Source organism: Arvicanthis niloticus, chromosome 6 (assembly GCF_011762505.2).
Source record: "Arvicanthis niloticus isolate mArvNil1 chromosome 6, mArvNil1.pat.X, whole genome shotgun sequence".
NCBI lineage: Eukaryota > Metazoa > Chordata > Mammalia > Rodentia > Muridae > Arvicanthis > Arvicanthis niloticus.
Genome location: NC_047663.1, coordinates 41,020,460 through 41,597,175, shown reverse-complemented (window position 1 = coordinate 41,597,175; position 576,716 = coordinate 41,020,460). Strand labels below are relative to the sequence as shown.

Sequence of the window (576,716 nt, the reverse complement as noted above, 5' to 3'; positions counted from 1 at the left end):
GCCAGAGGCCAACAGAAACCCTGTCTCAAAAACAAAAGAAAAGAAAAAAGAGGGGCTGGAGAGATGGCTCAGCCCTTATAACATTGACTGCTCTTCCAGAAGACCTCTATACATAAAACAAAGAAATAAATCCTTAAAGAAAGCAGAAGAGTAGAGGTTTTGGGTACTGAACATTTAATATGATCCATCTTCCTGAGCTGAAATAACAGAGGGCAGCAAGCGCTGCGGGCTTGTGGTGACTCAGTGCTCTTTGCTCTCTCTTTTTAATGTGTACTTTGCCTGTGTGTATTTGTGTATAGTGTGTGTTTCTGGTTCCCAAGGAGCTAGGAACTGGAGTTAAGGATGGTTATAAGACATGGTGTGGGTGCTGGGAACTGAACCCAGGTCCTCTGCGAGTCCCAAGGGCTCTTAACTGCCTGCCCCCCCCCCCCCCCCCGTCTCAAAAAGTGTGATCCTACATAACCCTCTGCTCATCTTTTGGGGGTGGGGGTGGTATTTTGGTTTTTCAAGACAGGGTCTCACTATGTAGAGTGAGACCTGTATGTATTCTGGCTGTCCTAGGATTTAGACCTGGGTGGTCTTAACCTCACCGAGACCTACCTGGCCCTGCCTCTGGGATTAAAGGTATACGGCATTACACCCAGCTTCTCGGTACTGAGCTCTGGTCATCAGTAGACTCGGTAGTAAGCAACCTCACTGGTCTTGCATCTATAAATTTTTTAAATTTATTTTTCATTTATGTGTATGAGTGTTTTGCCTGCATCTGTGTATATGTACCGTTTGTGTGCAGTGACCATGGAGGTCAGAAGAGGGCATCAACTCCTCTTGAACTAGAGTTACTGATGGTCTGAGTCGCTGTGTGAGTACTGGGAACTGAACCAAGATCCTCTGGAAGAGGAGACAGTGCTCTAACTGACGAGCCATCTCTCCAGCCCCTGTAATTTGTCTTTTTAAACTATGTGTATACGTGTGAGTATGTGCCAGGCACAGAGTCCAGAAGAGGACACTGGATCTCCCGGAGCTGGAGTTACCTGTGTGAGTGTCAGGAGCCAAGCTCAGGTCATCGGCCAGAACAGTAGGTACCCCTAACCCTGAGCCATCTCTCCAGCTCCCTTCCCCAGGCCACACACAGCTGCTTTACGTCCTGCTGCTCAGTGATACTTTCATTAGCTTTATTTTTTTTCTGTTTTATTTTACATAGTTCCTGTCTCTGTGTCTGTAAGCTGACTGACCTTCTCCCCCCACTCTGCTTTCCAGTAGCATTCCCTCTTACATGTTCAACAATTCAGTTTGAGTTTTGTTTGTTTTGTAACATCTCTAAACCTCAGAATGATACTCTGTCTCGAACATGCAACAACAGAAAGACAGCACAGGCCGTCCTTCAGTGGCTTCTCTCTGTAGATAAAAAGACACTGTTTAATGGCCAGTAAGGCCTCTCGGCACAGCTTTCCCTGACATCCTGTACTTTCACTCCTCCAGCTGCTCTTCTATTCATAAACCGTACAAGATAAGCAGCTACCCAGGGCCTCTGCACTTGCTGCTCTGGCTGGCATGCCCGTGTGGCCACATAGTGCATCTCACCTCCCTCAAGATGTATTCAGATCTCCTCTTACCAACGGGTCTTTTTCAGTCTGCATGCTTAAAACTCCTCTCTTCCTGTATAGTTACTTCCTATCTTGAAAACTTCATTTTTCTACATAGTCTTTACACTGTAGTCTTTTAAAAATATTTTATGGTTATATTTGTGTTCCATGCCTGCAAGTACAGATGCCTGCCATGGCCAGAATCCCCTGGAGCTAGAGTGATGGGCAGTTGTGAGCTGCCTGAAGTGGACAGTGGGAATTGAGCTTAGGTTTTCTCCTAGAACAGTTAATGATCTTAACCACCGTGCCATCTCCTCACCCCATACTGCCTCCTCACCCCATACTGCCTCCTTATCCCATACTGCCTCCTTATCCTTTTGATATAGTCTTGTTTTGTAGCTTGATCAAAGTCAGTCCCCCTACCTCAGCCTCAAGTGCTGGGAGCACCACAGCCTGTGCTGTATGGTATATTAGACTCTTCTGTATAATCAGGTTTGATACTTGTTAATCTCCAGACATTGTAAACTCCCTGAGGCCATGCTTTTGTCTGTTTTGGTCACTGCTTCTAGAAATGACCACAAATAGCTTAGATGCTTAGGTATTCATTGAGTGAAGTGACAGAAACTCTTAATTTAAGGCAGTGGTTGTCAACCTCTGGGTCACAACCCCTTTGGGGATCTAATGACCCCTTCACAGGGGTCACCTAAGACCACCGGAAAACAGATATTTACATTATGAATCATAACAGTAACAAAATTACAGTTGTAAAGTAGCAACAAAAATAATTTTTATTAAAAGGTCATGGCATTAGGAGGCTTGAGAACCCACTGAGTTGAGGGGTTGAGAGTGTAATAAGAATGGAAAAAAAGGGGGGCTGGCTCAGTGGTTAAGTGTGGGGAGCCAACAGAAGGTGGCTATCATCCTTGCAGCCATCTTGAGCCATATACCCTGACAAGAGACTTGTTTACAACAGCTGAGCACACTCTGATAACATCTTGCTTTAGATACCCAGGATTTTCCCTTGGGTGTGTGAGACTTAAAGGTGTGTGACTTAAGGGCGTGACTTAGAGATTAGATTTAGAGACAAGACCTAAGGGCATGACTTAAAGTCGTGACTTAGAGGCGTTGCTTAGAAGTGTGACATATAAAAAGCAAGAGGCAGACAGGAGAGTACAGTACAACTTGGAGTACAACTTGGAGTAGGAATTAGGCATTGAGGAAGAAGACACTTGGACTAGAGAACTCGGAAGAAAGATTATTAGACATTAGGCACTTAGCACTTGGAAGAAGTAACTTGGAACTTGGAGGCAACAGGGACTAGGAACTAGGGACTAGGAACTCAGGACTTGGGACTTGGACTAGGAAAGAGACGGAAGAATAAACGGGATTGAATCACACTCTGTCTGGTCTCCATTCCTCGAGTCCGTCCTCAATATCTCTCTTGCTGAACCCCGACCCACGGACCAGAGCAGCTTGGGGCAGTGCGGGCTCTAACAGTTTAGCCCCCGACGCTTTTGGCAGTGCCGGTTCCAACAATGACAGAGCGGTCCGAGACATTTTGACCCATAAGTGTTGGGTAGCTGCGGGCCGCAACATTTTTGGCCCCCAAACGTGGGGCAGAGTGGTCCTCAACAGTTAAGAGCACTGACTATTCTTCCAGAGGTCCTGAGTTCAATTCCCAGCAACCACATGGTGGCTCACAACCATCTGTAATGGGATCTGATGTCCTTCCTCTTCTGGTGTGTCTGAAGACAGTGAATAAAATAAATAAATCTAAATTTTTTTAAAAATGAAAAAACAGCCAGGTATGGTGGTATACACCTATAATCCTATAATTCAAAAAGAAGCCAAGAACAGGAGGATCACTTGGCCTACATAGCAAGCTCCAGCCTATGGTTACTGAAGTAGACCCTGTCTTAAAAAAAGAAAAAAGAAATTAGCACATTTTATAAAAAGTGATTTCTAAAGTTCTCACATGTCATTTAATTATAGTAACCAAGCATCATAATTAATACCACCCCCACCCCCATTACAAACACAATGGTTCTGAAACAGAAGGAGATTCATTCGCCTGCTGTATACCCAGCCTCGCAGCATAGCTGGGCTTAGCCCCTGCCCTGTGTCTACAGATGCCTCGCTGGACTTTAGAGGCGGCAGAAAAGCTCTTCTCAGAGTTGACTTTTGCTTGTGAGCCTTTCCCTAGGGAGCAAGCAGAACTTCCCCTAAGGACGTGATATAAGCAGTCCCACATTTCTGAGTCACACTACCCGTAGAAAAGCCCAGCATGGCAGAGCGCGCACACCACCTGCAAATGCCCAGGAGAGCCCGGGGCTTATTTTTAGCCAGATAGAGAAAGTGCCGAATATCTTCCAGGAGAGCTGGCAGCTGGCAGGTTGCTGATACAGCTGTGGTTATGTAAGCCAGGGGCAGAAGGGAGGCCGAGGTTACAGAGAGGCAGGCACGTTGCCCACCTCTGCTTGCCCAGGCTCGGTCAGCCAGGACATTCTGTCAGGTCGTAGGTCAGGAGTTGTTGCTGGAGAGATGGAGTGATTTGGAGTATGCAGAATGCAGAGAGCACAGGAACGCCTGGCTCCCCGGGTCTGAGGACATGTCAAAGCTCTGTCCACCCGTGTCTGTTTCTTCCTGCCTTGCTATCTAGGGTAAATAGAAAAACAGAAGTGCTTTCGAACGGTGCAGTTAGTTGTAAAGCAGAGCAGTTCAGCTCGCTTTGACCACACATCTCAGCTGTGCCAGATGGAAGTGATTTACCATTCCCCATCCTGAAGATGCCAAGACCCAGAGCCTGCTTTGTCCTACAAGCAGCAAGCGCAGACTTTTGCAGGAGCTATCCACGTGCCTGTTTGTGGGGAGTCAAGGTAGGATGTCTCTTAGCAGGGATTGATTTTAGTTATGTCTAAATCCAAACCAAGAGTAAACGGTCCTAAAGCCCCCTGTGCCCATCACCAACCTCCAGCAACAATCAGCATGGCGGCCTTGTTTCATCGTTCTCTCCCACATTCTGGGATTATTTGGAACAGAGTCCAGACAGCACATTCTTTCACCTGAAAATATTTTATTGGGCAACTGTAAAATAGGAATTTTTTTTTCCTTTCCCCCTGAGACAGGGTCTCTCTGTGTAGCCCCAGCTGTTCTGGAACTTGCTCTGTAGACTAGGCCAGCCTCGAACTCAGAGACCCATCTGTTTCTGCCTCTAGTGCTGAAATTAAAGGTGTGTGCCACCACTGTCCCATATCAACTGTTTTTTTTTCTTTTTTCAAATAATTATTTATTATTTTATGTATATTAGTTCACTGTCGCTGTCTTCAGACACACCGGAAGAGAGCATCAGATCCCATTACAGATGGTTGTGAGCCACCAAGTAGTTGTTAGGAATTGAACTCAGGACCTCTGAAAGAGCAGTCAGTGCTCTCAACTGTTGAGCCATCTCTCCAGCCCCTATCAACTGTTTCTTAAGATCAAATATTAGTTTTCATATTCTTTCAATTATGTAAGCAAGGTTTCTTTATTCTATCTTGGTCTATTTAAGCATATTTCTTTTTTTTTCCTCCTTACCTCGAGTTTATTTGTAAAAACGGCATCGGACACTGGTCATCTGCTAATAGTGTGTAGGCAGGTGTGTCCCAGCAGTCCATCTGTCTTCACTCTGGCAGGAGCCTTCTCTGTGGGGCCTTCACAGGGGCCTGGGCACCTTTGGGAGCCTAAAATGGAGCTTTGGCCTCTGCCTTGGTTTAAACCTTGGGCTTTGGTTGGCAGAGCCTACTACCCTAGGCCATGTAGCTTCGAATCTGCTTCTCAAGCCTGGGGTAAGTGATGAAAGCCAGGCGGCTGAGTTTGCGGCTGGGGCCCTTTGGTATCTTGGGCTTGATGGCCTGAAGCTTCACAGGGGCCTTGATGGTCTCTGCGCATGCACTCAATGCCTTTGCATTGTTGGCCTGCATCTTCTTCAGGCTTTTCTTGTTGTGCTTCTTGGCAAAGCGCATGTTCCTCAGAGCTCGGGGTCAACCCCCTTAAGAGATTCCTATCTTTGTGACTGAGATTTCTTGATGCCATTTCTGTGCCATTTGCAGGACTGGTTGTGTGTGGTGTGGTTCTTGAACTTGGCCATGTCTGCACGGTAACCTGTGGCTTCCCCAGTGCCTGAGACCCAAGCATATTTCTTTTAAAGAAGCTTGGTTTAGGGCTGGAGAGATGGCTCAGCCGTTAAAGGTTAGGCTCACAACCAAAGATATAAGAAGCTTGGTTTATTGTTGAAGAACCAGGTTATTTGTCTATAGAGGCCACGTTATACCCCTGTGATGGCCTTTTCTATATTTTTGTACATTCTTTTTTTTTAAAAAAAAAAAAAAAAAGATTTATTTAGATTTTATGTCTATGAGTATTTGCCTGCTTGTATGTATGTGGACCACAGAGGCCAGAAGAAGGCATCGAATCCCCAGACTGGGAGTTACAGATAGTCATGAGGCATTAATGTGGGTGTTGGGAACTGATCCCAGGTCCTCTGGAAGAGTAGCAGGTGCTCTTAACCACTGAACCATCTTTCTAGCCCCTGTAAATTTAACTGTTATCATTTGAATTCTAGTGATTTGATACTGCCATCTGGATTCAGTGAATTGGTAGTAAGCGTTCCATAGGTGGTATACTTCCATCCACGGCAACACAAGTCTGACTTCTCTTTGTGGTCTTAGGAGTCTGGAGTCATTGTCTGGACCCATTATTTGACTCTGCATGACTTATTTTGTTTTGGTTTTTTGGTTTTTTGTTGTTGTTGTTGTTTTTTTTGGGGGGGGGGGTTATTTTGTTTGTTGATCTGGGTTTTTTTTTTGTTTTGGTTTGGTTTTTGGTGTTGTTGTTGTTGTTGTTTTTGAGACAGAGTTTCTCTGTGTAGCCCAGGCTGTCCTGAAACTTACTACATAGATCTGGTTGGTCTTGAACTCCAAGATCTGCCTGTACCAGCCTCCCAAGTACTAGGACAAAAGGGGCTTACACCACCACCTAACTCCTAGTGAATTTTAAAGAACAAATGTGACTGAAATGTCTGTCTCTGATTAATACACTCAGAAAAGCACTTCTTGGAGAATATGTTGATTTTTACTTTCTGAGGTTAGCCCTGGTGCCTACAACTATGTAGCAGCATTAAGGAATTGCCCAGGCTAGCTCCCGGTAACGTGTTGGCCCTGTGGGGTGCTAGGGATATTCTTTCCACTAGAGGGCACTGCGGCTCAAGGACTTCATGTGGCTCCTAGCCAGCTTTGCTGCTTCAGGGCTTCTCAGGAGGCAGTATTTAGTGCATATTCATTATTAGGCACCAACTGGGTGCTTCCTGTATCAAGGATGGAGATAGAAAAGGTCAAACATGATGTCCTGTGACATTATATTGGGAAATGGTTTCTTCGTATTTTCCTTTTAGAAACTATTTTAGCTTTCCACAGGGTGCAGCCTCCTGCAAATTTGGTTACCTGGGTAGATTTTCTAACTGCCATATATGGTCTTTTTGGAATGTGAATGTATCCAAGTAAGATGCCAACGTATGTTCACGTCTGAGACACTTTATTTTTTATTTTGACACCATGTGTTGAATGTGCCAGGGAGAAGAAGGAGGCTGATGCTTAACTGAGAGCTACCTGAGCCATACCTCTGTCCCCTTTCTCCTTGTCTTGTTTTTGCTTTCTGTTTTTGTTTGTTTTGTTTTTCCAGGCATGGTTTCTCGGTGTGTTCCTAGCTGTCTGTGGAACTCACTCCGTAGACCAGGCTAGCCTTGAACTCAGAGACCCATCTGTCTCTGCCTCCCAAGTGCTGGGATTAAAGGTGTGGACCACTACCACCTGGCTCCCTTTTCTTATTTTATTTTTTAGATTTATTTGTTTATTTTGTGTATGTGAGCACACTGTCGTCGATCTCTTCAGACACACCAGAAGACGGCATCAGATCCCATTACAGATGGTTGTGAGCCACCATGTGGTTGCTGGGAATTGAACTCATCGCAGTCAGTGCTCTTAACCGCTGAGCCATCTCTACAGCCCTCCCTTTTCTCATTTTTATCCGAATCCAAGCAAGATGGATGATCATAATCCTATTTAAATCCCAAAGAAGAAAGCCAGGCAGTGGTGGTACACACTTTCAATCCCAGCACTTGGGAGGCAGAGGCAGGCAGATATCTGAGTTCATGACCAGCCTGGTCTACAGACTGAGTTCCAGGACAGCCATGGCTACACAGAGAAACCCTGTCCTGAAACAAAAACAAACAAACAAACAAACAAACAAACAAACGAACAAATGTCCCAAAGAAACACAAGGCTGGGAAATAGCTCAGTGGCAGAGCACCTGCAGGGTTAAATGAGGCCCTGCATTTGGTCTTCAGCACCACCACAACAAAACACTAAAAACTAAAAAGAAAGAGGCCTGCCAGGTATACTTGTGATCCCAGCACTTGTAAGTCAGTGCAGGAAGGTCATTGCAGGTTCTGGGCCAGCCTGGTCTAGGTAGTGAGGTACAGGTCAGCCAGACCCATAGGAAGAGACTGTGTCTCAAAATAAGCCCCAAGCAGAATAAATAAGTAAAACCAAGGAAACAGATACATTGAGGATAAGTTGAAGGTCACCTTATCCACCATAGGAGGACATGTAGAAGAATAATTTTTTCCCCACCAAACCTGTCATACCACACTGACTGCTGTGGTCCTAGGCTGTAGAAAACAATGGCCATTGTAATGACACCTTGACACTCAGGAGGTCTTTTGACAGCACTACAACACAGAAGTGATAATAAGCAGATATCTGATTATAGGATCCTAAGAAGTGTTCTCATCATGATATCTTATATACTCGTCTCCACAAACCCTCTCCATAGCTACAACGCTGGCTTCTGCAGAGGGAAGCACTGTCATTGGATACATGACATCATCACTGGAGCTCTGCACATGGAGATTCCTTTGTGCTGATGGCTACTCACCTCTCCCTATCTCCAGGACCTTTCAGGGTACTGGCACCATGCCTCCGACACACCGGAAGCAGGTGGCAAAGCCAAGACTCACCACGTCTCTGCTTAAATCCTGTGGTTTAATGAAGAAGGATACGTGTGTGATCTGAGCTCTCGAGTGTCCTGCGTTAGTGCCGTGAGGACATCTGAATTCCCTTCCAGTTATTTATTTGTAAACCCACTTCACACTCCCAGCCTCACCCCTACCATCTCTTGCCCCAGCATCACAACCAAACCCATCATCAGAGCTCAAGCTGAGCTGGTTCCCTGAACCTCCTCAGTTACATTAAGGAGAGAATGACTGCAGGCAGTAGGGAACATGGATTTACTGGTTTAAGTTGGGGGGAAAAAAAAAAAAGATACAGGTGGCAGGTGTCAAAAGCAGCAGAACCAGATGGCATTTGAAGAAACCCAGTCTTGAAATTTTCAGCTTTAGGCAGTCACAGCATTGAGGTTTGGGGAAGCAAGGACAAGCGTGGGTGTGTTCCAAGCCACCAACCTCTCGCTAACAATCCTGGGATAATGAATGAGCCTTCAGCAGACGCCTTTGCTCTCTGGTGAAAGGAGCGCCCACTGCAGAAGGTCCCTCTGCAAATACCAGGAACCCTCTGGCAAGTGTGCTCCTTCCTTCATTCCTCCAGTGTCCCTGGTAATTCCCTGACTGGTGCCCCCGCCCCCTTCTTGGATATAAATTGCTGCAGCAAACCAAGCCAGTTGAATGTTTACCGGAGCTTCCCAGGCTTTCCCTAGCCTGGTTAACCCCATAGCTCTCTGCCTATGGAGCTGTTCACAGCTAATGAGCTCTCAGAAGCAAGCATCTCCCTCCTCTACTGTTCCTGTGTGGTTTTGGAGTGTGCAGAGCCAGGCAAGGAGATGCAGAACAGAGCCACAGCGACCAGATGGAGAAGCTGGGCAAAGCACATGCATTCTCACTGTAGGATGTCCTTCATGGAGAAGGGACAGGTTAACTCCAGCTCGGCAGAGGACTTGGACAGCTCCCTGAGGAGGCACAGCCAGCCGCCACAGCTGTAGAGCTGATCACGTGTCCCATGCTCCTGCTGCACAGGGGCGAATGCCTAGGAAACTGAGACTGCCCACTGCAGCCTCTGGGTCCTGTCTTACACAAAACCAGTTTCCTCTCCTGACCTAGCTTGGTGGTTTACAAGGCTGGAAAGTTGGGGGTCATTTGGGACCATCAGAGCAAGGCTCCTGCTTCCAGCCTGCCTCACTGATTGCATTCAGACGAAAAGATAGATTTGTTCCTTAGTCATTAGTTGGTGGCACCCTTCACAGACAGGATGGACACTGAATTACAAGCCATAGGTCTTCTCATCCACACCCTCGGTGATCACTGGGTTACCCTAAAGGGGTTGAAAGATAAAACCTAGACTCCCAGAGTGTCACGAAGGAGTTCTTATGAAGTCCCACCTTCTGATCTTAGTACATGCAGTTCCTTCTGTCTTGAACACCTCAAGTCTCATGCACTTGTAGACCCTTTGTGATTTGGCTCTAATCACCTTGGACCCCTTTGCCACCACACATTTTACATTGTCTCTACTCGGTACCTTCAGGTTTTGTCAGTGCCTTTCCCGCCTGACACTGACCTCACTAAGCCATGCCTCACTGACCTCTGTGTCTGGCTGCAGCGCCAGGAAAGATGTTTATCAGTAGTGCTTTGGAAGGAAAGCCAGATGCCGGGCGGTGGTGGTGCACGCCTTTAATCCCAGCACTTGGGAGGCAGAGGCAGGTGGATTTCTGAGTTCGAGGCCAGCCTGGTCTACCGAGTGAGTTCCAGGACAGCCAAGACTATACAGAGAAACCCTGTCTCGAAAAACAAAAAAAACAAAACAAAACAGGAAGGAAAGCCGGGGATGCTTCCTGTATCTAAAACGCACGAAACTCAGAATTCCAGCCCCAGCAATGCAGAAACCACACATGTGACTCGTGTTAGCAATCCTAGGAGGGTTAGAAGTTCAAGGTCATTCTCAACTACATAGTAAGTCTAGAGGTGGCTAGAGAAAGAAAGCCGAGTGCTGGTAACAGGATTTAGAGATACAGCCTCCAGGTGCCGCAGAGATGTGGTTAAGGGCAGTTGCTGCTCTTTTCCAGAAACCTGAGATTGTTTCCTAGCACTTGGGTTGAACATCTCTCAAACACCTGTAACAACAGCTCTAAGCAATCCAGTGCCCTCTTCAGACTCCTGTCGGTACCAACACACATCTGGCACATACTCACAAGGACACATTCACATAAATAAAAATACACATTTACAAATATCTAGTACTAGGCAAGGTGACACATACTTTTTAATAGCAGCACTTAGAAGGCAGAGGCAACCTGTGAGTTCGAGGCCAGCCTGGTCTGCAGCTTTAGGCAGTTCCGGGCTAGTCAGACTTAACATGTCTCAAAAAATAAAATAAGGCCTGGAGTAATAATAGCTCAGCAGTTGAGAGCACTGGCTGCCCTTCCATAAGACCTGAGTTCAATTCCCAGCATCCCATATGGTGCCTAGCAACCATTTGTAACTCCAGTTTCAGGGGATTTAGTGTCTTCTTTTGATCTCCAAAGGCACTGCATGCATGAGATTCAGGCAAAACACCCATAGGCATGATATAATTAAACTTAAATTAAAAATATATACACAAAAGTCCGCCTCCCAAGTGCTGGGGTTAACATGTATGTGCGCTTTGGCTTGGCTTTTATCTTTATAGATACAGCCTTCAGCAAAATTCTCCAGGTCTTTTCTCTTGTTCCACAAAAGATGAGATAAGGAACTGTGCCTTCCCAGGAGTCCTAGGACTAAATAATGACAAAGCTTGAACAAGAACCCAGCTCTACTGACCTGTTTTCCTGCTGTCAGACACTTAAGGAATCATATCCTGAGCTGCAGCTTCTCTGTCCTGTCTGGGAAAGAAGGCTGATTGATGGGTAATGATTAGGGTTCTGGGCCGGCCCAATTGGGGGGTGGTGCGGGGGTGGGGGGGTTAGAGAGACAGCAAGAGCTGGGAGGCAGGTCTTAGCTCCTCTATGAGGTTGGCCTTTGCAGACGAGGAAATGGAGGCAGGTGGAAATGAGGAAATTGCCCAAGGTCATGTGGCAAGCTGAAGATGGAGCTGAGCTGAAGATACAAGCCTCATGGTCTCTGGGGCCGAGCTCTGGCCCAACTTCTATACTCTGGGGAATTAAGAGTTAACATCCCATCCCAGAAAGATGGGTAACCCAACAGGCTGCTCTCCAAGGGGCAGGCCCCTGGAGTCTTCGGCTCTTCTAGTTTTTTTCTTTTCCTCTCTTGGTGGCAGCAAGTAGGGTGCATTCTGCATAAATAATAATGAACACTCTCCTTCCAGGGAGGAAGGCCACGTCCGGACAGGCAATGTGACAGATGGTATTTACAATAGGCACTGAGGGGTTCCCCCAGAGCCTCGCTTGGGCTGTGTGCATGAGACACAGGAAACAGAGTTAATGCCCACTGCCTCTGCCTACTCTCAGGCAGCTGCCGCTGCACTGCTGTCTACAGAACCTCCCGGGGACTAGCTAGCTCCTGTGTGACTGAATGTAAAGGTTCAGGGTGTTTTTCCTCAGCTGCCACTTTCTTGTCATAAAGCCTGCCTTGTGCACCCCGAGACACTCTTCACAGAAACCTGGTCTGGCACTCTTCCTAAAAGGAGGCTGGTGAAGTTCTTTTAGGCCATGCATACTGACTCTGAGAGGGTGTCCTAAGGGCTGATGAGGTGGGAAACAGATGGACTTATTCACTGAGCACATACTGTACAGAGGGGTGTGGAGAGAGAGAGAGAGAGAGAGAGAGAGAGAGAGAGAGAGAGAGAGAGAGTGCGTATGCGGTTGATGTTATTATTGACAATTGAACTCAAGACCTTGTGCATGCTAGGCAAGCACCCTACCACTGAGCTACATCCCTAGTCCAAGATATCACTATAACTTAGACTGCCTTTAAACTCACTCTGTAGCCCTGGCTAGCACTGAAGTTGGGGATCATTCTGCCTCCAGACTGCTGGGGTTACAAGTATGTGCCACCACTCCAGCCTTTCGTGGACCTTCTATTTGCCAGGAACCAATCAAGACACTATAAAGAGTTTTACACCCTTGCTCTTAGGAACAATATTTTCTTATGTAAAAATTGATCACAGGCCTTGTAGCTAATTGTCATTGGCCCTCCAAAGTTTCACCTGTTCTTTCTCTCTGGACTCCAGAGTCTAGAGTCTGTTGAGCAACTGGTACCTGGCTTTGGGCAGTGAGTGCTAAACAAGGCAACCCCCTGCCCCTGTCATTCTACACACAGCATCTAAGAGAGACAAAACAGAGGCTGAGGCAAGAAGATCATGAGGCCAAGGCTAGCCTAGGCTACACAGGGAGACTTTGAGAGCGATGGTGACAAAGTACAGTATACAGTGGTATGCACAGATAGCCCCAACCATTAGGGAGGCTGAAGCAGGAGGATGTGGCGTTTGAGGCCAGCCTGTACCACACAGTGAGATGCCATAGCCTTTTCCTTTCTTATGCTTTCTTCCTTCAAGAAGCAGACAAGTAGACCGATATTTGCTCCACAGGCCAGGGTAGCTCCCTAAGTGTCTGACATCTGCAAGCCTGCACCTAGACCGTCCATCCCTGTTTGGTTTCTCTGGGCCTCACTGGGTTGCTCTGGAAGAGCCAGGTAGGCAGCTGGTTAAGGCCAAGGGCATTTATGCCATCACAGACAGGAGGCTGTACTGTTTGTCTATTGGTTATTTGCTCATTTTTGTTGCAATGTTTAGAACAGAGCCTTCTGCGTGAGGTCAGGGCTCTGCCTGAGCCCTGTGCTCTACCTCTTACAACGAACAATTGGATGTGCGGAATGGATATTCAAACTTCCTCCAGGCCCAGGGATCTTAACATGCCCTTTTGTAAAGTGGGGGCCTTGTATCTGTCCTTTGGACCTTTCTGAGGATGACTTGAAATGGCAAATGAGAAAATGTGTTGAAATACAGGCGAGCGCATACGAGTGTATCAGTGTTATTATGCATAACCATCTTTTCTCCATAACATAAAACTTGTCTTTTGTTGGAGGCTGGGAGTAATAACTATGTAATTAGACTTTGTGTCATATCAAGCGAGGCATGCTCTGTTTTTCATTAGACAGACATTTGTTTGGCTTCTACCATGTGTAGCCTCGTGGACTGTGATGGATGTGAAAATTGAGTAAGCCGTAATTTTCTTCAAAGAATGCTCATGCTGATATCAGGAAGATAAAACTTAGATTAACAAAATGCAAGGTCAAAGGAAGGAAGGAAGAGCTTCAGAGGAGGAAGGAAGGGCCCAGCCTGCCTTGGTGGGACGATTGAGGAATGGGGTTTTCACCAGAGAGACAGGCAACATGGCAGGACCTTCATCCAACAGTGTGCCTAACCACTGTGCAACCAGACGTCCAGGCCCAGAAATGGGACCCTGGGGACCAGCCAAGTCCCAAGGAGATGGCAGGGAAGGAAGGTGAGGTGAGGCGAAGCAGCTGGCAGGGGATCTGAATGCCTGATTAGATCCATCTTGGGACTGGCAATTTCCTTTGGGCCTTTTTGAGCTCAACCACTGGGTGTCCAAACCTCTCTTTGAAAGGCTTTGGTGTCTGCGAACCTAGGCATCTTTCAATAATGATTTAAGTTGCTCAAAAAAGTGAGGGCCCTGGGGTGAAGAGACGAAAGGAAAGGAAAAAACTCCGCTTGGCAGCCGTGTTCTGCTTGATCTCACAGACAGCGGGCAATGCTGAGGAATGCTGGAGCTGGGGATGGAGGTGGTTGGATCCCAAGTGACCGCCTCCTCCTAGAGCTAGGTCTGCTGTTTGGACTTGCAGACTTCAAACATGACTCGGGGATTCCTGGAAGACAAAAGAATTCAGGGCTGAGCCTTGGATCTCAGTCAAAAATAACTCATGTCTTCATTTCAGGCAGGCAAAGGCGGCAGCCCAGGGCTGGTTTGCTGGTTTCTCAGAAGACTGGAGCTACAGGTGCGCTGAGGGGGTCAGCTTAGATTTGCTGAGGAAGGGGCGTGGCTCTGGGTGCAGAAGATGGGAAACCCACCTGTAAGAGGTTATGATGACGAAAGGCTGCCTGTTTTGTGCTGCTTCTGGGTGCTGCCTGCCATTTGCTTTGAGCGTTAATTATAGCCCTTAGTGTTCTTTCCCTGGCTTCTCATTAGCTTTAGGTATCCACAAACAAACAGCTTGCTTCCCTGCCTCTTCCTGCCCCACCTCCTTTGGTGGAAAGGAAGGTCCCTCCTGGCTCCCTCTGGTTTGGGGGTTGGAGGCCAGGGTCTTACACATGCACCACCACGCTAGGCCTGTACTGACCTGATGAGCCCTGCTCTGAGCCCCTTCTGGTTTTTCAACGACAGCTAGGTTGTTCAAGTTGTGAGGCCCAGCTTAACATCCCTTGGAGGGTATGTTTAAGAGACAGTCAGCTGACATTCTCCCTGCCACATCATGCCACTGGGCTGTCATTAGAGGCTTATCTAATATTCTTCCAGGAGGCCAGGCTTGACTCTTTTTCGAACAGTTTGTAATCTTAGCACTTTGGCCAGAGTCTGGCCAATAGTGGACACTCACCACACGTTAGTCGAAAAGTGTTGTTGAGCGGCTGCCAACTCAGTCCTCCGGAAGTGCTGCTTGGGTTGGAAGCTGACCGCTTCTCCATCGACGGCTGGGCAAAGGCCAGCCTCCTGAGACCGCATTCAAGGACTTTCTCAATGTGGCCCTCCTCACTGGCTTTCCCAGCTGTACGCTGTGCCCATCCGCTAAGCTGTTTTCTGTCAAAGTCTGCCTCTTTCTTCAGCACAGCCGTTCTCTCCATGAAGGAACCCTCTACACTCGATCCCAAAGCTGCCGGTTCTCAGGTTCATCTCAGCAGTACTCTCCCGAAAGGTTGAGCCATTCTCCCCAGTGCTTTGATTTGGATAATTAAAGTTCCCCAAAGGTCCATGGATTAAAGACTTGGTCCAAGTTTGGAGCGCCCAGGAACTTTAGGCAGGTCATTATGTTCTTGGGGTTTGGTTTCTGATTGCAGGGGTCCATTCTTCCTTTCTTCTTCCCAAGCACTAGAGATGCAGTTTTATGTCACATACCTTGCAACCTTGTGCTGCCTTACCATAGCCCCAAAGCAACCAGCACAATCAATCATGGACCTCCACAAGTGTGAGCCACAGCTAACCTTCTCCCACCTGTCTGGTTTTGGAGACCAAGTCTCACTATGTCACTATGTTTCACTAAGCCTTGGCTTGCCTGCCTGAAATTTACTACATAGACCAGGCTGGCCTTAAACTCATAGAGATCTGCCTGCCTCTGGCTCCCACATACTGGGATTAAAGGTGTGTATACCACCACACTAGCTAAACTTTTTTTCATGAGATATTTGTGTCAGGTATTTTGTTACACTAACAGAGTTGGCTAACATACCCAGGACTTTAACTTGTTCTCAGTTACTTTACTGTTTTGTTGGGAACGTCAAGAGGCCATGGAGCCTTGGGTAAACTCAGTTGTCGAGGACTCACCTAGCATGCATAAAATCCAGGGTTTGACCTCAGTAACACACACACACACCACACCACACACACATAAACGTACATACACACATACATGTATACACACATAGCATACACACACACATAAACATACACACATACATGTATATACACACACATACATACATACACACATATGTACACATACATATATACACACACTAGACTCATGCATGGTCTCAAAACTCATGCGTAGTACTCTCCCAGGACCTCTGGCATGAGTGAAAGTGGTCATTCTTTTCTCTATCTTTATCAGAATGTCCCAGGGCTCTGGTTGCCTTATGTTGGAATGGGACTAAAGTTACTAAAACTATCAAATAGATCTTCTCTTGTTTTTGTTTCTGAGACAGAATTTCTCCATCTAGCCCTGACTGACTTGGAACTCACTCTGTAGATCAGGCTAGTCTTTTTTTGTTTGTTTTGTTTTGTTTTTTTCGAGACAGGGTTTCTCTGTATAGCCCTGGCTGTTCTGGAACTCACTCTGTAGACCAGCCTGGCCTCGAACTCAGAAATCCGCCTGCTTCTGCCTCCCAAGTGCTGGGATTAAAGGCATGCACCACCACTGCCCATCGAGGCTAGTCTTGAACTCACAGAGATATGCCTGCCTCTGCCTCCAGAGGTGCTAGGATTAACCTTCCCTGGAAGGTTTCTAGAGTTGGCTGCAGGCTACAAAACCTATGTGCTCATATACTACATAGCTGCAGATTCCACCCCCCTCCACCCCCTGGGGTTAAGAGATGAATCAGGCTGTGTGGTGAAGCCAGGCATTCCTGAGGATACAGAACAAAAGGGTAGACTCCGGGATACAGAGATTGGGTGTTACAGATGGTCTTAATGATTACCAAGTCTAAATAGTCAGTTTCCTTCCAGCACAGGTTCCTGAAGGGCTGATTCCTGGGGAGAGCCCCGTATTCTTTTCTAGGAGGTTTGGGAACAGTGATGAGATTGAGCACCTGATCCTAGGGTCAGAGATGGTACTGTAAGATCCTTCTCCCCTTTGTTCTAACTGCTGATACTCATGTGACCTCTGAACCTCAGTCAGAAGGATTTATTCATTTATTATTGTATGTGTGTGGATGTTTTGCCTGCATGTGTGTCTGTATATCATGTGTGTGCAGAGCCCATGGAGGTCAGAACATCTGAGACTGGAATTACAGTATTTTTGTTTTTAAAAGAATCATTTTATTTATTTTATGTACATGAGTACACTGTAGCTGTCTTCAGACACACCAGAAGAGGGCATCGGATTCCATTACAGATGGTTGTGAGCCACCATGTGGTTGCTGGAAATTGAACTCAGACCTCTGAAAGAGCAATCAGTGCTCTTAACAGCTGAGCCATCTCTCCAGCCTGAGTTACAGTTTTGAGCCACTATGTACATACTAGAAGTCAAAACTTAGCCACCTGGAAGAACAGCCAGTGCTGCTGAGCCATCTCTCTCCAGCCCCTTATTTATATATGAATGAAATGAAGTCTTACATCCATGCCTCGTGTGCAAATCTAGAATTCCAGCTCCTTGGGAGAATGAGATAGGAAAAGTCACGAGTTCAAGGCCTACTTTAGAAACTTAATGCAACGTGGTCTCAAAATAAAACTGAAAAGAGACAAGGAAGAAGGAAGAGAGAGAGAGTGAGAGAGTGTGTGTGGGTGTGTGGTGTTGCCCTGGCCTCTAATACAGGACATCATAAGCGTTTAGATAACCCTCCTGCCTCAGCCTCCCAAATAGCTGGGTCTAAAGGCTCCTGCTGCTGGCTGCATCAGACTAGCAGGGAACTTCTCAAGTGTTACTGTGGTGATCATTGTTCTTCCGTATCTTCCTGCTGCTGTTAGGATGGAATCCAAACTTCATTCTCAGGAAACCAACAGCCCTCTCATTCCTGCCCCCAGGCTGGGCTCTTCTACCGATGCTGTACTTTAATTTCCAATCATGGCAAATCCCTTGTAGTTTCTCTTCCACTCTGCATGCTGTCCCCTCTGCCTGGGTTGCTGTGTCACCTGCTACATGGTTATGGAAGCACTTCCTTTGGGAAGACCTCCTGGATCCACAAGGACCCCTCCTTTTTCTTTCAGTCTGTATGGCTTCTGAGCTCCTGTGGAATCCAAGACTTGTTGAACATGACAGTGCGCCCCACCCCATGCCACTTCCACATGCACACCAAGTTAAACCACTTACGGAGGGCAGAGTTTGTCTTTCTTGTTACTCATCTCTGTACCCTCAGAGATCTCCCCTAGTGATTAATAAGAGATCAATACATGTTCAGCAATTTTGCGGAGCCTGCAAAGGTAACTTCCCCATGAAGAGGTGACTGAGTTGGATCTGTTGCTAAGAGCTGTTCCTGAGCTGGAGAAGAGAAAGCATGTGAGGAATAGCTGGAGGAGGGAGAGAAGGGGGACCAGTAGGTGCTGGACATCTCTGCAGTGGCCTTCTCTTCCATGCATCTGCCTCCTTCCAATCCCCCTGCAACCAGGCTTTTGCATCTCTGCTGCAAAGGTCTGGATGTAACAGAGCCAGCACCGCTCATGGTATGTCAAGCCAACAGTAGCAGGGGTGGTAGAGGCAGGGACCCTGGCCCTCAGGGCCCCCAGCAGCTGCTTATCCTTATAGGACTCTTCTCAAAAAGAATTCAGCCTCTCTTCTGTCCCCTGAAGGCAGTATTCAAAAATCACACCCCCATGCAGACAGTTTTATTTACAAGGAAATCTTGGCAGGATCTTGACTTGTTAGTAGAGTAGAGATGGGGGAGGGGTGGCGAGAAACAAAAATAGTTGAAATGATCACACTTTCTGAAACCGAGATGAAAATTGGTGTCTGTTGCAAACTCACCTAATTAGGATGGAACTGATTTCCTTCTGTGTTTAAGGAGAGTAGTCAGTGCTAGGCGAGATGGTCACAGGTTGGATCCTGGGGTTGCAGGATGTCGTTGCATTTGCCTTATGAAAATGAAGGCGTTAATTGCAACTTCTGATAATAAAAAAAGATCCTGACAGGACGTCGAGAGGGGTAACAGTGATGCGAAGAGGCTGAAGAGCCTTGGTTCTGTATGTAGGCTGCCTGCAAGGCTGAACCAGGAATGAGCCCCTGAGCCTCCCTGGGGAGCATCTACCCTCAGCCCCGCACGGGCACAAATTATAGTCATGTGGGAAGATCGCTTTTCCTACAGGTAAACTACCCTCTACTTTTCTCCTTTAAAGATTCTTTTTTGCTCTGCTAACTTCATTCCTGCTTTTTAGTTTTAGTTTTTTTGTTTTTGGTTTCCCCTGCCAGCCGCCCCCACCCCGGCCCCGTCTGGCAGGGCACTTTCCTGGATTTAACATGGTCAAGAAACCTGAGCAGGGCATACAGCTCTAGATGGAGAGGTAGGGCAAAGTTTAGGATTTGGGGGTCCCAGACCACCTGACTTTTCTCTCATCTCTAGGCTTTCCCAGACCTCCCAGAATTCAAGACCACAGCGAACAGACGCCTTAAGGGTGGCTGGTGGAATCGAGTTCTCACATCTCACTCTCTATTCAGTCCTAGTTAACCCTGACATGGCCAACTTCATGAGAACCTCGCTTCTGCTTCCGTCACACAATCTGCTGCCTCCAAGTGATGGATAACCCGGTGCCGAGCTGAGCAGACTGAGAACAACCCAGTCCCCATCCCTAGGCCGGAGGAGCAGCGGTTAGCCTCGCTGCAGTCAGCCCTCCCTCCTTCCCTCTCTCCCTCCCTCCCTCCCTCCCCGCGGGCGGCCTAGGGGGCGGGGGCCCCGCGAGCAGCCCCGCCCCCGCCGCGCGCCATCCCGGAGGAGTCCGTGGGGAGGAGGAGGCTCTCGCGCAGAGCGGGGGCCGCGCGGAGCGGGAAGGAGCGCGGGGAGCAGTAGGGCCCGGCTGGCCCAAGGGCGCCTTGGCCTCCGGCCCGAGATAGAGGCCAAGAAGTTTGGTGGCTAGGGGCTCAGCGCCCCGGGGTCGCGGGGGCCCGCAGTGAAGGCGGCGGGGAGAGCAGAGCCATGGGGGCGAGCGCGGAGGCGGCGAGGCGCGCAGCTAGCTTCTGGAGCAGCACGGCCGTGGCGGCGCAAAGTTAGCCCAGCGCCCCGGGACGAGCGCCGCAGCCTGTGTCATGGGCGAGCACCCCAGCCCCGGCCCCGCAGTGGCCGCCTGCGCCGAGGCGGAGCGCATCGAGGAGCTGGAGCCCGAGGCCGAGGAGCGACTGCCCGCCGCGCCAGAAGACGTGAGTGCCCCCTCCTGTGCCCCTCAAACTTTCTGGGGGGCGCCACGCGGGGAGACGTCACAGCCTCAGCTCCCTACACCGGAGACAACTTGGAGGCTTCAAGGTTATGTCACCGGAGCGTCCGGGATGAGTCGGGGGCCCGGAGCGTAGGAGAGATAGGTCTTCCCCAAATGCAAGCGCTGGCACCCTACCCCGCTCAGGTTCCCACGGCTTCACTGCGGGACACAGCCACAGCCACAGCGCCGGGAACCTGTCGGCTGCTGAGCCCCCTCCCCGCGGCTGGTGCAGTGCCCGGGACACGGCGTTTTCCTGCAGAGGCGGCCGCGTCATTGTAGTGACTCCCCCTCCCCTCCCCTCAGCGACCTGCGGACTCTGCAAGCCCCGGGAAGGAACCGGCGCCGCAGATCCCCAGTCTCTGAACAGTGCAGACCAGTCTGGGGACCCCTTCTCTGCTGCCAGATTAGCTCCCGCCCGGCGTCAGCCTTGTCGCGACACTGATTGAAATTCAAACTGATCTCAGTCCCTGAACCCAGCCAGAGCTAGAAGAGCTAGCTGGGATGAAGTGCTCCCAGCAGGGGGCTCAGGAGTCCCTGACCACGTAGCTGCCAGGAATGGTCCCCTGGGGCAGGCTAGGGAGGGGCTACACCAGAGGGCTTTCCTGCCATCTGCCGCTTAGATCTCTTGTCCACTGTCCTGGGAGGCGAGGTAGGATCTGGGAAGCCCCGGGCCCCTGAGCTGATAAAAATTACTCCTTCCCGGCACCCTGCCTCTGACCTGTCCCTCCTTCAGGGTGAAATTAAGCCAAAAACCCCAACCTACAAAACCATAGCCAACAAATCTGAATGGGCCGGGAGTCTAACATCTCAAAGGTTTGCGTGACTAAACCTGTCACTTTCTCCTGGCCCTAACTCCCGAGAGTCTTATGTATTCAGTACTTACACTCAGTCTTGGAAGCATATTGGGGAGCACCTTCACACACACACACACACACACACACACACACACACACACACACAAGCAGACAAAATTAGTGCTCCAGCAGGGGTGAGTCTTCTGAGTAGAGTCCTCCAACAGACAGGGTCTGAAGGTACTGCACGTGTACTCCGGGAGTAGATGTGGACCTGACCTTTCGGCAGCAGAAGTTATCAGAAACCCGGAGACACGGTTGGGACTTGTCCTTGTTCTCATTCCTGCATCTGACTGTCCCACCCTCAAAACACCCCATTTCCACACCATACTGTGCATTTTCTGCCTTCGTTCACACGGGGAATTTTCAGGTTTCTTTTCGTGGGCCCCTGAGCCTGGTTCTGACTGTTGGGCAACAGCTGGGAGGTGATGTCAGAAACCTCAGGGGTCTACAGAAACCTTGGTGATAAGTGCCTTTCTTTCTCTTCTTCCTCTCCCGCATGGCCTTCCTCTCTACCAGCACTGGAAAGTCCTGTTTGAAAAGGTATGTGTGCAGTTAAATACCTTTCTTCCTTCCAGCCCTGCCTGAAACCCGTCTCAGTCTCCCTGCCTGACTGCGTGGGCTTCCCATGCTCCGTGCTCCGGAGATGGTGACGTGCTGTGGAGGCGTGGCTTAATACATCTAGGGCGGAGCCACACTGTGCTCTGGGTATCCAGAGACAGCAATAGGCTCCCTAGAGAGAAATCTTTCCTGCTTCCAAATTCTCCTTGCACTATAGCTGGGCTTACACCACCCAGAGATTGGACAACTTGTATCAAAGTTTTCGATATGCAAGTGGATTGCAGTAGGGGACTGGGGAGGTGGGGGAAGGGGCATAAAAGAAGCATTCGGCTCCTTTTCTGCTCCTATTATACAAAATGCTTTGCCCCAGTAACATAAAATCTCTGTCACCCTTGGGGAGGAGGATCTACTCACAAAATGGACTCTTTTGAAGGCTGATGTTGTATCTCATTCTGCAGTGGGGATGGGCCAGTGCTGGGCAATTACAAATGAAAATTAGGATGTGGTTATTTGCAGTGCCTGGAGTATGGGGTGAAGTTAGAAATGCCAAGTGTTGGGTTTGAATCTGGAGATAGGCATTTGACCGTCAGCAGGGAAATAGTTCTTTTCTGCTTGGTACTTGGGCTCCGTTAGATTTCCTCTCCATGCTTGTACACAGTACAGGAGAAGAGATAGGAAGATATCCCAGGGTTGGTGGATTCTGAACACTTAAGTCACAAGCAAGGGCAGCTGCGACATGAAGTTGTGCAACTTTAAGAGATCTGCTGTGTAAGGCAGGCATGCTGGCACACACCTGTGATGCCTGCATTTGGGAGCTAAAGGCAGGACAGTCAGGAGCTCAAAGCCATCCTTGGCTATCCTAGCCTTTCAGGCTAGCCTGGGATAGTGAGTGGAGGGGTGGGGGGAGCAGTTGAAAAGGCATCTTAATCAAGACCTTTGTTTTAGGTGGGAATGTTTTCAAAAACGTTTGCTTGTTTTTTAATGTGTATGGGTGTTTTGATTCTCTGTGCACCGTATTGGTACAGTGCCTTCAGAGGACAGATGTAGGACCCAGGTGATACTTAAGATGCTGTAGCAGTGGGAAAGGTGATGTGGGATACAGGGATGAGGGAACAACTCAGGAGCTGCTGACGTGGATGAGGACAAGAAGCTCCTGTGGCCAGTTTTCCACTGTCAGTATATAGAGAGAAGAGATTTATTTTGGCTTGTGGTTTTGGATATTCTTTTGGGGACAGGGTTCGAGACAGGAGACAGGGTATCTCTGTGTAGCCCTGGGTGTCCTGGAACTCCCTTTGTAGACCAGGCTGGCCTCAAACTCAGAGGCCAAACCTACCTCTGTTTCCCAAGTGCTGGGATTAAAGGCACTTGTCACTGCCCGGATGGTTTTAGATATTCTAACCTATAATTGGATGCCCTTCCCCCCAGCAAGGAAGCAAACCAAAGCAGATGTAGCTATCGGGGGTGAAAGCCACTAGCCTCATGACCATGGGGCAAAGAGAGGGTCCCCTTTCAGACATCTACAGTCACTTAAAGACTTCTCATTAGACCCACACTCACGTTTCTCCCACTTTCTAATAGCTCCAGCAAGGGATCAGACCTTCAACACCGGTCCCTTTGAAGGTGACGATGAGGTTGGAAAGGAGATACAGTTATAGGAAAATAGGAAGATATTAATAGACCCAAGTAGCTGAGGGGAACCACATCCCCAAATGAGGTCTAAACTTGAGGGGAGAGGAGAAGGTAGAGTTGGGGGTTGGCAAAAAACAACATCTCTCATTACACATAAGTTTAATGTGGGGACCCAGCCAGATGCAGTAGCCCCATGGAACTGAACATGTGGGCTTACAGGGAAAAAGCCTGGGTGAGGATCTTAAGGGATGTCATCCTTGACGCCTGGCTCCCATCCTGAGGGCCACCTACTCTCCCTCTGGTGCCTAGGAATCCCAGCTGCTGGGCTGACACCTCGAGGCAGGAGGGACCCATGGTCTGCTGCTGTTACTCTTCGAACCAGGCTGCCAGCCCTTCGCACCTCCTGCCAGATTTAGAATAAGAACCTAGAACACAGTGTGCCATGCTTTCCTTCCTCTGTGTCTTTCACATTTGACTAATTTCCTTTGCCAGTTTCTATGTGTGTGACTACATCTTTAAAAACAAACCATTTGGGTGAGTGGAAGAGAACTTCCAGTAGGAAGCACATGCAGCTGAAGAGCAGCTCCAAGCAGAGGGTGTGTGGCACTGGGTGTCAGCCTGTAAAATCCAACTGGAGGCAAGTCATGGGCATCCCGTAAAGCTCCCCCTGCTTCTGGAGAGGCCCACACAGAGATCATCCCAGGCTGGAGAATGTAGCTCAATGGGAGAGAGCTTGCCAAGCTCACACAAGGCCCTAGGCTAAATTCTTAGCATTAAAGAAATAAAAATAAATAAAAATTAAAAGGGAAACCCATCAATCATTCTGACAGGCAAAATGAGTTCTAGGAAAGCAGCCACCAGGTCTCACTCTGGGCCATTTTTCTCTTACAGTAAGTTCTGTCTGATTTGTTTCTTTACATCTTAAGATTTATTTTATTTTATACATATGGTTGTTTTGCCGGCATGTCTGTGTACCACATGTGTGCAGTACCCATAGATTCCAGAAGAGGGCATTAGATTCCTCTGGAACTGGAGTTACAATTGTTTGCTGCCGTGTGGGTGCTGGGTATTGGACCCAGGTCCTCTATAAGAGCAGCCAGTGCTCTTAACTGCCAGTGAACTTGGTGACCATGGAAAAGAAAGTTTGGCTGGAGACCCTGATAGGCTAAACTAGGTAGTGAGTCAGTGAGACATGACACCTGTCACAGCCCATGTGATCCCTGCAGTCATCTCCCACAGGTTGTTAGTGGAGACGCTAGGGTCAGAGCCTGGACCGTGACAACTCTGACAAGCTAGACTTGATCATTCATCCTCTTCAGGTCAATTAAACAGAAACACTTACAATACAAAAGCAGAGAAGGGTATTTACTCAATGTGGCCACCTTGGGAAGAGCAATAAAGAAATCTAGTGACTCTTAGAGTCCATCTTCTGTGCAGACGTGACATTTGGGTTTTAGAATTAACAGCTAAGTCATCAAGGTTGAGATGTGCCCCCATGCCCTTCTGCAACATCTTTCTCCCATTGTAGTCCCCCCCCACCCGCCCCACCCGACAAGAGGTCTGACTAGCTGTGAGAACTGTCTAACTCACTGTTTTATTGTTGTGAAGAGACACCACGGCCACAGCAACTCTTATGAAGGAAAGCATTTGATTAGGGCTGGCTTACAGTTTCAGAGGTCTGTCCTTTCGTCATCATGTGAGAAGCCTGTGCCCCATGCAGGCAGACACGATGCTGGAACAGTAGCTGAGAGCTCTAGGTGTGGACCCACAGGCAGAAGGAAGAGAGACTCAGCCTGGCTTGAGCATTTGAAGCCCCCAAGCCCACCCCCAGTGATACACTTCCTCCAGTAAGGCCACACCTCCTAATAGGCCATTCCCTAGTGACCAAGCATTCAAGTCTATGAGCCTATGGGACCATTTTCATTCAAACCACCACTATTTCCTAAGTTCTCCATCTCACTGGCACCAGGCTTCAGCCTTTCCTTCTCCCAGTGAGATTCCTGGGGGGAAATTCCAGCTTATCAGGAACTGACCTAGTTAAGTTACTATTGCCATGATAAAACACCATGACCCAACATTACTCTATGTCACTGTTCATCATTGTAGGAAGTCAGGACATGATTCAAGCAGGGCAGAAACCTGGAGTCAGGAGCTGATGAAGAGGCCATGGAAGGGGATACAGGCTTCAGGCTTGCTCTCTCTAGCTTACTCAACCTGCTTTCTTATAGAGCCCAGGACCACATGCCTATAGGCAACCCCACTTGCAATGGGCTGGGCCCTCCCCCCATCAATCATGAATTAAGAAAGCTCCTTATAGGCTTGCACACAGCTCAATCTTTTTTTTTTTTTTTTTTTTTTTTTTTTTTTTTTTTTTGGTTTTTCGGGACAGGGTTTCTCTGTGTCCTGGCTGTCCTGGCTGTCCTGGCTGTCCTGGCTGTCCTGGAACTTGCTCTGTAGACCAGGCGGCTAGCCTCAAACTCAGAAATCCGCTTGCCTCTGCCTCCGGAGTGCTGGGATTAAAGGCGTGCACCACCACCACCTGGTGCTCGCACAGCCCAATCTTATAGAGACATTTTCTCAATGGCAGCTCTCTGATGACTCTAGCTGTCAAGTTGACAGGAAGCTAGCCAGCATAGGAACTATTGTTTCAGTAGATATCCTAAGGGAGGGGTGCAGTGTTCTTTTGAGAATAGCTTCATGCCTGCTAGGGTGGTTACAGAAGTCAGAGGCATTGGAGCCTGGAGCCACTGGGGCGGGATGTGCCTGCCTTCTTTGCCCTTCCTGGCACAGGGGGACTCCAGTGGTCCTCTGTCTCCAGGATGTTAAGGTAGAATTGGCTTAGCTCTTTTTGCAATGTGGCCAGGGAAGCCTTGTCCAGCATGAAGCTGACTGGCCCCCAAGGGTGAGAAGTCACCATGTTAGCCTTGGTGGTTGGTGGCCACCCTTTGGAAGCTTTTCTGTCCGCACTGTTACTGGCCTTTGTCTGGTGTGCTCACAGTGATACAGTGGGACTAATTTTACCAATCCTTCCTCACATAAAAATCACCACAGGGAAGAAACTGGCCGGCCATTAGCTTGTGTTCCACATGTCCTGTGTGTTCATTTTCTACTTAGACCTCCCTATAAGGGAATTGTCTTTTTATTTTAGGGGCAGATCTTGATGGCTTTTCCTAAATATTTAAATAGGCTTTTAAGTTATTGGGCCAATGAGGTTGCTCAGCCAGTAAAGGCACTCGTGCTCAAGACTAAGGTCATGAGTTCAATTCTTAGGATACCATGTTGTAAAAAGAAGTGAAGTGACTCCCAGAATTGTCCTCTGATCTCCATGTGTGCACTGTGTGCACGTGCCCTCCCACAGAGAATAAATGTAATATAGTTAACGTAGGTCTAGGGGTATAGTTCAGAGGCCAAGTGTGACATAGCCTGTGTGAAGCCTTGGAGTCAATTCCTAGTGTTGCAAACAAACAATATAGCAGTAATAGTAATAACTGTAAGAACTAGGTGTTGTTATGATGCAAATTCATGGCAAAAATACAGTACTGTTATTGCTAAATCCTTTGATCATTTCCTTCACGATTCTTTCTATAGTCCTGATCTGAGGCAGTTTCTGTCTCTCCCCAGGTCTCTTAATCCACTCTTCCATTTTGTACTGGAGTTACAGAGGGAGACGCTTGTGAGATGACGTGTGGGTACTGAGACTTGAACTTGGGTCCTAGAAGAGCAGCAAGCACTTCAACTGCTGAGTCAGCTCTCTAACCCCCAAAGCCATTTTATTTTTAAAAGTTGAATTTAAAACTTTAGATTTACATATTTATTTATCTGTGGGTGGCACATACATACCACGCTATACTTGTGGAGGTCAGAGGGCATCTTGTAGGAATTGCTTTTCTGTTCTGTGGGTCCTATGGATTGAACTTGGTTGCCAGGCATGGCAGCAGGTATCTTTACTAACTGAGTGAACTATTTGCTAGGTCCCCTAAAACCACTCTGAGCCCAAAGGAACTTTCTGTTTTCTCCTCTGGGTGTCTTGTGAGCCTGTGGGTCTTCTCTTGCCCTGACCCAAACCCTGGCCTCATTTGTAGTTTCCCTGCAAGCTGGCTGTCGGTGTGGGGGTGGTCATGGTGCATCTGTGGCTGAAAGGAAGCTCCAAGGAGATGAAACTGCTGCGTGGATTACTGGTGAACCACAGAGAAAAATGCCTTCCCAGGAGACAGCCACATTGGCCATGGCCCCGGAACACACGATTAACCAATAGAGCAGGGCTCCCAGAGAACAACAAAGCCATGGTTTAGCTGGGGCCCACCACTGGGCTCTGCATCTCAGCTCCTTATTAAGTCACCTCCAGGACCACATGCCTACCCTGCTCCTACTCCTGTGACCTGGGAGATGGGGAGTCTATTAACTCTTTGATTCCCTGACCATTCACAAAAATGCACTCTGATAGAAGCATAGAACCCAGAGTGCCTAGCCCATGTACTGACTGACGTTTAAAGGACCCTTACGCCGGGCAGTGGTGGCGCATGCCTTTAGTCCTAGCACTTGGGAGGCAGAGACAGGTGGATTTCTGGGTTCGAGGCCAGCCTGGTCTACAGAGTGAGTTCCAGGACAGCCAGGGCTACACAGAGAAACCCTGTCTCGAAAAAACAAAAACAAACAAACAAAAAAAAACAAAAAAAAAAAAGAAAAGAAAAGAAAAGAAGAAGAAAAATGAATGACAGTTCAAACTAGAGTTCTGGAGGCTAGAGAGATGGCTCAGTTGTTATAAATCTTAAACACAAACAGAATTATAGCCCTGTGTGCATCACCTGGGCTAAACGATCCTCTTCAGGAACAGCCCCTGACCATAGGGCTCCATGGCCATAGCCCACTCTCATCTGTGCTGTTTGTTGTGCAGCTCCTGCCCTGCCAGGGCCGTAGGTTATTAAGTGGTCGATGGAAGTATCTGTCCAGTCTTCTCATTCTGCGAGTGAGGAAAGAAGGTCCCTTGATGTGATGGCGCCTGAGCCCCTGTGTGCCTGCCAGCACACTCCTTTGCTAACTTGGTACCCTGCATGGTGATAGAGACAGATGGAGAGAGGACCCCACTAGCCTGGCAGCAGTGGGAAGGGCAGGCAAACTCCCCAAGTCACAGACTTTCCACAGAAACCATAGACTAGCAGCTGATCCAGCATTGTTGGGAGGATGGGTGGAGTGTGCATACATGGTAGAAGCACCAGGTAAACACTATATATGTTGCTTGCATGAAAAGAAGTGAGTCCTGCTTCCCAGATGGGAAATGGACATGTAATAGATCCAGGACTTGAATCAAAGTGTCCAGGTAGGCTGCCTTCCTAAGGTGGAAGCTAAAAGCCACACTCCCTGCCAAACTGTCCAGAAAGAGTCTTTGGACACACATATCGATGCCCAAGCACTATCTGCTCACCTGGCTTTTCTGCTCAGGGTGAAAAGTGAAGAGCCAGGACAAGGTGTCCAGCCACCAGTGGGGTGGGCCAGGCCTCCTCTCTTCCCATTGCTTGCTGGACCTTCCATTAGTGGCATAGTGACACCAGGCCTGGGGTACTGTCTTACATCGCAGGAATGGAGTCAGTGTGTCTTGAGCTATAAACAGACACAATCCCAAACTCCTTTTGGAGATTTTTGTTTAAAAGTGTTGTCTCTACATGCTCCACCCTCACTCCCTTTGAGGTAAGGTCTTAGTATATCGTCCTTGCTAGGTCTTAAGCTTTGTTGTTGTTGTCGTTGTTTTTCTTTTGTTTGTTTTTTTGTTTTTTCAAGACAGAGTTTCTCTGTGTAGCCCTGGCTGTCCTGGAACTCACTCTGTAGACCAGGCTGGCCTTGAACTCAGAAATCTGCCTGCCTCTGCTTCCCAAGCGCTGGGATTAAAGGTGTGCGCCACCACTGCGGGACTTGCTAGGTCTCAAGCTTAATCCTACTTCAACCTCCTGACTGCCCAGATTACAGGAATACGCCAGGTCCACTCCTACCTCCATACTTTTCTGAGGCAAGCTCAGGTCTATATTGGTGAAACTCCTTTGATGGAGCACACATAGTGTCTAGTGTGTGCATGTCTGTCATCTCTACTTCTCAGCAAACTGATGAGGGAGGCTGTTGTGTTCTCTGTTGCTGTTGTTATTGTTGGTTTTTTGTTTGTTTTGTTTTTTATTTTTTAGGTTTTTACTGTTGTTTTTGTTTTCTGAGACAGAGTTTCTCTGTGTAGCCCTGGCTGTCCTGGATTCCCTTTGTAGACCAGGCTGGCCTCAAACTCACAGGTCCACCTGCCTCTGCCTCCCATGTGCTGGGACCAAAAGTGTGCGCCACCACACCTGGCTCCATGTCCTCTTTATAGAGGAGGAAACTAAGAATGGAAGAGACAGGCTTCCCCAGAGATATGGAACACATTGGGAGTTCTGCAGCGGGTCTGCTTTTCTACAGGGCTCTAAGTGGCTTCTGCAGTAGGACAGGAGGTAAAGCAACTGTTCAAGGCTTCTGCATTCCTTCTGCCTGCTCCTGCTCTGCATCCCTCCTCCCTCCTGGACTGCTCAGCTCTCTCTGTTCTGGAGACTAGATGGATTCTGGGGGGTTTTTAAGGGAAGGAAGCAGGAAACAAGGATTAAAAAGAGGAGAGACAAACAGATGTCAGATCCACTCCTGACCTCACCTCCTCCTGCTCCCTGACTGCTGCTCCCTGGAGGATTCTGGGTTTATGGCTATGACTCGGGCTTTGGTTCCTGGGCAGTCTTGATAAGCTGGACCAGATGAGTCAGTCCAGGTACTACATCTATTCCTGATTCCCAAGGCACAGCAGCCTTGTGTCCCTTCAGAGCCTGGGATGTGGGCAAGCAAGAGGAGGGAGGGCTTCCATGGGCCTCTCAGAAAGCTTTGGGGTAGTGCTGAAGAAGTGGGGTCTTCTGGGACAGGCGCTTAGGTGGAGAGGGCCGATGTCTGCTCTCACCCTCCAATGCTCACAGGCAGTTTCCCACGTTCTGGGACAGGCCAGTCTTTTCCCTTTTCCAGCTGTTGCTGGCAGAGCAGATGGTTTTCTGGAGATACTGTTTGTCCAGCCACTCAGCCAGCCTGGATTCAGGCCAGGGTGCCTGTTCTGCCTCCCTGACCAGCCTGCTAGCTGCTGCCATTGAGATTTGGCTCTGAGACCCCATGGAGTGAGACGAAGGTGGTGTTCCGGAGCCTGGCATCAGGATTGGTGCCTGGTGAGGCCTGAGCTGCCTCCCCTAGCTACCTGCAGTGTCAAGGAAAGAGGGAAGTACACTGGGACCCCTCGTGGCTCCAAATGTGGAGGCTGGAGGGCAAGGAGGGGTCAGAACCTGCTCTTAGCACCAGTTCCCTTCCTCTCTGACTGAGGCTTGAGGTCTGGGGAACCTACCTCTTACTCAGGAGCAAGTCTGAAGATGCCTGTACTCATATGGAGAGCCTCTGTCAGGTGGAACATAATATATCTGAGGGCTTGCTTCAGTTTCTCTATCTGCTAAATGGGACTAGCCACACTTAATTGTGCTCTGAAAGTCGGTGTTTTGAAGAATTGGAGGGGAAAAGGTCATGGGAAGGACAAGGGGTGGATCAATCCTCTCTCTTTCTCTCTCTCTCTCTCTCTCTCTCTCTCTCTCTCTCTCTCTCTCTCTCTTGCTGGATTAGCATCCTCATTTGCAAGGAAAAAGTAGAAAAGAAAGCCCCCACTCTCCCATCACAGGCCTCCTGACCTCGCCAGCTGCAGCCTGGACTTTTTAATTTATGGGGCTGTAAATGTCCATGAATGGGCCAGAGTTCCCCAGTGGGCTGTGGCATGCTGGGTAGGGACAGCTTGGCTCCTGGACAGTCTCATTAATTTGTTCTGTTTAGAGACTTGGGAATGAAATAAGGAGGTGACAGATGGGGGGAATACCCCACCCATAGGAGGGCAGCTGCCTGCATCTTACCTTGTTCCAGCACACATGCCCTGTGGTCATTTCTTTTTGGACAGACGAGAGATAATTGCAGATAAAGATGAGAACTTACCCAGATCCTAGGTCCTCATGTTTTGGACCCGAGAGGTCTTTATGGGATGGCAGCTAGCTTGTCAGCTCCAGATGCCACCGTTGGGATCATTTTGTTTGCTTGAAGCTTTTGTTCTTGAGCTTCTATAGACGTAAAAGGAAAGGTCTTCCCAGGAGTGAGAACTCCAGGCCTGGGAGCAGGAACCAGACTGGAGGTTGTCTGGAAATGCAGCCTGTGCAAGTCACAAATGCATAATAGATAGAAACCAGCTATGTTCCCACCTCCTTTCACGCTGTGAGAATGCTGTGGATACCCTGAAGCCTGGGGCAGCTTTCTGGCTCACACGGAAAGCTAGGCTGCTGTCCTGGGTGCTGAGCAGAAAAATCTCTTGCTCTGGTGTGGTTTGTTCTCTGAGAGCTCAGCTCTGTGGCCCCATTAGGCCAGTCACTGATTTCTCGGCTTCTCTTGGGACCTAGTATCCCCAGTCAAACTTCTGGCTGGGACTGGATACCACAGAATTCTAGTTTTGCTGCTTCTGGTATCAGCTGCCTGACAGCCTGTGACGCTTCCGAGCTGGAGGCAGAGGGCTGGGTGTTCAGCCCTGGCAAAGGGGCCTGGGTTTCATGAGGGGGACATGATTGTACTGTGGATTTGTGATTGTTCCTAAAGGTCCCACACAGTGTTGCGGTGAAAAAATAAATGCTGTGACCAAATAAGGCCAAGTTAGATGAATGTTGAGCTGAACGAAATCAAATTTTTCCACTGCTGGGCCTGGCAGAGCCCTTTTTGTGGGTGTTTGTTTCACGCATCCCATGAGGGTTTGCTAACTAGGGGAAAGAATGTGTGTTTTTTTGTTTGGTTGGTTTTTTTTTTTTTTTTTTTTTTTTTTTTTTTTTTTTTTGGTTTGGTGTCAGATTTCCACCTGCACCTCCGTGTACCCCCATGATCATCATCTTCCACAGCCTTCCGTGAAGTCCCACTGAACTCTCACGGACCACCTTGGGTCCAGAGTTTCATGAAACACACATTGGGAAGATCCAGCATCATGAGTTATATCCTGTACAACTGATGGAAGCAAGGAAAGTCAGGGGCAGGGGCAGTGAGCCCCATGGAGGAACCTCAATATTTCTGCCCAGACCATTTGCTCACTCTTTAACTGTGAGATAGTTTCTCTTAGTAGTTTTAGTCTCTGTTTGGTTCCCCAACCATATAATGAGGGTGATGCCGTGGCCACAGTAGAACCTTAGCAAGCATGTGAGATGGATGGGTGTATGGATGATGCATGTATGTATATATGTATGGGTGTGTGTATGTGTGTGTGTGTGTGTATGTATGAATGTATGTATGGATGTATGTATGTATGGATGGATGTGTGTGTGTGTGTGTGGATGTATAGATGGATGGGGGGACTGGCCAATTTTTTGAACTCTTTAGCCACAGTATCCCCATGATTGGAGGGATCCTAGGCTCTCTGTTCTGCCTGGTTACAAATATATCTAAACATATTACCATCTGCTCAAATGTGAGTAGCTCAGCCCCTGGTGCCCTGGCTTCCCACCCCACCCCTGCCCCGAGAAGGGGCTTTTATAACAGCAGGTACCTTGCAGATTATCAACAGGTCTAAACGGAAGGAGGGAAGACCATGTAATTTTCCAGCCAAGTTGGGACACTTTAGAGCAAAGGAGGAGGTGTGAGTCTGCTTGGATCGTAGGTGTGAAGCAGTGTGGCCACAGAACGGCCAATGTGGACGGAGACCTGCGGGCTCTGTGAAGTTAGTACCTGGTACATACCAAAGGCCTCACACACATCAGCTCCATGGATTGTGTTGTTCAACTGAGAAGGAGACGGGAGGTCAGCACATAAGCAGGTTCAGTGTGGAGCTGCGTGCCTCTGGGGCTCAGAGGCTGCAGCCTCAAAGCATTCTGCAGTGTCTTTGCACTTGGACAGCCGCTGAGATTCTCTCCAGAGAATCTCAAACTTGGGGGGTTTTGTTCTTGGGGTGTGTGTGTGTGTGTGTGTGTGTGTGTGTGTGTTTGGTTGTTTGGTTTGGTTTGGTTTTTGAGGCAGTAGTCTCCCATAACAGACAGTGGCTGTCTTCAATTTGATATATAGCAGAGAATGACATTGAACTTCTGAATTGCCTATCTTCTAAGTTCTACCATTATAGCACCGCACCATTTTAGCTGGCTTCCCATCCAGTTATTTGGACCCAGATTGATGAATTCCTAACCTTCTAACTTGCTCAATGACACCAGTACCACCTCACTTCCCATTTACTCTGTGAAGGTTCTGTGACTCAGCAAGATCAACTGTCCCCAAAGGCTTACTGGGCTGTGGCTCTCCCTAATTGATTCCACTTTTATATGGCCCCATCTATCCCCACAAGAAGCCAGAGCTCCTCCTACAATTCTTTGATGGGGAAACTGAGGCGCTTGTAATTGATGAGTTACCCCCAGCACAGCAGCTAGGGGTAGACTTCTACCTAAGTCCATGGAAGATTTGGTGAGTCATTTTCCTAGACCAAGTGGCCCAGGAATCAGCACAGGGTAGGAGATGAGAGAAGGCTGTGTGTGTGTGTGTGTGTGTGTGTGTGTGTGTGTGTGTGTGTGTGTGTCTGAGAAGAACAGCAACCACCTAGGGGATTAGCAGCCTGTGAGCAGGTCACTGGTAGGATTAAAAGTCCCTTTGGAGCCTCTTGAAGCTCTTTTCAAGGCTGAGGCAAGAGGGCAGGATTGTGGGAGGACTGTATGGTCTCTGTGCTCAGTCTCCTACGCTTCGGTCCAGTGTGGGTTTCTCCCCCAACAATGCACCCTTGTCTAGCTCTGGGCCATCTTCCTACAGCTCAGGACCCACTTTGGCTACCTTCTTGCCAGGCTCCTGCCTCTCTCACTGATATAACTGTTCCTCCTGCAGCAGTGACTGTCTACTCTAGACTAGCCCTGTCAGGCTGCCTCCAACCCATGTCACCGCCAGCTCATCCTGCAAGTAGCCTGCTGCCCCAAAGAGTGATTCCAGGGCAAGGACCTTGGAGGGGCAGCTTCAGGGGCTCTAGCAAGTTCTTAATAAGGAAGTCGAATTTAAAGGATTTGCTCTGGTCTCCCCCCCCACCCCACCCCAAGTAGCACCACATTCCCAGTGTGACCTTACTTCCTATAGGCCTGAGGGTATCTAGCAGGTAGGCAGACCAAGGACACAGGGCCTATTTGGATAAAGTGATGAGAATAGCCCCTGGCTAGTTGCTGCCCTAGGTTGGCATCACCCCACTCAACAGATGGGCCAGTCAAGGCTGAGCTTTATAAAGACAGGAGTGTGATTTTTGCCTTGCCCCCTGCCATCTTGCTTGAGAGACACAACTCAGAAGTCCTCAGCTTCCTTCTGAATGGAGGGACCTTCTGACTTCTAAGCATGTTGTCTTCTGCCCTGTCCCCCCCCCCCAGCTCCCCTGCTTCTTTTGTCCCCTCCTGTCTCCTCTAACCAACACCCCACTGGGTGCCCCATGCCCACTGCCAGCTCTGCCCTTGCCCTCATTGTCTGAGGTATTAGAACCCCAGCAGCAGCCTGGCCCTGTCTCTCCCCCTTCTCCAGTTATCCTCTAGTCCCTGAGGCCTCATTATTAGGGTAGTGGTGACCCCCCCCATTGTCTGGCCTGTCTGGCCCTGGCATGAAAGGTAGAGTTTTGGCAGAGAATAGAGGCTCGGCCTGATTCCAGCATGTTTTCTGCAGTGTAGACAGAGCCTGTAATGTGCTTGGGCCGGGAGGCCTGGGGAACCACAGGGCAACCCTTGTCACTAGGACAACAGCAGGGAGCCCTGGAGGGGGAGAAGGAGAGCAGGTGGCTCTTTGTTTGGTGCCTGATCCCAGCCCCCTGCTTCATCTTCCTCTGCAGGCAGCCCTGAGAAGGCTCTTGGGAAGGGATTGTAGGCTGTGCTCCCAGCACATGCCAAACCACTGGGCTGCCTCCCCTAGAGAGGCAGAAGAGGTTCCCTGATGTGAAGGGGACCATTGACCCCTGCAGTATCCAACAGACATCTTCCCAGGACCTGTAACACAGTCTTGAGGTAATACGGACCAGTCAGTTCCAGGCTAAAGGGTCCCGTACGGTAGAGTCGGGATCGGTCTGTGTGGCTCAAGATAGTGGTCTCCTGTACCAAAACCCTGTCAACTCCTGTCATTTTTCACCATCAACCATCCTTCTCTCCATTCCCTTCCTCCTCTCCGCTTAGTTTCCACATCTGAGCATAGATCATTGGTCCTCCATTTTTTAATGCTGGCTGAACTGAGCTGCTTGGATGTGGAATCTGCTGCTGACAGGCAGGCTGCATTACTCGACTTTGCTAGTGTTTTCTCAGCTCTGTGCCCCTTCTGTATCATGGGGATCATAACGTGTTCTCTTCCATCTGTTGTGAGAGGAGTCAAATTCTGTACAAAGAGGCTAGAAAGATGGCTCAGCAGTAAAGAGCACTTACTTGTTGCTCTTCCAAGAGACCCAGGTTCAATTCCCAGCACCCATACGGCAGCTCACAATCAATTATAACTCAAGTTTCAGAGGATCCAACCCCCTTCTGGCCTCCATAGATACCAAGCACACATGTAGGACAAAGATGAACATGCAGGCAGAAACCTATCCATATAAAATAAAAAATAAACAAATCTTTATAAAAGAAAAAAAAATCTGTACAAGAACACAAAACGATGTTTGGGTCCATAAAAACAAGGCAAACATTAGGTGTTATTACTCTTTTTTTCAAAATTACATTTAGCCGGGCGGTGGTGGCGCACACCTTTAATCCCAGCACTTGGGAGGCAGAGGCAGGCGGATTTCCGAGTTCGGGGCCAGCCTGGTCTACAGAGTGAGTTCCAGGATAGCCAGGACTACACAGAGAGACCCTGTCTCGAAAACAAAACAAAACAAAACAAAACAAAATTACATTTAGAGTATGAGTCTAGTGTCTGTCTGTCTGTCTGTTGTCCTGCCTACCTGTGTGTCACAGTACAAGTGTTGTGAAGATTGGAGGATAACTTGTGGGAGTCAGTTCTCGATTTCCACTGTGTTGGTTCTGGGATTGAACTCAGGTCATCAGGCTTGCCTGCAAGTGTCTTTCCCCACTGAGCGTGTTTTTTTTTTTTTTTTTTAAACCTACTATTAGCCAGGTGTGGTGTCATACTCCTTTAGTCCCAGTAAAGGGACTTGGGAGGCAGAGACAGGCAGATCTCTGTGAGCTTCAATGCCAACCTGGTCTACACAGTGAGTTCCAGGGCAGCCAGGGCTATAATAGAGAGCTTGTCTAAAAAAAGACCCCCAAGAATCTATTACTGTTGTTGTTGTTATTATAGTGTGTGTGGGGGAGAGCTATCAGAGGATGGCTTTGGGGGTCAGTTCATTTCTTCTTCCCCTACATGAGTTCTAGGGATCAAATTCAAGTTGTCAGACTTGCTTAGCAAAGGGCTTTTATCTTCTGAGCCATTTTGTCAGCCCTAAAATTTTAGTCTTGAAGATCTTGAGTTTCCTGAAATACTTGGTGGTAATAAGCAAATGGATGTCATGCCTGGTACCTGGTGCTGGGGTGGAGGGTATGATCTGAACTCAGTTTCCTTGGAGTTGTCCTTTCCTAAAGAGTTCTGGGGACAGCTGAAAGCCCCTGACCGTGCCTAATGGCTCTCGGGCTTAGATTGTTTAGACACATTGTACACAGAAGCTGCTTTCCCAAAACAGCCTCTGTTAACCTTATCCAGGGAAAGAAGCAACATGGGTTTGACTTCTAGCTTCATTGCCTGTACTTTCCCAAACCATGGCGATTCGGTGCTGCCTCCCATTCCTGTACTGGTATCAGACCCAGGGGCTCTTTGTGCTAAACAAGCACTGTGCTGCTGAGCTGTATCCCCTGCCTTCCGTTGCCTTTAAAAAACCCAAGCAACCCACTGCAGCTTTTCCAGGTATACACTGGAGCCCCGTGTGAGTTGGAGTGTCATTTTCTAGCAGAGTATAGAGGGCAGGCTCTGTGAGCTCTGTGGGAAAGGAACAAAAAGGGATAAAGACTTTTTCTAACTGAACCTAAGAGGCTTCTCATGGAAAATTAGTACCTGTCTGTCCATTGAACATCCCATTTATTCATCAACAAAACTTGATTGATGTAAGGCAGATGCTATGACAGGAGGCACTGGCCTCGGAGGAACTGCAGCCCGGTGATGAGGCAGAAGTAGCTAATGATGGGTTGCCTGGGAGGCCTGGCTCCTGTCCAGGGTGCAGGGGAGTTTCAGGAAGTTAAAGAGAATGGTGAAAAACGCACAAGTGCAGCAGGTGCAGATGGTGGTGGCGCACGCCTTTAATCCCAGCACTAAGGAGACAGGCAGGCGGATCTCTGTGAGTTCGAGGCCAGCCTGGTCTGCAAAGTGAGAAAGGTACACCCTGGGGATGCTAGTGTTCCTTCTGCATGGGGGAGGCTCAGCTCCTTCTTTCCCTGCCCCAGAAGTCTTTTGTTTCCTCCACTTACTGAACTCCACTCCTGCTTCCCTTTCCACAGTTAGAGTAAAGGGAAGGAGGAGTCTGAAAGGAGCTGTAGCTGGGTCATAGAGGGCCATTGAAAAGAAAATAAACCTGGCACCTGGCAGGCAGAGACAGGTGGATCTCTGTGAGTTCAAGGCCAGCCTGGTCTAGAGAGTGAATTCCAGAGAGTGAGCCCTGCACAAAGAAAAAGAAAGAAAGAAACTAAATTAAAAAGAAAGAAAAGAAAAAGGGAAAGGAAAACCAACTTTCCCATGAGGGAGATCTGGGCCCCTCACGAGCACTGGGAGGGGTGGTGCTCCACTGACTCTGCTCTCTGTGCTTCATCCTCAGTTTGACCCTGGGAGCACCGGCTACATCAGCACAGGAACGTTCCGGAGCCTCCTGGAGAGCCACAGCTCTAAGCTGGACCCACACAAAAAGGAGGTGCTCCTGGCTCTCGCAGACAGCCATGCAGATGGGCAGATCTGCTACCAGGACTTTGTCAACCTGGTGAGCATTCTGGAAAGGGGACAGGCTTAGAGACACAGGAAGTAGTTTTAGGCAACAGGTGTTTTTGTTTGTTTGTTTGTTTGACTGTGTTTGAACGGCCTCAGCTTCAACAGGTGAGAAGATATCACCATCATTGAAAGAAACAGCTCCCGACTAAATAGAGAAAGACGTGGTTGGCCTGGGAACATATATTAGGTCTCCTCAAATATGTTTCAGCAAGGACACAGTTTCATGAAGTTTTTTATAGTAATAGAACAAAGAAAGTTATAAATCAAGGTATTTTAGAAACACATCAGTGAAAACATCAGAGAGATGGGTTAAGCAAGATGGGTGTCTTAGGGTTTCTATTGCTGTGAAGAGACACCATGACCAAGGACACTCGTATAAAGGACAACATTTAATTGGGGATGGCTTACAGTTTCAGAGGTTCAGTCCGTTATCATCATGGCAGAAAGCATGGTAGAGATCGGCAGGCACGGTGCTGGAGGAACTGAGAGTTCTACACGTTGACCCGGAAGCAGCAGAAGGATTAAGAAGACACACTAGCCAGACTTGAGCTTCTTAGACCTCAAAGCCTACCTCCACAGTGACACACTTCCTCCAACAAGGCCACACCTACTCCAACAAAGCCACACCTCCTAATAGTGTCATTCCCTATAGCCAAGCATTCAAACACATGAGTCTGTAAAGGCCACACCTATTCAAACTACCACACAGGAGAAATCTTTCCTATAGGCTTCAGATACTGACTGACAAACAAAAAACCAAACAAACAACAATAAAACACTCAGATGTTGTCTGATGACGTTTTTAGCCTTTGGATTGTTGGAATCTAGTGTTCTGTTAAGTTAATAAATTCCAAAAGGGCTGTGTGTGGTGGTGCATGACAGAGACAGAGGCAGACAGATCTCTGTAAGTTCAAAGCCAGCCTGGTCTGCATATCTGAGTTCCAGGTCAGCCTGAGATTCATGGTGAGATCCAGTCTCAAAACAAAAACAAACAAACTAAAAATAAATTCCAGAATGGTTTTTACTTGTTAGTCATAAGATGTCGGGTCTGGTACAGAGGTGGGCAAGGAATGGTTATTTAGGAGGCTGAAGACAATAATTAATAAGGATAATTAGGCCCTGGACCTCCAAAACCACTTTTCACATGGCTGCCATTCAAATGAGTCAGCCTGTCTTTGCAGACACAGCTTGTTTCCTGGAATTTCCCTTTGCACTACTAAAGTCTTCATTTCCCTTAAGGTTCCTGGCAATTTGAGTCCTTCCCTTTGTGATAACAAGGTGGCTGTACCACACCAGCCCTTTCATCCTTGGTTCCCAACATGTTTGTACACAGAGTCTCTTTTTGTGTCAGGTCCTAGCTAAGGCCTAAGAGCTCTTTCTGTGCACTGGCCTGGATTGGGTTGGTGGGATGTATTAGGGAACTCAGTTAATATTCTTTCCAGGAGCTGGAAGTGGGGAAGTCCTGGCAGGAGAAAAGATAGATCAAGCCAAACTTCCTTGGAATGTAGCATAACCAGAGGCTTAGACCTGTGGGCGACTTCTGGAGGGGCCATGGCTCATGAATCCTGCCCTTTGTCTGTTATCTTTGGTGGAGACACACCCTCTTCCTAGGGATTGATGCTACATTCAGAGGCTTCTGTGGCAGGGTTACAATGGGCTTCAGGTGTCTTAGGCAAGCTGCAGTCCCCACCTGATGGACAAGACATCAGTAGACGCTCTATGAACTAGCAAGGTGAATAAGAGGCTGGATTCTTGTCTTCCCGTTGATGAGATGGTTCGCTCTCTTCATGTCGCCCATGGGGGAGAAAACTCTGTGAAGTTCCCTGTATTCTTAGACATCAAAGGCCTCGATCAGGGAAGCCTGCTGTCACTGTCCCATCTTAGCTCTCTATGATGTGACTGCCCAGACAGTGGCTGCTTCAGTGGCCTTTCAGCTGCAGGTTGCTGCAGTCTGACGTAAGTGTCTGGAGGGATCTGCTATAGACATTTGAGGGTCAAAGACCTCTATTCTGAGTAGACTCGGCCCAAGCTGAGCTCAGTCAAAGGCTCTCAGTCTGGGCCACAAGAATGTCATCAACATCACCAAGAAGTAGCCTGACTCTGCCTTGTGCCCAGCCCTTTGGCAACAGGTGCCTGCCCAAACTCAAGGCCCGGGCAAGGTGTTTCTCTCCTGGCTGACTCCATTCCAGTGGAGCCCTCTGTGGGAGCTCAAGATGAGAAGTGACATGATATTGTCACATTTTTCTGTTCAGACCCTGAGCTGGAGCAGCCAGTCACGGCCTGCATTCGTGTAAAAAGGGCCACCCTGGAGCTTGGCCCTTACTCTGCCTTTGCTGCCCACTCTTTGCCTCTTTTTTCCCATTTGTAATATTAATCCAATGGTTCACACAGGGCTTCACAAGGACCAAATATGATAAAGAACTGATTTGTAAGTTTCTGTTAGCTGTCAATCTTCTTCTGCCAGGGAACCTCCCTGCATGATTTCTGTGGCCCTTCCTGCACCACCCAGGCAAAACAAATCACCCTTATCCAGAAGGTTGGGAATGCCTAGAAGGGCTTCACTGAGGACAGCTGGCCAGAGGAGGCTGACTTGAAGCCACACAGGGACCAATGAGAAGCAGGACTCAGGGGTGAAGAGAGGACTCTGCAAGGGAGGCTCCTATCACATGGCCTCATCTGAGCCTGGATCCCTTTCAGGTGCCCTCCAGAAAGAGTTGTGGACGCCTGTGCCCTTGCTGGTCCTGTTCATCTTGCTGGCCTTGCCTGCATGCTGCCTTCAGGTCTGGCTGGATTATCTCTTGCTGGTCCAAAAAACACATCAGTGACTATACGCCAGTAGCTAGAAAGCATCTGGGCTCTCGGGCCAGCAGATCTGGGTTGTCTGGACTTCTCCCCCCTGGGAATAGTTTACAGTATGATGCTGGAGAGAAAGTCAAGGATAGCACAAGCTTCTAGAAGCTGGAAGTTAGTCTAACTGCCGGCTGAAGCAGATAGAGTTTTATGGGGGCCAGGTGAGGGCTGCTGAGGGCAGAATGTGATCTTGGTGAGGCCCAAGACTTGTCATATGTCCTAGGAGACACTAAGGTGTCATGGCTTCTGTGGCAGAGCATTGAGTTCTGATTCTGGCAGAGTCTAACAGCTGACCAGGACCTACTTGTACCTTCCCAAGCTGGTATATCTGAGGATGCTCATTCTTCCTCACTTCTGGCCTTCACCTGAGCATCACCTCCTCCAGGAAAGCCCTTGCTGACCACCTTGGCCCACACTGGCCTAGATCCTGTGTATTCTCTCAGAAGACGTCATTCTGAATTGTGACTGCTGGTTACTTCTCTGTCCTCATCACCACCAACTCCCCTGTGTCTGGTGATGGCTCTGACATTTGGGATGGGACAATGAGGAATGTATAAGTATGGGGCTGGGCTTGAACCTGTGTCGTTTTAGGGTTCTCTGTGCCTTAGTTTCCAATTAGAAGAGATCTTTGGAGTCCTCATCTAATGGAGATAATCTGTGGGCATCAGAGATCAACCCCGTGGTATTGTGAGGTGCTGCTTAGAGCTCAGAGAGCAGGGATTTGGCTTGCTTGGCTTGCTCTACAGAATACTCAGGCTGAGGTGTGGGTGCGGGGTTTCCCTGAGGCCCCAGCTCTGACCCTCTCCCCACCCCATTTCCTGTGCAGATGAGCAACAAACGTTCCAACAGCTTCCGTCAGGCCATCCTTCAGGGAAACCGCAGACTGAGCAGCAAGGCCCTGCTGGAGGAGAAGGGGCTGAGCCTCTCACAGCGGCTCATCCGCCACGTGGCCTACGAGACTCTGCCCCGGGAGATTGACCGCAAGTGGTACTATGACAGCTACACCTGCTGCCCTCCGCCCTGGTTCATGATCACAATCACGCTGCTGGAGGCAAGGACCAGCGTGAAGGCTTTCTAGACCTGGGGCGATGTGGGGAGAGGAATCTCTGAAGGGATGGGGTAGGATGCAGATCCAGTAGCACTTGTCCTGCATGTTGGAGCACTGCTAGGGAACCCATGGGCTATTGTAGCCCTAGGCTGCAAAGAGAGTCCAAAGTTTTGAGGGGTTGTTTTGTTTTGCTTTTTAAATTTTATTATTTGTGAGTCTATGTGTATACAAATAGACATGGGCGTGTCTACTGAGGCTAGAAAGAGTGTCAGGTTCCCTTGGATGTGTAATTAAAGGGTGTTACCACGTGTGGATACTAACAACCCAATTCCTGCTCTCTGGAAGAGCAGCAGCATTCGCCTTTAACTGATGAGCTGTCTCTCCAGCCTCTTGCTTTGCTTTTTGGTTTTTGAGACAGGGTCTCACTATTCCCAGGCTGGTTGGGCCTCACTGTGTATCCCAAGCAGGCCTCTAACTCTTGCTCTTCTAGCCTGGGCCTTCAGCTCCCAAGCTGGGCTATGCCAGTTGCCTGGGCTAAGTGCTTTCAGTGAGCACTCCTGGCAAAGGTTATTTGAGGCTTCCCCCCCCCCCCCCCGAAGCAAAGCCTCCATATATCTACATGTTTCTACACAGTAAAACAATGTGACAAACCCAAAGATTTGGAGATTTAGCTAGACAAACTCAACAAAGCCAATTTATGTAATTCCTCAGGACTAGAATAGCAACTGTTGGTCCCTTGGGACTTTATTTCCAAACTGTAGTGCAGGAGTCACAAGAGCTTCCCCATGCTGTCCCTGGAAGGACAGATACCTCCATAGACTGGGAGGATGGACAGGTACTTCCTGGATACAGAAGGAACACGCACTGACCTCTGGGAGGCAGTGTTTGTGAACAAGGAAATGAAGTTTTTAAAGAACATTCTCTCTTTAGGGAATCTGCCATACTTCTCAAAAAAAACAATCGTTTTTTTCCAAATCAACCAAAACCAAAACCATTTCTTCTTTTTGTTTATTTGTTTTATTATTTGTGTGTGTGTGTGTGTGTGTGAGTGTGTGTGTGTGTGAGTGTGTGTGTGTGTGCACGTGCACACAAGCTTGTCAGTGGAAAAAAAGCCTCAGATCTCTTGGAGCTGAGGATTGAACTAGGGTCCTCTGAAAGAGCAGCCCCCAAGCCACACTTACTATTCTGCAAAAATGAGCCCTGCACAGACAAGGGACTTCCTGGGTACTCCTATCTGACTTGTCCCTGTGTGATGGAACTCAGTTCACAGTTCAACACAGGAACTCCAGTAGCCCAGCCCACTTCCAGCTCCTGCCTCGATGCCTGGCTTCCCTTTGTCGTCTCTGGTCATTTCTCCTCCAAAGCCATATGCTTGATGACCACCTCCGCATGAGGTCTCAAGGTCTCCTGCTTTCTCTATGGGGCTGGTGGCTCAATTTCACGGCGTCCTTTTTATTTAATCTTTGCAATCCATGAAGTGTCACCAAGAGTTCAAGGACAGGCTGAGCTAGAAAATGAGATCTTGTCTTCAAAACAAACAAACAAACAAAACAAAACAAAAACAGGAATGGGCCAGAGAGGTGGCTTAGTAGTTAATAGTAGTTAAGCACTGGCTGCTTCTTCAGAGACCTGAATTTGATTCCCAGAACCCACATGGCAGCTCGCAGTCATCTGTAGATCCAGTTCCAAGGGATCCAACCCCCTCTTCAGGCCTCTGATGGCACCAGGCATGAGCACGGTGCACTGATATATATGCAGGCAAAACATCCACAGAAATAAAATAATAAAATTAGCCGGGCGGTGGTGGCGCACGCCTTTAATCCCAGCACTTGGGAGACAGAGGCAGGCGGATTTCTGAGTTCGAGGCCAGCCTGGTCTACAGAGTGAGTTCCAGGACAGCCAGGGCTACACAGAGAAACCCTGTCTTGAAAAACCAAAAAAAAAAAAAAAATTAATAATAATAAAATTATTTTGAAGAAACTCTAAGGCAAAGGCAGGTGGACCTCTGAGTTTGAGGCCAGCCTGGTCTACAGATGGAGTTCTAGGACAGCCAGAGCTACACAGAGAAATCCTGACTTGAAGGAAAAAAGAACTAAAACAACAAAAACAAACTAACAAAACAAACAAAAAGCTCCCCTCTGTTCTGCAGGAAAAAATCGGTGTGTTGTTATGGTTTCATCCAAGCAAATGTTGCAGTGGTGTTTTTCTGAGATTTTCTTAGCTGTGTTCTTCCAGCGCTTACTGTGTGGGACTGTTTATTAACTTCTATTTGAGTATCAACAATAACAAGATACCTTGGAAGCTCTGCTCGTTGCCAGGGCACCTGAAAGGCATTAGGTAGACAGAACAGCTCTGCGCATGCGCGTGCGCCTGTGCATCAAACCTAGGCTTCATGCACGTTAGGCAAGCACATTACCTCTGGCCTCTATTTCCAGCCACCCAAACAGCAGCTTGGAGAACAGGGTCTAAGCTATGTCCAGGCTTAGTCCAGAAAGCTCAGTCTGACCTGAACTATAGCTTCCTTCCCTAAGTGTGTGCTGGGCCTTGAGCCGCCTCTCTGTGTTAAACCTGATGTTTGCTATTGTTCTTATTTTGTCAATTTAAATTTTTAAATGACATTTACTTATTTGTTTACTTGCTCTGTGTGTTTGGAGAGTGCATGTGTGCATGGGGCCTGTGTCTAGGTGAGAGGTCGATTTGTGGGCATCCATTCTCTCTTTCTCCCGTCTAGATTCCAGCCTGAGCTTAGGTTACCAGGGTCGGTGGCTAGTGCCTTACCCACGGAAACATCTGGTGCCCCTACCCCCATTTTAAAAATATCTTTTTGAATTTTTAAAAATTCTTTATTAGGCCGGGCAATGGTGGCGCACGCCTTTCATTTCACAAAGTGAGTTCCAGGACAGCCAGGGCTACACAGAGAAACCCTGTCTTGAAAAAAACCAAAAAAAAAAAAAAAAAAAAAAAAAAGACAACTGCCTAATTCTGCTCAGCATGATAGGGTAGTCCTGTGATTCCAGCACTTGCAATGCTGAGGCAGGAGGATCATGAATTAGCAGCCAGTCTGGGCTGAATATTAATTCTAGGCTAACCTGGGCTATCTAGCAAGACTTTGTCATAGAAAGAAAAGAAAGGAAAGAAACTGACATGTGATAGAGTGCAGGTCAGCCTGGAGAATAGACACTGCAAACTAAGCCTGTTCCAGGGAGAGGCGTGGGCAATCCTGTCTGCACGCACTGCAGCCCCAACTGCATGGGGTACGGGGATGGGCATGCTGGTGGTAAGACACAGAGGTAGGGAGGTGGGGAGGTGCAGGGAGGGACAGCAGGGAGTTCTTGATCATAGGTACAGAGTTTCAGTTCTGCAAGATAAAGTGAGCTTTGTGTACGGGGGGAATAGTGCAGGTAGCACAGTGAGAATGTCCTTGGTGCCATTCAACCACGTGGTGAAAACTGCCCATGATACTAGGTAGGCTGGCAAGATGGCACACAGATGTAGGGATATACACACACACAGACACACACAGACACACACTTACACTAAAAAAAATAAAGTTTAAAGAACTTGCCGGGCAGTGGTGGCGCATGCCTTTAATCCCAGCACTTGGGAGGCAGAGGCAGGTGGATTTCTGAGTTCGAGGCTAGCCTGGTCTACAGCGTGAGTTCCAGGACAGTGAGGGCTATATAGAGAAACCCTGTCTCGAAAAAAAAAAAAAAAAAAGAAAGAAAAGTTTAAAGAACTTATAGATTCTAAATTTATGTCCATTCTATCACCATGTTTTTTTTATCTTTTTTTTTTTTTTTTTTAGTTTAGTTTTATTTTTAAGAAACCAAACTTTGCCTTGCAGTTATGGCACACCTTTAATCCCAAAACTCTGGAGGCACAGGCAGGGGGCAGGGGGACATCTCTGGGAATTAGAGGCCAGCTTTGTCTTTGAAGTGAGTTCTAGGACAGCTAAGGCTACATAGAGAAACCTGTCTTGGGAAAGAAAAGAAAAAAGAAACCAACCTATATGAGATGAGAGCATGAGCTTACACTGTAGAGTTAAGATTTAAACCCTCGCTGGGCAGTGGTGGTGCACGCCTTTCATCCCAGCACTTGGGAGGCAGAGGCAGGAGGATTTCTGAGTTCGAGGCCAGACTGGTCTACAGAGTGAGTTCCAGGACAACCAGGGCTACACAGAAAAGCCCTGTCTCGAAAACAACAACAACAACAACAAAAAACAAAAAACAAAAAAACAAACAAAAAGATTTAAACCCTCCCACCAAAATATCACACCCACCAAGGAAGCTTAGGCGGAGAGATCCAGTAACCCCATTACACAGTTCAGACAGAAGTACAGTGAGAGATGTTCTCTGATAAGTGGGTGCTGGCTGTGGCTCCTTTTGTTCTCTGGGAGGGTGGGGTGACAGCCTCCTGTCCTGACCTCAGTGCCTTCAGCACAAGGGGCATCCTGGGCAGTCGTGTGTCTAGTAACTGGCCCCTCCACTGCTTTTCTTCCAGGTTGCCCTTTTCCTGTACAACGGGGTCCTACTGGATCAGTTTGTGCTGCAGGTGACGCATCCTCGGTACCTGAAGAACTCTCTGGTTTACCACCCGCAGCTCCGTGCACAGGCTTGGCGCTATGTGACATACATCTTCATGCATGCAGGGTGAGTATCTCTTCATAGTCCCTGCAGAGTGAGTGGGGCTGAAACATATTATGTACACGTTTACATATGCATGCTTTAAAATCAATTTTTTACAGTGTTGAGGATTGGACCTAGGATCTCTGCAATGCTAAACAAGTACCCTCTCACTCTGGAATTAGGATATCAGTTTCTTTTAATGACTTAGATGCAGATCTGAGGTAGCTTCTTGAAACACCTCCAATACCAAACACACCAGTCAGCTGTTAAGTGTGTGTAGAAAAGGAGAAGGAGAGAGTATGCTGAAACCCAACAATGGTGGCACGCCCATGTAGCTGTGCGGCTCTGTGCACTTGGCTGAAATGTTCTGTGCCTTCCCTAGTGGCCAAAGCAGAAAGGGTCATGTGACCAGAATTGTTCATCATCTGTGTGTGTGATTGCTCCCACAAGCAAAGGAAAGGACTAATTTATTGCAACAACTGATTTCCCATCATAGTCTGTCCAGGGGAAGAGAGTCTGGGGCCCTTCTCCCAGCCTTGAGAAGTTTGGAGCCAGTAGAGCAGGCCCCTTTTCATGCCGGGAAGGAGAACCTCCCTCTGTAAGACTTTAAGAGAAGATGATGCATTGTTAAGTTCCAAGAGGTCTCTAATGCATCAAGACATTTTGAGACCATCTTTGTTCTTGGGCTCAGTAGTGCTTGTAGATACGGTGAAAAGCCAGAGTGAGCCCAGAGCTGGGGAATGGGGCAGGTCAAGCTGACCAGACACTGGGACTGTGACTAAGCCACTCACTGCCACTTTCTGAGCCTTGGCTTCTTGCAAGTTAACCCCTGGAGCTGCTAGGTCCCTTGGGCATGGCTAGCCTCCGTCACAGCAGATACAGACTACCTGCCTGTCACCACCAGGTCCCTTATGTGTATTCTGTCCTAGCAGGAAAGAATTTTTTTCCATGACAGTCAAGTTCCCTCCGAAGCCCATGAACTGCACAAAGGCAAAGAATGGGGCCTCACACCAACCTGCTGGCTCCCAGTATCTCCACACACAGCATTTGTCAGGTGAATTAATGACCATGGTCTGTCACAGGGTGGAACAGCTGGGACTCAATGTGGCGCTGCAGCTGCTGGTAGGGGTACCCCTGGAGATGGTACATGGAGCCACCCGAATTGGACTTGTCTACGTGGCTGGTGTTGTGGCAGGTAGGCAGGTGGGCCCTGTGGTGGTCCTCCCCTGGGAGGGTGAGAGAAGATCCCATGGGTGGTACAAGCCCAGGCTTCCTGGGCACACACAGGTCCCCATCTCCAGGGTCCCTGACTCAGAATTGTCCACTAGGCATATTTCCACAGCTACCCAGACAGGGAGGTATGTTCTGGAAAGGGGGCAGAGCATATGATTGGAACTGGCCTACTGACAGAGTTCCTGTCATCAAACTCCCATGTTCCAGCTGTGTAAGCCTGGGGAAAGTCCTTGGTCCCTTGTGGTCCCATCAAGCTTGTAGACAGAGCTAATGAGAGCTGTCTGCTATTGTTGAGAAGCTGCCCATGTGATGAGAGGCTCCTCTCACTGCAGAATGTGCAGAACACCCAGGTCATCAGTGGCATGGGTGGCAGCTTTTTGGCCAAGGCACATCTGAACCCATCTGGGGAGCTTTTTCTTCTACCCAGATCAGCCATGGACCCCTTGATTGACGCTCTGAGGATAGGACAGTCTGGCCTAGGAGGTAGTGGTAGACCCCTGTTGGAAGAAGTCTGTGTGTCTGACCTGGGGGTGGGGTGTGAGTGAATTCTCCAGGGAGCACTGGATCTCCTCCCCTCCCCACCCCCCCCCCCCACCCCCCACCCCCGTTATAACTCCAACTGAGGAGATAAAGCTTCCTCAGGTCTTCAGCTTGACAGCTGGCCCAAGGGAGGAACGAGCTCTCTCTCCTCTCCTCTCCTCTCCTCTCCTCTCCTCTCCTCTCCTCTCCTCTCCTCTCCTCTCCTCTCCTCTCCTCTCCTCTCCTGCCCTCCCCTCCCCTCCCCTCCCCCCTCCCTCCCTCTCTCTCTCCTATCTTCTTTCTCTCTGTGTATATATGTTCTCTCTCTCCCCTCTCTCTTCTTTCTCTCTCTGTGTATGTTCTCTCTCTCTCTCTCTCTCTCTCTGTGTGTGTGTGTGTGTGTATACGTATGTTTAAGATCTTAATCCTTCCTGAGTGGCATTAATGTCCTCAAGAGAGCTAGGCAGCCTTGGCCTTGTAAACCGACTTCAGAGAAGGAAGGCTCCCACTCTACCTCCAATGCTAGTCTGTAGACCCTGTGCAGGGGGCGGGGCAGGGCGGGGCAGGACAGGATACGACACCCGACACCCTCCCAGCACTGCCTCTGGCATCTGTGCCCAGCTCCTTCAGCCTCAAAGCCTTTCCCTGAATCCAGCACCTTCTATGTCCTTAACAAAGGTCGAGCGAGCACCCCCAGGTTCCAGACCTGTCTCAGCCGCCCACACACCTTCCAGTCATGCCACCCTGGGATTTGTGGCTGCTGTACCTTCCCTACCGAATTTCTCAGAGTCCCAGATGTTAAATGGCAGGGAACGGGGGAAGGCACTCGTAACACTTGCAGTTAGTAGTCAATTAGACTCGGGGTGCCAATAACTTGGAAGACAGAAATAAGATTCAAAATGACTCAGCCCTCACCCAGCACAGATGACACAGTGGGGAGACAGCACAAACATCCCTCCACAGTGATGTCAGTGCAGAGTGGGAAGGTGCAAACAAAAGCAAGACACGTCACTAAGACATGAGGCTGTGGGACTGCAGCATCGAGCCAGGGGCACACAGTGCTCTGCCTGAGCCATTGATTCAGGCCAGAGGCCGTTTTGGTCCCTACAAATCATGTCATTGACCCCCCCCCATGAGGTTGTGGATTGAGCTCCCTACACTGTATCCCCAGAAGGAAGCCCTTACAGACAGACCTTGACTAGAGAGTCAATTCTTATCCATGGCCAGCATGCATGGAGTCCTCACCACCACCCCATGCGGGCACTCTTTTTTACCTGCTGTGGGTGCAGGGCCCAAGACTGAGGCTTGGTGCAGCACATTCCTGTAATTCAAGTGTAGAGACTGAACCAAAAGGATCAGAAGTTCAAGGCCAGCTTGGGCTACACAGTGAGAGAGAAACAACAAAACAAACAATGACAACAACAACAAAAACCAAAAGCCAGGGTTTAGAGGAACAAGTGACTTGCCCAAGAAGACACAGCTTGTGTGTAAGTGTTGAAGCTGGTCTCTCACACAGGCTCTGTGACTCCAAAGATTGCCCTGTAGATACAACTATGGTATGATGAGAGCCAGAAGGCAGGTCTTTGCTTTTGTGCAGATAATCAGAAACCAAGGAAGGGTCTTGATCAGTATCTGTCCCTGCTTTTGCTTTAATCCCTGCCCAGTGAAGCTATTTCATACCCAAGGCTATCCTGTTTATCAAGTAATAGCTGACTCATAGGACATCTATAATACAGGTGATACAGGTCTTATGTGTCATCACCAGTATATGTCACAAATTTGTAAGGTTCATAAGGTGACCATGGTCACTCCCATTGTACAGGTTATTCAGAAAGGTGAGATAAACTCTTCTTAGTAATCAGATCAGGGTAGAGCCCTGTGCACTGTATCGAGTCCTGTGACCGACACTAAAGATGAACAGTTACATCACTAACAACCTTTTAAAGCCCGTATCTTAGCAGGGCGTGTGGTCATAGACCTGCAATCCCAACACGTGGGAGGGAGAAGTAGGAGGATCAGGAGCTCAAGGTCATTCTTGGCTACATAATGACTTTGAGACCAGCTTGAGCTATGTAAGTTACTATGTTAAATGCAACAAACAAGGCACCCTGAAGTGTGTCAGCAACATTGTATTACAGAGTTTGTAGAAGCCAGTATTCATCCCTAGAGCTCAGCACCTGTTAGGTAGTAAATATTTGCAGAGTAGATGAAAGAATACATGAATAAATAAAGTAACATTGCTTAGAGGTAAGTGTTCTGCCAGTGTTAATTTGAGTTTTTCCTAATGGCAGAGGGAGATGTTGGAGAACACCTGCCTTCAAACTTTTCAGGGTAAAACCATTGCAGCTGTGCCTTAATGGCAAGGCCACCAACTCACCTTCATGATGGCATGGAACCAGCCCCTTGGTCTGTGCTGTACAGAGGTGACGTGTGGCACTCCATCTTGCCATTGTCTTTCTGGCTTCTGACCCTACCACCTCCGTGGGATTTGTCCTGATCTCAAGGGCCTGTTAGCCATGAGTTTCCTAACAAGTTAGGAAGGGATCCTGCATGGTCCACAATCTCCCTTGGTGTCTTTTACTACTCTGTTTTCGTAGATTCTGTGTTGTTTGGTTCTGGCGAGTCCATTCAGGCCCCAGCTGATGCAGAGACCTTAGAAAAGTCTTGGAAGGTAATAAAGATTATAAAATGAGAAAATTGTGCAAGTTTGTTATCCCAGCACTCAGGAGGGTCTCAGCAAGATCAAGGCCAGCATAGTCTACATAAACCCTTGAAATATGTCTTTAAAAGGTACATATATTTCAGTTCAAAATCAAAGCCCAAAGCCCCTGGATCTTCAGCCAAATTCAATGATGTGGGGCCATTGAATTCCTGATCTGGGAAGAACTGTGGAGCCCACTCCCCATGGGTGGACAGACAGCTTTGCTCCCAAGGCCTCACCCTACTAACCAGAGAGCTTTCTGCTCTGCCCAGTGAATTAGGGAGCCCAGGAAAGGTTTACCCTGAAAACTAGATTTCACTGTTCAGAATGTAAAAGGCTTTACACCTTCACATCTCACACATATGAATACCAAAAGCCAAAAGAATTTAGGAGCAATGCCTAAGGTCTCACAACTGGTCACTCTCATCCCCATTTCACACCCCTGCCAGGATTCCTAGCTGGCCCCTGGCCCAAGGGTCAAGACTCTAAACACAGGGAGGGTGAGGGAAAGGTCAGTGCTGTGTAGGCTTGACCCTGGTAGGGCCCTTCTGTCCCTGGAGGCTGCCCTGATGCATCTTTGACCCTGACTGCTCTGGGGCACAGAGAAGGAGCTGATTTGCATGTGTCCCTCAGAGAGAAAAAAAGACCAGCTGGGCGAAGCTGGCTTGCTCGCTGCAAACAGTAATTAATGAGGAGCTGGCTTGGGCAGCTGGCCCTGCGCTGTCCTGCAATGCAGCCCATACACAGTAGCCAGGAGCGTGTGGGAGTCTTTTGTCATGCAGATCATGCTGCCTGTTTGTTTGCCACCCTGGGATTCCCTCTACACACACACCCTGCTTTGGAATACTTATGGCTGAACCCCGTGGATAGGCCAATAAAAGGGAAAAGTTATTCGACAATAGTTAGATATTAAATTAAAGCCCAAAGAAAGATAAAACAAAGGTAAATAAAGATCTCTAGCTGCCACAGGCTGGGAGAAAGACTTCGGAGTCCTTGGGTCATGATAGCTTGGGGTTTGTCTGTTTAATTTTTCCCGAAAAATTACATCTCCCTTGATAGCAAGAATTGGTCATAGGGACTTAGAAAGGGGGTGTCTATGTGCTCCCATGGGGATCTCTCTCCATGTCTCCATCCAGATGGTCTTAGGTCCTGGTTCAGGAACCCCCTCCTAAGGTGTGGACCACCACCTTTGTGAAACTTGCAGATTTGGGCTCTCAGCCTGTTCCTCCTCTCCTGCGGCTAATTGACTCCTGAGCCTGCAGGCATTTTTCCAACCGTGGTTTCTGCTTGCTCACCCAGGCCAGCTGCCACTCACCCTCTGTGCCCTGGACTCTGCCTCCTAGTTATTTTTAGTCTCCTGTGTCCTTCCCTGGAAGCCAAAGCATTGATCACACTTAAATTCGACCAGAACGATAAATTTCTCATCTTCTCTCCGCCCAGCTTCCCCCCACTAGGAGCAAAGTTTGTCATCCCACACACCAACAGCCACAGAACTGCCCTCTCCCCAGGGTGTGATGTCATCACTCTCCCCAGAGTGTGATGTCACCCTTCTCTGAACTTTCAAGGACATTCTCCTTAAAGAGAAGCCCCACTTGGGAGATCCTCTTGCCTTTAGCTTGGCTGGTAGGAGGTGGGAGGTGCTGCCAAGCAAGTTTCTAGATTCAGCGGAGGCAAGAGGCAGGTGGAAGGAGCAGAGGCCACCTCTGAACTAGTGTGATGTGGCTGCCACTAAGGCTGGCAGAGAGCACAGGTTTGACCAGTGTGGCTTTCAGGCTGGGGAACTGCTCTGTGGCTGAGGGCTTGGCCAACCTTTTGTGAGGCCCTAAGTTCAATTCCCAGCCTTGGGAGGAGGGAGAAAAAATTCTGTGTCAGGAAGAACAGGATTTAAATCCTGGTTCCAGGGTTCGAGGCCAGCCTGGTCTACAGAGTGAGTTCCAGGATAGCCAGGACTACACAGAGAAACCCTGTCTCGAAAAAAAAAAAAAAAAAAAAACCTAACTAAATAAATAAATAGTAAAAAAAATAAATAAATCCTGGTTCCAGAGCTTCCCACCAGAAAACTGAGATGAGAGCCTTCTTTTATGTCTAAGGTGAGGCTCTTAGCACCTACCTCGAAGGCCTTCAGGGTGAAAATGAGTCTTGTGGGTAGGAGGGAGAAGTATATGTACCCTGCCTGCCCGTGTGGGACGCTTTCTGTTCGCTGGGGCAGCTTTGTGTCACCACCAGCTGTTGCTGAAGCCGGTGACTTGGTTTGGGATCAGTCCCAGTGGGAGCCAGTCAGACTTGTCCTGAGAATCTTGGTTTCCCATCAGTAAAATGAGAAAGCTGGACCACGGGGTTCGTCCCACTGCACACAGATCTTCTGAACAGTCCAGAGAAAGCTGCAAGGCAGCGTGGGGTTGAAAGGGGAGGAGATGGAGACTGTTGCTGCAGAGTTGCTCTGCTCCTGTGGTGGAATGCGAGGGCCAGGGGCTGGGCTGCACAGTGAGTCCAGCACTCTTGATGGTTTTCACTCTCTCTGTGCCAGGCTCCTTGGCGGTGTCTGTGGCTGACATGACTGCACCTGTCGTGGGCTCTTCCGGAGGGGTGTATGCGCTCGTCTCTGCCCACCTCGCCAACATTGTCATGGTGAGCAGTCCCTGTTCCCTGTGAGTCTTCTTATCTTCTGTCGTCACTGGGCTTGAACATCCATCTTCTAGAGTTCTCTCAGCCCAGGCCTGCCGAGTGCCAGGCTAGCCTGCTGGTAGCATGGTTCATAGCTGCATCTTCCTTTGCAGACCCATTTCACCTGCATCCTTCCCAGATGAGGTCGTATTTTCTCTGGCCAGGCTTGGCCTGCAAGTATGCCTGTCTCCCTAGTTCACCCGTTACCTCAAAAATTGTTAAAAATCTGTCTACTAGTGTTTTAGTTAGGGCCACCATAGCTATGATGAATCCCATGACCAAAGCAAGTGGGGAGAAAAGGGGTTATTCGGCTCACACTTCCATATCACTGTTCAACACTGAAGGAAGTCAGGACAGGAACTTAAACCAGGCAGAAACCTAGAGGCAGGGGCTGATGCAGAGGCCATGGAGGGGTGCTGCTTACTTGGACCACCAGCCCAGGGGGTGGCACCATCCCCAATGGGCTAGGCCCTCCCTCATTAATCACTAATTAAGAAAATGCCCCCACAGGCTTGCCTACATCTGATCTTATGGGGCATTTTTTTTTTTAATTGAGGTTCCTTCCTCTCAGGTGATGTTAGCTTGTGTCAAGTTGACATAAAACCACCTAGCACAACTAGTATGCATGGCCATTAGAATTCTTTGTCATGGATCATACAAAATAAGAGGACTTGGGGGCTGAGTCACTGAGCTAGTCCATAAAGTACTTTTCACACAGGCATGAGGACCTAAGTTTGGATCCCTAACACCCACATAAACAGTGGGGCACAGAGATGCATAACTGTAAATCCAGCTCTGGAGAGGCAGAGAGGCAGATGCCTAGAGTTTGCCTTTGGGAGCCATACTATCCAAATCAGTGAGCTCCAGGTTTGACCTCTGGTTTCCATATGTACACACACACACACACACACACACACACACACGCACGCACACACACACACACACACGCACGCACGGTGTGGGAGGGAATACACACAGATAAGAGAACCTAAATATACAACAGGGTTCTCAAATAGAAAAAATTGACCTATGCCCCACTCCATACCTCCTGACTGACAACCATCTGGGTGCTGTCCCCTGCTCCAGCCCCTCACACAGTTAGGGTCTCATTTTTTTTTCCCTTCATCTTATTTGCTATACAATTTTAAGGATGTGAGCATGTGCCAAGGAGACAGGCAACCTAGGTCGGAGGAATCCCTGCTGCCCACTCCTAAAAGGCGACCCGCGTCAGATCACTTACTGCTTTGTACCTTGGGTTCGTCACCTCTGAAATGAGGTGATACGTAATGATTGGGGAAAAAAATGAAAATAAACACTTGAATATTAACTTAATTCTTCATTCCTTACAAAAGAACCCAGGTAGACTCAGACTAAGCAGGGCCTTCAAGTTGGCATGTTGAAGACCCTGTGGTAGGGAGTTGGTCTAGTTTAGAGGCAGATGAAGGCCTCTCTAATGGGACTCAGCTGTCCTCATACCTATTGGCCTAGGGGCCGCCCTGAGTTATGCATGCATCCCTGTGCCTGACATACTTGCCCTGCCTACAAGATTTGAGGGTAGGGAAGAGAGTCCAGGAAGGTAACAGATGCTCTGTGAGCCTCTCCTTCTCCCTGCCCTGTTTGGTGACACTTTTCTTTTTCCTCACAAGGTGCTTGTGATGCTTAGGAGTCACAGTTTTTTGGAGTCTCTACATTCTGCCATGGTTTCATCTGGGTTTTTGTTTTTTGGTTGAGCAGGCCATTGCCACATTGTCTAGGATGTCCTGGAACTCATAATCCTACCTCAGCCTTCCAAGTGCTGAGTCTGACTTCTCTTCCTCCCTCCCTCCCTCCCTCCCTCCCTCCCTCCCTCCCTCCCTCCCTCCCTCCATCTTTTCCTTCCTTCTCTCTTTCCCTTCTCTTCCTCCTCTTCTTCCTCCTTCTCTTCCTCCTCCTCCTCTTTTTCCTCCTTCTCCTCTTCCTCTTTTCTTTTGGCTGGGGGTAGGGCTATCCCAAGCTGGCCTGGGACTCACTGTGTAGTCCAGGCTGACCTCGAACTTGTGGCAATTCTCCTGCTTCAGCCTCAGCACAGCACACCCTACTGGAATCTCTGCATTCTAGATGAGCGCCATGCTCACCATGCTTGCTGCCTGACTGTGAGCACTACATCCCTCCCTCACCTCTGCCCCCTCTGAGTTGAGAGGGAGAGCAAGAGAGGGAGAGAGAGACGCCGAGTGAGTACTGGACTAAAGTCTGGCAACTTCCAGTGTGTGTTGATAGAGAGACTGCAGATAGGTGTGGGAGAGCATGCCTGAGTGTGAGGGTTCCGGTGTGTTTCCCTTTACACACACAGCTCAGTCTGCTGGGGGCCAGAGTGCTTGGGGCTGCCTCACATGGCCCTTCTAAATGGGTCATCTTCTATCAATTCTGTCTTTCCTCAGACACAGCTATTCCTCTGAAATCTGCCTCCTCCCCCTCCTCCCCCTGCCCCAATTCCTCTCAGCTGGAGAAGGAAACAGTGACCTTCTCCCTCCCATTCCTGCAAGATAGGGATGGGGACAGAGATGGTGGGGGGATGAGCAGGCACCGTGGAAAGAAGAAAAAGGCAGGAGTTTATGACGATCTGCTCACTCCCTGCCTCGTGGGAAGCAGCTGTGGTACCCCAGAAGTTCTGGTGGGGAGGACAGTTCACTCAACACTGAAGGCTAGGTCCCAGACACTCAGGAGCCTGGGAAACAGTTTCGTTCAGTTTACACTTCTGTCTGGTGAGCTGCCCATGGCCATGGAGAGAAGCAGTTTCATTGGAGACCTTAGTGCCGGTCCAGAAGAAAGCAGCTCCCTGCCTGCCTCCTGGGAGCTGATAGTCCTTGGAGCTTAATGTAATGTACTTCCATATCCCCTAACAATTAAGGGACTGCTTTTGTCTTTAGCTTGATGTTGAGAAATGGCACACATCTTTCATACCAGCATTCACGAGGCAGAGGCAGTTGGATCTTTGTGAGTTCAAGGCCAGTCTGGTCTACATATTGAGTTCCAACTTAACCAGGACTACATAGAGAGACCCTGTTTTTAAAACAAGTACCATTCCTGTGACTGAGGAGTGTTTAAATATTAGCAGTTTTATATACCTCAACCTAGTAGATACACTGTTGATTTACTTCCAAAATGAGGGTGGAGCGTTCATTCACTAGACAGTATCTCATCAGAGCAAACGGCAGAAAAACTATGGATTTGACAGTCAGGAAATCTGGATTTGAGAGCCATTTGAGGCTGGGTCTGTCACTGTGAGCTCCCAGGGCTCCCACTGCTCTCATGAGGTAGTTGTTAGAAAGAAGTGAGCAAACAAACTGGAACATACTTTCCACATGACAGACCACTGCAGCACGATGAGAGCCTGTGTGTACATATGCATGCCTGGTCGTGCATGTAACTCATTACCTCATGGTTTATTTTGTGGGGACACCGAAGGACAACTTTTGAGAGTCATTTCCCTCCACCTTGTGGTTCCCCAGGATTGAACTCAGGCTTGATAGCAGATGCCTTTCTCCTACTGAGCCATCTTGCCAGCTCTATATGTGATTATTTAATATAGTATGAATTACACTTCATATCTACAGAGAGAAATCAGAAAATGTATTCTTAAAGCTTCTGCTATATCCCAGGACTAGAGAAAAAATTTTTGAGATTTTGCCCTACATAAAAGTATGTCTTGTGGTTGTGGCAGTACACACCTGTAATTCCAGCGTTTGGGAGGCTGAGGATGATCAAGACTTCAAGGCTAGCTGGGCAGTGGTGGTGCACGCCTTTCATCCCAGCACTTGGGAGGCAGAGACAGGTGGATTTCTGAGTTCGAGGCCAGCCTGGTCTACAGAGTGAGTTCCAGGACAGCCAGGCCTACATAGAGACACAGAGAAACCCTGTCCAAAAAAAAAGAGAGAGAGACAGAGAGACAGAGAGGGAGAGAGAGAGAGTTCAAGGCTAGCCTGGGCTACATAGAAAAACCATCTCTCAAAAGCAAAACAAGGATTTGGGAAGGTGGGTAGGTAAAAGATTGGCTGCAACAACCTAAGAACCTGAGTCCAGGCTCTAGGACCAAGCAGAGCTAGGTCGGGTAGCACATGTCTATGACTCTAGTACTCTTCCCAAGGAGATGGAACATGAGACAAGACAATCCCCAGAAGCTCATGGACCAGCTACTCTGGAAAACACAATAGCAAACAGTAAAGACCCTGTCTAAACAACGTGGGAGGAAGAGGTTGTCCTTGACCTTAACATCTGCATCATGGTGCACACATCACAGTCAGACATACAGACACACATGTATACATACACACATCATACACATGGGCACACACACATAGTTTAATAAACCCTGAAAATATGCCTTTCGTGTGTGTGTGTGTGTGTGTGTGTGTGTGTGTGTGTGTGTGTGACAGACAGAGAGAGACAGGGAGGGAGAGGGAGAGCGAGAGCGAGAGCGAGAGCGAGAGAGAGAGAGAGAGAGAGAGAGAGAGAGAGAAATTAAAGAAAAAAAAAACTTCTAGTTTACACCAAAGAGTCAGAGAATATTTCAGCCAAAGATGTGGCTCAGGAAAAGGCTTTCAATCAAGACTTCTTATTTTAAACACTGGAAATAGAAAGATCCACCTGATGGAATAATTTATTAATTGCCTGCTGCTGGGCCCATAAGCCACAGTTCCATTTTTAAATACGCAAGCTATTTGCTTACACTTTGCTGTGTGTTCGATGTTTTCCTAAAATATTTGAGAAGCAATTCTTTGCAAATTGAATTTTATTGTCAAAGCTCAAGAAAGATGGTTGCTAAAAAAACAAAGAAAAAACCTCTACCATAAGGTTTATGTAGTTAAATGAATAGCCTCTTGTAGGAGAGATAAACCACTCCTGATTTATATGGCATGCTTTCATGGTGTGTGTATGTGTGTGTGTGTATGTATGTATGTGTGTATGGGTGTGTGTGTATGGGTGTGTATGTATATATGTGTGTGTGTGATTGTGTCTATGGGTTTGTATGTATGTGTGAGTGTGTGGATGTTTGTGTGTATGTGTGTGTGTACTATGTGTGTGTACTATGTGTGTGTGTGATTGTGTCTTTGTGTGTTTGTGTGTGTGTGCTCTCTCGCACGTTGAACCTAGGGCCTCACACATGCTAGGAAAGTGCTCTTAATTGGTTGGGTGAGCATGATGTGAAGGAGACTGGTTCCCTACTTGTTCTCAGTGGCTGAGTTACCTTCTTACCCTGAGGGCTGCAGGGAGAGACTGGAATTAAAGGGCCTGCTGAAAGGTCTGGTTCCCCAGAGGCCATGGCTCTTCCACACTTAGAGCAGAGGCAGCACCTGCTGTGTGAGACTCTTCTCTCCTGGTGTTCCAAGGCACTCATTTCAGTGAAGGGAATAATGGCTCTGTAAAAAGAAGCAGCTGAAGGGCAGGGAAGACTCTGCAATTTAACCCCTTCACCGCTGGGAGATTGGAATTCCCTCTGCTACCCAGCAGCTGGGCAGAGAAGAAAGGCAGACAAAATGTTTCACAATCTCTTAGAGGGTGGTTGTGGACTCGGGGAGTAACATATGGAACTGATATGGCATGCTCTGCAGGGTGAGATCATCATGTTTTTCCAGGGTCTGGATTACACTGAGATTTTACATTATGCTAAGACTAGACGTTGATAGGATGCCCATATCATATAATTAGTATGTTATGCTTGTTAGTTCATTTCATTCACCTGATAAATTTGGTAATTGACATAGGGATTGTTTGTGCCAAATACACAAACAAGGACACCGGAGAGAAGAATGTTAAGAGCCTCCCCATCGATGGATGTGTCAGATCAAGAATAGGCACTGTGGCAGTGGTGCACATGCCTTTAATCCCAGCACTTGGGAGGCAGAGGCAAGTGGATTTCTGAGTTCGAGGCCAGCCTGGTCTACAGAGTGAGTTCCAGGACAGCCAGGGCTACACAGAGAAACTCTGTCTCGAAAAAACAAACAAACAAACAAACAAACAAACAAAAAAAGGTTCTGTGATATGTTAATTTATTTATTTATTACCTTCTGTATGCCACCACCTCTGCTTTATGTAGTGCTGGGGACTGAGCACAGGGCTTGGCGCATGTGAGGGAAGCACTCTATACAGAGTTCTATCCTCAGCCCTGGACAGTGTTCTTTAAGGCTGATCTCAGATGAAGAACAGAAGGAGCACAGAGGTAGAAGGACCTCCCCGAAAGGGAGTCAGCTGAGATATTCTAACTTACTCTACCTGATTATGTCTCAAGACACAGTAAAAGAGACCACATGCAACACTGAGGCCATACACATATGTGTAATCCAAGCTCTTAAAGGGCCAAGGCAGCAGAATCACAGGTAGAAGCCAGCCTGTCTATATAGCAAGATCAGATTTCAAAAACACCAAAGTAGTCATCGTTGGTGGCACATGCCTTTCTTAGATCCCAGTACTTGGGAAGCAGAGGCAGGCAGATCTCTGAGTTTGAGGCCAACCTGGTCTACAAAATGAATTCCAGGATAGCCAGAGTTACACAGAGAAAACCCTGTCTCAAAAAAACAACAACAACGAAATTATTTTATTATTCTTATATGTCTGTGTGAATAGATGCCACACATGCACAGGTACCTATGGAAGCCAGAAGAGGTCATAGGTTTCTTGGAGTTACAGATAGTTGTGAGTCACCCAAAGTGAGTGCTAAGAACTACCGAGGTCTTCTGAAAGACAAATATACAGTCTCAACCACCGAGCAGTCTCGCCAGCCCCCAAATTGACAATCTTTTTAAAAAATTATTTATTTTAGGTTATGGGTGTTTTGCCTACATGCATGTATGTGTACTACTTGAATGCCTAGAGCCTGGGGATACCAAAAAAAAAGGGTATGGAATCCCTTGGAACTGGAGTTACCGACAATAATGAGTCCCTGTGTGAGTGCTGGGAATTGAATCTAGGTCCTCTGCAAAAATTGTCAGTGTTGTGAACCACTGAGCCATCTCTCCAACCCCCAAAATTCACTTTTTTAAAAAAAAGTGTGCATTGGTATTTTGCCTTCATGCATGCCAATGTGAGGGTGCCAGATTCCCCCTGGAACTGGAGTTACCGACTCCATCTCTCTAACCTTGATTTTCTTTTTTTTCTCCTTTCAAGGCAGGGTTTCTCTGGACTTCTCAGTGTAGCCCGGACTGTCCTGGAACTTACTTTGTAGACCAAGCTGGTCTCAAACTCACAGAGATCCACCTACTTCTTCCTCACGGGTGCTGGGATTAAAGGCATGTGCCACCACCACCCAGCCAAAACTCTCACTTCTTAATAAGACATGTTCCTTTCTTCCATCCCTGCCTCCTCCTTTCTTCTTTCTCCTGGGACTAGAACTCAGGGTACTATTCTTGCTAAGGAAGCTCTCCTGCCATTCTACCTCCTTTCCAAGCCATGTAACCGTTTCATGGGCAGCCCGGGGCATGTGGGGTCACACTCCTGGGCAGCAGACAGCACCATGCCATCTACAAAGCTTTTTGTGTCTTCTGGAACTGAAGCATGTGCCTGCGATCCTTGCATTTGAAGGCCATGTGGTCTACCACCTCCCGGCTGCAGGAGGCATGAGGTTCACTTCAGGGATTGGATTCCTGGGACCATGAGAAGCACTGACCCCTGTTTTGTTCCCTGTCTCTGTGGTAAGGTGCCTTGATAGATAGTAGCGATCCCAGTGTTACCCGTCTGCTTCTAAAGAGAATCTAGCGAGCAGATGCTAGACTTTGTAGTTTAAGAGGACTGTGTGCTGCCTACCTCGCTAATGAAGAGGGCTTGTGGACAGGGTCACAATATGCTTCCTGTTGCTAGCCTGGGACTTGCTATCTTCCGGCCTTCCAAGCTGATCCTCCTCTTCCTCCTCTTCTTCCTCTTCCTCCTTTTCCTTCTCCTCCTCATCCTCCTTCTCCTCCATCTCCTAGTCTCCTTTAACTCTGAAGGAATTTAAGTTTATTGAACAGAAAACACTTGTTATTTACAAAGCAATTAGCAGAATAACTTACCAAACTAAATTTTAAAATACTTTTTAAAAAATATTTATTTATGCCGGGCAGTGGTGGCGCATGCCTTTAATCCCAGCACTTGGGAGGCAGAGGCAGGCGGATTTCTGAGTTCAAGGCCAGCCTGGTCTACCGAGTGAGTTCTAGGACAGCCAAGGCTATACAGAGAAACCCTGTCTCAAAAAAACCAAATATATATATATATATATATATATATATATATATTTATGTATATGAGTACAATTATAGCTGTCTTCAGACACACCAGAAGAGGGCATCAGATCCCATTACAGATGGTTGTGAGCCACCATGTGGTTGCTGGGAATTAAACTCAGGAGCTCTGGAAGAGCAGTCAGGGCTCTTAACCACTGAGCCACCTCTCCAGCTCCTTAAAGTACTTTTTTATTTTATTCACTTATGTATCTGGGCTGATACAATGTATGTACCATGCTGCATGCATAGAGATTAAAGGACAACTTGCAAGAATCAGTTTTCTTTAGGTCCCGGGGATCAAATGTAGCTTATATTTGGCAGCAAGCCATTCGTTGGCCAGCCAAGGAATATATTTTTAAAAAAGAACAAAGCTATAATCTTGCATTTGATTTTTTTGTGTTGTTTTGTTTTTCAAGACAGGGCTTCTCTATATATCCCTGTCCTGTCCTGGAACTCACTCTGTAGACCAGACTTATCTCAAACTCAGAGATCTGTCTGCCTCTGCCTCCTGAGTGCTGAGATTAAAGTTGTGTGCCACAGCTACTGCTTTTCTGCCTTCCTTCCTTCCTTTCCTTCCTTCCTTTCTTCCTTCCTTTCCTTCCTTCCTTTCTTCCTTCCTTTCTTCTTCCACCTCTTCTTCTTCCTCCTCTTCCTCCTCTTCCTCCTCTTCTCCTCTTCTTTCTTCTTTTGGTTAGGAACCCTTTTCTTTATCTTAAGAAAATGAAACTCCTGGAAGTTACAGCTTGTTCACAGCATTAAGACACTAGAATACTTCAAGGAAGTACTGATTAAGAGAAAAGGAAGTTTTTTCTGCAGTTTTTCCAAGGCTTGTTTCCTCCCCTGTCTCCACTATTTGGGGCCCCTGTGAAGTTTACAACCTCAAAGGAACAGGAGCCAGGCCCTGGGCGGGCCTGGGACAGCCAAGGGGGCAGAGTGAATGGATGGGAGGGAACAGAAGTTCCTGGCTGTGCCTCTTTAGCCAGGCCACTGTGCACCAGGTTCACCTCTATTGTGTGCATGCATCTGTGTGAGTGGAATTGTGCTTTGAATGCTCTGCAGAGGAGGCCCTCAAAGGAACCCCACGGAGGAGTCGTTTGTAAAATGAAAAATCCTTTTGTAAGGTGAATAATTGTATTCTGTTTATTTGCTCTGGAGGCTTAGAGGTTTTTGAGATTTTCTGGGGAGAAAGAGGCTTGTTTGAAGGCCATCTGGCCTACCTCCCCACCCCCACCCCCCTCTCCCTCACTCCTCAGGTGCTGAAGCTGCATTTGTTACCTCAGTGACAAGAGACTCATGACCCACACAGTGGGCCCTTAGGTTTTGTGCATATTAGAGATGGACTTGTCTGGAATAAGAGCGGTGATTGCACCATGCTGCTGCCGTGGCTCAGCTCGACCACAGTGAATGTGACTCCTGAGTTGGAAGGTTGAAGGATACTGTGGTTCTCACTCTTCTTCACAGGCATGATTCTTACCCTGATGGTTCCAGTTTGACTCTGCTGGGTGTCCTGTCCCATATTTCTTGTCACCCATGGGCCACAGCAAAGAATCCCGCTCTCCAGGAGTTCACTGTCTGAGGTGAATCTACATGCTGTGTCATGCATGGCTCAAGAGGTTTTCTGACAGGGATAAACTTGCCATTGTCTGAAGTCTTAAAGCCATGCTGGAATGTTCTATCGAGAAGCTCTGGCCCTCACTCAGCACTTCATGGAGTGGCTTCTTTTCGTGACAGGGCTCTTACCTGAAGAGGAGGGGTCTGATCCCAAACTGACAGAACTCTCTCCCTTTCCTCTAGAACTGGTCAGGCATGAAGTGCCAGTTCAAGCTGCTTCGGATGGCTGTGGCCTTGATCTGTAGTGAGTATGGCTGGGCCTTCAGGGATGGGTGTTGGGGATGTGTGTGTGCAGGCTCTGTCCTTACCCTTCGAGAGCTTGGAGTAAAGTGAGGCCTATCAAAAATGTGTCCACCGCAGGGACATTCTGAGAAAAACTTTTCTCTTTATATTGCTGGATACTTCTTAATCTTTTTTGTTGTTTTGTTTTTCGAGACAAGGTCTTATGTAGTCCGTATTGGCCTTGACCTTTCGATCCTTCTTTCTTTACTTCTCAAATGCTGAGGTTGAGGCTTCTGCCACCACACTGGTTTTTATACAGAACTGGGATTTGTATATGCTGGGCAAGCACTCTACCAACTGAACTGCATCGCCCAGACCCTTCCTAAATTTAAAAAAAAAAAAATGGTTTTTGTCTCATGTATGTGTATGTTTTATCGGTCTGTATGTTTGTGAACCACATGTATGTCTTGTGCCTTAGGAGGTCAGAAGAGGGCATCAGCTCCCCTAGAACTGGAGGAACAGAAAGTTAGGAGCCACCATGTGGGTGCTGGGAATTGAACCTGGGTCCTCTGCAATAGCAACAAGTACTCTTAACCAGTGAGCCATCTCTCACAGCCTCACTTCTTAAACTTTTTATAGACATAAAGTATGCAAATGGAAAAGTACCCAGTGACCAGTGGGGTCAAGAAAAATAGCTGCACGTCCTTTTTGGGCTATGAACATGACCTTTTAGAATATGTGTGTATTGTATGTGCACTTGTATGTGCATGCACATTTAGACTTACTGGTTTTTCAGGCTGTAGACATGGTTTAGAGATTTAGAGCAGTATTGCAGAGGACCTGGGTTTGGTTCCCAGCACCCACATGGCAGTTCACAACTGTCTGTAACTCTAGGTTCAGGGAATCCAAAGCCTTCTTTTGGTCCCTGTGAGCATTGCACATGCCTGATGCACTTACATACATGCAAGCAAAACACTCAATACACATAAAAATAAAGACATTAAAAAAAAAAACAAAACCATACAGTCTTGCCTGATGGTGTGACACATGTCTATGATCCTAGGACTTTGGGAAGCTGGGGACAAGGGGTGAATTTTTGAAAATTTTTATTTAATCACTTTTACGGGCATGGGCTTTTTTTTTTTTTTTTTTTTTTTTTGCTTGCATGTATGTCTGTGTACCATATGCACACAGTGCCAGGGCAGACCAGAAGGGGGAGTCAGATCCCCTGAAATAAGTTACAGACAGTTGTGAACCGCCATGTGGTTGCTGGGAATCTGAAGAGCAGTCATAGCAGTCAAGCATTGATGGTATACGCCTTTAACCCCAGTACGTGGGAGGCAGGGGCCGGGGCCGGGGCCAAAGCCAACAGATCTACAGTGCTAGTTCCAGAAAAGCTAGGGCTACCAGAGAGAAACCTTATCTTAAAAACAAAAACCAAACAACAATAACAAGAGCATTACTCTTAACTGCTAAGCTCTTCTCCAGCCCCAAGAGGATTGAGTTTTGAGGCCAACCTGGACTACATAGTAAAATATTATCTCAGGCTGCTCTCTAGCCCCTACCACTTCTGCCAAAACAAAAAGAAACCCTTTCCGTTTCAGTAGAGTCACAGACTGTAGTGACTCTACTGAAAGCTTGTGACTCTACTGCAGCTTGTGCTGGAACCTTAGTCAGGACAGGTGAGCTCTACTGACTGAGAAGCCTAGACATAAAGACAAGCAGTACTCAGTAACTGACAAGTATAAGAGGACATGTTCTTATGCTTTGTAGTGCACACCTTTAATCCCAGCACTTGATAGGCTAAGGCAAGCCAAACTGTGTGAGTACAAGGCCAGCGTGGTCTACATGGCCAGTTCCAGGCCAGCCATCTACAGTGAGACTCTGTGCAGCTGGTCTTTGCTACTTTGTGGGTTCTTTTCCTACCCTTTCAGGCCCCTTCCGTTTCACCCCCTATTGTTGCAGGATATTTGATCACACTGTGAAGCCAGAGATTGTGTTATTTACTGGAAAAGTCTGTTTCTAGTTGTGGTGTGGCTCAGCCTTAGCACAAACCTTTAATCCCAAACAATGAAGATAAAGTCAATATGTAGAAGGAAGCACCCATGTTTGAAAGTGATGTCTAATTGAGTGTCAGACAAAGTGATGAATCAGAGAAAGATCTGACAGAAGAGGATATGCCCAACTTTCATGAAGAGAGGCTGCTTAAGGGAGAACATTGGTGAGAAAGAGAGAGAGAGGAGGCAGTTTTACCTGAGACAGGTGTACAGAGACAGGGTGCAGAAGCTAGACACAACTGAAGACAGAACAAGTCAGAGAATGAGAAGGAGCCAGAAGCTTAGAACAGATTGCCAGAGCAGAGCAAAGAGTCTGTTTGAGAGAGAGAGAGAGAGAGAGAGAGAGAGAGAGAGAGAGAGAGGATCCCTGAATCTAATATTGTCGAGTTTCTTCTTTGAGCATGACTACCACAAACTACAACCTACACCCACCCCCCCCAAATCAGGGCTATATCAGGAGTATATCATTTATATACCCTCTGAAATGTTCCCAGAATTCCAAATGCCATATAACCACAGAAACTATCTGCAGCTGTCAAAACCATACCTCTGGTAGAGCATGAGGCAAATTATGGACAGTTGCTGTGAACAGTCCGAAGCAACCCACATTCCCACACCTGAGAATAAAACAGAAACGCTTTCTAATAATATTTCTAATAATATTTCTCTGATTTTTATATATAGTTTATTTTTATTTTATGTACATTGGTGTTCTGCCTGCATGTATGTCTGTGTAAGGTACTGGATTCCTGGAACAGGAGTTACAGACAGAGATGAGCTGCCATGTGGGTGCTGGGAATTGAACCCAGATCCTATGAAAGAGCATTTAGTGCTTATAACCACTATGCCATCTCTCCAGTCCTTCTGGTTTTGTTTATTTGTCTGTTGTTGTTGTTTTAAGAAACCAAAATTCCAAAAATCTTACTACAAGTCTGTCTAAAAAAGTGGGGAGGGGTGATGGAATGCCTGGCAGAGGTGCCGTAGGCATGGGACTTGGTAGGCAAAAGATCACGGCAGGAAAAATGGGTTTGGGACTGTGTGTAGTTGTGAGAAGCAATAAAGCCAGTGAGATCATAGGGGTTAAATGACGGTGGCTTTAAAGGCAGGAACATCCCTCCTCATGCTACACTGGGAAGCCACTGAAGGCTTACAACGGAAGAAAGGCTGAAGGATATGACATAGCGAAACATATCTGCGTTATGATGTTGAAAAATGGAATGAGGGGTTGGAGAGATGGCTTGGTGGTTAAGAGCACTTGCTTTGAAAGTAGGTAGATCTGAGTTCAAATCCCTACCACCCACATAAGAAAAGCCAAGCTTGGTACACATGCCTGCAATCCAAAAATAGGGGCTGGATAGGGGAAGATTCTAGGAGCTTGTTGGCCAGCCAGCTTATTCTAAACAGTGAGCTGCAAGATTCAGATTCAATTAGAGACCCCATCTTTAAAAAAAAAAGGGAGGGGGGGGCTAGAGAGATGGCTCAAGGGTTAAAAGCACTTGCTATTCTTGGAGAGGGCCTGGGTTCAGTTCCAAGCACCCACACAGCAGCTCACAATCATCTGTAATTCTATTTCCAGGGGATATGACGCCCTCTTCTGGCCTCTACAGGTACCAAGCATGCACACTGTCTTAGGGGTTAATTGCTGTGAAGAGACACCATGACCAAGGCAACTCTTATAAAGGACAACATTTAATTGGGGCTAGGTTACACTTTCAGAGGTTTAGTCTCTTATCATGGCAGCATCCAGGCAGACATGGTGTTGGAGGAGCTGAGAACTCTATATCCTGATCTGAAGGCAGCCAGGAGGAGGGTCTCTTCTTCATTTGGTGGAGCTTGAGCACTAGGAGCCCTCAGAGCCTGACTCCACAGTGACACACCTCCTCCAACAGGGACACACCTCTGAATAGTGCCACTTCCATGGGCCAAAGCATATTGAAACCACCATACACAGTACATAGACACACACACACACACACACACACACACACACACACACACACACACGGAAAGGGGAATGGCCCTAAAACCTCAGGGCTCATCCTGAAATGTAAAGAGGTGAGTCTAAAAGGAAGCACGGAGTTAGTAATGAGAGCAGAGACATATTCTTTAGTTTCCAAAACATGTATATGGAGAGCATATAATTAGGTTTAATTTTTAAGTATAAACTTGAGATTTGGAGAGTTCTAAAGTCACTCAGCTCAAAGCTCAAAAACACCCAGAGTGTTTGAATATGTCATTCCTCCCCTCAACACTCTTATTTTAGGCCTTTGGAAAGTCAAGTCCAGCTTCTGCTTACTCCTCTTCCTTCTCTTCTTCCTCTTTCTCCACTTCCTTTTCTTCCTCTTCTTCTTCCTCCTTTTTCCTCCTCCTCCCTCTCCTTCTCTTTCTTCCATAAAAACCACTATAAACATCATAAATCTGGGGCTGGAGAGGTGGCTCAGTGATTAAGAGCACTCACTGCTCTTCTAAAATGTCCTGAGTTCAATTCCCAGCACCCACATGGCAGCCCACACCTGTCTGATGTTGTCCTCTGGTATACATGCATATACATGCATGCCAAGTACGCAATACATTACCCCCCCCCCTTTTTTTTTAAATCATAAAAGCTAAAACAGTGATGGAGAGGTGGGATCCATCATCTTTTTCTTAATTGGCTACAGGAACTAAGCTCAGCAGGAAAATGCCACCAGGTTAGCGTGGCTGAGAAAGGCCCTGCTGCTCCTTTTCTGCCCTCTGCTGGCTGACCTTGGAATTGCAGCTCTTTCTGAAGACAGCAATCTGTGCCCAAAGGGAAGGTTCCTGGGTGGAATGGTTAAAGGTGGAGAGGGGCACTCTGTTACAAGAAGTGGTACAACATTGCACTCAAAGGACTGTCTTTTAATCTGTCAGGTTTGCTTGGTTTCCTGGTCTGTAAAATAAGGCCAAGAATATCTTCTTTCTCAGGCTCAGTGGTTAAGAGTGTTGGCTGTTCTCCCAGAGCACCCAAGTTCAGGTCTCAGAACCCACACTGGGCAGCTCACAGTGACCTGTAACTCCAGCTCCGAGAGATATGATGAGTTCTTCTGACCTTGACAACACCCACACATGCATCACACACACACACACACACACACACACACACACACACACACACACCTGTGATGAAAAATTAAAAGAAAAAAAATACATACTCTCAGCCAGGCTTTATTGTACATGCCTTTAATCTCAGCACCTGAGAGACAGATCTCTGTGAGTTCAAGGACAGCCTTGACTACATTGACGTTTAGGATATCCGGGACTCAATAGTAAGGCCCCACACTAAAAAAAGGAAGGAAGGAAGGAAGAAAAGAAGGAAGGAAGTCCTTTTCCTCTGCCTTGAGCACTGGAACATGGGATGGCACTATTGCCCAGTGGTTTCCTTTCAGTCAGACAGAATCCTTATTTGATTGGCTGACTTAGAAAGTTCACAAAGGGAAGGACTGGACCATAGTGAAAATGGAGTTCAGATTTCCTTTAATTCCTCCTTCATCCTCATTCCCTGTCCAACCCTTTCTCCTGAGCACGAAGGCACTTGTGCAGCCGGGCACACTGATGCTATTATACCAGTGGGCAGATGAAGAAATGTTCCCAGGATGCAGCATGACCACAGAGATGCCAGGGCCTTCGGACAGAGCTGTGCCTTTTTTAGGGTCTTCTAGCAGGGCCCCTCTCAACATTCAGATGACAGTCCAAACATCTTCTCCTGAGAGGCCCTGTCTGACATTTCCTCAAGAGACCCTCTTGGAATACCCTGCCTTGCACCTAGCTTGGATTTTCTATCATTTCTTTTTGCTTCATGCCCGAATCTCTTAATGAAATGGCCTTGTGAATGTAATTGATTGATGATTTATCTCCAAGCCCTGTAGACTCTTGGGATAGTCTTGTCTCCTTGATTACTGCATTTGGCCTCATGACAATGAATGAGTTAATGGATACTGGGTAGCCGGTGTGGTGTGCCTGATCTCTCCACACCCCTGCCTGGAACCATGCTATGATGTCTCTCTGTCTCCTCCCTTTGCAGTGAGTATGGAGTTCGGGAGGGCTGTGTGGCTCCGTTTCCACCCATCGGCTTATCCCCCGTGCCCTCACCCAAGCTTTGTGGCACACTTGGGTGGTGTGGCTGTGGGCATCACCCTGGGCGTGGTGGTTCTCAGAAACTATGAGCAGAGGCTGCAGGACCAGTCGCTGTGGTGGATCTTTGTGACCATGTACACCATCTTCGTGCTGTTTGCTGTCTTCTGGAACATCTTTGCCTATACACTGCTGGACTTGAAGCTGCCACCACCCCCCTAAGGGACCAGAGGACCAAGGCAGGGAGGGGAAACAGAAGCATCCAGAGGAAGCATCCTGCATCTGCTTCTCACCTCCAATTCAGTGAGAGCAGGGAGAACCGGAGACTCTTGGAGCTGGGGAGCGTGTGTTGGTTTGGAAAGATGGTGGGCAGATGGATGTGGCTGGTCTGATGATACGGGGTCGGAGGCAGGGTGAGAGTGGCTGTCCCTGTGGCTTGGGCCTGTCCCATGTGCTCACTGCCACAGAGTGAGCAAATAGCCCTTTTCTCTAGTTGTCCACCTGGAGAGACACTGAGACACAAAGAAGTTCTTAGAGTAGCCACAGCCAGGCTTTCCCCAGCCCAGAGGTGACTGTAGGCTAGACCATGTTCTCTCTGCCACTCAAGGTCTGGTGCTCTAGCAATGGTTATGATGGCTTTGACGTAGGGGAGCACAGAGCGCCCCAGGCTTGGGTCCTGTCAATGGGTGCTATGACATTTCCCCTAGGGCTGGGCAGGGAGATGCTATAAGCTCCAGGCCTTATTCTTGCCCTAGGGGAGGGCCCTGTGCCTGGGGCAATGACCTTCATCCCAGGTTCCCCCAGGAAAATCCCAGGACTAGTTTTCCTCTTCCTGCCTGTAGTCATGAATCACACCATCACTCTACTTCCATGCCCTATCTGGACTGTGGGGTCTTTTCTTTCCTTTCTACTGCCCTGATCCTACTTTGTGCCTCTCTCTTTGGGTGTGGAGACAGGGTTTTGGTTGTGTGTGTGTGCAATGGCAGACAAGTCAGAGGCTGCAGAGGAAGGAAGAGGGAGACAGTGTTGTACACATGGGGATGTCTGTAGGGGACTTCTGAAGTGGGTAGCAGCAGTGTGCTCTCGAGTGCTCGCTCAGTGACCTTGCTTTTGGCATCATGCACTCCTCTTTCTCATCTGGCTCTCCCAAACACCTGCTGAGCACCACTGACCAGCGGAAAAATTGCCCGAGCTAGAGGGAAGACCAAAGCCCTACCAGGACCTTTGGGAGGACACTCTCAGCTGTGTTCTGGTTCCGGAACTTTCATGTCTGTACTGCCTGCTGTGGAGGAAAATCTTCGGGATGAAAACCCAGGACAGTGATACTGTGGCCATCTCCCCATGAGAATTAGTGCCACAAGAAGCTGTCATAAAGTATATTTTGGTGAAAAACTTAGCCTTAGGGAAGAGCTGGGGGAGCCTGGTGAGTGTCCAGAGTGGGAGGAGCTGAGGGTTAGATGGCTCCATCTAGAGGGGACTTGGAAGTAATCCTACAGGGAAACTGAGATTGAGGGAGTGGCCTTGTGCTGCCCAGCAGCCTGGGGTGCCAGGTCTGGTGTTTGGCAAAATAACTATAGATTCAGAGCCCAGGGCCTCTGCTCCTCTGAGACAATCTACTCAGTCTGGCACTAGGAGCTTCTGGAAACCCTAAGTGGAGGCCGGGAGGCAGATGACCTTTATGTTGCCTTTGGGATTCTCAGGCCCTGGGAGCCCAGGATGAGGAACCACCAGTCTGAGATGGAGGAGCAGAACACGCAGGACCAAGGCAGGAGGATGAGAACTGGTCCTCTCCATCCCAACAACCCTTCCCAGCTGGTCTCCATTCTCCTGAGGCCCTCAGCCTCTCCAATGTGGCCACCCGCCAGGGCTGGGATTCACTCCTCACGATGGTGGCTGTAGGTTGGCCTCAGGCTAGGGAATCCCCCCAAACAGCAGCTGTGTAGACTAGCTAGCTTTTAAAGGGGAGAGGAATCATAGAAACTAGAGAAGGGAGAACAGGCCTTCAAAAAAGAGGAATTTCTCTTTAATGGCACCATTCATCACTTGATTTTTTTTTTTTTTAATTAGGAGACGCTCCCTAATGGGGCTCTTTTGACTCTCCATTTCCATGAGAACCATTCTTGCCTAGAGCATTAGTGGAGGCATCACTCATCCACCAGGTCTTCCTCTAGTGTCCAATTCAGTTTGCAGATAATGAGGATTACCCAGTGCTGTGTGCTTTCCAGAGCTAGCTGCAAATCGTTGACTCTCCTCTGCCTTAAAAACAGTGCCCATCAGTGAGCTGCCCCTCCCAGGACTAAGTGAAAAACAAAAAACACTAGCCGCAACGTTGGTTTCTAAATATTTTTGTATTGTGTACATTCTGTATATTTTTGTTGTAACATATTATTTGAGCACAGATTCCATTAAAGATTTTTTTTTTAAGCTATTGGTTATTCAGGACCTCAAGGGATGCCATGCTACCTGCTTGGTGTGCGTCTGGTTCCTGGTGGGTGGGGAAGGTGAGAACGGGGAATGGTGAGTTGATGGGTTTGGGCACTGGTGATTGGTACTGTCTTCCTTAACCTTCTCAGAGTGGTTGGTGAAAACTGAAGGTTCTTCCCATGAAGACATACCCATATAGGGTGCTTCCCAGGGAGCTTTAGAGGTGGGTGCCAGCAGATAGGGAAACTCCTGTCCTCTCAGGCCTATTTCCCACTCCACTTATCCAGCTGTAAGTGCCTCCCTCTGAGCCGCTCTAGGGATTGACAGCCAGAGAATGAAGAAATGACAAATACACGGACTCAAGGACAGAAGAGCTGGGATTAGACAGTCATGGATGGAAAAGCCACAGCCCCGCCCCAGGAGCTCAAAGTGTTTATATATACTGTTGAACAGAGAAGTCAGGGTATTGCATCCAGCTGAACGAGGGGGCAACTGGAGCTAACCTCAGGTAGGTACAGTCTCTGTAGGGACGCAGTCTTCGGACATAAACATGTGGAGGGGCAAAATAATGGTAGACATTGTCTGCACACTCTCTATGTTCACACACAGTCCAGAGGAAACCTTTTCCTCTATCCCTCTAAGTCTCACCCAGAGAAGGCGCTGCCACTCCCATGGTGATGACACACTGAGATCTTTGACATGGCCTTGCCTATGTCAACAACACATCTACTCAGGAATATATGAATATAGATAGATAGAGTGTACATGTATATTTTTAATATATTATACATAATATTGTATGTTATATATTATACTTTTATATGATTAATATATGTACAGATACTCATATATTGATCATATGTGTATAGATTAATCATACATATGTGATTAATATGATTGTTATTATTAGAGAAACCTTTGAGATGCCCTAAAGACCTCTTTCTCTCCCTCAATAAGCCTAGTGCTTTCAGTTTCCATCAGCGATGTAATCTTGAAGAACAGTGCACAGTCAAGTTCACATGGAGAAGGAGGGATGAAAGCAACCATATATGCTCAAGGCGAAGCCTGGGACTCTGGAAGTTTTAACAGCCAAGCTGGCTTTGCATGGATGAGGCTTGGAGAAGCCAACTGGGTGCTCACCTTTTCCAGGCCTGTGTAGCTTTCCAGCTAACTACGACTGAATGCTGGAGGATTAAATTGCCCTGTTAAGTGCATTGTGGGGGTTATTTCCCTTCACATCAATTTCCTGTGTATTATTGGAAAAATATTTCCAAACACTGCAGGAGCCATCCCAGAGCTAAGATCAAGAGTGCAGTTGGTTCAGGCTGCCTGAAAACCCACTTCTACTTGCATGCACAGAGCTGAGTGCCATGCAGAGGCTTCCCACTGGGGTCTCCCAGGCTCCAGGTACCTGTGGCATCAAGGCAGCTCCTTGGAGAACCAAAAGCTGCTTCGTTACATTTGCCTTTGGCCTCCTCCCATTTCCCTTCACTTTTCTGTTTCTTCCCTTCTGTCAGACTCTCATTCATATATGAATATGAACTCTCATTCATATTCAAATAACTTGCTAAGATGTTTACCAATGATAATTTAAGAAATGAAAACAAGCCGGGCATGGTAGCACACACCTTCAATTCCAGCATCAGAGGCAGAGAACAGGCAGGTCGCTGAATTTGAGGACAGCCAGGGCTAGTCAGAGAAACCCTGCCTTGGGGGGGAAAAAAAGAAAGCAATTTAATAAGTTCCCACTTACGCTAGACAATGAGGTAGGTATTTTCCTAGCTAATGTTTTGGGGCTTTTTTTTTTTTTTTTTTTGAGACAGGGTCTCACTATGTAACCCTGGCTTGCTTGGCTGATTTTAAACAGACAACCGCCTGCTTCTGACTCCTGAGTGCTTGGACTAAAGCAGTGTGCCAACACACTCTGCCATTTCCATAGCTGCTTTATGTAAAATGCTTATGAACAATCCCATATCTGTACAAAAGAGGAAGACTTAGAGTTTAGTCACATGCCAATAGTAACTAATATGCTGGATCCATACCTAGGCCTTCTCTGGTCCCAGTGTTTATATTCTTGGTCCCTGTATATTGCTGGGGACTTCAAGGGCATTAAACCATACAATGACAGAGTGTTAGAAGAAGCTGTTCTTGGCCGGCCATGGTGGTGCATGATTTTAATCTCAACACTTGGGAAACAGAGGCAGGCAGATCTCTGAGTTCAAGGCCAGCCTGGCCTACCAATGGAGTTCTGGGACTGCTAGAGCTACATAATAGAGACCCTGTCAACAAAGAGCCAATTTCTGGCTAGGGAGAGAGCTCAATAAAGTGGCTGTGCAACCACGGAGACTTGAGTTAAGTCCCTCATACCTAGTTGTGACACACACTTGCCATTCTGTACAGGGAAGAAAAATCCCTAGGACTCACCAGCTGGCCAGCCTATTCTACTTGACAAGCCCCGGGCCACATATACAAGGTCCTCTGGTCTCCACATATACATGCAAACATACACATGAACATGCACAATATACACACACATTTAAGAAGAGCCTATCTCATTGTATCAGTTCAAGGCCACACAGGAGCAGTTGGTAACTTTGAAATGTTTGCTCAGACTTTTCTTTTTGTTGTTGTTGTTGTTTTGTTTTTCTGTTTTTCCAGACTGGGTTTCTCTGTATAGCCTTGGCTATCCTGGTACTCACTCTGTAGACCAGGCTGGCCTCAAACTCAGAAATCCACCTGCCTCTGCCTCCCAAGTGCTGGAATTAAAGGTGTGCGCCACCACTGCCCAGCTGCTCAGACTTTTATTGTCAGCCCTGTCACTACTCCCTGTCACCCAAAATTCCAGGATTTACTCCTGTCTCTTTTGTTTTGTTTGTTTGAGACAGGGTCTCTCTGTGTAACAGCCCTGGCTGTCCTGGAACTCACTCTCTAGACCAGGCTGGCCTCTAACTCAGAGATCCTCCTACCTCTGCTGGGATTAAAGGCGTGCGCCACCGCCTGGTGTCCTATCACTCTGAACAATGAGTAAGAGGGGAAGGGGTCTGAGCTACTGTGTACTGCAGGTGAAACTGGTTTTAGATAACAAATGAATCGTCATGAGAAAACTTGTTTACCTCTTCTTTGGGCATTCTAACAGGTGATTTGAGTTTGTCACACATCTTTGTGCGTGTGTGTGAAGTATAATTTCCATGTAAAATTACTAGAAATAATTACAGGTAAGAATTAAACTCAATTAGGTAAAAATATCTGCCTTGACTAGAAGCTTTGTTTTATTATTGTTACAAATATACATTTTTGATATAAGGCAAACATATATTTCCTGTGTATTGCATACAAGCACAAGTTTATTTCACATCTGAACACCTTTTAAGTCTTTAATTTTTTAAAATTATTTTATTTACATTCCAAATGTTGCCCCTCTCCCAGTGCCCCCTCCTAGAATTCTTCACCCCATTCTCCCTCCCCTTTGCCTCTGAGAGGGTGTTTCCCTACCCCTCAAGCCTTCAAAATTTAATAAATTCACTTATTAAAATTTGAATACAGCATAGGTTTATGGATATGAGCTGTTTTTCATATCAACAAGATAATCAATTCCACGACATCTTTTGCTTGCTTGTTTGTTTTGTTTTGTTTTGTTTTTCGAGACAGGGTTTCTCTGTATAGCCCTGGCTGTCCTGGAACTCACTCTGTAAACCAGGCTGGCCTCGAACTCAGAAATCCGCCTGCCTCTGCCTCCCAAGTGCTGGGATTAAAGGTGTACACCACCACTGACCGGCCTTTTGCTTGTCTTTAATGGTACAGAATTTGGCAGATTCTTTTTAAACATAAGACTACTATATACAATTGTGTAATGTAGTGGGCTTACATTACAAAGAAGTACCTACAAATAAGCAAAGAATATAGTTATGTGTTTCCTATATCCACAAGTATTTAATGCATCTCCTTTTTTATTATGTTTTGTTTTTCAAGACAGGGTTTCTCTGTGTAACTCTGGCTGTTCTGTTCTGTTCTGTAACTTACTCTGTACACTAGGCTGGCCATGAACTCAGAGGTCCATCTGCCTCTGCCTCCTGAGTACTAGGATTAAAGGTGTACACCACCACTGCCCGGCTGCATTTGCTTTTATTTTTATTATTATGTATATTTTTGTGTGCACAAACATTTGGAGGCCAGAGGTCAATCCTCAGGAGCCATCTACCTTTTTGTCTTCCTGTTTGTTAATTAATAGTTAGCTCTGAGGGATGCATACACAGAGAGAACAGCTTGCAGGAGTGGGTTCTCTGTCCACCTTCACATGAGCTCTGGAGGTAGAACTCAGGTGTCAGACTTGCCAGCCAGGACCTTTATCCATTGAGCTCTCTCTGGCCTATCTTTTTTTGTTGTTTTTGGTTTTTTTGAGACAGGGTTTCTCTGTGTAGCCCTGGCTGTCCTGGAACTCACTCTGTAGACCAGGCTGGCCTCGAACTCAGAAATCAGCCTGCCTCTGCCTCCCAAGTGCTGGGATGAAAGGCGTGCGACACCACCCCCGGCTCTATTTTTTTTTTCTTTCCATTTGTTTTCAGATAAGGTCTTTGCTGGCCTGAAGTTTACCAAGTCAGTTGGGCTGGGCAGTAAGAACTGTGTCTTCCTCCCCATTGCTGGGATTACAAGCACATGCTAGCACACCTGGCTTTTGTATGTAGGTTCTGAGGATCACACAGAGGTCCTCACGTTTGCAGAGCGAGTATTTTACACTGACCTATTTCCCTAGCCCCTACACTTATTTTCTGAATTCCATTTGCTACACTCCTGATTGTGAATTTGAAAATAAAGATTACTATTTTATAGACTCAAAATCTCAATGTCCTAATGTTGGTCATGATTTCCAAGTGGGCACCAAGTGCATTAGGAAAAGATTCAAGAAAAGTGCCATAGAGCCGCTGACTACCCAGCCATCAGATAGCTATAAAAATGCTACTTACGTTCTTTTCTATACTGCCTATAATCCAAGTTATTAAACTTTAAAGTCATATGAAAGCATTTATAGAGATCCTGAATTGTATTTCTCATTAAAGAGAAAGAAAGGGTGTGGTGATTCATGTCCCAAGACTGACTTTTGGAGAGATGAAGGCAGAAAGCCACAATCAGGCACTTTGAAAGTTAGCGCTCAGCTCTTAGCAGGGTTTACAAGCAGTTAAGAGTGCCTGTTTTACAGACTCATACTCCTCTGAGCATCCTGAAGGCAGTGGGAACATAAGACTTCTGACTTTCTAAACCAAAATCATTACCAAATGGATTTATTAAACAGCTATGCAGAACAGCTGTGTGTGGCTGCAGCTGGCATTCATGAGAATCAGAAATGACTACTCAACGGCACTTGCAATTGATTCAGGGCAAAACGGTCTGGGGCTTGTGACAGACACAGAAATCTAAAATCAATGAGCGATTGTAATGGGAGAATTTGTTTACATTTTTTAATTTTTAAAATATTATTTATTTTCTTATTTATTGAGACAGGGTCTCACTATCTAGCTCTGGCTGGCCTGAAACTTGCTATGTAATTCAGTAAATCAGTCTGGCCCTGAACTCACAGAGTTCCAACTGCCTATGTCTCGTGGAGGTTACATTCAAAGACATGAATCATTACATTTGGCTTCAAGTGCATTCTTACATTTGCTTGTAAAGGATATTTCCTGTATTTACTGTTTTTCCCTCTTTTTCTTAATACTGTTTAAAAAGTCCAGGATCTTCATCCAAAAATAAGAAAATACAGGCTTCTGGCAAATAAATACCTGTAAATAATGTGGCCATTTCCACAAGAACTTTTTAATCAGAGAGAATGTTCTTATCTTGAAGCTAGTGAATCCCTTTTCTTTTCTCTCTTCCTTTCTTTTCTTTCTTTCTTACTGGTTTTAGATTATTTTTTGTGTGTTTTGCCTGCATGTATGTCTGTACACTACATGTGTGCCTGATGCCTGAGGAGGTCAGAACAGGGTGTCAAATCCCCTGAAATTGAAGTTACACATGGTTGTAAGCCACCAGGTAGGTGCTGGCTCCTCTCCAAGAGCAACAATGCTCTTACCTGCTGAGCTGCCTCTCCAGCCCACCATTTCTTCATATATTTATTTATTGTGTATGCAGGTGTGTATGGGTCAGAGGGAATTTGTCGAATTGGTTCTCTCCTACCATGTGAGTCCTGAGGATTGAACATAGGTTGCCAGACTTGGGGGCAGGCTTCTTTACCTTCTGAGCCATCTTGCCAGCCCACAAACTTATATATATAGCTCATTTTAAAATTCTTATACACTCATAATTTATTTATATATTCCCTTAAAAAGGTGGTTTCATCATTCCTGCGACCATTGAGATGTATCACTCACAGGATGAACAGGCTGTCTCTGAAGCGATGTGATGCTGCAGTAAGACCAGGATCATGATTGCCATGTAGTCCAAGCTTGACATAAACTTAGTCTGTAGCTCAGGCTGGCCTGGAACCTCAGAACCTTCTGCCTCAGCCTCCTGAATAGCTGAGATCATAGGCATGTGTCATCACATCTTGCTAGGATCAGGTACTTCAAAAACTTCTACAATGTACTGAGAAAGACATACTATGTTTCTTTTGGAGGAGGAAATCCTGTTAAACACTAAACTCCCAGGAATCCAAAAATCATCTCCAGAACTCTTTAGGCAACAGGTGTTTGGTGCTTAGGATTTATGAGACTAGTGAGCCAGCAAAACTCCACAGCTGTAACACACGGCATCTGCCTAGGACCTGGTAAAGACATTCCTCTGATAATTGTGTTTAATTAAGTTAAACAAAAAAAGCACAAAAGGAAGAAGCTGGAGTGTTTCCAGTCACCTCAGGAGCAGTGCAATCCTATAAACAAAACAGCGGTAACTACAGCCCGTCACACGAAGCCTCAACACACTCAATGAAACAGACCCTCAACCCGGACCGGAACTTCAGACAAGTGCTTCTCTCATGAATTCTTCAAGGACCGCCACCACACTTTTGGCCTCGGGCATTTCTTCATGTTCCACTTTAACAATCTTCAAAAGGATATCTCCACTGCCACAGTTCTTAAGGAACATGTAACATTTAAACAAAGCGTAATGATTCATCTCTGCCTGTCGGATAAATCTCTTCAAATTGTTTGTGTCTTGTATAGCCTAGAAAAAGATTACCCTGTTAAATATGTTCAGTGAGATGATGAAGATGCTTGAAGAATACCCTCTCTCTAGCTAAGCTCTCAGTGTATGCTGATAATGTCCACTTTTGTTTTATTTCTTGACACAGGGTCTCACTACGTAGCTCTGGCTGGCCTGAAACTCACTACATTGACAAGGCTGGCCTTGAACTCACAGAGATCAGCTTCTCTCTGCCTCCTGAGTGTTGGAATCAAAGGTGGCACCACCACACCCTGCTAATGTTGAGCTTTAAAAAAAAAAAAATACCCATTATTACTATTGCTAATATGCTTTTCCGTTAGTGTAAGAGAACCTCACATTTAAAAAGACTTTTAAAAAAACAAAAAAACCAAACAAACAAAAAAAACAAAACAAACAAAAAAACCAGCTCCTAAGGTGACAACCCGCACCTGCCAGAATTTGAAATCATTTATTTCTGTGTTTTTCAACTGAGGCGCACCAGAAAGTATCAACTTAATGTTCTCTAAATATAAGCAAGCAATTCACCACAAAGTAGTGAACATGAAATCCCATGCATGCAGTGCTGCTGCTGCACAGCACACACCTGTGTTCTGAGCTCTGATGCTACCACCTGCACCTGAAGCCATCACTGATGCTACCACCTGCAGTAATTAGATGCAGAACAAAAACATTATAGCCGACCTTTGGCCCGCAGCCAATGCATTACCTTTAGTTTGAAGTTTTCCAGGACTTGTCTGAAAAGAAAAGGGTTACCCCCTTCAGCTCCATGTAAGAAAGCTTGCATCCAGTCCTCACAAAAACGGTTGCTTCCTAAACAACAGTAAACACACACAGTTAAATACCACAGAGCACATACAGGTATACCTGTCAGCTTTTAAAGATTTTACTTTTGTTATTTTTCCTTATGTACATATGCCTGTATGTGTACATGAGTACTGGAGCCCCTGGGAGATGTGTGTTGGATATGCCGAACACAACTCTGGTTATTAACCATCTATCCAGTCCCAGCACATAAATTTCTTTTTTTTTCTTTCCTTTCTTTCTTTCTTTGTTTGTTTGGTTTTGTTTTTTTTTTTTGTTTGTTTGTTTGTTTGTTTGTTTGAGACAGGGTTTCTCTGTGTAGCCCTGGCTGTCCTGGAACTCACTCTGTAGACCAGGCTGGCCTCGAACTCAGAAATCCGTCTGCCTCTGCCTTCTAAGTGCTGAGATTAAAGGCATGCGCCACCACTGCCCATCGAGGCTAGTCTTGAACTCACAGAAATATGCCTGCCTCTGCCTCCAGAGGTGTGGGAATTAACCTTCCCCAGTGTGCCACCACTGCCTGGCGAATTTCTTTATAAAAAGTTTATAAATAATTATTTAAAACTCCCAGCACTCAGGAGGCAACAGCGGGTGGGTTTTGTGAGTTCAAGGCCTGCCTGGTCTACAAAGCAAGTCCAAGACAGCCAGGGCTACAACAGTCAAATGCTATAATCACATTCCCTCTCCCCATCAGAAAGGACTGCCATCCCTATACATACTTCTAGCTTTGGCTACCAACCTTTACCTGACGTATGCATTGTTCTGTATATGTTAAAGCTTGTGTCTTTTTCTTAGAGGTTGTTTTCACTAAACAGTATGTTTCAGATCCATACTAACATGTACTTCTCGTTCACTTTTAGCTGCTCTATATTCCATTGTGTTCATTAGCAGTTTATTATTGATTTCCTGTTGGTAAACATTTAGGTTGCTTGCAATTTGCTATATCAAAAAATGCTTTAGAAGCTGGTTGTGTAGGTGTATGCCTTAAATCCAGCACTTGGGAGACTGAGGCAAAGGTAGGGAATTATTGTGAGTTCTAGAACAGCCAGGATTATGTAAAGAGATCCTGTTGTAACAATCAGAACAACAAAAAGTACCTTCAGAGCTGTTTGCCTGTATCCTCCTGTTCTCCCAAACACAGTCAATGGTAGGCAGAGTTTGAGGACAGCCTGGGCTACATAGTGATATTGCTAGGAAGTCTTCGGTGGGTGAGAGAGATGACTAAGAAAGAAAAAGTACTTGCCTCACAGCATAAGGACCTGAATTAGAACCCTGGACCCTGTAAAGGCTGATACACACAGTGCAAGCATCTGTAATTCAGCATGTATTGGGAGATGGAAGGAAGGACAGGAGAAACGCCAGAAGCTCATGGGCAAGCTAGGCCTGAAAACACTGCAGGTAACAACAAAACAGACTCTGCCTCTAACATGGTGGAAGGGAAGTTGCCCTCTGACCTGCACATGTGCTTACACTTGTTAAAACACACACACACACACACACACACACACACACACACACACACACACACAGCCTTTATGTGGGACCAGCACATAAATACCTCAGTGGGTCAAGGTATTTGCCACCAACCCTGCATTTGATCCTAATGATTGAAGGAAAAAAAACCTTTCCCAAAAGTTGCCCTCTAATCTTTGTACATGTTCATATATATACAAACTAAATAATTAAGAAAATGTTTAGGGATGGAGAGATGGCTCAGAGGTTAAGAGCACTGGCTGCTCTTCTAGAGGTCCTGAGTTCAATTCTCAACAACCACACGGTGACTCACAACCATCTGTCATGGGATCTGATGCCCTCTTCTGGTGTGTCTGAAAACAGCAACAGATTACTCATATACATAAATAAATCTTAAAAACAAACAAAACAAAAACAAAGAAAGAAAGAAACTGTTTAAAATGCTTTTAGGTTTGGGAGGTGGCTCAGTGTGTAAAGCTTTCTGCTACACCATCATGAGGTCCTCAGGTCAGACCTCCAGCACCCACATAAAGCCAGATGCAGAAGTGCACATCCCACGGTTCCTACACTGAGATGGAAGGTGTAGACAGTGAAATCCCTAAAACCTTGAGGCCTATCTAGACGGACATACATAGCAGCCAAGCAAAAATTGTCTCAAACAAGGTAGAAATGAGGACTGATACCCAATGTTTTCATCTGGCCCCCCTCCCATTTGTGCTAGGACACACACATATGGACCTGTATTCACTCACACAGACACACAATCAAAAGACTTTCCTAAAAAATTGCCTTTAGGGTTGGAGAGATGGCTCAGAGCACTGATTGCTCTTCCAGAGGTCCTGAGTTCAATTCCAGGCAATGACATGGTGGCTCACACCATCTGTAACGGGATCTGATGCCCTCTTCTGGTGTGGCAGCTACAGTGTACTCATAAACATTAAATAAATCATATCTTTTTTAAAATTGCTTTTAATGCCAGGTAGTGGGTGAGGTGCACACCTTTAATCTCAGCACTCAGGAGGCAGAGACAGGTGAATAACTGAGTTTGAGGTCACCCTAGCCTACACAATGAGTCCCAGAACAACCAGGATTACACAGAGAAATTCTGTCTTGAAATACAACAAGCAAAACAAAACACCCCAAAAAACCCCAAACAAGAGAATACCTTTAAGCCAGGCATGGTGATGATTATCTATAATCTCAGCCCTTAGGAAGTAGAGGCAGGAGAGTTAGAAGTTCAAGGCCAGTATAGCCTATATGAGACTGCTTCTCAAAAGCAATCAACCAACCAACCAATCAAAAATAAGCCTTTATATAATACTTGTAATCCTAGGAGGGCTAAGGCAGGAGGAGGATTATCAGCTCAAAGTCAACCTGGACTATGCAGTGAGAACCTATCTCAAAATAACAAAATTTTAAAATGTCTTTAGGAGTGTTTTTTGTGTTTGTTCCTGTGTACACACATGAGTTTTCTTATATACCAAGCATGACTTGAACCTCTGCTTCTAGGATCATTAAGGTCTTAGCAAACTGCCCCCCCTCCCCCCAGGGTTTCTCTGTGTAGCTCTGGCTATCCTGGAACTCACTCTGTAGTGAACTCAGAAGTCCACCTGCCTCTACCTCCCAAGTGCTGGGATTACAGTGCGGCTCCACTGCCTGCCGGTCTTAGCAACTTCATACTGCACAAGAAGGATATGTCTATACCTCATGATTTAGTACAAGAGGTCCACAAACACTGCCTCTTGGTTTCTGACTCACCTGCATTGTGGAACTGAGGCTTAGGGCCGCTACAGTCGATGATCACAGATTTATGCTGTTCTTCTGACATGGCCATGCACAAAGAGGTCATGGTGCCTTCATGAATAAGTCCTTGGAGACTGGCCACACTTAGAAACCTGTCACATATACAAGTCCTTTCCACAATCAGCATTGCAGAACAGGAGTAAACAAATGCATTCTCTACTGGGAGGGGAGGTTAAAATGTAGCTGTTGAGCTTGCCCAGGGACGGGACAGGACGGGATGGAGGCTTTCTTCAGAAATTATGTTCTTTACCTGTTAATGTCTCTCTTTGTTTTTTCATCTGATTCTTTAAATTCGACAGGAGTGTAACTTAGAGCCTGTGAGAGAGAGGGAGAAGACAGTTTACTACCTGCATCCTCTGTTCCTCAATGACATGCTGCTCCCATCCAAATGCATTGTCCCCACGCACTAAAGGCACTATCATTGCATCTTCTGTAAGTGCTCTAAGCTAAAGCACTGCTCAGTAATGGTTCTTCATTTTTATTCCTTAAAATATGGTTTAAGACAGTCTTGCTATGCAGCATAGGCTATCCTGGAACTTCTGATTCTCCAGCCTCAGTTTCCCTAATGCTAGGATTATAAGTATGTGTTTTAACATTTTTCAGCATTTCTTTACTTTACTTACTTATTTATTTTAATGGGGGCCGCATGCACTAGTGTGGAGGTCAGAGGTCAACTTGCAGAAACCAGTGCTCTCCTTCTAGCATGAGGATTCCAGGGTTTGAACTCAGGTCGTCAAGTTTGGCATCAAGTACACTGGCCCCCAAGTCTATTAATTTAGTGTGTATGTGTGGACACATGTATATACATTTGTGTATGTGTGTAAACATCTCAAAGAGTATATATGTGGCAGGACAATTCTGGGATTTGGTTCTCTTCTGCCACCTTGTGGAATCTGGAGATTGAACTAAGGTCATCAGGCTTGTGGGGACTAAACATAGTTTCATATAGTTAAAATTACTTTGGTTTTTGTTAGTTTGGTTGGTTTTCATTTTCAAATGTTCTGGAAATTGCACCTGTTTCCCTTTATTTCGATGGAAATTATTTCAGGCAGGTGTGGTTGGACAGGTCCACAATCTTGGCACTCAAGAACCTGAGGCAGGTAGGACTGAAAGTTTGGGATCAGGGCCAGGGAAAAGACTTAGTGAGTGCAAGTGCTTGCTGTTCAAGCCAGACAACCTGAGTGTGATCCTGGAACCTATGTAAGAATCCAGACAAGCTGAGTGCAATCCCAGAACCCATGTAAGAATCCAGACAACCTGAGTGTGACCCTGGAACACATGTAAAAAGTCAGATTTGGGGGCATGCACTATAACCCTGCCACTCCTACAGTGACATGGGAAAACTCTCTCTCTCTCTCTCTCTCTCTCTCTCTCTCTCTCTCTCTCTCTCTCTCACACACACACACACACACACACACACACACACACACACACGAGTAATTTAAGTCTTTTCTTAAATTAAAAAAAAAAAAAAGTTAAGCAATCCTAGACTACACAGTGAGGTCCTATCTTCCCCACTTCCCCGCACCCCCACCCCTTACTTTCTCTTGCTTTTTGGGATAGGGTTTCCCTGTGTAGTCCTGGCTGTCCTGGAACAACTCACTCTGTAGACCAGACAGAACTCAGAGATCTGCCTGCCTCTGCCTCCCAAGTGCTTGATTAAAGTGTGTACCTCCCCTGCCTAGTGAGGACCTATCTTTAAAAGTGGCTAAAAAGAAAAAAAGTTTTCCTAAGCAATACTTACAGCATGTAGCAGAAAGGTCAGTTTCTCCTGAAAGAGAAGAACCACCCTTTGGATTGGACACAGCACATCCTCATACCAGCTGTTCAGATAGGACTTTACATCACTCCCCAGGCTCCGCTCCTACATCAGGAGAGCACAGCATTTGTTTTAGTATCACAAAAGCCTTTAATTTACTAGACATTTTTTTTTCAATATACTTGCTCTGCGTGCATGGTATATATATATTCTGTGTGTGTGTAAGCTAATGTTTGCCATGAGATGTCTTCCTCAATTGCTCTCTACCTTATTTTTAAATTATATTTTTGGAGTGGTGGTGGACAGGTTTATGTCATGATGTCGGTGTTTAGAACAGAAGACAACGCCGGGCGGTGGTGGCGCATGCCTTTAATCCCAGCACTTGGGAGGCAGAGGCAGGCGGATTTCTGAGTTCGAGGCCAGCCTGGTCTACAGAGTGAGTTCCAGGATAGCCAGGGCTACACAGAGAAACCCTGTCTTGAAAAAAAAAAAAAAAGAACAGAAGACAACTTGCAGAAGTCAGTTCTGGCCTTCAACCATGTGGGTGCAGGAGATTGAACTTAGGTCCTCAGTCCTGGTGGGGCAGGTACCATCTCTCCAACTTCTCCATCTTGCTTTCTTGAGTAAGGGTGTCTGTCTCACTGAGCCTGGAGCTCACTGATTTGGCTAGGCTGGCTGGTACAGAGATCTCCCTGTCTCCAGCACTTCAACACTGGTATGATAGGTGCATGTTACCACACCCAAATTGTTATGTAGATGCTGGGAGTCCAAACTCAGGTCCTCCTGCTTGCATTGTAAACCCTTTACAACCTAAGCCTCCTTCTTAGCCCCCTCTTCAAAACAATTTTAAAATCTTAATTTTTATTTGTATGCACATAATTGTGTTCCTGTGAATGCCTCCTGGAGTCCAGAATGGGGTGTTGAATTCTCTGGAACTGGAGTTGTGGTGGTTGTGAGCCACCAGACTTGGGTGCTGAGAAGTAAACTCTGGCCTTCTGGGAAAATAGTAAGTGTTCATAATTGATGAGCCATCTCTCCATCCCCTTCAATATACTCCTGACAGAAAACAAAAACTAGGACTGGCATCTTTTATGTTTGTTTGTTTTTAATACATGGTTTAGCCATGTAATACAGGCCAGGCTTGACCTTGAAATCCTAAACCTCCCAGATACTGCGATTATAGGTAAGTGCCAATGTGCCTAGCCATACCACTTTTTTTCTGGAGGGGGGCAGGGGGGGAGGGGATTGTTTTCTTTTGTTTTGTTTTTTCAAGATAGGTTTCTCTGTATAGCCCTGGATGTCCTGAAACTCACTCTGTAGACCAGGCTGGCCTCAAACTCAGAGATTTGATTACTATGCTGCGATTAAATGTATGTGCTACCACCATCTGGCAAAAGAAATTTTTTTCAGACAGCATCTTACATAAGTCAGGTGGTGTCAAATTCCCTGTAGCTGAGGCTAAACTTAACCTCCTGATTCTCCTATTTCCATCTTTCCAGTGCTGGGAGTGTAGACACGCAGCAGCACATCTGGATCAAAAACATAGTTTTTTTTACTCAATATAAATTACCAATATAGACATGACCAATTCATAAAATAATGAGATGAAATATTTCTAAAAACTTGGTATCTACAGACTGTGGCATAGCATATCTCTAATGGACCACTAGTGCTAACCAAACTATGAATCCCATGTGCCTAGAAATCAGATAAAAGGTGTCTTCTTCCCACCAGGCATGTTATTAACTGCCACTGAATGTTACATAGATGTGTCTTTCTTTTTCATTTTATCTCTCTGTGTGTGTGCATGCATGTGCCCTGCATACATGGAGGTCAGAGACCAACCCATGTAAGTCAGTTCTCTCTTTCCATAATGTGAGTCCTGGGTGTCAAACTTAAGTCAGTCGAACAGGCACATTTACTTTTGAGCCATCTCACCAGCTGTCTTTTGTTTTTCTTTTTTAATTTATTTTATTTTAATTGTATGGGTATTTTGCCTCCATGTCTGTCTACCACTTGCATACCTGGTGCTCAAAGAGGTAAGAATATGTTATAGTTATATAACTGGAGTTGCAGATGGTTGGGAGCTGCCATGTGGGTGCTGGGAATTGAACCCAGGTCTTCTGGAAGAACAACCAGTGCTCTAACCACTGAGATATCTCTTCGGCTTCTTGTTTTGCTTTTGAGATGGGGTCCACTATGTAGCTCTGGTAGGCTTGGAAGTAGCTATGTAAACTAGGCTAGCCTCGAACTCTGCCTCCCAAACACCAGGGTATCAGGTGTGAGTTTCCACAATTGGATTTAATAAGTTTTCATTGGTGCAACACATCAAAAGTAGAATCATGAGACCCTCAGAGCCTCTAACACAGGCATTCCCCGCCTGTGTCACACAGCACTCAACTACTGCCTACACAGTGAGGAATTTACAAGTCAAGTGTCGGTGGCTCCCAAGTGACCAGACTAGTACTCTTATGGCATGTTCACCCTCTCACTCCAGTCTTACAAAGCTCAAGTCAGACGCCTTACCTCACAATTCATGTTATTCTTCAGCCCTTGAATATACTTGTCCAATTCAAGCCTGAAAGTATGTTCTTAAGGAAGAGACACAGAATGATCCATTAATATTTTACCTCTCAGCCAGAAATACAAAGTCTCAGCTGAGTATGATGGCATGTGCCCTTGATTCCAGCCCTCAAGTGTCAGAGGTGGTGGATTGATGTAAGTTTGAGGCCAGCCTAGTCTATGTAATGAGTTTCATGCTAGCCAGGACTACAAAGTGAGAGTCAGTCTCAGTGTCTGTCTGTCTGTCTGTCTGTCTCTCTTCTCTTCTTCTTCTTCTTCTTCTTCTTCTTCTTCTTCTTCTTCTTCTTCTTCTTCTCTCTCTCTCTCTCTCTCTCTCTCTCTCACACACACACACACACACAGCCTAGGCAAATAGTCACAAATGACATTCCGACAGGTCCTTAAGAGTAAAGGCCACTTGCTACTTGCCCGGGTGGGTGCTCTCCCTCCTGATACCCTCGAACACCACAGAAAGGATATAGTTGCAGTCCTTTTTCAGAGCCTCCTAAGAAGCAGACCACATACTCAGAAGGGTTATGTTCATATTCCATTGCTGCTATTTCAGGAAGCAGTTTTTCCTGTTGGAAAAGGCAGTAATAACAACCAACTCGGTACCCTGGAATTCTAGAAAAGAAAGGAAAAAGTAAAGTGGAGTATCTGGGAACTCATGCTCCTCACTTTGTAGATGGCTCTGGACCTGGTCTAGATCTCGTAACACTTTCAGATAACCTCATGCAGAGTTCCCCAACCTTCTCCTCTTACTCTTCTCAGCAGAAGGAGTATGACCCAGGTGAGGTTTTTTGTTTGTTTGTTTGTTTGTTTGTTTGTTTGTTTGTGTTTTTTTCGAGACAGGGTTTCTCTGTGTAGCCCTGGCTGTCCTGGAACTCACTCTGTAGACCAGGCTGGCCTCGATCCGCCTGCCTCTGCCTCCCAAGTGCTGGGATGAAAGGCGTGCGCCACCACTGCCTGGCTCCAGGTGAGGTTTAATTAAGCAGCCTATAGATCAGATGTGGTGATGCACACCAATCCCAGCCTTAGGAGGCAGATGCAGGTAGATCTCAGTGAGTTCAAGAACAATCTGCACTACATGGTGAGTTCCAGACCAGCAAGGGTTACATGGTGAGACCTGGTCTCATAAAAACAAACCAAGCAGCCCCTAACAGAGATTCACTGCATTTCACTGTCTTATGTGAAAAATCCAGGGATTGTAGAGATGGCTTGGCAGTTAAAAAAGCACTGGCTACTCTTATAAAACACCCAGGTTCGGGTGGCTCACAACCATCTGTATCCCCAGTTCCTGAGGATCTAACACCACCCTCTTCTGCACCTTGTGCACAGACATTCATGTAGGCAAAACACCAATATACGTAAGTTTTTTTTTTAATTGTTTAAAGAAAAATCTACACAAATTTCAACTTCGTTCATAGAATGCCCATGTTTACATAAAAATAAGCATGCTCCCCTTCTTTCAAACCTTCACGTGTTATGGATGTGCCATGCTGATATGCCAGGCTTATTTAGCAGCTTTATCCTTGGGCCAGAGTTATCTACCTCTGAGGGAACCTTCATTTAAACAAATGCCTTGTCTGAAGGAGCATAAAGGCAAGACTGCTGGAATCAGGCTGAGGTGCCTTCGTAAGCCTGACTGCCCTGTAGCCTTGGGCTCCCAACTTAATTTCTCAGTGTTTACTTCTGAACTGGAAAATAAGATAACTGCCCATCTCCCTTTGTAAGAAGAACTACATCAGCACTTGTGAAGGCATGCTATAAACCATGGGCATACAATTTCCTCTTCAGCGATTAGGAAAGAACAGAGGGCTTTGCACACACCAGGAAATGCTCTCCATCAAGGCTACCTCTGTCTAAGTATAAAGCAGACTAAAGTACACTCAGGTGCCAAATCTCAGTCTAATTTCATAACATTTATGTGAGATCCAGTGCTCTGGCTGGGAGTGGAAGAGCAGGAGGTACCAGAGAAAAGAAAACAAAGATGTCTTCTGCAGGTCTAGACCTCTTTGAGTCTCTCCACACTTCTCATGTTTAGCTCAGAAATAAAAACGCAGGAGACAGCATATTTTATACTTACCTCAGCTCTACAGATGCAACGTTACCCAGCCCTTCAAAGCATGCTCCCTTGGAAAGACGCTTAGCAATGAAGCTGCGCAGTTCCGGCTCCACTTCAGCCGGTAGGTTAGTATCCACCAAGGAGAGGCTTGACAAATGAAAGACACACATTCCTTACCAGTAGCATACTCAAGCCTGTAAGTCACATATAATGAGCCAAAGACAGGGCCCCTATGTAGCCCAGGCTGGTATTGAACTAGCTACATAGCCTAGGGTAACCTCAAACTTTCCCCAGGTTATTATGCATTACCATACCAATTTCAGGATCTCTCTTAAGAATGCTATCAACTAGTCAGCAGAGGTACACTCCTTTAATCCCACCACTTAGGGGAGGCTTATCTCAGTGAATTCCAGGCCAGCCTGGTCTACAAAGCAAGTTCTAGAACAGCCAGACTTACACAGAGAAACTCTGGCTCAAAAAAAAAAAAAAAAAAAAAAAAAAAAAAAAAAAAAAAAAAAAAAAAAAAAAAAAAAAAAAGCAAGCTGTCTACTTGATGCCCCTGTTGGAGAGGGTTATTGTTTAGATTTGGAATGTCCCCCAAAGGCAGGTTTGGCACCCAGACCAAAGAACCTCTAGGAGGTAGATGGATGCTAAGGCTCTGGAAATAGGACCCTAATAACATATCAGAACCCTGACTGGTTGGCCAGCTGGCTGGGAGCTGCCTGTCTGTCTCCCTCTTTGCATCTCTCCCTAGCAGCCCGTGAAGTTAATAGGCTCTTCTGCTGCCGTCTGCTCTTGCCATGAGTTCCTGTTGCCGCAGGCTCACAGGCTAAGAAGGCTAAGAAACCACACGAGCTGAAACTTCTGAAACTGAGCCAAATTAACCTTTCCTCCTTAAAGATCATCATCTTGCCATAGGTAGTACCACACGCCTTTGGACTCAGCAATTGGGAGGGAAAGGCAGGCAGATCCCTGTAAATTCAAGACTTGGTCTACTTCGTGAGTTCCAGGACAGCTAGAGCTATATAGCGAGAAAACCCTATCTCTAAAACAACCACCACAAAAAGATGATTATCTCAGTTAGGTAAAGCTCAGTGTCAAGGCTTGGCTAAGGTTTACACAGCTCTGGGTTCAACATCAGATGATTATCGGTATTTGCATCTGCTCTTGCCTTGAATAAAAGTCAAGGGGGAGATCAGGAGAAGTTCCTAGGGGATAGCAGGAGCTAAAGGTCCAACTTAGATCAAAGCGCAGTAGCAACAAGACACCCCACTGACACCTACAGATATGCACAGACCAGGAAAGCAGAGTTTTCTGCCTGTTCTTACCTGAAATCATCGCCAGAGGGAGTTTCTCCATTTGTGCCACCTGAACGTCCATCATCACTATCTCCTCGATTCTGTGTCAATCTACAAGATGCAATACAACAGTACTATCAGTTCTAAGCTGTCAATCAAGCCTTTGCAAGCTGGGTAAAAGCAAGGACTCAGCTAAAATGCTGCAAGGCCACACTGCATGGTCCCCAATGCCTATTCCCATGACAGAAACCCCATAAATGAGGGCTGACAAGAGGCCCCTTTCTCTTCAGGGTATTTAATAAGTAGAGGTAAGACCTAATATCCCGAAAGTGTGAAGAAATCCCTCTTTAAAAATTAAGTTAAGCCGGGCAGTGGTGGTGCACGCCTTTAATCCCAGCACTTGGGAGGCAGAGGCAGGCAGATTTGAGTTCGAGGCCAGCCTGGTCTACAGAGTGAGTTCCAGGACAGCCAGGGCTACACAGAGAAACCCTGTCTCGAAAAACCAATAAATAAGTAAATATAAAAATAAATTAAAAAATACAAATTAAGTTAAGGGATGTAAAGATGGCTCAATAGTTAAGAGCATTGCAGCTCTTCCAGAGGTCTCTAGTTCAATTCCCAGCACCTACATGGCAGCTCACAACTGTCTGTATCTTCTGTTCCAGGGGACCAGACAGCCTCACAGAGACATGCATGCAGGCAAAACACCAATGCAAATAATTTTTTTATTCAGAAAATATAAATTAATTAAAATAAAAAAATAAACAGGGCCTGAAGAGATATCCCAGAGGTTAACATCGCTTACTGTTCATGGGGGAAGGATCCTAGTTTGGTTCCAAGCACCCACTTAGGGCACCTCACAACCACCTGTAACGTAAGTTCCAGATGTATCTGACACCTCTGGCCTCAGTGGGCATCTGTATGCATGTGCGAATACCCACACACAAACACATTTAAAATTTAAGAATACATCTTAAAGGATAAATTTTAGAGCCAGGACTCCTGGAAAGTCAGCAGGGGTATGCAGGAGGTACCGAGGGGAGAGAGAGGCAGCAAAAACAGAGCAAACTAGAGGGCGGGGGTTAAAATGTGTAGTAGAAATGAAGGCAATTGGGGACAGGAAATTGGGGACTAGGGAAAGACTCTGAAGGAACGAGGCTTTGAAGAACTCTGATGAACAGATGTCAGGAGCTGCGATGACAGGGGCTGCAAGAGGGCAGAGGCTTGGGAGTGCCGGGCATTAAAAACCCAGAAGAGTCGGGAAGAACCGACTGAGGCCAGGAGGGCCCATCGGGCCAGAGACCTTGGCTGGGAGAGGAGATGGCGAGTGGGGACTGCGGGGTGCAAGGCCGGGCGGCGGGGCCGCGGGCGCAGCGGGCAGGGCGCAGGCACCTGCTTCCGCGGAAGCTGTACAAGCAGTAGTGGCTGCTGGGTGGCGGCTCGAGTCTCCGCTCCTCCACGGAGCCACCCTCCTCGCTGCTCTCCAGCTCCTTTTCATCCCCATCCAGAGATTCCTGCAAAGACGGGAGCATCGCGTCTGCCTCCTCGCGGCCCTGTGTCCCGGTCAAAACGTTCCCCCGCGGCAGGGCGGTCCTTTGTGAGCCGGTTCGACCTCCTTCCCGTCCTCGCACATCTGAGTTCCGCAGCTTCCCGAGTCCTGGACCTGGTAATTGGGTTGGAGAAACCTGTTCTTCTCAGGGGGACGCTCCGAGAACACCTTACTATTTCTTTTTAACTGACTTTTTCTCTACCAGTTGACGTATCAAGGAGGCAGAATATGCAAAAGATGGTGCGCTCCTGCCTTCTTTCTGTGTGACAGGCATGTAACAGTTTGCTCAGTGACACGAATTTAGCCCGCTGCTGGAGGATCTCACTGAGCTCCAGGCCTCCCTAGTTTACGTACCCTGTTCTAGGCCAGCCAGAGCTACAGAGTGAGACCCTGCCTCAAAAATAAAATTAAATAAAAACACAAAGCCAAGCGACGTTGCCACATGCTTTTAATCCTAAAACTCCGAAGGCAAAGGCAACCATATCATTAAGTTCGAGGCCAGCCTGGTCTACAGAGTGAGTTCCAGGACACCTACATGGAGAAACCCTGTCTCAAAACAATAAAGACACGAATCTCGAAATAAAGCATGAGAGCGAATTTTAAATTCTTGAATTTAAGGAGCTCCTTCTAAACAAACATAATGTTTAGAAACCACACATAAAGGGCTGGAGAGATGGCTCAGCAGTTAAGAGTATTGACTGCTCTCCCAGAGGCTCTGAGTTCAATTCCCAGAAACCACAACCCTCTGTAATGGAATCCAATGTCCTCTTCTGGTGTGTCTGAAGACAGCTACAGTGTACTCATATACATAAAATAAATACATGTCTTTTAAAAAGGAATCCATATATAGAAACATTATTTAACTGATTACATAAAACCTAAAGGGGTGGGTCACCCGTATGGCTTGAAGGGAAAAGATTGGACAAAATTTTAGTTTATTTTGAGACAGTACTGTTTGGTTTCAGGGCTGCAACAAGGGACTATTTTATATATCAAAATATGATCTCTAGACTCTTCCAACATCCCTCTGTCCCTACCTGGCATACCCTGCCCTTAACTCCTGCTTGCTTGCTTTCTCTGTCTTTCTGTCTGTCTGTCTGTCTCTCTCTCTCTCTCTCTTCTTCTTCTTCTTCTTCTTCTTCTTCTTCTTCTTCTTCTTCTTCTTCTTCTTCTTCTTCTTCTTCTTCTTCCCCTTCTTCTCTCTCTCTCCTCTGCCACTAATTTCAGGTGTTCCTCTGGAACTGTACACCTTGTTCTCTTTTTTTCCAAAGATGTATTTATTTATTTAATGTATATAAGTACACTGTAGCTCTCTTCAGACACACCAGAAGAGGGCATCCGATCCCATTACAGATGGCTGTGAGCCACCATGTGGTTGCTGGAAATTGAACTTAGGACCTCTGGAAGATCAACCAGTGCTCTTAACTGCTGAGCCATCTCAAAAATCCCAAAATGTAATTTTTGATTGATATTATTAGACAGTGAATTTTAGGTTGGAAAAAGCTCCCCTAAGATTTTGAAGGCTTTTTCTTTGGTCAAATAGTCTCTTTTTAAAGATTTTTTGTTTATTTATGTGTGTATGTTTGCTTATTTTAGTTGTCAACTTGACTATGTAACTAACTAAAGCCCAAACTGCAGGACATCTCTGGAGGGTTGTTTTGGTTTGTTTGTTTGTTTGTTTTATTGATTAGATGATTTGAAGCAGGAAGACCCATCTTTAATCTGAACCACATTATCTGATAGCAGCTCAGATAAAAGGACTTGGAAGAAGGAAGCTTTGCTTTTTGCCTGCTTGCTCTCATCTTGCTACCAAGTTTATTGTTACTTCAAGTGTTATTAAATCCAGCTTCGCCGGGCGGTGGTGGCGCACACCTTTAATCCCAGCACTTGGGAGGCAGAGGCAGGCGGATTTCTGAGTTCAAGGCCAGCCTGGTCTACATAGTGAGCTCTAGGACAGCCAGGGCTACACAGAGAAACCCTGTCTCAAAAACCAAAAATAAATAAATAAAATAAATCCAGCTTCTTCGGGATTCCAAGATAGACTGAAGATAACAAAGCTCCCCAGGAGTCCTCCAGGACTCCAGGCTCAGTTTGGGAATGCTGAAATAGTCTAGTGGACTGAACAACTGCTGAGTTCTCAACCTTTCCATATGAGATCGCCATTGTAGCACTGCCCAGATCATGACCTGTAAGCCAGCCTGACAAGTCTCCTTTTAATATAGTCAGAGATTCCTGACTAATATAGCGTGTGTCGGTGTGTGACTATGCCACCTAAGTGTAGAGGCCAGAAGAGGACCCTCTTCCCTGGAATGGACTTTTAGGAGGTTGAGAGGCACCTGGTATGGGTGCTAGAAACTGAACACTGGAAGACCAAGTCCTCTGGAAGAGCAGCACGTGCCCTTAACCACCGAGCCATCTCTCTAGCCCCCAATCCCAAGAACATTCTTTAAAAAAAAAAAAAAAAAGTATAGACATGCTAGTCGGGTGTAGTGGCACACACCTTTGATCCCAGCACTTGGAAGGCAGAAACAGGCAGATCTCTAAATCTGAGGACAGCCTGGTCTACATAGTGAGTTTCAGAACAGTTGGAACTACACAATGAGATCCTGACTCGAAAAACAAACAAACAAAAAAGTGTAGACATGCCAACTGTGGGAGAGCATGCCGTTAATAGGCATAAGCAATGCAGATTATTATGGTCAGCCAGGATTTCATGGTGAGACCTTTCTGTTGTGAGGTATTCTACATAGTGAATGATTAGTATTCCAAATCTGTGAGCTTCATTCGAACTACAGATGCTGTTTATTATTTGAAAGAGAAAATGAATGGCTTTAGCCCTTCCTGTAATTCATGGTAGGACTGCAAAGTGTGGCTTACCTGAGACAGTTGACTCGATGGATTTTAATATAAGTAACTTGTAACAAATCTGTTAGAATTCAAGAAAGTCAACAGGAGAGATCAGCAATCCGTATGGACCTGCTCTTACTGAGACAGGTAGCAGGGCAGAAGAAAGTGAGGGGACAAGAGTCCAGGATCTGGAAGATGTTCATTCATAAAGGCTCAGAAACACAATGGATGGTGCTCAATCCAAAGAGGTCCATTGTGGATACTGTTTTTGTTAACTAAAATATGTCACCTTGGAAGAGGCTCAGAACTACACTAGCATCCTGAACATGCAGGGTAGTTGCTGACTAGCTAACAAAGACTTTCAATTGGCTTAAACTCATGTCCAAGCAGTCTTCTCTGCTCCTACATCCTGGGTTTGTTGAGATAATATAAAAACACAATTCTCTCTCTCTCTCTCTCTCTCTCTCTCTCACACACACACACACACACACACACACACACGGTAAATGTTTTGTGGATATATTTGATGAGTTTACTTCTTGTTTTCTTTCTTTTATTTACTTGTTGTTTGTTTTATTTATTTTTTATTTACTTTATTTTTATTTTTTTGGTTTTTCGAGACAGAGTTTCTTTGTGTAGCCCTGGCTGTCCTGGAACTCACTCTGTAGACCAGGCTGGCCTCGATCCGCCTGCCTCTGCCTCCCAAGTGCTGGGATGAAAGGCGTGTGCCACCACTGCCTGGCTGTTGTTTGTTTTATAAGACGGGGTTTCTCTGTGTAGCCCTGGCTATCCTAGAACCCTCTCTAGGCCAGGTTGGATCTCTGCCAGCCTCTCTCTGCCTCCCAGTGCTGGGATTAAAGGCATGACTGTGACTTTAGACTCTGTAGACCAGGCTGCCCTCAAACTCAGAAATCCACCTGCCTCTGCCTCCCAAGTGCTGGGATTAAAGGCGTGCACCACTACTGCCCTCCTGTGTGTGAAACTCTTAAGGGAAATCTGACGAAGTTATGTGGTTTGTATAATTATGTATAATTATGAAAGTAGACCGTTAGTATATAAACACGAACAGCCTGATGTGGGGGGTGTACACACACCATTATTTTCAGTGTTTGGAAGACAGAGGCAGGTGGATCTTTGAGTTCAAGGCTAACCTGGTCTACAAAGTGAATCTCAGGAAAGCCTGGTCTACACAGAGCAACTGTGTCTTGAAAAGCAAAGCAAGGCCGGGCGGTGGTGGCGCACGCCTTTCATTCCAGCACTCAGGAGGCAGAGGCAGGCGGATTTCTGAGTTCGAGGCCAGCCTGGTCTTCAGAGTGAGTTCCAGGACAGCCAGGGCTACACAGAGAAACCCTGTCTTGAAAAACAAAAAGACAAAACAACAACAACAAAAAAAACAAAAAAAAGCAAAGCAAAACAAAACAAAATGAGCATAAACAGACTATACTCTGTATAATATGCTGGACTATAATCCACTTTTTCCCACCTTTTTGCTCGTAATAGGACTTCATATCACACCAATAGTCCCAGGTTGCTTGGGCTCCACGGTTAAAGTTCACGCCAGTCCAGGATGCTCAGGGCAACACTCCTGCCTTAACCTACCAACTTCTGGGATTACAGGCATGAGCCACCATGCCAAATTCAAATCTTATTTTTAATGAACAGTTTCATGTATCCCAGGCAGATCTCTAACTCACTCCATAACTGAGGTTAGACCTTAACTCTGGATCCTCCAGCTTCAGCCTCCTGGTATTTCCTGATTGCAGGCATGTCCCATCAGCATTTTTTGTTTTAAAACCTTTCTGTGGTTTCAAGAGACTTCAGTATACACAACATTCAATTCTTTTAGACTCTTCCTAGCTGTCTCTACTGCTCACTTTTGCCATATTTCCCAGAATTATCTTTTGCCACCAACACTTTTCCTGTCTTGTTGCTTTCAGGTTCAAAGCCTCAAATACTGCATTAATTAATTAAAACTTCCATACATAACTTCTGGAACTAGATCTCTATGTACACCAGGAGCTGGCTATGAAATCAAATTTGCCTGCCTCAGCCTTGGGAGTGTTGGGATTTAAGGCATGTACCATGCTTGACTCACTGCAATTTTTGGGGGTGGGGGGGTGGGGTATGGTCAGGCTTTGTTCCCCAGGCCAATCTCCAAGTCTTGGATTCATAGCATTTTCTATCTTAGTCTTCTGAGTGCTGGGACAACAGACACAAGGCCCAGGTTAATAAGATAACTTAAACTTCCTCCGACTTCATCTTCTTTTATTTTTTTCTAGACATTCCTATGTTCCCCAAAGCCGCTTTAGGATTGCCTTCCTTCTGAGATTCTGAGGCACTTCACTTTTCCCTTATCACTACTGCCGAACTGACCCATACCGCTTCATTGACTGTCACTAAAAAAAAAAAAAAAAAAAAGATGACTCTTCCTTGACCATATACGCACCACTATCGAAAGGCAACTGAAATGAAATTTAAAAATTGGCCAGGTCACAATTCGGGCTTGTGCCTTTAATCGCAGCACTCTCTGGCGGGCAGAAGAGGCGCATCTCTGTGAGTTTGAGGCCAGCTTGGTCTACATAGCGAGTTCCTTTATCAGCAGAGCTATGTAGAGACCCTATCTCAAAAAACAAAAGCAAAATAACAGCAAAAATATCAAATTGATCATGTCCCAATTACCTTTATTTATTTGTAACCTATCCTTAATTATACTCGTAATCTTTTCCTCCCTTCAATTTGCGTACTGGATAGCGACCTACTCGTCGACCCAAGCTCTAAAGAATCCGCGTACTCAGCCCGGGAGCTCACCACTTAACCCCATAAGATGGCGGCAGCGGCCGTTGACCCACTCAGGGCTGAAGACCGCGTCACGTGACCCGCCCCAGCTCTCGCCGCGGTGGCTGACGGGAGGTGGAGATAGAACGAGGGTGTCGGCCATTTTGTGTCTGTTTCCTGCGGGACGTGGTGGTGGCGGTTGGTTCGGAGAACTGTGCGATTCTCTTCTGTTGTTGTTGTTGTTTTTTTTTTTCTTTCCCCCAGCTTCTTTTCGCCTCCATTCTGCCTTGTCTGTAGGGCGCAGTTATGGGTCGCAAGAAGAAGAAGCAGCTGAAGCCGTGGTGCTGGTATCCTTTGTGGGTTTGACGTGGAGGCCGAGCGTGGGTGTCGCTTCTTGAGAACACAAGTCTGATAGGTTTGAGTTAGGCCCGTTGTCAGGGCACGGCCGGACCCGCGTGCTGTGGTGGCTGGGTTAGGATTTGGTTTGGTTTCTTGTAAAATGGGGTTCTTAGGGCGGGAGGGATCCGGAGTTTGGTGGCGCTGGACTCGGTGACTCAGGAGCTTGTTTGTTAAGAGCATTGGGCCTGGAGCCCTCCCCCAAGTGCAGTCGCCCTAAGAACTCGTGTCTCCGTTGTTTCGTTGACGATCCCACAAAGGGACTTGAGTTTGGGGTAAATGTACTAATTGACTCCTTGGAAAATTGAACCGTGAATATTCCGCCCCCCCCCCCCCCGCGCTCCCCCAATGGCGGAGGATTGGCTTCCGTGTCTTTCTGGCGCCTTAATCTGGAGAAGCGTTTGCTTAACTGGGTGGAGTTTCTATTATCTGTTACCCAATTTTGTAGGACTGGTTAAAAGGTTGGGAAGGAAACCAACTTTCTCGTGTTTTTTAGTTAACGTATTTAATGTTAAATTTGATTTTTATCTATTACATGAAAACTTTTTCCTCAAGATTTTTGTTATTAGTCAAATAGCTAAAAGTTCGTCACGAATTATTTAATACGCTCATAGAAAAATCTTGTGTATCTTAGTATTGTGGATTAAATATGCGAATTTACATTTCCTGAATGCATAGATTAATATGAAACTGGAAAGGATTTTGTGGATTGTTAGTTGAATGTGCCCTTTGTCGTGAGTTGGGTAATAAAATATGAATTCCCAGTTTCATTTCTATTGTATATTTAATGAATAGTCGTGAAGTTGCCTTTTTTCCCTCTCTTTATTTGGGATTGGGGTTCTGGTTGTCTGTAACTCGCTCTGTTTATGAGGCTGGCCTCCAACTCAGAGTTGGCACCACCACTATCCAGGTGACACTCTTAGCATGTACATTTGTAAATGTTGAAATAATGATTTAAAGGTCAAAATATTGTGTGTTTATTCTTTGTGGCAGGGTTTCCATGTTATGCTGGATCACAGAATTCTTGGTTTTTCCAAGCCAGGGTTCTTCCATGTAGCCTGTTTTCCCTGGAACTTACTTTGTAGATCAAGCTGGCCTCAAATTCATAGAGATCTCCCTGTTTTTGCCTCCTGAGTGCTGGGATTAAAGGCATGCACCACCACAGCCCTGAAAAACTTTAAACACTTGCTTCTTCTGCCTCCACTTGTGCTGGGGCTATATAGGTGTGCCCCTGCATCCAAAGTGCTGGGAGTTGCCCAGGCCCCTTGCATACTAGACAAGTACTCTAACCATGGAGCTATCTTCTCAGACCAGGAGGTACATGATTTGTGTAATTTCCAAATATAAATACTAAAACTAAAATTTATTAAGTTCCCTTTTTTTTTTTTTTTTTTTTAAGAATTTTGTGTGTGTGTAGAAATTATTGCCTAAACATATATGTCAGTAGGTACATCTAGTGCTCTTGGAGGACAGAACATTAGATCCCCTGGAACTGTCATTCCGGTTGTAAGCTGCCTTAGTAGATGCTGGAAATAGAATCTGGGTACTCTGAAAGAGCAGCAAGTTCTCTTTAACCTCGAAGTCATTTTAAAGTTGCCCCATTCTCCTGTTATATGAAAGGCATTCGTTGTATTATTTGTATTGAGACAGAATCTTACTATGTAGCCCTTGGCTAGTCTGGAAACTCACAATTGTGGACCTGGCTGGCCTCAAACTCAGAGGCTTGTCTTGTCTGTCTGTCTCTGTCTCTCTCTTGTTTTGTTTGTTTGTTTGTTTGTTTTTTGAGACAGGGTTTTTCTATATAGCCTTGGCCATCCTGGAACTCATTCAGTAGACAAGGCTGGCCTCAAACTCAGAAATCCACCTGCCTCTGCCTCCTAAGTGCTGGGATAAAAGGCATGCGCCACCACTGCCTGCCCTGCCTCTCTCTCTTAAGTGATGATTTTAAAGGCATATACCACCACCATTTTCAGCTTTCTGGTTTTTGTTTTGAGATTTATGAGATGGCCTTAAGCATCCTCTTGCCTTAGCTTCTAATTAGGTAGTGTCTACCCAACTTTTGTTTGGTTTTGTTTGCATCTGGGTTATTTTTGTCCAGTTTATCAACCTTAATGTTGGCCAGGTATTGTAACAGAGATTTTGATGACGAGAAGATCCTTATACAGCACCAAAAAGCAAAGCATTTTAAATGTCATATATGTCATAAGAAGTTGTACACAGGACCTGGCTTAGCTATTCATTGCATGCAGGTGAGAATTTCTCTTTTTTAAATTTGTCCCATTGTGATTTGTAACCACATGAAGAATATTGAATTTATGTTTGGAATTTGTTTATTGTTTACATTTGTTTATTGTTACTGTTTATATATTAGGTAAATAGCCAAATTTACTTAACTCAGGTATGTGGGTTTTTTTGGAGGGGGGGAGGTGGTAGGGATAGAACCCACTTTCTGTCACTGGAGTACCTACCTAGAGTCCATGTCTGTTCTGTGGCCATTAAGAAAATAAGTCTACTTGACTGTTAATATCTTTGAGACAAGGTCTTATTTAGTATTTATCCTAGGTGACTGACCTAGAACTTATGTAGACCAAGCTTCCCACAAAGGTACTGTGTTCATTTTTTTGTGTGATGAGTATACTAGAACACACCCTACTTGGCAGCATTGTGTTGTTCGATGTCCAAATTGCTTGCTTCCTCTTTTTTTTTTTTTTTTTTTGTAGATTTGTACACATAGTGTGGGTACTTAGGCTGGGGGGTGTTTTGTGGAGCACAGCTGTGAGCTCTTATTTGGGTGGTAGGAATTGAACTCAAGTCATCTGGAGTGCTGCTAACTTCTGAGTTCTTCAGCTTTTCTTGAGTTTTTTCATAATGAAATAATGAAAACTTTAGAATTTGTATTTTTGCATACTGATGTCATAGTTTATATAAAGGCTGGAGTTATAGTTTAATGTAGATCTTTTGCCTGGCAACTTTGAGGCCCTGGATTTGATCTTTATTTACTATCATCCTTTTTCTTTGCATTATTGTAGTAGACATGTTGATGCCTCTTTTATATGTTAACTTGCTTAACAGTTAATTGTATGGTCGTTATGTGCTCATCAGTACACAGTTGGCTTTAGAGGTCAGAAGAGGATGTCATCTCCTAGACCTGGAGTTAGAGATAGTGATGGGCTATCAGATGTGGGTGCTGCAAGCCAAGGCGCCCTTCCTTCCCCCCCTCCCCCCCTTCCCTCTCTTTCCCTCTTTCCCCTTCGGTTTTTCGAGACAGGGTTTCTCTGTGTACCCCTGGCTGTCCTAGAACTCACTCTGTAGAGACCAGGCTGTCATTGAACTCAGAAGTCCGCCTACCTCTGCCTCCCAAGTGCTGGGATGAAAGGTGTGCGCCACCACTGCCCAGCTAAAGCCTGTTTCTCTACAGGAACAGTAGTATATATGTCCTTAACCTCTGAACCATCTCCAGCTTCATTAACTTATTGTATGCACTGGAGTTTGTGGGATGGGAGTACTAGGAGTCTGACTCTTTTGGAAATAGGATTTCTCTCTGTAGACCTGGATGTCCTGGAATTCATTTTGTAGACTAGACTTACCTCAAACTCACAGATTTATATTGTGAAAGAAAATAACAAAGTGGTCTGTCTCATCATAAATGATAGAGAAAATGAAAACAAGACAACTAAAAAGACAAGGAAGCTATCAGATGAGAAGATACCTGAAAAGTGAATAATTCCAAAGAATAGCAAAATAAAAGACCTTTGTATTGTAGGATTTTCCTATACTAAATGATAGATGGCAGTAGTAAGTTTGTTAATCTGAATGAAAGGAATTTAAAAAGTAAATACAGTACACTTTGATGTTTGTATGTACCTGTAGCACTTTGCTGTCAGTCTGATCCTGGGCCTTCATAATTCTAGGTGTATTTTCACTTGTCCTGTCATTACTAAGCAACAGCTTTCCCCAGTTTTTACTGTTTTGAGACAGGATATCTCTGTAGCCCTCCCTATTCTGGAACTCATTCTTCAGACCAGGCTGGCCTCAGATTCAGATCTGCCTGCTTCTGTCTCCAAGTGCTGAGATTAAGATTAAAGAGTGCCACCACTGCCCAGAATAAAGTCTTAATCCCAGCACTTGGGAGGCAGAGGCAGGTGGATTTCTGAGTTCGAGGCCAGCCTGGTCTACAGAGAGAGTTCCAGGACAGCCAGGACTATACAGAGAAACCCTGTCTCAAAAAAAAAAAAGAATAAAGTCTTAGGGTAGATCCATTAATTATCATAAGTAGTCAGCTGAGTAATTTCTAGTTTAAAAAAAAAAAACTTTGATTTTGTTTTTTTAAGGTACATAAAGAAACCATAGATGCAGTTCCAAATGCAATACCTGGGAGAACAGACATAGAGTTGGAAATATATGGCATGGAAGGTATTCCAGAAAAAGATATGGATGAAAGGCGTCGACTTCTTGAACAGAAAACACAAGGTAAGATTTGCAGGTGTTTTAAAATACATTTTCACATTGAGAATACTGGCATTTTGAGGCTTGAATAAATCAGGCTGTGCATCACTGCACTCAGCTCCCAAATTTTAATATTTAGGTTTTACTTATTCTCTTTGGTTGCTTTGCCTGTACCTATGTCTGGATTCCACTGTATCTGGCTAAAAGATGGTGTCTGATTCCCAAAAACTGGGATTACATCTGGCTCTGAGCTGCTCTGTATGTGCTGGGAACTGAGCCTACACCATCTATCTCTTCAGCCCTGCCAGTTAGGTTTTGCTTCATGTTCAATATTAATTAGAGTCATTTCTTTTGGGATATCAAGCTGTGTACTCTGCAGATGGCAAAAAGGGCTACTTAATCTCTTACACATTTATTTTGGCTGTTTTTGTTTTTCGAGACAGGGATTCTCTGTGTAGCCCTGGCTGTCCTGGAACTCTGTAGACCAGGCTGGCCTCAAACTTAGAAATCTGCCTGCCTCTGCCTCCCAAGTGCTGGGATTAAAGGCGTGTGCCACCACTGCCCGGCTTATTTTGACTTTTAAAAGTTATTTTATGTGTATGAATGTTTTGTCTGTGTATGTTTGTATCACTTGGAAGCTGGTGCCTAAGAGGGTCAGAAGAGAGGGTGTTGGGTCCTCTTGAACTGGAGTAATTCACAGAGGTCTATCTGCCTCTGCCTCCAAAATACTGAGATTAAAGTTGTGGGTAAAACTAGTTAGTTTTTTTTTTTTTTTTAAAGTTATTTTCCTCTTTGATGTGTGAAAATGAATTAAAACCTTTTCTTGGCAGAGAGTCAAAAAAAGAAGCAACAAGATGATTCTGATGAATATGATGATGACGAATCTGCAGCCTCAACTTCCTTTCAGCCACAGCCTGTTCAGCCTCAGCAAGGTTATATCCCACCAATGGCCCAGCCAGGACTGCCTCCAGTTCCAGGGGCACCAGGAATGCCTCCAGGTAACATGAGACCTGTTAAATTGTATCCTTCAGACTTCATTGATAAGATGCAAGTGTTACTTCCTCTTGTTTAATTTCCAATGCTAACCTTGTTCCTGAAACAATTTGTAGGCATACCTCCATTGATGCCAGGTGTTCCTCCCCTGATGCCAGGCATGCCTCCAGTTATGCCAGGAATGCCACCTGGGTAAGCAAACTTCCAGTTGGGTTGTGAGCTTAGGCCTTTTGTAACTTGGGTGCTATGATTTAAATATTACTTTCATTTTTGCTTCTTAAAGATATGGGCTCTATAAATCTTAAACTCTTATTTCTAATAAGGGGTCAGTAAGTATGAGACATTTTCCTCTAAGGAAAATAGGTTTTTGGGTAGTAGGATAAATGTAGGAAACCATCTGTTTCAGTTGCATTTGCTGTAATTAAAGTATTGATTATAGATTTGAATATCTTAGTTATGAAAAAGGGAATTGTAAATGATTTACGAAAGCATCAGAAACTAAAATGAAGTTGAGGTATATTGCCCATCACTTTTACTTAGTTGGATATGAAAGGTGTACAGTACACTTTCCCACTGTATTCTGAAAATCACAGTTAGATTTTGATTTTGTCATACATTTTCACAGATTGCATCATCAGAGAAAATATACCCAGTCATTTTGCGGTGAAAACATGTAAGCATCTCATTCATAATGTAATTCAGGAGGTATAATAATAATCATAATGTCATTTGTATGTGTGTTTAATGATATTTATTCAGTTGACTTAGGAAATTTTCTAATCTTCCTCACGCAAACTTTAAACCTTGTTAGCTCATTGACACATCTTTTAAAGTAGAAAATTAAAACATTACTGAGAAAATAGACATGTTAAAATATTTTTCCTCCCAGGTGTGATAGCCCTGATTTTAGTTTCAGAACTTGGGAGGCAAAGGCAGGCAAATCCCTCTGGATATGAGGCAGACTATTTTACCTATAGTTTTAGGTCAGCCTGGGATAAATAGATTCATCATAAAAGGGAAAAAAACTTTTTTAAAGTATGCAAATGGATTTCTTGAGCTACTATTAGATAGCAAGACTCAATAATAAGAGGTATTACCTATAATCTATTCTAATTCTATATACAATATCTACACTCTGCCATCATGCTTTTTATTATAGAAGGTAATAAAATTTTCATCTAATTAGGATTTATATAAACTAAATTCTGATAAATATACCTCAGTGATGTATAATATCAGCATGTATAACATGCACCAGGCACTGTGTTATATCCCCAACACCAAAAATAGCCACCAAAGCACAAATTAAGTTCATATACTTGTAATCTAATGTATTGAAGTAAATTGGACACTGGTCTTTGAAGGTGAGCCTTTTTTTTTTTAAAGGGGAAACTATAAATATGGGTTGTGTTTTTAAATCATTGGTTTGTTGTTAGAAAATAAAAGTTTATGTAATCTGAGCTTATATTTACTAATATTTGTGATGGTTTTTCCTTGTTCCTCCCAGACTGAATTTTTTACTCCACAATGGACAATTCAAATAGAAATGTTTCTATTTATGTTCTATGTGCATATTTTTCAAGTGGAACAAAAACTTTCCAGTTAACACACTTATTAGATGGGGCCTCCTAAGTATATTTTCAAGAGTACTATTGGATCTCAGTAACCTTGTTTTGCCATTGGTGTTCCCCAAGGTACCCCCACCTCTGCCTCTTTGAATGCTAAACAAAAAGTTTGTAGGATGTTTGTTATGGTAGAATAGTTATAGTGTATGGTACATTCTTGTGGCTTGATTGACTGATTTGATTTTAATACTTGAGATATTCAAGTTTTTTATTTAGCGTTTTGTAATTGCCAAAAATATGTTTTGAGGTTTATACTGCTAGTTAATACTTCTTGTTTTTATTTTTTCTTAAATTTTACCTTTAATAGAATGATGCCAATGGGTGGAATGATGCCACCTGGACCTGGAATACCACCTCTGATGCCGGGTATGCCACCAGGTATGAAGTGTTAAACAATTGCTTTTGTGATGTGCTTAATAGCATTTATTCCTGAGTTTATAATTCTCTTACATGTTAAAAGAAGCTTGGTGAATGGTTTGTGTGTGATGCCATACAGTCTCAATACCTTCACTTTAATTCTAGCGGAGACAAGACAGTCTGGTCTCTAGAGCTCCAGACTAGCCTGTGCATAGCTGCTTCAGGCCAGCTAAGGCTATGTAATGAGATACTGCTTCAAAAACCAAAGTTGGACAAAACGGTGATAACTAGTAAGTTTATAGGTGGCGTCTAGTGATACTAGTTTACACTTAAGATTCTGAAATTGTAAAATGAAGAGACAGTTTGAAGAACTATTGTGAGGAACAAATGTAATCATATAGAATTATTTTTGTTTGAACTATTTTTTTTAAATTCTTGGGAATCATTTTTGCTTCAGGTATGCCCCCACCTGTTCCTCGTCCTGGAATTCCTCCAATGACTCAAGCGCAGGCTGTTTCAGCACCAGGTATTCTTAATAGACCACCTGCACCAACAGCTGCAGTACCTGCTCCACAGCCTCCAGTTACTAAGCCTCTTTTCCCCAGTGCTGGACAGGTAAGGTCAAATTCTTGAAAAGGAGTGCATTGTATATTTAAGGTAAAATGGACTTGTTCACAGATATCTTTGAAATTGTTACAGATTGAATTTAATATGTGATACATTAAAATGTAACCTATCATTTGCTATGTTTATACCTTGATTTCCTCTGTTCACAATAGGTAGAAAGGAATCAGATATGTTTCCAGAGATGTGGATTCTTTATTCTTAGCTGTAGCTAGATGTGAAAGTTGAATTTCTGAGGAATAACAAATGATGTTTCCAGGTCCTCCTTTGTCTTGTTGAAGGGAATAGAATTAGGTTGGAGGCAATAATGAGTTCAATAAGACGTAGCAGGCCGGGTGGTGTTGGCACTTGCCTTTGAACACCTCTCTCAAGAGCAGAGTCAGGTGGATCTCTTGAATTAAAGGACAACAAGTTCTGGGAAGTCAGGGGCTACAAAGAAACCCTGTGAAAATCAAACAAAGTCTACAGGAAGACATTTGTTGGGTGTTTGTTCTCATTTACAACTCCGGTAAATTGCAGTGCTACACTGGAGTTGAAGGAGCATCACATCAGTTAATGATTGTTAATATAGTTATTTGTTTCCATCAATTTCTAGATGATGATTGGGTTAGATACATGATGGCCAAAATGTTTGCACATGTCATATGTTTGCACATGTCATTTAGAATTAAAAGGATAAAGGTTTTTTGGGTTTTTTTTTTTTTAAGCTTAACGCCTTTAGATTTTTCTCTTTACCACTGCTTCTGGGTGTGAAATTTTAGTTGCCTAAATTTACATTCTTTTGGTAATGGAGATTTTATTTATGGACATGTTAAACTCAGAATCTGTAGGCTTATTGTATAGAACATCTGCATAGAGAACTGTCATTTTCAGTTAAGATTCCTGAACTACTGCAATGTCAAACATTAAGTTTAGAAAAGAAACTTGTGTTTAACTAGTTGTATTGGTGGTGTAGAGATACTTTTTTGAGGCATGTACTTTTTTCTGTTTATTGGAAAATGCATTAACTCTGCCTCTTTAAATAATGACATTTGATTGCATCACGATCTGCATTTATAAAAATGCAATCTAAACTAAAAGTGCCACATGGCATGTTTCACCCATTTGTTCGGAGACGGTTCATTGTTTCCTTTCTTTTATGCTACAGATGGGGACACCTGTAACAAGCTCAAGTACAGCTTCATCCAATTCAGAAAGTCTGTCTGCATCTTCTAAAGCTCTGTTTCCTAGCACAGCACAAGTACGCAGGAAGTTGCAGTTTAAAATTGTTAAAATGGCTTTACAACTTAACCCTTTGGACCCTTTATGAAAGCTAAATTTTATCAATATATTTAGTTTTTTTAGAAGTAAAACAAATACTAAAACTTGAATGGTGTTTGCAAATTTGAATTCATATTAATGACTCCAACAAAATACTCTAAACTGTGGCTCTAAAGGGTTAAAAGCATGTGAGCAGTAATGAACTATAGTGGCCAATGGTTACCCTGATGCATGGTTAAGCTACTTTTGATTCATGCTGTTTAATGTGTCACATCTTTATATAAGAAATTCACTCTGCATTTGTTTTTAAAGTTTACCTAGTTAACATTTTAAACACTTGTATTATGAAAGTAGTATGTGTTAACTTTATTTAGAGCCTGCGACATTAACCCTTGGGTCTATACTGTGTTCTAGCCATTACTAATTGGAAGGGTAGTGTGCTGCTCTCTGTAGAACACCTGCATAGTTGGTGACACTAATGAGTCACTGGTACTGTGGCGTTTTTAATGCTTACTAAGAGGTTTATTATCGCAGCCTATAGTTTCAATTTTTTGAGCTGCTTGAAAGCTAAAGTACTTTAAATAAATTTAGGAGAATAAAAGCAGTTGCATTTAATATTTTATGATCCTATAGCAAATGAAAAAGGAATACAAAGCATTGTAAATTAAGGTTTTTGGAGAGAAGGTATAAGGCATCTGAGAAGTATAGCAATTTCAGCCCAGTATCTTGAATTTTGCAAAACATTTATCAGACATTTAACTAGTATTGGTTTGAAGTTTGATCTATTTGATGTTGGTGTCATACACAAACACACAGAACATACACACACACGGTTTTCTGTTATACTCAACTTTGGATGTTGACATTTTATTAAGAAAGGATTGTTACTTTACAGGCTCAGGCAGCTGTCCAAGGACCTGTCGGTACAGATTTTAAGCCCTTAAATAGTACTCCTGCAGCAACAACTACAGAACCCCCAAAGCCTACATTCCCTGCTTATACACAGTCTACAGCTTCAACTACTAGTACAACAAACAGTACTGCAGCAAAACCAGCAGCTTCAATAACAAGTAAGCCTGCTACACTTACAACCACCAGTGCAACCAGTAAGTTGATCCATCCAGATGAGGATATATCACTGGTAAGTTGTTTGTAGTTGTTTATTAGTATTGATCTTTACTAGTATTGTTTGGTCAAAAATCATAGCAATCTGCCCATTGGAGAAGTTTTTATTTGTATTTACATGGTCTTCACTGATTTTAAATCTTCCCAAATGGTTTTCATTCATTTTTAAAGAAGCCATAGAAAGGAATATTCATGTTTTGGTCTCATATTCCTAACCTCTTATTTCTAAAAGAAAAGACAGTAAGCTTGGTTCTTAAACTTTTAAAACTGTTTAGACATAAATTTGCTTGTGTTGATTGACAAAACAGTTGAGTGTTAAGATTCTTTCAAGTCTTTACAAGTAAATTTAATATGATAGAAAGTTAATACTTAGATTTCTAAGTTTTGTGAACTCAGCCATGTTCTCTAATGTTAAAATAGGTAAGGTCATAAAGCATGAAGATTTTTAAGTAGCCACACTGATTTGTCTGATCAATAGTAATTATTGAGAAGTAATTTTGTACTAAAAATGACTAGGATTTTCGATATTTGTCTTCCTGCAACCTTATATTAGACATTGCACATTATTTTTATTCTCAGGAAGAAAGAAGGGCACAGCTACCTAAATATCAACGAAATCTTCCTCGACCAGGACAAACTCCAATTGGTAATCCACCAGTTGGACCAATTGGGGGTATGATGCCACCACAGCCGGGCATACCACAGCAGCAAGGAATGAGACCTCCAATGCCACCTCATGGTACTTCTTTTTTGCCCTTACTTACTTTGTTGATGTGTGTGTGTAAAATGTTTAAAAGCACAATACAGAGACTAACTTTATATTTTGTGGTTTTTTTTTTTTTTTTTTTTTTTTTTTTTAAGGTCAGTATGGTGGTCATCATCAAGGCATGCCCGGTTATCTTCCTGGTGCAATGCCACCGTATGGACAGGGACCACCAATGGTGCCCCCTTATCAAGGTGGGCCTCCTCGACCTCCAATGGGAATGAGACCTCCTGTAATGTCGCAAGGTGGCCGTTACTGATCTTACTTCATCAAGTCTAATAGGTTTGGAGATTAAACCTTTTCTCAACTTGTGCTGTTTATATAAACAAGCTTCCGTCTATAAGGCTTCATTGTGACTTTAACAAACATAATCTTCCCACATACCAGGAACTATTGGACATTTATTTGACATGGGAGAAATTATTTGCAATAATAAAACAGGAACTTTTCCTGAAGTTGCAATTTATACTGTATGGCTTCTTTTTCATGTTTCATCTAGGTTTTTAGAAGTGAAGTATAGTAAATTTGGTTCGTTAAATTGTGAAGGCGCTGGAATTACATGAACATACCACCTTAAATAAAGGCAAGTTCTGTACGATTACATTGCTATTTGTAAAGTTATGCCTTCGCAGCATTTCCAATGCTGTTGGACTTCATGTCCCCAACCTAGCTTGGTGAGGGTTGTAACTGTTTCCAAGTACTTGTACATTGAAAGTTTGAATGTGTAACAATATTTAATGTAATTAGAGAGTTCCTCCTGTTTCAGGGTTTAAGAAAACTGGCCCATTATTATGGTCATGTGACTTTTCTGTACTGTTAAACTTCATTGTAATAAAATGAGACAAACATTTATGCCTTTTTATTCATAACCCAGCTGTGGACCACTGCCTGAAAGGTTTGTACAGATGCATGCCACAGTAGATGTCCACATAATAAAACTCAGTTTACTAATACAATTTTGATATATGATTGAATTCTTTAAGCTGTAGTTTTTTTAGCTACATGTTTTAGTATATAACAGTATATTTAAAATTCTTCTTAATGTGTCTGTTGACAGAAACTCTTACAGACACATGAATCATTACATAACAGATAACAAGACTTCTGTGTCACACTGTTTTACATCTTTTGGTTTTACATTTTCTTGCTAAGATTGTTTAGAGCCTAGTGCCAGACCCATTCATTTTCTTTTAATTAATTGTAAGACTTCAGTTGCTAGTTGAATATTTTATGAACCTCAGAAGCTATCTAGGTGCAAGCTTCTAGAAGCTTAGGTGCATGTTTCTTATGTTAATGGTTTGATATAGGTTAAATTCTGTTGTGTTTCTTATACAGTGTTGGAAAGTTTTTTATTATCCTCCTTGGAGGTTATGTTACTTGAGATTAGATAGGTAACCTCTGTTGCCTCTGTAAAGCCAAATGATTTGACTGGAAATTTTGGATGTTGCTTTGTTCCTATAGAAATTTTACTATAGGGTTGGTTACCATAGGGGATTTTGTGTTGGATGTCTCTCCATAGTGGCTCTTACAGCTTTTGTTGACATCTTTTCTGATTTGGGGGAGATGGGGCTTGGGTAGGTTTATGATCAGTTACTTTTAAGTATCAGATGATCTGTACAATGTAATTACCCATATAACGAATATAGATTGATTTGATTGTAAAAGTCTGAGGAAATGCTAACCATCTTTAATAATTTCTATGACAGGTATTGGATAAAAAATGTGACAACAAAAGTTATCTTAATTTTGTAAGAATTTATATTGAAAATATTTGACTTGATACAGAGGAAAATTAAAACAAGTAAAATTCATTATGAGATGTGACAAATAATTTAAAGCTAAATGCCATTTTTAGTCTGGTATTTACTGCACTGATTATGTGCCTTGCTGTAGTTACTATGAGGTACAGAAAGTTCCAGTTGGTAATGAAAACATTCATATATACCAGAAAAGAGTTCCTGCCAGCAGCTGAATTACATATCACTTCTTCACCTGAATACCTGGCTGGTTAAAGTTTTAAAAATGTTATGTATTTCTTAGACTGGCAGCACATATTTCATACTGCCAAAGATTAAGGTTTACCTTGGCTATGGTGGTGGATACAAAGGCAAGTGCATCTCTCTTGAGTTGTAGGCCATCCAGGGCTACAGGGTGGGTTCCAAGGAGTAAAGGCTACACAAAGAAATCATATCTCAAAAAAAAAAAAAAAAAAAAAGAAACAAAACAAAATACTGGCAAGATTAAGTTTAGAATGATTTATAAATGCTTTCTTCTAAAACAAGGTATTTCAGAATTTCATGAATTTGATTATCAGAAAACTTAAGTATTGGTAGAACTTTAAGAATTACACAAAGCTTAACATATTTTGTTCAAAAAACAAGATGGCAGGGTGTCTGAAGTCTACAACTTATAAGTAAAAGAATGCTAATTATTTAAAATTTTGTGTGTTACTTAAGATTTTAATTATGTATAATTTGTGTTTTATAGCTGCATGGCTCAGGATTGGTATCCATTTAGTGTGTTGTTGAAAAGTATACTTTTTGCATGCATCAAGAATAATTAAGCTTCTAGAAAATGCTGCTTACCTAATTGCTTCTGGGGTCCATAGTGTGGTTAAATCACAAATTTGAAGTAGTTTACACTTGAATTTCAGATGGCCTCACAAAAAGGCTGCTTTCAGTTATTTGCTATGTACCTGTACAACATTTAATGAGGCTATAAAATAAATAAGCCTGTCAGCTTCCATCCGATTGTTTTGGGTCAGTTAAAAAAGAAAAGTCTGGCACTAGTTTCTACTGTTTTACTGCCGATAGGAAAAAAAACTAGCAGATGAGGATCCACTTCTGAGTGACTTGTAGAGTTATCACTTAATTTGGTTCCTTACTCTTAAAGTAATTTCATGCCACTTGTTAGGGGGAAGAACACCTATTTGATGACTATTCATATTACACATTGAACTTAAACTGAGTTTAATGAATTATTTATGGAAATCTCCAAGAAATAAGGTTAGATTCACAATGCAGTTGTAGACAAAAAGACCTGCTCTTTTTCTGTTGCTTGCTTGATCATTGGGACTTAAAAAAAATGATGCATGTCTTTTTTAATTAATTGGGTGATGTTTTTCTAAAATTAAAATTTTCTTCTTCCTATAGCCCTGCCATAGGACAGGCTGAGGCTGAGTCTCAGTGTTGCCCTGCTCAGTCTGAGGCAAGTGGGATTTATTTATTACTTATAGGGGCTTTCACAGCTTTATGGCTGTTGGATATTTATGTCCCCAAACTTGCAGCAAGTTTGGTGAAGGCCCCTAAATTTAATTAAACTTAGGGTTTTTATATTCCTTTGGCAGAGGAGGCTCTATATTAATATTCACGTTTGACTGTGGTGTTAATAAGCATAAATAATAAGTATTGTTTTATTACATAATATTTAAAGCTTTATGAACCTTTGTAAATTCATCATTTTACATTCTTGATTTGGAGGCCTGATATGCTTTATTCAAATTTTTACTTTGACCTCTAGGAAAATCATTGGTGTTTTTTTTTTTTTACTTAAATTTAGCCTCAAGGATAAGTTTAATGATTTGAATTGCCACAGGACACTGAAGTTTGTTCTAAATCCCAAGCTTCTATTGAACATCAAGGTGGTAAGGTCATCTGGAAATGCTTATGCTCTTTAATGTTCTCAAATCTCACCACACTAGAGCAAATGTTAATGTAGAGCCCTGTAATGAGTGGGAAGGTGATTTGTCTGTGCTTGTGTGGTATGTATGGGTGTAGACTACAGGTGTGGTATTATAAAAAGGGTTTGGGTATTACTTGTCTCAATGGAAAGATAACTAATTTTCTAGTAGCCAAACTGAAATTGGGTCATGTGATAAATATGAAACTAGTTTGTAATGTTTGGCAGTTACATTTTTAGGTTTTGCTGAGCAGTGCTTTATGTAATGCACACACCAGTAGTATATCCACATTAGTTTTCAAGTAGGATTTGCTTTGACTTTGGTGTTAAGAACTCCAATGTTGGGTAATGGTGTGGTGGAAGAAAGTAGCGTCTAACTTGTTTATTCCTTACGTAAATCAGGCTGGAAAACAGATTTTAATACTTTTTTTGGTTGTTGTTATTTTGATTTTAGATTTTGAGGTGGGGTTTCTCTGTATAGCCCTAGCTGTCTGGAACGCATTACAAGGCTGGCCTAAAACTCAGGGATCTGCCTACCTCTCTGCCTCCCCAGTATTGTGATTAAAGGCCTGAGCCACGACACCCAACAAGATTTTAATGCTTTTAGGAACTACTGTTTCTGTGACAATGTTCCACTGGATAGTTTTTGTAAACTTGTAGTAAATTACAGATTTTGTTTTAGACTTATTCAAGGGACTTCACTGTACTTCAATCATAGGGTGCTTATCTAATATGTACAAGACTTTGGATTTCATTCCCACCACCATTAACAACTGACTGGAGGTATACTTTTATCTTAGATCCACCCTGCTCTAATATATTTAAATCCCTTGAAGTTGCCTCACCCAATTCTAAGTTAAAATAGGTTCTTCTTGAATATATGGGTGGGGGAGCCATTAACTAATGATGATACATTTGTTTAATAATGAATACTAAATCACTCTTTGCACTTGGCTGTATTCCTAACAGTTGGGAATTTGAGGTAGGAAGATCACTGAGTTTGGGGTCAGCCTGGGTTACAGAGTATAAGACCCTGACAAGGTGGGGATGGGATTATGATTTGGTGTCCTTTTGGTTCAGTGACCCAGAGAACCAATTGAGAATTATGTAGTTTTCAGGTCTGTGTAAACACACTGGTAAAACTTGATAAATAATACTGACTTCGCTTTGTTGAAATACAGTTTGAGTAAGTGGATGAATGTGGGATTTGTACATTTGTATGGTTAGGATTTACTAGGTGTATACCTTAAATTTTTAATAAATCTGATAACATATTTTTAAAGGTAACATCTTCCTGTGTAATAGTAGTGGTGTCTTCTTCAAAAGTGAAACTAATTTTTTTGTAGCTTGTGGAAAATTTACTCCAAAAGGATAGTCAGTGAAGTGACTGGAGTTTACAAGTAAACTATATTGAGTAAAATACTCCCTTTCTCTGTCCTGGCTTCCTCATGAATGAAACTGAGGGTTTTTCCTTTCTTCTTAACCTTTGTCAATATTTTGGGTTTTTGTTTTTTGTCATCTAGGTAATTATAATAATCTTGTTTATAATAATCTAACTTTCTTTGTGATAATCCTTTGTAAAAATAAGCATTTTTAACAATATAGAGTCACATGTAATCTCTGGATTTTCATAATACTGAATTTTCAAAATCAGTACCATAAACTCTTAGACATCCTCAATAGAACACTGTTAATCAGATAAATTCATAGGAATTAGAAAAAGATTGGGTTTAGTTTAAACTGCCAAGAACCTGAAGCCTAGCTGTTTATTCTAAGTGATTTCCTATACTGAACATTAGGGTTTTGTTTTTGTTTTAATGTTACCTGGCCTGTTTTGTTACAAAATAAGGGATTCTTATAATTTATTTTAAGGCCAGGTGTGGAGACATATGCTATAATTTCAGCTCTCTGGAGGATGAATGAGACTAGGGGTATTCTGCAAGTTGCAGGCCAGCCAGGGTTAGAATAAGGGTTACAACTTTTTCTTCTGGGTATGGTGACGTATAGCCTAATTATAACACTCGGGTAAAGTTTGGTGTCAGCCTGGTCTGTGAATGTATGAGTTCACACCATCCAGTTCTACCCGACTGTGTCCTAAAATGTTTTTAATTAATAAAACTTAAAAATTGTTTTGAATAAGTACTATTTTTACTTCAAAGAGCTGTGTATTCTTGAATATTTTTTGTTCCTCCAAAGGAGATATTCACCTCCAGCTCTGGATGACAATTTAAAATTCAATTAGTTTCAAAGAATTGAATTGATTTTTCTCTTAACAGTTTTTGTTTTTAAGGGATGGATATAATTTAGTAAGAAAAATGTAGACTCCCAAAGTAATGATATACAGCCTAAAATAGTGTTCATTAAACCTAATTTCAATTTTTGTTAAATAAGTTAAATAAATACTGTGTAACTAAAACTGGCACAGTGGATTAGGGTCTTGAAAATGAATATGACAATTTTTTTGTGTAGTGTCATTTTGAACAGATTCATTGCCAAGGGGATTAATGTATGTACATTGTTTTAAAGGGTTACTTGAACTCCAGCCATTACTTTAAATGTTGCTGTGATTTGTAAGGTTACAGGGAAGTTTGAATAACTGAGTGTCATTTCCTAAGCCCTCTGACATTGTTACAGTATCTGAAAACTTTGTGTGTCTTTCTATTGGGCTTTTATTATGGTTAAAGAATCTGGTTTTGCCTTTGAAATTCATTGATTGCCCTACTTGAAATGAAGAATGAAGCTGGCTGGAGGTAGCCCAGTGACACAGTGTATGTTAAGCATGCATGAACCCTCTGGATTCAATCCCCAGCACCAAAAACAGAAAAGAAAAAGAAGAATGAAGACTTTCGTTTTCCCAGTATATTATACATTAACTGATAATGATTATGTGGGAAAGAAACTATTGTGTGGTAGGTTTAGAGTTAAGAACCTTAAATGTTACGGAAATAAGAATATTCTTTGAGGCTTTACCCTTTTATTTTGATAAAGATCATTATTGATGCTATTTTTTTTAAGATAGTCTGCTAATCCTATATGAAAATATCACTTTCACTATCTTTTCAAGGGTTGTTTACTTGGCCAAGAGAAGAATTATTATAGTTCTTAGAATCTGACTCAGAAGCAGGACATCTATTTAGAGTCAATTCCCCTTTACCATCTAGCTGGTAATATACTTGGAGAAATAACAGAATTCATAGCCATTTTTAAAAATTGAGATTAATAAAATTTCATGACAAGTTAAAATTGGCTGTAAAGTTTATCTAATTGAAGATAGAAGGTGATTGCATATCCCAGCACTCGGGAGGCAGAGGCAGGCGGATTTCTGAGTTTGAGGCCAGCATGATCTACAGAGTGAGTTCCAGGATAGCCAGGACTACACAGAGAAACTCTGTCTCGAAAAACCAAAAAAAAAAAAAGAGAGAGAGAGAGAGAGAGAGAAAGAGAGAGAAATTATATTTCAATACATATGCCCCTTGCCTTTTTCTGCAACCAAGATTTCCAGTACACTTCCCACAATACATTATGAATAATGAATACATTATTGATTAAAATGAAAGCATGTCCAAGAGATACTTCAGTGTTGCTAGCTCATTTTCCGAGATGATTCAATTTTAGTAGCCAGTGTAAAGTAATATTTATTAAGCTTAGGCAACCTTTTAAAATGTACTGCTATCAGGCTCTGAGGAAATTAAATGCACATTGACTTTTTAAAGTATGGGTTGAACTCCTCAGTTTAATACGATTTGTGTTTTTGTTAACTAGCAGCAGAATTTCAGCATTTGCTACTTACTGGTAGAGAAGAAAAACCCCACAGCCCTGCCAGTACAGGTTAGTTTAATCTGTAAGTACCTGATGTTCCTTTTTTTTTTTTCCCACCCCACCCCACAAACATAACCATTTAAGGCACATGAGGAAGGAAGCTGCTGTGCAGTTACTAAAATGTGAGTATAAATAATAGGTCCATTGAATGTTCTCAAACCCTTAGTTCTTGGACCAAATATAGGTCTAGATTTAGTGATCTTGGTTGTAATAAAGGTGTAATGCTGCTCCTTTATTATTTGGTTGTTCTTGACCTATGTAGATACCTCCTATATAAAAGAGAGGGGAAATATTTTGATTAGTGGTAATGCAAGGCTTCAGATCCACTGCTTTACTCTATGGTGGTTTTTAGTTACCCTTTCTACAGTATGAGTCAACCTATAATGTTTTAAATATTATAGTAATACTTGTAAATAATTTATGTGTCTCTGTAAGCTATAAATTATATTAGTGTGCCACTTCATCACGGCCATGGAAGCTCACTGCACATTCAGAATCCTGCACAGTTATATACATCTTTAATCCCAGAACTCTGTAGGCAGAGGTAGAAATAGTATCAGAGTAGGCTGTGTGATGATTCCCTGTCTTTTTTAAAACAAAAAAAGTAATTATTTGAAGATGAGGAAGTCATGCACATCTCGCTTGAGATTTAACCATTAAAATAAGTCAGATGGTGACTAGCCGGCCTAAGATTGGATCATTATTATTTTATTTGGGAATAATAAGATTTGTTTAAATTTTTAATGATCTACATCTAGCAGCTAGTAGTAAAAATGTATTCTGTGAGTTTTCCCACTTTGTTTTTTGATTGTAAAATTGCCTGAGGGCTTAAGTTTTATTGCCTTTCACAGTTTATAAGAATGGCGTAGATACAGTGGAAATGGTTTTCCTTAAAACCATCTCTTTAGAGCTGCCTTTCTGGTGAGTACTGCTTTATAATTTTTGTATCACAGTTTTATTTTTTTTAAGCTAGCTGGAAGGTGACAGTGATTGAAATGAGCAGCCAGAATTTTCAAAGCCTGGATCAGAACCTTAAGGTGACAGTTACTGCCTGATATTTCCCTGTGTTCCCTATTTGGATTCTCTCGTCTTTTTTTTTTTTTTTTTCCTTTTTTCCCCCTCATTTTCCTAAAGGATTGTGTTGTGTGCACATAAACATTGAACATAGATTATTTCCTTTGGTGAGGAAAAATAATTATTTTATTTAGAAATTAATGTTTAAGAAAATGTAGGAACAGGAGAGATGGTTCAGTAGTTAGACCATATATTCCAGGTATGGTGGCATACACTCTGGAGGCAGAGGGAAGTGGCTCCCTGAGCTCCAGGACAACCAAGGTTGTGTAGAGGAGTCTTGCCCCTGCCCCCTCTGAATGAAAGAAATGTGCCATACATTTGTTATAATCTGAGTTAAGATTCCCAGTATCCATGTCATGTGGCTCACAACCACCTAGCTCCTTCAGGATCTGACACCTTGGGCTTTTGTGCTCATGTACATAAAACACATGCACATAATTAATAAATGCATATTTTTTTAAAACCAAAAATTATCTTTTTGCTAAAGTGCTCATTTCTCACTGCATAGGTTAATGAAATAATACTTTGGTATTCTCTTCTTGAGTACATGAGCATTTTGATCCTGGGTGGAAAACTTGGGTTATGAATACAGACTTCTAGCATTTGTCTGCCTGTGAAAGTTAGCTTATAAATATATTTATTACTGTTTTGTTTAGTGATTAGCCTGTAACATAAGGATTTCTTTCCCTGTAGGTTTTTTTTTTTTTTAGCTAAATTCTACATAATGCAGGTATATTTGTATATACATTGTATTTCTGTTATGACCTTTGTGAATAAATCTACCTTTTCCCTTAGTATAGACAGTATTTGTTTTCTAAAATCTGAAATGTATAATCTGAGTGTGTATGGCAATGTATTCTAGATGAGCTCTCAACAAAATTTTGAGCCTAAATTTGTGTCTTTAGATTTAAAGTGAAATAAATTTCTAAGGAACTCTGTCCTTTCCTAGCATGGATAAGCAGACAGTGACAGTTGGTAAGTATGTAACTTCAAATGCATGTAGTGGTGGGAAAGGTGAGCTCCCAAACTGTACTCCAGGATGATCAGAAGTGAGTCACATGTGTATACCTAACGTTTTCTATGTATTCAGATGATTAAACTGAAATCTACCTTACATGTCTGATTTGGGTTTTGTTTGTTATTTTTTAGGAGATTTTTGTATCTAGTATAAAATCTAATTTTATATTTAAAACTGTCCTCGGTGTATTAATAAGTGGCTCTTCTTCTGACAACCCAGTGTTGACCCAGAGTTTACTTAACACTTTTGCTTTTCATTTCCATTTATAACTAAGCAAAATATGGTGGCAAAGGGAGAGGACCACTTTAATTTCTGTAATAGGAAATCAGTGCATAATTAAGGTTTATTTTTATTTATGTGACTGTGGTGCATGTGGAGTTTTCTCTTGAGGCCAGAAGAAATTTGTCTGATTTTAAGAGTGAAGTGGAGCTTCAGACACTTGTAACCCACCGCTGAGCACTGTTCATCCCTGAGCCTGTGCGGGTCAGTGTTGGAATTTGGTGGGAAGAGGGCTTTCTTATTTTTTATGATTGTGGCTCACCCATTGTGAGAATTATCTCAGGGGGTATGTAGGTAGATCAGAGGACAACTTATTTACAGTTTGTGTTCGTATGTGGTTTCTAGGGAGCCATCTCAACCCTCTGGTGTTCTGTTGGTAACAGAAGTAAGACAGGTAAAATGAAAAGTGTTTAATTTTATTTCTGAGACATAAGTCAATTTTTTACAGCATTGTTTTCTGAGAAGTTAAAGAGTGGGTATGCATGTCTTTAATTTAGTCTCCAGGTTTACTCCTGACAAGTGTCAGTTGGATTTGGAGAAAACGAAGAGCTAAATCATGTGGGGGATATGATTATATGGAGGATCTGAGCATAGCACCAGAAGGAAGAATACTTTGCTAGCCTGTGTATGGTTAAATGGTACATGAGCAGAAATCTTGACGAATGTCATTTTTTATATAACTAAGTCTGCTAAAGGTAATTATATGCTAGCCTTTAATTCATTAACATTGGAAACTTGTGATACCTGAATTTGGTCAAGTTTATTTTAAAATAAAAATTTCCCACACAAATAATAGTGTATGTGATACTTTGATGTGTCTCTCTCCTGGCTCAGGAACATTAAAGTTTGTTCTTCCCTAACCCAAATACATCACTTCGTGTGTGCATGCCTATACACGCACACATAAACTCTCTGTCCCACAGATTTGCACAATCCAACAAAAATCCCACAAATCCAACCAGATTTGCACTGAATAAGGTCTCTGTATCCTTGGTGTTAATAGAATTTGATATGTGTGTCCTGCTGTCCTGGAAACCCCAGAAATTCTCCTGTCTTTTGTCTTTCCAGTGGTGGGTTTAAAGATGTGCACCACTAAGCTGAGCATAAATTTGATTCTTTCCATCCTCTGTAGTTCCTGTATTAATATGTCCATAGTTGTTACTTTTTAGGTAACAAAGTGGATAAATTGTTAAACCTTAGCAGTGATCTAAGTAATTTAGTTGCAGTGTGTACTTTGTTTTCTGTTTCTCCATAATCTTTACATGTGTGCCATCCTGCTTTTACCACTGTGCTAGCATCCCTAGCTCTTTCTTTTTCCTTACTAATCACAGTGTATCTCTGTATATCCTTGGCTGTCCTAGAAAACTATAGAATAGGTTGTCCATGGGCTCCCCTTTTCTCTGCCTCCTGAGTGTGCCTCCATGCATACATAGAAATTATGTCCATGAAAGTGCAGTTGTTTGCAGAGACCATAAAAGGTGGTTGGATCCCCTGAACCTGGAGTTACGCATGGTTGTCAGCCACCTGATGTTGATGCAGGAAACCAGAATCAGTACCTTTGTAAGAGCATATAGTTACCTTAACTACTCAGCCATCTTTCCAGCCTAATAAAGGAACAACTTTTTAAAAAAGAAACAGGCCGGGTGGTGGTGGCGGCAAACACCTTTAATCCCAGCACTTGGGAGGCAGAAGCAGGTGGATTTCTGAGTTCAAGGCCAGCCTGGTCTTCAGAGTGAGTGCCAGGACATCCAGGGCTACACAGAGAAACCCTTTCTCGAAAAACCAAAAGATAAAAAAGAAACAGAAAACTGGTCTAGAGGTGGTACACAATCCCCACCTCATGAGAAGCAGAGGCAGGCAGATGGCTGAGATCCAGGTCCGCCGAGTCTAGGCACAGAAGTGCTTTCTGAAAAACTTAAATAAGTGAATTTAATGTTTTATTACATTTATATTTGAAAGGGCATTTTGTATATATGCATGTGTGCCGTAGGCATGTTTGGTTTCCACAGAGTTCAGAAAAGAATGTCAGATCCCTGGGCTACAGTCACACATGGTTGTGAGTCACCATGTGGGTGCTAGGAATTGAACACCAGTCCTTCGAGAGCAAGCAGTATTCTTTTATCTCTAGCCTGGAGACAAAGGTCCAAACTGTCTGTCCTAAGGTTAAAATTATACTTAGGTCTCTGAAATAGTACTTCACAGACCCCTACTACCAGATCTTTAGAAATAATGTATTTGAAACGTTTTTTGTGTGGTGCAATTCAATAGCTTATTATGAGTAAGTTTCATTTTCACTCTGGGTAATAAAAGAGTGAGCTTTAATCTGTAAGATTTGGAATCTGAATGAATCGTGGTGTTCTGGTCAGGACCTTTAAGATATAATTAATGATTTTAACTTAAATACCAAAGGGCTTTTGGGCAGCAATTTTGTACTTTTTTAAAAAGTACATGTGTAACTCATGCCTAGACTCCAAGTTTTTGGTGTTTTATATAAATGTTTTTTGTGGTAATAGCAAAGATACTTTGTTTTTAGGGGACAAGAGCTGCTGGTGGGGTGAATATGTTTTAAATGTACTATGATCTTGTATGAAACTGAAAAAAATCTTGTTAGGCAAACTTGGCCCACACCCAGTTCTTGTTTCCCCACTCCCCCCCCCCCTTGTACTTTTTAAATAGATCACTTTGGATTGATTTCGTTTGGCTTTTGAGAAAGGGTTTCTCTATGTAATTCTGGCTGTTCTGGAACTCTGGCTCCCTGGAAACCTCTGCTGTATTAAAGGGTGTGCTATCACTGCCTGAACCACTTTGGAATCTTACTGAGGTTAAAAAGGGAACATTCCATGCCCAGACACAGACCCCAAGAACAGCTTTCAACTCTTTGTTTCTTATCATACTTATGTAGTACTACATTATTGACTTACAAATATTAACTATTGATTTCTAGCTTGGGTAAAGATTTAGCGCACTCTATCTCTACCATACTTCTGTGATTATAGCATGTTCTTTCTTGTTGCTTTTATAAACTGTTTAATCAATAAAAGATGTCTCAACTGAGTGCATAAGGGCTGGAGTGCTCATTGAATAGATAACCTTACCTTTCACTTCTGGGGTGTAACGTATTCTATGTCAACATTATTGTGTTTATATAGTGAAATTTTTTGTTTGCTTGCAGTCCAGGCTGTCCTGAAACTCAGTATGTATGTAGCTTCCTCTTTGCAGATTGTTCTTTTAAGAGAAACACGTTTTTATGGCCCATAGACTAGGTTGGCCTTGAGGTATTAGTCATTCTGCCTCAGCCAACAGCTAGGATTAGGGATTTGTGCCATTTGAACTAATAGGTTCTGATTCTTAGCAATTAATAGTTGTTTTCTTAAAAATAATATTTTTTTCAAAATATGGCTTTGATCCAACCCTCTCTAGTCAAGGATCACCTGAAACTCTCTTATTATAATTGGTGTGTGAGTGTCCCTGTGTTACTTAACGTACCACATGTCTAGGTGCCTGCTGAGGATAGGTTATCATAACTCTGGGAACCAAATCTAGGTCCAGTGTAAGAGAGCAAGTGCTTCAGACCACTGTTGTTTGAAGTTCTTTATCCATGTGCTTGTCCATCCTAGGTGTCAGGATTACAGATGGGTACCCCTGTAGCTGCTTCATGACTTTGTAAACATTTCTGCTCTCTACTCACCATTGTGAGCTAATCTACATTGATAAAAAATTTAAGGTCTGTCAACTTAAAATTCTGTCAGTTCATGTGGCTCTCAAGCCTTGATGCCTGGAGTTTGAGCCTTGGCATTCCCATGGCTCCTGTGATAGAGAAATGCCTCCCTCCCCCCAAGTTGTTCCTGACCTTCATATTGTGTGCTATGTCACACACGTACACTCACATAGATATTAAGACTCCAACAGTAAAAAGTAAACTGCATTGTGTACAGTTTTTAATCCCATCACTGGAGAGGCAGACAGAACTCTGAATTAGACTGGTTTACATAGAAACTTACGAACTAGCTAGGAGTAGATCATGAGACCCTGTCTCCCAGGTTCAGGTGGGATGGGGTGGAGAAGTGGGGTGGTTGTGATAACCTTTAATCCTAGCATTTGAGAGGGGCTGGAGAGATGGCTTAGCAGCTAAGAGCGCTGACTATTCTTCCAGAGGTCCTGAGTTCAATTCCTAGTAACCACATGGTGGCTCACAACCATCTGTAATGGGATCTGATGACTTCTTCTGGTGTGTCTGAAGAGAGCAACAGTATACTCATGTAGCTAAATTAATTAAAAACAAAACAAAAACCCAAACACCTAGTGTTAGGGAGGCAGTGTCATCAGGACAATCTTTTGAGTTTGAGGCCAGCCTGGTCCACAGAGTTCCAGGATAGTCAGGACTACACAGAAATACCCTGTCTCAAAAAGAACTGTGAAGGTTGCTCAGAGGTTAGGAATACTTGTTCTTCCAGAGGACAGAAACTTTGTCCAACAACCATTTCCCGGCATCTCCCAACTACCTGTGATTCTATCTCCAGGGATTTGACTTGGTATTCATGTGTATACATGAATAAAGATTTTAAAATGTCTCAATAATAGAATGTGAGTGGTGGAAAAAATAAAGAACAATTGAGGAAAGTATCCTAAATTGATCTCTGCCCTCCGTCTGAATGTGAGTAGGTATAATAACAAGTGCAGATACAGTCTTTAAAATGATGGTTTTTGTGTGTTTTGTTTTTCCCAAGCCAGAGTTTTATCAGTGTAGCTCTGGTCATCCTGGAATGAGGTCCGTAGACTGTGTGAAGCTGTACTCTGCCTCCAGAGTACTGCTACTATATAGAGTGGTTTGTGGTTTACTGCTATAATATAGACACCCAAGAGGCTGAGCCACAAGGATTGCCATGAGTTTAAGACTAGCCAGGACTATGTTGAGTGAGGTGCCTTAAAGTTTTGCTCTGTGGGCCTTTGTACTTGCAGGCATTTCAATTTAGCCTGGCCTTTCTTTTTTTTTTTTTTTTTTTTTTTTTTTTTTTTGGTTTTTCGAGACAGGGTTTCTCTGTGTAGCTCTGGCTGTCCTGGAACTCACTCTGTAGACCAGGCTGGCCTCGAACTCAGAAATCCGCCTGCCTCTGCCTCCCAAGTGCTGGGATTAAAGGCGTGCACCACCACCGCCCGGCCTAGCCTGGCCTTTCTTAGGTCTGGTATGTCACTTCAATAAGACATCTCTGTCATACCCTCCTTCTCCCACTGTATAGCTCTGGTTTGGTCTGTAACTCAATATGTAGACCAGGCTGGCCTCCAGTTCACAGAGACCTGCCTGCCCTTGCCTCCTGAGTTTTGGGAAAATGGCATGAGCCCCAACAACCAACTGTCCAATTTTCTGCTTTCCTCCCAGAGCACTTGTGACCTGTGTTGTTTTGTTTTATATTGTGTGCTTCCCTAGCTAGAATCTTTTTACAATTTATATATGGATGTTCTCTCTGTGTCTCTGTTTCTCCTTCCCTCCCTTCCCCCCTCTGTGTGTGTGTGTGTGTGTGTGTGTGTGTGTGTGTGTGTGAGAGAGAGAGAGAGAGAGAGAGAGAGAGAGAGAGAGAGATATGGAGGGAGACAGCACACCTGGTGCTAATGGATATCAGAGGATGATAGTGTTAGATCCCCTGAAAATGGAGTTATTAATGGTTTCAGGCTGTTTGTGGGTGATGAGAATTAAATCTAGGTCCCTTGGAAGAGTAGCCAGTGCTCTTAACCTACTGAGCCACCTTTCTACTCTACCTCCCCGCAGGCTAGAATTTAAGTTTTAGGAAGGTGGGAGATTTTACTTTCCCATGGTCTATGTGGTTGTGCTTAGCACGTCATAAGCAGCCTTTACAAAATTTAGTAAGCCGGACAGTGGTGGCGCACGCCTTTCATCTCAGCACTCAGGAGGCAGAAGTAGGCGGATTTCTGAGTTCGAGGCCAGCCTGGTCTACAGAGTGAGTTCCAGGACAGCCAGGGCTACACAGAGAAACCCTGTCTCAAAAAAAACAAACCAACCAACCAACCAAAAAAAAAAAAAAAAAAAAAAAAAAAAACCCAAAAACTAAGTAAATGGTTGGCTCAACATAAAACAACAACAAAAACAAAACAAAAACTTTAGTCGTCGTGGCTAACTCCTAATCCCAGCATTTTGAGAAACTGTGCAGGAGGGTCCTGAGCTTAGTCCATCCTGAGTAATGGTGTTAATGGTGTTGGAAATACCAAGTGCATGGGAAACATGACAGTCTCACTTGCTGGGGCTGCAGACTTAGCTCAAGGCTTAAGAGCACTGGTTGCTCTTATAGAAATCTTGAGTGGCAGCTTACAACTATCTGTAACTCGAGTTACAGGGAATCCAATATCTTCTGGCTTCAACAGTCACCAGGTCCACAAGTGGAGTATAGACATACATACAGGCAAAATGCCCAAGCACATAAATATAATTGAAGACCTAAGATAGCTTAGCTGGTAAAAGCTATTGTTGTCATCCTTGATAATCAGATTTTGATACCCAGGTTCTCCATGGGGGAAGGAGAAAATCAATTCGTGAATATTGTCCTCTGGGCCTCCACATGTGCACCTCCACATGTGCACGTGTGTGTGTGTGTGTGTAGAATTGAGTTGTTAGTACTTAAGAGTATTTGCTGCTCTTGCAGAAGACCTTGGTTCTGTTCCCATCATCCGTGTGGTGGCTCACAAACATCTGTAACCCCATTTTCAGGAGATCTGCCTCCATGAACACCAGGCATACACATGGTTCACAGAGGTATGTGAAGGCCAACACTGTTTTGCATAGTAATACATGTTTTAAAAGGCTGCCTTAGCCAGGCAGTGGTGGCACAGGCTGTTCATCCCACCACTTGGGAGGCAAAAGCAGGCGAATTTCTGAGTTCGAGGACAACCAGGGCTACACAGAGAAACCCTGTCTTAAAACAAAAGTGAAACCAAGGCTGGAAAGATAACTCAAATGGTTAAGAGCACTGGCTGCTCTTCCAGAGGTCCTGAGTTCAATTCCCAGCAACCACATAGTAGCTCACAATCATCTGTAATGGGATCTGATGTCCTCTTCTGGGTGTGTGTGAAAACAGATCACTCATATACATATAAAAAAATAATTTTTTTTTAAAAAAGTACAATCAACCAGGCCAGCCTGGTCTACAGAGTGAATTCCAGGACAGCCAGGGCTACGCAGAAAAACCCTGTCTCAAAAAACAAAAAGAAAATAAAACAAACCCCAAACAAATGAACAAAACAAAAGTACAATGAAGCATGGTGGTTCATGCCTTTAATCCAAGTACTCTTTGAGTCTGAGGCCAGCTTGGTTTACATAGTTTCAATCCAGCCATGGCTACACAGTAAGACCCTGTCTCAAAAAATCAAGAAAATAAAAGAAAAAAAAAAAAGCTAAGAGTGATAGAGTAATAGTGGAAGACACTTGGGATCACTCAAGACTTGATACAAAAAGTAAACACGCACACATGAATCACATGTGACTAGTATTTGGCCATATGTACCATACGTTACATGTACCCTAATGATACTTCAGTTTGTAGATCCCTGTAACAGAGTAGTCAGGAAATAATAATGTGCTCTGCTCTGTTTTCATTCTCATAATCCATTCTTATATCATTCTTTAGGGATTCCAAATGGGATACATTTCCAGGTTATAAAAACAAGTGTTCTTATTTTTTTTTTTTTTAATGCCTCCTGAATGCTGGGATTGTAGTCATGTGCCAGCTACCACTCCTGGCAGTGAGCATTTGCAGAGCAGATTTTGTACTAGGTTTGGGAGATGAAAGGTAAGGAAGGTTCTTGACATAGGCAGTGTTGGAATATGTGGTCAGGAGTGTAAGCATGAAAACAGTGGTTAAGAGGAAGACACAGAGGGCTGGGATGAGCAGTGATGGATGGTGTTCATCATCATTGCTCCATCTTGAGGGTTTTGAGAGCTATTGGTTGATTCTTTCCATTTGGGGATTATATTTCACAATTTATGTAGATAGTATGATATACCTTGAAAATCATGTTACATCTACAGTTAGAGATTCCTGTGAAAATCTCAGTCATGTATTAGCACCTAGCTTCAACCTTGACACTATTTGGGGAAGGAATGATTACTTTATATGCATGATTTGACCCTTCACATTCAAAGTGCAATTGTTTATTAGAAGTTAGCAGCCCTGTTTTTTTGTGCTTAACTATTCTGCCTGCCTGCCTGCCTGCCTGCCTGCCTGCCTGCCTGCCTGCCTGCCTACCTACCTACCTACCTACCTACCTACCTACATACCTACATACCTACCTGCCTTGCAGTAGGGTCTCACTATGTAGTCCTAACATTCATGGAATGCTGTGTATACCAGGCCGGGAACTCAACAGAAATCCACTTGCCTCTGCCTTCTTTGTGCTGGGATTAAAGGCATGCTCCAACATTTTTTTGTGGTTTCTTCGACCTGAAAAGATGAAGGAAACAAAGTGTAGAGGGGGACACAGTTGAAAATACATGGAACAAACCACTCGTGGGGAAACAAGCCCTTGAGATAAAGCACAGAAAACATGCCATTAATGTTCCACTTGGGTGTTGGAGCAGTCAGGGTATCACTATGTGGCTTTGGCTCTCCTAGAACTCACAAGGTAGATCTGGCTGACCTTGAACTCAGAAACTTGCCCATTTCTGCTTCCTCAGTGCTGGAATTTACAGTGTGCACTATCATGTGCCTCTTAATCTCTGAGCCGTCTTTCCAGTTGCCGTTTATGATGGTTCTTAACAAACTATGTTTTATTGATGGTGAATTAAGCACATCCTGAAGTTTCTCTCTTTGACACAAACTCTGGAAATGTCAGGGAAGTTTTCTCAATGTATTAGGTTTTCTTAAAAACAAACAAATAAAAAACAAGAACATGAAACAAAACATAAGTAATTAATTCCTGAAGTCCTGATGTAAAAATTAGCTGAGGTTAGCCGGACAATGGTGGCACACACCTTTAATCCCAACAGTCAGGTAGCACAGGGAGGCAGTTGATCTCTGAGTTTGAGGCCAGCTTGGTCTACTGAGTGAGTTCCAGGACAACCAATGCTACACAGAGAAACCCTGTCTTGATCACAACAACAAATGAGCTGTGGTGGAATTGAAAAGGGTAATAGTCTAATGTGCACGTGGGAATCCAGTGTATACTCTGCCATCAGGCATGTGAGCTTGGTTTTAAGATTTTCAGGTGGTAGAAGCTTTGTAAGATCTCAAAGTTCTGCCGGGCAGTGGTGGCGCATGCCTTTAATCCCAGCACTTGGGAGGCAGAGGCAGGTGGATTTCTGAGTTCGAGGCCAGCCTGGTCTACAGAGTGAGTTCCAGGACAGCCAGGGCTACACAGAGAAACCCAGTCTTGGGGGGAGGGGGGAAATCTCAAAGTTCTTACAAAGATCTAAAGGTGGAAGAGATTTAAGCAGACGTTTCCCCTTAGTTCATGTATTTGCTGCTACTGCCTCCGTGAAGGGGCAATATCTCAGAGGTTGGGCATTGTCTTCTACTGGCTTGCTATTTCAGAGGAAAATTGGGACATTGGCTGCAGAGACATAGTTCATTGCTCCACTTCCCAGTATCTCTGGCAACTAAGTGGAGTACATATGCCAGCTAACTGCCTGAGTCAGGGAACTTTCAATCTAATAGAAATCTCAGTGTAGAAAATTGGCTATGGATAAGTCTCTTTAGTTATTTGAGTATCTTCTGAAGGATTAAAGAAATATCTGGGCATTGTACTGCATACTTGTAATCCCTGTACTTGGAAGATGGAGGCAGCAGGATCAGGAGTTCAAAGACAGGCCGAGAATTACCTAGTTATCAAGGCCATCCTGCATTGAAAAAACAATAACAGCAAGCCTAATGTCAACTTTAGTTGATGCCCACGATTTTGGTTTGATCCCCAGCATTGCATAAGTCAGGCGGGGTAGTACATACCTGCCTTGTCCCAGCACTTGAAATATGGAAGCAAGAGCAGCAGTGATGGGTCAGTTGGTCAATCACTTGTTTCACAATCAGGAGGACCTAAGTTTGGGACTCTAGAACCAGCATAAAAAGCTGGGCATGCTAGCTTGTGATTTGTTTTTTTGTTTGTTTTTTTTTTTTTTTTAATTTGTGTATGGGTGTTTGCATGTATGCCTGCATGTATGTCTGTAGACCATGTATGTAAATGTGTCCTCAGAAGTCAGAGGACAGACAGTGTGAGATTCTCTGGAACTGGAGTTACAGACGGTTACGAACTGCCATTTAGGTTCTGGAAATAGAAATGGGGACCTCTTGAGGAACAGCTAGTGCTCTAACCACTGAGCAACCTCTCCACCCCATAGCCTGGGTTTCTAACCTCAGCAATGACGAGATAGGAGCCAGAATTAGCCAAACTCCTGGAAACTTGTTAGCCAGTTTCTGGAGAAGTTCCAGGGCAAAGAGCTACCCTGTCTCAAAAAGTGGACACAAGACACTGACACTTGTGGTTATCTTTTGACCTCTACATATACATACATGCATACTCCCACATACACATGTGCATCCATATACATGCATACAACCACACATACACAAAAGCTCAACAAGGTCATCCTTGGCTATATTTGGGATGCAAAGGCAACCTGAGGTACTGACCAGGTGATTCTGTCTTAAAGAAAACAAACAAAAACAAAACAACAACAACAACTTGAAAGAAGGACGACTAAGGACTATTAGGGACCATGGGAAGATGACAGTAGCAATAGGGTAAGAAGGAAAGAGAGTAAGGAAGTGTATAGGCATAATCAATGCATGATGTGAACATATATTGAAATATAGCAGTTGATTCTGTTTGTACAATGAATATTTATTGATATAATAAAAAGACTTCATCTTGAAAATATGGAAATCTTTTTGAAATCAACACTGTAGAACAATTTTAATCCTGCAACATGCCTGCTCTGGCCAGGGATCACATTAAAAGAACTTCTAGGACTGTGTGATCCAGCTGGAATACAGATACAATCTTAATAATACACACCTTTAATCCCAAACAATGAAGGAAAACTTAGTCTGAAGAAGGAAGCATCCATATTTGAAAGTGAATCTAATTGAGGGGCAGACCAAGTGATGAGTCAGAGAAAAATCTGCAGAGTTAGTCAGAGATAGGACGCACCCAACTCTAACAACAATGGCACAGAAAAAAGCTATTTAAGAGCAGGAGTCAGTGTAGTGAGTACAGTGCACTCGAGGTGATTTCATTCATGAGTTCATGCAGTTCAGTGCAGGTCATCAGAGTTTGGAACCAGAGAATAAGAAGGAGCCAGAAGTTCAGAACAGATTGCCAGTGTTAGTTTGAGGCCAAGCAGAGAAATAAAGTGAGAAGCTGAGAGAAGCCAGATTGAATCAGTCAGCTTGGAGAGAAATTTGATCCAGAATGGCCAACCATAGTTCAGAAATAACTGGAAAAGGAGCTTTATTCAGCATTGAACCTCCAAGATGAAAATTACATCTGGTGAAAAAAAGTTACATTTATACAACCCAGTGCACAGGTTGAATGATAAGTAGATATACCTGGGAGTGACAGAATGAGTTAGAAAAGTGGACCAAGAAATCCTCCCAGAATGCACTAAGAAATGAAAACTGATGGAAGTACAAGTTAGGATTTGGGCAACGTTAAGGTTGAGTTCAGAGTGCTAGTATTAGGAGGAAAAGGCAAAGCAGATGTGGGAAGATCATTCTGCAGCTGCTGTTCTCTAGCCCCACCTTCTTGCTGGACCCCTTCACCAAGAGGCTGAAACTATCCACAGATTGTTTTTCCAGTCAGCCTAAGAGCAAGCTCATGAATGAGTGGCATCATTATTGGTGGTACCTGACACAAGTTCTGCTGTCACCAACTACCGTCCAGTGTTTGAATGGTGTATTGTGACAAACTATCCTAACTTTAATAAATGGAGTTTTCACTCAGTCAAAAGCCATGCTGAAAATGCCACATCAGATGGCCCTTCAGTCCATCTTTGCACACTTTTGAAGATACTAATCCCCTTGATGTTTGAGACATTGAGAATACCTTTTAAAAAAGATTTATTTTATGTATATGAATACATTGTAGCTGTCTTCAGGCACTCACCTGAAGAGGGCATCAGATCCCATTACAGATGGTTGTGAGCCACTGTGTAGTTGCTGGGGTTTGAACTTAGGACATCTGGAAGAGGAGTCAGTCAGTGCTCTTAACCATTAAGCCATCTCTGCAGCCCGAGAATCCCTTTTGTTTTGTTTTGTTTTGTTTTTGACTTTGTGACTCATTAACTTTATGTGGTACTTTTGTGGATCAAAGTAACTATATGATCAAATTCTTTTTTTTTTTTCCTGAATAGGTTATGCTTTTGAAATTTTACATTTTTATTTCTGAGTCACAAGGTATGTTGCACATTTTACTGAGATAATTCTACTTCTCCTTTCATACTGCATCTCTATCTGGAACCCATGCCTTTGGTGCCATCAGTAGTGAGCCTCGAGTTCCATTAGTGAAGTCATTTTCTGAACTTCACCTCTTAACACCTTTGATCATAGATTCATGAAGCTCCGCTCTCAGCCTATACCGTAATTATTAACACAGTGCCAGAGACTAGGCAAAGTTTTAATGAAAAGAGGCCTATTTTGCATCATGGTTCTGTGGCCCTAAAGCTTCATTCGTAAAAACTTTGGATGAATTAACTTTCTGCTCTATAATCATAATGGGGATTTAACTTCAGCATGACTTCCTTCCTTCTTTTCTCTTCCTCTTCCTCTTCCTCCTCCTCCTCTTCTCTTCTTTCTTCATGTTCAAGATTTATTTTCTGTGCTTTGGTATTTTGCCCCCATGTATGTCTGTTTGAGGGTATCGTACCTCCTGGAACTGGAATTATAGACAGTTTGAGCTACCATGTGGGTGCTGGGAATTTAACCTGGGTCCTCTTGAAAATCAGCCAGTGCTCTTAACTGCTGATCTATCTCTCCAGCCCCAAAATTTTAGCATGACTTTCAGAGGGATCAGATTACATTGGAAGCACAGACAGCACTTGCTTTGTATCAAGTCCCCATGCATAAATGGGCCCTTCTCAGTAGTCTCTGCCTTATTTCACTAGGCACAAACTTCACCATGTAGCACTCCTGCTCTCAGCATAGGTTTACCAGTTTCTTACATTTTTAATATAATCATTTTTACACCTGTACTTTCTCATTTCTCACCCCCCTGAACCCCTTCTTTCAAATCCCATTCCAGAGCAGATTTAGAGACCCACAACCAAACACTAAACAGAGCCAGGTGAAGCCTGCAGGAGTGAGGCTGGAAGGATTGCAGGAGGCAGAGGGTTAATGTTACAAGGAGAACATGGCCCACAAGATGACTAAGCAGGGATCATAGGGGATCACAGAGGCTGTAGCAACAACCATAGGCCCTGTATGGGTCTGCCTTAGATCCTCTGCATGTACACTATGGTAGTGTAACTTGTTTGTGTGAGACTCCTAAGAGCTCGTGGGAAGGAGCTGACTTTTTTGCCTGCTCCTGGGACCCTTTTCCTCCTCCTTGGTTGCCTAGTCCAGCCTTGAGATGAGGGTTTGTGCCTAGTTTCATTGTAACTTGTTATGCCATGTTTGGTTGATCCCTGGGAGAACTGCTCTTTTTTTTTTTTTTTTTTTTGAAGGGAACAGGAGGATGGATGGATCTGTTGGAAACGAGGTGAAGAGGAAGACTGGGAAGAGTGGAGGGAGGGGAAACTGTGGTCAAGATGTAATGTCTGAGAGGTGAATAAAAGAAAAATCTTATCCCTATTTTAAAATTATTTATTTGGCAATGGTGGTACATTACCTTTAATCCCAGCACTTGGGAAACAAAGGCAGGCAGATCTTTGTTAGTTTGAGGCCAGCTACAGAGCTAGTTCCAGGACAGCCAGAGTTACATAGAAAACCTGTCTCAATAGAACCAAATAAAAAAGAGAATTACTTATTCATTTATTCGTTCATTCATTGGGTGTGTGCCCATGTGCTATGGTGTAGATGTGAATGTGGAGGCTGGGGGATGACTTGCAGGATTCAGGACTCGATTTTCTTCCACCACTTGGTTCTTGGGTATTATTGCACCCGGCTTGTTAAACTTGGTGACAAGTGTCTTTCCTACTGAGCCATCTTGCCAGCACAATTTTATACAGTTCTTTTTGTCACTGTTCTGAGACTGGGTTTCACTCTGAAGTCCTAGCTGGCCTGGAACTCATAGAGATCTGCTTGCCTCTGCCTCCTGAGTGCCACCGTGTCCAGCTGCAATTTTTTGAGACATGTTCGTGCTAGACCTGGTGGTGTAGGCCTGTAATTCCAACCACTTGGAAGGCTATTACAGGAGGATTAAAAGGTCAGTGCCTGCCTGGGCCGAACAGTGAATTCAGGGCTCGATGGAGACTTACTAAGAGGTGGTAAGCATCTAACTCAGTCTCTCAATTCCAGTACCACAAGCAGAAGCAGGCAAGCTCAGAGATAGAGCTGAGCAACCCCTAGGCTCTGCTAGGCTTAGATTGTACACACCCCCACTCAAACAATACACCTAGCAACTTCAGATCTTCACCTGTATCAAGCACTGTGTACACACCCCTCCTAGAGCAGTGTTTCTAGCAACCTAGGACATTGAACTCAGGTATACCCTCCAAACAATGGAGGGCTTGCACAGTGGCCAGTGGGTAAACCACTTGTAGCACAAACCTGATGACTTGAGATTGATTCCTCAAATCCACATGGAAGGAGAGAACCAATTCCTTAAAGTTGTCTTCTGACCAGCACAGGCTGCAAGCTGTGGCATACATGCTTCTTCATAGACACGAGAGAGAGAGAGAGAGAGAGAGAGAGAGAGAGAGAGAGAGAGAGAGAGAGAGAGAGAGAGAGAGAGAGAGAGAAGGAGAAAGGAGAGAGAGGAGAGAGAGGTGTGTGTGCACACACTCACATGCACACTTTACACTTGCATACACTCACATATGCATGGGCACCCAAACTCACTAAAATGAAACAGTGGAATAAGTTTATTCTTCTTAAGCAACCTTTAGTTAACTTCTGTAATTTTTTAAAGATAGTGTTTTTCTGTTTGGCCCTTTCTATCCTGGTCCTGGAACTTGCTATATAGACCTGGTTGGTGTTGAAATCACAGAAATCCGATTATGTCTGCCTTGTGAGTGCTGGGATTAAAGGGAGTGCACCACCAAGCCCAACCCAGTGACTCACCTTTTTTGGTTGGTTTACACTGAAACATCTTCCAGAATGTATTTTAATAAGGGAGAGAGGGCTAATACAGCTGGAACTAGTTTTGAATTCGTACTCAATTAGCAAACTGTATTCTCAGATTGAACATTTAGGGAAAACCCTTAATTGTCATTTTTATGCATATGCATAATTGGGTTTGCACATGATTAAATCAGATGTATCATGGAAAAGACACCAGAGCAAAGGCTTACATAATCTTACCTACCAACCTAAATAGAAAACCTATAACCCCTGTTCCCAGTACCTGTTCCTCCTCCTTGACCTCAGAAAATGAGAACCCAAACAAGAAACCAATTCCCCTGGGTATTCTAACTCAGTAGGTCACTGCTGGCTTTCAGCTTATCTGGTCTGGAATATCACTTTGCTTCTGAATAAAGTTTACTTTCCACTTCTCCGTCTGTGTGGTCTGTGTGCAGTTTGTCAGTTCTTTCCTTAGGATGACAGGAACCTTGGAGCACCATGTCTAGACAGTGACCCATGATAACAAATTTTTATTTTATATGAGTACACTGTAGTTGTCTTCAGACTCACCAGAAGAAGGCATCAGATCCCATTTCAGATGGTTGGTTGCTGGGAATTGAACTCAGGACCTCTGGAAGAGCAGTCAGTGCTCTTAATTGCTGAGCCATCTCCCCAGCCTTGCAAACATATCTTTTGTGAGCTTTAGGTCAACCTCAGCATTGGGGTGAGGGATGTTATTTCATGTATTGAAAACTGATCTGCAGCTCGAGAGTTGGCTCAGTGGTTAAAAGTGCTTGCTGCACAAAGCGTGAGGACAGGAGATCAAACCCCAACACCCATAACAAACCAGGGGAGATATGAATGGTCCTGTAAACATCTGTAAATCCAGTTCCAAGTGATCTGGTGACCTCTGAGTGCTGTTCAGGCATGTGCCTCTACCCATACATGCACATACATTCATGGAAACACACACAAGTACATTTTTTTTTAATTTTTCAGCTCCATTGTAACTTATTTTGCCAGATTTTATTTTTTGTGTATGAGTGTTTTGCCTGCATGAATGCCTGTCACCACATATGTACATTGCTCACAGAGGCCAGAAGAGGTTTTCAGATACTTTGAAACTGGAATTACAGATGGTTGTGAGCTACCATGTGGGTTCTGGGGACTGATCCTGGTTCCTCTGGAAAAGCAGCCAGTGCTCTTAACCACAGAACCATCTCCCCAGTCCCTTGATAAGTACAATTTAAAGATAAAAAAATTGATATGGCAGGAAGATATGTCTGTCAAAAAGACAACATGAGGTCAGTAACAGAATAGAAGTCAAGGTGGTGGCGCACGCCTTTAATCCCGGCACTTGGGAGGCAGAGGCAGGCGGATTTCTGAGTTCGAGGCCAGCCTGGTCTACAGAGTGAGTTCCAGGACAGCCAGAGCTACACAGAGAAACCCTGTCTCGAAAAACCAAAAAAAAAAAAAAAAAAAAAAAAAAAAGAAACAGAATAGAAGTCAAAGCATTTCAAATTTAACTGGAATCCTTTTTCTCAGGCAAGGCTCTTTAGCTTGCAGACTTGTGGTAAGTTACAGTCTTTCCTCTGTCAAAACAAAATATCTTAGGTCAACAAGACTTCTTTCAGTAAATAAGGGTACTTCTTTTCTCTTATGTTTCTATCTTTCAAGGCAAAATAATGTGCAATTTTACAATGTTTCCAAGGTCCCAAAAGGACAGATTTGTTATAAGAAGATTCTATTCTTGTCACACTTCCGGTCAATTTTGGAGACAAAGTATTTATTAATAACTAGAGTCAGCTAACAAGTTTAGAAAATCTGTGACTCACAGACTCATTTTTAGCTACTTTGGTTAAGAATATCTGAAGATAGGCTGGAGAAATGGCTCAGTGGTTAGGAGTCCTGGATGTTCCTATAGAGGATCTGGGTTCAGTTCCCAGCACTGACATGGTGGTTTATAATTGTCTGTAACTTCAATCCCAAAGGATGTGTGGCAGCAAGCATGTATATGGTGCACATGTATATGCATACAGGCAAAATACCCATACCAGTGAAATAAATAAATCTTTAAAAAAATTTGAAGACTAGGGCTAGTTTCAGTTTTATCTAGAAATGAAAACTCTGCTTCACCTTATCTCACAGGTACATTGAGAAGGTGTACTATTGGTGAATTTAATTTTGGTTTCTAGAAGACAAGCTCTGTAATAAAAAGGACAATTGGACAATTGGAAACCCTGAGGTAATTAAAAAAAAAAAAAGCTACCTTTTGGCAGTGGTAGTGTATGTCTTTAATTCCAGTGCTCAGGAGGCAGAAGTAGGCAGATTTTTGAGTTCAAGGTCAATCAGCCTGGTCTACAAAGTGAATCCCAAGACTGCCAAGGACACTCAGAAAAATCCTGTCTTGAAAAACAAAACAAAACAAACCAGCAAACAAACACACCAACCCCCCACCCCAAAATAAGCAACCAACAAAAACCCAAGAGCAGATTTCATGTTATGTGGGTCTTATCATAGTAACATTGGTATTATTAAAGTATGCATACATAATAGAATATTTACTATCTTAATTTTTTTTCAAAGGGGTTTGGAGGAAACATGTTAATGGCAGAGGCATGCAAGGAATTTGTGTGGGCTTCTCAGACAACACTGAGAGCTGGGGCTGTAGCTCTGGTAGTAGAACCCATCAAGCCCTGGGGCTGATGCTCAGCCCCACCTGTTCACCTGTAACCCAGCACTTAAGAGGCAGCAGGAGGAAAGTCCGGATTTTAAAGTCATCTCTACTCACACAGTGAGTTTGTGGCCTACCTACTTGAAACACACACACACACACACACACACACACACACACACACACACAACCCCCCAAAACCATGTCTTGAGTTGACATCCTTCAGTTAACAAGAACAGTTAGCCAGAAGCAGAACTACAGAAGCCAAAAAACAGTGTTAGTACATTTAGAGATTTCTCTAGAATTAGAGACTGATGGATTGGGATCATTTTGGCAGGTGGTGCTGTCTATGAGCTGAGTTTTGCAGCCTCTATGGTACTTCCACCATGGAGTCACTTGTCTGGGTCCCTCTCAGAGTAATAGTCAGATCAAGTAGCTTTTGGTTGCTGCTGTTTTTCTGTGTACTAGTCGTGTCCCCAGAGCCTTCCAAACGGTAAAGACGCTCCACTACTGAGGTACAGTTGTAGCTCCTTAGTTTTTGAAAACAGTTTTACCTTCATCTCATGAATATCGGCAGCTGCTCTACTAGCTGGTAGCAGAGTGAAACACTGAGCTCCGTATTTATTTAAAGTGCAAATTCCATTCTTACTTTCTATAGCCGGAAAAGCTTCTTTTGGGTGATCTCTCTGTGCAGGATGCAAAAGACTTGCTTATCTTTTGATAAGAGATAGTATTTTGGGGTAAAAAAGGTAACTGGAGACAGATGGTTGTTTCCATGGTGATGATGATATTGGGGTTTGGTTCTTCAGAGTCAGTCGTTTGCTTATCTTGCATGATTTGATTGTATCCAGTCTACACACCTTATGTTTTGTTATTCAAGTAAAGTCGAGCTGTTCTGTCATGTAATTTTATATCTTCCGTTATAACTAGAATGGAGAACCAGTAATAGTACAGCCAGCTGTTGTACAGACCAAAATAAAAACAAGTAGAAGGAACCCAAAGCCTGTTTGCACACAGCTGCATAGGTTCTCTCAAAGATGAGGACGTGTTAGAGGTGGCTGTGGTGAGGAAGCCACTGTAGACATTGTCACACCACAAGGGACCTCTTTCCCTGATGTCACAGGAAGCTGGGGAGGTGGTGCCGTAGTTAAGAATGTGAAGTGTGCTTTCGGAGGACCTGAGTTTGGTTCTAGCTCCCATGTCTGTGACTCATGACCACCTGTAACTTCAACTCCAGAGGATCTAAGCTCCTTTTTCTGACCTCCACAAGTACCTGCACTCATAAGCACATCCCCCCCCCCGACACACACTATACATAAAACATAAGAATAAATCTTTTAGAAAAAGGTATTTGGAAGGAGACATGTTTTAAGCCTGTGGGATCACTGGGCCTCATGGGAGTAGAAGTGGGAAGTTATTAGTAGCTAAGGCAGCCCTTTTTTTTTTTTTTCCAGACAGGGTTTTTCTGTGTAGCCCTGGCACTCACTCTGTAGACCAGGCTGGCCTTGAACTCAGAAATCTGCCTGCCTCTGCCTCCCAGGTGCTGGGATGAAAGGCGTGCACCACCACTGCCCTAAGGCAGCCTTTTTTGAAGACATTTATATATCCTCACATGCTGTTCTTCCTTCTTCCCATCTGCCAGCTGAGGTTTTTATGAGCTTGGCTCTGGCTGCTTCTGAGTGCCAGATTTTGATTTCAATTCTTTTGTCCAACTGACTCAAATTCTCAGTCCAAGAAATGGAATATCTACCTAATCTACTTACCTACCTACCCACCTACCTACCTACTTTCCTTTCTGACTTTTTCTTTGTCTGTCTGTCTTCCTTGATGTCTTTCTGTTTTCCTTCCTTCCTTCCTTCCTTCCTTCCTTCCTTCCTTCCTTCCTTCCTTCCTTCCTTCCTTCTTTCCTTCCTTCTTCCTTAGCAGGGTCTTAGAGTGTAACTCTGGTTGGCCTGGAACACTCTATGTAGACAAGGAGACTGGCCTTAAACTCACAAAGATCTGCCTGTCTCTACCTCCTGAGTGCTGGGATCAAAGGCATGCAACACCACATTGCGGCAGCCTACCTAATTTATTTAAACCAGAACCCATAAAATTTGGGTTAGTGGCTAATCTGTGATAGCTCCAATCCTACCTCAAACCATTCGGCAGTGGTTAAGGTAAGCAGAGTCAGATGGTGTAGACCATTTAGGGCAGCAGAAGGTTGTGACAGAAGAGAGAGATGCTGGCACTAATCTAACATGTATCTTTTTTGCTTTGTTTCTGTTTTTGGTTTTGGCTTTTCAGGACAGGGTTTCTCTGTGTAGCCCTGGCTGTCCTGGAACTCATTCTGTAGACCAGGCTGCCCTTGAACTCACAGTCAGAGATCTGCCTGCCTTTGCTTCCCTAGTGCTGGGATTAAAGGTGTGTGTTCCACCACCTTTGGGCTATAATATGGTTGCCATGGTTAAGTTCATGTTTAGAAGTAGGAATGCCAATTGGCAGCCAGAAAAGGTGCCTTCTGGGGGAAGGAAGTAAAAGAGAATGATGGGAGCATCATCATCAACTGCAGGCCTAAGACGTCACCTTTAATGGAATGGTTCAGAGAGCATCTCTGCGGGCTGTTCTTTGAGTTGAAACTTAAGGGTTATAAAGGGAAAAGGTGAGAGTGATGGGGGATGGGAAAAAAGAGAAAAGAAAAGATAAAAAAAAAAACTGAGTTGAGCGAGAAGCAGGAGAGTGCTGAGTGCTGAGAAGTGGGATGTGTGGAACAGAGTTGGAGGTACCCTGTGGCCCACCGGGAGATCCTCACAACCAGAGGCTCACAAGCTCTGAAGACTAGATACACTTAAAGAGGGCACGAAGCATCTCAAAGTACAATCAACAAAGGACGACAGTAAGAAGGTGGGTATGAGTTTTTTTTGACATCTTTTTTTTTTTTTTTCCCAAGAGAGTTTCTCTGTGTAGTCCTGGCTGTCCTGGAACTCACTCTGTAGACCAGGCTGGCCTCGAATTCAGAAATCCACCTGCCTCTGCCTTTCAAGTGTTGGGATCAAAGGCATGTGCCACCACTGCCCGGCTTTTTTGACATCTTAACACTCCTGAGAATTACTATGTTTATAGTCCACTTCAGTTTAGAGACATGGCTGTCAATGTAGCCAACAAAGGATGACCACTAGCTAGCAGTATGTAATTCGTGTGTTATATATTGCTCCTTAGTATTATGTAGGGAAGATGTTATGTAGAAAGAAAACATTAGCCATTGAATCCCCAGTCTATCTCATATTCCTACAGCAACCTTGTGAGCTGGGTTTTCTTACCCCTGTTTTCCAGATAGGAATACTAAAGATCAAAGTGAGAAGTCACCATCTACTAGTTACCATCTAGTTTGGAGCAAATATATCATTTCCAAAGCCTGGGTTTTTTTTTGTTTTTGTTTTTGTTTTTGTTTTTCGAGACAGGGTTTCTCTGTGTAGCCCTGGCTGTCCTGAAACTCACTCTGTAGACCAGGCCGGCCTTGAACTCAGAAATCTGCCTGCCTCTGCCTCCCAAGTGCTGGGATTAAAGGTGTGCGCTACCACTGCCAGCTAAGCCTGTTGTTCTTAACCTGTATTTTCAGGATGATGATTCAGTTGAATTGGTTAAGAAAAGATACAGAAAGCTGCAGGTGGTGGCACATGCCTTTAATTCCAGCACTGGGGAGAAGAGAAGGGAAGAGGACAGCAGATCTCTGACACGAAGGCTAGCCTGGTCTACACATCTAATTTCAGGACAGCCGGGGCTACACGGAGGAACCTTGTCTTGAAAAACCAATTAAAAAAAAAAAAAAAAAGATAGAGGGCTGCAAAGATGGCTCAGCAGGTAAGGGTGCTTGCTGCCAAACATGAGTACCTGAGTTCAGTCCCTGGGCTGCACATGATGGAGAGTACTGACTTCTGCAAGTGTCCCCTTCTCCATGTGCATGCCACGGCTTGCGTGTTCCCACAGACAGGCAGACAGACAGACGAGTAAAAACTTAAAAACTGCAACAACAAATGAATTCAGTGTAGTATCATTTGCTCCCTATCAGATTGTGAAAGGACGAATGACTTCTTTGAGGGGAAAAAAAGATCACAGTATTACACTGAAGTTCATGTAATTTCAGAGTTGGGAGAATTTAGAAGCCAGTTCACATGACACAACAAAGTCAGGGTTTCTGTTATCAGCTTGATAGGCTGTTACCCAGTGTTCAGTAGAAAAAGCAAAGGGTTGGGAATATCTTCCCTACTAGATCTCAGCCCTGTCAGTCATTATTTAGTAATAAAACTAAATCACTTTATTCCACTCAGTTTTCTTAGCAATTAATTAAATACATTTTCCCAGAGCATTGTTGGACAGATGAACGGAGACAGGTATAGAGATTAATCCTGTCATAGAGGAGTATAATGGTGGTTTTACTTAGTTTCTTTTTATAGCATAGCTATTTAGTTTCTGGATTGTCATCAACTAGAAGGTCTCCCTCTGTATAGGTTTTAGCAACATCTTGAGTTTAAACCTTAGTGGTCAAATGAAATGTGCTTCCCCCCAACCCCCACCTTTCTCTTGATATCTTCACAGATACCCGATTCCAGTTGAAGGAATTAGAGATAAAGGAGGAAAATTTTGTTCTATGTTGAGCTGGGAAGCTGGTGTGAGACAACTGTGTGAATCTCAAGAACTATTGATATTGAATGAGTGGGTCAAAGATGTCTTTCAATTTATAATGTGAAGCTCTGTCCGATGATGGAACACGGAGACACTATAAAAACAGCCAAACAGCTTTCCTTGAGCACTCAGCCTCTTTTGGGGCTGTGGGGACTAACTTCGGTTTCGTCTGTTCAGATGGCCGCGAGATGGCGATGGGGAGCTCGTATGCCGCTTGCGGGACACTCCTGGTCCACCCGATCGGCAGACAGACTACAACTCCCGGGGTGCTCTGAGAAGGGAGGCGGGGTCTTCTGGTAGGAACGCGAGGGCGGGTCTTCCGGGTGTATGTTTCCGGCGTCGGCGGCCGCGGCCGGGGACGGTGTGAGAGCGGTAAGATGGCGGCCGCAGCAGTGGTGGAGTTCCAGAGAGCTCAGTCTCTACTCAGCACCGACCGGGAGGCCTCCATCGACATCCTCCACTCCATCGGTAAAGGTCCTGGCGCTGACCCCGCGGCTCCGCCGTCCCGGCGCGGCCTGTGTCGGTCGCAAGCGGCGGAGAGGGGCCGGGCTAGCCGGCTATGGTGCTGCTGACTCACTGTGTGTGAGGGGGGCCGGGCTGGGGGCGCAGGCCGCTCGGGGCCCCCGGGAGCCCTATGGCTTCCAATCGGGCGGGAAGCCCCGAGGCATCCCGCGCGTCCACCTGCTGGCTGCTGACTCACGGTGGGCGCAGCGCAGCGTGGAGAGAGGGCCGGGCCGGGTTCGCTACCCCTAAGGGTCTCCGGTTGTGGCCCGCGCGTGCTGGCCGGGGGCTGAGAGTGGCTGCTGGTTACACACTGGTCGTGGAGTGTGTTCTTGAAAGGTCTGGGCGACTGCCGCTCAGGACTGACATTTCCCGCCGTTGTTATCAGCACAGGTTGCTCCGGGTGGGAGCGCGAGAGCTTCTCTTGGAGTTTTCTTCCGGGACGCTGTGAGCTGCTTGCTTACCCCCAGCCCTCAGCAGCAGACTCCAGCAAAAGAGGACCACTTTTGGGGTGTGGGAAGTTGAGGAGTGCCACACACTTCAGATTTGTATTTTGTAGAGGTGGCGGAGACGATCCTCTGTCCGGCGTAGACTGTGAGGCAGAGTCCTCGGAGTAGGACCGCCGGGACAGGAGGTGACTAATTTTTCCCAGTAAGGGTTGAAGTTAGTTCTGAGAGTCTGTTGTTCAGGGAACTTTTTGGAAGCGGCGGGCCGCACATTGCTGGAGAAAAAGAAAAATTTAACACCATAGTGTGATTGTCTTAAACCTGAGGGCAACAAGAAAGTTGAAATAGGAAACTCCAGCCGGTCGCTTTCTACTGGGATTCAGATATGAACAGAAATAAATGAGTGATGGCAGAGAAGGCCTTTTAATATTCAGTCCTGAAGGGTTCAGTTAGGGAATGAGCTTCCTCTTGTGATAATGTGAGCTTTTAAATGGAGCCTGGGATGATTCGGATCGGATCAACAAGTAGTTCGTGAATGCAGGTATATGAGGGACTTCCAGGATTGTTGGTACTTACGGTGATTTACTGAGTCTGTTGAATTTCAGTACTCAAAACTGAAGAAAGAAAGGACAGTGTCAACAGCTTGATGTCCTTATCTTTGAGGATACTAGAAAGGAGAGGAGATGGAGATCACAGTGCATTTTGAAGGAATTATATTATATTATGGAGTGTTTTATTTTGAAGTTCTGATCATGTCAGTTTTAGCACAGAGTACCAGAGTCATCCCATTGTTTTTACAAAGATATTTTTTTTTTGTGATCACATGTTAATATTTAGAACTGATCTGAGGAGCATGAGAGGTGGGGTTTTTTTTTTTTTTTTTTTGTGTGTGTGTGTGCTTAGTGCCTAATTTGTTTGCCTTTCAGAAAGTAGAAATTACTGATAAACATTGCCATTAGAGTATTTCACCTTTATAAGACCCATTATGAACTTTAGCCTATTTTCCAAATGAAACTACCAAACAAATAAGGGGGGAAACCTTCTGAAGAAAAGTGAAATACAGATACTATAAAAAGAGAAAGAAAAAAAGTAGTGGTTGCTCACTTTACTAAGAGTCCCCTGCAAGCCTCCGTGTTAGAGCAAGCTTGAGTCATGGGTGACAGCATTACTTTTTCCGGAGTCCATCATGAAGTATCAAAATCTTGGGTTTTGTCAAGTCATGATGCTTTTTTAGAGCATTGGTAACTAGTCATGGTTACCAAAACAAGCACAGCAAACTTTGGAAAGCATATTTGAGGTTCAAGCAGTTGAATAATTATTAACAGTTGAAAGTAGGACAGATAAAAAGTTACTTTAACAGGACCTGAATCTGTCATGAGGCAGCAGTCTGTCCTGAGTGTGACTGAAGCTTTGATAGGTGTTTCTCTAGGTTTTATAGAATTGCTTATTTTTGATACAGTCCTTCAGCTAAAGCTTTTTGTAGACTTAAAGTTTGTTGAAAGACTTGCTTTATAGTAATCAATAACTTTGTAATTTGATTTTAGTTTGTGATAGGTGAACGCACAGGCATGTTTTAAAAAAATCTTAATACAGCACAGTTACTAGCATGGGGCTCATCATAACTGGGAAGTATTTACTTTAATTTTACTTTAAGCAAGCACAACAGAAATTTCAAGTGTTGGTGGGTGAGGTGAATTCTAAGGGATTGACTAAAAAGGCATACTTAAAGTGAAGAATCTTATTTCTTTTACTATTAATATGAGGCATATCCTATAGATATTTGGTCATTTTACTTTAAAGGTTTTTTTTTTTTTTTTTAGCCCTTAGTTGTTTGCTAGTTTCATTCGGAGAATAGGCTAGAGTTCATAATGATCTTATAAGGGTCAATTTTCCTTTGCTTCATTTTTTTTTTATCATAATTTTAAGAGTTCATTTTCTTTTCTTAGTGAAGCGTGACATTCAGGAAAATGATGAGGAGGCAGTCCAGGTCAAAGAGCAGAGCATCCTTGAACTGGGGTCTCTCCTGGCGAAGACTGGACAAGCTGCTGGTAAGTCTTACAAATGGATTGTACCTTTAATGCTGTTGTCTGAAATGCCAGATGGAGTCTCTCAGAACACAAGATGGTATCTAACACCCAGTTCATTTGTGGAATTCAGTTTTATTTTCCTGACAACTTGATCTTCAGTTTTGAAGCACAAAAGTGTAGAGTTTTATTCTATAGGTGAGGGAAAGTCCTGTTTTTGTTGGACTATGGTAATCTGCAACTTGTTCTTTGTTTTGAGTTCTCACTATTTCCTTACCTGTCTACAGCAGCAGTCTTCAGCAAGACTAGTTCTTCATTGACTAGTTAAAGGGAGTGACTTTAGGCCCTTCACTTAAAATGGCTGCAGAGTTTGTATCCAAGTGACTCACTTTTTTCTGATGTAGAATGAGTAAGACATTAAATAATGCCTTTTAAAGGTGACTTCTTTGGTACCTGGCACTTTTGCATATTGTTGTCCAGACATCCAAGTGGTAATTGAACCATTAGCTGGTTGGGTTGAGAAGATAGATGGATGATGACCAATAAAGTAATAATATCATAAGCTTGTTTAAACTTAAAAATGGGTAATTTGTGTCACTTTAAAGTGAACTTAGAGGGGCTGAATAGGTGGCTCAAGAGTTATGAGTACTTGGTGCTCTTGTAGAGGATCCAGGATTTGGTTCCCAGCGCCTACACAGTGTCTCACAACTGTCTGTAACTCCAGTCTCAGACATGCATATGGTGCGCAGATGTACATTCATGCACGTAGCATAAATAAATAGTAAAAGAAGTTAAAGTGAAATTAGAATTTATTTGATTAGAATGAAGTGAGTTCTGCTAAGTCACCTCATAAGTCTCTCTCTCTTTTTTTTTAAGTTCATGTAAGTTTAGTTTAGTTTAGTAAGCCAAGAGAATGGTGGAGATAGTATAACAAAAATTCTTAAACTTGGATGGAGAGGTGGCTCAGTGGTTAACATCACTGACTGCCCTTCCAGAGGTCCTGAGTTCAATTCCCAGCAACCACACGGTGGCTCACAACCATCTGTAATGGGATCCAATGCCCTCTTCTGGTGTCTCTGAAGACAGTGACAGTGTATACAATAAAATAAATCAATCTTAAAAAAAATCTTGGACTTATAAACTAAGAACTTTTGCAACTAATGATAATTTATCTTTTAAATTACCACCTCAATCAGTAGAAAGTTAAGTAAAGATGTGGGTGGTTCATGTCTGTTATTCAGCACTTGGGAGGCAGAGGCAGGCTGATCTTTGTAAGTGTGAGACTAACCTGGTCTGTGTAGTGAATTCTAGGATAGTCAGGGTTATATAGTGAGAATCTGTCTCAAGAAAACAACAAAAACAACCTTGTGTCTAATATATATAGTGAGTGTTTCAGTAATGTTTTTCTAGTGAGGTACTGAAACCCCATTTCATGCCTTTCTCCTTTATTCTTGCTTCTCTGATATATGATTAGTTAGGCAGTATAATGCTTTACTCGTTGGATATTTTTTTCCCTTTGAGATAGTGACTTTCTGTGTAGCTCTTTTTTTTTGTTTTTGTTTTTGTTTTTTTTTTTTGTTTTGTTTTGTTTTTTTTTTTTTGATACAGGGTTTCTCTGTGTAGCCCTGGCTGTCCTGGAACTCACTCTGTAGACCAGGCTGGCCTCGAACTCAGAAATCTGCCTGCCCCTGCCTCCCAAGTGCTGGGATTAAAGGCGTGCGCCACCACCGCCTGGCTCTGTGAAGCTCTTGATGTCCTGAAACTTTTTTTTTTTTTTTTTTTGATTTTCAAGACAGGGTTTCCCTGTGTAGTCTTGGCTGTCCTGGAACTCACTTTGTATACCAGGCTGGCCTTGAACTCAGAAATCCGCCTGCCTCTGCCTTTCAGGTGCTGGGATTAAAGGCGTGCGCCACCACCACCCGGCGTCCTGAAACTTACTAGGTGGAACAGGCTGGCTTTAAACCTGCAGAGATCTACCTGTCTTTGCCTCCCATAAAGGTGTGTAGTACCACACCTGGCCACTTGCTGGAATTTTATAGGTGAAATATTATAGTTTGCAAAAACACTTCTAGACTACTTTTCTAAGACAGTTTGATTCTTATTGGTCAGTATTCACAGACTAGAAATCATAAGGAGGACTTGAAGCTTGTTGTATTTACCTATCTATGCGATAATTATTTGATAGATCTGTTGACTTTTAGCTTTGAAAACATGTCGATTCCCTTAATCTCCAATTTTGCGTTATTGTGCATTTCATAGTTACCTAGCACTGTGCTAAGTACCCTGCCTGAAAAGTCTACCATAGGATCACTGGTGGAAATATTATTAGGAGGTTAATGTATTACATAAAGTATGATGTATAGTGATCATTGAGAGTAGTTTTGAGCATTCGCAAACAAGATGCCTAAGCTCAGGGTCTGTGGAAATTTTCTTGGAAAACTTGAAAAGAGTCTGCTGAGTTTGTTAGATTCTAAGAAGGAGATTCTGATCATTAATTGCAGATAATTCCAATGAAATTAGGAATGATTTTCAGAAATTAAAATAAATATACAGACGTGGAAAGAAACTGAGTATATCTAAGAATAAACACTCAATACTAATTGATTAAGATAGGAAAGGAGATTTAAAATAAGATCAGATCATTTGTTCCTCTGTTAAGGTGAGAATAATTAGTACTTGGAAAATAATGCTAGCAGATACTAGTGACAAAGGCAGAATATTTAGTTCATATTTCACTTCTGCCTTTTCTAGGAAGGAAAATGATTTTCAAACAGAAAAGATAGAAATAACATCAGAAAGAATTAAAGACAAGGTAGGTGAGAGAAGAGAGAGAACATGGTCCTTCTAAGTTTCTCTTGCCTCTGACATTTTGTTTGTTGAAGTCAAAGGAGCACTAGCAGATGTGAGTGCAGAGCCACTTAATCAGGGAAGTCATGGAGGGCAAAGTATTTGAACACTGAGCTAGCAAATGGTATTCCACCTTTTAGAAAGCTAATACGTGGAAAATCAAGCAAGATATTATAAATTAGCCAGGGTGGTGGTGGTGCTTGCCTTTAATTCCAGCACTTGGTAGGCAGAGGCAGGAACTCCATGAGTTCCAGGACAGCTTCTCTGCAGAATGAGTTCCGGTGCAGCCGGGGCTACAAAGAGAAACCCTGTCCCAAACAAAACAAAAGAAAATAAACAAACAAAAAGTTACTACAAAATGAAATTAATGACCTAGGATAGGTGATTAATTAGGAGATTTTAATTAAAACTGGGTTATTTTGAACAAAATATTCCAGTCTCACCTTCAAAACTAGTAAATTTGCAGGGGACATGCCATCTGCCTTTGCAAACAAAGTTTAATTGAATATGGTCACGTCTATTTCTGTGTTTATGACTGTTTGTATTGCAGTGGAGTCATTTATAAGCTGCTACCATCTAAGACCATATAACCTTGCAAAGCTAAAAATATTACTGTCTGGCTTTTCACAGAAGTTTGCCAACTGTAGAGTAGAAGAATGAGATAGAATATATATTTGATGTGAGTAGGCTATTTTATATTTTGCCTGAGTATTAAATGATAGGTATAGGTTATATATTTACAGTAGGCTGAATAATTATTGAAATATATTAATAATTGTTTCCAAACTTGAGAAATCATACTGATTTGTTTTTGATTTTTTTTTTGATCAATATCTGGTTCCTATGGTTAAAGCCATAGCAGAAGGTGTGTTACTTTTGTAGTCAATACAGAGTAGATTTAAGAGTCAGAGTTACTGCCAAAGCTAGGAAGATTAGTTTAGTTATGAAGGTAACTAAATATATGTATATTCATTCATACATATATATATACACATCCATATACATCCATATATATCCATGGACTTAATGGACTTAGTGTGAACTAATAATGCCATCTTACTGCTGGGTTATAGAGATATACTCCTATAATCCCAGCAGATAAGAGTTGGAGGCAGGAGTTTTGTGAGTTTGATACTAGCCTGTGCTGCACAGTGAGACCTTTTCTCAAAAAAACACTTCCCCTCACTTTTTAAAAGAACTGCTTTGCTGGGCAGTGGTGGCGCCCACTTTTAATCCCAGAATTTGGGAGGCAGAGGCAGGTGGATTTCTGAGTTTGAGGCCAGCCTGGTCTACAGAGTGAGTTCCAGGACAGCCAGGGCTACACAGAGAAACCCTGTCTCGAAAAACAAACAAACAAACAAACAAACAAACAAACAAACAAACACACACTGCTTTGTAGTAGTTGTGTGGTAGCCAATTTTGCCCTACTCTGAGAACCCTCTTTGAGCATTTTCTTCAGTCCTAGTTACCACAAGCATATCAGAAATTCTTTTACCAACATAAGTTAACTCAGGAAAGTGACTAAGGGGATAAGTCATTGGAAACAGAGACACTGGAGGAACATTTGAAACAGTAACGATCGATCTTTTAGCTTTTAGAACAGGAAGGTTGAGGAAATGTGAATGATAACTAGTTACCTTAAAATATTGGAAGACAGTGGAAGGAAATATGATTTGCTAAAAAAAAGATACAGATTTGTGTCAAAAAATTCTTTGATCAAGATTGGAATAGGCTGCTTTTTGAACATATTAAGTCACTAAAATCACAGTTATCAAACATAATAGAAAAATATGGAAGAAAGATTATTGTGCCAGACTAGTTTTATAAATAAATAAAGCCATCATGAATTAGGGGCATATGTATCTCAATAGTGGAGTACATGCCAGCTAGGTGCTCCTCCAGCCTCTACAGGAACAATCCATGCTTGTATAGAATAATTAAAATTTGCATAAATACAGTATGGTGTGTGTGTATGTGTGTGTGTGTGTGTATGTGTGTATGTATGCGTATGCATGTAGACAGAGTCTCATTTCTGTTCTTTGGAGACAGGATATCTCTCCGTAGTTCATGCGGTGTGCCAAACTCACTGTGGAGTTTTGAACTCACTCACTGGGATCCTACTGTCCTAGCTTCCTAGTGCTGGGGCTAGGATTTTTTTTTTTTTTTTTTTTTTTGTTTGTTTGTTTGTTTGCTAAGAGCAAGAGGGATTTATTTTGCCAGTTGTTCCAGAGCTTTTGCTTGTTATAGTAGGGAGGGCACAAGTTGAACAGAACTGTTCAACTCAGGGTAAACAGGAGAGAATGGAAGCAGAGAGAAGGGCCCAAGAAGGAATTTGAAAAGAGAAAAAAGTTTACTGTTGACTGGTGTTTGTATGGAAGACTCAGTAGTTCCTTAGCTGAGCCTCTAAGGGCTGTATAGAATTTATGGAGGTTAGCAGACACTCAGGTGGACTTCTGGCCTGAAGGCACCTTGAAAGTAGGCTCATAGTGAATATATGAGCATAAATGATAATGCAGAATAGCAAGAAGTCTTAGACATTGGGAATCAAGTCCATCCTGGGGAGTGAAGGGACGGGTATTTCCATTCTGTGTAGCTCTTCTTTAGCACCTCACATAGTTCTGTGCATCCTCTGACTTTAGCAGATGAGGGTTTCAAGGACGAGGAATTTCTGTTTTCTGGAGGGCAAAGTTTGCTTGCCCTGAATTAGAGTTCTCAGGAGGATGAGTCTACAATTAGAGAATATTAAAAAGACACTGGCACTAGGATTGCTTCAACCTACATTCCCAAAATACTTCTTGTTTAGTTAAAGCATTTTCTAGGGGTTGGAGAGATGGCTCAGTAAAGAATGCTTGTTATTGTTTCAGAAGACCCAAGCTTGATTTTCACCACTCACAACCACCTGTAACTCTAGCTCTAAGGGCGTCTTGAGTTCTTTGATCTTTGACCTCTAAGGACATTTGCTCTTATTTGCAGGTGCACACATTTAATTAAAAACAATAAAAATAAATCCTAAAAACATTGTCTCTGGGTGGTGGTGGCACGCATCTCTAATCCCAGTATTTGGGAAGGAGGGGCAGGTGGATCCTTGAGTTTGAGGCCAGCCTGCTCTACAGAGTGAGTTCTAGGACAGCCAGGGCTACACAGAGAAACCCTGTCTCAAAAACAAAACAAAACAAAACAAAACAAAGCATTGTTTAATTTTTCTTGTTTAACAAGCACCTCTCTATTGCTATTAAAGTCACTCCCTTAGATTTCCTGAACTGCCCTCTATCTATCTATCTATCTATCTATCTATCTATCTATCTATCTATCTATCTATCTATCTATCTATCTATTTTTTGGTTTTTTGTTTTTCGAGACAGGGTTTCTCTGTGTAGCCCTGGCTGTCCTGGAACTCACTTTGTAGAACAGGGTGGCCTCAAACTCAGAAATCCACCTGCCTCTGCCTCCCAAGTGCTGGGATTAAAGGCGTGCGCCACCACCGCCCGGCTCCCTCTATCTTTTAAAAGGGAGAAGAAAGCTTTATGTTTGGTTGGGTTTTTGAGATGGGTTCTCTGTGATGGACAGCGGACAGCTTTATAAGTCATTACTTCAGACTTAGGTTTTGGAGATTTGTGAGGATTTTTTTTTAGGCCCCCCCCCCCCCAAGGTTTCCTCTGTGTAGCCCTGGCTGTCCTGGAACTCACTCTGTAGACCAGGCTGGCCTCGAACTCAGAAATCCGCCTGCCTCTGCCTCCTGAGTGCTGGGATTAAAGGCGTGCGCCACCACTGCCCTGGCTCTTGTGAGGAATTTTTAAAGTGTATAATGAAACTTATTAAGGACGAGTCATCCTGATATCACTGTGGCAAAGAAGGGTTATTGCTGAAAGGCCACACAGGGACACTTTAGAAGCCTGGAGTTGGAAACCTCTGTCTGAGGGAAACTGCTAAGGCATAGATTTGGAGGGTGAAAAGACCATTGTGACTTGATATTTGCTGGTTGTGATTTTGACCATAATGGCAGGTGCACAGCATAATTCCTGTTTTATAAAAGTCTTCTTGATAACAGAAGCACTTTACTGTGTTTCTTTCATTTAAATGGATAAATGATGCAGATGGGCCATTCTCAGGTTTTCACAGTGATCCAGAGAATAAGTGGGAGTGGAGTTCATACAACCTTTGTAGCTGATGACATTGTTGGTGTTCTATTACCTGCTGTGAGTTAAAAAAAAATTAAGACAGCATCTCATACTGTAGACTTGGAACTCATTATGTGACTGGCCTCAGAGTCACAATAATTCTTGTGCTTCCTGCTTAAGTGCTAGGATTACAGATGTGACCTACCACCACACCTGGCTTTGATGGGAATTGTATGTTCCATTAGACTGAAGCCAGGTATGATTTTTATTATAGTGGCTCAGTTTTCTTAAATAGAGTTTAATGGAGTTTTAAAAAAAAACAATGTATTTACTTGTGTCTATTTGGGGGATACATGCATGCCATGTGCTTGTGTAGAGCTTAAGACACAATTGGCAGGAATTGGGTCCAGGGGTTTAAGGTAGGCCATCAGACTTAGCAGCAAGCACCTTAAGCCCTTGAGGCCCAGCTTTTTAAATGAAGATTTTTGTTTCTAATACTACATTTTATTTTCTGAATTGCCATCCACACAGAGCTTGGAGGACTCCTGAAGTATGTACGACCTTTCTTGAATTCCATCAGTAAAGCTAAAGCAGCTCGTCTGGTTCGGTCTCTTCTTGATCTGTTTCTAGATATGGAAGCAGCTACAGGGCAGGAGGTAAGTTATATTAATGATAGGAAGCAGATAGTATGGAGAGAAGTGTGTTTCAGTGAAAGATGCCTGCTTACTTCACTGTGGTACTGTGTGGAAGGGACAGCTGGGAGGATGCTCAGGACTTATCATGTCAGTTTCTCTTTGTTACAGGGCATTTGATACTTTGAGTCTGTTCCATGCTTTGCTTTGTAAGTGGAGATTGTCAGTGGTCCCTGGAATCCTCATTACATCAGGGTCACAAACTGATTCTTGTCTTTGAGGTATTGTATTGCCACACCTTTGTAATGTTTTCTGTGTCTGTGGTACCTTTCATCTTGTGTCACGAAGTTTCTTATGAGTACCAGTTAAGCCTTGTGGCATCTTTTCTTGTATGTTTTGTATGGCTTATGTGCCTTTATTAAGGGGTGAGCATCCATCTGTTGTGTTTCATGTGTTGGGAAGTGACTGATGTTTTTATACATGTTACTTACAAGTTTAAACTGGACTTTGAGCTGTTCAAAAGAGGTCCTCTCTGGAACCAGTATTTACTGAGTGCCTTTAGTAATACTATAGCCAGTAGGGATAAAGTCAAAAAAATACAGCAATACTCTCATGAAGATTACATTTTAAGAGGGAAGGCAGATAATATATAAGATGTATGATAATACATAAAGTCAAGGGCTGGAATTGCTAGTTGCTTATACGTCTGACTATCTTAGGTATATCTTAGGTGAACTTGCAGGTAAAAACAAAATTCCACAGTAGTATATTGGACTGAGTGAGGGATTTCAGAAATCCAGGACACATGGGTCCTACTTTGGAATTACATTTTGTTTAGTCTGTTTTCTTGTTTTGATGCTTTTTTATTTTTTAAGATTTATTTATTTTTTATTTACTTATTTATGTGTATTAGTGTTTTGCCTGCATGTATGTATATGTACTACATATGTGTCTGGTGCTCTTTGAGGCCAGAAATGAGCATTCGATGCCCTGGAACTAGTCTTATGGATTGTAGTGAGCCCTTATGTGGGTGCTGAGAACTGAACTCAGGTCCTTTACAAGAACAGTCTGGGCTCAGCACCACTGAGCCATCTCTCCAGCCCCACTCTGATGAAGCCAAGCTATCACCTTTATTCCTTGTTTCTGGTTTATGATAGTAGCTCAAAAATAGATAATATTTTTTTAGATAAATATAGATAGAATATAGATAAAAATAGATAAAAATATTTAGATAAATATTTTTGAATCAAAGTATAGTTATTTGGTGAATTAAAGAAATATACTTTTTAGAAATGTGTTTTTTAAAATTTTTATTTATTTAGTTTTTTATCAAGTCTTAAACTTGTTTTCTAAATTGTTCTTTGTATTCATGGGTTCATCTTTGGTCTTATCTTTCTTAAGATAAGAAATTCTACTTGAATGTTGGCTTCTGACTAATAAATGCTACTTTGAACTTTTTAGGTTAAAAATAATTTTTTTCAGTTTTTTTTGTTTGTTTGTTTTTGGGTTTTGGGTTGTTTTGTTTTGTTTTTTGTTTTTTTGTTTTTTGTTTTTGTTTTTTGGTTTTTGAAGACAGGGTTTCTCTGTATAGCCTTGGCTGTCCTGGAACTCACTAGGTAGACCAGGCTGGCCTGGAACTCAGAAATCTGCCTGCCTCTGCCTCCCAAGTGCTGGGATTAAAGGCGTGCCCCACCACCGCCCGGCTTGTTTTTGTTTTTTAAAGACAGTCTCACTATGTATCCTTGGCTAAACTGGAACTCACTATGCTCACTATGCTGACCCAGACTGGCTTGGGATTCAGAGAAATCCACCTGCCTCTGCTTCTGGAGTGCTAGGATTAAAAGCATACGCAACCAGGCCTTTAATCCTTAGTCCTTTGTGGAAGTTCTCAGCTCATAACTTGGTGCTCTTTATTTGATCAATGGGACTTACTGGCCTTTGTTACATGGCTCCATGTTTGGGTGCTCTCTCTCTCTCTCTCTCTCTCTCTCTCTCTCTCTCTCTCTCTCTCTCTCTCTCCCCCCCCCCCTTCTGTTTCTGTCCATTGTAGTTGTTCATTTCGCCAATTAATGACCTTCCTTCCTTTTCTTATAGTAAAGGGAAGTACTTGGGCTTGTTGTAGAAAAATTAAATACTTAATTTGTCCTTTTTAGAGGTGTCTCACTATGTAGTCCCGACTGGTCTGGAATTTGTTAGGTATGCCAGCCTGGCCTCAAACCAATAGAGATCTTCCTGCATCTGCTTTCCTAGGACTACCCATGACAGGCTCATTTGTTCTTCAGAATCAGGCTTTCATAGCTCAGGCTGGTGTGAAACTTGACATCCTCTTTTAGCTTTCCAGGTGCTGCCATTAGAGGCGTGCACTACCATACCTGGCTGCATTTTGTCATGTTTGTATGTGTGTGTAACTTTATTGTTTAGTAAAGACTTTTTTTTTTGACAATTAGCCATTTAACTTTTATCAAAAAAAAATTCTGTCTATTCCATTGATTGGATTTTTTGATAGTTTTCGTGGGTTATAGGTTACTTGCTATTAAAAAAATTCTACTTTGTGTGTGTACCCATGTTGTGTGATGCATGTGTGGGGGTCAGAGGACAGCTTTCTGGATTATAGGCGTGTGCTACCACACCTGACTTCCATACTTTCTTTCTCCTTGCCTCCCCCAACCTTTTCTTTTCTTCTTCTTTTTTCCTCTCTTCTTCTGTCTTCTCTTCTCTTCTTTCTTTCTTTCTTTCTTTCTTTCTTTTCTTTTTTTTTTTTTTTGAGATAGGGTTTTTATGTGTTGTCCTGGAACTGAGGAGACCTGCCTGCCTCTGCCTTCTGAGTGCTATGATTAAAGGTGTGCACCATTACCGCCTGGCTTTATATTAGTTTTCTTTTTAGCTATTTTGTCTTTTATTTTTTAATTTTTTTTTTTAATATTTTCTTGTTTTCTTTAGAGACCATCTTACTGTAGCCTTGAACTTAAGAGATCTGTGTGCCTCTGCCTCTTGAGTGCTAGGATTAAAGGTGTGCACCAACACTGCCTGGCTTATTTTCAAAGGTATTTTACCAACTAGCATTCTAAAAATTTTATATCTTTTCTGTTCTTGCTTAAGCCTTCAGTGGCTCTGCACTGTCAGCTTTAGGTAATTCATGGCTTTCTGGAACACAATACACTACAGCACCTTGAGCTCCCCTTTCTGGATACTGTTTCAGGCTTGGTTTGCCGAGAACCTATCTGCTCTTCATGTGTGGTTTTCCTTCTGTAATTCTGTCTCAGGTTTACTTTCTTGGACATTTTTTCTTATTAATGTTGATGTGATCTTGGCTTCTTCAGTGACCTACATTGTATTTTATACATGTTATATTTCTGATTTTTTTTTTTGCCTTAAACGACAATTATGCATTTGCCTTATCATCTTTAACATAGTTTCACTCAGGAATTCTACCTGGAGGTAACTCAAGGCTTTCCTCATTCCCAATACATGTCACATTCTATGGTTATTTAAATTTTTTTTTAGATTTGTTTTATGTGCATAAGTGTCTTGCCTGCATGTACATATGTGCACTATGTGTGTTCAGTGCCTGAAGAGGTCAGATGAGAATGTTAGATCCCCTGAAACTGGGATTACAGGCAGTGAGCAGCTGCCATGTAGGTGCTGGGAACCAAACCCAGGTCTCCTTCGAGAGCTGCCAGTTGTTTTTAACAGCAGAGCTCTCTTTCTGGCCCCTGAGAGTAGTTTGTCTTAAAGGAATTACATAATTAGTACTTGAAGGAGAAGGAATATCAGGCCTTGGGTGTTCAGAAAATATTTTCTTGAATTAAGATCTGAGGCTTTTTTTTTTTTTAACTTACTGATTTTATATGTATGGATGTTTTGTGTACATGTGTGTTTGTGCACCAGGTTGTGTCCTCAGAAGTTAGAAGAGGTTGGTGAATCCTTGGGGACTGGAGTTAGACAGTTGTGAGCCCCTGTGAAGGTGCTGAATGTTGAACCTGGGCCCTCTAGAAGAGCAACCAGTGCTCTTAACTGATTAGCCATCTCTTCAGCCCCTAGATAGGGTTTTATTTAATGGACATATGAATATACCTCCTTTCCTTGTCTAGATGACTCACAAGTTTTTGTTGTGGGGAAATTGATACAATGTTTATTCTTGGCTCTTTAAAATTCTCTGGTAATGTGAAAACATAAAGAAGAAAGGCATAGATGGCTCACTCTTTTAGAACTGTTGAGGTCTGAGGATATTGTTAAGGGAGCTAGACTTGTGTTAAAGAGCTTTGTATCAATAATACAGGAGGGAGGGGTTGGTGGAATGGCTTATCTGGTAAAGATGCCTGCTGCCAAGCCTGATAACCTTATATCCATCCTTGGTATCCACATGGTGGAAGGAAAAACTAAGTCACTGAGACAAAATAACTATGTAGCAAGCTCCATGATCTTTACATTTTTTTCTCTGGGACTGGCACTGGTTTCTTAATTATTATCATAGATGAAGCAAACCAATATACTCAGTAATTGAAAATAGATTTCAAATTCATTTGTAAGGCAGAGAAACTTTCTTGTTCTAGGAGAGTGTCTGTAGTGACCTTAACTGAAGTCCTGGTTGAAGGAGAAAGAACTCTGGGGGCAGGGAAAGCTGATACATGACCTTGTGAAACTAGCTTAACATCTGGATTATCAGGGAAATGAAGGTGGGTGAGATGCTAGAGTAGACTCAGCTGTCTCTTGCTTAGGACTATTTTGGAGTTTTTTATTTTATGTGCATTGATGTTTTGCCTGTACGTGTGAGGGTATTAGATTCCCCTGGAACTGGTGTCACATGTGGGTCCTGGGAATTGAACTTGGGTCCTCTGAAGAGCAGCTAGTGCTATTAACTGCTGAGCCATCTCTTCAACCCCTTGGAGTATTTATTGAAGTACAACATAGTATAGAGGAATGTACCAGTTTCTCAGCATTCATTTTGTGTTATTTGGAAAAGTACTCCATTTTCTTATCCCCACAAGTTATATATGACTTAAGACTATTGTATTTTTCTTGTTAAAAATATTCAAAACAGCCAGGTGGTGGTGGTGGCAGCAGTGTATGCCTTTACTTCCAGGACTCAGGAGCAGAGGCAGGTGGATCTCTGTGAATTGGAGGACAGCCTGGTCTACAGAGCTAGTTCTAGAGTAGTCAAGGCTACACAAAGAAACTGTGTCTTGGAAACACAGAAAAAAAAATCAGAATATTTTCAGTTTATCCATATCATGAATATATCTTGAATTTGTCTTTTTATAACATACTGCAGAACTTTTAAGGTTGTGATTGGCTTGCTTTTAGTTTAGTTTTTGTTTTGTGGGGATCATTTGTATTTAGCATTGGAGATTAAGTAGCCACCAGGGGGCTTCAGTGAGGAGTTAGTTAGAATTCATTAGCCTAGTCCTAGTGAATTGTCTCAGTGTTGTTTGTCAGTCTCATCATGTTAGATTATTCTCTTCAGTTTTCCTCTCTCACAGCATCTCTCAGAAGAACTTTAAATTTACAAAAGAACCCATTGCCTTAGCAGTTCTCCAGAAAGTTCAGTTTCTCTTTCATCGCCTTGTAGTCTTATTAGCAACCTTTTAAAAAAAGATTTATTTTATTTATATGAGTACACTGTCAGTGTCTTCAGATACACCAGAAGATGATATCAGATGGCTGTGAGTCACCATGTGGCTGCTGGGAATTGAACTCAGGACCTCTGGAAGAGCAGTCAGTGCTCTTAACCGCTGAGCCATCTCTGTAATCCCTAGCTTCTCCTTTAATATAAACTAAGTTTACTGTATTTGTTTTTCTGTGTGAATGATAATAGTGTTTAGGAGAAAGAGTGAGCTAGATGTTTTGAGCCTCCCAGCTGTTAGGAATGAAGCTTTTTGTGTGTGTGGAGTTTTACCTCTTTTTACTAGCATAGTCACAGTGTTTACGATACAGTTGTGCTTTCTGTGCTTTAAAGACACCTACAATGTCATAAAAATAGACATTCCAGGACTATGTGTTAAAAATTCTGAATATCTAGTAGGAAGGTAAAAGACTTTTTCCAAAGAACACTTTTGTTACTGAGACAGGGTCTCTGTATTTCCCTGGCTGTCATGGAAGTCACTATGTAGACCAGGCTGTCTGGCCTGGAACTCATAGGGATTTGCCTGCTACTTTCTCCCAAGTGCTGGAACTAAAGGTGTGCATGCCAGGGCCAAAGAATATAATTTTTAAAAGCCAAGTTGCTTCTTGATTACAGCATAAGCATTACATTTTGAGATCTCATGGGTCAGCATCCTACGGACTGTGAATAACATGGGGGATATGAAAGAAGGGAGTTAGAGCTTTCCTGCTTCTAATTGTGCTTAGTTGGAAGAAGGTAAGGGCATCATGTTACATGTATGTCTCTCTTGGCAGGTCGAGCTATGTTTAGAGTGCATCGAGTGGGCCAAATCAGAGAAAAGAACTTTTTTACGCCAAGCATTGGAGGTAGGTGTCTACTAACATTGGCTTCAGATCTGTAGTTAGATAAGATGTAAGTGTAAGTAGTACCACTCTGTCACTTGAGGGTTCTTGACAGTGCTTCCAGTTACAGGAATGTCCCTGCTAGAAGTTCGTTCCCTCCCTCCCTCCCTCCTTCCCTTCCTTCTGTTTTTAGCAACATTGTCTTATTCTACAGCTCAGGATGGCTTCAGACCTTTGGCAAAGTTTTTTGTTTCAGTCTCCCTGAATTCTGGATTTATAGATGTGAGCTACCATGCTTGGTGATTTTCTTTTAAATTATTTTGATTTCTTCTTGAAGTTTTGAGGTACTTTTGCTATTTTGGTATAGAAAATAAGCAGTGCTATGGTATAGTTAACAGTCATTTGGCCATAGTAAGAAATAGTACTGGGCTGAGGTCAGTTGTTGTGTTGAAATTGATGTTATCATCCGATCTTGTATAGAACAGTAAGTGTTCTGTGATTATCAACCTTTGATTTCTTTCTGTGGCTTTTCCCCTTGTTCCCTGTAATCAGTGCCTGTTCTCTTTCCTAGGCAAGGCTGGTGTCTTTGTATTTTGATACCAAGAGGTACCAGGAAGCATTACATTTGGGTAAGTAAACTGGTAGAAATCAAAATAAGACCTCTAAACTAGCTAAATGAGTGGATTCCAAACTTGGTTATTCTTACTGATTATTAATAATCATTTTACTTGTATGTAAGAAGTATTTCAGGTCATTTACAATTTATAAACTAACAAATTTATAAGATTTGTCACAGTAAATTCCTGTTTTAGATTTCTGAAAGACTGGGGTAGATGTGCAGCTCAGTGCTAGTGTTTACCTAGTAGCATGGGAATATATTTCTAGGAAGCCAACTTTTCTCAATTTTATTGACCAGACTTCAGTTTTATGTTTTTTTTTTTTTTTTTTTTTTTTTTTTTTTTCCCCGAGACAGGGTTTCTCTGTGTAGCTATGGCTGTCCTGGAACTCACTCTGTAGACCAGGCTGTCCTCGAACTCAGAAATCCGCCTGCCTCTGCCTCCCAAGTGCTGGGATTAAAGGCGTGCGCCACCACCGCCCGGCCAGACATCAGTTTTAAGCTTTAAATATAAAGTAGTAAAAGTCATTTCATTGAAATAGTAGCTGAATTTTTTTTTTTTTTTAGTTTAGTTTATATATAATATCTTGGTAAATTTCAGATTTAATTTTTTAAATTATACAAATTTTTTATAGGCTACTATAAAGCTTATATATATATGTATATATATATGTGTAATTTTTAATTTTTAGTTTATGTGTATTGGTGTTTTGACTGCATGTATGTCTGTGTGAGGATGTTGGATCCTCTGGACATAAGTTACAGTTGTGAGCTGCCATATGCATTCTGGGAATTAACCTGCATCCTCTGGAAGAGCAGCCAGCATTCTTTAACTGCTGAGCCATCTCTCCATTCCCCTGTAATTTATTTTTTAATATTTATTTTTATGTGTATATATCTATGTGAATATTTTCACATCTGTGCATATCCATGGAAATCAGAAATGTTGGATCCCTGTAGCTGGAGCTACAAGTAGTTGTGAGCTGCCTGATGTAGGTACTGAGATCTGAACTCACAGGTCCGCAGGAAGAGCATTAACTTAACATCTTAACTGCTGAGCCATCTCTCTAGCCCCTGTATTACTATTTGTAATATACTTCAAATCTACTTTATTTTTGTTTCATTTTTGTTTTGGTGGGGGAGGGAGAATACATTTATGCAAATAACACAGTGTGTCTGTGGAGGTCAGTGGACAATTTTTAGGGAGTTGGTTCTTTTCTTCTAACTTGTGGATTCTGAATTGAACTCAAGCTTAGTGACAAGCCATTTTGTTGGCCTTTAGTCTCTTAAAATTTGAAAATGGAGCTGGGCATAGTGAATCATGTTTCTGTCAAAAGTCCACAAATGGGGATGGCTTAGTTGGCCAAATGCTTGTTTGCTGTGCACACACAAGGATCTGAGTTTGATTCCTAGAACTCAAGTACAAGGCCTTCAATCCCATTATTGGGAGACAGAGACAGAGACAGAGACAGAAAGATCCCTGAGGCTTACTGGTCAGTCAGCCTGTCCTAACCTGTGAGGCAGCTCCAAGTCTCATTGAAAGATCCTGTCTCAAGAACACAAGGTGTATAGCTCCAGAGGAACACCGAAATTAGTGGTGGCGAGTTGTATAACTTAGTGACTATGCTGAAACAAACAACCCACTGAATTATATAACTTTGATAAGGTGAGTTCTGGTGACTGGGGAGATAGCTCAGTTTGTAAAAATGCTTGCTATACAAACTTGAGAACCTGAGTTTGATCCCCAGAACTCATGTAAAAAGCCAGACTTCTAATTCTAGTACTAGGGAGAGAGAGAAAGGAGGGAGGAAAAGGAAGAAAGAGAACTGGTTCCTACAAGTTGACCTGGTTTACATATACACACACATACAGAGACATGTCAGGAAATTAAGTGCTTATATTTTTGTAAGTTGGGTATGGTTTTTTTTTTTTTATTGTTTTAATGTTTTTATTAGCATATGATTATATATAATGAGATTCATTATTACATTTTTATAGAGGTCATTCATACTCCTTCTGTTATGCTTTTTTTTTTTTTTTTTTTTTTTTTTTTTTTTTTTTTGGTTTTTTGAGACACGGTTTCTCTGTGTAGTCTGGCTGTCCTGGAACTCACTCTGTAGACCAGGCTGGCCTCGAACTCAGAAATCCGCCTGCCTCTGCCTCCCAAGCGCTGGGCTGTTATGCTTTTTTTTTTTTTTTTGTTTTTTTTGAGACAGGGTTTCTCTGTGTAGTCCTGGCTGTCCTGGAACTCACTCTGTAGACCAGGCTGGCCTCGAACTCAGAAATCCGCCTGCCTCTGCCTCCCAAGTGCTGGGATTAAAGGCGTGCGCCACCACCGCCCGGCACTGTTATGCTTTTTTATCTTTCCCCAATGCTAGTCTCTTTTTGTTCTGATTGGCTTTCCTTTACTCATGTTTTCCTTTGTGATCCAGTGAATTAAATGATCTTTAAATACCCTAGAAATCTCCCATTGCTTGCTGTTGGATTTATTTTATGTGTATAAGTGTTTAACCTGCATGTATTGTGTATGTAAACTGTGTGCATGCCTATGGGTGGTATAAGTCACCATGTGGATACTGGGTTCTCTGCAAGAACAGTAAGTGTTTTTAACCATTGAGCCTTCTTTCCAGTTACATATTTTTTTGAGACAGGTTTTTAAGACAGGCTTCTGTTTTAGCTTTCCTCTGTTAGGATTACAGGCACATGGTACCATGCCTGTCTCTACTTGCTCTTTATAAATAATAATAATAATCATCATCATCATCATCATCATCATCATCATCATCATCATCTCATTTCCCTTATGATTTATTAAGTTAAAAATTGAAGGGAACCATGGAGTTGGCTTGGCTTACTTGCCTTGAGAGGCATGTGTCATTCGTTAAGTTAAAAATTGAAGGGAACCATGGAGTTGGCTTGGCTTACTTGCCTTGAGAGGCATGTGTCATTCGTTTTTCAAGTATTTACACTGACTTTTTAGCACCCTGAGAAAAAACAGCCTCTGCTCTAGTGACTTACTGGATCTGGGATATTCAATTGGCCAGACAAAATATCTCCAAAGGACTGTGACTTTGAATTTTTTTGGAAGGGCCCAGAGATGTTCTGTAGAAGTAAGACCATTCTTCTCCAAATTAAAAAAAAAATTTTTTTTTACTGTATATATAGAAGACAAAATATTATGTGAAGTAGCAATACAATGCTCCCCCTCCTTTGTTTTTAAATAACATTTAAGTTGTCCATTATCTCTTTTTACAAAAGATAGACCCTGAGGGTTTTATTGTTTGTTTGTTTATTTATTTATTTATTTGGTTTTTTGAGACAGGGTTTCTCTGTGTAGCCCTGGCTGTTCTGGAACTCACTCTGTAGACCAGGCTGGCCTCAGAACTCAGAAATCCACCTGCCTCTGCCTCCCTAGTGCTGGGATTAAAGGCGTGTGCCATCATTGCACACTGAGGGTTTTAAAGAATGTTTATGATAGGGGTTATATCAAACTTTTGGCAAAATTTCTGAATAGACTTGTATGTATGTAGGAGCACTTTTTTTAATAATTTCTTTTAATAAGGAATACAAGCTTAAATAATCCAATTTTTATTTTTGTAAACAGATCTTGTAGCATTTTATTACTTTTAGCAGAAAGCATTCATATAATGTATAAGAAAAGAAGAAACTTTTTTTTCCCCCTTGCTGAATGCCTGTCAGTAGCTGAGGCATTACCTGTCCTTGAAGGGTTGTAGCCAGAGTTAATCCTTGAGTATATGAAGGTACTTGAGTATATAATATCTCCCTTTTAAAAAAAATAACATTTGGCAGTCTGGCATGTAGCATTAACATTTTCTTTTTTTTTAGTTTATTTTTATTTATTTTTTTATTTTATTTTTTTATTTTTTAATTTTTATTATTATTATTATTTTTTGCATTAACATTTTCATATGCTAGTTTAACAGTAAACATTCCTGCCTCCCTGTCAACTATCAGATGATTGACCACCTGCAGAAGATGAGAAACAAAATCTTGATATGGCTCATCAGGCCCCCGTCTAATTTTAGAGATTTTTTTTTTTTTCCCAGTCTTTATTCCAGAATTTGTTAAGTTAGGCCATGCTTGTAAAAACCAAAGTGTTGATTTATCCACAAACCTTAGGGGGCTCTGTGGTCATGTGGTCTGTCAGTTGAGCATCATTATATATGCCTTCTCCTACTAACACTTCAGAAGTTAAGGGTTCATTGTTTTGTTGATTTCTTTTTTTTTTATAAAAAAGATTTATTTATTTTATGTATATAAATACACTATAGCTATCTTTAGACACACCAGAAGAGGGCATCAGATCCATTACAGATGGTCGTGAGCCACCATGTGGTTGCTGGGAATTGAACTCAGATCCTTTGGAAGAGCAGTCAGTGTTCTTAACCACTGAGCCATCTCTCCATCCCCTATTTTGTTGATTTCTAATAGCTTGGTCCTGACATCTTTCTGAATAATTTGTCTTCCACAGTACATATTTATCCTTAGTAAAACAAGTATTTGTTAAGATCCTCCAGTCAGAGGGAAGGAAAGTTTTCCCAGAAATAGAATCAAGGAGAGACAGTATAAAAGGAACAGTTGGTCCATATTGAGCACAAGTCTGCTGAAAATCCTTAAGAGTCTTAAATGAAATGGGAATATAATTTCTAACACATTGCCTTGGGTTATTAGGATTGGATGTTTCATTCACTGGTAAAAGAAAGTTGTTTTTTTTTTTTTTTTTTTTTTAAAAAAACAAAAGCTTTATTTTATGTATGTGAGTACACTGTAGCTGTCTTCAGACACACCAGAAGAGAGCATCAGATCCCATTACAGATGGTTGTGAGCCACCATTTGGTTGCGGGGAACTGAACTCAGGACCTCTGGAAGAGCAGTCAGTGCTCTTAACCGCTGAGCCATCTCTGCAGCCCAGAAAAAAAAAAAGTTAACATGCTGTCAGGACCTGCACTTAATGGACAGGGTAGAGAGTGGGGGAAATTGGAGCTGGGGTGAGGGGAGCAAAATCAGCACAACGAGAAGGAGAATCCTCAACCCTTAGCAGAGGGGTGGGGGGCAGGCTACATAATTTATCTTGAGATTCTAATTTTTCTTTGTATGTTTACAGTGTTCTGTTTTTTTCTTGCTCACTTTCATTTTGTTTTAGCTGTGTCGTTTTAATTTTTTACTGTTTTTATTTCTTTTCAAAGCTGAAGAGCATCATTAGAATCTTTTCCTAGTCCTCTTGCATCTGATTCTCCCTTAATTGCTCTTCCTAACTGTGACCAAATTCTGGGATCCAGAGATCCCTCTTTAGGGAAAGCAGGCTAATGAACTCCAGGAAGTTCACAGACTGATAGCACGGCTTCAGCTCTTTCTTCCAGCAACTTTGTTACTCTTTGAACCCTGCTAGTCCCATCTTTTTATCTCAGTGAAAGTTCCTGCCCTGTTATACTTGTGTGCACATGATTCCCAAGAGTTACTCACCTTTTAACTTTTTCTCCCTTTTTCTTTCTTTTTAAATCCCCATATTTCATGTCCCTGTTCAGGGCCACCTGTAAGCACCAGCTTACTTACTGGTTCAAGGTTATTTGATAATGGCCTCAAGGAATTAAATCAGGCCATGCTGGAGGGGCCACAGCACAACTGAGGCTATGACAGTTTTATTGAGAACAGTGAGACTTCTATCTTTATCAGCAACAGAATATAATGACAGTTGCCAGGATCGATACGATTGTAGTTGCCATGATACAATGATGTTTCCAAGGTATATAGGGTATACAAAATTAATGTCTAAAACCAATTGTCTTGTCAAGCTTCCATGCCTCTTTGGCTACTAAGGAACACACCAGAGAAACACTAAGTGATCTGAATGCTTCACTGCCTGAGGGAGTGCCTCAGTTTCTCAGGAATTCCTGAGAATTGGAAGGCACATTGTGCCCCAGGAGCCATGGAATCTAATGTGAAAAATCTATGGAGCATGCTTCTAAGGCAGCTAGGCCAGGCCAGCTCCACGATTCCTTGAAGAAAATATTGCCAGTATTTAGTTTTTATCCTGCAAAAATGGCTGGTGCATTCTTCCTTCCCTCCCCCCTCCCCTCCCCTCCCCCCTCCCCTCCCCTCCCCCCTCCCCTCCCTCCCTCCCTCCCTCCCTCCCTTCCTCCTTATTTGTATATTTTTTGAGGCAGGGTTCTCTGTTGTGTCTCTGTCTGTGTTGGAACTTTCTCTGTAGACCCAGCTGGCCTCAAACTCAACAGTTCTGCCTGCCTCTGACTCCAAAGTGTTGGGATTAAAGCTGAGCACCATCATGTCTGGCCAATAGTTTCATACGTTTTAAGAAGATAGTAGCTTTTTAAAAAAAGCTAGCTTTATAATGTTCGTTCATTCATGCATGTGTATGTATGTGTTCTCCTCAAGATCTGTCTGTCTGTCTGTCTGTGTCTATCCATCCATCCATTTAGAGACAAGGTCTCAAGGAGCCCTATTGTTCTTCAGGAATGTTCTAATTATTGATTGATTGATTGATTGATTGGCCCAAAGCCTTTTTATATATAGAATAGTTGGCTTCAACTTACAAGATCCATCAGTGTCTCTGCCTCTGTCTCCTGAAATAATGGTGGATGATACTCTGCTTGACTCCATCTTGTTTTTGAGACAGGGACTTAGGTCTTCCTGATTAGGATACATTGGCTGGCCATTGAGCTCCTGGGGATTCTCCTGTCTCTGCCTCCCCAGAATTGGGATTAAAAGTGTCACCACACCTTGATTTTTCTTTTCTTTTTTTTTTTTCTTCCCTTTTTTTGTTCTGGGGCATGAACTCAGGTCCTCAGGTTTGTGTGGCAAGTACTTTACAGACTGAGTTATTTCTCCAGCCCCTAAAATTCACCTTTTAGAGTTACATAATTCAGTGATTTTTTTTTTTTTTTTTTTGGTAAAAACTGTATTCACTTAAGTTGTGCAATGACCACAACTAATTCCAGAACACTTCTATCACTTCAGAAAGAAGCTATCTCTAGTCACTTCTCATTAATTCTTCATTTCTCACCCCATTTTCCAAGCCCTAGGGAACTGCTGCTTGATTTCTGTACAGATCTTTCTGTTTAGGACAGTTTCTATGAATGCAGTTATATAATATGTGGTCATTATTTGTTAGAATAATGTTCTCAAGATTCACCCATGTCGTCACATGTGTCAGCACTTCATTATTGCTAAACAAGTGTCCACTGGATGTACCGTTTGTGTGCATGTGTGTTGGTTCATGCATGTATGAAGTGTCTTATTGATGCTGGGTATCTTCTTCAATCATTGTTCACCTTAGTTTTGAGACAGGGTCTCTCACTGAGAATGGTGGTTCATGGATTGGCTAAACATGATGGCCACCAATTCCTGAGGATCCTTTTACCTCCGTCTTTGCAATAACCTTTCACTTGGGTGCTGGAGATCAAAACTCATGTTGGTGTAGAAGCACTTTGCCAACTGAGCAGTCTCCAGCCTGTGGCTGTGTCCTCCTGTTCATCACATGGTAGGATTTTGTAGGTAGATCTTATTCAACGTGCCCACATATGGGGGCCCAAGCCCAATAGGGTCTCAGCAAACATATGGAAGTTAGAGGACAACTTTGTTTTTTTTGAGACAGGGTTTCTTTGTGTGGCCCTAACTGTCCTGGAACTAGCTCTGTAGACCAGGTTGGCCTGGAGCTCAGAGATCTACCTACCTCTGCCTCCTGAGTCCTGGGATCAAAGGCATGTAGCAACAGACCTCAAAGGACAACTCTTGACAGTCAATCTCACCTGTCATTTCATGGAATCCAGGAATTAAACTCAGATCCCCAGACGTGAGTGCAGGCACCTCTACCTGCTGCTCAGCCATTTGCTGAGTACAAAACTTACTTTAAATCATACACTTTAAAGTACACTTTAAAGTAATTTAAATGTAAGTAAGTTCCTATCTTAAAAAGGGTGGTGGGTTGTAGGGTGGGGTGGTACAGAGGCTAACAAATGCGTATGTATTTTCCTTTTCCAGGTTCTCAGCTGCTGCGAGAGTTGAAAAAGATGGACGATAAAGCCCTTTTGGTGGAAGTACAGCTTTTAGAAAGCAAAACTTACCATGCTCTGAGTAATCTGCCGAAAGCCCGAGCTGCCTTAACCTCTGCTCGAACCACAGCAAATGCCATCTACTGCCCTCCTAAATTGCAGGCCACCCTGGACATGCAGTCAGGTAACAGGTCCAGCAGTGCATAGGATGCACTTCCTTACTGCTCTCCTTACCTTAAGGGTGAAAGGAATGGGGACAGGGAGTAGAGGGTGGGGTAAGGCTGGAGTTGAGGCTGGCTGATTTGGTTCGATCTTCCTCACAAGAAACCAATTACAAGGCTGCCTTTCTAACCAGCTTTTTCCTATTAACTGTCTAAAATAATTAAGAACATAGTTATTAGTGCCTAGCTTGAAACCTGGCTGTCAGAGCCATCATACCTTAGGGATCTCACTTAATTTACCTCTTAGTTACTTTCTGAGAATGGTAGCATGTCTCTTTCAGACTGGCTTACCATATGTGTGTTAACCAAACCTATTAGTGTCTTAGAGACTTTTGGAAGCTTGTAGGATTTTTTTTTTTTTTTTGAAAGGGCCACATATCAGGGCTATTAGAAGATAATCCTAATCCCAGATGCTCTGTCTTTTCATATACTTGTGCCTTGTATACAGATTCCTATGTATCTTTCTGGACCCAATTCAGATGTCTCTTCTGCATATGTCCTTTGCTCACTCCTTCTTGTTATTGACACAGGATCTCATTATATAGTTCTGAACCGGGCTGGCTTCCAGCTCACAGATTCACCTTTGCTGGTTCTCTGCTTTTGAACTAACTTTGTGTGTGTGTGTGTGTGTGTGTGTGTGTGTGTGTGTGTGTGTGTGTGAGAGAGAGAGAGAGAGAGAGAGAGAGAGAGAGAGAGAGAGAGATTTATTTTGATATGAATAGGTGTTTTTTCTGCATGTATGTATGTGTACTACTTGTGTGTCTGGAGCCCACAGAAGCCAGAAGAGGGCATTGGTCTCCTGGAGCTGGGGTTACAGACAATTGTCAGCCACTATGTGGGTGCTGGGAACTGAACCTAGGCCCTCTGCAAGGACAGGGACTTTGTCCAGTCCCCAAAATCTGTTCTTCTGTATACACTATCATGATAAACTCCTTAAGAGTCTTGTCTATATGTTTTCTGCTTGGCACACGGAAGATTCCCTTTAATGTTTGTGTTGAATGACTGTGTGGGTTTTTGCTTTTAAAAGTAAATATTCAGGGCAGTGGTGGCGCACACCTTTAATCCCAGCACTTGGGAGGCAGAAGCAGGCGGATTTCTGAGTTTGAGGCCAGCCTGGTCTACAGAATGAGTTCCAGGACAGCCAAGGCTATACAGAGAAACCCTGTCTCGAAAAAAGTAAATATTCAGGCTGAAGAAATGGCTAAGCAGTTCAGAGTGCATTGAGCAGCTCACAACTTGCTTGTAATTCCAGCTCTAGGGGATTTGATGCCCTCTTCTGGCCTTTCTGGCCATGTACACAAACAATCGGATACGTGAATAAATGAAAAAAGAAAATCTTAAAAAAAAAAAAAAAAGTAAGCATTCTGTGGAATCCATTCTCCTAGCTGGGCTGCCTTGTCTGGCCTCAGTGGGAGAGAATGTTCCTAGTCCTGCAGAGCCTAAGAGACTGAGGGGAGATGCAGGGAGGGCCATCAATTGTGATGTAAAGTGAATAAATAAATTAATAGAAAAACATACAAAAGCTGCAAACAATAATGAAGCTAGTGTTGATAAAGCTTCTTTTGCTAATGTTTTTATGAAAATAACAAATTTGATTTTGAGGCCTTATTTCCACCCCACCCCACTTTTGGGAGTGGTGAGTGGTTTCCAGACAGGATTTCTCTTTCCCTCATGGACCCATTTTGTAGACCCTGCTGGCCTCGAGCTCAAAGAGATCCACCTGTCTCTGCCTCCCCAGTGCCACCATGCCGGCCCCACACTGCCTCCTCTTAAAAGATAATGTTCTATATAATAATCTATGCTGGCTTTGGACTTGAATTCTTCTTTTTCTTCTAATTCTTCTTTTTTTTTTTTTGGTTTTTTGAGACAGGGTTTCTCTGTATAGCCCAGGCTGTCCTGGAACTCACTCTGTAGACCAGGCTGGCCTCTAACTCAGAAATCCGCCTGCTTCTGCCTCCCAAGTGCTGGGACTAAAGGTGTGCGCCACCACCGCCCGGCATGAATTCTTCTTCTTCAGCCTCCTGAGTATTGGGTTTATAAGCTCTCCCCCCCCCCCCTTTACCCCAAACAGACTTATTTCAGTGATTTATTCTGCCCTATTGATATGCTGGGAGATACAGAGAAATTTAGATATTAACTAAGCTTGACAGCTTTAGTAGTTTGTTGTATCTTTCTTCTTCTTTTAGATTTATTTAGTTCTATATTTAATGTGCATGTCTATTTTGCCTGCATGTATAGTCTGTGTACCACCTGGGTGTCTGGTGCCCACAGAGCTTAGAAGAAGGTATTAGATTCTCTGTAACTGGAGTTACTATCATGTGTGTTTGGGGAATTGGATTCAAGTCCTCTGGAAGAGCAGTCAGTGCTTTTAACTGCTAAACTGTCTCTCCAGCCCCAGTTTGTTATATCTTGAGGGACTGTTCCTTGGCTATAAAGAAGTACATATTTTCCTATAGGCCTCTTTAGTTAAGAACTGTTAATAAAAGGCTTTGATTCTTCCCTCAGGTGGAAGATGTTAGGTTATAGGCAAAGGTGCTGAGCTTACCACCTCTGTGCATTGTGTTCCAGTTGCTGGAGTGAGTTATGGGCATGCTGCTAATATGCTGATTTTTCTGGAATCAACTTTTAGCAGCTTTATTCTTTTATCTGCTCAGTATTTTATATAAAGAGTGTAGGGAAGCACTCTGGTAAAGAGATGGGTGGGGTTGAGGTCTTTAATGTCATAAAGGGATATACAGAGTTAGGCTAAAGTATAGAGGGGTGTTTCTCAGCCTATTAGCTACTAACTTCCATGTCATCTCAGGTGCATGTGGTCATTTCAACTAACATTAAGCTCATCTGGGGCAACCAGATTGGGCTTAACCTAAAGATACTGGCTAGTTGTGTGTAGCTGTTTATGGAATTGGATTATATGAGATTTATTATACACTTACTGCATATAGGCAAAAGCACATCCACAAATAAGATATATTTGAAATGAAAGAAATAACATGTTGGGGAATGTTACCAATTAGGATAGCTGCTTCAGTATGAGAATCCTAAATTTAGCCAGGCGTGGTAGCACATACTTTTACTTCCATCATTTGGAGGCAGAGGTGGATCTCTGTGAGAGCTGAAGGCCAGCCTGGTTTACATAGTGAGCTCCAGGGCAGCTCAGGTTACCTAGTGAGACCCTATCTTGAAAAATTAAACCAAGAGAAAAAAAAAACCTCACCTTAGAAAAAGCTGCATTACTCTTTTTTTTTTTTTTTTTTTTAAATCTACTTATTTATTTTATGTATATGAGTACACTGTAGCTGTCTTCAGACAATCCAGAAGAGGGCATTGGATCCCATTACAAATGGTTGTGAGCCACCGTGTGGTTGCTGGGAATTGAACTCCTAACTTCTGAAAGTGCAGTCTGTCCTCTTAATAGCTGAGCCATGTATCCAGCCCGCATTACAAATTCTTATTTTTTATTTTAATTTGGTTGTTTTGCTTTTGAGATACAGTCCCATGAAACCCAGGATGGCCTTAAAATTGTAGTTGAGTATGACCTTGAACTTGTGATCTTTCTGTTTCTGCCTCCAAGTGTTAGGATTACAGATGTTTGACACCATGTTTAGTTTATTTGGTGCTGAGTTTGTACGCAGGGCTTGTATGTGCTGGTCAAGCACTTTACTATATCCCAGCCCAGAGCTGAGCTGATGTTACTGAGTTCAGTCATGTGGTCTGGACATGTGTGGATCAGCTCACTGGTCTGTCCAGGTGATGTCCTGGAGGTTAAACTTTTGTTCTAGTGGTGGTAGGACTAGGTGGTAATAAAGCGAGGGAGAGAGAATACGCTGTATGGTTTTGGGGTTCCTTTTGAAGTGGGTCTCTTAACTCCTTTGAGACTATAAAAATGTGGTGCTGATCAGAGAGGCTAGAGACCTGGGGTTCTAATGTCAGGTCTCAGGAGCTGGCTGTGACTTGTGGAAGTTCCTTTGTTTACACTTGAGCTCATTAGTAACTTGGTGCTGTTGGGGTCAATTTCTAAGGCTTTTTATAGCTCTCTTATGGTTCTGTTATTTTATATGGTTCTTTGTTCTTTCTCTTCACTGACTAGGTATTATTCATGCAGCAGAGGAAAAGGACTGGAAAACTGCATACTCATACTTCTATGAGGCATTTGAAGGCTATGACTCCATTGATAGCCCCAAGGCCATCACATCTCTGAAGTACATGTTGCTGTGCAAAATCATGCTCAACACGTAAGTGACCATTCATTAGCTGGAAGATGTAAGAAGGAATATTTCAACCAAGTATGCACTCCAGCAGAGTTGGCTCAGGCAGGGAGTTTGGTCACTAATAGGTACAGCTCTAGCTGCCGCGATGGGGCTGGATGACAGAGAGTGGTGTGGTCAGAGGTATTTACTCTGTGACACTTTCTCTTGCTTATCTTCTAGACTTTGGGAGATGATTTAGAAATTACTTAACTAGGAAGTAAATCTTCTCTTGGAGATTTCTCACTCTTCAAATCCTCTGTCCTCACAGGTATTGGGTACAGGATAGAGTTCAGGAAATAGTGATAGACCAGTGTTAGCCAACTGGCCCCCAGAATGGGAAATAAACGCGCCAAGTAAATCTTTTAAAAGTAGACTTTGAAGGCATGATAGTTACGTGTGCTAGAGACTGAACCCAGAGCCTCACGTATCCTAGGCAACCACTATCCCTAACCTAGGGTCGTGATTTTTAAATTTTCTAAATTTTATATTTTTATTATTTCCTCCCTCCCTCCATCTATCTCTATCTTTATCTCTCTCCTCTTTCTGTCTCTTTCCTTCTTTCCCTCTCTTCTCTCTCTTTCTTTCTAGAGGGATATGCCAGGGGACACAGGATTTCATGTTGCCCAGGCTGAACTTAACTTGTTTTTTCCCTTTTTTTTTTTTGAGACAGAGTTTTTCTCTGTAGCCCTGGCTGTCCTGGAACTTACTCTGTAGACCAGGCTGGCCTCAAACTCACAGAGATCCACCTGCTTTCTGCCTTCTGAGTGCTGGATTAAAGGCGTGAGCCACCACTGCCCTGTTTGCCTTAATTTTGTTTGAAATTTATTTTTATATGTATACATATGTTTCTCCTGAATGTATGTCTGTGCACCACTTGCATGCCTGGTATCCAGAAGGCATCAGATTCCCTGGAGCTGGAGTTACAGGTATCTGTGAGCATCTATGTGGGTGCTGGGAATTGAACTGGGTGCTGGGAATTGAACCCAGGTCCTTTGCAAGAGCAACAAGTACTTTTAACCATTGAACCATCTCTCCAGACCTGGTCTCAACTTTTTATATAGACAAAGATGATGTTTAAGGCACATTTCTGCTGTCCAAGTGTTGTGTTTACAGACATGAGTTACTAGTGCTGGGAAACAAACTTGGGCTCCATGTATGTCAGGCAAATACTCTACCATCTGAGCTACATCCCAGCATCCCAGGGCTGGGCTTGATCAAGACTTGCTATGCTGACATTTCCTTTTTTTTTTTTTTTTTTTTGGTTTTTCGAGACAGGGTTTCTCTGTGTAGTCCTGGCTGTCCTGGAACTCACTCTGTAGATCAGGCTGTAGACCAGGATTTCTGTAGACTCAGAAATCCGCCTGCCTCTGCCTCCCAAGTGCTGGGATTAAAGGCTAAAGGCGTGCGCCACCACTGCCAGGCGCTGACATTTCCTTTAAATGTACTATGCTTCCTGGTGATTATTAGGGAGATGGGGCACATTCAGTTGGGCTTTTTCTTCTTCCTTTCTATTTTTTTTTCTTTCTCTTTTCTTCCTCCTGTTTCTCTCCTTCCTCCTCTTCTTTCTCCTTTCTCCCTCCTTTCCCTCCCTCCCTCCCTCCCTCCCTCCCTCCCTCCCTCCCTTCCTTCCTTCCTTCCTTCCTTTTTTTTCTTTTTTGGAGATAGGATCTCACTATGTAGACTAGCCTGGCCTTGAACTCATAGAGACCCAACTGCTTCTGCCTCTCTAAAGGTATGTATTACCATGCCCAGTTGTGCTCTGTTTAATTTTGGGATGTTTTTACTTTGCACTGCTAGCCTTGGCCAAGAGTGTGAAAACCACTAACTTCTGTAGTGTTGGGATATATGGGTTCAGTTGGTTTTTATCTCGGTTGAGCCTTCATAGTGGAATTCTGGGTAGTTCTGGAGCAATTGACTAAGTTTTTTTTTTTTTTTTTTTTTAGGCCAGAAGATGTCCAGGCTTTGGTGAGCGGAAAGCTTGCACTTCGGTATGCAGGGAGGCAGGTAGGGAATATTGCGACTTCGTTTGTACTCTGAGACCAGCTTATTGTCAAGTTCATGTTTGATGGACCGTGTTCCTCAGTTCTTCATCCTTCCTTCCCTACTCTCTGTTTTTCTCCCTTAAGCTCATTCATTTGGGCTTTCTTTATTGTTAAATTCTTGGCCTAGAAGTCAGTGTTGGGCACTGTTATAGACAGGTAACTTGAGGGACTTACAGAAATATATTATAGCATTTGCTGTTAGGTTACAATTTATCTTTGGCCAGATCTTTCTGTTGTGAGCCTGACTTGCAAATAGAACCTACGCAGAATCTGATATCCTGATTCTTTGGGTCAGAAACCTGCATAGATCTGGTACAAGAAGCTTGTGAGGAGGTCAGATTACTTGGCGTAAGAACTAGCCTTTTGAGACCTGTTTCTCAGCTTACCTTCCTTCATACTATGAATCAGGGTGTACTTTACAAAGAGGCCTTCCGTGGTTGATCACCCTTTTGTCTATGGGCAAATGTGGATGATGTTTTAGACTGCACACTTGTAAGGATGATGTCTCAGGTGTGTGTCCTACTCCCTCTTTGCTCTTGGCTGTCATGATTAAATCAAAGCAGTCATTTTGAATTTTAAGTATGGTTGTTTCTAAACAATGAACAGATTAGCCATCTTGCTAAATCTCTGGATTATCAACAAAAACTGATTTCCTCTTTCCCTGTAAGTGGTCCTAATTTGTTGTTTCTTCAGTAAACGTTTCAAGTCAGATTATAGTTCTGACTTGGAATACTGGCTTTTACTGTAGAGACTTTCCTTATAACTGGAGTTGAAGCTGGGTGTGGTGGCATACACCTTTAGTCCCAGAATTAAGGAGGCAGAGGTTGGCAGATCTCTGTTTGTTCTAGGACAGCCAGGGCTATATAGTAAGTCCCTGTGTCAAAACAAAGCAAAACAAAACAAAACAAAACAAAAACCAAAAACAAACTAGAGTTGTAGAGTTGGGATGGAATCTGTGAGTGTGCAGGAGGAGGACAGGTAGCTGAGAGTGGTGGACAGAGACTTTGAATGTTTGTTGCGCTGCGTTCCAGAATGTACTCATTACAACATTTATTATCTGTAGGGCAGATGCTAGAGCCTGTGCCACTTAGCCACATAGACTTACCTTCCTTATGAGGCTGACATGAAGCCGCTCCCTGTTACTTTGGGCCTCAGTGACAGCTTTCGAAAGAAGCCAGGCTAATCTGGAAAGACAGGTGTCGAGTGTAGACTTGATAGTTTGGTAGGTGTCTTTTTGTAACCAATTTAGAAGTTTCTCTTGGGCCCTGTCTCTTCAGTTTTGGCACACTGTAGGGTTTTAATATTCAAGTGTAATATGTGGATGGCTGCCTGAACCCCAGTGCAAAACTCACTCAATCAGTGTCTTGTATTAAAGCTAGCAGAGTGAACCTTGATAAAACCCAGGAATTATCAGATTCCAGGGCAGAAAGAATTGGGTACATGTGGAGATAAAACATCTTGGAATAAAGAGAAAGAAATCACAGTTCTCTTGCTGTTTCCTCTAGAGAATCCTTATTCAGGTCTATCTCTTTGGGAAACTTCTATTTAAGTCACTTCACATTTCAAAGGGAAACTGATTGGCATACAGTGATATTCAGTATTGCTGGCTTTTCTACCCAGGCCCCTTAAAAAAAGTGATGGTGAGGACAGGTTGTTGTGTATAACAGAAGGTGCTTGTGAGATCTTGGGTCCATGTGCACATGCAGAACACATCATGTTCATGAAACTTAGTTATTTATTTTTTAATTTTCAGACAGAAGCATTAAAATGTGTGGCTCAAGCTAGCAAGAACAGATCCCTGGCAGATTTTGAAAAGGTGAGTATGGTACTGACTGATGGGGAGGAGGTGGAGAAGAGGGCCACTGAAGGAGCAATTTCAGCAGTGGTGTCATCCCGGCACTTGGGAGGCAGAGGCGGGTAGATCCCTGAATTCTAAGCTGGCCTGGTCAACAAAGGGTTCCAGGACAGCCAAGGATACACAGAGAAACCCTGTCTCAACAAACAAACAAACAAACAAACAAACAAAACGATTTCAAAGTTACAGAGACAGCCAGGGATACACAGAGAAACCCTGTCCAAACAAACAAAACTATTTCACTGAGGGGTGGTGGTGCACACCTTTAATCCCAGCACTTGGGAGGCAGAGACAGGCAGATTTCTGAGTTCGAGGCCAGCCTGGTCTACAGAGTGAGTTCCAGGACAGCCAGGGCTACACAGAGAAACCCTATCTCGAAAAACAAAACAACAACAACAAAAAAAAACTATTTCAGAGTTACAGAAATATTACATTTTGATCCATAGTCTCTTCACCCAGAGCCACATCAAATCCAGGATATAGTTCTTTACACTGAGTGGAGTGGAATGCTGAGCTGTATTTAATTCATTTGTGTATGCTTTTTATGGCAAGTTGTCATTTGGAACTGGCTTCTGGCATGGTTTTGAGTTGGGGAAGACTCAGTTTTCTTTTTGGCCACTGGGAGTTTGACCATGCTCCAGTGAGTCTATGGGCAACATGAATTGGACTTGTTTTGTTTTTCTTTCCTTTCTTTGTAGCCAGCATTTGCTACTTTGTTGGTTCTTTCTTTCATTCTTCTCTACTCCCTTTCCACCCTTTCAGCCCCCTAACACTAGATAAGAGAGAAAAAAAGGATAGAAAGGAGAGGGGATGGTGTTAGTAAAGGGGACCACTTCCTGCTGATTAGGGCTGTCAGTTCTCTGGGGCAAGTTTGATCTTCTCTGTCAGGATATCTAATTTCTTCTTGTTTCTTTTTGCTCACGAAGAACCAATCCACAACCAATAACTCACCAACAACTTACCCTGCCTCTTAGGGCCCTAGCATTTATATATCCTCTGAGAAGTCTCTAGAATTCTAAACATCACACAGTTGCAGAAACTACCTGCTGTTGGTAAAATCACTCCCCTGCTAGAGCGTGAGGCAAATCATATAGTCAGCTATAGTGAACAATCTGAAGCAGTTCTATATCTCATGTAAGACTAAAACAAAAGCATATATATTCTTACGTTTTTTAAGGACTTGGGAGAACTGGAAAGTGAGTGTGATCAGGGTGCATGATGTGAAGTTTCAAAATAATCAATAAAAATATTAGTGTTGGGGGGAAAATTTACCCAAATCAGACCTAGCCAGAGGTGATGGTGCACACCTTTAAACTCAGCAGAGGCAGGCGGGTCTCCTGAGTTTGAGGCCTGCCTGGTCCACAGAGTGATTTCCAGGACAGCTGAGGATAGACAGAGAAGTCCTGTCTTAAAAAACAAACAGAAGGGGAAAAAAAACAGCACTCCCTCAAAAAATAAACAACAACAACAAAATCTCCAAACAAACAAACAAACGAGAGATTTTGCTTTCTTTGCCTGCAGAGCCATATTGTATTATCCTCACAAAGCTCTTAGGAACTGCTGTGTCAGCATTCTTCATTGTTTAGTCTCAGAGTTCTTTGAAGACTATGCTGAGATATGTGCAGCTCATTTGGTATTATAGTAGAGTGTCTTGGCTTACATGATTGAGCGTCGGGACAGAACGGTGGTGGCTCCACGCTTTTTGTTCCTCATACTCTTTGCCGTCTTTCCAGACTTCCTCTATTATAGGGATGATACAGTTACCAGGGCCAACTGACCTCAGGAGGACTAGTGACTTTAGTGCTGTGCCAACCTGTTATTGTGCCAGGAGTTGCCTCACAAACCACACAAACACTGATCTCAGTCAGACAGGGATAGTTTATTGAGCATACACTCCAAGACTGATTGATGAAAGTCACAATTTAGACTTGGGAGCTGAACCATGATATTAAGATCCTATAGGGTTTTTAAGCCTAAAATCTACAAATATCTGTGTCAAATTATTCCACCAATCAGGACTTAGGGATAGAGGATTTCCTTAGGAACATGTTTTTATTGTACATGTTGTATCCTGCTTCCATTGGTTGGGGTATTTAACTGTGGCAGGGGACTTGCCTTATCTAATATTCATGTCTTAACTTGTCAGCCTGGATGTCTGTTATCTGCTCAGTAGATGTCAGTTCCCAGGGAGGTCTTGGGTGCTTATACTTTACTCAACCCCTACTCAGAATGGAAGCCTTATTCTGAATAGTTTCTTATATTGGTGCAGGTGCCTTTCTTATGTTGGGGTCAATTCCAGGGGCAGCTTATAAAAGGAAATACCATAAAAGCTTATGCCAGGTGTAAGAAGGGCTGCTGTGTGTTTGGTTTAGGTCCATGCTTATGGTGGGTGTGGCTCTGCATTTCCACCTCTCTGCTGGGGTCAGAACGGTGTGGCTGATACACTGCTCTCAGTGGCAAAACAGTCTTAAGATAGGGGTCCCAGCCTGCTGTGTTTCTCAAATTCCTGTGTACCCAGACACTGCTGGGAACTTTGAGGAGTTGAGACTAGGGGCCTGCGATGGGGTTGGATCTGGCTTAGCTCTGAGTGAGTTCCAGGAGTATGAAGGGGCTTTTACCAGAAACTTAGGTGTTGCTCTGTGTGATGAAGGCTTCTCACCACAGCAATCCTTGATGACGGAGACATCCTTGCTTGTCTAAACTGCTTTATTCATGGCAGATGAAGATGCATATGTCTAATTCAGGGTAGACCAGAAATTAAATGCTTTTTGCAGGAAAGGATGCCCAGGAAGGGGAGCTCATTGGCTAAACACTCAGGGCCTATCCAGACACCTTGTTAGCATGGAGAACACTAGGCTCTGTGTTATGAGACTGGTTGTCATTGCCCTCTTGGTGGGGTGTTGTGGTCACATGCTTCAGGACAGGAACCTGGTCAGGAGCTAGTTTGAACTCTTGCTGGTCTCAATTATGAGATTTACCGGGGTTCTGAACTTGCCTACCTTACTAGTTCTTCTGTCTGCTGGCATGGTCCACTCCCCTCGTGTGGATAACTATACAAAGCAGTTCTACTGACTTTATATCGTGATTGGATTGGTTTCCAAGGGCACAGAACATAACAGAATAATCAACTTGGGCATGAGAGAGTTTCCTAGTAACAATAGAAACAACATATGAGAAAGTTTCCTTACAATATTAGTAACAGCACAATATGGCAGGCTAGCCAGATAATAGTTACCTAGGCCTTAACATTCTATCTAGGCCTTAATATTTTACCAAATCTTAACAGCTGTGAGGTTTGTTTTGCAGGCTCTGACAGACTACAGGGCAGAGCTCCGGGACGACCCGATCATCAGCACACATCTGGCCAAGTTGTACGATAACTTACTGGAGCAGAATCTGATCCGGGTCATTGAACCTTTTTCCCGAGTACAGGTAAGAATCTTCCTGGGAACTTAGTCAACAGTTTTGGGCTAGATGGGCTATGGTCACTTCCTTTTCCACAGTTGTCCAAAATAGGAACTCACTTTCAAGGGTATGTCTGTCTGGTAAGAGGCCCCCAAGGGCTTGGACTTGTCTTGCTGGGAAATGAAGAAGGAAGCTGGTGGGGTAGAAGGCTGCAAGCTGGCCTCTCCTTGTATCTGAAGTATTGTCCCTCTCTTGTAGTCACTGTACATGTGGTAAATATTTTATGTATTTGGTGCACGGGATGGGAGTATATTCTGTATAGTGAAGGGCAGGGAAGTAGACAGAGCAGGTCATTAAGCATGGCCAGAGAATCTGGCCCTCTAGATTCAGTAGGCTCAAGAGACACAGCAGTTTTCTGTCCTTTTTATATTGTCAGTAAACTCAATCTTTCAGTGTTCCTGTCTGCTTTTCCTTTTAGATTGAACACATATCTAGCCTCATCAAACTCTCCAAGGTAAGTTCTCAGGCCTGTTAGGGGTGGGAATAAGGAAAGGTGCAGAGGGGTCAGGCTCTCTGTGGGAACAGAACTTGGGCTCCGGGCTACAGTTGTGTTGTTGGTATTTTGCTCCAATCCATTGCTTTTAAGAGTTTTAACTTTCATGTCAGGCTGATCTCTGACCAATGAATATTGGTGTCTTTAATTATATACTTTGATTTTAGGCTGACGTGGAAAGAAAATTATCACAGATGATTCTTGACAAGAAGTTTCATGGTGAGTAAAAATCACATATGCCAGGAGCTGGTTAGAATTTGAAGGGTGTGTGGAGCTAAGTTTCTTTCCTGATGGTTCCTTGTAACCCTTCTTTTGAAGAATGTATAAGGGGTTGGAGAGAGCGCAGCAGTTAGGGCATTTAACTGCTCTTACAGAGGACCCGGGGTTAGTTTCCTGCATCTGTATAGCAACACACAACTGCCCATAATTCTAAGAATTCAAGAGAATTTGACACCCTCTTCTGGTGTCTAAGGTTTTTTGCATATACATGTGCTATCCTTGTACAGACTCTCTCTATATATACACAGAAATTAAAATAATAAAGGGCCTTTTTAAGAAGAAAAGAGAGTATATATAGCAAAAGTGTGCTGTGGAAAGTTGGGGAGAAAATGAGACTAGGGAGTTGGGTTCTTATTTTTTATTATCTCATATCTCCTACCTGGTTTGTTGCTGTGTTTCTTACAGGGATTTTGGACCAGGGGGAGGGTGTCCTGATCATTTTCGATGAACCCCCAGTAGATAAAACTTATGAAGCTGCTCTGGAAACAATTCAGAACATGAGTAAAGTAGTGGACTCCCTCTACAACAAAGCCAAGAAGCTGACATAGGTGAGTGCTGGCCCCGGGACACAGGGCCGGGCAGCGCTGTCTTCTGCCTGTCGACACTGAACGCCGACTGGTCCTCATGGCTTCCCCGATTGACACTGCTCTGTCTTCTCTTGCAGAGTTGGATCTGTGCGGTCCTTTGGAGAGTGTGTGTGGCGGGAGAGTGAACCCTTGGGGAAATGCTAGGAGATTCTTTTCTTTCTGTTCTACTTTTCGCTCGGAAAGTTTTTAACCCTCATTGGTGCATCTGTATCCAGCGATAGGCAGCCAGTTCTCATGTAATCAGCACTGGCCAACACGGGAGTGGGGAAATTGCTTTAAAAAAAAAAAGAAAAAGAAAAAAAAAAAGATTCTCAATAAAAGGAAAAGGCTTACACTACCTAAGCTGTGCTCTCTGCCTCCTGGGAGAGGGCGCAAAGCCAGGCGCCCCGCCAGCCAGGGGATCCTCCTCCACCTGCTGGGCGCCACCTCTCCTCCTCTTCAGAATTGGGTGTTTGCTGACCATCAAAAGCAACGACTTTTTATTCTGTTTGTACTGAACCAAAACAAACAACTATGTATAGACTGCTGGTTTCTTTTTCATTTGAAACGAGGCGTTTGGTGTTTCCCCCTGCCATCTGGCCTGTCCACCCTTCCCTCTCTGACATTGGCTCCAGCAAACTGGCTGAAGGGCCCACTGTGCTGCCACCACCGCTGCAGCAGCAGTAGGTGCTCGGCTCTGACCTGTGAAAAAATGGGAACAGTCCAGGAGCTAGTGTCCACTACGGCCACACGGGGAGCAGCGAGGGCCCGAAGCTCTCAGGGGCCTGCTGTGCATGTGGCTTTTTAACACTGTAACTAGATTAGACTCAGTGTTTTAACTATCCCTCTCTGTCCTCTTTGCTTTCCTCCTCTCTTTTCTCTCAGCCATGTCCTTTCCCTTTCCCTCTAGAGGAGCTGGGCTGTCTAAACTCCCATCTGCTGCTTCCCTCTCCCACCCTTTCCTGCTGTCAGATGGATTTGGGTTTTTTTCATTTTTATTTTTTAAATAGTGAACATTGGGAACGAGACTGGGGTGTTTTTTTTTTTTTTTTAATTAAAAAATATTAATTTTCCTTGTTGCATTTGAAGCACCCTCATGTCCCCTTCCCAGTGTCTTTCTCTGCCTCTTGAGAGGGGACGGACAGGGTAGCGCTGGTTTAGCATGCTTTGTTTTTGGTGCAGTTTCCTAGCAGGCTTGATGCCTGTGGGCAGGTCAGCGTCTGCTGTGCCCACTGCTTTCTCTGCTCATCCACTGTCTTCTCCCTCCCTCCTCCCCCAACCCCCCATCTTCTCCTCCCTGCTGGCCTCTTTCTCTTTCTTTAGAGCCTTTCTCAGATTATCCTTCCAGGTTTTGGTAATAAATTTCTATTTTGTAAAAGGATTTTGTTGTACCAGGTTTTGCATCTTCACTGAATCTGACTGGCTTTTATTTTCTTTTTCAAAATCAGGTTTTTGTTTTCAACCCTCTTCTCTTCCTGTCCTGTCCAGTCACTGTTTTGGTTTTGGCACCATCAATATCAAATGTACAAACGGTTCTTGCTGACCAACACCAGGTATATCTGATGTTCAGATGAGTTCCAATAAAATAATTTTTTTTTCAAAACGGTGTCTTTTTTTGAGTTCTAAAGGGTTTCCAAAAAGGTTTGGTGCTCCATAAAGCCTCTTCTGGCTTGTCCAGAGCTGTCTTACCTCACTGCTTAATGGGAGTCTTGTAACCATGGTGGGTATCCATATTTGAAGGCCTTTGGCAGGAAAATTGAATGTGAGGAGTGGAGTCAGAAATGGGGTTCTGTTGTCTTTTGCAAGGACCTGTGGGATGGGCGTTAGTCTTCAGGTTGTGAGGGTCTGAAGGAGTGGAGGTGCCGAGTCAGGCTGTGGTGTGGTGCTTTTGCCACCTTCAGTAGCTGCTGTCTTCACACTGCCCTCCAACCCCAAAGTACTTTATAATCCCCACAGTGGTGTGGAGCTGGAGCAGAGTGGGAGGGTTCCCCAGACCTTGGAAAACCAAGAGCTCAGGATAGCAGCCCCCAGTGTGATGGCTTCAGGTCCACTGTCTGGCAGAGCTGCTGTGTGTGGCTGTCAAGCCCCTGATGTGAGTCTAGTTCAAATTTGTAACCACAAACTATCTTTTAAAGGCTTAGAATGAAAAAAGTGTAAAGTATCACACTAATTTTTATATATGCATTTGGATATTTGGGGCCAATATAAATTGTTCTGGGGGCTGGAGAGATGGCTCAGCAGTTAAGAGCACTGACTGCTCTTCCAAAGGTCCTGAGTTCAATTTCCAGCAACCACATTTCCAGCACCACATGGTGGCTCACAACCATCTGTAATGGGGTCTGATGCCACCTTCTGGTGTGTATGAAGACAGCAACAGTGTACTCTGACATATATAAAATAAATAAATCTTAAAAACATTCACTTGTTCTTTTTAAATGTAATTACTAGAAGATAGCACATCACTCACATGGCTGACAATACGGCTCCCAGGTACTTGACCCGGCTGCACTAACCATCATGTGTTGTACCACAGTTTCCCCTCCCAGGTCTTACACAGCTAGCCTAGCTCCCTCCCCCCACCTTACACAACCCCCAAGGTCTGGCCATAGGCTGGCCTGGTTCTGGCTGTCTAGCTGAGAGCCTTTTTTAGACACTAGCCTTCAAGGTACTGGGGCTTTCTTGTGCTTTAGTGAGACTGGTGTTGAGAACAGCAGTCAAGAGGGCTGCTCTGGTGCCCTGCTGGGTGCTGGTTATGTAATCTGTGTTGCTCAGAAGAGCCACTAGATGCTGCTCTATGCCCTCCAAGGAAGACTTCCTCAAGAACCAGCGTTCTGGAGCTCTTGGTTGAACCCTTTGTGCGCCATGTAGTCAACCGTTCCTTGGGCCAGCGTGGAAAATGGTATGTGTAAAGCAGATGACTACTGAGGTGTAGCATGGACTTCCCTCTTTGCAAGGCAGCTAAAGATAGGGCTGGGGAAAAGTAGGCTGCTGATAGTGGAAACCAGACATCTTCCCGCATCTGTGTGGGTGCTGGGAAGAAAACATTTCTGCAATACTCAGCTGGCTCTGCCTTCTGGGCTCTTGAATGTGCCATGTTGGACAGATTGTTGCCCTTTCTTCCTTGCTTCTCAGAACAGTGAGGGGAGCTGGTTGTGGGGAAGCAGAGGTGGGTATGAGTGGGCAGGGAACTGTGGTGCCTTGTGTGTTCATTATTCTTAGTTGTTAACTACCTCTGGAATTAACTAAAATTCAAAAATGGAGGGCACGCCAGTGAGGGATTGTTTTTGTCTATTTTTGCATAATTTGAAGTAGGGAGATCCACTTCTAATCTGTATCTTGAGGTGAGAAGATACATGCCTTTAATCCAGGTCTTGTGTTGGGCCTTTAAATCTGTGTTCTGGAGGCAGGAAGACACCTTTAACCTGGGCTACACCTTCTGTTGGAAGCCTATATAAACACATGGAAGAAGGAAGTTTTTGTTCTTTTTTGCCTGCTTGCTGTCACCTTGCCACAAGTCCCTTCCTTCACTGACATCAGAACCTGTGTCTTCTGGATTCCACCATCTACAGAAGACGGGCTGAGACATCCAGCCCCACTGACTGAACAACTTGTAGATTCTTAGGCCTTCTGCTCAATAACTAGCCACTGTTGGGAGTGCTACTCTTGAGACCCCTGACTGATAAGATACACGCTGTGAAGCAAGCTTACCAGGTGTGACCTAGGTGAGTAGGGTTCCTGACAAGCTCTTCTCTCGGCATGTAGTAGGGCAGTGCCATCCTATTTCTGTATGTCCCGGCTACACGAAGAGGTTGGAGTAGTTCACAGAGATTTTTGAAGGTAGTGGGATAGGGTTGGCCAGACAGAAGACAAGAGAGAACATGTTTGCAGCCATGCTGGAAAAGGCCCATGAACTCTAGGTGTAAAAGCTGGAATTCGGTTGCAGGCAACAGCAGGCCCAGGTTTTTCTAATGGGTGGATTGCAGCCTTCAGAGATCTGTGTATAATTAGGGAAGTATAACATTTAACTTTTGCTTAATCCTAGAATTTGAAGGGGACCATAAACATGAAGTCAGCTCTGAGGCTGGTTTTTAGCGGTTGCCCTTCCATGTAGAAACATTGGGCCAGTGGGTCTGAAAGACTTTAGGAAGATGATTTACAGCCTACTGTGATGAAAAGGAAGAGACCCAGGGCAGCTCTATTGAAGAGCAGCTACAGTGTTGAGTTTGATCCATGAAGCTTGGTCTCTGTGTCAGTGCTGAGGGACTCTTGGAGAGGTTGGAGCTGGTGTGGTGGCTCATGCCAGACTCCTAACAGTGAACACTGAAGCAGGAAGATGGCAAGTTGCTGGCGGCCTGTGTCTCAAGGAAAGGTTCTAAGTCATAGACTAATTTCGAGCAGGAAGGGGTTAACGAAGCTCCCACTAGCATTTGTTAGAAAGCCAAAGTGGCACCTGCCCTCTTTCCCCCACCACAGGATGTTCTACTGGGTCTGGACCATACTCCAGAACTGTGAGCTAACACTTCATTATTTTATTATTTATTCAGGTGCTGTATTCTATAATAGCTGGTAACCACTCTGTACTATGAGAAACATTGTTAGGAAGGGACCATTGTGAAGCTAGCCCTCCTGTGTGCTTGGTGAGATCCTGGAAAAACTAACGCAGGGCATTTTCCATTCTGGTCACCACTGTCCCTAAATCTTTCTGCTTGTGTTGGCAGAGAAATATTTGGGCACATAAAGAAACTGGCACTTTCTAACCTGCAAGTACTTCGCCTAATGACCTCAACAAGATTCTTGTTTTAGGTAGTTGGCTCAACTGTTGCAAGTGTTGTCAGGAATTCTCTTAGGTTCAAAGTTGGGAGTCTGAGTTAAGGTATAGGTTGTCTTGTTTCACAGTTTGGGGCTTCAGAACCAATTTAAAATGAGTGACTTGTAAATCGGCAGTGGCCTTTGTGAAGGCTATGGAGGCTGCTTGTGAACTATGCGTCGGTAGTCAGAACCAGATTTTATTTTATTATTATTTGCAATTTTACTGTTATCAAGTTTTAAAACGGCCAAATAAGAGATTGTCCTAAAGGCGCGGCAGCTTGATTTTGACAGCCTCCATGATAGGATCTCTAGGCTGCCCTCGCCCTTCTGGCCTGGCTTTCTAGAGTCTTAATGGGTGCCGAGCTTTTACGCAGATGCGGGACGCGGCTTTCCCTTGCTGGGCTCCCGGGCCAGCTCTCCACAACGCCCGCAGCCTCTGCGGAGGGGGCCGCGGCGGGAACAAAGGCAGCACGTGTCTGGGCGGGGCCCGCCCTCCGCCCCGCCCGCCCGGCGAGCTCTGCTGCGCGGCGCCGGGGCTCACGAGGCCGGCCTGGGCCGTGCGGCGCTGGCGGCTTCCAGGCGGAGACCGGGCTTCGCGCGTTCCCGCCGCCCGCGCCGCGACCCGTACGGGGCGCGCCCACTAGAGGCGCCACCGTGCGCTGCTCGCGCTGAGGACGCGAGCGGCCGCGACCTGGCGGCGAGACCGAGCGGGCATGTGGACGCGGCGCGCGATCCCGAGAGGCAGCTTGCGAGGCGCGCGGCGGGGCGGGGCGGGGCCGGCGGGTGCGCGGCGGAGACGCAGGCGGGGGCCGGGCGGGGGCGGGGCCGCAGCGTCTGCAGAACCTTGGACAGAAGCTGGGAGCCGCCGCCGCGCCGAGCCGCGCCGAGCCGCGCCGAGCCCCGGGGCCGCGGCGCGCATTGCGGAGGGCCTGGGACGCAGCGGCGGCGCCTGCTGCGGGAGCCTGCCTGCGGGTAAGCCTGCGCGGACCGGAGCCGTGTGCGCGGCCTGGTTGGACTCCTACTGCGGCGGCCGCTGCGGCGCTTGACCGGTGCCGCAGTGGAAGCACAGGCTGGGGCTCGACGGGGCCGCAGCCCGGGGATTCGGGCCTCGGAAGTGCGGGCGGAGGGGCGCGGCGCGGAGCCCCGCCCGGGGCTGAGAACCATCTTGTTTTCCACGCAGATCCGCAGGGCTCCACGCGTCGTGTCCCGGGAGCGCCTCCTTTCTCCCTGCGGCCGCTACAGGCTCGGTAAGCCTTTTTTCCCCTCCAGCCGGCAGGCTGGGCGCGCAGGGGTGCCGGCCCCTGCCGGGCGCGCAGTGGCACCATGGGCACGGTGCTGTCCCTGTCCCCCAGCTATCGGAAGGCCACACTGTTTGAGGATGGCGCGGCCACCGTAGGCCACTACACGGCCGTGCAGAACAGCAAGAACGCCAAGGACAAGAACCTGAAGCGGCACTCCATCATCTCGGTGCTGCCTTGGAAGAGGATCGTGGCGGTGTCAGCGAAGAAGAAGAACTCCAAGAAGGCGCAGCCCAACAGCAGCTACCAGAGCAACATCGCGCACCTCAACAATGAGAACCTGAAGAAGTCGCTGTCTTGTGCCAACCTGTCCACATTCGCCCAGCCCCCGCCGGCCCAGCCGCCCGCGCCCCCAGCCAGCCAGCTTTCTGGCTCCCAGACTGGGGTCTCCTCTTCTGTCAAGAAGGCCCCGCACCCTGCCATCACCTCTGCAGGGACACCCAAACGGGTCATCGTCCAGGCGTCCACCAGTGAGCTGCTGCGCTGCCTGGGTGAATTTCTCTGCCGCCGGTGCTACCGCCTGAAGCACTTGTCCCCAACGGACCCCGTGCTCTGGCTGCGCAGCGTGGACCGCTCCCTGCTTCTGCAGGGCTGGCAAGACCAGGGTTTCATCACACCGGCCAATGTGGTCTTCCTCTACATGCTCTGCAGGGATGTTATCTCCTCTGAGGTAGGCTCGGACCACGAGCTCCAGGCTGTCCTGCTGACCTGTCTGTACCTCTCCTATTCCTACATGGGCAATGAAATCTCCTACCCGCTCAAGCCCTTCCTGGTGGAGAGCTGCAAGGAAGCCTTTTGGGACCGTTGCCTCTCAGTTATCAACCTCATGAGCTCCAAGATGCTGCAGATCAATGCTGACCCACACTATTTCACACAAGTGTTCTCTGACTTGAAGAACGAGAGCGGTCAGGAGGACAAGAAGCGACTCCTCCTGGGGCTCGATCGGTGAGCTCCTGTAGCCGGTATCCTGGCTCAAGGATTCCATTTGTTTTTAAAATTTATTACTAAAAGAATCAAGTTTTGTGTACAGTATGTGTCTAGCAAAGCCAACAAGGGCCTCTTCCCATGTTCTTTCCTTGGGGTTTATTTTTAGCCCTTTCAAGAACTCTGGGGACTTTCGAACTGATGAATCTAGAAGATGCATTCAAGAGACACTTCGGCTGCTGACCGCTCACTTTCCGGGACTCAAGGGACTGACTTGCCCATGTCACCTGTACCCGTGATGGATCCAGGGTAGATGAGGATTCCCACTGTCCCATGATTGGAGCTGTGGCTGTGGCTGGTGGCCCAGGAGGAATCGGCCCTTGTCTGGGTATTGTTTCAGCCTCTCAGAGGCTCCTGGAGCCGGCTGTCCTGACTCAGGACCCAGGAGGCTGTGAGGCAAGATCTCCACTGCCCTGGGGCATCAGTGCAGGAGCCTGGGAGGGTCTGGTGCAAAGATTGTTTGACTGTTGACCATGCACGGCCCTGGTTTGCTGCTTGCTTTTTAGGGAGAAGGGCTTTCCTTTCCTGGGAGGATGGCGCTCCCCTCCCCATCCTTTTGTCTCTGCTCCCACGTTAGTGTTGGTTAATGAGGTGGTTTGCTCATTGGATTCCTCTCCCGTTTTGGGTCCCAGCTAAGGGATGAGGTGAAGCAAGGGGCAGCTGCTTTCCTGAGTGAGCTTTTTTTTTTCTTTTTTCTTTTTCTTTTTTTTTTTCCATTTGAACAACACAGTTCAGTCACCCTGTGTAAAAAGCCAGGACACCACTAGGGACCCACTAGCAACGCTGCCTTCTGGGCAGGTGGGTGTCTATGCCTGAGATCAAGTTGGTGCCCACTTACATGCCGAGGCCTCTTGCTGGTGCACATGTACACACTGGTGCACATGGTATTTGTCCTCCATCGCTGGGGGAAGGTGAGGTCAGTCGATAGGGGCGACAGGGTGTTGCTGTCTCCCACCCCTGCCCCTTGTTAATTTTAAGCTGTTTCCAGGCAGTTCAGTTTCTCCTGGAGAGGAGGCTTTGCTCTGTGCAACCTACTGAGACAGCTGCATTTGGAGACAATTACAAGATTTGAGTGTGACTCCTGATCAGTTTGGAAGCTTGGTGACTGTCCAGCTGAACACTTCCAGCTGCTGGGTGTGGTGCCCACCTAGCCCTGTCGGCTACATAACACACTCTGGACTTTAATGGTTTTTTTTCTTTCTAATTTTCCAAGACTGGTGGCTTGGGGTTTGGAAGCGATCCAAGAGAAGGGAGCGAATCTTCCTGCAAGGCCCTCACTCCAGCTCTGGGGAACAAAGAGCAATGTGAAGACAGTAGGAGGATTTCCTCTTCCTCCTGCTCCCCTGGGGTGCTGGGGCCCGAGGGCTACAGTTGGGAAGGCAGAGGTTACCTTGCATAGGATCAGGTTCTAGGTGGCAGCCAACTTCTTGCACAAGCACTACTGAAAAGTCACATATAAAGAGAAAGCTGTGAAATTGAGGTCTCAATTGAAGAGGCCCGGAGCAGAGCCTTTCACCCGACATCTTCACAGAGGTGGGGAAGAGGACCTGACTGGACCAGACAGCCTTTCCCCAGTCCCTCATCTGGGTTCCTAGAGAGCGGATCCTGGGCCCTCAGACGGCCTGACAGGGAGCGGAGCTGGAAATCCTGCAGGGTTTGCTGAGTGTGGGCCTTGCTGTAGCCCCTTTGGGCTGGCTTCATGCCGCCCATCCTCAGATCCTGCTGCCACAGTGACCGTGCCTGGAGCCCCACGGGGCAGCTGGAAGAGCTTCTGGTGTCCAGTCCGAGGAGGAGGGGGACACGAGTTTGTAGCCTGCCAGCCGCTGAAGCCGGCCTGGAGCTGTTCCACTGGGCTGCAGTAACAGGATTCCAGCTTGGTTGACTGCTTCCTTCTCTTTGTACTTAATTTAAAAACAATTTTTTTTTTTGTTGTTGCTGAGAAGGTGCATATTTCAGGAGTGGTCGGCGACTGAGGAAAGCTCCTTAGTTCCATTGTGAAGCCTGTGTCCTCTCCCTTGCATTGGTCTTCAGTGCTGTGTAAAGGACAACTGCTAGACTGAAGTGTTCGAGCAAAGAACCCATCTGACGTGCTGCTATGAAGACACTTTTAGAACAAACACACACAAGATAGAAAAGAAAAAAAAAGAAAAATGTGAAAAAAAATCTACAAAAAACCCTTTACTCTTGTTGCTTTTACAGTGGTACTGTGCATGCGAACCAGGCGCATTTTGTGTCTTAAGAAAAAAAAAACCTTAGCGCAGATGGCGGTGAGAACCACGCGTGCTGAGAACGAGCCATGGGAGCATAGTTCAGGATTGGATTTTTCTCTTTTCCTTACAACCATGAAGGGTTGATGTATTCTTTCCATGCAGTTATTAGAATTTAGTTTTGTTTCAGCAGTGTTAAACTTGCAATGAGAAGAAAATGTGCCGCCCCTGCCCAGAATCCTCCATAGCTGTACATCCGATACTGCTAATTACACACACGTGATGTTTTTGGTTTTGTTTTTTTTTTGTTGTTGTTGTGGTTTTATTTTTTGGTGAAATTTCTTCTGTAGCTATTCTTTGACCAAACTGTGGATATTGTTAATATTAATTTATATTTGTCTCATTTTGTATGTATGTGTGTGTGTTTGTGAGTATGTATGGTTTATAACCTGACAAGAGTCATGAAGCTCGGTTTGGCTGTAATTTAATTCCCCTTCCCTTATTTTTATTTATTTTTGTACTGTGCTGATTCAATAAAATGCACTGACCATCCATCATCCTCTTTGTGGCTCTGCCATTTGGGAACACAGTGGGGGCACCTTTAATGCATGATTTGTATGTGGAGAATCGGGTTGCAGGTAGAAGGGGAGTTAGGGGAAAGGACTGGAAGAGGCTTAGGTGATTAAAACAGCACGGAGGTGGTGGGGGGAGTCAGCTCTGGCTTAGTGGCTGGGCAGGTTCTCCCTGGGGCCTTCCTGTGTGGGGTCACAAGACAGGCCTATCAAGCCACAGAGGGCCAGGCAGTATTGGCCACATAAGTCCTTCATGGGCACCTGTGTTGCCTTGGCACCAAGGCTGCCGCTCCCATGCTCCCCTGGGCCTGTCTTGCTCAGTGTCTCCTGCCCCAAAGGCCAGCAGGGGTGGACAGGTTTCCTGGTGCCTCAACAGTTCAACTTCAGAGGAATCTAGCTCTGGACCTAGCTCTGGGTCTCCCAAGTGCACTGCCACCTAGGCGTCTGTATCTGGTCTGCCTGCCAGCTGGGACAAGGGCAGCAGGAATATGTTCTCTGGCTGGCCCTGTACCCACTGTCAGGAGGCCGGTGCTTAGGGCTCCTCCCCCTGTTCTGGTGGGTCCCAGGGTCTGCCAGTGACTACAAGACCATGCAGTGCTGAGCCCCTGGGTGTTAGGGTGCCCTGGGGCCTCTACCTTATCCGTGCCTCTTGCTCCTGAAAGAGGCCGTGCTGGCCCAAAGGCTTCTGCAGGAATCTGTACCATCCTTTGTGTGTTTAGGATTCTAGCGCGCTGGCTTCAGAATGGCGGAGCAGAGTGCCTTGACTGAATTCTGAGGAGGTCTCGTGCAGCTTCCTTCCTCATACAGCTTGCTTCTTGCTCCCTAATTTTTCTGTTCAAAAGCCTCAGGCAAATTGCCCTCCATTTTACATAATTTGTGCTTAATTCTCCTATCTTTTAGAATGGTAGTTGACTAAGCTAAAATTTCACTATTTTTCAATGATAAACAGAACACCTTTAAAATAAGATTTAATGCTTTATTGCTCTTGATGGTAAATCAAAATATGCTTTAGAAATAAAGTTAATTTAATGGAAAATAGGAATATATGCACCAAACCATAAACTGCATTTCATCAACTCAAGAGACCCCTACTCCATGCATACAATCACTGTGTCCTCTCCGGTGCTCTTTCTGTGATCATCCACACCCCTAGTTCTAGGTCCTTTAGTGGCTGCACACTGACTTTTAGGTTATAAGAAAGTGCTTATGGACAGGGCAGCCCTCAGTGGGTCCCAGACTACATCAGAGGGTGGGAGGAGAGCCCCACCCCCTCTGACCTTCAACTCTTTGGCATGACCTGCTTTGGTGTGTATGAACACACTTGAGCATGGCTAGTGTAAAGCAACAAGCTGGGGCTGTAAGTGGATGGGAAGGTGAAGTTCCAGTCACGTGGTTCTGTCAGGTCCACCAGCCCCTGGCTGGTGGCACCTCTGCGCTGTATGGGCAGCTGACCAGGGGATGAGAATGGTTCCCGAGGGCAGCCTGGCAACAGGAGTTTTGTTGCAAACTGCCTGCAGTGTAAACGTCCCTGTCCCCACAGCTCTGCAAAAGGGGTAGGAGACCAGGTGCTGGAACACCACGGCCAGCCAGGTGACTCCCTCAGGCCCTGGGCAAGGCACAGAAGGCATCGCATAGGCACTTGGTAGGTTAGGGTGGCAGGGTGCGAATTAGGGAGTAGAGTCTGGCCAAAAGCGAAGAAAATATGAGCCTGGCTCTGAAAGTCCCACAGCTCGCTCCCGCAGCTCGCCTCTTACAAGCCTTCCATGTTAGGCTTCCCCACAGTAAGCCTGTGCCGCCCATAGGCCTCCGTATCCTCAACAGCTGAGGCTGGGGGCAGGGGGCTCAGGCCAGGCTCCAGCAGGCAGGTATGTGGCATGGGTGGCACCCTGGCCTGGCCGGCAGTGCCAGGACTCCACGCTCTTTGCTGCAGCTTTGTCTTGCCTCCCACCACTAGGTCCTGTGTGCTTTGGCTCTCTGAGAGTTCCAGGTCTCCAGTGAGGAGAAGGCGCAGCCAGAGGGTTAGGGGAACGGGCGCCAAGCATGGTCTTCTCTTTGCACCTCCTCACTAGGTCCTGACTCTGTGTTTACAACAGAGGGGACGTCAGATTAGCAACCTGGCAATCTGCAAGAAAGAAGGTTCTGATGACAGTGGGCATGGGCTGTGAGTTAAGCAAACTAGTCCTTGGAGTAGCAGCAGGGTATCTCTGAGAGAAGTGGTTACAAAGTCCAGGGCTAGAATGTTGGTGGCAAAAGACCTCCCAGGGACAGACAGGCTCTGGGAAGGAGGGATCCTGGCTGAGCATGGCTGAGAGACGGCTCTGCAGTTGAACCTGCTCACCTGGTAGCTATGGCTGGCTGCTGGGGGTAGGGCTTGTCTGAGGGGCTCTGAGCTAGGCCCCAAGGGTTGCAATCATGTTGGGGAAGGAGGTGTCAGGTAAGGGTCATAGGGCAGAACTAAGTCCCCTGCTCATGGATGCTGGATCCAAACCTCTAGGAGAATGTGGCTTTGGCTCCAGAAACTGCGTCCTGAGCTCCGTGCCTCTCATCCCTGTGCTGGGGTCAACAGTGGCCACTGGCCTTTTGCCAACTACAGGTACCGTCCAGTTGCTTGTGAGGTGGGGAGTGGTCTAGCTGTCAGCCCAGGAGGCTGAAGAGGATCTTTGGTTTCCTGAGCAGGGGGATGGATAGTTGAGAGGCAGAGGCAGAGGCAGAGGCAGAGGCAGAGGCAGAGGTAGAGGCAGAGGCAGAGGCAGAGGCAGAAAGCCAGGTAGACAGCTCATGGGCAGGGCCCCAGAGAAGGCAGAGGAGCCCTGCCCAGCGGAGGCCTTGCAAGCTGATTTCTAGTGGCATTAGAGGGCAAACAGCAATTAGCCAAGCTCCCGGGATGCGAGGTGGAACGTGTGTGGGATGCAGAGGCCGAGGGCCTGGCCTGCCTTGTGCCAGGCTCAGGCACTTGCTCTCCTGGGTCAGGCCTCGGATGTGCAGCGCTCAGTTCCCGGGCACACTGAGGATGAAGCCCGAGCGGTTCTTGGTGAAGTCGGGCTGTGGTTGATTGAGCCGGGTCTCCACAGAGACGGTGCACTTCCTCCCATGCAGGCTGCACTGCACTGGGTTGGTGACGTTCACTTGAAGGTGGCGCTTCTCACTGCAAGAGTGGAAAAGATAGGCCAGGCAGCCAGTGAGTGGGCAGACACAGAATGCTGTGGTTTCCTTGGCAACCCCCAGGGCCCTGCCATTTGCCAGGCTTCTGTAGGGTGGCAGTTTCAGGGCTCAACCTATTTTCTTCTAGGTGAGCACAGAGGTTGGAGTGGGTGCAGAGGAAGGGAGGGGAGAGTGTGACACTGAGCTGTGTGCTGTGGCCAGCAGGGGCTGGCGAGGCAGAGGACTGTTCATTCCAGGAAACCCAGTGTGCCCAATGGACCAGGGAGGTGGATGTGGTTGAGCCACTTGCCACCAGGGCTGGATGCACTGAGTCATCTGGGCTTTGGGTGTCCCAGGAGAAAGAGTGTCAGGGCTCTGAATCACGACAATTATCTCTTACCAAGAGGGAGACCAGGATTCCCCCATCCCTTCAAGGAAATGTCTGCCTTGAATCCACCCAGTGATTTGCCATGGAGCCTGGCTGTCAAAAGTGGGTCTGAGATATAAAGTGGATAATTAATGAAAAAAAAAAATGGGCCCAAGGCTGAGTGCTGGGGTGCAGTAGGTCTGTGATCCCAGTTACTTAGGTAGTTGAGTTAGGAGGACAGTAAGTTCAGGGCTAGCTTGAGCAACTTACTGATGACACCTTGTCTCAAACTAAGAGCTGGGAAAGTACCAGAGATAGGGTGGCTCAGTGGTAGAGCACCTGCCTTGTGTGTGTGTGTGTGTGTGTGTGTGTGTGTGTGTGTGTGTGTGTATACCATGCTTCAATCCCTAGAACCACCCAGTCAAAGCAGGTCTGAGCTGACCCCCACCCTGTGAAGGATGGTCCCCATGGCCTGGCTGCTTTGGAACAGGTGGGTGGATAGTATCTCACTTCCTGTCCACCAGGAGAGCCACAGGAATGGGTCCAGATGCTGAGGAAGCCCACTCGGGGACAGTGTGCTGTGCTCTCCCTGCTGTGGAAACGGGAGCCCTCGCCTCCAGCAACACACACTGTGCTCAGTGTACCCGAGCTGCTGGTTATTTTAAAAACTGAGAAACTTGTAAGTAGGCTGGCACCTAGTGAGTGTGCACACGCCAGCCTGTTCCAGCGCTGCCCCCCAGCTCGTGCTGCATCGGTTGGGAGGAGAAAGAAAGGCTTGCTGTTAGGATGGGCTCCTTCGCTGTTGCTGCTGGGGCTGCATGTCAGGGAGCAGGCTGGGTCTCAACCCCACAGGTCTCCTCAGGCTGAGGGAGCTCCCAGCGCTGACTGATGGATATTCAATGGCAGTGTAGGAAGCAGGGGGTTGAGGCCAGGGCGCTCGGGCCCCACCCAACCTAAACAAGAGTTCCCTGTATTTGCCAGAGCACTGGCTGGTCCAGAAGACCCAGTTGCCAAGGCAAATGATCAAGCTGCATGGCATCCCAGGGATCAATGTGCTGAGCACAGGTGCTTCCTGCAGCACTGGTCCCAAGGCATGGTGTCCAGGGACACTTGGTGGCTCATCCCACAGAAGGCTCCAGAATTGGAGAAGCTGAGGTGCCGATTCCTACCTGCCTCAATAGCCATGACTGGAGGTAGCAAATGGAACAGGAAAGACATGTAGGCATCAAGTAGCAAACACTTGATGTCCTGTCAGCCACAGCTAGAACCTGGGCTCAGACAGTTATATTTAACTAGAGTTGGACAAAAATAGCTGAGCCCAGCAGAGGTGACTCAGGCTCTTTCCCACTCCCTCAGAGTCAGGGGGCTCTGCAGGTTAGAGCTGTGGCCCTTGGCTGCAGTAGGTTGCGTGTGGGTTCCCTGTGGCTTCACACTGGCCCATAGAAGGAACTGTGCCTGCTCTAGAAATACCTCTGAACAAGATGGTTCCCAAGCTTGGCCCGCCTCCCTCCTGCTCCTGTCAACCCAGGACTCTTGTGTCCAGCTCCACTTAAGTCCTTTGGGGGCCAGGAAGGGAGAGAGCTGGAAGGCACCATCGTGCCCTCCTCTCTTGCTGGGGCTGGTGGAGCAGGGTACACACCAAGTTCTCTCAGGTTCTCTGGGAATGGCTCCTAGAGGGGTTCATTCAGTGTCATTCTGAAAACCTGCCATGTGGAGAGTCGGCAGCATGCTGCCGCTGTCGGCCCTGCTGTTAGGAGCCTTCTCAGCCAAGTCTTGGCCAGAGCGTTGTCAGCTACAGCCTTCCTTTTCTTTTGGGTGTTTGGGGAACTGGGAGAGGCAGGAAGAACATCCAGGAGCTGGTAGGACTTTATCTGAAAAGCAGAGCTTTGGTGTCACAGGGTTAAGAGGCCACAGGCTCACCTGCTTTCCTTCCCTTCCCTTCCCCCTTTTGTCCCAGTCAGCCAGTCAGTTGTAAGCATGGTGGAGTCTCTGTCCTGTCCCTGCCTGGGACAGGAAGCAGACAGAAGGGAGGAGGGGGACGGTTCTGTTTCTCAGGAACCTCCCAGCACAGAGCCTTCTATACCCTGGGAGGCCCATGCACAAGTTAAGGCCACTGAGGTTGGCCTCCCTCCCCTCCAGAGGATACTGCTGTTGGAGGAAGGCAGGGAACCAGAGAATTGGGTTGTTCTGCACAGTGATGCCTGACAGCTCTGGGCCCCTCTTTCTCTGGCCCGTGGTGGTTCCCTACCTCTCAAGGAGGAGCTTTCCCTCTGACCCAGGAAAGTGCTGGGCAGTGCTGGGGCTTCAGCCTGCCCCAGGGAGCTTGCTTGGAGTGACTGCGTCCTGGTCCTCTGGTGACATGGAGGCAGTCACAGAAAGGCAAGGTACAAACATAAGGAGAAACTTCTCGCTGTCACCCCTACCTACAGCCGCAGACTCTGTCTGTGTCAAACACTAACCTCCCAATTCCTAGCATTACTCTCGATGGAGTAAGAAGCAATTAGGACATATCGGGAAGAAAGGCTGCCAGGCCTCCACATCCCTCCCTCTTCTTTCTTCTGAGATGAGATCTCACTCTATATAGGTCAGGCTGACCTTGAACCCATGTCTCAGCTTCTTGTTAAGGCATGAACCACTGTCCTAGATTCCTGGGTGGGGCACTCTAAGCCCAAGAGGCCACCTTTGATTCATTTGGGATCTTTAAATTCAAGACTAGGGCTACAGGCCTGGATTCCGGTCCTATTGGCTCTTGGGCTTGAGAAAGCCCCTGTGAGATGTCTCTTACAGCCATAAAGTATACATGAGAATCTATTCTTCACCTACTCCATGGTGAGGACAGGTGAAGAGTTATTTCATCATCACCACCACCATCACCATCATCATCCTGCCATCTGCACCCAGCTTTTACCCAGTATTTACCTCTAGGCACTGAGCCCCATAAATACAGAAAATAAGTAGACAGTTAAAGACAAGGTCTTTTCTATCTTCTTGAATCTGCAGTCTGGAGACCAATGCACAGAGGCTATTTAGAAAGCTCTGAGCTCTGTCTGTGGGAAGTGGACACTACCCAGAGGGAGGTTCACTTCTCTAGTCAAGTGCTAAGAGCCTCCATGAGAAGTGGTAGGAGAGCCGCTTTACAGGCGTGGCTATGCTCTCTGCACATGTTCATTTGACTCACAAGGCCCATAAACCACCCGGCTGCTGCTGTTCTGAGCAGCTCCCTGCCTGATGATGTATATCTTGGGCATTCTCAGCTTCTGTTTCAACCTGACAGGTGCGGGGCCCTTATGCCACACGCATGGATATGCTTTCCGTGTTTGACCTACAGGTTGCTGGAGAGTGAGGGGTCTCAGAGGACCTGAACACTATGGGGCTCCCTGTATGAATGGCCAGTTCTAGCCAGGTCATTGTTTCTGGGCTTGCTGGGTTAATGTGCCACCACAGGCTTTAGTCCCCCCATACTGCAGACAGCCCCTGCCAGCACTTTACCCATAGTTACTCTTGCCTCAAAATGAAGGGGGGACTGTGCTCAACCCACTGTGGTCCTCCTAGGCCCGAAAAACCCACTCGAGAAACTCATTTCAGAGGCAAAGTAGCCAGATGGCTTATGGAATGGGAGAGTCCCAGGAGGCAGGCAGCTCCTTAGAAAAAAAAAAAAAAGACTTGGTGTTGTCACTGTGAGAAATGGGATGTCTGTCCCCAGGCTCCTGGTGTTTTTTTCCCTTTGGTCCAGCCCTGAATGACCTGGTGCCCAGCCATCTTTAGGGGGTTGCTGTAGGGTTTAGGAAGATGTGGGGCTTGACAGAGCATAGGAGCAGCTGTAGAGGTCACTGCTTGCCACCCACATGCCGCACAAAGGGAGAAAGCATGGCTCTAGCGTCACAGCTCCCCAGCATACAGAACAATCATGACATGGCTGGCCTAGCAATGACATCATTCTACCCCCAGGTGTTCAGACAAGACTCTGGTACATCGGTTTTAGTGGCAGAAGCATTTACCAAAGGCAGAGGCAGCCTCCTTGTCCGTCAGTGGTTGAATGGATCAGCAAAGCGTGGTATATCTATTCACTGGGATATTACTGTCCAATGGACTCATCCATAAAAGCAGTAACATATCAATACAGGGTAACAAACTTTGAAAGAAGCCAGCTACAACAGGCCACATACTGTAAGACTCCATCACAGGAAATATACCCACTAGACACATCAACAGGGAGAGAGTAGCTGTTCCGAGGGACAGCAGGGAGGGGCAGGGGTGGTAGGGCTGCTTAGATTTCCTTTTGGAGTGGTGAAAGTATTGTAGAAGTAGACCGAGGTGGTGGCTACCTAACACTGTCCAAGTAGAGGTGACGCTCAGGGTGCAGTGTTTCTACAGTAGGGTGTAGAGGACAAAAAGGAGAAAACAGGGAAGTGCTTTCCTTTTCTTTCTTTTGTTTGTTTATTTTGAGATAGGGTTTCTCTATGTATCCCCTGGCTGTGTGCTACCACTGCCCAGCTTTCGGGGATGTTCTTATTTTAAGTTCTGTCAAAATGACTGAAGTACAGTAAGATTGAACACGTTGGCTCATGGAGTGAGACTCTGTCTCAAAACAGCAACTAAACCAGAGTTCGTGAGACTCTAGAGCTGGGGCAGTCCTAGCAGGCACAGGAGACTGGGTGCTGTGGGGCAGAGAGCAGGGACCCGACTCTGTCCTGAGCCCCGGCACACACTGGTGTCTTTATAGAGTCAGAGTTCTTCCCTCGTTTTAACAGAGAACAGAGATGGAGCCAGGGTGTCTCCCTCTGATGGTGTGCCAAGCCAAGTGACAGCTGCTGAGGGAGACTGGCTGTGGGGGGAGGGGCCTTTACTCCCCAGATTCTGTTACGGATTTAGTGGCTCAGCAAATTGTGGTATTTGGGGACTTTCATCTCCTGTCATCTGTTCTCAGCCATCATTGCAGGCAAATGGCTCTTATCCAGTGACTTTCCTTCCCTTCTCACTTAGACTCCCCTCTTCTGCTCATTAGAGCTGCCACAGTGGGAGAGGACATGGTCCCAGTGCTAGCTGTGTGCCCACAGGCATTGCACACAAGGGGACAACCACGTATGTCTAGGAGCTGAATCAGCCTGAAAGAATGTCCCTCCTTGATCAGGCCCCTGGTCATCTGGGAAATGCAGTCTCTAGACTGAAGCCAACCCAAGAAAGTGACCTAGGAGGCTGCAGGCAGCCTGGCCTGCTCAGCATGGAAGAGATGTTGGGAGAGATGGAAGTGCCCCTGTGAAGCTAGTGAGTACTCTCTGCTGTCAGGTCACAGGGTATGGGCTGGAGGGAGATGTTCACAGAGATGAAAGGTATGTCCCATGATGTGCACTGACCCCAGAGCCACACCCCACTGGATGTCACTTGTTCTAGCTCACACTGAGGGCTGGATGCCTGTAGCTCTTTTCTGTGTGTTCTGCTTCAGGAAGCAACTACCCCCCCCCCCCCCCATGCTGAGCCTCAGAGGGTAGCTCTTTCAAAATCCTGCTGGGGAAGTGCTGCTTCTGTTTTGGCCAGGGTTACATCACAGCTGCTCCTAAAGTGAGCTGAGGAGTCTGTCCTGTGTAGGCTGGAGACAGTGGTGCTGCACTTCCTGTCTGTGTAGCTGCCAAGGGATGAGGCAAAACCTTACAGTAGTCATGAAGCAGTGGAGACCCTAGGGCCTCCATCATGGGCAGGGTCTGCCCCACCTTGGCCTGAGCTGCTTTGGTGTACAGACTCGGGCAGGGAGGTTCACTCCACTCTCTCTGTGCTCTTCTTTCTCTTTAATGCTTCCAAGTCCCATATCTTCCCTGCCTAGTTGACTGTCCATACTGAGCATGCTCTGTCCAGAGCAGCGGCTCCCAACCTTCCTGACACTTCTACCCTTTAACACAGCTCCTCATGCTGTGGTGACCCCAACCATAAAACTGTTTTCACCGCTACTCCACCAGCTGTAATTTTGCTACTGTTGTGAACTGCAATGTAAATATTTTTGGAGATAGAGATTTGCCAGAGCGGTCTTGACCTACAGGTTGAGAGTCTAGAGAGTACATGCCCAAGAACCAGCCCTTGCATCCTCTTGCAACCACACAGAAAAGGCTTGGTCATGGTGGCTGAGTGAATGTCCCCAAGGAGGTGGCATCTGGGCTGAGTCTAAGGATGAACAGGGCTCTTGCAAGAGCCTTCCTGGGTTTATTTTCTTATTCTTAATTATTGCTGCATGTCCATTAGATGCTGTGTTTACCACAGAGAGGTGACACCCACCCATGTGGTCTTAACGATAGATAATGTAATCATTGTCCCCATTCAAGCATGAGGTTCTAGCACATTCTTAGCCACTTCTGAGAGATCTCTCAATACTCCACAGGCAACTGAGTTTTCACAGGAGGAATTGGGAGCACACTCTTGGCCTCGACCCTTGTCAAGCCTGTCAGGAGTCCAGTCTAGACATTCCCCTCACACAGGCCGACAGATGGGAGTCAGCTCAGCTTCCTCCACCTCCGCTGCCTACCCAGACCAGAGCCAGCTCTCCAGACTGCTCTGTCTCAGCCTCTCCTAGTGACCACAGTGGCCTGACTGGTTTCTGTCTTCTCTGCCCCACACCCTGCTTGCTTCACACACATTCCGCTCGTGCACATCCTCTGTGTGAGCAGAGTCTGGAACAGGCTCCCAGGGGCCTGCCTCCCCCTGCTGCCATTCACTCTCCCTTTCTCTCATTCCTCCCAGCTCTGAAGCCAGGTCACAGGCCTGGGGTATCCACGCAGACTGGACTGTGGAGCTCTGTTGTGTTTTTCCTAGTACGGGAAAACTAGTACAGGCCCAGCAAGCCTACCTCCTGCATGTGGCTCAGTGCTTTGGGGCTCTACAGAGAGCGTGGGAGCCACAGGGGGATGGATGTTAAAGGAACAAAAAGACAGCCTCCTTCAAATGGCAGGGGTAAGGGAGGGACCTGCAGCAAGAGTTGAAGGCCAGGCTGGGTCTAGAGGGACTGGGGCAGCAGAGCAAGTGAGCAGGCAAACAGACCACAGTTCACAGGAGTGAGGCTCTTCTCAGCCATAGTGAACGCACCTAACTGGTGGCTCAAGACAGTGCTGAGAGGCTGGGAAGCAGTGTCCACAGGGCTGATGTCCAGCCCTGAAACAAGACAACGTTGAGCTGAAATCCTGGATGCCAACAACATGGAAGACAGCCAGGTATCTCAGTGAACTTTTGGGGGGAAGATAGAAAGAAGGAAGGTGACTTCCAGCTTCCTTCACAGGAGCACAAGTAAGAAGACTGAACTAAGCAAGAGGCCATGTGTGAAGGAATGTGAGAGGGTTACCTGAATGTGTGCAGGGAGGAAAGGGAAGGGAGAGGTGTAATTAGAACCTCAAAAATAAAACATATTATCTATAAATTATATATATAACTTTAAAACCGGGCCAACAAAGTGGTTCAGTAGGTAAAAATGCTTGCTGCGAAGAGTTCAGTTCCCAGAATCCACATGGTGGAAGGAGAGAACTTTAACATGCACATATATGTGAAAACATACAAATAAATTCACTTTAAAAATATACAACCACACAGAATATTCATAAATAATTTTGAACATATAAATGCAACAACCTATACAAATGGATAAATTAGTCAAGTAGACAAATGGTTTAATGAGGTCTCTCAGGTAGATCTAACAAAATGCAACTACAAACTCCTTAAAGAGACATATAAATCACAGTGGTTGGGTTGGAGGAAAAGCTCAGTGGTTAGAGCCCTGGCTGGTCTACAAGACCCAGGTTCAGTTCCCAGTACCAACATGACAGCCCACAACTGTCTGTAACACCTGATCCAGAGGATCCAGTGGTTTCTTCTGATCTTTGTAGGCACCACAAATACACATGATGTACATATATGTAATATTAGTAAAAAGAAGTCTATAATTTAAAAATGTAATCAAATCAAATAATGATGCTAGGGAGTGTACCAAATTAACATGTCTTGACCTTAAACATGTGTTTAGAGGTAAACACTCTCCCACTAGGCTATACCCCAAGCCAAAAGTGGCGCCTTGACCAGAGACACATAGCTTGCTCTCTGTCTCTCCATCACGTAGGAGTTGGTGAGAAGGCTGCCCTCACCAGACCCCACTGTGCTGACTCTGAGCTGGACATGGTGGGAGCCGTGAGAACATGCACTTCTGTCGTCCCTTACTCAGTCCGTCCACTAAGAGTACACTAGAGTAGTATCAACAGTGGATCTGGACAGCCTCACGACGCGGGACACATTCCACTTCAGAAACAAGACTGCGAGTCATAGAACAGAGGCAGGACTCAAACCTGGTGACCCAGGCTGAAGTCTTAACCTCTGAATATGACGTCACTATCATCTATGCTTGAGCATCGAGCACTGGGTACTGTCTATCATCTGTGCCCCTGAGCAGCTGGCACTAAGTTCTGTCCATGCCTTATCAAAAGTGCCTGCTATAGTGTCTGATACAGATTAGGGGCACACCAGTGTGGAGTGATTTTTTTTTTTAAATGACATGATTAAGAGAGCAGCTGCAGCTAACCCAACTATGAGACGGTAACCAGAAGATGAGGCCAGCACCTATGCCACCTTCAAGTGGGGTTGTCGATGGGGAAGATGGTAGTGGGAGAGCCATTAGATCCAGGTGTGGGCCCCGAAGTGGCCAGGGGAGGTATGTGTGCACTTCTGGCACCTTGCTCTGTACAAGGGGATGTTTATATGTTATGTGATTAAGAAGCACAAGGAACACTCACTATTCAAGGGGTGCCTTTTGAGCTTTGGAGGGCCCTTCTGTAAAGTATATCTACTTGCCCTGTAAACCTTAATGCCCAGAAATGCCTGGTTTTAAAGGAAATTCTAAGGGAGATAAAAGTACCTGGGAGGATGGAGAACGTGTGACTGGCTCCAGCAGCAAGGCTGAGTAAGGGTCTCACAGATGCCGGGCAAGTAACCCACCAGTGGTCGCTGCATGCAGCAGGACTCATGGGGTTTGGAACATGACATTGATGAATATGTCGTTCTTATGTTCCAAGGGCTGACGGAGATGAGTGGACCCTGGGTCTCTCTAAATTTCTCAGTGTCATAAATACTTCCAGTGGCTGCTGGTGGGGTGGGGATTGGAAATCATTCATTTATTAAGGGCTTATCTTGTAGTAGGCACTACATTAAACACTGTACATGCGTCATCTCATTTAATCCCTCCCAAAGCTGTCATGAGGGCCTGCCATTACCTTCCCTTTACAGAGGAGGAAGTTGCAAAAGCTCATGTCAAGTAACTTCTCAAAGCTGGGCAATGGCATGCCCAGAGTATCTGCTCACCAGACACTTCCAACCATCCTTCTGTTCATCTGCACTTGAGCCGTGTGCAGAGCATGGCCCAAGCCCTGGTGAGTCACAGGGAAAAGCATTTGCATCTGTGGCTGGGCTTGGATGCTGACCTGTAGCCATGACCCTGCAGTGGCCTGATCACCTCTCTTCCTTTCTCTGCTGGGTGTTGATCCTTCCAAACCTCAGCTTCCACCTGGCCATTAGATAAATGCTTCCAGGCTGGTGCCAGGCTGTCAGAGGGGGTGCTCTCCTGGTGTGTGGAGAGCTTGTGTGCAGTCTCTGATTTCCTAGGGTACCTTTCGTCCCTTTTCAGTGCTGGGACTAAACCCAGGCCCTTGCATGCTAGGTAAGCCGTTTCCACTGAGCTCCACATCCAGACCCTCAGGACACATTCTGTCTTCCCAGGTGAAGTGCCTGGGAAGATCATTGCTCTGTAGATATTCCTGGGTGCTCTTTCCGTCAACTAAAAGGTAAAGGTTCTTGCTCTGTGTGTACCCCAGCAGCCCTGCTCTGCCCTAGCAAGGTGGATGCAGATGTGTCCTAGAGGTTGCATCCACTCTGGGGTGGCCAATGGGGCAGTGGCTCTGATTTATCCCTGTCCCAATCAGAGCTATAGGTATGGGCATGTCCCATTTAGAGTATATTACTCTCTCCTGGCTCATTACTGCCTCTCCCAAGATGGCCAAATCAGTGCCACGTATTAGGGATAATGCAACCCTTCAAAGCCAAACTACCAGGATGCAATCAGCACAGCTCTCTCGGATACAAGCAACACCACCATCCAGAAGCAACAAACCAACAAACCAAACCTTTGCTACCAGAGAAAAGAACAATAGCCTAGCGGGCCACAGCCCAATGTGCAGGTCTGTGTGGCTTCAGCTCACTCTTAAGAAGCTTGGGTCCATGGGCAGCAGCTCCTCCTTCTGTAACTTTACATCTTTTTATGCTTTTGTTGTAATGTCCTGAGGGATTTATTTTGTATCTGTTTGAGAAGTGTTTTTCATCTTTGCTGTTTCCTGCTTATGTCTCTGCTTCTCCTTTTTCGACACTTCTGCTCACAGCACCTCCACAGTTAGCACCATTTGTGCACAGTGGTGTCTATTTTCTGCCCACATCCTTAATGAAGGTGCTAAACAACACTGGATGGAGCTGACCAGCACCCACGGTCTTCTCTGGACTGACGTCTAAGTGGCCTGTGAGGGACACTGTGAGGGACAGTGCTACATGTAAGCGTATTCTAGTTCATGTGCTCAAAACCGTGAGTTCTGTCTACCATTGGACAGACTCTGAGACTTCACAGGAAGCCTGTTGAGTCCCAGTCCCTACCACCTGAGTATATTTAAGTCAGTCCACATACAAATAACTAGGACAGAGATATTTAAAAAAAAAAAAAAAACTTGCCAAGATAACAAACAGGTAATACTTTTGACTGGGCCCAGGTTAAAGGATGGCACTTTTGAACAAGGTTGGGAACTAAGAACAAAATAAGTTGCTAGGAACTGCAGTCTTTTGTTTAGTTTCTCCTTTGTGAGACAGGTTCTCATTATGCAGCCCAGGCTGACTTCATCCTCGTGACCCTCTGGATTCAGACTCCAGGCACTGGTTGAGTATGGTCTGGCCAACCTGCTCTACACAGTGAGATGAGAGTTCTTTCATCTTCAGGAGCTCACAGTCTGTGGAGGGAGGCAGATAGGCAACAGATAATTCTCATGGAGGGTGCTACCCCACCACAGCCACAGGAGTCTAGGAAATGCGCTAAGGACCCTGTGGCTGTATCGGCAGATACATCTTCCCAGTAACTTAGGTTTTAGTGAGGGGGAGAAATCAGGGCCTGTTCTGTACCAGACTCCCTATGGGTATGGATCAAGATGCAGCTACGGAGGTGGGTGCCACACACACCGAGCCTGGTATGCCAGGGCAGATGGTGACTCACTCACTAGTCACTATTAACATCCCTCAAGTTCCAACTCTCTCTCCCCTAGAGCTTGGCTGGACCTCCCCTGCCCTCAGGAGGGGGCTGAGGATTTAGCTGGTGAGTCAAGGCTCACACATGTTTGGGAGGTCGTGGTAGAGATTCATCCAGCCAGGTTGGCAGGCAGTTGAGAGGTGAGACGTCCAGGCGGAATCTATGGGCAATGAGAATCCTCCAGGGGTGACCTCGAGTAGAGAAGACAGGGAACGCTTATTCTCTTCCGCTGCTCACCACTGTCTGAGGTGTTGGCTGTCTTATGCCCTTCCCTGGCTTCCATGTCCTTTCAAAGAAAGCTCTATGGGAGAAGGGGACCTTGTGCCAAAAGGGTACTTGATATACAGTTAGTTCTCAACAGAATCGCCAATCCAGGAATTGACAGAGACAAGACAAATGATGTGGAAATAGGTGAATGGGGCACTTGGAAGGAGGCAGACAAGTAGGGAGACAAGTAGGGAGAGAGGGCCAAGGTCACTGAAAGGGCAAGACAACAGAAAGATGCCTAAAAGGGAGGGCGTGGCAGGTGACGGGATCTAAAGTTAGTCATGGCTCCAGATCTTCAGTTTGGGTGGTGGTGAGGGATGCTGGCCTTGGTTGGGAGAGTGCTGAGGACAGCTCTGGAAAATCCACAAGGTTTCACTATGCATCATGCAGACCCAGGTGTACACAAAACCCCACCTTTCTCCCTTATGGGAAGAGGTGTGACTCAGGCAGCTGCATCTCACAGAACGACTGTCTCCCTGTGTTTTAAGTAATCCCTTAGAAAGACAGTATAAGATATTAGAGTGACCTGTGCTGTATATGAAAGGTAGGGCGGGGTGTGTTGGCACATCTGTAATCCTACCAACTGCTCAGGATGTGGACACAGGAGGATCAGGGCTTTATAGTCATTCTTAGATATACCGTAAGTTCAAAGCCAGCCAAGGCTATGTGAGACCATGTCCCAAGAAAACAGCCTGGTCTACAGAATGAGTTCTAGGACAGGGCTACACAGAGACTCTTGAGTGGGGGATGGGAGGAAGGAAAGGAGGGTGGGGGGGGGAAGGGGGAAGAAACTGCAGCCAGAGCCTGTGCCCTCAGTCACTTGGTGGTGGTCACTTTTGTCCTTTTCAAACTCTTATAAATTTCAAACTTGGTTTAAATGTGTGTGTGTGTGTCTGTGCATGCGTGCATGCACACATATGCATGTGCATGTACATGAGTGCAGGTGCCTGTGGAGGCCAAAGGCTGGTGTCACAAGCAGCTGTCAGGACCCTGAGGAGTGTGTTGGGAACTGAACACAGGTCCTCTGCAAGGCCAGTCACTGAACTTCTTTTCTAGCTTGGGATTTTCAGTATTGGTCATTTGCAGTATTTTGTTGAATTTGGTTTTTGTTGAGATAGGGTCTCTCTATGTAGCATTGCCTGGAACTTGCTACATAGATCGGACTGGTGTAGGATTCATAGAGATCTGCCTGCCTTTGTCTCCTGAGTTCTGGGACTAAAGGTGTGTGCCACCACCATATGCTAAACATTTATCTGAACGTGTCTGAGCATTAAAAACGCTGCTTCTGGAAGTGCAGGATAGTTGCGAAGGAGGAAGAGGAAGGGAAGGTGGTACAGTGCCTGTTTTGCAAGGTTATCCAAAATTATGGTGCATCTGGAGGATTTTTGGAGGCTATCCAATGACAGTCAGCTAGTTATGATTTCTTGAAAGATAGTTCAAGTCTCTATTTAAGGGATGCCAGTGTATCTGTTTACAGCCTGGAAAAAGTCTGGGACACTAACTTCTGGAACTTTAGTTAAAATATACCAAAATCAGATGGCCCAGCAGGAGGTGATGGGACAGGGTCTTCCTGGTTCTAGCTATTTCTGAGTCAAAAGAGAACATGTAGGGGTCTGAGCCTAGAATCAGCTAGTTCAGGCCATATTTGCTCTGGGGATTCCATTAAGGCAACTGATGCATCTCTCTTACAAAGGGCTTGTTGACGGTTAAAGGGGAAAGAACCTGCCTGCAGGTGGCTAAGGCAGTACTGCATGGACAAGTGTCCCCTTTCTGGCTGCTAGTGCGGCATGGTGCTTTAGGAGAGATGCAGTCAGGGATGGAGTGGTGGCCAAACATTCCCAGGCTGAAGTGCTGCCGAGCAGGCACCCAGATGCACAAGGCCCAGCCAGGTTCCACATCCAGCAGAAAGGCTGAGGCTGCCCCATGGTTTGATCCTATCTCAGGCCTCTTCCTGACCACCTCTGGCCTGAGAAACAACTTGCCATTGTGCTGCTTTGGTAGGAAAGTTTGTGGGTTCCAGAAGGTGCTTTGAACTTGTTCTTGGGTATTTTAAAATCCCATATAAGCTGACAAAGAATGGTACTTTCTTCTCAGCATTGGCAATCTGGTACTTTTTATAAAATTTCCACTTCATTGTCACTGCACTTTGATGCCCACCCATGGGTACCTCATTAGAGAATAGGTAACTGGGGATTTTTGTACCGAGGGGGAGTTCAAGGAGGTTAAACAGAACAACTCATAAGGCAACCAGGACACTGAGAAGAAAAGGAACAGCTGCCCACTCTCTACCAGATGCTTGAGAACAGAAGGGTTTGCACTCAGTCATATCAGCTAAACATGTGCCTGGTCTTATTGTGGTCAGGGAGCCTCCACCTTGGGAGCACTATTCACGGAAAATACCCCCTCCTCCAACACACACTCCCATGCTGCTATGAACGGAGGCGGGCGAGGCCGGCCTCCTGTGATGTGTTCTGCATGCAGCCTAGCACCTCTGCCTTTTCTAGTCTGCATTTGCTATTTTAAGCAAGTACATAATGCATCAATCTTCAGCTTCTGACTTAATGCCTCTGCTACAGAATGAGGACGCGGTGATCACATCAGGCAGAGATGAGCAGTACTCCAACGGAGGACACATTCCACGCAGCCTCACTTCCTTTTCCCTGGGATGGGGCATCTATTTCTGGCACAATAATGGGGAGGGGGCAGGGCAGGGACCGAGGTCCAGTCCTTCTTGCTCAGGAATCCCACATCACAGAAGCCACTGGCCACGCTGCTGAGGCTGAGGGTGGACACATCACAGGCCCTCAGGGATCAAGTCCATCTGACTACTCTCTCTTGTATGAGGGTGTGTTCTCTTTTTCTTTTTTTAAGTTCCCAGAAATGGCTGTTTAGATCTGGGCTGGAGCTTGCTGCTGGAATGTGGGTTTCCTCAAGCCACGTGTGCTTTTCCTGTGTGCCACGAAGTCTCATTTTCTCAGTGATCACCAACTCGATTTAAGGACCCAAAAGAAGCTTAGCTTTCACTTGCCCACCCTTCCCCCCATGAAATTTTAATGTGGAATGCCCTCATGTGGCTTCTTACACACTTGGTGTGACCTTGAGTGCAGACACACTTCTAGTAGAAGGTCAAATGCAGCTAGGTTGGCAGTGCCCTGCTGTGTGTGGTTATGGCTTCAGCCTAAGGCAGGTCTTCTTTACGGCCTGCAGGGTCATCGGGAGAGAGGGCTGAACAGTCTGCCACTGCATTTGTTACATCTCTTGGCTTGGAAGAGGGTTAGTCACATTCCCCAAACATCGACTCTCTGGCTGGCTGACATGCGTGGTTGGGGCCATTTCTACCAATGCCTGCATTCCTACTCATTTATCTCATATCTCAATTAAAAATGATACAACCAATGAGAGTGAGTGGGTGTGCAAATGATTCTATTGAAAAGTGAATAATTCAATACCGATGCAGCACCAGCACTTTCTAGAGAGCTGACACACAGCCTCCAGTGACTCAGCCATCTTTAAGGGGACTTGGAATTACTGGCCCAACTTCAATAGCATGAAAACAACCAAACCAAAGACACTCCTCCTCTGGGGCTAGATGTTAGGCACCCCAGTAATATTTAGGTCACTGCTGCCTGGGCAAGTCTGGAAAATGGTGCGTGTCCTGATTAGACATTTGTATGTCTATGTTAAATGGCTGTCACAGGAGGGGACCTAGAGGCTTTCAAGGGACAGAGGCTCTGTGAGTAGTCCTGGGATGGTGTGACGTGCCCCGATTATCTTTCCTCACTTCATCTTACCGAAGTACCCTAGCCTCACCCCTACAACTGAAGTCAAGGCTCCAGTCAGCCGCTGCACTCCCGTCTCTGGGAGAGACTGCGCAGCAGCACTCTCGACCTTGACTACACCTTAGATGCTGAACCAGTGGCCCTGAAAGTGCTTGGGCCCTTCCCCCAAAGTCTGCTTCACTCTGGGTGATGAGTGGAACAGACGGGATTCCCCATGTGATCACTGCCCTGGGAATGATGGGAGAGGAGCTAGTCTGGCTTTGCCTCCGATAAGCACCCTAGTTACCAGCCTGAGAAACAGCTTAGCAAATGACAAGGCACCTGTGCCCATCTCCTCTTGTCTGCTGGGGACATAGTCCAAGATCCTCGGAGGTTGTCTGAAATCATGGAGAGGCATTTTCCTACACATACATACTTTAACCACATTTGATTTATAAATATGTCACAGTAAGAGATTTGACGGGGGCTGGAGAGATGGCTCGGTGGTTAAGTGCACTGGCTGCTCTTCCAGAGGCTGAGTTCAATTCCCAGCACTCACATGGCAGCTCACAACTGTTCGTAACTCCTCCAATATCTGACACCCTCACATAGACATATGAGCAGGCAAAACACCAATGTACATAAGTTATTAAAAAGAGATTAACAATACCTACCAACAAAATATTGCAATAAAAGTTGTTTGGGACTTATAGAAGGCAGGGTGGGAGATGGCTCAGAACATAAGAATCTTATTGTACAACATGAGGTCTGAGGTTCAAATCTCCAGATCCCACATGAAAATCTGTGTGGTCATGTGTGTCTGTAACCTTAGTGCTGGGGTAGGGGGCAGACACAGGATCAGTATGGGCTTGATGCCAGCCAGACCAGCTCCAGGCTCAGTAAGAGACTGTACAGAATACACCAGAAAGTGATAGGGTGAGACACCCATGTTCAACACTCTTCTGTGCATCCTCACGTGCATCTATGTACACATGTATATGTGTATACACACACTCTGCCTCCCACATACATGAAGAAAAAGAAAGAAAAGCATTGCTGGAGGACCTTAAGTCAAAAAGCCCTGGGCTGGAGGATGGCTCAGGGGTAAGATGCTGTGGAGCTGAAGAGCTGAGCGTGATCCCGGGACTCACAGGGAGGAAGACGAGAACCGGCTCCACAGTTCCTCTGCTCCTTACTGTACACCGTGGACCACACTCCCCCATCAAACACATACATAAGTGTAATTTAAAAATGCAAAACAACAACAATGATATAGATCGATTATTTCTGGACCTTTTTACTTAATTAAAAAATTCTTTTTTGAGATAGGTCTCCTGCAATCTAGGCTGGCCTCCAATGTCTACTCTCTCTACTCTGTCTCAAAGAATGTGATGGGCACTTGGAATGAGGGGTCTAGTCTAGTCTTGTACACTCTTCCTTTAAAAGATTATATTAAAAATGTTTTAGTGCAGGAGGATTTCTGAGTTCAAGGCCAGCCTGGTCTACAGAGCGAGTTCCAGGACAGTCAAGGCTATACAGAGAAACCCTGTCTTAAACAAACAAACAAACAAACAAACCAACCAAAAAACAAAAAACCCCAAACAATCCAAAATCCAAACCAACCAACCAAACAAACAAACAAACAAAAAACAAAACAAACCCCCCTCATTTTTGAAAGGAAGAAGAAAATCTCCCCCTGTCCAGGAAGATATTTAGATGATAGGTTAAGGAGATGGGGCTACATGGGAGAGGGAACAGGCTGGATTTGCATATCTACACAAGCTGTCTTGAGTGTCCCTCTCCACACACAGGCCACAGCCTGTAGAGCTCTTCACATGTTCTGAGTGTGTAGCTTGTTTCAGGGTGACTCTGTGTGCTGCTTAAAAATCACATTTATCCAAATTACTTGGAATATGTGAGTCCTTAGGGTATAATAAATAAAATTATACTGAAAAAAAATGAAAAAGAGGAAGAGGAGGAAGAGGAGGAGGAGGAAGAAGAGGAGGAAGAAGAGGAAGAGGAAGAAGCAGCTAGGTGTGGTGACACACCTGTAATTCCAGCATTTGGGAGGTAGGGACAGGAGAATCAAGAGTTCAATTTCATCATCCTTACAGAGCTAGCTCTAGGCCAAGCTAGAATAGCAGAGGGCTATCTCACCCCACCCCACTACTCCCACAACAAAACAAAACAAAAAACAAAGAAATAAAAGCAAGAATATTAAAGACACAAGTATAATGTTCACAAGCACCTGTGTGTGTGATGACTGCAAAGCTAGAATCCTTGCCTTCAGCCTTTATGTTTATTTCTGATGCAGAAATTGTGGAAGGACATTGTGGGCTGTTACAAAAGATACTAGACATGAGTCAGGACCATGGCAGGATCAGCCCAGGGCCCTGGCTGCTGGTCAGCTTCCCTTGAGCAGTCAGGTGTAACTTCCCAAGCATGCAAGAGGCCGTTCCACAATACACTGTCAAAGCAAATGCCTTGAGCTGGATGTGGTGTCCTGTGCCTTTAATCCCAGCACTGGGAGGCAGAGGTAGGTGGATCTTTGAGTTTGAGGGCTACCCCAGTCTATGAGAGTTCCAGGTCAGCCAGGACTACACAGAGAAACCCTGTCTCAAAAAACAAAAACAAAACAAAAGACAAACCAACAAAAGACAAACCTAGGGCCAGTGAGGCAGCTCATATGGCAGAGGTACTTGTCACCACTGGGCTTGGATTCCATCCCCAGAACCCACAGAGTGGGAGGATGGAACCGACCCCACAGGCGGTCTCCAACTTCTACACTCACACGTGGAATGTATACATGTATGTGCATGACCACACACAAAAACAAATGCATGTAATAATAAAGAATAACTAGAATAATGTGTGGGGGAAACATCAAAAGCAACAGCATCACCCACATGCCTAGGGCTGGGTGGTCAGTGGATAGACAGCTTGCCTACACATAGGAACCCTAGTTCTGATCTCCAGCACTGCATCAACCAGGCCTGGGAGGCACAGCTGGAACCTGAACATTTAGGAGGTTCAGGCGGGAAGATCAGGAGTTCCAGGTCACCTTTAGTTACAGAGTGACCTGCAGGCCAGGCTGAATGATGTGAGACCGTACCACAGAACTAAACAGCAAAGACCAAACAATAAAACAGAGGCCTGTTTATGTGTTAGATAACTTTATAATTAGGTCATGGTGTATTTGTAGAGATACAAACCCTCCTTTTTTAGATGTTGCGGGCCTGGGATTCCCATGCTCAGGAGACTCTCCTGCCTCAGCCTCCTAGGTAAATCAGAATAGTGAATAAAAGCAACATATTGCAATGCAGTGTTGCCCAGGCCAAAGTGGAGAAGGGTTGGAGGCTGGGCTATCCCTGTGTCCCACTTTCTAAGCTAATGGCAAAGGTAGCACACCCTCTTGAAACAATTCCTCTTTCTCAACCAAGAGAGTTCTCATTCCAGAGTTCTGAGTTGGGGTTGCAGTTCCACGTTATAGATAAGTGACTTTGCATCTATAAGCCAGGGGTAGGATGGAGCTGCTGCCAGGGGCCCCAGGACCTGCAAAGCCCACCTATTCACAGATATCACCTCTTAGCTACCCCTTGCCAAGTAAAAGGGCTATGGAGATCCGAAGGCAATCTCTCTGCATCTTTTATGGGCAGTTGTGGCCGCTTTGAGCTCTCCTTCCCACTGTTTCAGCATGGGAGTAGTCCAGGCAGGGGATAGACAGGCGCCCAGTCCATCCCTTCAGGGCAGTGGAGCCATGGCCAATGAACCAGACATAGCCCAGCGATGGATGATTGGCAAGGGGCAAGTACTCCTGCTGGGCTCTAACTCCTACTTCTCTAAAGGCTGCTCTCAAGGGAGACATTAGGTCCCCAAGCTTGGATTGGCAGTGGGGTATTCTCCCTCCCTTGCTCCCACAAGCTTTGCGGTTGGCCCTGGCCTGGGTGCTGCAGGTGCAGAGCTTAGTAATGTGGAGACCACAAAGGAAAGGGGGCAGGGAAAGGATGGCAAGGGGAGCCTGACTGAGACAAAGGGAATCTGCGCCTGCCTCTGAGGAGGGTGGGCTGCAGGGAGGTGGCGCAGCCAAAGCTGCTGCTTTTAGCTCTGCCAGTCTGTGGTTGCCATGGTAACACAGGCCTGGTGCTTCCATCTGACATTAAAATGCTGCTGCTGGCCGAGGGAGCGGGTGCTATAGCTGTGGGTGGGAAATGTGCTCCCCCCACCCCCACACACCCCAAGAAGGACAGGGTAGCTTACTTCAGACTCTATGCATCATTTATAGTGTTCCTCTTAGCCTGCCCTCCTCCCCATGGTTGCTTTGTTTGTCTTTCTTGAGGTGATGATTTGAGGTGTGGATCATCTGCTCGCATACTAATGAGCTCACTGGGTGCCTAAAGGGAAGGGGTTTATGGCTTTGGGTAAGATAAGGGCATATGATTAGTATAAGAGAGAAGCATTAAGCAACAGGAAAATGAGCTTTAGGGTTAGAGACAAACAAAGAAACAAACAAACAAGACACCTGTTAGGCAGAAAGAGTTAACAGGCAAGCAGCCCTTCCAGACAACTGTGAGGCCACGAAACTCTGAAGGCTGGAGGCCCTGGGGAACCATCCTGCTGCAGGGACTTCACATGACAGTTCTGCTCACATTCCTCCTCCAGAAAAAGAAAATCAATGTGTATCCTTTTTTGTCTTCCTTCCGGACCTCGTGCTATTATCTCTCTAACTGTTCCAGCACCAACAGGAAAGGCTTGTCAATCTATTCAGCCGGCACAGCTGAGCTCACGCCTGTCTGTAACTGCTCAGCTGTGGTGGAACTTCCTCACAGAAGCCTGGAGTTGCCAAGGTAGGCTTCCCAGTGCAATAGGGCCCAGAAGCACCCTGGTGGCATGAGTGCCTTGCTATGAAGTCACAGTGTTAGGGGACATGACTGGGGAGGTTTTTTTGAAACCTCAGCACTGTGGGGCAATGCGTTTGCCTTTCCACACAGGCATTCTCCCCCTCATGACACACCTCTTCTGGGTCTGCAGCATCATGCTTTGTCAGAGAGATGCTCTGATGAATAACAGGTTTGTGACACTGCTGTGGGCTGCTGGAAGCTGACTCCCAACTGCTCTGTTCTCTACTGCTGTGGGGTTCCCAGCAATCAGAGGGCTGATTCAAAACCTTGAGTTCAGCTTTGAGCAGGGACACATGCAAAGCATGATGGCTAGAAGGCTATTTATTTCTGCTAGACACATCCGTCCCTTGGGGACAGATGGCCTGTGCCTCCCTTGCTGCCTACTGCAATATTCTTGCATCCTGACGGTGAAGAAGGCCTTTGCAAACCATGACAACCAGCCTACTCCTTAGAAACACACCTAAAATAGGGATGAGGCCCACAATGACATTGATCCTGCAGCCTAACCATATGCCTGGATAGGGGAGTGCTATTCTTTCAGAGGTGACCTGTGTGGGACAAAGGCCCACAAAGTCCCACATGACTGTGGAAAACTGAAGAGAAGCCAGAGGGGGAAGTAGAGAGTGCTTTGAGCCAGGTGTGATGGCGCACATCTGTAATTCCACTCAAGAGGCTGAAAACTTCAAGGTAAGCCTGTGCTACATTGAGAGATCCTGTTTTTAAGATAATTTCTATGTCTTATATAAATTCTTCCCGCAGCATTGGATTAGGAGACAGTTCAGTACAAGTATCAGTGAAGTTCATAACCTTCCCGCAGCATGGGCAGTGCTGGCTTGCCTGTGGTTACTTCTGGGTCTATACAATCCTTCCTTAGGTTAGATCCATCCCGGCTCCTCTCACATGCTTAAAATCTCCAGGTACAATAGAGTTCATACACCCTTGAGGATCCAAATACTTTTATGTTCTGTGATTAAATAGAAATAGTTCACTAAAAACAGTAAGCTACAAACTGCATGGATTACCACCCTACCCACTGTCCTTGTTTCTGTCTTACTGTTCCAATCTTAATTTTGGCTCCAAACAGGGGCCAGATTTTTGACCCAAACAGGGCCTTCTGCAGCAGCTGGAATGAAGGAATTCTGCGCTAAATTACTGCAGTGTCTCGAAGGCCTTTGTCCCCACCTCTCCCAGATAAAACTAAATGAACACAACACACCAAATAAATGACTCAATATGACATATTGTTTAACAACTACATATCCAACAATTAGATATTGATGACTCTTTGGAAATGAGTAACAAAAAAACCCCTCCATAGTACAGAGATGCAAAACAATGAGTTACTAAGAGAGAAAATCAGTTTGTACCTTTTACTTTATTTTGATTATTTTTTATTTTGTGTGTATGAGTGTTTGCATGTAGGTGTGTATACCACAGCCACACCTGGTGCCTGTGGAGGCCAGGAGAGGGCACCATATGCCCTAGAACTGGAGTTACAGATGTTTGTGAGGCACCATGTGGGTGCTGGGCACTGAACCAGACCTTCTTAGATGTTAGATGCTGACTTAAGTGAGCATTACAGTACACCTGGTCAACACTTGTGACAGTCTGAGCTACTGGCTCCTAAACAGACAGCAGAGCGCTGAGGGTGAGGGATGCAGGACAGGCAAGACATGGTGGGAGGAGTAGGGAGGTCAGCATGGCTCAGTGTGAGCAGTCTATGAAGCTTAGAAGCACTGTGAGACTGGTTAGGAGGACAAGGCACATGAGAACAGGGCTAGGGAGTGCCAGAGCCAAAATGTATTTCTGGTCTCCTTGTGGGAGGGCCAGATTGCTGTGAGCCTGCCCACGTCCCACTGATTGTTGGGCTCCTTACTACCCGAGATGCACCCTCAGTCACTCAGCAGCACTGCTCTGCGTGCCCATTGCACATAATGAAAGACCAGGAAGGGCCAGGGAGGAAGGAAAGGAAAACAGGTACTTAGCACAGGTGGGACCTTGGTTATAATCCAACAGCTTTATTTCATAGATCACTATGCCTTGAGCTGGCTGTATTGGTGCATGCCTGTGGTCCCAGTACTAGGGGAAGCTGAGGCAGCTAGGATAAAGAGTTCAAGGTTAACTAAGGTTACAGAGCAAGGTCCTGCCAAAATAAACCAGGAGAGGGAAAAAACCCAACCAACCAACCAACCAACCCAACAAAATGTCCTCAAACCACAGAGGTGGTTGGTGGCAGAATAACACTTGTAAAGCACACCCAAGATTCTCACCCTTTCACTCACTGACTTACTCACTCACCCACCCTCCCAACTCACCCAATTTACCTACCTACCCTCACCCACTTACCAACCCAATTCACTTACTCACCCACCCACCCACCCACTCAGTTCACTCGTAGGAGAAAGGGAAGCAGCACAGACCAGCACCTGTAATGAGAGTACAGGAGATCCACAAGAGTCCACAGGAAACCCACAGGTCTGTAAGGAGTCACTCCTGTCAGTCTCATGACCAACTCCTCCAGGGCCATCCTGTGGGAGGGAAATGGCTCGGGACCAGTTTTGACTGGCCTTGAACAAGTCAGGATCAGCAGGGCAAATTTCCTAACCTCCGCTTGCCTCAGGGTCCTGGGACATGAATGGGAATCTAGGGAAAATCCAAAATGAATGATCCAGGACAGAGAGTGCACTCAGCACCATGGCTGGAGAGCCACGCAAGCCCACACTGGGATCGCTATGATGACAGAGCTGGGACAACCAGGAGTTCTTACAAAACAGCATCAATGGCTTCACATGCTCAGGAAAACACATCTGTTTTCTCTGGTGCTAAATGAGCACACTTATCTGTGCAGTTTCCCACACTATAACAACCCCACCCCTTTTTAAAAAAATTTTGATGGACCATGTTTCCTTTTGATGTCACCTCAGTTTTTTTTTTTTTTTTTTTTTTTTTTTTTTTTTTTTTTTTTTTTTTTGCTTTGCTGGTGAGAAAGTCCCAGTTTAGTTTCACTATTAAAAAGAGTCACACCTCTGTGGCATATCCCAGACCCTCCACACTTGCAGCTCAGGTCACTGGGTCAGGGTTAGATTGAAAACAGGCTGTTCATCCCTTCTTCACAGCTTTTGTTTCCCTGAGCATCAACCCAACTCCGATTACAGCTGAGATTGGAAACTGGAAGTCAGTAGACAACAGCCTTGGCCACCAGTTGTGAAATGGCAGCAGGAGGTTTGATCTCCCCAGGCTGAAGGCCTTTAATGCCTCCTGGGCCACCAGGTTGGTGTTCCTCTGACATCCACTCAGAGGCCCCAGACAACCGTCTGCAATCTCCTTCCCCACACTCCTTTCTAAGGCTTGGTAGCTTGCTGAGTGTTAGTTCCTGGTTATTTTTAGCCCCACTAACTGCTTAGAGAGGCAGCTGCATGGTGTGCAGCTGTGGAAAGCAGCTGCGGAGGCTTGATTTCTAGCTGGTATTATCTGACAGTTCTCGGCATGTGAGCTCTAAGATCCTCCTTTCTTTAGGTGCGCTCACAGGCTTTTCTCCAGGGGATGACATCAGATCTGTGTGTCCGATCACCTGTTCTGGTGGGGGACATGTGCAGAATTCCACTAGAAAGGAAGGTTCTAAATATTTCTGACCCATAAATACCAGGTGTGAGGCAGAGGCCCTCTCACTGGTTTCCTAAGATGAGTGAGCTCCTCAGAGCTTCTGTCCCCCTGCAAGCTCTGATGCCACAAAGAGAGAGAATGAGGCAGCTCGCTAGCCTGCCTGGAGCACCCTTTAGAACCAACCTCAGACAGTACCAGGCTGATGTACTCTGTCCAGAATTGGGCCAGATCACAGCCCGTCTGTTCTCGCTCTCTTACATGTCTTCGATTCTTCACACACACACACCTCCCTGCCTGCCTTTCTCTGGAGGATGTTCAGCTATAGCATACAGCTGTTTGCCATGATGCTTTTTGCCTTTAGGCTTCTGCACAGACTGTTTCCAATCTATGTGGCGTTTAGACCTGCTTCTAGTTGTGAGTTTGGGAGCCTTTTCTTGCTCCCACGTCAGGCTCACTTGTCCCTAAACCACATCTCTCTTAGGGCTGGATGGAACATTACTTTTAGGCATCTATTTTCTTTATAAACCTAAACCCTCTTTGCTTAGCACATAGTAAGGCTCAGCAGATAGCTGACTGATGATGTCTTGGACTCGACAAGAATCCCTCCCTTTCACATCTATTCTTTTTTTTTTTTTTTTTTTTTTTTAGACATCAAATGTTCCCCACCCCAGTGCTGGGGATGGAACTCACAGCCTTGTGCACACTAGGCTAATGCTTGGTTACTGAGCTACACTTCCAGTCCCCAATTCTCTGTTCTTCAAATTACTTCTCTAAGCTTCTATTTCAATGGATCTCAATATATTCAAACTGAGTCCTTTGTCAATTCCTAGTCAGAAAAAGGGCTTCAGAGAAGACATGTATGAAAATGCAGCGCTCCCAGACACATTGGCACTAAAGATACACACACAGGTGAACAGAGAAGAGTGGGGCTGGCTAGCTGGGCCCTTGTCGCCAGCCTCTTGAAGCTTTCTTTCCTGTGGGTTGAGAAGCCTGAACCCTTGTTCCCAATGCACTCTTGACCAAGAGTTTGTCCAATAAGACGGCTTTCCCATTAACCTTCTGGCGCTGTTCTCAGCTGCCTATCACAGAACCCCTTTTAGGGCAGCAAGGAAGTTCACACCTGTATATACACTCTCTGTGGTGTGCCTCCTTCTCTACCCAGCTTCCACTAGGTCAGACACAAACCAGTGGAAACACTGGCTTCATATACAGAACCATGCCAAAGTCCTTTTCCAGCCCCTACCATTACAGTCTGGTGTAAGATACAAGTCTCTGCTTTAAAAATGGGCACATGGTGAACACAGTCTCCATCCAAACAAGGCTACAGAAGAACCCTCAGGTGCTCGGGACTGCCCGCCCTGGGGTTTCATTAGCTCTTCCTTGTACTTTCCTATCTTCATTAACCCTCTATGGATAACCAATCCTCCTCTTCTAGTCCTGAGGAAGCTTCCTATCTCAGAACTTCCTATCTCAGCTTCAAGGAAGACTTGATTTGGCCTGCACTATCACATATATAAGCTTGGTGGATGGCATTAGTCTACCCTGGGCCAATCAGAGACTTTGCTTCGGGTTCATACACTTGGAAGTAGAAAGGTTCCTCCTATTGTTTTATTTTGTTTTTTGGGGGCTGTTAATCTGGCTGCAAGTGTACCTAGGTATTCCCTATGCAGAAGCACACAATACAGAGATGGAAAGTGGAGAAGGAGAGCCAGGCAGGAGGGAGGAAGCAAAGGTCTTGATGGTCCCCAATTCCTGTTCTAGGGCTTCACAGTCTACAGGTTGTCAGCTCCTTCCAGGCCATTCTGGTGTGGGTTTTGTGTGTGTGTTTGACATAGGGTCTCAAGTAGTCCAGGCTGGTCTCAAATTTACTATGTATCCCATAGTAGATGACCATGTATCCCTGACACTCCTGCCTCCACCTCCCAAGTGCTGGGATTCCCAGGCTGCACTCCAGCTTCTTGAATTTAAGCTTGCCACTTCATCTGAAAGATTCTGACTTACATACTGAGCTTGGTCTGCAGCACCCAATACAACTTGAGGCAGGGGAAATAAGAACGTTGTTGAGAAATGATTCTATAAAGGTGTTTTTTGTTTGTTTGTTTGTTTTTAAATAAATGGTATCAGTCCAGCATTTAAGGATGTCAATCCCTTCTCTATTCTGGCTCAAGGCATCATTAGCCATATTTGTAAAGTACACATAGATAACCATGTGCGCGTATCCTGTCAAGTGTGGAAAAAGCATCATGAATGTGGGACAGGTCGTTTAAACACCTGACAAGCATCAGCACAGGGAAGTATAACCAGAGCACACCAGACAGGGATGCTGGTATGGGAAGCCGCCTGAGTCGATGTGTCTAGAGTATTGCTTTGCTTGCCTACTGAACAGGAACAACTCATGCCTCAATATTCTCATCAGAAGGACAGAATCACTCTTTTGTTATTTATGCATTTCTTTACTTCTGCATGTATGTGTGCATGGGGGTAAATTTAAGTATGAGTCAGAGGTCAACCTTGAATGTCATCCTCCAGAGCCTTTCACCTAGTTTTTTAAGAATGTGGTCTCTTCCTGGCCTGCAGTTTGCTAATCATGCTGACCAGCAAGCCCTCAGGGCTCCCAGAGCAAGTCTGTCTCTGGTTCCCCAGCACTGGGCTTACAGTCACAGGGGACCGAACGAACGTATGCCTTCTTGCTTATGTGGAGAGCTCCTTATCAACTGTGCCTCTCCCCAGTCACACCTGTGTTCATTTTTCATGTCTATGGTATCATCTACTGCAAAGCACCATTACTTATCCACTCTGCAATTAGTCTGCCATAGTCTCAAGGACACCCTGTCCCATTCCTCAAGGCGAGAAGCTTAAGGGTTAAATCCCCAATGAACAGGATCTCCAGAGGCTTGACTGTGAGGAGTGTAATCACCTGTGACAAAGGGTGAAACACAGAAGCAGCTGAGGAGGGTGGGGACCATCCTGCTGCTGCTCCTGACACATGCTAGGGCTAATATTAACGCCTCATTTTGGGAATGGGTTTCCCTTCCTGAATTACTGCCCCTCATCCCTCTGCCTCCTGTTGAGATGGGCTTCTGCTTTGGTGTCAGCTGGAAAGCCACAAGCAATGGAAACAAGAGAACAAAAAAGGGTACACTCTCAAGACCTTACAGCTGCTGCGCTTAGTCAGCGGGGAGCAACAGGTGTGGCCTCGGCCAGGGCGCCCAAGTACAAGCAGAATGGGAAGCGAACACACACAAGTTTTGTTCTCTAGAAAAATTAAAATCATTCGCCTAAGTCCGTACAGCTGCACCCGGGTGGCCTTTGCAAAGACACTTGGCGAGCCCTGAGAATGTTGTACACAAAGGGAGTTTCTCTGGGAATCAGGCCCTGTGCTATTTCCACCAGAGGCTGTTCTTTCTGGTGTTAATTGCATCAGAGTTTTATAATCCACCTGAATTTCTAGTGAGTCATATACTCTGGGAAAATGAGAGTCACTTTTGGTCTATGTAACAGTGTAGTTAAAGCAGACAGGTGACCATGTGTGCAGTGCCTCTCACTCAGTGAAGCCCAGTGGCTAAGCTTTATGACCTTGTACACAGTACTCGTTGCAAAGCATACCAACTAAGTAGCTTTTAAATATACTCTTTGAGGAAACAAAACCCACCAAAGGCATACTCTTTGAAACAAAGACTTCAACCTCACTGACTAGGAAAAAAAAACCCAATTAATTGCATTTGTTTGCTATTTATATAAAATTCAATGACATCTGCATAATATCTATTTTAATTATGTGTGTGTTGGGGTATGTGTGTTGGAGCACGTACACATTTGTATCGGTGCTCTTGGAGTTTAGAAGTGGATGCTGGATTCTTTCGAGCTGGAGTTACAGGTGGCTGTGTGCTGCCTATTGGTACTGGGAACCCAGACTCAGGCCCTCTACAAGAGCAGTAAGCTCTCTTAACCACTGAGCTACTTCTCTAGCCTCCAACATGTACATAACTTTTAAAGCTCCCTGTGTGCTTTCCTTGCAGGAGAAGGACTGTGTAACCTGAGGGAGAAGGGTCAGTTTCTTTTTCCCTGCTGGACTCTATTCCTGACAGCATAGCTGGGCAGCGAGGCTGGTGTGGAGACTAGAGAGAGATATGGGTCTCCTTGGCTATAGACTCTGGTCCTCTTATTCTGCAGATCTGGAAAAAAGGAAGCCAATGTGAATTCCAAGTCAAGAAAAGGAGACCCTACTGTGTCAGGCTAGTTTGTGATTTTGGTTTTGAGCCTCAGCCTTTAATGGCTGAATGATCTCTCCAGCCCTGTGTTGGGCCTTTTTGAATTCCAAACTGATTTTAAAAATTGTGATCAATTGTGATCAATCAATCAATCAAAACTGCTGCTGCTTGGGTTACAAGAACGATGAATCTCAGGTGCTGCCTTCATTTCCCAGACTGTCCAGCAGATAATTCTAACTGGTTAGTTTTTTGAAGTTAAATCGGAGCTGGGGAAATTACTGTGAATGCAGAGACTGAACTGTACTTTTCTGTTTGATGCCCTCGGGCACTGGCTGGGCTCCAGGAATTGTTATTGACTGCCTTTTAAAAGTGCACTGCCAGGATTTCATTCCAGTGCACTGGGGAAAGGTCCCATGAACTGCATCCTTTCAGTCACAGACACAACGGTTCACACTTCTTGTCAGCAGGAAGTAGACTTTGGGTAGAAGTTCTATTTTTGGAGTTGAAATGCCACCTTTGACCCAGAAATGTGTGGTTGGATAAAAGCCATTTCTTCAGCTCTGTCTTACTTGATTTGTTCAAGGAATGGAGATGTGCGGGGCGGGTAGGGGGAGGGGTACAGCCTCGGCAGGCATGATTCCTCCAGGGCTCTTGGGTGACCCATATTAATAATGTCTCTACATTTTTACATATCCAGCTATTTATTTTGGTCTTGTATGACCCAGGCACAGTCAGTTAGTTAATAATCAATTCATAATAACCCTCCTTTTGGAAATTTTATAGTATTCATAGGAATGAATGACATCATCTATTCTTTAGTCACAGCAGCCTCCTTTACATGACTGCTGGCTTTGAAAATAAGGCTTGTGGGAACATGGTCATGTCTGAATGTTGACTTATCGTCTGTAGCTACTTTGTGTTACAATGGACAAATCGAGTATTATGGCAAAGAGAACAGGGTTTGCAAAACGTAAATCATTCATTACCTGATTCTTTACAGGAAAAATTGTTTATCTCAGGTCTGGAAGATAAATTGAGGGATTAAATAAATGGTCTATAAAAATAGGAATATGAATCTGGGCATGGTGACTCAGATGCCTCAGCTGGAGGCTCACCAGTATCAGGCCAATAAGGGCTACTTAGAAAGATGCTATCTCAAAAAAAAAAAAAATCAACAAAAAACCAAACAGAACATGTAACTATGAAATGACTAGTTTGGACTAATAGCTGGGAATATCAAAAAAAAATAAAGTTCTGTGACATACTGTTTGTATAACATGGATAAACTTGGAAAACACTGTGCCAAGTAAAAGAAAGAAGCCAACAACAAGGGATCAGACATTGTATGATTCTATTTATATGAATAGGAAAATCTATAGTGAAAGAAAATAAATGGTTCTTTGAGAGCCAAAGAGAGCTTAGAAGGGGTAAGGGGCTGTTGAAAGGTTTTCATTAGAGGTGATGAAAAAAAATTCTGAGTTGCTCCTGGTGACACATGTGAAGCTCTTGTTCAGTCCCTGCACAGAGTAGGGACTAGGGACATACACATACGAGCATCCACCAAGCAGTGGAGATGTCTCACTGACTCTCCAGGGACTCCCACAGGCAGGCTAACTCAGTCTTAGTGCTCCTGTGCTTACCCACTTGCTAACTCTTCTTTGTTGAAGGCCCTGAAGACTGTCCTCCCCTAGAAGCTCAGCTCCAGGTTCCTCCAGGAGCCTCTGAGCTGAACAAGACACCTGCCACCTCTGGTAGCACTGCTCTGTCCTCTTCTGCCTCACTCTTCCTTCTGCTCATTGTCTTAGAGAGGGAAAAGAAGAAAGGGGCCTGTAGAGAACCACTGAAGCACCAGCCATATTCGAAAGCCTCTTGCAGGGAACAGAAGCAGCCATTTCCTTCCACTCCCAGACTAAGGACCTGCCTGCTCTGCTGCTCTGGACAGCTGGGCTGTATCTGTCTGGTCTTAGACACACACATGTGCAGACCTGCCCACTGTCTGCTTCCCACAGTGTGACAGGGAGGTGAGGCACACTGCCTGTCTTGTGACACCAGGCAAGCCCTATTTCAGCTGTGGCCTTGTCAGTTATTAACACTCTATTGATGTGCATGTCCAGGCCTGTAGTCCTAAAGGGAAGGCCCATCTAATGAGCAAAAACTGTGATGTTTACAACTTACAGCTTACGGAAAATGCCTTTGCAAACTCAGTGGGAGGCAATGTTTAAAGGAAGCCAGCAGCTGGGGACCAAAAGCAGGAATGACTTTATACAGACTGCCTTACATATGCTCCCAGTTTAGTGGTAAATCCAAGGGGGCTTGTGTGAACTGCCTTCTCTCACACCTGGGAGGCAAACTCCCTAAGTGTGGAAGAAAAGGCAGGGCTCACTGGTGGGCACTGCAAAAGAAGACAGTCCGCAATCTTCAGCTCCTACCTGATCATACAAAGAATACAAGTCATACAAGGAATTTCATCTCGGTAAGAGTTATTTTAAAGAGGGCTATGAGGCTGTTCAAGCACAGAGTTGTCTGGAGGGGCAGAAGTGTAGATGCTGCAGCAGACTGTGTGGGCAGGAGGGGCAGCCTGATGAGGCTTCGTCAGATAATCCCATCTGTATTAAACACACAGGGCTCACCTTTCACATTTCATGCTGGTGTTAGTTAGTAAAAAAAGAATAACGCTGCCATAACTGTACAAAATGGACAAAATGCAGATATGTCTTAAATGAATCTGAACATGAGGAAGATGGGGATAGTATGGCTTCTGAAGTTTTGGCATCAGCACTGGTGATGTCCTGAGCAAAATGCTTATAAAACAGCCTTCTCTCCTGCATTTGATTGGTTAGGAATGGAAAAGTAAGACTAAGCCAGTAACTTCAAGAATTCCAGGAAAATATGTCAGACGTCATTTTTGAGAGTCAGTCCCTATAGAATGATGAGCGTCAACTCTCTTTTCTTTGCCAGAGACAAATCATCAGGTGATCATTTCCCTTTCTATTTACTAATACAGAAAAGGGCCAGCCTTGCCTAACAAGTCACATGTATGTACACACATACTTCCAACTTTCTTTGTATGCTGTTTAAGCATAAAAATGAAACGTGTAAGGCAAATAAGCCTGCCCACCTCATTGGTTAATCTGGTATATTTGATAGAAGATAACAGGGATGTTTCTGGTACTATGCAATTTAAGTGCTTCTCTGTGCTTTGTAACTGAGCACAGACCTGGACACCTGCCTTGTAATTCAGGTCTGCAGTTCTTCCTTGCCCACTTCCTTGCCAGGCAGAAGGAAGGTGGCGAGGTAGACTCACCCTTCCAAGGTATAGTGCTATACCAAGCATCACGTCTCACTCTCTTCCTCTTGTATGCCTGTAGCCCACACCAATCTGCAGTTGTCTGAAGGCTGCATGGTTAAAGACACCTACTAAGGAGATGGGGAGAGCATGACCGAACTCTTGACTCTGCTGTCTATTTACTACCTGGTGATGCCTCCAGCTACTGACATTCTCTCTAAGGCTGAGTTCTCTTTTCTATAAAAAGAAAACAAATAGCCACACGTAGCGGTGCGTGCCTTTAATCTCAGCACTGTGGGAGGCAAAGACAGGTGGATCTCTGTGAGTTCAAGGCCAGCCTGGTCTACATAGTGACTTCAATGACAACCTGAACTACATAGTAAGTTTGAGGCCAACGTGGTCTACACAGTGAGTTCAAGGTCAGCTATAGTGAGACCCTGTCTTGAAACAAAACAAAAACAAACAAACAAACAAAAAAAACAAAAGGAAAAAATGGGAAACAATATTCTCCCCCTAGGGTAATACTGGGTTACATGAGAAAGATGCATGTAAAGCCCCTGCCTCCGAGGTAGTCCCCAGAAAGGTTGAACTTCTTTAAACCATTGTAAACACCCTGAAGATCCCATAAAGAAAGGCACACAAGAGACATGGCATGCTGTCCTACCCCCTACTAATAGGACTCCCGAGTGGGCACCACTACCTTCTGCCTTCATCTAACCCAAGGTAATTGACTAGGCTAATGTGACATTATCGTACCAGCCCAACCATCATCAGTAAGGACGCTGAAGTACAGACAGTACATTCTAATCCACCAAATCTGTGTATGTATGCATGTATGCAGGGCTGTGCAGAAGCCAGATGTCAACCCTGGGTGTCACTCCACAATGTATTTTGAGATAGAGTCTCTTACTGGGACCTGGGGCTCAAGCAGGTTGGGCTAAGTTGGCTGTCCAGCAAGCCTTATTAAGATCTAGCTATTTCCACCTTCCAGTGCTAGGAACACAACTGTGTGCCACCACCCACACCTGGCTTCTTTTGTAAGTTCTGGGGATGGAACTTAGGGCTTCATGTTTGCATAGGAAATATGTTAGTTCAAATTTTATATGCCATTGGGCACAGATGAGACTTCAGTTCTGGAAGGAATCTCAATGATTGACTTCTGCTCCATATTAAGTACTTCTCCCTGTACTGTAATGGAATGAGGTACACCACTTTCCCCTTTCCTTCTGTTCACACACTACTAGAATTTGACGTCTTTCTCTTATGCCTTTACTTTATAAAGGACCTGTGTCTGATCTCTAGTGACCCATTCCTTTCCTTAGGTTTGAGCTGGGCGAGCTTTGCATGAGGACTGTGATTCTTTCAACTTAGAGAACAGCAAGGCAGCCCTCCTACAACAGATTCTGTCTAGTCTCCCTCTTCTTGGTATACTGCCACAGGGCTCCTAATCCTATATGGAGCACCTGGTCCCTTCCCATGCTGCACTGGATAGGAGACCTCCCTCCCCCTACACACACACACTGGGATGAGCCACTCCAAGGTCTCAATAGTGGCTCATCCACTTTGGCTTTCCTTTGGAATTCGGTGATGAACTCATTAAATCACCAACTTGTTGTGACAGGAAGTCATTCAGATGCTGATGCCATTGCCATGGAAACCATTCCTCTGCTCCAAGCTCTGTCTGCCTCTGCCAAGGAGCACTCCAGCTCCATAATTACTGTCACCCCCGAATAGCACAGAGCCATCAAGGAGTGAGCAGGTCTAGAAGCAGGGGCACATGCAGTCTATTCTGCTTTCAGATGATGAATCCTTGTTGGTTTTAGTATTTTTAGCACATATTTTTGTTCTGTCGCACTTGTCTTTTAAATTCCTGCATGCTGGCTCCTTCCTAGAACCTTTCCTAGAGAAAGCAGACAAAGGAGCTTTGGGTGGGGGTTGGGGGATGCACACAGCTTCCAGGGATATTCATTTAAAGAGTACCCACAGGTTCTCTAAATCTTTATGTTCCTAAATATGGAAAATGAGTCTACATGCCCATAGGAGAGTCCCTTGAAGGCATTTCAACTCTGACAGCTCACAGCCTGCAATACCACAGGTCATATGGACAGACTGACAAGGGCTTAGTTAGATATGTGACCAGAAAGCTGAGGGCAGCTGGCTGTGTGTTCTATGTAGGTTTGCTGGAGGTTTTCTGATCTGCTCCATTGCTGAAGACTGACCACACTGTGGAAAAAGGAGCATTTGTCCTGCTCTAAGCATCGAGCAGTCTCCCTTGTGTAATTACAGCATACTCTATACAGTGAAACATCAAACATGTCAGTCACCAAGTACCTGACAGAGATGGCACCAGGCAGTTTACATTGTTTCTCGATTTAGATTAATCTCTGTGGAAACCCCAGGAGGCAGGTATTTTTATCCCAATTTTACAGATAAGGAATGTGACATTCAAAGTGATCAGGGGAATAGAATAAATGCCATGCTTTCCCATCCTGCCTCGCTGTTAACATATCATGTGGGCTGAGTCCTCACGTTTAAAGGTGACTTCTGTGAAGTCAGGAGCCTGTGGTTCTTAGAGACACAGATAAGTAGATTGGGAAAGATCTTTCATCATTATCTTGGCATACCAACCACCACTTCCACACATCCCAAGACATTGTCAGGTTTTGGGATGTGTACCTGTAGGCTTAACATTTACTCTGCAGACTATTCTGGGTTTGACAGGCTAGTTTACTACTCTGTGGATTGCTCGTACCATGGACAGAGTTTCTACAAAGCCCCAGTCTGCTTTTCTGGTCTTATGGTCTGAAAATTCTATGGCTGTTGAAAGTTTATTCTAAGAGAAACTGGCCAGCTGAGTGCACTCGTACATGCCTGCAAACCTTGTACCAGGGAGGTGGAGGACACGGCACTCAAAGCCAGCCTGTGCTACATGCAGGCCTGCCTCACACAAAGCAAAACGACAAAGAGAGCGTGTGTGTGTGTGTGTGTGTGTGTGTGTGTGTGTGTGTGTGTGTGTTGCAGAGGGCAGCCTGGAGGAAGAGCTCTTTAGGAGTCTCTCAGCAGACCATTGCCTTGACCCCTGCTGCATGTGAGACTCCAGAGTCTCGTGTGTGTGTGTGTGTGTGTGTGTGTGTGTGTGTGAAAAATACTAACTGCATAACCTAAAAAAAAAAAAAAAAAAACAAACAAAAAACAAAACAAGTACACACTTTAGCCTTTAAAGGGAGGCAGTGATCTCTGAGCTGTGACAGGTCAGTTTATGCTTTGGTGTTGAGGCTTATCAATGACCTGTATGGATGTTAAATCTCTTCAGTGCAGGCTCTCCCTTTCCTTTGGTGTCATGTGTAGGCCACATTAGCTGATTTCATACATTAGATATGTGCGGGACTGTGAAGAGGGAAAGAAACACTATGTGAGAGAGACTGTCCCCGAAAGGCACACTACTCTGGGATTGTGTCCAACCCAACGCTATTGGAACTCTTTAGTAAAAATGAAGTAATATGGAGTGCAGGATCAATAGTATGTTAGGACAAACCTATTTTAAGATGAATATTATCATGGAATAAATGATTTTTCTATCTTAAGCAGTGATTCCTTTCTTTCTTTCTCTCTCTCTCTCTTTGTTTTTTTTTTTTTTTTTTTTTTTTTTTTGGTTTTTCGAGACAGGGTTTCTCTGTATAGTTCTGGCTGTCCTGGAACTCACTCTGTAGACCAGGCTGGCCTCAAACTCAGAAATCTGCCTGCCTCTGCCTCCCAAGTGCTGGGATTAAAGGCGTGCGCCACCACCGCCCAGCCAGTGATTCCTTTCTTAAGCAATATGCTATATTAATTTTTTTTTTACCACTACAGTGTTCTAGTTTTGTTGTTTATATTTACTGTCTTGGAAACTAAAACAAAATTTCTGTAGTGAATCATGGAGGATTAGGAAGGCCTCTGGGTAACACTGTTGAAAAGGTGTAAATCATAAGCCAACACCCAATGTTCATACCCTGTAATTTGTTTTTTAGGTATTAAAATATTTTTATATCCTTTCTATTTATAAAGTTTATGAAATTGCCTATTATTTGAGGAACAGAGATAAGTGAAGAAATTTACAAGTAATTTTTTGTTTGTTTGCTCTTGTTTTTTTGTTTTGGAGACGGGGTTTCTCTGTATAGCCCTGGCTGTCCTGGAACTCACTCTGTAGACCAGTCTGGCCTCAAACTCAGAGATCTGCCTGCCTTTGCCTCTTGAGAGCTGAGATCAAAGGCATGCATCACCATTGCCTGGCTAAAAATAATCTCTTTATTCAGTCTGTTGCCATTTCTTAATATTACCTGTAGAACAGAATGACTCTAGAATTATAAGCTATCTCTACTGTTGTTATAGTGAAAACATCTTTTTTTTTTTTTTTTTTGCTATCATGAAGCAGAGAGCTATTGTACAATGTTCAGAAGTTGATTAAGTCAAGTTGCAGGTCATACTCAGATACATCTTTTCTTTCTTTTTGGATATAAGGCTTATGCAGCGTTTGTTAGGAAAACCACCCCAAAGGGAAGTGAGTCACTTAGGAAGACCAGAAAGACTTAGGCTAGCTGGCTAGACAGAACCTCGTCTTTCTGCCTGTTTCACTTGTGACAGCTGACGGCACCACTTTGCCTGAATCAGCAGAGAACACAGCAGCCCATCCCTCTTCGCTCCTGCCCACTGTCCACGTCCCTCACATGCAGACAAGACTCGAGACAGCTTGCTTCAGGTTTTAGGAAGTGGGTGACTTTTCTTCAGGCATTTGTAGGTCACACGCACGTTGAACCTGGCCTCACATAACCATGTTTTGCTCTTCCTGAGATGGCACCAGCTTGGATGACACCTTAACACCCAATCACACTCCATCATTTTCCACTGGAATGCAAGCTCTATGGCATGAACTCAGTCCATCTTGCTCATCCCACCTGGTACAGTGCTTAGTGCAGTGCGTGGTACATTGCTGGTACTCAATATGTACTTATTGAGTAATTAAAGAAATATTTTTAAATTTCTTTTCTGCCTTTTCCTTAGCCTGTAAGCATGCCCAAATCTCTTCCATTAGATAAGTCAACCAATCTGCACATCCTCCTGTACCTCGAATACTACCAAATGCCCTCAAATCAAACTACTCAGAGCTACTGCCTTGTCTCTCTCATCTTTACAACCAACATTTATTTATTTATTTATTTATTTATTTATTTATTTATTTATTTGAGACAGGGTTTCTCTGTATAGCCCTGGCTGTCCTGGAACTCACTCTGTAGACCAGGCTGGCCTCGAACTCAGAAATCCGCCTGCCTCTGCCTCCCAAGTGCTGGGATTAAAGGTGAGCGCCACCACCGCCCGGCTACAACCAACTTTCTTAAGAGCGATTCATATAAACACCCTGCTCTTCTGCCCTGCTTATTGCTTAGCATTGTAATCTTTCCCCTCCCTCCCATCTCTTCATGCTTCTGTGTGCTTGCCCTTTCCTCTTTTTCTGATGTTTATTCATCCATTCTTCCCCTCTGTCCCTCCCTCCTGCATGCCTGTTCTCCCTCCCTCCTTCATTACAAGAATGCCTACTGTGCCCTAGGCACTATGCTGGGACAAGATGGTGTTAAAGGTACAGTCTCTACTATGGACCTGCTCTTCATTTGGTGGAATCTATCTATCTATCATCTATCATCTATCTATCTATCTATCTATCTATCTATCTATCTATCTATCTATCTATCATCTATCTATCTATCTATCTATCTATCATCTATCTAATCTATATCTATCTATCATCTATCTAATCTCTATCTATCTCTATCTATCTCTATCTATCTCTATCTATCTCTATCTATCTATCTATCTATCTATCTATCTATCTATCTATCTATCTATATCTTAAGCTTCTGGGGTCCAAGTTCCCTTTGACGCTAAGCAATATACTAAAGTAAGAAAGGCCATGGAATAAAGAAACTTTTTGCTAGGGAATCAGCTTTACACCAAAGAAGTAATAGAAAACATCTTATAATCAAAACATTTGACTTGGAACAGCATTTGGAACAGCATTGCTATCACACAATGGCAATACAAATCTTTAAAAAGAAGAATGCGGGGCTGTAGTGATGGCTCAGCAGTTAAGAATGCTATTATTCTTCCAGAGGATCCAGGTTTTAGTTCCAGCACCCACACGGTGGCTCATAACTGTCTGTAGCTCCAGTCTCAGGGGGATTGCCAACCTTTTCTGGCTTCTGTGGATACCAGGCACGTATGAAGTACACAGACATACACGAAGGCAAAATAACAATATACATAAATAAGTCAACAAAGGGCTGGAGAGATGGCTCAGCGCTTAAGACTGCTCTTCTAGAGGTCCTGTCCTGAGTTCAATTCCCAGCAACCACAGCAACCACATGGTGGCTCACAGCCATCTGCAACGGGATTTGATGTCCTCTTCTGGAGTGTCTGAAGAGAGTGAATGTATACTCATATATATAAAATAAGTAGATCTTAAAAAAATAAGTAAACAAATAAAAAATAAAACAAGTATGCTATAGGCTGTTTTTGGACATGGCTCCAGGAAGTGTTAAGCCATTGTCATTGGGGAAACCTTTCTTAGAAATCTCAAAAGCATTGATAACTATGTGACTAACACAGGAGATGGCATATTTGAGTGGAGGTAGGAATGCCAGGGTGTCAGCTCTGAGAACCAATGGGCCAATTCTGGGCAGTGATGGACAGGATTGCTCTTAGATAGGGGATACATTTGAGGTAGCTACTGATAGGACAAGTGGCTCATCAGGGTGGAGGGACATTTGGCAACAGTACAGGGAGTGGTATGTTTAACTAAATAGCTGAGAATGGACCTGATATGCAAGAACAGCCAACTGTAGCTGAAACAGGAAGTACATGTGGGGTGCTACAATGTTTAGTGACCAGAGCAGTCTGGCCTTGACACTTCTTCCCTGGGTCACTGTCATTCTGAGTTCTGACACATTTGGTAAGCTTTGTTTGCTTACTTTCTGAGCGGGAGTGCTGAGTTCCTTCTTGACCAGCTTTGTTGCTTTTGTTTTAATTTTCATCATGTGTCTTATATCAGTCACTCCTACTACTTGCAGTTCCTTTTCAGTGTTGGCTTCTACCTTATTACCCTTTCTGCACCATGAAGTTTCTAAGGTCAGGGATTCCTGCAGCTCACTGCTCAGATTCTCAATGCAAATGACTCACATCCTTGCTGAATCCTTAATTTTCATGTTTCTCTCCTGCCCTAGGCTCCACCTCCCTCATCTTTACAGTCTCCATCATCTGCTCAGTAACCCAAATGAGACACTTGCTCATCACGTGCAGCCGCTCACTCACCAGCCCTACCTCAAGCCCCCCGAGCCTGGTAAATATGCTTCTTCCTGAAAGTTTCCCTTGGGGCTCTCGCTGACAGGGAGCTCCTTCCCTTGCCCCTCCCGAGGTAGAGAATCAGTGCAGCAGCAGAGGGATGACTGCTGGGTGACTGCTCTATAATAAGCTTCAGACACCAGAAAGCAGGTCGGAATCACAGGCATAGGTAGGGCCGTCCTGTCCTACTGAATACTCAGTTAACTGGCTTCCCTCTTGCCAGTTCCTTCCCCTCAAAGTGTGTTCCACAGTTCTACAACTGTCTATTAAGTAGGGAGTCTGACTAAAGCTAACATATCATTGACATTTATAACAAAAAAGAAAGCAATGTAGCTTAGAGGAAGAGCCAGTGACTGCCTAGTATTTGCAAAGCACTGGTTTCCAGTCACCATACAAAACCAAACAGATGAAAATGAGATTCACAGAAGTGTAAAAGAGAGAGAATATAAGTAGGTATTTGTCATATTTGGGTAGGGAAGCTCTCTCTGTCTCTGTCTCTCTGTCTCTCTCTGTCTCTCTCTCTTTCTCAGTTTTAAGACAGGATTTCTCTGTGTAGTCTTGGCTGTCCTGGAACTCACTCTATAGACCAGGCTGGCCTCAAACTTAGAGATCTCCTGCCTCTGCTTCCCAAGTGCTGGGATTTAAGGTGTGCACCACCATCCCAGGACTTAAAAAAAAAAAGTGTTCATGTGAATACTAAAGAAAACGGAAGTTCTGACCACATAAAATACGAACCCACTACAGAAAAGATAATGCAATTTGAAAAGACAAAGAGAATGTCTTCAACATGCATGGCAGCTACATGAAGCACTCTTAAGCCTTAGTACCAAGGCTGGAGAGATGGCTCAATAGTTAAGAGCACTGCTCTTCCAGAGGTCCTGAGTTCAATTCCCAGAATCCACATGGCAGCTCACAACTGTCTATAACTGTAGTTCCATGAGATCCAATGGCCTTCCCTCTGCTGTGCCGATGTACACTCAGACAAAATGCCCATATACATACAATACATAAATTGTATTTAAAATTCTTTTTTAAAAAAGAAAAAAATATTCTTACCAACATAAAAAGAAATTAGTATCAAATAATGACATGCTAATAAGAGACAAAGCATATAAATGATTCATAAAACACAGGGAACTAGTAGATCCATATGAATGTTGGCTAAAACAATGAGGGGGAAGTGTTTCTTCCCTGTCAGAGTGCTAGTTGGGGTCTGCTCCTAGCTGGTAGACGCACAATACTCATAGCTTCATGGGGCAGATCTACAATGTGGATCAAAAAGGCCTTTCACATTTAAGAAGCATATACCTTTAATCTCACAATTCTGTTTCTAGGATTTTTTTAGTAAACAATTGCAATAGGAATAAACATATCTGAGACTAATTCACAGCACTGCCAGACTGGAACCTGAGAGCATTCTAGATGCTCAACGATAGAGGCTAGTTAAATAATACATTTTAAACATCTTCAGGAAGAGGCCAGTTAGTGACACAGGAAAACAGAAGAAGCTGTCTTTGTACTGTTAGGTGAAATAGCCATTGACATGTTCTGGGCCCAAGCATTTGCTATGGTCATCAAGATGATGAAAACCTATCTATAGTTCATCTTCAGTCAAGTAAGTCTGTCACAGACCATGCAGATACAGGACAGGTGACTATATGTCACTTTAAAATGAGCTTTGGGGCTATAGAAATGGCTCAGAGGCTTAGAGCACAGAACACTGGGTGCTCTTGCAAACCATCTGTAACTCCAGTTTCAAGGGACCTAATGTCCTTTTCTGGCCTCTGCAGGCAACAGGCACGTACATTTGGCATAGGGCCCAAGTTCAGTTACCAGCACTCATGTTGGGCAGCTTTCAACTGCCTGCAGCTCCAGGGGATCTGATGCCCTCTTCTGGACTCTGTGGGTACTTGCACTCACATGCACATTACCATATCCATACACAGAAATGGCCTGGTGCTCCTAGAGACTTCAAATAGTTTACACAGAAATGCTGCAGGAAAGTCATTCTGGCTAAGGCAGTTGAAGATTGATGTCGTAGGAGTGATAAGTGACTTACAGAACAGAATCTCAAGCCTGGGTTTCAGCACTGCAGTTACTGCTTAGTAAAATAAGGTGAGTCCTTCACTTGTCATTCTGGTGACGGTAGCTTGCCTGGGTAGGGCCTGAGATGCTCTGTTGTTAGTCTAGTTCTGGGTTAGTCACTCACCGTCATAAAGGGCTCTATTACCTTCCCACAATATTTTACCTATGGGCACTGAACTTGAATGCTATGCCATTTTCAGGTTATCTAAAAACATTATTCTGATATTTTATCTCAACAAATTAAAAACTTTTTTCAATGTTTATTTATTTTTATTTTATGTGCATTGGTGTTTTGCCTGTATATATGTCTTATAAGAGTGATGGATTCCTTGGAACTGGAGTTACAGGCAGGTATGATCCACCATGTGGTTGCTGGGAATTGAACTCAGGTCCTCTGGAAGAGCAGCCAGTGCTCTTAACTGCTGAGCTATCTCTCTGGCTTTTCTCAACACATTTTTTAGAACAAAAAAGTATCCTCATTGGGAATTAGAGCCTGTGGGTAAGTGTGGCTTAACACAGTGTATCTGGGTGTAACAGCCACAGTAGCAGTCTTGGAGGCAAGGCTTTTCCTGACCCCAAGAGAAAATTCTACCCTGAGTGCCTCAACCCCTGGAAACAACAAGGCTGCAGGCACTCGGCAGTCAGCATTAATGGCTGGTGTGGCAGCTCTCATGACAAAGAGGGTCCCTTCAAGTCTGATTAAGTGTTTTACTTCTCAGCACATTTTATTAGTGTTTTTTCACAGAGGATAAAGATAGAACAAGAAGGCGTGGCTGTCATCACAGGGCCACACCTGTGGTTTGAAAACAGTAGACTGCTCTCTACCTGAGGACTCACTGTCAGTGACTGGACTGTCTACAGCAAGGAGCCCAACGCCGACTTCCTTTACAAAGGAAAGGCTCCCTGACTCTTTTTTGCTTTGCTATAGGATGATTTCCCAAAGAGACCAAAGGAAACGGCATTTCCAAGCCTGGCACTCCTGCCTTCCCTGTTTTCTATTTAAAATGCACTTCTGTTCCACACGTTTTACTCAAGCTTTGAATAACAGTTCATATTCTATAGACTGTGCAGTCTTTCATAGAATTCCAGGTTCAGGAGGCTGCAGCCAGACCCATTGAGTTCTGGTCTCTTCCGATTAGCTATGACTGAGCAAGTGATATCACTTCTCTATGCCTCAGTTTCTTCAGTCATGAAATGGGGATAAGAGTCACCTCCTAGGCCTGTGAGGTTTATATGTTAATACAGGTACATTGTGATTGTATACTGCCAGGGATCTTGTGTGGGCTTATACTCTGTATTACTCCAGTTTTAAGGCATGTACGACTCAAACAAACACAGTACTAGCCACTATCATCTATCTATACATGTTCTCTGAGTGCTTCAGAATGTGTCTGTGTGTGAATGAGTGTGCACTTCAATTTGACCTTCAGGCTGGTCAGGTATTCACTTTTTACTGCATTCTCATGAATACACTATAATTAACAGAACCAGCTTTGGGACTGGAGAGATGGCTCAGTGGTTAAGTGTGAGTATTGCTCTTGTAGAAGACTCGTTTGACTTCTAGCACCCACATTGGGCAACTAACAACCAAATGTCTGCTATCTGCCATCTGCTGCTTCCTCTGGCCTCCACAGGTACTGCACTTATACACAGAGGCCATTTTCAAGTCTGGCACCCCTACCTTTCTTATTTCCCATCTTCTGGCCACTATAGCACCTGTACTTATACACATATATCCACATACAGATATACATACTCAACATTTTAATTAAGCATATGTGTATATGGGTTTGTGAACACGAATGCAGTACCTATGGGGGCCAGAAGAGGGCGTCATATTCCCTGGAATTAGTTACAGGAGCTTGTGATGTGTGTGCTGGGAACAGAAGTCATGTCCTCTGCAAGAACAGCAGAGATACTCTTAACTGCTGAGTCATCTCTCTCTCCAGTCCCTCAAGTCATCAACTTAAATACCAATTTAAAAAAGACAAATATTTTAATGCAGTAGAATCAAAAGATATATTAATTTGATACTCACATGCTGACATGTGCACTGCAGAACACTCACATTGTACGCAGTATAGACTGACAGGGAATTGAGCCTGGTTCCTCTGCAAGGACAGCAGGAAGTCTTACCTTCGGAACCATTCTCCAGCCTCTGTTGCTAAGGTATCTGAGACCCTACTGCTTAAGAAGCTGGGATCAGCCAAGGATGGTGGTACATGTCTGCAGAATCAGGGAGGTCGAGGCATGAGGATAGCAAGTTAGTTGTCCTTGGCAACATAGAAAGCTCAAGGCCAGCATGGGCTCCATGAGCTCTTGGTTTTGTATCTCCACCCAGCATGTGCATCTGATCAGCAGCAAGGGCCACTTCATGGACTAAACGTTTGTTTCCCTCAGGAAAAGCTGCAAGGCATAGAACATTCTGGAGCTCCTTGCCTGTCCCTTCGCTGCACATATGACATTCAATCACACCTCCAACTATTACCTGTCAGTTTAATGCCAATTTTGCATGCCTTTTTTTTTTTTTTTTTTTTTTTTTTTGTTCTTTCAGGGCTAAGTATGTTCAAGTTATCTACAACTCTTAACTTTTCCTGCAGGATCTGGAGGCCGGTGTATTACCTCCAACCTGCCCACTGGCTATTTTGGAGGTGACATGAAGAAGAGAATTGCCATGTTGCAATTCTGGCTTCCCATGATGTGCATTGCCACAGGCCCTGGAGCTCAGGTGAGGCTGTGAGCTGAGCTAGGTGACACACTCTGTGATTCTTCTTGCCTCTCATCTTGTTCCCTTTGCTAGTCACTCAAACTAGGCTGAGCAGGGGCTGCCAGCCAGAAGTTTCTAGTTACTCACTGCATTTTGAAGACAGGACTTTATCAGCTTCCTGCCCAGTATCATCCTGGAAAGTGTGAGTCAGAACCCCCCTGTCTTGTTCTTTCCTCTCTAAGCTGACACCCCATACTTAGTAGTTTAGTGCTGGAGTACTGAGCTTGGCCAGGTAAATTCCAAGTCCTCCCAACTTAGGGGAGAGGCTGCTGCCTTGTGCTAGGTTTCACGGATGAGTCACATGAAAGTGACATACGCCATGACATGTTCTCCATAAACGTGTGGCTCACTTATGGGGAAATGACAAGCTAAAGGTGATTATAAGCCAGATGAAACACAACAGTGATCACAAGCTGTAATGAAGAACCATGGAGACCCAGGGCCTGTGGTTATATGTTTAGCCCTTACCCTGAGGAAGGAGATGATGGAGGAATAGGGGAAGTTCCACAGGCCAAGGAGAGCAGGCTGGCTCGCACCGTGGAGCTTTTGGAATGATTTCAGATCATACCTTAAGAGCCACTGAAGTGGGGGTGGTACATGCACACACAAATAAGCATAACAAAACAATTTTTCTTTCAAAAAAGATCCTGACATGGACAAGTGAGCTACTTGCAAATTTAAGTGGGTCCAAACTTACCTGGGAAAATACTTTTTTAACTCATTTATATGAAAACAAAATTAAGTCAGCACAAAATAATAACAAAGTAGTAGCTGTGGTTGTTACCTTAATGGCAGACAGCATTTCTAATAAATGGATTACTCATTTGGAACCTCAGATATAACTTAAAGGCAGTCTGTGGACCGGGCATGGCAACACATGTCTATAACCTCAGGATTCAGGAGGTGGAGGCAGGAGGATCATGGGCTAGCCTCAAAAAGAAAGAGAAAGAAAAGCTGTCTCACTCTTTTGGTTTTTCTCCTGTGAAACCTTTAGCCAACACAGATATGTGCTATAACAGGCCCCCAAGACATGTCTGATATTTCCAGAACACTAGACAAGGAGCATGTGATTCTGAGTCTGAGGTTCTGAGCAGTAGGGCTGTGCTGGAGGGTGGACTGGATTCCCAAGCCCATGCTTGGTCCCCTTCCCAGGGCCTGGTGTAGATGACTGGGCTATTGGCTTTGGTGTGTGTTAGGTACAATTGCTAAAGAAATGGTAGCTTCTGGCTGAAGGTAAGGGGCTGCTGGGAAGGGCTACAAGGTGGAGGTAGACAGAAATTAACATGAGAAGAAAATGAGGAAAAGGGAGCTGAGTTAGACTGTTTTGTCCTGGCGCTCTGAGATGCCAGTCTTGTTATTCTGTTTACGACTGTCACCTCAGAACAGAGAGCACTGTTCAGCAAAGGAACTCTTCTCAAGAGAACATGCTGAGTGAGTGCAGGCACCTGGACAGAGTCTGTTCTATGGTAGCCATGATAAAACTTGCCAGCATCTGTTGAACATCTATGGTGTACCATCCTGGTGCTTAGCAACTCTTAGCCTCAGTTTATAACAGGGAAACAGAACACAAAGAACTCTTGTTCAGTAAGTACAGGGGGAGACAGATGAGGCCACCTTAGCCTGAGCATGCCATTGCTAGCCATGGCTAGCTCCTTCAAGATGCCTTGGCCATTGTGGGGTCTGTTCTCTGTCTTTGCTGTTAGTTATCAAGTACATACAGCCCTATAAAAGGGCATGTGCACCAGGAGTGGGTGATCACAGGACACCTAAATCGTGTGTTCTACTGAATGCACCTTGTATAACGAAGGCCACTGTTGATTCCATTGCTATGTTTGAGGATCTCAGCTCTTGGCTTCACAGACTACACCCCTATTCAAGTCATCCATCTCAGAGATGCATTCAGTAGTTTCATAGACTCCAATGAGAAGTGTGGGTGGCTTGGTAAAACCAGTCTGCAGAGCTAACAAAACAATTCAAAAGGCATGCCACAGTGATGGGTGTGTCACAGTGATGGCCAGTAGCAGCTTCCTAGACAATGATTTCCTAGGCAAATTCCAACCTAAATCTGGGTCATCAGAGACGGTTGGCACTGTTACCTTTTCTCAAGAAAAATTTGAAGTTTCCCTTGCCCTCAGTACTTCTTAGAATTCTTTGTGGTATCAAACATCCCTACAGAGTCTCTGGTACTCCAAAGACAGATTGATAGGTAGTAGGCAGCCAGTATTTTTGAAAATTACTAAGAACTTAAAAAAGACTAAGATACAGGCCATGGTTGAGTGGTTATAGACACTTGTGAACACACCTGAATTTAATCCTCAGATCAGACAAGAGGGCAGAAGAGCAGGAGAGAACCAGCTCCTCAGAGTTGTCCTGATTTCCATGGGCTCACCATGTAGGGCCTGAGTACATATGTACACATGTGTATACACACACACACACACACACACACACACACACGCACACGCACACGTGCACACACACACAGAGAGAGAGAGAGAGAGAGAGAGAGAGAGAGAGAGAGAGAGAGAATCAATAAAAGGCTAGGCTAGGTTACATTCAGAAATCTATGCAACTTGATGCAGTTCAAAACATTTCTAATTGGAAACAGACATTCTTCTAACCAACATTTAGGCAAGTTTGAGTTGAGATGTTTAGTTTTTAAAACAAGCAATGTTTAACTCTACACTGCTCTGTGGAGAAATCCTGTCTCCAACCTCATCCCTTTGCAAACTGTCTTCCTCATGGCTGAGAGAGTTCTTTTTCTAGAACACAAATTGGATTAGTCCCTTCACCTTACATAACCTACCAGCTCCCTCAGTGCAGTGTACAAGTCGGTTTGTCATGGCATTTGTCATGTCTGGGACACTGTCACTAAAGGAGATAGTTCTATTAATTGTGTTGGGTTGTTCCTGGCAGCCACTTACACAGAAGGTGCCTGACAATTGCACAGAACTTTCCTGATTTGACTCTTGCCACCCAGATGAGTGTGGGCCAGGCCTCACCTTCCTGAGTTCCTGCCAGATGTGGATGACTTACACCTATCTTTCAGGCAGCCTCAAGGTGTAGTCGTGTACTCTACTCCTGTGTACTGGATACTTTTATGCAGGGTACCCTTTCTACATGTGAGCTCTTAAGATTGGGGCCTTTAAGTCACCCCTTGACTATCCCCCATTTCTAGAAGAGTATTTTCTGTTCTATGTGCTTAGCAAATGTTAGAGGACAATACAACAATTATGGCTAGATGACCGACAAAAACAAAGCCAGGTCTGTGTTGTAAGTAAGCACTTATGACAGAGCCTCCTACTGTCCTGGTATCACAGAAACTTCTATTCATTTCCACATATGTGTATGTGCAGAAGACACAACATTCTGTGAGCAATCTGTTCTCTCAGGAGTGAAGACATTGGGCAGGCAAGTATAATTCACTTCCATTGTTTGCTAGGGACAGCGTTGCTTTAGGCTAAAACCTGCTAAGCAGTGACTAATCACAGAAGTGTTCTGAATTGTATTGGGCCACAGGCTCCCATTTAACTCCAGTGTGGTGCTCTCAGGCCAGCACTAGCACCTGGACAAAAGACACACATGTGATTTTCCTGGGCAGCTCTTCCCTATCTAACCTTTTTTTCTAAGGTGGTGACCTCTTCAGGGAGTGAAAGGCCACTCCCAGACTCTTGCCTGAGAATGTTACTTCCCACTGGCAAAGCTGCCCTCCCAGAAGAGTTTCCACACTGTGAGCAATGCCCTCCCAGGAAGCAGAGCTCACACAGTGTGAGCAATGCCCATCCAGGAAGCAGAGCTCACACAGTGTGAGCAATACCCTTCTAGGAAGCAGAGCTCCCTCTCTCAGTGGTTCCCTTTCCCAAGCATTAATTCTGCAGGGGTGAATTATGCCTGGGAACTCTCCCATCTAGCTAAATCGGCATTTCCAGTTCCTTACAGAGCCAGGAAGGAAATACAGTTCTGTAGTCACTCTCTCATAGTTTCTCACTGCTGTACATCTGTAGTATGCATAATTTGAATCTAGTAGGGAGCTAGAAAACAGAGTCTGAGAATATAGGAGAGAGAAGATCAGAGTATAAATCGGGTGAGTCACAAGATTGGACAGCTATTTCCCACAGCTCCTCAGAACCAGAACAAAGCAGAGTGGGAGAATTTTTGGGTTGAAATAGGACCAAAGCTCTCCAGCTCCCTGGGATATCCCTGAGGGACTTCAGACTATCTTCCTCTGGAGGTCTTAGCACACAGCTGTAATTAAGCAGGCAGATGAGTTCCACTTATATCTGACCCTTGCTGAACAAGCCAGAGTCCCTTACCCCGTGCCGTTGCAGTTACCAGGGCATAGAACCTGGTAACCTGCCAGGAGTTATCTGTCCTCTTCCTCTAAACTATTTTTCCATTTTTACAGTATTGCTAAGGATGAACAGCAGATCTGAAGCCCCCTATCCTTTAATCAGTCTTTGGTAGTCTAATCAAATTTCCTTGGTTATAAAATGTGTTTTCAGGACTAAGTGTTTGGCACTGGGCAGACTACTCCCCATGCTAAGCATTCCCCCTTCCCAGCAACTCTTGATTCTATTAAGTTTGCTGAGTGGCCTAGAGAACTGTAAAGTCTGGGAATCTGGGATGGGTAATTCTCTCACATTCATAACATCTAATAACACTGTACATTCTCAGCTCAAGGAACTCCGCAGTGGCATCAAAATTTGACATAATTCTCTCTGCCAAAGTTACAGTGTGTGGCATTAACTATTGAGAGTTAGAAATGGAACCTGGGTAAATTTTTAACAGCAACAGGCTTTGAAGAGCCTCTAGAGGTAGCCATCAGAGAGCCTGGCCTTATAAAAGAGAAGTCATGGTTGGCAGAAACTGTACATAAGATGATAGACAGTAGGATATGGCTTTGGAAACTCATAAAGTAAGGTATTTCGTAATTTTCAATTTATCTTTTTAAAAATCTGTAAGAGCTCCATTAACTTGCAACCAAATCAGGGTCACACATAGTGTGGCTGCCAAGCATCCCCACATGGATAATAAGGTCTGAAAATGGTGCCGCCTCTTCTCAGGATTCTCCACCGCTCAGCTACAGATGACTGTCGCGCCTAACATGTCACGGGACCTTTCTTATCTGGGACTTAGCATCAGCTGGCCACATCTAGAACACTTCTCCCACCTCATTTGCAGCTTCTCACCTACAGATCACACACCTAGAGCTGATTTTCTTGTATTTGCACAATATAAAAATGATACTTGTGAGTGAGTCTGCATCACAGAACGCAGAAAGAGGCTGATACCTGCCCTCCTTTCTTTTTCCTTCTTCTTCCTTCCTTTTTACCAACGTTAATCATTCAAATACATTTAATTAATCTAATAAGTAGCATGTACCACAGTTCTCTAGGGTAGCATTGTGTCTCTCTCTCTCTCTCCCTCTCTCTCTCTCTCTCTCTCTCCCTCTCCCTCTCTCTCTGTGTGTGTACACACACGTACACACACACACACGCTGGATATATCTTCCTCCTCTTCTGAGATGGTCCTTCCCTTTCTGATCATCTCTAACAGCTGCCTACAGTCTGTCTTAGTTTCTACTTTTTCTGTGCCTTCTCTCTTAGGTGACTTCCATTCTGGCATGAACTCAAGTTCATTTACGTACCTCGAAGCTTCTTGGCTGCATGGTGAAGCCTAGACATCTCTAGTGATTTGGCTGCATTCCATCCTGTAACCTCTGCTCTTGCCCCGGAGGATGATTCACTGCTTTTAGAATACAGCCAGACGATTCCCAAACCTTCTCTGTTTTCTTCTACCACAATGCACTGCCTGTCTCACCTGGACATTCCTCCCTGCACCCCAGATCCCAGAAGCTTTCATTTATAGCTTTAGTGAAGCACTGGTGCCATATAATAAATTCCAAAGTTCTAAACTATACAACTTGATAATTTTGAGATGTATAGATAATCTTAAAACCATCACCTCTCTCAAATTACCTGTCATGTCCAAAAAACTCTCTCCTCACAGAGTGAGGTAGGGATAAGAGGTTTGGTATACTATGATACACTAGGATAGATTATGGATAGATTATGCTAATATACCATGTATCTTAGAGAGATAGGAATTGAGTGTTTTAACTGTAAATGATGGATGAATAGATGGATTTATTATACAATATAAGTATGGGGGTTTTCAGTTGTTTGTTTGTCTGTTTTTGTTTTTAAAGACAGGGTTTCTCTGTGTAGCCCTGGCTGTCCTGGAACTCACTCTGTAGACCAGGCTGGCCTCAAACTCATAGAGATCTTCCTGCTTCTGCCTTCCACCTGCTGGCAATATATAGCATTTACATCAGTTACTGGGATACTAGACGCTGGAAATTTGCATTCTTTTTTCTTCTCTTTTCTTTATTTTTGAGACAGAGTTTGTTTACATAACCTTGGCTGTCCAAGAACTTATATGTAGACTAGGTTGGCCTTGAACTCACAGAGATCCTCCTGCCTCTGCCTCTTCAGTGCTGGGATTAAAGGCCTGCGCCACCACACCAGGTGAGAGTTTGCTTTCTAATTCCCCTCATCAGTCTGACCATGCTGTCTACTTTTTGCTGTTTTTCTGATTTCCATTTTCACTGATATTTGCTCTGGTTTTTGTATTTTTTCTTTCACTTTCTTTGGATTAATTTGCTTGGGTTTTTAAATGTTTTAAGTAGAAGTTAAGATCATTGATATGAGATTTTTTCCTAATCTAGACATTTGGTGATATATATATATTTCCATCTAAATATTGCTTTAGCAGCATTACATGAAATTGAAATGTTTTCACTTTCATTTACTTCAAAATACTAACTTTAATTTCCTCCTTGACCCATGGATTAATTTGGAGTATGTATTAGAAAAGTTCTGGGAGACCTTATTTTCTTTTTTTTTTTTTTTTTTTTTTTCTCTTTCTTTCCTCTGAGACCTTTCCTCTCTTTCTCCCCCTTTTTAGAGAGTCTACTTCTTTTTCTTTTGTTTCTATCTTTAAGTAATTTTAAATGGCATTATAGAGTCCAAACACTCTCTGTCAATGTGCCTATCTCATCTTTATAAGTCTTATTTCTTTAAATTTATCAACTTTAATTATTTATATCTGTTAATGAAATTTTTATTCAATTTCTTTCTCTCTTTAGCATTAAAGCATAACTTTAAACATTTTTATCTTATTTGAAGTTCAATTGTGCTCAGATTTTTTCTCTTCTCTCAGTCTGTTTTTGGCTTTTCTTCTTGTTCTGTGACAAGCCCTGCCCCTGTCTTTTAGCTCACAGAGAAGAGGCCCAAGTATAATCGGGAGCTGTGTCTCACTGGAGCCCAACCCCTCCCCGGCAGTGCACAGCATCCATGCTTTGAGGAAAGCCTGAGGGAAATTGCTGAGCAGCTCTGGAACCCACCAGTTGAGTTAGCCCATGGCTAATCTCAAAGTAGTGAGTAGCTTTGGGATGCTTGAAAACCCATGAGGAGAGGAAGAATGAGAAGGGAGAGGAGATGGAGAGAGCAGGAGGCCTTCATTAAACAGGATGGACCAGGAGCATATGGCCCCTGAGGACAGAATGATGGAGCAAGGCAGTCTGGTTGAGACTCAAACAGCAAGTAACTTGGGGAGTGTGGGAAATACCCAGTTTAGTGCACAAAGATAGATTACCCAGTAATTGTGCTAAAACTGATTAAATAAATCAATAGGACTCAGTGTTGATTATTTCACGGATGGGCAGGTCATATTAAGAACTAATAGAGTAACTAATAGCATTTACAACACTGTATCATTTGTTTTTTGTTTTAAAATGTTCTTTAGTCTTTTATTTATTAAAATTTTGTTTATTTTTATTTATATGAGTGCACTGTAGCTGTCTTCATACACACACCAGAAGAGGGCATCAGATCCAGATGGTTGTGAGCCATCATGTGGCTGCTGGGAATTGAACTCAGGTCCTCTGGAAGAGCAGTCAGTGCTCTTAACTGCTGAGCCATCTCTCTATTCCCTGTTTAGTCTTTTATGATTTACTTTATTTTCAATTATGTGTCTGTGTGTGGGTATGTGCACATGTGTGCAGGTGCCTAAGGAGGCCACAATAAGGTGTTTGATCCACTAAAGTTGGGGTTAGAGGCGGTTGTGAGCTGTCCAGTATGGGTGCTGGGAACTGAACTCCGGTCTTCTTCAAGAGTGTTAAGTGCTCTTAACCATCTCTCTAACTCAGCGGTTCTCAATCTGTGGGTCTCAACCCCTTTTGGGGATATGTCTAACAACCCTTTCTCAGGGGTTGCCTAAGACCATTGGAAAACACAAATATTTACATTATGATTCACAACAATAGCAAAATTATGGTTATGATGGAACAATAAAAATAATTTTATGGTTGGGTTTCAGCACAACATGGGAAACTGCATTAAAGGGTTGCAGCATTGGGAAGGTGAGAACCACTGCCCTGGCTTCTACTCTATTTTTAATCTGTGTGAATGATGTGTATTTAGGGTGTATGTATATTCATATTGGTGTGGGCAACCTCAGAACTGGTTCCTGTCATCCACTTTTAGATAGTCTCTTGTTTACTGTTGCATACATCAGGTTCAATGGCTTCCAGGTTTTCACCTGTCTCTGCCTCCAGCTGGCTGTAGGTGTACTGAGATTAGAGATTAGTACTACTGTATTCATCTTAAATTTTTTTTTGATATTTACTTATGTTGTATGTATGTGTGAGGGTATGGCCAGCTATGGATCACTTGCAGGAGTCTATCCCACCATGTGGCTTCTGGAGATTGAATGCAGACTTGGTTGGAAGTGTCTTTACCTTCTGATACTCCTACCCCTTTCACTGAAAGACCTGGGTATTTGAACTTTGGTCCTCACGGTTGCACGGCTTTTCCCAAGGAGCCATCTGCAGTCCAACTTCCTTTTTTTTGGAGACAGGGTCTGTCACTGTCTTAGAGTGCTGGGCACTGGCACCTCTCATTTTCTGGACAGTCCTGTTTTTATATTTGGAAGTCCAATGATTCTGTCTTACCATGAATCAAGCTGATTTTTTTCCACTAAGAAAACTGTGAATTTCCTGATTAATTAGTTTGTTTTTGGAAGAAGTGATTAGATCTAAAATAATCTTATAACATTTGAATAATTTTTCTATGATTATAAAAATGCATGACAATTATAGAAAAATCAACATTCCTTTTTTTAGACCTAAGTTTAAAAGAAGACTCAAAATAAGGACTATTAAATGTACGGCTGGAGAGATGGCTTAGTTGTCAGGAGGACTGGTTGCTGTTCAAGAGGACCTGTGTTTGATTTTCAGCACCTACATAGATGATAACAACTGACTATAATTCAAGTTCTGGGAGATTTGATGTCCTCTTCTAACCTCTGAGGGCACCAGGCATATACATGGCACATGGAAATACATGCATGCAAGCAAGACACTCATACACATAAAATACATAAATTTAAAATAATCAAATGAAAAAATAATTTTTCTTTTTTCTTGTTAAATTTTGGTTTTAGACACTGTAGAAAGAGAAGTTGTGGGGCTGGGGAGATGGCTCAGCAGTTAAGAGCACTGGACCTGAGTTCAATTCCCAGCAACCACACGGTGGCTCACAACCATCTGTAATGGGATCTGATGCCCTCTGTATGTCTGAAGAAAGTGACAATATACTCATACATAAAATAAATAATCTTTAAAAAGAAAAAGAAAGGGAAGTTGGAATAATAACGTGTTCAAGAGAAGCTAAAGCAGAGAGTCATGGTTATCTTTCATAGAAAAGTCTGGGATCTGCAGAGGACGAGGCCAAGAGTGCACAGCAGATGGGGACAACTAAGCCTGTACTACTGTTCTAACCATGTCTGTACCATAATCCTGTGAGAATTCAGTGAGAAAAGTTCATTTCAAGGAATCATCTTATGCTCTTGTCTCTAGTGGTTCCTATCTGTATTCAAAGCTGGGCGTGACTCAGGATCACAGGCATTGGAGTCTCGGGGACACACATGGCCCAGGGGCTCTCCTATTCTACAGGTGCACATGACATGCTGTGCTTAAATGTAGAACCTCACTTACCTTGCAGTGGGGTTTTTTTTTCCCTAAATGATTCCAGCCTGACAAGGTGTTCTGAATCCTGATTCTGTCATCCACAATGGAAGCCATCCTTCTAACGCTGTGTCCTTAGCGAATTCGGTGAGTAGGACTTTATTCAAGTTTCTGAAGACTGTCATGTAGGCCTTTCCCAATTAATTATCACCATACTTATGCTGACTTTTATAGCTTGTCTCCCTCTAAAACTTCTTGGGGCTATTTTAGAAATCTGTGGAAATTTTATATTTGGTTCAAGAATGTAATTTTAAAAAATGGTACTTGGAGTGGAGACATAGGGCTTTGGGCATGCCAGGCAAGTGTTCTGTCACTGATGTGCACACCCCACTCTAGAGACAGAGTCTTGCTGCATAGCTCACAATGACCTAAACCTTGTTATGTATTACAGCCTGACCTCTAACTCATGATCCCCCTGCTTCAGCCTTCTAAATGCTAGGATCACAAGTATGAGCTACCATATCCAGCTGATCTACTTGTCATTTTGGGATCTTTGTTCACACTAGTGAAACAGGGACATCTTCAGCTGTCTTCATTATCTGGGCCTGTTTCTTTCACAGACTTCCAAGACTGGGTCAGTCTCGGAAGGTGGAGGTTCAGTTGGACATGCCTCCCTGTGTTCTCCGGATGTGAGTTATCTGGCCTGGATGTCTGAACTAACAAAGCACCCAGCTGCCCTTGTTTTTCCTTGCTGGGATTTACATTCCCTTTAGTGCTTATGTTTAGCTGCATACTTATCTCTTAGTGGATAAGATGAAACCTTTATATGACACTTTTGGCTCTGAGGTGATGTTTTTTCACAACCACTCTATGAGCAATACTGCTTTTTAAATTGTTTTTATTGTTTTCCCAAGACTCATTACCTTAGGATTTTCTTGGATCTAGATGACAGAACCCATTTATAAATAAAAACAAATTTGCCAAATCTGCATACTTATCAAGGTGGTTTTTGTTGTGTGCACTGTCAGAGCTGTGCTCCGGGACCTTCAGAGTCTTGCTCACCTTCAGCTTATTTTCCCCTGATCTCTTGCTCTTGCTGAGTCTCAGCCCCCACCACCCTGAGTGTACTTCGCAGCTAGTATGCAGACTCCTCTCTTTCTCTCCTTATCCCCTAGTTCTGGCTACTCCCAGTTGGAGCATCATAGCCTGGAATAGGCTGTTTTAAACTATTATTAAGAGATAAATAAAAGGGATGAAGAGATGGCTCAGTGGTTAAGAGCACTGATTGTTCTTCCAGAGGTCCTGAGTTCAATTCCCAGCAACCACATGGTGCCTCACAACCATCTGTAATGGGGTCCAATGTCTTCTTCTGGTGTGTCTGAAGGCAGCTAGCTATGGTGTAGTTATATACATAAAATAAATAAATAAATCTAAAAAAAAAAAGAGAGAGAATAAAGGAAAATTGGTCACTTAGAATTCTGTAGAATCTCCCAGCTATGTGTGGTGGTGCATGCTTTTAATCCCAGAATTTGGGAAGGAAAAGGCAGGTGAGTCTCTGTGATTTCAAGGACAGTAAGATCTACACAGCGAGTTCTAAGACATCAAGGAGAAAGCCTATCTAGAAAACCAAATACATAAATAAATAAATCTCAAAGCTATTAACTGCCACTTTATCAAATTAAATAGTTGGAAACCTGTCAAAAGAGATTTTCTTTTGGTAAATAGGTAAATTTGGTAAGTTAGATGAAGTACTTATCAGGCAAATTTGATAAATACCAAATATTAAATAGGTAATGACTAAAAGATCTTAAAATTCAGCTGGACTAAAATGTCCATAGTAAATGTGAAAACCTATGGACTTTCCAGCTGTTTTATAGTTTCGATTCTGGCTTGGAAAGCATAAGGTGCCAATTCCTAGGCTAGGGATCTGCAGGACCTAGAATGAGGTCAATGCTTTTGGAAACCATACCCTAGTGTCTAGCACTGCTCTTTGGATATGGCTATGTGGACTTCTGTGCCTTGAGTGCATGACACTTCTCAAGGTGTCATCTCACAGAAGGATCCACAGATCCATTTCCCAGATATCGAACCATCTCACAGAAGGATGACCTTCCCTGACCACTCTAAATAAACTAGACACAAGTCTGAACATAATATATTTTTCTGCTATAATTCCTTAAAAGACTAAATTAACTAAAAAGCCTAAGTTTTCTCCAAATTGAACATTTCTTAAATGCTATTAAGGAAAAACTATGTATGAATTTAACCTACATCAATTTTCAAGTATACAGTACATTGTTGACCATATGCAATGCACACCAGTGAATTCTGTTTTTGACAAATAGCCCCACTTCTGATTGTACAAGCTCTTAAATTAGCACAGCATCTACTCTGAGACTGCAATGCAGCTTTCCCCTCTTCCACCCATTCTGCCGTGTAAGCTGACCTGGACTCGGGGTCAGTCAGACCCTGCTCCACTTTCAGTTTCTGCCTCTGTAATCTCCTGTGCTGGGTGCTGCTCCCTCTCACTGAGGGCAGTTTTGCACCTTTGGAAGTATACTCAGTCATAGCTTCAGTTCTGCTAGCTTAGGCACAGGAGCTGTGGACCCCATAGATTCATGGGATTCAATGCTTGGCCATAGGGAGTGGCACTAGTACGAGGTGTGGCCTTACTGGAACAGGTGTGGCCTTGCTGGAGGAAGTGTGTTGGCAGGCTTTGAGGTATTCTGTGCTCAAGCTTCAGTCAGTGTGGAATCAGAGTCTCCTCTTGACTGCCTTTGGATCAAGATGTAGAACTCTCAGCTATCTCTCCAGCACCAAGTTTGCATGCCAAGATCCCACCATGATGATAATGGATTAAACCTCTGAACCTGTAAGCCAGCCCCAATTACATGTTTGCCTTTATAAGAGCTGCTATGTTCATAGTGTCTCTTCATAGCATTAAAATCCTAACTAAGACAAGGTAGAAAGGAGGAAGTATTTTATCACACTATTATCACTGTGTTTTAATATTGAGCGTTCATCTGTCTTTCTAATCTCTACCCATGCTAGTGTTTTGTGGGGTGATTCCGGTTTTTGATTTGTGAGAGTGACACACACACACACACACGCGTTCTCTAAGTTCCCACTCTCCTTAAGTGGACAGCAATTTGATTCTTGAGCAGTGCATTGGGGTAATATTTGTGCTATTAGGCTTGGTCTCATCTCTATCTCTATATATCTCCAATGTATATGTATGCATATATGTGTATATATGAATTAAAGATGTACTTACTTCTACTTTATGTGTATGGGTGTTTTGTCTGCATGTATGCCTGTGTACCACATGTGTGTAGTGACTGCAGAGGCTAGAGGAGAGTGTGATCCCCTGGAACTAGAGCTACAGATGGTTGTGAGCCACCATGTGGGTACTGGGAATTGAACCTAAGTCCTCTGTAAGAGCAACAAATGCTCTTAACTGCTGATTCATCTCTCCAGCCTCCAGTTTTCAGTTGTTATACTTACTGTCTCCACAGTATTTATGACAAAGTTCAAATGCATAGATATAGGATTTTACAAACTCTGGCTCATTTCTTCCAATCTTACTTTGACTCCTTGCAATCCCCCAGTTTCCCAAATGTACTTGGACATTACCCTCCATCAAGATTTCTCATTCTGCTCCCTTCTCTTGGGGGAAAATCCTGTTCCACCCTGCCTGCAGCTGGCTACTTCCCTGAAGTCTTTTGACTTGAGTAGTCCATCTTTATGGCCCCCTACACCCGCAACCCAATGTCTAGTGTGTTCTGTGAATGCCTGCTGAGTGATGGCATGGAATGGAACAGTGTCTGTTGCAGTAAACCACTTGGTTAAGTGTGTTACGGTTATATAAGATCCTGATCCCAACATAGCTCACAGGACCTGAAATAAACACATTAAGGAAAGCTTTTTAAAATCCCATTAGAGTTATAGCTGACATTCATGTTAGAAAAAAAAACAAGCAGCACAAACCAGGGTGTTATCAACTAATTATCCGGTGAATTTGGGAATACCTCAGTGGCTCCATTTTGACCTACATTGAAAAGTTCAGTGCTATGGCCTTTCAAAAACTAATATGACTATTCTAAATGTATATTATCTACCTGTGGAGAGGCTGAAAAGATGCACTTTGGGATTTATTCTTTCCACATGAAAGGGAAGGATGGACACGTCACAAAGCAAATAAATAGCTTTGATCTGCACAAAAATGCCCTTTAAAAGCCTCCATCATAAAGGCAGGTACAAAGGAAGAAGCCTGTGTACCCTGCACCCTAGAGGGAGCTCTATTTCAAAAGCAGCTGGCTCAGGGTCCACAGGCACAGCGCAGGGAGAGAAGAGTCTGTGCAGTGTTCACAGGAGACAGCACTCACTACTGTTTGATCTGGGCCCTGGCTTAGTCACACAGAAAACCTTTGGAATTTCTCTCTGTGCTCTTGTTACCACAGATGACTCTGAGCATATGTATAAATAGCTTGAGTTTGTTATGTAGAAGCCTGCTATTTGTACATGATATTTCCTATCTGGGAAGGGGCAGGTGGAGCCCCACTGCAAACTTCTTAGAGTAACTAAAAACCATTGCTTAGGAGGACTGACACCTCCTGGTGGTGTTTAGCAGCCATTGGTGGGCCCTGCAACTTTGTGACAAGCAGATGTTACAGAAGGCCAGTTTGTGTGACTCCTCTGCCTACTAGCATTTCTAATCTCCACTACCCTCTACCCCCTTTCCCTCCAAACCCCCACACCCCCTTAGCTTGGCCTTTTCTTACAGCAGAGTAGAGGATATTTACTTTGCATTTTACTTAAAAATAACTTTTAAAACATGAAGATTTAGTGGTTATATATATATATTTAAAATACCTACTTTTGGTTGTGTGTGGTGGCACACATCTTTAACCTCAGCTTTCAGGAGGCAGAGGCAGGAGGATCTCTATGAGTTTGTAGCCTGGTCTACATACCTGTGCTAGAACTAGACAGAAAGATCCTGTCTCAAAACCAAACCAAACCAAACCAAACCAAACCAAACCAAACCAAACCATACCAAAAGAAACCAACCCAACCCAATCCACCCCAACCCAACAAAACATGACTACAGAAACAAACCCCCAAACAACCACTTTTATGGTCTCAATGGCTTCAGCAAATCGGCCATATTAAAATCTGATGTGCTCAGTTTGATCCCTTCCTATCAGCTATGAAGCCAGCACCTTATAAACTTTGTTGTGTGTAGAGATTTGAATTCCTGTATTGCTTTAGCAGCCTTGGATGGGCCCTGGACCTTGCCTGTTGAGCAAATACTCTCAACAATGTCAATGCAGAGGATCTAGGGAGCCCTTGATACAAAGAGGAAGCTTGTCACTGCCTTCTCATAATGGATGCATACTGTTTAACTGCATGGAAATATCATAGTCTACTTAACCATGTAAAGTCTTAATGGACTTTCATATAGCTTTAATGTATTTACAATTTAAAAAAAGATTGAATTTATTATATATACAGTGTTCTGCCTGCATGTATGCCTGCAGACTTCATTATAGATGGTTATGAGCCATCATGTGGTTGCTGGGAATTGAACTCAGGCCCTCTGGAGGAGCAGCCAGTGCTCTTAACTTTTGAGCCATCTCTCCATCCCCCTCCCTCTGTATCCATAATTAAAAAAAAAAATGCTATACCATTTTATCTTTCCTGAGTAGGATCATTTGTACTTTGTGTGTGTCCGTGTGGAATATGTGTGTGTGTGTGTGCATGTGTGTTTGCTTCTCTGCAAGTGCACATTTTGGAGGACTATGTGCACATTAGAGGTTGTCAGATTTTTCTTCTGCTGTTTTCCACCTCATTTTCTGAGACAGGACCTCTCAATAAATCTAGAGCTTGCTAGCTGGCCAGCAAGACATGGGGATCTGCCCACCTCTATCTCCAGCATATGCCTTAGTAGCTGGCTTTGAGGGGGATCAGAAGTCAGGTTCTTAAGCTTGCATAGCAGGTACTTTATCTAGTAAGCCACCTCTCCAGTCCACTTCTGCTCTTTGTAGAAAGGACCAGCTTCACATACTTCACCTCCTACCTGGATATACCTCATCCTCTCCCGAAACTGATCCTCTCTGTATTGAAGACTATGATATTCTAAAAAACACCCATCTCTCTGGTCAAAGTGACTGCCACTGGATAGGCACCCTACTCACACTATGGAATCCCGTTGCTCTGGCTGCTGGGAACTGGGATTCTTGGATAACAGACCTCAATTATGCCCTTACTTTCCCTGAGAATTATTTGCAGACATTTCCAGTCATATGGAAGGAGATACTTGGGGACAGTGAAGATGGTAAACAAGATGAAAGATGGAGGTTGTGACAAGCTTTAAATTTCTAATCATAGTTGTCCCTCTGCCAACAAATGCCAGGAGCAGATACACTTCCTGAGGTGTTTGACTGCTAAACACAAATGACAGCTTGGTTGGGCATAATTTTTGAGCCCTAACTTTTCCCTTTCAAAAGACTGAAGATGCTGCTCCAGGGGACTGAGATATTTACTGCTGCTAGGAAAGTAATCCTATTTGTCTGTCCTTCATAAGGGAATCTCTTCACATCCCTTGTTGTGTACACACACACACACACATACACACAAACACACACAGACATACAACACACACACAGAGGGAGAGGGAGAGAGAACATACATACACAGAGAGAGAGAAGAGAGAAGAGAGAAGAGAGAAGAGAGAAGGGAGAAGAGGGAGAGGGAGAAGGAGAGGGACAGGGAGAAGGAGAAGGAAAAGGAGAGGGAGAGGAAGAGGGAGAGGAAGAGGGAGAGAGAGAGAGAATCCTTAAATTCAAAGCACTATTATGGTAACACACAGCCATTCCCTAGCTTTCCACATAAAAATACTTGGAGAATAGAAACATTTTCTTCTTAAAGCTTTAAATGAGCATGTTTTACAGAGTATAAGACACCTTCCTGTAAGATGCACCTTCTTCCATATACTCGCCTGTTGTAGCTATGGCAACCTGTCAATTATAAGTCCCATCTAAATTTCAGAGATGTTAAAATTAAATCCACACAGGTAGAGCTGTGAGCAGCATCCAGAATCAGTTTTGCTCCACAGAGTCCTTTTCAAACACACCTGCCATTTGAATGTAAGACCTTTGTTTTAGGTCCTCTCTGACATTTTCTAAATCATTGTTCTTGAGACTGGAGAGATGGCTCAGGTTAAAAACACTTGCTACTTTTGCAGGGCACTTAAGGTCTGTTCCTAACACTCATGACAGGTGGTTCAGATCTCCCATATCTCCAGCTCCAGGGGCACTTGGCCTCCTCTGGCACTTGCAGAGCGTGTGTGAATGGCCCCTCTCACCCTACATACCACATAAATCATCATTCCCTTCTATACACTGCCTTGTCGCTATTCTTCCAACCTATTTCCTGTGCCATCAGCTGCTGTTTTCGCCCTTTAACACCGACTTAGCATCTTTAACGTCTTTGGCTTGCTTTGCCTACCTGAACATTTCTGGCTGTTTCTCAGCCAGTGCTTTCATTTATCTCCGTATGCCCTAGATTTCTTGAAGCAGAGAGTTTCTATGATATGAATTTCCTGTTATAGTTCTTTTCAGAAATAGGCTTTTCTTTTAGTTCTTATGTATTTCTTTCCTGCTGTTAGTATCTGTCCTTATAGGCTCCACAGCAAAGAAGACATCTTTCAGCCCTAGGGTCCTCACATGAAAGGGGGCACGTGGAGCCTTCTGGGGTCCTCTTCCAGTCCACCTTTTGTAGTCAGAATCCCCAGCTCGGCTTTGAAGCCAGGAGCCGGCTCATGTGCACAGCCACTAGTGTGGTTTCAAAGTCTTTTCCTTATTAAGAAACTGCTGATGTGAGCAGGAATCTCTACATCCTGCTTCCTCGTCAGCTCACTGACAAGGAGAGTCTGAAATTATGTCTGGTTGTTTAGTTGTTAAAGAAGAGTGAACGAGAAGCTGCAGCTCTCAGCACATCGCACACCCAGTGGCTCTTCCAGTGCCCAAACTTTTTAGTTGCTGATTTTATATCTTGAAATACCTAATCACTTGGTCTCTGAATACATTGCATTACTTAGAGCTATACTATGAGCAGTACAGAGAAGGAAGTGCTCATAAAGAGAAGGGCACTTAAAGGGATTCTTCCTGTCTGTCACATTTTCTGGTAGGCAAGGTAGGAATGAATGTCTGTGAGGAAGGGCCAGAGGCATCCTAGTGCCAGCTGGCCTTCATTCATGGCAGTTAACTATGTAACAGCTTTCAACTAGTATTCACAGAGACCCTTCCACGTGCCAGGCTCTGCTTAAAACATGAGCACTGCTGTGAAGAGCAGAACAAAGCCTCTGTTCCATGGAATCGTGTGTCAGCCAGAGTACGTGCAATAAGCACACACAGGAAAGGTATGCTGAGTCAGACGCAGATGAAAGCCTGGCTCCCTGTAGGGCAGCCAGGGAAGGCCTGTAGTGTAACAGGACCACAAGGGAAGGCCATCTCTGTCACTGGGTCAGTGTTTTGAGTAGAATTTCTAATTTATAAACTGAGGAAAGTGTCCCTCCTTCTCTGTTTCCATATGCATCTTTACTGGCAGCAAAGGAATGTGACCCAATGACCACTCACTTTTAAACCATATTACTTCAATGATTATAATTCTAAATAATCCAAGATGACCATAGTGACACGATCCTGTAGTCCTAATACTCAAGAGGGGAACATAGGACAAAGACAGTTAATTGGAGGCCAACTTGAGCTACATGGCAAGACCCTGGGGGTGGGAGGAAGTACTCTTATACTCCACTGAGACGGGTCAAAATTGAATAAAAAATTAGTCATAGTGCGCATGCCTTGAATCCTAGCACTTGGAAGGCAGGTGGATCTCTGTGAGTTTGAGGCTAGCTTGGTTTACATAATGAGTTCCATGACAGAGCTAATATAGTGAGATCCTGTCTTGAAAAAACAAAGAACGAACAAATCCTCTATGGCTGACAATCTGGTTAGTCTCAACCATGTTAATCTTGCTTGTAGATTTTTAGTTGGAATATAAATTACATTGCTGAGTATCCAGGTATTTGGGGGAAACAGACTAGAAATGCCTACCAAAAGTGTCATGAGAATGTTTCCCAAGGAGTGGGGAGGTGCAGGGAATAGCTGAAAGGGGCTGGGCAGGGATAGGGGTAGAGGAGGGAGTGAGGCTCAGAAGCCGAGGCCCCTGGGATGTGACATTCTTCTGTTCCCTCCACCATGATCAGAAGGTACTTCTCTCCTGGCCACTCACCTGTCCTACCTGGGAAGTGACAGTCTACTTACAGTTTTGATGGGGAATTAAAAGAGAGGGAGAGAGAGAGAGAGAGAGAGAGAGAGAGAGAGAGAGAGAGAGAGCTCAATCTGAGAAGCAGGTCAAATGTTCAGATATTCAGCAACAGCCCCCTTACCTTTACTGAAGCAGCTATCATAGATACGGCTTGTGAGAAGCACGGCAGCAGATGGCACTAACTTCTGCTTTCACCATAGACACAGAACAGGAAAAAGGAAATTTCCATGCCTGAGACTGGGGCTATACTGAGGTTTCCAGCATCCAGACAGGCAAATGCCTGGACAGCTGCTTAGGGCAGATGGGTCCTTTGACAGCTTAATATTGCAGTTTTTGGTGACTTCTTCGTTAGGAAGGGCCAACACAACACCATCTGTTTACTGATGAGCAGAATCCTCACTAGGTAGGTAGTCCCTGCTGAGTGAAATGCACACTAAGAGGCAGGTTCACCATATCTAATGCTTGTGAGCAGACTGCTATGGCTGACCTTGCCTCCACAGCCTCAGAAAGCCCAGCTTCCCCGTGTCCCTGTTAGGTGGGAGATTGGGAACAGCAGTAACACCAGGAGGATCAAGATACAGAAATATCATAAAGCACATCGTTTGCTTAGAGAGTTCTTTTGTTCTACTCTTCTAATTAGGAAAAGGAGCATATGAAGGAATTCAGAGCCATCTATAAAATACTAAAAACAGGTTGCCATCTATTAACTGAAAAAAGTATGGTAGCATATTCATTGTCAAAGGTTGGCAGTGAACAAGCAGCCTCAGTGCCCAGGGTTGAGGTGTTCCTTCTCCAGAGGCAGTTGCCTATTTCCTGTATAGCTTTCGGGATAGTTACATGTGTATATGTCTACCTATACCAGTAGCTGTACATGCTAGCTTAGTAGGAAAAAAGGCAAGGTGCATCAAGATACATGGAACATATCACCCCAGTAAAGACATTGCAACGAAAGGTGTCTATACTATAATACAGATGTTTAGGAGGAGGAAGGGTGCAACACATGCTGGGATAAAAGACATGGAGGCAGGTCCAGCTTCCAGTGTGGATTGTAAGATAGACATGGAGTTTGTCTCTATAAGGAGATATCTGCATCCACACACATGGTGGCTAGCCACACACACCATTCTGACTGTACCTCACCTCCCTACTTTAGAAATGGCTTCGTACCAATAGGGTGCTCTTGTCCTTCTGGCTCTTACGTGAAAATAAAGGCACTGAGAAGTCCTGCAGGAGGCAAACCTGATGGCTTCACTGGCATATCCCGAACACATCTGACTTTAGAGATTTCTCATCTGTGGACTGGAGCTGGGGACTAGCTGGCATGTTTCTGGGTGGCATCTGTTCTGATGGTTTATCCCTGAGCTGTACTGGCTGTCTATTAAATAATCTTTTTTTTTTTTTTTTTTTTTTTGCATGTGTGTATACTGGTCTGAGGTCCTGCGCTTGCTGGGCATTTGCCTCACCACTGAACTCTTTTTTTTTTTTTTTTTTTTTGGTTTTTCGAGACAGGGTTTCTCTGTGTAGTCCTGGCTGTCCTGGAACTCACTCTGTAGACCAGGCTGGCCTCGAACTCATTCACCACTGAACTCCATCCTTAGCCCTGAACAATCTGAGTGTCACCTTTTGGAAAATACTTTATTAAAGACTATTTTCTGGGCAGGGGGTATAGCGCAGTGGGAAAGAATGTGTTTAAACCCATGTAAGCCCACTGACCCCCAGGTTTACTCACTGCCTTCAGATGCTTTAGGATACACAAAACACAGGTGGCACATGCTCGGTGGAGGGGAGGGGGCAGGAATAGCAGGTACAGGGTGAGTGAGCGATGCAGGAGGTGAAAGACAAAGGCTCTCCTGAACTATGGTTAGTGTGGGACTCCCTTGGAAGGAAGTGCCAGCAACTGTATGGCTTAAGCTCCTCCAAGAACACGGTGATAAAGATCAGCTTACTGAATTGGCTTGGCCCTTGTTCTTATGCCTTCTGTCTCAAGTTAAGTCATAAATGTCGGAAATAATGGGTCGTGTACTCTTGTCATTTTTATGCCTGGTAATATTTAGATGTCAGACATGAATGTGTTCTTATAAATAATAATGAGATCTGCCCCAGGATATTTTCTATGGAAGCAGGTGGGCTTAGCTTTGAAGATTTACTGGATAGTATCTGCTACAGAAGCACTTTAGTTCCTAGGGCAAATGATTACTTCTCTTTCTGAGGCAAGATCTTCTTGAGTTGACACAAATGCCTATGAATGTGGGGTTGCCCAGTCTGCCTTGATAGGACCTTGTTGCTCCTGTCACTCTCCTGGGTGCCATTCCCAAGTTGTGAGGTTTCCTTCATCATGTACGTATTAGCATCTTGGGAGTGCTTAAGGGGGTCTTATGAGCTCGAGGGTCTCTGTATTCATCTTCTCTCTGGTGCATTCATCTTCAGACTTGATGGCCTAGTCTCCCCAGGCTATACATAGCCCCAGGGAGAATACTGTGTTCTACCTGGGTCCCCTGTGTGCACCATGGCCTGGTGGCTCTGCCCAGGACTCACCTCGTTTTCACCTATCAGCAAGTACTACCTGACCGTGACCAATGTCCTAGGTCTCGAAAACATTTTTTTCATTTATTGTTTATTTCTGTTGTTATTTAAGCGAGGGGTGTAGAGGTCTAGTCCCTGTCACTCCACCTTGGCTCTCTCTCTCTCTTTTTTATTGTTTCTCCCCCCCCCGACCCCCCTGCTTGAGATAGGATCTTTGTGTAGCTCTGGCTGGTCAGGAACTCACCATGTTCAGTAGGCTGGCCTTGAGCTCATAGAAGTCTGACTGCCTCTGCCTCTTGGGTACTGGGATTAAAGGTGTGTGACACTATGCCTGCTCTCTCAAACTCTTGATCCTCTGTCTGTGTGTTGTGAGTGCTAAGATGACAGGAATGTGCCACCACATCCAGCCTTTCCTGCTTCTTACATACATATGAAGCTTTTTCCTGCATTTCTCCCTTTCTCTATCTGCCTTTGCTAATTTTCTCTTGCTGATTCCTAGCTATTGCTAAAGCTACCCTTGCGGAAAGAGGTTACCCAGCTAAATTGTGCTGTTGTTTTAATTTGGGTTAGGGCCTCTTTCCAGCCTTTGCCAAGTCTTCTGCCACCCTTCTCTCAGCTTGTATGTATTCTTTGTCGCTGGGGTCAATATGACTTGTAAGCCATAGGCCTGCTGGGTGGTGGCCCTGTGACCACTTTTGTTCATCTCTGATCTAAAGCTAAGTCTGCTCTCTGTTACTTCCCGTTGCCCACTCCTGCACTCACTCATTTTGGGTGTTACCCATTAGTGGGAAGTACTGCCTTTTATGAAACAGTAGTTTTGTCTTCTGTCGGAAGTACTCTTCTCTTCTGCAGAAGTCTTCTCTCCTCCAATCTGGTGAGAACACAGGTAGAGCTGACCTTTCAGATGGACTTGCCTCCTTATATTCTAAGGGCACATACAGCCTCACTGGTCTATGGCTGATGTGCTGTGCAGTTCTGAACTGTGCTCCCTCTGACTTCTGACTTTAAAACTTTTCAGAATGTGCTTAGGGAAAATCTAGAAAATAAAGAATTGTAAAGAACCCAACCCCTCTCCCCTCTGGACTTTCATTAACATAGGGACAAACATGCAACATCACTCTGCTCGCAAAAGCATGTGTGAACTGTGATGATCTCACCAATGATGGATAAAGGACTATGGCCAGAAAAATAAAATTAATTTTCCTCATCAAATAAGTAGCAGGTTGATGATTATAACTCTAAGCTGAAATTTCCAGCCTGACTCTCCTGGTTTTAGGAAAGGGAGATTAATACCTTCAAGTTCATAAGACAGAAACACAATGACTAAACTGGGGAAAAGCACTAGCATCTCGTTAACTTTTTTTTCTTACATCTAGAAATTTTGAAGAAATGACAAATTCTCTTTTACGTTAGAAGTAGGAGGCCCATACCCAGGAACAATCTGCATACTGCAAGAGAGCCACAGATGGGTTCCAGTTCCATCATGGGGTGAAGACCTTTAATGCAGCTGGGATTTACTAAACAAGAACTCAGATTGAGACAGGAACACTTCAATTCCTCGGGCAAGACAACTATACTCAGCAGCACAAGTCTTCAAGTCAGACAACAAGCTATGATTCCGTCTACTGTCTATACTTTGCCATGAGTAAATATTTACAGGAAGACATGCTTGCTCATGTGACTTAGGGACATCTATTGCTGACGCTTCCATCATAACCTTTCATTCTGGAGCCTTTTGTATGCTTAGCTTTACAGTTGTTGTGCAGGGAATCCATTTAGGCCCCCAGCCTCCTGGATGGTGCCACTCATACAAAGGGTCGGACCCTTCCTTCTCAGCTACTGCCACACATGTTAACTGTCTCTGTGAATGCTCTCACAGTGTGAACACGCTCACAAACACTCAGCAGTGGGCTTTACTGAGGTCCTGGACATCCCTCAGGCCAGTCAAGCTGACAATATGGATGAACCATCATAAAGCCTATATGTGTGTCAGATTCACACACACACACACACACACAGACACACACACACACACACACACACACACACACACACAGAGAGAGAGAGAGAGAGAGAGAGAGAGAGAGAGAGAGAGAGAGAGAGAGATCCTATTTTGAGATAAGATTTCTCTGTATAGCCTGGCTATATCCTGGAATTCAGTCTGTAGACCTGGCTGCCCTTGAACTCAGAGATAGACTTGCTTTTGTCTTTGGGTATATATATACTTTTTAATCAATTCTATACATTCTATAGTGTTCTACCAGGTGACCACTAAGCATAATTTATAAGATATATAAATATATAAAGATCCATTTTGGTTTAGAATACAAGATTTAATAATAAAGAATAGTGTACTCCGGAGATGGGGTAGATGCATCTCTGTGAGTTTGAAGTCAGCTTGGTCTACATAGAGATCATGTCCCAAACAAAACAAGACTGCTTACATTACACTATATACATTTATCAGCAAAAATAAAGACAGTAGAACATCACACTAGCAGGCAGCTCTGAACATTTATAAGAACATGGAAATGTCTTTCAGGAAGAAAAGGAACTGCCACCTGTACCATTTGCCACTACTGATTTTGTAGTGTCACCTTGTTTGTTCTCACATCAAGATGGGGAGGGAGTGGGGGTTGGGGGCAGGAAGAAAGCACACCATGATGAGAACATAAACTTAGGAGAAGGGACTGCCTCAATACTCCATGACCCCTTACAGCATGGTCACTCCATGACCATCTCCAACATTTCAACCAGTGACCTGATAACTTACTCCCGTTTAAAATATTTACTGACTAGTTCCCACCATGGAAGGTGGGGTCCGGGTTGGGGTCTGTATTCTATTATATATATTTTTTAATTTTATTATTTTTATGTGTATGTGATGGGTGTTTTGCCTGCATGCATATCTATGTACCACATAAGTGTGTAGTGCCCACAGAGGCCAGAAGAAGGTGTCGAATCCCCTGGAACTGGGGTTACAAATGTTTGTAAGCTTCTGGGGGCTAAGAATGGACCCTGGGTCCTCTGGAAGAGTAGCCAGTGTTCTTAAGTGCTGAGCCATTTCTCCAGCCTATATCATTGTTCCAACTCCCTGTGCCCTTTCCCCCAGACACCATGCTGCTTTAGAGTGATTTCTCAGAATATGCTGTTTTCTGTCATTTCCATAACAATTTCTCCCTGTCCTGGGAATGTTCTCAACCTTTATGAGCCTACATGCTATCTTCAATCTGCCTTCTAACTTGTTTATAGCCACAGCAGACACACTAACTAATTCTGCTGGGATAAATGTGAAGCGGTGGCCATAAGAATATCAAGTAATTTCTTCCATTGTTTAAATTGAATTACATTACATTTGGATTGGCAGCAATGAAAGAACCACAAGGGAATCGCTCATTGTTGACAAAGCTAGATATTGGAAAAGCAGAGGATTGTTGAAATAAGGCCGGATGCTAATTTTACCTCCTATAAAAAAGATGCTTTAATTTGTCCTTGTGGAGGAAAACAATATATTCACATCAGCATGAACCAAGTTCAGTGATAAGTATGATTAAACATTTTGTGTATTTAAAACTTGTCTTTTAGCTACAAAAATAAAATTTTACCTCTTGAAATGATTCACCAGGACTCCAACAAGTTCTCCAATACGACTCTCATGGGTTGGCTGTTTGCTGAAGAGGCAGACAATGAGGTCTTTGTTGTCTTTTGTATGGAACACTACAAGCTGGTCCTTTCCATTGGAGACACTCAGACCAGTCAACTGCAAGGAGGGAACACAGAAAGCTATTAGGATATCTCCTGGAAGAATAATTAAATCAGGCTAAAGCAACGATGGTGATGACTTTCGCCTTTATCAAGTTTCATGGAATAAGGAGACAAAAGAAAACAACAAAAGTAAGAAATGAATGTGATTGAAAATCAAGGTAACAAAATGATGATTTTTTTCAAAAACTGAATAAAACTGACATGCTTCTAGCCTAAGAGACAAAAATGGAGAGACATTATTGCCAGGACTAGGAACACAAGAGGGGCTCTCAGCACAGACCACAATGAAGTCAAATATAAAAAGGGATTATTTAATAACTCTAGGTCCAGCTGAGTATTCAACAACTTAAACCAAGCAATTCCTTGAAAGCACAATCTACTAACCCCCTTTCTCCTCCAAATACCTGACTGATCTGTGTCTATTAAAATTAAATTAAGAAATTAAATCTCCTAAACATTTCAAGGAACATTCCAGGCCCAGATGACTTCATTAGTGAATTTTACCACACATCTAAAGAAATACCATCAATTCTCCATATCTCTTCTAGAAAATAGAAGGGAACACATTTAACTCATTTTAAAATTCATCATTCTGACACCAAAAATAGATAGCATAAGAAAATAATAAACTGATATTCTCTATGAACTTGGATATAAAACCATTAGCAAACTGAATCCAATAACATATTTGAAAGATACACAATGAAACAAAAATAAAACAAAACAAAAACCAAACAAATAAAATACCTGACCCTACAATGACTTTTTGAAAACTAAAATATTTAAAAATCTAACAAAGTGTGTGTGTAGGACCTATATATTGAAAACTATTAAATATTGATAAAGTCAAATTATAATACAGATGAAAAAAAGACCCTAAAAATGAAGGGAAAATGTATTTAGAGACTGGAAAATTCAGTACTGCTTAGATGCCAATTTTCCATAAACTGATTTACAGATGTAATAAAATATCAGACAAAGTGTTTTGGTTAAATATCAAAAAGTTGTTTCTGCAGTGTATGTGGACAGGCGAGGGAGCTAGAACAGTCACAGCAGTTTTGAAAATGAAAAGCAAGGTTAGAAGACTTACCTCGCTGACTTTCATAACTATACAGCTGAAGTCACCAGGACAACGTAATTTGTGAAGAAATGAAAAGGAAGATCAGAAATACAGCCACACAACTAGTGCCTTACCCACAAAGGGGCAAAGGTGACTCAGTAGAGAATGACAATCTAGACAACCCGGGATATTTGGGCATCTATTTTCTAACAGAAACAGTGTTTATTCAAGTCACAGCCCTCACAACTCAATTCAAAATGGACCAGAGGTCTAAACATAAAATGTTAATTATAAGACTTCTAGAAGAAAACTAATGATGAGAAATTACTGCACCAAAGAAGGCATATGAACATCAAGTGAACATGAAAAGGTGTTTAAGATTCTTAACAATTTAGAAGATACAAATAAAAATCATAATGAGATACGGACCATAAACCTGCCTAAAAAAAAATCCAGAACACAGACATAGACACAGACACACACACGGACAGACAGACACATATCCACACCCCCAATGTCTTAAGACTCACAGACCTGGATACCAGCTTCACGCATGAAAGCCAATTTTACTACATGCAAATTTAAAATTACAGCTCCCTGGCTATTTGGATCCCAAGGCATCCTACTTTGGGCAACAAAGCAGACATTAGAGCGATCTCTCATTTGGGGCATTTCCCATTGCAGGAAATACTGATGTGCCACCTCTTCACTGCCACTGGTGCCATCAGTGAGCAAGCAACCAGCAGGGACCAGGCAGCTGCAGGACAGTGCATGTGCTGGCACCAGGGCTGGATCTAGCAAAGATAGACACCTCATTCTCAGGGGTGTCAATACAGTCAGATTCTGGAGAATATCCAAGCGCAGAAGGCTGTTCAGTTGTAGATCTGGAAGGCTAGGGAGAATCACACATTTTATAGACAAGGAAAGCAGGGTTCAGGGTGCTCAGGTGATGTGTTGACCCAGAGGCCAGACATCAGGCTATGGGCTGACTCACACTTGTGGGGTTTTTTCTATCATACCCAGTTTAAATTCTTTCTGTTTTCTTTTCTTTCTTTCTTCTAGTGCTGGGGATCCAACTCAGCATGCTAGCAAGTATTCTACCATGGAGCTACAACCCTAGCCATATCACACGAAGCTTTTCCAAATACCACACATAAATGAATGTAAGATTCATAAATCATACTCCTATGAAAATGTCTTCCTATGAGGTTGAGTTCTCAGGTAGATTTTGGAAGGCTCTGAGGCAGAAAAATAAAGAAGAGTTCCATGCCATTGGCCAGAGAGGCCAGAGGAGGTTGAGCCCCAGGAAATCGAATGGGCCTCTGAGATCTCATGGCTGAAGTGGGTTTTACACACAGATCCCTCTCAACCCAGAGCCCTCCTACTCCATGCAGCCTCCCAGAACAGGAGACTTTCCCTCCTGTTGTCTGTCTGCCTCCAGACAGGGGGACCTAATCTTTCCTTGTGTAGTGGAGCAAGCTCAGTGCTTCTGACTGTCTTGAGAGCCAGGACTTGATGTACAGTAATACTGAAATACACACAGGAAGAACTAATTCCTAGGTGCAGCAGATGCAGCTACCCTTCTCAGAGAAAGATAGGGAAAGAGGTTGGGGGAGCTCTGATGAGGAAGGAAGGGCATTCTGGGAAGTGGTCCTCTGTGTGAGCACAAGTGGGGATCACAGTAGCATGCTGCCTCAGCTGCTCTTGCCAGCCCCTGTAGCTAACAGCTCCCAAAAAGCGCTGGCGGTCACTGCTGCTCCCGTTCTCATTTTATTAGGTTTTAATCAGGCTTTCCTGTGAAGTGCTACATAAATTCAGTTTTGGATTTCACAAATAAAGTAATCAAATGAGCGTGAGGCATCATAGTATCATAAGCATAAAATATTTTTCAAATGAAAATGATATTTTTAATTTAATCATATAAAAATCATCTGGATGCAGTATGTCTAAGTGGCAGAGAAATTGCTGTACTGCCTTATCCCCAGCCTCAGACAGCCATTTGTACAAAAATTAGTGAATGATTTCCAGTTATTTAACTGCTTTCCCTGCTCTCCATTAAACACTGACCTGACACTTGTTAAAATGAACCACAGGCAGGGCATGGCAGTATGGCACTGGCCACCAAGCCTGATGGCTGGAATGCTATCCCTGAGATGCACACAGTAGAAGGAGAGATCTAACTCCCACCCGGTGACTTCTGACCTCCACATATGAACTGCCGGGCCTGAAGGTGCCCACACACAATAAATAAGCAAATAAAATCCACTGCTGGGATTACAGGTGTTATCAGGACTGGATGGTAATTCTTAAATGACTTAGAATGCTCTATTACACAGAAAAATGTGGAAGCCATCCTGATTATTTTATTTAATTCTCATAGCAAGATTTGATGTTTCATGTTCTCTCTCTCTTATGGTCTTCTATGAGTGTTCCCGACCCACCCTGACAATCTGATGTGAATATCATGAGTACAAATGGGAAAACCCAAAATAATCAACAAGTTGATTTCACAACTGAAAGGATGGCATGCATTAGGAAAACATTGGTAAAATTCAGTTGATTAGGAGGCCACATCTTAGCCAGGTGGTGGTGACGCATGCCTTTAATCCCAGCACTTGGGAGGTAGAGGCAGGCGGATTTCTGAGTTCGAGGCCAGCCTGGTCTACAGAGTGAGTTCCAGGACAGCCAGGACTACACAGAAAAACCCTGTCTCCAAAAACAAACAAACAAACAAACAAAAAAAAAAAAAAAAAAAAAAGAAGAAGAAGAAAAGAAAAAAAAAAAGGAGGCCACATCTTCCTGTTATCTGCACAATCTATGCTTGTCTAACTAGAGGGGCATTCCTTGAGGTTAGACTGGATGGTTTTCAATTTTTTAAGGCAAGCATACAATTCTGGATATGCATTATTTTTATTTTATAATACTTCATGTATACAAGCGATACCCCTTTCTACAGCAAGTGGCGGGGCTCACTTGTATTTATTACTGGCTCATCATTCTTATTGGTCTATCTTTTCCTAACTACTTGGTAATCCTTGGCAATAAAGTGCTGTAGATAGAGGAGAAGACACATTTTCTCCCTTTGGAATTAAAGTGTGAAAGGCCTCAGATCTGGCTGACTATGGAGAACTCTACCTGGATCTTTTAATATAACTAACCCCAAAAGATTTTATGTGTGTGTGTGTATGTATCCAGAACACATACACATAGTTGCCTTTGAAGGACAAAAGAGAATCTCTTGGAGCTGGAGTTACAGGTAGGTGTGAAATACTTTATGGGGGTGCTGGGAACAGAAATTGGGTCCTCTGGAAGAGTAGTATGCATTCTTAACCTCTGAGCCATCCCTTTAGTCTGTAATGTGATTTTAAATCGATAAACATATGCCACCTATATCTTATTTATTTTTATAAATAGCAGGTAAAAGAAATAATGAACTGGAAATTAGCAATATAACCCCACTCCTATACAACCTAACAGGATTTTTAAAAATTGAAGTACAGGGGCTAAAGAGGTGGCTTATCAGGTAAGAGTACTGGCTTCTTTTCCAGAGGACCATGATGGCTCAGAACTCTCTGCAACTCCAGTCCCAGAGGATCCGATGCCTCCTTCTGGCCTCCAAAGGTACTGCATGCATACGATGCACAGACTTACATGCAAGCAAAACACCCATGCTCATTAAAACAAAAATTAGGTATTTAACTGCTGGTAGGAATGTAAATGTATTGCTATTATAGAAATCAACATGGAGATTCCCCCCAAAACAAAAGAGAGATACTAAATAATTCAGCAATAGCACTCCAGGCATGTACCCGAAGGAAGGAAACATAACAGATACCTATACACTCATGTGCACTGTGGCACTGTCCACAGCAGTCAAGCTGTGGAGCCAGCCTAGATTCCCACCAACAGACAGATGGGTAAAAGGTGCCATATATACTCAGTGGAATTTTGCTTAGCAGAAAGAAAAAAGGATGTTATGTTTCTTTAAGAAAAGTGACCAGGCCTGGAGATGATTATGTTAAATAAGACAGACTAAAAAAGACAAAGGGTGCATGTTTTCTCTTATATATAGAACCCTAGATTTCACCCATATGTGGAATCTAGATATATATGATATAAAAATTGCAGGGGACTGGTCAGGAAACAAAGGGGAGCAGTGGGAGGGAGAGGGGAAGACAGGAGAGGAGAGTGGCCAGAATAAAACATATTTTGTACATTTGGTATATTCTAAAAGTGAAGTACAAGTTACAGTATACTTTGCATGTGTGTTGTATGTAACATTTAGTAACATTCACAGATCCTCAAGTTTACAGACGGGCGATTCTGACAGCAATGTTAGGGCAGGAAACACACCTGCGCACCAGTGTGCTCCCCTGTCTGCTTTGTTTTGTTTTTTAGTCTTAGCTTTGGATCTGCATAAAACTGTATTTTTGGGGACTTTGGGGGATTTCAGTATTTCGAGGATGGGTATGAAATAGTCTCACTTTGTCGTGCAGCCAAACTCAAACCTGCAGCAGCCCCCTTCTCCAGTTCATGGAGCATCAGATCACAGATGCTCTAGCCGATGTGCACAAAACTCATATGGGCTACAAAGATGATTACTTAGACTCAAATTCAGGGGTCTACTGTACTAATATTGGACTATTGCCCTATCCTTTATTTACATGGGTATATACAACCAGACTGAGTTTTTTAAAAAAAAATTATTGATCTTCAGTAGGGCTTGGTAGACCCTTGTCTCAAAATAAAACCACAAACAAACAAATAAATTCAAGCCTAGGAATGCAGTTTGGTGGGAGATTGCTTGTTTAGCGTATGTAAGGCCATATGTCCAACCCTTAGTTCAGAAAAATGACATACATGGGGAAACTAATAAAACATATTTGAATCATCTTTAAGCTCACTCCTCTTCTGATCTCTCTACCCTTTTTTACTTCAGGTCCCCCCCCCCTTTTTTTAAAGAAAAATTATCCACTGAGTCCAATTTGTGCTGACCATATACTCATAGGTGTGGGGCCATCCATTGGGTAGGGTCAACCTTACTCTTCAGTTAGAGTGGGGGCTCACAGTCCTCCTCCCTCCAAGTTAGAACGCTGACCACAGCTGTAGTTCATGAGGACGGCAGACCTCTCTTATCTAGGAGACACGGTTTTGCTCTGGTCCTCCCTGACCTCTGGTTCTTACAATCTTTCTGCTTCCTCTTCTATAGTTGTCTGCCCTTGGCAGGGGGTGATGGCTCATCTGTGGCTGAGCACTCCACTAACACACATTCTCTGCATTTTGATTGGTTCTGAGCTTCCTGCTAACTACTGCACAAGGAAACTTCTCAGATGAGTTCTGAGAGCTGCATCAATCTATGACAAATTCTAATTTTTAAAAAGTGATTGTGCTGATTGTCTTAAAGAGGCTATTTAAATTCTTATAGCAACAGAATGGAGCTTCTTTTTTCCCCACAGTTACCTTTGGCCTTAGTGTGCCATGCCAGGACTGAGCAGTTGCCTTGCACACTGGAGGCCCTGGGTTCAAACACTCACAACCACCAAAAGTGCTTGAAAAGTAGTTTGAAATTTAAGCTTGTTGAGAGCTGTAGCAGGGAGGGGTCACCATCTGCTGAGGGTCACTGTAACTGCCACTCTGTTTGTTTGTTTTCCTTCACATTCCCCTTTCTGTTGTGTCTTTACACCTCAACCTGATTGTATCCCCATGTGCATGTCAGACAAAACTGTGGGTCCTGGAAATAACAGCTGTAAAACACAGAATTTTAAAAATGATCTCCAAGAAGCCACAGATTTCTGAAGCATGTGACTCACAGGCAAAGGCTCAGGTGTTTTATGACAAAAGATTAAATAACATGATAGGCTGGGCCATATTAACAAATTTTCTCCTCAGGGACCACCGAGACCTTCCTGGGACGCCTTTGTGGGGGTTGAGGAAGTGACTGTTCCAGATTTACTCTGTGGTCTTCTCAGTGGGAGGACCTCTTCTCTCAGCTGGCTACAGCCCACTCAGCACACATCCCAGAGGATCACAGGAGCTTGGGCACTTCTGCTCTCCAGAGAGATGTGGGTGTTGATGAAATCGAAGTGGCCATGGAATTTCTCCAGGCCCTGCTTGTATTCTGAAATACACACTGTCTCCTGAATTTCCTATTCTCCACTTCATTTCTTCAGTCTGACTGCAGGGCTATAATAATTATGCTCTTTTGATCTCAGCAAATTGACTTGGCTACTTCTCAGTGGAGAATGCTCTGTTCATTTTGTCTTCCCATCCAACACTTGGAAGACAGTTGGCCTGGCTCTTCACAGGATTCTGTGTAATCTCTCCCTCTCTCCCCCACTCTTTCCTCCTTTTCTCCCCATTCTGTCCTCTTGTTCCAGCCTTCTTGTCTCAATAAGATTTAAACCCCAAATCTTACTGGTAGTTTCATCATGGAGATATCACACTGTTTAGAATAACTGAGAGTTTATCTTGTAAACAAGTAAATACTTGTGCCTCAAGCCACTATGTAAGCAAGCTGACTGTCCCCTAGGTTACCATGCTGAGAAGAAGCCAAGTCTTACAGAGCACAGACATTCTGGGTCAGCAGTATTGGTACTGGGCCAGACAAACACGAGAGCTTCAGTGTTTCACACCCATTGTTTATACTAATCTTTTTTCTATTGTAATAGCATTATATCACAGTTTCCCAGACAAGGCAAATGATGATGGAACAAGGTTTACTGTGGCATACAACTCTGGGACATTGTTGAGGAGACATATGTAGTAGAAACATTCTTCTTGCTAATATCTTGGAATGTATGTGTGAATTCTTAGGTCTCTTTTTCTTCTAATATGGCCACCAGTCTTCAACAAGGACTCTACTCTGAAGACCTTATCCAGTTATAATTAACTCTCAAAGGCCCTACCTCTAGCCACATACTTTAAGTTTCCATTCTTGTAGATAGTCACAACAGATCCAGTTTCCTTGTGAGTCTCACAGGAGGCAAATGGGTCTCAGTGCACAGAAGTCGCTGAGAAGCAGCCTTTCCTGGCTGAAGGCACCATGCAGCAGAGGTAAACTGGCCCCAGTGACCCTTCCAAACTTAGCCCACAGAATCTGTGAGCATAAGATGGTGATTTAATTATTTATTTCTCCTGGGTCTGGGTTGCTTTGTTACCTAGCAACAGTCACTGGAATAAAAATATGGAGAGAAGAGGGGATGCCACTGTAACAGTCCTAACACAGTTGGCATAGGCTTTGGGATGTGAGTAGGAGGTGGAAGAGAAACCTCTTGGGGGACTCTGCTGAGTTTCTAGGAGGTGTGAAGTGAAGGCTGCAAGGGAAGGAAAACAAGACCTCAGAGCAGAACAGAAGGCACTGTGGTTGTGAAGGGGAGGTAATGTGACCACACTGGTCTCAGTGAGGTAGTGGGGATAGAGAACGCACCTAGCACGTGTGATGGTCCAGATAAGGAGGGTTTAGACAGAGTGAAGGGAATGCTAGCTGGCTTCCTGCTATGAAAAACTGTGAGAGGAAAGAGGAGATCCAAATAAAGAACTGTTCATCTTTCATGCGGTATTTAGAGGAAATATAAAGAGGCCCAGAACTGCTGGGCTTCAAAATACAACTGTTCCTTATTCTCAGCTTCTCCAGATGGCAAATGATTCTTCAATTAAGAAATGGTTTCAGGGCAATGGATCAAATCAAGAGGAGGATTGTAAGATCCATTGTTGCAACCTCAGAAACATCTAAAGCATTGCTTCAAAGAGTCTTCCAGACATGAAAGACGCTGTAAAGATCTTCAGGGCATGTCTTGTGAATTCTCTCCATTGACACCAGGGTTCTGAGAGCCTCAAGGACCCTGCTCAAAGCAGCACAAGGCGTTCAAACATGGAGCAGCTAGTTTAGCAGATTCCTGGCTATGTTCCTCTCCCTCTAACAGAGTAGACCATGTACAGTGACTCCATCATGATTCACAGGAGTGGACTTAGACTTCAGACAGCACTAAAGGGACAGAAGTCACACAACGCAGATGCTTCTGAACCTCTCTTTCTGTGAGAAGTAGAAGTAGTAGGTTATGAAGTCAAGCTGCAAACACAGATGGCCAGTGATGTCTATCCATTCGCTCCCCTTCGAATGGGTGTCCATGAAGTGTACTCCATTACAGACAACTACTGATCTTAATATGAAAAAATGCGACTTAGGGAACGAAGCCTGGACTGAATTAAACGATTAAGATCTTGGTTTTGGATCTTGAAACCTTAGCCCATCAGGGGACAAAACTTTGGGGGAATCTCGGGATGGAAAGAACACATTTATTTACACACAGACACACTCTCTTTGTCACATTCTCGAATACACACACTTGGTTCTGAGTGTTGAGCCATATGTATAGTAGGCAAGTGCTGTGTCACTGAACTATATGGAACTACAGTACCAACCTTATGCTTTTAAAAAACTGAGTGCTAGGCATTCAACTAGAGAAATGCATGCTGTTTTTTGAGACAGGGTTTTTCTGTGTACTACTGGCTGTGCAGAAACTCACTCTGTAGACCAGGCTAGTCTCAAACTCAGAGGTCCACCTGCCTCTGCCTCTTGAGTGCTGGAATTAAAGGCATGCACCACCACTGCCTGGCAACATTCTAAACAGAAAAATTTGAGTGATTTTTTTTTTTTTTTAAAACAGAGGGTAGCTTATGGAGGATTTCAAACCTTATCACAAATTCTTTACCACTTTTCTCATTGAATTGCTCTTCCTTTTGTATGAGGCATATGCTATAAAGTGCCTTTACCTAATAAAGGCACCAGCATGAGGCTGAGTGCCTTTTGATGGTAGTTAATAGACAATGCAGTTCCCTGAGTGCCTCATATGAAGACCACTGCCAGGAGTGGTAGCACCAGTGTGTAATACAAGAAGTCAGGAGGCTAATGAGTTAAAAAAAAAAGAAGAAAAAGGAAGAGAGAGAGAGAGAGAGAGAGAGAGAGAGAGAGAGAGAGAGAGAGAGAGAGAGAAGAAACCTGCAGACCTTTGTGCTTAGAGAAGCTAAGTATCTCGAGGCTTTGGAGATGTTCCAGTTGCCATCTTCACACTTCCACCAAGTGCTGAACACCAGAATAAGTGAGCCTACCAGTGACTTGAGTCCCTAGCCTCTGAGATACTGGAGGCCCTGGACCTTGAGGAACAGAGATACACCATCTGTTTTGTTAGATCCCCAACTCAAGAAATGAGAACCATAAGATGTCTTACCTCTACGTTTGAGATAGTTAAAAATGTTTAAGAGACTGTTTCATTATGTATCCTCTGTTGATCTGGAACTCACTATGTAAACCAGGCAGTCCTTAGACGCAAAAGAGATCAAGTTGCCTCTGTCTCCTGAGTGCTGAAATGTATTGCATTTTTATTAACTTACTGTGTGTCTGTGTGTGTCTATGTGGAGGCGAGAGGAAAACTTATGGTCCTGAGGGTTTTAAAGACTGAACTCAGGCTGTCAGTTTTGGCAGCTGGCACCTTTACTTGCTGAGCCAGTCTGGGATAGTTTATTATTCATCAATTGGAACCAAAACATGCATGGTAGTTTGAATAGGTATGGCCCCCATGAAGTGGCACTATTAGAAAGCGTTGGCCTTGTTGAAGGAAGTGTGTCACTATGGGGGTGGGCTTTGAGGTCTCTTATGCTCAAGCTACACTGAGTGTGGCACACAGTTCCTTTCTGCTACCTGTGGATCAAGATGTAGAATGCTTCGCTCCTTCTCCATGTCTGCCTGGACACTGCCATGCTTACCACCATAACAATAATGGACTAAACCTTTGAAACTATAAGCCAACTCCAATGAAATGTTTTCCTTTATAAGAATTGCCATGATCACAGTGTCTCTTCACAGCAATAAACCCTAAGACAAATGGACCCTTTTTGATGGGGGAGGTATTTAAAATTGAACCCAGGATCTTGTCATGTTAAGTACATGTTCTATCTTTGAGAGCTACACTTCAGCCCCAATAAAGACATACTCATTTTATAAATATATTGCGAAAAGAATACATAGTTATACCTAAGACTTAATTCCCTAATAAACAAACAAACAAACAAAAAATCTTGACGAATTGTTTTTAAACATGATTGGGGGTGGGGAGGGCCTATAATTTGTAAATGTTTTCTACCTAAATTAAATAGAACCAAGTAAATACTTTATTCTCTTAGGAATTAAGCATCATAGTGATAAAAATTAATTAGTGTGTTTTAAAACAGATGCATCTTCAGGGATGCTGAAGTCCCCAGGACCACACTCCTGGGCAATGTTCTCCAAATACCATACCCATATATATATGAACCACCTGGCATTTTAATGGTAAACAAAACCTATTATACAAAATATGGGCATTGGGCAATTAAAAATATAGTCTTAAAACCAACAGAACTGATTTTATACACAAGTGCTTGCTAAGAATCTAGTAGTTCTGATCAATAGTATTCAAGTCAACGATTATAATAAATCAGCCGATTAAAGGGCTAAGTTTTTATCACTGTCTAACAAGGTCTTTCCACCTTTTATTGTAACACCTTGATGTAACCCCACTTAAAAAAAACAACAACAACAAACAAAAAAAACCAAAAAAAAAAAAAAAAAAAAAAACCCTGTTCTGCAAATTTCCAACCCTGCTCCATCTCATTACATGGAATAAATAACCACTTCGATTCTTCCAAATATTTCACACATCCTGCTAGAGATCAAGGGCACCATCAAGAAGAATGTTTACAGCCTATATGTCATTCTTATTGCAAATGAACTGAATATTTCAGAAATGAAATATATATATTTATCCAGAGAGTGGCACAGTGTGTGTTGGCCTGCCATTGCCTCCTCTGTTAGTCCTTGGATCCTTTTTTCTCATGTGGAAAGGGCCTTATTTTTAGGAACCATGCTGGGCTCTTTCCATGTTTGGCCTGAATGTCAGCTTCCTTACTAGGAAGGCAGTTAGAGTCTAGTGGCTCTAGTCTTCTAGATCTCATGTCTTCTTTTTGAAAAAACCCTCAAACAGGACACTGGAGGTCTCTGTGCTAGAACACCTGGCACTTTGAGTACGGGAGTTTATCTTATAATTTGGAATTTAGCAAAATAGTTCCATGGAAAACTGGAATTTTAATTTCAAAAAGGCTGCTCTGGGGAAATAGCTGTAGGAAGCACTTCAATGAGATTTTCAAGCCCAAGCCATCTAGTGGGAGTCAGCTGTATCTCCAGAGTGTCCCTGTACTTCCATAGCGTTCAGAGCTTACAGCCATCAACATGCCTGCCTATGGCAGATGGGCTCTCTTTTAATTACTGCCTCAGATTTATTGTTGTGGGTTTAGGAATCATATAATCAAATTCTCCACAAGGGTACATGAAGCAAGACGAATGGCCCAAGAGGGTACCTCTTTAGAATAAGCATGCAAAACTAAGCACTAAAGTCCTGTCACATCTATTTTGACTGTTCAAACTTATACTCTGACAATGGCTCATTTGGGCCAGTGGTTCCCAAATGTGGCATATCAGGAGCATTGGGGATGTTCTGATTTATTTCATTTGGGAAGCTTCCTAAGTGATTCTAATTGTATAAAACCATTGATTTAGGTGAAGTTACCAAATAATTGGGTCTAAGATAGTCAAATTATTATTTTACAAAGATAATTGTTTTACTAATTGAATCCAGTTTTAAAAAACCTATTTTAAATGTATTTTTCCTCTCTCTTAAAATATCAACTTAATTAAGTTGCTTTCCTTATTGGTCTTGAATTGAAATTCTTTATCACACCAATTAATAACCTTCCTGATGCAAAATGATTCTGCACTCATCGTTTTGGGTACACTGTTCTCCTCCTGCCACTGCCCACAAGTTGACTCTATGCACATTAGCTTCCCTCTACTTCAGGTATGATGAATAACTTCAACTGTATTCTTGATCATTTTAGTCTCTGTGCTATAAGATGGGATTGTCCTTGGCCTGCACTAGCTACACTTGGTGGAGATTCTGCGAAATATTTTACAACCTGTAGGAGAGGAAGGGAATCTAATCCAGGACATGCAGGAGGCTACAAACAACACATGAACACATATGCATGCATGCATGCATGTGCATATGCACACACACATGCACGTGCTAGGAAGTTCTAGCAATGCTCTCTGCTTCTTCACCTGAAAGTGGGAGCTTAATACTGCCTCACAGAATGAATAACAAGATTATTTAAATTACTACATGGAGAAAATTAACTAGTGCACACAGAAAATTATTTTTAAACTGATAATTTGAATGAAGAATGTTTCAGGAATCTCTTGTATCTCATTTCTTCTACTTCTGGTGTTAGACTATTCACAGAGACAATTCCAAGAGTCCCCGAAATGGCTTCCCAGCTCTTCCCATTTCAGTCCAGAACATGCCATGTAAAATCTGTTACTCTGCATCACCCAAAGCAGTAGCTCATGTAACACTTCAGGACAGTGGTTCTCAACCTGTGGTTTGTGACCCCTTTGGGAGTCATATCAGAGATTCTGCATATCAGAAATTTCTAGGGGCTGGAGAGATGGCTTAGTGGTGTTGAGAGAACTGACCGCTCTTTCAGCGGTCCTGAGTTCAATTCCCAGCAGCCACATGGTGGCTCACAATCATCTTTGGTGGAATCCTATGCCCTCTTCTGGTGTGTCTGAAGACAGCTACAGTGTACTCATATACATAAAATAGATAAATCTTAAAAAAAGAAATTTCTAATGCATAACAAAGTAAAATTACAATTATGAAGTAGCAACAAAATAATTTTATGGTTAGGGGTCACCACAACATGAAGAACTGTATTAAAGGGTCTCAGCATTAGGAAGGTTGAGAACCACTGGTTCAAGAACTTGGAAAAGAGCCCAGTGGTGGTGCACACCTTTAATCCCAATGCTTGGTAGGCAAAGGTAGTAGGATCTCTTGAGTTCCAGGGCTAGCCTGGTCTACAGAGTGAGTTCCAAGACAGTCAGGACTACAGAGAAAAACTGTCTCAAGAAAAACAAACAAACTTGGAAAAGAGTATTGGAGAGGTGGCTAGGCTGTTCAGAGCATTGGTTGCTCTTCCAGATGACCCAGGTTTGTTTGATTCCCAGCACCCACATGGTAGCTGGCAACTCTAACTCCAATTCCAGGGGATCTGGTGCTGTTTTCTGGCCTCCATAGGCGTGAGGCACACACATGGTGCAGAGACACACACACAGGAAAAACACCCATAAAAATAAAGATGAAAGAAATCTTAAAAAAAAATTGAAAATGGAGCTGCAGATATGACTCAGTGATTAAGAGCACTGACTGTCCTTCCAGAGGACACAGGCTCAGTTTCCAGCACACACATGAGGGCTCCCAACTATCTGTAAGTCCAGTTCCAGGGGATCCAATGTTCTCTTCTGGCCTCCTCAGACATCAGGCATGCATGTGGTGCAGAAACATGCAGCAAAACATCCATACAGTGAATAAAATATAAAAAGGAGGTAAAAATTGGAAATAAATACCTAAGTCCATCATAGAAAACACACAAGAGCTGGCATATACCTACAGACCTCCGAAACCCTTCCTCACCACCAAAGCTAGTTTTATCTCCTCCCTGTGTCCTTGGACAGTCAGTCCTTCCTGAGCATCAGTTTCAGCATTTAATACTGTAGGCAGTCATGGGTCTTCTCAACCTGTAGGGCTGCAAGAAATACCTTCCTGTGGCTTAGTCACTCAGCTGTGGTGTCTTGTTATAGCAACAGAGTCCATTAAGGCAGCCTCCACCCTAGATGGCTCTCTAGACAGATGACTGCCTATTGGGCTTCTCATTTCACATTCTCCAGACACCACAAACACAGCTTGTTTAAGACACAGTCTTTGTTGCACTTTTGCTTTTCCTCCTACACTTCCCATCTTGGTGAGGAACCAGGACTGCCATCTACCCAGGCGTTCTCAAAGAAACTTCCGCCTTGTGACTCTTCTCAATGTCTACTGCCTGTTGCTTCTGCACTCGAGTATCATTTCATCTTTTTAAAATTTATTTTCATTTCTCTCCCTCTTCCTTCCTGTGTGTGTGTGTGTGTATGTGTGTGTGTGTTTGTGTTCGTGTGTATGCCAGGTGTGCTCAGTTGCCTGTATAGGCCAGAAGAGAACATACAATCCCCTGAAGTTAGAGCCACCAAACATGTGTGCTGGGAACCCAACTCAGGTGCTCTGGAAGAGCAGTAAGTGCTCTCAAGCATTGAGCCATCTTGATGGCCCCCTGAGTAGCTCTTGAACCCTGACCCATTTCCTTTTCCTGTCCTTGTCTGAGTTCAGGCTCCTGTGATTTCCCAAGGTGCCACAGCAGTGGCCTCTTAACTGCTTTTTCTGTCTCCATTCTTAACCTGTCCAGCTCAACAGTAACCACTTATTGAACACTTACTATATGGGAAGAGGGGTTCTGGGGTTAAAGCCCATTTCTAGTGGGGACATGGGGAAGAAAGATTTTAGACAACCATATAATGTGTCAGGTGGTATGAGGAAGAGTCCCAGGAAAGGCACAGACAGAGCATGAAGGTGGAAGCATCATTTGGAGTATGCACTGAGGGAATCCATGAGAGGCCCACATGGTTGTCTGAGAGGACACTCAGTGAGGACATACTGGAGGAGCAGAGAGCAAACAGTGAGGCCCTAAATGCTGACTTCCTCCTGTCCCTCCATCGCCCTAGGATTGTCCGTTTACAAGGGGCTTGGGAACAGTTTATGACTGCTGAGTACTTTAGCCACACAGTGAGAACCATGCTATGGGCCTCACACATGCTATTTCAAATGTGCTTACATGGACCTACTAAGTGTGCTGTTATTTGACCATGATAGGTACATTCCCACATACCCTAATAGCTGTGTTCTCAGACCCCACAGGATAAGATTTCATTTACCTCATGCACTGAACTGGTCTTCAAATGCAAATAAAGCCTTATCATAACTCCTCTGACTGTGAAAAGCCAGGATCTGAAATGTCAAGGACACTGGCGAGCAGGGGCGGAAAGGCAGATGCTGGAGCAGGAAAATGGCTGCTCTCTCCACCGAAGTCCAATGAGGAAGTTGGCAAAGTTGGGGAAGATACTGAACTGGGCTAGTTGTGCTGCCCCTGCTGGGCATTTCCTCATCCATGGCACATAGTAAAGATGTCTCTGGGTAAGTACAGTTCTAATAAAATAAAATCCCTTTAAAGTCTGTCATTTAGAAAATGATGCTCTTTCTGTAGTGCAGTTAAACTAAATTGTAAAAGTTTTGTGCAAACAAAGTTTGTTCTAGATTCAACCAATAACAGAGAAACTCATTTACCAAATGCCTATCTAGGGCTAGCATAGGCAACTCCCCAAGACTAGGGTGGGGTGGGAGCCCAGTACAATGATGTGTGCACTGTTATCATAAAGGATGGGGCCATTTACTTACTTATTGAGAGGGTGTTTCTATGTGGACCAGGCTTGTTTTCAACTATTGATGCTCCTGCTGGAGCTTCCCAAGTGCTGGGTTCACAGGTGTATACCACAATGCCTTTTATTTAAGGGAAATCTTTTCACAAGACTAACCTTGAATGTCAAGAAGACCATATGGTGGTGCATGCCAGTAATCCCAGTACATGGGAAGCTGAGTTGGAAGGATTCCAAATTTGAAGGCAGCTTAGGATACAGAGTGATTTCAAGGCCAGCCTGATCTAGAAAGCAAACTTCTGTTCCAACCATAACTTAACCATTCCCAGCACTCTTCTTTCTTCATCTTTTTGGGCTGCTATGAAAAAAATACCCAAATTGGGTATTTTATAAACCAGAGGAATCAATTTTCTCACAGTTCTGGGTGTCAGGAGTCTAAGATCAGAGAACAGTGGATGTCCAGACTGAGTCTGCTGATGTCATGGTGTCCAAATGTGGTGGAACGTGTGAGAATCACTCTAGCTTTGCAGTAAGGTCATTGATATCACAAGGGTAGATCCCTCAAGGCCTCATTACCTGATGCTACCATCTTGGGACTTGGGGTGTGACCACAGGAAGTTCAGAGAAACATATTTAGACCATCATACCCCTCTCTGTCTTTTTACACATACACACACATACACACACAAATACACACACACACACACTCACTCAATTGACTAAAACTAATTTGGAGACAAATGCAAACTTTCAATAAATGTTTCCTCAAGAGCTATAACAACCCCCCCCCCCACACACACACACCAGAAACAACCAAAAAACCTCCAAACAAAAAGGGCCAGGTATGGTAGCATATGCCTTTAATCCTAGCACTCCAAGGGCTGAGAAGCAGATGGATCTCTGAGAGCTTGAGAACAGCCAGCCTACATAGTACGGCACTGTCTCAAAAAGCAAAAACAAGACAAAATAAAACAAACAGTTTTTTATTTAAAAATGGATAAGAGCTATAGTAGCGACAGTACAGAAATGTGTGGAGCAGAACATGCATGCTATAGCAGGCCATGGAAGTGCTTTCTGGTTCTGTGTAGATGTGGGTCCCAACAGAAAGCCTCCTTGATTACCAAGACTGGCACTGGAGACTGGAATGAACATGCAGAGGTGAAATTTTTGGAGCAATCTTTACCTCTCACTAGCTCCTGACCTCTCTTTTATTTCTTAGTAGCATCTCTGTAACTGGCTAAAAGGTCTTTCTAGCCCCATCACTCCTTCACAGTGGAGTTTTTTTGTTTTTGGTCTAAAAAGCCTAAAAAACATCATGCTTTGGTCATTTTTTTCACTCTTCTAAAAATTAATTAATTAATTTTATTTAATATATATTAATTTTAATATATAATTATATATAATAAATTAATTTAATATATAATATTATCTATTATATAATTAATTAACATTAATTATTAATATGATATTAACGTTAAATACACACACACACACACACACACACACACACACACACACTGTCATTAGATGCTCCAAAAGAGGGCATTGGATCTTATTATAGATGGTTGTAAACCACCATGTGGTTGCTGGGAATTGAACTCAGTACTTCTGGAAGAGCAGTCAGTGCTCTTAACCACTGAGCCATATCTCCAGCCCCATTTCTTCACTCTTGACTCTTGTGAAGATTACCATGTACATAAAAATATAGTAAAATATACACGTGCTTTTCTTGTTAAACAGTGTTTATATCACTTGTGTCTCTATATCCATTCAAATAGCCCTAATATGAACAAAGCAAGGTACAGAGAAACTCTCTCCCCCTATGCCTACTGAGAGATCTGATTTCACCAGCACCCAGTATGGCCTGGGTATCAGGATTTTAAAAATCCCCACTAGAAGCTTGGGATGTGGCCCATGATAGAGATCTCAGAGCATGCCTGAGGCCCAGGATTCAATCTCCAACAAAAAACAAGAGTCTCAACACAAAACCTTCAAACCCCCACAGAATATTCTAGAGTGTAGTAAAGGTCCTAAAAACCCCAAGTTAGAACTGAAATACACAAATTAAAATCTCTAAGCATCAGGTTAACACTGAAAGGGCTGTCTTCCCATGGTGATACCTATTTTGCAAATGCAGAGATCTATTTTTATATATGTTTCTATTTGGGGTTTGTTTTGAAAGGATCTGGCTTCTAGTGATCTGATCTCTGGAAAAATAAGTATAGTATGCTTACTTCCTTATACTTAATATCTGTCTGTCTGTCTGTCTGTCTGTCTGTCTGTCTGTCTGTCTATCCATCCATCCATCCATCCATCCATCCATCCATCCATCCATCCATCCATCCATCTATTTATCTATCAAGACAGGGTTTTTTCTGTGTAGCTCTGGCTGTCCTAGAACTCATTTTGTAGACCAGGCTGGCCTTGAACTCAGAGATATGCCTCCACCTCCCAAGTAATGGGACGAAAGTCATGTGCCACTATGCCCAGGGCTACTTTAGCTCTTAAAAGGTTTTGCATTTCTTTAACAAGATGGCTTTTAACAAGATGCCTGGATAATCTCTCCTTTCAGATACTGGATTGAACCATCTTTAAAATGTGAAATCGACTTTCCAGGTCTAGTATTGATGAAGATGGACTCTCCTGGTGTCTGAAAGAGACTACTGCTTGATTTGCTTTGTTCTGTTTTGCCTAAGTCTTGGTGCCTAACCAATGTAACAAAAGGCGTTTACTTCTGCACATATGCCAAGAAAACAACCAGTAGGGAAGCTCTTCATGTGTGCCCTGCTTTTGATTAATAAAAGTTAAGAGAGAAATGTGGTCTCAGATACCACGTTTCAAAGATTTTTAAATATCTATGTTCACTGAATTTATCGATAGAATCATGAAGTGCTGAAACATATAATAGGCGAAAGACTGCTTCATTACTATTGTCACAGTAAAATTCATCTGAAACCTTAGCATCTGTATTTTTCCAAATTTATTTCTAGTATAGACAGAGGTTTCTGAATATCTAATTTTCCTAAGCAGCTTCTTTGTTACAACAGGCAGAAATATAAACATTTGTACAAGATGTTCAAAATAACAGAGCTCCTAGGACTGCTGAGAATTAATTAGGAAGGTTGATTTATTACCCAAATAAATAAATAAATAAACCAGAGTGCTACTCAGAGTGTGACATTAAGGGATTATAAGCTTCCATTAAAGAGGACTAATAAATATAGTGTTTTTAAAGGCTTGAGGGAGGATCGAGAAGGGAGAAGGCTAGCACATACCAGCTCAGGCAGTGCCAGACAACAGCTGATTGCCTCTGTTGGGGTTACTATGGAAACGCCTTCCCTTGAGACACTGCCAGGAGGAGAGGGTGCTTTAGAAATGGTGGTTGGGAGCAGAGCAGGCTGGCGGATGGATTTCAACAGGGCTCACCCCGTATACATTAAAAGGACAATCTATCTTCCAAACAGAATGACATCTTTCCAGCAAGCCACGTCAAACAGAGTAATAAAGCACTAAGCGTGACATAATTACAGGCCATTGAGCTCCACGGAACCTGCACATCAGTTCAGATAATTGTCTCTTTCCTCTTCCCTGTTTGTTTTGTATTTCACACAGAACTAAAGGAAGGATGAGAGTAATTAATTGGCTACGTCCTTAGCCCTCAAGCCCATTCTGATAAAAGGTTCTATATCAAAACAACATTAATGGGCAGATTTAAACCATTTTTCAGACTAATTCATCAGCAAAACTAACACTCACCAACAAAAGGAGGACAGAAGAATTGCAGTGGCACTTACGCTAAGTGATTCAGCTTACATGGTCTCCCTCGAAAGCAACAAGCAGATTTAATTCCACCTAACCTAGGCAGCCTCCTTTCTGAGCACTGGTCTGGGTGCACATACATCTACATGAACCTGAATGCAGAAGTACATTTATTTAAGTGCATGCCCCAACTGCAGGGAGCCATCATCTTTTTTTTTTTTTTTTTTTTTTTTAATCAACTTAACAGTGCTTTCTCAGGATAATTCTGAGTCAAAGACGTGGTGATCAAAGACGTGGGATCCAGCACTGCTAATTATGCAGGTAACATAGTATCTTTCCTTTGTTCTCCCATTAAGTCGTAACAAGCAAAGATCTCTCAGATTCATAAGATACTCAAATCCTGACCATACTGTCCCTTGCAGAAATTCAAACCTTTCTTGACAAATGTATTGGAACTAATGCTTTAATTTAAAAGCACAATATAAAAATCTAGTACAGAAAGTGACTGTGAGGGAAGACACTGATTTGATAGCAACACAGATTGCAGCTGGCTGAAAGCCTAACCCAACCCCACAGTGTTTGTAAATAGACAGTCACTTAGCTGCTAAAGGGGTCACCTGTTAACTTGAATGTTTCTTTCTCAGACCACTTTTACTATTACATGACTCTGTCATTTGTGAGGACAATGTTTGCTGAAAATATTCCCAAGGATTTGCTATGATGTCTCATTTTTATCTTTCCTGAGAAGATTGGCCAAAACCACTCTTAAAAGACAAATGGTTGTACAGTGCTTGCTTGGCAGAGGGGAGAAAGGGTACCCAATGTATCTTTAAACAAAATAACTTACATTTATTTAAAAAATCAGTCTTTATCACCTTAATATAAACCAAGAAAGAGCAGGGAGATAGTTCTTATGGTTAAAAATGGAGACTTAGTGAATACTGAGTTATATATTTTAGGGTAATAAAAATATATACATGTATACACACACACATATGGCTATATAGATTTTAGAATGGGTGAAATACAAACAAATGGACAATATCAAATTGAGAATGTGAAGAAATAGGCACCCTAATTCTGCTTAGAATACAAAATGGTACAGTCACATTGGAAGAAAACTGGCAGTTCTTCAGTTCTTACAGAGCTAGGCTGAGTCTTATCTGTGGCTGAGTAAGGGCACTTCTAGGTATATTTATTCAACTCTTCCAAGAGTTCATGTCCACACAAGAAACCTGCATGCAAATATTTATCATAGCTTTATTCATGACTGCTCCAAACCAGAAGCAACTAAAGTGTCCTTTAATAGTGAATGGATAAACACATTATTGTGCCACCAAATAACAGAATATTATTCACTGATTGAAAAAAAAAAAAAAAAAAAAAGAGCCACCAAGCCATAGAAAGACACAGGCAGCCTTAAATGCTTGCTGCTAGGTGAAAGAGGCCAGTCTGAAAAGTTTGCTGACACATGACATTCTATTTTTTTTTCTCAGAGCTGAGGACTGAATCCAGGTTCTTGTGCTTGCTAGGCAAGCACTCTACCACTGAGCTAAATCCCCAACCCCAACACATGACATTCTAAAGAAGGTATATCCAGAGAGGCAGGAAAATGGCCGGAGGTTCCCAGAGGGTTAGGGGAAAATACATAGCTTGAGTGTAGGTGTCTATATCTCTCCTGACAGGCTTACCTTTGTCACCGTCTGCAACATCCTTTCTCTTCTTGTGGTGTGGTGAGTGAGTGTTTGGCTGGAATGGGGTAAATTCTACTTGTTTTGCTTTGCTGTATTGGGGATCAATCTAGGCGTCTCACATGTTAGTCAAAGACTCTACTATTGAGACTCAGCCCCATCTAGGTGGGATGAATTGAGAGGAAGGGGCCTGGGAAGTTACCATTATCTTAGAATTCATAAAACTGTGTCCAACTGTAGTAAAAATTGTAATTGGTGCAAGGATAACCAATAGACTGATAGACTATGGTACGGAAAGCAGAAGAGGACATGTGGTTTCTTAGTTTATGGTAAGTGTGGCAGTAATGAACAATGGGGAAATGAAGTCTCTTCCCATGGAACATACACACTCAAGCACCGTAAATTACCATCTATTAAATAACATTACTAAACTACTCATGGCTTTAAGAAGCCCTCACAACAAAAATGAAAACAAGCCCAATATCACATCAAAAGTAAAATTCAACTCAAACCGTTCTTAAATACAAACATATATAGTCTCAAATGCATTTAAAATATTTAAAAACTGAAGCAGTTAAAAGTACCCATCTAGGAGAGCTAGAGCATGAATAGCTCAAAGAACAGAAAAGGCCAGGCACTGTAATGTTCTCCTGACATCCCAGCACTTGGGAGGCTGAGGCAGGAAGACTTGGAGGTGGAGGCCAGTCTGAGTTACAAGGTAAGACCGTCTTTACAACTAAACAGAACAAAAAGTGAAAATGAAATTAAAAAAAAAAACAAAACCGGAAAACACATGTGCTATTGAATGAAATGGGCAAAGCATCTACCATCAAGGTCAGGAACATAGAGCAGGATTCAGCTCTAGGCACTGTTAGTTACTTGTGCAGACCTTAGCTTCTCCTCACTAAGGGCCCACCCTGATGGAGTCAATGGCTGCCTTTCCTCTGAGGAACAGTCAGGCTGTGGAATATCACTGTAGCATTTCCCACTGTAAAGGACCTGGCCTCACACGCCACTGTCTGTGGATGCTGCTGTCTCCCCCAGGCTAGTGATGGTCTTCTTCTGTGCTCCTTCTCCCTTTGATGACATCTCTCCTGCCTCTTTATCAGCAGCATCCTTTCTCTCTCTCCCTTTTCATTTCTATGCATGACAATCACGCAAGGGTTTACATATCTCAGATGAATGCCTTGATGGATGTCTATACATGTCCACACTGGGGCAGCCACCACCAGATCAAGATCCTGAATATACTTCCCACAGAGGACTCTCTACTTGCTGTGTCTGCCTTTTGCTGTCCTTCTGCCTAAAATACTTTCACATGAGTAAAGATAGGTGGATTCCTTAACTCCTTTAAGTCTTTGCTTAAATGTCAGCCACTCAGGGAGGCCTGAAGACCTTATTCCAAATGACAGTCTACTCCTGTTTCTTGTCTTCTTCTCTAATTTATTTTCTCCTTATCATACTCCATTTACTAATTTCCCCCTCCTCTGTACATGTACATGTACACGCATGCGCACGAGCACACACACACACACACACACACACACACACACACACACACACTTGTGTATCTGTTTTCCTTCAGTGGGGAGGAATAAGGGCAGAGTCTGTGACTGGGCATTTCTATGACTCCAATACCTATGTGGCATAATAAACACTAAGTAATGTGAATTGAATGGCTTGTTATTGAGAGTCTAAACTGACAATAGTATACAGTTGCTAAAATCCTGACAAATTTTCCAGTAGCCGTGTCTTCAAACCTATTCCCTCATTTTACTTGAGGTACCTTGAACCTGCTCACTACAATTCTAGATACAGCAAAAGCAAGGAGCACAGTGGGGTTGTGCATTTTAGGGACAGTTGTAGCAGGAGGTCAGCGGCCCCAGGCTGAAGGGATGAAGCAGTTTTCTTAGCTTCCCTTTGGTGATCCCAGAGAATGGCTGATGTGCTCACTAACAGGGAGCAGCCGGGACACTAGTCTGCTGCTAGATTACACAAGTTCAAAAATCTAGGAGGTGCTGAGAATGATGGAACTGGTTGGTAGTTTTGTGATGCTTTGATATTGGACCTCTATTGCCTGGATGGAGGCAGTTAAGGAAATGGAGTATCACCCATACTGGGTGTTTATAAACACAGTTTTAGTCCCTGTTTGAGAGAGACTGGGATCTTGGTAACTGAAATGGGGTGGCTAAAAAGAGACCAGTACAGTGGTTCTCAACCTATGGGTCTCGATCCCTTTGGGGTCACATATCAGATATTCTGCATATCAGATATTTACATTACAATTCATAAGAGTAGTAAAATTACAGTTAGGTAGCAAGAAAAATAATTTTATGTTTGGGGTTACCACAATATGAGAAATTGTTTTAAAGGGTCATAGAATTTAGGAAAGTTGAGAATCACTAGTTTAGTGGCTTAAAAATGCCCCATGAGGGCTGGAGAGATGGCTCAGTGATTAAGAGCACTGACTGTTCTTCCAGAGGTCCTGAGTTCAGTTCCCAGCAACCACATGGTGACTCACAACCATCTGTAATGGGATCCAATGTCCTCCTCTAGTGTGTCTGAAGACAGCTACAGAGTACTCATATAAAATCAATCAATCAATCAATCCATCCATCCATCCATCCATCCATCCATCCATCTTTAAAAAATGCCCTACGAACCTGCTGTACTCAAACCTCTTCTTGCCTAGCATTCTTTCCCATTAGGAAAACTTAGTGACCTATTCCAATATTCAGCACAATTTGTGACCAAAGTTCAAGTATGGTTAGGGCCTTGGGACAATAGTCATGATAGTAGTGGGAAGACACAATGATACCCAAAATAATTTGTAGGAATTATCCATATGCATAGATTTGCAAGTGTTTGACAAGGCACAAAAGTAGAATTTGGATCATGAGGCATCAATTGCTATGGCAGCCCTCTTCTGAGCCACAATGTAGAACTCCTTGCTGCAGGGTGAAACTGAATGGTTGCTGGGGAGACTCACTCTAACTTGGGGTGAGCAAGAAAGCACATAAAGAGCAGAGACCAAAAGGACTGTCCAGTGCTTGTGTTGCTGATGGAGCTGTAGGGATAATGCAATCCTGTAGAGATGCCTTGGAACGGAAATGCGGCCATGATTCCAGGTCCTTCCCCTTATCACCATGCATATCCTCATGATTAATAAACCATACTTACAACAATATGTGGTTACAATCTCTTCTCAGAGACAGAAGAGCCAAACAAGATCAGAGAGGGAATCTACACAGATGAGAGGGAGAGCAGAGACTGGGAGGCTAGAAGTGGGAAAGTTTGCTGTATTTTGTACTGATTATCTTAAAAAAAATACTTATCATTTTTAGTCTTGAAAACTTTTCAAATGGATTTTTAAACATGATATTCTTATTGTTTTTTTCTTCCTTAGAATGATACATCATAACCTTGTGGCTCTAATGGGCAAACAGAGCCAACAAGCACATGGGGAGATGAGAGACACAAAAACCCCAGAGCTTGGCTATTACTCCCTTTCTTTTGGTGAATCCCCCCTGCACTCCCCTTCAACTGTGGATGTTTGCAAATAATCCACCTTCTTTCTCTCCAGAGTCATAATTTCCTCCTCCAATCTGACATGGATCCACTCCTAAATGTTCACCCCCAACTGCTGAATTCTTTTCCATTTTGAATGTTAGATTCCTCATTCCCTGAGCATTGACACTGGACCTATACTAATACCTAAAAGTCAATGTGGTTAAAGTGGATACACACACAACACACACACTCATACACATTCACACACAGACATTCACACACACACACACACACACACACTTTAAATATTTATTTTGAAGGCACGGTCTCACTATAGTGTTCAGGTGGCTTCAATTCACTATGTAGTCCAGAATGGTCTTGAGCACTTGATCCTCCTCCTTTAGCTACTTGAGGTAGTTTGGGATTCAGGCATGTGCCCAGCCACAGCTGAGGTAGTAAGTTTTTTCCTTTAGCTCCTCCCAGGTTCTAGCATCATCATATGGTTCATTGCCTTTACCTTTGGTTTTACTTTCAAAATGTTTTAATAATAAAATATTTAATATTTCCATATTTACTTCAATATTAAAAAGCCCTTCAGGCTACATTTGGAGGTCCCTTTTGTACCCAGCTTGCCTCATTGAAGGAGGCAGCCATTCCATTGCTCTGAAGTTAGTTCTTCCCAGAAGTAGATGCAAGGTGAGGGTTGATGAATGTGCATGGCTCATCTGGGAGGACAAGGGGGAGGGACCTGGGTCAGGAGAAGAAAGGCAGCCACTCTGTGGGCACCTGCAGCTTGCTCTGCGGGGAAGCTCTGGGAAAGATCTTGGTGATGCAGAACGGACCTCGTGCCCATTGCTCACTGCATTTCCAATCTATCTGAGAGGGCAGGGGCTCTGGCTGAGAGCAGCTTCTTGACAAAGATGATGGCTGCTGAAAATTAGGGTGTGTGCACAAAAATATCATGGGATACAAAGCAACCTGGGTAGAGCCCTGAGAACATCTACAACAATGGGGATCTATCCTCAGATGTTTACTTTCCCAGAGTAGTTAAATATCGTCATTCTTTATGATAACTGTCAATGCTACTAGCAATGATTATGGGAAAATGGATATAAGTGAAAACAGGTTTTTAAGACTTTTATTTGTAGTCAATGCAGAAAGGGAAGATGGGGTGAGAGACATGGCTCAGTCATTAAGAGCACTTTCCACCCTTGAAGAACTGAGTTCAGTTCTCAGCACCCAAGCTGGGTGGCACACAACCACTATAACTCTAGCTCCAGGGATCCAACTGCCTCTCTGGACTCTGTGGGCACCAGGCAAGAATATGCACATATCTACGCCAATATACTCACATATATACATAATCAAATAAACCCCCAAAACATCTTTAAAAAAATTAAAAGGAAGACACTTCAGTTTAAAGAGTTGTTTAACTATTTGTTGAATTTATATCATGAACTTGATGGGTTCCCCTTAATAGAAATAAAGGCAAAGAAACAAATCACAGACCATGATTATTTTTGCTTGCATTCATACCTCCTTAGACTTTGACAAAATATAATTCTCTCCCTCGTCTACTCTTCTGCCTCTCTTGCTCCAAGTCTGCAGGCTGTTAGGCTGAAATTGTGGCTGATAGATTTCAGGTCTTGGCTAAGAAGATTATATACAATCTAAAGTTTCTCCTTAGTGGCAATTCATTGGCCTTTCTGTTGAAGTGAGGTCTGTGTGTGGTAGGGTAGGGGGAGATGGAGGAGTACCACAGTGAGATCAATCCCAGCCCCAATGACACTGGCTATCACAGACCCCAACACTGGTTAAACACAGACTTCCCTATTTAAGAACTAGCAGGCAGAAAAATGCTCCACAGATTAAAAGACTCAGTAGTCCAGTAGATGCTTCTAAAGAACAGAACAGTCACTTGGGTAAAACTAACACTATTAAACTTTGGAAAAGATGTGAGCCAGCTGTGGTGGAGCACACTCATAGTCCTGGCTACTCTAGAGGGTCACATCAACTCATGAGTTTGAGACCAGCAAGGCTCTGTCTCAAAAACAACAAAAGTGAAGTTTCACATTGAGATTCAGGAAGATAGCAAACAAATCTCATGTTTCAGAAGTGATTGTAGAATTTGAAAGCCTAGAGTCAACTATAGAGTGGACTTAGATCAGAAATCATTCAACTAGAAAATTAATGTTGTAGAATATATTGGTAAAGACTAACTTCTAGGAGATACATAAATCTCATATTTAAAATAGAAGTAGTGGGGGCTAAGGAGCTGACTTAGTGGTTACAGTGCAAGTGTGAATCCTGAAGTTTTAATCCTCAGAAACCTATGTAAATGCCCAGTGGTTGAGCTTCTGAAGGCAGAGACAAGGAATCCTCAAGAGCAAGATTAGCCATATCAGTGAGCTCTGGATTTTATGGAGAGACCCTACTTCAAAGAATAAGGTGGAAAAGGTGACTGAGGATGATTCCTAACTTCAACCTTAGGCTTTTACATGTGCATGACACACATACACACACATGCATATACATACATACACACATAACAGAAAAAGTAAGTGAAAGCAGTAATGTTTCTACAAAGTAATTTTCTACTTGGTTCCATTTTCATAGACAATTTATAAAAGTCAAGCTGGGAGATAGTGCAGTCAGAACAGTGCTTGCCATACAAGCATAAATACATGAGCTCAAGCTCCAGAACTCACATGAAGAAGCTGGGCACAGTGGTGTATGCTTATAACTCCAGCACTGGGGAAGTAAGACGGGACAGCCCCTGTGGCTCATTGGCCACCCAGCCTAGCCTTCTTGGTAAGTTCTAGGTTAGTGAGAGCCTCTCTTCAAAACCAAGGATGGCTCCTATGGAACAGCACCTGGGGTTGTCCTCTGACCCCCACATGCACCCTTGAGGACATGTGTACCCACATGGACACACAACACTTATAAAAGTAAATAAGATAACACACTATGTGCAAGCAGGTTACATTATGTGTAAACAGTATGTAATATATATCACATACAACCACTGTTCGTATTCTTAAAAACTGTTTTAGTTATTCTACAAGAAACTGACTACTCTTATAGAAAATTATGCTTTGGTACAACACAAAATTGGTGTAAGATGCCAGGAAGACATGGGATCCTCAAAGCCAGAGGCTGCATGTTTATCCCATCAGCCTCTGTCTAGGAAATAGGAGTCTTTTATTTGATGTATACTTACATTGTACAGTGGGATAGTTTTCATCACCTTGTACTGCTTAGTGGGGTCCATTTTATACAGGTGACGGTCAGTGACAAAAATTGCTCGGTCTTCTACTTTACTAAATCGATTCACCTGTAAAAAAAAAAAAAAAAAAAAAAAAACAACCAACCAATCAATAAGTCATAGTATCTCATGGAGAAGGGAACCAAGTTATATTTAGAAAAACCTAGGTTCAGAGGCGCTGACTATAGAGATGAAGTCTTAGTAGACTGTCACCATGGATGGTACACTAAGATCTCAAAAGAATGACAATTTCCAGATATGTAGAGTTTGGCAACAAAATTTTTTAGTTTGTTAGGGAAAACATGGCAAATGTAGAAGTTGGCAACTAGGAATATAAAATCTAGACCCCATCAAGGAAGTGAATAGAACACCTATAGAGACAGAGAAAAGGTTCTGTGAATCACGTGTCTGATAAGGGCACGTAACTAGAACATAATAAGAACTAATTTAATCAGCAATTAACAGGTAATCCAATTGATAACATTTATGTCAGAAGCTCTGGGCTATCTTAAGAAGCTGAGATTAGCATTTGGAAATGAGAGTAATGAGCAAGGACTGAAAATAATATCACAGAAAAAATGAAAATGATATTATGAAAAAATATACATGTTTTTGCAGAATGTCTTAGGCTGAGGGCCAGAATGCCTGACTTTCCAGATACTTTTTTTGCCCTACGAGATAAAATTAACTATAGGACATTGTACAAACTATGGCTACTTATTTGTTAGGCTATTTCAGGTAATATTTTAGTCAATGTACCTGGATTAACATTTAATAACATGTTTATTTATTTTTCAGTTATTTCTTTATTGTGTATGTGTGTACTGTGTGAGTTTATTTATGTGTACTATGTGTGTACAGGTCCCTTGCAGGCCAGAGGGTGTGGATCCCCTGGAACCAGAGTTACAGGCAGTTGTGAGCTGAATGATGTAGGTATTAGGAACTGAACATGGATCCTCTGAAGGTCAGCATGTGCTCTTAACCTCTGAGTGATCTCTGCAGCCCCAAGGTTTTTCTGAACTTCTACATTGTCAAGCTTCCCATGCACTGAGAAAGGCAAGCAGACAAAACAAGCACAAGAAGCTTCTCCCCCAACAGAAGGCATCTCAAGATATGTCATATACGTTCTCTCTACATCCTTTACTTCCCACATTCTATTTCCAAGATACCAACAAAGAAGTTAGAGGCTAATTTGAAAACACTGTGCTTTGGTAGGATATTCAGATAGCTGCATTCAGACAGGCAGGGCTACAGGCAGAATGCAGTAAACTAAAATTCAAACTTGACATGGAAATTTATCTTCTCTCTTTCCTTGGTTTTAGCCATTAGTCAATTCTCTACACATTTACTGTATAATAAAAGCATAATTTTTAGTCTTCAACATGATAGCAGGTGTGCCTCTGATTAAAGGGTATCCATGGTACAGTTTGTGTGCTTGGGGATAACTTTGCACAGCCTCTGTTTTGGCCCTGACAGACATGTTACTTCCCGGAAGATCTGAAGCACTGAGTGTGAAGATCCTCTTAGCTGCTCTGCACAGCACTGGCTTTATGCAGAGCTTTGTAAGAAAGGGTCCCATGTCTGGATGGATGGATAAACACTGCAAACCACAGCTCTTGCTATGATATCTATAGCCCAGAAAGTTACCAAAGGTTCTGAGAATTCTGCATTAAAGCAGTGTGCTTAACCCAGTTTTTCCACAGCACATTTAGTCTACATAATCTTTTTTTTGAACAAATGCCTACTGATTTAAAAAAAAATGTGGTTCTGTGGAAAATATTTTGGAGAACATTCATCATCATTTTCATCAAACTTATACTATGTAGAACAGAGAACACCTAGCATAGAAACTGAAAAATAAGTGAAAATTATTTCCCTTATCTTTTATGGAATAATTTGGAGAAAAAAAAACCACATGGGGCATAAGAGAATATAATTTTAAAACCCTGTTATATAATCTCGCAAAATCATTTGAGTTGAGAAAAGAAGACCACAGATCCTTTTTATGATATATAATGAGTTAATCTAAAAACAAGGGAAAAAGCCACCTCAAAGCAGATAGAAGCTATTCAGAAATATTCTTCATATGAACAAATATTTACCTTCTATTTCGGCACCTCAAACCTTAAAACAAGAATCAGGTAAGCGTGAAAGTCATCAAGTCTAAGAGCATAAAAGCTGTAGATTGCTTAACTCGGCTCTATCAACACAGAAATGAAAAATTCAACACACACAGGTGACTCCTCGCTTAACACTGTTATGGTATGGGAACACTACAATTATTTCCTATTGATTTTCGTGGAGTGATGGTAAAGCTGGACCACAGACTCAGCGTTAGGTACAATTTCACCTTGTTTCTTGTACTCAAAGTTAAAATCCTCACCCCAGGAAAAAATTCCTAGCTTTCTGTTTTCTCTAGCCTCGTCAAGGCAGCTGCTTATGGTTTCAGTTACTTCCACAGCAGCGGTCAGAGATAACGTTGCTGCAGAGTCAGAACAGAACAGAGCATAGTGGTGAGAGGAGCTATTTGCAGTCTCTCACCTTAACAAACACTTTATAATAATCAACGCCCCAGGAGGAAGGCTCTTTGAAAGCATACCAAATTTGCCTTGGTGTACCTTTGGGATTAAAAAATTCTACAGACAGCATAATCTAAGCATGCATGAAGGGTGTTTGTACTAAACTTAGAAATACAGGGCCATCAGCAAGAATTCTTCAGCTTGTACTCACCAGAACCCAGGATGAAACTGTCAGGCATTAAACTGTCCTCCCTGGAATGAGAAGCATCGCAGCAGGCTTTTCTACAGATGGCCAGAGTCTCAGAACCACCTGACTCTCTTTGACTGTTCTGATTGTCAGATAGCATGATACCAGAAACAAGAGTGGGCATAACCTCCCTCCCTAGGTGGTGGGTACAAGTATATTCCTGTTGTGGTCACAAATAGGAAGTACGACAGGAACTTTTTGTGTGGATGTGTACATCTGGATAACGAAAGCCTCCTTTTGATTGGTGATTATCCCTAGGTATAGTCAATAAAGTGGAGCTCCTGGGTTCACAGTTCAGAACTCACAACTGGAATGTGGAGAGCTGATGATACTGCAAACTTTCCTCAATGACATTTGTTTCAGTCTAAGTCATTGTCCTGTTGTTCATATCACTTGGACTTGAACTCTTCTTTAGAATGGTCAAACTGCATGTGTGAAGTCTGAAACATTCTGAATGCCATGCCAGCACTCAAGATGGTCAGGTTTCACGACGTTTCAGATTCTGAATGTTCAACTTGTCCTATTGCTCCTGGCTCCCAATACAAAGTTCACAAAACCCTTGTAACAGGAGCCATGGAGGCTGGTTGCCAAGACCAAGGCATGATTAGAAGGCTGACCTCTGTCTCATTCGGGAGCTCTCCCCAGCAACTGCCTTCAGAGGGAGGAGAAAGGCTAAGGCTAGGGGCTAAGCTAATTACCAGCCAACAGTGACTTAAACAATCCTGCCTACAGAATGAAACCTCCAGGAGGTTTGGAGAGCTTCCTCAGGGCCAGGAGGGCACGCCGTTTCTGGTCAGTAAGGTTAGGTTTACACTTATCATCTGTCAGTTTATTTCTTTGTCCCACTTGTTCTTTGTTCCCTGTCACACATTTTCCAATTTGTGTTCACTGAGTTTTTGTTTGTAATTTTTTTTGACAAATTCTGGGGAATGAAATTCAGGTCCTTAACATGTTGGGCAAGTGCTCTTCCACAGAGCCCCGCACTCTTAGCCTCTTCTCCCTTTCTTTTGGTTTTAAGATTTATTTTATACAGTTTATGCAGTTAAGATATTTAATAAACCTTTTAAATAAGATTTTTTTTGAGACAGGGTTTCTCTGTGTAGCCCTGGCTGTCCTGGAACTCACTCTGTAGACCAGGCTGGCCTCGAACTCAGAAATCTGCCTGCCTCTGCCTCCCAAGTGCTGGGATTAAAGGCGTGCGCCACCACCGCCTGGCTTAAATAAGATTTATTTTATGTCAGTTTATTTTTATTCTGTGCGCATGTGTTGAAGGTGCACACGTAGAGGCTGGAGGACATCTTTGTGGCCTCCTTTATCTCCTTTCACCTTTACTTGGGTTTGTGGGTTTGAGCGATTGGCTTCACAAGACACCAGCACTAGGCATCAAACACCTTTCCTATCTGAGCCATTCCAGTCCAAATCTACTAATCTTTCTTCTGTAAAGTCTAACTTCCTGTTAATCTTATTGACTGCATTTTTTTTTCATATTTATAAATGTAACTATAGGTTATTTAAGAGTCTTCTATGTATTTATTAAACATGTCCAATCTTTCCTCAAGCTTTTTTGAATATATAAAATAGAATGCTAATAATTGCCTCAATAATCTTGTCTGTGTATTCTTGGATGACTGAGTTTTGATTTCTTTGTAAATTCAATGTCTTGTTTGTAAGCTTGTTGACTGGATGTCATGCATTCTGACTTTTACCTCTGAGTGCTGGATATTTCTATGCTTCTGGAAACTTTTTTGAGCTTTCTCTTATGTGCTGTTAGGCCACTTAGAGACTTTGATCCTTTCCAGAAGTGCTTTTAAGGTTAGTTCTGGAGGACAGAAAGGGCTATTTACTTCTTATACTGCTACAGATCCTTGACAGTGCTCTACCTAGAGTTCCTCAAGTCTCTAGCTTGCCTGGAGGATTCCAGCACCAGCATATGACCTCCCTCTCCTTTGGGGATGGTGGTTCTCACCCAGTCTAGAGTGGTCTCCTTCTGTATGTGTCTGAGCAGTATGTACTTGATGTCTATACCAGACCCTCGAAAGATCTAACAATTCTTTCCACACGGCAATTCTCCTCTCTTCTGTTCATCTACTCTTCTCTACTTCTCTGGAAGTCTGCTCTCAGCTGTGTTTTCAATTAGGGAATCCACTGGGCTCTCATGGCTCCTCTGAGACAATGGCTGTCTAATGGGGTTGGTCACTCTCTTCCCTTTCCCTTTTCTTCTGTGGTGTGAGGATGGAATGTAGCCTTGCACATGCTGGGGTAGACTTCTGCTACTGCTACGCCCCAGCTCACTGAACTTTTTCTTGTATTTCAGGGATCTTTGTCTTTTCCTTGCTGAAACTCACTATCTTAAAATCCATCATTTGATTCTTTTTGTCTCTTCCCTTCCCACTTGTAGTCTTTCTCCATTCATTTAAAACAGCTACACTACAGTCTTAATGTATACATTCAGAATTTACTAAACAAACTTTTATCAGGTACCACTACAAACTTATATGTATATCTGTGCAAATATATTTGTAAGGAAATCTGAGTTGAGGAGTTTGAGGGTAAGTAAGTATGGATATTTAAAATCTTGGTAGATCTTCCAAATTGCCCACTCAAAACTACCTTAGATCCAGGCAGCAGTGTCCCCTAAATCCCTGGAAACACTCTTTACTAGAGTCTGCCAGATTTATAGCTGGAGAACCACATTTCATTACTCTGATCTGAATCATATACTGGAACTAAGTTTTTTTCTTAAAATTTGAAATAAAGTGCTTTTTCTGAGGTCTTTGCTAACTTTGAATTTTCCTTTGGTGCTACGTTGACAACAGGATCTTTCGTTAAGCCAAGCATGATCTCAGTCATCTGTGGAATTGTGTTGGGATTACTTTATCAGCTTCTTTTTCATAATTACTCTCATTTCTTCTGTCTGTATTTTTTTATTTTTAAATTACATGTATGCATGTGTGTCTGTGAGGACAGGTGTTCATGAAGCCAGCAGCATCAGAGGCCCCTGGAGCTAGAGTTACAGGCAGTGAGCTGCCTGACACAGTGCTAAGAACTGAGCTCAGACTCCCTGGAAGAGCAGCAGGTTCTTGAACTGCTGAGCCATCTCTCCAGCTCCTGCAAATCTAGTTCTAAAGCAGCCATGACACTTGTATAAAGGCAATAAATAGCCACTCAATAAAGAGCCAACCTGTAGGTTGCTGTGAGGGACATACATGTAGTAAAATACAAATCCTTGGCCTGAAGAAAGCACCGAAGGTGTTTACAAAAGGAATGCTGACCAAACTGGGCAAGGTGGCACACGCCTGAAAACAGTACTGAAGAGGCAGAGGCAGGGAGACTAGGAAGGGGCTCAAGCCTACCCTTGGCTACATAGTGATTCTGAGGCCAGTCTTGACTTTATAAGACCCTGTCTCAAAAACATAAATGAAAAAAAAAAGTTATCCAAGACTACCCCCTTCCCTCAGGGAGGTTTTATTAGCATAACTCTAAATGGTCAAGTCAGGCTTTCCAACACAGCCTAGCACAGATGGGCAGCTCACTGGGCTGCTTCCAGCTGCATGACATTGCTAGTTTTCACTGAGGACCACATATGTGTTTCCTCTGTCTTCTCCCTCCAGGATAGTCTGGTTCAAGAGCTACTTACCTTTCGGACATGACAGGAAAAGAGAATGTTCATATATTTGTCCTTGCGTTTCAGTTCATTAGCAACTGGGACAAAAGTGCCTGAGGTCTGAGGTGTATCTGGCTTCTGAAGGAACAAGGGAACAGCAAGAAGAGAATTCTTAGACTATAGGTGCTAAGCCAACTGCCCAGTCCACTGTGTTACAACTATACATACAGGTTCACTGTGTTACAATTGTTCACACAGGTTCACTGTATTACAACTGTACATACAGGTTCACTGTGTTACAACTGTACATACAGGTTCACTGTGTTACAACTATACATACAGGTTCACTGTGTTACAACTGTACATACAGGTTCACTGTGTTACAACTGTTCACACAGGTTCACTGTATTACAACTGTACATACAGGTTCACTGTGTTACAACTATACATACAGGTTCACATGCACCCTTTTATCTTCCCGCCAAGATGCTAAACTAGTAAAGGGTAGTATCATATCAAAGGTCCAATAAAAACAATAAATTAGGCAATAAGAGAAAAGGGGAAACAGACCTTTGAGAATGATATAAAGTTTATAATTAAAAATGGCTGCTGAAGCTGGATGTTGTGGTGCATGCCTTTGATCATAACACTCTGGAGGCAGAGGCAGGTGGATATCTGTGAGTTAGAGACAAGTCTGGTTTACACAGTGAGTTCCAGGGCACCTGGAGCTATGTAGGGAGGCTGCTTAATAGAGGTCAAAGACCAAGCTATAGAGTATGCTAATATATGTGCTCTAACCCCTTTCAAAGCAGATGATGTATCAAGCAATGGATCTTTTAATTGAGCACCTCAGAGAAATTACTTAGTTTCTCTATAAGGCATTAATTTTGCTTTACAGTGCTGAGGCTGGAACCTAGGCCTTAAACATCCACCCCTTTTCTAGAAATTCTTAGGGAAACATTCTTTTCAGAGCTGCATGAACTCAGACTATTCTTCTGGACTTACCGAAGCAAGATAGTTGCCTTCCCAGGCCCTCTGGAGCCCAAGGTCTGCCCTTTGACCTTTCAACATCTCCATGGCTGCAACCTTTGCCCTGACCTGGGGAAGGTCTGATGCAGGTATTGTCTTGATGAGTAGGGATGCTCTCCATCTACAAGCAAATAAACAAGATGTATAGGCTTTAGACATTCATTCACTACCCGAAGTGTTTCAAGCCGTCACTAAATAGCATGAAGTAATTATATATTGTGCTAAAAAGGGAAAATGCTTATAAAACCTATACAGAAGTTGCTAAAATATAGTTTCCTGAAGACAAACATTTTGTAACAACTTCTTTGTGTGCTCTGAAGTGACTAGAACTCTGTGGCTTTCGGTTTTTACAATACCAGTTGGGCACAAAACAACCGACATCACAGGGGAAGCAGTGCTATAAGTAAAACAGCCCAAGGAGCCTTCTTCCAGGTGCTTTTAAGAGTAACAGACAAAAACCATGTGGGTGTGTGATTGAGGTGAATAGCTGCTGTTGAGTACCTGCTAGTAGGGAAACAAGGGAGGAGGGCAGAGAGAGCCTTGGAAGGAAGGAGTGGGTGTGACGGTGCTTACATGGGTGGCTAGGGAGGGTCCTCTGGTAAGGATGGATGAATGGAGCCATAAGGAGGATAGCTGAGCAGGAGCATGCCCAGAAGGGACTACAGTAAGGCAAGGGTTCTGAGATGGGGACTGCTCAGTGAGTTATGAGGAAAACCTGGGACCCTGACAAGCTGAAGTAGAATGGGGCAGGGAAAGGAAGAGAAGAGGTCAGAGGGACAGCTAGGGCTAAATGAACCCACAAAGTCATGAGGGCATTATCGGGACTCTGGTCTCTACTCTGCATGAGGTGAGACAGCTCTGGAGAGTTCTGCAAAGAGACAAGATGACCTAGGACTACTGTCATCGCTATAGGCTAGGGTCAGGAAGACCTGTTAGGAGGCCATTTCTTTAAAACACACACCAGAGGAATGTGAATCAGGCTAGGGAGGCAGTGATGGGATCAGAGATAAGTGTTAGTCTAGATGCATTCTGGTGGAAGGGCCAATGGTATTTACAGATGGGTTAGCTTGCTGGGAAGAGGAAGTTTAAGGATGACTCCAAGGGGTTTTATCTGTTTTTGGTATCAGCATCTGCAAACATAAAGCAAGAGTATTCTTGGTTGAGGAGAACAGCAGAAGAATTTTATGCTCCCAGCAGCAACTTTGTCTCTGTTCTCTTGTTCTGCTGTGGTAGGTAGTGGCACTCAAGGAGGCTAAGAGCAACGAACTGTCTTTAATTGAATGAACAGTCAAGGTCAATGATTCCTAAACTATGTTCCTAAGGAACACTAGAGTAAGTTTCACCTAAAATAAAAATGAAAGACTTAGAGAAAACCTAGACACTGAGGACAAGGGATGGATGTCAATACCCTGCCTGTGAGGACTTTCTGGCAGACATGAGCAGGTACTAATGAGAAGTAGCTCACTGTGGGCCAGTGTGCTCAAGTGAGGAGATGAACTCTCAGGAATAGGTTTTATGGCAAGACCCAGAAAACCTTGGGACCTGGGTGGCAGGGGCTGGGAGCAAGGGCAAGAGGTGATAGCTGTAGTGAGTCACAGCTGGTAGGGTCAGCCCTGGTAGATCACAAACCACTAAAGAAATCACAAAGGCTCAGCACTACAGTGTGAGCCCCCCTCTGAATTTCAATGGCTTGCCAGCACCCCATATGACACAGACTGCCCTGAGGTCTTTGTTAAAGAGGCTAGAAGAGAAACAGTGGTCAAGGTTAAGGACAGTGGTGACAGGCAAGCCCCACAGCACTAAGTAACTTGCTCAACAATTGCTCCAGTAGTCCCTAGAGCTTCAGATTACAATGCTGGTGGAAGAGATTTTCCTCTGACTGTGCCCTTTCCTGTGCCTGGCCACCCTGTCTCTGCTTTATTTCCCACAATGGCCCAAGATAAGGCTCACACCTGACTCTGCAGGCCCTCAGCACAGAAGCACACTTGAGCTTTAGGCATCTGGCCTGTTCAGTCATGGTGAGCACCACATGACTTCTTATCCTGGTCATACAAGCTACAATACCTAAATTTGGATAGGTAACAACAGCTGCAGTCATAAAGACCAGCTACCTCAATTGACAGGAAAAGGACAAAAAAGTCTCAGCCACAAAAAGTTATTGTGAGGAAAAGAAATGATCTTAACACAATCGGGAAGAGCCAGGCATGATAGATAACACAGGGCCACAGTTCAGCACTTGGGAGGCAGAGGCAGGAGGATCAAATGATCAAGGTCATCGTTGGCTGTATAATGGAGTTTGAGTTTAGGTTATGTGAAACCCAGTCTCAAACAAACAAACAAAAAAAACCCAAACAAACAATAACAAAAAGCAAACAGAGAAAAAAAATAACACAATTAACATACACGGAGATTCCAGAAAGACAAAAAGAAACCCCACAGTAACACTGGAATTCTTTAACACACATCTCATAGAATCCCACAGAACAAAACATTCAATACCAGGAATCCATAAACTACAGCTTGTTTTAAATGTGGCTCAAGGTCTGTTTTTATACTGCTTGTGAGCTAGGGAGACTCTTTTACATTTTTCCATGTTTAACACAACAAAGAATATGTGAGAGACCATATGTAGCCTGTAGCCTGCACAGCCCAAAATACTATAGGGCCTTTACAGAAAAACGTTTGCCTGACTAGATGAATACAAATGGCAAGATTCATTCAGAGAGAATGAGAGAGAGAGAGAGAGAGAGAGAGAGAGAGAGAGAGAGAGAGAGAGAGGAGAAAGAGGGAGAGAGAGAGAGAGAACAGTATTTCCATATATTCATCAACTATGACTCTTGTGAGGAGGTGGGACTATCTTTCCTATTCTGCCCCATCATCTCTGTATCCCTGGAAGCCTGGTTAGTGCCTGCAAATCACCAGGCGTTCAGTAAATATTTGTTGGATGAGTAAATTTAATTTTATACAAAAATTAATTAGTTCTAGACTTAAAATAAAACATTAAAATTTAAAAGGAAGCCTGCTCAGGCCAGAGTACAATCTGAATTTAATCACAATCATTTATGGTCACCATAAATATTAAACAGGAGTATACATTGGTGCAGCCACTATGGAAATCAGTGTAGAAGTTTTCCAAAATAGAGCAAGCACATCCACATGCACATGCACATGCTGGAGCACTCCTGGGCATATACCCACAGGACCCCACTTCTGACTACACAGATACTGGCATGTCCATGTTCAGTGCTGCCCTGAACAGCAGCTAGGAAATGGAATCCACGTAGATGCCCAACAATGCATGGATAATGGAGATGTGGTGTGTCCACACATGCACGCAAACTTTATTCAAGTATAAAGAAAAATGAAATTATGATATATGTAGCAAAGTGGATGGAACTGGAAAATATTACACTGCAAGAGCCCAGACTCAGAAAGGCAACTATCCATGTTCTTTTTCATATCTGGATCCATGGCACGCTTGTAGAGGTCAGGAAGCCAGACATGACTATGGTAGGGAGGCATTAGTAGGGAGAGGGCAGTAGGAGAATATATGGGGCAGGAGAAAAAGGGGGCACATCGGGAGCTACAGGTTTAAGTGGGGAATGGGAGAGTGGACTGGGCTAACCAAAACCAAGGATGCACTGCTTTGTAAGCTAATTCAATATAATAAATACAATAAATATAATAAAATACATTTAAAAAGGGAGTTTGAATGAAAGTACCATGTATGTGTAGAAATGCTATTCACAGAAGACATGCATTATTTACTGAAAATTTCAGTGCCAGGTATGGGATGTCTTCCTATGAGTTATCAATGAAGGAGGTTCCAGCCAGTCCCTCACCAATAACACAGGCTCTCACTGTGTCTCAAGACTGCCCACCATAAGTAGTTGGTGACCCTACTGCTGAAGATACCACATACATTGGTTGTAGGACATAGAGACATGATCTTGAAGTTCCTGACAGGAAACATCCTCCTCGATGGCTAGTTTTTATAGTGCTAGAAGGTTCTAAGCAGGCCACAAGGAGAAAAGACATCAGTGGTCTTACCCAGTACAGGAGCCTGCATGCTATAGTATTAACCTGCCAGGCAAGATGTGCCTCCTAATACAAATGGTATGACTATTATACAGAGGCAACCAACCACTTTCTGAGAAGATTTGAGGCATTCTCCACAGGAGGGAATTTGTCCGTATACACCACTGTAAACTTTGTCAAAAGCCTGTGGCTGGGGAGGCAATAGACTCTAGGGGGAACCTACTATTACTGTTTTTTTTAAATGGTTATGTCGTCAAATTGCTTCCTAAGTATTTATATTTGTACCCATAGACTTGCTGCATTCAACTTCAGTCATAAACATTTCTTTTTGCAGTGGGTAATGGCTAGTGCAGATATTTATAATTGGTTGAGGGATGAAAATAAGTGACTTTGAATGCTCAGCCCTAAGTGGGACATCTATATCATCCCCCAGGGCTCAGGGAGCACTGTGGAGGAAGGGGTGGGGAGAATGTTGAAGCTGAAGGATGAAGGAGCAGTGTGAGAGTCTGTCTCCTGGACATGACAGGGCCATTGCATTCATAAACTCAGACCTGCACAAGATCAAGCCAGTCAGAATTTCACTGTGGATGAGGGATGGGCTCATGAGGTCCTGTCTCTAGCTAAGGAGCGATTGGCAGTTGATGGCTGCAACACATACGTCATGATGCGTGCCTGCAGTCTCAGCACTCAGGAATGGGAGGCAGGAAGGTCAGAAGTTAAAGGTCAACCTTGTTATATATAGCAAGTTACAACTTGGCCCAAGATATATAAGGTGTTGCCACACACACACAAAGAAGTTAACTAATTTACTCAAAGTTACATGGCCAGTCCAGAGAAAATCAGAATGTGAACTGGGTTCTGGGGTCTGGATTCCTTATCCCACAATGGTGCTGCTTTTTACAGTGTGTGTGTGTGTGTGTGTGTGTGTGTGTGTGTGTGTACGCGTATGTGTACTTGCACTCAAAAAAGCATATGCAGAAGTTTATAATGGTATTAAAATATTGCTAGAGTGGTTATCTCAGAAAAAAAGAAGAAAAATAGGAGTTTATAGTATGATGGGTTTCAACTTTTTATATAAACATATTTCTAACTTAGAAATAAGTATGAATTTAAAAAGACCTTAAGTACTTTTAAAATATACAAAATATCCAAGTAGTAGATAGCGTTAATAAAAATTTATCTGCACATGAAAATGTTTGCCAAGATTGAAAGCTAATACTTCCAGCATTGTATCTGAGAACTAAGGACTGTCATAGTTCTGCTTTTTTTGTTCTCACTAATTTTATATTGTTTATCCCTTTTGTTGGCCCCCTTCTATGGTACTGGGTTGATTTATGGATTGAATTATTAAATCTAGGCCTTGTGCTAGGCAAGTATTCTACCACTGACCTGTACACCAACCCTCCTCCCCTTTAATCTTTTGAGGCAAGATCTAAGTTATCCAAGTTGGCCTTAACCTTGTGATCCTCCTACTACAGCCCCCTAAGCAGCTATGGGCCTGCACCATTAGGTCTGCATCTTATAGTTTTTATAAAGTGCAAATGAGATACATATTCATGAGTTTTCTATCATGTGATTTCTCTATCTTTGCATACAGTCTATCAATGCAGAGTCAATTCTAAAGAAGATAAAAGTCCAATTCTGCATACAATTTGAAGTAGTTCTATATTCATAACATCAAGTAGTGGTTTAAAAGGAAACTATATTAAATGACTACATTAGGGAGCCTCTAGTTTGGTTAATGTCACTAGATGGTTGGCCTAAGACAGCACTAGATTTCATCAGCACTTCCTATCTACAGGATCTGCATCCTTGGGTTCAGCTGGCCTCAGATGGCTAGTATAGTTAGGACATCAATGGCTGTAACTCTGTTGAACACATGCAGAGATTTTCCTTTTCATTACTCCCTGAACAATATGGCAATAATAACAACCATATACAAAATATTATGTTATGTATTAGAAATAAACCATAGATAGTTTAGAGGATACAGCTTTGACTAAAGTACTACAAAATGGATAGGCATGGTGGAGCATGCCTTTAATCCCTTCAATCCTAGCACTTGAGAGGCAAAAGCAGGTGGATCTTTGTGAATTCAAGGCCAGCCTTGTCTATAGAGAAAGTTCCAGGACAGCCAGAGTTATGTAATAGAAAGAGCTTGTCATAAAAAGAAAGAAAGAAAAGACAAAAAGAGAGGAAGAAAGAAAGAATGAATGAATTACAGCATTCTATGTTAGGGGCTTAAGAATTTGTGGATCTAGTGTCTCCAGGGGGTCTGGAGCCAATTCTCTGAAGACATTATATGACCACTGTCTCTGCTGTGTACATGCTGTCAATAAATTAGCTAAACATATGAGGAGGAAGGACTTAGGCAAAGATAATCTCAGATTCAGGGCAGGTCATAAAAAAAAATCAGTTGGGAAGGTCCAGATTTTTCCATGGGTATTTATTTTTTTTAAAAAAAATCTTGGTCTAAAATAGTTGTTTTCTCCCCTAGCTACACTTTAAAGCCACCTGGGAACCGTTAAAGGCCTTGGCCCCATGCTCAGTTCCATCAGACAGATTCTCTGGTGGGCCCAGGGCATCAGGACTGCAGGAACTCCTCCTTAGTCTCAGGCACAGCTGGACTGAGAGCTGCTACCCTGACAGGATCAATGTGACTTGCTAGTTTGAAATATGTGTGTTGATTTTAAGGAAGTTATTTATGTTTTTTGCTAATGACAGGAAGTGGGGACAGCATGCTGGTAGTTTATCTTAAATGTGGCTTGGATCCAGGCATTTGGATGTTGTGGCATGATGCTGTCAAGTGTTACAGGAAAACTATGCTGACAGTTCCATTATTCTGAGAGCTAAGCAGATGCCCTTTGAAAACAAATCGATCAAACGCAAGACAGAGGGAGAGGTAGACGTCAGAACAGCAGAGAGCTGAGCCGCTGCCGTGGCCTGGGATTTGGGAGTGTGCCACTGGATAGGAAATGTGGCACTTACCAACACGTTCTTACCTATTAAAAATCGACTGCAGGGCTTCCTCAAAACGCCGCAGGACTTTTGGTGGGGTTGGCCACTTCACATGCTTCCCGTAGTCTCTCATGTTCCTGACACCGTGGAATCGTCTGGCTACCTCGTGGATGTATGACTTCACTTTATAGCGCCGGTAGTACCTGATTATTGTCAGGGCTGCCTTGGTCCTCTTGTACCGCATGCGGGCCAGGGTGCCACGCCACACCTTCGTGAGAGAGAAAGGAAACCGAAATTATTGCTGGCTGACTAAGTAGTAGGTGACTTTGGCATTACAGATGGTCCCCCTGCTTGACCAGCTCATCCTGATTGGAGTAAAAATCAAAGACAATGCAGGGGTGGTGGTGACATGTGCTAGAGACAAGTATCTTTGAGTTCAAGGCCAGCCTGGTCTAAAGAGTCAGTTCTAGGACAGTCAGAACTACACAGAGAAACTATGTCTCAAACAAACTAACAAACACCAAAACCACCACCACCAAAGAGACAAAGCCTGTCCCTTCCATCTGTTGCCAATAGATGGCGAAAGGAATCATGGTAGTGTACCCACCCCCACCAGCCAATCATGTAAATAATTTTACAGAGAAGTGTGTGCAGTATTTAAAGCAGTTTTGTTTTAACTTTATTATCACAAAATGAAGAAAAAAAAATGCAAGTATCTGTAGATGGATAAATATTTAGGAGAGCTGAGGGGAAGATGAGTCAGAGCCACATGCCATGAGCATCTATTTACAGTGCTTCAGAAACACAGCTTCACACAGATAACACACCGGTGCTAAGCGGAAGGCCACCTTGGGTTTGTAACCAGATTTACACAAAGCTTATGCGCCAGCTTTTCCTAGGCACAACATACAGTCCTGAGAATTTAGTACATTCCTGGGGAAAGGGCCAAAGAGATTATCAATATCATATTAAGTTTTCTGAGCATCTGCACTCAGAAATTAATCAGACAATATAAACACCAATGTGTCCAAGCATCACATCAGAGCTACTTATATTGTTTTCAAGCTCCTGCATCCAGGAACTCCTGCTTCACAGTCTTCTGAGAAAATTGACATTAATGTCGTCTTTGACTGATCCAGGGCCCTTTTCTGACTCATTCTCTCAATCCCTGAATTTGCTTTCTTCCCTACTGTTTCCAGTATGTGCCCTTTTCTGTTCTTTTCTGCTACAGAGTCTTTGTGACCTCAAATGACTAACCACTCTCTTTGCTCAATGCTCCCCCAGATCCCTTGCTATTCACTGCTATGCCTTAATCACCCTTAGGTTGCTTGTGTTACTTCTCCCGTGAATTCAAAGCCCACAGTATGGGTTCTCCAGCCTCCCCCAGGTTTCCTGTAATTCCTTTGAATCCCCATCCGTGCTCCCTGAATTTTCCTTAGATACGTTTGCACCAGCTCCTCCATTTAGTTGTTTTGAGGCTGTCTTCCTGCGGGCTGAGTGTTCACTGTGTGCTGGTAGTGTACTCCCTCCGCAGCCTGGGGCACCGCATGAACAAGCACACAGATTTGTTTGCAGACCACATGGGAGGAGGTGATCAAGGGAGCCTGATGGGTCAAGAAAACCCACAATACATAAGGGAAACCTGGTGTGTGAGCAACGTGTGTGATGGGAATCTAGAGCTCACGTATCACCAGTACTGGAAGACAATGAGGCAATGAAAACCATCTCGTGCTCTCACGTGGCACTGCACAGAATCCTTTTTAGTCTCAGCAGCTCCTTCCTGTAGCCGAATGTGCTGTACAGATGGCGGTGCTACGCCCCCACCCGAGTGCTAAAATAAAGGCCCCTTCTTTGGTATCTTGAGAAACCGAAGGGAACACAATTAGAGGGTGGAAGTGTGTGATTCAATTTCTTAGACAAAAACACTTCAAGTTTCTTACTGTTTGTGGCTTTGCTTTTCAGAGGGGAGAAAATTGAGATTCTCTGGTGCCCACTCTATATACAAAGTCAATCTTTTAATTTCCAAGATGCATTTTGTAAAGCTTTTTATTAAAACAGTTTTGGTTGGATTATTTAAAAGCATTCTGGAAGTGCTTTTTAAGGACAAGCTTCATTTGTTCAGTTTGTGTAGTTGGCTTATCTAGGTTTAAGATTGTTGAAAAAAATAGTATAAAAAATGCTTAGCCTAAAAGACGGTAACCCTTTTCCTGGCACCTGAGCTTACTTTCCCACCCTGCATGCTCATTCTTCACAAATAATTTTAGCTGGCTCTTCTAGGACCTATTGTTATATCTGCAGATAATATTCACGTATGTTTTGTTCAAATTGTAAAACCTGGGCATTTACCTGTTTCACAAACACTCGTTCTGTGGTCATATCAACAGCTGTAAAATAATTTTTCAGTGTTTATTATGTATACCACATCCTGAACAATCCACACACATGTATTGCATCAGATTATGTATAGCATATAAAATAGGCTTATTGTTGTACAAGGGAGTTTAACTATTCTCCCTTATATGTTTGCTTTTACTCGGAGTTTAGAACTACAGGTACAATACCTTTACCTTCTTAGTATATCAGTGTTAACTTTACCAAATGTCTCACAGGCCCACCAGTAACCACTGATACTTTTCAGACCAGCAGGTTCATCCACAGAATCCTGCTTCCATCTCCTAAGTGTTGGGATTACAGATGTGACCTACCACACGCCTACTTAAAAGCATTTTAATAAACTCAGTCTAGAGGAGGATCAGAAATTCAAGGTCATCAAGGTTACAGTGAATTCAAGGCCAACCTAGGTTACATAGTGAGACCTTATCTCAATAATTAAGAAGCATTTTTAATATTTTAAAAGTGCCATCTTGTTTCAAAAATAAAAAACAAAAATGTTTAGGAAGTGTTAATCCTACCTAAGTAAAGATCATCACCCAAATTAGCCAAATTTATAGCAAGTCTTATTATATGTGCACAATATAGTTGGTCAGGAGACTGCTTCTCCTTAAATGAGGGAATTTTGAGGTCAATCCCAACATAGGAGAAGTGAGGCTTTTATAGTCCCCAAACTGCAGGGCTAGGGGTTTTCCAAGGAATGTCATGTAGGCAATTGGCAGAACATCCTAGGAGGGCATAGGTCAGGGTATAGGGTGTAGAACACATCAAATTCCAGAAAATGGGTCAAGGCATGGTGGAATTCAAGTTTTAAAATAAATATAAATGAACTTACTTTGGCCTTGTAACAAAATGGAGTTAGGCTGGTTCACCAGAAGAGCAGCCAGATACTAGAGAATGTGTCCTGGTTAAGTGGTAGGGAGAGCATGGAGAGCAAAGCCACAGGAAAGGGCCAGCAGCCTTTTAGGACAGAGGGAAAGCAGGAGCATCCCCCAAGGACAGAGCATCAGGACAGTACTGAGCACACTACCTATTTAGGTACCAAATCTCCACACAGCAGCCTGTAATCTTTTATGTCACATCTCTGCCTCTTCATGTTTCTCATGATAATTGTTCTTACAATGGCCTGGCCTGATACTCTTCCCTGTCTGACCCCATATCCTACTGCCCTTCTTCTTCCTGACTTGTCCCAGACATACTAGCTTCCCTTCTGCATACAGAACTAGCCAGGGCCCCTCACTTTAGGTCTTCACGCTAACTATTCCTTGTCTGGGATGACCTTCTTCCAGATGCCACATGGGTGACTTTCATACTCTGGGCTTGTTCAGCTGCCACCATCCTGTTGAAGAGTTTCACTTGTTCCCACCCTCCTCATGAATTCAACTCCTCTGTTCCATGTTCAATCTCTTCTCTCTCAGCTCTCAGCACTTCCTAATAGACTCTGCTGCTGACCTGCTGGAGCACTGCTCAGGCTCTCCTGTTTTCAAGTCAGGCTTGACTGGACAAGAGCTCTTTCTCTTTGTTCACTGCCGTGTCTCACAGCTATGACAATGCCAAGGATGCTGCAGTCACTCAGGAAGGAGCTCATCCTTGCTTGTAGAAGATTCCATTAAAGGTACATTGTTCCTACTTTACAACACCCCACTTTCCCTCAGCATATGACTCGGCTGGGTACTAGCCATTTGTCAGGAATTCTGGAATGTAAATATGTCTCTTTGCTACTAGGTTTCTCTGAGTAAGGTATAGAAGGTGCCTGTCTTACTCTTTAGTATCTACTCTTTCATGTAACGTCCTTGCATTCAGTGTTGTGCCTGACCTTCTGAGTCTGATGTCCCCAAGCTCAGGACTTTAGACAGTAAACCTGGTGCATCTGTGAGAAAGAGACTGAGGGAGTCTCTGGCAGTCCTAGCCCCTTTAGGCAGCTCTTATTAGTCTCTTTCCACAGTTGTCCGTCTTGCTCCTCTATAGACAAGGCACCTGGCTCTTCCTATAGCTCTGGGAGATGAACGGGTGGCTTCTGCTGTTTGCAGACACTTGGATTTCTCCACTTGCTTAGGGGAATTATCACTTGTTCCCTTGCAAGTGTTGCTCCTGTCTCTTGTCTGCTGTCATGTGCACTAAGGCTCTGCTTGTCCTTGTGGCTCTATCTAAGGTTAAGAACCACCCTTCTGCTTGGGGGCTGGGGGTGGAGAGAGGAGATATAAACACAATCTCTACCTTTAACCAGGGGGTTTCCAACATCATCTGGATGCTGCATCGTCCCTTTGGTTCATGCTTCCTCAGTCATCAGGTATTTCAGAGCAACATCTGGCACTTATTACCGGTTAATTGTGAACCTTTGTTTTAGTTTCAGAAGAGGCTAGCTTTCCTTTCTCCATCCCAGATCACTGTTTTTTTTTTTTGTTTTTTTTTTTTTTTTTTTTTTTTGTTGTTGTTGTTTAATTTTTATTCTTGTTGTCATGGGCACTGGGCTTTTCTGTCTTATGGTTAGTACAAATCACTATTTCATACCTTTCTAGCACTCTCTGAAGTGGGCATTCTCTTGGTTCCTACAACCAGAATTCCTCAAAATTTAGCTTCCTAGGCCTCCATAGGTTTTTCATTTGTTTGTTTTTGTTTTTCAAGACAGGGTTTCTCTGTGTAGCCTTGGCTGTCCTGGAACTCACTCTGTAGATCAGGCTGGCCTCGAACTCAGAGATCCACTTGCCTCTGCCCCCCAAGTGCTGGGGTTAAAGGTGGACATTACCATCATCTGGCCTAAAGACGGTTTTTAGAGGGTCTTTCTCCATTTCTACACTCTAATTGCTCATCTTAGTTACTTTGACAGGGTCTACCTGTTAAAGAATGGTAGTGGATAAGAGAGAACATTTAAGTACCAGGTTGAACTTTGAGCAAACCATAAAACACATAGCACATATCACTGATACTCACATACTCAATCCAATTTAGATGTGACCATCCGATTCGGCCCCCTCTGAAAGCAGTTTCCTTGGTGAGCACACAAGGCAGTGGGTTTCACTGTGGACAGCTTATAATGTGGCAGTGGGTGTTCATCGGGACAGCTTATAATGATAGCCATTCACATATACTTCTCTGAGTCTCCTTTTTAAAAATGGTTTATTGACTGAAGATTTAGTTACCTCATTGCATCTTAGATTTCCCATAGGTCATCTTGAAATATTATTTGTTTATATATAATACTGAGGGACTATATTTTAGGAATTATACTAAAAACATAAATTATATCCCCTAGATTTTACCTTCTTGATACATACTAACATGCCATTCTGATAAAAAAATGTTTTAAAATAGCATACTAGGCCTTTATTAATTTTATTCCTCAAACAGATATTTTAGGAAAAGAGGAATATTTTTCTGTCTTTGAGCCTTGCTCTAAAATAACTCCTAAAGAACAATAGGATATATGTGACATGAAAGAAGAGGGGACTACTTAGGGGGAGAAGGAATAAGGGAAGGAGGTGGGGACCACAATGGAGGATGGGCAGGAACAAAATGTAATGCTCTGTGGGTATGAAAGTGCCCCTGATGAGCCAAACTATTATCACAGAGTGGGATGCAGGATCTGCCTGGTTGGATGTAATTTAGACATGATCACTGTGGGCTGGAGAGAGGGCTTAGTAGGCAAAGAGCTTGATGTTTAAGCATGAGGCCTCAAGTTTGAACCCCACAACCCACATTAAAGCAAATACAGAAGCACAGATATCTGTGACCCCAGTTCTCCTACAGAGAGATTGAAGGCAATACAGGAGAATCCCAGGCACTTGGAGGACAGCTAGCCTGGTACACAGAGCAGAAAAACAACAAAACAAAACAAAACAAAACAAAACAAAACAAAACAAGAGGCTTTGTTTCATACAAGGTGAAAGGCAAAGATTAACAGTAAAAACTGACAGTTGAAGTTATCCCATGATTTCTACACATGTGGTAGCTTGTGTGTGCCAACACACACACACACACACACACACACACACACACACACTCTATTCTTGAGCTGTGGTACCTGAGTTAGGAGCACTAAGCAGCCAGGTGTCTGAGACTTCATGTCTCATGTGCAGCCTTGCCCAGATCCTTTAGCTGTCTCTAGTATGCAGACCACTGCTGCTCACAGTGACTCCAGTGTGGCAATGACAGGATCTGATAATTTCCTTGCTATTCTCACTTCAGGAAGCAACTGACCTTTTGGTTGATTACTGCTAAGGGAATGTTTCAACATTAGCCCCTTCAAAACTTAAATTACAGTCATTTTGCAGACAAAAAAAAAAAAAAAAAAAACAAAAACAAACAAAAAAAAAAAAAACCAAAATGCTTCAGTTAATAGACCTAGTAACTGTGAGGGATAGATATCAGGACTCCATCTTGTTCAAAAGTAAACACTCAGCAGAGCTGTTCTGAAGTGACTGCTTGCTTTGTTTGGCTTTAGTTTCTTGAGAGCAAAGCTACAAAGTTGATAATTCACCTTTACAGTCTTTCAGGTCAAGGCTGCCTCCAAACTGCTTTTTGATAGAGAACTATAGTGTTTTTGTCAAGCCTTATGAGTTTGAAATGATCCAAAGTGGTGTCTTGGGATGTTTCAACTTTACCTCCTCAAAGAAAAAAAATTACCTACAGCTTAGTGTCAGATGCTTACAAAAGATCTCAGTTTTGAATGGTTCCCTAGATACTTGAAAACTCAGAACGAACCAGAGATAAGTCTTTCTTTTGCAGAGTTCCCATAGTGAATTCTGAAATAGTTTTTTTTGCAATGTTTCTTTAAAAAGGGTTAAGTATTCAAGTTTGGAAAAACTGTACACTGAAACTCCTATTTTGGGAGTTTACAACTCAGATTTGCATATTAGACATCCTGAGACATGCTGGATATCTAAGCCTATATCATATACATTATATAATATTTCTGTATATAGACACCTCATTTTGAACACAATGAGGATGCACCACTTCTAAAACATGGTACTTTGGCACAGGGAAAGACACCAAGAAAAACAAACCTGGGAAGGCTCTCTTCCCTCTGCCAAGCTTACTGTAAGCGAGATGATATTGGAAGTTTATGAGGGCAACCCTAGCTGCAAATCCTACCAGCAGGGGCATATAAAGACTGAAGTGGCCACTTCCTGTAGCCAGAAGGGACAACTAGAAGAGGGAGGAGAACATCAAGCCATCCACAAAAACTTCAACCCAAAATTTGTCTTGCCTACAAGATGTGCAGGGATAAAGATGAGGAAACACCCAACCAATGACTGCCCCAACTTGAGACCATCCCATGGGAGAGAACCAACCCCTGACAGTAATAATGATGCTCCAGTATGCTTGCAGACAGGAACATGGCATGACTGTCTCCTAAGAGGCTTCATCCAGCAGTGAATGCAGTTAGATACAAAAACCCACAGCCAAACATAAGGTAGAGCCTGGGGAGTTTTGTGGAAGAGTTGGGGACAGAAGTGAGCAAGTTGAAGGGATCAAAGACCACAAGCAGATCCACAGAGTCAATTAACTTGGGACCATGGGGACTCACAGAGCCTGGGCTACTAACCAGGGAACATGCAGGAGCTGGACTTAGACCCCCTACACATTCGTAGCAAATGTACAGCTTGGTCTTTTTGTGGGTCCCCTAACAAGTGGAACAAGGGGCTGTCTCCGTCTCTGTTCCCTGACATTTGACTCCCCTTACCCCCTACCTAGACTGCCTGGTTGGGCCTCAGTGGGAGAGGACGTTCCCAGTTTGCTGGGACTAGATGCTCCAGGATGGGTTGGTACCCAAGGGGGGCTCACCTTCTCCTCAGAGAAGAGGAAGGGTAATGAGGGAAGGGATTTGTAAGAGTGGAACTAGGAAGGAGGGAGGGGACTGTGATGGGGATGTAAAGTGAATACAAAAAATAGCAAAAAAACAAGCAAACAACCCCCATGCTTTCTTCAATTGAGTAAACTCCTTAGAAAACCACACCAACATTTTCTAATTTTATAGCTGTTTTATAATTATGGTAGAGAATATCCCCATTTTTAGGAAACACACAATAAAGTACTATGAAGAAACATAATATCTGCATTCCCTTTAAATAGCTGAGTGCACATGTACACACAAACAAAAATCTGATACAGTCATGCCTCTTTGTGTATGCTTACATAGATATATACAAAGAAACCCAAGAACAAACATGACAAAGCAAATATAGGAAAGACATTTAGCACTTGGAGCAGCACAGAAATTCTTTATATTAACCATGTGAGTCTTCTATAAATCTATAACCTCAAAATAACACAAATTAAAATTATTTTTAAGTGATAGAGAAGAACAAATTAAAGGCTGTATTTCTAACAAATTTTCCATAAGTGAAGTGATCTTTATGTATGTGTATGTACACACAGGTGTGTGCAGACACACACACAGTTGGAGTAGTCGGCCAGTGAGACTCAGCAGGTAAGGGTTCCTTCCACCAAGCCTGATGATTTGATGTGAATCTCTGGAACACACATGGTGGGAGGAGAAAACAGACTCCCCAAAACTGTTCTCTGCTTTCCACACCTTACAACGGCACACATGTACCCATAAACATAAACACACAAACAATAAATGCATAAAACTTAAAGTTGAAACAGTGAGATCTAAGTGTTATTTATCTGTGCTTTCTGAACACAGGTGGAGGCATATGCAGCAAACTGAAGCTGATGTGAGTGTTTGAGTATGTAAATGAGTCTAGGCTTGTTAAACAGATTGGAAACTAAGAATGCTGAGCTAATTCTTATTTACTCTCTTCTGGAGTTACATATAGAGTACTACACAGAGCTATACTCATGATGAGCCACATTGGAATCTGAGGAGAAAGGAAAAATTAAGAATGCAGATCTAGCTTTTATTTAAAATCCTGATCTTTTGATCACCTTGATTAGGGGCTTTAAACATACTGTGATGAAAATAATCTATCTTGATAAGTTTTCTATCAGTGGTGTGTCTTACTCATCTAACCCTAGTTCTTCACATAAAACTGTCTGGGTTTATCAGCTGGGAGGCCCAGGGAAGGAGAGAGTGCCAGGCATGTGCTGGACTCTATATAAGCTGATTTATACACGGTATCTCAGTAAGTCTCTTAGTGGTCTAGACAGGCAGATGTTTTGTATGCTGCAGCTTATAGCACATATTGAAACTGTATCTCAGGCTGCTCTAACTCCAAGAACTGATCACAGTGTCTCCTGAAGGAGTCTTACTGGGACCAAGTGAATGTCCTCAGGGCAGTGCCCTTCATTTGATTTCCTCTCTGAGAACAAGACCTGAGTTTTCTTGACAGTCAACAGGAGTGCTGGTTTCAAATACAGCTTAGTCTACATTCTTCTGTAGAGGCAGGCAATCCCCAAATCACCATGTCTCAACTGACTTGCTCTGTCTCTACGGCACAAACACAATCTTGTTGTTCTGTTTTCATGAGAAGAGGGTCACAGTGTTATGGTAAGATAGAGGCAGACATGAAGAGGGACTTACACACTGCAGCTATGGCACTTACCAAAAAGGCACATCATGGTTTGTTGACAAGCCATATACCTTGGCTTAATTTATAGATATAAAGGGAACTTTTTTGTTTACTTAGAGCTGTCTTCATTATGTGCCAATGGATTGCTGTGAGGAATTAGACACCAGGAGCAGAGTTTTCATAAGACAGTGAAACTTCACTTTGGCAAATAGATTTGATAAATGAAAATATATGACTTAAATTCTGGCAATATGAAGAAAGTACACTAAATAATATCTGAGCAATTTCTACTTAGCACTCATAAAAAAGTTAACTAAACTAACCATGAACACCATTTTGGAACAATATGATATTTGAAATTGGTAATTATTTTACTTCTTAGCATACAGGCCCAATGAAATACTAAATATTCATCAACAATAATTTATTTTTAATAGGAAAAGAACCAGCAACATTTACTATATACCTACAGGTGTCAGAGTTAGATTCCAGCAATAGTACTAGTAATCTTTCTGGCAACTTAATTTTCCATAACTAGTTATATTTCTATTACTATTATTAGTTGGAAAATACTTTATATGGTTATAAAACACTGGCATTTAGATTATTTTCTCTTTCAATCTTTTCTGACTTATAAAATGTTCTTAGAAGCTGTGGAGGTTTGTTTTCATTCGGTGGGCCTGTGGTACATGTGGCTTCTGGAGGGAGCACAAAAGAAAGATGAGACACCTGTGTTACCTTAAGAAAAACTAAGTATTCCTGAGGTAACTGGAAACAACTAACTCCTCAAAAATCTAACTTTTAAGTTAGCAGGCTACGGTGATGCCTGTTTCTGTTCACTGAGGCATGATCCTCAGTAGTAGAGACACAAAACCAACCTTGTGTCCACATTCACAGAACATGGTGCAGACACACAATGGAATTTTATTCCATCACAGAGGATGAGATGATCTCATTGGCAGGAAAATGGATGGAACTAGAGATCACATGCTAAGTGAAAAAAGCCAGACTCACAAAAATACATCACACACACACACACACCCTGAATGTAGAAGGGGCCTATCTGGGACAAGGAGGGAAATGAGTAGGCAGGAGGAAGAAGGGGGAAATAGTGAATGTGGTCAAAATACATGATATATTTGATTGAAACTGTCATGAGGCCCACTTCTTGACCTAGCCCTTTTTCAACATGGAGTCTCACTCTGTAGCTCTGGCTGCCTTTGAACTCACAGCGATCCACTTGCTTCTGTCTCTTGAGTGTTGGGATTAAAGGTGTATGCCACCATGTTTTTCAGTATTATTGTTTTTTTACTACAAATCCCTTTAAAAGGCTCCAACCTTATGAAGTATCCAGTACTGCAGAGCAAGATTGCTACTAGGAAATCCAGCACTGCCCAAGTGGACAGCTCCCTGGCGGGCTCTGTATGGCTACCAAGAGCCCTGGAGGCTTCAGGTTCTTCCCTTGGTAAGGTGACAATCTTATACCGATGGTTAACTAGGGAATCTATCACAGACCACAACAGCTCCTGATAATGTGTATGTGTCATCTCAAAGGTCTCTTTGCCATGGCCTAGGAGGTGATGGAAAACAGTGCACTGGGATTCGTCTTGTGCAAGACATCTGACATCATTTAAGGACAGGCATTTTAAGAGGACTTGGTCTTGACTTAATTGTAAATGTGCTGTTGTGTTTCTTTTTATTAATAATTCATCATAAAAAAGTAGGAAATAAACTTAGGATAAGTCTGGGCATACACGAATATACTTCCATTCTTAAATGCTTGGTTTGGAAAGGGCTGTTTCAGCCCTATAAGCCAAGCTTCTACAGAGAAGTTCAAATAATATCAAAAGCTCTTTCTAGCAGCTTGGCTCTGGAGTAGGCGATGAAGAACTGTGCCAGAGAGGTTTTGTTGAGACACCACTGTTCTTGAACATAGTTTGTCATCCCAACATAGTACCACTAACCATCATAGCATTGAAGCTGGATGGACACACTTCTTGAGAGAGGACTTCAGATCCTGAGGGAAGGGAATAACTTGGGAAAGACTTAAGCTGGATGCTAGAATGCTTCACCTTTATTACTATCTTTCTTAGATGATAACTGGTATTTAGGGAGAAAAGCAGGTAAAGGAACTTGCTGTGAACAGGGACCTTTTGACAGTACAAGTTCATACAAATGAGTTGAACATGAAAAGGTCAAATAAGAGAACGAATTCCAGTCACCACCAAGTTACAACAACAACACTGCTCAGAGACCAAGCTTGGCTGTCTGGGTATGTGGCTTATCATACAGCAAATGTCAAGTACTTCTTCCTAGACCACTGTGCTGATACAAAGAAATGCCACCAGTTTTGAAAAATATACTTGAAGGGAAGTACCGAACTTGCTCAGTGATGCTCAAGTTTTGAATCTGCACACAGATGTTGGCTCTCTTTATTAATGAAGACCCTGGGCTGCGGACGCATCTCAGTTGATAGAGTGCTCATCTAGCATGCACAAGGCGCCTGGGTTTGATCCTTAGTACTGCATAAACTATGCATGGTGGTGGCGATCAGAAGTTCAATCATTTTTACATTGGGAGTTGGAGGCCAGCCTGGGCTATGCTATACTCTGTCTCAAAACAAAAACCACAAAGTAAAACAAAGTAAAGCCAATTCTACTAGAAATATAATCTTTTAATTGCAATTAAAATATTATTTTTTCCTGAAGAAATGTTTTATAATGTATTTTTGAAAATTGGGGCTTCTTAGTTATATATTAGGAACAAAAAATAATGCTTAACAAGAATGATTTTTGAAATAACTTCTGTTACTGTTGCATCTATCACTTTACAAATAAACTCACTTTATCAGTTGTTTATAACCTGAACATTTATTTTATCCGTTTCTTTAGCTTTCAATTTCCTCTTGATTTATGTGGGGTCTTTACAAGTGAAGATCATCTTGTCATTTATGTTTTAAGTATTTTCCTAATAAATATGTTGATTTATTTGCTATGCTGCCTTACAAAAGCCATTGCATTTTTAAGAAATGAAGTGTGCTCATTTTTATGTCTGCATATATTTCCATACAAAACTGAGGTCATATAGTAATCACCAAATGCTCTGTAATGCCTTTTGTTTTTCCACGTGATATAATACCCTCCTATGCTGTGGTCCCAGAGTACACAGTCCTATGGAACACTTAACCAATACTCTGTTGTAAGCTATTACTAGTCTTTTCTTTCTTTGTAGTTATAAATAACAGCATTATCATCATATATAAATTCATGTGGACAAACGGTTCATAATAAGGTTTCTAGAACTAGAATTGTGTTTTCAGAAATACCCACTTCCAAAATTAAAAAGCAGGAAATATAGCTGGAGCATGTTTAAGTCACACATCAAAACTTTTTAATTCATAAATGCTTAGTTTGAGCAACAGTGGTTCGTTAATAAAGTTACAGAAAATTATCTGAACTGATATTATAATGATTAAACTACTTTAGCTATAGTGTTACTCAATTAAAAAGTTCACTATCCTTTTGAAAACTATTTCTGTCACTGTTAGATGTGTGCATACGCATGCCTGCATGTGTGAGCACATGTGCACAAGGATGTCCATGTGTGTAGATGTCAAGTGCATGCACAGAAGCATCCTTACTATTCTTCTACTTCATTCATTGGAGCAAGGTCCCTCAATCAAACCCAGAGCTTACTGATGTGGCTAGTTTCCCTAGTGAGCTTGCTCTGGTGATCTCTTATCTTTGTCTTCAGAAGCTGAAATTACAGGTAGGCTACCACACCTTCTTAGCATTTTACATGGGTCCTAGAGATCCAAACTCTGATTGTCACAAACTACCAAAAACATTTCCCCAGCATCCTCTCACCCGGATGTTTTCAGACAGAGTCTTCCTGTGTAGTCCAGGCTGGCCTCACACTCAGGATCCTCCTGCCTCCAATTCTGGAATGCTGGGATTACAGGCTTGCTGTACCATTCCTGGCTTGAAATTTTTCTTTTGAAAACTGTTTCTTCATTTTTTTTTTTTAAATGCCATCCTATATTTAGAATTTTACATAGTAACTGCAAAACTTTTTATATATAAAATAAGCTAACCTTTTATATTTACTGAGACTACACTTTTCCCTTTACTACAACTTTGATATAATTGTTAGTTCATGACAATAAAACATGACAAGAATTTTACTCAGTGTTTCTGAGGAAAATTAAGACAAAACAAAACACCACTCCCATGTCTTCTGAAACTGTCAAAGGATTTAGCAGTGCCTCTCCTCTGGAACAGTAAACCAGGTTGCTGAAGTTGCTAGCTACAATCTTGCAACCACAAGGGGTGACAGATGGAGCAAGAAGGTAATATTCTCTATGCCAGTCTAAAGTGCATTTTCTGTTTCTGTGTAGTGACATACTTTGAGAATTAAGAGTGGTAAGTGTTTTGGCAGGAACAGCTGTCAACATCTGCCTCTGGCCCCCCCCCTTTGGTTTTTCAAGACAGGGCTTCTCCGTGTAGTCCTGGCTGTCCCAGAACTCGCTCTGTAGACTGGCCTCGAACTCAGAAATCTGCCTGCCTCTGCCTTCCAAGTACTGGGATTAAAGGGATGTGCCACCACTGCCTGGCAGCATCTGCCTTTCTCAATTCTTTGGTTGCTGCCTATATTTAAAAATGTCATTCCTGGTCTAAAATCAAGTATATGTCCATAAAATAATTTTACGCTTTTCCTAAGATGTAAGCTACACAGGGATGAGAGGGCTCACAACTAGGGCTTTTATCTCATACTCACTCCAGGAATGGCATTCGGCAGGGTGAATTCTACAGATTATCTATGATTTAAAAGTGTGGGATGCCTATAAGGGCTCTAGATTCTTTGCAATGCAAATTAGTTGTCAGGTACAGCAGATGGGCATAATAAAAGTGGACCAGCTCTAGGTGAGTGGGCAGGATGCTAATCGGCCTTCTGGTGAGGCACTAAGAAGGGTTAATATCAAATCACCATGAGAAATCTCTGTGAAACAGGTGCAAAAAATCACTGAGGAAAAGGAAGACACTGAGAAATAGTCAGGGAGATGAACTGTTATGAACAGATACACAGATGTGTGCACCCACATAATACAGTTATTTGACTACAGAAGACTTAAGCTATAGTGGAGTTAACACACCAGCCAAGTAGGAGTTTCATGCAAAGTCAGGAACACCTACCTCCAGTTCAGACAGCCTTTCTAATAAACCCCAGCACTAAACTGCCTATAGTCATTTCTGTGGGTGATCCTAAGAAGTACATTAGGATCATCAAAATCTACCTCTCGTTTTTTTTCACCCCTCTTGACGGTTTGTGATGAATATTTCATGGAACTCCCTCACAGCCACCCTCAGGTGTCCTTACAGAAAACTAAATCTAAACCCAAGCTCCAGCTGACACCTTGTGCAGAGATAAACCCTGCTGCACTGAGCCTTGAAGAGACAGACATGTGCAAGGCGGTGGGAGTGCAGACACAGCCAGTGGACTGCAGGAAAGGCCTTTAAATGCTCTCTTTCTTTGCAGGCTCTCTGCTTCTGTGTTTCTCTGGTTTAGTCCCCCTTTTCTTGATCTAATCCTAGGGTCAGCTCTTGCCATTCTTTAAGCCTCCTTAGAGAGGTCTTTGCAGAGCACCCTGGCTCCATGCATCCTGATCCTGAGGGATCTTCCTCCACAGTATTACATAATCTGTAGTTATTTCTTTATTCACATGTTTTGCTTCACTCCTTAACCAGAAGGTATATTCCAAAAAGACAAGACCTATTTCTGCTTCACTCAGGACTGTATTTCCAAAGAGCACCTGACAGTGAATTAATCATTATTGGCCTGAATAAAACAAATGCATTTATTATATACATGAGAGTTGTTTGTCTGAGAAAAGGTCATATGAGAGTTTGACCTGCAGGGAGGGCTCAGTAATTGTGGAGTTATCAGAACTCGGAAGGAAGAATTGTCACACTGTCACACAGCCATGAGGAAGAGCCAAGCCACTCAGAGACATTCAGGACAGTAGAGATTTGGCAGCAGTCAAATCTCTTCAGCAGTGGAGAACTTCAAGAGAAATGCTGATGACCATGGCTCTAGAGCAGTCTAACTATGTTCTAGAGCAGTCTATCAGTATGTTCTAGAGCATTCTATCAGTATGTAGCAGTCTAGCATAAACAAACATTGACTTGAAAGACAACTGGCTACTAAGATAGCTGACAAATGGAAAAGTCCGAGTTTTGTTGAATATTGCTTTCACAGTAAAAGGATTTCGTTAAAAACACAAAATCTTCTCCTTAAGCTGGTTCCCAGTATAGAACCCAGATATTCTAAATGAAATGCCTGCTTACCTGTTCAGTTCAGTTTTATGATTTTAACAAATACTTCTTTTTTGGGGTGGGAACATAATTCAATGCCCAAGTGTCATTTATCAAGTGACTAAGGAAAATGCACCCTTCCATTCTCTCTTGTGAGGAGCCGCATTCGCCATTAAAAGATGGCACAGGCTTCTGCTTCCTGGTTCTTCACGGAAGCTTTACTTGAGAATGCGCCTGCGCATGGCGCGAAAACCGAGTATGACAATTGGATGAGAGATTTGAGCCAATGAGGGATCTGCACGTCTCCCAAAGCTCTATTTAAGCAGCGGGCTTTCTGAGCTCGGAGTCCTTCCCCTTTTCTCCATCTTGAAGAGCTGTTCAATAAATGCTGTCAGAAGAATCCTGAGTGTGGCGTTCTCCTTATCGGCGAGGCTGCGCACTACACTCTCTTTCGAAGTGAAATGGCTGAGGAGAAAGCCATGAGCTCTACCATGTAATTGTTCCTGCCTTTACAGGGCCTATGAGAAAAGCAATTCCTTTTAACACTGGAATGAAGGGGAGTGTGGGAGAGACTAGGAATTCTATAAAACCAAAATAAACAAAAAATATTTACTAGTTCTGTATTGGTTTTGAAATTAACAAAAGTCTATAAATAATAACATCACATCATATAGTATACATCATATCTATACTAGACCTAAAGTCTTAATGAACTTCTATTCTTAGGATTGTACATTTTAAAAAAATTATGTATTCTTTTTTCATATATAGGATTGTATAATTTTTATTTCTAAGTTTTTAAAAATAAAGTTTATGAAATTAAAAATATATTAAACTTATTTTTTAAATTCTGAGTCTTTCATTTGTAACAAGGCTAGCTAGCAAGAAACATTGTAACAGGCGCTGTGGCCTCACAGTGGAACCCAGTCACACTTGGGCATACCATTCCTGCTGAACTACTGCTATGCCTGTCATGGCCTTTGGTCTAACAAGATAAGTATATTTCCAAATAGGAAGGTTTCGAAAACACTGTTCCATGACTTTTAAAGTTTAAAGGCTGAATCTCCATAGCACAGAAGGTCTGAAGATTCCCTGGGCCACCTGTTGCAACAATGTCATGACTCTCAAGAGTCCATGGCCCTAAAGAAAGCAAGGACTTCCTATTCCTTTGAAAGGACAGAGACCTGCTGAGTTACCTCTCTAGAAGGGAGTGACTTGGAAATGTTCACAGCAGCTATAATAAAGCCAGGGTTTTGCTCATGGCCATATCTTCTCTTGTCAAAAGCACCGGAGAGCTAGCCAATCTAGTCTAACCCCAAAATGGCTTCTTTTTTGTAATCTAGTTGAAGAAATAAATGGCTTAAGACTTAAACACTGGGAGGAAAGCACAGGCATTGTAAAAGACAATGAACATTTTCTTTTGAGCAAAATTCTTATAAATCACATAGCTGAGTAAGAGATTCTTTGCCCTGAGTATTAACAGCATAATTTAGGGCAGTCACACCTGCAGCACACTCTAGGGGTCATACAATCCCTAAGACACATACTTTTTTTGCTTACTCAAAAAAGCAAGTATCAGCTTTAAAGAAATGACCTTGAATCAGTCCTGCTTATAACTCATAATGTAATAGATCCCCATGTCCTACTCACACCTGATGTAGATGTGCCTTATCCAACTCTATAATTTAGAGACAAAAGTGAGGATGACATAAAGCCCAAATTTTGTAACCAACATCAGGCTCAAAGGCCTTCCCTCCTACTGCATTCACCATCTTAGCCTCACAAATGACAACCAGTGGACAGAAGTAAAGATGGCTGTTTAGATGGTTTCACTGCGTGGAGGACAGCATCGTTTCAAGACTACTGAGAACACGGCAGGCAGCATGTGTAGAAGCATGGTGATAAGATGCAAAGCACAGGCTATATTTGCAGATGCAGTGACATGAAACAATGGCAGCCCATGGCACGGGAGGAGATGCAGTTGGCTGAATGAGATGCTGGAAGAGTCTGCTTTTAACTTTTAGGAGACGGAAGGGTTTATGAATAGATGAAATCATCACTGAAACTCAGACTACAGTATTGTACATGTAAGAGTCAAGGAAGAAAACCTGGAAGGTCACTGAGCATGGACTGGGGCATTTTCATGCTGTGGCTGGTTTTTATATGAGGATATTTATGCACAGCACACAAACATGGCTTTGAGTTTAAAACTGTGCATAAGAGAGAGCTGGACAATGACTGGGTTGATGTCATCTTTACTTAAATATTCAAAATGTGTTAACTGTAATAAAACTGTTAATTAAAAATTTAGGCCAAAATAATAAGATTAGAGCTATATGTTGTTTCTATTTATAATCTATCCACTTAAAGCTTAACAAACTTGCAAATTAGTCTGTAATTTAAATGATAAATACTTGATTATATCTTAGTTCTTTAAGAATATTCCTCATCAACTCTTTTTCTGTAAGTGGTTCATTTTCTATCCATACAAATAACAAAACAAAACCATTTAGGATAGGTGACTCTCCTGAGTTAATATATTATTTTATAACTCTATATTCAATATCCTAATTTAAATGCAATATCCTAAATAAACATCTTATTATACAATTAGATGCTTTGACTCCTCCTCTTCCTTCTCTTTTTTTTTGTTTTTTTTGTTTTGTTTTGTTTTTGTTTTTTGTTTTTTTGTTTTTTTGGAAATAAGATCTCACCATGTATCTCTGGCTGTCCTCCAACTTACCATGTAGACCAGACTGGCCTGAAACTTACAGAGATCCACCTGTCTCTGCCTCCTAAGTACTAATATTAAAGGAATGTGCCACAACACCTGATATAACTAGATTTTTTTTTTAATAAAATGTACAGGCTCTCATTATTAAATTTGGATAGACTATGATGTTTGGCAAAACTAAGACATTCCAGTAGATCTTACAAGGCTGTAATATTACAGCCTTGTAGGGCTAGAGAGATGGTTCAGTGGTTAAGAGCACTGACTGCTCTTCCAGAGGTCCTGAGTTCAATTCCCAGCAACCACATGGTGGCTCACAACCATCTGTAATGGGATCTGATACTCTCTTCTGGTGTCTGAAGACAGTGTACTCACATTCATAATATAAATAAATCTTTAAGATTACAGCCTTGCCACCAATGAGTCCTCAGTCCACTTAACTATGATGAGTACGTAAGAGAAAAGTTCCAGAATGAACAACACAGCCAAGAGTAAATAATAATTAATGTCATGTTATATAGTAGTTATTTTTATCATGAACATTTTGATATTCTTAATGTTTTTACATGGTCACTGTTAATAGCGCTATGTTTTTTTTTTGCTGCACAGATGTATACTATATACAACTACTGTCTTAACATTTAAAATTTTCCACTGCTTTCCACTTTCATAAGAAATGTTACAAAAAATTTCTACAAATAAAATTTACATACATTTTAAATGAATTTTCTTAATATTAATTACTAGAAGTATAGTCACTAGAATAGAGGCAAAAACATTTTTAGATTTTTTAAAAAATATACTGCAAAATTATTCCCTGGAAAGTTCTCACCACTTAATATGTGTATGATGTACCCATGTGTACATGTCTGTATACAAGCATGTAAATGGGCAAGCATAGGTATGCTTATGCATGTGGCAGCTAACGGTCAACACTGAGTGTCTTCCTCGATTTTTCTACCTTATGTTTTGAGAGTCTAATTGAACCTGTAGCTCACCAGTTCAGCCACACTAAAGATTTCAGACTCATATAAATCACTTGGTAATAGTTTCATACATTTGCTAAGCAAGAGGAAAGAAAAAAAAGTACCTCAACACTGTACATATTCTGAAACCACACAGATCTTATTATACCTTGTTAAACAGTTACATTTTCTTAGGTTAATGAAATATGTGAAAAATTAAATATGCGAGGGAGTATTTTTTCCAACCTTGCACTAGAGATATGGTGCAACAAGACAAGTGTGCCTTGCAAATGCTGAGGTCATGGGTTCCATCCCCAGCATACCACAAACAGAGCCCCTCCATCCAAAACAAACAAATGAACCCTAAAAACTCTTTAAGTGGCAGTTTTCACTAAGGGATGAACAGCCATTACAATAAAATGTTCTGATCTTCACAAGAACCAGGGACGGTCAGGCAAGCAGTGGGGCAGAGGTGAAGGCAGGAGAGGAGAATAAGTACGTTAGAAAGCCTGAACTGAAGATGGCTTCTGCAGCTGCGCTTCCCGGCAGCTTCAATAAAGGGGAAATGTAATGAGTTGCAAGGCTTACATATTTAGTAGGTATGTTTACTAAGGCAGGTAACTAAAATAAATACTCCTTGCACCCAAACATGCCCTTTGTATCTTTAGAACAATTGTTTGGTTGGGGAAGGAGCAAAAATGAATCGCTCCGTAGCAACTCAATGGCTTTTGTTCCCCGTGTCTGATCACATTTCCCGCTACACTTGTGATTGTGTGCTTCTTACTCATGAGCTTGCTCCTCTTGAATATGGGGGAGAACGAATATTGTGATTTAGTGTAAACATCTATTCACCAAATCCCTTTCCTTTTACTAATGAATGCTTTATAAAGAGTCAATCTATCCAGCTTGTAGCAATTAAAAAAGAAAAGAGCAATGAAAATGTAGCCATGTTTTTATCCCCTCCCCCACTTTCTCTAATACCACCTATAGGGACCAGACACCGTTGCCATGGAGACAACAGCTGTTGGGCTGTGAGTGACAGGTCTCAAGAGAAAAATGTCTGAGAAAGGGAACATCTCAAGTTAAAACAAAAGTGGTGAGGGAAAAAACAAAGCAAGCTGTTTTTCTGACACAGTGGAGACTCAATTGAAAGGTTCAATTGCCCGAGAGAAGAAAATAAAGGTTTTCCCCTTCTTTCATCTAACACAGGAAATGTTTTCCTTCCAAGGGGGAACAGACTTCTTTTAAGTAAATCTGAAGCATATGTACACGTCTTGGCATAATTACATTTTAAAATTGGGATTCATACTGATGCACCAAATTGGTTGCCGTAGTAATGAGCTATCACCTAGGCAACGGGCTTGCTGCTCTTTCTGGAAAGCAAATCATCGAAGTCCAATGTGGGGGGATGGGTTGGGGAAGGGAGGCAGAGGACACTACTGACAGTGGGGGAAGTGGGCTGTGGAAGGGCAACAGATGACACTGGCCATATCTAGGAGGAGATAAGGATGAGACAAATTGGTTTTGACAAGTCTTCATTATCTTCCAAATATGCTTTTTCTCATTTTATTCACCAGTTGGGTGGGAGAAGGAGGAGGGTGCTGAGGGCCGTAAGAAAGAACGCCTTGTGGTTTCAATGATAATTTTTGCTGAAGCCTTTTTATTTTTCTAAAAGGCTGTCATTTGTCAAGGTGCAGATGTGGATGAATATTTAAATAGATCAGTTGTTGGCTTATATCATAAATCTCAGAGATTTTCTTCAGAATTGTAAGATCAATGACTTGTACCCAACATTATTCTAATACCATGATTTAGTAATATATGCAGGATAAGGTTTCAAATTCAGTAGCTGAAATCTCCTAGATGTTTTAGAAGACAGACATGCCTTGGTTTCTTCATTAAGAACATACACACTTTCCCACACTGTTTTTGCTTTCAAGACTTATTAATAAATGTCCAACATACTTTCTTGCTGGAGGACTTTTCCTTAGATTTATCTTGTACTTATCACAGTCTACATTAACACACTGGTGACTGTATATTTGAAAACTGCTGGCTGGGAGGTGATGGCACACACCTTTAATCCCAGAACTCAGGGGGCAGAGGCAGGCAGATCTCTGAGTTTGAGCCCAGTCTGATCTATAGAGTGAGTTCCAGGACAGCCAGGGTGACACAGAGAAACTCAAAAACAAAAACAAACAAAAAAAGAAAACTGCTACTTCCTTTCTTCCTTCCTTTCCACCACCAACTGCTTGCCAGTTATTTCTACTTGAATGTCTCATCCATACCTGGAACACATCATGCCTACACTACTAATATCCTGAAAATATATGCCAGTGACTGTATGTACCTTCTATCTCAGTCATTCTCGACATCAGCTATCTATGACCCCAACTTGGAAGAATGGGAACCTCAAACAACTCTCATGGTCTGATAATTTCCTTTCATCTCAGCTGTGTGACTGAGGCTATCAGGTTCTTAATTGGCTACTCTGGTTCCCCTTTGATACACTTTTATTTAAAATTCCCAAACTGACCACACCACTTTTCTCTTACTACTTCCATGGAATATGACAAGAAACTAGCAGATAGCTCTACTGATGTATAAACATGTAACAGCTACAGCTGAGCTTGCAAGGAAGCAAAGGTCAGCACTCCTGTGGGGAGATGGAAGATGAAGACCATCACCTCCAGAGGCTCATGGGCCCCCTAGCCTGAGCATGCAGCAGAAAACAACAAATAAACTACAAAGAAAAGCAGTTGGGTAGTCTTCAACATACTTAAAAATGTTCACACCTTACAATCAAGCATTTCTAGTCTGAGTTTATTCCTTAAAGCAGAAGTTCTCAAGGTGTGTTCCAGGAGAACCACCGTGGGCATCGCTGAAATCCTCCTAAGAGATCCTTTAAAAACAAAACAAAGTGTGTTCCAGGGGAACCCTATCTGTTTTCAAAATTCTCACTCCTTCACAAGTGTACAGATGAATATTCTAGAGACCATCACAGTAAATGTTGATGTTTTTGGTTTTGTGAGACAGGGTTTCTCTGTGTAGCCTTGGCATCCTGGAACTAATTTGGTAGACCAGGCTGGCTTTGAACTCAGAGATCCATCTGTCTCTGCCTCCTGAGTGCTGGGATTAAAGGCAGGGGCCACCACTGCCTGGCTCCCACTGTCCTTTTTAAATCCCCCTGTCCCTTCTTGCTGGTCCCTTCCTCTTCCCAGATAATCTTTCTTCTGCTTTCCTGTCACATGCATCCTTTGCCTTCCTTAAGATCTATTCCTCCCTTCCCATATTCCTCTTTTACTATATTAGTAGAAACACCTTTTCAAGTAAAAAAAATAGATCTAAAAAAGTTAATATTTTGGTAAACTTTTGTAACTCTCCCCAACAAAGCCCCTTTTTCCTTAGTTTAGGTTGGATCCTTCATTGAACTCTGGCAGTTACTATCTCCCCCAGGGCATCACAATTTCTTCACCTTACTGGTCTGAGTGTTAACACATTGTGTGTGTGTGTGTGTGTTGAGCTTCTTGTGGGTGAAAACCTGGTCTTCCTCATTTCCACACCTCCATTCAGAAATAATGAACAAACCCATGATTATTCCTCATTAAAAAACACTACAAAGATAGTTAGACGCTACTATCTGATCAGCTACACTGTACTTCTTTCAACACTCAGGCAAGGTCAAGAAGAGGATTTGTGAGTCTGTACTTTACTTGTGCACACAGCAGAGTAGACAGGCAAGAGGGCTGCACAGTAATGCACTCCCTGCCTGTTGTTAGGAGACAGTTGCCTGAGACCCCGCTGGTAGGGTCAAAACTGAGTTCATGTTCCCAGGTCCCCAAATCAACTCCTACCCTGATTCTTGAAGTGTTTCATGTTTGTCTGTTAACCAGTAAAGAATGTAAAGAGGGAAGTTGCAGATTATCTAAAGTAAGGCACACAAGTCATAAATGTATTGCCTGTTGTGACTTAAAATTTTGACTATGTGCAGCTTGCCCACTCCTATGTTTCCTTATCATTCTGAATTCCTGGCCAGACGTCCAGGAGGGGACCTGACTGCAAAAGCTGAAGTCAAGGATCCTCAAACCAGGTGACCCAGATAAGACCCAGTTACCAACGTTTACTTCCTTGTTCAACTCCTATATCAAAATATGATTGGAAAATGCTACAGTCTGCCCTGTTTCCCCTTGCATTTGCAAAGGTTCCATCCTTTACAAATGTTGTATAACTTCTCTTCAGGGTCGCAGTTCAGCTTCTCAGCCTGCCCTCACTGATCAGCAGGGGCCTTAGTACAATAAAGTTTTGGCATCTGCTTTAATACTAAGATGAACATTGAAAGGCACAGTCAATTCCCAAGTCTGTGCTGTTGTCCCTGACTGACACAGCTTTTGCTGCCTAATTCAAATACAGATATTGCTTTTCTGGACTCTTGTTACTACTTGGGTTATTTTGGTTTTTCAGACACCAATATTTGGTGTGTTGGCCCAGAACCTACATGCTTGAGCCTCAAAGCCAAAGTGGCAGCACCTGGGTCTGTTTTTCAGTCATTTGGACCTCCAGATATAAGGTTTGTATTCTGGTTTCTGGTTGGTGTGCCTATCTGGGGACCCAAGAAAGGAGAAAATAAAGGCAGTATTGCTCATAGGGTCAGAGTGATCCAGAGACATCCCAGTCCTCACTTGTTCCCATTGGGTGAACATCTGGTTCTGGTTCTGGTTCTAAACATGCTGTCTACTCATGTCTGTCAGTTTGTGACTGTAGTTTTGCTTAGTTTGATTGCTCTGTGTTTCATATTCAGAAAATGAGCCAAACAATCTGCGGGCTGTTCACCCCTTAACTTAGTCTTAACCTATCTCAGGGATTTTCAGAAAACCACCAGCACCAGCACCAGCACCAGCACCAGCACCAGCACCAGCACCAGCACCAGCACCAGCACCAGCACCAGCACCAGCACCAGCACCCCCCCCCCCCCCCCCCCCCCACCCCCGCAGCTGAATTGAAACAACAAAACCTGAGAAACTGGTGCTGCTCTTAGAACCCTACTAGGAGCTGAACACTGCTGGATAAGCCCCCTTCCTTGCTGACAGCAAGTAGGGGTGGGGGTTGGGGGAGGGGCCTGCCTGATCTGTCCAAGCTGCTCTTAAAGGGCTTAGGGTTGGACTCTTGTGGCTGCTTGGTTTGTGCTGGTTTCTCGGATCCTCAGACTGTCATTCAGTCCATGCTCTGTCAGCATCCACATCCTTTCCTATCCCAGTGGTGGCTCACAAGACAGTTTAACAAGCATAGATCTCTTCTCCCAGAGAACACCTCAGAATACAGCACCCACTGACCATGATGCATTACTCACTCTTCATGTCAAGAGCTGATTCATGTTCCCAACATCAACCTTTTCCTCCATTTGTATTAAGAACATACCCCAGTCCACATGTTTTACAGTGAATGATTCAGACATGCTGGATGTCTAAGGTGATTTGACAAAGGAATTGTGCCAATTCCATCGGCCTCCTCCTCATCACCTTTGTGGCTGGTTTTACAAATTTTCCTTCAAGTGTGTGAGTCACAGTTGATTCTCCTCACAACAGGGCACCCTGAATGATGCTACTGTTGAGCAAGTGCATTGTGTGTGTGGGAGGCAGGTTACTAGGTTCAAATTCCAGTTCCAGCTTTCATCATCTGTGTGACCTCCACCCATCTACTTAACTAGAACTTCAGTTCCCTTAGTTACCAAATGGACTTGTTTACAAAGTTCTTAAAAGATGTAGGTAGCATATAAAGTAACCAGAAGAGCAGCCACCAGCCAGATACCATTTTAGAAAGCTTTTTTGGTTTGTTTTTATAAGGGAAAAAGTAAATTTTTTTGAGAAATAATTATTTTGCTTTTAGTCTAAGAAATAACAAAGCATGTGGTTCATTGCACATAGAAGGAAGAGGGCTTTGTTTAGAAGTGACTTAAAGACTGCGTGGCTTTCTACCTCACTTGACAAAGCTCCACAGTAAACATTTCCTGAGAGGAGGGGGAAACAGGCTGCAGAAGCAACAGAATCCTGGTTGGAGAATGACTCTGTTCACAGTCTGTCTTGTGGTTAGTTTACTCAGTTCTGTATACAAACCTCAGAGGTCCCTTATAATTAACAACTATATTATTTGCAAGTTTCAGAATTCACAGTCTTCATTATAAGCTTACTGTTAATAAGTCACCCTTAATTCTTCACAAGATCATTCTGTGATGGGAGCTTTATTATAATCCCCCCAAACACATGCAAATGTGGAAGACACAGCACAGAGTTAACAAATACATGCTTGGGCAAGTTCTCCATGAAGCCACCAGCCAGCAAAAAAGACTTTCTTTTTAGATTTCAGAGTGTTCATGTGGTGGTCTCTGATGGGCTTACCTCACAAGAAGACTGGCCAACCACATGAGAGAAAAACAAATCAGATTCCTATGTGAAACCATTTAATAGTTGTATTATAAAAGAATTAAAGATCTAAATGTAAGAGAGAAATTCATCTAAATCTTGAGAGAAAATATAAGGTAATATTTTTGTGACCTAGAAACAAGGGAATTCTCAAATGAAATTTAAAAGCCCAAAGTATACAGCGTAACATATACAAAGTATAAAATTAAAGAATCTGTGTTCAACAAAGCACATTATAGATACATTTCATTTTAATGTCTATAAAATAAAGTAGGAGAATATATTTATAATATCAAAAGTGGATATAAAGCAATGTTAAGAACTGGATTCAAGAAATTCTTACTTATTATCAAGAAGACAGCAATGTGAAGAAAAATGAACAAAAGACCTAAACAATAGAAGCTTCCTAAAATGTACAATTATACATATATGAAGTAGTTTATTGGAATTATTCCACAATAGGCAGATAATGCTCTAAACATGCACTTTATGCTAACAAATAAAAATTTCAGGACCAGGAATAGGTTAACTCTTTTAGAGTTAGCTGTTGGGGGTCCCATAGACTCCCAAGCATTACAAGCTATTGCCAGCACTCTTGGCTATCCCCCAGAACTTAACAGTAAGACCCTATTGCTGAAGACACTACATTCTTGAGTCATAGAACATGAGGACATCAAGCTGGTACTAACTTGGAAACTTCATTTCTACAGGCTGGTGTAACGGTGCTGGAAGCGCTATGCATGATGCCTGAAGAGAAGAGTAAAGCATCAGTCTCACCAAGCTGTGAACCCTGTGAGCCTGGCCTGACAAGATAGGCCCACTGGTGTAATAGTCATGAATGTTATGGGAGTAATCAACAACATTCTGATTGGATCAAAGACTTGCTCTAGGAGATGGAACCCATATCTGACACTACCAAGGGACCAACAACCTGTGGATAGATAGGTCATAATCCCTAAGGGAAAACCCAATACTATTATTCTTCTAAATAGACACAGTATTAAGTTGATTCCTAATGACTTACTGATATACCTTTAGAGTATCTCTCAATCTTCAACAGAAAAACTCCTTGCAGTAGATGAAAATTAGTGCTGAGGCCTCTAACTGGTTAACATATAAAAAATAAAGACTGGAATGCTTATCCCTAAATCAGACATTTGTGTCACACCACTCCCCACAAGGCTCAGGGATTTTTGTAGAAGAGGTGGCCAAAAGATTGTGAGAACCAGAGGTTGTTGATAATATCAAAAAAACAGTGTTTTCTAGATTCAACAGGATAAATGTACATATGAACTTAACATATATGACAGCATGTGGAAGACCTTGGCAAGCTACACCCAAACATAATTTTAGCACCGAGGAAGGAAGGTAGATGTGTAATCCCATCACTAGCTGAGGAGCTATTAGCCTATGATAGCTGCTGGGAGGAGAGTCAGTTTCCTTCAATGCTGTGGCCTAATAGACTGACCACATATCAGTGTAGGTTAAGACTTCCTAGGCCACACAAACTGGGCTTGATAGGCAAGAAAAAGAAAAAAAAAAAAGTAATCTCAAAGTTCAAAGGCAAAGTTGTGGGGATAGATAGGAAAGGTGGTAAGGAGAGACGTTGATGATGATTGATGATTGTGGTGTGTGTGTGTGTCCAAGTATATATGTGTGTAAGTATGTATATGTGTCCGTGTATGTGTGTACGTATGTATGTGTGTCTGTGTGTATGTATATATGTGTGAGTGTGTGCATGCATGTGTGTATGCACATGTGCTGAAAACATTGTATGAAATTTTCAAAGAATAAAAGTATTACAAAGAAATATAAATAGGCCATTTGCAATAATTTCCCCCCAAACAATCAATTATTAAAATGCTCAAATTCAACAGTAGCCAGATAAATAGAACCTAAAACAATTCTGAAATATTTATCATTGTACTGATTAGTCTGATAAAAGGTAGGGAGTAATATCATACTGGTAGGAATATGGGTACACAGTCACCCTCATATAGTACCCAGTAGGTAGTGGTTGTACAATTGGTAGTTGACAATTGGTAGTTGCTCTGAATAGGTACCTGGCTGTACTTATACCAAATATATATATATATATATAGTGTGTGTGTGTGTGTGTGTGTGTGTGTGTGTGTGTGTGTGTGTGTATATGCTATGACCCTGAACTTCTTCAGAGAAGTACATGATATTTAACACACGTATGCACATGTGTGAGGGCATGCAGACATGTGCACGCGTGTGTACACAGTCTTACTTTTGAGACTTTTCTGTGGCTCAGGCTGATCATGTAGTCTAGGCTGGTTTCAAACTTGTGGTGATCCTCTTGCCTCAGTTTCCTGAGTGCTAGGATTACAAGTGTGAGCCACTATGCCTTGTTCACATATATAACTTTTTTTTTTTAGTGTGGACGTTATGATGAAAGGGCATGGGGATAAAAAGAATGAACACATGCATGCAATGAGAAGGCATCCTTGAACAGATCAATGATGAGAGGTGCAAGTCAATGAGGTGTGGACTCGGCACCCACCTCTGAGGTAGCGGTGGGATAAGGATTACTTACAGGACAGTTACAAACATATTGGTACAAGTTTTGAAATATATGATTTTTATGTGCCCTAGGCATGAGACAGATTTGGCCTCTAAGCCAGGCATCAAGCTAGGATGAACAAAAGACTGCCATCTGCTCTGCCCTTGACTAAGAACACTACCACCAACAAGGTCTCTTTGTCCACTGTCAGGGGGTGAAATACAAGATTTAAAAAAAAGTCCTTTAAGCATTTAAACTAAAAAAAAATGTTGAGCTGCAAAAGTAGGCCAACAGAATACCTAACTTTAAACATCAGAGGACAAAATATCTTTCAAGTTTTGGAGTGGCACAGCCAAATAAGTTTTGCATGTATGAAGGGAGAAAAAGGTGAGGTGCTGCTCAGAGACCCGCACATTGTACCATCTGCACACATTTCTTGAATTAAGTAAAACATTTAGTGAAGTTTTTAGTGTTCAGAGAACTTCTTGCCTATAAAACATGAAGTTACCTTTTGTAGGAAGAGGACAACTCTGACGAGCATCTGGGCGCGGAGTTCTTCCAAGGTGAACAGCGTACGGGGTGTTCGAATGAAAATCTTGGTCTTCCCATAAGCCACGTCATCCTGAAAGCCACATCGCTCTATGAGTTTCCTGACAGCCTCTTTGTCTGAAGGAAGGTCATGGTTAGGCCAGGTGAACTCAGAGATCATCTTGTACCTGGGTGAAGAAAGAAGATAGCACAAATCAAAGAATAGAAAAAAAAAAGTATCGTCACCTAAAAGAACAACTTCTGAACAAAACTGTAGCCAACTGTTCTGAGATGTGATTCTCATCAGCTTGATGAGATGAAAAAGAAAATCTCTTCACTAAAACACTCCTTCATGATAATAATTCTTACTAAACTGAGGCTAAAAATGACTTCCTTAATCTTTGGAAGGCTGCTTACCAAAAATTTATAGCAAATACCATTTGTAAGCAGGTGACCTAAGAAACATCCTCTTTACAGACACAAGGAGGATGCTGCCATCATGGGTTCTCAACACTGCTCTGGAGGTCTAATTAGTACAGTGGGGAAGAACAGAATGGACAATGCTCATGAATAATAGAACTCTCTTCAAAGGAACCAAATGGATCTCTGGAGAAACTCTTAAAACTAGGAGAAAATTAAGCGGTGCTAGGTCAGCCCATGAGAATGAACTGCATTTCCACAGCTAGGCAGCTCCATGCCATTTGAGTCTGTCACAAAGCCACTCCTTAAGCCACAGGTATTTTACAAGTGTAAGACAGAAGTCACATCACAACCTCAAAGCAACATTCTATACTTCTATACTTCTGTCATAGTCTGCTTTGTTGCAGTCATGAGTTTCTGCAGACATTTTAGGGACACACACACACATACACACTCACGACATGAGTATATGGCAAGAGAGGGAGCATCTAAAAACCCTGCCTATATAGTGATGTCCCCATACCCTATGTAGCACTAATGTGTAGCTAAATTAAGTCATTTTTCTCTGATACTGAATTTGAATTTTACAGAGATTTTCTTCACACTCATTCAGGTTATAGAGTATTTCGCTGGTGCTTCCTCCTGGTACTTATATGTTTTCCTTATTTTAAAACATTTTAATGAGTACATATTAGTTGTATAAAATAATGGGTTTTACTGAGACACTTTCATATTGAATACAGTAGACTCTGATCAACCCCACTGCCTTCCATAGCCTTCTCTCTCATCTCCTTCTAGTTTTCTTTCTACTTTCATATCTTCTCTCAAGATTTCACAGATGAGAGAAAATGGAAACACTTCTCTTTTTGAGTCTGGATTATCTTACTCAACATCTACAGTTCCATCCAATTTCTTAAAAATGATATGGTGTTGTTCTTTATGCTGAATACTAATCCACTGTGTATCTACACATGTTCTGTATGCACCCACCTGTTGGTGGACACCTCTAGGCATGCAGCATTCATTTGATACTTATTGACTTGTGTCTTTTCTTCTATGGACTTCCCATGGGCGAGAGATTTACCGCAACAAATTGGCGCCCAACCTATTATTTAGAACTCAACTAACTTGAGACGAAAGAACAAAAGAAAGGTTACAAAGTACAAAAACTTCCCCAACGGCCAAGGTCAGGAGCAGCACACAGCTTACAGCTGGGCTTGCTCACTGCCCTGTGAAAACTGAAAGAAGGGTCTTTCTGAAAATTCAACAGTGAAACAAAAGTTATTGTAGCCAAACCAGTAGGTCATTTAAATTAAAAAAAAAGTGAATAGACACAGATAAATAGATGTAAAAGGTTTTAAAGTTGCGAGGAGTAAATTGCAGGCTGCTCTGAGTCAAGAGAGCCAAACAGATAAATAGAAAGGTTATAGTAACGAATTGTAAGGAGGGACTGGTGATCCTAGAACACAACTGCCTGCGAGGTAGTTTTCAGGTAGAAACAGTGAATTGAGGGCTCCAAACCAGATAATTTTTTAATAAAAAAAAAAAAAGGAAACATATTTTGATACTTAAAAATGACAAAAACAATGGATATCTTTTGGGCTTTATATGATGATATTTCAAATGGTTTGACAGAAATCAACTTAGGGAACACTTTATTATTTATCAGTATTGCTATATTTATTTTTTTGATATACTATGTCTTCTCAAAAGACAAAGCTCTAGATAAAAAATTCTTTGCCTTGGAAAAGAGATTACAAGAAACAATAGAACTTTTGGTACAGGATAGAGATGAGATTTGTAAACAGATAGAAAATAATGAGGAATGGAAGCAGGGCTTAGAACAGAAGTTACAGGGGCTAGAAAAGATGATCGAACAGAGCATACAACAGCTCACAGATCAGATGGAGAAACAGATAGAAAATAATGAGGAATGGAAGCAGGACTTAGAACAGAAGTTACAGGAACAAAAAGATGAAAATGAAAGTGGGAGACAGGAGATTAAAAGGATAATTGAACAGAAGATAGAGCAGTTAATAGATCAGATGGAGAAACAGATAGAAAATAATGAATTGAAGACACAAGAAGTTATAGATCAGAATAAGAGACAGAAAGATGAAAATGAAACTGGGAGACAGGAGCTAGAAAAGATGATCAAACAGAGCATACAACAGCTCACAGATCAAATGGAGAAACAGATAGAAAATAATGAGGAATGGAAACAATTACAATATAAAAAAACATATGAAGCATGTATACAAACCTTAAGGGAGGAATTTAAATTTTCAGCTGAGGAAAATACTGAGGTTAAGACAGAAGTAAATAGAGAAAGTCAACCAAGAGTTATTAGAAAACACACCTTGGTCTATCCGGTTACTGTACAACAAAGACCTCCAAACGTTGTTTACCCACAGGGTTATGAGGAATTTGAATGGCAACCTGTGGATGTGTTAGATCTGAGAAAATTTAAGGAGAGTGTCACTAATTTTGGTATGCACTCACCATTTGTTAAACAAATTCTGACTTCTTGTGCTATTAAAAATAGAATAATCCCCCAAGACTGGAAAGATATGACAAGAGCTATATTAGAACCTGCCGCAAATTTACAATGGGTTGCATGGTGGAGAGATGAGGCGAGGGAGATAGCACAACAAAATAGAGCCAGAGGAAGAGAGATTTCCATAGACTAACTGCTTGGTGAAGGTCGTTTTGCTGAAATAGAGGTGCAGGCTATATATGATGAAGAAACTCTGGCATTGTGTAGATTGTCAGCCTTAAATGCCTGGGACAAAGTTGCAGAATCCGGGAAGACACTTGAACCATTTACTCAAGTCATACAAGGGCCAAAAGAAACCTTCCCTGACTTTTTACAAAGGCTAACCTCAGCTGTCGAAAGGAGTATATCAGATTCAGTAGCAAGAAAGGCAATAATTGAGTCTTTAGCCTTTGAAAATGTAACTGCTGAGTGCAAGGAAGTAATCAGACCACTGAGGGCAAGGTCAGCATCAATAGATGAATGGATTAGATACACAGCTGATGTTGGATCTCACTCAGCTGATATGTCAGTAATAGGAAAAACTGCAACTAGAAACCTAGAGATGACCCAAGATTTCAAATGTTTTAATTGTGGTAAATGGAGTCATCTCAGAAATGACTACAGGACAAATCAAAATAATACGAAATGGGGGCCTAGGCCTTCTGGAATATGTCAAAGATGTGGCAAAGGCCGACATCTGACCAGGGAATGTAGAGCAACAACAGACAAATGGGGCAATACCCTGCCAAAAAACTTCTAGGGGGGCCTCTCGCAGGCCCCAATGCCAGAAAGGGAGAATTCTCTTCCTCAGGACAATTAAATGTCACTGCTTCAAAAACAGATGTTCTGAGACCAGTTATGACTGAGGAGAAGGGCACACAAACTGGAGAGATACACGACCTCAAGGACATGCTGGACACGAAGGAGCAGATGGTCAATGTTCTCCAGAAGAAGATAGAAAATCTTCAGGAACAACTAAGAGATAAAGAGAAGCAGATGAGCAGCTTGAAAGAGCAAGTCAAGTCTCTGCAGGTGGACACGACTAACATGGACACAGCTCTGACAATGCTGAAGGAGGCTCTTGCAGACTAAGAGCGGACAATTGAATGTTTAAAGGAGCAGCGGGACAGAGATGAGTGAGAGAAGCAAGAGGAGATTGAAACCTACAAAAAAGATCTTAAAGACTTGAAAGAAAAAGTCAGCCTATTTCACGGCTCAAGACCTTAGAAATTGCTCTTGAGCAGAAGAAGGAAGAGTGCCTAAAAATGGAGAGATCTAATCGAACTTTAAAGGAGATGCTTAATAGGCAAAAGGAATCAATAAGAACCCCCAAAGATGGATTATATATTGCTTTATTAAACTTAAATTTTTGAATATTAATGAACAAAACACCACAGTCGCTGAGAAACATTGGATGGTGATAAAACTACGGAACTAAATCAATCTGTTTATATTAAGGTTATTATGACGTCAGAATGGAAAGTGGGAAATGTATTACGCTGGGGGAGAGGTTATGTTTATGTTTCCACAGGAAAAGAAAAGCTGTGGGTTCCTTCCAAAATGATAAAGATCAGAAATGACAAAGGGAGACCCCCTGAAGCACTAGTCGACACAGAAGAAAAGGGAGGCTAACTCAACCAACCAAATGGGTGATGTATATATGGTGTTATGTCTCTTATATGGACTTAACTGGCTGGGACTAAAATGTCAATACAAAACCAAGAACATTTAATTGGGTAATAATTTCTCATGACTTAATACATGCCATCCTTTATGAGGGCATGTATGTAAGTTATATATAGTTTGATTAAGTAATCAAACTAACCTGAAGAGGGCAGTGGCCTTTCTTTATTGATCTTCATTGACAAAGCTGTGTGCCCTACATGTTCCATGTGAATGTTTTTATAAAACTACCTGTTGCTTTTAAGTTTTATATGTTACAGGATGAAAGAAGAGAAACTCAGCCTTAGCATGATTTATACTCGGGGATTCTGAGTCTCTAGGACCTCCTATTCCAGCTTCGTGCTTGATTCTACTGCAACTGCATCGAAGCCGCTTCTTTTAAGGACTTGCTTCCAGAACTTTTCCAGAACAGCTAGCTTGCCTGTCCAGCCTTTCTGACTGTAACAGTTATGGTGTCAGCTTTGCTATGAACTTTCTCAGTACACAGTGACTTCAAGGCAAATGATGCCAGCTAGCTCTCCTTTGACTAAGCCAATTTTCCTGTTTCCCTTTGGGCCCCCAGATGGGAATTCTTCGCCCCAATTCAGCTGGAAGCAGACAAAAGGAGATCATCGTCCCAGTTTCTTATGTTGGGGTGGATGGTTCTGGTTACTTTGTAAATTATACATGTGTTGTAATTTAAGGAATACTTTACAAATGTAGCTTCAGACAGGAAGGGAATTAGAGAGCTAAATCTCAGGAATTAAGTGGGATTAATATTTTACTCTTATATAGGCATTGTGCCTGTATAACTCATTTAGAAATACAAAGCTCAGACCCAGTTTTAAAAAAATAGGTATATCTTACATTGGTAAGAAATCTTTATGATAGTTACAAGGTTGAAATTATAATCTCTTACATTGATATGGAATTTATTTTATACAAATTTAGGGTTTTCACTGGCATAAGTTTCTTATTAATACAAAAGTGGGATTAATATATTACTCTCATGTAGGCATTGTACCTATATATCTTATTTAGAAATACAAGGCTTAGACCCAGTCCTTTTTAATCAAAAAAAAAAAAATTAGTGGAAAGGAATTAACAGACAACTGTTCAGATTGCCTTACATAGTTGATTTTCAAAAACGTCAGAAATCCATAGAATTGACATTACAAACATTCTTATATAAACATTTATTTTATTGGAGACCTATCTGATCCTGACAGCTTCCCAGTCTTGGATTCTATAAAGAAATTGAGCATCTTTGGAGTTACACCAGTTGTGGTATGACAGCCACTAGGCAAGAATTGCCTCTTTTCATCTACAGACGAAATAGTCTGCAAAAAAGAAACACACTTGCAGAATAGTTGACTGATTATATCTGCCAAGACAGAGTAATCAGCCCTTAGTAATTCTGCATTACTAGGTCTGTCAGATGATTCCTGGGCCAGAAGGCTGAAGACCAGATGCTCCAACGTTTTGAAATAAGGAACTGTCTAGATGTTCAGTGGTCTATTTAAATTGGTTGAGTTTAGAAGCCACGCTTTGTGCTTCCCATATCTATCTTTAACTGAGTCATTCTGGATTTCTGATGGGGTTGAAGATTTATAATCTCACAGCCAACCCAGGCTATTTACTTTGAGAGGATGGTTTTCAGATGCTATTCATTTTGAAGACAGGATATAAGCCAGGTTCAGAACTAAGTTTTTTAATTGAGAGAGATGGCAAAGGTTCTATTTAGTTAACAAAAATGATGTTGGGTTTATCTTGTACTTTAACAATCACAACATGGTAATATAGTTAGTGTTCAATTAATATGTGAAAAGAAAAAATTTTTTTTTATCATTGGACAAAAAGGGGGAAATGTGGTGGATAGCCCTAGCCTCTTGTTGTCATGGTAACTCCACTCCTGGGAGGGGCTGCAAAGGAGGAGTGAATCTTGTAAACCTTCTGTCCAATCAAATTTGTTAAATAAAGGCTACAGCCAGTGATTGGGCAGTAGAAGAGAAGTGGGAGGAGCCAGAGGCAGGAAAAGAGGAAGACCAGGGAGCCGTGGGGGGGGGGGGGGGGGGGGTAGGGGGAGAAGTGGTGGAGTTGGCAGTTGGTTGAAGCAGAGGGCAGTTGGTGGAGAGAGAGAAGACGAAGAAGGCCTTGACCTAGGAAACTGCAAGTTGTAAGAGCTCTTATAGCCGGGGAATAGTGTAGTTTAATGGTAAATCTGCCCAATCTAGGCATGCAGCATTCATTTGATACTTATTGACTTGTGTCTTTTCTTCTATGGACTTCCCATGGGCGAGAGATTTACCGCAACAGACACCTAGGCTGATTCCCTAACATGTTTACTGGGAATAGTTCGGAATCTCAGAGTGTACACACAGGAACTATGTAGCTGGCTCCTGTTCCTTGAGAACACTCCATGCAGGTTCTGCTGATGTCAGTACTAATTCATACTCCCACTACAGTGTGCACTTGCTCCTTCTCTTCCAGCATCCTCACTATTTGTAGTTGGCTTTCTTGAGGAGAGTTATCACACTGGGGTGGGATGAAGTGATTTTATTTTGCAATTTTTGACGGCTTTAATTTAAAAAATCGTTCTGAATATCAATTTGTCTGATAATAGTTAGCAGATATTCTTTCATTTTCTAGGTTATCTCTTCTCTGTTTTTTTTTTTTTTTTTGGTGCATATACCCTTTTTAATTTGATGCCTTACTATTGTCATGCTTTGCTGTATTTCCTAAGGCTTGTTTAGATTCTGTTTAGAAAGTTATGGCCTGTGCTTATGTCTCAGTATTTGCCTTTCTGATGTGTGCACACCAATGCATGTTAATTTTATATCTAGCCACTTTGCTGAAGTTGTTTATTGGATGTAGAATTTTTGGGGTCGCTTATGTATACTATCATATCATTCGCAATTGCCTCTGAAAGGCCCAACGAGCAGCTGGAAGAGTCAGATGCAGATATTTACACCCAACCAATGGACAGAAGCTGGTGACCCCTATGGCTGAATTAGGAAAAGTTGAAGAAGCTGAGGAGGGGGGTGACCCTATAGGAAGAGCAGCAGTCTTAACTAACTTGGACCCCCGTGATCTCTCAGACACTGAGCAGCATACACCAGCTGATATGAGACCCCAACACATATACAGCAGAGGACTGCCCGGTCTGGACTCAGTCATAGAAGATGCACCTAACCCTGGAGAGACTTGGGGCCCCAGGGAATAGGGAGGTCTGGTGGGGTGGGGGTGGGGTCATCCTCTTGGAGGAGGTATGGGATGTAGAACAGTTGGAGGGTGGACGAGGGGGGGGGGATAAAGTTTGGATTGTAAAGAAAGATTATAAAGTCTACACACACACACACACACACACACACACACACACACACACGAGTTGAAACATTCCTTCCTTGCAGTAGAAGAGGTTTATAACACTCCCAAGAACTTCATAAAACTTAAATTTATAGATTTACAAGACTGAAGAGCCTTTTCTTACAGATTCTGTAAGTCCTAAATATGTGCTGAGAGGGAGAAGACTCCATGGTGAAGCTGCCTGGATGTTGTGCATGGGATGCTAGAAATGTTTTTTTCTATCAGCCAGTTCTGGTTTGATTTTCAGTGATGCAACCATAATCATCCACACTGCTGCCAAGAACCCCAATAACTGCATTGTATCTCTTTTTTAAAAAAGGATAAAAAATAAATCTAAAATTAAAAAAAAATTATAAAATGAAGTTTGTGAACCTGGAGCTTGCTTTTTTTTCCAGAATGGCTCTCCAGCAAACTCCCAGGACCCTTCCTGTCCAATCCACTGCCTGGCAGCACTGGGATTACAGATGTGCACTGCCAGTTTTACATTGATGTTGGGATCAAATTCAGTTTGTACTTTGTCAATAAGCCATCTCCCTAGCCTTAGATCTTGTAGTATTTTGCCTAATTTCAAAAATTTGGTTTTTATATGAAGGTTTTTGATCCACTTTGAATTGACTTGGTATAGGATAGGGGCAGTCTCCTACAAGTGGATATCCATTTTCCCCAGCACAATTTGATAAAGACAATAATTGTACCACCTTTCTCTCCTCATCCATATAGAATGAGGTAAGATATTGTTTCCCAGGGTTGCTAGTTTCAGTCACTTAAAACAAACATATGTTTAAAAAACGTGCCTGGTATACAGAACAGGCATTTTAAAAAGCCATTGACTATTATTATAATTCTCTTGAAAATTTTAAATATACTAAAACCTCTTCAATATTTGGGTATTTCTTGAGTTTGCTTGAACAGTGCTTCTTCCCTATTCTGCCTTTATTTCTTGCACTCACTTTAGATGGGCCTTGCTTTCCTTATAGCAGCTGGAGCTGTGGTTACTTGTATCAGCTACTTGTATTATGCCAATCTCCTAGCCATGTGACCACACTGAAGCATTTATTTATTCATTCATTCTCATTCCCTCTTGCTAGGCCTCCTTAAGTAGCTCAGGCTGGTCTCTAAATCACTATATAGGCCAGGTATTAACAATCCTGATGCCTCAGCCTCCCAAATGCTTGGGTAACAAATATACATTTCCCAACCAACCAGAGCTTCCCAGGGTCTAAACCACCAGCCTGGGAGCACATAGGGATGGACCTATGGCTCCAGCTGTATATGTAGGGGAGGATGGCCTTGTCAGGCATAGGTGGGAGGAAGAGATCCTTGGTCCCATGAAGGCTAGACACCGAGTGTGGGGGAATTCGAGGGTGGGGAGGTGGGTGGGGGGGTAGGTGGGAGCACATCCTCATGGAAGCAGGAGGAGGGGGACGGGATAGGGGGTTCCTGGGGGAGGTATTGGGTAAGGGGATAACATCTGAAATGTAAATAAAATATCCAATAAAAAAAATCCAAATATACATTTCCATGCCTGTCCTGTCCTGGCTTTTAAAAAGGAAGATCAAGCTTCACTAGATTGTCTTTGCTAATAATTGAGACATTGGGTCACCTCTGCATCTTCATATAATATTTAGGAGTAAGACACATGTTTAAGGTTCACTGAGAATCCCTCTTCTTGGTTCCCCATCTTGGCTGTGCATTTGCTATTTTAAGATTGTATAGTTTGCTTTCTGTCATTGTGGTAAACACCATGGACAAAAGCAATTTAGGAGAGGAAAGGGTTTATTTCAGTTTACACTTCCATGTCACAGTCCATCACAGAAGAAAGTCAGAGCAAGACTCAGGGCGGGAACCTAGAAGCAAGAATCATGAAGGACTAGGCATGGCAACAGGCCAGTCTGACCTGATAATTCCGCAGATGAGCTTCTTTCTTACCAGGTAACTCAGGGTTGTATCAAGCTGACAATAAAAATCAACCGGAACATACATGTATATGTTATGCACTATTTAAGGATGTTTGGGGTAGAAATTGAGCCACTAAGACTACTGGAAATTTATAGGTTTGTGGGAACGGGGAGGGGTTGCTTCAACCACTCTTCCGGCTTCCATTGTATCTCAAGGCAATATACTCCCAGCACAGCCCCTTTGATGGCTACCATTCCCATGATGCTCACAATTTAACTCCTACTGACTTTCTGTACATGACAACACTGTAACTGATAAATTGTTCACGTTTTCTGTGTAATAAAGATGGACTATAATTTTTTCTAGTGAAAAAACTGGATATTGTTTGAAATCAAGACTCACAACAAACACACCTCCACTCATGAAAACACTCCTTCCATACAGCCTAAAAATTGATGTGATTTCAACAGGAACAGTGGATCAATTTTAAGCATAACTTTTTATTACTATTAAATTGACCTCCAGTTTTCCAAGCTATTGTTCTATAAAGTTTTATTCATTCTAGCCAAGAACACCTCTTTGGTGTGATCTTCCTTGTACACATATGGCTGAACTGTAATGCTATAGAGAAAATTTGTCAGTACGAGGTGGTTTCTCATATCTCTTCTCCCTGACGGCAAGGCTATGGAACAAACCCACTTGCTTCCACTCTCTACAACAGCAGTTGTTAATCTGAGGGTGGAGACCCCTAGGGGTGTTGAATGACCCTTTCACAGGATTTGGATAAGCTGGCTGGTCAGCAAACCCCCGGTGTACCCCTATTTCCATCTCCCCAACACTAGGATTATAGGCATGTACCTGGTTCTTTATGTGGGTGTTAGGAATCTGCTCTCAGCTCTTCATGCTTCTGTGGTAAGCACTTTACCAATTGAGCCATCTCTCCAGCCACTTCGGACTTTTTTTTTTTACTTAGTATAGTGTTTACCCAGATGCTTAAACCAAAACCTACTTGTCATTTTTCATTCTGTTCTATTCCTGACTCATCACAGGCCATTCGTGTACAAGCCAGACTTGTCATCTAGTTCCAAATGCATCCTGAATGTGTCCACTATCCATATGGCCACAGTAACACACTGCTGAAGACACTATTTGCAAGTTATCTTTTCTAGATTCCTGCAGTAGCAGACTCTCTAAACTTTTTTTTTTGGGGGGGGGGACGGGGACATGGTCACGATGGTGACATGAAGACATCTTATTTTTATTGGATATTATATTTACATTTCAGATTTTATCCCCTTACCCCCCCCCACCCCCACCACCCAGGAACCTCCTATCTCAAACCCCCTCCTCATGCTTCTATGAGGATATGCCCCCACCTACCCCCCCACTCCCACCTCCCCACCCTCGAATCCCCCCCCCACTAGGTGTTCATCCCTCATGGGACCAAGAATCTCCTCTCCCACATGAAGACGTCTATAGGACATATTACTCAATGCTTAAAACTCACTAATTTCAACATTTCAATGCTTTGGTCTAATTACAAAGTTCAACACAAGTCAGGCTCGATTTTTCTGCTATTTCACATCATGCCAGATACTCAGCATCTTTAAACTATACTGATCACGTGATTCTTAAAGTGCCACACTCTTTCTGCTGGCTGTTCCCTCTGTTGACCTCTCTTCTAACCTTTGTATACTTGGGTTCTCTTTGGAAGTGTTATCTCTTTAGAGGCTCCTCTGACCTCAAACATCAGAATTTTCTGGTTTGTGTTTTTAAATTTATTTTTATGTTTTATTTGTGTTTATGTGTGCCTGTGTGTGCTCAGCTGCCCGAGGAGGACTAAAGAGGGTGTTGGATCTGTGGAGCTGAAGTTATAGGAGGTTGTGTGTTACTCCCTGTCATACGCTGTTCTACTGCTGTGAAGAGACACCATGATCACAACAACTCTTATAAAGGAAATCATTTATCTGGGGCTTTTACACAGGCAGACACAGTGCTGGAGAAGTAGCCGTGAATTCTATATCTGGATCCACAGGAGGTAGGAAGAGAGAAAGACCCTGGGCCTGGCATGGGCTTTTGAAAACTCAAAGACCACTATCGCCAGTGACACACTCCCCCCCAACAAGGCCATGTTTACTCCAATAAGGCTACACCTATCCCAGCAAGGTTACACCTCCTCCTCCTAATCCTTTCAAGTAGTACCACTCCATAAGCATGCACATATATAAGCTGTTTTTTATTCAAACCATCACACCCATGTAGGTCTTCTGGGAGAAGAGCAAGTGCACTTAAACACTGAGCCACTTTCCGGCCCCTAGTTTAAGTCTTATGTTTATATATTCATTTTGTGTGTATGTGAGATCTATAGTTCAGAATGTTAGAAATAGTTATAGATATTTAAAATGATTAAACTGATGAAAATGAAAACATTTCCCTAGCTTCCAGGTGTCAAGAGTCACTGTCGTTACTATCCCTAAATCAATAACAGCATTTCACACTTAGTGACTCCTCCAGCTAGGAGCTGCTCTAAGTGTCATATGTCCTTCTGGTCATCTAGTGCCCTTCCAGGTGGTCACTACTTCATCCTCATTTCACATACAAGGAAATTGAGTCATGAAAAAGAGTCACAGGACTAGAAAGTGGTAAATTCAAGATTCAGACCACTTAGTCTAATTTCACAACCTTGGTACTTAACTTAGAATGATGGTAGCTCCTGTATCAGCAGCAATAGTAATAGTGCATATCTAATATGTGCCAGGGACTTGGATTTTTACTTAATTCTCACTATAAGCACTCAGTAAAGTTTTAATATTCATCTTACAGACACAGAAATGAAAGAATGGGAAGAAAGTACGACAGCAGAGTCCTGGGGAGACTCCAAACCCATTGCTCCTCCATTTCCATCAGAACGACTGAACTTTCTTCCATGCTTGTAAGCTACAGACTCAGGGGCTCTGTGGATTCTGGGGACTAATTTCTTATACGTGCAATTTCCTTGACTTTTCTGTTCACTTTATAGATGGTTGCAGACGGCCTAAAGTGGACTGCTGTTTCATGGTAATTCTGAGTGCTGGTGGGTTCTGCTGTGTACTCCACCCTTACCTGTGAAGAAACTTCTCATAGGTCTGGCGGAAGGCAAAGCCTGCCCGGCGCACTCTCACATTCTCCAGTAGGCCCAGGTATTCTACCTGATGGCGGCAGCGCTCGTCATCAAATATCTGTGGGGACTTCTTGTCGTTGGGTTTGATGCAACGTACGTAGTATGGTTCCTAAAGAAACACATAAGCATCGACAGAACTCAGGCCCAGACAAGGGATGCCAGCATGTCATTAGTGTCAACTGTGCCACAGTAAGCTCAGTGCCTCTGACCACTGGGGCAAATGCCTGCAAGTGAACAGTCTTCCTTTCTGCTTCAATTCAAAGCAGTTCTCATGAAATCAGCAGTTGATATTTTACTGTGTAAGACTCTCAGAAACAGTGGAAAGGGGTTAAAGCTAAGGAGGAAGTAATGAGGATGTGTAAACACTGAGTTTTGGATATTTACAAATATCTGAAGGAATAACTCAGAAGAAGAGAAAGTAGCAGCTGCGGTAAAGGTCAATTGTGATGGAGAAGGTCAGGCCTGGGAGTCATCATACAGTGGCTCCCTAAGTGTCAGCCATTGCTATTATCTATATTGTTATATCTTTGCTCTTGCTGCATTAGTTTGGGCTTCTGAAAGACATGAACTTTTATGGGTAACAGAAACATAAAACCATCAATTGGCATTAGAGATTCTATGAAAAAATCCCACTTAAAAAAAGAAAATCTCCCCTCTATGTCAATTACATTTTGTACCAGGCATTAGATCTCGATTCCTGTTAAATATAAAGCCATGTTTGGCATAGATCCTGGTACACTGAGGATAATGAATAAATTATCACTGGATAAATCAAAGAGGTCAAATATATCCTACTTGTAAGAATAGTGCCTGTCTTTCTCTTCTCTGAATCCATTATCCATCAGGCACACAGATGCACCCTAATTAAGACAGAGTCCTACATAGTTATATTAGGTAATTTTGAGCATCATGAAGGGCTTGAGATGGAAAGAGTAGCAAATGATTTAAGAAGTAGGAGAATTTTGAAGAATGTGAACTGATTTACACTTAAAAACATACGTTTTCAATACCTAAAAAGGAAGCTGTAATTATATATTTATTATGCTTCCACACCATAAAAATAAAGTTATTTTCTTCCTTCTTTGCAAATCCTACTGCATTAGCTTCTTATTGTGGGTACAGCAGATTATGACAAAGTTAGTGGCTTAAAATATTACTTTATTATCTCACAGCTGTGAAGGTTAGAAGGCTAAGATGGGTTTCAACAGCTAAAGTCATGGTGATATAGAGTTATTACTTTCAGAAGGACCTTGGAGATAGCTTGTTTATCTTTGCTGTTGTGATGGTAAATTGTGATTGTTAACTTGGCTGGACTGAGATGCATCTAGGAGATTAGTTAAGTGCACTTCCTCACTATCTCTGAGAGTGCTCAGAGAAGATTAACAAAGGGAAATGTGGGCAGCACAAGCTTAAAGGCTGGGGGCTTGACTGGCATAAAGGAAAAGGGGACAACCCATAGCACACCACATCCTGGCTGCCATGAATCAACTGCTCTGCTCTACCGTGCTCTTCTTGTCACAATGGAAGAAAAACCAAGAGTCAAAATACATTTTGCCTCCTTTCAAGTCGTTATGTCAGTTATTCTGTCACAACAATGACATCTCACACACAGCAATGGTTGTTTTCTCATGTCAGCTTTCTGCTTCTGACTCTTTTGCCTTCCTTTCCCTACCAAAGGGCTAAGTGATTATATACTGAGCCCACCCAGATGTCCTTGGATAATCACTAACTTTACGGACTGCTAAAAAGACCTGATTTCACCTTTTCTGTGTAACACAGTTACATGGACTCCTAAGTTAGGAATCTATGGAATAACAGCAAGCAAGGTAAATATGGCAGAATAAAAGGCATGGAGAGTAAATTATGCAGCCAATGAGTTAATCAGTCATGTCTATATAATAAAACCCTGACTAACAACTCACAACACTTGGGCTTGGAGGATATATTGATGTATTCAGTGAATGGTACAACCTTACTCCTTGGGGACAGAAAGCTACTGTACTCAGACCCTACTTCCAGCCTTTGTCAGCCTATTTATCTTTTCATCTGGCTGTTTGTATCCTTCATAATAAAACTGTTACCATAGGGATAGAATTTATACAGTTCTGTGAATCATTCTAACAAATTATTAAATGTAAAGAACAAACAAGAAAACTTCAAAAATTGTATCCAAGTTATACAGAAGTGGGTTCCAGAGACCTCACTTGAAGATGGCATTTGAAATCAACATCAATCTTATTAGCAACTTTGCCCTTTAACTTGTTGGACCAGTAATGACAATTTGGCTAGTAGTGTCAGAGGGAAATAAATTACAAGATACCTAGTAGGTATTAGGGTAGGTGCTACCTGGTAGGGCTACTATTCTGTCTAGCATACCTGTCTTTATTTTGGTCTTGACATCTATGGAAGAGTGACACGACCATGATATTTATAGCATAAACCATTAAGAGGTAGAGGAGTCTCTGAATCTGGGCTGGCTTTGTGACCTGCTTTACAGCAGAAGTGATACTAAGGGACGTTGGGAGAGGTATCCATGAGAAACACTGCCTCTCTAGCATGTAAAGAAGCCAAATACTACATGAACAAAATACCCAATCATGACTAGATAGTTGGGCCATAGTCATTCACTCATTTGACTGCCCATCCCTGACATCTGGACCTCTGCTTGTTGAGCCCAGCAGAATTACCCAGCCAACGCATTGAATCATGGGAAATAATGAGCTGTGGGTCTCTTAAGCACTAAATTTATGAGTAATTTGTTATTCATCAAGACATGAGCATCAAGAGATAACCGATGACAGGCTTGGTGGCCCATGCCTTTAATCCCAGCACTCAGGAATCAGAGGATGGTAGATCTTTCTGAGTTTGAAGGCAGTCTGGTCTACATAGTGAGTTCCAGGCCAGTCAAAATCAGATAGTGAGTCCTAATCTCAAAAACAAACAAATGAACAAACAAATACACTGGCATGCTATCCAATCCTGAAATAACAATACTTATATTTTAAATATTTTTGTATATTTAAACAGAGGATGAATATTTTTATAATGTTTATACAGAATCCTACTTTTAAAAGTAGCCATAGTTGGTAAAATTTGTAATAGTTTTCACATTGAGTACTGATTAACTTTGAACGGACTTAGTGCCATGGGGAAGGAGAAGAGGTCACTATTAAGTGAAGGTCTTTGGTGAGCCTTTTGACACAGAAGATCTCACTGCTTGGGGAGTAAACCTAGACAAGTGGTACCAAGCACAATAAACATCAAAGTGCTTTTAGATCTACCAGCATGTTCTGGTGCTGATGCAACCCTAAATAGAATCAGCAACCCTAAATAGATGCAACCCTAAATAGATCACCTTAGTTATCACTACTATTAAGTAGTGTGATTATTTCCTCTTTAACGTCAGATTGACCACATGTAGAATCACCTAGGATACTGATATAGTACACTTCTGTGTGTGTCTGAAGGGACAGTTTTGCAAAGAATTAATGGTAAGGATTACGGTTCTGCAAATCATTATGGTAAGATCTGGCTGGAATGTGGGCAGTACCATCATATTGGCTGGGGCTCTGGGTAGAATAAAAGGGGAAAAGGAGATTGAGACTTGAGTATCAGCATTCATCTTCCCTCACTACCTCTGGCTTTCCATGATGTGAACTATTCTGCAGTACCAAGCCTTTCCCACCAAAATGAACTGAATCTTCAAAAACAGTAAGGCCAAATAAAATTTTCCTCATTACACTGCTTCTGTTGGGTATTCTGCAGGCATGTGCTACACACACACACACACACACACACACACACACACATGTACATGCAGAGTCAATGAAATAAATAAATCTCCAAGAGCTAAAAAGAAACAGTACAAACACTAGTCAAAACAGAAGTCTGCATAGTTGTAATATTTACCAAAAATAGACTTAAAGATAAAAACAAGGAGGGAAGAAAGGGGTGTTTCCAACAGACGACTGGATCAACCAACAAAAAGATGTGATCAGTCTAACTTAAAGGAATACAAAATATTCAAAGCAAAGACTGACAGTGCACAAGGTACATGAGGAGAGGTAGGTAAAGTTAGAGTTCATTACTCACCTTTCAACCCAACAAAGAAATTAGTAGGGATACTGTACAGTTGAACAATCTGATAGCCAAACTTGACCTACTGGGACTTGCACAGAATACTGAATATAAGCTATATTTAAACACAAACAAAACATATATGAAGGTAAATTTAATGAATTTCTAAGAATATGAATCACACTAAGGCTATCCTCTGGTGAGATGCTAAAGTTAGACATCAAGAGGAACAGAGATAATTAGGAAACCTTCATGCTTGGGAATTAAGAAACATACTACTGAATGACTAAGAGATCAGAATTATGAGGTGAATTAGGAAATACTTTGAACTGCGTATACATGCAGTGATGTGGACACAGCAATCAGTGCAAGGAATCATCTGAGGTCGTACCTGAGACTTTATTAAACAGATAAGTGGAATCACACCAGCACCGAGCAATAGCACACAGGAAGCAGAAACACCACCACGAGACATTACTAACCAACCAACAAGTGGGGAAGCCCTTTCCTCTTGCTTAGTGATGTAAGTCACTGAATAAAGAATCTAGTGGGAATACTTTTTCTATATTTAATCAGCACTCTGTCTCAGCTTATAATGCCACCTACTCTCTTACTTATAAATACCAAGACTGACTCAGCCTAAGAAATCCTAAATTTGACAAACTCAGTGTTGTAGAAAGGCTAAACTGCTGGGGTTCATAGTGATCTCATTCTCTTAACCTGTCTCCTTAGGTTTTATGTGGAAAATATAATTTGTAAAAGTACGCCAAATGGTGCACGCATTAGCTAGAAGTTAACGCACGTGAGTATACATCTATATGATCTGTTTTGTACACTGTTAAACAGTCAGCACAAATTCAAGTTCATTTAATAACTTACTGATCATCTGTTGGTAGCATTTTACACAGCCATCGAGATGTATATAAAGTAGGACCTATTCTCTGCATTTAAAGATATTCTAGAACCTAGATTATAGGCAGAGGGAGAAGATAGGACACTTGAAACACTGGAGAAATGTCCCATGGAATTCTACTTCTGGGAAATTGACTAGGTAGTACTCATCAGCTTTCCAATGAAATCCTGAAAGGCAAAGGAGAAAAGATGGGGAAAGGCCTCCTCCACACACTACTGTAAGGTAGTGAGGAAAGTTCTGGCTCAGAACAGAAGCCAACAAGCAGATGCCAGGCTGCTTCTGGTTCTGGATCCTGGTGCAGATCTTTACTGTTAGTGAGCTTCTAATGTTGGTAAACACGCAGCTTCTCTTTCCGCAAGAGTCTTTCTTATGTCTTTGTTTGTGGAAAAAACATTCTTTGGGTATGGAATTCTAGTTAAGTGCTTTTTACTCTGCCTGATTATTATTCTTTCAAGCTAACCTATTTGTTTTCTGGCTGCTTTTAAGAGACTTGTCTCTGAAGCAGGTGTGGTGGTGCTTGAATATAATCCCTGCACTTGGGCGCTGGAGACAGGAAGATGAGGAGTTCCAGCTTATTCTCAGCAGCAGAGAGCTCCAGGACAGCCCAAGCCACATAGGAAGACCCTGTTATCCACACAACCAAAGCAAGCAAGTTGCTTTGTCTTTTTAGGCTCTGCACTTCACTAGGTGTCACATCAGATTTCCTTTAACTTTCCCAGCTTGGGGTCGGCTTGGCTTCTTGGCTTGCTTAGAGTGTGGTGTCTTATAACATTCTTAGAATTCATGGGCAAATTTCTTCAAGTGTTGCTCTGTGTTCCTCCCCTTCCATATACCTGCATACATGCATGCTAGATGTGTTCATTATTTTATGGCTGTAAGTGTAATTCTAGATAATTTTAAACTTTTTAATTTTCACTAATTTTTTTGTTGTTGTTGTTGTTTAGCTTTATTTCTGTAACTTGTCTAGTTACTTGTTCTTTCTTATATTTCCAGGCTCTTCACTAAACATTTTGAATTTTGGTGTGTGTGTGCACATGCATATGTGTATGTATGCATACATGCAAGTAGGCATGTAAAGGCCAGAGGTTGATGTAGAATGTTGTCCTTAATAACTCCTTCATGTTATTTTGTGAGACAGTCTTTCACAGAACCTGGATCTTACTTTCAGTAAGAATGGCTGCCTGTGAGCACCTTGGGATGTTTGTTCCTGCTCTCTAGCACTGGGTTGACAAAGATGCACCACCATACTCAGCTTTGACATGGGTGCTGGGTTTGAAACTAAGATCCTCATAACTGAGGCCAGTGAGCCATCTCCCCAGCTGTGGACTCTATTTGTGATTGTTCCAGAAGCAGGAGTTGTCACCTGGGCCTGCTGTTTAATTCCACTCTAGCATATGATATCTTGAAGTCACTTAAAAAAAAAAAAACCCTTCATTATTTATTTATTTTATGTATTATGAGTATTTTGCTTGAATATAGGCATGTGGACCACATGTGTTCTTGGTGCCCACAGGAGCCAGATGAGAGTGTCAGTTTCTTTGGAACTGGAATAACCCATGGTTGTGAGTCACCATGTGGGTACTGGGAATTGAACCTGCATCCTCTGGAAGAGCAACAAATGCTCTGAATCGCTGAGCCATCTCTCCAGAGGATACCCTCCCTCACCTCCCGCCCCCTGCTGGTAGTCACAATGAGCTTCTATTTTCCTTGTAGAAAGTCTTTAAGGTCTGTTATGAAGAAAATAATTGTGTTTTCTTTTTTCAGAAGCTTGGGGCAATACAAGACCTGGTCTCCCTTAAACTAAACTGCTGGGTTAAAGCTTTTTAAGCCTTCTCAGGTAGTGTGAACATGGGCTGCAAATCTCATTAAAGCTGGCTTATAATTACATATCCTCAAGAAAGACTTGCTGCCTTCCAACACCTGACATCATTTGGCTAAGTGTCAAAGACCAAGATAGGCTGTTTCCTCACTGACAATGGTAGATTATTTCTAGTTCATTCTAGATGTGGTCTTTTGGGGGATATAAGTTGTTGTAGGTGTGTGTGTGTGTGTGTGTGTGTGTGTGTGTGTGTATTATCAGTTTAATTTGGGTAAGCCCAAGATTCCAGTTCAAGAACATAGACTGGAATGCCAACAAATCCCCTCAGGTGAAAAGGCAGCTAGCTCTAAGGCTGCCTTCCACTCAGTCAACCTCTATATTTACACAGCCCCTGGTTTATTATTCCTTAAGTTTACTAGTTTCTGGTTGGCATCAGATAGTTGATTTTTAAAAGAACTTACTTAATACTTGTGTTGTTTTGGGTATCTTTGGTAGGCACTGTATTTATTATGCTACCAGAAAAGACAACTTTCATACATACTTTTAGGATCTTTTGTCTGTGTTCTTACATTCAACCAACCTCTTATTTTCTCATATTAACCTTGTATTGTTGTAACAAAACTCCTGTAAATGAGTGGCCTCTCTTCACACCTCCCATACAGTTGACAGGTGCCGATATTAAAGTTTATAAACTGCAACTGTGAAATCATCAGACCTGATGCTCTTGGAGGAGTTGGAGGGCAATAGACTTCTGATTAGTGATTCAGAATCCTTAAGGTTACTGTTTTATTCTGACTTTCTATTTCATCTTGAATCAATTTTAACATGTTTCTAGCAAATTAAATTTTAAAATGTGTTAGCAGCCAGTTATTCAAACACACTGACCTCTAGTATCAGAGGTTATAATGGCCTTCCATTCAACCTGTTGGTTTTTAAAATCAGTTTTATTAGAGGTTTTGTCTATTTACTAGTTTTTTGGTTTCTCCATTATGGTTAATTTCTGTTATTAAAATTATTTTCTTCTCTTTTGAGTTTCTCTTCTGGCCTTTGAGTTGAACCTACCTACTTTTAGTCATCCTTGTTACTTTATAAAGGTGTATCAAATGTTGACATCTTATAAATGTTGTCAATGTTTTGTCAAGCAGTCCCAGATATTTTATAATTTCATTATGATTATAAATCTCTCTTAAATCTGTGAATTATTTAGGAATTATAAATCTGTGAATTATAAATTATAAATCTTAAATCTGTGAATTATAATTTCATTGTGATACTCTCTTAAATCTGTGAATTATTTAGGAAAGCATTTTATTTTAGAGTTTTCAAGCACAATTAAATAACTTGCTTTGAGGATGGAGAATAGAACTGTCTATCTAGTCTTCAAAATAGTTGCATCATTGTGACCCAGCATGTGGTCAATTCTTGCAAAGGGTTTTCATTTATACTTGAAAGGAATATATATTTCCTATTCCCTGGGTACAGGCTTGTTTTTGATGTATTAGAAAAGGCTGGAATTAGGTTTTCATAGTTTCCTGTGTTTGATACAGTCTCCCTATATAGCTGAGTCTGACCTGGAACTTGCTGTGCAGTCTAAGCAGGCCTTACATTGTCAGTCTTCCTGAGATGACAGATATATATTTATCCGTTTTTGAGAACAGTGATTCTTTCACTCGTTAAATGAGTGAATGCCCTCTGCAGCAGCCGTCTCTTTCCTGCGTTGTATGCCTTCTTTCTAGGTGTTGTTTACTTCTTTACTGGATGCAGCAGATTAAAGATGACATAAAGAGTAAAGAGACAGAGGCTCAGGGTGCGAATGGCATTCTAGCCTTCATGCTCGTCTGTCTTTCTGGAAATTTAGTTCTACAAGAGGAAGGACTGAGCTTAATTGCGATCAGTTGAGGCCAAGGGATAACAGTGGGAACCATGGAAAGCTACTATATAGGTGTGCACTCGTGGTATTTGCCTTCTGTAGCCATGGTGAAGTACAGATGCAAATGAATTCTTTTACAAGAAAAATAGACTTTTAAAAAGATACCAATAAAGAAGAAAACAAAAATACAATTACCAGAAGAGAAAGATATAAAGGAGCTAAAAATAACGAGTCCTAGAGCGCTGCAAATTTATCAAACCTGTCAAGAGCAGCGGTTAGGAACAGAATTCTGCTCTTTAAGGGAGGGGAAAATAAAAGCAGTATTTAAAAATAAAATGGAAAAATAACCAGACTCAACTTACCAGACAACATTATAATCAAAGCAACAGCAAAAGTTAGAAATAATTGTCCTGAATCATGTGTATAGTGAGGATAACAGAAGCTATATTCTTGTTTAACCTCCTTCTGGCCATTTGCTGCTCCACACAGGACGGATGGTACATGACCACAGTACATTCAGCTGTTTCCACCTCCTGTCCCTCCCTCTCTGGCCATGCCCTACTTTACAGCACAGATTCAGTTTATCTTTCCAGGTATGGTATGTCATACATCTAGTTGAAACCACAGTGGCAGTTTCCCCTCAACCTTAATGGTAGAATAAAATGTTTTAAAAAGGAATTCATCTGGGATACAATTATTTTAGTCATTTAAAAAAAAAGCAGAAAAAAACATCTTATTGTTCACTTTGAATATGCACTGTTCAACTTAATTAAGGATACTTACCTAAAAAGTAAATCCCACATGCGTTCTCTAATGTATGTTAATGTATGTTAATAGGGAATCTATGGATTATAAAGGACATTTAGAAAGGAGAAGAATTACCTTTGAAGCAAGGTTGTCTACTAAAGCAATCATAGAATTCTTAAACAAGGTGGCAGCGGTCAGAGGCCTCTTGGTCACCTCTGTAATGCTCAGCTTGCCTTCTGGCCACATGTTCTTCAGCACAGGATTTGAGCTGAGAAACAGAAAAAATTAGTCAAAAGCTGCATTTAAATAAGGGAAATAAGGTAATCCATGCTGTCAAGTGTGTCCTAGGATCACAGTGCACTGCACATGGGATTCACAAAGTCCAACCGAGAAGACTGTTGCATTAGAAAACTATGGTTACACCATGACGAACATGGTACCACAGACAAATTTTAAACTGTGGCACTTTAAAAAAGTCTATAAACTTCTTTAAAGTGACATCCATTAAATTACTATGTGGATCTCTTGCACAGATAATGTGGCTCTCAGAATAAACACATACATATGTATCTTATTGTCTTAGTCAGGATTTCTATTCCTGCACAAACATTATGACCAAGAAGCAAGTTGGGGAGGAAAGGATTTATTCAGCTTACACTTCCACATTGCTGTTCATCACCAAAGGAAGTCGGGACAGGAACTCACACAGGGCAGGAAGCAGGAGCTGATGCAGAGGCCATGGAGGGATGTTAGTTACTGGCTTGCTTCCCCTGGCTTGCTCAGCTTGCTTTCTTATAGAAGCCAAAACTACCAGCCCAGGAATGACACCACCTACAATGGACCCTCTTATCCTTAATCACTAATTGAGAAAATGCCTTATAGCTGGATCTCATGGAGGCATTTCCTCAAGAGAGGCTCCTTTCTCTGTGGTAACTCCAGCTTGTGTCAAGTTGACACAAAAACCAGCCAGTACACTTATTTTATATAAACACACACACATCTGTGGAATGTTTCTGTAATGGCCAAGAAAATGAAAACAAGTCTCTAGCAGGAAATGGTTCTCACACCATGGCAGACAATAGGGCAGGAAAACATTTTCTATAGGTAACCAATATATGGCTAGGGATATGGACATAACTGTTCTGATAGTCTCCTGGATTAATGAACACATTCACAGGCAATAGTTCTGGAACAACATTGATATCATGGTATGACTACTATGACCCAAATCTGAAACTGCACATCAGGCCAATTCTATGTTGAAACCACAGATTTGTTACTTGACTTTGTTGAGATTTTTTTTTTTTCTCATAAAAAGCTGTGATTTTCTTCAGTTTCCCTTTGGGTGCTTTGTAATTTTTTTTCTTTAAAGCGAGAGAAACAAAGCCAGAAACCTAGGATGTATAAAAGGTAAGGCAGATGTGAGCAACAAGAGAACGAGGAAAAATTCATGCACTTGGCAGACAATCTGCCTGCTCCATTCTTCTCTTTACAGACACATGTACACAAGAGTGAACATACACATCATTCCTGTGTGTGTGTGCAATTGTTGGGCTCTAAAGACCAAGGGTCACATTAACATACACAAAGAAAGGATGCATTCAGGTTTTGGGAGGTTGGTCAGCCACAGAAATATCGGAAAGTATTTGTGGGTAAATGTGTCTCATCTAAAGGCTACCTCACTTCAAAGTCTTTCCTATTACAGATACATGAAATAAGCAGCAGTGAGCAGACATTTAATCTTTTCACTGCTCTGGAAGATGATAAAATGGATTCACTTTGTCCCAGCCTAAGTTCCTTTGTTCTTACTCCGTGCTTACCAAGCACACAGACAGACTAGCTTCTGTGGGTAATATTTTTCATTGTCAATTAGTAAGCAAGTTCCCACTGCTGTCTGGCTTCCCAAGCAGGTTTTTCCAATAGAAAACAACCTGTCAGACCAGTGTAAGGAGTGCACCCTGTGTGACTGTTCAATATTTCAGAAAATATACCCGCATGTTACTTCATTTCTACCCTAGGGCTGTGATCCTGGGCTACATTAGTCTACACGGAGAGGTGCTGCTCTGTCAGCTGATTTTCCAGGCCATGAGAAATGCACAAATATAACAAATACCATTTTGTGTTCCTTTTTGGACACAAGCTTGACAGCATACTGTGACATTATCACTGGTCAAATGTGGTTATATTTCCAGTGTAACATTTTCTATAGAGAAATGCTAGTCTGCCAGTTGTTCCTCAAGTGGGAGCACACCACCTGACAAACTGAACACTGGCTTTCTTTTCTGAAAGTCACGTTCTCCTATGCCCAGCTCCTGCATGGACTTTCTTTCCTATTTCAATGTGTTTGCAACTTTCTACTGCTGACAGCTCTGTCCTCATTCTTTGTGACTTCAGCATCTACAGAGAAAACCATTCTAAACCAAAAGATCTTGAGAGAATTATTTAAATATCTTGTGTCCATCTTTTCATTTTCTGTTCTTTCTCAAGCCCATGTTGATCAAACATTTGTCTTGATCACTGCCCAGAAATCAGTATTTTCAAGAATCTAGTGAGTTATTCCATGAGCAAACACAGTTGGCTAATCTTGGCACTATTTCTGTTTTTTATTTGATATTGTTTCTTACTGATTTCTTCTGTTTTAAAAGAGATTATTTATTCCATGTTTATGTGCCTAAATATACACACACTGAATGTATGCAGTACTTATGTAGGTCTAGAGAGGGTACCAGAGCCCTTGGAATTGGAGTTTTAGGTGGTTGTGAGCTGTCTCATGTGGGATCTTTTGAAAGAACAGCAAGTGCTCTTAACTACTGAGTACCACTGTGTTATTTATTTATTTATTTATTTATTTATTTATTTAAAGTACCCCCGATGGGCCTCTATGACACTGGATTTGTGTTTTTCTTCTATCTTTTTTTTTTTATTGGATATTTCATTTACATTTCAGATGTTATCCCCTTACCCTATTCCCACCCCCCTCCGCCCAGGAAGCCCCCTATCCAATCCCCCCTCCTTCTGCTTCTATGAGGATATGCCTCCACCTACCCCCTCACTCCCACCTCCCCACCCGCGAATTCCCCCACACTTGGCATCCAACCTTAATGGGACCAAGGATCTCCTATCCCACTTGTGCCTAACAAGGCCATCCTCCCTACATATACAGCTGGAGCCTTGGGTCCCTCCATATGTGCTCCCAGGCTGGTGGTTTAGACCCTGGGAGCTCTGGTTGGTTGGCATTGTTGCTTTCCTCAAGGGGCTGCAAACCCTTTCAGCTCCTTCAGTCTTCTAACTCTTCCATTGGAAACTCCTTGATCAGTTCAATGGTTATAGCTGTGAGCATCTGCCTCTGAATGTCAGACTCTGGCAGACCTCTAAGGAGACAGCTATATCAGGCTCCTGTCAGCATGCACTTCCTGACATCCACATCAGTGTCTACCTTTGGTGACTGCACATGGGATGGATCCTCAGGTGGAATGGTCTCCAGACAGCCCCTCCTTCAGTTTCTGTCCCACACTTTGTCTCCATGTTTGCTCCCTTGAGTATTTTGTTACTTTTTCTAAGAAGGACACTGGATTTGTGTTTTTATTCTATCTTGTAGAGTGCCCTCAGTTTTCTTTCACTAAATGTTGGACCATTAGGGGTCGATTATTTTTACTCTACTCTTTCTTTACTGTTATTTTTAAATCTACATGTTCCTTGGGTAACTCTTCTATTCTCATGGTCTTAAATATAACCAGCATACCAACATGGAGAGGTACCTCCAGCCCCACCTTTCTGGAGATGCAGATGGGATTCTGTAGTGGGCATTCACTAGGGTGCAGTATGGACTTCCACATTCAAAACATACATTGTCTTGCCACATAGGCTCCGGCATCACAACTGGGTTCTGGCTGCCCATCAGCTCACAGCTCCACTCTCCTTTCTGAATATCACCTGGTCTGACTCTTCCTCACCTTACCATTGCTAAGCCAGCCTCAACTGGTCTCAGTAGATCCACTTTTGCCTGTGACTATATTTTTTACACAGTGGCACTAGTAATCTTAGTAAAAATCACAGGAAATCATGCTTTGCAATGGCTTCCTCTCTCCATCCTTGTTATTATGTTGGCTCACAGACTATGATTCTGGTCCTGTCCAGCTCTCTAAACTCACTCTTACCACCCTCTCCATCTCCCACTGTTTTTAGCATACAGCCTTCTTGCTGTCAATACTCTCAGCAGATTCTTTCTTTGGGGCCTTGGACCAGCTGTACTCTCTGCTTGAAATACACTTTCTCCAGGTAGCAGTGTGGTTCCCCCCTCACTTCATATAGGTGTCTGCTTGATGCTGCCTCTAGTAAGAGTTATCCTATTTTTAATGCCTTCCCTGTACCTCTACTCTTAATCTCACCTACTTTTCTGAAAGTTATTTATTTATTATAGAAAAAGAGTGGTTTCTAAACTGTTTCCCCAGCTGTAACTCCGAGCATAGAAGAACGTGTGGCTCAGAGGTATATAATATAATCTTATAATCTGCTGAGGAATTACTTAGGCTTAAATGAGTAAGCAGAGGTCTCTCTAATCTACAGAAAAATGATCAAGATGCCTCTTCTGCCTTCCTGAACCTTCTCTTCATACTGGGTTTAAAGTTCTATCTATTGTTTGTTTTTGTTCTGTATAGCTTTTTGTATTTAGGTGGTTTGTGAGGACGAGGGAGGTCCAGGGCTCAGTCAGGACCAGGGCTCTTTGATGCCAGGTGTCAGCCTGAGAAGAGTGGCTCATACATGGGTGCAAAAACTCTGCTGTGGGAATCTGAGTAAGGAACAGTTTGAGGTGGACCAGAGGCTACTTGACACTAGTCATCTCTTGCCTGGCTTAAAAACTACTGAGGACATTGGTACATGGTACCAGAAGGCTGGTAGTAGTGGACAGAGAAAACAGAAACAAGCAACCAAGGAGAATCGAGGCAAATATTACTGGTATTAGTAGCCCCTGCCCCAAGTCTAGAGATCTTATAATCTTGAGGTCATATACATTTTTTATACATTAAGCAGAGCAATGCAGAAAAGTCTGCTAAAAACTGTTAAAATTGTCACATAAAGGAATCACGTGCACATACATATATTCTGCAATGTATGTCAAAGAGCTTGAAGTAAAGGTAACAATCATACCTGTTATACATGAGGCGCTTGAAATCTTGAAATAAAGTATCTTTATTTTTGTCAATAAAACCGATGACAGAATAGCTGGGGAGAGAACAGAGCGCAAGCATCATTGCCATGTAAGAGCCATGCCCGAGCTTCCCTGGTGTGCACAGGTCTTCTGCTATTAGTTTTGCAATCAGATTTCTGTACAACCGGTTAACTTAGCTCTGAGGTAAAGGCCAGACCTTACACACCAAATAAAAATTACCCTGCTTCTCTCCTTCAGAAGGAAAGTAGACACCAGTCCCATTGTTCTAAGAATATCATTTTCTACTGGCTAGCTTACCTCAAAAAGATGGCTTCAAAAAAGATAGCTGTATTTATCATCCAGCATTCCTAAGATAAAAGCAAAACAGCTGCATACAGGAACTAATTGTCCCATCCGTGGGGAGGTCAAGTGACTTGCCTAAGTACCACTCAGTGTGCAGGGTATGAGAGAGCCCAAGGAGAACTGCAAAGGATGGTAAGAACTGGGTAAGCAGAGAGGACAAGGACTGGCAGATAATGAGGGGCAACAGGCAGGATGAAGGGCTGGAAACAGGCACATGCAGGAGGATTACAGAGACAAGCTCACTATTCACCATCAGGGGGAAGGCAGAAAGCAAGGCTTTAAAAGACCAGTTAAGATGGCAGTTAGTGAGAAAAGCCCAGGCAGGGGAACTGTACTGCTACAGTGACCGGAAAGGCCTCTACAGGAAGCCACTCTGTGCTGGGGTAAAAGAATAACCAGCGTTCTGGGTGAGTAGGTAGGGACTAGGTGACTGCACACAGTAACTCCAGACTCCATCTTAGCAGTTCTGCTCTCTTGCCTATCTCTGTTTTCTACTTGACAATCACATCAATACTTCTCAGGTCCCTAACCCTGACCTTTAACCTTACATATTTAATTTTGCAAAATAAAAAATTATCCCAGGTGTGCTATCCACAGGGATTTAAGACCACCACATCCAAAATTATTTTGCTGCCTGCCTGACCTAGATCTTCTTCCTAATACTTTCCTGTCATTCTTAACTGAACACATGAGGTCCCCTACTCTTAGTCTATTGTTAAACCCACACAGGTTGAATTTCAAAGGCCATACATAGTATAGTGTTCAAGCCTCACTGTGATTTGATCTCATCTCCTTTTCCAGGCTTTCCAATCTGCACTATAGCAAGAATGGATACACCCCTGCTACTTCCTGAATATTTTTTCACCACCCTTCCCACTTCATCCTATAAAAATAATTCCTAGCACACAGAGCCCAGCAGCAGCAGCCTCCCCAGGCGTACCACAACACCTAAAAATATTACAGTGTTTTCTTACTCAGAGTTTGTCACAACACTTGCTGTGACTCATATGGAAATTATTATAACCTATCTTTTCTTATGCACACATATGTATGTGTACACGTGCGTATTTATGCTTAAATATGCATTTAATCACATGCGTATATGTACAACTTGTATGAAAAGTACCTTGTGGTCAGATACCATACCCTATAAAGTATTGGGAATCTAGAAGATAATCCATAAAAACCCAGTAGAGGACTGAAGGCTAGAGAAGCCTGAGGCAGTGAATGCCAGTTGGAACTCTGGATCAGGAGCCTGGAAATCTAGTTGCTGCCTCAGTTCTCCCATAAATATGACATGCGGCTTTGGGCCAGATGTCTACTTGTTCTGTAGAAGTTGAATTCTCTATAAAATGAGAGGACCTGGGGGCAGAGGCCTCTGTCCATCTCTGCCCTTATGCTACCCTGATCATCAAACAGCAGCCTGGAATAAGGCTTGGGCTTATCCTAGTGGGAAGCATCTCAGTGGAGCTGGACTTTCTTACTCAGCACTCAAAACCTGGGCACAGGGTAGGAAGGGTGGGAGATGACAACATCTAAATCCTGGGCACAGGGTCAGAAGGGTGGGTGATGATGACATCTTGCAATGATAGCTAGTTTGACAGACTCTAATTTAGACTCATATAGTTTTATGATTCTGGAGTGTTAATTTAGTCAGAAATAGCTATTAAAGTTTCTTCAAATGTCTTTCCAGCATTTATAAAGATAATCATTTGCTTTTGTCTTGATTAATCTCTTCTTGTAATAGGTTACGTGGGAAGAATTCCTAACATAATAAATAAGGAAAAGGTAGAGTTCTTTAAACAATAAGGAACAATGAAGACTAGGGTTCAATGAAGAATGAAACATAACAAAGACAGTCTGAACAATGACCCCCGTACCAAGTGACAGCCATCCCACCATCCCTTGGGAAAAGAACTCCCACACTGGAACTTGGGAATGCTGTCTTCTATAGTAAAGAGATGTGATTTTGTTAAGGATCTTGAAAGAAGAAGAGCTAATCCAATAGGCGAGTGGGGGCCATAAATGCCACCAAATCCTTTCAACATGGAGGGGAGAGTAAACAGTCAGGAGAAAGCAATGGATGAGGAGCAGCCATAGGAGGTAAAGCCACAAGCCAAGGAATGTCCATAGAATCAAAAGGTGGGAAGAGGACAGCTTCTCCCCGAGAGACGCTTCCGGGACAGGTGTAGCCTGTCATAGCTCAGTTTTGATCTTCCTGCCTCCTGAACCATGAAGCTACGAAAACTCACGTGTGCTTCTGTGTTTGTTTTTGTGGCTCTGGGAGCTTCACCTATGCCAGGTGGGCATTTTACCACTAAGCTACATCCCTAACCTAAGTGGCTGCTGTTTAAGTCACTGGTTTGTGACAGTCTGATACAGGAGCACCTGGAACCTAACATACCTAGGTAATTTTCACACCATTTGGTATTTGTCAATTGCTGTTTTTATTGTAAGGCAATAAACAATTTAAAAAATAAGAATTCTATTTTCAGACACTATCTGACAATAATATAGTAAAACTGCTTTTGCTTGCATAGCTGCTTATAGCCCTGCCGACACTGGGTGCTCTGCAGTTCCTTGCCCCTCATCCTCTCCTCTCTTATTTCCAGGCTTTTACTTAACGGTGCTGGACTTGTACACTGCCTCCTCCAGCAAGATTTCTGCAGACTCTTCACTGCTCCCATGGTGCCGAGTACCTCCCCTGCTTAGACCTTTCCTCCCTTCCTGTGACATGGATGTATCTGCTTGTATTCACTAACCTGCTGGCTTCCTTCGGGCAGAACCTATCTTATCCGTGTGTCTATGGTAGACCCTAACCAATAAACCCTTTGTTTCCAAGGTTTATTGATACACTCGTTCACTTTTATTGAATTCCAACCACACCAGGAAGTACACAGTCACACATGATATGCTCAAACCAAATGTCTGAGAAGCAAGGAAGAAATGAAGCTATGCCACCACTTTCTTCAAATCAAGAGATGAAAATATGCTGATCTACAAATGACCCCCTCATACACACACGAAAAGAAAAATGACTGGTATTTTCCTAGTATTATTTTCTGAAGAGAGACTGCATGCAACTCATCATGCTAGGCACCAGAGTAGATACTCACACCACGTCACCTGCATAATGCCGGATTCGAAAGTCCCGATCAAACTCCAGGATTTTGTCTGAGGCACAGGTCTAAGAGATAAAGGAAAAAAAGACATTTTCAACTTCTAAAATTAATTAATTACTAATTAATTAGTACATTCTAACTTAATATGACCAAACATTACAAATTACAATACCTAAATAAGATCCCCTTCTATGGGGGTTTGTTTAAATCCATGGCTGACAAGGTAAAGGCTTTTGGTAGAGATTCATGTAGCACACAACTAGCCTTCTCCATTTGCTGGCTGCTCTAATAGTCACTATGGTCAATTGGCTAGGTCTGGACAATGCATATGAACTGTGGCTATTCCATACCCAGTGTGGTCAGGGGATGGCAAATGATGCCTTTTATTTAGTTGGATACAAAGGCTGGTCCCTAGCAGGTAGAGAAGCCAAACAATGGAAGAAGTATGGCTTTCTGAGAAACAGACATGTGTTGTGCATGCTTCTGACACTTGAATCTTTCTCTTCCATGTTCCACTTGGGAGGATCACAATGAAGGCTTACTATCTATGAGGCACACACATATCACAGTCCACATAATCTACTCTTAAGAGTATGACAATGTCTCTCTCACATACATGGCTGAAGCTCAGTGAGGTAGACAGATAATACTACATCAAATTGCTAGTAAGGAGTAGCACTGAAAAGGCCCCAGAAACAGAAAGAAACATGTTTCATGTAGACAGGGTCTTAGCTCATCTGTCTGATGAGCTGGGCTCCAGCTTAGGTGCTCTTCACAGAAATGAATAAAATGATAAATCCTCTTTATCATTGAAGGGGAAAACTTTGTGAAATGGCAGGCTTTATATTCCCTGGATCTGTTCATGACTTCCTCCAACTTTCTTTGCTACAGTATAGGCCAGACAGGCAGACAATAAAAATCTACACAGTACCACTAGTACTGTGGTACTAGTACTGCTTAGATGAGTGTCATGCAGCACACAATCCTACCCAAGTCAGCGAGCTTCAGACGCTAAAGGAATGCTATCTAAAAGTTTCACAAATGAAGAATTACAGGAAGTCAGAGATTCACTGTTTCTTTCAATAATTATTTATCTGAGAAAGTAGAGAGTTAAATAAATCTGGAGACCAAAGCATCTAGTATAAAGGTGTCTCCAAAATATATCCTCCTCCAGATCTCTCAAAGCTGCACTTTTATTTTTAATTGTGTCTATGAGGATTAGTGCATTGTGAGTGTGAGTTCCTTCAGAGGCCAGAAGTGGGTTTTGGATGTCCTGGATCTGGAGTTAAGGCAGTTGTGAGCTGCCCTGACATGGGTGCTGGGAACTGAACTCTGTTTCTCTGCTAGGCCAGTATGCACAAGACCAGTATGCACTCTCTCTAGCCTGTCTGCCTACCCTGACCTCCGTCTTTTCGAAATATTCTTTAATTTGTAAAATTCCTGAAGGAATAAGACTCAAATTATGAACCATTTTTATATTTGGATAAAATGCAAAGCTGTGATTGTCCTCAACACACACACACACACACACACACACACACACCCATTAACTTTTCTTGTACTGTTATATACTTGTTATTTAGCTTTTTATTTTAAAACATTTTATAGTTGTTTGGATCATGTGACTGCCTCTCCATGGTACCTTTAATGCAATAGGAAGATTTTTAGACCCAAATAAAAGGCACCAACATTTTATTTAATAAGCCAGTAAATCTGTCTGATCAGTTAGCGGTAGCAAATGATACCTGGCTCAACATACAACCCAACGGGATTATTTAACAAAAAGGTATGAGGTGATTCAAACATCCTGACAATTAGGGTATTTCATTTCTTTCCTTTATTAGGTAAAATTCCTCAGAAGATGGGGCTGGGGGATGGCTCGGTTGGTGAGGACTTGATTTGGATCCTTAGCAATTACATAAAAGTTGTGTACAGTGATGTCTGTAATCCTAGTGCTAACAGGGCAGAGGCAGGAGGATACCTGAAGCTTTCTGGCCAGTTAAGATAGCTCAATCAGGGAGGTCCAGGCTCAATTAGAGAATTTGTCTCAAAAAATAAACTAGAAGGCCAGTGGGATGGCTCAGTGGGTAAACTAACTCCTGCAAGTTGTCCTCTGACTTCTACACGTGTGCCAAGGCAAGCATGTACATGCAAATACCTGAATACATAAATGAATGTAAATTATTTTTAAAAAGTTGGAGAGTAATAGAGAGGATATAGGACATTGACCTCTGACCTCCACATATGCTTGCACACAGACATACACACATACCACATATATACAAATTCCCCAAAAAGATTACACTTTAAATATCTCCATCTCATATTTATCCAAGGGATGGTGAAGGAGAAGGAAAAAGAAGTAGGTACTTAGTCTGTTGGGAAACTGGGACTTCCACCAAAACAGTAATAAGGAAGGAAGTAAATAAAAGAGAAAGAATCAATCACTACGGAAATTACTTTTTAGCATTTCCTATCAAATCAGTAGCAAGTGTTTAAACACAAGATGCTCAGTTGCCTTAAGGAGAAGGATTACAGCTTAGTGTGTTGGCATGCAGTACCAGCATTAGTCACTTGAGTGGCCAAGGATCAGCAGAGCCCAGAGGTCTGAGGTCAGCCTGAGCAACACAGAGCTAGAGTTCATCTCAAAAAAGACATTTCAAAAATGCTTGAAGGGCTAGATGGATTGCTCAGTGGTTAAGAGTACTGGCTACTCTTCTGGAGGAACTGGGTTCAGGTCCTACTTCCCACAACTCCAGCCTAAGGGTATCTGATGCTGTCTCCTGGTCTTTTAGGGCACTGTATGAACATGGTGCACATACATGCAGGCAAAATGCTCACACACAGAAAATAAAATGAAAAAAAATTTTTGCCTGACCAATTTTAATTTAGCCATATAAATGGCCATGGTAAAAGAGAGAATAATAATTTGGGGTATCATTTTTGAGACTTATAGATATCTATGTAAATATAAACAATTTAAGAAAGATTTATTTGGTATGATAAACTGATATAATTTCACCAACACTGACTATCTAGTATCCAGTAGGTACATCAGTAGACGAATCTCCACAACCTGAGATGACATCTCTAGACTCCCTTACAGTCAGCCATTTGCCTAGATAAAGGTGCCCCTAAATGTCTCACTGTGACTAAGGTTACTTTCCACTTTGTGCAGTTTTGTGCCCAGCACTGAGGAATAGACCTATTTGAACAAGAGGGACTTAATTAGACCTTTGGGGTATAAGTGGGAATTGGCTGAAGGGACCTAGATTCTTAATGTCACAGATCAGTCTGCATTAGCTGAAGACCAGCTTGTAGCTACAAGTAACAGCCCTGAGATAAGTGTCAGTTAATAATCAATTTACAGATGACTCACACCTTCTCTATAGTTAATGGTGGAATTTCTCCATTAAGATTACATAATTCCAAATGGGACAGAGTTAGGAAGCAGATTTATTCATGCAGAATGGCAATGTGCTTCAGATTTAGAGAGAAACAGAACTGCTGCCCATTTCTTTCTGGATGGGAAGAAACAAGGTATGTTTTCCTGGCAGCGTCTAGTTCTTGGACAAGCATGCATTTGTGGGGAAGCCTGGGGTGATGATGAGGTGTCCCTCCCCAACACAGACTCCTAAGCAAACACGAATGACAAGCATACTGCATATCAGGTCTTGTACAAGAGTCTGAGAACCACAACTCCCCCAACTATTATACAAATGTGGTTTATTTGTGACATTTTTAGATTATAAAAAATGGAGACTTGGAAGCTTACTCAATACACTGAAAGAAAGCATTTCTCCATAACAACGATAACTGCAGCTAAAATCTTTCATTTTTAAGCAGGTCCAGGGTCTGAAGAATGCAGTCAGAACACACTCCGTATTTTGTCAGTGAGGATTGTGGTGGAAAGTCAAGGACAAAAGCAATTTCTTATGCAGAGTTATCAGATGCAGGCAAAAAATTCTAGCACATGGACAAGGACTCAGCACCTATTGGCTACAAATGACATCATGCTTTTAAAGAATCCTGTTCATTTTTCCTGCATCTAGCAAATTCCTTAGTCTGTAGCTCCCTCTCCTGGATACTATGATTCTGTCAACCTCATCATTGTATCAGACAAGCAGAACTCAGAGATACACCAACGATCAGGCCTTTTCGCTTTATTTGACTGTACATTCTTTTAACCTAATATAAAGCAATGTTGCCCTGCCAAACAATAAGCAAGAACCTTACAGCTCAAGATAAGAGGAAGGTCTTATTACCTTTCGGCTGGAAAAATGACCATGTTTGCCCAATTTACTGTTAAGGGCCTCAAGGAACATTCCATCAGTGACTTTGCCAACATTCATACAAGCGTCATCCAGGATTGCAATGATGCCTTTGTGCTGTTGCTCCACGAGGTCCACAATGATCTGGTTGTTGAAGTAATCAATCTGCAGGACAAGCAGGAAAGCAATGCCCAGGAGAACGGGAACCCCAACAAGCAAGACACACAGGTGTCCCTTTCATTTCACCTCAATGTCAGCAGGGCAGACAGTAGTGAGGTCAATCACTATAGTGAGCACACATGTTAACAGAGGTTTCTGACCTAATATCTTCACTCCTGTGCTATGAATGAAACAGCAGCGATGACTGGACTAAGGCAAAGAGTGATTAATTCTTGTCTTAGTCCTTCCTGCCTCCCCATCCTACACTCAATTCCATTCCTTCATGAGTGGGATTCTCAACTGAGATTAATTTTGTCTTGGGGACATGTGATGTAATGTCAGCAGACAGTTTTGATTGTCATGGTAAGGGGAATGCTACAGGGGCTGACTGGGTGGACGCGAGGATGTTGTTAAACCGTCCAATGCCCAGGACAGCCCTACTGCAAGAATTACCCATGTTTTCATGTTTATATGTTCAGTACCATATTTGTAGTTATGAAGAAAAGTTATTAACACCTTTAGAAAAATATCCCAAAATGCAAAAATGAAGGAAATCTATTAGTAGCTAACATTTTAAATATTAGGACTATGAAAGTAAAGTTTTCTGTCCTGAGTATAAGAATTGCCTTAAAATCCAACTGTATTCTTAGAAGCCACTGATATTTGTTGAAGATTCTAGCAACTCTTGGTTTTAAGTTTAATGGTGCTTTAAGAACTGCTTAAAGCATGCTTTAAAAGTCGGGTTCTTCTGGTGACCTGAGTGCCCATGAGTTGGGAGAGATGTGAGGGATGATTTATAGGTACCGAGGTCCCATGTCGTACCCTCTCTCCAAATACAAACACATTTAATAGCTACTTTCTTCCTATGACTATGGACTCTGAATAATAAACTTTATAATTAAATTTGTTATAAAATCTAAAATCCAGCTATGTCTATATAAAACATACAATGTATACAATACATTCTTAGAAAGCTTCAGGCAAACAACTGAATTGAAAATTAAAATGTAACTTTACGAGAGTTCACTAGAATATGAAGTTCTCAATAGTTAAAATGATTTGTAGGGACTCCCAGAGATGGCTCAGTGCTTAAGAGCACTTACTGCTCTTGCAGAGATTCCTGATCCAGTTCCCAGCACCCATGCCAGGTGGCTCACAATCCCCTGTAACTCCAGTTTCCAATGCCCTCTTCTGGCCTTCATAGAACCTCTAAGCATGTGGCGCACATACAGACAAGCATGCATGCATACATAAGTAAAAATAGAAATTTAAAAAACAAAAGTATTATTCGCTTTTATAAACAAATGAATCAGAGGGCTAATCAGATTTTTATGAACTCCTGACAGGCACTCACAAACAGGCCATAAGATCGGCTGTGAAGAAAAACTAATTCTGAACCCAGTCAAGTCACTAGATCTCATCACTAATACACAGAACATGCAGGTACACAGAAATGTGTTAATTACACTTCAGGAATTGGATTAGCAAAATCTGGGCTGGGAAACCTTACAGAAAAAAATCATGCTCATTACAGAAAAAGTGCTCACTCTTCTCAACAAAAGATTACAAAGGAAAAAAAAAGAAAGGGAGCAGGAAGAGAAGGAGGGAAGAAGGGAGGGAGCACATGAGGCTGACCTATGTGAGAAACCTATCCATCAATCAATCAATCATGATGCAAAACCCTAATCTGGATCTAGTTAAGTAAACTTTCACCATCAACAACAATAAAACAACTTAAGAAATAGGAAATGATACTAAAGAAATTGTTATTCATTTTTGGGATGGGATCATAGAGCTGTGGTTATAGTTTTTGTAGGATTTTTTGTCTTTTAGAGAGATGAGGAAAATCACAGGTGAAGAAATGTGATGGCTGAGTAACTTCAAGGTAATCTGGACATATGAGGAAGGCTTCGAGGCAGGAGGATGGGGATGGTGCACAGAGTTCATGTTTCCTTCTTACTCCAGAGAACTCTTGAAATGTTCTATAATGATGAAAGAAAGCACAGTGCTTAGAAGTTTGGGGTTCTAAGGCAAACAGAGGCTACGATGTTGGTGCACACCGACTTGCTGTTTCTGTCACCTTAGAGTTGGGTTCTGTTCCCTTAGTGGTCTGTTTCAGTTACGACTCCCTCATCTTCGGGGTTACTGAGCTTTTCTGAGGTGTCTGGATTAGCCACTACTGCCTCTGTTATGCTTCCCACTAGGAACTAAGCCCGTGGAATTTGATATTCTGATTGCTGGAGGAGTTTTTGACTTTTTTTTTTAAGACAGTTTTATCGAGTTGCCTTGGCTGGCCTCAAACTTGTGATTCTCCTGCCTCAGCCTCTGGAGTGCTGAGATTATATGTATGTGCCACCACAACCAGCTTCAAAGGATGTTTTGGATCAGTTACCTCTAAATCACAACTGATTAACAGGTTTTATGATAAGATTCATGCTTAGAAAAAGCCTCAACTTCAGTTATATTGTATATCAAACGGAGGTTTATTCTTAGGAAATTTCATATAAACTTAATTGAATTGTATTTTAAATAGCTATGAGAGGTCACTGTTTAAATCAAACAATAGGCAGCTCTTTTATAATAAAATTGACAACTCTGGTTTATTTTAAATATGCAAAATTTATGCCTATATGCTTGAATGACATTTTATGGCATTCTAATATTTAACACAAGATGGAAGGCAAAGATGCAATTTGAGGCAGAAGCACTATTTATTATACCACTCTCTTTTTAAAATAAATAAGTAAAATAGAAAATGGGAAGGTATGAATATATAAATAATTTAAATATGACATCTCAAATAGCTTTTGAATTGAAATGTCAATACTATGTTTGATATCAAAGAAAAACCACTGGCTTGGTTTTTATTGTGTGGTGAGAGTGGAGTTTTATAAACTCAGCAACCAGACATGGCAGCGAGAGACTATAATCCCAGCACTTGGGAGGAGAAGGTGGAATGAGGAGCGCAGGTCATCTTTGGCTTCATAGTCGGATTCAAGGACGGCCTGGGAAAATGTCAGACTGTCCCCTAAGAAACAAAGGAACCCAACAAAATTGCACAAAACAGAAACAATAACTATAAGAAAATATCAGAGAGTTTAAAAAAGTGTACTACCAAGATTGCTTTAAAATACAAATGTATAAGAAGAATGACACACGCAGGTCTCACTTTTGTCAGGAGCAGGAGAGATCAAGAAAGCCTGGAGAGCCAGCCTCTCAGCTGTGAACCTCTGACCAGTATCACTTCCTGTCTACATCTCATTGGCAGAGATGAGATGTAGACAGGAAGTGACAATTACAAACATTCACAAACACCCAGGAGGAGAGAGGTGACAGCAAGAGAGAGAATGTAGAACTAGACAGGCATTCAAGTGTCCCAGCATTCCAATCACAGGCTTTGGAGAATGGGAGTAGCAGCAGCCAAAGGCAATTCACTGCCACTTAGATCACAGAGGAGAGAAGGGAATGATGAGAGGAATGGGAACAACTGGGTCCAGAAATAAGTTCATCTAACTGAAGCCAAGAGAGTGAGCTTCTAGTGGTGCTACACTCTGATAGACAAACAACAACCAGGAAGCCACAAAGGTCAGAAGGTCTGCTAAGGTGGGCGGCACAGAGAGACTCCCCAGGACGGCACTCACGTGTTTCCAAGGGATGCCTTCCCGCTGGTACTCCTCTTGCTCCTGCTTCAGCACCAGCTGAATGAAGAGCTGCTGCAGTTTCTCGTTGCAGTAGTTAATGCAGAACTGCTCAAAGCTGCAGGAGATGGAAAATGTTAGGCTGATAGAAAGAAAACCAAGCAGTAGGATGTTCAGTATCATACCCAGTTTACCTGTTGTTGTCAAAGATTTCAAAGCCATAGATATCCAAGACACCAATAACTGTGTTTTTCCCATGTATTGTGGTGTCGTAGTTCTTGACCTCAATGATGTCATTGATGCGAGTAACAATCCAACAAAAGAGGCGCTCATATATTGCCTGTGAGAGAAAGAACATCATAAATTCTTGCCTGTTTGGGAATGAGTCTCTCAGTTTGGACTTGGGATGTCTTCAATCCTGTCCACCTTCTCCTGACTGTTCAGCACATGTGTAATTGCCTAAGTAGAATGATTAGAATGTACATCACCTATTACCAGACAGCTACATGATGTATGCCAAACTGAAGGAAGCAATCTGGATTTTTAAATATGGTTGTTGGCTACTATTTGTATTTTAAGACTATTCTCTGGGCATGTATCCATGCCTTACTACATCAGTGATACATCTGTACTTCTCACCTCTGAAACTGTTCCTACTTTGAGCTATGAGTAAATGAACTTGGATACTTAGGAAGTTATTCATTCATTCACTAAACATTTGCTAGGCTCTCAGACATATAGTTCGCTGGAAATACAGTACTAAGAACACAGAAAGTCATAGTCTCCAAGGAGTGTAAGGGATAAGATGAAGAAACACATACACAGTGTCTAAGGTGACTTTTAAAAATTATTATGTGTGTTTGTATGTGGGTAAATATAGGTGCCCTTAGAGGTGTTGGTTTTCCTGGTACTGAAATTACAGGTAGTTTAAGCTGCCCAAATGGGTGGTGGGAAATGAACTTGGGTCCTATGCATGAACAGTAAGTATGTTTAACTGCTGAGCCATCTTCATAGCCACTCCTGAAGTGACTCTAATTTATTCTGTGTTCAAGCAATCCAGGGAAGTCTTCCTTGAAGAGACACTTGAGCCGAGTCAGCAGCATGACTAAATAGGGGACTATGGGAGAGGAACAACCCAAGCAGAGACATGGCATGTGCAGAGGTCCTGTGGCTGGAAGCAGTCAGAAGAACTTATGAGGCTACGTTGGAAGATGGCAGAGAACGAGGCAGGAAAGGTATACTAGTGCCATACTCTGCTGAGGTAGTGGTTTCAACTCCCTCATTCCCACAGTTGGTCTAGTTTGCTTTTCTACCAGTGAATAAACCATGGGTTTCACAGAGTCAGTGATGGCCAGAAAGTCTCACGGCTTCCTAAAGCCCTTAGCTCACTGTCAGAGATGTCTGGACACATCCTTAGAGAATTTCACTTATGCTGCAACCCATGGTTCAAGTTTAGTCTCACCTTGGCAAAGGCATCTCTGCCGTAGCTCGCCTCCTGTTCCGTGTGCTGTTTGTCGATGATGTCACGGCCTGTGGCCACCGTCCGGTAAAGCAGGGCTTTCTCCACCATGTCTGCCTTAGTAGAGAGCAATTCTGCTATGACAGACACGACCTTGCCATTCTCAATAAGCGGTGTATCACCATCTACTATAAATTTTAAATTTCCCTATATCAAAACCAAAAACAAAAGAGACATTTCCAATGAGCTTCTGACATATCTTGAGTTCAGGTAAGCTTGCTTGTACCTACCCTCCTAAATTGCATATCCACATGTGAAAGCCTCCTTTGCACTTCCTTCCCTCTTCTCTACACCTGTCTATCCTTTCATCTTAGCATACAGTTCTGACAGCGGGTCTATATTGTTATGGTGTCAAGTTCATAACTATCTCTGCCATCTGGTCTATGGTGCTGGCCTCAGGTGAGCTGTCTGTGCCTTGGAGGCCACTTGAAATCATCTCTTTCAAATGCTGTTGCCATTAGGCTCGGTGCTGAGTTCAAGGTCTAAGGGAATCACACACTGGGCACAGTCTCCAAGTCTGCAGTGGTTAGGAAAACCCATAATCATATAAAATAATAAAGAAAATCAGAATACAGTTTTCGAAACCATAAGGGTAGTTTTCACAAAGGAAATTACTTTCAACAGGGGACAAAATCTAAAAGAGTGCCCTGTTTCTAGGGGGAGACAATACACTTTGAGAGTCCCTACTCACCAAGTGAAGAATAGCAGCCAAAATTTTATACACGGTTTGAATCTCCTCAGGTTTGAATCCAATTACTTTCATGGCATCAGCTACGACTTTGAACTCTGCAGCATCGTTGATGGAAGACTAGACATGAACAGAGAATGGTGAGTCACAAACACCTCACCTAAGCATTAACTACAAAACTCATGTGTTTAGCCGAAGTCTTGATGACTTTGTAGTAAATCATTTTAATGGAGACAAATATTAAAAAATTTATTTTGTGTTGGAAATGTTGTTTGGCTATATGAGGCCTATTTGTGTGTGAGATTTGTGTCACTTAAAATAAACACCATGCACTTTTCTGAGCGGTTCTGTCTTGAGTTGAACCACTGACGATCACAACTCCATGCTCCATGGAGGCAATGGCATGGGACATGAGGTCACACATGAAATGTTGAATGTGAGAACTCTAAGGTCCATGGTGGCTACTGCATTGGCAGCTCTCTCCCTCAGGTCCTCTGTGCAGGCTGGAAGCGGCTCTCACACTGTATAATCAGGCTTAGTTCCCAGCGGAGGAAAAGCAGCCCCTAGAGCAACTTAGCAAGCTGTTAAGTAGTCCAGATCTATACTCCATTATTTCTCTCATGTGATAAGTGATAAGAAGTCATAGCTTCTAACTGGAGCACAGGAGCTCAACGATGAATCTGCAGCCCTAGGACACATGGACACTGGGTTGGACATACCAGTGTGCCATCAGATTTTACAGTAAAAATTGGCAACTGCTTATACTACAAGTTTCCAGGAAGTAGCTTTGGACTAAGCCTCTTCTCAACAAGTTGCTCATTTTGCCTGGATGGGGCCCTGGCCTGATGCTTGCTTACTGAGGAAGGATATACAAAACAAGCCTACTCTGCTTAAAGAGCACACATTCCTTTGTGTTATAGGCACAACCAGGCAAGCTCCTACACCCGCCAATGTTTTCTCACTATGGGATGGATGCATAACCTTATTGAGCCTTAATTTCCTCATGCATTACATAGAGAGAGTAATACATTTCTTACAGGTTGTTGTCTGGTCCTTAGCATACCAAAAATACTTAAACATCAGATATTACTACTATAACTTCATGTTGAGATTGTAGTTCTGTTCCATACAAGGAAATTCCTGGCTGTTTCCCTACCAGCCATTCATCTTTTCTTTCATTATTGCTTAGAGAATGAGATTTGTTGAGTCCTCTTCAAGCTCACCTCTGGCTTGCACCTAGTCTCAGGAGACTTCATGGTTCTAAAGAGATCATGGCCATTATCCTGGCTAGTATATGGTCAACCTGACACAAGCTAGAGTTATCTCAGAAAAGGGAACCACAATTGAGAAAACGCCTCCAGAACAACAGCCTGCAGGTGAGCCTATGGGGCATTTTCTTAATTAGCGATTGATTTGTGGAGGCATAGCCTAGGGGGGCGTGTCACCTCTGGACGAGTGACCCTGAGGTGTATAAGAAAGAAGACTGAGTAAGCAATGGAGAGCAAGGCTGGAAGCAGCACCCCTCCTGGGCCATGTGTACTGCCTTGACTTCCTCTGACTCCCTGGATGATGGACTACAGCTGGAAGATGAATTGAATCTCTTCTCTTCTTAAGTTGCTTTTGGTCACGGTGTTTATCACAGCAGCAGAAATCCTAAGACACCCATTTCTTCCCCTTACTAAGTGAGTGCTCAGCCACAGGCCTGTGATGCCAATGTGACCTAGGAGGTGTGAGGAAAAGCACATGATGGGCCTGCAAAAGAATTGCCCAGTCTCTTACAGCTTGTTTTAAGTGTTGATTTCAGAATCCTCTATACATATTTAAGTATTTCTGGCAATGCAGAGAAAGTTGGACCATTGCCTTCTTCTGCTTAATTTTCAATTCATTTTCAGCCAAACATTTCTGCTCTTAGAAAAGTGTAAAAGGGTGGCAAACCTAAATGCCAAGGAATAGAAAATTAATTACTTCTATGAACAGCAATAAAAATATTGCTAAGCCAGTAATAAGGGTATAACTAGCATAAGTAAAATAATAATTTAAATAAAAACACTTCTCACATCCTTTCCTGCCAGAGATCTTTGTATTCTTCACCTAACTAAAATCACCAGTGCTTTCTCCTGTGAGCTGGTCTGGCTGTGTGGCCCAGGTGCAGCCACCATCTTTCTGTCTCCCTCTTCAGTACTGAGGTCACATGCATGTGCTACCATACTCTGCTGGCGGTGTGCCTTTTATTAGAAAAAAAAAGTTAAAAATCTGGAAATGCAGGGCCCAAATATGCATACACTTATCCTTCCGGAAGTAACTGTGACCCAAGCCTCCCACAGCGCTGGCTCTCTGCGTTTCCATGCCTTCCCTTCAGTGAGCCATGACAACACGCATTTACTTCTTTATACACTCTCCTCAACCAACACATTGTCAAACTGGCTGTGAGACGACTAGAAGAAAACTAATTCAAATAAAGAGCAAAATGGGCCTGCAGATGTGCATGTAGACAATTACAGGCAAGGGAAGGCAAAGCATGAGTCCTTTTGAAACATGAATACAAGGAAACAACCTAAGGGGACAAAACTATTTCTAGGATACTCATAATCAATATTTTAAAATAGTGGAGGTTGGGCAGTGGTGGCACACACCTTTAATCCCAGAACTTGGGAGTCAGAGGCAGGTGGATCTCTGAGTTCAAAGCCAGCCTAGTCTATAGCATGAGCTCTAAGACAGCCAGGGCTACCTGTCTTGAAAGACAATAGAGAGAGAGACAGAGAGGGAGGGGGAGGGAGGGAGGGAAAATCAAAGTGCTTTTTAATTTCATTTTGTCATAACAAGCATGCCTTTGGCTAAATCACACACACTCTTCTGAGGAAGGCTTGCTAGTGTTCAGTGATTTTTATGGTTTCAGATAAATGGAGTCAGATCAAATATTTAGAGATGTTAAGAGAAAACCCTGAACACAGAGAGGAACTTTCTGTTAGATGAGGCCAGCATAGCCATGCAAGGTTAGTTAGCTATGTTTTCAGTCCAGTGGTGGGATAAATTTTGGACTGAGATTTTTAAAGCAGAACAGAGGAAACATTCATCTGCATGAGGGCAGTAGAGGGCCTGGGTGAATAGCCTGTGCTCCCTCTGCCTCCTCTTGGTTCTCAGAGAAGAAACTCACCTTCAGTTGTGCCCCCACACGGATGTAGTTGTAGGACGAGAGTGATTTCTGCAGGTGTAAAGAGTGCAGCATCTGCTCAGAACCTCCCTGGAGTAGCTGAAAATATTTAATTTAAATTAAATTGCTGTGATGGATAATCTTGGTTGTCAGCTTGACTGCATTTAGAATCGACTAAAAGCTGCTGGGTATTCCTGTGAGAGACTTTCTTGACCAGGTTATTTGAATTGAGAAGACCCTCTCTAAATGTAGGCAGTCTAGATAAAAGGAGGCCTAAGGGAGAAGCCTTGCTTTTTGTTTTTGTATCTTGCCAGTCAGCTCATCTACTCTATTGCTGCTGGAGCCACACCACCACTACTACATTCTTTTGCTGACAGAAGAACTCAGTTTCTTCAAGGTTCCAAGGAAGATCAGCAGCTCCAGGTAATTTCAGGCCTTCCACACCAGACCAGAACTACTGAGGCACCTGCTTCATGGGCTGAGCTGTTATTGAGTTCTCAGCCTCTCCAGCATGAAGGCTTTTATGTAAGCCAATCTAATAAATACTGTTTTAGTAAATATTCACTCACTTGGCTCTGTCCGTCTAGGGTTCCTACTGGCTACCACAACTGTCAAGGCAGATGCTGATCCTCACATGTCAAATGGTCTGATATAGAAGTGATCTAGTTCTTTACTCATTTTCTAGACTTTATACAGTCCTCCTGTTTATGCCTTGAGGAAATTTTTGGATTTTATTTTGTCTTGTTGTTCTCACTTATAGGTAAATAGCTTCTATCTAGTAAGACAGGCAGAATGTTATACAGCCACGAGGAATAGCACTTAAAATTCATTCACAACAAGATTGGTCTAAAAGGTTCTTGCCCAGAATGCCATCATCTGTCAGGCAGGATCCCTGCCCTGAGGTGCTTGCAGCTTAGCAGTGCTATCCTGCTGAGTTCAGAAAAGTCAGCATTTTGGGGAAGAGGCATCAGCTGGCAGGCTCATGGAGTCCCATGTGCTCAGCACCTTTTCCTCAACTGTCACAGTCAGACAGGAGTATGACTGCCAGCTAGGACTCTCGGACTGAAGATATTTCTTAGCAACTTCACCCAACTGGGAAAGATACTTGAAGAAAGCTGTAACTTCTTGAAATAAGCAATTCTTATATTTTATAGAGAAATTGTTTATCTAAAATCTAGCAAATTGTTAACAGAAACACAAATACAAAATTGTTACCCTTTTATTTATAAAGCATGCCTTCAGGATCACTGACATAAAGGTTCTGTACTCAACAGTAAGCTCTGCTTTACTTCAAATGTACAGTTAAAGGACATTAAAAATGATTTTTTTTTAACCAAACATGATTGGCACTGACCAAGGCAATTACTTAATCAAACAATGTTGTATATGATTGCACTGTCACCATTAATCACCTTCAAAGACAGTTACAAAAAAAATCAATCTTTTTAACTCAAAGTTTTAAATGTGTGTCTACATGTGTGTTCCTGTGGGTATGTGCAGGGAGGCCAACTTTTGGGTTGTGTCATTCCTCAGGTTCCAGTTACTCTGATTGGAGTCAGCAATCCCCAGGACTGTCATTGCCTACCCAGCACTAGGACTGTACATGATCATCACCAAGCCCACAACTTTTTAAACACAGGTTCTTGGGACTGACCTCAGGTCCTCACGCTTATCAGCAAGCAATTTACCAACTGAAATAGCTCCAACCCTATGGTTTTAATTCTTTAAACTCCCAAATGTTACTTGATTAGGTCAGCAGCTTTTAAAAAGGATCTTGGTTTATATGACTTTGAGATTCGAAAATCATATTAATATCTCACTTGCTCTATGTGCCAAAGGAGGGTTATTTAAGAGTTTGTTTCAAACTCTAATAACATTCCCTATAAGACCTATTTTTTTTTCTGAGTGTTGACAGCATAGAGGATAATTCTCCCTTGGATTTATAAATCCTTGTTTTGTTTTTAAAGTAATCATATTGTCTTACACCTATCGAGAGCAAAGCAAACCAAATTGACATTTTCATCTCTGGAACTCTCAAGCACAAGAGAAGCAACTCAATTCAAAAGAAAATGAAATCAACATTTCTAGATGGTACCAATAGCTTTCACAGTCATTACGTCGTTACCTCCACTTTAAGGTGATGTGCAGCCTGGGAGCATTTGTTGGCTGGTCACCTATTAGCTCTCACAGTGCCCACATTTACGGTCTCTTAGGTGGGATGTACAAGCCTGTACATACATATAATTAGTTTGGAAACAAGGAAAGCCAGTGGGCTGTAGGACAGATGAGAGAGTACACTAGAAAAATTCTTTGCATGACTAGGCAAACAATTCTTTACCTAAGGAACTGATTACTAACCTGATAGAAAGAATGGAAGCTTCGTTCTCCAGGTTGTTGCACAATCACACGAGACTGAGAAAAAATATTTTTAAAAAATGATTAATCTGGAATTATAGGTATAAATGAAACAAAACAGAAGCAACTTTCTTAAAGAATCTTGTATTCATTGTGCATTAAAAAAAAAAATCTGTGGCTAGTGATGGGGTTTACCTCAGTGGTAGAGCTCTTGCCTAGTAAGCACAAGTCCCCAGGTTTGGTCCTCAGCTCAGGGCGTGCAGGTGGGAGTAAAAAAGAACAAAACAAAAAACCCGTGGACAAAGCTTATCAGAGATGAGTGTTCTCTATGGTTTGCCTAGCAATATTTTGATAATTCTTTATATTGTTTAAAATAAAATTCATGAAAAGTGAAGCCATGTTTCTTTTGTTGTCGTTTGTTTGTTTTTTAACCTGCATTCTCAAGACAGTATGTGCAAGTGGTAGGGATCTGAGTGGGGAGAATGGGAGGAATGCTGGGGAGGAACATTCTCAACATTCCCTTGTCCAGAGTCTGCTGGCATTTCAAAAAGCAGTGCCTCATATCCTATAATAAAATCAGTCACCATGATCAGGCCCTAGGGACTCTGCTTAGACAGGCTAAAAAGAATGTTCAACATGTATGTGCATTCAAAGTATTCTTTTTGATTTTATACACACACACACACACACACACACACACACACACATAGTGGAATCATAAAAAAATGAAAGAAAGATGGGTAATATTTACTGTTTCCTGTTTCTTTCCAACTGACTCTGAAAAAGTTCTTGTTTCCTTAGTAGTCTAACCTTGATATAACAGATAAAAATAGAAATTGCAGGGCTGTAAGATGCTGTGGTGTCACTGGGATGGGAAACCCTTGACTGAGAAGCAACTGAATTGAAGCACAATTCGAGGCAGAGGTGACTGTATGGTTTGGCTTAACTAGATTGAGAGAATGAATGCTGCAGACAGTAAGCAAACAGAAACTAGAAGGGAAATTTCAATCTAGTAAAAGTAAACTGGATGGAGGATGGCAACGTAAGAAGAGTCGAGGTCTGAAAGCTGGGCATCATGGTACACTCCTGTAACCTGAGCTCTTAGAAGCTGAGGCATGAGGATGCTGAGTTACAGGCCAGCCTTGGCTACATAGGGGAATGGAGGGAGGGAGAGAGGAGATTTGACTAGTTTGGATTAGATCTTACACAAAAGTTGACACACATTCTTCTGTCCCATGCCTACCCCAAGTCTGCACTGACAACGCCTAACTGGACGCACCAGGTGCTAATGTGAGGACACAGGAGAGGATCTTACCATGGAAGGCAGATTTGGAGACAGGTAATAGGATCCAACAGGACTTTAAAGCAATAAATGCAATTTCACAAATATTATCTTTAGACATTCAGCTCTCACAAGCACCACCCTAGAAACCTAACACACATACCTTTTCCAGCAAGTAGTTATTAATATGTCCCCCAATGGGGTCTCCCTTGAAGTCAAAGTTGATATCCATGTATTTCCCAAATCTGCTGGAATTGTCATTACGATTAGTTTTGGCATTTCCAAAAGCTTCCAAAACGCAGTTTGACTTCAGCAACATATTCTTCACTCTTTAATGAAAATACCTCAAAGTTATTATAAAAAATTCAGAGATGAAGACAATTAGAAAATTGGATGATTTTACCATCATTCTATCCCATATGTCTTTGTTTCTACTTCACTGACAAGATTCTTCTCACAGTGTCACACTGGAGAAATAACCTGGCCTGTGACACAACCTGATTAGTGGACCATCATCCCTCCCCCAACCCTGCAATGGACCCTTCAAACTTCTGCCCATAAATGACTGTGTGCTTTACAAAGGCATGTGTGTAGGAACTGCTTGCTTACAAAGGTCCCATAAGATGACAGAGCCCATTACGCTTGAGAATGACAGTAAATTTACATAAGCCTTATCTGCTACATAAAGATGAAAGTAATTTAGTTCTCAGCTAGCTACTCTCCTGAGATTCAAAAGAAATTACAACAATTTGATCAAATGTTCAAAAACCAGAAGTGGGAATATGTCACATTTCTTTAGAGGGCCTCTTTTGACTGGGTAATCCAGTTACAATGAAAATGCAAAATCCACACAGTATCATCAAATCTAAATTCTTTTCCTTTACATCAGGCAGACCCTGATCCCATCTGTCGAGCTGCCTGACAGACAGATGAGTTGTGACTCCTCAGTAAACTGACGTTCATCATCAGAGCTAAAGGAAAGTAGTTCTCCCTCTCAGAAAAGGCTACACCGCATAAGAAAGCCAGCCATGCTGCTTCCTTAGAAACAAATAACCACCAATTCATTCCTACATACTTAGTAAGCAAACACTGTGTGCCAGGCACTGTACTCATCTGACTGTGAGCCCAGCACAGTGCAGTACAAGCCTGTTTCACGCATGAATCTTACTTGGACTCCCAGCATCCGTGGGTTACAGTTGTGATGTTGATGGGAAGCCATGGGTCCATCTTCAGGGCCCATTTCTCTCAGAGCATAATTTTAAAAAACACAGCAAAAACCTGAAGAGACTTGAACAATAAAGCCAAGCTGTGCAAATTCCAAGAGCTCTGGGGAGGTTGGAAACTAGCTAGAACCAGAATACTTTCAACTATTTCAAAGTAGTTTTAAGTTTAAAAAAAACTTAATAAAACTGGAAATTGATATAGTAATAGAAGTAAAAGCAGAGATATAATATGCAATGTAAGAATCAAAACAATTTACACATCAAAAAAAAATGCTTGCTGCCAGTCAGTTGAGGTCTGGCCCAGTGTGCAGACTAGGTGAGGCCATGCCTGGCCAACCCATGTCCCTGAGGTCCCTTACCTTTCTATCTCTGCTCTCTGGCTGGGGTTGGTGATGGCGGCGATATACTGCATGATGTACTTACTGGCCTCTGTTTTACCAGCTCCACTTTCCCCTAGAGGGAAGAATCAGGTAGGGGTAAGCTCACTGTCAACAGAGTAATTTAAACCTTTGATGGTTATTCATTTAAAACTGTTACTTTCTCTTTCACCCTCCCTTGTCCTCCCTCTCTCTCTTCCTCCCCCATCCCCACTTTCTTATTAAGTTATTTTGTCCTGAGATGCTTCTAATAGATAGAAACGTGTCTTTAAAAATGATAGAAGCAAAATTATAAATTACAAATCAATATCTAGTTAAGTAAAATATATCAAGGACTGAGTTGTGGTAAACTAGTTCCTTAAACTATACACCCAAGTATAGCAGAGACTGCTCCATACCTAAGTATAGTAAAAACAAACGGTAGCTACAGCTACATTCATATGACCTTATTTTCTACAGAAAAATTATTTAAAATTTATTTGAGAATAAAGTAATTAGTTATAACCATCAGAGTTAGGTGCTTAAAGACCCAGTTACTCAGAAAGCTGAGAGAAGGAGCATGACCACGAGGATTTCTGAAACCAGTTACAGTCTGGCTTCAGTCAGAGAAGATGTATCTAACCGGCAAGAGACTGGAGGCCCCAGGGAGTTTAGAGGTCTGGTGAGGTGGGGTGAGGTGGGGGGTGGTTGGATCCTCGTGGAGACAGGGTACAGGGAGGAGGTATGGAATGTGGAACAGTTGGAGGGTAGACCAGGAGGGGAATAAAATCTGGAGTGTAAAAAAAAAAAAATAAAAATAAATAAATAAATAAATAAAAAAATAAAAGAAAAAAAGATAAACAAGAGTCTTAAACCAAATTATAGTAATTTTAGTGAAAAAAGAAAACACCAAGCTTGAGACACAAGGCATTATAAAAAAGTGTGTAATGGGCCAGGTGGTGGTGGCACCCGCCTTTAATCCCAGCACTTGGGAGGCAGAGGCAGGCGGATTTCTGAGTTCTAGGCCAGCCTGGTCTACAGAGTGAATTCCAGGACAGCTAGAGAGAAACCCTGTCTTGAAAAACCAAAAAAAAAAAAAAAAAAAAAAAGAGAGAGAGAGAAAAGAAAAGTGTGTAACGGGTACTAGTGGTGGGAGTAGAGGGATCAATTTAGAAGTCTCATCTATGTGTTCAAACACCAAAACTTCACTCACTGGGCTTTCTCCCAAGGGAATATTTTTAAAAGTAGTTTAACCAAACAGTATAAATCTCCCAAGGCTCTAAAACTATTTTAAAAATATGTTATAGCTAAAATTGGGCAAATAGATTAATAAAGAATTAGATAAAAATAATTACACAGTGGAATTTCTAAAGAGAATGTGCTAGTTTTATGAAAACTTTAATGAAAAATATGTCCACTATACATTGCTGAATGGAAAAACTAACTTTGTAATGGCAGATATATGCTTATAAATATGTATGTTTGTTTATTTATGCATGTATGACTATGTACTTACATACAGCAAAAATATACGAAAGGGCACACACTAACAATCTGCTACTTTTGGAATGCTGGGGGACACAACTCCCCCCACCCATGTCAGATGGGTCCCAGAGGATCCTCCCCTACATAAAACACAGCTCTTGCCATTGTTCATGGTTGTTCACCGTGACTTGATACTAAGCCCCACTACTGAAGATACTATACACTTTGTACTGGACATGTAGAAATCAAGCTGGAACAGACTTGGAAGCTTTCCTTCTGCTTGCTTGCTTTCATTGTACCCTGAAGGTGCTATGTAGGCTGCTGATATCTGGTGTTCATCAACAATTTTACTCAGCTATGAACTCTGTGAGCTACAATAATGACATGCATGTTGGGTGGAGGGAAACCAACTACTATCTGATTGGATTTAAGTCCCACTCCACAGGTAGAAACTTCATGCTTTGTATATTAAAGCAATAAATGCTTGGCTATGTTGTAAACTTAGCCAAGAACCTGTGGCTGGGGAGGTCATGGCCCTAAGGGAAAATCAACTACTAATACTTTTATAAATGAACAGAGTCTCCAACTGTCTTCTAAATATTCATTTTTATGCCCACAGGCTAATGCATCTCTCGGTTCCCACCAGGAAGCTTTTTTTTGCAGTGATGGTAGTTAATACAGAGACTCACAAGTGGTCTGAGTGCACAGAATAAGGGTCTGTGCGGGGCTAACCATAAATGAGGTATCTGTATCACAAAGCTCAAGGAACATTGTGGAGGAAGGGGTGGAAAGATTTTTAAGAGCCAGAAGTTGGGGAGGACTGCTCTGAAACCATGTCTTTAAATCATGACAGGGTCTTTGTACTCATACTGCCCACTAAGTCACTGTGGTTGCCTTTACAAGGACCTGCATGAGTTCATGAGAGCCCACATTCTAGCATGGATGGGAAATAGGTACACAAGGCCCATTCCTGGCTGAGGAGCTACTGAGAATTGATGGCTACCTGGGGGAAAGAGCATCAGTTCTTTTCAGGGGTATGGATCCTGGTAGGCTGACCATGCTCCAGTGGATAGCCCTACACCCATGTATATAAAGGCAGCAAGAATTAGATCCAGGTGCGTTGTAAACAGAGAAAAGGAAGTTAAAATGGTAGTGGAAAGTAGGGAAGAAGTGGAAGGGAGGGAATTAGGGGTGATAAATGATAAAATACATTGATAAATGATGATAAAAGGTACATTGTCTACACAAAATTCTCAAAGAATAAAAATATATGTCAATAACAAGAACTTTTTATTTTTGTTCATAAACTTGTGTAACTGGTCAACTTTTTGAATGTTTTCAACTGTTTTAATCATTAACAAAAACAAAACAAGACAGTATATTCCTTGGTTACAATTCTCTAACCCCAACACTAAGCTATTTAAGCTTCTGACCCCTAACATTCTTATCTGTAAAGTAGAAAAATAACTATGCAACATACCAGTAAAGTTGTTTTGATAACCAAAATAAAGTAATGATGATAAAAATATTTTGAAAAGCACAAAGCCACTAAAGTAAATGGGAGGTATTATTAGCATCAACAGAGATTCCCACAGTTTGAGAGGCCATCCTGGGTCAGGGAAAAGATACTTTCCTTGTCCTCATTTTACTAGGTGAGATGCTGCAGAGGGCTCAGCACCACATGAGTGGCTAGGCTCCCATTCTGTGCGAGTGGGCCGCAGTTCATCTTCTCCTCCCTACATCTCAGAGCTCAGGCCCCAAGCTCAGGAAGCCCATTGCCACTGGTGTCTACACCACAGCACCAGTCTCCAAATACCTGTCTGACTTTGAGGCAAGTGAGTGCATCATTTATTTTGTTTCATTCTGTTAACATCTGAACTATTTTTGTTATGTTTTGACACTTTTTTTGGGTGCTTCAAATAGGAGGAATCATATTCCATGCTGGCCCAGTCTACAAGTAACAAAAGACATACAAGTATAATGTGTACTCTCTTTATCTGATGAGGCCTTGTTATGTTGCTCAGGCTGGTCTTGAACTCCTGAAAGTTCAAGCAAATCCTCCTGCCTCAACCTCCAAAACAAAGACTAGAGGATGATAGAACGTGGTAGAAATACTTTGGTATTCAGTGTTCATTCCTTTTCTGAGCCCTATAAAATTTCTTAGGTTTGTAAACTTAAAAAGAAATAATAAGGTTCTCATTGATTGTGTGAATTCTTGAATGCAAAAAAAAAAATTAAATACCTTCCAACTTTGGAACCCGAGCCCCCTCCAAATACCTGATATCATAATACACGTGTCTTTTGATCGCCTCTTCATAGCCTTGTAAGCAGCGTCAGCAATAGCAAAGAGATGAGGAGGTCTCTCATATAGCTCACGACCTTTATACTGCTCGACTGTATCCCTTCCATAGATGTTCAGCACCTTGTATGGGTTCACAGAAACAACCACTTCTCCAATGAATGTGTAGATGCGTCCTTTCTCAAATCTGCACAGAAGCAAGAAAAGGTGGCTGTGGTTACACAAATGTGTGGATTCTTTCTTCTTAATTTATTAGCAAATATGCCCAAATGTTCCAGGAACTGTTAAATTTATCTGACAATTTATCAGCTCTCAGTTTACTTTTAAAGACCACATTACAGCTTAGTGTGTTGACTTATGTCTATAATCCCATCTCTTAAGAGGCCGAGACAGGAGGATGGTTGTAGTTCAAAGACAATGAGTTCCAGGCCATCTTGAACTACAGAGTGAGACTCTGTCTTAAACATAAACACAAACACAACACAAACAAAAACGCAGACTATGTTTAAGTCAGTCATGGTAGCTTATACTTATATTCAGCTCTTGTAAGGCTGAGGCAGGAGGATTGATGTGAGTTGGAGGCCAGCCTGGGGTACATAATGAAGCTCATAAAAAGCAATAACAGCAGAGACCTTATCTGATGTGGTGCCCTTCAGAGGCCACTAGTGAAAAAGGTCAGTAGGGCTTAAAAGCCAGGCAAGAAGAGGAATTTAATACTTTGAAGGCTGTGGATTTCCCCTTCCCAAATACAGAAGGTCAATCAAGAGAGAAACACTCGCAGCTCTAGTAGAAAAAGAAATGGAAGTTAAATCAGGTCTTGAAATTTACTTCACTGGATTTTCAATTACTAAAAGGCCTGTTCACATTTATTTCTTCTCACCTCTAGAAGCCTCACTAAATCGTCAGTAAGGAAATACACACAGTAAACTCCACAACAGAAAATGATACAGGAGACACTTCTGATATAAATCACACTGGTTTTTGTAGTGACTGCTTAGAATCCTGTGGTGTAGATAGAGCATAATTTATTCAGTGATCTTCCTTCCCTCTTGGGACTATGAGCAACACTGCAGAAAACCCCCTGGACACACAGCTTACAAACCAGTGGGAAGGACTCCCAGGAATGGAACAACTGTCTGGAAGTGTCTATATTTTTAACGTATATAATACGATCCCATTTTTGTACAGAATCATGTGTGTCTATATACATTTGATAAGTTAGTACATGAATGCATGGCAAGATATTATAGAAAACATGGTATATTTATCCTCATATACATACAGTGGGGTAGTATGGGTCGGGGAATGAAGAGGCTGGTCAGAAGATGCCATAGGAACAAAGTAAAAATAGAAAAAGTCCCAAGACTGAAATTATAAATAGGGATAATAAATCTGCACAAAAGTTGAATATAAAAGCATAGAAAACTTGCACATACTATTTACACAATAATCCACACCTATAAGCATGTACAAACCAGGGCTTAACTGTTTCTCTTAAGTGACTGTTACCAATACCCTCCACTTGCTGAGAGGCACAGGCAAATACTGTCATTTTTCAGCATTCATTGAAAATTGGTTCTATGAGCCCTCACAAATAACAAAATTCTTGGATGTTTAAGTACCTTATGTAAAATGTCCTAGATTTGTGTAATGCCTTTGTAATACTTCTCCATATTTTAAATAATTTGTAGGCTATAACAATTCTTCATGTAATTTATGTGCTACCTAAATAGCTGTTACATTTTTAATCTGCAGTTCCCTGGATGTGAGGATATCAACATCTGTGGAAATGAATGAAGAGTGCTCACACAGGCAAAATGCTGGTCCATGGGTAGTTTGTCTATTTATAACCAATGGACAAGGAGAAATAATTAAGCATTTGGGACTGATAGGCAAATTTTTAAAACTTCCTTTAAGATGGAAAGTTGTCAGCTATAGTAAGACGAGACAAACAAATACAGATGTGTGAACAATAAATTAAAACAAAGATTTTTGTCAAGAAGTTGGCATGTATTCAAATAAGAGTTATCAATCTGTAAAGTTTCCAGTCCGCTTTTTTTATTGTGGTTTTCCCACTGACACTCAAAACACTAGATTTGGGGTCCTTTGCATCTGGGCCTGAGTGCTGACATTACTAACAGCAGTGAGACCTTGTGAAAGTGATTTAACTTCCTTGTGTTTCAGCCTCTCCAGCTGTACAATGGTAATAATTATACCCATCTATCCCTCTATCCCTCTGGCATTGAATAAGTATTCTTCCCCCTGTTTTTTTCAAAAATGGCAATTAATTTTATTGTTCTATTATGTTATCCATGAAAGTGATTGTTATTTGCTTGTTTTGAGACAAGCAAACCTGGGATTATGTCAGCCCAGTTTGGTGTTGAAGTATGTAGCCAAGGCTGGTCTTCAATCCCTGATATTCCTGCCTCTATCTGAAGAGTGCTAGGATTGCAGGTGGATGTTGATTCTTTACCAAATGTTTTTATTTTCATTAACACTGCCCCTCCTCGATAACCCCTATAGCCTCAAGGATGGACTAAATGATTAAAATGTCATTCCTTGTCACAGCTATCAATCAACTGCAAACCACGAACAAGATATCTATCTATACAGCTTACATTTAAGGACCCAGAAATGTGAAGCTGGAGAGATGGCTCAGTGGTTAAGATTGTATATAACACTTGAAAAGGACCAGAGTTTCCAGAACCCATGCCAAGTGACTCAGAACTGACTATAATTCTCAGTCCATGGGCTCCTATACCCTCTTTCAGCCCTCCAAAAGCAACTGTACAAACCCTCCCTTCAAGAATATACATACTAAAAAAATCCACAAAGAAATAAGAAGTAAGATTCACTACTCAAGTCTTTCTGATTGGATCTGCAAATATGCAGCACAGGCTCAGTAGGCATCATCAAGGAACCTAGGACAGGGTTGTTTAGTTTTCAAAACATCCCAAATAGGAAAAAATAAAACAAAAAAACGAGCAACAGGGTGTTAGGGGGAAAAGTTACCTCATGATCTCGATGCTCTGACTTAGAGGCATCATGATGCAGTTTCTTGCTGAATAGTTCTTACAGCCACGAATGAGATCGTTTCTGAGATTCTGGTACTCAAGTAATTATTTTGTTTAACTATATTTCTAAGCATCATTTTTCCAAAATATAATCAAAATACACGCACAGTAGCAGGGTGAGCAGGGTGTGGTGGCTTATGCCGACAAACTTCGCTCCTGGGATGCAGAGGCAGGAGATCAAGGGCAGCCTAGACTACATGATGAGACCTTGTTTCAAGAAGGTATACAATGTATAAGCCATTTGTTTACAATCCATATTATTTACGAATCATAATAATGGTGCTATCTGTTGACCTGAAGAGCATTTCACAAGCTCAACAAAATAAGACATTAAATAAATGCTTCAGCAATTTGCAAAACTGGTAGAAAGTTATTTTTGAAATTCTAAACTGGTTATCAAATGACTTTGAACTTGGTTAGGCCTCAAAACTACCACTAGATGGTGCCACTATACACTGTAATATGTGCAATTTCAGAAAGCTTTGGTGCCTGAGGTAGAGGGGAACAGAAAAGAAATGAAGTCTATTCTTTCAGGCCTTCCTTTGGGGAGGATCTGCAGTGATTACACTAGAAGATGAGCAAGAGACACCCTGTTCTAAAGGGATAATAAAAGCATTTCTATGATCTTTGTGTGTAAACCTGTCATGACAAACTGTCTACTTTGTATTCTATAAAGGGTCTAACTGTAGATATTAAAAGGGGAAAAGAATAAGAAAGTACTATAAATAAATTGTAACAACGGAGAATAAGGGGAAAGACAATAAAACCATGTACTATAGTAGCAAATATTACCACAAAAAACTTCTTCCGATGAGGAATCCTTAAAGTCATAGACAAACTGTCCCAGACACACAAGGTCTGGCCCCCTTACTTGACTCCTAACAACCAATACCACTTCTGTCCATAAGCACCTCTCCCATCACCTCTTTAGGTCTTCATCTTCATGGTTTTGTCCCTGTTACTCTTCATTCTGGTCCCCTTCTCACCCTACACTGGGAAGATTCCCCCTAGTTCTTCCAAAGTCTAAGAACCAGTTTCTCATATGCATACTTATATATGTGTGTATCTTTAAATTAAATTAAAATTAGCTGGACATAGCACCCTCTTGCAATCCCGGGTTTTGGGAAGTGGAGGCAGGAGGATCAGGAGTTCCTGGTCATAGTGAGTTTGGGTTACATGAAACTTTATCTCAAAAAACCAAAAGCAAGCAACCAAAAATAGCTTAACTGTCATAGTCTCTGAAACTTAAAAAAATATTTATTGAAACAACTAGATATTTTCATTGGCTTCTAAATGAAACAAAAGTTCTAAAACATTTTAATTAACATGTAGCAATGGAGAAGATATTAAAGACAATGCTGTTAGAAGATGAATGTACAATAACCATGGGCTCTGAGACATGTGGTTAAAAGTATTCTAGTTCAACTCACTCTTGTCACTTGTATATAGGACCATTTATAGCAGTCAGTCAAGATGCAGCAGCTCCTTCAGACCAGTCTCAGCAGACCATGTACACAGCCTACAGACAAGGTGTGTGTGCACAGGAATGTGAGTTCGTGCAGAGAAGGAAGGTGGCTGACCTGAGCAGAGCAGGAAGTCATGCATTGTGCTCACAGAGTAGATGCTGCTGCAGGATGGTCTCTGGAAGCCTGGTGGAGTAAGCGTAAATGATGTGTCTGGACACAGGAATGACCAACAAGGTCTGTAGTTACTTACAGAGGGCAATAAGATGCTCAACAAAGGGTGGGCAATAGAAATTAAGGATGGAGAAATCTTAATTATTTTAAGGGAAGACAGAATAGAATATAAAAACTTACCAAATATAAGGGATAAAATTTTATCTAATTTTAAACTGAGTATAAGACAAAAATGGAGTTATATCTGATCAGATCCTCCCTAACTCCCTTGCTTCTTTCTTGACCTTTCACAGACTTACTCTACAGCTCAAGCTAGCACAGAACTCACTTGTAAGCCAGACAGGCCTCAATCTCCTGCCATAGTTTCCGGAGAGCTGGCTTTACAAAGTGAGCCACCACACTGGCTTCAGATTGTATTTCACATGTACTGTTGAGGCTCCTAAGTCAGATTCACTCACTAACAATTCACTGGTGCTCTTGCTTGACTTCATTAAGTCCATGGAATCATTTATAATCAGAAGGAAAATTCTCTGTGAATGTGTATTTAATGAAAATCTTTATTCATGGGCACTGTTCATTTGTTTTATGAAGAATATACACTTTCTGAAATAATGGTGCTTAATCATAATTGACTTGGCCTGTCTTCTTCCCTTTTCAATGCAAATGAAGCCTCTGTGGCTGTAACATCCTTATTTCTCAGGAGAGCATCCCATCCATCTACGATGAGGCATACTTTTTTCTCCATTCCAGCATTTCAGTGCACTGTCCAACTTCCTGCAGTGATTCCTCATGAACTCAACTCATTATTAGAGCTCTGACATTACAGTTTCCCTCTCGGCAGCATTTGACAGGGTCCTGCTGCCTTAACACCATCTTCTCCTGGCTTCTGTGAGCCCACATTTGCTGGTGAGTTTAGGACCAACCTTAAACATCAACCAAGGAACTCCTATAAGAATACCTTGTCTCTCTGAAATCATCAATAAGAACAAGACAAAACCACAAGAGGAAGTATTATCTATTATGAAATAAAGCCACAACTCTGAGCCACTGCATAGAAAGGTTGTGAGTGCCAGAGATGGTGACATAGACCTGTGATTCCAGTACTGGGGGGGGGGGGGGGCTTGAGGCAGGATGATTGCCAGTCTTATGTACATAATGAGTTTCAGACCAGCCAGGACTAGGTAGTGAGACTGTGTTCCCTTCCAAAAAAAAAAAAAAAAAAAAAAAAGGAAAAAAGAAAATCAGATGCCCTGAAAAGCAGACCTAGCAAAAGAGGATGCTAATAGAGACCAGTGCCTTCCACTGCTGTCCCAGCACTAGAGAGCATGCTCTAAAAGGAGGCAATAGTTCCTACAGAGCTAAACAAAAATATCCTGCTAAGAATGGCAAGGTCACAGTATGCAGGTGACTTCAGAACAAAACTAGTCCTAGTCCTATTAATTATATACTTTTGAGTCACTGAAAGGAGGGAATCAATAAATATAAGAATAAAAAATGTTTTCACTTGAATGGTATAAGGAGAATAAAATGGGCAAAAATTTTGTACAGCTGTTTTTCTATAGAAATAAACGAGATATGTAGCTTTTTAAAAGACAAAGGGAATGAGAACAGATAATGGCACCTGAAATGGCTGGAGATCATTATGTACATATATGAAATTACCAAATCAAGAAAAAAACCTTCATGAAAATAAATTAAAGGGAGAATGACTACCAGGCAAATAGACAAGGATAAGGGAAAAAAGGTTTAGATAAGGTTTTAGATAAAGTAAGTGAGATGGAAAGATAAATGCACACAAAGCACATGATTTACAAACTCTAGCAACAAAGGAGCCTTCCAGTGACCATCTCTCACCCAGATGCCTCTCGCTGGCTCTAACTCTGGTGATTGTTGAGTGTCCGGCACCCTGGTTGAGCTAAGCACAACTGAGGTGTGATCAGTTAGCCTCTGTCCAGCTGCTGCAGAGCTGGCATCCACTTGTGGTTCTTCCCCCACCAGTGGATGTGGATGTGGAGGTAGAGGTGGATGTGGAGGTGGAGGTGGTGGCTTGTGACCCATTTTTTGTGCCACCTCTACCCACTGTCTGTGAATGAACTCTGCCTCTGGACATTGGTGGCCTCACTTAGAGCTGGTCTGTTCAGTTTTTAGATTCATTTTCTGTGAGTTGTCTCCTCCTTTTTTCATATGTGAACAATAAACTGTGCATTTGAAAATAGGAAAAAAATACCTGGTAGAAAAATGGATAGCAGCTTGGGAAAACCAAAAAGTACAAGGCATTAGTGTGGGGAATTGAACTGTATTCCCCAAACAGTATATTAGGAAGTCCTAACCATCTTATGATATGACCTTATTTGGAAACAGGGCTTCTGCAGATGTAATCAAGATGAGGTCATTAGGATGCACTCTAACACAGAACTTTAAAGAAGGGGAAATATCACATGTGGACACATACAGCCATGTGCGGCAACACAGGTCAAGGAAACAAATACCATCTACCCACTCCAGGGCTAGAAGAGCCCATAAAAGGCTGTCAGAGAGAGCTTGCTCAAACCTTGATTTTTGGACTTCTTATCTTGGGACCATGGACAATAAATTCTACAGCAACTCTAGAAATACAGAATAGTTTCATCAAAATAAATTCCATGAAGATATATCTTTAAGCTTTCTTGGAAAAAACTCAATCAAGTCAGCAAGATATACCTCCTCTCCTATCATCAAGTGACTTGGCAGTGAATGGTATTACAAGAACTTGAAGTCCTGGGCGTGGCCAATCCCTACCACAGGCACTCTTGTGACTACTGTCACTCCTGATCTATTTTCTGTATTCCACGAAGTGTGACCTGAAAATATATAGTGACTAGAAATGCCTGATCTCCAACCATTTCAGTGAGAAGCCACACTCACTGAATGGGACACCCAGAGAGTGAGTGGTCCATGTCACACTAGTACCCCTTTACTGTATGGTCTGGGCTGAAATGCATATTCTTTCCCCATCTCAAAGCTCACACCTATTTTTTCCTTTGCTCACAGTAGTTGTGACAATAATTTTCAGAGGAACAGAGATCATTATCTAGCCTGTTCATTTTTTTTTTTTTACCTGCAGCATGTATGTAAGACAGCCTGTATTAGCAAGGAAAGCTTAGATGTTCAATGAATATAACCAATAATGAATGGGTGAGTCTAATTAATTATCTCTTTCTTTCAGAAATTGTTTTGTACTTTGCTTATAGACAAAATTCAGGTTATCATATGATATGAAAAGCCTCAAGTCATGTAACATTTTTATCCTATTTATATATAGTAATTCCTAGCGTTTTTTTTGTAGCTATTAGCTTATGATTTTCAAAAGTGAAGGGGAAGGATAAAATACAACAAAATGCCATCTAATTTTTTTTTTAAAAAAATGGGCCATATATACATGTCCTCACAGAAAATAATGAGTTCCTCTCTTTATGTAAGCAATTTCATAGGCAGAAAAAATACAAAAGGTACCTACTCCAACTCAAATCTGAGATACCATTTTCACTGCTGGAGAAAATGGCTGCAAACAAGTGGAGTTGGGTAACCAATCAGGGGCATGTCCCTAAATGAGACTAATTTTCCCTCTCAGAGGTCATTAAACTACCTGTAGCTCTTTGTTGAGGGATAAAATTTGGTGAACCTCTCCAGCCAGTTCCATTATCATGATTGATATTGTCATTGTTCAGGTCTTATTCAGGCAGACATTTTTAGTCTCACGGCAGACTTCCTGGTTCTTGGCTCTTAAAATCTTTCCACTTTCTCTTCTGGAATGTTCCCTGAGCCTAAGATGCAGGAGTTGCCATAAAATGATATACACACAATCAACAAAAATAGACTTAGCAGATTGTTATTTATATATTTGGGCATCTATCTATCTATCTATCTATCTATCTATCTATCTATCATCTACCTACCTAGCATCTATTTAATTTATCTTCTATCCTCTATTATCTAGCTATCTATTACAATAATAGAGAAAAGAGGTATTAATTTAAGAGGGAGATGGGGGTAGAGGAGGGACTGAAGGGAGAGACATGGGAGGGGTTTGAGGAAAAAAGGGATATAATTATATTTTAATAAAAATCTATTAAGAAAGAAAAGTAAAAAAAAAAAAAAAGATAGAGTTACAGTGCCACTTGGGTGTAAGCAGCTATAAGGCTGGGGCAGGCTTCTCCAGAAGGCTATATATGCTTTAAATCAGAGTCCAGTGTAAGGCATTCTTTCTCTTATAACCAGGAATCACAGATAGGGGAATCAGGGGTGAGGATGAAAATGCAATTACTCACTATCACCCCAGTGACTCACTAGGAACATTCTCTGCTTCCTGTTTCTGCAGCCATGTTTGGGTTCTGCAGTCCTAGAAATCTTCCTTCCAAAGGGAAGAATGCTTCTCTCAGGAGACACAACAAGCACTCCATTGAACTGGAAGTCAAGATTTCTCCTGACATTTTGGGCTCCTAATAGTTGGAGTCAACTGAGTAAGGAAGGATGAACAGCAACAGGTGGAAGGATGACTGATGCAGACTAACAAAGGGAAACTGGACCATCTGAAATGCAGATCTTTGAGTACATCTGCAAGTGCTGCCAGGACCTGTGACTAAAGTCAACAAGAAACTACAACCCAACCCAAGGAGGGTGATCAATAGCCCAGACCCTTCAGGAATGAAAATAAAGGTCACTCTTCCAGATAAAGAACTAAGACTCACAGATGTGCTTGCCAAGAGCAGAGGAAATGCAGAATGGGTAGTAGAAGAAAGAAGTTGTAAATGCCAGCTTATGATCATGTGATCAGTAACAAAATAAGGATTATAATAAACATGAATGTTTTTGTTCTATTTGTTAACAATATTCTTGTTCACACATTAAATAGAAATTTTTAGCCTTTTTCTATTTATCACTGTAAATAGAATGTTTTTATGTAACACTGATTGAAATCATATTAGAGGTTACACATTGGTAAAGCTATATCATGATATTTAAGCTAAGGGACACTAAAAGATTAAACATTCCTAAAAGGACTTTGCTGCCAAAGCTCTTAGAAGCCCAGAAGAATGCAGTTCAAGCTCTGGCCAGTGGAGCTCCAAGATTGGGTGCTATCCTTGCTGAGTTTGCTTTTGCTTTGGTTGTGACTATTCATTGCTCTGGCCTTCTCTTTTTTCTTTGGGAATAAAAATCTCTACTTGGTACCATAATACTTGAATAGATATTTAGATAAGCTTACCATTAAGAGACTTGAGACTTATTTATACTCCCAGCAATCTACAAGGTGAGCCTAGCTAAGACTCTTAGCACTGGGGGACAGATTCAAAGCCTAAACTGGCCATCTCCTGTAATCAGGTAAGACTTCCAGTAGAGTGATTGGGATACCAACCCAGCCACAAAGTCTTTGATCTACAATTTGTCCTGCCTACAGGGGTAAAGGTAGCAAAGAGATTGTAGGTGTGGCTACCAATGACTGGTACAGCTTGAGGCATATGCCACGACAAAGAGCCCACCCCTGACACTGCCTGGAGGGCCAGAACCCAGAGGCTGGATAGCTCAGAGACCTAGGATAAGAAATTATTCCTAATGGTATTCTATTATACTTAGAAATTGGTGTCTAGCTTAGTTGTCATCAGAGAGGCTTCACCTAGTAACTGATAGAAACAGATACAGACACTCATAGCCAACTCATAGGAGCTCAGGGAATCCTGCAGAAGAGGAGAGGAAGGATTGTAGGAGCCAGAAGGTCAAGGACACCACAAGAAAACCCACAGAATCAACCAACCTGGGCTCATAGGTGTCCACAGAAACAGAACTAACAACCAGGGAGCCTGTATGGGACTGATCTAGGTCCTCTGCCTTTAAGTCTCAGTTGTGTAGCTTGGTCTTCTTGTGGGACTCCTAACAGTGGGAATAGGATCTATCTCTGACTCTTTTGCCTGCTTTAGGAACCCTTTCCTCCTAATGAGTTGCCTTGTTCAGTCTCAATATGAGGGGAGGGATCTAGTCTCACTGCAACTTGATATGCTATGGTTGATTTATATCCATGGAAGACCTGCCCTTTTCTGAAAAGAAATGGAGTAGTAGATAAAGGAGCTGGAGAAAAGGAGGGAGGGGAAACTGCAGTCAGGATGTAGGAAAGGAAGAAAGAAAGAAAGAAAGAAAGAAAGAAAGAAAGAAAGAAAGAAAGAAAGAAAGAAAGAAAGGCAGAAAGGAAAAAGGGGAAAAGAAAGAAAATAATTGTGTTTATATTTTTAAAAAGACTTGTATCTTTTAAAGCATTGGGATTTTTAAAGATGGGGGGGGTGGTTAAAAGTGAATTATATTTGGGTTATAAAATAAACATGAGATGCAGAGAACAACCAAGCAGGTTTGAATTGAAATTGGAGAAGACATGTACTATGGAGTAAAGAGAGGAGGGGAGAGGAAGCAATGGTAGCATGTGTATTTCCTAACTGTCCTCTCGGGATACTGAGAAGGAATAACACCCAGATGTCAGCATTCAAATACTATCTTTACCTGGTAAGGTCCAAGGCTCCATGGAAATGAACTGAAGTCTTTACAGACTAAAAGAACCACAAGATGAATCCAGAGCATGCTGTAAAGCCAAGGAGAGAAGTGCTCAAAGAATGACCGCTTCACTGGGCCCTCTCTGGGACCGCCTGAGAACTGTCATGAAAAGAAATAATGCCAGTGACAGAGTTTAATTCACTGAATTCAGTAAACACCAGGTGGACACAACTAAAGACACGAACAAGACAGGAGGTGCATCTCCTTCAGGACAATGTCAAGGCATACACATAGAAGGCACAATGTTAGATCAGTGGATGCCAAAACCAGCAGTTTGTTTTTTTTTATCATATTTATAATATGATAAAGAACAGCGTACTCACAGAGTCTCAGAGTAATTCCCCTCAAACTAATTCTTAATTACAAAGGGAAAGATGATAACTTTACAGCAGAGGAAGTTTATGAATACTTAAAACAAGTCATTAAGAATTAGAATCACCAATACTAGAAAAACTGACATGCACTTGTAATAGTTAATTTCATTATCAACTTGAACTGGGTCACAGGGTGCCCAAAGGCTTAACTAAAATGGGATTTTGGGAATGTGTATATGGGCATTTCCAGATGAAATTAATCTTCTAATAAGTGGTTGGCTTAAAGCATTTTTCTTCCCCAGCCTGTTCAAGATCTGAAGAGAATAAGACACTGCTCAAAACAACAATAAAACCATTTTTCCCTCTTGTCTGTCTCTGAGCTGGGACACTAGATTTCTACCTTTGGGTTTAGACTGGCCCTGATACAATCAGCTCTCTTGGTTCTCAAGCCTTCAGACTCAGGCTGAAAACTGCATTCCTATCTTTCCTAGGTCTCCTGTCTGCTAACTACAGACCATAGACTTCCCAGCCTCTGTAATGCACAAGTGGATAACTTCCAGTAAATCTCTCTCAATCTCAATTTCTCTCACATATACTTTTCACATCTGATTGGTTCTCTCTCACCAGAGAACCTAGGTTAATTTATATTTGGGAAACAAGAGCAATTCTGGAGGAAGTTTTAAAATGTGAGAGTTTGCTGAGCTGCTGTGAAGTTTCTAGAACAGGTCCTCTAATCTGATTGAAGGCTCTGCTACTGATGGTAAAGAGAGTTCATAGACTACGGGGATGAGGAGATACACAAAGCAAGGCCGTGGCATACTCTTTGTCAGCCATTTATAAGAAGCAAAGAAGCTGGGTGTGCATGGCATTCCTGAACATTTTTAGGAATCTAGAAAATGTGCCATACGTTGCTGGGCAAGGTAGTGAGAGAAAAGAGTGAGCTCAGGGATCCCAGTTGGACTGAAAAGCTGTGCACCTGGCCTGAAGGAGACTGCTGAGCAGCCCCAAGGCTGAGGACCCAGAGGTGAGCAGGGCTTCCTGCTCAGATACAGGAAAGAAAGCACAGAGGTGAGTGCAGCTCAGAACCTGAAGCTCAGCCAGAACGATGAAGGCTGACACTAGAAGAGATTTACAAAAAGTAACTGCAGAGGGCCTGCTCAAGAAAACAGCAGGGCTGGGTGGCATTCCAGAGTGTAGGCCTTAAGGAGATATGGTAAGTCAATGTGCAGCACATCCCTAGCTTGAATCAGAGTAAGGGGAAACTGCTTTTAGGATATTACTGGAACGACTGATAAAATATGAACCTCAGCTAAGAGTTAGACACTGATTTGTGACAAAATTACACTTCCTGATTTCCATCACTGCACCGTGGTGAAGAGAACATTCTTGTTTTTAGGAAACATACCTCGAATTATTCAGTGGATCATGATCTCTCCAATATACTCTTTAATAGTAAAATATTATAATTATATGCACACATAAAAATGTAAAAAGAGATGCTTTGACACTAAGAAAAATATTAAAACAATGGTGAAGCATTAAAGGTATTTGTTTTTTATACTATGCTTTCCATAAATATGAAATTAAAAGATGAAAATTAAAAACCTAAATTCTAAGTCTCTTTATATTATAAATTGAAATATCTATAGTTGTGACAAGGTGATATAAACTAGTAAAAGACCGAAATGATAGAAAAGATAGACGGGGGAAAGTGATCCTCCCATATATTCCTGCAGCTTTCCTTGTTAGAGCAAACTGGTGCTGCAGCAGTCCTGTGAGCTTCTCTGCAATGGTTTACAGACACACAACTGTATGTAGGTCTTAAAACATTATCAGTTTTCATGCAAATGTATAATGTGTGTGGGTGAATACATGCCACAGTAATATGTCACCAGTTCTTTCTGCTACTTGGATCTGGAGATTAACCTCAGGTGTCCGGCTCGAACTGCAAGATCCAAATGCTTTTCTCTGTTGAGCTAGCTCACCACCCAGTAATGCTTTTGTTTGTTTTGGTTTGGTTTTTGTTTATTTTCTTTTGTTTTTTTAAACATAAACACCTTTTTTTCCTAATTAAAACATTTATCTTGGCAAAAGTCTCATATAAGTCAATAAATAAAAGTTTCATTTTTAAAGGACTGAACAGTATTGAGTTCATCCCTTGGACATTCACATTGTTCACCAACACTTGTTACTGTGGACAAAGCAAGTATAAATATGTGGTGTTTATTTTACTGTGGGCATATATGCTTGTGTACCTGTATAACACACTTCTACAATGAAAAATGCTGGTTTAAATGCTACTTGTAGGAGCTGGAAAGACTGCTTGCCGTTCTTGCAAAGGACATAGGTTTAGCTCTCAGCACTCACATTTGGCTCACAACTGTTTGTATCTCCAGTTCCAGATGACCGGAGGCCTTCTGACCTCTATGGGCACTAGGTGTGCACATGGTACATATATATACATGCAGGCAAAAGTTCATACGTATAAAACAAATGTATTTAAAAAAATTTTAAACTACATGCAATTTAGACTTATGAATTATTGTCAAATTCTTATCCAATGAAATAATGTAGTTTATAATTGTATTTACAATGTGTGAGTTTCTGGTTCTGGGTGTTGGCTTTTTAAGCACTGATCCTGGACTATTTTGAAAGGAGAGTCTATACTACACAGTTCTATTTTCAAAGTACACAAAACTTTGACCCCTTTGTTTGCCTGCTCATACAGAGTTTACTGGGGTAACTGGCAACTTTAGTGAGGCTCGGTTCACCTTCCCAATTCTTGGATGAATACTTCTCCCAAGGGCAAAAGCATTTTTTTTTCTACTTCCTCTGTCAAAATCATGGATTCCACACAATGGAGTCACTTAGTTTATCCACTTTGTAGGACTATGGGTAAGGACTATGTGCTGGAGAGAGAAGGGGTATTCAAGTCACAGCCCTGGGGCCCGGGGCCCTGGCCTTGAATCCTATTCACTGACTGTGTGCATTCACATATACCTGAATAGCCAGGAAAAGCCCAGGAGCCTGGCACTCACGGCAGAGCTCGAGTTAAGAGAAACTAAAACCTATGCTAAACTGTTCCACGCTGTATGTAAACCGGCAATGCCACATAGTAAGCACAATAATTGGGTTTAAAACTTAGCTATTTTAGAGACTATTCTTTTGTTCCTACTCTCCCCTCCACATGTCCTCAATCACATGGTTCTGAAATTATTTGAGATAGAGATAGAAAGAATGCCACAGCTTAGGGAAGGAAACCTAGCCCAGATTTAAAAGTGGGGCTCAAAGAAGTTCCTCATAATCATGCTGTCTAACATTGGAGTTATTTGTTAGAGTTGGCTACACAGGCAGCCCCAGACACTTCTTGATTTCAATTATCTTAAGATCACTTTGACCTGCCTGGATGGTTTATTCTTACCTTCTATTGACACAGAAGCCTGCAATTGACATGCATGAGAACCCTTGCTAGGTGTAGCCTACCTGTATAGCACACAAGTGTTTCTTGGCCACGATGGCGTAGAAAAGCAGCATTGACAAAATGTGGCCATGGATTAGCACTAACTAGCCCAATGTCAAAGCCCTTCTGCACCTCATAATTTCATCTAAACAGCAGGACAATAATAGTACTGTGGTTATCAGGTCTTTATTATTGCCAACAAATGCAGTGATGACTCATAAATAAAGAAAAGCTTATCTTGGCTTTAAACTTTGGAGCTTGCAGCCTATGACTGGGTAGCCCTTATTGCTTCAGGCCCTTGGTAAGCAGCACAGAACAGTGGCAGTGTGTGGCAGAACAAAACCTCTCATTTCAAGGACCAGGAGCAAAAGATGGTAAGAAAAGACCTGAGGATTCCATAATCTCAAGGGAGTACCCTCAGTATCCTAAAGATCACTTGTTACATCCCAACTCTTAAAGCTTCTACCTCCTTCCAATAAGGGTGGGACCCTAGTTTTACTTTAAGGGCTTTTGGTGAACATTTTACAACTATGTATTGTATAGCATGACAGTGTAATCTGTAATCCAGCACACAGGAGGCTGAAACAGAAGGACCAAGGGCTTGAGGTCTGGGCTACATAGAGCAAGTACAAGGGTAGTCCTGCCGGCTACAGTGAGACTCCTGTCTAAAAAGGCAAGAACAAAACACCATCCAACTATAACATATAATCACCTCACAAGATCCTTACAATAAACGAGGTGTTCCACATGACATTCTCAGCATACTATTGGTGCAAACTAAGAGCATAATTATACTAATTACTATGTTTATCAGCAGTGTTCCTGTAAGTCTTTTAAATGTTCTTATTGCTGTCTTTGCTTTCATTTGTACTCATGTTTATTCATCCAATTACTCTTGGTCAGCACTCATGCTCCAAACATTCTGGGCCATGAGTAATAAAGAACTGACCCATTTTTGCCTTACTGCAAGTAAGGAGAACAGACACCAAACAGGGCTTCAGAAGAGGCAACTGAATGTCCACTGCTCTCGGGGAGGGAGAGACCAAGTTTCTGAGAAATACAGAGCAGGACAGGTGATGACCATGTCCCAGAAGAGAAAATAGGGCAGGATGCTGAGAAAGGAGGGGCTGGGCAGGAAGAGGATGCTGGGAAAGGAGGGATTAACATATATGAGACCTTGAAGTCATCTGAGGGTCCTAGGAATGGGTCTGGAGCAGAAGTTTGTGATGGATCATATCTGATTTGGTATAAGGGACTGACTGTCTGCCTGCAATCCCAGAACTTGGGGCAGAGGTTTCACTGGCCAGGTGGCCAGCCCACTTAGCCAATCAGTGAGAACTGTCTTAAAAAAAAAAGAAGTGAAACTGGTTAAAAGTTCATAGAATAAGCAACTGTGGAATGTTCCACCTTAAATAGAATTTCTATATTACCCATCACCCAAGGCTCGGAGAGCACTGCAAAAGAGAGGAAGAATGTGAAGCAGTGTCTTCTGGATATGACATAGCTGGTGCATGCATGAAATCACTGCAGCTGCAGTCATTTATATCAGATCTGCACAGAAGCAGTCTTTTCAGCATCCTTTGTGGAAGGGAGAGGAGCTCATAAGGCTCTCCCTCTAACTAAGTGACTGCTGATGGTGGCTGGAGAATGTGTCACTTTGGTGGAATAGTCACTGATAAGTGAAGAAGCTCTCAATCCTGTTCCTGCAGGCAGCCCTAATTAAACTTAGTGGGTCACATGCACAAAAGACATGAAAGTAGGAAGGGCCTAGCTGGGAAGAAAGGCTACAGCAGGGAGAGTGAGGCAGGGTGATGGGTTGAAGGGGACTAAAATTCATTATATGTATGTATGCAAAGAAAGCAACAACAGTGTTCCAGGTTATCCTCAGTGCTGGCTGGCTGTCATTGAAGAGATCTTTGCTTTTGGGCTGTGTGTTGCAAGCTCCAAACTCAGGAAGAGAAATGAGAAGTAGAGGATGGCCATGAGCACATGGAGAGAGGGGAAGGGAAGGGGGAAGGGGCGAGGGGACAGAGGGGTCAAGAGATCAAGAAAGCAAGAACAAGAGGAGGGGACAAGCAGCCCCTTTTATAGTGGGCCAGGCCTATCTGGCTGTTGCCAGGTAACTGTGGGGGTGGAGTTTAGACAGAATGCTAACACTGTGGATATAGCTTCAGTTGAAGTGGAGTTCAGGCTGAAGCATACAGTCTTCCCATACTAGGCATGTCCATTGGATTACATGGAACCTCTCAGTGCTCACTATATGCCAGTGCAATTCCTTTGAGGCCAGCCGCCCTTGGGAAATCAGAATGTCAGGTAAAACCCCCAGGTCAAATATTAATAGCTGTTCCTTGGGGCCTCTGCATAATGGCTGGGCATTTGGGAACAAAGTTTTGCAGGTAAAGAGAAGGGAGCTAAAGTTACAGAGGATTAAAGAATATATAAAAGATAAGAGCCATTACCATCACCACTGGGCAAAGAGTTTCCATCTTCAAATGATATTTAAGATAGATTGCACAGCTTTGCCCCTATGTCAGAACTAAGTTTCCTTAGCGCAGGGAAGAGCCAGACAGGCTGTTGTTCTTACCTTCCTAGTGCACTGCACTGGAAGCCAGAGACCCACAGACCAGAGACCTGAAGCCATGGAGAGATTCATAACTATCTTCTCCACATAGTAAATGGGCCTGTATTCAGACTACTGAAGTCAACACAAAAACAAACATGATTTGAACCATCTAGTCCTCTGCTTTACCAGTTGGCTCATCTCTACTTATGAAAACAACCAAGAGTTTTCTATACTCAGGAAGAGCAGACATCAGGAAGCAAACTAAGAGAGTAAGAATGTGGTGGCAAAGAAAAGAGTCAAACTAAAAACAGAACAAATAGACTAGGAAATGGAAAAAAACAAATAATTTCTCCCACTTTTTTCTTAGTTCTTCTAGAGGAAATCAAATCTTTTTTATTGTTAGATCAAATTGAGAAAGGAATTTCTGTAGGTGGATCAGCTGCCAACTGAAGACAAATACTACATAACATTTGTTTTTTGTTGAAGTGCCATTGTACAGGAGCTTTCTGAGCTGAGAGGCAAGCTCAACCTTGCTCATCAAAGCCATGGCCAGCTTCTTTAATGTCTATTAACATGACATTACACCAAGGAAAAGTTAGGACCACATATAAATAGTATTAGTTTTCAAATCTTTTAACAAGTCCTACCAGCCTCTGTGAGTAGTAATTAAAACTAGACAATGACTAAAAGTTCTAGCATCCTTATTTTTAAAGCTTAGCAAATAGTCTGTCTTAAGTTTTTGCTTATATAATTTCTCTAGGTTTAAAAAGTCAAGGGTTTGGCTAGTGTATCTGGCAGAGCCAGGCTGAGAATTCAGCTGGCTCACTGTGTATGTGGTGGGGCCAGAGTAAGGATTCCATCACTGCACTGGGGTGTCCAGCAGGGCCAGGGTCTAGGCTGTGGTCTGTATGCATGCTGGGGAAATTAGTTACATAAAGGAAGACTGAATAAGAATATGTTAAGGATAATGGAAGCCAGGCTTTGTTTCTCCATACTGCAGAAGAAACTTACAGTCATGGAGAATGAAGAATTCATATGATACTGGAATGAACTGTGAAATGCTAATAGATGGTCAATGTAGACAAACATCTCATGATATTCAGAGGACCCCCCAAAGACACTGTGGATATCCAAATTCAAAGATGAACACATTCTTATATAAAATGGTGAATATAATACATAATCAATGCATATTTTCCCATATACCTTAAGTCCTCTTTATATTACTTATAATAACTAATATAATGCCAACATACCACTTCATTTGTATAGGGTCAGTATGATACACTATAAATTCAAGTTTTGTTTTTTTGAAGCTTTCTGAACCATGTTATTTTTCAAATATTTTCCATTTGCAGTTGGTTCAATCTACCCACAGACAAAGAGAGCTGACCATGCATGAGTACACCCTGCCCATTCTCCAGCTTTGTTTGCTGAGGAGCTTAAGAGTAGTAACATGCCAAGAACAGTCATACCTACCACTCAGATCCTTATCTCCACTGAGCTACACCCATCCATAGCTCTATTAATTTTTGTTCTCAGTCTTGGGAGTGTGATCTATAGTTTTTATCCTGATTAACCTTCAAGGATACACATAACCATTGATTACAAGGAAGCCAGACTAAACAGCAGTGAACAGGCAACACTGATCATCACATGTGAAGAAATAACTTATGTCCTATGGCCAGTCTGCTCACTTGTTAAAATATCTAATATGTGAGTACCTTTGCATTCCTCCCATATAGATTCTGCTAATAAGGTCATTTTTCAGCTGTGTACTTCCAGTGCCTTCCTAGAACAGTATTACTAATAACTGGAGGCAGATACAAATGGTTTCAGTTGTTAGTGCACAGAAAAATATTTCTCAATTTTTTAACCAAGCAATGCAAATTTATTCTTACAGTGCTGGGGGTCAAAGCCCAAAACCAAGTGTCAGCAGTGCCTGCACTGCTTAACAAGGCTTCATGAGAACATCCATCCTGCCTTTCCTAAATCCTAATGCTGCCTACATAGCAGGCTTATAGTCCCTTCACAGAACATCCATCCCTGCCTATCCAAAGTCCAACACCTGTCTGCATCGCAGGTTTGTAATCCCTTCACGAGAACATCCATCCTGCCTTTCCTAAGTCCTAACGCCACCTACATTGCAGGTTTATAGTCCCTTCTTGCATCCTCTCCTCTGTTCTCTGGTTTTCCTGACTATCCCTAAACTTTATTCTTAGTATAAGGTATTGGAAAATATGTTTTCCTGGGAGAAAAACATGGTAATCAAGTAGTCTGGTATTGTTTTCCCTTTCCTCAAATTCTGTTTAAAGTATAAAAAGACCATTTAGAGGAGAAAAATCTTTCTCATTTTTGACAATCTGTGTTGGGAGTTAGCTTTGAGTTTAAAAAAAAAAAAAAAAAACAACTTTCACATTTATAAAATCTCAAACCTAAAGCCTATAAGAAAAACTTTAAGAAATAAATCCCCAAGTATTCTTCACTCTGATGGTTTTGTCCATTGTGCTTTCATAAACACTGTTCTCACATATTTGTGTGCACATCCATCTAAGTGTGTATAAGCACACATAAAATCATTATAAAATATTGCTAAAATAGCCCAATTGACTGCAACCACAGAATTTATATATCATGGTATTCTTCAAATGATGCATAGTTCTACTTATAAAAGATAACAGATATTGCAAACCCCAAATGTTTTGTTTTTGCTTGCTTTCCAATTGTTGGGTATATCACATTATTACATGTTAATCTAATTACCAAGTAGAGATAGCAAGAAGAGTCAGAGCTCTAAGGAAGAAACCAGGGAGGCAGACAGGTAAGTGAGAGACAGGAAGTATGTCCTGTGACTAATGGTGGAGACCTGGACCAGGATGTGCCTTGCAGGAAGGAAGCATCAAGGTTTACTCTTACTCTAGAAACATGTGAGGTGTGCCAGAACTTCTGATTTTTTTCAGCAAAGCTGCAAACATGTATCTTTTAAAGGGTTATTATTCTGTCTGAAACTGAAACTAAAGTGTAAATAATATAAAACTGGCTTAAGGGGGAAAAAAGGATAGCTTGCATCCAGCCCGCCACAGCACCGGCTAACAGGTGTAATAACAGTCCCTATTTAATTTGTGGCTGTGACTCATCAGAGCCCTACATGTAAATAGGTGGTACACAGTGTGCGAACCAATGAGAAAACGACCCTGCCCCGAGGATCCTGGAGGCAAGTCTCTTGCAAAGGAAGTGATGCAACAGCAACTACACTGCTCTGACTGATGAGTCCACACTACAAAACAACATCTGCAAAACAGAGCTCTTAAAGGAACCTTCCAGACTATTCCCGCTTATAAAGACTGCTTCCAGTAATTACTAAGAAGTTTGTGATGATTCAAAAGAACAAAGACTTTTGGGTCTGATTTTTTTTTTTTTTTTTAAGATAAGAAAACAAATAAGGCACTGGAGACATGGCTCAGCAGTTAAGAGCACTTTGTGCTTCAGTTCCCAGCACTTATGCTAGGGGATCTTGGACACTCTCATGTGCACATACCCACCCACAATAACCCAACACATAGACGTACAATAAAGATGAAAATAAATCTTAAAAAAAGAAGACAAGGCTTTGTATCCCAAGGCTGACTATAAAATTTATGTAGTAATATCTGCATTTATACATTGCATACTAGCTACTATGACTATTGCTTAGTTTATTAAATAATACAGTTACTAATACAATTGATTCAACTTATTTTTTAAACACTTTATACTGTAACACTTTAAAGTCTTTGCCATAAGGGTTTTCTTGGTTCTGTTAGCCTTAAGTCACTTCCCTCCTCTCACTGGACTTTCAGGACAATTACTGCCTCTAACTTATCTGCCAACTAATTGTTGTCTCATGGACTTCTTCTATTGTTCTCTTAAGCTAGTGTTTCTACATTTGTTTATAGTATGTTCTGCATTCATTATTAAACAGCATTACTTCAGGTGTTGTGTCCGAATCTGTTGCTTGGTCTGTGCTGTGAAAGGTCAATGTTTACAGAATTTTATGCAATTTAACATCACAATGATAGCCAAGAGTGAGATTTAGTGGACTTATGTAGTTCAACAAAGTACAGATCAGTTTGGATTCTCTCAAACACATGCTGAGGTCGCATGAGGAAGTGGTGTGGACCTAGTAATTAGCCATGTACAGTAGCACCAGGTTACAAAGAATACTATTTAAGGGCACTGTGGCAACTCTGGTTCAAAAACATTCATATCAGACAAAACATAAGCATTCTATTTGCAGTGTATTGCTTGTTATGTTTATAGTCACTGTTAATCGGGCTGTTTCTGTACATTAGTGTAATATTATTAGCTAAGTTAGATGCCTGTGCTGAATGTATACCCCTGGATTAAAGCAGGAAAATACAATCTGCAGTGCAAAGACATCTCACCTTGGGAAGTGAGTCGGTTACGAGTGTTCCCCCTGGGGATGGGAAAAGAGCCCTGAGGAAGTGAGGACACAGCAAGAGGTCAGTTTCTTCAAGATGCAGGTCTTAAAGGGATACTGAGCCTACTGGTGTCTTGATCCTGACTTTCTAGCTTCCAGAGTCCTTCAGGGTAAATTTTAGCTGTCTATAAAACACCCAATTTAGGGCATTATGTTATTATGTTGGGGTGTGTGTGTACCACAGTATGCATGAGGACATCAGAGGACAACTTTCTGGAGCTGGATCTTGCTTTCCATGTGGTTGAGATGGGGGTCTCTCTTGTTTCTGTTTCTGTCCTGCATCCTCCCTAGAATTCTGGACAATTCTCCTGTCTCCATCTTTCACCTCACTGTAGTTGTGCCGGGAGAAGAGATGCATGCCACTGTGCTCCACTCTGTATGTGGGTTCTGAGAATCTAACCAAGTTATCCGGCTTGTGGAGCTTGTGACTTTACCCACGAAGCCATTTCCCCAGATCCTCCACCTTCTTTTTGAGACTGGCATTCTGTGTTTCAGCCAGCCTAGCTAGCCAGCAAGCCTCTGGGACCTGCTTGTCCCTGTCCACTCCACCAAATGTCACACCTAGCTTTTACATTTGTGCTGGGGTCTGAACTCAGGTTCTTATGTTTGCAAAGCAGAGATTAACATATTTTTAAAGTATCTTTTCTTGAGAGCAAAGATTACATCATCTGTTACAGTATGTTCACAGTGCCAAGGGTGTTCGGCTTTCCATGGCAACACTAGTCAGCTCCTTACCTGCTCACTATGAATGGATTACTTATTTCTTTGCCTGCTCTTTAGTTTCAATGTATTCAGGAAAGGAGTGGTCCAGAGTAAATGGTGACTGCTATTTCCTATTTTGTAAAACTGGCAACCTACAGGTGTTAGCTAACATGAGGGAGGATAAATATATGTGGATTTCATAGTACTCCCTGCTCTGTATGTTACATACATTTTCATATAGCAAGATTATATATTAATTTAATTGAGGATAATTAATATCATAAAACTTAAACTTATCAAAATTTAAGTTTTGATTTTGAATTTCTTTCATGGAAGATTTTTTTTTTCAAGATAGGGTTTCTCTATGTACCCCTGGCTGTCCTAGAACTTGCTCTATAGAACAGGCTGGCCTTGACCTCATGAAGATCCTCCTGCCTCTGTCTCCCAAATGCTGTAACTACAGGCAAGAGCTACCACCACCTGGCTCTCATGGAAGATTTTATAATCAGTTCATGTCAGATGGAAGAAAGCTTCATAAAATTAATATAATTCTACTATTAGAATTAACATTATTTGAATTGCTTAGTTAATATCAATAAGAATACTACTATTTAAATTAATTGGTTAATAAAGCCATATATTGTTTCAGAAATGTCAAATGCCTATAACATATAATTAGTTTCAAAAGATATATTATATACATATCATATAACATGTTTCAGTATATAGAAATACAAGACATATCATATAATTGCATCTCTATGCTGTTCTTTTCAGTTACTATCACTTAAACACTATGGCAAAGCTGACTTCCTCTCTTCTCACCTCTTGCAATTAGGTAGGGTCATGCATCATTTCTGGCTAATAGGCCACTGTGGAACACAGAGACCTGGGCCAAGGCACAGAGAAGCTGTCGTGCACATGCTTTGGTGATTAAGGAAGTTGTGTCTGAGATGCAGAGTCAGCCACAAGATTGAGATGCAATATGCATGCTAGGTCACAGCCTGGGAGGCTTCCAGATGCACAGGAGACCACAGGTGAGTGAGAAAATTGCCTTTATTACAAACAGACCTATACCTTTAGTAGTATGTCGTTAGCTATCTTAGGGAGTAGGGCAGAAGAGTCTTCACATTTTACTCCACAACTCTGGTGTTTAGAGTTCCCCAAAACTATAACCATAAAACAATCAAGAATAGTAATTTTCGATCAGTTTAAACTTTACATCTAGGAGAAACTGGCCAGAGTATCCTGCTGTGGGCCCTCCAACATCCCCATCCCTCCTCAGTCTGACTTCAGGCCCTCTCTTAGAACTGTGTGCTTGGCCTTCTGTTCCTCCTGCCAACTGCCTCCCACCCTTCCTTCCTCCCTTAGTGTTTTTGTCTGTCTGGGCACTCTCCTCCATAGCTGCATCCACAACCCATTGTCACAGGTTCCTGGGTTAGGTCACTTCTCACCCTTCCACATTTCTTGAGGCTGAATGCTCCTTCCAGCTGTGTTACTCTGCCAGCTGCTTCCTGCTGATGGCTCATGTACCCTCCTGTATATCCACACTCTAGCTTTGCTCTGCTATTCACCCTTGAGTTCATGTAGCCTATTCCTGTACCTTTAGGTAAAGATGGCTATAAGAGAGATCTGTGACATTTAATGTTTTAAAATAATGTCTACTTATCACTGTTCCTTGGGCTTACTGGTGAAAACTACTCTGGTTTAGAAGTTGTTTTTATAATTTAGTGATTTGGCTTTTTACAAAGTAGATCAACTAAATAACATGTTTTCAATGCTGGCTTCACCAAAGGGAAGTGCACTCCTTGAGAAGAGAAGGGAGAGACTACAGCCATGAAAGCAGTGAAGAAATAGGAAGGTTAAAGGGGAGACTGGAGGGCTGGAGAGATGGTTCAGTGGGTAAGAGCACTGATTGCTCTTCCGGAGGTCCTGAGTTCAATTCCCAGCAACCACATGGTGGCTCACAACCATCTGCAATGAGGTCTGATGCCCTCTTCTGGTGTGTCTGAAGAGAGCAATGGTGAATACATAAAATTAAAAAGAAAACAGAAAAACAAGTTTAGTGCCCTAAACTCAGGGAAACAGCATTCTGAAACTGACACGTCCAGTGTTTGTGGGACATTCCCACTAGGATGCCTCACAAAACTCCTTACATGCCATGGATTAAAACTCAACTAACCCTTGCAGACTAAAACGACTCATTCATCTAGTGTCCACTCTTCTTAGTGTCTATGATTGTCCACTTGGACAAACAGGACTAAGCCAAAGGACGCTCTTCTTTCCTATCTCTACCATACTCCAAGATAGCAGCTTGGCATCTCATTCCTTTCCCCCCCACCCCCTTCCCCTGCCTCACACTCAATCTGGCTTGATTTCTGACAATACCATTAGCTTCCCTGACTCTATTTTACCTCATTCTTGGGTCTGTTTTCCTCCAGTTTTGAAATGTTTTGAACAGTGTAGCTAATACTATATGATCTCTACCCACACTTGTATTAACCTTCCTCCTTTGCCTAGAACTTTGACTCTGTTCATCTGTCCCACATTGCCCAGCTATAGAATACTGTCTTTAACTATGGAACCACAGACCTTCAAGGAAGCTACAAGTTGGAATTCCAGTCCTCTTGCTAGTTCTATTGAGTGAAGACAAGGGGAAATTCTTTTTCAATGTTCTCAAAGGTACATATAAGCTATTAAAAAGAATTAATATTTATCAAGTACCTACAAAATGTCAAATACCAGATTGGGCAGAATCTTCATGTGTATTATGTCATTAAATCCACATAGTAAGTAACCTTAGCCATAACTGCAACAGTCTTTCTTCATGAACAGTTTGATTTAGCAAATGGAACAAATGTGAAGTCATTCAAACCAATCATCTACTCCTGCAGCACATCCTTATTAGTTCAACTTTCAAAACATATCAGCCTTCAACAGCTACTCCTGTAAACGGTCATTAGCACTGGGGATTTCCCAATACTTAGAAAGATATTCAGGCACTGACTGTCGCTCACTGTATCTTCAATATCACCCTGTAGATAAGTCTGCACAGGCCTGGGTTCTCACAGACCCTATTACTCATTTGTGTAACAAATATTTATAGTGTTAGGCAATGTGCCAGATGTTAGATGTAATAGTGACCAATACAATCATGGCTGTCACCATCCAGACAGCCTAGGAGAGGAAAGAAACTAGCAAAAGGAAAACGAAGAGGAAGAAGTATGGTAATAGAGAAAACACAAGGTGATGTCAGGTCACAAAGGAACTGTATTGTATCTAGACATCAAGGCTCTGAAAAGGCATTCCAGAGATAACATTTAAGCTGAGAAGTATGGATGGGAATTACCAAAGGGGTGGAGTAGGAGCAGTAGGAGTAACAGAGCTCAACATAGATTGTGGCGTGCTAGAGGCAGGAGGATTTGAGAAGGATTAAGGCATGTTTAAAGGATAGCCAAAAGTCCAGTAAGGCTGGAACACAGTATGAAGAAAACACAGCAGAGGAAGGGAGGGGAGGGGAGGGGAGGGGAGGGGAGGGGAGGGGAGGGGAGGGGAGGGGAGGGGAGGGGAGGGAAGGGAAAGTATTGAAGGAAAAGATAGGAGAATGGACAGGCAAACGCAGGTCTTCAGAGTTCCATTTAAAAGCACAGGTCTAGAGTTTGGTGGACTGATGTAAAGGAACCCCAGCACTGGGGAAGTAGAGGTAGGAGGATCAGTTCAAGGTCACCCTCAGCTATACAATAAGTCTAGCAAGTGATGTGCAGGGGGATTGGGGTAAACACAGCTTTGGGATGAGGGCTTAGCTCAAAGGTTGCCTACCACGTGCAAGGCCCCAGTATGGTGAGAATCTGAAATTTTAGTTTCTTTTTAAAAAACATAGAGATATAGTTATAAGAATATGTTTTCATTTTAATCCCATGTGTGTGAATATGGAGCTGCTTTGCAGCAGCTGACTATGATTTGCCTCATGCCTAGCAGAGGCATGGTTTTGCCAGCTACAGATAGTTTTTGTGACTGTGACATTTGGAATTCTGGGAACTTTTCAGAGGATATATAAATGCTAAGGCCCTGAGAAGTGAAGTTGGTGGTTAGTGGTCATTAGGGGCGTTGGTTGCAGTTTATTAATACTCATATTCAAAGAAGAAACCAACAAACAAAACAAAAAATTAGATTCAAGGATATTCATTTCATTCTCTCTCTCTCTCTCTCTCTCTCTCTCTCTCTCTCTCTCTCTCTCTCTCTCTGTCCATCCTTCTTCTTTGACCCCCTAACTAGTGAATAGAGGATGAAACCAGGGTGGGGGGAGGAAGGGTGAAAAAAAAGAACCCACAAATTAGGAAAGACTCAGCTATACGCTAGAATTAATCCCTGCACTGCTAAATAAGTAGGTTTTATTCCAAGAGCAAGATTCAGACATGGAAGGATTTTAGGTTCAGCACTTTAGAAAGCTAATTCTAGCTTCAGCATGAAAGTATTAAGTCTGTAGTCAGTGAGACTTGTTGAGAGATGGTTGCACCAATGGGACTTCACTAAGACTAAAACTATAGCCCTGTGTGATCAGATTTAGAGCTATGTGAGTTTAGGCTGAGACATGTTCACCTGTGACTGACTGGGTGTCAAGATGCTGTGGAGAGATAGGCAAAGAATGACTGCACTTCTGACTTGGATAAAGTAGGTTTCTTGACACAGCAACACTTTTTAGTGATTGCCACAATCCAGGGCAGCTGTATAAACAATGCTCTGGGGCTGACACTTTAAATTTACTTCTCTTTTACTACTTCTGCATTTATAAATAACAGCAGATACTCTCTGGATTTGTAAATACAGAAATATGACCTTATAAAATAATGTGGGAGGAAGGAGGATAATCACAGGAGCTACTTAATCGGAGTAACTATTAGTTGGCTGTTAAAAGTGCCAAGTAATTTGGAATAATGAAAGCAAGACTAAGAATTAGCAGACTAGTTTAAATGAAGCCATTCTTCTTTCAAGTGGGACACATTACAAATTAAGACATAATGAATCACTCTTAAAAATTAAATACTTTGAGATTGCTTTATTACGTAATAAAGGTTGCCTTGGAGTAACCCTAATTGTAACAACAAATAAACCCCAAGCTTTACACTGACTTAACATAAGAAGTTTATTCACAACCCCAAAATATCCCAATATAAACGCTTCTGCGACAAAATACTTGCATCATGCAACCATTTAGTGATCTGACAAAAGCTCTGCTACATCCAACACATGCCTTCAGACTCCTGTAGGGTATCAATGTCCAGTCAGCAGAAGGGGCCAGGGAATGGGGAAATCAGGCATAAACTATCAGTCTCATGATACAGCTACAAAGAACTATGTCCAGGAAGGACAGGAAACTTGCTTTGGTAATCTGGTTAGCAGCCTCTTTGTACAAACAGTAAAACTCAGGGCAAGATATATGAGAGAGCAGACTGCTAACAGTATTAAACTCAACACCTAAACAGTATAGGGAAGGTTTCACAGACACAAAAGTGGAACCCAGAAAGACAAGGTCGGATTAGACAGAGAAGCAGGAAGCTAAGAATGTTCTTGACCGTGGGGATAATACAGGTTTCAGTGGTAAGAACTGAAAACTTCAGTATTAATAATTATTCTTGTCCTCGAACTTTGAAATCATTTAAATAATTCTTTTAGTTTCTCCATACCTGGTTTCTGTAGGACAATTAAAAGCAATTTTGAACAAACTGCAACAGACTACGATTCTTACTACCTTTGAATTCTGTGATATGTCCACCCTAAAACCCATGTTGGTATTTCATCTCCATTGTGAAGTACTGAGAGGATAGAAACTTAGTCTGGTGTTTAGGGCTTTTGATTAGGTCACCAAGGCAGATACCTATGATTGAAGCCTGGTGGTTTTATAAGAGGGACAGGGCCAATGACTCAGGAAGTAGTCCTCAATGTCAAGTATGAAGACCTGATTTTGGGTCCCCAGAACCCACTTCTTCTGTAGTTCAGACATGTCTGTAATCTCAACACTCCCACCATGAGATGGAGGGTAGAGACAGAAGAATCCTTCATGCTCACCAGCCAGTTAGCTTGCTGTATATAGAGATGGACAAGAGACGCTGTCTCAGACAAGATGGAAGCTTCGGACAGACACCTGAGGTTGACCTCTGATTTCTACACATGTACCATGGCATACCATGAACAAGAATACACATGCATACACAGAGACTTTAAAAATTATTCAAGGATGCCTAGCATGCTAAAAAAAAAAAAAAAAAAACAAAACCTGGGTTCAATACAGTACAAAAAAAGTAAGCAAACAAAGCAAAAACCAGAGGCCAGAGGCAAGTCTCTGAGCCACTTCAGGACTCTGCCATCAAGATCATTAACCTTGAACCAAAACTGTGATCAGAAATCCCCTTTTCTTTGTAACTAAGCCAAGCTGTGGTACTGTGTTATTAGCACAGAAATCATTTTTAAAATGCTACTGTGTGTGAAAAATATTAATAAAATTTTTCTTTCAAAATACTAAACTATGTATTTGCAATTAGCGAACAATGCAATTAGTATTGAAGCAGTCAAAATCCAGCAATGAATGTTTTCATTGCAGACATTACAGGTGATTCCTGGGTATAACATCAATTAAGCAGTAAAAATTCAAAATCCTAATTCATTTTCATCACAAAAAATAGAATTTTTGTCTTTTTGCCTTCAAGTATAACAGTATTCTTTTAAAGTTTTTTTGCAAATAACTCAGAATTCGTATTTCTAACTAAAGAGAAGGGCAACTAAAAAAGAAAGAACAGACATGGTATATATCATGGTCAACAAAACTAGTACTTTATTTGCTAGCTATTTTACAGTAAAAGATTACAGTTTTAAAAATCTGTAATTTTTTGATTCTAAAGGATCTGGGGACGGATACTCTGCAATTCTACTGGGACACAGGTGAACGATGACCACATCATCTAATGGCTCAACAGAGGGTAGTCTAGGTCTCTCTCCACTACGCTCAAAAGATGCATAGAACTGGTTTTGACAGCTAAACAGATACTGCTGATAAAATTACTCATGGCCTGAGGTCAGTATTTCTGCTCTGGTCAAGCTTCAAGAATGGCATATATAGCTTGATCTTGCTAGTCCTTTTTGTCCTGGGAATACTTTTATTCCTGCCCATCTTGTTAAAGCTTGTCTTTAACAACATCAACATGTTGGCAGCCAAAGTACATGACTTGAAATTGAAAATGGACCCCCAGATAGAGTTATTAAATTAACAGGCTGGCAAGCCAAGGATGGGTAAGATTCTAAACAGAGCCTTACCAACCTAAGACAGAAGTGCATTGCTTTTGATAATGCATATTCCACAATGAGTAAGGAAGGCATTTTTGTCATAACAAAACAGAGGAGAAGCAGAGAGCTTTTGGGGCTGCTTGGCAAGAATCTGACATGGGCCAAGGACAAGAAAATGGTCTGCTTGACAGGAATATGACATTGGCCAAGGAAAAGGAAATGGGCTTCAGGCAGTAATCTGACATTAGGCTAGAACAAAGAAGTAATTTCAGGCAGGAATCTAAATCTTAGGCTAGAATAAGGAAGTTGGCTTCAGACATGAAAATGACTTTGGGCTAGGACAGAGAAGTAGGCTCAGATATTGTGGTCATCCTGATAAGCCCTTAGAAACAGTGATCAAAAGAGTGTTCACAGAACTTTGCTTATTGCCTTGCTTGTTCTTTGACTATTTGTGTTTATTGTCTTGCTTGTTCCTTGACTATTTGAATCTATTGTATTGCTAGTTCCTTAACCTAGAACTTACCTTAATACTTGCATGTAATTAAAATGGCATTAAAAGCAAAAATGAGGAGGGGGATGGGATAGGGGGTTTCTAGGGAGGGGAAATGGGGAAAGGGGATGACATCCCCTTTAAAATAAAATATCCAATAAAATATCCAATAAATAAAATATCCAATAAATAAAATATCCAATTAAAAAAAAAAAGAACAGCGCCGGGCAGTGGTGGCGCACACCTTTAATCCCAGCACTTGGGAGGCAGAAGCAGGCGGATTTCTGAGTTCGAGGCTGGCCTGGTCTACAGAGTGAGTTCCAGGACAGCCAGGACTACACAGAGAAACCCTGTCTCAAAAAACCCAAAAAAAAAGAAAAAGAAAAAAAAAAGAACAGCTCACATTTTCAAGGAAAATTAATCTTAGTTATGAGAAGCTGGCAAGTCACAACTTATTCTCAACTGAAAACTTGTAAAAAAAAAATTAACTAAAATGAAAGAATTTTAGAGGGAGTGTTGTTACTCCTTGTAGCTTTCTTTCCTTCTAAACTGTGTTCAAGCACTACTATAGCAGCCAGCACTTATGCAGTGTTACCATGTCAGGGCCAGTGCTAAGTGGCCTCCATCTGTTATCACTTGAGTCCACACAACTTACTTGTAAATAATACATTTCCAACATCAGAGTTTAAGGACTGATTTCAAGAGGTGTGGGTACTTTCCCAAGTCCTTCAAGTATTAGAGAGGAAGGGCTAAGACCTCTGTTTCTAGAGCCAGTGCTCTTAGCCTGCCCTCCACCTTGCCCTGCAGATGCTCTGTAAGCAAGAGGAAATTCTCCTAACGTTTTCATCTACAGCTCCACTGTCCAGTAGCCCCTGGCCCTCTTTCCAGCATCACCAATTTGGGGTTCCACACAATGCCTCTTCAAGGAAGGAGAGTTGGCTAAGTCAGTAGCCACTAGCAACATCAGCTCAGTAGGAAGACATCTCAGTTGAAAGTACATGGCCATGGAGAAATATAAAAAAGACCTTATCCAGTTCAAAGATCAAAATGTGAGACTTGAGTTTCTAGCTTTCTTTTTAAAACAGGTGCTAAAAGAAAGAAGAAGGTAAAACAGAGACAGAGTCCAAAGAATCATTTTAATGCATGCTGTGCAGCCAGGAGACCTGGGATCCTGTTCTGCTCCAGCAGAGCTACATCTTTGTTCATGGGTAACACATTAACTGGGAGTGAAGGTAGCCTACACAGAAGCTTCCTATGATCACCAAATAAGAGTTGGCAATATAGTCCTGGAGTTCAGCTGCCTATGCAAGAGTAGTGCACTAGAAAAATTTTAAATTCTTTCCGCCTAAAATCTTAGGAAGTTCTGTCTCATTTTTAGTTCCAAACCTTTTGAAAAGTAACCCAAACAAAATTTTACCAGAGAAGCTGATGTCACCTCTTCCTTGCTTTTTCCTTAAACTGGACTCTTCTGTTTTTTTAAAGGACATGCCTGGAGACTACTCCACCTACATAAAAGAAAGTCAGCAGGAGCTGCACAGAAACAGCAGCTGGTTATTGACTTCATTCTGAAAACGTTTGCTGCAATGTTGGCTGAAAGTGATTGGACGTGACACAGCAATAATTCATCACCCAGAAGTCAGTTCCATCTTTTTTTTTTTTTTTTCAGGCTAGTTTGCTTACAGCACAGGAGGGTATGCTGACTTAGAACGTTTGCTGTGAAGAAACTCACAGGATCTCCCAGGAATGATGGGGAGAAATTGCCAGACCTAGAGGTGACAGGTAATGCCACGGCTTCTTTCCATTTCTCTCTTCTAATTCTATTATCCTCTTATAAAAAGTTCCCTCTCCTTTGATGGTAATTTCTGCTTCTTCATATATAGGATTGACAGGTGGCTCTGACTTCCTATTGTTCTCTAAACAAAGCACAATCAACCTTGATTGCATGTATTTTTGTGAACTTGCCGGCTTTTCTGAAGAAAATGGCCATGCTCTCTTTAGATTTGTCAAGAATCCAATGACCCCAAAAGGAAGAGATATATTGTTTTTGATTATTGTTATTTATTTAGAATCCTGAAGCATATGCTGGATCATATGATCTGGACATGGACATGTAAGCTAAAGAAATCTGTGAAGTGAGTATTTCAAATGTTTATATTACTTCTTAATATTTTAGAAAAAGAAAAAAAAGGATATTTTCTTAAAAACAACAAAAATCTTTCCCCACAAAACTACCTTTGAACTTCCTCAGAAGCCACTTGCCCGTGTGCAGCCACGTGCAGACTCACTGTTCCAACTCTGAGTTCTGTGGTTAACTTTGCCTAGCAATTCTTGTACTTGTCCAGTTTCTAAGTACAGATACTCAGCAGAAAACACTAATGCACCAATGGAGCTTCGCTATGATTCAAACACTGTTCTGAGGACTTGATATGGATTAACTGCACTAGTTTTTATTTGTAAAAGAACATTATATAGACTCTAATAAGTTTACAGAGAAAGAAACTGAGGTACAGTGGCTGAGCAATCTGTTCATAATGGCATAATGACAAACTAAGTGGCTGAAGCTAGACATACCCTTAGTGCTTCAAAGGACTGTGCTGAACATCTGCATCAAACTCTGGCAGCTGCTATGTCCATAGATTGGCTATCCCAGAACCAAGTCCTCTCCCAGTCAGGGCTGGGAGATCAGGGGAGCAGGTGAATCAAACTGGACCCACTGCTGATCAGGGTAGTAAAGTAGTCTCAGTCTCTTTAAAAGGTATAGAGAAAAGATTAGAGAAGAAGGAGCCCTTGCATATACTGTTTGTGAGAATGTAAACCCATTATGGAAAATAGTCTGGAATTTCCTTAAAATACTAAAAATTGTTCTATTGTATTATCTGGCAGTCCCACTTCTGGGTATATAGCTTAAGGAAATTAAATCACTATTCAGAAAAAACATCTGCACTCCCATGCTCATTATGTCAATAACTATGTGTAAAAACAATCCAGGTGCCTGTGTAGACTGAAAATAATGACACACACACACACACACACACACACACACACACACACACACACACGAAACCCTCTCTGTTACAACAATGGGGTTGAATCTGGAGGACAATAGTTAAGTGAAATTCTGGATGCTCTCACAAAGTGGAGTCTTTAAGTCCAGCTCACAGACATAGGAGGATGGTGGCCATGAGGGATCTAGGATAGGGGAAGGAAAGGTTCTGAATAAGGATACTGACTTTCAGTTCTAGATGAAGTTCTGGAGACCTAATATATGACATGGTTCTAACATTTAACAATAATGCATTATACATTTGAAATTTGCTAAGAGTAAATCTTAAGAATTCTCACCATATACAATGGTTAGTGGAATGATGAATATGCTAACTAGTTTGACAATGGTGATCATTTCACAGTATATGAATATCAAACCATAACATGCATAATTTTAAGAATGGTATTTTTGTCAATTAATGTGTCTCAATAAAGCTGGAAGGAAATGCTATAGGCAGTGGGCAAGAATAATCAAAAATCTAGTACAGCCAGGACTTCAGTGTTTGGATTCTAGAACTATTCCAATATGAGTAACTTAAATTCATAAATGGATGTATACATTCATACATAAAACTTGTTTTTTTTTTTAAAAAAAATACATTAGAACAACTTGAAGAATTATAAGAGAAACAGGTGGTAGAGAAACAAAATGTAGAGAAATATAAAGAAACATATTTGAAATATATTTTCTCAAGGAACCAAAAAATTTCCATTTTCTGCTGAAGAGGAGAAAGACTAAGCCACCCCCATCCTTCCACATACATGTACACATGCACAGGCACGTGTGCACACAGACTCCTGCCTGGGCTCCCGGCATGTACATACAAACTCCTGCCTGGGCTCCTGGTGGCTCCCAGAAGATTTAGTTTTGGCCCAGAGCTAAATCAACATACAGACAAATCTAATTTCAAATACCAGCTGGGGACCTTGTTTCCCCACTCCAAAACCCACAATAATAACCCATTAGGAAAAACTCCTCTTTCTTGAAAGAATCTGAATTTTGTTAAAAAATAAGAAAAGAGGTAAGGACAAGGAGAAAAGGAGAAAGTAAAGAAAGAGAAAAGAGAAGAGAGGGGAGTTAATGAGAATAGGGAAGATGGACATGTCAAAAAATGTGCAAGAAATCATGCCCAAACCACTAAGGTAAATACTGTCTGTGGCAGTTCTGCTCAATGATCCACAAATTGGGGTTTCTAAAAACATTTTGCTTCTCTAATAAAGGCACCTGTTTTCCTTTTCCTCTTTTTCCCCTTCCTGTCTAGAGTGCAGATGAGCTGTTGGGTATGAGACAACTACCCCATGATCATGAGGTAAGTAGGAACACAAAAGTCACAAACCAAGAATAGCTTATGAGAGGGTACCGTAAGACAAGGACACTAATGACACTGTGTAGCTTGAGAACCAGCCCATCTGTCAAGCTCTGTTCTGATCATTTTGTGGGAAGAATAAGCCTCCATTTGGTTATGCTGCTGGTCCTACTTCTATTCCATAAATACCTAACACAATATTACTGAAACATAACTAGGAAGACTAGTAATAGTAACCTAGTTACCAGAGCCTGGGTGAGAAAGGAAGAGAAGGGACATGAAGCTGTAACTGTAAAGGCAACCTACTAGATGAGAGCATTTCAAACTAACTGCACATATTCAAATGATAAAAAAAGCACAAAGCAAAGAGCAAATTAAACAAATGTAAGATGATTTCAGAGGCAGCAAGATGAAAAAAATTCACATAAACTAAGACAGAACTAAAAGCAAATGTATCTGTTAAGTCAATAAACTATCATATAAAGCTATTAAAGGCACATCTACCTTTTAGTAGAGTAAAAATTATTCACCGGGTATAAGAGATTGATTTAGTACAAAGCAATTCTACAAGTTGACATTAATTTCCTCAAAAGTAGACTTAGAAATTTAAAGCAATTGTACTCAAAATACCAATGAACTTTCATTTCGGAACTTTAAAAGTTGTGTTTAAAGTTCAATTCTTGAAGACAAAAATAGATTTTGGGTGGGGACTTTTCTGGAAAGCAAGGCATTATAGGTCAACATATATAGTTGCATAACATAATGCTAACAGCTTACTATCTGCCAGGTAACTGCAGATGTTCCCTGGTATTCTGCACATGCACACTGCTCCAGTTGATTCTCATGGCCCTGTGAAGTCGTGCATCTGCTCCTTCCTACTCATGAGACCTGGGACTCAAAACTACATCACTGTCTGAAGCCACATATCTGGCAAGAGAAGGCTCAGGCTGGACCCAAGACCTCGCTTCAGAGCCAGCACCCTGGTCTAACTCAACACATTAAAGTGCTTCTTATCACACAAATTACAATGAAGCAAGGCAGGCAATCCAGACACTCACTCACCTGGGAAGCAAGGAATGAAGATCACACTTGCAAACAATGCCTAAAGTGTGGCCTGTTCTACTAAAATTAAATCTTTATCATCACAGGGTGCACAAAAAAAATCCCAAATGCATTATCAATTTAAAGTAACAAACAAGCCTATAGAAATAATAGAAGAAACATGTTTTTAGGTAAATATTTCCATAACCTTGAATATAGAAAGCTCTTTTATAATCATGATACCAAACCAAAAACCCATAAAGAGGGAATTGACAGACTTGCCTATTTAAAAGTTTTAAATTTATATTTGGCAAAAATCACTGCATATAAAATTGGAAGAGAAAAATGGAAAAAATCCTACTTATACAGTAGGGGTTGCTTATAAAAGGTGATTAGAAATCAACAAGAATATAACAAGTCCTCTAATAAAATGGTTAAGAAGAGGTAATCGCTAATGCATGTTGGTAAAGGGAACAACCCAGGAATGTACAATAAAATAATGGCATTGGATTATGCATTTGCCAGATTACAATTGCCTGCTCCAGGCTTGAGAGGATAAGTGTAAGTAACTGAGGTGGTAAGGCTATGCTTCTAAATAGTGACTAAGAGAGACTATCCAGTACAAGCCCCTCAGAGAGCAATTTGGTACTCAGTGTCAAAGATATGACAAGACTCCACTATCACACTGTAGGCAGCTATCCTACAGGAATAATGACCGCATACACAAAGACATACATGCAAGGCCAATATAGCATATAACAACAAATTATCATAGACATTAACAATATTAGTGACTAGGAGAACAATTACACTCAAACTGAAAAAACATAGAGCCACTGGAGAGATGAGGCAGAACTAGATATGCAGATAGGGGAGAGAGGGCTATATTGCATTAAATGGAAAGAGAAACCACACTACAGAATATTATTTGGCATGATCACTACCTCCTTTCCCTTTAGCTCTTTCCCTTACACCTTCTTTTCCTTCCTACATATACACGTGAACACTTGGTGGCCCATATGGTTGTGTGCTCTGGGAAGACAGACACCAAATTTTCAGTGCTTATTCTAGGGGAGGAAAGTTAGGGGATAAAAAGAGAAGGAACATAGTCCATCTTTTATATCACTTTTATTTGTTACTGGCATGTTTTTCTTTATAATTATGAAAAATAAAGGTAAGAAGGTACATCAAGATTAAAAGTAAAGGAAAATATTTTAACTAAAATGTTTTATCTAAAGAACAGGAGCTGGTGCACACCTTTAATCCCAGCCCTCTGAATTCCAGGCCAGCCTGGTCTATAGGGTGAGTTCCAGGACAGCCAGAGCTACACACAGAAACCCTATCTCAATAAATATGGGAGTTGTAGAGTTGAAGAGATAGTTCAATTTGGAGATCTTGCTGCTCTCCCAGAGGACCTGAGTTTGGTTCTGAGCACCCGCATCAGGTGATTCACAATCACTTGTAACTCCAGTCCCAAGAAATCTGACTTCCTTTTCTGGCCTCTGTAGGCACCTGTTTTCATATACACAAACCACACCCAGACTCAGACACACATACACACTCTGTCTCTCTCCCCTCTTCCCCATCTCCCTCACACCTCCCTCCCTCTCTCTCTCTCTCTCTCCCTCTCTCTCTCTCTCTCTCTCTCTCTCTCACACACACACACACACACACACACACACACACACACACACACACACGAAGAAAGAAAACTATGGTATCAAAAACAAGTAAACAAGTATGAAACTTGTTCACTTTTATATAGAAAAAACTCAGACCCAAATTAACTATGGTTCAAGAAAAAATATCCCCTAATATATTAATTACTCTCAGTATTTCTTGTGTCAGGATGAAACTTCTTAAATTAAAATCGCATGATCATGTGCACAGAGTTTTTAAACCACTGGTATTTTTAATTGCCTAGGCGTGATGAAAGGTAATTGCTGCTTACTTAATATAACACTCCCTTGCAGATGAGAGATGCTGTTCAAGAGCTATGGGCGTGCCTGTCATTATCTTACTCCTGGAGCTGGTTACTTAGAATTCTGAGGAACTTTAGATCCTCCTTTCTAGTGTTTCCTTCTTCCTTAGACACACTTTCTTTTCAGCAAAGCTGGATAGCTTGCCCCCTCCCATTTACTCCAAAGTCTCTGCCCTTGGGCTTCAACAGAACTTAGCCAGACTTATAAGACTTGCCTGTCTCACTTGTCTGCAGTCAGCATCCCCATCTCTGCTCTGCACAGAGCCAGGGCAGGAATCCAATAGAAATTTGTTGACACAAATGAATAAATGCTTTTAAGACATGTGGCAAAATGTAGAGAAATACATGACTTATAGCAGCAGCCAGCTACTACCTTAGGAAGAGCAGGAGCTTTGAGACTGAGTCTCAATTCAGCACCTCTTAGCTTGATAAATTCTACTGTTAAAAATGTGGATCCTTTCAGTAGTTTGTTATTTAGTAAAACTCAACACCAAGTAAACTACCCAGCACATACTAGATTGTCTATGTTTTCTTTTTTTTAATTTTTTAATTTTTAATTTTTAAATTTTTAAAATTTTTCCCAATTTGCTTTTATGCCATTTTAATTACATGCAAGTATTAAGGTCAGTTCTAGGTTGAGGAACTAGCAATACAATAAATGCAAATGGTCAAGGAACAAGCAAGACAACAAACACAGATAGTCAAAGAACAAGCAAGGCAATAAACAAAGTTCTGGGATCATTCCTGTAATCACTGTTTCTAAGAGCTTATCAGGATGACCACAATATCTGAGCCTACTTCTCTGTCCTAGCCCAAAGTCATTTTCATGTCTGAAGCCTTCTTCTTTGTTCTAGCCTAACGTCAGATTCTTGCCTGAAGCCCATTTCCTTGTCCTTGGCCAAAGTCAGATTCCTGCCAAACAGCCCCAAAAGCTCTCCAGAGCTCCCCTTTTTTTATTTCATAAATAAGACTGAGCCTGTCTTAGATCATTCTGACAAGAATGCCTTCCTTACTCATCATGGAATATGCATTATCAATAGCAATGAACTTCTGTCTTAGGTTGGTAAGGCTCTGTATAGAATCTTACCTGTCCTTGGCTTGCCAGCCTGTTAAATAATAACTCTGTATGGGGGTCCATTTTCAGTTTCAAGCCATGTACAGTTTCAAGTCAAATTCATAAGGACAGAAAGAAGGGTGATTACCAGGGGCTGGAGGCAAGCAGGCAGGGCATGGAGCATTGCAGACAGGCATGCAGCTTGTAATGATAAGCTTGGGAGATGGATATGGCTGCACAAAAGTGGGAAAGCACTAAGTACTGCTAAATACTAAGCTGTATTATACTTTGTGTCACATTTTGGCTGCCAACATGTTGATGTTGTTAAAGACAAGCTTTAACATGATGTGCAGGAATAAAAGTATTCCCAGGACAAAAAGGGCTAGCATGATCATTTTCATGACGATATAATTAGTTGGGGTTTTTTTCCCTTTTTGGGACAGGGTCTCACTGTGTAACCCTGGTTGGCCTTTAACTGGTAACTCCCCTGCCTCAGAGTGCTGAAGCTACAGAAGACTTCTATTTAAACAGAAGTCATTGAGTGAGTACTAATTGTAAACTAGACTGGCAAATATCAAATTATCTTGGGACAGCATGATAAAACACAGTGTTTCCTTGTGCATTTCTCATCCTACTTCATTTTTTTCTAAATTCTGATATAACCATATTTGAATAAGTACATACATTAAACTCCCCCCCCCCAACCCCTGCAAATTTTGTAGGAACCTTGGGGGTATAAGGTAGCATGGTCTGCTGTGGAAGATAGCATGGCAGTGCCTCAAAATTATAAATATAAAATTAGCATATGAGCCAGTAGGTGGTAATTGTAGCTACCTTCCCAAAAGAACTGAATGCAGGGATATGGACAGATATTTGCACCCAATATCCACAGCAGCATTACTTACAACATCCAAAGATGAGGACAACTCACATAGTCAAGAGAGATAAACAGAGAAACAGTGATATACACATATAATGATATATCACATAGCCATCATGCATATAATCCAGAAACAGGCTATAACATGAATGAGCTCTGAAAATATTATGCTAAGTGAAACAAGCCAGGCACAAAGCACATGAATTATATTATTCTGTTTATATGAATGGTCAAATTCATAAGGACAGAAAGAAGGGTGATTACCAGGGGCTGGAGGCAAGCAGGGAGGGCATGGAGCATTGCAGACTGGCATGCAGCTTGTAATGATAAGCTTGGGAGATGGATATGGCTGCACAAAAGTGGGAAAGCACTAAGTACTGCTAAATACTAAGCTGTATTATACTTTGTGTCACATTTTGTTATGTATAATTTACAACAATAGAAAAGCTCATAGGAAGCATTTCATTTTTTAAGAACAGACTCAGAAGACTCATATTTATATACATAATTAAGTATATATTTATGTTTTATATATGTATGTAACAATGACAACTAAAGGGAAAGGTGCCAGGAATTTGATAGGGAGTTGGGGGCCTGGGAGGAGTTGAAGTGAGTAAGGGGAAAGGGGAAATTATGTAATTATATTTTAATTTTTGAAATACTCCCCCAAGTGTCAAGTTTTTTTCTCTTAAAAGGGATTTATTTAATTAAAAAAAAAAACTCAACAATTATATCTTGAAGCTTTCAGCATAGGAAACAAAAGGGAGGGTAGAGATGAGGCTCAGTGCCTGCCTGGCACACATAAAGTCCTGATTCTTAGCACCACATAAATCCAGTATGATGATGGTGTATACATGTAACACTAGCATTCAGGATGTAGAGACAAGAGAATCAGAAATTCAAGGTCATGCTTGTCTACACAGTACATCTCAGGCTATCTTGGGCTATATGAGACCATGCAGGAAAGGAGAGAAACTTACTAAATTTAAAGACAAAGTTGAATGTTCTTAAGACAAATTATCTGTGACTTTGTAAAAAAGAAATAATCTTTTATGCCAAATTGATATGGAAAGGGAGTTTAAGAAAACTACTTTTGGGGCTAGAGAGCAGCCCTACAACTGTCTGTAACTCCAGACCTAGAGGATCCAATATTTGCTTCTTTCCTCTACACATATGGTGCACACGCATATATTGTACATAGACTTACATTTAGGGAAGCATTCATACACATAAAATAAAATCTCAAAAAGAAATTTAAAGGAAAAAAAACCCTTTTCTTCTACAACAAATCTCTTTGGAAAACTGACTTACATGTAAAATGTCTGTCCTTATAGCAATTGTATTTTTACTAAAGATAAAAGGATAACATTGTGATGCATCCAAGTTTCCAACAAGCGGCTCTAGTTCCTACAGTAGAGCCCAGAGCCATGGCCGGTAGAGACAACTGAGCCCAGTGCCCTTGGTTGGCAGCATCAACAATGACTGGACCATGACTGCTTTCCTTCTAGGTTGTGGCCAGTCTTACAGCAGTGTGCAGAGATGTGCCTTGTGCTTCTGTCTGGGTTTTCTTGTTCCCCAGTTCCACTTGCACGGTAGTACTTTCTGTGTTCTGATTTTTCCTTAACAGAAATGGACTGTATGTTGAGTAACAGGTGGAAGGTATTAACAGCATTGTGGTCTTTGTCTCCAATTTCTATGTGAAAATAAAAATGGCAATATCTGACCAAAGAGAAAGTAAATTTTTACTGAGTTGGAGCCACAGTGTGAGCAAAAGCATGGGGTCACAAAGCACTAACTACTGGGCAAAAAAGAAGCCAGAGTTTCAGAGTATCTCTAAGCAAGATGAAAACCACTTGATGTCTGTGTCAGTGTTAGCGTGGAAATCAGTAAAGTACAGCAGGCAACATTTTCCAGAAAGGTCCTGGGAGGGAGGTAGTTGTCTGAGTCCATTCATTAGATTCTCCCTTTTCTCTGAGCTAACAGGTGAGAACATACCCAGCAGTGAATGAGGGGGCACTCGGCAGCGCTGAGGCATGTGCCATTCTCTTTAGTTCCGTGTTCACATAAAGGATGGGGAAGATGACATGTGAGAGAGAACAGGGACAGCAGTTACAATCAATTTTATTTACTTGGAGGAGTCTAAGGAGTGGAAAAGCTAAGCTGCCCCGAGTCTCGCTTTGTGCTAGGAGGCAAGATGATGATGTGCATTTTCCCATTTACTCTGCTTTCTAGGTGAGTAAAACAATGAAGGAAAAGGAGGATGTGGCTATTCCTAAAGCATGGAGAGTTTTAGTGTGGATATAAAGGTGAATTAACCCTGCCTGAGAAAGCAGGCAGAGGAAAGAGTCTAGGCTAAGCATGGCTGGCAGACTAAACTGGGCCATGAGAGGAGATGGGGGAAAGAGAGAGCAAGAGAGCAACTGCCAACTGAGATGTGGCCTGGGCCAAGAGGCCAAGAGATCAGCATAGTTGAAATGGCTGAGTTATATAGGGATCAGGCTGGGGAAGAGAAGCAGAAGGCCAGCTCTGGAAGGAGAGGTTTAGGGAAGAGCATGGTGAGGTAAGAAGTGCTAGGAGGAGCCATAGGTACTGAGTGATTCTGGGAGAGCTGGCCTGTGTGACCATGTAGAAAATATGTTAATGGGCATTTCAGTTAGCCATCGGTCCTGGGTTTCTGAGACCTAATGTGTTTTGCTGGCTCTGTATTATTGTATTTCCATTTTGCTGCTATGGAAACTGAGGCACACACAAGTTGGACAAGTTTCCCTAAAACCACACTATTAGTAAATGATAGGCTGGAGGCAAAACTTGGGTCTGATTCCTACACTGAAGACTTAGTCACTGAGCTACACCACCACAAAAGCACACACACAGGAGATAAGTTGGGAACAAAAATGGAAATGATAGAAAGAAAATATGCTCCAGAGTGTGCCAAAACAAGCTACAAAACATTTACTTTTTCGATGAGATCTTGAAATAGTAGCAAAAAACCAGTGGCCTAACAGGGAGGGGCTGGGCAGGCATGGATCAGGGAACTAGACTGCAAAGGGCTGTCCAAGTTGCTGCTTTTACAACCCCTCCCCCACCCTCTTTCTGATAGACTTAGAACAACAGATACTCATCTGCAAATGGAAGTAAGAAACTGTGGGTTCAACTCAAAAGCCATTTCTTCCTCTTTGAGTTAAAATCACAGAGGTTTGTGAGACTCCTAGAAATGGGGGCTGTGCAGTCACAAGGCCGTGCCTTTGTGCTGCTGCCATCCAGCACATGGGATCAGAGTCCTCTGTTCTCTCAGCATAGGAGAAGTGAGGAGAGGCCCCCACAATGGATCACACACCTGGTGGAATGTCTCAAAACAACAAACAGCACTGATCAAATAATCTCAAAAATAAAAGAAGAGTTGATTCAACAAGTTTAGAGTTATTTTAATTAGTATATCACCAAAATAAGTTAGAAAACTTAAAGGTCCAAGGCAGTCTCCTATGAATAAAGAAAATTGTTAGTATCTACTTTAGCTTTTCTGAAACAAATTTCACTTTATTAAACACAACTATGCTCTGAATAATAGAGGTAAGTGGAGAGAGTAGTGGAATTAAACTAAGATATGCATCAGCCAGTGAGAATATGCAGGACGCAGGAAATAACTTTAATCAAACTGTGATTTAAGTATAAAAAAAAACACTTAAACCTTATGTGCATATGGTGCCCCAGCTGCAGACACTGGATTACCTGGAGGGTGGCTGTGAGCAGGATCAGCAGAACTCAGAGACACAGCAGGACATGAGGCTGACAAAAACTATGCTGAGACACAAGAAAGGTGTTAAAGACACAGTAAAAGCCAGGCCCAGTAGCCAGCTCTGCAGGCCCAGCTACTTGGGCAACTAAGGCAGAAAGATCAAAAAGCTCAAGACCTATCTGTCCTCAGAGCAAGTTTGAGATCAGCTGGGATGCTTACTGAGACTGTCACAAAATAAAAAGTAAGATGCAGGGGATATAGCTCAGTGATAGAGCACTTGCCTTGTATGACATGTGAGACCCAGGTTCAAATCCTAGCACTATAAAAAGGGGGGAAATGCATTTTTTAACAACACAGGTGTATCTATTTCAGCTATGAACTATTTTTTTAAGCATATGGGAATTTAACTAAGCCAAACATCTCTAGATTCTGGGTTTTAAAAAAGTCAGTTGGTCAGTCTGTTTGTCTGTCCATCTATCATTAAATGGAATCTTTCTTTCTTTCCTTCTTCCTTCCTCCTCCTCCATTTTTTTAAATACTAATTTTCTGGTTGTTTTTCCAGCAAGTCTTAAAAGCTACCCATATAATGTGGGTTGGAGAGAGTGATGGTTAATCTTGACGGGGATTTGATGGGATATAGAGTCATGATGGAGATAATCTCTGGGCTCTCTCTGGGGAATTATCTAGATTAGGTTAACTGAAGTAGGAAGATCCATCCTCAATATAGGCTGTATTTCATGGGCTAGAGTCCTGGACTGAAAAAAAAAAAAGCAGGGCCTTTGATTTCTGGCCTTAAAATCAGTACACATGCATGTACATTTGAGCATGCACACACACACACAAAACAAAAATGAAAAATAAAGGAGAAAGCAAGCTGAGCACAAGCATTCGTCACTCTTGGCTTCTTTTAAAAAATGTTTTCATTATTTTATGTGTATTATTTTGCCTGCTTGTATGCTTGTGTACCACATGTGTACCTGGTGCCTGCAGAAGCCAGAAGAAGGTATCAGGTCTCTAGAATTGGGAGTGACAGTTATGAGCTGCTATGTGGGTGCTGGGAGTTGAACCTGAGTCTTCTAGAAAAGCAGCCAGTGCTTAAACCATGGGTCATCTCTCCAGCCCACACTCTCTGCTTAACTGTAGACACATGTGACCAACCACCCCCATGGCACCTGCCCATCAAGATGAGCTGCACCTTGAACTAAGAGAAAAAATAAACCTTTCCTCCTTATGCTGCTTTTGTCAGCTATTCTGATATGACAACAAGATAACTCATACATTAAAGAAATATGATGTTTTTATAAATAGATTAGCAGCTTGTGGTCAGTTAATATATGAAAATGTGTCAAAAATTAAAAATAATATAGAACTCAGCACATCAGTAAGCAACAATCTGATGAGAGTACTAATCAGAAAATACTTTTTATATTCTGCTGAGGAAGAGAATAATATTTTGAAGCATATTATGTTTACTTGACAGAAACAGTCATTTCTTCTTCTGAGCTACAGCATGCTGAGTTCTTCCTGGAGAAAAGCTCTGAACAGTTCTCTCTCCTGCCACCTAGGTGGGGCCTTCAAGACAGCACTCACTCAGTTTGTTCTTAGCTACTAAACACTAGCACTGAAGCTGCTGGGGTAGTAGGTAGTAGGTAGCACCAGGGACTTTCTAATCCAATTCAAGTATCTGTTCAAAAAGGAATGTGATTGTGTAGTTGTCACTAATTTGCTTCTAGAATAATAGTGTGGGATTGTTAACAAGAGTAATATATGCTCATCTAAATAAATGAGGTTAAAAAAACGATGTAGTATGATGTGACATAAAATATCAGTAAGAATGATGTGTTTGTTAACCCTCATTTCCTCTGGGATTGAACTGCTTTTCTATATGCCTCATTGTCATTTACATGGGTTATTTGTACCTTGGCTTACATATTACTCTTAAACAAATATTCACAGTTCGCCGGTAACCTGCTGTTTTCTCTTCCCGGACTTTGAACCAGGATGCCATTGTTACTACACTACACGTAGGTGCCTTTCTTTCACCATGCAGATGAGGCGATGTGATGCACTGGCACAGGAATTACATCACCATGAAGGTGAGACGATGGGACGCACTGCACAGGAATTACACAGGCACGGCCCTCACCTAGGTCAGCCATGACTAGCTGCATTTCCACAATCTTCTCACTAGGCTTCTGCAGCCTTGAGTATGAAGTTGTACATGAGGTCATCTGTGCAGTGAAAAGATTCTCTTAAGGAACAGTCGGACATTCAGCTCAGCCTGGCAGGAACTGTTTCTGCCAATTCAACAACTACCCTAATGGTGCAGCCATGGTCAAATGCACTCCACAATACACACTGAGTAAATGGTAATAAAACATGTATGTGAGGATAAATACTAAAAGGACAAAAGACTTAGTAACTAGTAAACAAATCCTCAATGTATATCACTATAATCAAGAATGGGTGTTTTACTATCCTTTTTTGTTTTTAACCAAAATCAATAATATTCAGAGTTGGGGCTGGAAACATGGCTCAGTGGTTAAGAGCGCTGGTTGTTTAAGGACCTGGGTTCAATTCCCAGCACCCACATGGGAGCTCGCAACTGTCTGTAACTCCAGTTCTAAGGGATCTGACACCCTCAAACCAATGAACATAAAATAAAATAAATTATTTTTTAAATAGCCAAAGAAATTGGGAGATAGGCTGATGGCTGTGAAAGTATGAAATGCTATGTTTTTTTAAAAAATAACACTCAGAGTTTTCAAAGAAATAGTTTATTAAACAGAAGAACATCAGAAGCTGTGTGTTTTGAAGTATTTAGCAATAAAAAGTAACCAAACGACTTATGATTCCCAGTATTCTTATAATTATTAAGTCAAAATTGTCTGACATATTCTGCATTACTTGCTAACTGTATAGTTTGTATTTGTTAAAGCTCAAGTCTGTACTGTTTAATCTTGACTGTCACTTTATTGAACTGAGAGAAGCACAGTTGTGGGTGTGTCTATAAAGCATTTCTAGAGATGATAGGCATTGAAACCCAACTTAGTTAAAAAGATCTGTGTTAAGTATGTCTGGCACCATCCAGCATGGATAGAACAAAGCAGGAGAACACCCCAGCGCTGTGGACTCCTTACCCCTCCCTTCTTCCTGAACAGCTGAGCTCAACCACACCTCTACAGGCAAGCTCACGGAGCACTGAACCTCTGAAGCTGTGAGCCAAAGGCAGCTTTCCCTCAGTTATCTTATTTGCCATAGCAAATAAAATTCCAAACCTACAGTCTGAATACCCAGCAATATGGAGAAAACAAGCTGAGCAGAGAATGAATGGTAAGCTAAGCTGCATTAAAAAATGAAATTCACCATTTTTACTGAAGTGAGAAAGAAGTGCGCTTTATTCCTAAACTAAAAGTAAAACTCAAATGAAAAGAACTTATACTGTACACAATTTAAAATGCATGTAGCTCTTGCTTTCATGTTAGCAGCTTAATTTATACAATCTATAAAGTGTTTCTGTGCCTACAAAACACAACCTACAATTTTCCCCATGGGATCGTTACATGAGTGTAAAGTGGTGTATTTTATGACAGTCCCCTGAGTCTTGGGTGTTTAAGTCATAAACCATATAAAAGTAATGTGTTCACTCAAAATTAAGTTTGTATTTCCAGCATGGACTTTCATCTTGAACCTCATGGTCATAAATCCAACTACTTCCTTAGCATTCAAACTGAGTTACCAATCTTGCCCCAAAAGTATTCATTGGGTTTCTCTGTGTAGCCCTGGCTGTCCTGGAACTCTCTCTGTAGACCAGGGTGTAGAGATCTGTGTGCTACTGCCTCCAGAGTGCTGAAATTGAAGGCATGTACCACCACCATTGGCTTAACTATTTTTGACCTTTACTCTCCAGTTCTGATTCTGCCAACATAACTATCTTCACAATATTTCCAGAATCAGATTTCTCACCACCTCTTCTACCAACACCACATTTGGACTATTTAGTGTATGTGGTAAGCACATGTGCACATGTATGATATGCATGCATGTGGGTACATGTACCTATGTGTATAAGTATGTGCGGACGTCAGGTGTTACTGTTGGGTGTCTTTTCACAATCATTGATCTACTTCATGTTTTATGACAGTCTCTGACTAACCTGAACTCAGTGACTAACTAGGCTACATGGCCATGAACCCCAAGATCCTGTGGTTGCTGTCTCTCCAGTGCTGGGATTAAAGGACTAGGCCGCTGCACCCAGCTTCTTCTTATATGGGATCTGAACTCAGGTCCTCAAGCTTTCATGACAAGCACTTCATGAGCCATCTCCCCAGTCTTCACTCTGATGATGCTTAGCTTCCTACAGTTTTCCCACCTCCCCTTCAGTTTATTGTCAAACAGTAGCCAGAGGGATTCCATTCACACAGAAGCCACATCATGTTACTCCCATGGTCAAACTCCCCAGCATGGAGGACATCAAATTTTCCTTTCAGCTCTCTTGATACTATACATGTCCCTTTCCTCAGTCTGATGCTCCAGCCTGGCACAGGGGTGAAACCTGATAAATGTTTGCTGAATAAACAAATGAATGAATTTCTCAAAACTTTAACAATATTTGATATTATGCTGATTTTTTATCAATAGTATTCACAATAGACAGAAGGCCAAAAATTACTATTACATTAACAGGGAACTTGGTGAGATGGCAGACTGTCTCATTATATATTACTCCTGTCGTTAGGAAAATAGTTGTGGGCAGGTAGACACAGTACTTATCAAGTGAGGGTGTCCTACTTTCTGTCCCCACACCCCACCAAGATCACATGGTGGCCATAGGTAAGGCCAAGATCAGGAGAGCCAGTTCTTCAAGGCAGCATCCTGTAAATTATCACCAATTATCTTTCCTTAATCAAGCAACCAAGTTGATAGTATCTTGAGTCTAACTCTAACAGCAGCATCCTTCCAGTCTCCAGCCTTCATCAACTGCTACATAAGAAACACACTGTTCTCCTAACTACATCCTCTCACCAACTGGCTGTCCTTCTCCATTTCTCTTAGCACACGGAGACTGGAGTTACCTTCTCCAACGCAGATGCTATAACTTTCCTTTAACTTTGTCAACAGCATGGACAGCTCCCAAACATACTCTGACAGGTGCATCAAACACAGCTACATCCTCTCCTCATGCCACTCCCTGCCTGGCTGCTTGGAGAATACACATTAATCCATCTTCCAATACTCCACTAAAATGTTACCCCTTCTGTGGGGCTCTCCGATTCCCTGCAGAAGTGTAAATTTCCTCCTCTGTGCTCTGTTTCTATCACAGCGATGAGAACATTATATTACTGTTCACATAGACTCCTTTATCACTATATATCCTTTATCACTGGGCTTTCTTCTGGTAATAGATTATTTGCTTACTTTTGTTTCAGAGTGCTTGAATTTTTTTTTAATGTTGTGTTTGTTTAATAATGATTCTTTGTATGTTCTGGCTATCAGTCTTTTGTCCAAAACACACACATACACACACACACACACACACACACACACACACACACACGCACAGTTTTTTTCAGACCACAGTTCATAAATTAGGCATACTCATTCCACTGCTGTTTAGTCATTCTCCTATAATTATACATATAGACTTTTTTCTTTCTTTTTTTTTTCCTATAATTTAACATTTTGATGACCCAAATCTAAAGCTCTTCCTATCTTGTTTCTTTCATCTAGATTTACAGATGGGTAGTCACAAAAGTATGTGATTAGTTGATATTGATCCAGACCAAGCTAGGCTGCTGCATAAAGAATCTTGTCCATTGATATTAGTATCCAACAATGCCTGAGAAAGCATTTATCACCTGCTTGCCATGTCCTTACAACTCCAGCTTTAAAAATAATAAAAATAAAAAAAAAAAAAAAAAAAAAAAACCAAAACCCAAAAAAACTTCTTTGCCAGTCTAACTAATGAGAAGAAAAACAACGACCAAAAAACTCCTGGTACTTCACTACTTTAATATTTAGTTTTCTGGGTCTAGTAACAGTGAAATTAGCCACTTATATGTTTGCTATGATAAATATTCTGTTCATGTGCATATGTGCACTTATCACAGAGTTTTCACATTTAATCTTGACAGTGAGCTTTTTAATATAATATTTTACTATGTCTTATGTACTTTTATATTTACAGCAATTATTTCCTGAGGTCTAAGTTGCTTTTAAAAGTTTTATGCAGGCGAGCCTGTGTTCACACACAAGCTTAAGAGAGGCTCTTCCCTAGAATGTTCCCTATAAAGTATCTGCTATAAATATGAATATTTCTCTGTTCATACTCATTGACTTAGAGGGTTTTCTATTTAACCTTCCATTGCCTTAGCAACTTTTACTGGAGTACTATAGTAGATTCATGTCTAGGTTTTCTTCATTCAAATTAGTAACCAATGGTGGTAATAATACTTATTGAACACATATTCCTTTCTGCTTTAGGTTTATGGTGCATATTATATCATTTATTCAGCCTTCACAATTACTTTGGGACTACCTTTTAGTTCCATGAGTGCCTATTTTTACATCATCATCTTAATGCTTTTTTATATCACCATTGCTTCCTTTACTTCATTTGATTAGCATGTGTTAAGTAGCTGCATCATGTTAGTTCCGAGAGGTTATTGGTAAAGAGGCATTCCTGACTTCTGTTCTTACAGTGATGGCAGACTAGCGGTGAAAGTGTGGAGACAAGCAAACAGGCTAAAACACCACAGTATAACAGACATGTGGGAGACAAAGGCAGTACACAAAGGAACCCCCAATCGACTTGGCTAATGAGGAAAAAGTTTTCTGGGGATGTGATGCCTGGCCTACCAGAAGAAACGGCATGTTGAAAGATCTACAAGTGGAAGAGAAACAGGGTACCAGAGAGAACTGGCATCCCGGTGGCAGCAGGAGGACTGTGAAGCAGAGTGTGGCAAGGGCTCTGGCCCTGGAAGGGTGGGGCTGGGTAGAACATAGGGACCTTAAAAATGACTCTGTACTTTATCCTGAGGGCAGGGCAAGCCAGAACACCCTGTAATCAGAGAGCAAAGTGTTCAGATATGCATTTTAGAAGGACCAAAAGATGAAGAATGATTTACTAAAGCAAGTCAAGTATAGCCAAGGAGCCTGTCTAAAGACACGTGGGGAAGAGTAAGGCCCAACTGATGCTCTTCTGCACTTTCCTAGGAAGTTACTACAACTACCACCACTTGCTTTCACAGATTAGCTCTGGTACTATTTAGACAAGTTCCCTCCTGCATACCTAATATCACTCCAGTCTAATTTATTTGCATAACATTAAATATTTAACCTATAAACAGTTACAACTTGATCATATATTACTTCTCCTCAGGTTTTTGAAGTCTTAGTGCTAAGCTATTTCTAAATAAATGACACATCTTACATTGTATGTTTTTATAAAGATGATATTTAGTTACTAGTGGAACAACAACAAAACCAGAAGTGGGAGAGGAAGAATGGGAGTTTTGGTGGCCTGACTAACAGGTTAGAAAATGTCAGTAACTAAGAAAGACAAAAGCAAAAGGGAATAAATGTTAGCTAAGAAAGTAGGCTGAGCCCTTTCAGAGAGCCACCAGCAACTTTTCAAACTAATCATTAAAAGGAAGTCTACTGTCTGGGAATGGCAGAACATGCCTTTAATCCTAGCACTCCAGAGGCTGAGACAGGTAGATCTCCATGAGCCCAATCTGGTCTACAGATCAAGTTCCAGGACAGCCAGGTCACAGAGAAACTTTGTCTCAAAACAAAACAAAAACACAGTAACAAAGAAAGAAAGAAAGAAAGAAAGAAAGAAAGAAAGAAAGAAGGGAGGGAGGGAGGGAGGGAGGGAGGGAGGGAGGGAGGGAGGGAAGAGAAGAGAAGAGAAGAGAAGAGAAGGAAGAGAAGGAAGGAAGGAAGGAAAAAAAAAGGGAAGTCTACGTAGGTCCCAACAAAGAAAGCCTTTTTAAAAACATTTTGAGAAGCTAATTTAAAAAGCAAAACCAAACCACTTCAAGCAGAATTCTGAAAGGCACCAGTGTTAGATGACAACAACAAACCACAGTGGTGGGGCCTCAGAGTCAAGGAGCCAAAAGACACTGCAGAGATTTTAAGTACTTAAAACTGGGCCAGAGGAGTCAGGCTGCGCTGTGGCCTCACTAAGTCATAGCTTAAGCTTTTGTACCAGGGAGACCAGGCTCTGCAGCAGGAAAGCTATAATATGGGGGCAGCAGACCTCCAAAAGGAAGAGGCTATTCTACATTCCGTTAGAACAATACTGATCCTCAGGAATTTTAATGCATTTGTTCCCATAGGAAGTATGCTACTCTGGAAACGAGTTGAGTCTTATCTTCTAACAGGAATACTAAGCCATCTCCTTCAAGTCTGGAAGATTTGATGGTCTGACAACATCACAAGGTTGACGATGCCAAAAAGACAGAGTTCTGCACTTTCTTATCCAGGGCTCCTTTTCAAAGCTGTCTTCTTTAGAAAGAACAGGCACACAAGATCTTGTTTCAATTACAGTTTTCTTGTTACTCTTTTTATGTGGGTAGAGAAAGCATAATTCCTCTTTCAGGAGATGCTTATACCACTGGAGGCACCAGAGCTACAAAGATGAAAAGACAGATGTACTTTCTATCCTCCTGAGGCTTTCTCGTGCACCAGAGTGCACAGGCAGATAATTAGATAAATGCAGGATGGGGGCTGGAGATTAGGGGAGCACCCAGGAGCAGCAGCTGGTGAGTTCAGGAAAACAGCTGGAGGAGCTGACATCTACAGTGAAGTTATGATGGACATCCCGTGGGACCCACATTGGGGCCAGGTGAAAACCTGCAGCCAGGCATGTATTACAAATGTGTTCTCCCAGAGCACACCTGTGCTCAGGTTACAGATGCATCTACCAGCCAGAAGCATAGTTTCACTCTTTTCCCTCAGGGGAAAAATTTAAACCATTTTGTATGGGTCATGACTTGAAAGAGTGGAAATCACTACTTGCAATGAAATTAGGAAACATCACTGTGACCTTTCAGCAATAATTCATTTCTATAATTTCTCTCTTTCCCCACTCTTCTCTAATTACTTCCCCCTCTAAATTAATTCTTATTCAGAACTTGATTCCCAGCAATTACTAAATATATGTATTCTGAATTTTTGCCAACAAGAAAGATGATTTCATTTTAGATATCAAATTTTGATGAAGAACTTTGATTGAGTAGTCTTGCTTAGGTTGCCCACCTCTGGACCAATCAAAGCCAAAAGATAGGGTTATGTTGCATTTTAAATTCTGTGCCCTGTTATAGAAAGGAAGAAGAAGAAGAAAAGAGCCAGTAAGATATGGTCTAAACAAAACAAAACAGAGAGGGAGGACCAGACCAGTGAAACATAGAAGGACTACCTGGAAATTTTAAGTTCTGACTAAGGTTAGCAACTACACGTGTATTGAGAGTAGCATCATTTTTTGCCAGCGAATCCCAGAAGATCAAATATTGGAATCCTGAAGGAAGACTTCAAAGAGCAGCCTGATAGTTCCAGGGCTGACGTTGGTAAGACAAGCCTTGAAGAGCACTGGAGCAGTGCAGTGTAAGGATGAGGAAGGCTACAACGAGATGGAGCGACATACAGTCAGCTCAGAAGGACAGCACTGGAAGCAGTATGAGGACAGGATAGCTGGTGTCTGAGAGGAAACGTGAGGAGTGGGAAGTTCAGGGGAACAGCCGAAAGGTTTCTGTGACAGCTGATCCCAGCAACAGCCCAATGGACAAAGGTTCTCTTAGAAGATAACTGCATACTGGATTAATGGGGTTCCTGCTAGTTTTTCTTGATGAGAACTTTCTGTCACTCTTCACAGTCTTAAAGTACACACACACGCACACATATCCTCCCTAACCCCTCCACTTTCTTCCTCCTTCAGGAACTACCTGCCTGGGTAGCCTATGCCCACCGCACAAAGCTGCATGACATTTGTGAGACGCAGCTGAGACCCCAATTCCCACTCCTAGTGTCTTATATCCCTTCTCCCCACTTTCACTCCTAATGATCTTGCCTCTTCTCTGTACCCAGACTTCAGAAGCTCACTTCAAAATTACAGTAAGAATCTTGAAATCACTATTTTTTTTTTTTTAGCTACATAGATGTGCTGATGAGTTTTTGTCAATTTGACACAAACCTAGATCTATCTGGGAAGAAAGGAATCTCAACTGAGGAGCTGCCTCTACCAGCCAGTCCTGTGGCCAAGTCTTTGAGTCATTTTCTTAATTGCTAATTGATTTAGGAGAACACAGCCCACTATGGGTGGAGCCATCCCTAGGCAGGGGTGTCTGAGCTGTGTAAGAAAGATAGCCGAGACAGCCAGAGGAAGCAAGCTAATAAACATGTTCCTCCATGGCTTCTGGGTCAGTTTCCATCTTGGCTTCCTCAGTGATGTAATGGAACCTGTAACAGGAAATACACCATTTCATCTCCAAGTTGGTTTTGGTCAGTGTTTTATCACAGCAACAAAAAGGAAACTTCAACAATGGGTTTTTAAATCCCATGTCACTATACTGTTAAGCATTTCCTTTCTGTTTGTCTTTCAAGTTCTGTGGGATGGCTCACACCTACATCCTCAGCACTTAGATGGCTGAGGCAGAAAGACTGCCCCAGGTTCTAGGCCAGCTGGGCTCCAAAGCAAGATCCTTAATTAAAAAAAAAAAAAAAAAAAAAGTTGATAAATGCAACTTTTTGGCCAAAGTAAGCGTGTGTGTCTCTCTGTCTCTTTGTCTCTCTCTGTCTCTCTGTCTCTCTCTCTCTCTTTCTTTATGTGTGTGTGTGTGTGTGTGTGTGTGTGTGTGTATCTATCTTAGAAATACTCTTGACAAAATAGCCAGTCAAAGGGCTAACCATCTTAACCCTAAAATTCATAGGACATACTGCATGTCAACACAGAAGCCAACCCTATAGCTAATGAGCAAATGGAAAATCTATCTATACAGAGTGAATCTAAAAGCTATAAAGTAACACACACAATTAGTAACAGAATGCTGAATGCATCAAGTCGAGTGGTTAAGAACAATGACTGCTCTTCCAGGGTCTTGCTTTCAATTCCCATCAACCACATGGTGGCTCACAACCATCTGTAATGGGATCTAATGGCCTCTGGTAGCATGCTTACTTACATAAATAAATCTTTTTAAAAAAGAATATTTATTAGTTTATGTGTATGGGTATGCCTGAATACCACATGCATGCACGAGTCGGTGGAGGTCAGAAGAGAATACTGGGTCCTCTACTAGAATCATATGTGGTTTGTGAGCCACATTGTAGGGATGGGAAATGATCCCCAGTATTCTCTGAAACCAGTGAATGTTCCTAACCACTGAGCTACCTCTCTATCCCCAACTGCAAGCAAGCTTGACTGCTGAGCCATCTCTTCAGCCCCTCAAAATAATTTTATTAGTAAGATAACTATAATTAGCTGATCATCCAATTGACTAAATATTCTAGCATATGGACTATAATAAATAATATGTGATATAGGTATGCAAGATAAATAAAAACATACCAAATGAAAAATGCAAATTTAGAAACAGTATTTACAATATGATTTAGCTTATATAAAAATAAGCTTTAAATTACATATATATTACTTTATATTTATGTCTAAACTTTGTACAAATTTGTATTATATTTGTATCCTGGTTAGTTTTATGTCAGCTTGACACAACAAGAGTCATATAAGAAGAGAAAATCTCAGTTGACAAGCTGTCTCCATCAGATGGCCTGTTGGCAAATCTGAGGGACATATTTTGCCTTCAATGATTGATCTGAGAGGACTTAGCCCTCTCGGGGTGATGGTAACCTGGGCAGGTGGTCTTGAGGTGCACATAAAAACAAACTGTGCCATAAGAAGCAAGCCAGTAAACAGTGTTCCTCCACAGTCTCTGCTTCAGTTCCTGTTTCCAGGTTCCTGCCTTGAGTTCCAATGCTGGCTTCCTTCAATAAGGGACTATAATGTGTCAATATAATTAAATTTTAACCATGTAAGCAAAAGCTGCATATTTTTATATTTGTATGTATGTGAGGCTGCTTCAGGCAGAAATTTGTCTTGTTATAAATCCCAACTGGCCCCAGCCTCTCAATCCTGCTGTCTCTGCACTTGGATTACAGATGGGTGCTGCCATACCTGGCCTATATTTATATACAGACAAAAATGAAAAACAAAGAAACAAAGCAAAACAAACCCTGAAGGGCTGGACAGCAAGCACTCTGGGTAGGAAGATCTGGAGTGCTCCTTGTCACTTTCTGTCTTGTTCATTTTTTAAATGTCTTTCTTGAGGGGGGTGTTGAAATACGGTCTCATTGTGTAACTCAGGCTGGACTCTTGGCTCAGCCACCTCAGTGTTGACATTAATACTTATCCTACCACTCCCATCTTGACAGCATTTCCCCAAACCCACAAAATCCACCTATTATTTCATTACATTTTTATTTTAAAACTATATTTCAACTTCTACTTAGAAACTTTTTCTGAGAACATTATAAGATTGAACAATACCTCCATAATAATGATCAAGTTTGTTTCCTTTATCTGCTCAAAAACTCTGGGTTTATACCTGCCTCAAAAAACACTCAGCATTTGAACAAGAGAGATACCAGAGCCGACACTATCAGCAAAATATAAGTGTTTCCAGTTTCATTATGATAAAACACAAGTGTGTCATAATTTTGAAGATGTCATTTTATATTTCAACTTACGGTTTTAAGAAAGATTTTGCATGTATAACCAACTTTGGTTCTGAAAGCTATGAAGGTGAGGGGTAAGTGGAATCCTCATTTTAGAGAGATGTTGCCTGAATTAAAAGAGGAGGAAGGCATGCCTAGGGTCTCACACTGCTAAGTTATAGTACTAGCCTGCACAGTCCAATGTGGCAGCCACTAGCCCCCATGCAACTATTCAAATTTAAATTACTACGTCAATTGTGCTCTGTAATTGCACCAGTCCATTTCAAGGACTCAATAACCACATGTGGCCAACAGTGGATACTCTGGGTCATCCAGACAAGGAAAGTTTCCATCATAACAGAAGCAGTGTGATTCCCACTCACTAGCATTTTCCACTCATGTGGTGGCTTTCCACATCCTTGCTTTGCCTTCCTCAAAGCAAGGAAAATATCATATGGTCAATGCTTTCCACATAACATGACTTCTGAAGTACTCCAGGGGACACTAAAGGTGGCTAGAGTAGAAAATATGGAGCAATAGCGAGGGGCACATGAAGACCCTGGAGTATGACAGTGTGCTTGTCAGGCGGCCTGTCTAGAATGTGTTTACCCTATTCTTTCATCTAAACAAACAAGGATTTTTCCTCCAGTTCAGAAAGACCTACTCGGCAGTCTGGCCTTGATAAAACAAGAAGGAAAGTTAGCTTCTGGAGATGTGCAGTTATGTGGCTTTGGTCCTGGCCCCTGAAAGGGCAGATTGAAGACGACAGCACCTCCATGAGAATCATCATCCTGAGGATGCCCAAATAAATGTGAGGGCACATGGAGAGCTCATGCAAATCTATCAGCCACACAGAGACGCTTCATCAGCCCAACAGAGCACAAATGGCATAAACAGAGCAGATCATGAGATTTACAGTTAGAGTATCCACACCTGAGCACCTCATGTCTCCTGGGAGAAAAACAAACTTGGTGCTTTGTGTGTTAAAATTCAACCATGTGAAACAGAAGATAGTCTTTCAACAGTAAATAGTATTAGGAAAACTATGTATTTTATGTGTCACTCCTATCACAAACTTTCAAGTCATTAGATATTAAGGAGCACAGTAGCTAATTATATTTCCAATCAAGCATTCAAGAAAACAGTAAAGAATTTGGACAGAACAGAGAGATTAAGGAGAATGTAATTCTTATTTGTATAGAATTTGTAGTCTCGCAACATTGAACAATATAGCCTCTTAACTGTACTGAGCTCAGTTATTGGATGCCATTTAGGCCTCCAACTTTTAGAGTCAAGTCTATGTTTATTATTTCTTTCTGACTTGGGGATGACTCAGAAGTGTGATGGCAACTCTGCCAGACTGCTAGAAAGAAACATCAGTACCATGATCTGTTGTTGATTCTTCACCAGAACAAACAGTGAAAGTTAGGAGTGGTGCACTCACAAGCATTTCCTGCTCTATTGGCACACACCTGGGAGGGTAACTGCAGCCAGTGAGAGGAGACTGCAAGGCTAACTTTCAGCAGAAAGATGGTGGCCACTTTCCTTTTTCTTTTCTCTTTTTGAAAGTTTCATGTTTTGAAACTTTGGATCTGTTTCATCAAGAACTTAGAAGAACATCCAAATGGAATGAAAATGTAGCTATTATATATCCAAAATCTGGCTTACTACTGTGGTCAGCACAAAACAGCAAGACTTAGTAAGAACTAATGGTTGATCCCACAGAAAGTAACTCATCAGCAAAATTGTCCTAACTAATGGGTCAGGGCACAAGAATTTCCTACAAGATACCTGCTACAGAAAACTTCTGTCCGTGATGTTTCAGAGACGATGCTACTGCGGCTACATGTGCAATGCAAGCATGCAGTGCCTGCTCTGAAAACTAGGCCTTCTCCATTCCACTTAAGACTTGATGCACTTAAGATTTAAAAATTTAAGAGGTAGCAAATGAAGCTTAGAACAGAAAAGTGTAATATTCAAGTTAACATTATCAGGGGCAGTTGGCAAAATCTTGATGAAGACAGTGATATGATACTATCACACAATGCAGTGTAGAATGATCTGCTTTATCCAACTGGGCTGAGGGCACATTCAGATGATGCTTGCTCACTCAGATCCCATAATAAAGAGGCTCCTGGATGACCATGCCAACCCCACCTAACAGCCTTATGTACCATGCAAAGTCACATAAACACATGCTGTAAGAGAACACAAACTGCCAGAAATCAACATGTAGTAAGATATATAAAACTTGGAATAGAAGTCCCTTAAAAATTAAGCACACTCATCTGACAGCTGTGAAAATGTATCTGAAGCCTGGATTGCTGGGTTTCATGTGCTCCTACCATTTAAAACAAAACACAGAAGGAGACACACTTTGTGTCATGAGTTGTCATCCACAAATTATATGTCTAACCCTGGAGCTTATTTTAGAAACACTCCTCACTAATTTGCCTGTGTTTTTGAATAGCAAGTAATATGTTTTCAATCATGAAAGGTTACAGGGAAATTTTTGTGGTTTAAAAACTGGCCTTTTGCTGGAAAAAAAAGCATCAGTCTTTGAGCAGTCCTCTGGGAAATAATTCCCTTTTTTTTTTCATCATTGTTAAGAGGGCTTCAGATCAACCTAATAGTTACTGTTCTTGGGCATGTTGTTTATGTATGCTGAAACACTGACGTCACTTAAAGCCGTCAGGGACAAAATGAGAGGAAGCCTGATAAAGAAAATATGACTTCTTTACAACACAGTAAGAGAAGCAAGCCATGTGAACTTTTCTCTTAAAGTGAATCCACTGATGTAAGCTGAGCCAACTTCCTCCAGCCAACCCAGCCTACATCACCACAGAGCTTTTCCCAGTTACACATATCAAAGAATTCGGACAGTTTACTTTGATACAAAATTGTATTTTGCAGTGTGGTGGTGGTGCACTCAGGAGACAGAGACAGGTAGATCTCTGTGAGTTTGATGCCAGCCTGGTCTACAGAATGAGTTTCAGGGCAGCCAAGGCTACATAGTGAATCCCTGTCTCAAAAAAACAAAAGGAATTTTTTTCATATAATCTTTCTTAAGTACTCTTTACATAAAAATGAGATGACTTTCTGAGTGTACCGTTTGCCATCTCCTCCACTGGCTCTCCATCACTTCCCCTGACCAAACATTTATGCTTCTCACAACACATAGTCATTTTACAGAGAAATAACTATGAAATTTCTGAGGTTTGGTCTTTTGCTATGTATTGTAATGCTAAATACTGGCCCCTAAGGCCTGGTTGCTCCCAGGGACAAGAGAATCAGGAATGAGAGAATCAGCATGTAGAGCTAAGTGACCTATATAATCTTGTCCCCCTCCATATTCCCTCCCCCCACCAAGTTATACTTGATTGGTGAATAAAGCCTACAGCTGGGCAGAACTGAGATAGGCAGGATTTGGGGTTCCCAGGCTTAGGGTAGAAGGTGAACCACGAGGAGGGAGAGAGAGGGGTAGGTGAGTCATGAAAACATGGTCATGGGGGCTGGCCAATTGGAGTTAAGAGCTGCCCAGATGGAACTTAGCAAGTTATAACTTGGGGTTATTGATGGGGAAGCAGATTTTAATAGCTTAGAGGGTAGATATCTGCCCAGCTCTAGTGCTGACTAAGGATTATCATAATAATAAAAGTTGTGCGTCTTTTATCCAGGAACTGAATGATCAAAAGCAGGTCAGGAACCCCCAACTGAGATGAAATGTTTTCTACAACAAATACACTGCTTTTATTCCTCCTTATTTAACATTATACATATCCTGGTTTTTCCTTGTTAGGTTAAGCTCTGTGTAACAATACACAACCATTTCTAAAGCTTAACTACAGTAGAGTGGATTTGAGGGGAGGAGTCCTGGCAAGCCTTGGTTAGAGCTTGGTAACCAGCTTGCCCTGAGTGCTGCTTAAATGGCAGTCGATCTGACTGAATTAGGGATCACCTAGAAAAGGACTTCCGGTGGTTTTAGAGCAGTGAGGCCCATCCTGAATGCAGGCAGCAGCCACCCTGGGCTGGGGTCTCAGATGGGATAAAAAGAGTAAAGGGGGAAAGCGGACTAAGCATTAGCATTCGCCTCACTGCTTGCTGAGTGGGGACACAGTGTGACACTGCCTCTTGCTCCCCTCTACCCACCTAGTTGACTCCTTACCATTGTCCTGACACCTCCCATCATCAAACCCAATGAGTTCATCCACTTTTCCTTTAATGTGACCGCTGCAGCATCTGCCACTCCTCATGCTTCACTCCAGAGACCCTCACAGACCTGCTGCTTTCTTTTTGTATCATTATTTTCTGGTTCAACTATTTCATATATGGACTTTTCCTTCCATAAAACTATGGAATATTAGGGTTATCTATCACTAGTAGTACATATTGATACAACTACATGGAAAGATGATTGTATATTTCCCAATGACTCACACCTTTAACTAAATTATGTTACTTCTAGAACATAAGATTGTTGGGGCTGGAGAGACGGCTAAGTGGTTAAGAGCATAAGCTGTTCTTCCAGAGGATCCAGGCTCAATTCCCAGCACCTACATGGCAGTTCACAACTGTCTGTAACTCCAGTTCCAGAGGATCTGACACCTTCACACAGATATACATGCAGGCAAAACATCAATGTAAATGAATGAAAAAAAAAATGTTGTCCTGGATAGCTTTGTCAACTTGCTATACAAGGTACAGTCAACAGAGAAGCCTCAATTGAGAAAATACTTCCATAAGCAAGCCTGTGAGGTATTCGTTTGTTTTGTTTTTCCATGTAGCCCTGGGTGTCCTGGAATTCACTCTGCAGATCAAGCTGGCCTCATATTCAGAGATCCTCTTGCCTCTGCCTCCTGAGTGCTGGGATTGAAGGCGTGTACCACCACTGCCTGGCCTGAAATTTTCTTAATTAGTGATTGTTATGAGTGGCTCAACTCATTGTGGGTGGGGCCACCCTTGGGCAGGGGGTTCTGGGTTCTGTATAAAGGCAGGCTAAGCAAAGCCAGTAAGCAGCACCCTTTCAAAGCTTCTACATCAGCTCCTAGCTCTAGGGTCCTGCTCTATTTGAGTTCCTGTCCTGGCTTCCTTCAGTAACAGATAGACCCTTTTCTCCCCAACTTACTTTTGTTGTGATGGTGTTTCATCACAACAGAACCTTAACTAAGGCAATTGTGATCATCAATAATGGGATGATCCTTGCATAGAAACATTAACTGTTAGGTTATTTATGATAAAAGATGGTATTATGTTTGAACTTACAGTAATATTACATAGCAAAAATATGATGTTGTCTGGTTTTAGTTAAGTTGTATGGAAAATACAGAGATGAGGGGAAAGGTCTGGAAGAAAACATTCCAGGTACTAGAAATGATTTTCTTGTGGATTTCTAAGCTTTTAGTAAAATTCATATATATCATTTATCTATTATGAGGGGAAAACTCGGACATTTTTGAGAAGAAACCAGGGTCAAAGTCTTGTTGAAAAGGTAGTATCCACTTTCATTTCTCCCTCCATACATTTCCCAAGAGACCATCTCCCACGCTGCAGAAACCTCAGTGTCATATACAGAGGGCTCTCAAACCACACCACTGGCAGGCAGGCGCGCACGTGTGTGTGGGCACACACACACGCACACGCACACGCACACGCACATACCCCTCTGCTTCAGAACTCCACTGCCACCTGGCCACTGGACAGCTCCATGTGAGGAACCAACATGACAACTTCAATCTGCTACCCTGCCCTTTAACATTCCAAACCTCCATTCCCTTTACATTTGTGGCTCTTGTCAATAGCTCTACCTTCCTGGATTCCTACTTTAGGTAAGTAGGTGGGTCAAGGCCAATTCAGTCTATGTCAGGAATGAATACAAAACTATGCTTATTTTCTCTTTCCACTTCCTTGAAAGTCTCACCTCACCTTTTTTTGGTGGGGAGGGGATTAAAAGGTGGCACTGGGTATCAAACCCAGGGCTTAATATATGCTAACCAACCACTAAGCCACAAACAATATCCTCATACCTCACCTGAACCATTTAAATGGTAATTTCATAAATGGCACACAATTATCTTCTCGTTAACAACACAGCAATTTTTCTAATGTGCAGATTGGGTCAGGTTATTTCCCTGTTTAAAAATACCTCAATGGCAACCCTCACCTTGTAAGATAAAAAGTTCTTAGCATGGAACTTAATGAACTTATTTTTTTCAATGTCCAATGTGAACCTTCTACTCCTGTCTTAGTTCAAATATCTCCTCTGGGAAACTCCACTTTACCTTCCCAAAATACAAGCGTCCTCCTCTGAGTTCCTGCAGCATGCTGTCCTTACGCCTACCACAATATGGCTAAAATTACTTTTTTGTCTGTCTTTCCGCTATATAAGAGCCTGTTCATCTTTGTGCCTTTACCTTAGTATACAGCTGACAGACAAATACTTCCATAAATGATTTGGCTTACAGACACAAACTAAATCAGTGGTTCTCAACCTGTGGGTTGCGACCTCTTTTCACAGGGGTCCCCGAAGACCATCAGAAAACACGGATATTTACATTATGGTTCATCATGGTAGCAAAATTAGAGTTATGAAGTAACAAGCACAGTTTTATGCTTGGAGATCACCACAGCATGAGGACCTGTATTACAGGGCTGCAGCATTAGGAAGGGGAAGAACCACTGTGCTAATGGTATGCTAGTTTTTAAGTTTGATTCTTAAAATCCGCCCCACAAGGTTCTTTTCCTTCTTCTAAATCAAAAGCCTGAAAGCCACCTTTCATAGCTACTGGTCTCAAAAATAGGCAAAAATTAGCTTAGTTTTCTAAAAACAGAAAAATAACTATTCTCTTGACTGGCAAGTCAACAACTTCACCATACTGGAATTAGCACAAGGCAAAATAAATAAATAAAATCTTCTTTCATCTCAGGGAAAGTTACTTTTAATTTCAAACATGTGCTTTGGAGCCCGTATTAATTTGTTAATCAAAATTACCAGGAAACTCTAACTTCCAAGAGGTTTATAAAGGAATAAAATGCATCCTGGCAAAGTAGTGACCAGTTACAAGTTATGAAACACTGAAAAACAGTTCTCTTCCTTACTTAAACATTCAAAATTCCCCACAAGTGAGTCACCTCCAGCCAAGGAAAGCTAAGCCCCACCTGAAATAAATAAACCTGGATCTAAAATCTGTACATCTATGAAAATCAGCCACAGAATTTTCTGAGTGAAAAGAAGAATCACCAATTAAGCCAGTAGCAAATAATCCAAAATGATTCTTGCTTCACTTTGAGGTACCCTAAACACTTTATTCAGGATGGCAACTGACATTTGAGATTTCAAGCTATTAATAATGTCAGATAGGTTCTACTTCCTGTATACAGACCAATTGATTGAGCTCAACACAGCCCATGAAGAAGAACACTCTATAAGTGTGCAATTCTTGAAAGGTACCTAATTCAAAATGAAACTAGAAACTCGAGAAGTAATACAAGCAGGCTAAAGCTAACCAGGTTGTAACTAAGGCAATAGAACACACATCAACTGGAGGTTAAAGCAGAGACACTCCCTGGGATGAGTACACTACCTGAATTCACACTCTAATCCAGAGGGTGTGCTGGTATGGTTCCTATGGAAACACCAATATATGTTACACAGGATACAGGCATTTCTGGGTATGTGTGGACACACACCAACAACAACCACCACAATGAACAACAACAACCAATCACCACCACCACCACCACCATGACAGCTGCTCTTCCAGCCAATGCAGATCCACCAAAGCCATGACATACCATTAACATTATGGTATTAACAGAATACAGGCTAATCCCCATTGGCTCGAGGGCAACTTGTATAAGGTGACAGGCCTTCTACCAATTTTCAATCACTTCCTAAATGGCTCCTTGTTGTTGTCTTTCTTCTTTTAAAGCACACTTGAATTGAAGTATACTGTAACAAGCAAAGGCACAGATCCCAAGCGCACGACTTGATGAGCACACTCCACCTGCGTAGAGAATGGTAATTTGCGGCACCCTGGAAGCCTTCCCTTAGCTTCTGCCATTATTGCTTTCTCTCTTCTCTCAAAAAGAGCCATAATCATGACTCCAATACTACTTGTAAGTGCTGCTTGTTTCTGAACTTGACAATGCAGGTGTGGAGTAGGTGTTGCTTAGTGCTCAGCTTCCTTTGTTCAGTGTTCTGAAGTCATTCATGCTGCTGTGTGTAGCTATAAGCCATTCTCTGTTGCTGCTATGTAGTATTACTCTATCAGTATTCATGCTGCTGTGTGTAGCTATAAGCCATTTGCTGTTGCTTCTATGTAGTATTACTCTATCAGTACTAAAACTCACTTTCCTGTCCATGCCGATGGACACGTGTTCTTCCTAGAGAGCATCTAGACTATGGTCTGTGAGAACCCAGGCTCACACAACATGGTTTCTGCTGTATATATACAGTGGAGAAAATTGACAATTTAGGTGGAGAGCACAGAGGCTTCATTTCAACCCATCTTGTACACAACCCTCTTCTCTTTTAATCTCACTCTCTCGATTTCTCTCTTTTCCTCCCTCTTTGTTACACAATTATCTACTCACGCTCAACTTGTTAGGCTTAAAATATAACAAAACCAAAATCCCATTTTCAACCTCTTGTGGCAATGCCCTGCTCTCCCTGCACAGGGATCTAGATGGTCTTATCACCACTCACTGTTCAACCACTACAAACTACTTTTTACCTCCACCCTCCACTGAAACCAGTCTCTGGTTTCCAATGCTCTCCTTGCGGCTGTATTTAGTGGGTAGTCATTATGTATCTCTCCCTAGACATTTCTGGGGTGTCCACCTTTGACAACCACTCTGTTCTCTTAAATCCTATACCACCACACGTGCTGGCTTTCCTCCAGCCTCCCAGGGCACTCCTCTCAATCCACATTATTAAGAAACTTTAAAGAGAATATATCTTAGCTACCACCATTCAGAATATGCATACAGATACATGTCTTGTCAGAACGCAAACAAATACATGTTTCTCAAGGTTCATCCACTGCCATTTGCTCACACTTTATTGCTTTTTTCTTTGTCTCATATGTGAGTTCCATGATCACCTCCATGTCAACCGGAGTACTTGGAAACACTTCTGCAGTATCTTACAGACATTATCAGCTCTCTGCAGCCCTTATATGTTAGGAAGCCGTTAGGTCACAGGCTTTGAACTCACGCCAACTTGGTTTCAAATTCCAACTGCCTCTTAATTCACCATGGATTTCACATCTATATAAAGGCTATTGTGTAGAGCAGAGCAGGTTAGAAGAGATAAGGAATGAAAAACCTTTAAATATAGTTCCAGATACAGAGTAATTGTCCCAATAAATAATTATTTCTACTTTCTCTTTCATAGAAGCTGGTCCTGTTTCCCTAACTACAGAACCTTCCTCCTTATCTGCTGCTTCCTTTCCTGTGGTTGCAATTACCGGTGGTCAGTTTACAATCCAAAAATATTGAATGGAAAATTCCAGAAATAAACAATTTATAAATCTTAACTCACACCACTCTGAACGTAAGCACGGCAACAGCATCAGTCCCAGAACTAAGATGGCTGCTGTCCCCAAAAGCCTGCCTGCACAGAAGTGCTCCATACCAGATCCTCAGGCAATGACCCCTTCATTCAGCTTGGGCTCCAAACCCTAACCTAGGCCCCTTGTGGCTCCCCTACCCTTGACACAGACACTTACCTTGCTCTGCCCTGACCTAATGGCTTTAGGATGACACTCCAGGAAGAGAAGCCCTTTTACCCACTGGTACAGCTTCTGTCTTCTAGGATCTCCCAAAACAGGACAAGCAATTCCTACTCAATATTGTAGGTTTGTTTTATTTTTTCATTTGTTTTGGTTATGATCTAGATCTTATTTTCTCCAGTCACCCTTTTAAGTCATTTAATTTCAAGTATCTCTTCATAGGAAGCATTCTTTTCTGAATGAACTCTGTTCTATCTACATAGCTTATGAAAGTATACTGAGGAGGCACTCTTGGTCACCTCCCAACATTCTATCCCAGCCATACAATTCTTTCCTTTCTAAAAGAACCTGGCTGTTCAGATACAGATGCCCATCTATGTGGCCAGTTGTGGCCAGAAGTAAACTTTATTCTCAGTTCTTAAGAATTCCCTACTAAAGCTGATAATCATGCACCTATCACCACTGCTGGGTTTTATAATGGGCATGCAACAAAATACTAACAAATTACAAAAGAGGGAACACACAAGACAGCAGGCAGTACCTCCCCTTCCTTTGGAGGTGACTCCAGGTAGGATGCAAAGAATTACTGCAATGATTTGTAGCACAAGGAGAGGCCAAGGGCCCTCAGGGCATGGCCAGAGTCTAGTGTCCAGACTGCTTGGTTTGCTTATTATGTTTCCTACTGATTTAAGCCTCTGTGGTCAGGGCTTCTTTTCAGAGGCAGCCAACAGCATTCAACTTGACTCACAGAAAGAGTGGAAACTACTCATCCCTCCAGGAGAGGTGGGAGGAGATAAAGTGGAACTTACAAGCCGATTTCCAGGGACAAAGCTAGGATCAATGTTGATACATTGTATAGATTACATAGCCCCGCCTCTTGTCACCTCTACAATGTTACTTTGTTTGTATTAAGTTACTAGTCACTAGTGGTTACATTTTACTCATATTATTTCTTTCTTTCTTTCTTTCTTTTTTTTTTTTTTTTTTTTTTTTTTTTTGGTTTTTCGAGACAGGGTTTCTCTGTGTAGCCCTGGCTGTCCTGGAACTCACTCTGTAGACCAGGCTGGCCTCGAACTCAGAAATCCACCTGCCTCTGCCTCCCAAGTGCTGGGATTAAAGGCATGCGCCACCACTGCCCGGCACTCACATTATTTCTTTTGCACTGTTCCAGGTGCTCAGATCTTTAAAAGGAACATTTCTTTTAAATAGTAAAAAAGGAAGTTGAGGTACTAATTAATTACAAATTGAGATAGGAAAAGAGAACAGAAAAATGAATACAAAATTGTCACTGTTCTTGTGAGCCATGTCCTTTGTACAGGAGTAGTAAACTGGGGCTAAATTTTGGCTCACTATTTTCAGGGAATTCATGGCTCAAAAATCCTCTCTCATTTGAAGTAGAAAAATGTTTCCCAAGTCAGCTTATAGCCTATTATGTATAATTATAATTTACTTCAAGTCAATAAACAACTTTGTTGCCCTACAGAGCACACATTAGGCCTATGTTTGTATTTACTACCACACTAAAGGAAACATGGAGAGAGCAACTGCCAAATCTGTGCTCAATTCCTGAACTTGACAAAAACAAACATTTGGAACAGCTATCAGGTCTTGGGGTGTGGTGGGGGATTTGTTTAAGTAATAAAACTAAAGCCTGCCTGTGTAAAAGCACACTTTCACCTGATATTGCCATCTTGTTACAAGATGTCTCCCACCCCTCAACTGCTCCACTGTACTTAAAATCTGAGCTACCATTTCCCAAGGCCTTCACAAAGTGTGCTTTCTGACTTAGTGTGCCACTGTCACCTGCCCCCACTTTGCTTACCTCATCCCACCCAGATTCCAGTCTCACTGGACATTTCGATTTTGAAAACATGTGCAAGCTGGGCAGCGGTGGCTCACGCCTTTAATCCCAGCACTTGGGAGGCAGAGGCAAGTGGATTTCTGAGTTTGAGGCCAGCCTGGTCTACAGAGTGAGTTCCAGGACAGCCAGGACTACACAGAGAAATCCTGTTTTGAAAAACCAAAAACCAAAAACAAACAAACAAAAAAAATGTGCAGTTTGCTTGTCTAAAGAGATTTCTTTTTCTTTCTATCTACATGTGATTAATTCTGCCTGGCCTGGACCATTCCCCGTCTAATTCTTTGCCCCCTCCTACCCTACACTACACACAAACTCTTCATCCTTTTGAGCTCATTTAAAGTCAGCTTCCCCCAAAGTGCCTTTCCTGTGGCACACTCCTATACCTGCACATATGTTCCATCTCCCCAATGAGGCAACCCTGCATTTTCCCTTCAACCCTTCTCACTGTTTACCAATTTAGTATGTTCCCTTGCTGGTTGATCAGTGTCATAAGAACAGGTGCCATAGCTGCCTAAGTCACTCTTACAAAGAAAGACAGAAGAAGACATGGTGGCCATCATTCTTTCAAAGGCCCCTTGATGCTACAGAAAAGCACAGATGGTATTATGCTACATAAGAAAGCAGTTTACAGAACTATACAATAAGTAGAAAAAGTCCAAATTTTAAAATATTTTTATTAGTTCTTTGAGAATTTCATACATGTATACAATGTATTTTCATTATATTTACCTTCTACTTCTCCCCTAATACCGCCTATCCACCCCAACCCCTTCCCAATGATATATCTACCCTCTTTAAAAAAACATGCACCCACTGAGTGCATTTGTGCTGCTAAATACTTGTGGGTATGGGCCATCCACTAGAGCATGCTTGACCTGCCAGGGGCCATACTCCTAAAAAGATTCCAAATTCTGAGGTGAATACACTTGCATATGTATAAAAAATTACAAAGGAAATATATCAAAGTATTAACAAGAATGGTACAAATAGATATATATATATACACACACACACACGTGTGTGTGTGTGTGTGTGTACATACAAGTATGTGTGCTCATGAATGGGAAAACCAGAGGTCAATGTCAGATGTCTTCCTTTATAACATTCTGTTTTCTCTTTTAGATATTCTTGATGAACCCAAACTCACTCAGTTGACTAGACTATGCTAGCCAGTGAGTTCCAGGGGTCTGCCTGTCTCTGCATTCTTCTTTTCCCATCCCTCCAGTGTTAGATTTACAGACACACATCACTGGGGATCCACACAGGTCTTCATGCTTGTGAGGCAGGCATTTTACCCTGAGTCATTTCCCTCCTCCAAAGTAAGTGTGTGGTGTGTGTGTGTGTGTGTGTGTGTGTGAGTGTGTGTGTGTGTGTGTGTGTGTGTGTAATGTAATTTTTAAAATTAAGAACCTAGATGCAGGACTTGAGAGATGGCTCAATGGTTAAGAGCACTGACTGCTCTTCCAGAGGTCCTGAGTTCCATTCCCAGCAACATGGTAGCTCACAACCATCTGCAATGAGGTCTTTTGCCCTCTTCTGGTGTGTCTAAAGAAAGCAATGGTGTACTCAAATACATAAAATAAAGAAATAAATCATTAAAGAAGAAGGAGGAGGAGGAGGAGGAGGAGGAGGAGGAGGAGGAGGAGGAGGAGGAGGAGAAGGAGAAGGAGAAGGAGAAGGAGAAGGAGAAGGAGAAGGAGAAGGAGAAGGAGAAGGAGAAGGAGAAGGAGAAGGAGAAGGAGAAGGAGAAGAAGAAGAAGAAGAAGAAGAAGAAGAAGAAGAAGAAGAAGAAGAAGAAGAAGAAGAAGAAGAAGAAGAAGAAGAAGAAGAAGAAGAAGAAGAACCACCACCTGGATGCCTGGATGCAGTCTGGGTATGGTGGTACATGCCTTTAACCCTAGCACTCAAGAGGGATAGACAGGAATTTGAGGCCATCCTCGTCTACACAGTGAGTCCCAGGACAGCCAAGGACACAGAACACAGAAAGAACCTGGACACAGAAAGTAAAACAACATACAGTATGGCAAAAGTGATGGGAGAGGCCTACTCTTAGGATGAAAGAATAGAAAACACAATGCGAGGATGGAGAGTAGCACGATTATTAAACTAAACTGAAACGAAATGGCAAACAGTGATGATTTGCCTGTTGTATTAATATTCCAGTCAGCTCACATCACAGCCATGCCCCATTCTGCTTCATCAAAACACAACCCTGGGATGCAAGCACACTTGCTTGGATAGTGGTTGCTGACCTGACTGTACACAAGAATCACCTGGGCATCGTGAGACTTGTAAGTTGGTCTCTAGGAAATGGAGCTCAGAAGACTCTCTGAAGCCAGGCACTTCTGATACAATCCAGGCTCTGAGCAGCACCTGTCTAGGACAAACTGAGACAACTTTAAAGAAGTTCCTGTTCATCTAAGGTTTCAGATAAAACAGGAGCCTGGGAGGTAGGAGATGCAAATGGAAGCACGGCAGCTTGCCAAAAGTCAGCAAGTAATCAAAATGCTCATAGCATGGAAAATTCCACTCATAAGTTTGGTTTGTTCAGCCACACACATAATCCAAATGCCAAGGGCAATAATAAGTTTCAAGTGGCACTGCACCTACCTAGAACTCAGCCTCCTGAACCAGCATACCAAAGCAATAAAAAAGGATTCTCAGAGAAGACAAGACACAGGCTTCTTAAAACTCATGTCCCACAATTGACACGCAAGACCTATCTCATCAGAACACTCTCCTCTCTCTCTACTCCCTTCTAATGTGCCTGTCTGACTGCCCAGTCCAGGATAGATTAGATTTGTACATTAAGAGGGGAGAGAAGATTCATATGGGGACAGAATGAAACTTAACCATATATATCAATCTGGGAGGGAGAGAGAAATTACATAAAACAATGACTTGAAAACAACAGTTCAAAAGTATGGCCAGGATGATGATTTCACTAAGGAAAAAGTAAAATCATATCTTCATATTTTCCTCAAGGAAGCAAAACTTAGAGGGTGCTCACACCTGAGCACCCGAGAGGTGTCAAGAATAAACAATCTAGTTGGGCATGGTGGTGCACATCTTTGATCTCAGCACGAAGAAGGCAGAGGCAGGAGGATCTATCTAGGAATTCTAGGACATCAGTGCTACATAGGGAGACTCCACATCTCACTTGGAAACAGCCTTGTACTGTAGGAATCATTCACAGTTAAAGGCTAGGCCATGCAAGCTCTAGGAACCAAAGCACTGAGTGCTGCAGCCATGTTAGCCACGGAGCTCTCCAGTCTCCTTGGTTTGATGTTGTATATGCCCTGCAGCTGTGCATGTGCGTGTGCTTGTGCGTGTGTATCTCTAATTTCTGGGTACATGTATTTATAAGGGTAAAGCACCAAATCTGTAGCAGCAATCTATAAGCTGCTTTATTTGTTGATATGTTTTAAGGTTCTCTGATTGATCATAAGCATGTAGAGAAGGATGACAGCACTAGCTAACTCAGCCTAATAGTTAGGACTATTCCTACAATAAACTCAAAATAGCCCAGATGTCTGTGTAAGTCAGAACTGGAACAAGACCAGTGGCAGGGTCAATCAAAACAAGTCCAAGTGTTTTCAGTGGTGTTTGACCCTTTTTTAAATTGGCTATGACATTTTTCCTGATCAGAGCTGCAGACAAAGCAGCCATCTGAGATAAGCCAGAAGCCTCAGACAGCTCCAGATGAACCTCCATTGTCTAAGTGCTCAAAGCTAACTTTGTGGTCACAGAAAGAAAAATTGTTTGAGTTTCTCTTGGCGTTTGCTTCATTGTTTTAGGTAAAAACCATTTTTTTTTTTTTTTTTTTTTTTTTTTTTTACCAATTCAATTGCTTCTATTGCTTGTGCGAACCTTCTGTGTAAATGGTAAATTGTTTTTGTTTTTTATTTAGCTAAAATCAGTAATATAATCCTAGGAGAGATATGGAAAAGAGAAATTAAAAGAAAGCTAGTTTCCTCCATATGCCTTTCCACCATCCCAGAAGGACATATTACAACATATTACAGCTTTGTACCAGCCTGTGGCTCCTCTAGGAAAAATTTTGCTCAGCAGTAAGCTGTCTTTTTAGTAAAGTAAAATAATCATGCTAGAGTTAATGCTTGAATTCTACTTACGTAAGACCTATTGCTATGTTGTGAGTTGAGTAGACTGCATGGGAGATGAAAGGACGTCTAGTTAGTCAGAATGGCAACATCAGTGAAGCAGCTATGTGGGGACTGTAAGGTGAGATACCTTCACAGAAGAGCTAGGACATGGGGGAACTGGGAGGGAGCAAAGTATGGGCAAGGAACCAGCTGATGGCCTTCACTTACTTTTCCAACCATCCAAGCCCCTTACTGGGACTCTTTGCCTTAAAATGCACTGCTTTCCACAAGTAGACCATTCTATTTCATCAGGAAATGTTGAAAGCCATGATCTAACTCACAGGCTCTCACAAACACCTCCCGCCCACAGTGTCAGGATCACAGAACACAACTGTCTGGGTGCTGAGTTTCAGAAGTTCAGTAATTGAGTATAAGATAATTCCTGTTCCCTATCCTCTTCTAGACTCAAAGATGAGCAGAAATCATATTTATGCAAAGTTTTCCTTGATGACTCTCCCTTGTCCAAAGGAGTTGCCTTCTCAATAAACTGAACTACAATACCATGCACGCCCCTTCACAATGGCATTTAGTAATCCATCCCAGATCTGCCTCATCAGCACCACAAAGCAAACCCACTTCTCAGAAATGAAAACTCCAGTCCCTTATTCTAGTGGAGGGCCATAGGGAGGCATGAAATAGAGGGTACTTATTAGAGACTTAGGCCAATGTATACTAATGTGCCTCGGTAACCTCAGAAATATGTGATTCCAGAAGATGGGGAGAGGAGAGGCCTGCAACTACATGGCCCAGAGTTGCTTTTAACTCAGGGTCATCCTTCTGCCTCAGGTTCAAAGGGCTGGGATTATAAGTCCAAGTCACTGTGCCTGGCAGTATGTGACTTTAAGAGAATTTTTGTCAATCCAACTTAACCTCTAATTGGAAGACAGCATAAGATAAGGCTGAAAAGGAGCAGACATTATGAAGGAAAGCACTTTACTCAATGGAAGCTGGCTAGCAGCATGGCCAGCCTATCAACACTGAGAGTAGGCAAACGCAGAACCTCCCGTCTGAGGTTCAGGCAAGAAGGCAGCAGGGAAAAGCAGTTTCTGAATGTGAGACAGCTCTTCTCCTTCAAGGGTCTGCTTAGGTTGTGCCTCACCAGGATAATATGCCCAAGCCATTTCCAATCTCAATCCTCAGTCCTCTCTGGCCTGTAATCTATACATATACACAGCTCTTATGTTGTCAGCAGTTCTTTTTAAAAATATGGTGTTGAGTCCTTCTGTCTAGGGAGTACTTAAAGTGATAAATTATCTGCACTGTTTACTTGGGCTCCATATTTCCTTTCTCATTGACTCATTTATTAATGCACCCAATAGGCTCTCTCAGAGTGACTTCCAAAAGAAAGCTCCAGTAAAGTACTCAGCACAGCGCTCAGCAGGAGTCAAGTTGTCTCTAGCTTAAAGCTGCAGAGTATATGAAAATCAGATAGGATCCACAGTTAAATAAGGAAATTGGTTTCAGAGTTGTTTTATTTTTAAAGACTCTCTACTTAAAAATTTATCACATGGCTATCAGTGCCTAGATTTGAGGGTCAGCATTACCAACTCATATGAGAGCAGAGGACATAGTGTGCGGAATAAAATACAGAACAGGTTCTTCCTGTGAAGGTTCCGTGTGATCTTCAGGAAGTGAACAGGTACTCCTGTAGAATCGGTTATGTTTCAGGTGGCAGTTACACGATGAACTGAGCACGGCCAAGAAATGTTCAATTCAAGAGGGGTTAAACATTCACCAAGGACCTGCTATGGAGGTTTTCAGATGCTATCATTTAATTTCACAATAGTCGCCAGGCGGTGGTGGCGCACGCCTTTAATCCCAGCACTTGGGAGGCAGAGGCAGGTGGATTTCTGAGTTTGAGGCCAGCCTGGTCTACAGAGTGAGTTCCAGGACAGCCAGGGCTACACAGAGAAACCCTGTCTCGAAAAACCAAAAAAAAAAAAAAAAAAAAAAAAAAAAAAAATCACAATAGTCCATCATTCCCACCAGGGAGGCTCAGGGGAGCCAGGTAGAACGTGGAAAACACCTTGCTTTTCATAAAGTAACCAGAATTCCTTCCGGGACCTTTTTCATCCTTGCCTCCCAGATGAAACCAAAACAAATGACTCCTCTATTTCACTGGGGGAGGAAGAACACAACTACTCCAGCACTCACAGGGGCAGGGAGGGCAGGCAACATGGAAAGGAGCAGGAAAGAGTTTACAGGAATTAAGTGGGTAAACTGAGCCCTGACCAGACCTTCCCACACTGATGATGTTACGCCCGTAACCCTAGAAGTGATCACTGTCCATACAGAAGCACCGCAGCCTAGGGAACCGAAGTCACGATGCTATGAGGAGGTAAGGGGAAGCTGAGATCGGGAGCTGGATCAGGCAGGCCAGCCTCAAAGCCTGTGTGTTCGCTCTCTCCACTGTGGCAAACATACTTCCCCTTCTCCTGCTTCCACACAGATGCCCCTAAAATAAAGTATGGAAAACATAGGTCTCTTCAAGAGCTCTAACCAATCATTACAGAGCAGTTAGATGAAAGAAGCTTGTTTCCCCAGGAAACAAAACTGTCAAATCAATCAAGGCATTTAAAAGACAATTAGAAGGAGGCTTACCCTCTCACTCCAACCTATGAATAGAGTTGACATTCTGAGTGATGTCAGTGGGTTGCATGAATGGGAAAAGCTACGATAGGGGCTACGATAGCCACTGAGGACCACAGAAACTCCCCTCTCAGTGAACTCAGCAGTGGCTGGGCAACAACACAATGGCCCAATCCTGTCTTTGGGGAGGTACCAGAAAATGGGGGCTAGTCTTTGAGCAGGGTTGTTTGCTGGGCTGGCTCAGACATCAGTGAGAACTTCGGTGAGCAGCTAGCTCTCCACATAAGGCTAGCTCAGTGCAGAAATGCATACGGATCATTAAGTAAATGTGTCCATCCATACCAAATGCACCAGCCCCGTTCAAAGTCAAGCAAATCTAAGAATCAATCCCTTCAAAAGCCTGTAATGAAAGTAACCAGTAGTGACTTCTGAGTGCTTGATCCCATCCACATCTGGCTCTATTTGGGAGCTAAACTCAGCAGAAGTCTACAGGGTCAAGAAATGACCCTGGATAAAAATAGCCTTGGAAGTCTGTCACAGAGGAGAGGAAACAAGGCGGTGGGGTGATTCACTCCAAATGGCAGCTCCAAAACCCAAATTCCCATTTTTGTTCCAATTTGAAGCCAATGTGCAAAACAGGCACAGAGCAAACTGTCCGTTTCCAAAAGCAGTTGCCAAAGAATTTTATATGGAAGCCAAAAGGATTTAGTGCGCCATTCACCTCTCCTGCGTCTAAGAAGGAAGAGCTCGAACTGAAGCCCTGAACCTGTGGTGGGTTCCCGGCGTGTGAAGACCACCCAGACCACCTTCATCTGAGGGGAAAACTTTGTTCACCAAAGTTGCCAATGCCCAAATGGCTTGCTGGGTGTGCGTACAGGAGTTCTATGGGAACATGTGAGTCCCTGGCTGATCTGGCTGCTTTATTTGTTCCCTAACTTCTCCCTTCCCTAGCACATAATTAAGGATAGCACTGAGAAGGGTCTATGGTTTTTTTTTTTTTTTTTTTTTTTTTTTTTTGGTGTTTGCAGGTGAAGATGGTAATAAAGATTGAGCCCAGAGCCTCTGCCTGCTGGGCAAGCCTCCACTGAGCTACATCCCTAGCTTTCTCCTTTGCTTTGGGTGTTTGCTTCGGGGGGGGGGGGGGGAGGGGGTCAATCCCATGCAGCCCAGGCTGGCATCAAACTCACTAGCCAACACTGACTCTGAGCTCCTCTGATCCTCCTGCCTCCACATACCAAATTCTGGGATCACAGGCATATGTTACTATACTCAACCACAGCCTGCCCCCTTTTTCTTTGCAATTTGAGACATGACCTCCATAAATTTCAAGTCTGTCCTTGACCTCACTCTTGCTTACAATCGCCCTGCTTCAGTCTCCCATGCAGCTGGGATTATAGACCTGCAACACCAAGTTCTGAGACACTTAGAATCTAGAATTCTCCTGGCTGAAGACCGATTATCCAACACTTGACTACTTAAGCTGTGCTGAGCACACCAGGTGCCAAGTCTGTGGCATGACAGGAAACAAAAGGCCTGCTTCTTAGTCACCTACACCTTCTCCCCAAAGCCCTCTACCCAATCTTACATCCATAATTTCTATTCCTTTTTTTACAGATGGTGGATCTCCAAACAGCACTGAGTTTTAAAGTACCAGATAATCTGGGTCTACCTTTAGAAATGTTGTCTTTAACTATGCCACAGGTTAGCAAGGAAATAGGCATTAAGAAGGAGAGAGAATGACAATGTGGCAAAGGCTTTTAACTGTTATGAATAAGTGCCTGTAACCTAGGAGCAGCGAGTATAATTAACCCTGTCTTGTAGGATTGGGAAAGACTTCTCAGACTGCTCTCAAGATGAGTAAGAAAGAGTGTGACAAGCAGGGAGGGAATGAGGGCAGCAATGAGGGAGGAACATTCCAGAGAGTAAGAACAGCCTGGCCAGAGGCTCCCTACTGAAGGCAATTTTACTGAGATACAATTCTTGCATCTAGTAGGTAGATGTTGTTAAATAACCCCTCAGGGCATAGAAGAACCCTCACAACAAAGCCTTAGCCACCCAAAATGTCAACAGCCTCATTGAAAAACTCTGCTCTAAGCAAAGGTTAAAAGGAAGAGAACTGGGGTGTAGCTCAGTGGTAAAGCACTTGCTTGGTATGCATGAGACTATGGCTTCAACCCCTTGCACTGCAAAATAACTGAGGCTGAACAGATGCTTTATCCTCAAGATAGGAGCAGCAGATGACGGTAGGAAGCCTAGCACACCACACTCTCTCGGGGATAGTGTCCTCAGCTCAAGTCCACTCCTGAACAGCACCCCGAATCTTGCATTTCAACAGATGTTGTGTGAAAGATGACAAGAAGAGCGAGGACCAGCTAGGTGTTCCTGGCCAGCTGTTCACCTCCCAGGACTCACATTCATAGAGGGTTTGAAGCTGGTGAAGCTGGTGGAAAGACTCAGGAGCAGGGAAAGGTCAGGGTAGAAGAAGCAGCAGCAGCAAGGGCCCCTGGCCCCAAACAAATGGCTGTAAGGGAAGCAGTATGCAGTCTGAGTGCTGAGGTCTTGAGTGGGCACTGAAGATGCAGGCAGGAATCATGTCTGATCATAAAACAAGGAAGTACTCGAACAGGACTCTTATTCCTGGGCACGGATCATTTAAAAACAGAATAAGGACTTTCCCATTACCACCTCCACTGAAAAATTAAAGAGAAATTATAGAACAAGCCTCCTCCTCTCACAGGAGACTTCTGGAAGAGAAGAGCGCCTCAAGACACTGGTAGATTTTGTTACAAGAGAAAGAAATACAAACTGAATCTTCTCAGATATGCTTCTTCACACTAACCTGCACCGTCTCTCTAACATTACCCTGTCCAGATACACACGCTCACCTACACTTACTCTTAGAGGTGGGGCAGAGGAGATAACTCAGTCAATCAGTGTTTGCCTTCCTATTATGAAGCCCTGAGTTGGACCCTAAACACAAGTAAAAATCCCAGGTGTGGTGGTACTTGTAACCCCAGGGCTGGAAAGGCAATCACAGGAGATCCCTGGGCCTCACTAGTTAGCCACTGTAGGCTACTTAGAGAGTTCCAGGCCATTGAGAGCCCCAGACCTGAAGCTGCCCCTCACAATGCACATGCACACAGGAATGCATGTACACAGAGGTAGTGTGAGTAGAGCGACATTACACTGATTGAAGTAAATGTTTCATAATCTAGCTCTAGTTCCAATGGAGGAAAAGCAGAAAACCATAATCCAATTCTTTTGTTCTTGCTTCTCTTAGTGCCAGGGATTAAACCCAGGGCCTTGCACATGCTAGGTGGCACATCCTCTGAATTACAGCACAGGCCTACAACACTAACTCTAAAAAGACAATTCCAAACCTAAAATGATATAAAAGGTTTTAAATTGTTCATTTATTTGATTGATACCTTATTATAGTTCAGTCTTACACCCACAATCCTCCTGACGTGGCCTCCTAGCTGCAGGGATTGACAAGTGTGCACCGCCACACCCAATGCCATAAAAGTTTTATTAAAAATCCCTTTCTTCTCTATCTATAATACAGAAACTGTTGCCACAAAGAAATGTATTGTGTGCCCAGCACAGTGGCAGAAATTCTCCACTGTTGAGAAAATTAAGATCAAGTTTTGATGGCACTGACCCCTGAGGTAAAGGCAACCTTGGGTTCTTCATTGTTGGTTACAGACCCTAAAGGAAGGACGCAATCCATGCAGAATAGCCAGGCAGAAATCAGAAGACCAGACACTCCAGACTGGAGCCAGCATGGGGAGGGGCAGGAGTAACAGGAATGCCTTCAGGAATTTCATTTGTATACCTGTATCATCCCTCAACCAGACACCTCCCATTTCACCTGCAAACTGCCAAAGTATATGCCTAGTGCAGCCTGTGCCACTGATTGAAAATGTCTCATCTTAGCACATGGTCTGCAACGCTGATTCCTGGTCACTTGTAAATAAAGTGAAATGGACGGCCAAAGGACACAGCAAATGTCCAGAAACTCACAGCTAAATACGCTCAGGGATGGGGGAATGTTGAGGTGACAGGAAGTTTACACTCCAGAGAGGGCTATTTTAAATCTAGGTTGAGATTTATAGCTAGAAAAGAAGGTATGGTGTCACCACTTGCTGGCACTTTAAGGCTCTAGGGAATTAACAACCGAGTAACTGATGAGCTGTGTAATGAGACCACAGCCAACTCTCAGAGTCACACACCTGTAATCCAGTACATGGAAGCAGAGGCAGGAGGATTATGAATTTGAGGTCAGCTTTGGCTATGTAGTGAGATGACTCCCCCTCCCCCCAAAAGTGACAATATCAGCAAACACAGGTATCAGACAGTCCAGGATTCTAATTGGCAGGGAAAGGCAAGCTGAAAATCTGAGCATTAGACAGGGCTCCTGCTAATGAGAACTCATGATTCCTCCCACAGATCCCCAACCCCAACTCCTCTGCAAACAGCACAGCTCACTGACTATCTCCCAAACACAGTCAGCTTTCAAGCTACCTTCCCTAGTCACACCACTGTATCCGCCTGGAATGTTCTCCACCCACAGGTTCACCCAGACTAGCTACTCATCCTCTGAGACTTAGCTCAACTCCTCTTCAGGGTGTTTCTGACTCAACCCTCGGCATTCCCCCCACCCCCTTTTGAACTTCCAGAGGAATTAAGTTTGTAGAATTACTTGGCACATAGCCATCTTAGCTCAATAAAGCTTATCTAGTTTTCTGTTTTCTAAATGAATGGCAATTGTCACCTTTCTCCCTGTGCTTCACTGACTTGCCACCTCTGAGATAAGGAACAGAGCTTACTCATAATTCTTTGCATCCTCCAATCTCATCCTCTAGAGTGCCTTAAACAAAGTTGGATTACACCATTCTCTTCTGTGCACATAGGAGCGAGGTTCTCCCTAAAGATTTAATCATTCAAACCTTTCAAAGTTTTCAGCTAATGAATGTGAAATCCTTAAAAAATAATAATAATAATTCTAACTGTTGTCCTTCAATTTACTTAAAAAGAAAAAAGCCACAGGGCAAATTCAGTGCTAGAGCACTTGCCACTGACAATAATCATGATAGTTTTAATTTTTAAAAGCCACAACCAATTAATTCTATTGCAGAGATGAGGGGTGTTATTTTTTGCTTTACCCTTTCTTTTCTGTTGGGGATGGGGTGGGTTTGTAAGACAGTATCTCAATATGCTAGAATTGAATTTGCAAGCTTCCAGACTTAACCTCCTAAGTACTGGGATTATAGGAATAAACACCATATCTGGGGAAAAGAAAGTTTAAAAAATTAATTTAACTCTGACTCTAAGCCTTCAATTTTAAACTCAGAAAATTCCTCAAAGTTCTAGCTAATGTCATATCATATGTGTAGTACATATGATTAATACATATGTAGTACATATGATTAGTACCATGATACATTACATATGTGTAGTACATATGGGAGTTAAAATAAGACACTATATTCAAGTGTTACCATTGTGTCTTGTAAGCAGTATATATTTGGCAAATGGACTTGATGTCTGATAATCTGAAATGATTAGTAATTGACAGCAGCTTAATTGTAAAGAGGCTTCTCAAAGCACATAGCTCCATCACAGGGGAAGTATGGTAGAATCTCAAGTAATTTAGAACAAGTTTAATTTGTGAAATTGTTAATTTACATACTCTTTCTCTGCTTAATGTGCACTTGAGAAAACTTTGAACAGCATTGCTAATAAGTATTTGCCAGGAAGTAGTCTTTGGAATTCTATTTATTAACTAATTTAACCTCAAGACAACCCTAATTCTATTAAAAAAAAAAAAAAACAATAAAGATACAGAAATATTTAAGTATACTACCCATAGGCCACAGCAGGAAAGTGGTAAAATGAAAATCTGAATCTCAGCCACTGACTTGGAACCCATGTAGTAATGACTACAGCTGTAACGTCTTCATTTTGATTAGGATGGTATTTGAAGTCATTTATATAAATGTTGGGCATCTAAACTTGGGTTTAAAATTAACATATAAGCCATGGTGTCATATGTTAGTAATCACAGCACTCAGGAATCTGAAGAGGACTGCCTTATTTTTGAGGCTATACATGGGAAGACTAACAAAAAATAAATACATAAATAAAATCAACAACCAACTAGCAATGAAATAAAAAAGTGTAACATGCTATTACAATGCTGTGGATACGATCTGTAGCTGGCTCTCTGTAACAGTGGTTCCACATTCTCAGAGGCAATCAAATTCAATCAACTGGGAACTGAAAAGATTGAGAAACATTTTATCACTGTAACAGTGCTGACCATGTTCAGACTTTTTCCTGTCATTATCCCTTAATAATAATAGCAACACGTTACATAGTATTACATTGTATTGGGTATTATAAGTAACACAATACAATGATTTAAAGTACACAAGAGGGGCTAGAGATGTAGTCAGTGATCGAGCACTTGCCTAGAGCACACAAGGAGATTGAACAAGAGTTCAGTCTCCAAGACTGAGAAGAATATATATATATATATATATATATATAATTTATGATGGTATGTGTATATAGGCTATATGCAAATAAAACTCCCTTATCCAAAACTTCATTCTCTGCAATTTTATGTATATTGTATCAATGAAGGTGAAGAGTACAAACCATCTTTTGAAGGAGAAACTGCAAGAAGTCCCATCTAACTTTTCTTACTGTTATAAAATAGTTCTGTTTTATACCAGTCACTTTTTATCTCTTACTGTGTTGAATTTATTAAGTTTATCACAGGTATGTAGTTATAGGGAAAACCATAGCATATACAGTTTATCCACTAGGGGGTTTCTTGGAATCTATGCCCCACATATATGAAGGTGCTATTACTCTGCTATGTCAATTTATACAACTCAGGAATCCTCTGATCGTAAATTTTTAAAAGAGAGTCTTGAAAAACTGCCCAGACTGGCCTCAAACTCATTTCCCGGTATCACTCCCTGAAGTTGGTGGGATTATAGGTGAGCACCCTCAGATTCTAGAATCCACGGGGACTCTTGGAATAGACTGGGAACACTGGGAACACTGGGGGACTGCATATTACTCTGCAACACTCTATTTAGGAATATGCTGTGTACCTTTGAGGCTACGACCTTAGGAAACCCAGGAAGTTTAGTCAGTGATAGAGCACTTGCTTAGAGGACACAAGGAGATTGAACAAGAGTTCAGTCTCCAAGACTGAGAAGAAAATATATATATTATATGTATAATATATACATATATTATATATATAATAGAATATAAGCACTAGAATATAAGCACTGAAAACTCCTGGAAATGGGGGCCCACAGACAAGGCCAGTTTATGGCAGGCATGTGTAGCATGCAGTGCTCCTCTCCACACTCTTGCTCCAGACACAAGAAAGCCTGATGCAGAACAGATGAGGGCTGATGATGCAGCCCTATTTGTTAGTTGATAGCATGATTGCCATCAAGTGTGGCAGTGCATACCTGTACTCCCAGCATACAGAAAGTGGAGGCAGGAGGATCAAAAGTTCAAGGTCACCTGAGACATATAGCAGAACAGAACATATGAAACTATTTGTTGTTAACTTAAAAATTAAATCAGGTTTTTTTTAAATTATGGAGTTACCGTTGACAGTAAAATTGAGGTAAGTATCCAAACCTAATTATGAGTTTCAGGTTTAAATTTAAAAAGTGATAGTTGGCTATAAGGCTTACAAGTAATAAACAGAGCAAAGCTTCTGGGAGAACAAACACACACACACACTTCAAGCTGAAACTCGGTTTCAGTTTTTTTTTTTTTAAAGTCAAACCACTTTAATACTCGGATTATATATATATATTACTGTTTGAAAATGAAATAATCACGTATAGAAGACTTTCTAAAATAAGTTTCCTCTTGGGGGCCCATTTGGGGGCACTGAGTTGTAACTAACTCTAGGATGTCAGTAACACAAGGGCTCCATCCATAAACTCCTTGAAAAAACTGAAACCATGGACGCCTTGTCAAATTCAGACAGTTTATCTTGGCACTGGAAAGTACAGCAGTCTCTTCGATGTCTGGAAACGTGTCTAATTACGTCGAATGAGTAACTAAAAAATAGCCTGTGTCCCGGAACAGACAGCTTAGGGTTCACTCCATAGCATCTTGAATGGTAGGATGGAACTACGCCAGAAAAAAAAAGAAGAAGAAAGAAGAAGAAAAGAAAAGAGAAAAGGAAATCAAACGTGAAAGCAGGAGATGTCAGCTTCTTTTAAAAACAACCTTCCAGTTTTCCTGGGGCTGCCGAGGCCATCATGCCGCTCCTAAGTTTTTCTTTTCCCTTACTTTTGTTCCATTAAGTCACCCGGTCCCGCCCACATCACTTACCTGGCGCAGGGCGGTTTGGTGCACCCCCAAGCGACCTCAAGCTCAGCATGCCCCTATCGCCCCTAATCCGGACGCCACACAGGGACGACCCCAGACCCCTAAAAGTGCAGTCCTAGACCTCATCACACACCCTGAAGTCCCAAGGCCGCACCAAGGAAGAGTCCTCTCTCTGGGAGGCGTGACCACCCAAGCGCCGCGGACCCCCTGTCACCCAGCCGCACGCATTCGTGGGAGCTGCTCGCCCCTGTCACCCCGAATCCTCAGCAGCGCCCCCTCTCGGGAAATCCCAGCATGGCTGCCGAGAAGCGCTCACCTGAGCCTAAGGTTGGCCATGAACTCGGGCATGGAGACGGTGTCCATCAGCACGAAGTCCGCCTTGCCGAACTCAAGGCTCTCCTGCTCCGCCATGGCGCCGGCTCAGGTGGGAGCGCTCCGTCTGGAGCGGGGCTGCTCAGCACCTTCGGGTGGGGTCAGACCGGAGAGAGACAGCCGTCACTCCTCAGAGCTCCGGCCGGCGCGGCTCTGAACGGGCGAGGCCGGCGGCTTCCGCTCCTCCCGCGGTGACTGCGGGGTGTGTGGGGGCCGTGGTGGCGAGACGGAGACGGCGGCGGCTGGTCCCGCCTCTAGCCTGGGTCCCCCTGAGCCCCGCCCCGCCCGGGCCGCTGGGGCTCCGCCCCTCCGATGAGCCCGCCCAGCCGCGGCCCAGCCACCTCCTCACCTGGGCGGCGCGCACGCGCGGGGCGGGGACGCGCTCCGGGCCAGCTGCGGCGGCTGAGCGGCAGCGCCCCCTAGAGACAGGCACGGGCATCTAGCGTGGTGGGGTGCCCGTGTGGTCCTGTGAAATAGGCCTTGTTGCCTAGTGGATGCCAACAAACTTACAAACATAACTTGAACAGCCTTGGCGTGAATTATCCATTATGACTCCGTTACATTCTCCTGTGCTCATGAGCTATCCATCCTTAAAGTGGTGGCCAAATAGAGATGTCAATGGTAGCAAACACTTCCAGGTCACCGAAATGTTCGGAGCTGTTCTAAGTGCTTTAGTAACATGTCACACTGCTAGGAAGTAAAGGAGCTGCGACCTCGTGGAAGTAATTTGATTTATGAACCCCAGCATTCAGCTACATGGCTTACTCTTCATTTCCAGTGGTTCATTTTTTTTTCCTCTCATGTGAGCATGCCATCAGACATTACCTTGTACTAGTCATTTTTAAAAATATGTATGAATCATCTCCTCAGGATGCTTGCAGGCTTCTAGCATAGAGGACCATGTCCTAAGCCTTTTTATGTCCCCGGCCTCCACTCTCCACACATTTCAAGAAGCTATTGTAGTGGGTTGCATTGCAAATAAGAATTCTATGAAATTAGTTCCATAGATTGCAATGAGTTGTGATTTCCAACTTTAAGACATACTGGATGCTCTTAAAATGGTTTTTGTTGGAGGGAGGGGTGTTGCTGGAGAGATGGCTCAGCGGCTAAGAGCACTTACTGTTCTTACAGAGGACCAGAGTTCAGTTCCCAGCACACACAATGATAGCTTTGCCTGAACTCTGGTTCAAGAAGATGAGACACCCTCTTCATACCTCTGAGGACACCAGGCAGAAACATGGTGAGCATACATATATGCAGGCACTCACAATTCACATAATATACAAGTATATATAAATAAATATTTCTTTTTAAAAAACATTTTTTTCCAAACATAGACTATATTTTCTTGATGGATATACATTGTAAAGGACATTGTCCAGTACCTGCATCTCTTCGGGCCTGTGTCTCTGTTAGGACCATATTTTGTGCAGAATCTATTAGGAAATCTAGAGGCATCCAAGCCCTGGCTGGGCTTCAGCTCTGTGGCTGAACTTGAGATGAGTAAACTAAGCTGAAGGACCTTGGCATGTTTCAGCTGCCAACAACCCACACTTGCCAAGAGAGGGGACGGAACCTTGATCATTTTCATGGAGCACCTCTGCCGACAGAAAGCCACTGATCCCTGGCACAGCACAGCTAGCTGGGCTGCAGTTTGGCTCCCATGTGTAGCTTTCTTTCTGCGGAGGATTCTTGGATTTCATCGTGCTTGTTTGTAGAAGAAGAACTCTGGAATAGATACTTGCAAGGTAGGACTGTCCTATGCTTGTCTCGTTTCTTGGATTTCATTGTGCTTGTTTGTAGAAGAATCTCTGGAATAGATACTTGCAAGGTAGGACTGTCCTATGCTTGTGTCGTTTGTGAGAGTGGACCGGTGGCTAAGAAGACGCTTATATAGAGTGATTCTGCATTCCTACACTGTTCAGATCAGTGGACTTCAATGCAGGTAGAACTGAATTTGTAAAGGGAAAGCAGTAGGTCTCACAGTCTGTGCCCTAAGAAGCAGACCCCAAGTCCTATAGGTAAGTGGATATGTAATGTGGGTATACCCAGTACGTGTGTGTGTGTGTGTTTCCTGAATCCTAGGGTTATTGAAGATCAGAGCAGAATTCTAGGCTCTAGGAAAAGAGACATGAAAACCTATAGAGCACAAACACATCAGGGAATAGGAGACACAGCAGGGTGACATGTGGTTTCCAAATGGCTAAATTAGGAGAATTTTATTGTAGTCATTGTCGTGTATAGGAGCCTCAAGTCTGAAATGCATGTACAATCTGTGCAAAGATATTCTGTAAATTCTTGTATACATTCAGATTAGAATAAAGTCAGGCACTGAGACCAGTGAGTTTCTTCTGATGAACTCGGAGCTACCCAGCAATGTCCACTGTTAACATAAGTCAGCCTTTAGATTCCGATGTATTTTTTTTTTATGTCATTGGGTTGTACAAAATAAAGAGAATTCTGATTCATGTGTTCCAGAGGTAATGTATTACTTGTACAGTTTTATATCCAGCCTTGTAGTACCAAGCTGCAATCTTATAAATCAATGATCACACAAAGCCTTTTTTTTTTTTAGAGATGGCATTGGCAACTAAGTGTTAAGAACTATACTCATGCAGGCTAAACTACAGCAGTTTAGCTGTTTCATTATGGCTTAAGATGTACTAACAAATAAAACGAGTTTACATTACTAACAGTGAGATGGGCTGACGTTATGAACTTTCTGATTTAATTTGATAAATACCACTTACCTGCAAGAAATAAGCTGCAAGTGTTTGTGAAGAAACATGGAGCAAACCCAGAGCAAGGAGCAGCCTACAAAAGAGTTGATCAGTACCCATCAAAAACACCAACGGTATGAGACACAAAGATGCCAAGACACTGGTCCAGATTACAGGTGACCAAAGAGAGATCACAGCTGAAGGCAATGAGTGATCATCAAGCCAGGCAAAGGTAAAGGATGCTGTTGGGAAAACGGATGCAAAGGACCACATATTAGACAGTAGTGTATAGTGTCAACGTTAGTATTCCTAAATTCAGCTATTGTGCTGAGGCTTCCTAAAAGAGTATCTATCTCATCATGAGCAGGCATATATTAAAGTCTTTAGTAATAAAAGACATGGTATTTCAAACTGTTTGATAAGAACGGGTTGAGAACATCAGTGTTTGGTCCTCGTGAACACACAGTGTGCAGTCCTGGTGGGACTTTCTGTAATGACTAGCCACAACACGGGGGCTGCTGGGGTTATCAGTGAAAATCAACCCTGCTCGATCTGCTTCGAGTGTTTGCTCACTTTCAGTTCCTCTAGCATGTTTCATGTCCCGCCCTCCTTTTATCTCCCTTTACCAGGGGTTCTGCATCCCAGAAAAACAGTTTGTTTGTTTTTTTTCCCCCCAGCATGAATCTAACAAGACAGAAACAGAAAAGGGGAGAAAAAAAAAAAAAGACAGCTGTGAAGAATATTTAAAGGACATTTTATAGTTATTTTATGAGCTTGAGTTGTTATAGAGCCGAAACAGTAAGGAACAGCAAGGCAAACTTACACTGTGAAGTAATTTCACGATATATTTGTCGACATGCAGAAATCATGTGGGTTCTGTTGCAGAAAGTATTTCAAACATACTGCCTGCCTTTTAATGGATCAGTCTCAATTTGATCTAAAAATGATTCATCAAAAGTAGCAGGTATATTCTAGGTAGTTTTGCTTGTTTTTTTTTTCTTTTGTTTGTTTTGTTTTGTTTTGAAACAGAGTCTCATTATGTAGCTTATGCTAACCCTGTACTAAAGCTTGTGGCATTTCTCCCAAGGGCTGAGATTATAGGCCTCCTCTATTGTGCTGGTTAGGTTTTTGCCAACCTGACACAAAGTAGGGTCATCTGGGAAAAGAAACCTCAGTTGAGAAAAATGCCTCATCAGACTGGTCTGTTGGCAAGCATGTGAGCATTTTCTTGACTAATGATTACCATGGGAGGGTCCAACTCACTGTGGGCGGTGCCACTCCTGGGCTGGTAGTCCTGGGTTGTATAAGAAAGCAAGCTGAACAGGCCACCAGGAACAAACCATATATGGCACTTCTCTGTGTAAGTTCCTGCTTCTACATTTCTTCCTCGAATTCCTGTCCTGCCTTATCTTTAGGGTGAATTGTAAATTGGAAGGTGAAATAAACGCTTTTCTTCCCCAGTTGCTTTATGACCATGGTGTTTTATCACAGCAATAGAAAGCAAACTAAGACAGCTATCACACCCAGCTTTATCTCTGGTTTCTGAAGTCTACATTTTTAAAGTAAAACACACCCTGTACTAGCTAGCTTTATGTCAACTTGACACAAGCTTGAGTTAATGGAAAGAAGGGACCCTCAATTGAGGGAAAAAAAAAATGCCTCTATAAGATCCAGCTGTAGGGCATTTTCTTGTGGAAAGATATTGTGTAAATTTGGTTTTGTCATGGAATATCTTGGTTTCTCCATCTATGGTAATTGAGAGTTTTGCTGGGTATAGTATTTGTGTTCTCTTAGGGTCTGTATGACATCTGTCCAGGATCTTCTTGCTTTTCTAGTCTCTGGTGAGAAGTCTGGTGTAATTTTGATAAGTCTGCCTTTATATGTTACTTGGCCTTTTTCCCTTACTGCATTTAATATTCTTTCTTTGTTTTGTGCATTTGTTGTTTTGATTATTATGTGATGGGAGGTATTTCTTTTCTGGTCTAGTCTATTTGGCGTTCTATAGGCTTCTTGTATGCTTATGGGCATCTTGTTCTTTAGATTAGGGAAGTTTTCTTCTATAATTTTGTTGAAGATATTTATTTGCCCTTTAAGTTGGGAATCTTCACTTTCATCTATACCTATTATCCTTAGGTTTGGTCTTCTCATTGTGTCCTGGATTTCCTGGATGTTTTGTATTAAGAACTTTTTGCATTTTGCGTTTTCTTTGGCAGTTGTGTTGGTATTTTCAGTGGTATCTTCTGCACCTGAGATTCTCTCTTCTATGTCTTTTATTCTGTTGGTGATGCTTGCATCTATGACTCCTGATCTTTTTCCTAGGTTTATTATCTCCAGGGTACTCTCCCTTAGAGATTTCTTTATTGTTTTTACTTCCATTTTTATGTCCTGAATGGTTTTATTCAATTCCTTCACCTGTTTGGTTGTGTTCTCTTGTAATTCCTTAAGGGATTTTTGTGTTTCCTCTTTAAGGGCTTCTACTTGTTTACCTGTATTCTCCTCAAATTCTTTGAGAGTGTTACTGATGTTCTTCTTAAAGTCCTCTATCATCATCATTAGAAGTGATTTTAAATCTAAATCTTGCTTTCTTAGTACTATGGGGAACTCAGGACTTTCTGGTGTGGGAGAACTAGGTTCTAATGATGCCAAGTACCGTGGGTTGCTGATGCTTATGTTCTTGCACTTGCCTTTTGCCATCTGGATCTCCTTAGTGCTACCTGAACTCACTGTCTCTGACTGGAGCCTGTCTTTCCTATTATCTTGATTATTTCAGAACTGTGTGGGGTGGATGTTACTACTGGGGTTAGAGCTGGGGCCCAAGATCTGCTCTGTGCTCAGGGGCAGACAGAAAGGAACCAGTACTCTAGGCCAGGAGTGAATTCCTGGGTCCCAGTGGGTCTCAGTTACTCCTGTTTGGGGCAGACGTTGCTGTCTCCTTACCTAAGATACTGCCCGGGTTAGAGCTCCTGGGAGGCCTGCTTCCTCTGGGTTCTGTGAGATTGGGGGCAGAGCTGCCTCCTAGGATCTGCTCAGTGCTCAGGCTGGGTATTTTTCTTAATTAGTGATTGATTTGGGAGGGGGTGGGGACAGGCCATTGTGGGCAATGCCATTCCTGGGCTGGTGGGCCTGGGTTCTATAAGAAAGCAGGCTGAACAAGCCATGATGAGCAAGTCAGTAAGCAACACCCCTCCATTGCCTCTGCGTCAGCTCCTGCCTCCAGGTTCCTGTTCTGCTTGAGTTCTTGCCCTCACTACTTTTGATGATGAACTGTTATATGGAACTGTGAATGAAATAAGCCCGTTCCTCCTGAGTTGCTTTTGGTTATGGTGTTTCATCACGGCAACAGTAAACCTAATTAAGACGCACCCTCTCTGATGCCATTGATGACGTTTGTCTATCCCTAGACTATCCCCCTGCAATCCTACATCCTGATTCTCTCTATGGGATCAAAGAAAAACGAACAGTGTATGTGTAGGGAGTCACTGCTGTAAGCCCCTCCCCCACAAAGTAAAAAAAAAAACCAAAAGGACTTTAAAATGAAGCGGGGCATAGTGGTACTTACCTTTACGTGTGGTGCTTTGAATGAAAATTGCCTTCATAGGCCCACAGGGAGTGGCACTATTAAGAGGTGTGGCCTTTTGGAGTAGGTGTGGCCTTGTTGGAGAAAGTGTGTTCCTACGGGAGGACTTTGAGGTCTCAGAAGCTCAAGCCAGGCTCAGTATTGCTCTCTCTTCTTGCTGTCTGCTGATCCTGATGTAGAACTCCTGGCTGCCTCTTCAGCACCATGTCTCTGCCTGCTTGCCTTCATGATTCCCACCATGATGATAATGCCTATACCTCTGAACTGTAAGCCAGCCCCAATGAAATGTTTCCCTCTATAGGAGTTGCTGTGATCATGGTGTCTCTTCACAGCAATAGAAACCCTAAGATATCACGCTTTACTAAAAATGTGTGAACTTTGTCTCCTGGGGTATATTAAACTCATACAGAGGATTTTGCATAGACTGCCTCCTCTCTTCCACCCCTAGAGGTGATCTCTTTGTGGACTCCAAATTAGGAAGCTGTGAGCTAAGAGGAAGCTCACTCAACAAGTCTTTATCACTGGTTATCACTGGAGAAGTAGCAAAATTATCTTCAGGATCTTGTGAGTCACCAAACAGGGACTGTCCCAACAACTTACCCACAGAGGAACCATAGATATCAGGCCCCAGGCAAGACAGAATCTCAGAGAGGATGTGGACATAACCTAGAATTGCCTCTAGAGTTGTTTCTGCTTGTGATGCTTCTGAAGACAAACATCTCAATTCCAGAGGAACATATCCTCCCCAACCCTGACCTGTAGTACCCAACCCTGGCAGGGGCCAGATCTCCGGCCTTGCATATGCTGAGAGAGTACTGTACCACTGAGCCACACTCTCTTAGCTCCACACTCTCTCCAGTCCACACCTTTCTTAACTGCCAAGGTCTTTATCACACAGAGTTGGAATAGACTATCTAAATATGTCCCTTAAGCTCCCTGGGAGGGGACATGCTCCTCAAATCTTCTCTGGTGCTCAGTAGGTACATTAATTATCAAGTCAACTAATTAGCAAATAGATTTGTGTGCATGGATTCTATTGTAACGGCTTTTCTCTAAGCCTCCAGCCAGGCAATCACTAAGCTCTTCTGGCCTTTGGAACTATTCCTAGAACCCAGCAGATTTGACAGTATGGGAGGAAAAAGAATTTTACAATCTATTCAAGAGTTGACAGTGTCTTCTGGTAAGATGTCTCCAGCATCTTACCAGAATCTTACATGCATCTTAAAGCATGTAAGAGCTGTCTTGGGACGTGGCCAAAATACACATTGTGATTGGGCAATCTAAAACCAATGGATTTCTTTCTTGTTTTCAATCACACTGTCACTTTCCTACCCTGGTTGGCCTGGGGCACATGGTAATCATTTGGCCTCCACCTCCTGAGTACTGGAATTCCATGTATGATCTACATAGGTAGTTTCTTCTACAGACACAACATAGATATCCCATTAAGAGGTTATTGTTGATGAGGGAAAAAAATGAGAGAGAAAAGGTAAAGGCCTTCAAGGACAAGCACCATGTTAGGGCTTCTCTTCTCTCTGTTCCAGCCCCACTCTGAAACTGTTGTCTTCCTTTTCTCCCTTCTTCAGAGTGTAGGTCAGAGGGGAGAGATTTGTTGTGGTTGTTGTTGGTTGGTTGGTTTGTATGTTTTTTTCTTTTTGGAAGGAAGAAAACCATTTCAATTCCTTTCTTCCTTTTTGACAAAATGGCAAGTGGCAATTATCTGGTCACATGTATATTTTGTGATGTCCATGTTTCCTGACTCCTAACTCCCTTTCTGAGGCATAGAAAATAAGATTTCTATTTCCCCGAGGTAAATCAGAGAACCTTTTATCTTCCACTTGTCTGTCTTGGAGCAAAGACTACTTCTTCCGATTTGCTATCTGATAGTCTACGCTAAGACATATACCCTCTTAGAAGGGTCTTATCCTGAAGGGTGGTGCATGGAAAAGCCAAGAAGAATGTGGACACTCAGGCCATGCTGGGTTTCTCTATCAATCTCTTAGCAATAGGTCATGTTCCTTCTGTGTGTTCATATTTCTATGAGATTGTCCATGCTTTAATCATTTCTGTGCAACCAACTCTCTATGAAAACCCAGGGACCACATGGCAGGTACTAGGGCTCTCTGTTTTCCCATATGCTTAGCCCTTTGGTCTCTGCATTCACACACTTTTAAAGCTCTCTCTCTGTCTCTCTGTCTCTCTGTCTCTGTCTCTCTCTCTCTGTCTCTCTGTCTCTCTCTCTCTCTCTGTCTCTCTCTCTCTCTCTCTCTTTCTCTCTCTCTCTCCCTCTGTCTCTCTCTTATGTATATATCTAGCAAGTGTGTTTTCATGAGTTCTGTAAGATAATCTAGCAAATCAAATCCAAGAAGGGCATTGAGGTGACCCTGGTTGATAGCACTCACGTGGAAGCCTGGGCTTTCTGATTGGCATCTCAGTGGAGACAATCTTGTGGGTAAGTCTATCTTATTTACTGACAAGTAGGTAAATGTTAAAATTGGACTAGGAAAATGCCCATTTAGTGCCCATTTGCTGAAGAATTGCCTGTGGTAGTGGAGAGGCACCTTCTATCATCAGAAGTAGTCTGTGGTGTGAACGTATAATAAGAAAAACTGAATCTGGATTCTTTTATCATCATCAGAAGAGCTTCAAAATTGATGTTTCAGGAAGACTGTGACACATAGTCTCTGCTAAATTCTTTTCTTGCTCATTTTTCATCTAGAATCCCTGTTTTTTCAACTAGGAAGCTGAAGTGGTACCTAGAATTAAGATCATGAAATGAGGCTGGGGAAGTGGTTAATTTGGTAAAGTGCTCGAATGCAAGCAAGAAGATCTGAGTTCAGTCCCCTCCATCCATGTAGAAAGTCAGTGGAATAGCACACACCTGCAATCCCTGCTCAGGGGAGGTATAGACAGGAGGATCTCTCGGCTTGTTGGCCAGCTATTCTAGCTGAGCCTTAGATTCAAGGAGAGATTCTTCCTCAAAAAAATGGCAGAGGATGATTGAGGAAGACCCCTGACATCCACATCTGTCCTTAACACACACATGCACACAGATATATGTGCACTTGCATGAACACATGCATGGGCGGGCGCGCACGCGCGCGCACGCACACACACACACACACACAGATCATGAAAGGAGATATTACATGAATTGTGGATCTATGGCATTTTTCAGTTCCAATTATTCACATTATCTGGAGGTAGAAACAATACAAACCATAGTTGTATCTGAATTCTGATAACAGAACCCTAAAGAAATGAGACAAGGGAAAAGTTTCAATTATTTAAAAGCTGGATCAGTAAAACCCAGGAAACCTCAGAGATCATGTAACCCAATATCCCCTCCAGGACCTGAATCCCTTATATAATCCACTACTCTGTCTAGACCTACCTGTGTCTTTAAGGCTGCTCCTGAGCCCAGCAGGTGTCTCCACAGGAAAACACTCGATTAGTATCCTTACTCCATATGCTCACTCCTGCCCTGATGCCAACCAGCCCTCAACTGTACAATCTTCTGATCTTGTTACTCGATGGTCTATATTTATGAGCTGGACTTGTTCTTAGGGTCTGATATGTCATCAAGATAAGACCAGGTGGCAATGAGGAACAATCTAGTGAAGGAGTCAAGGTCAGAGCCAAAAGAACCTGCTTCTCTCAAGGGGACATCCCTCTTGGAGCTTCCATCCAAAGAATTCTGGCTCCATCTTCACTGACTCCCTCCCCCAACCCCCATTCATTTGTTCTTTGAGACAGGGTCTAAAGTAGCCCAGGCTGGCCTTGACCTTGCTCTATGGCTTCGTATAACTTTGAACTCTTGCTCTTCTTGCTTCCACGTTTCAAGTGCTGGGTTTACAGGTTTAGCGTCGTCATCTGTTTCTTTTCCCTAAGCCAGGGTCTCAGTGTTTCTGTCTGATCTTGCTTGTCTCATCACTAATGTCACAGACACTGTCTCCTACTTTCCATCCTTTCTAATTCTCTAGGATTGAGTATTTCTAGTATATTTAGCGTTTCTAATCCTCTGTATTGATTGGGATTCAGCCCAAAATAGCACTCTGGTTATCCTTATGAAGGTGGTACTCAAGCATGAGGCACCTGTACCAGAAGTTTAGGGTGAGACTTAAAGCTCTGAACTTTAATAGCAGCATCCCAGAGATTCCACTGGAGGTGACCAGAGACACACCATAAAGCAATGTTCATTTGGGGTTTCAAGTTCGAACTTTGCCACCTACTACTTATAAGACCTTGGGCTTATTAGCTCATTTCTCTAATCTCTAATGCTTTCATTATGAAAAAACAGATGATACAATCTGTCTCAATGTGTTAGAACCACAAAACAAAGTGCCATCTATAAGACACTTTGTATGATTCCAGGCGGGTGGCAAATGTTAGTTTAACATAAGCTAGCATTGCCACTGGTGTACTCACCCCTTTCTCTTCAGAACAGGGTCATTCTTAGATGACAGTAATTTATTGCACATAATAGTTTATTGCAGGGTCATTCTTAGATGACAATAATTTCTTTCTTTCTTTCTTTCTTTTTTTTATTTTGTTTGTTTTTTTTTGTTTGTTTTTTTTTTTTTTTTTTTTTTTTGTTTTTCGAGACAGGGTTTCTCTGTATAGCCTTAGCTGACCTGGAACTCACTCTGTAGACCAGGCTGGCCTCAAACTCAGAAATCCGCCTGCCTCTGCTTCCCAAGTGCTGGGATTAAAGGCGCCACTACCGCCGGCAATAATTTATTTCAAACTAAAAAAAAAGTCTTATTTTATATGTATGGGTGTTTTGCCTACATGTATGTATGTGTGAGCACTGTGTGTATGCCTGATACCCATGGAGGCAGAAGAGGACACTGGGGATCCAGTTTGTGCTCTTAACTGCTGCACCATCTTCTCCAGCCCCTGCATGTCCTTTGAACTTTCTGCTGCTTGTGAGTCTTCTTATCATCCTGTGATTTTTTTTTCTTCCCTCTGTGTGATTCTTGGTTCCTAGAGGTAGTTAATTCCCATTTCCATGCAAAGCCATGGACTTTGATATTAGTAGGTAATAAAAATCTACTAAATATTTTTATGGCTTCTGGCCATCTGGCTGGGTCCTCTATGTTACCCACCGCACATCCCTGGAACACCAAATTGGCCTTTCTTCCCATCCCACATGTTCTTCAGGACCCTCTGACATGGAGTAGCACTCATTCAGTTCCCTATCCACCAACGCTTCCCGTTTTCCAGGTCAATGTGAAGACAGCCATCCCACAGAGTCTTTTTTTTTGGGGGGGGGGGGTTCGAGACAGGGTTTCTCTGTGTAGTCCTGTCTATCCTGGAACTCACTTTGTAGACCAGGCTGGCCTCAAACTCAGAAATCTGCCTGCCTCTGCCTCCCAAGTGCTGGGATTAAAGGCGTGCACCACCACCGCCCAGCCATCCCACAGAGTCTTAAAGCTTTAGTTTAGTCTTATGCTTAGCTTAGAGTCAATGCCTCATAGGCAGAGGAGGTGGTCCTTTTGGTAAAGTGCTTATCATTCTCATGCAAAGTAAAGTGCGTGTTATACAAGCAGGAGGACCTGAGTTCAGATCACCAGCATCCATGTAAAAAGCTAGGCACAATATATGGTAACAAAGACTGGCAGATGCCACACACTTACTGACCAGCCAGTTCAGCTGAAACAGCAGGCTCCAGGTTTAGTGAGACACTGTGTTTAAAACAGGGTGAGAAGCCATAGAAGAAAATGCCCAACACCAACCTTTGGCCTCCATATATACACACACACATGCAAACACATACTCACGACACACACAAATACATGCTCCATAGTATTTTAAAAGAGATAATGAGAAATGAGGCTGGTGACATGAGATAAGGACTGGGCAGTAGGTGGGAGCTATCGCTTTGTCAACCAGGCACCAGGGAGTCATTTGATGCCATTTGCATAAAAATGCTGAGTTTTTGTTGCTGTTGTTAATTTAGGTGTCCTTTAGGATTTTTATTTATTCTAATTTGGGACTTTTCAAAGAATGTCAAAGCAGTAATTCAAAAGAACTGAACCTATTCTGTGGACAAGTTACATTTACCACTCTCATCAATGAGTAAATACAAGTAGTAACTATGTAGCACAGCCATGGGTGGCGACTACAATTCTCTCTCTCTCTCTCTCTCTCTCTCTCTCTCTCTCTCTCTCTCTCTCTCTCTCTCTCTCTCTCTCGGATTTCTCTATGTAGTCCCAGCTGTCCTAGAACTCATTCTGAAGATCAGGCTGTCCTCCAACTCAGAGATCTGCCTGCCTCTGCATCCCGAGTGCTAGGACTAAAAGTATACGCCACCACCCTGTTGTCTCTCTTATGAAAGATCTCAGGTATCTCAGGTTGGCCCTGAACTCTCTAGGCAGCTGAGGAACTTCCTGAGTGTTGAGATTACAACACCAAGCTGGGAATCTGTATCCCAGGGTTCTGTATGTGCTAAGCAAGCACATACCAGATGCTAGATACCCAGCCCTACAGCTGTCTCTTGGCATCTGTGTGTGTGAGGATTTGTATAGATAATAACTCTGTGGACACTCAAATCCCTTGTGTAACATGGTTTTCTGCTTGTGTATAATCTAACACATCCTCCTGCCTGCTTTAACATTTTAAAAAGTTTTTGTTTAATTTTAAGTGTGTGGGCTTCAGTGTATAAATGCATGACATGTATGCAGGAGTCCATGGAGGTAAGAAAAAAACAAAGGCATTGGATCCTCTGGAATTGGAGTTATGGATAGTTTTGAGCCTCTATGTGGATGCTGAGAACTGAACCCAGGTCTTTTGAAAGATTAGTCAGCCCCCTAAATGCTGAACCATCTCTTTAGCTCCTCATTTGTGCTTTAAAGTATCTCAAGATTATTTCTAGTACCTGACACAGTATTAACGGTACAAAAGTAGTTGCTATATTGTGTTATCTAGAGACTAATAACAGGAAGCCTATGTTTTCAGCATAGATACAATCCTTTTTTTCAATGCTCGATTAGCTAAATCCATAGATGCAGAAGCCACAGAGAATGAGGATCTAGTGTACTAGGGGTGTGGGCTGTGGCATTCAGAGTCTAAAGCCAGTAGAGCTAGAAGCAAAATCTCAAAACCTGTGGGCTGTCTCTGTCACTGTCTCTGCGCTCTATGTGACCTTGGGCAAATCCTTTCAGCTCATTTCCTCCTCTGTAAATCGAGAATACTGCTGATTCCTCACTTCCAATGGTTGCTGTGATAAACTAGATAAAGTATATTAAGCACTTAGCACATAGCCTGGGACACAGGGTTTATAAACCCCAAGAATAGTGCTGTGTGTCCTATTATTATTTGTCAGTCCCTCCATTGTGGCTTTGACGGGGAGCATAGGTAGAGAAAAGAACATTCAAGTCTTGTTGATCTTTTCTTTCGACACTTCCTGTCTTTAATATTCTCTTACTTTGTTGGTCTGTGTTACACTAGTTACTTCCTTGTATCGGGGGTGTTAAACTAATTGCAGGGAATTCACTGCCACTCTATCTACAGTTTCTCAATGTCTCAGTCTTAAAGGCACACTGACTTCCTGCTTTCCTAGTAGAGCTCTGTCACCTGAGTTGCTAATGCTATTGCATAACCAGGCACTCTTGCCTCCCGTGAGATAGATTTTTCTCCCAGGCAAATGTGAACGCCCAGGGTGTGTGTGCAGCACCTGAGAATGTCCACCCTTCCCACACCATCCTTGGATTTATAAAGCTGCTCTAGGTAGGTTTCACAGGTGAGTGGATCCCAAATCTGGCTGGTGATCAGATTCACTTTAACGAATTACAGCTTCCAACCCTTTTGAATTGAGACCTTGGTGGCTAAGAACTACTAGAATGAAAAACACATGAAGCCAGGGACATGAAAAGAACAACTTCCAGAGGAGCTTTGCCTCATAAATTGATGGGCATTATACTAATAAACTTGGTTGCTAGAGTGATATCTGTTAGCTGGCATAAAGCCTGGGTTCAATCCCCAGCACCATAGAACAGGGCGTGACAGTGCACAACTATAATCCCATCACTTGGGAGATATGGACAGTAGAATTGGAAATTCCAGGTCATTCTTGGCTACATAGCGAGTTTAAGGCTAGCCTGGAATAAAAGAAACAAGAGAGAGCAGGAGGACGAGGGTAAGAGGAAGGGAGAGGGAGAGGGAGAGAGGGAGAGAGGGAGAGAGGGAGAGAGGGAGAGAGGGAGAGAGGGAGAGAGGGAGAGAGGGAGAGAGGGAGAGACTTTCAGCATGTATTCATGCATTTTAAATGATACAAAATTTCCTGAGAAAAAAATTAGAGTTTATGTCCCAGTCAGAAAGAGGTAGGAGTGAGTGGGCTCACTCAACCACTGGGAAAAGGAGAAAAACAAGAGGAGGAAGCTTGTTCTAATTAGTTTAAGAAATCCCATAATCTGTGAGCTGGCCTCTCTGTGGAAGCTTAGAATGGCCAAGAGAGGTATCATGTTAGAGGCCCTGGAGGAATGACTTTGGCTCACTGTGTATGGGACTTCTTCACACATTGTACTCCTCAGAAGTTGTTAGCAGACAGCTTCTGTGAACTGGATCCACCGATGGCTGTGATCTTTTCCCACTTGGCTGGCTTTCTGTTGGCAGCAGCCGCAAACACCTGAGTCCCTAGCATCTCTCTCTCTCTCTCTTCCATCCAACGACAAGCAATCTGTAAGCTGATTCTTAAATGCCGCCTCCTTTTCCTGCAGCCCAGTGTGGGATAAAACTTTGAAGAGACCAGACCTTCATCAAATGATGCTGTCTATTTAGAATGTTCCTTAGTTGGGTGAGCGTTTCCATTTCTCCCTCTTTCCCATCCAACCTCACCTTGGGGCATACCCATCATGAAAAACAAAACAGGGCAGGCCTGGTAGCAGCAGTTCACAACTGGGGGTAATTTTGCCCACCAAGGGTTACTTAGCTATGCCCAGGGACACTTTTGGTTGTTATTCTGGGAGGGGTGATGCTATTGGCATCCACTGTGTATAAAGAATGGATGTTGCCCAACATTCCACAGTGCTCTGAATTATCTTCCACAGCAAAGAGTTACCTTGGGCATTCCTTCCTTCCCCTTCTGGCAATGGGGAGTTTCCAAAGGAAGGGTCTATGAAAAATGAGGCATAGCTTAATTTTTGAATTTTACTTCTTCATGGTCAGTAAAATTGGCCATGTCATTCCTACTGTCATTGTATCATGGTCCTGTGTTGAAGGATTGGAAATGTAGCTCAGTAGTACATACAATACTTGCCTGTACTTCCTTAGCGCGCACGTACGCGCGCTTGCACACACACACACACACACACACACACCCCTCTAAATATTTTGTGTAATGAACAGTCCAGTAATGTCATTTGAAGTATGTTGCTTATCAAAAAAAAAAAAAAAAAAAAAAAAAAAAAAAAAAAAAAAAAAAGAATAAAGTGGAGGCTGGGAGGAGAGAAGGAAGGCATATGATGGACAGAGCAGGGTTTGTCCACCACAGTGCTGTGGACATGTGGGGACAAGGAACCATTTTGCTGTGTGGGATGGTTTTGTACATTGTAGGGTATTAGTTGCATCTGTACCCTCTACCCACTAGTTGCCAGTAGTATCTTCTATCCCAGAATGACAACCAAAAATGGCTACAGACATTGACAACTGTCTCTCAGAGGGCAAAATGCACCCCAACCAAGTGTGACTCACTGCTTGAAGGCCTGCACAAGGCTGAAAAGGCTGGCTGTGTGAGGAATCAAATTAAGAGTCTCCTGGGCATTTCCATCACTTTCCCATATGATAAGGCGTCTTGGCCTGCTAGTAACTGTGTGGTCCTGGCACACTTCCTATCTCTAAAGGCTTGAGTCTGAGCCTGGGGCTAGCCTCTTGAGGTGGTGTGAGGATTAAAAAAAATATTGGGTGGATCAATGTGAACTCAGATGTAAAATATATCAGGAGGGCTTATTTTGGCTCACAGTTTGAAGGGTAAATGTTGTCATGTCCAGGAAGAGCATGGTGATAATAGGGTGGCTCTAATTGTGGTGGCCAGAGCTTGAGGCAGCTGACCACATTGAGTCCAGAGTCACAAACTAGAGAAAGATGCTTCTGCATGGCTCTTCTCCTTCTCATTCAGGCCAGACCCCATGAATAGTCAGGACTGGCCTTCCCTCAGCTAAGTATTTCTAGAAACACCTTTCAGAGGTATGTTTCCATGGTGACTCTAAATGCAGTCAGTCAAGTTGAAAATAAGAAACTGGGAGGGTAGGATGGCTCAGTGGGTAAAGGTGCTTCCTGCCAAGATATGACCTGAGTTCAAATCCTAGGACATATGTGGTAGGAGAGAACTGGTAGATGAAGGTTGTTCTTGGATCTCCCACAAATAAATAAATGAACATAATTTTAAAAACATTTTTAAGGGGTTGGAGGCATGGCTCAGAGGTTAAGAGAACTTACAGCTCATGCAGAAGACCTGAAGGTTCCAGCACTTACATGATGGCTCATAATCACCTGTAATGATAGTTCTTGGGTTCTGATGACCTCTTCTGGCCCCCGGGGGTTCCTGAATGCATGTGGTACATATAAAATTACAAAGGTGTTGGCAGGCAGGCACGCACACGCGCGCACACAAACACACACACACACACACACACACACACACACACACGTGCATACACACTCCATACATCTTTTTAAAAAATTAAAAAATTAGCCGGGCAGTGGTGGTGCATGCCTTTAATCCCAGCACTTGGGAGGCAGAGACAGGTGGATTTCTGAGTTTGAGGCCAGCCTGGTCTACAGAGTGAGTTCCAGGACAGCCAGGGCTTTACAGAGAAACCCTGTCTCAAAAAACCAAAAAAAAAAAAAAAAAAAAAAAAAAAAAAAAAAAAAAAAAAAAAAAAAATTAAATTAAATTAAGAGTAAAAGATCTATACAATTAGTATAAAAAAGAAAACAAGAAACCATAAGGTCTCTTTTGCATATGGGGTTCCATCTGTCAGAAGGAAGGTTGAGAAATGTTTTTAAATTATTAGTATGAGGGAACACTCTGAATCCTATCTCCAGCTTTTTTTTTTTTCAAAGAAAAGAAAAGAGGGAGGAAGGAAGGAAGGAAGAAAGAAAGAAAGGACAAACCGAGAGGGAGAAATGTGTAAGTCACGCTTACAATGCAAGTCATACAGGCTCCAGGAACAGAGTTCCATGGCCCTCAGTGGACATAGGGACACCATAAGGTTGGGTGGGACACAAATAACCCAGAGGTGGCACTTGAGGGGGAAGTGCTAAAAGACTGGCAGGATTGAAAGGTGGAGTTGGTGAGGGGGGGGGGACAACGCACAGGAGGAAGAACAGGTCCCCACTTGGCTGCAGACCAAGGCCGTGAGACTTACAAGGAAGTAGCGGAAGGAAAGTAATTGAGAAATGTTAAAGTAAAATTTCCACAAACATAAAACATAAAGTGCAAAGTGCTTTCTAAACAAACAAACAAACAAAAAAGTAGCCTCCATCTTCGGGGGTATCAGATGCTTAACTCTGCTTCTCTTTGGAAAAACTCAGGTGTGAAAGTTGAAGGGACCAGAGTTGTGTCTGTATCTTCAAAACAGGGGTTATTTTTCTCCTCGGTGGCACACTCTTTCTCTCCCCACCTCTTCCTTTTTTTGGGAGGCTGATAAGTGCTAGAGATAGTCAGAGCCTCTCAACAGAACTTTTGAGAAAATGTGGTTGCCCTGAATGGCCCTGTAGTTGAAGTGACCACAGTTGTCAAAAGCAAAACAACAACAAAACCTTGGCTATGTCAGAGGGCTGGGCTGGAGGATAAATATCTGAAAAAACACCTGTAGTATTAGGAATTTATGTGCTGCTCACTTGTCCTCGGGTGCCTGTGCCAGCCTTTAATGTCTATTGTAAGATCATCTAAACATCCCCACGCAGCGTGGCTCATCTGTGGCCTTTTAACTTCCTTGTTTCTCTCCGGCTTTGAGGTAGCCCACTCTTTCTTTTCTTTTTCCTTTTTTTTTTTTTTTTTTTTTTAACAGTTCAATGGAAAATATGGAGTCCCACTACCTTGCTCTAGACTTGGGGGTGAAAACTAGTTCCTGGGCCAGTGGCAATCACTAGTGGGATGTGGGGAGAAGCCCTTTACTGGGTTGGATCCAGGGATTGGGATCACTAGACTGGAGTCTCCCCAGGGCTTGAGGTGTGGTGTAATGAAAATTGCTGCTGTCTCTGCTTGTGGCCTAGTGTCCTAGAGCCCCTCCCCCAAACTCTGTCTTTGGCCACAATCTTTCCTTTTACTATACTTCAGTAGATACACTGCTAGAGACCCACGGAGTGTCTAAAGGACGCTATTTAGATTCCTGGGAAAGGGGAAGGATGGGCATTTAAGTATCTCTACCATGATATATAGGAGTTTTAGAAAGGTCAGGGCATTTTGCTCATAGATTGGTGGCATTGGTCGTCTAAGGTGGCACTTACACATAAGAGCAATGTATGGGAAGGTAAAAGCTGGTCCCAACTGTGGAGAAAGCAAAACAAATTATGACAGTATGCCAATGCATACACAAAGAATAAATTGGGGTCACATGGGATGCTAGGTCATAGAAAGGAGAAGGTGCTAGGACCGGAAGGGATGAAGGAAACCTCTTGAGCAAAGACTCTCAGGCAGGGAGGCAGGATGGCTTTTGGCCTTTTAAAATAACCAAGTGAAGCCAGAGCAGCTGCTCCAGCGAGCAAGGAGGAAGTGTGACGGGAGGCAGGCTGGAGGAAAAGGCCAGGGCAGAGCCTCCAGGGTGTGCTTTTTTCCCTAAATACAGAGAGGAGCTGCTGAGGAATTTTACCTAGAAAACTGACATCTTTGGCTTTCTGGTTTGGTTTCGTATTTTAATTGAATCTCAACCTTCGGTAAAGCGTATAACTATCCAGCACACCTCAGAGTTTTGTGCGTGTGTACTCAGTCTAACAGACAGAATGTGCTCACCACGGACTTAGTTTCTCACAGACCATTGTGGCTGGAGTGTTGAGAGTGGATGAAGAGTGTGAGGGAACAGGAAGATGAGTTTGAATTGTTTCTTATTTCTTTGATTGAGCAGTGGACCTGTGTGGGATTGCACTGAGGTCAGAGATGGGGGAGGAAGGGGAACGGATGCTGGAGATAAAAAACAAGTGTCCTTGCTCTCAGTGTGCATGGGGGCAGTGAAGAATGAGGCACTAAATTCTGTGTGTGGTGTGTGAGTGAGCAGTTTGGCTGATTGTGGTCCCCTCTTGAGAGATAGAGCTGGCTACATGAAGAACAGGCTTTCCAGGAGAGTGAGGAATGGAACATTCCATTCTGGACCTATTAATGTTTAAATACCTGTGAAAGATGCAGGTGGAGACGTTGAATAGATAGAAATGGGCCAAAGATACACAGCTGAGAAGCGTTGCTTGGACATCGGGACCAGTGTTGTAGATGGAGTTGTTTAGGAAAAGGGGGTAATGTGGAAACAGAGAAACAAGCCAGGATAGGAACACAAAGCTATAAAAATTTAGAATCAGAGTGGAAGAGCCAACAAAAGGAGTCTTAACATTGCTGTGACCAAAATACCTGTCAGAAATAAAAGAGAAATGATTTATTCGGTCCACAGTTCCAGAAAATAGAGCTCATCAGTGTGGGAAGGCACAGTTCAAACCTGTGGGAGGCAGGAAGTGGAAAGCCTGCCCAGACCTGGGGACCAGATAGACTTCCTGCCCCTAGGGATCTACTTCTGCCAGCTGGGCTCCAACTGCCTGATGTTTCTATAGCTTCTCCAAACACCGCTCCCAGCTGGGGAGCAAGCATTTAAACCATGAGCCAGTGGGGAACACTTTAGATTCAAACATAACCAAGGTGGAAAGAAAAATCCAAGAGTACAAGGGCTTTAAAAAAAGAGGATTCCATCTGCTGTGCACCAAGAATAGGAAGGCATATAAGAAGAATGCGTTCCTGTCTGGTGCATACAATCAAGGTGGTATGTGGAGAAGGTTGAAAGAAGATATTTGTATCTGTTGAATCCAGTGATACAGAGGTCACTGTGACCTGGAAAAGTCACCACAGTGGGGTGAGGTAAGTAGAGTTAGTGTCAATCAGATGAACAAGTTGAAGAGAATAGGTGTTAGTAAAGACGTGAGCTTTGACTGTATGGAGATAAAAGGAGAGGCCAGTGAGATGGCTCAGTAGGTAAAGAAGCTTCCTACCCATCTGATGACATGATCTCTGTCTCCAGAACCCATGGGGTGGAAGGAGAGAACTGACTCCCACAAGGTGTCCTCTTGTCCTCACACACATCTTTGCATACACATACTGCTGGTGTGTGTGTGTGTGTGTGTGTGTGTGTGAGAGAGAGAGAGAGAGAGAGAGAGAGAGAGAGAGAGAGAGAGAACACAGAGACATATACACTCACACAATAAATAAGTATATGTCAAATATATTTTAAGATGAAAGGAGACAGGCACTTAGTACTGAAAGGAACCAAAGACACAGGCTGGTCACTGGAGAGCCATTTGGCATAAAAAGAAAAAAGTTTAAGGGGATTTCATGTATTCCAGGCTGGCCTCAAACTTACTAGGTGGCAAAGGATGACCTTGGTCATCAACTCCTGGTCTTCCTGCCTTTACTTCCCAAGTACTGGAGTTACAGGTATGTGTCACAGCACATGGCTTGAATTTTTAAAAAGAGGAATATTAGAGCTTGTTTGTCCATGGCTGGTAATTCTCAAGAATGGAAGAGGCTATGAAGTTAGAAGAAAGTATGAAAGCCTGAGGATCCAGGGCTAGAAAAGAGGAGAATGAATCCAGGAGGAGGAAAAGATAGGTAGGTAGATCGGTAAACAGACAGACAGACAGACAGACAGACAGACAGACACGCTGGTAGGAGGAAGTTTGGTGGTGAAATGATGAGAAAGTTATGTATAGGTTTTGTTTGTTTGTTTGTTTTGGTTCTGAGACAAGGTTTTGAGACAGGTTGGCCTCATACTTACCATGTATCCCAGAATGACCTTAGACTTTGGGTCCTTCTGCCTCTGCCTCCCGAATTCTAGGACAACAGATATAGTTTGGTTTATGCAGTACTAGGAATTAAGCCCAGGGCCCCACGCACAGTTGTTAGGCAAGTACTCTACCAACTGAGCTACAGTACATCCTTAGCCCTGACTTTTCTCTCGATGGAAACCAGTGAAGCCAGCACAGCACGGAGCTTTGAGGATTGGATGTGGCATTGTTTAAAGGAGTTGGAGAGTGAGGGCTGACCAGGTGGCCCACTGGGCAGAAGCCGTTGCCATGCAGCCCTGACAGTCTGAACTCAAGCCCCAGAACCACAAAATGTTGGCCATGTGCTTCTCCTCTACAACCTCAGCACTCCGATGGTGACATGGGAGCAGAGACGGCGGAATCACCTGGAAGCTTAAAGACAACTAGCCTGTAGTACTCAGGGCAGCAGAGACATAAGATAGAAGAAGAGAACCCGTTCCTGAAAGTTGTCCTTTGACCTCCGTATACATGCTGAGATACCTCTGTCTATCACTGTTGGCATCACCACTACCACCACCATCACCACCACCATCACCACCACCATCAAATTAAACTGAAATGTTAGACAGTGATACCTAGACATCCCTGGACAGATGGATAGTCAGTAATGGGTACCCGGCTGATATTTGTGATCATACATTGAAATTGAAGCCATATCTGTGAGAATTTCTCTTACTGCATGCTGCAGTGCCAATTGGAAGAGACAGATTCGAGGCTCTGCCAAGTAAAGGGCAAAGGAGCAACTCCCTGTTGGACCATTTGACCCAGGCCTTCCAGAAGACCCAGGGTGTGAGGACAGTAGGGATGTCAAGGAGTTCACGGGGGCCAACAAGCCTTTCAGCTGGGTCTCCATGGAGAGCTTTTCCCTCTGCAGCATGCTTTGGCATTCGCTAACAGCTGAGGCAGGGCACATACCTGAGAAGCAGTGCTGACACCCAGTGACCACTCCTCATAGTGCACCTTATTGGATTTGGGCTGGGAACAGATTTCCAGGAGGCCTTTCTCTTAAAGGTCTGGAGCTCTCCCAGGAATCTCTTGCCTAATTAATCCTGTGCCTATATCCTAGCATTCTCTGGGATGGTGGGGGTGCTGCGTGGTTGGATAGCTTGGAGTGGAGTACAAAGTCATTCAAGGTAATCTGGGGCTATTAGCACCAGAGCCCAGACCTTTACTTCTCTGCTGGGTCCCTGCTAGCTTGGGAGAGTCTTGCTTCCTGGATGCTATGCTATTTGAAAGCCCTGTCCAGGCTCAGACAAATGCCAAGCAGTGACATAATACACTCTTCTATTTCACAGCAGTCCTGGGGGAATTTCTCTCTTGACTGGCTTAAGAGTGGAATGAAGAATGTCCCCTTGTCTATTACCTCCTAAGAGTGGTCTTTCCCCTGGGTTCTAAGACATGATTCTGTTACTGGGTCTGTTTGTCTCCAGTATTAAAAATTTGGTTTTCTCTAAAGAATTACAGGTTCCTCTACAAGTCTGTTGCCCATTTGTTACCTGTCACTAGTCCTGGGCTGAACTTGCAGGCTAAGGAGGTGGATATCCCTTAGTTATAAGTTATAATTTTTTTAAAAAAGGAAGGAAAAGAAAAAGAAAGAAATATGGATGGATGGATAGATAGATAGATAGATAGATAGATAGATAGATTTAGGAGAGATGGCACAGCAGTTAAAAGCACTTGTTGCTCATTCAGAGGTTCTAGGTTCAGTTCTCAGAACACTCCTGGTGGCTGGCAACCATCTGTAATGGTTCAGGAGGACATGATACACTCTTCTGATGCCTGTGGGCACCAGGCAGGAATGTGGTGCACTTACATACATGCAGGCAAAACACATGAAATAAAATGCAATTTTTAGGAACATTTATTTACTATTTTTAAGTATGCATATGTGTCTATCTGTGTGCATGTACTTGAGTATAAGTGCCTGGCTCTGGAGCTGGCAGGCAGCTGACTCATGTGGGCACAGGGAGCTGAACTGGGGGAGCTGAACTGGGGCCTCTGCAAGAGCAGGACAAGTGCTTATTTTTTATTTTATTTTTGCTTAGGTGTATTTTTTCTAGCCTATATGTCTATGTATCATGTGCATCCTGAGACTGGAGTTATGGGTGGTTGTGAACTGCCACATGGGTGCTGGGATTTGAACCCAGGTCCTCTGCAAGAACAAATGCTCTTAGTCACTGAGCTATCTCTCCAGCCCCAGTTTGAACCCCTACTACCCACGGAGGATCAACATAGGGGAGCGCTCTTTGCAACACTTGTTTGACATCACACCTTTTGCTTTCTTATCAGATATTTACACAACACAAGTGTCATAAGGTTAAAGGAGAAAGAGAAAACTCCACCATAGTGTGATTGTAGAGGTAAGGTGATTGTAGAATCTGGTGTTTTTTCGAAGTCTTTGAGAACATGGAAAAATGGATGTAGAAGAAACACAACATGCTTGAAGCAGGCTGAATTGGCTTTACTTCCCAGCCTTCCCAGTTACTAGCTGTGTGTCCTCCAGCAAGCCCTTGGCCCTCAGACACTCAGAGTCTCCAGGGGATTAACCCCTCCCTCCCAGAACGATTTCAGGATACATGAAGCACCTGGAACAGAATAGGCACTCAGTAAATGCTACCCTGAAAATTCAGATTTGAGTCATGCAAAATTTAACATATTAGGGAAATTTCTTATGGGCCAGGCAGGTACTGTGATAGGGACTTTGTAGAAATTGCATGATCATTATAATTACCCCTTCAAATAGACCATGATTCTTCCTGACTTGACATAGGAAATGAGGACTTGATGAAGTTATTTTACAGCTAGTAAGTAGTTACACCAGGACTTGAACTATGACATTATCCAGCACTTAGTTTGAAATTCACATACATCCCCAGGGCTGGTTCATTTAGTAGTTTTGCTTAACCTATATGAAGTCCTGGCTTTGATCCCAGCACTACATTAACTGGGCGTGATGACTCCCGCCTATAATCTCAGTGGCTGGTGAACAGAGATGGAAGGGTCAGAAATTGGAGGTCTTCTTTGGGTACATAGGGAGTTTAAGGCCAGGCTGAGGTAGAGACTCTGAACACATACAAAGCTACAAACCACCTCAAAAATAAAGCAGTTACTGTTAACATGCTGTTGGTGAGTCAAAAAGAATCAGAGATACAAATGACTTAGTTACAGCCTTTGGCCCATCCTTAAATCATGTGTATGAAATAAAATATTGGATGTTATTGCCCCTTATACACATCCAGCTGTCACTCCTTAAATATTTAAAGCAAGAGAGGCTTCCATTTGCTCTGAAGTGGAATGTGGCACAAAGCTAGAACAAGAGAGGAAGGCCGGGCAATCTGTCTGTAGAGAGTTCCCAGCAGTCATTTGAAAAGTTTTAAGAATCTCTGCCAAGAGGATATCTCCTCACTCTCCCAGTTGTTGTGGTATGAATGACCTAATGACTCTCAGGGGAAACCCCTGAAGAGGGTCTCTATGCCCTTTACTTCAGCTAAGTGAACTGAGAGGAAAAGCAAACTTGACCAGTAGCTCAACGGGTACCCTGGCTAGCCTGCCCTGCTAGCTCTGAACCTTCCTACCGGCTTTTCCTGTCTCTCTTGTTGCCTGGTCCTAGCTGCTGTACTCCAGCCAGCTCTAGCAGTTGTTTGCTTGAGAGGTCATGCTTGCTGGCTTTGCTCCTGCAAGGGCTCAGAGACCTGATCTCTGTGTGTATACACAACCCCTCCCTGACTGGTGTGGCTTTCCTTGGAAAGCCATTTGCAAGTCCATAAAAGGGCCCAGACATTGAAAACAGACAGACTCAGAGTCCAAACAGGGATTTAAAATTGTGCCCCTTTATTTCAGGTCAGCCTTCCTGCTCTGTCCAGTCCTAGTGCCTCAGTGTGCCCAACAGTCTTCTGGGTGCTTAGCTCTCCTATCCTCCCCCCCCCCCCCATGGGTGAACTGTTCGTTAATTTTTGCACAAGGGCTTATTCAGTACCAACTAAGTGCCAGGCTCTACTGTAGATACCAGGGGTCAGCAGAGAACAAGACAGTGAAATTCCAGCCTCCATAGACATTATATTCTGAAATTGGGAACCACAGAATCAGTGATATGCTCCATTAAAAACACACATTAAGGCCTAGGAAACAGAAGTGATGGGAGGTACCCCAGGGGGATTTCTCAGTGGAGGCATGTGCAGACACTGGAGCAGAGGGAGAGAGAAGCCATTGGGATAATGGAGTGGGTGCTCCAGACAGAGAGCATACCAGTGCCTGACATTGGGTAAACAATATGTTCGGCCCATTTTTTCTGTTCTATCCTATGATGAGCACTTATTTAATTTTGAAAAAGTATACAAAAGTTTACCACTTAAACCATTTTAAATATACAGCTCACCAGCCTTAGGGCACTTGCATTTTGTACAGACACCACCACAATCCATCCCCAACACTTTTTTCTTTTCCATTTTCTTCCACCAAACATCTGGACCGATCAACAAGAAGACTTCCTAAGGCAAAATAGGAAGACAGGGAAAATTATGAGCATGGTAGGGAAAAGAAGCCCTCCAGAGTCTGGCTGAAGCCTCTAACCAGCTGAAAATTGAGAATTCTAACATAATTAACACTTGCTTAAGACTTTCCCCCCACTTTTAGCTGCAAACCTGCAGTTTTCTAGGAATCTCAGCAGAAACCCCTTTAACCGTGAGAGGACATATCCTAAGCCCCTTGTATAACCCCAGTGGCTCCTGGTTTTATCATATCACATTGTAACACTACTCAAGGCAACCCTGGAGTCATTTTGCAAACTCATTTATCAAAGACGATTGAAAAACGTTTCTGGGGTATTGTGATGTCTGAGAGGGCAGCCATGCTTGCCACCGTTCTTGACAACCTGAGTCTGATGCTCAGAGGAGAGAAATGACTCTAGCAAGCTGTTCCCTCCTCACCCACACGTATATGCCATGGCACATGTGTGCTAACGGCCAACACACACACACACACACATGCAATGCGCATGAGCGCTAAATGAATGTAAAAGTACATTTTTTTCCTTAGCAACCATTTGAGATATAACTAGAGAGACACTACTGCTGAAATACTTAAGTGTGACTTTGTCTTTGAGAAGTTCACATTCATGCTCCCAGGCTTGACTTCTTTCCTGCGTGTGTGTATGTGCATATCTGTCCCTTTATTGCTGTCCACCTTATTTTTTCCTTTATTTTATATATTTTTTTATGTCTATGAGTGTTTTGCCCATATGAAGGGATGTATGTGCAACATATATGTGCCTGTTGTCTAAGGAAGCCACAAGAGGGTGTTGGATCCCATAGGACTGGAGTTACAGACAGTTGTCAGCCACTGTCTGGGTGCTGATAATTGAACCCTGGTCTTCTAGAAGAGCTGTCAGGACTCTTAACCACTGGACCATCTCTCCAGTCCCTGTGCACCTTATTTAAAAGACAAGGTCTCTCACTGAGCTTAGTGTTCCTCAGTTTAACTAGGCTGGCTGGTCAGTGAGCATCAGGGATCCTTCTGTCTTTGCATCCCCAGAAATGGGCTTTTGGTCACTATGCCTAGCTTTTATGTGGATGCTAGGAATCTAAACTCAGACCCTCATGCTTTCACAGCAGACACATATTGACTGAACTATCTCCCCAGCCGTTTCTATTTTTAATAAACCTCAACTCTGTTTCATACTGACTTGTCCAATGTTGTTTCCCTGTACTAAAGTCAAGAATTCTGTTTCTCTGAAGTGAAGTTCCTAGAAGATTCAGGTCAACCTCAGGCTACTGAGAGCAGTAGTGTGGAGTCATGACTCTGTTCCTAACACCACTAACACCCTTTCCCTCTCTCCAATCTTTGGCTACCATTCTTTTACTTTAACATTGTTATGCTTTGAATTTTGTTTTAGCAAGATTTCCCTAGAAGGACAGAACCAAGAAGATTTTATATATATATATATATATATATATATATATATATATATATAATTTTTATATATAAATATATTATATTTATATATGATATTATATAACACATATTATATTATATATAATATATGCAATATATTATATATAATTGTTATATATTTATATATTTAATATATTTATATATATTATTTAATATATAATATTTTATATATTATTTAATATATAATATATATTATTTAATATATAATATTTATATATTATTTAATATATAATATTTTATATATTATAATATATTATTTTTAGTATATAATAAATATAATATATTATATATATCAGAACATATTAAGTCAGTTTAAAATAACAACAAGAGCCAAATCATACCCGAGAAGCTGAGAATCATGTAGTTACGTGGTCCTTGAGGCCGAGTGCTTCAACAGTCAGGGTAATCCTACCATATCTTTCTCATTGGGTTTGACAACTGGAAATTTTTTAGTCTACAAGGTAGGGGACCTTGGTAGTTCCAGTCTGGCATTGGAGGTCCAGAAGTTTCCTAGAGAGCTAATAGCTACTTGTCCCTAGTCCATGAGGAAAGTTCATAAACAGTTCTGCTATTAGTGAAGGAATTATCACCATCAGCATCATTTCCATTATCATCATCATCAGCAGCAGCAGCAGCAGCAGCATCAACAGCAGCAGCAGCAGCAGCAGCAGCAGCAGCAGCAGCAGCAGGACAAATCAAGTCTGAGACAAGAGGGAAGGCCAAGAGAGTAAAAAGCAAGATGATCTTCCTTCTGACATACCCTTTTTACAAATTAAAAAATTATTAGTTTGTATTCATTTTATTTTATGCATATGCCCATGTTTGCCCATCTATCTATATCTATCTCTATCTCTATCTCTATCTCTATCTCTATCTCTATCTCTATCTATCTATCTATCTATCTATCTATCTATCTATCTATCTATCTATCTATCTGCATCACATGCATGCCTGGCATGGGAAAGGGGTGAGAAGAAGGCATCAGATCCCTGTGACTAGAGTCATGGATGACTGTGAGCCACGAAGTGGCTGGTGGGAACTGAACCCCCTTCTCTGGAAGAGCACCAAGTGATTTTCCTTAGATATGCTGAGCATATCTCCAGCTCCATGTCCCTTTAAAATAAATCTGAGCTGCTACCGGAAGGTACCACCCACAGTTGAGGCGGGTCTTCTCATGTCAATCAAACCAATCAGGACAGTTCTTCAGTTGAGGATTCCCTAGTAGGCTGATTCTAATTTGTGGCAAATTGATATTAAAACCAACCATGATAGATAAGAAATGTCCCTCCAAAGCCCAGACACTAAAGATTTGGTCCCTAGTACAGACAGTAGTGTTCAGAGGAGAGGCATTTGGGAGGGGATTGGATCATGAAGACTCTGACATCATCAGTGGACCAATCCGTTCATCGGTAGATTGATAGCTTAGTGGTCTACTGAGGAGAGATGGAAGCATTAGGATGTGGAGCCCAGTCAAAGAAGTAGGTCACTTGGGCATGTCCTTGAATGGTACTATGTCCCTTGCTCTGTCTTCTCCTGACCCACCCCTTCTCTTTCTGCTTCCTAGGCCTTAAAGGTTGGGCAGCTTTGCTCCCCTGCAAGATCCCTGCTCTACCATTGTCTCAACACAGGCTCAAGACCAAAAGCATGAAATGACCACAGACCCAAACTTCTAAGTGCATGGACCAAAGGAACCCTTTCTCCTCCTCAATTGACTGACTCTTCAAGGTTTCAGACATAGCAATGGAGAGCTAACACAAATGCCACACCAGCTATCTCATCCCATATTTCAAACACAGATTGGCTGTAAGTGTCATTATTATCCCCATTGCACAGATGAGAAGACTGAGAAGTATCCCAAATTGTACAGCTACTCCAGCCACAGGGGCAGAAAGGGCTTAGGTGGTGTTTTCTCTGATTTCAGCTTCTGTTCTTACCCAGCTCTCTGGTGGAGATGAAGGATGTTGTTCTGCTTAGGGCTTCGTGTGGGTGACAGATGTTGCTAGGAGCATTTGCACAGGGACAGGAAGGGCTTTGCTGCATCTGGTTCTGTGCACAGCCACTGCTTATATGGAGTAAATAGAACAGCATTGGGTGTTAGGAAGAGTCACTCAGGAGGCAAACATGACCCAGAAGCAGCGCTGCAGCTGCTAACAGAAAGGGAAGGCCGAGATGTGTTAGGAAGGAACCAGACAGAGCAAAGCTTGGTGTGCACCCAGGACCAGGGTAAGTGTGTTTTTGATAAGGAGGTATATATGAAGTTGACATTAAATGGCTTCATTTGTTGTAGTTGAGACCAGGACAGATGCTGTATTCCAGCACTCAGGTAACTGGAAGAGCTGTTAGCTTCCTGGTTTGGTGGTCTGCCTCTGGTGTCAGCAAGTGCGGAGTTCCTCTTCCTGTTCTTGTGTCACTGACAGACCAGTGAATTGTCTTATCCATTCACGGATCCCTCCTTTACAAATGTAATCGGTCGGAGAGAGGATCAACAGGTCTATGCCGTGCCAGGTGCTCAATATAGATGCTCGGTAAGTGTTCATTTTTTTATGTGGGCAGAGCATGAGCTTGCATCTACCAGGGCTAAGAACCACGCCTACCTTTTCCTTCCTCACCATCGTCAGCATCTAACCTGCTTCTCTTCTGTAGTTATGGACCTCAGCTCTAGATTTGAGGATGCTCACTACATGGCTTGATGTTCCTTCTTGATGAAGCATGGCCAAATTTTGGGGGTATTTGAATTTTGGTGAAACTTCCAGGATACTGCCTGTACTTCAACTCCCAATGTGGAGGCTGAATGTTCAGGGCCTACACAGTACTTAGGGTCAGAGAACAAGGTCGGAGGGGATGGTTAGAATCTTCCAGGTCTATGGTGTGCAGAGAAGCCTGCTCACTTCCTGACATGGATTTTTACTTTCCTGATGATTGTGTAGGCACTGATGTCTTCCATAGGTTCTGTTTCCACGTGGGACACTGCACTGGGTTCTGTTACTTGCAAGGGTGAATACTGAATGCCAGGCAGTCTTCTCTGATGGCTCTGGAGATACTTCAATAGGGCTGGAGTGGCAGAAGTTCTAGAAGGTGGGTGACAGTGGGCTGGGAAAGCTGTGAAGTGTCTAGAACCCTCTTCTCTGCCTAATGGATGGGCAGCGGGTGGCTCATTGCGGGAGTTCACATCAGCTCTGGGTGGCCGCTTGTACGTTTGATTTCTTTTCTGGAAAAATGTTCATTTGTGTTACATCTCTTGTGTAGTCATAAAATCTCAGAGCTGGCCACGAAGATCATATAGTTTAACTGCCTAGCTTAAGTCCCATCTGTCATCCAACCACCAAGACAAATAGAAACAGTTCATCTAGGAGACACTCCAGGAAATGAAGACACTGCCCCTAGTGCCTCTTTCTGATACTTGCTGCTGTGCTGTGACCTTTCCCTCACTGGCAGGCACAGGGCTCCAAAGGTCTGCATGAAAGCACTTCAAAGGGTGATAAAACCACACCCCAGCCTTCTCTTCCAGAGAGGATGACAAGAATCTCTTGCTCCCCTTCCTCCCTCATGCTGGGGATCAAACATGGCTTGTGCATGTAGGGTTCACTCTACCACTAGGCGGTACGGTGCATATGGAGGCTGGATGTTGACATTCAGTGCCCTCTTACATGAGTTAGGTTTCCATTGCTGTGAATACCATGACCAAAAGCAACTTTAACAAATAAAATAAAAAAAGGGTTTATTTCACTTTACAGGCTGTAGTCGTCATGAAAGGAAGTTAGGGAAGGTACTCAGAGCAGGAACCGGGCGGCAGGAACTGAAGCACAGACCTCAGAGGAGTGCTGCTGGCCGGCTTGCTCCTCGTGGGATGCTCAGCCTGCTGTCTTACACAACCCAAGACTGCTTGTCTGGAGGTGGCATCTACCCCTTGCAGTGGGTAGAACATTTGTATCACATGCAGGAACTCCTGCATCCAACCTTGAGCAGGGCAAAACAGGACCACAAACAAACACATCAAATTAAACAAAAAGACTGGGGTCTGGATGAGCCTATAGGCTCTGGTTTGTAGATACTGCATCATGTTGATGGAGAAATCATCTGCATCCTTTGGTTCTTGTCATCTTAGGTCCTTTCGAGTAGGGTTGTTTTAGATCTGGACAGGCTACCCACATTTTACTTGGCCTACTCAGGCTCTGCCTTTTCCTCAGGACAGATCAGGATATGACCATCCAGAGCCCATTCATTTCCCATTGTAAAACATGGTCTTTATAGATTTTGGGATCCCTACCCAAATAGTCCAAAGACTGCTTCCTAGGCCTTTGGGGATCTCTGAAAACCTAAACTGCTGCTTTCAGCTGGCATCTTTAGGCCTGAAAGCAGCCTACTGGTGACTGGTAGCAGCCTGGACTGTGTCCTGACCAGGGAGGTGTGTTCTCTTTGCAGTAGAATTTCTAGGATGGGATTATGGGCATGCCTGTCAGGATCCCAGCTAGGCAGTGTTTAGCAAGACTCTTATGTTAGGCTACTGGTTCACTGTTAGCCCTGGGCCAGGCTCTTCCCCTAAAATGTGTGCCATGTGACACTGACCCTGATACCAGTTTCCAGGATCATTACAGAGAGAGGCACAGAGATGTGATGTCAAATCGCTCACAGCTATTGAGTCGCTACAATCAATGTGCATACAGAGCTGGAGCAGCAACCCAGCACTGTGCAAACTGTGGGAGCTCCTACCCCCACCCCTGGATGGCCAGCTGGAGGGCAGTGGGTGTGGGCGTATGGCCCCGCACCACCCTCCTGCCCTGGCTTTCGTGGGTGCACGTGGAGGGGGTCCTCCGATCGCCAGTGACTGTCTCCCAGCTGCTCTGGCCTCCCGCGACGCCAATCCCCAGGCGGCCAGGGGCCTGGCGGGGACGGCGGCGCCTGGCAGCGGGGGATTTGGGTGCGCTGGCTGGGCCGCCCCGCCGGGGGGTGGATCTGGGTCGTCGGCCCGCCCGCCCGCCCTCCCGGCATGCCCCGCTGCTGGCCACTACGGGCAGCCCTCGGACTTGGCCTTGGGGGACCGCAGGGAGCTGGTGTACCCCGGAGCTACAATTGAGGTGGGTGAGCACGTGTGGCGGGTGGCAGGAAGGCTCTCTGTGGGCTGTCGGGACACTGCTTTGTTCCGCCCGGCGGAAACGGAGCAGCGAGCAAGTTGGGAACCAAACTTGAGAGCCCGTTGCCTACCTTCCCTGGGGGCAGCAGGAGGGCCAAGGAAGGGAGAGAGGGTTAGATCCTGGTGGATTTAGAATCAAATGGACGAGAAAGGGCAAGAGGGAGATGGAGCGAGAAAGAGAGATCCAGTGAGAGAGAGAGAGAGAGAGAGAGAGAGAGAGAGAGAGAGAGAGAGAGAGAGAGAGAGAGAGAGAAGAAAAGTCACTGAGATACAGAGAACACACAAAGAAAGAAAAGTGCACAAAGGAAGGCCCACACAGAGGGATCGCAGAAGGCGACTGAGGGAAAGTTCAAGAAAGCACAGACCTCAGAGAAACACTCCGAAACTACTGGAAAAGAGAGAGAGGAGGAAGGCGGCACTCGCGTGGGGTGGTGGTGCTTGGAGAACTGGGGGCATGGAAGAGAGGATGTGGGGAGCTTGGAGAAGGGGATATAGTGGAGGAAAACGGCTAGAGAGAGAGAGACATGAATAAGGAAGAAAGCAAAGGTCTAACATGGCTGAGTTCAGGAAGGATGGCACCGAGTGTGTCTAGAGAAACTGAGACAAATCTGTTCCCTCATCTTCCTGCTTTCCCAACAGAGGTATAAGATGAAAAAAAAATTCTCTGAGAGAACAGCTTTTGCAGACCTCTGAGGAGGCTTCCTTGGTATTTAAAGCCAGTAAAGTCCCCACCCTGTTTACCCATCCCTCAAAATTCAGCCCACGCATCCCCAGGTCTGCGAAGGAGGCTTTTCTAGAAAGTGCCATGTAAATGCAATCTCTTTATTACCCAACTCTGCACATAGCCCATCAACACAGCTGAATCCTTCCCTACCAGTCCATTGACACGGGGAGGAGGGATCTGTGTCTTCTCATCTCTAGTCTTAAGAATCTAGTGTTTGTTGCCATGTGGATGGTCAATATATGCTCCCTGAGTGACCATCAAGAGAGTTTGAATTCCCAGAGATGTGCACATAAACGTCTCACATAGACTAAGTACGAATGGAAGTGGGGGACCAGCCTGGGGTCATACGGACTGCTGAGACAGAGAACTCCTTTTTGTAGGTGAAGAAACTAAAGCCAGGGAGGGGAGGAGACTATTTCTAAGGGGTGCCTATGGGAGGCCTGCCCTGAAAGGATGCTGTGAAGACCACTTCTCTGAGATGCTCTGGCCTGAGTTTAACATACCCTGATAGGCTGCGTCACACTGCAGTAAGTAATGGCTCACGTTCAGGATGGCGGTCCCATAGGATTGTATTATGTAATGACATCATAGCAGGTCTTCGTTTGTATAAGTTAGGTCTGGGCATTTGACAATGAACACAATATCTGGCAATGCATCTCTCAGAGCAGAAGCATGTTGTTAAGCCATACCTGGCTGTTGGTGTGAAAGAACCTGCCAGATGGCGCTAGGCAAGGAACACTCCACTCTGCGTGTAAGTTTCTATCTCTGAAAGTAGGAGTCAGAACCTAGCACAGAGTTTTCATTCTCCCTTAGAAAGGAAAAGGAAGGTGACTATTGATTTCATTTTGAACGGGCGGCTTTCTGCTGGCCAGCTTTGTAGACTTGGACAAATTCCTTAACCTCCTGGAATCTCAGTTTCTTCACTGTATTGTGGAGATGCCCCACATGATTGTTGCTAGGCTCCCTCCATCTGGAGTGTCTGACACAGAGGAGTTCCTCACTTAGAACAACCTTCTTCCATCCTGGCATTATTTCACTTACATGTTTTGTAACCTGAAATCATCAAGGCTGGTGCAAATGTGTCCCAGGCTTCAAAAATTAGCTCATTCTAACCAGAAAAATAACTGCTTACCATAAAAGAAAAGGGAAACTCAGGCGTGGTCTAGGATGCCCATTGGCCATTTCCAGCAGGTCAGACCCTGCTGTCCCTCCCCCCCACTTGCCGTGTCTTTACCAGGTCTGCTTGGCTTTGTGTTCTCTCCAGCTTCCACCTGCTTGGAGGATGTGAGTGGACTGTAGCTGGGTGCCCCTGGAAGCATGGAGACTGTGGTAATCGTTGCCATAGGTGTGCTGGCCACCATTTTCCTGGCCTCCTTTGCTGCTTTGGTGGTGGTCTGTAGGCAGCGCTACTGCCGGCCTCGAGACCTACTACAGCGCTATGATTCCAAGTGAGTAGGTTGTGATGTGTGTGGGGGGGTAGTGGTGGTGGTGGGGCTGACAACAAGAAGCCAGAGGGACAGAGGAATTTGGAGCTGACCACTTCTGCCCAACCTAGTCTTCTCTTAAATAGTTCCTGCAGGCCACACTCCATACTCTAAAGACTCCAGAGCGTAAGAACATTCCTTAAGCACACCAGCATCCTGAGTCACCTCTTTCTCTGTTTATTCAGCCATGGAGAAGTCACTGAACATGTTCACCTGACACGAAAGCCCTGTCTTTGCGATGCTAGCTGCCTCATTTGGCATGGGGGTGAGCCAAAGCCCTTTCCAGCCAAAACCCTAGAAACAGACATCTGATGCCCACATTTAAGCATACACCCAAGCAACAGGTGTTCCAGATCCTGCAGTCCCAGCACAAGGGTGCCTGTCTTCTTGCACAGCAGATTTCTTCTTCATCATGCATTGTTGTGTGAAAATGATTTTGTAAGTAAGGCCAGTTTAGGGATTTTGAGCAGAGAGATCCATAAGGGGTGTTAGCAACCAAACTTAGGTTTCTGGTGTTTCCCTTAACGGTCAGCATCTCTTTCGAATGCCCATTTATATATCCTCGGAAGGCTCTGCTTTGCAAAGAATGTTTCTGTAGCTTGGGTTCTACAGAACCCTGTTGTGAAGGTGGAGGTAGTTTTACTCAGAGAGATGGCTCCCAAAAGTGACTCTGTACACACGTTATAGAGCATAGGTAGGCCTGGGTGAAGAGAATGTGAGTCTTTCCATACTCACATAGGTTTGAAGGGAAAAGAAAAGACCATTTGTTCTGATTGTTCTTTCTAAGACTGGGTCTTTTTGTATAGCCTTGGCTGTCCTAGAACTTGCTCTATAGACCAGGCTGGCCTCGAATTCACAGAGATCTTTCTGGCTCTGCCTCCCAGGGGCTGGGATTGAATGCATGTGCCACTCCCACCCCCTATTCTGACTTAAGACATCTTTGGAATCATGCTAACTCTGCCCTTTCTCCAGCAGCTCAGCTCGTTCTGCTTCATTAGCATTTTGGTCTGCCTTCTTGAGCCATTGTTTAGCTATGTGCCTTGTCTTGTGCTGTGGGCACATTACAGTTAGATCTGTATCCAGGGCAAGCATCCTCTCCTCTACCTCTGTCACTGTAACAGAATCCATAAGATAATTTACTGTAAAGAGAAAAGGTTTCTTTTGGTTCATGGGCTTAGAGATTCTGGGCCATGATCAGGTAGATTCATTGCATTTAGACATCTGATGGTGCTGCCAGATAGGAGGAGTTCATGGAGAAACAAACTGTCCATCTCATGGTCAGCATGCAGAAAAAGAGGCAAAGAAGGGAGCAAGTATCTCACAGTCCCCTTTAGGGTCAGGTCTCAAAGACTTAAAGCCCCTGCACCCCAACTAGGCTCTACCTCTTAAAGGACCTATCTCCTAATAGTGCCATCCAAGAGAACAAGCCTTTAACATACAGGCCTTTGGGGGACACTCCAGATCTAAAGTATAGCAGTGGCTGCAATGAGAAGAGGTTCAGTCAGAGTCACTTGTCATGAAACTCTAACAATGGCTATTCCTTCCAGGCCCATTGTGGACCTCATTGGTGCTATGGAGACCCAGTCTGAACCCTCCGAGTTAGAGTTGGATGATGTTGTCATCACCAATCCCCACATCGAGGCCATTCTGGAGAATGAAGACTGGATCGAAGATGCCTCGTAAGGCCCCAGGGAGCTTTCATTTTCTAGTCCTTTGGGATGGCAAAGGGACTTCTGGGTTCTTTCACAGAACACTCTACTGGACACCCAGAGTTCTTCCCCTGTCCTCATCATGAGGGATGTCAGCGCAGGGCATGACAGTGTTTGTTCTTGTCCTGTTCCCCTCACTTTGTAGACTTGAAGAGCCAGGCAGTGAGATGTGTGGCAGACAACATTATAAAGTCCTCCAGTGTGGTTGGGTCATTCTTGAACTGCCCAGGGATTTTGAGTCAGTTCCAGGCAGTCTTTGCTTTCAGTGTCCCAAGGAGGGCTGTCGTTTAACAGGACAGTTCTTTGAGAAGTGTGTTCCACTTCTTTTCATTATCCTTTTGTCTTCTGTTTACTGAAACACACTTATGGGGCGCTATATACAGGGTGTGCACAGGGAGCTAGCAGGGTTCAGGTCTGCCCGGAGTAAGAAGATCAGGTCATTTTGAGGAAACATGTCCCAGAAGGGTGCATTTAAAGAAAAATGTTTAAAATTGTACTTGTGTAGCCAGGTGGTGGTGGCACACGCCTTTAATCCCAGCACTTGGGAGGCAGAGGCAGGCGGATTTCTGAGTTCGAGGCCAGCCTGGTCTACAGAGTGAGTTCCAGGATAGCCAGGACTACACAGAGAAACCCTGTCTTGAAAAAAAAAAATTGTGCTTGTGCTTCATGTTGACATTTTCATACATGTATATCATGTATTTTAATCACACTCCCTCCACATTACCGTCTCCCATCCCCCTCCTACTTCTATGATACCCTTTTCTTCCTAAGCAGTCTATTTATATATCTCCTCCTTTCATGTCTTGTGTATGTAGGTGTGTGTGAGAGAGACAGAGACAGAGGCAAAGAGACAGAGAGACAGAGAGACAGAGAGACAGGCCCGTTTAGTTTAACTGTGGTTGTTTGTAGGAGCATGGCCATCTCAATAATGGCCACACAACTAAGTAAGAAAATGTCTCTCCTTTTCCTTTAACAAGCATTAACTGCTTATAAACCCTTTTGGACCGTGGGGCCTCGTAAGCCCCTCCCCTGAGTGGGTGCCTTTTGACTTGGGTTTGTTTGCAAAGGGGAACTCACTAGGCTGAGTCTGAAGGAAAGGACATGTTGGACACACAGAGATATAAAACTTCAAACTTGGCAAGTTGAAGGAGTGGTGATGGAGCTGGCTGGAGGAGTGGGTCAGATGTGTATGCTATAGCACTGGGGAATTCTGTGTGGAGGTGGTGCTTGCTGTGCCCATCTGGTGCCAGCTGAAGAACAGAGGGGGGAGCTGGAAGGAGTTGGGCTCTTTAGAGCAGTACTGATAACTTTCCTCTTGTCTCCTCAGGGGCCTCATGTCCCACTGCATCGCCATCTTGAAGGTAATACTCGGATTTCCCTGTGAGGTCAAGGGCAGTTGTGGGAGCACCTTGGGTGTACATGGAGCACCTTGGGTGTACATGGAGCTCTGCAGGTGTGCATGGAGTTGACCTTGCAACGGTCCCTTGTCAGCCCCATGCTGTATTTCCTGTCTGCTGCCATCTCTCCCTATTGGGTCTGTTTTACATTAGCATTCTAAATGTCCTCTTTAGGCTTTTTTCCCAATCTGGTCCTCTTAACACAGTTACTTATGGAAAGGACAGCTTGGGAGTCTCCAGTAATAATTTTTCCAACCATGGGGAAGGCTGGGTGCCTGAGGTCATGGAGCTGCAGCAGCAAGGGCCTCCCTGGGATCCTTTATTAATTCTGAGCTCAGTCTAAGGAATGCATCCTGTATTTGGGTTTCCCCTGGCTTTTTTGGTAACAATAGTCAGACAAATGGGACAGAGTTACAAAAAACAAAAATCCAAATTACAAGTTCTTCCACTTGGAGGCAGACTTTGGTCTTTGAAGGCCGGAAACCTTCGGAAGATTACATCCAAGTTACACTGTAGCCATCCGCATAGTCCCAGCATTTGTTTCTCAACTCTCGACTGATATTATCTTTCCCAATAGAATAATAACAACAGGCAAATATTTAACAAAATGCAAATATGAGTTTCTGCACATCAGCAACCTTATCTCTTTGTCTACTAATTATTCAGTATTTCAAAAGAGCCAACTCGCTCTCTTCTCTAGGGTCACTCAGTACAGGATATTAAAAAGCCCTTTATTTGCCTCTTCTTTGTCTATCTCTGTAGGAAACTGTTACCTCAGAATCAGGACACTCCTTGGATGTATAAATATGGCTGCACATACAGATGTGGTTGTAGGCAAAGGTAGCTATGTTCACAGACTGGAGCAATAAACGATATTACATTTCCCTTTGCCCAGACATGATATGTCGATATGTCCTGGGCCTTGGTTTTCTCCTGTCCTTTTCCATCAAAGGGGGAGGGCCCATCTTCTTGGATTGGGGAGCTCAGATAAAGAAAAGGGCTCCCGAGAGCTTCCTCTTGAGACCCCAGGATGCCTTTGCACCATCATCTTTCCTGTAGTGGGAGTGTGGAGAGTGTGGGGCTTCCTCCCCAGTATCCTCTTGACCACTCTTCTAGCTGCTTCCTAGCCCTGAGGACCAGCAGGTAATGGGGCTTCTTTGCAGGGATAGAGGCATGCTTGGTTTTAGCATAAGAGAATACAGAAAGGGGCCACAGCCTTGGAGCTGGCCAATGGTGCAGGAGGAAGAGAAAGAAGCCCACGTGTTTTCATTTTGCCTTTGCCCTACTTTTTCCAGGGCCTTTTTTTTTTTTTTTTAAATCATCACCTGGACAAACATACTAATTACCCACAACTCTCAAAAACTGTCAACATAGGTGCCATTATTGGAGAATGTGTCTAAAGGAAACAGTTGCCCTTTGTCCAGCCCCATTTCCGTGAGCACCCCACTGGAGATATTATCCATTTAGAAGTCTAAACCATGAGGAATAGTATCTCCCCCCCCCCCATCAAGGTGGTAAAATTGGAGCGTGTGATTTTTCTTAGATGGATTATTCCAGCTTAGTCCTCATTGAGCTGAAGCTCTGCCCTTGATCTCAGTGCACCCGCCACACACAGGCATAGCTACCACCCAGGCTATTGGCTTTTGCCTCTTTCCACCCCATTTCCTCTCAGCGATAAGGTAGGAGCCAGCTTAGTGGCAGTGCCCAGGGTGGGGGCCGTGTTTATCTTTGTCAAGGTGCCAGAGCCCTTGGTGTGGGGTTGGGGAGCCAGGTCACCCCCATCACCTCTTGTCTCCTTGTTATATTAGATTTGTCACACTCTGACAGAAAAACTTGTTGCCATGACAATGGGTTCTGGGGCCAAGATGAAGACGTCAGCAAGTGTCAGCGACATCATTGTGGTGGCCAAACGGATTAGCCCCAGGTGAGTGGTCAGTGGATGGGTGGTCCCACACTCCACAGGGGAAGCTGAGGTAGCCAGCAAGGCTAAGCACTGCTTTAAACGGTAGGTCGGCAAGTCTCAATTATCCGAACCCCCAGTGTATACAGAACTGCCTACCATAGGCATTCATTCCTAAGCTGAGGTGGTCACTCATCATTTTCCTTGCCGGAATAGGTCCTTTTAACAGTTCAGTATAAGTGGGATGACAGTCTAGCTAGACAGTGACAGCCCCTGCTCTTACTTAGCCTCCCTTACCTTGCTACACTGTGGCAGTCTGCAAGCACATTTCCCACTGGCACCTATGCTACTATCTCCAGTGACTTTGCAGCCATCCCCTTAGGTCCAACCCGATAGGCATACTGAGGACTGGTTGGGGGATACCGTTCTTCCATGGTGGCTCTCATTTGCTGCTTGATTCTCCGCCTAGCACTGGGTGGGAAGGGAAGCCACAGAGCATTCAGACCTCCTGAATTCCTGGCTGTCTGCAAAATCCCCTGTGGGAGGTGCCCGGCAAGGCCTCAGTCAACAACTACACCCCCTCAGTTGGACTGGATTTTGCAAAGAAAAATAAGGTCCTTTTCTTAGAGCAAAGAGACGAGCTAAATGTGTGCTGCCACCTGGTGGCTGGTATGTGGCTTGGCTATCAAATGACGGATTCCAGGAAAGTGTTCTTATCAGTCACCTGACCCCTCTGCCTTGAAAGGCCTCCACTCTGCATTCCTGGTGCCTGGGTTAAGTCACAGGCAACCAGGCTTTTCTGTCTCAAGAGTAACCTAGTAAGGCTCAGGAGGAGCCATGTGGAAGATCCTCTGCGAAATACAAGACTTGGTGTACTTGAACGCTGTCTAGGTAGTCTGTGAGCTGAGAAGCTGAGAGGGAGGATGCAGGCCAGAATAGCTCCTGGCTCTGGAGTTGCCTCTTGGGTGTAAATACCTGGTTAGCATCAGTGGCTGCACAAGACACCCCACCCTCCCAGACTCCAGCTTGTGCCAGGCGTTGCTGCTGCTCTCCCACCATTTTTAGACAGCGTGGTGCTCATTTCTGCTGGGCCCTTCTTTGTGCTTCTTGTTACTTCTGAGATTCATTCATGGGGCTTGTGCAGGCCCTGAGGTGCAGATTATAAATAGGGTGTTAGGATGCTGATTTCTGAGAGGGGACAGGGTTAACTGTGTGCGGAGGTGACAGTGTGGCATTGCCAGGAGGACAGAGCTCTCTGCAGAATGCCCTGGACAACCCCCCTGATGTTTCTAGCCAAGATCCTCTTGTTTTCTTCATTTGGCCTCATGAGTTTTCCCTCTGGCTGATATCTGTCCCCATGTCCTTCCCGTTTAATTTTTTTCCATCTGTCATGATGATGATTTATTATTTCAAGGAGAGCAGTTTCTGCCTTGGGCTTTGCAGAGCGGGAAGGGGCTAGCTGGGACACATGCTGAAGACCGGCATGCTTCTGTTCCTGCTCGCCAGCTCCTCGGGCCTGGGAGTGAAGGCTGTGTATTTTTCTTAGTGCTTTTAGAAATCAAATCACACAGTTTTTTTTTTTTTTTTTCCTTCTGTACCAAGCGATCATGGGAGCAAAATCTTGCACCCAACAAATCAGAACAAGAATGAACTTAACTTAAAATATTAGCCACGGACTAACACAGTGGAGAAGTTTGAACTCAAATTAAGCCGTGACTTTTTTCACCATGTTCTATGTCGCTGTATTTGCATCCTTAAAAAAAAAAACCACAAAAGTAGTAAGTATTTATAAAAGTTAAACTACTTCAGGAATAGATTATCGGAAAAGTGAGGTGCTCTCTAATTCCATCCCCTCCCAATCTGGGGAGATTAGCCACCATTAAAGGGCGAGCATTCCCTTAGGCCTCCCCTCTTGCATTTCACAGCTTCCGTTTATTGTTTATATATGTAAGAGGATATAGCATGCTCATGTTTGGTAATTACCTTTTCAATGTAGCAGTTATCCTGAGCATTGCTTCCTGTGTGTAACCTCACATATTTTAACCACTGGAAGGAAAGCAAAAACAGAGAGCAGGGATATTTTCCAAGCAGAATCTGAAGTCTTTCTGTTAGACTCTGTCTGAGTATGCAGAAGCAGGTAGAGAAAGGACCCCCCCCCCCAAAGAGTATGTGTGTAATGCCACCAGAGAAGTCTGGAGTGAGGATGGCAAGGAAGGAGGGAGGAAAGGAGACTAGTAAGTAAAATGTTGACAATAGTTCCCATTGCCTTCCCTTAGAGTGGACGACGTCGTGAAGTCAATGTACCCTCCGCTGGACCCCAAGCTCCTGGATGCAAGGTACAGGGAGGATGTGTGACTCATCTTGTCACACTTCAGGGTTGCTATTATGTCAGGTTAGCTGCTTGGGTTATTTAGAGGACGTTTTTCCAGATTTCCAACCACCCCTGGCTCTGGGTGAGCCATCCAGTGAGCTGAGCCTGGCAGGTGATGGAGCCCAGTCTTCTTCCTGAATCCCTGAGACAAAGGTGCAAGCCATGCATCAGCCTTGGATCTGCATACTTAACTATGCTAACTGTGCCTCCCTGCCCTCCACTCTCCATTCCTCCCTCTGAGCTTTGGACTTACCCAGGTGCCACACCTTGCTGGGAACACTGCCCAGTGGGGCTGTGGTGAGATGAGCCCAGCAAGAACAGGTTAACACGTCAGCCACAGTGGAAGTCACTCTCCATCAGGCGTCTCAGGAACCCCTCCTCCCCACCCTCCTCCACTCCCCAGAATGTACTTAGCCCTACGGAATGTAAACCCATAAAATACCTACCTGCTCTCTCCATTTGATTTGTGAGGCTCTCACTGACATGTTGTGTAATGGTTGCCGGGTGGCCAGTAAGTCATGACATGTCTTGGGTATCTCTGCCCACTCCTTGTTCTGCTCAGCATTCTCCAGGGGTTACTAATAATGAAACACATCTGGCACACTCACCACATAAAAATTATTTCTTTTTATTTTCTTTTTATTATTTATTTATTTATTTATTTATTTTTATTTTTTTGGTTTTTCGAGACAGGGTTTTTTTCTGTAGTCCTGGCTGTCCTGGAACTCACTCTGTAGACCAGGCTGGCCTCAAACTCAGAAATCCACCTGCCTCTGCCTCCCAAGTGCTGGGATTAAAGGCGTGCGCCACCACCGCCCGGCTAAAAATTATTTCATAGTGAATCTTTCAACCAAAAAGAAAAAAAAAAAAAAAACACCTAGAGAAACAAGAACAACAAAACAAAGCCCTCCTCCTCAATTTGATTTTCAATTACATTTTCTTTAGCGTTGAATAAGCCAGCCCTGGGCTTATTGATTTGTGATCAATAAGGGATGCTCACTGAAGAGGGATATATATAGCCCATCTTTAAGTGGGCAGCAGTTAGAGATCTGCTCATCCAATTGACCACAGCCAAACTGTTTCATAAAACACGCTTCTGGGAGCTGTTAATGGGTGTGTTGCGGAAAGCCTCTTCTACCATCTGAAATACCTTTGCCAGCTCTCCTGTCTCCCCATGGAGCTTTGTTAATCTCATCAAAGATTAAGCCAGCCATCCCCTATGTACGTTAGTGTGGAGCCACTGCATTAAGTAACTGTCCAACTTCCAGGGAAGGGTCTCCTGTTTGGGGAACACAAACTTTGAGTGTGCGCTCATTTGGGCTTCTGGGCAAAGTTCCCCCCTTTTACAGAGGCTGATCTTTTTTTTTTTTTTCCCCTAGGACAACTGCCCTGCTCCTGTCCGTTAGTCACTTGGTGCTAGTGACCAGAAATGCCTGCCACCTAACCGGGGGCCTAGACTGGATTGACCAGTCACTGTCTGCTGCTGAGGAACACCTGGAAGTCCTTCGAGAGGCAGCTCTGGCTTCTGAGCCAGATAAAAGCCTCCCCAACCCCGAGGGCTTCCTGCAGGAACAGTCGGCCATTTAATCATCTTCGAGGCCCCTGTTTCTGCCCCTGGGAGAACCTTCTACTTCCTGTAGATTTAGTTGCTCTCTAGAGCTCTGGCGGCCAGTCCTGGGTGCAGGGTAAAGCCGAGAGCCTTGCACTGGATGCCTCTGCTGCAATGGCAAATAGTGGCTGGAGAGTGGCAGTGTAATACCACGGTTAGGGGAGGCGCCTTGTACCTCTACAGCAGAGCGCAGAAAGCCGCAGAGCTCGCTGCTGCTACATTTAGTTCATTTAATGTTTCCAAGAAAATCGAGTTGTCCTCTAAGAATCGAGAGACTTCACATTAAATTAGACTTTCTGGCTTCTGAAAATCAAGGTGTAGCAACATGGACAATCAGAACTAAGTGGCTAGGATGAGATTGTCTCTTTGGGTGAAGACCCTTGCTCTCCCCTTGCTGTTTTGTTTGTGTTCGGTGCTTGGTCCCTGAAGCATTGGCGCCCCCCACCCCACCCCGCTTTTCTTGTACCTTCCTCTTTCCCATTTGTGTTAGAAGCTGAGGAATGCAAAGTCTCCTTTGTATCACTATGCCTGCAATTTCACTTTACAACCACTAGGCGAATAGTAAACTTATACTTCTGTTTTCCTCAACTGTGTAGTTACTGAGTCAAGTGTATTGGTGGGGTATATGGTGGAATGTGTGAGAACTGAGAACAGATGGAAAGGTCCCGAGAATCTTGAAGGTGCTCTGAGTATGTGTGCATGTGCACGTGTGTGCATGTGTGTGTATGTGTGTGTGCATGAGTGTGTGTGCACGTGCATGTGTGCAAGTGCACGCGTGTGCCCTTTATTTCTGGAATATGTCTTGCAAATACTGAAAAAGGAAAAGGCACTTTTTTTTATTGCTTGGTTTTTGTTTTTTAAATTGTTGCCTTGAATTTGAGATTCCCCTGCCTCAGCTTCCACAGTGCTGGGAAAACTGGCATCTAATACCACCTCCACTGATAATGGGCACTTCTCTGACCTGAGAACTCAGTGGGACCCAGCTTGAGGCTGCATACTCCAGATTGGGTGATTCCCATCCCACTCACGTAGGGGAGCCTGAAGAATTTTCTTTTCACATTTACAGAAGCAGCCTTGCCCCTGGATGCTGGGACTGGCTCGATGTTGCCCAGGTCCTATCTCTGACATTAAGCATGGTTGTAGCTACCTCTGACCTCATTTCAGTTTTCTCTGATATAACTCAAGTCAGCAAGCACTTTAGCTTGATATTAGGGTATTAAGAACTCAGTCCTTAGTCCAGGATCTTGTTTGTCTGTGATTGGTTTATTTCATCCTCTCCTGGCAAGAAGGCAGCTCTGACCAGCACAGTATGTACAGATGAGGAGTAACCAGAATCACCCTTTTAGACTGCAGGGTGGATTCCAGGGGAAGCTTGTTGTTAGATGTCTCCTTCCATCAATCCTAAAAGTGTGTTATGCAGTTAGCTCCTGCCCTGCCAGAAGCTGTGACTGGGAAGGGCCGAAAAAGCAAAAGCAAATCCAAACCAACCAAACAAAAACCCATTCTGCCTTTTTGATTTAAGGCCTCCACAGACAGTTCTCACATCCTGACTTTTGTGTTCTTTCTTCCCCTCTGGGCTCTACAGTTTACATGCACGCACACATACTTACACACATGCACGACCTAAACTCACTATAGTATAGGGAGAATAGTTTACTCTTAATCCTGCCCCACCCTAAGTATGTTTAGGCCACCAAGACCTTCGTGTTAATGGCTCCACAGTGGTCTCTTAATGTTCAATGGACTGGCTTTGTAAAAACCTATATTCCTCCCAGAAAACCTCCCCCAGCTATGAAGTCTATGGGATAGTTCTCTTGGCTTACAGCTTGTCCTGGTGCTCTCCGAACCCCTTTATTCTGGGGCTTCCTTATCTCCTGAGACTGTTGCCACTGGGACCTGGTATTTAGGAAATGGCTCCAAATTTTAAGGCCCTGAGTTACCTTCTGACCTTGGAAATTTGGAGATTTATCAGATGAAGAATTTTTACCCAGTGTCTACCTCCATCTTTTTTTTTAAAAGATTTATCTGTTTATTATTAAATATGTGTGTACACTGTTGCTGTCTTCAGACACACCAGAAGAAGGCACCAGAGCCCATTACAGATGGTTGTGAGCCACCATGTGGGTCCTAGGACTTGAACACAGGACCTATGGAAGTGCAATCAGTGCTCTTAACTGCTGAGCCATCTCTCCAGCCCCCACTCCCCATGTTTCTATTGTGCCACCTCTGAGGGAGGTATACTGTGCTAGATGCAGGGGGGAGTGGGGGGGGTGGGGGGGTGGGGGGGTGGGCAATGGGACAAAAGGCACAAGCTCTGCCCTTGAGGAACAAGAGAAACACAGGAGCAGCTGGCAGAATCAGGGTTGACTCTGCTGCTGTAATGGAAGGGCTCTCTTCAGACATACTAGAACATTGTACTGCTTGGCTTTTTATGTCAACTGGCACAGGCTAGATTGAGGTGGGAAGAGAGAACCTCAGCTGAGAAAGTGTCCCCACCAGACTGGCTTGTAGGCAAGCTTGTGGGGAGTGTTCCTAGTTCTTGATTGATGAGAGAGGGCCCAGCCTATTGTGGGTGGGGCCACTCTCAGGCCGGTGATCCTGAGTTCTATAAGAAAGCAGGCTGAAGAAGCTCTAAGGAGTAAACCCAGTCAGCAACACTCTTCCTTTGTTCCTGCCTTGAGTTCCTGCCCTGACTTTCCTGGATGATGGACCACAAGCTGTAAGATGAGGTAAACCTTTTCCCCCCAAGATACTTTTGGTTAATGTTTTCTTTTGTTTTTGTTTTTAATCACAGCAACAGAAACCATAACTAAGATAACCATAGAGAGGCACATGGGTTCCAAAGGAAGGAGAGGACATAGAAGAAAGGGGGCAGAATCCAGAAAGTTGCCAATGCCTACTGGAGATATCAGGGCAATGGAGATGTGTCCCAGGCATCAAGGACAGCATAGGATGGCCAGGGGCCAAGAGAACATGGCCAGCCTAGGAGATGCAGGTGCCTGGGAAACTGAGCAGGATGGAAGGACATCAGAAAGGACATTTTAGGTGATATTAGGGACCCAGTGCCTCATCTTGAGTAAAAGGGGCACCATAGAAAGATGCGAGGTAGGGCTGAAGAGATGGCTCAGGGGTTAAGAACATTGACCGCTCTTCCAGAGGTCTTGAGTTCAAATCACAGCAACCACATGGTGGCTCACAACCATTTGTAATGGAATCCGATGCCTTCTTCTAGTGTGTCTGAAGTACAGCTACAGTGTACTCATATACATAAAATAAATAAAATCTTAAAAAAAAAGAAACATGATGTAGAGGGATGATATGGTCACATTTGCAATTTAGAAAGACAGAATCTATGGCTCTGGGATGGACACTTACCTGATGCTTCTGAATGCTTGCATTCTCACAAGCCTGGGCATCTTAGAACTGTTTCACAGCTTAAAGGCAGCTGGAAAGCTTGTTAGGAGCAAAGCAGAGAGGCTACACAGCAGAGCTAGACACGCAGTGCTGTCTGCTTGTGGTGCTTGGGGCCTCTGTGCTGATACGCTCAGCTCATGATCAGTGCTGAGCGTTGAAGCAAAACCAGCTCCTTTTTGCCTCTGCCCATTTGTACCGCTCTGTTCATTTTTGTTGTTTGTGGTGCTGGCAGTGGTACCAAGGGCTTTACCAGTGCTAAGCAAGCGTGTTACCGTTAAACTACACCCCCAGCCCCGCTTATTTGTGTGTATGTGTATGTTCAGTGTGTGTGTGTGTGTGTGCATGAGTGTGCATGAGTGTGCATGTGTACATGCACCAGAGGATTCAGGAGCTGTTCACCTTGATTCTTGTTTGGATTTTTTTTTGCCTGAGACTTGGTGATTAGGCTAGGCTGGCCAGCCAAGGAGCTCCAAAGCCCATCTCCATCTTCCTAAGTGTGGGGATTAAGAGTGCATGCTGCTAAAAAGGTTTTTAAAAATTCAGGTGTTAGAGATTGAACTTGGGTCCTCATGCTTGCTTTTGCTGACTTAGCTACCTCCCCAGCCCTAACTTACACTCTTATTACTCCCATTTTTCAGGGAATGAGACCAAGGTCTGCCTGGAGAGCTCTATTGCTTTTCATGGTAAAGAAAAATCAGAGCAGGAGCTTCATCTCCTGGGTTGTTGTTGTTGTTATTATTATTATTATTGTTGTTGTTGTTGTTATTTATCAGTAGTGCTCCCACCTGGGCACAGCAGGTAGAGAAATGAGAATAATGAGATACTAGAAACATAAGTGGGGGAATGATAGGAGAGTCATTCTATTCTCTTCTGCTTCTAATACCTTTCACTAAAATAATGGCAGCTGTGACCCAGGAATTAATTTCATGGCCTATTGTAGGTTACAACCTGTAGGATGATAGAACATGGGCTTGAAATGAGGGCTGGGGAATGAATAGGGGATTTCTTTTCTATCCAAAGGCATTTAATTTTATCCATTTTAAGTAAAACTCACATTTACCAGCATAGTGGCAAAAATTTATGGTGTGAAATGGAATCACTAATTTATTAGATGATTGATTAGTTCAGAGTCATCTGTTGAGCATCTCTCCTGGATTAGGCTCAGGGATGCAGGAAAGAATAAAAATGTAATGCCTCTCAGGAGAGCCATATAATCTAAGGTGGACAGAAAGCTATAAAGAGTCATTCTCAAGTTTGCCTAGGAAGAAAAGGGGTGTGCGGTAAGAGTGCAGGGCAGAAGTGTCAAGCCCAGCTCGGGAGTTTCTTGAAGGTGGTGATTTTTCAGAAGTCACCTTACCTTCACCATGTATTGCAGATCAAACCTATGACCTTGTATAAGTCAAAGAGTGGGTGTCGGCAGAAGATGGATGTCCAGGAAAGGTGCAAAAGAGGAGGCAGAGCATCCAGAAAAGCAACCCTGATAGGCATGGCATTCTGTAGGATGATCAAGGTATTATAATTGTCTCCTTACTGCAACCATCATATAGGAGGTATGGCATGCAGGGGGTAAGCCAAGACAGGGAGACATGGACTAGAACCTGAAGAGTCTTCTGGAAACTGTAAATTCTTTGCATTTTATTTTAGATCAGTGCTTTTCAACCTATGCATCATGACCCCTTTGGAGAGTTGAATGACCCTTTCACAGAAGTTGCCTAAGGCCATCAGAAAACACAGATATTTATGTTATGATTCATAACAGTAGCAAGATTGCAGTTATGAGGTAGCAATCAAAATAACTTTATGGTTGGGGGGGTCACCTCAACATAAGGAACTGTATAAAAGTGTCACAGCATTAGAAAGGCTGAGTGCCACCATTCTAGGTGGTAGCAAAATATTGAAAGTTAAAAAGGGACTTCCTTGCAGTGCTTGCCAGTAAACCCAGCATTCTACACTCAAGAGGCTGAGGCTATAGGATCAAGAATTTGAAGCCAGCCTGTGTTACACAATGAAAAAAGAAAAACAACCAAAGAAAACAACAAGAAATAATTTCTTATTGTTTCTTGGTGTGGTGGTTTGAATAAGAATGGCCCCCATAGGCTCATATGTTTGAATACTTAGGCACCATTTGGCACCATTTGTTTAAGAAGGATTAGGAGGAGTGGTACATTACTTTGGGTAGGTGGGCTTGGAGATTTCGAAAGCCCACACCATTCCCAGTTAACTTGTTTTCTTTCTGCCTATTGTTTGTGGATCAGATTAAACTTTCAACTACTGCCCCAATGCCATGCCTGCCTTCTGCCATGTACTTCACCATGGTGGTTATGGATGGACTCTGACCCTCTGGAACTGGGAGCCCCAAATTCAATGTTCTTTGTTATAAGTTACCTTGGCCATGGTACTTTATTGCAGCAATAGAAAAGTAGCTAAGTCACTTGGGAAGCAGCAAAGGAACGAACGCTGCTTCACCCCTCGCCCTTACCAGCTTTGCAGATCAAACCCAGGCCTTGAACAAGCTAGACAAGCATTCAACCACTGAGCCGTGTCTCTAGGCTTTCACCTCTAATGCCCTGATTTGGTAGGTGAATGATGGGAAGCATTGTATAAATTTGCATGTCCCTGAGGACTGCTGCAGTTAAAGATTTTTCGAGTGTTTATTAAGCTATCTGTACATAGTCCTGCCCTTTGCCCGTTTTCCCACTGGGATTTTGGTATTTTTCTTATCGATTTATATGAGCTCTTTATATTTGAGGGATAACAACCCTTCATCATATTTATTGCACAGACTTTCCCCAGCCTTGTCATTTGCTTTTTAGTTTGGTTTGGAATGCTTTCTGACGCGCACAAGTTTTTAATTTGGTATAGTCCAATGCATTGATTTTCTTTCCCTTAGTGATTTCTTCTATTACTTTTATGCTTACAGAATTCTTCCTCATTCAGAGATCAAATAAATATCGCTGAAATGTTTGAAGCAGGAGTGCGCCATGGAGGATGATGGATAGCAGTATTCACAGGTTGGATGTAGCAACAAGAAAAACAAAACAACAAACTCGGCCAGGATAGGAGAAGCCAAATCGGCTTTGATCCCCACCAAATTTGTCTCAGAGTTACAGGTGGAAACGGTTAGGAGTGAAAGGAAGACAGAGAGCAGAGGGCAAGCAGGATGAAGCTGGAGGGGAGAAGATGGGAGTCATACATGGGAGGAGTGGTGTGTGTGTGTGAGAGAGAGAGAGCTCGTATGAGAGAGTATATATGTGTGATTGTGTGTTTGAGAGTGAGAGTGTGTGTGTGTGTGTGTGTGTGTGTGTTTTCAAGACTGGTTTTCTCAGTATAGCCCTGGTTATTCTGGGAACTTACTCTGTAGACCAGGCTGGGCCTTGAACTCACAGAAATCTGCCTACCTCTGCCTCCTGAGTGCTGGGATTAAAGGCATGAGCCACCACTGCTCTGATGTGCTCTGATGAAGGAATAGCTTTATCTAAGCTCTGGGTACTTGATGCCTGGAGTAGGAAAAAAACCCCAACCCAAACCTGCACATTTCCACCCGCACAGAGAAGCCAGACATCAAGAAAATGGTTGCTTAAATAAATGTAAATAATTTAAGGAAAGAGATAGAATCTTATGAAGGATTATAAGGGACAGGAGTGTATCTAGTATTACTACGAGTATCCCTGGATATCATGAAGAAGGACTTCCACCAGAGCTAAGACTATGGGTATCACCACACGGGACTCCTTCTGTTTCTATGTTGCTCTGGTCTGAATATTGACATTGGCCCCATTCTGTTGAATCCTAACTCCTAATACACTAGTATTAAGAAGTTGTTTTTCCACAGAATTTTCATACTTGGCTGTTCACCACAGGATTTTGCCACAAGAAGATGCAGCCAGAAGGTGCTAGTGATGAGCATGGGTGCTTTAGTAGATCTCCCAGCTTTCAGAGCTAAGGGAGAGACAATCCTGTTGCTGTCAACTACCCCAAGATACTCTGTAACAGTAGTTCTAACAGGCTAAGACATGTGTGGCACGTTAACCAGAAGGGGCCAGAGTAGCCATGGAAGACTACTGCAGAGGTCCAGGCAGAAAATGTTGGAAATGTGACTTAGGGCAGGGCCAAGAAAGCAGACTTAGGGAAGTGGATCCATTTGAGATGTATTTGGGAAGGATGATGAGCAGGACATGGCATAAATTAGATACGGAGTATTGGAGCAAGATTGTAGCATATGAAGAAAAGATCCCTAGGTTTTAGGTTTACACACCCAGGTAGGATAACACTGCAGAGACAGGGAGTCTCTGGCAGAGGAAGTATTAGAAGAGAATCGGGCTTGGGTAAAGGCTCACAGCTTCTGGTTTGGACCTGGAATTTGAGGTGCTTTTGATCTAAGCTGAGTTAGATGTAAGTGTGAAGCTCTAGGAAAGATCCAGGCTGAAGATTTTTTTCCCCCATAGGTCATTGCTGTCTGACTGATGAGCATGGGTGTGAGGTCAGGGAAAGAGCATGGAGCAGACAAGAGGGGCATGAGGAACTCCAACATTTGATAGGACCAGAGGTCGGCTTCAGGCTCTGTAGGGCTGTTTTGATGGATAAAGGGAGAAACCGTGTTTCTGATGCTCAGCACCCAGTTAGCACTCCAGGAATGACAGGTGTGACTTTCTCTCTCTCCCCTTTGACCATACCAATCTCTCTCTTTCCTGACACCATGGCTTATGGCTAGATACTCAAACCTAATCCTTCTACTACACACATCAGGTACGACTTGTTCACCTCTGAGACCCAGCCCAGGCCAGCCTGACTCTTGACAACGGTCTGAAATCAAACTAAGGAGACTTCGGACCTGCATTCAGCTGCCTAAGGATCAATGCTGAGTGAGCCGATGTTCTAAGCACATATTGCATCCACTGGAAGATCACACCTAAGGAGAATCATGCACCACATTTCTGCCACAGTTTATAATCTTTCCCACAGAACCCACATAATGATCACCTCAGTTGCTCATCACAGGGTTTTTCATTATGAAACACATTTACATATCTTATTTACATATCTTATTTACCTGTGTTTCCTTCTCCCTGCTGAAACAACAGCATTCTGAGCAAACATGCGTGTGGATAGCGTACAGATCCATCCTACTGTTTTGTTTTAAAATCACGAGTTTTCCTGTTCTGGTCAGAGTCTTTCCTGTGTTTTCATTATTCCCCACACTCACAACTTGGTTCTTTCTCTTTCCTCTGGCACTTGTCCTCCTTCTCCTTCTCTCACCAAGACTGAGAGGGGCCCTGGCCCCGAAAACCCATTGTTCCAGCCTGCCTCACATTTCTGACTTTTTCTCGCGCCCTCTCTCTGCCACAGGTGCTGTTTATTCTACACCGAGGCTTCCTATTACTAACTAGAGATTTGTTATGCAAGGCAATCTCATGATCATGCATCCTTGGCCAGATTCTGCCTCTGCCCCTGGCATCTTAAAGATTTGCTTCTGTGGCTGGGTCTCAAATCACTGCTTTTCTCTTCTGAATAATATACTTCCCCCATTTCTCTCTCTGTAATTTTAATCTCCATCTTCTGCTGTCTATATTCATCCTCTCATTAAAAATGTGGAAGGTACCTCCTCTGGACCTATCTCTGTGGACTCAATGGCCCATGGCCTACTCTTTGACCTTGAATGTTCATCGTCTGCAGTGTGCCTCCAACCTGGGGTGTGTGTGTGTGGGGGGGGGAGGTTCGTTTGAATCATCATCTAAAGAGCTTAAAAATATGACTGCCAGAGTACCAGAGACTCTGATTAAATGGTTTTAAGTGGGTCCCAGCCATTGTCAATTTTAATAAGATCTGAAAGTGCAGCTGGGATGTAAACCACTCACTGGTCTAATGGATGAGGCGGATGTGGAAACAAAGGTTTTTCATACAACGAAAAGGCAGAAGTAAACAGAGGGGCAGGAGGAGCAGCTCCTCCCGCAGCCTGTGAAGGAAGCTGCAGGGCAGGCTACCCAGGCCTGAGGACTCCAGGACTGATTCATTCCAGAAAACCTGCTCACAGAGAGTCCTGCCTCCAGTCACTCCTTTGAGTAAGAGACAGCAATCAGACTTTCCAGAGTTGCTTCTGTCTCTCCAAGTGGAGCAGCCATTATGAACATGACCCTGGGAGACTAAGACTTATTACAAAAGAAAAGAAAAGAAAAGAAAAGAAAAGAAAAGAAAAGAAAAGAAAAGGAAAGAAAAGAAAAAAAGCCTAGCTGTATGACCGCAGGCAGAACACTTAACTACTGTTAAGTCTCAGTAATCATTCAGTAGTATGTGAACATGTATGTATTTGCACATGTGTGAGCTGAGGGAGCTAATGTATTTAATATACTTTGCCCACTGTCCTTACATATAAAAAGTACTCAAAATTTTGGGTGCTACATCCATTTTGAGGTACCACATAAATACCGATGATGCTCAGTGATCCTTCTAGCAGCCAGTGCTTGGATGACTGTGTTTGTAATCATCCCTGCCCAAGGAGAGTGCTCCACGTGGATCTATCTTCATACACTCCTTAGGCGTTTGCCTGGTCCTCAAGTCCTCCATGCTTGTCCCACCCTGGGCTCTTTCTTTTTTCTTCCCTCAGCTATTTGCACCTTCTCTACCTTACAGTTCCCACCAACACTGATCCCCAATCCCATCGTCTGGTCCAAAGCTTATCGCTCGCTGATCAAAAATCGGTCTCTTCCCAACTTCATTTGTCTGAGTCACTGTGGCTTCTCAGCTGTGGCTGAGGGGTGGGTTGCCACCCAGCATGCATTCACAGTGGCTGTTGTCAGAGTATGTGACAAGGTGCTAGCTAAGCAGGTGAGTCCTGCTGGGCTTTCCAAAAGCATTGCTTCCTTGAATAACCTTCTCCTTTTTCTCCTCCTCCTCGTCCTCCTCCTAGCAATCCAAGACTTCAAGACAACTTAGAGAACTTGGTAACCCAGACCCCCAGCACTGTAGGCCATTTTTATGGCTTTTTAGTATGGCAACTTCTAGAATAATCTTCTGCTCTACCTCCAAAGCATGGAGTCTACTTTCTACTTTCTTCGAGACTTTCCTTGCTCTTGAAGCAGAGCCATGAACACTGCTTCGGTCTCTCTCTTTTCCCTGATGGGCACCCCATTTGTTCTTTTCTTTCTTTCTTTCTTTCTTTCTTTCTTTCTTTCTTTCTTTCTTTCTTTCTCTCTCTCTCTCTCTCTCTCTCTCTCTCTCTCTCTCTTTCTATTTATTTATTTACTTATTTATTTATTATTTTTACAGTTTTTCTAGACAGGGTTTCTCTGTGTAGCTTTGGCTGTCCTGAAACTTAGAGGTCCACCTGCCTCTGCCTCCCAAGTCTCCCAAGTGCTGGGATTAAAGGTGTGCACCACCACTGTCAGACTTTGTACTTTAAATATATATATATATCATTGTGTGGGTGTGTTTAAAATAGAATTTTTAGAAGTTCTTGTTTTTCCTCCCACTGTTTGGGACCTGGGGATTGAACTCTGGTTGTCAGGCTTAGTGGCAGGTGCCTTCATTGGCTGAACTTTGTTCTTATACTTACCTTGAAAAAAAATTCTTTACAGAAACACCATAAGAGAGGGAAAGTTTAAGTTACAGTTTTAGAGAGATTTTAGTTCATAACGGCTGGAGCAGCTGCGTCCCTGTGGTGGGTAGTGTAAGGTGGCTGCTTGCTCACATGGTGTGGGCAGGAGGCAGAGAGAGACTGGAACCAGGCTCCAACTGATCTTTTAGGCTCTACTCCTAGTGACCTATGCCTGTCACTGAGGCCCTATGTCTTGAAGACCACAACCTCCCAACACAGCTCCATGAGTCATAGATCGGGGTTTAAACAGAGGAGCCTATGTGTGGACACTTCAGACTCACCCCATAACAGCCCCTCCGCTCCTCTCACCTCGTGCTTCCACGGGACAGTTTGTGTCCAGCGTGAGTCTCTTCATGCATTCACTCTTGTCCTTTTCTCTTTTAATGATGGGAATTCTGTTTATACTTGGCTCTTGGATATTTATTTATTTATTGGTTCTTGGGAATTTATTTAGTTATTTATTTATGTTCTTTTTGAGACAGGGTTTCTCTGTGTAATAGCTCTAGCTGTCCTGGAACTCACTTTGTAGACTAGGCTGGCCTTGAACTTACAGAGATTTACCTACCTCTGTCTCCCTCGTGCTGGGATCAAAGTCATGCAACACCATGCCTGGCTGGCTCTTGGATTTTTAAAATAGTGATTTCAGGTTTAATTCATGACTGTCCCACTTCTCTCTCTTCTTCACTATTTACCACTGAAATGGAAATATCTATCTGGCTTTTTAATTTCAGGGGTTTTTGTTTGCCTTTCTAGACAGCTAGCTTTATTTATTAAAAATGAACAAGATTCTTCTTTTTCCTTCCTTCCTTCCTTCCTTCCTTCCTTCCTTCCTTCCTTCCTTCCTTCCTTCCTCCCTTTCTTCTTCCCTTTCTCCTCCTTTTCTCTTAATCCTTGGTCTCTCTGTCTCTCTTTCTGTCTGTCCCTGTCTCTGTCTCTCTCTGTGTGTGTAGCCCAGATTGGCCTCATACTTGAGAGTTTCCTGCCTCAGCCTCTTGAATACTGGGATCACACGCATGCGTTGCCGTGCCCCAGCCAGAATTCCCCCTTTCCTGATTGCTGTTGTTGAACTGTTTACATTCTTCCAACTCAACACCACTTTGGGCATGCCCATGGCTACACCTTGAGAGTACATATCCCATACCCATCTTACTGAAGCCCATGGTCTCCATCAAACATGCGTGACAGATTCAGGGGACTGGAAACAATTATTCCATTTTTTTTCCAATCAGTAAAATGAGACTTGGCACAGAGGCAGCTGAGGAGGTTGGGGAAATTCACTCTCTGAGCTCATGTGTCTAGAAAGGGGAGAACTGGGAAGAGTGTGTACCCAGGAGTTATCCAAAGTGACAACTGAACAGCCATGCTATGTGGACGGTGAGCTCTGGATTCTGTGTTTAGGAAGGTACCAGATTATTTCCCTTGGTATAAGCCTGTGAGCCTGGACTCCTGATCTGTTGGGTTCATGATCCAGGGTGGCAGGTGAACTGCCATGTTCTATTTATGCTTAGGAGTCACCCGTAGGGACTCTGGGGTACGACTCAGCAGTGACTTCTTTTGTGCACAGAAAGGCATGCGATGTTTTCCTAATGGTTTTCTGACTCTGACATTCTTTTAGTCACACTTCTGTGGGCTCTGAGTGGATGAGAATGCCTAGCTACCAGGCCAAATTTTCCTTCATGCCAATTCAACTTCAACTTCTTCCTGCATAGGTAGAGTCAGACTCTCCTCCCTCTTCTCTTCTCTTCTCTTCTCTTCTCTTCTCTTCTCTTCTCTTCTCTTCTCTTCTCTTCTCTCTCTCTCTCTCTCTCTCTCTCTCTCTCTCTCTCTCGTGTGTGTGTGTGTGTGTGTGTGTGTGTGTGTGTGTGTGTGTGTGCATGCTCAAGTCAGGTAGGGATTTGCTGTTGCTTAATCTAAGGCTGTAGTAAAAGACCTTTGTGTTTAGGCAACAGTTAACATTTTCTTCTTCAGATCTTTCTTTAGAAATTCCACTTCAACTCTCCTTTCCAAGTGGCACAGTGCTGGAGTATACAAGGCATCTTTTCCCTCCCTGTTTCTTGCTGCTGTCTAGGGAGAAATGTGTGGTTAGAGGGTGGGGCTGATATCATTACTGCAGATAGGGTTGCTGCCACTCAGAACCAGGAGCCAAGGCAGCCACTCTTCTGCTCTCCTGCCTTCATGTGCAGGGGGTTGGGGGAGCCCTTTCCTACTATGTCAGTATGGAGTAGCTTTGGTTCCTTTTTAGAAGGCCTGCATCTCCTCTCTGCTGGTGAGCTTTGGTGTGTGTGTTGTGGGCATGAGTATGTTCTTACATGTGGACCAGAGTGAGAGTTAGAAGGGCTAACATCCAAACCCAGACTGACCTGGATTCTTCAACAGAAATGATAAGGAAGACCTGTGTGTCGAGGGCTGGAATTCGCCTGAAGAGATAACTAGACTTTGGCGTATTTCATTTTTCTGAGGCTCTGGATCCTTGCGTGTTTTATGCTCTCTGACCTCCTTGGCGCACAGATGGGAGGAGGGAGCATGCTACTTGAATCCACCAATGTTGTTCATTATTGTGTCAAAGACACAAACAGTGAGAAAAAGTTCAAAGTTAACTCACTGAGTTCATAAATACAAAGTAGGCTTGGGACAGGTGTGTGTATGGGGGGCGGGAATCATCTCCTGTCTTACGGAACACACAGTAATTAGTGCCGTGGAATCGCTAAAGCTAAGAGAAACTTCAAAACCAAGTGCCCTCACATGGCCTGGATTCCTGCTTCCTATTGGAGACTGGTTAAGATGCCTACTATGCGATTTCATTCACCCTTACAAGCCTTGAGATTAGAATGGTTATTTCCCTCCACTCAAAGCTCAGAAGGTTCGAGGCACTGAATGACTTGACAGTGGCAGCAGAACTGACATGAGAACCAAGGTCTCCTGAGTCCAGCCTCCCATGCTTGCTGCGACAGCACAGTTCGTTCAGTTTTATTTTTATGTTTTAGCTTTGTGAGCTAGGGTTTCATGTAGCCCAGGCTGGCTTCAACTCATTAGGATGGCTTTGAACTTCTAAATCATCCTGTTTCTATCTCTAAAATTCTGGGCTTATAGGTGTGTGTCACCATGCCCAGCAGTTTGCTCAGTTTTATGGAGGGCAAACCTGATTATAGCTTCTGAGGGATTGATCTACTTCTCTTTGGAATGGGTTGACATTAAGGAGGACAGTCCTGTGTCCCTAGGTCCTCCTGCTGGTAGTTGTATCCTGGCTGGTTGGACTCCTGGGTGTAACCCTGGATAGCATTATTATTATTATTATTATTATTATTATTATTATTATTAAGAAAAAAGTGTCCTGCTTAGGACAAAGTTCAGGGAAGAGTCTAACCCAGAAGGCACAGCTGGGTGCTCCATGGCTAGTCAGCTGCTCCTGGGAATAACTGACCAGGACACCCAGAATATAGTCATGATAAGGGCAAATACAGAGCAAGCCACGCACCGAGTTTGTGTTCTTTTCTCTGGATGCCAGGCTGCTCTTCCTTGTTTCTTAGGCTTCTATTGCCCTGGAACTCTTAGTTGGCAGTTCAGAGGCAATATTGTTCTCATAGACTGTCATGCTTTCCTGGAACTTAGTCAGATCTCAGGTATGTCTAGTAGGGACCCACCTGGTTCTGAGGCCCTGTATAATGAAAGGGGCTGAAGAGATCCACACCTCACCCCTTCCTACCCAACCCAGCAGTCATCATCTCCCAGCTATGAGTAGGACTGTCTCCTCTGCCTAGAATGTCTCATCCCATCTTTTCCTTGGGTCTTTGTCTTAGTTAGGGTTTGCCTGCTGTGAACAGACACCATGATGAAGGCAACTCTCATAAAGGACAACTTTTAACTGGGGCTGGCTTACAGGTTCAGAGGTTCAGTCCATTATCATCAAGGTGGCAGCATGGCAGCATTCAGGCAGGTATAGTACAGGAGGAGCTGAGAGTTCCTCTGAAGGCCACTAGGAGAAGACTGGTTTTTAGACAGCTAGGACAAGGGTCTTAAAGCCCATGCCCACAGTGACACACCTACTCCAATAAGGCCACACCTCCTAATAGTGCCACTCCCTGGGCCAAGCATATACAAACCATCACAGTTTTCCTAGATACTTCTTGTTGAGTATGGTGACACAAACATTTAATCCTTACACATGGGAAGTAGAAGCAAGAGGCTTGGTAGGCTCAAGGCCATCCTTGGTTACATCTCAACTTCCAAGCTACAGGAGACTCTCAACAAAAGATATATATCTAAGCAGGTAGTGGTGGTACATGTCTTTAATCCCAGCACTTGAGAGGCAGAGGCATGTAGATCTCTGAGTTCAATCTCTGAGGCCAGCCTGGTCTACAGAGCAAGTTCCAGGATAGTCAGAACTACAAAGAGACCCTGTCTTAAAAAAACCAAACCAAAAACCAACCAAACAAGATACATATTTAATGTTGCCTACCATGATATGGCTAATATACATGAACACGGAGGGCAAGATAAGATTCTTCATTCACCTTGTCTTCTTAGCAACCCTATAGCACAGGTACTAAGTGTTGTTTCTAACTTGCAGATTAGAAACATGAAGTTTCTAATTCAAGACCATGTTGTTAGTAAATAGAAGACTTGAGATGTGCCTAGATCTATCCCCAAATATCCCCAAATGTTACATATTCTCAGAAATGCCTCATTAGGTGATTTCGTCATTATATGAAGTCTCAGAGTATATGTCAACTAAGGCAGCCACAAAGTCACAGACATATATGTGGTCTGTCATTGGCCAAAACCTGTGGCACATGCCTGTCACGGAGACTGGCAATGTGATAGTGGTGAAGCCTTTATTGGGTTAAAACCCTGGTCCCACCACTTAAAAGCTTGGCAGTGGCTTAGCCATTTTATGCCTCTATTTTCTCATCACTAACAAAGGACGACACGTCCAACAGCATATAACAGTTTATGAGCCTTGAGAGCAATAAACAGTAAAAATGTTGATCCTTTATGAATAAAGAATAATAAGAATTCTCTTCTCTTTTCATCTTTCCATTGCGGATCGGTGAACTTAAGTTACCATAAAACTCCAACATAGATGATGCCATCTGGAATGAACCTTAGAGATGACTGCCAGGGTGCAAACCAGAGAGGAAGGGCTTCAGCTGCTGGAAACTGCCAGGAGCTCACTCAGCCCCCACCACAGCCATCCTGACTGTGTTGCTGTTTCTTCTGTCTGCTCTTCCTACTGTCTTTGCCACAATACACCCAGTTTAGGCAAAGCCTGGTATCTCAGAGTTTTCCTTGGAACTATGTGTGGCCATCTGATGATGTCTGGCCGATCAGTTTATTTTTCTGAAGATTTCCTTCACAAAGGAGGAAGCCAGCCCTTCTCCCTTTTCTTCCATCTTGCTGCTTAGAAGGCACATGTGGTATCAGGAGCTCTGGGGATCATTGGGGATGTCACACCTGAGGAATGGCAGCAGTGTCACACTGCTTGAGTTCTGTACCCCACAATGAATGACCCCAATCTTGCTCCAGCTGTTGTTAACTTGAGTTCACTGCCATTTGCAATCTAACTGACAGCATGAAGTATGGATTAGCACTGGGGCCAGTGCATGTTCATTAAGTTGATGGTTAGCCTCTCAGTGACGACTGGCATGTTTATAAAATGTTCTTCTGCCTTCCCTCTCCTTCCCTCCTGCTCTCCCCCTCTCCCTTCTTTCCTCCCTCCCTTTCTTTAAGGTCTCTTATTCCAGGCCTGGAACTTGCTATGTAGCAGAGAAAGACCTTAATCTTCTGATTCTCCTGGTTTTCAACTCTCAAGTACTAGGATTACGGCATATGCCACCAAGCCTGGCTGATGTGGTGCTGGGGCTTGAACCCAAGGCTTCATGCATGCTAGAGAAACACTACTAAATGAGCTATATTCCCTGTGTGGAAGTTTGAATAGGAACAGCCCCCATAGACTCATGCATTGGAATGCTTGGCCATAAGGAGTGGCACTATTAGGAGGTGTTGGTAGGTGTGGCCTTGATGAAGGAAGGGTGTCACTGTGGGGACAGGCTTTGAGGTCTCCTTTTTTACTTTCCTCTTTCATTCATTCTTTCTTTCTGTCTTTCATTTTTTTAAATGTATGAGTTGTTCTGTCTGTTTGTGTACACCTATATGCTAGAAGAGAGCATCAGATCCCATTACAGATGGTTGTGAACCACCATGTGGTTTTTGGAAATTGAATTCAGGATCTCTGGAAGAGCATTTTATTCTCTTAACCACTGAGCCATCTCACCAGCCCAGAGGTCTCCTATGCTTAAGCTACGTCTAGTGTGGCACACTTCTTCTGCTACCTTCAGATCAAGATGTAGAACTCTCACCTCCTTCTCCAGGATCATGTCTGCCTGGACACTGCCATGCTTCCCACCATGATGATAATGGACTAAACCGTTATAGAATATTTGATCACATTGTGAACCCCAAGAATATGAACTGGAAAAACCTGTTTCTTGTCGTGCTATGGCTCAGACCTAGCATACACCTTTAACCAAAGAGCTCTCTGTAGACAAGAACTAAACAAAGTCAACTAACTATAGGTCAAGAGGCAGAACAAGCAAGCAGTTGACAGGGAGTGAGCATAAGAAAGCCCAGGGAGGAGAAAAGAGGATCTTTGAGTTGAAGGTTATTTAAGACAGTGTGGAGAAGGAGAAGGGACCTTTTTTTCCTGGTACTTTGGTAAAAAGTACTTTGGTTCCAGGAGTAGGAAGGTCAGCTGGGTGCTTTCTCTGCCTATTGAGCTAGCAGGCTTTCACCATAGCCTCTGGTTCCTGAGTTTTCATTTGGTAAATGGAATGTTTGAGATTGTGTTTTAAAAACAGCCCTAAACTTCTGAGACTGTTAGCCAGCCCCAATTAAGTGTTTTCCTTTATGAGAGTTGCCTTCCTCCTGGTGACTCTTCATAGCAATGGAAATCCTAAGACATCCTGTCAAACAAAACTTCCTGTGGCCTTAGAATAACTTCTTATGCTTTTGGGGTATGGGTAAACTTTCCCTCTAGAAATCTGGCTCTGGAGGTGTGTCTTAGACAAAGATGGCCTGAGTTCCATTAACTTTGCCCCTCTAGCAATAGAGGGACTGGATTGTTAGGTTCGGAAATGTGGCTCTCTGCCATTGTTCATGCAAACTGTAAGCTGGGGGCTAGAGCAGCCCAAGAAAGTCAGGAAGTCTCAGTGAGATGGGCTCGTAATTCCTCTCTCTTTTCCTGCTGTTCTTAATGGCATGTTTTGAGATTGATAATTTTTTCCCCTTAAGATGTTCTTCCCTTTGCTTTTAAAAATTAATCTTTTCATCATTTCAGAGATCAGACAAGAATTTCCAAAAAGCATAATTTACCCACCATTAAGTTGTATCAGATCTTAACATTGTGTCATATCTGCATCAAATCTCGTTTAAAGAAATAAAACATTGCTAATATAATTGAATTGTATATCCTACTCCCAGCCCTGCTTTCCTCCTCCTTCCTCCAAGGTAACTATCACCATGAATCTGGTGCTTATCACCCTATGCATGTTTAATATTGTTACTACATATTTATGTACCCATTAATACAATACGGCATCATTCAATAGGGCTTTAAATTTCAGGTATAAACTGGAACTTCTCTTTGAGTATTACGTTGTATAAATATTCACACTGTGCTCCCCACTTCCTTGTGGATGAATGTTTGGCTGTTTCTCTCCCTTTTTTACGATCTGGATACTGCTGTAAGGAATTCCTGTGGCTATCTTCTGGGGCACGCGTGTGTGTTTCTTTAGGGCAACTGCCAACAAACTATGGCTCCTAGAGAAAATTCTGGCTGCCAATTGTTCTTTTGTAAGGAGCCATGAATTAATGTTTTTATAGGTCTTTTAAACTTACAAAATGTTTTTATGTAGTATGCATACATGTGTTTCTGTCATTGCAGTGTACTTGAGCATGTGAAGACCAGGGGACTCCCCCACCTTCTACTCTATGGGTTCTGGGGACCAGGCTCAGGTCTTTAGTCTTGGTCAGGCTTCATAGCCGCTTCTTTACCAGCCGAGCCACCTCACCTGCCCTCCATGTCTTCTGTTTTTGAATCTGAATTTGAGCTTTTAAATTCTGATAAAATAGGTAGAATGCAAGATTTATCACAGATAAGTACATTCACATTGCCCTGTCTCTATTAGCATCCAGCTGCGGCAGCTTTTCTTATTTTATGTGTGTGTGTGTGTGTGTGTGCACATGTGTGCAGAGGTTGACATCAGATGACTTTCTCTAATATTTTGAAAAATCTTTGTTATATTGATTTCCCTGTGTATGTTGGGGGCGGGTGGTACAAGCGTGCCGTAATGCACCTGTGGGGGTCAGAGACAACTTTCAGAAACAGTTCTCTCCTTCTACCATGTAAGTTCCAGGGGTCTAACTGAAGTGGTCAATCTCAGCATCAAGTACCTTTATGGACTGAGGTATCTTGCCAGAATTTAGTTGTATTTGTGTATGTGTGTGTATGGGGGAGGGGGAAGTGGAGAGAGAACACAGGCGTATGTATGCTTTGTTTATGCGGTGGAGGTCAGAGGACGGTCTTGGCGAGTGGATTCCCACTAGTTAAAACTAGCTTTCCACTTCTGTACGGTGCCCTCCAGGGTAGAGGGGCCTGCGAGTTTCTGGGTGATTCTGCCATCTGTGCTTCCATTTCTAGGAGGGTTGGGATTGCAGATGTATGCCACCCCATCTGTCTTTTTTGGTGGGTTTGGGGATTAATTTGGATCTTTAGGCTTACATGACACGTACTTTTACCTTCTGAGCCAATCCCTCAGTGTATCCACATTTGGTTTTTGAAACAGGTTCTTTCGTTGAACCTGGAGCTTGCCAATCTGGCTAGATTAGCTGCTAGCAAGCTCTAGGGATCCACCTTTCTCCCCTTCCCAGATCGAGGAGGAGCAGGAGGAGGAGAGCAGCTGCACCTGGCTCTCGTAAGGGTGGAGGGGATTGTGCTTAGGTTCTCAGGCTTGGGCCATAGGCACTTTACCAACTGAAGGCGTCTCCCTCAGATCCCCTCAGAGATTTCTTATCATGCTGAACAGAAACTCTAGCTATTAAACACCACTTCATAAAACACAGTGGGAAGGAACACTTTCTGGGTATGGTCAGCTTCCCCCCACCCAAAAAAATGGTTTTATCTGAAAACACAGGAAAAATGCTTGATGGAAAGAGGAGAAACAAATTCTGACAGTGCTCTTTAGTTTGGTGAGGCCAACACAGAGAGGAGTGAGAAAGACAGACAGACAGACAGACAGGCAGGCAGGCAGGCAGGCATGCACACACACACACAGAGATACAGACAGACACACACAGACACAGAGAGAGACAGACAGATACACAGATACAGACATAGACAGACAGACACACACACAGAGAGAGACAGACACAGACACAATCACAGACAGACAGACAGACAGACAGACAGATACAGACACACACATACACACAAAGAGACAGACAGATACACACACAGATACAGACAGACAGGCAGACAGGCAGACAGACAGACACACACACACACACACACACACACAGAGAGAGAGAGAGAGAGACAGAGACACACACACTTTGCAGATCTTCGAAAGCTCCCTGTATTCTTCACACAAGTATTTCTCAGCACACACACACACAGGGAAACTACTAGAACTGAGGAAGACCATGTTGAAGGATTTGGCAGAGCTCACACAGTGTCAGAACTGGGCTCTCAGCAGCCAGAGAAGAAGGACCCCTGTGGGAAGAGAAGGAAGTCCTAAATGTGTGAAGGCCTCTCTCTCTCTCTCTCTGTGTGTGTGTGTGTGTGTGTGTGTGTGTGTGTGTGTGTGTGTGAATTGACATGAGCTGGCCATCTTAAGGATCCAAGCCTCAGACCCATGGGTATTGGCAAAGCCTCCCCACTGGTTCAGAGGACTGGCAAAGCCATCCTCCTGCCCATGCACAGATGCTGATAGTTTACACAAACACTGTGTATCTTAGCTCACTGCCTCCATATTTCCAGCCTGAAGGCTACTCCCCTGCAGAGACTCCTTACCGAGATTAGCTAAACCTGTCTTCTTGATTCAACTATAACCCATAAACCCTGCCTCCTTGATTCAGTGTGCAATAATCCTGCCTCCCTGTTCCACAGTATATAACAACCTCGCTGAGCTTCTGGGGTGGGGCAGCTTCTCCATCAGAGTCCTAGGCTGCCTGATTTCAACTTCTCTCTGTCTCTGTTTCTCTCTTTCTATGTGTGTGTGTGTGTGTGTGTGTGTGTGTGTGTGTGCCATTGCCTCACACTTCTACTCAGGGTTCCAGGACACAAACTGTGCCAGGAATCTACAACTTCCAAATGCATTGATCAGACTCTGCATGAATTTTGTCTAAATGGTGGCTAAGCTAGCTCCAGATTAAAGGTTGTTCTGTACTTGCCTAACCACCTTAAAAAACTCAAGTTGTTCTCACTGACTTAATAAACTTCGCTCAAAGTCTAAAACTACTTCAAGGAATATGAAGAACTGCTTTCTGTTGCTGTGATTAAACATTGACCAAAAAATAACTTGAAGAGGAGGTTAAACAGGACCTCCTTACTTACAGGTTAAACAGTCCATTGTGGAGGAAAGCCAGGGCAGGAGCTGAAGGCAGGAACCTAGAGGCAGGCACTGAAGCAGAGACCACCATGGGAGAGTGCTGCATATGGCTTACTTCAGACTTGTGGTCAGTTAGCTTTCTTACACAGCCCAGGGCCACCTGCCTAGGGATGGTACCACCAACAGTGGGCCAGACCCTCCTACATCAACTAACAATCAAGTAAGTGTCCTGCAGACATGCCCACAGAGCAATCTGATGGAAGTGGGTTCTCCAGTGAGGCTCAGTCTTCCAGATGTGTCAAGTTGACGACTGAAGCTAACTATGGCAGTATTCAAGATTATAAAATTCAAAAGATTCAGCAAAATTGCCAGGGATGTAAAGAAATGGAAACAGCAAGAGCCACGACGAGGAGGAAAAGCAGTCAACAGAAACAGATCCAGAAATGTCCCAGGTGATAGACTTACTAGATAAGGACATTAAAACAACCAGGATAAATTGATTTCATAAGCCCGAGGAAGAGGAGACTATCAGCAAGTTCCGGAGAGGCCTGGGTAATATGAGAAAGATCAAATCAAACTGGGAGAGATAAAACAGGAGAGGGGCTGAGCAAAAAGCACATTAGACACAAGACTAGATCATGAACTTGGAGAGGAGATAGGAGATAGAGAGCAGTCAAACAAACCAAAACAGAGCTTCAGTCAACTGGACTTAACATGAAACACACACACAAACACACACGCACACGCACATGCACACAGAGTCCCTGAAAGAAGAATTGATGACAGTGAGGGATAGAGTGTATTAAGAAAACAGTAACTGATTCATTTTAAAACTTGGACAAGAGTCTATAAATCCTCAGACATAAAAATCTTGAGGGTTTTGTTTTGTTTTATTATTATTATTATTATTATTTTTTTTTCCTGGAGAGATGACATAATGGCTAAGATGCTTTGCAGAGGACCCAAGTTCAGTTCCCAGCACCCACACTAGGCAGCTCACAATTGCCTATAACTCCAATTCCAGGGGATCTGACACCCTCTTCTGGCCTCTGTAGGGACTTGTGTTCATACAAGTAATACCTACATATAGACAGACAGATGCACATATATTAAAATAAAAAACAAACTCAAGGAAACCCAAGCAAATATTGATTCTAACACCCACTATGCAGCGGTTGGCAAGGCGTTATGCCCTTTGGAGCCCTTTTCTCATCAGTCATGATAATGGCTGACTTATATTAAGCATTTGTTTTGCTCCAGGTACTGATAAAGACTCCACGCAAAACCACTATGGAGTTATTGTGTCCATTTTACAGGCAAGGGCATTGGCAGATCATTGAGAGCTTAGGCAACTGAATGTTTCACGGGTAAGATACCCAGTACATCCAGGACTCACATCAGAGCTGAGCACCTACCCCATGCTCTCTCTGCATCTATGGACGCTACAAGGTTAGAAAAGTGATACTAATCACTAACTCAACTCTTGTCAAAGGTAGAACGTGACATTCTAGATGAAAAACACTAAACTTTAAAACACCAGAACCCAACTTCACGTTCTTTTTCACTTCTTCCCCATTGCCACTGTGTTTTTGTTGTTGTTTTGTTTTGTTTTGTTTTGTTTGTTTGTTTGTTTTTCAAGGCAGAGTTTCTCTTTGTAGCCCTGGCTGTCCTGGAATTCACTCTGTAGACCAGGCTGGCCTCAAACTCAGAAATCCGCCTGCCTCTGCCTCCCAAGTGCTGGGATTAAAGGCGTGCGCCACCACCGCCCGGCCACTGTGGGGTTTTTTTGTTTGTTTGTTTGTTTGTTTGTTTTTCTATTGACTGTATTAGGTACTTGATGTAGAATCACACACATTTGCCCTTAGTGTGTCCCGCCTACTTTAGGAAGATCAATATCTCCAGAAGTTACCCACATTATGCATCAGCAAAATTTCCTTCTATTTGTTTTAAGATGAAGTGTCACCCCCCCACCACACACACACACACACACACACACACATCTCTGCCTCTGGAATGCTGAGATTACAGGTGTGAGCTACCATGGATGATCTAACTTCCTTCCTGCTCAAGGCTAGATAATATTCCTTTGGGTGTGTATACTGTGTTTTGCTCTTCATTTCAGCCACTGATGAATGGCTTTTACATTTTCATGTAAACGTTGTATACGAATGTTAATGTAGACACTCATAAACTCTAAGAAGACTATTCTGTGGCACGTGAAAGCGTAGTGAAACTCCCACTTCAGAGGCCATTAAAAAGTTTTGTTGGACCGTGGTCACTGGCATCCACCTAAGTGTTGTTTACTGTTGCTCTCGTCTAAAACAGTAGGATTAATTAAGTGGTTACAACAGAGACCGTACAGTGCACAAAGCTGAAAATATTTACTATTTAGACCTTTACAGAAAAAAAAAAAAAAAAAAAAGGAGCGCCATCTGCTCCCAGTTACATAATTACCTCGAGGTGCAAGAGCTGAGCCTTAAGGAGTGTAGTATTCAGCCTAACTCGGTGTTGCGAATTCACTCTCCAAAGTGCTACGGTGAAGGAGCTCTACCAAATTTCCCAGAGGTGTGTGTGTCTGTGTGTCTGTGTGCACATATGCACATGCATGGTGTGTCTGTGTGTGTGTGTGTGTGTTTGTGTGTGTGCACATGCAGGTGCATGTACACATAAGTGTATGTGAAGACCAGAGCTCAGCCTTAGGTCATTGTTCTGGTGCTGTTCACCTTGATTTTTTTGAGATGGTGTCCGTGTCTTTTACTGGCTGGGACTCCCCTGTTCCTGCCACACTAGTGTTGACATTACAAGCACGTGCCATCGGGCCTGGGATTGTTTCACCTGGGCACTGGGGATCAAACTCAGTTTGTGTTTTTGTTTCTCTTTTCCTTGTAGAGAAAGGCAGGAACTGCTGAGGATAGGCAGGTCCAAGGGCATAAATGCATTTCAAGTCTTTGCTAGTGTTATGTAAAAAGTCTCTCTGGCAAATGCACAAGTAGGGCCAAAGCCAGTGGCCCTGGAAATGTCTCTGTCCACCATGAGGCCGCGGTAAGAGTGGGGTGGATAACCATCACAAGGAGTGAAGATTTGGAGCCAGTCACTTTTCAGAGGTACCAGATTTTTTTCTTTTTGAGAGAGACAGAGACAGAGACACAAAGACAGGGAGACAGGACAGAGAGACAAAGAGAGACACACACAGAGGTTTGTGCTAGGAATTGAACTTAGAGCCCCGTGCTTGCTGGGCAGGTTCTCTAACGCTGAGCTGGTATCACTGTAAGTCCAGACCCTTTTCTCGAAACTACCTCACAAGTAGTTTTCGAATGTAACAGAGCCGAGAGTGAAGCTGCTGCGAGACGGCACAGGCAGAGTCTTGCCTGCTCCGCTTCCCTCTGCATCCCCGAGAGGTTCCCAGGAGCAACTCTGCTCTGTGATGGACAGCCAAGCTCCGTGGAATGTAGTTAGATACCAGCATTGTGTTCTCTTCTCGGAGGCACCAGAATGCTCTCCCTCCTACAGGATCCAGGGTGGGAACCAGAGGTTCACCAGGAGGAGACCTCTAATCATCTCAACATGTACCCCTCAGAGGTGCCTTTTAGGGGGCCAGGCCATGGGTCTTCTGTCAGGGGGAGACAGCTTTTCATCACTATTTACTTCAGAAGGCCTCAGCAGTTTGTCTGAGGCAAACAGTCTGGTTGTAATTTGTACAATTAAGCCACGGGTGACCCTTACCTTATTCGGCCTCTCTTTTCTACCCCGTGTGGGTTGTCTGAGACAACCTTATACATGTGTAGAAAGCAAAGATACTACTCAGGTCTGAGGTTAGCCCATCTCTATGGGATCACGTATTGATCTCAATCTGCTATGTCTGGCTGGGACCAGGTTCAGCCTATTGCTATGAGGACAGCGGTGAAAACAAGACATAGGTCCTATTGCCAGCCCTGCTTTCTCTAGCTGTAGCCAGTTACACCCAGAACCCACTGGCTGCTCCATGTCCACAGCCAGGTTTTTCGTTAGATTTTTTCTACAATGTACTTTATGTCTCAGATAAGGTCTCATGCAGCCCAGGCTGGCCTTAAATTCCTGATCCTCCAGTTTTCACCTCATAAGTTCTGGGGTTAAATACATACACCCCTATTTGTGGACTTATGAGGTGCTGGGGTTCAAACCCAGGCTTCCTGCACATAGGCACATACTCTACTCACTGAGCTGTATCCCCAGCATCACCTCCCCCCACCCCCATCATGACATACTATTCTCTGAACTTTTGTCCTCGGCACCTAATTAGATTAGTAATTTAGCAAAAGCCGTGCTGAGAGGTCACAGAAAGGCAGTGGCACCCTCTTTCATTCCTAGAGGGCAGGTGATAGGGACATGGAAAAGGCAAGATACTTGTGCCTGTTTCTCCACTGTACAACAAAGGCTTGTTAGGGACCTACTATGGACCCTCATCTGTGCTACACAGTAAGGAGAGTAACAGGTAAGGAACCAGGATTGATGACCCGCTTCCTTGTCTATGCTTGGCCACACAGTAGGTTCTCCAGCACTGGCTTCACCCCACCCCCACCCCCCCAGTGAGCACTAGCACTTAGACATTCTGTGCTGGGCTCCTGACAGCTGGGCTGTTTTGTTGACGTCAGTCTGGTGCTTGACTCACCTTTTGAACTAAGCACATCTAACTTTTGTGGCTGCCTTCCCAGGGGCCCTGGAGCTGAACTCCTCTCCCTATTGAATTCTGCCTTGACCTCTGACCCAGCTTGTTATTGTCTTCCCATCCTGGACTCCAAGAAAGCAAATGTCTTTAGGACCAAACATAGTGTTCAGATGATGTACTGAGATAGAAGTTGAAAGATCTCCACTGCCTTCGCATAGATTGACTTCTGCTAATGATAAAAAAAAAAAAAAACCGGTAATAATTGGGTGAGGAATAAGGTTCAATTTTTTTTTTTTCATTTTGGAATGTTTGAAGAACCAGACTTGGGTGGGGGCTGCTGGCTTCTCTCATGTGGGTGCCTCTGTGTCCTTTACTTCATCTGCCTTCCTCTTGTCCATTCTCCCAACATCTGGAACACACAGCTCAGCAGCTCTGGGCACGTTTTTTGCAGGATGTTGGTTTAAATGGAGCCAGTTCAGAATGCAAGCTAACCCTCCATGTGGGAGTGCCTTCGCTGGATTAGATCTGCATTTCAGAACCTGGTGGAGTGGCTTAGTGTTAGTTTCTCCCCACCAACCCCCCCCCCCCCCCCCGTTGTGTCTCCTGGGCTTTGAATGTGAGCTTTAGACTTCCAGCCTTAGGAGTTGGCCTTTCATAATGTTGACTCTTCACATAGCTTAACTTATCTACATTCTTGTTGACCTTTAATCAATAAAATATGGTCTTGGCTTAACTCTGGAACAGAATCTGTTTTTATAAGACTACTTTCTTCACAGAACTCTGGGGCAGGGAGCTTCTGCTCCCACTTATATGGTCAAGAACTATTCCTAACATCTGTTGGCAGATATGTTCTTGTGGCTGTGATGGAGAGAGGGAGGAGTGACTGGAAAACATGTTATATCTTGGTTGAATAGCCAAGGTTAGCTTTTTATTTTTTAGTATATAAAATGGTGTGTGTGTGTGTAGGTGGGGGATAGCCAAGGCTAAAAACATATTTTCTATGGAAGCATAATAGAATTTGACAGTATTTCTTGACTTCTCTTGGACATCATAAGAAAGAATGCAGGTAATGTGAGCGGGCAACACACTTGGCCAGGACCCTCTCAGACTTTTAGATCATAGCACTTATTAAGCACTTACTGAACACCTTATCTTGCTTGAAATCTGCAGGCCTCTATTTGGTCTGTCTTTGTATCACCCATATTGACAACTACTAGAGAATGGCAGAGGAAGGAGCTGGCCTCTGGTCAGACTTGGCCTAGAGGCTCTAGCACCTCCCTGTTGAGGAGACAACAGTTGTTGAAATGACCCTTCCAGTGGATTGGTTTTTGTTCCCTTTCCAACAGAAATAATGCTCCTGAAGATGAGCCATGAACAGCAGCAGACCCGTGAGAATGGCTATGCCCAGATTCTTCTTACTTTACTAGGCTGTCTGCAAAGCCCAGTGTCCATCCCTACTTAATGGAAAGTTCTAGAAAATGTGATTTTCAAGCTCACAGGTTCCTCTGCCTGAGGGTTGTTGAATTAATGTATTTTTAAGTGAATTATAATTAAACAACCTCCTCCCTCTCTGATTTTGAGACAAGATCTTGCTATGTAGCCCAGGCTGACCCTGACCTTGACCTCCTCCTTCCTCAACCTCCTAGGTACTGGGATTACAGGCATGAACTACCATGTGTAGCTTTTTAAAAAAAGGCACCTACTATGTGTAAGACAGTTTTGTAATTGTTAGTTACCTTTTCCTCTCATACCATAGTAGAAACAATGAAGTAAGGACAGTCGGTACCATTTTGTAGTTGAGGGAACGGAAGTGGAGATGCTTGTTTTGACTTGGGAGACTCAACACTGTATGCAAAGGCTTTGAGAACGAGGGGCCATTTAGATCATCAAGCCAAACCGTCTTATCCTACAACTCAGGACACTAAATGTGGTCTAGAGTAATGAGTTTCCTGTCCAACATTACACAAAAGGTAGGGGCAGAGAGGGATCAAGCGGAAGCTGTTCTGTACTGTGAGTGTTACCGCCTTGAAAGTGCTGGACAGGATATTTGCTGTGAGGACTAACTGGTACACTCTAGGGTGCAGCGTTCCTATTGCTACTTGCCAAGGGCCAATAACTTCCTTTGCCCCAAGTTGCAATAATACAAAATATCATCACACATTGCCTTCTGTCTATGGGAAGACAAGCCATACTCCTATGGTTCCACTGACCAACGTGCACCTGGAGCATAGCTCTTCCTTTGAAATTTGGGAGAAAATAACTTTGGATGTTAAGTGGATAACATTTTTCCTCCCAATCCTGCTCTGAGCACTGTAGGAGAGCTATGATCTCAGCCCAGGGAGAACAGGTTTCAGAGATGTTCAGGGGAGGACCCAGAGTTCAGATGGTAGAAAGCCAGACCTCATTATTCTCATTTCACAGTGGAAGCATAGAATTTTGGAATGTTGAAACCACCATGGGTCATGTCTGACTTCTCTTCCACACACTGGTAGTGTCCCCATAGAGGACTCACTCCACTGCCCTTCAGGTTGCACTCAGGCCTGTGAGGAATAGAGAGAGCTTCTGTTAAGTACTCTGTTAAATACAAGAGGATTATAAAGATAACACAGTTATATTCTGGAATGTTCCCACGTTGGCTGGACCCACGATAGCTCTTACTTCTATGGGCCCTAGAGACGCTCACTTTTCTCTTAGGGATCTTTACCCTCATGTTTAGAAGTCATGTTTCTATCCTCATACTTCTCTGAATTATATCCATAGAAAACAGACTTTTCACTGACCAACCCAGTCTTCCCATACCCCAACCTGGAGAAATAAGCAAGGGAAACAGAGGTATTTACAGGTCATGTTTATTTATTTTTATTTATGTGTCTGTATCTCTGTGTGTATGCCACATATGGAGGGTACTGGCAGAGTCCAGAAGAGGCTGTTGGATGCCCTGGAGCTGGACTCACAGGTGGCTGTGAGCTTCCTATGATATGGATTCTGGGAACCAAACTCGAATTCTCTATGAGAGCAGTATTTGCTCTTAATCTCTGAGCCATCTCTCCAGCCCTAGATTGTAGTTATTTTACTTTTTAAAAAGACAACAGTGTTATTGTATTTGAATAGGAACACATAGATTTTTATAATACAGATTAACTTGTTTTATTGACAGAAAGAATGCAAATAAAAATGACCTTTAACCACTGAGGTGCTAATGCCCAGGCCCTTTTGATAAACAAAGGTGGGGAAGCAGGTTTCCGAATCCTTATCCTAAAGTCTATCATGGACAAAATGAGATGGACCCCAAGTGAAGAATCACTGGGCATGGGTATGGTCTCAATACTCTCTTAGGGTCTGATACTGTGTTTTTCTGTGTACCAGGAGAATGCCCCCTTGTGGTACAAACCTCAAGTTCTACCAAAATGAAATGCTGTTTTTGTGGCTCAAGGAAGGGGTGAAGAGGCTTGGGAACAAACCCGAAGTCAGCTCATTAAGGGAGTATTTAGAAACTGGGGCTGCTGGTGCAGACCTGTAATTTGAGCTACTCAAATTACAGAGAGGCTAAAGCTGAAAGATCCCAAGTTCAAGGCCAGCCTGGGAACTTAGACTTTGTCTCAAGAGATAAAGAAAAGAAAAAAAACGATAGTGAGGGCTGGGGATGTAGCCAGGAGAGTAGGATGCCTTATCTAATTCTGACCATATTAATAGGATCAAACTATATCCCATGATTCTGTGTACAGCAATTGCCAGAGGCAGAGGCAGTCTGTGTCCAGTGTTAGATGTGTACTGGGCATCCAGGTTGTGCAATCTCCCAGTTGCTAGGAGTCTCTGATAATTAGAGTCTCCAGGTTGCTAGGTAACCTGAGTTGCTAAGAGTTTCAGTTTATTATAGGTCTTGGGCTGTTAGAAGCCCCAGGTTATTCAGATTTCCAATCTATGAACAACTTCATGTTTCTTGAAGGCTCCCAGGTGCTAGTGACATAAGCTTTTAGGGGCCCGGGGCTCTTCGGGCTCCTAGGAATCTGAAGTTACTAAGTAGGCAGTGAGTCTTTCGGTTGCTAGGAAGCAGAGAGTTTGAGAGGGCTCTGAGTTTGTGGACAGCTTCTAAAGGTGTCAGTTTTCTCAAAGCCTCACTCTTCAGCACCCCAAGCTGGTCAGAGTTCCCAAGTCTCCGAATCACAGGTCTCCTGAGTACTGAGTGCTGGGCCAGCCAGGTTTTCTGTCTTCAGCCAGGTTCTAGCCAGCCAGCCAGCCAGTGTAAGTGGAGCTGCACACTTCTCTCAAGGTGTTTCCAAAGTATTTATTTTGGGGTAGCTGATCTTGCTCAGCTCCCATGAGTAAGGACCCCGATTCACAGATCCTGATTTACTCTACTCAGGGCTCTATAGACTCACTGAGGTGCTGGCATATGAAGTTCTTCAGAGCCAGAACTTGATTGTGAAGCAGCCTGATATCTAAACATGGCTTCCGTTTCTGTTGTCATTATTTGTCTTCCAGCTAGTCAACTGTTAAGATTATGATATTAGGTTTTGAACAGTTCTGGAGTTGACAGACCCTTAAAACAGCTAAATTAGCCTGTGTTTTCCCTTTATATGAAACCTTTTATTTCCCAATAGTTACTGACACATGGAGTTGTAAAAATATTGAAGATGCCACATTCCCTTCACTGTTTCCCTCAATGGGAAAAGCTGCCTGGCCCCGCTGGAATAGTGAAATGAGGACACTGACCTTACTACAGTGCTTTTGCTCACCAGCTCCGCCAAGCCACAACGCTATCACATCACAACAAAGATCTGCCCTCTCACCGCTCTATAGTTACTTACCTCTGAGACAGGTTTTTAAATGCAATCACTTGATCTTTCTTCAGAGCCTCTTTTGTGCTTCATCCATTAATAAATCAAGGAAATAAACAGAACACCAGCCTTACTCTTGGACAGCCAGCTAGTACACCTCGAATTATAGTGCAAGCTGACTCTCGAGTAAGAATATGCTAAAGTAGAGATACAAGGAACTCAACTGGAGGCTTGGGGAGACAGAGCAATGCATGAACCCTCTCTGCAAACTTTGTAACGCTAGGTTGATTTTGAGTAAATGGAAATGGTTTGGTATCTAGCGAGGAAAGATTACTTTGGGAAGAAGGCAGTAACTTAGACTTCCAGAACTCAAGGGGTGAGGTGAGCTTGGGGCTTGTGTAGGAGGAGAGCTGTGTAAGACCACCTGCACCGGGTCAGCAGCTGTGTGATGAATGCTGAGATCTATCATCAAAAGGCTGAATGTGGGGGTAGCATTCTCAAGGCCTGGCTCGGATCCCAGCACCATGGAGACTTGGCATGGCGGCACATGCCTATAATCCAACCACTTTCAAGGTGGAGGTAGGAAGATCAGAAGTTCAAGATCAATTTGGGTTATCCAGAGACTTCACAGACTGCTTGGGCTATATCAGATTCTGTCTAAACAAAACAAAACAAAACAAAACAAAACAAAACAAAACAAAACAATGAAAATAGGAGAGGGAATGATGTATTCAGCCTTGTCACTTAGGAAGAACCTTTGATGTAGAGACTAATGGTCCAGATACAATGTCATAACATACCAGAGTGTTGGAAGCAGACATAGTAGAACCATCCTTGATGGTGTGTGTGTGTGTGTGTGTGTGTGCCCAGGTATATGAGTACATGCATGTGTGTGTAGGTATGTATGTGTATATTTGTGTGTATGTGTGTATGTGTGTAGTGTGTATATGTATGTGTGTGTATGTGTGTGTAGGTATGCATGTGTAGATGTGTATGTGTGTATGTGTATAGTTGTGTGTATATGTGTGTGTGTGTAGAAGTGCATGTGTGCATGTGTATAGTGTGTATATGTATGTGTATGTGTGTGTAGGTGTGCATGTGTAGATGTGTATGTGTGTAGTTCTGTGTATATATGTATGCGTGTGTGTAGATGTGCATGTGTGTAGGTGTGTATGTGTGTAGGTGTGTATATGTGTAGTTGTATGTGTGGGCATGTATATGTATGTGTGTAGGTTTGTATATGTATGTGTGTATGTGTGTAAGTGTGTAGGTGTGTGTGTGTGTTAGTTGTCATCTTCTCAAAGGAAATGATTCAACTAAGAGAAACAGGCAGTTGGAACAGAAGTTTATTTAGCAAAGTGAAGCACATACTCCAGTGGGAGGCTGGAAGGTGCTGTCCTGGAGAGGAGGAACACAGCTGAGTGGCTTTGTATTATGAAACTTCAAGAAACTGTTATGACTGTTCAGGAAGTGGGCACCATATTCACAGGGCAAAGTGACCCCCTTTCCTCCCAAGTTTTGGTGGGCCAGATCTCCTTTTAAAAAGAATATTTCTTCTGATAATCTGGAAAAGACCACAGGGGGATGTCAAAAACACAGTATATTTGACAATAGGTCAGGGTCTTTCATGGATATAGGTTGAGAATGTGTTGTGGTGCCTTAGTTTCTGATATAGTGGGAGTCACCTATCTTCAACTTCAAGGCTATTTAACTGTAAAGCCACCTTGACTATTAGGAGACACAGCTAGCAGGACACACACAGTTTTTGTTTGTTTTGTTTGGTTTGGTTTTGGTTACCTCATGCCTAACTCCTAATTCAGCATTGCTTCCTCAGCATCACTGAGGAATTCCTCAGGTGGGAATGGGGAACCAGAGAAGGATGATGAGCTCTTCAGACTCCACAATTACTGAGTTCCCCTTTCTTCTGTCTCTCGGTTTCCTAAAGAGAAAATCCCCACATTGCAAGTCCAAGGTGAGGATGAAGAGAGCAATGCTTTTTATCAAGAGATCTATGCTTTTGCTGCACCAGTGAGGGCCAACACACCATTAACTCAGCTGAGGAGAAGGCCCTGGGTGGCCAGAGTGAGCTTGTGCCATCACTTTGAAAACATTCAGGCCCATCCCAGGCTCTTTTATGACAAGCACAGATCTTCAGAATATGGTTTCTTGGTTTCTTTGGAGCCCCACCCCTACCCACGCACCTAATAACAAACACAAGAAACTGCTTTTTGCTTAGCTTGGTGCCGGATACTGTGTATGACACTTTGTGTGTGTCTAATGATCTATCATCTTCCATGGGTGGTTGTTTTTTTTCCATTTCACAGTGGGGATACCGAGGTCCAGCAAGAACAGCTAAATTGCCAAGGCCATAGAGCTGTTTGTGAAATCAGTACACCAGCCTAGGTCTGGTTTCTTTCAGCCTGCTGCCCTATGCTGTAGGAGTTGTGAATCACAGGAGTGAGGGAGGAGAGCAGTCTGCCTCTATCTATCTATCTATCTATCTATCTATCTATCTATCTATCTTCTATTTATCTACCATCTGTGTATGTACATAAATATATATCACCTATAGATGCAATAATATATCTATATTCATCTATTTAATCTATAAATGCTATAATTTATATTTATTTTCTATCCATCACCTAACTTCCACTCATCTCTATATATTTATCCATCTATATCCCATCTATCTATCTATCTATCTATCTATCTATCTATCTATCTATCTATGTATCTTTTATCTATTCATTATCTATTGGTCACAAGTTTGTCATCTATGCATGTATGTATGTATGTATGTATCTATCTATCTTTCTTTTATCGAAATATTTGCTATCTCTGTATATCTATCTATTATAGATTTTGTTATCTATTTTCCATTCAACTATTATCTATTTTCCCATCCTTCTATCTAATCCACCTGTCTATCTATGGAGAAGGAAAGATTGATCTGGCAACTGGAATCAGAAAGTCCTGAAAACAAATCCACTCAGAGGCATATTTCTTAGCTGATTCCATATCCAACAAACTAGTAAGATTGCCCACCACAAAGCATGTCTTGTTCAGCAGCAAGTCAGGAGGATTCCTGCACCTCACCGTGAGAGGAGGAGCTTTAGATGGTAAGCAAGGACACCACTAGGCCACAGCCAACCGAAATGTATTTAGACAGTCTCAAAAATTATTAACACATCCAGGGGCTGGAGAGATGACACAGTTGACAAGCATGAAATCCCCAGCACCCAGGTAAAAGTTGGATGTGCTGCATTAGTATCTGTAGTCCCAGAGCTGCTACCTTGAAGTTGGAGGTAGAGACAGGAAAGTACCTAAAGTTTAAGGCTTTGATCTTCAGGGTTCTTTCTTTCTTTCTTTCTTTCTTTCTTTCTTTCTTTCTTTCTTTCTTTCTTTCTTTCTCTGTTTCTTTCTTTTTTTTTATTTTGTTTTGTTTTTTGAGACAGGGTTTCTCTGTGTAGCCCTGGCTGTCCTGGAACTTACTCTGTAGACCAGGCTGGCCTCAAACTCAGAAATCTGCCTGCCTCTGCCTTCCAAGTGCTGGGATTAAAGGTGTGCACCACTACTGCCTGGTCCCCTGATCTTCAGTTTTTGATTTTTTTGTTCTTGACATTGGGTAAGCAGATGTGAAAGATGCATCAGACATCTGCTGACCTGGTGGGATGATGAAGCAAGGTACTATCGAGAGTGTGATAGAGTAGTTATGAGTCAGCACCAGATTCTGTGCAAGAGCCTAGGGACCCCTAGGTGGCCCCAAGTAGTTCAGAGAGTGCGTTGAGGAGGACTAGAAGCCACCTGGGAGACAGACAGACAGGCTTTGACATATAATACAATACCATATAAGGCATATGTGGAATACTGTAAGATCTGTGGTAGCAACAGTGGCTCTCAGCTCAGGGGGCTCTTTCAAATGACCCAGGGGCATCAATAACTGGTGGTTTGGGTCACATCCACAGAAACTTGGGTGTCATTGGCCAGTGGGTGAAGCCCAGGAGTCAGTATCATGTATCCAAGGAGGACAGGAAGTACGGTGAGAAAGGCTTCTGGAGAACATGAACCTGGAGGAAGTTGGTAGAGGATCTCAGTTAGGCTGTGGTCAAGGCTGTGAGCTTGCACTGCAGAACCAGGGAAGAAGAGTGAAGAGTTGAACAGAGAAATAAAGAGCCACTGAGCCTGCGATGGGACCCAGTTTGCCCTCATAACTGTATCCTTTGAGCAGTTGTTGCTTCTCATGCCCATTTAAAAATGAAAGTCAATAGGGAAATAACAAAACATATCATAAAATAAAATAAGCTGAAAGAATACTCAATAAAAAGAAGCGGTGGAACAGTAAAAGCAGACGGCCGGCGCAGTAAAACCTGAGGAAAAAAACCTCAGGCTGAAGGAATCACCACCAAGGGCCAGGAGATAAAAGGAACGCTGGGGCAAGTGCGTGCATTCGGCGTGGTGGGCGTGTCCCTGCTTTGCGCAGCCTCAGCTTCGCCCCGCCCTGGCAGGGAGAGAAGATGATTATTTACATTCTACAGAGGAGGAAAATAAGCTTTGGGGAGATGCAGTTTGTGGCTTTAGCTGACAGTGGCCAGGGCAGGGTAACGTCTCCACTTCCCTAATGAGGAAATGGAGGTTAAGTTGTCAATACTAGCCAGTTGCTCAGGACGGTAGCAGGACTTAGAACTCGTTTTCCATTGCTCTTGGTTTTCAAAGTGGTGTGTGTGTGTGTGTGTGTGTGTGTGTGTGTGTGTGTGGTGTGTGCATGTGTAAGGTGTGTGAGATATGGTGTGCTGCATGATGTGTGTGAGACATGTGTGCATGTGTGTGGTATATGTGGTATGACGTGTGTATGTAGCATGTATGTGTTGTGTGAGATATGTGTGTGTGTGTGTGGTATATGTGGAATGACATGTGTGTGTATGTAGCATGTATGTGTTGTGTGAGATGTGTGTGTGTACTGTGTATGTCTGGTGTGTGTGGTGTAATGTGTGTGTGCATGTGTGCAGCATGTCTGTGTGTGTATGTGGTGTGTGTGCTGTGTGTGTGTTTGTGTGGTGTGTTGTGTATATGTGTGTGGTATGTGTAGAGGTCAGAGGACAACCTCAGGGGTTACTTTGAGACAGGTCTCTTTGCTGATTCCCGTGATATGCAGCAGACTAGATGGCCTTTGAGTAGCTACAAATTCTCTGTTTCTATTTCCCATCAATCTGTAGGAGTGGAGGGGTCTTAGATGCCTATGTTACATGTTTGACTTTAATGTGAGTTCTGGGAATTTGAACTCAGATCCTCATGCTTGTGCACAAGCATTTTAAACCACTGAACCATTTCCCTAGCCCTAGGTTCCAGGTTTTGGAACTTAAGTTCTGAGCTCTTTCTGCTGAGCTCGGATGCCTACTGGAATCACCTGGTGAGCATTTGAAAGTACTTGTCCAATTAGACATCTCTATGAACAGCTATCTGAAAAAAAAAAAAAAAGCTCATTGTCACTAGTTAGCTGGGAAGTGCAATATAAAAATCACAGTGAAACCACTTACATATCAGGTTCAGATTATCAACCACAACAAACATCGATGATGTGGAAAACTGAGAACACACAGTGACGTGCCTGGAGGATACTGTGTTAATGGAGATAAGCCAGTCCACAGATGAGAGGCACCTAGAGGAATCAGATTCATAAAGTCCAAGAGTGGAACAGGCCCGAGGGAGGGGCAGATTGGGAGTTACCAGTTAATGAGCATGAAGATTCAGTCAAGCAAGACGAACAGTTCTGGCGGTTGGCTGTGCAAGTCTGAACATCGATGTTGGTAATATATTGCATATTTACAATTGTAAGGGGACAGATTTCCTGCTTTAAGTATTCTCATGGCCTTTTAAAAACTTGACTTGTGGACTGAGCAGGTTGTATTTATATATCTAGGACTATAATATAAACTGTTAAATAAAAAGTGGCCATGAATTTGAGAGAGTTTAAAAGGGGATGCATGGGGGAGGGAGGAAAGGTAAGAGGGAAAAGACATAATTGTATTTAACCTTCAAAATTAAAAAGCATTTAGAAACTAAGCCTAAGTTGTCATTGCTACTTACTACTGTATTTATTTTAAGATATATATCTGTGTATGTATCTATGCATCTATCAGTCATTTATTATAATTTAAAAAACCAAAACACTGGTGGGGCTGGGGAGATGGCTCAGTGGTCAGATCACTGGCCTCTCTTCCTAGAGGACCAGGGTTCCCAGCACTGACATGGCACCTCCCAACCATCTGAAACTCCAGTTCCAGAAGATCCAACACTTTCTTCTGGCCTTTGTGGACACTTCACAGATATGGGGTACAGATATACATGCAGGCCAAATACCCATGCACATAAGTTTAAAAAAGAAAAGAAAGAAACATGGTGGTCTGTGTATGGGGGGGCAAGTTCAGTGCTAACACAGTCTGGGTTGGGCCAGGAAGATGAGGTATACTTGGTACAGCTAAACACTTGTGACTTCTCTGTGTTTTCATAGTGATTGCTACGATCTACTGAGCTACCAGCCCTGAGTCCTAAGCCCTTTGTAAACAGCAAAATTTCATGTAATACATCCCGTGTCAGGCAGGGATTACCACCTCCACTTGGGAAATGAGGAAGGAGAAAGCTTACACTCTCTTCTCTAGTAGGCAGTGTTGCCTCAGTGGGAGCTCAAGCCTGGGGCTCCGTGCTCTAGAGCAGGTTGGGTTGATGCCCTGCAGGGAGGTGCTCCACGGGCCACATGGGTGTCATATGCTATTCCTTTCACTTCTCTCCTCTCAGACTTTAGAGGCAATAGTGTAACTTTGGCCCTGGGTCTTTGTACACTGAACAGTTGTCCTCGAGATGGAGGGAGGTGATTTGTGGGTCAGCATTAAGGAAGAATTTTCTAAAAGAGAGTTCAGTGGGTGAGATGAGCTCCCAGGAGGCAGTGGGTTCATACAGCTGTGTCTGGGAAGCTATGTCGAGAGGGCAGAATTATCCTTTGAAGTACTCTGTGTGGTGTCTGTGTGTGGTATATGCATGTGGGTGTGAGACAAGTATGTGTGGATGTGACAGGTTTGTGTGTGTGTGTTGTGTTGTGTATGTGTGTGTATGGCATGTGTATGGTGTGTATGTGGTATGTGTGTGTGGTATGTGATGTATGTAGTATGTATGTGTGTTGTGGTGTGTTGTCTGTATGTGTGTGTAGTGTGGTATGTGTGTGATGTGATATGTGTGTTGTGTGTGTGCTGTGGTGTATGTGTGTGTGGTGTGTGTGTGTGTAACTGTGAAAGGATAGCTTGGTTTCTGGTGTAGCACTGGCTATTGATGGCCAGAGACCCACCCTGCAAGGGACAGCATACATTTCGCCACACTCCCAGACTCCAGGCTCCTGACAAGTGGCCAAAGACCTCCATTGATCTGCGCCTTTCAGTCACATAGGGCAATGCCCCTACAACCCCTCCCAAAGAGAGGTTTGTGTCACCTAGCACAGGTAGAGGGCATGACTACAGGCTTCAGAGCCTCAAGAGATCTCCATATTAATGAGATACCTAAAGGCCAGAGGGTGTAGCCAACTAAGCATTTCTTCCCAGACCCTCCTCCTTACAAATGGTATTTAACCAAAGGCCTGCCCTGCCCCTGGGGGTAGGGGGCTACAACCACACCTACTTTCTGCCATGACAATAAACCTTTTAAAACCATGGACTTCCTCGTGTCTTTGGGGCCCTGCCTGTGGGGAATCATGGAGAAGGCCTTTGACTACCAAGCCGATGCTTAATCTCCGGCTAGACGACTTCTCTACATTCCAGCCATGAAGGCCGCCAACTCAAGCAAGCTAGCCGACCCAGCCAAGCGAGTGCCATAACCAAGAGTCTCCATCCAGCGGGGCACTGCCCGAGCTTCTTTCCCTTGTCCCTCTCGGCTGCTGGCCAGTCCAGCCCGTATGCCCTCCGTCTCAGTTCTTCTGAGGCTCCCAGCAATATCTGGGAGCCCAAGGACAGAGACCACCTGTCTCCCAGTCAGCTGCTTTGGCCTGGAGACCCCCACTCAGAAGCTCTGCCCCCCCTCCCCCCCCCTGCTGGGACTTCAGACTGACATCTTCCTACACCTGGGCAAAGCCCCGTGGCTTCTCAGCCCAGAGTCCACCCAGTGCTACACTGAGTGAACTCAGTGAAATTCCCACACTTCTGCCTCCCTGAGCCGCAGCAGACATACAGGAACCACAACACAGCCCAACAGGACCCACGCCTACGTGTGAGCTACAGCCCCAAGTGTGTGTGTGTGTGTGTGTGTGCACGTGCGTGTGTTTGTGTGTAAACAGAGGTGTCCAGGAAGGGCTGTGATTGGATACCTCTGACACGGGCTGGGGTGGTATAGCACAGTTGGTATAGTGTTCGTTCACCTACCATGTATGAAGTTCTGAGTTTCTTTCCCAAGCACGGTATAAAACTGGCATGGTGGCACATTCCTGTAATAGACCTTGGGAGGTCGGGGAAGAAGATCAGAAGTCCAAAGTCATCCTTGGCTAGATAGTGATTTAAGGTCAGACTTAACTATATAAGACTATGTCTGAAAACAAAACAAAACAGAGAAATAGATACTTCTAAAATGCTCCTGCACCTTGTAACTGAAGGGGACATATGATCTCGTGGAAGTTCCACGAGTGAAAGCAAGTTCTAGAAGATGAGCTCACAGAGCCAGGGAGTTCTAGAAGGGCTTAGGTTGATCTGGAGTCTGATTCCTCCCTTCTCCTCTCAATGCCTCATGCTGGGACACTGGCACGATCGCAAAGGGTGTCCTGAGCTGAATCAGGACTTGGAGCCACAGCCACCGCTGTCATTGTCACCACCATTTCAGCTCTGGTAGGGAGGACTCCTGATCTGTGAACTCCTCTCTCTGAGTCCTGGTGGTGTCAGCTAGAGTGGCTTGGGAACAGCAAAGTGGTGATCAGAGATGGAGGGAAGGGTGGATCCTGTTCTAGGACAGAGACTGGGGAGGGGGGGGAGAGGATGCTCAGAGAGAGAAAATGGAGGGGGACAGAGAGAATGAATATGAATAAGAGCATTTGCTGCCAGGTCTCTGGTCTCTGAGTTACCACCAGATCCATTTCCTTAAACCTTCGGACCTGCTGTGAACTGCTCCAGATAAAGTTATCTTGAAGTCGCTTTACTCTGAAAAATACCATAAAATCACAAACACTCACTGGGTAGCAGGGAACTTGGCTTCCTCATCTATACATTGAGTATATTAATCCCACCTCTTTGAATGGTTAAGAGGATTAGATGAGATTAAGTTAGAAAATACTCACAAAGCGCCTAGTCCTGCAGCGTTGAAGGACTCGGCAAAGGTAATAATAATCTCCCTCCCTGTACTTTGAGAAGGGCTCACACTCTGCGGCCATGACTTCAGTGTACTTGAGTTTAAGAAGTATCCATTGAACAGCCTCTCTACACCAGCATCTCAGTTTGCCTTTTAAGATATGAAGATAAATAGGACCAAGCCATTGTTCTGTGAAGGTCACCTTGGCCAGGGGTAGGGGACTGACATATAATCCAGTATGAAGATAAAGTTACCCTATCATCTGGGAAGATGATCCCTTCCAGGAAAGCCTTACTGGGGACTCACCTTGGATGTGATTCATCCTTGAGGCATCAGTAGGAGCTATGTGCAGAGGCAGAGAGAGCTAAATTGCTAGGCAGCAGGCATCTCTAGAAGAGTGACCAATGTAGTGTCACAAGAACTGAAGGCGAAGGACAAGCCGGCTTTACTGGGTCATAAAGAAGCCTCTAGATCATGGTGGAGAGCAGTGAATGGGGAGCTGTTGGAAAGTGCAACATGACCAGGTTTTGCATTTCAACTCATTCCGGCGCATGTGATACATGGAGGAGAGTTGGGAAGAGGTCAAGACTAAACATAAGGAAACCTTAAGGGCAAGGCAGGTCGGTGGTTTGAACTTAAGGAAAGATTGTGCTCGTGGAGGGAAGGATCAACAGGACCTTGACATTAATTGGCTCTGGGCAGATGAAGGATGTAGGCTGGAGGAGTAAAGGACAACATCCATATTTCTATCCTATTTGAGTAAGCAGGTGCTCTGTGATATGAAGGGAAGCCGGAACCAAGAAGGGCAGAGTTTGGTGGGAACATTTAGATGAGTTTAGTTTGAGATGACTGTGGGGTAGGTATGGACAAGAGGTGTCCAGGGATCAACTCCTTTTTCAGTTCTTGGAAAAGATGCTACAAGAGGCCATTATCCTGAGAAGAGGGTTCAAGGTAGAAACTGGAAAACATCTCAACATTTTAAGACTTGGTCAGAATTGAGTTATGATGTGCAGGAGAAACAGTCAGAGAGGGAGGAGGAAGCCTGGATAGAGGGAGTGCTGTGGGAACCTGATTTCAACAGGGATGTGATTGGCAGGGGAAATGTCCCCAAGGGCTCCTGTGAGGTGCGTCAGCAGGGGTGTCAGGTGGGTGGTGGGGAAACCTTGTGATTCCTGATTAGCAAACAAGGGAGAGCCAGGTATAGTGGCACACACCTGTAATCCCAGCAACTCGTGAGGCCAAGGCTGGACAATTGTAAGGTGAAAGTCACCTTGGGCTATTGGCAAGATCTTGTCTCGAAACAAAATGGACATGAGGACCTAGGGACCAGTGGTGTAAGATAGTGGTGGAGTTCTTCCTCAGCATGGGAAAGACCTTGGATTTGATCTTCAAGACTAGGAAAGAGAAAAGAAAAGAAAAATAAAAAGAAAAGAAGATAAGATGAAGGACCAGGGAGGCAGTGGTGATTTTCCTTTCAGAAATTTGGATGAGAAGATCAGAAAAGAGAGATCAGTATAGACAAGGATAAGAAACAGGAGAAGGTATTCTAGAAGCAGAAGCTCTAAGCCTGAGGGTTTGCATAGAGTGAGGAGGAGCAGATAGAGATGAGGTTCGTGGATGTCGGGAGAGAAGACGGGCCGGACAGCATGGCTGGGAAGGGAAGAAGAATTGAGCTCAGAGGAAAGAGGAAAGAGGAAAGAGGTGAATGTGTTACTGAATGCAGGTTGGGAAGCCTGCCACATGGAAAGCCAGTGGCCCAGAGAAGCGTGTAAAGAAAAGCAACTTAGGAGACAGACCAACATCTCCAGAAACACCTTATGAGAATTCTTAAGGTAGGGAAATATTCATGAAGATTGGAGGCACATTCAGAAATAAGTGTTTCCCCGGGAGTGTGAGCCAGGCAGTCCTATTTTTTAACGCTGACCAGGAACAATGACAGTGTGGGGGGAGGGGGGCACTCCTCTTATCTTTGAGGGCAAGTTGTTCCAGGCAAGAAAGCCACATCCTGGGAATGGGAAAGGAAGCTGGGAATAAAGCAAGATGGCACCACTAATGGCAGCAGTGACACACTGACTTTGTCCTTGCTCCAGAGGACTGGTGATAGAGTGTGGGAAGCTCCTGACAAGTCTGAAGGTGGGATGAGGCTGAGGCAGAATTTTTTACTGCTTTCCTTGGTGCAGAAAGGGGTGAGGTCACCTGAGAACGAAGAAGAGGGCTACTCAAGAGGAGCAAGGGGGGTTCTGAAGCCCTTTTGATGGAGCCAAGAGAAAGACGATCAAAGACAAGCATTAGCATGGGTGCTAGTTCACCAAAGAAACAACGGCAAGTCTGCCTTTAATGCAAAGAGCCAGTAGCTCTCCACTCATTTTCTCTTTTATTCTTTCAACCATCTTCTGAGGCAAGTACTATTAATTCCCAGCCATCTTATACATGAAGAAAAAGACGTGAAGACTGTCTTACACCTAAGACATAGGAAGGAGCAGAGGTGGATGTCAAACCCATGTGCAAAACTATGCCTCAGTCATCCTCCACATTTAGGGTGGGAGGTTGGAAAAGAAGAATACCCATGTTCTTCTTTAGTTTTTTAATGAATAGAGTGTGAGCGTACAAAGTAGCAAGTTTCTTTCCAGCATTTTTATACATGCTTAGTTTGTGTTGATCTCCTTTCACCTCTACTATCCTCTCTCTCTCTCTCTCTCTCTCTCTCTCTCTCTCTCTCTCTCTCTCTCTCTCTCTCTCTCTCTGTCTCTCTCTCTCTCTCTCTCTCTCTCTCTCTCTCTCTCTCTCCATCTCTCCTTTATTTTTAAAGATACAAACATTTTACATTATGGGTATATGCATGTCTATGTGTACATGAGTCCCGGTGCCTGTGCAACCCTGTGGAGGGCATCAGATACTCTGAAGCTGGGGTTACAGGTGATAGTGAGTTTCTTGATATGGATGCTGAGAACCAAATCTAGGTTCTCTGCAAGAGCATTGCACACTCTTAACCACTGGGCGACCTCTCCCACCCCCCACCCATTTCATTTTAAGATTGCACAAAGGACAGCCATTTTGGAGATTGTGTGAGTGTTTTGTGTTTTAAGTTTGTGATGGGGGAGAGGAGATTGGTGGGCAAAGTAGGTAAAAGTCATGGGTAGATGTGTTGGATGGTACTGGCCAGGGAGAGATATGAGCGGCAGGCTGCAGAGTAGGGAAGTATGAACTGATGTCAAGACAGGGACTGGCCAGGTCATGAAGTGACAAGGGCAGTGTAGTTGAGGGCCAGCGGGCCTGAGGAAGTGAAGGAACCACGAGGCTAAAGGTAATCAGTCAGTGGCTTATGTCCCCATGTTATGGGGATCTGCCCACAGAGCCAGTGACAGAGTAGAGCGAGCAAGATGGGTGAGTTTTAGGGAGCTTTTGCAAGGTGGGGTTATAGGAGGGGTTGGGAAGATGGAGGCTTCAGCTCTGGATCTGAGTGTTGGAGCAGTGCCTTCTACCTGGGAGTGCTCCATGCTGTGTCCCTTATTCAACTAAGGCTGGCAGAGAGAAGCCAGGGGCTGGAAAGGAGACCCCATGAGTAGTGCTCCAGAAACCTTGTCCAAAGTCCCAGGAGCATATCTGGTGTTCCATCAGGGAGGGATCCTTGTCTTCTATCCACCCCTTCACTTCTTTCCCAGGGTACACTCAAGCCCCTTCTTTCCTTCTTCTAAGGGGCAACTGTCTGGACCTTTGGTCAGGGCTGGTGAACTGTCTGCCATCCCACAGTTCAGCCCTCTACCTGTGCCATCGCATGGAAGCTAAGAGCCGGGCTCCCAGAAGACAGCTGTGCTCACCTGGGATCACTTGGCTGGCCCTGGCCTATCTGCTCAGCTGCCTGCTTGCCTCCAGCAAGGCCAAGGTCTTCAGTCGCTGTGAGCTGGCCAAAGTCCTGCATAACTTCGGTCTAGATGGCTACCGGGGATATAACCTGGCTGACTGTGAGAACCCTTCTCCCCACTCCCTCCACTCACCCCGTCTTTCCTCCTAAAATTCAAGGTGGACCAGGTGAACAGCACTCAATCCTGAGTTAACCAAATACTAGGCAGGCAACAGGCAGCCAGATTAGAACCATCCCTGCTGGTAGCCAGGAAGTCAAAGGAACCTACTGCTTAGTAGGTTACACCCTATCTTGTCCATGAGGATTAAACATGCCTGCCAAAAGTTAGGTGGCACACTGGACAAACCAGTAACTCTAAATGTTACAAACTAATGGCAGTTTCAGGAACTTGTAAAGTACAGTCACATCTGGATTCATTTGTCTCTAGTCTTGGCCTCCTTTGTAGAGCCCACTGGTGTCTTCCTAATCTTGCCTCTAAACAGTTAGCTCTTGTACATTTATTCAACAAATGCAGCAAGCCCTTCAATATACGGAGCAAGGAGAGAGAGAGGGAAGATTGACAGCCTGTGTCAGGAGGGCTGAGGTGCAGTCCTGACCTTTGCTTTGAGGTAACTGTGTCTAAGCTTGGGGAAGTCACTTTGACCTCTGACTCTAGATTGAGCCATCTACAAAGCAGATGGAAGGATATCTTTTGTCTTTGTGGGACAGAGGGAGCCAGTGTGTAGGAACTGATTGTGAGCACTTTGGTCTGTGGTGGCTCAACCACCTGACCTCAAAGCCCGTGTCTGTCCCTTGTAGGGGTCTGCCTTGCTTACTATGCAAGTGGCTTCAACACAGCTGCCGTGGATCATGAAGCTGACGGGAGCACCAACAATGGCATCTTCCAGATCAGCAGCCGGAAGTGGTGCAAAAACCTTGCCCCAAATGGCCCCAATTTTTGCAGGATATATTGCACTGGTAGGCCAGGGCTGGGCCTGCGGTAGCCTTCACTTTTTTGTTGTTTCATTTTTTTCCCCTGTCCTTGTCTCTGGGTGAAGATCCTCAGGGGGCAAGCAGAGGAAGAAAGGGCTTCTGTGACTCTGAACTGGGGTCCAGCCTTAGAGCTACAGGAATGGAAAGAATACTGTGGGGGAGAGGGACCGGGTAACATCTGTTTCCAGAGATGAAGAAGTGTGTGTGTGTGTGTGTGTCTGTGTGTCTGTGTGTGTGTGTGTGTGTGTGTGTGTGTGAGAGAGAGAGAGAGAGAGAGAGAGAGAGAGAGAGAGAGAGAGAGAGAGCACACTCTGTTTTCTGCTCCCTCACTGTTTCTCTCCTCCCACTCCAGATTTGTTGAAAAATGATCTCAAAGATTCTGTCATGTGTGTCATGAAGATAGTTCAAGAGCCCCTGGGTCTGGGCTACTGGTGAGTAACTCCCACTGCAATCCCCCACTGTGGCCAGGTCTGGAGCTGGCCCTCCATGAGTATCTACTTCATCTCAGTCAGCATATCCCATAGCTTCATGAACTAACCCTCACAGCCAGTGTTGGGGATTATGGGAATTCAGAAAGTTGACACAGTCAGAGAGGATAGCATTGGCAATTACATGACCACATAGCTCAGCCCAAATTTTATACAAAAGCCTGCAGTGCATAATAGATGGTAGAAGTGGTCCTTTGCTTGGACCAGGGGTAGGGTTCTGGAACATCCTTCTTTTCATTGTTTTCTTTCTTATCTACTTCAAGCAATATATTCTTTGAAGTTTCCTCACAACCAAGAAGTCTGAGCATTGCGCTGGGCACTGACATGGATGGCTGGTTCATACAGACGCTCAGTCAGGTGCTTCACAGTTGCCCTGTCTCTTTTCATGGGGTTTCCCACTGAGTCTCCAACCTCTGTTCCACTCAGGCTTATGAATGAGAAACTAGCAGGGCAGGGACATGATCAGGGAATAACACTCCAGGAGTTTGGATCACTGAGACCACGGACAGATGTAACAGTGGAAAAGGTTGGGGAAGGAAGATGAGAGACAGATGTGCCCGTAGTGGACACAGAGAGATCAGGTATAAGGGGCTGTGGAAGGGATTCAGGTGCAGGTGGCATATGGTCTAAGAGAAAGGGGAGGGGTTAGATATGACCGAATTTTGAGATATTCTAGACACATTCATTGAAATGGACACCACTTCGTTGGTCTGAGAATAGTTGAAGCCCTAAGAAGTGAGTTAAGGGTAATGCCAGCTCTGCAGGAGAGAGTGTGCTTATAAAATACAGAAGAGACAAGACAGGCTCAGGTACTATTCCAAGAGCTTATAGCCTTGGTACCCCCACTATGGAGCAGAAGACCTGATCCTAATAGAATAAACCAAAGGGCATCGCTGTTACACACTGGGAGTGAATTCATGGCATGGATGACTCTTGAGAGTCTGAGGCTAATTAGAGAAAGTGGGCCCAGAAGGGTCAGTGCTGCCCACTCCTCTTACTCACATGCACCGAGGATGCAGGTGTGCAAGGGCCAGGAGGGTGCTGAGCTGCAGAGACAGTGGAGCTGCAGAGACAGCTGAGCTGCAGAGACAGCAGAGCTGCAGAGACAGCAGAGCCTTTTTTGGTCTCAAGTATCTTATGGTCTAGTGAAAGAGACAATCAACCCCTCTGGCTGACAGTTGTTTAGAAGTCTTTCTGGTGCTCTATTGATCCTTAGGTTCTTTGACATTGACATCAGAAAAGACACCAGTTTTCAGAGCTTGGAATTCCTGAAAATAATGGACCCCAGGACCCTATGTTCTTGCTTATCTTCCTCAAGATGTCAAATGTGATGGGACTGGGGAGACACTTAAGACCACAAAAACTGCTCACCACACAAGAGTGAAAACCCAAGTTTGATTCCCCAGAACATATATTAAAAAGCTGGCTATGTTGGCATTTGTAATCCCAGCACTAGGAAAGCAGAGATAGACAAATTTCTGAGGCTCACTAACCAACCAGCCCAGCTTAAATTGGTAAGCTCCAGATTTAGTGAGAGACCCTGTCTTAAAAGACAAGATGTACACCTCCTGGGAAATGACACTCAAGGTTGACTTCTAGACACACACACACACACACACACACACACACACACACACACACACACCAAAACAAAGATATCTGTGAGCCATACAAAGAAATGGTCCCAAAAGTGTATAGTAGCCAACAGTGGAAAGACCTACATTGGCAATCTGGAAATGTTGATCGTGCATTGTAGCCTTGGACAAGTGGATGAGTTTACATCACTCAGAGGGTTTTTTTTTTTTTTTTTTTTTTTTTGAATATAGGGAAGATAATATCTACCCAATCTACCTAATAGGCCATCTGGGGAGGGAAATAGTTATAAGTGGGTGAAGGCTATGCTGGCATGTAAACTGTGAAGGGCTATACACATGTAAGACATGCAAACTGTGAAGGGAAGGGCTATACACACATAAGGTGGTCTTACTGTCTCCAGAAGCACTTGGTTATTGAAAAGGAGCTTTGTACTTAGACTCTGGATTCCAACTTTTAACCCTTTGACAAAGATTCATGGGTAAGCTTGTTTGTATCTAGATCATAGTAGTTTGCATCTTCAGTGGTAAAATAAGACAATTAGATACTGGCTTTTTATGGCCATTCTTTTCCTTAAAGAATTTTCCCTAGGTGATTGCTTGCTGGCTAGCTCAGCTTGTTGCTCTCCATCCTCCTAGTCCCTGTCCTTGCTCCTCTTCAGTTTAGAGCCCTGTACCTTTTCTTCTCTCTGAACAGCAGCACCCAGGGCTGGAGCTGATGTGGATTCTTTTTGTTTGTTTGTTGAGACAGGATTTCTCTGTATTGGCCTGGTTGTCCTGAAACTTGTTCTGTAGACCAGGCTTGCCTCAAATTCAGAGATCCACCTCCTGAATCTCAAGTGCTGGGATTAAAGGTTTGTACCTGCTGCCACCCAGCTCCTAAAGTGGATTCTTTTCCTTCTTGTTTTCTATCCCCAGGGAAGCCTGGAGGCACCACTGCCAGGGCAGGGACCTCAGTGACTGGGTGGATGGCTGTGACTTCTAGGACCCTCTCTGGATGGACCAAGCCACCCACAGCTGGCTGGGAAGTGTGTACTTGTTCCTGACCCAGGCTTGAGAAGACAAGCCAAGTAATAAAAGTCTAATTTGATGGAAGCACGTTTTTTCAGCTTTCTGCGGGTCTCTATGTACCCAGCAGAAGCCAGGGCCTTCTCATCGAACCTGCTGAAGCCTATCATGGAAGGCTTCCAGAGGAGGGGGCAGTGTCAGCAGAGCTTGGATCTACAATTGCCAAATTTAACAAAGGCCAGACCAAAAGGAAAATAGGATACCCTGGTTAAATTAGAATTTGAGATAAATGACAAGTAGCTTCAACATACAGGTGTGGTTCAAATCTTGTATGGATCAAACTAATATTGAAGAACTTACTTCTGTATCTGGAATTCAGATTTAACTGGGAGCCGATGCAGTTTTACCTGGTGACCCTAGGTAACTCCTGGTGTAGTTGGATATCATCCAGGGGACGCTTGCTTTCTGCAGCTCTGGTTACAGATGGCAGCCACCATGCCTTAGCTCTCACTCAGGTGTCCCCTTACATTCTGTGGTCATGAGGTGGTGCATAAGGACTGCAAGGGAGGGACCACTGAGTTTCCCCCAGTTTTATTGGCCACCTTGCTCTTTAGTGCTCTCTAGAGGTGGGGTAGTCAAGTGTCACTGACATTAACAGGTGGTCACTTCCTGGAAGGGGAAGTCACCACATACTATCTTCCTTTAAGAAAATGAAAGATGAAATGAATACAGAAAATGTGGTTCGTTTACACAATAGAATACTATTCAGCTATTAAAAAAACAAAGTCATCATGATGGCAAATGGATGAACTAGAAACTGCCACCCCAACGGAAGTAACCCAGAACCAAAAGGACATGCATGGGATTTATTCACTTATAAGTGGATATTAGCCATAAACTACCGGATACATCCATAGATCCAAAGAAACTAAACAAGAAGGAAGGCCCAAGTGACGATGCTTGATTTTCACTTGGAAGGGGGAATAAAACAGTCGCAGGAGGCAGGTAGAGGGGGGATATTGGATAGGAGAGGGGACGAGGAGGGAAAGGGGGGTTCAGGATCAAGTATGGGGAGAGACAGGAGAGGGAGGGCCAGAGGGCTGAGAAAATGAATGGAAATTGGTGGTGGTCAAGAGTGGGGCTGGGGGGGGGGGGCGCATCTCTAGGACCTGCCAGAGACCTGGGAAGGGGAAGCTTTCAGGAGTCTATTGGGGTGATTTTAGCTAAGACTCCTAGCAGGGGGATACAGAACCTAAAGTGGCTGTTTCCTGTAGCCAGGCAGGACCCCCCCAGTGGAGGGATAAGGATATCAATCCATCCACAGAACTTTCGACCTAAAATTTGTCCTGTCTATGAGAAATGCAGAAACAAAGATGGAACACAGACTGAGGGTATGACCAACCAATAACTGACCCAGCTTGAGACCTTTTCCATGGGTAAGCACCAATCCCTGACAAGATTAGTGTGTAGGCAGGAGTCTAGCCTACACGGTAAGCACCAGTCCCTGTTAGTGTGTAGGCAGGAGTCTAGCACAACTGTCCTCTGAGAGGCTATACCCAGAAGCTGACTGAAGAGATGCTAAATATTGGATGGAGCTTGGGGAATCTTATGGAAGAATTGGGGGAAGGATTGAGGGACCTGGAGGGGTTAGGAACTCCACAGGAAAACCAACAGAGTCAATTAATCAGGGCCCTTGGGGGCTCACATAGACTGAACCACCAACCAAAAAACATACATGCGCTGGACCTAGGCTCCCTGCACATATGTAGCAGATGTGCATCTTGGTCTTCATCTAGGTCCACCAACAACTGGAGCTTGCCTGTGGATCCTGTTTCCCTAACTGGGCTGCCTTGTCTGGTCTCAGTGGGAGAGGATTCACCTAGCCCTGTAGAGACTTGATTTGCCAGGGTGGGTTGGTACCCAGATGGGGACTTCACCTACTCAGAGGGGAAAGGGTGGGGGATGGGGGTTGTGTGAGGAGGAGACAGAGAGAAGTGGGCATCGATCAGGATGTAAAGTGAATAAGTTAATGAAAAAAATACAACAGGAAAAAAATGTAAGGAAAAAAAAAAGCTGGAAGATGGGGTGAGGCTTGCCAGTGGGTTTAAGGTAGAAAAACGCAGAGTGCCCTTTCCAGTATGTGAGAAGGTCTGTGGAAGGCAGGCGCTGCTCACTCGTTAGGGAGCTCTGACTCAGTTACCAGGGACACATGTATTTAAAAGGAGCAAGGTAGGCAGGGTCTTGAAATTGCTAGAATAGCAATTGTTGTGGGGTTACTATTGCTGTGGGGAAAAAAATACCATTACCAAAAGCAATTTGGGTAGGAAAGGGTTTATTAGACCTACACCCACTGAGGGAAGTCAGGGTAGGAACTCAGACAAGGTAGGCACTATGCAAAGGCCATGGAAGAGTGCTGCTTACTGGCTTGTTCCCCATGGCTTGCTGAGCCTGCTTTCTTCTAGAATCCAGGACCAGCAGCTCAGGGATGATCTCAATCACAATGGGCTGAGCCGTCCTACATCAATCACTGATTAAGAAAATGCTCTACAGGCTTGCCTACCACCCAACATTATGGAGCCATTTTCTTAATTGGGCTCCCTCCTCTCAGATGGCTCTAGCCTGTGTCAAGCTGACGTAAAATTAGACAGCACAGCAGTAGAAATGATGGGAGATGTGTGAGAAGGATGAATGTTGACTTCAGGTTGTAGCGCCCTCTAGACGGGCTTTCACTAAACTGTGTGTGCTCACCTGTAAGCTGAGGTATGGTTGGTGGCTTCTAGGTGGATGTCACTCAATGTCACTCAATATTCACTTCCCCCAAACTGCCAACAAATACCGGAGGGGTGGTGGACCATCTACAATTGAGGAAATGGACTGGTTTCCACCTATGGTGGCCAATGGGTGATAAAATGGGAGCTGTTTATCCAAGTAGACAGTGATAAAACATCTTGCTAAGAGGTGACATTGATGACTAATAGATCTATTAAATCACACAAAGCCCATGGGCTAACCATGTGGCATGTATTATCTGATTAGTACCCTGGGACAATAATAATAGTAATGTGGGTACCACTATCATCCCCATTCTGTAGATAGGGACAAAGATTCAGGGAAGGGCAATTGGTACCCGAGTCAATCTGACTCCCTGAGTGTATACAGTCATTGTACATGGATAAAGGGTCAGAGACCCAGGCCTCATCTATCTTGTCTGCTGTAACTTCAGATGTCTGTGCCTGCCTGCATTGCCTGATTGTTCCAGTGGGCCTCATTCAGTCAGTCTGAGAAAGGAGCCCAGGGATGGCGGAATGAGGCTCTTGGAGCCAAGGGGACAGTTGTTAAAAGGATGTGGAGGCTGTGATCGTGGCCTCAGGCCTCTTCAAGGTGTGGCTGAGCAGTGTCAGGTCTGTAAGAGAACCTTGGAGGCTTGGGCTAGTGAGTTAACTGGGAACAGGTAGAGATGGAGAAGGAATAGCCAGGAGAGAGTGCTCTGGTCAGAGTTACGAAGGGCTGGTGTGCGGCGATGCTTGACAGTGCACAAGCTCATCTAGGAGTGGAAACCAGGGGAGCGTTGAGTCTCAAACTCAGTTCCTGAGAGAAGTGCTCAGCTGTGTTGGGTACTCAGGGTAAATCTTGCTGTCCTTGGCCCCCATTTCCCATCACTCTCCCCTACAGTCTCTTGCTCCCGACTTACCCCAATTTCACCTCCTCAAAGTGAGTCTCTGACAACCAGAGCTGGAGGAGGCACTTGTGTCCCTTGTCACTACCTTACCAGGTCCCATTATCAGCCATGATTTCATACACATCTGAAAACACACACACACACACACACACACATCCATCCACCCAGTCTCTTCTACTAGATTGTAACCACCAAGATAGCAGGAACTTTGTGTGTTTCTTTTGTCTCAAGCATGGAGAGAACAGCCCAGCAAAGTACTCAACAAACGAATGAACCCACTGAGGGTCCAACTGCTGTATGAATGAATGATGGGTAGGCACTCTGTTTGCTGAATGAGAGGACAACGGATGGTCCCTGATACCTTTAATAAAACCATGATTCAGTCAATGGTATTGCTAAGAACGACCTATGTGCCAGGCCTCTGCTTCCCGCCAAGTGAATACATTGCTTCTCCTGAGCCCTTTCCGGGAGACTCCCTGCCTCTCCAGGAGATCACCTAGGCTGCTCTTTAGTCGGACCCACTGCCTGCTAAGTCACATCTGTCAGCTGACAGGACCCAGCATGATCTCGGCAGAGCTGGAGCAATGAGGTTTTCTCTCTAACCCCGACAATCTGACCTTGGAAAAGTCATGTCCAGGAGTTCAGCGTTCAGCATTCTTTTTGGGCTAGAAGAGCTATAAAAAATCACCCTGAATGTTACTGTCAGGGAAGGGACAACCACATTGCTTGGCATAGTCAGGTTCAAGAAATTCTCCTACTGTGCTTTCCTGAGCTCTGGGTGTACTGAGAGAACCAGTGGCCTCAGGGACCAGTGGGCGCCCTCAGGCCCCGCCTACTTGAACACCTGCCCTGTGTCCTATTTCACTATTTGGAGGGAGAGGGCGTGAAGGGAGGGAGGAGAACGAGTTTGGTTAAAGTGGCAGAGGTTTCTTGGGAGTGTGGACGAGTGTCAAGTTTGGTAGGTGCTCCCATTCCAGACTAGAATCTCTCTAGGAGACAGATTTGTCAGACAAAGGACGGAGCAATGCTCTGGGGATGACTGGCTGGTTATCCTCGTGCTGATGCACAGGCCAGAAGTTAGCGCCTCCTGGTGGCTCTAGTAGAAATTGCCGATGCCCTTCTTTGGCTGAGGTCAAGGTGTTCTGTGTGTAATCTGTGCCCTCTGAACACTCTGGATGGCGTCTACCCAGACAGAATCCAGCATTCCTGAGATCCATGAGTGGTATAGGTGCTTTTTCCCTTTGCCTGGTCAGACACGGAAATCGGAACATCCTCTGTCTTAAGACTACCAGTGTGGCAAAGAATTCTTTTGCCACATCAGTAACCCTCAATCATGTGGGATGGGATGTCTTTGTCTTTTCTGACTTAAAGAGATCAGGCACCATGGGGTCATTTTCCAGAGTTTGCCTTAGAACCTTCCCAGTCAACAGAGGAGGGGCCATCCTCATTTTCAGAAGAAACTCAACCCTTAGAAGAGGGCTAGAGGGCCAGGCAGTGGTGGTGCATGCCTTTAATCCCAGCACTTGGGAGGCAGAGGCAGGCGGATATCTGAGTTCGAGGCCAGCCTGGTCTACAGAGTGAGTTCCAGGACAGTCAGGGCTACATAGAGAACCCTGTCTCGGAAAAGAAGAAGAAGAAGAAGAAGAAGAAGGAGGAGGAGGAGGAGGAGGAGGAGGAGGAGGAGGAGGAGGAGGAGGAGGAGGAGGAGGAGGAGGAGGCTAGAGCTTGGCTTCTGTGATACAGCTTCTGTGACTGAAAATAAGCTGGAGAGGTCAGGATACAAAGGCCACTGTTCATTCTCATCCCATTCCAGCCTCCGACACTGGACCAGCATTTGGATTGCCAGTAGGCTAGAACCCAGACTAGCGAGATGCAGCCCAGGGAGAGAGCGGAAATTCAGCACACTCCTGCCAAGCAGGGACTGAGCATTCTCCAAACCCTCCAGGTTTTCTTCTGCTTGTGAACCTTCACTTAGTATGTCTTCTGCATGCAATGTGCCCATAGCTTCCATTCCTTTCTTGGAGCTTCAGTGAACATCTGCCCTAACTCAGCCAGCCTCCTGTGTCCGTGTACTTATTCTCAATGAACAATGTGACCCATGCATCTTGTCCCTCTTGCTGTTCAGGTGTCTGCATGTATAACTGTCACCCAGCTTTGCCTAGCTAGGCTTTGAGATTCCTGAAGACAAGACTTGTATTTTCCCCTGTGTAAGTTCAAGCCAGTCAAATCCTAGCATGGAGAAGGGAAAGTGGGTGCAAACTCCAACTCCTAAACAAGAAGCTAGGAAAGGGAAAGTCAGTTTTCTTCAATGGCATGACACTGGGCGTTCCAGGGCAGGGCTCACGCTCAGGAGTCCATACAAAATAGACTCCATGGTTTTTAGTGTGTGTGTATATGTTTAAGAGAACCAAAGAACATGAAGATTGATTCATGGAGATTCTCTGAGGGTAGTTGGAAGAGAAAAATAACATAATCAAAATATATTGTATAAAAAGTTTTAAAAAGAGTGTTTTCCTAACTGTCAGAAACCCTCAGGACTTGGCACAGTACCCAGCACATAGTGGGCCCACAGAAAAATGCTTATGAAAGGATGAGGTAGAGTGGCCAGTTGCCTTCTCACTGTCTTAAGACAAATTGAGCTGGATATGGGTTGGTGCCCAGCAATGATTCTGCATTAAGTTTATTTTAAGTTGGGTATAATTCCTTTTGAAAAAGAAACCCTGAAAGCCGGAATTATTTTAAAGACAAATGGCCCATAATAGTGGTAAGTTGGGCAAATGAATATGGCACGGAGAAGCTCTTCAAGGAGTGTAGACATCTAAACCCCACCTCCCAGAACCATTCCAGGCAGTCATTCTCAGGGTGTGGAATTTTCTTTGAATAAGCAAGCTTTGCATTTGTGCTGGCTACTTTTGTGTCAACTTGACATAAGTTAGAGTCACCTGAAAAGAAGGAACCATAATTGAGAAAATGCACCCATAAAATCACAGACTTTAGGCAAGACTGTGAGGGTACTGTTTTGATTAATGACTGATGTGGTAGGGCCTGCCCCACAGGAAGGCACGCCATCCCTGAGTTGATGGTCCTGGGTTCTATAAGAAAGCAAGCAGAACAAGCCAAGGAGGGCAAGCCAGTAAGCAACACTCCTCCATGGCCTCTGCATCAGCTCCTGCTTCCAGGTTCCTGTCCTGACTTCCTTTATGATGGACTGTGATTGGGACATAGAAAGTGAAGTGACCTCTTTCCTCCTCATGTTGCTTTAGGTCTTGATGTCTTATCACAGTAATAGAAACCCTAAAGAGACAACATACATACTAAAAAATAAAAAACCAGTTGAAGTCTGGCTGTAGTGGTGCATGCATGCACGCCCGTGCGCACACACGCGTGCACACACACACACCAGGACTAGAGAGGCAGAGACAGGCAGATCTCTGAGTCTGAGGCCCAGCCTGGTCTACAGAGCAGGTTCTAGGACAGCCAGGACTACACAAAGAAACTCTGTCTAAACCAAAACCAAAACCAAAACCAAAAAAAAAAAAAAAAACACACACAAAACCAAAACCCAAACCAAAACCAAACCCAAAAAAGCCAGGAATGGCCACCTAGAACATCACCTACATAATTTCCCTCCTTTAGCAACCAGGTCGTGAGCATGTCTGTAAAGCAGGTACTCTCACTACAATTCAGGTATGCAGGCCTCTCCAGCCCTCAGAATCTCCACAAGCATACGATAATTTTATGAAATCATGTTCCTGAGTTTTCTTGTGTGTATTCATTTTCTGCTCACTCATTCCATCTGCTGACTGTGAGAACGTGCTTACTCGCTCACACACCGCAGCAGGTGTCAAAGGTTTTTTTTTTTTTTTTTTTTTTTTTTTTTTTTTTAAATTAAGGAGAAAAAAAAAATTGAAATTGATCAAATCCTATCTTTTTTTCCCTTCTGCAAATTGAAAGAACCGACAGTCATTATGCCATTTAGGGAGAAGAAACATCAATCGCTCTTGGTGTGCTGGTGTGGGCTCGTTAGGAGATTAGTCAGTACTTTCTAGGGCGTGGCCAGCATCAGTGGACACACGGAGGGTCACTGATGGGCTCTGGGGCTTCAGAATTCTTCTATAATTAATTGTAAAACCTTATGCCTATTTCATGGTCATGAACATCGTTCCTGGGCGGGGTGGGGGGGGAGGACTCATAGTTTCCACTTTATTCTAAAGCAAATTAGTGATCGAGACAAGATTGAAAATCAGTATGTTACAGGAAACAAAAAGTAATGAAGAAATCTTGGAAAAGTCTCCTATGGACATTTGTACATCTCTTTCTCTCTTTCTCCCTCTCTGTGTATGTATGTGTGTGTGTCTTTGTGAATGTATGTATATATGTGTATGTGTGTGTATATATATGTGTGTCTGTGTGTATATATGTATATGTATGTATGTATGTGTATATGTGTGTATGTATGTGTGTGTGTAAACACATGACTTCATTTCCCTCTTTCATGTCTTCGCTTGGGTTCCTTTGATCTTGGTCCGATCCCCTAAACTTTGCCTATGCTAACCTCCTGGACCCAGCTTACACCTCTTTCCACACCCCTTCAACTGGGAACCTGATCCATCTGTATATTTGTTAGTATTTCCATTCAGACTGTAAACTCCATGCGAGGGCAAATGCCTGGTACACAACAGTTGAGGGCATGAATGGTGGACCGTGTTCTTCATATTTTGGCTATTTGCCTCTTGTTTTTCTCCTGTTGCCTTTTCCACCTCTGTCAGGAACTTTGCCCCATGCAATATGAGGGCTGCCCCACTGTATGTGGATCAGGACTGGCGGAACTCTCCTGCAGAAGGAATACTTTGGCCTCTCTGAATCCCTTTTCTCCTCTATACCTGGGGAATTCAGTCACTGGGGCTCCTTGGCTACACAATTCCAGGAATGGGAGACTCTGAGTCTGTGAAGGAAGAGGTCTCCAGGCTTCCTTGTCTTTGGGTCCCTCTGTTCAAGTGGGCTGAGCCAAGATTCCTGGAAGGAGCATGTCACCTGGTAAGCTCACACCTATGGGAGGTGGGCTCCCACTGCCACCTCCAGCTGACGAAGAGCCAGACTCACGGGGGCCTCTAGTTTCTCATCCGTGCTTGTGGTGCTAGAAGCTACTCTCTAGGCATGTTCACAGTTAAAACATTCACAAAAATAGCTTCAAGCTGGAGAGAGGAAAATAAAATAACTCTGGCATCTTTGCCAAAAACAACAAAGCAACAGCCTGTGCACAGCCAGCTCAGTTGCTGGCACGGCTCGGATGCTCACAGAAGGACTCGGTCCTTTCGCTCCACTGACCACAGCAGCCTGCTGGACTCTGTCTGTGAGGCCTGGGGCCACTCATCAATCAGTTTATCCCAGCCTCCAAGGCCACTGGGCATCACCTTGAGGTATAGCCATGTGACTGTTCTCAACTCCAAGTCTCTGTGTCATCTTTGGTGATTGTTTAGATCGTGACACATGCCTGAGTGTCCTCTGCACCCATGACTCCTCCTGACCATCACTCTGAAAAATGTCTGGAAGAATACTTGAAATGACAGCAAGAAAAACAGCCCGCCACTCCCTGGAAGTTAGACTATCTTTTGTTAACTATGGACTAATTGATACCGGTTATTGGTTTGTTCTTTTGGTGTGTGTGTGTGTGTGTGTGTGTGTGTGTGTGTGTGTGTGAACATTTAAACAGGCTAAGTACATAGGCTTACCCTAAGCTGAACAAAGCTGGAATCCCCAAATAGGAAGAAATACATAGATGTGTGAGGCCCAAAGCTTTACAAATGTGTCTAAACACTCTTTGGCCCATCACAAAAACGACGCCTTTCCCTTATTTATTTATAGTTTCCTGGAAAGAAGCTAGAAACCCACTGAAGCAGTTCAGATATCATCTTCAGCTATCAAGTTTTTAATGCCTGAAGTTGTTAAATTGGAAGAAAGCAGAGGCATCAGACAGGACCCTACATATACAAATAGACACTTCCCTTTGTTCCTGTCCCTGATGGGAGTGAGTCTGAGGACAGCATTCAGACCCCCATCCTTCCACATTTGACAGTCTTGCCACCAATGGGACCCTTTCCAATTGGCTGAAGTGAGTTTATCGCATGGACAACTATGGCCTGGCCAAGTCTTGGGAGAAAGATCACTTTTGGCTCTTCTTGCTTTAAGTGAGTCAACATTATAATCTATGAATAGAGTTGTGAGCCCAGCAGCTAAGGATACATCTTAGCACAGTCAGCCATTCTGTGGGTGACCCCACGTCAGTCTCTCCCCACCCGAGTTGGGTCTGTTCATTTGGGAAACAAGGGCATTAGGCCATGTGGTCCAATAGGTGGAATAACTGCTTACATCCTGATCCCTGTGTGACTCTACATAGGAAAAGAAGCTTCACAGATGTGTCGGAGGGAATGACCTCGCAATGGAGCAGATTGTCTGGACAGCCTGGTGGAGCCTTTAAAGGGGGAAGAGTAGGGCAGGGCAGGGCTGGAGATGTGGCTGTGGGAGATTATGTGATAGGAGAAGACTTAATAGTCCTAGCTAGTTTGAAAGAAATGGGAAGGGGTTACGAGTCAAGGAACAATGGTGTGCTTGTAGGGGCTAGACAAGGTCAGGAAGTGTATCCTCCCCTGGAGCTTCTAGGGGGAAAAGCAAGCCTACTGTCACCTTAGCCCAGTGAAGCCTACGTGAGACCTTATAGAACAGTGAGATAATACAGTGTTTTAACCAACACTATGCTACATAGTAATGATTTACTGCCGCCACAATAGACAACAACACCAGAAACTTTCCAAGCCATTCTGCACTCTTAAGAATTGTTAACAGTTTGGGCAACCCCAGTAGAGACTTTGGCTATATGTGAGCATAGGGGTGGGCATTGCAGTAGACTGTTTCCCAGCAGCCTTTGCAGTTTCCATCACCTCCATCTCCTGGCTGTGCTTATGTGCGTGACAGGTGTGTGTATAGAACTTGCTCCATCTGCCGGGTAGTACAGCCTCAGGCCTTGAAACCCGAAGAGGTCTTACATTACCTAGCCCTGCACCCTCGCTTCACACAGGTGAGGTCTGATCATCCAAGTCAAGGGGATGAGCCCAGAGAGGGTCAACTCCTCAGAGCTGAGGATCATGGGCCACGGTTGCAAAGTCCTAGTTAGGAGATTCTAACTATGGAGAAGTCCCAGTGTGGAGAGGGGTAGGGGAGAGAATGAGACAGAATAGAGGCTAGAACCCTGAACCCCTGTGCTGGCCTGTTCTATCTATGCATTTGTACATGGGGGCACAGGCCACATCAGACCTGTCTCTGCAGCTGGGGCTGGTTAGGAGTCATAGGGATTTGTGGTTGGAAGTAAAACCCTAGCCTAGAGCAACTGTCACCATGGAAGCAGTGTGGAGTGATTCTACCCAAACAAGAAGTTATCATTTCCCACCCAGATGCTTCAAAAGGGCATGCAATTGTGATCGGCAAAAGAACCTTCAACCTTGTGTCCCATTTAGACACCCTCTTAGGAGCCACAGAGAGCATGGTGCTGCCAATATGACCACTGGAGAGACAAGGTAGGTCAGTTTCATGGGGGTAGAAGCCTGGGCT

The 576,716-nt window shown here is 43.2% G+C and overlaps 8 protein-coding genes and 1 long non-coding RNA gene across 36 annotated transcripts; 7 read left to right on the top strand and 2 right to left on the bottom strand.

Annotated features, from left to right (window-relative positions):
* The first annotated feature begins 19,902 nt into the window (after positions 1-19,902).
* Rhbdl3 (rhomboid like 3) lies at positions 19,903-72,715 on the top strand. 4 transcript variants are annotated; one of them, XM_034504734.1, is made up of 9 exons: positions 19,903-20,349; positions 21,776-21,799; positions 38,271-38,429; positions 42,114-42,338; positions 46,836-46,984; positions 48,043-48,155; positions 53,941-54,041; positions 64,103-64,163; positions 70,238-72,715. In XM_034504734.1, the coding sequence occupies exons 1-9, from the start codon at positions 20,239-20,241 to the stop codon at positions 70,507-70,509; spliced, it is 1,215 nt and encodes a 404-aa protein (XP_034360625.1). In that variant the 5' UTR covers positions 19,903-20,238; the 3' UTR covers positions 70,510-72,715. The 4 variants fall into 4 exon arrangements, with proteins under 4 accessions (XP_034360625.1, XP_076792310.1, XP_034360626.1 ...); XM_076936195.1 differs by lacking the exon at positions 64,103-64,163 and having other exon boundaries at positions 19,956-20,349; XM_034504735.1 differs by lacking the exon at positions 21,776-21,799 and having other exon boundaries at positions 19,958-20,349.
* Positions 70,662-93,209, bottom strand: C6H17orf75 (chromosome 6 C17orf75 homolog). 2 transcript variants are annotated; one of them, XM_034504739.2, is made up of 10 exons: positions 93,014-93,209; positions 91,652-91,732; positions 90,345-90,470; positions 88,739-88,882; positions 88,223-88,280; positions 85,682-85,801; positions 84,188-84,252; positions 83,893-84,029; positions 80,567-80,670; positions 70,662-70,799 (listed from the first exon to the last, which is right to left on the bottom strand). In XM_034504739.2, exons 1-10 carry the CDS (start codon positions 93,151-93,153, stop codon positions 70,743-70,745), a joined length of 1,032 nt encoding a protein of 343 aa, XP_034360630.1. In that variant the 5' UTR covers positions 93,154-93,209; the 3' UTR covers positions 70,662-70,742. The 2 variants fall into 2 exon arrangements, with proteins under 2 accessions (XP_034360630.1, XP_034360629.1); XM_034504738.2 differs by lacking the exon at positions 70,662-70,799 and adding an exon at positions 75,959-79,860.
* A 5,706-nt stretch (positions 93,210-98,915) lies between these two features.
* Znf207 (zinc finger protein 207) lies at positions 98,916-135,897 on the top strand. 17 transcript variants are annotated; one of them, XR_013111155.1, is made up of 21 exons: positions 98,916-99,139; positions 101,311-101,437; positions 103,520-103,658; positions 104,465-104,632; positions 104,744-104,819; positions 105,253-105,300; positions 106,560-106,630; positions 107,067-107,224; positions 108,381-108,473; positions 109,389-109,634; positions 110,198-110,357; positions 110,480-110,663; positions 110,881-110,964; positions 113,534-113,588; positions 117,822-117,887; positions 118,730-120,453; positions 120,595-120,643; positions 120,747-123,442; positions 126,968-128,045; positions 132,599-132,641; positions 133,907-135,897. XR_013111155.1 is itself a non-coding variant. In XM_034506507.2 (13 exons), the coding sequence occupies exons 1-12, from the start codon at positions 99,099-99,101 to the stop codon at positions 110,638-110,640; spliced, it is 1,488 nt and encodes a 495-aa protein (XP_034362398.1). In that variant the 5' UTR covers positions 98,925-99,098; the 3' UTR covers positions 110,641-110,663; positions 110,881-111,229. The 17 variants fall into 17 exon arrangements, 5 of the variants coding, with proteins under 5 accessions (XP_034362399.1, XP_034362401.1, XP_034362398.1 ...); XR_013111154.1 differs by having other exon boundaries at positions 117,822-117,900; XR_013111151.1 differs by having other exon boundaries at positions 98,925-99,139; positions 117,822-118,000.
* A 7,211-nt stretch (positions 135,898-143,108) lies between these two features.
* Psmd11 (proteasome 26S subunit, non-ATPase 11) lies at positions 143,109-181,984 on the top strand. Of its 2 annotated transcripts, XM_034506561.2 has the most exons (14): positions 143,109-143,268; positions 145,694-145,795; positions 153,268-153,392; positions 159,765-159,836; positions 160,384-160,441; positions 168,448-168,642; positions 172,767-172,911; positions 174,870-174,930; positions 176,722-176,784; positions 180,130-180,255; positions 180,707-180,742; positions 180,949-181,000; positions 181,466-181,608; positions 181,725-181,984. In XM_034506561.2, the coding sequence occupies exons 1-13, from the start codon at positions 143,178-143,180 to the stop codon at positions 181,606-181,608; spliced, it is 1,269 nt and encodes a 422-aa protein (XP_034362452.1). In that variant the 5' UTR covers positions 143,109-143,177; the 3' UTR covers positions 181,725-181,984. The 2 variants fall into 2 exon arrangements, with proteins under 2 accessions (XP_034362452.1, XP_076792307.1); XM_076936192.1 differs by lacking the exons at positions 143,109-143,268; positions 145,694-145,795; positions 153,268-153,392 and adding an exon at positions 153,545-153,649.
* A 5,311-nt stretch (positions 181,985-187,295) lies between these two features.
* On the top strand, positions 187,296-191,476 carry Cdk5r1 (cyclin dependent kinase 5 regulatory subunit 1). Its single transcript, XM_034507155.2, has 2 exons — positions 187,296-187,407; positions 187,616-191,476. Exon 2 carries the CDS (start codon positions 187,759-187,761, stop codon positions 188,680-188,682), a length of 924 nt encoding a protein of 307 aa, XP_034363046.1. The 5' UTR covers positions 187,296-187,407; positions 187,616-187,758; the 3' UTR covers positions 188,683-191,476.
* Positions 191,477-192,458: 982 nt separating this feature from the next.
* Myo1d (myosin ID) lies at positions 192,459-473,844 on the bottom strand. 4 transcript variants are annotated; one of them, XM_034505907.2, is made up of 22 exons: positions 473,516-473,843; positions 390,111-390,319; positions 386,352-386,445; positions 384,933-385,098; positions 383,491-383,544; positions 381,136-381,231; positions 377,985-378,101; positions 377,237-377,440; positions 375,969-376,114; positions 375,778-375,892; positions 371,972-372,142; positions 367,701-367,771; positions 364,221-364,295; positions 359,208-359,340; positions 349,589-349,755; positions 336,584-336,791; positions 307,301-307,524; positions 300,237-300,381; positions 299,265-299,369; positions 292,817-292,930; positions 264,026-264,180; positions 192,459-194,641 (listed from the first exon to the last, which is right to left on the bottom strand). In XM_034505907.2, exons 1-22 carry the CDS (start codon positions 473,608-473,610, stop codon positions 194,485-194,487), a joined length of 3,021 nt encoding a protein of 1,006 aa, XP_034361798.1. In that variant the 5' UTR covers positions 473,611-473,843; the 3' UTR covers positions 192,459-194,484. The 4 variants fall into 4 exon arrangements, with proteins under 4 accessions (XP_034361798.1, XP_076792305.1, XP_076792304.1 ...); XM_076936190.1 differs by lacking the exon at positions 473,516-473,843 and adding an exon at positions 473,203-473,221; XM_076936189.1 differs by lacking the exon at positions 192,459-194,641 and adding an exon at positions 205,986-206,007 and having other exon boundaries at positions 473,516-473,844.
* LOC143442731 (uncharacterized) lies at positions 421,995-427,777 on the top strand. Its single transcript, XR_013111149.1, has 4 exons — positions 421,995-422,482; positions 422,770-422,835; positions 425,011-425,058; positions 425,843-427,777. It is a non-coding gene; the product is annotated as an uncharacterized LOC143442731 (long non-coding RNA).
* Positions 473,845-505,784: 31,940 nt separating the features above from the next.
* Positions 505,785-517,751, top strand: Tmem98 (transmembrane protein 98). Of its 2 annotated transcripts, XM_034507883.2 has the most exons (8): positions 505,813-505,913; positions 507,074-507,220; positions 507,958-508,141; positions 509,725-509,856; positions 511,214-511,247; positions 513,092-513,207; positions 515,460-515,519; positions 516,934-517,751. In XM_034507883.2, the coding sequence occupies exons 3-8, from the start codon at positions 508,011-508,013 to the stop codon at positions 517,139-517,141; spliced, it is 681 nt and encodes a 226-aa protein (XP_034363774.1). In that variant the 5' UTR covers positions 505,813-505,913; positions 507,074-507,220; positions 507,958-508,010; the 3' UTR covers positions 517,142-517,751. The 2 variants fall into 2 exon arrangements, with proteins under 2 accessions (XP_034363772.1, XP_034363774.1); XM_034507881.2 differs by lacking the exon at positions 507,074-507,220 and having other exon boundaries at positions 505,785-505,913.
* A 2,032-nt stretch (positions 517,752-519,783) lies between these two features.
* Positions 519,784-565,736, top strand: Spaca3 (sperm acrosome associated 3). Of its 3 annotated transcripts, none has more exons than XM_076935228.1 (5): positions 519,784-519,892; positions 561,207-561,472; positions 562,171-562,329; positions 562,697-562,775; positions 565,343-565,509. In XM_076935228.1, the coding sequence occupies exons 1-5, from the start codon at positions 519,888-519,890 to the stop codon at positions 565,407-565,409; spliced, it is 576 nt and encodes a 191-aa protein (XP_076791343.1). In that variant the 5' UTR covers positions 519,784-519,887; the 3' UTR covers positions 565,410-565,509. The 3 variants fall into 3 exon arrangements, with proteins under 3 accessions (XP_076791343.1, XP_076791342.1, XP_034363344.1); XM_076935227.1 differs by lacking the exon at positions 519,784-519,892 and adding an exon at positions 553,763-554,002; XM_034507453.2 differs by lacking the exon at positions 519,784-519,892 and adding an exon at positions 556,889-557,053 and having other exon boundaries at positions 565,343-565,736.
* The last annotated feature ends 10,980 nt before the right edge of the window (positions 565,737-576,716 follow it).

What these genes read in the sequence shown, in the direction of transcription:
- Rhbdl3 (XM_034504734.1), top strand. Translation starts at nt 20,239, where the DNA reads ATGGGCGAGCACCCCAGCCCCGGCCCCGCAGTGGCCGCCTGCGCCGAG. An exon ending in GGAAAGTCCTGTTTGAAAAG is followed by an intron (nt 21,800 to 38,270) that starts GTATGTGTGCAG and finishes CTTCATCCTCAG; the next exon opens with TTTGACCCTGGGAGCACCGG. An exon ending in ACCTCGCCAACATTGTCATG is followed by an intron (nt 54,042 to 64,102) that starts GTGAGCAGTCCC and finishes CCTTTCCTCTAG; the next exon opens with AACTGGTCAGGCATGAAGTG.
- C6H17orf75 (XM_034504738.2), bottom strand. Translation starts at nt 93,153, where the DNA reads ATGCTCCCGTCTTTGCAGGAATCTCTGGATGGGGATGAAAAGGAGCTG. An exon ending in GTTGCATCTGTAGAGCTGAG is followed by an intron (nt 88,883 to 90,344) that starts GTAAGTATAAAA and finishes TTTCTTTTCTAG; the next exon opens with AATTCCAGGGTACCGAGTTG. An exon ending in TCTGAAAAAGGACTGCAACT is followed by an intron (nt 88,281 to 88,738) that starts ATATCCTTTCTG and finishes TTAAGAACATAC; the next exon opens with TTTCAGGCTTGAATTGGACA.
- Znf207 (XM_034506508.2), top strand. Translation starts at nt 99,099, where the DNA reads ATGGGTCGCAAGAAGAAGAAGCAGCTGAAGCCGTGGTGCTG. An exon ending in GGCACCAGGAATGCCTCCAG is followed by an intron (nt 104,633 to 104,743) that starts GTAACATGAGAC and finishes AACAATTTGTAG; the next exon opens with GCATACCTCCATTGATGCCA. An exon ending in TCATTTTGCGGTGAAAACAT is followed by an intron (nt 105,301 to 106,559) that starts GTAAGCATCTCA and finishes TACCTTTAATAG; the next exon opens with AATGATGCCAATGGGTGGAA.
- Psmd11 (XM_034506561.2), top strand. Translation starts at nt 143,178, where the DNA reads ATGGCGGCCGCAGCAGTGGTGGAGTTCCAGAGAGCTCAGTCTCTACTC. An exon ending in TGCAAAATCATGCTCAACAC is followed by an intron (nt 172,912 to 174,869) that starts GTAAGTGACCAT and finishes TTTTTTTTTTAG; the next exon opens with GCCAGAAGATGTCCAGGCTT. An exon ending in TCTTGACAAGAAGTTTCATG is followed by an intron (nt 181,001 to 181,465) that starts GTGAGTAAAAAT and finishes TGTTTCTTACAG; the next exon opens with GGATTTTGGACCAGGGGGAG.
- Cdk5r1 (XM_034507155.2), top strand. Translation starts at nt 187,759, where the DNA reads ATGGGCACGGTGCTGTCCCTGTCCCCCAGCTATCGGAAGGCCACACTG.
- Myo1d (XM_034505907.2), bottom strand. Translation starts at nt 473,610, where the DNA reads ATGGCGGAGCAGGAGAGCCTTGAGTTCGGCAAGGCGGACTTCGTGCTG. An exon ending in GCTTCCATTCTTTCTATCAG is followed by an intron (nt 381,232 to 383,490) that starts GTTAGTAATCAG and finishes AAATATTTTCAG; the next exon opens with CTACTCCAGGGAGGTTCTGA. An exon ending in CTGCAGTCGATTTTTAATAG is followed by an intron (nt 300,382 to 307,300) that starts GTAAGAACGTGT and finishes ATTTGCTTGTAG; the next exon opens with ATGGAGAGCATCCCTACTCA.
- Tmem98 (XM_034507881.2), top strand. Translation starts at nt 508,011, where the DNA reads ATGGAGACTGTGGTAATCGTTGCCATAGGTGTGCTGGCCACCATTTTC. An exon ending in CTACAGCGCTATGATTCCAA is followed by an intron (nt 508,142 to 509,724) that starts GTGAGTAGGTTG and finishes TATTCCTTCCAG; the next exon opens with GCCCATTGTGGACCTCATTG. An exon ending in CCCAAGCTCCTGGATGCAAG is followed by an intron (nt 515,520 to 516,933) that starts GTACAGGGAGGA and finishes TTTTTCCCCTAG; the next exon opens with GACAACTGCCCTGCTCCTGT.
- Spaca3 (XM_034507453.2), top strand. Translation starts at nt 556,956, where the DNA reads ATGCTGGGACACTGGCACGATCGCAAAGGGTGTCCTGAGCTGAATCAG. An exon ending in TTGCAGGATATATTGCACTG is followed by an intron (nt 562,330 to 562,696) that starts GTAGGCCAGGGC and finishes CTCCCACTCCAG; the next exon opens with ATTTGTTGAAAAATGATCTC. An exon ending in CCCCTGGGTCTGGGCTACTG is followed by an intron (nt 562,776 to 565,342) that starts GTGAGTAACTCC and finishes TTCTATCCCCAG; the next exon opens with GGAAGCCTGGAGGCACCACT.